This window comes from Leucopleurus acutus (genome assembly GCF_964270905.1).
Source record: "Leucopleurus acutus genome assembly, chromosome: 3".
Lineage (NCBI taxonomy): Eukaryota > Metazoa > Chordata > Mammalia > Artiodactyla > Delphinidae > Leucopleurus > Leucopleurus acutus.
This window is the reverse complement of record NC_139145.1, coordinates 83,771,817-84,298,089: the sequence shown is the minus strand read 5'-3', so window position 1 is coordinate 84,298,089 and position 526,273 is coordinate 83,771,817. Positions and strand designations below refer to the sequence as shown.

The following is a 526,273-nucleotide window of genomic DNA, read 5'->3' as shown; positions in this document are numbered from 1 at the left end:
ATTGCAACAACGTAATAGTCTCTTATTATCATCTCTGCTCTACTCAAGTATGAACTCGCCATTCTAGTCAAGCTGGTCTGCTCACATCCTAGAGATTCACAGCCTCATGTCCTCCTAGAAGTGCCTTCTTTTTTTCCCCCTCTCATTTCTCCTCTTCTTTCTTACTCTCCTCATTTACTATTTTTGAAAGCTAGTTTCAAACCTGTTTCTACCATCTCAATCCTCATTAGCCCAACCTGCTTCTCTGTGGACAACATCTTATTTATGTTGAAAATGTTAGTTTCACTTCCTGGGAGAAGGAGTAGATGTGTATTTCCAACACATCAGAAGACTCTGGAAATTACAGAGAAAAAGGCAAAACAGCTAAAGACTTGGGGACACAAAGAATAATACAGTGGTGAGTTCCCTGCGTTTTCTTTTTGTCTCATATGCCCGAACTTGGAGCTGAAGCAGCGAGTAGCTTAGAAATGCTAAATAGGCAGACTGAAACAAAACAAAACAAAACAAAACCCCGACAAAAGACTATATCCAAAGGACCAAGAAAAGGGAAATCTGGCAAGACAGAAAACTTCTAGATAATAACAGCTCTACTCCAGCCAAACATCACAGAAAACACTACAGCTTCACTCCCACCCATGCCAGCAAAGGCCAAATGGGGAGCCTAGCCTTCCATACTTGTGAGGCTGTAATGAGACACCCAACACTCTGAGTGGGGTGGTGTCAGAGAGGGTCAACTAGGGAGCTTGGGATTCCATCCATCTCCCTTTCCCTGGAGAGGTCTCAGAGGAGGCCTCAAAGAGAGTCAGGACTTTCACGATTATCCGATGGTAATGAGGTCATTCCTGTTGCAGTGAACATGTGAAAATCAAAATTTTAAATGCAATACCATTTGTAAATGCTCAAAAAAAACAACAACACTTACTTAGGTGTAAATCTAGCAAAATGTGTATAGGGACATACCATGTTCATGGATTAGAAGATTCAACATAATAAAGGTATCATTTCTCTCCTATTGATATACATGTTTAACACAATTCCTATCAAAATCCCAGCAAGATTTTTTGTAGATCAAGACAAAATTGTTCCAAAATTTATATGGACAGGTGAAGAAACTACAATAGCTAAAAATTTTTTTGAAGAATAAAGTGGGAGGAACCAACTACTTAATTTCTAGGCATTATATAATGAAAGTAACCAAGACTACATGATATTGGCAGAGGGACAAACACATAGATCAATGGAACAAAATAGAGAATCCAGAAATAGACCTACACAAATATGCCCAACTGTTTCTTGACAAAGGTGCAGAAACAATTCTATGGAGGAAAGATAGCAAAACAAATCATGCTGGAGCAAGTGGACATCCATAGGCCATAAATAAATAAATAAATAAATGAGAAGAAAAGAAATTTGACAAAAGTCTTATGCCTTATATAAAAAATAACTCAAAATGGATAATGACTTAAATGTAAAATGATAAAACTCTTAGGAAAAAAGCATAGGAGAAAATCTTTGGTATCTAGGACTTGGCAATATGTTCTTAGATTTGACACCAAAAGTATGATCTATATAAAACAAAAAAATTGATAAATTGGGCTTCATCAGAATTAAAAATTTTACCCTGTAAAGGACCCTGGTAGGAGGAGGAGAGAAAAGCTATTTGCAAGCCACATATCCAAACAAAGCACTAGTATGTACAATATGAAAAGAACTCTCGAACTCAAAAGTAAAAAAGCAGACAGTTCATTTAGAACATCAGCAAATACATGAAGAGAATTTTCACCAAATAATATAGAAATGGCAAATAAATACATGAAAAGATGTTGACATCATTAGCCATTAGGGAAATACAAATTAAAACTACAATGAGATATCACTACACACCTATTAGAATGACTAAAATAAAAATAATGACAACACCAAATGCTGACAAGGATGTGGAGAAATGGATCACTCATACAGCTTTGGTGAGAATGTAAAGTGGTACATTTACTCTGGAAAATGATTTGGCAGTTTCTTATAAAGCTAAATGTGTAGCTACCATACAACCAAGTAATCCAACTCCTGGGTATCCCAGAGAAATGTAAAGTATGTTCACAAAAAAATAATTTTACATGAACATATATTAGCAACTTCATACATAATAGCTTCAAACTGCAAACAACCCAAATGTCCTTCAACAGGTGAAGAGTTAAACAGTGATAATCCATACCATGGAATATTACTCAGCAATAAAAAGAACAAGCTATTTGTACTCACAACAACCTGGATGAATCTTCAAAGAATTATGCTGAGTGAAAAAAGCCAATCCCAAGTTGCTACACATTATATGATTCCATTGAAATGACATATTTATAGAAGTGGATTACAGATTAGTGGTTGCCAGGAGTTAAGGAGGGGGTGGTATCAGGAGGAAAATGGATGTGTCTATTAAAGAAAACTTGAGGGATCCTTGTGCTCACAGAAATGATGGAAATTTCCATCATTTACATGGACCATCCTTTCCATCAAATACATTCCATGTATCTTGACTGTATCAATGTCAATATCCTGGTTGTGATTTTGTACTATGGTTTTGTAAGATATTGGCATTGGGAAGAAACCGAGTAAAGCGTTTTTCTAACAAATGCATGTGAGTCTACAATTATTTCAAAATAAAAGGTTTAATTAAAAGAAGTTATCATATATTATAATCTCTTCCATATTGTTTACTGTCTGTTCCAGGTAAGGTTATCTTGGCTCCGTAGTAGATTTTAAACTAGTGAGAGTAAGGACTATCTCACCAATCTGATCTCTGTCATGGTGTTTGGCACAAAATAGGTGTTCAGACAGCTGGGTGAATGAATATTGTTGAATGAATGCTCCACTGTGCCTAAGATAGGTAGATATAGCATATGGCTTGAGCTCATTTGTCAAGCCAGATGGAGGGAATTGGGGGAATAGATGTACTTTTACATCCATGTTACTACCAACATCCATGTTACTACCAAGGATAAGATATAGGAAACAAAGCAACACAGAGCCATCACAATATCCAGGCCCAGACAAACCCTCTTCAACACCACCCCATGCCCCACTGAAATGCTGAAGGAAGAGAAAATGAGCTAAATATCTCAGTAATCTTTCTCCTGCTCAGAGAAGCTAAGAAGAAAGTTGTAACAAAAATAATCCAGCAGAAAGTTGATAAAAACCCAATGTTCCAAGGTTCAGCAGAGAGTAACCAAGTAGAAGTTTCTCTGTTATTTCTTGCTGTGCTGTCTGTGTGTTTTCCTGGTCTGGGTGCAGCCCCTTAAAGGGGCTAACTGAGCTGGATATAAACCAGAATGTTTTTAGGACGTAATTAAAAATACACCTTCTTTTGATTCATGTTTCTAAGGCTCAATTTAGGGACACCAGGTTTCGTTTCTTTTGTTGTTGTTTGTTGTTATTTTTTATCTCTTGTTGCTTAGCTTTTAGTTTTTTATGCATGTCCATATTAAATGTTAAAATCTGTCTCAATACTGATAAGAGTAAAAATACTAATTGGGTCCCAAAAGATGTAATAACTAGTGACAATCAAATCGATAGAAATTCACCTACGTTGTGGCTAGCTGCATGGATGGCCAAACTAAGATATGATTAGATAGATATTTATAGGTTAGATATTAATTGGTCCTTCATTGAATGTTCCATATTATAGAGCATTAATGAAGATGAATAAGACATAATTTTTTTTCCTTTAAAGAGCTCACAGACCAGAAGATAGACACAAAAAAACAATTACAGCTCTGTAATAAAAGCTATAACAGTGGTGTGTTCATGGTGTCAATGGAAACATTGAGAAACTAACTCAAACTGTATACTGTGGCTAGTTTCTAAGAGTCATAGAATCCTATGGTTTTCAAAAAAATCTGAGTTTGTTTCCCAGCTCCAAAATGGTCTCTTTACTTAACTGTGAGAAATTACAGGACACCATGTGGTTTAAAATTTAGGATCTGGCATTTCTAACATGTGTGCTATGCCTGAACCTGCCCGAGGTCCAACTGTTTCCAGGTACCGCCCAGAGAATCAGTGGGTGAAGGTAAGAGCCCAGAATTTGGAGCCAGACTCCTTGAATTGAAATCTCAGCACTGCTACTTATTAATGGCCAAGTCACTTAACCCATCTGGACTTTACTCTTCCCTGCTGTAAAGTGGAAGTAATCATGCTACACTTATCCTTCGCTAATTTCTGAAACCACCCATGAATTTAAATGGTATAGCATTTACCTCATTGCATTCTTATCCCATTACTCTCAACCATTTACAGGACCTTTAGCTGTATAATAATAATAATACACTCAGCTGTATGATAATGGTGACCCACAATTTGATTTGATTCTCTATCCACTGTATAAGATAAATTTCAAGTCTCTCAAAATTTTCATGACACTATGCAATTTTCTAAAACATATATACCTACATACACATTTGACCAGAAGCAAATAAACTGGAAGTTGCAGTAATTAGAATTCTGGCAGGAAATGGAGAGCATAATGCATGTGGGTAATTTGAGGAGAGTTTTTGAAAGGGACAGAGATATGAGAAGGGTGTAGGGAAACTACAGGGGACACTGTGGCCCCCAGGTGGAGTAATGGCAGGGAGCCATTGCCACTCTTAAACCTGAAGGGCAAGGGGAGGGAGCAGTTATTGGAATTCAGAGAAAGGTCATTCAACAGGAGCTATGACCTTTGATAGGCCCATGGCAACCCAGCAGAAAGCTATCTAGGGGAAAGATACCCTGATTTCCCTCTCCTCTCTCTGTGACCTTCTACCAGATTCTCCATACCATTGGCCAAACCCAACAGAAAGCCAGACAGCAACGGAATCATTGAGGTCATGCATACAGGTCAGCTTCCCAGAGCACAGAGCAGGGGTGAGATGAGTAGAGCATAGTTCTGGAAGGCAAATGATAGAAGCTAATGTAGAAGACTATTTTATTGTGAAATTCTATTGCAACAACAAAAACAACAGCAAAATGAAACAAAAAGCAAACTCAAGACTGGTTGACAACTGGTCCCTAATTGGCCTCTTAGCCAGAATTCAAACCTAGAGAAAGATTTTCAAAAGCTAAGAAACCTCTAGGAAGAGCATCCTCCTAAATGCTCACATCAGATGTGGCCACAAGAGACAGTAACTAGGGAATGTCTTCTCCAAATGTATAGCCATGGGGCAAAGGAAAATAAAGAGGATTTCCCCAGAGGGCAGAGCTGGGGTCAGAGGAGAAAAACTCCATTGCCTAAGCACAAGGGCCTCATCCTTACTCTTACTGTCCAGCAGGATGTAATATGGGCTGTGTGCTTCCCATCTGTACCTTCCCAAACGGGAGTTTTTAAAATTGTAGTTATCCTGTTTCTTCCTCCATCATCATATACTCGGTGTATTTGGATCAGATATCATTAATTTTATTTAGTTATTTATTTTATTTTATTTTTAACATCTTTATTGGGGTATAATTGCTTTACAATGGTGTGTTAGTTTCTGCTTTATAACAAAGTGAATCTGTTGTACATATACATATGTTCCCATATCTCTTCCCTCTTGCATCTTCCTCCCTCCCACCCTCCCTATCCCACCCCTCCAGGAGGTCACAAAGCACCGAGCTGACATCCCTGTGCCATGCGGCTGCTTCGCACTAGCTATCTACCTTACGTTTTGTACAGATATCATTAATTTCAAACTTAAGTTTACCAAGTCACAGGGAACTACAGCCAGAACTATTGAAAAGGACTGGATCTTACATAGAGATACTAGACTTTGACCTGAATGTAGTAACTAGAGATTATTCCTTGGGAGAAGAAGTAAATGTATTCCACATGAAATGAATATATGAAAATAAGGAAATGTGTGAATTATGTGTAGCCAAGAGGGTAGACTGTGGTGGACACCCTGGACGGACTATCCAAGAGGCTTTCACAAACCCCCTTTTTCTTGCCTTTCTCTACTAAAGAGACTGAAAGCTAAAATACACATCTTTCAGACTCCCTTGCAGCTAGAGATAACATAATTGTGGGTACTGAAATGTAGAGACTTCTTTCTAGAAGTCTCTAAGGCTGGGTTACTCTTCTTTCTCCCTAGACTATAAACATGATGCCTAAAGTTGGAACAGTCATCTTCCAACCATTAGCATGAATTCTGTGTGCTAAAGATGATAGAGCAAAACAATAGATGAAGCCTGGTTTCCTGATTACTATTTAGCAAGAATTTTGGTCAATGTAATGAATACAGACTTACCTCATAAAATGACTAGTCAGTTGGTGCTTTTTTACTATATAGCTCTTTAAAAGTCATCCATTTTTGGACAAAGACTCCTTTTGTTGTTTTTGTTGTCTTCATGACTTTTTCACTCCAAATGCACTAAGTAGGTATACTATAAGAAGTGATATTTTGACATTACAGCTTCAGGCAAAGACATACTCCAGTAAATCCTGACCACGAAGCTGTTAGTCAGAGAATATCATATAGACCAAATATGAAGTGTGCACCATATTGAGAGGGTTAAATTCATTAAAATAGGAAAAGCATTGAGAACAATGACTACTACATAACACCATCAGGGCCAGCTTCATAAGCCAGCTTCATGGGCAAGCAGCCTGTGGAGTCACACAGGGCTCAGTGCTTAGAAAGATACCATGCTTGGTTTAATGCTCTGCTGCTGCTGTCTTGATAGTCTTAATAATTTTATCCTCGAATTTTTGTATTGTAAATAAACTCTGATGGAACCATAGAGCACACACAGGAGCAAACTTGGGTGTCCTCCACTCCTTACTGCCTCATTTGCATATTGTCCCTGTGGTACACCATGAGCACAGAATGCCGGTGGTTGCGAGTTGAGCAAGACTCAAAGCAAGAACAAAGTAAGCATTTACGCTACATCCACAACAGAGTAAACGATGGCAGTGACAGCCCCAGGAGACCACGTTCTCTGTGTCAACCAAAATTTGCTCCAAACGCAGAAAGAAGGCAAAGGCATTCTAAGAAATAAGAACAACCAAGGAACTCTATCATATCCTTCTTATTTACCAATATTAACCAACCTGCACTGAAAATTATGACATAGAAGAAAAGAGAAATGTAGGGCAACCCATAGTTCCTTTTCCTTTCAGTCCTCCTTCCCTCAACAGAAGGCTTAGGTAGAGAATGCTAATGGAATATGTAAGTATCAAGAAGCAAAATAAAAACAGTTGAGTTAGTTTTGTGCAGTGTTTCACTGTTCAGTAAGAACAAAATGCATATATATGTATAAGCTGCAAAATACAAATGGTATAATTTCAGTAACCCCATATACAAGTTAAATGTTCTTGTATTTGCATTTAAAAACAGCATCACCCAATATAAAAATGAATGGCAAAAATTCATGCTAATAATTTAAAATCTTAATTTTTCTTTACTTAGAATAAGTAGAAATTTATAAACATAGGGTAAGTTGAGAGAGAGCACACAGAAGAAAAGAAAAAGCTTTATATTGTAGTACCTTTAATAGCATTTTGTTTGTTTGTTTTGAACAAGAGGCGCTACATTTTCCTTTTGTTCTGGACTCTGCAAATTTTGTAGCTGGCCCTAAATGATACACATTTACACATAGAACATAAACTGTAACTATAAGCTAGCTATAGTAAACACTAATTAGACATCCAATTAATAATGCCCCAATAAATGGCCTTTAATAGAGGGGGAGGAAAACACAACTTTGCTAAGAGAGCTTATTCTATCTGTAAGTGTTTAGTCTAGCTTAAGATCCAGATCCTGTAATATTTGTGAAAAAACACGTTCTCTCGCAAATCTAATGTCAGAGAAAAGCGGAGAGGCAAGAGCCATAGGTAGGGATTAATATGAGACCCAGGACTTGACTCGCTGAGCTCTTCCATGCAGCTCCTGCCCTCTGCAACAGGGACGATCACTCTCACCATGAGTGTCACCTTGGATGTGGCTGCAGAGAAGGGGCAGATTAATGGCTTTTGCCTTACCTCTATTGTTTTAAATTGTCCTGGGGCAGAGGCCAAAGGGGTACCATAAAACTAGCACAGGCACCCAGGCCTATTTGTAGGCTAAAAAAATATTTTTTTAACATCTTTATTGGGGTATAATTGCTTTACAATGGTGTGTTAGTTTCTGCTTTATAACAAAGTGAATCAGTTATACATATATATATGTTCCCATATGTCTTCCCTCTTGCGTCTCCCTCCCTCCCACCCTCCCTAAGGCTAAAAAATTTTGAAGTTCAGGTTCTATATCCAAAGTCTATGACTTGCATAGATCTAAGGCATTGGTTAATAGTCCATGGGATTGAAGCCTACTATGTTTTTTTAAGGAGTATCATGGTCAGAAAACCCCTAAGCATGGTTCAACCTGCTCGAGCCTCTAGGACTTGCATCAATAGAAAGTGGTCTCAGAAAGATGTACAGCCACCAGAACAGCCCCAATTTCCATTGTTGTTCTGGGTTATTAGACGAGGGAGGTCTTCAGAAAGGAGAACGAGTGGTCATGGAAATTTATGAGCCAAGGAGATGCCTCCCAAGGTCAGAAGCTGGGGCAGCTGGTGGATAGACCAAGGACCACAAGGACATGGAGTCCCTGCTATTCCTGTCCAGCAGGAGATAATATATGCTATAGTCCAGGGACTACTGTGTTCTCTCTTTTCCCAAATGAGAGATGTTATTGAAGTTATTCTCTTCTCTATCCACTATTTTATATAGGGTTGCTTGACTTGGTTAAACATGAAGAGCTACATTTGAAGGGGGACTGGATAGCACCCAGAGAACCTGGACTTGGAGCTGCTTGAAGCACATAGAAGATACATGATTTAACTTCCGCTCGGGAGTTTGCAGGATCTGACCTGTTAATATCCACTGCCACTGTCACAGAGGCTCACTGAGACTCTACTGATGTCCTGGCCAAAGGGGCTGCCTCCTGCCTCCAAAGCTGCCAATGAATGGCTATGCTGCCCTCTTTGGAATGTTTCGTGTTCTGAAGGCACACTGTGGCCTGTGCCTGACTGGGGAGAAGGTGCTTCCCCTTTATCTGGGCATAGAAGCAGCACTGCCCACATCCTCATGTTTCAGTGTCATACAGAGTCCCTTATATAAACAGCTCCTTCAGCCTCTGCCTGCAGCCACTCTCTCCATTGACTCAACCCCTGCCCATGGGGCTGGCCAAGGGGCATCACTGAAACTCTACCTCATTCCCCCACATCTCCTTCCCTCTGGGACTTGGGCTCCTGCTTCTCTTCTTTTTCAACCAACAAAACAAAGCAGACCCTCTGGCAGGCCTGCCTTACCAAATCAGCAGACAAGTCTGGTCCCGTCTGAATCCCCGGTACAAATCACTGCAGAAAACAGACTGACCTGAATATTCATATAGTCTATTTAAGAAAGCCTTAGTATCTTGGAGTGATTGAGCAGAAAACCAAAACTACTTGAAACTGACTTGCCATTTGATTTTTAGGGTAATCCACTGGAATTGAGCAGAGGCAGTAGAGGAATACTATTTATTAACGAGCGAGGAGTATTGTACATAACAGCAAAGAGGATTTTTCTTAATTTCAGTTGAGAACAATTCATGGCAAGTGGACCCATGTTTTAGAGAGGTGCTAGACCATCTCTATAGGACTTGTTAAGAGGTGACTCCAAACTGGCTCTGCTGCCTTTTCCAGGTTTAGCGAAGGATTGAGAATGAGGCTTTCTTGGAAGTCTGGTGGGCGCTGAGCTCTGTGGCATGGCCCTCCCCTCCCACTGGGAGAGAGATGGTGCTACCCTCTCCCACCTCCAGCCAAGTGAGGGGGCTCCTTCCTAAACCCTTACAAAGCTATGGTCCTGGAATGGCCACTGGTGAGAGCATTCACAGAAGACTGTGACACATGACTCCCAGCGTTTAGAGCATCTGGGGTCTGACTCCTGCCAGGAAACTTCTAAGGTTCGAGGTTCTCTGGACCTGCCCCTGAAGCAGGGCAAGGGAAGCAGCTGCAGTGAGGCAATGCTGGCTGTGCTTCCCTTGAGGGACAGTAGATTCCCTGGGCCAGAGTGGCCATCGTGGGACATTGCAATGGAAACAGGATTAGGGGAGGTGGGAACAAGTAGTCGTCTGGGGAGTGCACCACCCACATCAATGCACACATAGTGCTGGAGGTATTTGAGGGCAAAGAACCCTCCAAAAGAGAGCCAGCTTTGGTGCATCTGCCACGCAGGAGTCACAAACACCGCATTAGAACAGCACCCATTCAGTCATAACTGTTTACCTCCTTACCTGTCTATCTCCTCTCCCTGACATTTCCTCCAACCCTGGAGGAGCCAAAGGGTGCACACTGAGTAGGAGAGGAAAAGTGGAGGAGCCACGTCAGGGAATTGTGAAAATATGGAGTAGATCAAGCCCCCTTCCCCACTGCTAGTCTGTGGATGGTGGCAGGGAGAAGCTGGAGAGATCAAAGTTTTCATTTTATCCTATGGGATTTGTTAACACTGTGCCTGAAAGTTAAACCTTTTAATCTCTTGAAAGGGACTGCAAATCTATAGGATCTGCTTAAGCTCTCATCCAGGGGCCAAGAAGGGAAACACAATGGGAGATATCTGAAGATCAAAGTGGGAGAAAAATGAAGGTGCTTCCTGCCTGCACCCCCTGGAGTCCAACGCGTTCTACAAACATTTTACATCTGGGATACCGGGGAGAAACTGGAAGAAGTAGTTAACATGTATGGATTTCAAGTAAATGCCCTGCTGGAGATAAGTGGAATTGATGTTTGCAATGTTGTATTTCACTATTAAATTTATAGCATTATATCGGGAGGCATTAAATATGGCTCTTTCTCATCGTTTCAACCAAAATTATTTCCCACCTCAGTAATTCATTCCTTTGGGAGAAAAAAATCTAAGAACTTGCTTTTTATACTTAACATTATATCATAACTATTTTCCATGTTATTTCATATTCTTTTGAGTGCAGTTTTTAAATGACTTTATAACTACATCCTAGAAAAAGACATTTTGATTACTAACAGTTTTTTTTTTTTTTAATGAATAGCAAAGCATGTAGATAGGACTTTTCACATATTTTAAAGCTTAATTCCTTTGGTTATATTCCAAGAACGAATGGGACTCTTAAGTCTCATTATTATTTCATTTTCAATTTTTGACAATTCAAGGTATAATTGATTCCTATTGATTACGATTGAAAGTAATTTGTGTTCTATTTCATGGCCTTACTGGTTAGAAAAAGCAGTTTAGTCTAAAACTGATCACTTCTTAATTTTCCAAATCAAGCGCTCATAAATTAACAATTTATTCTTTGAGCCTTCAACTTCTTATTGTCCAAAAAATACTAGTTTATTTTAATCCTCATTTACATATTATATGTACTACATTAAGAGTAAATTATCTTTAAAAATATTTTGTGATTAAGAATTCTCACTTCGTAAAAAAAAAAAAAAAGAATTCTCACTTCGTAGAATAGCCATTTCCTTATTGTCAGTTTGTGAGATTTTATCATAACATGCTTATAGCAAAAGACTCAGTTGTTTTAAGAATTCAAAGTAATTTGAATTCATTGGCTAGACAGTTCTGTGGAAATAAAGTAACTCATACTACATATGAGAAAGTTTGAGTGAAGTTATTACTTATTAAAATTCCCTCATATTTAATAATAAAATAATATTAAATACATTGTATGAGCAGAATAAAGCATATTCCACATTATTTTGCTTATAAATATAGTTTCATAAAACAAATAAAGTTTCAATTGTCCAAAAAGAGGAAAGAGAAGAGCAATAATAATAAACCATACCTGATCTAAACCAATGATGTGGAAATTTTAAACAATGCCCATACATATGACTAATATTTAAGGACCTGCATTTGGCATTGTTATTTTTAATGTGTGCAGGATAATATGCATAAAGGTAACGTAATTTTAAAGTTTAATTAGAATTTTTGGTCCTATGTCTTTCAGCAAACTAAACTGGACTCTTTCCTCAGTTGCCTTTGGCAATAAACACTACAGTGACTGATCTTCATGACCTCATCCTGGAATTTGGCTTGAGTGACCAGTTTTAATCAACCTGAAAATAATGCCTCTTTGTCTATTGGAAAACGAATGGCGACAGATTGGCTCTTTCTGCTATAACCATAGTTCATCTGACTAGCTTTGTCCATGAAAGCCTTAGAAAAGTATGAAATACAATTTGAGGAGTTAGTTGTGTGTGAAAATCTTAATGAACTCAGTCACCTTGTAATTTACCGGCCAAGAAGCAGCTGTCTGAACAGATTAGCCATTAAATCTCAGATGTGGGGCTGTTTGACCTGAATTTACATATTTTTAAAATTCAATTTTGCAGGATGTGGTCAGCTCTCTGAGTCAAGTGAGGAGTCTGAGCAGTGCCTCACTCCTATCATGTAACAAGGCTACGGAGCAGAAGCTGAGCCAGTCACTAGTAGAAAAACAAAAGGTGACACTATTTTCGTTTGTTTTACATAGTTTTAGTAAATTAAAATGGTTTTATACAATTAGCATTCCCTCACTGGCCACTTGTGTTCTCTGAAAGGCTAAATTAACATTCAACTACAGCAATGGTGGGTAATAAGAACATCACTTATGTTGGTCTTTACAGTGTATTTATTTCTGAATACAGATATGACTGTTGTTGGGATAACAAAAACTGAAAATAAAATAACGAAGACATTCAAATAGTATTGCTAAAGGAAATGCCCAGAAGAACTGGGGAGGTAAAAAGTTGGGTTGTACAAGAGACTACTAATGGACCTCCAGGATTAGCAATAGAATCCTGCTCAGAACATACACTACACTTCTCAGGCTCCCTTGCAACTAGGTGAGGTCATGTGTTATGGACTGAATTGTGTCCTCCCAAATTCATATGTTGAAGCCTACTGCCCTCTACCCTCCCCATCACACCAGCACCATGTGACTGTATGTGGAGATAGGGCCTTTAGGAGGTAATTAAAGGTAAATGTGGTCATAAGTGCGGGCCCCTAATCCAATCGGACTGTAGCATTCTAAGAAGAGGACGAGATCTCTCTCTCTTTCTCTACCATGTGAGGACACAGTGAAAAGGCTGCTGTCTGCAAGCCAAGAAGAGAGCTATCACTAGAAACTAAATCAGCCAGCACCTTGATCTGGGACTTCCCAGCCTCCAGAACTGTGAGAAAAAAAATTCTGTTATTTGCAATGCCTTGGTTATGGCAGCTTGAGAAGACTAAGATACCCTGTGATTAAGTTCTAGCCAATGCGGTATGAGCAGAAATGATAAGGGTAACTTCTTGGTTGTGCAATTATGGAGAATGCGCACACCCTCCCATTCTCCTTCTTTCTTTCTCATCAGCAGGAACCTGTTCCTTGTGGTAGTCAGCCATCTAGGACCACTCAGATGAGGACAATACCTTGGCTGAGCAACAACACAGAAAGGACCTGGGTCTCACACACCACAAGTCTGTCATCTTAGCTCTGTAATGCTTATGCTAGAATTATATTACATGAGAGAAAAAACAAAAGCATTTCATTTAAGTCACTGTTACTTTGGGTCTTTGTTTTGAGAACAGAATCTATTTCTTAATTCATGTAGTATATAAGTCAGTTGAAAGGAGGGGTTAAAGTCCTAAAAGCATAAAAATACAAGTTTTAGGACACAATGTGCTTGCAAAAACAAAAGGAAACCAAATTCTGTCTTAGGATAGATTGAACTAGTTTGCAGTTCTGGCTGTCATTTTTCAGTCTCTTTTCTGAAGCCCAGATTCAAGAATCCTTAGAAAGCTGCCACATTCCACCCTTTTCCAGGCTGTTCAAAGCATCCCTCTCACATAGCCTGACAAAGGTTATTCTGCCTGTCAATCCTTTATAAGATTTAGACCTAGGGGTGGGAGCATATAGTTTAGGTCCTTCATTATTAACTGGCTGATTAATTGTGAAGACAGAAAGTTGAAAACCAAGGGCCATGGGTCTATGAGGTGCCAAAAGAAAAGGAGTTTGAGGATGGATTGGAGAGAAAGTACCCCTGGAGGGGATGGGCACAGGACCACCCCTTACTGGTGTGTAGATTGTGTATTTCACAACTGTAAGGGAGCCCATTCATGAAGAAGTCAGAGATTTGCATGTTCTGACAATCTCCCAACAAGTCTTAATGAAGTGCCGTGGAGTCAAGGCTCCCTTTGTCTAATTTGCATACTGCTGCAGTAAGGGCTGCATTAGCTATAGGGTGGGTGTGATATGCTGGCTGGTGCTGAAGAACAAGAGTGGGAAACTTTCTGGGAATATATAGAGAGAAGGTGGCAATTGCCCCCGAAAGGAAAAAGTGACTTCCCCTTTGTAAAAATCAGTGAGGTTTTGCAGTGCCAGGAGGGCCTGAGTTTCAGCATACATATCTACTATGTAGATCTTGAGACAGCCATGGGGGGAAAAAAAAACACAAGAAGACCAATGAAGTGTGGGTGGTAAAGACGCTTGATTAGAAAGGTTCCTATCTTTACAGCCATTGCATAGGAAATCCCAGGCACCTCAAATGGTGCTAGGGGATTGGGGTAGGGAGAGATTTCCAGTAACATACTCCAAACATTTAAAAAACTTATTTTATGTCAACATATTGTAAGAGTAGCTGCTCCATGTTGTAGATATTTCCAAAAGTCGAGGGGAGAGGGAGAGGGAAATGGCAACTCTTTGTGAAATCCACTGCTTGTGTTTTAAATATTGTACAATACTATGTTCTATTGCAGAGGTTGTTTTCTGGCTGCTCAGGTTGAATTTGGCCTTGCAGTCACGGTAGTTTTGCTGACACGGTAGTTTTTACAAATTGAAAATTGTAAAAATTGTAATTTGTACAAATTACAAATTGAAAATAGTTGTCAGTTTTTAAGCAGAAGAAATTTCTCAATAAAATTGGGATGTGAGGCTTTTTTAAAAACTGGAAAATGTGGCAATATTGAGCTCATGCTCCCTTATGGTAATAATCAATGGAGCTGAATAAAGGCACCTTCTTTTTTTTTTTTTAATTGAAGTATAATTGACTTTCAATGTTGTGTTAGTTTCGGGTATATGGCAAAGTGATTCAGTTATATATATATATATTCTTTCATATATATATATATATATTCTTTTCCATTATAGGTAATTACAAGATATTGAATATAGTTCTCCGTGCTATACAATAGGTCCTTGTTGTTTATCTATTTTATATATAGTAGTGTGTATGTTAATCCCAAACTTCTAATTTATCCTCCTTACACCCTCTTCCCCTGTGGTAACCATAAATTTTTTTGTTTTTGTTCTGAGTCTGTTTTAATTTTGTAAATAAGCTCATTTGTATCACTTTTTAGATTCCACATATAAGTGATACCATATGATCCTTGTCTTTCTCTGTCAAGGCAGACTCTTTGCGACGGAGCCTCTACTCTTCAGGCCACCGCAATTCCCAGTTCCCCCTAGCCTGCCTCATTTACGTTACCTGGCTGCTTCTATTGGCATTTCACTTGACTACCTCTGCTAGATTTCCAACAGGGACTGTTTTTCCCCACAAGGACCTAGTGTATTGCTGATAGAGTATGTGCTCGATAAAGATTCGTTGAATAATGAATGAGTGAATGAATTGATCCTACTCAGGGTTCACTACAGTCTGACGTCAGTGATCATTCTCAGGCTAGAATAAGTTATGGACCAGAGTTTTGATCTTCCCGTCTGGACCTCTGCTTCCAGCCAGGAGACAGGTGAACCACTGAAGCCGGATGTCATGAATCCATCACCAGGGAGGCGGCTTTTGCAGTTATTCAGGATGAGTTTCTGGGACTTGGTGCTGCTCTTCATTTTTATTGAAAACTTTATTTTCTGACAGCCTACAGTCCTGTATTTAGGGTCTGACCTAAGTGATTTCTCGGACCGAGGTCTTTCTGTTTGTGTGTCTTTGTAAAGCTGCTTTAGATTCTTTGGTCAAAAAAGATAACTTTTGCCTGGTGACCTGATTTTGCTTATCAGCTTATTCAACAATTCTGTGATTTCAGTTATTTCCTCAGGAAACTGTGTTTGATTCCAAATGAAACACTTAAGTGCTTTATCTGCAAGTAACACACAATGTGTCGCAAATGCACGGACTTTAATTTATGAGTCATTTAAGAGAAAGGTCTACTAGAGGAAAACTGGGGTGGAGGGTAGAGGGAGGGAAAGAGTAGACAAGAAAGGAGAGGTTGAGGTTGCTTTGTAGATTCAGCAGAAGGAACCGGGTGGGGATCTTGAAGGAAAAAATTAATCTTGAATTCCACTGGGGTATACAGGCAAAAATTCAAGTGCAAAGCTCTTCTAAGATTGAAAGAAAATCATCCAATCCATGCTTTGGGGTGAAACCTCTGATTCTGGTTTAATATTTTTCGGCCATTCTACTTCGCCCAGTTGTTGAGGATTCTGCTCCTTTTGGTGGAAACAAGGAAGAAATTCCTCTAGAGTTCTGTAGGCTGGTTGGTACTTCATAAGCTAGGAAGGATTTTATAAACTCCTCCCAGAAGGATATAATATATTAAAGAAATAACATTAAAATTTTAGTTGCCTCATTGCTAAGATCTTTTATATCCCTATGTGCTAGGCATATTATTTCCTGGTAACTAAAAATGGCTCCCTCCATACAATTCATGAAATAATAAGCATTTCCTCTTCTCACCTTGAGTGTGTATTTCCCAAGTCCTTTCCCAAAGCTTAAAATTTAAGGCAGAGAAAGGCGTTCTTCTCATTTTGAAAGCATTTATTAAGAGTCTCTGGTGTACTGTACTTACTACCTGGCCAAACAAGAGGCAGAGAGTGGTGATTGGAAAGTGATAAAGGGGCACAAGACAATACAGAGAAATCCTACGATGAAATAGCCCCTGATCAAAAAGCCAGTCTTTGGGGGCAAATAAAACTCACATATTTTATTCTTTCAATTCATTCACTCATTCATTTATCGATTAATTTATACTTAGAAAACTGTAACATGTAACATGTAACTGTAACATGTAACATGTAACTGTAACATGTAACTGTAACATTCACTCATTCATTTATCGAGTAATTTATACTTAGAAAACTGTAACATGAACAAAATCAAAGACCTAGAACTGACTGGGGAAACAGTGCCTGGTACATAAAAGCATTCAGTAATGGTTAGCTATTATGTTTACTAGAAAATTAAAAAGTTAGTATCACAGAGAGCTTCTACAAGTTAATGAGAAAAAGATAAACACTCACAGAAAATTGAGCAAGGGTTATGAAAAGGCAATTTATAGAGGAGGAAATCCTAATCTTTAATAAACATATAAAAATATGTCCAGCCTCATTAGAGGTCAAGGGAAAACATTGATTTAAACAACAATGAGATATTAGTTTCAGACATCAGGCTGGCAAAATTTTAAAAGGCTAGCAAGGATGGGGAGAAATAGTTGCTACAACTGTGGGAAAAGAAATCTGGTGGAATCTATTAGAAATAAAAGTACACATATCCTCCGTGGGCTATGGTTCATTTTGGCTAGAACTCGGTGAGTGGGTGTTTGTGGGGAAAAGTACACAGGGTGAGGCCTGGGTATGTGGTGGGGAGCTTGTATCTGCAGGGGGAACCCCTGGCAGAATTTTACCTGGGGAGTGGAACGATGAGATCTAGGAGGTGATGAAGATCAGATGTAGTGCTTCAGAAGGATGCTCTGGCTGCAGTGCAGGAGGAGTGATGGATAGTCACAGGGCTGGAGACAGGGAGATGAGTAAATGGCTGTGAAGAGAAGTCTGATGCAAGAAAATGAGGGTCTGGCACTAGGGCAGTGGCTGGAGAGGAGTGGGTACTATCAAAGCAAGCCCTCAGGATGCGAAATCGACAGGCCACCTGCATGAATACTCAAGGTCGGGGTGGTACAATGCAGGTGCCTCAGGAGGCAGAGGTGAGAACAGACTGAAGAGACCAGGACACAAGACTGCCCTAGACCAAACGGTGAAATAGCTCAAATGTACATTAAGCTCTTCCTCTTACCTTTTGGTCTGAGCCCTCATGCCATCCTGGATTACCCAGAACTCTTGACCACAGGGCCTCCCACTGGCAGTGCTGCAGGCTTCAAAAGGCTCTAGGCATTAAGCTGTGAGCCACTGGAGGGCAGGGATTGCAACCCATTACTGTGTCCCACCCTCTAGCCTGTCTGTCACATTGTAGGTACTTAATAAGTATTTTCTTATTTTGTGCTTTCAATTAGTTATTAAGAGGTTAATTAAGTAAGTCATACCAAAATATGCAAGATAGCAACTTAACATGTGACCTTCCTAGAGTCAGTTGTTAACCCAAAGGAATGTATTAGTGATGGTGAAATTTCTGGGAGATGGAGAGTTTTTGGAATCTGTATCTTCCTGTCAAATCACACAACACAGGCTATCACCTAGATAAACTGTATTAACCTGGAATGGCAGGAGAAAGTCCTGATGCCATGGCTGGTTATGAGAATCCAATGAAATAATATACGAAAAAAAGTTTAGAAGACGGTAAAGTAGATCAGAGATTGAAGTTCTGTCACAGTCCAATTCCTGCTCTACACAAAGTCACATATGGAACGGCAGAATCTGGGTATATTTGAGGGCTTTGATTTAGTTACATCAATCCACGGTACCCAAACACGAAAGTTTACGTTAAGAGCTCTCTAGCTTGGTCTACAATTTCGTATTTCATATTGTCGCTGCTTTGGGCTCTCCACAATCCAAACTTGCCCTGGGATGATGAATTGCTCATCTGATTCCACTGACTGTCTCTGTATTTACCCCTTAGTGTGTTCCCAGCTCCACTGGGACCAGCGATGGGTCTCCTCTGGGTCCATACTGGTGTGTGTCTTTTCCCTGTGAGCAATAGAACCAACTCCTGGAGGGCAGAGGCCTGTTCTCATTAGTGTGTATTCTACAAGGCACACTGTGGGAACTCAGTAAACGTTTGCAGATTTCAATTAGAATAAACCATGGCAAAGGGGAGACTTTCAGCATCCTCTGATTAGGTTGAAAGGGAGCTGTATCTAGAGATAGAGCAGATCTGTTGCTGGTCCCCAGAGAGGCCAGGCTCTTGCCTGCAAGGTACTCCACTTTTATATACCTCATTTACGTCACCCTACTCACAAACAGCTTCCTTGGTGGTCAATAACCACAATGATATCATAATGTAGCCATTTATTGTTTATGGGTCAAGCAGTATGCCTAGCGTGCTTTGTATATATTAATTTTATTCTCACAACAACCCAGCAAGAGGAATTATTATTCTTGTTTGATCACTGAGTTAATACCAGAAAGGTTAGAAGACTTGCCCAAGGTCACTGGACTAGTAAGTGATGGAGTCTTTTGGTCTCTAAATAAAACCTGTGCTTGAGTCACAGCAAGGAGCTGTTCGTTTGCTTCTTCCCATCCCCATCCTCACTCACATTTATTTATCAGCGTGCCAGGCAGTTTCCTTGATGCTGGGAAGGTAAAGAAGTGTAAGCAAATCATTTATAGTAAAGTGTGCTTAGTGCTCAGATAAAGCAATGTAGAAAGTGCTATGGAAACCAAGGCAGAGATACCGAAATCAGACTGGGGTTGGGGAGTAGGGCAGTCTTCTCAGAGGAAGAGATCCATGAATATAGTTCTGAAAACAGTAGGAGTGTTATAGCTGGAGAAGGGAGACAAGGCTTGTTTGGGGAACTGCTGAGCATTGGGTTTAAATCCTGATTTATTTATGCACTAGCTCTGGGATCTTGAAAAAGTTACTTAAACTTTTTGAGTCTCAATATGTTCATCTTAAAATGAGGCAATGATTTGTCTTATGCAGGGCTCTGGTGAAAGCCAATGGGAAAACATAGGTAGAACACCTGGCTTATTGCCTGGTGTGCAGAAGGTGTTTGTAAATGGCAGTGATGGGGGATACTTTTTATTAACGTGATCGAAGGAGGAGGCTTGTGTAGAGCCCCTGGACAGGCGAGACTGGTGAGGGGGCTACTGAGCAACCAGAGGCAGAAATGATGAAGCCTGGACTCAAGCAACAGGTGTGGGGAAGGAGAATAGGGGCAGATTTGAGAGAGATTTCAGAGGTTGTAGGTGAAATAGGAATAATCTGGTGACTGTTTGGCTAGATTATGAATTGAGCGAGAGGGAGGAGACTTCTCCCAAGTTACTGGCTCAAGTGCAAGGGTGGGGACAGCAGAATAGGGAGAAAAGATTTTAGCGCATCCACTGTTTAGAGCCTACCACCCTTTAGGGTCAGGAGAGTCTTAAACCCAGTCACTTGGCATTTACACAGTGACTATGAGAAGGGGCTCAGCATGACCATAGGGGTTGGGAGGAAGATGGTGCTGCACATTTCTAACCCTTAACCTCACATCCCAGTTAAAATCTGTGATCTTGAAGAAATGTTAGCATGTTGAGACGGTAATCCCAAAATTACTTGGGATGACATTGTTTCCTTAGTTATAAAGCATCTTTTACTCTCAGGAAGATTCAGAATTCAATACAGAGACAAACTTAGGACATCAATAATTTTTTTCTTAAGGGACCTGTGCATATTTCGTACTTTAAGTATTTGTTATATTTAAGGGAACTGAGCCTGTTAGAGTCAACAAGTAACCTTGTTTCCTATATAAATTTATAATTGAATAATTAATTTAAACCTGTGACTTTAAGTTGGAAAATATAAGGATATGTTAGTAAGTCTAAAAACAGGATTAGAAATCTTAAAACATTTAAAAAATATGCTTAATAGCCATGTATGAGTAATTTAGGTTCTTAAAAAGGGTTGGCTTGTTCTTTAGAGAGTTGAAATACTTAAGATAGAAATAAAATGTAAAAACTCTGTTTAAAATGTTTGAGGGTTTCTTTTTATTAACTCAGTTTGTATATTAATTTAATACATTAATCAAACCTTCCTTAAAAGTGACTTAAAATTTGTTAGTTGTGTGAACAGAATAATAATATTTGTAAGTGAACTAAAAGCTCAGAAAAGACCTAGACTTTCCATATTTAATTTTAATACATAACTTATCAAAGAAATGAAGTTCCTCAATAATCGTTTCTATTTACAAAAGCCTCTCAAGGTACCAAAAAACACCAGTAACACATTGACATGATGTATGCCTAAATTAAAAAGAATATTATATAGGGTTTCTCAGATAATATATTTATATTGTATACAAAAATATTTCTATATATAAATATATATTAAATATATAATAAATACTATATAGAGATATATAAATAAATATATAAATATAAACATATTTATATTTACTATATTACTAATAATGTATTCTTCTGTACATAATAATATAGTCCCAATATATATGTGTGCATATGTTTGTGTGTTCCTTTTTCCTCTCATAGGAGAAGCAATGGTATGCAAACATTGCGCACTAAGGGTTGGATGGTCTTGTCTGAAAGCTGTTTGCCACAGCTCACAGCTCTGATATCCAGTAACCTAAGTAGAGAACAAAGGGGTTTTGCTCCATGAAGCTTAATTGCCTGCTGAATAAATAAATAAATAGATGAAGTGCTGCAGGCGTCAAATGAAGGTAAATATTGACCTGACACCATATGTTTCCTGGCGTGCCAGCTGAAGTGTGCTGGCAGGTTTGATCAGTCAGGGGGCTCGCCAGCCCAGCAAGCAGGGGCCTCGGTCATTCAGAAGCACAGTCTGGGAAGAGACTGAAATATCAACAAGGCTCTCCTGTTGGTACCTTAATCCACCCCCACGCCCAATTCTTTCACCAAAGTCCACTTGCGAAAGCTGAAATCCAGAAAAGGAAAAATAGGATGGATATCGATTGCCTAACCTCAAGATGGTCCCATGGGAGGCTTTGTTAAATCAGACTGAGGAGAAGCATACCTTTGTTTTATTTCACCTTTACTTTAAAAAGGAGGAATTATTCGATTGGGTCGGACCCATGAGTGCGCAGGCAACTACGGCACGCCAGCGTGGAACAGACCCCCTCTCCCCACAACACCACTGGCTGGGGGAGTACTATCACCTCTCTGAGCCCCAGTTTACTCAGTCTCACGACGAGGATAATACTGGCCCTGTCTTTGTCACAGGGTTTAGAACCGCAAGTGAGGTTAATTATACAACAGGCCTGGGGAAAAGGGCTGTGGATTTTAAAAAGCTAGTTACAATGATTTCTGAGTAACAAGAAGTAACTCTGGAGTATCTCCTCACCCACCTTTGCTTTCTGCCCCCCTTCCCGTTTCTCAAGCCCAGAGTGGCCAAAGGAGGGGCAAGGCTAGTCAGGCTGCTGCTGCAGGTGGCCATGGTGACTTCTACAGAGGAAGAAATTCCTTCTTTTCTCCTAATTTTTTCTGAATTAATTAAGAAGTCTGAGTAATAGATTTTCAAAGAAATGGAATTTACAAATTTTAAGGATATACAGAATCAGAGAAGTTAAATATTTTCCTTCAATAATAGACAAAACTTATTTTCAAGGAGTGGCATAGAGCTCATAAGTAAGTGGTCCTTAAAAAAAAAGGTGTGTAGATTGTTTATTTAGTTCTTTGCTATTCTATACAGTTAGAAACACGGCTGTGGGTTTCACACAGGATTACATTTGGCCACCTGTAACAAAACGGCAAAACAACCCCCCAAAAACAAACAACAGGGGTTTGAACAGGTGGACATTTCTTTCTTCCTTTCTCATAAAAAAGCCAAGACAGGCTGCCCCAGGCTAGTGTGGTGCTTCCATGTGTGCTGGGTATAGGCTCCTTTCTTGTTCCCTGCCATTGTCTTGACCAGGTTTTTTGAGTTCCAGCCATCCCATTCAAATACCAGCCACCAGCAGGGATGACAGATGTTGTACGTCTCCTTTCTTCTTGTTAAAGACTTTTAGGAAGACTTTTAAAAGGCTCTCAGGAAGTACCATTGAATACTTAACACTTATAACTCACCAGCCAGGTCTGAGCCACATGGATATATCTACTAGCAAGGGAATTTGGGGAAAATGCCCAGTTAAAAACTGGGGTTTAATTTCAGAGGCAGATTATATGCCATATTTTGCTTTGATATGTAGGTAAGGGGAAGGTAAACTTTAACCTCAAGATATCATAAACTGCAAAATCAGAAGTATCTTTTGGATAAATACTCAGGAAATACTTCTTCCTACCTAACTCTAATCCACTGCAGCCACACATACTACTTTTTTGGAGTAGAGACTAAATGGATTCACTAAAAGCTGGGGATACATATGATGTGCCAGGCAGTACTTTAGGTGTTACAGGTAAGAAGCGGAATAAGGTGCAGCCTCTGCCTTCAAGCAGCTCATAGTCTAATAGGGAAGACAGATCCATAAAAACATTTATAGGGCTTCCCTGGTGGCGCAGTGGTTGAGAGTCCACCTGCCAATGCAGGGGACACGGGTTCGTGTCCCGGTCCGGGAAGATCCCACATGCCGCGGAGCGGCTGGGCCCGTGAGCCATGGCTGCTGAGCCTGCGCGCCCGGAGCCTGTGCTCCGCAACGGGAGAGGCCACAACAGTGAGAGGCCCGCATACCGCAGAAACAAACAAAAAAAACCACATTTATAATTATAATACTAGAGTCAAAAATAATCTACTCAACCCCCAAAATTCACATAATGATCTTCTAGAGTCTTATTTTCACATCTATCTTATACAATAGTGATCTAACTAAAGGAAGATGAATGCTTGCTAAGAACTATCATTCTGTGAGACTGCAAACTCCATGAGGGCAGAAACCATGTGCAGTTTGCTCATTGCTAATTCTGGTACACAGTGGGTTGTCAATGTCATGACTGAGTAGTAAAATGAATGGAAATATGTGAGGAAAAGGGGAGTCTGAGTACCACTTTTTAAATGTATAATTCATACAACATAGAAACTTGGTACATGAAAATAGATATTTGTCAAAGATATAAGGCAAAGGATGATTATTTACCTTGAACACATGGCCCTCATTTCCAAACATGATTTGTCAAACAAACCTGTGTATTTAAACCATGATTTGGATAGTGGACATTTGTCGGTTACTCCTACCTGCTTTCTATGCTTCAAATGCCTAATCATTCCTTTTCAGTGCCCCTATTTGGGGATCCATGTGATTCCAGAGAAGCAAATGCTGCCTATCACTCGGGAGGTGACTTCTGACCTAGGCTAAGCGTTTCAGTACATTGTCCCTCTAGCCACAGTGATTGTTTCAGGGATGAACAACACCATCATCATCACCACCACCACCACAACCATCACCATCACCGTCATCATCATCATCATCACCATCGTCATCAAAAATACTTTCATAGGATGTACTAAGTGCCAGGCACTGTTCTAATGACTGCATTAGTCCATTTAACCCTCACAACAACCGCATGAGGTAGGTGCTATTATAACCACCTCTTTGTGCTGCTCTGAGGCTCAGAGCTTGTAAAGAGTGAGCTGGGTTGGATTCTGAACTCAGGTAGTTTGGCTCTGGAATCTATGCTCCTAATAACTCCATTGAACTGCGTGTGACTCAAGCTGGTCCATGAGAGTGAACCCTGGGCCTCCAACTAAGAAAGTTAGGATGGTTTACACCCTTTTCTCTGTGTGGTGTGGACAACAGATGTGAGTATTGGAATTACTCCAGCATCTGATTGCTTCAAGAGACAACAGGCTGAGTTAAAAAGACCAATACATGGAGGTGGTATAGGTAAAAGGTCACAGGGAATCAGAGTGAGTTCTTGGATGATGCTTGAAATTTGTAGTCAGCAAGGCAATAAACTCTATTTTAAAGATTGGTTTAAGTTGGGTTTTCAAAAGCATCCTCCTATCATTTGATTTACAAAAAAATTACATACATGCATTTTTTCTTGTATACATGTTACATGAAAATACTTATATCTGTGTCCTTCACTTATATTTACCAATGAGCATCGTATAAATACAGAGACATTGGTAACATTAATCAATTATTTTAGCAGAAAAGAGTAGTATAAACATAATCCTAATTATCATCATACTTTGTTAGTTTTCAAGATGACATTTTTTCCCACATGTTAGTATTTCTGAAATTGGGATATCTCTCATAATTGATAGTGTCATCAATTAATTCTTTCTTTCTTGGTGGTAAAAAAATAAGTTACTAATGGAATCAGTGGCATCTTAGAGTCAATGAAATATAGTAATTTGATTATGGTTGGATATATACCCCTTCTTAAATATTGCTTTATCTTACCTACAACCTGGACTTACCTACAACCTGGACTAAGCATATTCACTATTCATATACACTATTGATATATATAGTATATATATACACAGCAAAGCTTAACTTCATACTTTCCTAGAGTTTTGGGTGATGTTATATTGCAAGTAAAGAGAAATTATAAATGAAAAAATTAACAAATTAAGACTTAAGGAGAGGGGTATCAAGATGGTGGAGTAGGAGGACATGGAACTCACCTCCTCCCACAAACATATAAAAAAAATTTACATATGGAACACTGTCATGGAAAACTAACTGGAAACTGGTAGAAGAACTCCTATATAACAAAGGCTACAAGAAAGATCTCAATGCAACTGGGTAAGATGGAAAAAAAAGACATCAGGTCAGGACCTGTGACTCTAGGAGGGATCTATAAAAAGCAGAAGGTCCACATGGGTGGACCTTTACCCTGGGGACTGAGCAGGATAAGCTATAAACTGGAGGTCCCAGTCCGGGGGTCATGCACAGAGACAGCCCCCTTGTCTGCTGGGAAATCTGCTGAGAAAGATAGTAGGGCTGGAGAAGCTGAGGCTCTACTGAAGAGGAGCGCATGTGTGCTGGCCTGCTAAAAATCAGGGCAGAGAGAGCCTTGCACTGGCAGCTTCAACCTTGTGATACCTACCTGACACTACACCCCTCAAAACCAGAATACACATTCTTTTCAAGCATGCATAGAACGTTCTCTAGGACAGACCACATACTAGGTCACAAAACAAGCCTCAACAAACTTAAGAGGACAGAAATCATTTTAAGCATCTTTTCTGACCACAAATATATGAAACTAGAAATCAACCACAGAAAGAAAAATGGGAAAAGATGAACACATGGAGACTAAACAACATGCTACTAAAAAATGTAATGGGTCAATGATGAAATCAAAAAAGAAATTAGAAAATACCTCAAGACAAATGAAAATGAAAAAAAAACCCCACAAAATTGATGAGATACAGGAAAAGCAGTTACAAGAGGGAAGTTCATAGTGATACAGGCCTTCCTCAAGAAATAAGAAAAATCTCAAATAAACAACCTAAACCACCACCTAAAATAATTAGAAAAAGAAGAACAAACAAAACCCAAAGTCAGAAGAAGGAAGGATATAATAAAGATCAAAGAAGAAATAAATGAAATAGAGATTAAAAAAATAGAAAAGATCAATAAAACCAACAGCTATTTTTTTAAAAGATAAACAAAATTGACAAACTTCTAGCCAGGCTCACTAAGAAGATAAGAGAGAGGACCCAAATAAACAAAATGAGAAATGAAAGAGGAGACATAACAACAGATACTACAGAAACACAAAAAAATCATAAGAGAATACTAAGGACAGTTATATGCCAACAAATTGGACAACCTAGAAGAAATAGACAAATTTCTAGAAACATACAGCTTGCCAAAACTGAATCGAGAAAAAACAGATAATTTGAACAGACTGATCACTAGTAAAATAGAATTTGTAAAAACAAAACAAAAACAAAAACAAAAACAACTCTGTGCAAGCAAAAGTCCAGGACTAGATGGCTTCACTGGGGAATTCTGCCAAACATACAAGGAAGAACTTATATCTATCCTTCTCAAACTATTTCAAAAAACTGAAGAGGAGGGAATACTCCCAAATTCATTTGATGAAGCCACCATCACCCTGATACCAAAACCATACAAAAACATTACAAAAAAAGAAAATTACAGGCCAATACCTTTCTGACTATAGATGCAAAAATCCTCAACAAAATATTAGCAAACCAAGTCCAACAATGCATGGAAAGCATCATACATCATGATCAAGTTGGATTCATTCCTGGGATGCAAGGATGGTTCAACATATGCAAATCAATCAATGTGATACACCACATTAACAAAAGTAAAGGTAAAACCACATGATCATCTAAAGAGATGAAGAAAAAGCATTTGAAAAAATTCAGTATCCCTTCCTGAAAAAAACTCTCCCCCAAGTGGATATAAAGGGAACATATATCAACATAATAAAAGCCGTTTATGACAAACTCACAGCCAACATAATACTCAAGGGTGAACAGCTGAAAGCCTTCCCACTAAACTGAGGAACAAAACAAGGATGTCCACTCACACCATTTCTATTCAACATAGTATTGGAAGTCCTAGCCACAGCAATCAGACAAGAAAAGGAAATAAAAGGTTTACAAATTGGAAGGGAAGAGGTAAGACTGTCACTATTTGCAGATGACATGATACACTATATAGATAACCCTGAGGTCTCCACATGAAAACTATTAGAACTAATAAATAAATTCAGAAAGGTATCAGGATACAAGATTAATGTACAGAGGGCTGTTGCATTTCTTTACACTAATAATGAACTATCATAAAGAGAAATTAAAAACATAAACCATTTAAAATCATGTTGGGAATTCCCTGGCAATACAGTGGTTAGGACTCCATGCTCTCACTGCTGACAGCCTGGGTACAATCCCTGGTCGGGGAACTAAGATCCCACAAGATGTATGGTGAGGCCAAAAGTAAATAAATAAATAAAAGTCATGTCAAAAAAAATTTGTAGGAATAAACTTAACCAAAGGTGTGAAAGACCTACATGCCGAAAACTACAAAACACTGATAAAAGAAACTGAAGATGATTCAAAGAAATGAAAAGATAACCCATGCTCTTGGATTGGAAGAATTAATATTGTTAAAATGGCCATACTACCCAAAACAATCTACAGATTTAATGCAATCAAAATAACCATGACATTTTTCATAGAACTAGAACAAACAATCCTCAAATTTATATGCAATCAAAAAGGGCCCAGAATTGCCAAAGCAATCCTGAAGAAAAAGAACAAAGCTGGAGGCATAAAACTTCCACACCTCCAAACAGCATGATATTGGCACAAAAACAGACATATAGATCAAGTGAACAGAATGGAGAGCCCAGAAATAAACCCACACACCTACAGTCAATTAATCTATAACAAAGGAGGCAGGAATATACAATGGAGAAAAGACAGTCTCTTCAACAAGTGGTTTTGGGAAAGCTGTACAGCTACATTTAAATCAATGAAATTAGAATACTCCCTCACACCATATACAAAAATAAACTCAAAATGGTTTAAAGACCTAAATATAATACATGAAACCATAAAAATCCTAGAAAAGAACGTTGGCAAAACATTCCTGGACATAAATCGTAGAAATATTTTTTTAGATCAGTCTCCCAAGGCAAAAGAAGTAAATGCAAAAATAAACAAATGGGACCTAATTAAACTTAAAGCTTTTGCACAACAAAAGAAACCATCAACAAGAGAAAAGACAACCTACAGACTGGGAGAAAATATATGCAAATGATGTGACCGACATGGGGTTATTTTCCAAAATATTAAAAAAGCTCATATAATTCAGTATCAAAAAACAAACAACCCAATCAAAAAATGGGCAGAAAACCTAAATAGACTTTTTTTTTCAAAGACAACATGCATATGGCCAACAGGTATAGGAAAAGATGCTCAGCATCACTAATTAATAGAGAAATGCAAATCGAAACCTCAATGAGGCAACACCTCACACTGGTCAGAATGGTTATCATCAAGAAATCTATAAATAATAAATGCTGGAGTGAGTGTGCAGAAAAGGGAACCTTTCTACACTGTTGGTGGGAATGTAAATTGGTGCAGCCACAATGGAAAACAGTATGGAGGTTCCTTAAAAAACTAAAAATAGAGCTACCATTTGATCCAGCAGTCCCATTCCTGGGTATATATTCAGAAAGGATGAGAACCAATTCAAAAAATACATGCACCCCAATGTTCATAGCAGCACTATTTACAGTAGTCAAGACATAGAAACAACCCAAGTGCCCATCACTAGACAATTGGTTTAAGAAGATGTGAAATACACACACACACACACACACACACAAAATGCACTACTACTCAGCCACAAAAAAATGAAATATTGCCATTTGCAGCAACATGGATGGACCTAGAGAATATTATACTTAGTGAAGTAAATCAGACAAAGACAAATTCTATATGATATCGCTTATATGTGGAATCTAAAAACTAATACAAATGAATCTATATATAAAACAGAAACAGACTCACAGACATAGAAAACAAACTTATGGTTATCAAAGGGGAGAGGGAGGAAGGAAGGGACAAATTAGGAGCATGGGATTAACAAATACAAACTACCATACATAAATAGATAAACAACAAGGATTTACTGTATAGCACAGGGAATTATATTCAATATCTTGTAATAACCTATAATGGAAAATAATGTCAAAAAACATATAATCGAATCACTTTGCTGTTCACCTGAAACTAACATAATATTGTAAATCAACTATACTTCAATTAAAAAAAAAAAGAATTAAGGGGCAGGAGTCCTGTGGTTAAATCCAACTCTGTCAAGAGTTAAACATTTCATCTCTTTGTGTCTCAATACATTCATCCGTAAAATAATTAAAAGTTAGGATTAGGTTATCATTAAAATTCTTTCCAGATTTCACATGCCATAGGTCCTACGTAATTATATTGCTTGCTGCTGTTTTATAATATTACCAACAACAACAACTCCAATCATAATATCAATAAAGCATCCCCTAAACCCAGATTAAATGACTTATTAGGGACTTACCTGGTGGCGCAGTGGTTAAGAATCTGCTTGCCAATGCAGGGGACACAGGTTTGATCCCTGGTCCGGGAAGATCCTACATGCTGCGGAGCAACTAAGCCCATGAGCCACAACTACTGAGCCCGCACATCGCAACTACTGAAGCTCACGTGCCTAGAGCCCGTGCTCTGCAACAAGAGAAGCCACCACAATGAGAAGCCCACGCACCGCAAAGAAGAGTAGCCAACGCTCGCTGCAGCTAGAGAAAGCCCATGCTCAGCAACAAAGACCCAACCCAGCCAAAAACAAAACAAAACAAAAAAACACTTAGTAGAGATTAATCCTCATCTTGGGGAACTCAACCAAGCTTTCTAAAGGAACAGATTATTGTAACTCTTTTATCAGTATCATCTTAGATATCAGCTCAAATGCTACTTCTAATAGTATTTGGTATTTATTTAATATACCTTGACCGTAAACTCTGGTCTGTAAGTTTGCACAAAGAAAGCCTGAAGTTTTCACCACTGCCCTAATTGCTCATTCAGGTTACTTTCTACAGAAAATAAGGGGATACCTCACAACACTTCTGAGATCCCGGCGACAGCCACAAAATCCAGTAATACACAAGGCAATGAGAAGCCTCAAGGGTAAAGTGCACATTTCAATATATGACAAAGGTTTTATGCTTACTCCAACTCTTTATTACCACATCAGTAAAAGCTGCTTTTGGTTGAGAATATAGATAGCTGGCAAAGTAAGAGTTTTTTGGGAAGGGAATCAAGTCCAGTTGAGGGTGCTCAAAAGAAATGTGCAGGTAGCATGCCACAACTGGAGCCTGTACAAGTGATCTCATTCATTCATTCAACACATATTTATTGAGGGTTTACTGTCAGTTAAGTACTGTGACCGGTGCTTGGGACATAACAGTGAACAAGCCAAACATGGCCCAGAGTTGAGGAACGACAGTCTAGTAAGAGGGTGGTAATAATGCAGATTAGATTGGGACCCAACCCAGACCCAGGAGTCAAGGGAGTTTCCTGGAGGAGGGAGGGCAAAGTGGATACCTGAGCAGAGAGTGGACTTACTGAGCTGAAAATTGGGCAGTGGGTGAAGATTTTGAAAGAGGAGGATTTTAGGAAGATGAAGGTTTTAAGCTAAGAAAACGGCTCATATGGTGAAAGGGGATGAGGACTGAGGGGCTGAAAGTCAATGATTCCCAGGCCATGCCCTGAGAGCATGTCTGTGTTAGGTGACGTGGTTGCTAATAGAGACTGTGTGATAACTTCTCCCCTTGTTTTGATGTGCTCATTTGGCCTCCTTTCGCTCTTTACTTCACATTTTTATTTTGTAAGATTAATGTTTAAAATTAAAAAGATTTACCTGGCCACAGGGGTGATATTCATGGAAGAAAATTCACAAAAATAAATAAAATCATAGAAAATAAAATTCGCTCACAGTTCTACCACAAAGAGATAATCACTGTTATTTTCACATATATAAATCCAATCCTTAATCTATCCGATCCATTTAAAAAGATGAGATCATAAACTATACTTTGTCTTTTTAAAAGTGACTTTAAAATACTTACTTCTGAGGTGACTAAGTAACACATGCACAGAATGAGGCTACAAAACTCCAAATGTGTAAAAAGGAACATGGCAAACGTTGTCTCCATTCTAGTCCTGTCCACCAATCTCCCTCCCTGTAGAAAATGACTGTATTCAGTTTTTCTTGACAATTTCCTAATATCAGAATCAGAAGGTTAGACATGAGTACAGAGGTCATCTACTCCAGATGTTTCTTTGCCAGATGTTACACTGGGTTGTTCCTTTGGGGTAGCACCCTTACAGAAAGAGCAATGTGTCGTTTCTGGAAGAGAGGGATGGGAAAGCAGCATGCTGGGCATGAAGATCAAGAGGCACCATAAGTCCCAGGTCCCTTATTTTATAAATGATGGGACTTCTCTAAGGTCACATGGCTCGTCTGACAAAATCAAAATAATTGCATATAACTAAAAGCTAAATTCCTTATCCTTTTCCTCAAATTTGTTTAGGTGGATTAATACCTGTATCACTAAATTGATGTTAATAAAGTTAAATTGATATGCTTTATTCAGGGCACAAACCAGAATATATGAACCAGGCAAAATAGTCAACACATTAGCGTCCAGGTTAGGACTTAGAAAAGGCATTCATTCTTAAATGAAGGCCAGTTTCACTAACTGGTAATTTGACAATTATTTCACATAAAGATTGATTTTTATTTTAAACTAATTCATGCTCATTGTAAAAAATCCAAACATTCTTTTAAAAACAAACAAACATGGATGTTTCTGTTTGCACTATTATATAAGCTGCTCTCTTTTTACTTCACTGCTTACCTAAGAGAACTTCCATGTCAGTGCATATACATTACTCTCATCTTTTCTAACAACTGCTGGGTATTCTATTATACACATACATGAAAATTAGTTTAATAACTCCCTATTTTGGGGCCCTTGGATTGTTTAAAAAGTTTTAATATTATAAACATGCTGTAGTAAATATCTTTTTACATACATCTGTGTCTATTATTTGATAAGGATAAATTCCTAGAAATTGAATTTCTGTGTCAGAGTGTATACATATTTAAATTATTGTATTTATGACATATTGCACTTCAGAAAGCCTGAATCAATCTATAATTCCACCAACAATGTATCAAAATACCCATTTAACCCACACTTGCCAATCTTTGGAATCTCAATCCAACAGGCATAGATGTTAATCTGCTGTTTAAAAAATTCAAAAAATATCCCCGGGCTTCCCTGGTGGCGCAGTGGTTGAGAGTCCGCCTGCCGATGCAGGGGACATGGGTTCGTGCCCCGGTCCAGGAAGATCCCACATGCCGCGGAGCGGCTGGGCCCGTGAGCCATGGCCACTAAGGCTGCACGTCCGGAGCCTGTGCTCCGCAACGGGAGAGGCCACAACAGTGAGAGGCCCACGTGAAAAGAAAAAAAAAAAAAAAATCCCCAAACGAACTAGACTTATTGACTAGCTCCCCTGTTTCCATTTTTTGCTAGTATATATTTGAACAGATAAGGGGAGACTAGGGTATTTCAAAGTCAAGTTTCCAAACCTTTTATACCAAATACGAACCATACTGATGCATTCACCAACGAGGATTAAAAACTGTGCAAAAGGGACTTCCCTGGTGGTGCAGTGGTTAAGAATCCGCCCACCAATGCAGGGGACATGGGTTAGAGCCCTGGTCCGGGAAGATCCCACATGCCGCAGAGCAACTAAGACCGTGCACCACAAGTACTGAGCCTGCGCCCTAGAGCCATAACTACTGAGCCCGTGTGCCACAACTACTGAAGCCCGTGTACCTAGACCCTGTGCTCCGAAACAAGAGAAGCCACCACAATGAGAAACCCCTGCACTGCAACGAAGAGTGGCCCCAGCTCGTTGCAACTAGAGAAAGCCTGCGCAGAGCAATGAAGACCCAACACAAACAAACAAACAAACAAAAAAACCCAAATTGTACAAAATTAGAATTTCCCTTAAACCCCAAAGAACATTTATATGGAGATCACAAGGATGAAGAAACAGCTTAGATAACTATCTTGGGAGATGATTTCCCTTGAAATGTGAGTAACACCTTTGAGGCATTTCAACAAATGGGATCTAAAGGTTCACTACTTAGAAGAGAGGATAGCTGGTTAATGACATTTATATGAAGTGAGTCAGAAGGCAGGATGGGCTTAAAAACTGGATGCGCCTGGGTACATACTATATGAGAAAGAAAAATGAGGAGGGTATCCGAATAGACTAGGCCATAATATGATGAAACTCAAATAGGGATATCTCCCTTCCTTAAAAACTACTCTATGTGATGTAACCTACTGGGCAAGGTCTTCAATACTCTTTTCTTTGACAGGCATTATTTTGATGGATGCGGTAGAGTAAGAGGGAGGCTGCTGGTAAAGAATGAATTTTCCCCTTTTAAAATACTATTTGTAGGTAATTAGGAACAATTTTTATTATTTTTTTTGAGAGATAAGCTCTAAAGCAGTGGTTCTAAGTGTAGTTCCCAAGCAGCAGCAGCATTCACCTGGGAACTTGTTAGAAATGTAAATTCTCAGGCCCCATTCCAGACCCACTGAATTCAAAGATCTGGGGATGGGGCCAGAACCTGTGTTTTAACAAGTCTTCCTGGTGATTCTACTGCATAGCCTTCAGGTATTTAAGTAATTAACTTATTTATGTCAATGTTTTAAAAGTGTTTTTTCTTTTTTCAAATTAGTTAACTTTCTGAAATTTGGAAAATATAAAATTATAAAAAGATGACATAAGACATAGACTGTTTAAACACATCTTAAAGAGAATATGGTGCTTTAAACAGAATGCTGTGTCTGGCATTTTGAAGTGCATATTTCAGCAAAGGGTAGGGGCCTGTTTTATGTAAAGTGAAACTGCTTCTTCCAGGATGAGATTCCTGCAGTCCTTCACAGATGGTCTACATATTTCCATAAAATTGTATCTACTCTGAATTTGTTTGTCATTTGATTCATCTACATGGGCTTATTACGACAAAATGTCATCTTGACCAAAGAAAATACTTTCTTAAAAATCTCTGAAGAGAGATCAAAGGTTTTGACACGAGGCTTTAAATAGACTGTATTATGTTATGCACATGTTGAAAAACTATATGATTTTCCTGGGGACAAAATGTTTGAGTAGTATCTTGTTAATTTGTTTCTCTGTATAGGCAGAGAAAGTTTTCCTCCAAAATCCTGTGGATGGTTATATGTTCAACTTTTTGAGAAACTCTCAAAGTGTTATCCAAAGTGGTTGTTCCATCTTACATTCATACCAGTAGCGTATGAGAACACAAATTGCTCCTCACCCTCACCAACACTTGGTGTGGTGGTGTAGTAGCCATTCTATTAGGACTGTAGTGGTATCTTATGGTGATTTGAATTTGCACTTCCCTGATGACAAATAATGTTGAGCATCTTTTCATGTGCTTATTTGCCATTTGTCTATCTTCTAGTCCAATGATTCTATTCTTTTTTATTTCAAAAGAAATAAAAGCACATGTCCACACAAAGACATGGATCCTTGCTATGGACTGAACTGTGTCCCCTCCAAATTTATATGTTGAAGCTCTAACCCCTAAGGTGACTGTATTTGGAGATAGGGCCTATAAGGCGGTAATTAAGGTTAAAAGGATCATAAAGGTGGGGCCCTGACAGAATAGGTTTAGTGTTCTTATGAGAGAAGACACACAGAGCTCATGCTCTCCCCAACAGCTCCCAGCAAAGAGGAGATCATGGGAGCATGCAGTGGGATGGCAGCCACCTGTAAGTCAGGAGAGGAGGTTTCAACAGAAAGGAACCATCCTGATTAGACTTCCAGCATTCAGAACTGTGAGAAAATAAGTGCCTGTTGTTTAAGCCACCCAGTCTATGGCTTTTTGTTTTGGCGGCCGGAGCTCACTAGTATAGTCCTCATAGCAGGATCTGTAATATTTATATTATTTGTAATAGTCAAAAACTAGAAACCACACAAATGAATGGATAAACAAATGGTGGCATACACATGTTCAAAGGAATATTACTGAATAATACAAATGAACAAATGATTGATATACACAGCAACATGGATAAATATCACAATAATTATGCTAAATGAAATAAACCAGACCAAAAGAAAAGAGTTGGCACTATTATGCCGTTTATATAAAACTCCAGAAAATGGCGATAACTGATAGTGACGGAAAGAAAGTCTGTGGTTGCTGGGGAAGTGAGGTGTGGTGAGGAGTGACAGGGAGAGATTACAAAGGTACCGGAGCAAACTCTAGGGGGTGATGGACAGGTTTACTAGCTTGACTGTGGTGATGGTTTCATGTATGCATAAGTCAAAACTTACAAACTGTATCCTTCAAATATACACAGTTTACTGTGTGCCAGTTATAGTGTTCCTGAACCAAAATTGGGTCTGCTAGCCCACCCAAAGTAAAGCCAATCTCCCGACCGGGTTGTGGTGAATGAAAGTTCAGTGTTTATTGCAAGGCACCCAACATAGGGTCAAGCAAGGAGAATGGGCAGCTCACGGTCACAAAGACCTGAACTCCCCGATGGCTGTCCTGGAAGGGTTTTTAAAGACACGGTGAGAGAGAGGGTGGATATCCTTCTGAATGGTTGGTGGTGAGGTAACAGGGTGGTGTTTCAGAAGTTAACATCACCAACCTTCTGGTTTGAACTGGTCTGTGGTCTACATGCAGTTAACTCCTTCCACCTGGTGGGATTTTAGCATCTTCAAAACAACTCAAGGATACGGCTCAGAACATTATCTATAAGCCCTTGAGGAGGAACTAAAGGTCCTTTGTTTTATGGCTAAACTATTATTATTTTGTCTTGCTTCACTGTTTTCTTCTGTTTCTGCATTTTCTCACTTCTCTGATTAAATTTTCCCTTTGGAACTTGGGGAAGGCCTAGGAGACTAAAGCTTTTCTATAATATAAACAAGAGGCAAGGGGACATGAGGGTGGGGTCTGTTCCCAGGAAGGCCCCACAGTGTCTTGCTTGGTTTCCATAGCTCAATAGGCTGTTTAACAACAACAACAAAACACCTGTGGAATTCCTATTTTCTCCAGGAAACTCTAATTTTGTGTTAAGTGGATTTTGTTTTCTCCATCCCAATAAAGACATGGAAAAGAAAATGTGTCATCCAGAAAAGGCTGTCATATGTACAGGACTCCATGGCTTTGTACTTTCCCTTGTGAGGAGCCTAGAACAGAATCCCTGCCCCACTCCAAACCCCCAGCCTTTCCATTACCATTGGAGGTAAAGCGAAACAAAATCACAAAATCAAAGAACATAAAACAGGGGGCAGCAAAACTCAAAACTGGCAAGCAAATGATTACACTTGGGCCTTATCTTTTGTTTTTGTAAGCTTAGGTGGCTCTATTGGATATTGTGGTAAAGAATGAAAATCTGTTATGCAATCTTTCAGTCACATTTGGTAATTTGTGTGAGGAATTATATTACAGAAAAGAAAAGCTTCCCCAAGTAAAGACACTAAAATCGAGAATAATAAGATGTCAGCTCACGGGAGGCAAAACTTTGCCAGTGCAACCCAAAGTTGGACACAGAATTTGGTTAGAATTTCGAAACCTGCTTCAATTTCACGGTAAGTTGGAAAGATAAAGCAGGGTTTGATTCTTAGCTTTAGGTAAAGTTCATACCAAACATAGTGGGTTTATCACGCTTTGGGGGTTGTGCTAATTTATGTTTAGATGGGTGTGAGACAACAGGGAAGGAGGCTTTCTACAGAAGGTCCTTTGTGGCAAACCACTATGGGAGGAAATTCCTTCTAAAGTTGCATTGTGCATTTCCATTCTATAATTCTACTGTGCTGTGGATGCCAGGTGTTTGTTTTTCTTTTTTAAGTAGTAGCGTCCTAGGCTTTAAGCAAATTTTTCGCACTTGGGCTCCATAGTTTAAAAGTGGTAAAGGAGAGAGCTCAAAACCGTCTGATACCCAAACTCTCGCTCTTTCTAATACTCAATGTAAAGTAGAGAAGATTTCTGGGAGGCCTACCGTCCACCCTGGCCCGCGTCCTCCCCGGCCCGCGTCCTCCCGTTGTGTCTCCTATTTCACTTGCATTAACTTGCTTCTGGTTCCCAGCTGAAGTGCACAAACTGCACCTGCTCCGAAGGCCAGCGGGGGCCTTGCCTCACCCGCTGCTCAGCCTCGGTTGCTTGTGCACGGACACGAGTTCCCACCAGGGGGCACTGCAGCCTCAGAGCTATTGTGCCCGCCAATCCTGGACACAGCCGGTCCCGCGGAGGGCGTGGGACTGGGAGCGCGGAAAGCCGGGGTCCGACCCTCGCTGCGCCTGCCTTCCTAGAGCAAGCCTCCAGGTCTCCCTGGGAAACCCATACAGCGAGCCGGGCCAGGGCCTGCGACGGCTAGGCGGACCCGCTCCTGCGTCGCGCAGGTTCCTGTGCGGACCTCTCCGCATCTCGCCATTTGACCACCTCCGCTCCACCCTCCATCCCCGGCCGAGACCCCGCCCAGAAGGGGCGCCCCCTTCCCGGCCACTGGGTCCCCACTTCGCTCCAGGGCCCTTTGCAGACGCCCGGGCCCGGCCCAGCTGCACCTGGGCTACTCCCGCCCGGGGCGCCATCCCTTGCGCCGCCAAGAGAACTTTCCCGGGAGCCGCTGCGGCCTGGAGCGCCCAGGGCAAACCCCACCAGCCCGCCGGCCGCGTTCCCAGCCGGGGCGGCCGCTCCTCCGCCCGCAAGTCCCCTGACTGCCCGCTTCTCTGAATCTCCCGGGGAAGCAGCACTCCGCCGCCCGGGCAGGGGGTTCTCGGAGGGAAAGCTTCAACTTGGCCACACGTAGCACCGTGATGAACTCGGGGATCCTCAGACGGGAGCTGCGCCCCGCGACGAGCTGACCTCCACTCGCCGGTCGCGGTAAGGAGCCCGAAGCCCTTTCCGACCCTTTTCGGGCTTCTCGGTGCCCGCGGGTTGGGAGGGTGGAGGTGGAGGTAGCCGACTGAGTGACGACCCTCGCCACTGCCCCTACAGTGGGGCCGGGACGTCGTGGGTACCCCTGACACAAAGGAACAGCCGAGTGCTCCCCAGTCGGCGGACCGGACCGGGGACTGCGGGGTGGGTCGGAGCTGGAAGTGCGCGTCCGCTGGGGACCCCGGAGGCGGAGAGGAGGCCGGTGCGTGGCTGCAGCGCTCCAGGCGGGCGTGGGTGGAGGCGGCTGCAGAGCTTCTAGGGGCTTCCAAGTACGGGGACGGCCTAGAGCTCTCGTCCCTCCCTTTTCTTGCCTCTTGTATCCTTTGACAGGAGATTTTTGTCGTCCCCAGGGCTGCGGTTGGGGCCGCGGTACCCCCGCCTTCGGAGGAGCCGGAGCCGCAGGATGCGCGGGGACGCGCCGCCGCCCTCTGCGCCCAGTTCCTCCGGCGCTTCCCTGGCCGCCCGCGGGCGCTGACTCTCTCCCGGGCTTCCCCGCCCTCCTTACCTTACGTCCGCGCCGCGCTGCTGGTCCACGCCGCGCTGGACCCCGCCGGGAACTGGTCCTCTCGACCTCGCCGCGGTGCGGACAATAACTTAATGCCTCGCGCTTGAGGGGAGGGGGCGGCTCAGCGCCTGGGTCGCAGCTTTCTCCTCTGGCTGAGGCCGGCCACAGCCGACATGGGCTGTTTCTGCGCTGTTCCGGAAGAATTTTACTGCGAAGTTTTGCTTCTGAATGAATCCAAGTTAACCCTCACCACCCAGCAGCAGGGCATCAAGGTAGGCGCGGGCCGGGGGCATGTTCGGGGTCGGGGGTGCGTAGCCGGGCAGGCTCGGGGGTTCCGCGGCATTGTCCCAGGGCTGTCACTCGGGCGGGGCAGACGGCGGTGGCGTCTCTGCACGGTGGGAACGAACGGCAGCTGCCCCCCGCGCTCAGGTGGAGGGTGGACGTGTCAGGGTGAGTTAACTTTGAGTCCTTCATAAAGGAAAGTAAGTTTGACGCCTTGTAGGAGGGTCCATGCACCAAGCTCTCAGCTGCAATCCACCGTCCTGCAGCTGAGACCCAAACTTCCCTACGTCGTTTTCCTCCAAAAACGTTTAAGGCCCCCGCAGCTCCCAAAGAGGCGCAGAATTGATTGTACGGGCAGCATACAGTGTTGAAGGCACGCTCTCCCTCGGCTTTGTTGAAGACCTTTTTTCTTGATAGGATTATTGGGGAAGTAAAATAATTCACTCGTTGAAACACATTTATTGGGTGGTTGTGATTGTGTCGCCTGTGTTTGTGGTTGGGTAATGCTACGTTTGGCCGGAAAATAATTTCCTTTTCCAAAAGCCACCTGGTTTATCCCAACATTTAAGTAAACATCTCTCCAAACGAGGTAATAACTTTGCGTCTCTTCGTAGGTCATTATAATGCAATTACTGGTATTAACCTAGAGAACCCAAACAAAAAGGCTGTGGGAGCTTGCAGACATTCACTTCCTTAATTTTGGCGAGCTCTTATGTTTACGGTTGACAACCTGACTGACGCGCCTGCGCGCTAGTTTTTCTCTCGCAACAACGTAGCTACCTAGAGATGATCGGAATCCCGAGTGTTTTGTTTCCCTTTCTCCTTCAGTTTTAAATCATTTAGGCATTTTAGATACCTCAGCAGCTGAGTCTGATGAAGGGAAACCGTCCCCCTCCCCCCGCCAAGGAGGCTGTCTGAGAAATCAAGTTCAGGCTGCCAATTGTCTTGTCCTAGTCTTGTCATCTCAGAAGTTAATCCTAATGGCGTAGGCTCTGGGCATTTCCTTGTGTGAATCAGATTTTACATAGCTTTATGCACACTAGAGTAAATGTTCTTGGCCAAAAGCTTCAGCTTTGTTATTACCGTTCTTGGTGTACAGAATTTTAATTTCACAGCTGTCATTTTTTTTTTTTTTTTGTCAGAGAAAGAGGGCAAAAATGATCAATTAAAGCCACAAGATACAGTTAACCCTTTAGGAAATTGTTTTGAATATTGTTTCTTCTGTAATTTTAATAAGCAAAAGTCAGTCAGATTCTCATTTAGTGTTTCCTTTCAAGGACAATAAAAGACTCTGGGCGGGGGAGAGTGTTCATTGTATATTTTTAGCTTTTTATGTTCCAACTCTCAATCCCCCCCACCCCTATGAAATCAGGAAAAGAACTTACTTTACAAGATGACGTAACATTCTTTGGAGTACTGTGAGCACAAAATAGACAAAAGTAAAAAAAAATCATACATTTTTGATAATACGTAGATTCTCTTTGGCTTCGAAACAATTAGAGAAAGATAACTGATGATCTGTTACTAAAAAAACATAGAAATCTTTCTGAAGTCTAAAGTCATCTGGTGTGTGAGCTTCCTATTTAATCATGAAAGCCCTACTCCTGTCAGTTGTGGAACATGTACATTATTCTGTCACGAGAGCAGCCAAGACTCGGAATCAAATGGAATAATTTTGTCAAAGAAACATAAATTAAAAATCCTGATCCATAATTACTTTTTATATCCTGATGGTGCTTATCTTGTTTTACAAATAGGTCAAAAATTGGTGAGGGATTCAAATGCAATAGCAACTTTATAATGCTGTTATTTTGGATATGTGCCATTTAACTGAACAATAATTTAAGCATGCTTTTGTTGGAAGTAATCATTTTGCAACAGGCTTGCCCTCTTTCAGTGTCACAAAAGCATGCCACAATTATTTTGATGGCCATATGTGTAACACAGATGTCTGCTGAAGTTAACCACATTATCTGTAACTACCATGCTGCCATAAAATGCATGTGTTAAGCACCTATCTGCTTGTGGTATGTACTAAATTAAACACATATATATATATTTACAAATGGTATAAGGTATGAACAGCATCTTGCACGTAGATGGTATTCAAACATTGAATGAATATATGTATATTATTGTTCTGTACATACTTGGCACTTTCTTTAACTCCTGCTTTATTATTATTATTATTTTCTTTAACTCCTACTTTAGTTTGTAAATGAAATAGTAAGCAATTACTCCAAACTTAATAGCCAATAACTACTATTACAGTGTTTTCCCCCCAGGATAGTACTCTTGATAATTTTGATTATCACTAATTAAAGTCGAAGTTAAGCATGTGACATTTTCCCCTGAAATTAAAATAGAAAAATCTTTTTTCAAAAATATTATCTAATATTTATTTTGAGATGACCCCTTTTCACATTCTTTCTCAAATGAAGATATCTAATTCTGTGGTAAAATTATTCACATATTTCATCCCTTAATGGAAGGAATTTTACTGATTTCTAAATGGTTACTTAAGAATTTGCTGGCATTACTGTTATAATAATGCATTGTAGGTTAAAGAAGATTAATTGTAGTAAATTTAAGTAGAAAACATGAGAGAAGCTTGGTAAAACATTTTTTTCTGTGTGCTATTTTGAAAAACACTCTCTGGATTTCTTTAAGCACCAAATTGCTCATTGAAAAGTTAGTTATGAAGTGATTTTTCTGCAACTCAGATCAAAGTTTTTCATCAACTTAAAAAAAAAAATCAACGTGTGTCCTATGGAAAGCATTTCAGCCTGAAGACAATAGTTACACATCTTATGTGTTAAGATGCGTAGCACTTAAATGGAAAATAATTTTCTGTTTTAAAAATAATTAGAAAAATAAAACCCAGTGTCTGTATTCATACTAATGTGATGTAGCAATTTGCCTTCTTAACTTGTTTTAGAGCTAACCTCACCTTGTCAAGCAGAAAGTCTTTTGCGTACAGTTCGTAGTTTGAGCCCTCTGCAAGATTTAAAAACCCAAGTTTATATAAACTGAATGTTATTGGTTGTGTGTCGAGCCACACAATAGCTTTTAGCTGTTTGTTCTCTGCTGCTATCTCTGTTGTTTATTTTAGTAAGAATTTCTGCTGTGGTTGGTCTCTTGGTTTTTTGAGCAGTGTTTGTTCAGGGAAACTTTTGTTATGTCCTGGGGGAGGTAGAGTTCCTTCTTTTAGTTCTCTTAGAAAGCAAAACTTGAATGTGGCTCAGACTACTTTTATAAGTTGTCATTTGATTAGCAAAAGATTTTTAGGGAAAAAAATCACAAGGTTTGATGATTTAGTCCTCATAATTGCTGCTGCAAATGTGAACTAGATTAGTATTTTCATTTCAGCAAGATTTTAGTCCTCTGAGTAGTAATGTAATAAACACTGAGGTGCTTATTTTTGCCTCAGTGTATTTGACTAAATTAATGAAACCAATATGACAGCAAGATGGAAATTCCATTAACTTTTTTAAAAAACTGCTTTATTGAGATATAGCATACAATTCACAAAGTTAGATTCATCCGTTAACTTTTAAATGAAGTTACTTCCTAATCATCCTGAGGTTCCTGAGGGAATATTATGAGTCAATTTTGATGTTTTGATCAGAAACTTCCTAATAAACTAGAAAAACAGAAGTTGGGGACTTAAATTATATGCGTCTCCCTTACCAAGGATTGTAATTTTCACTCCATTTGGACTGGTAAAGAAAACATCTGAGAAAATTTGGAAAAAGTGAAAAACAACAGTTTTTCACAAATCACATTAAGTGTATATCTATACCTTTTAATATCAACTACATAAGGTACACAGTCAGGGACCTTATAAACATAGGTTGAAGCAAGTAATCATACACCAACATTTCTGTTAATGTAAGATTGGCTGTAGTTAGTAAATTAGGCTGTGGTTAGTAAATTAGTAAATTAGATGTAACTGGGATAGAAGTACCCCTCTTCCACACTGCATCTAGGTTTCTAAAATTCAGATATGATATCCATGTTGTGACTGTTTAAGATCAGCTACTGTATAAATGCCCCTTCATATTTTTTTTGTTTTTAAAAAATGATTGAAAGTATTTTTTTCAGCTTTATTGAGGTATAATTGAAAATGAAACTGTAATATATTTAAAGTGTGCAACGTGATGATATAATATATATATATAGTGAAAGGATTCCCACCATCCCACCATTGAGTTATTAACATTCCATCACCTCACATATTTACTTTTTTTTGTTGTTGAGAACAGTTCAGTTCTATTCTCTTAGCAAATTTCAATTATACAATATAGCCTTATCACCTATAAATACCATGTTATACATTACATCCTCAGACTTAAGTGCCCCCTCAATTTTACAAGAAGTTTTTCTTGAAAATAATTATTAAAAATGTCATTTATCATTTATGGTTTAAAAGTGATTTAAAAGCAATATAATGGGGAAAGAATTGTTTGTTACCTCTAGCAGGTAATGGCTAGCTATCCTTTTATAGGGACTTACACTTTTCTTGGTTGATGGTGAATCGTACTTTTTGCAGCCCCACTAGTGTAATTGTCCTTGAATTCTGTAATGTTAAGCTTAAACGGACTTTGAACTAAACTTAAACTAATGCAGAGCTTTTGTTTCTTTTGAGCATGGGTGGTGTCTTAGTCTGTTCAGGCTGCTATAAGAAAATACCACAGGCTTGGTGGCTCATAAACAAGAGAAATTTATTTCTCATAGTACTAGAGGCTGGAAGTCTGAGATCGGGGTGCCAGCATGGTCAGGTGAGGGCCCTCTTCCAGGTTGAAAACTTGTTGTATCCTCATGTGGCAAAAGGGCCTAGGGAGCTCTTTTGGCCTTTTTTTAAAAATAAGGGCGCTAATCTCAAAGGCCCCACCTCCTAAAACACATTACCTTGGCAGTTAAGTTTCCGACATATGAATTTCAGAAGGGCACAAATGTTCAGACCGTAGCAGATGGCGTTAGAGTTAAATCTAAGTTGCAGGGTCAGAAGTCCAGACTCGACTGTCCATTAGCTGTATGGACAATGGTTGGTTATTTTTATTACAAAACAAGATGGGAAACTCATCTTTTCTTCAGTGGTTTGTGTCAGGTTGTATCTTAGTCCGGCCAGACAATTCTTTGTTGTGGGATGCTGTCTGCTCCATGGCAGGATAATTAGCAGTATTTGTAGCCTCTGCCCATGAGATGCCAGTAGCACCTCTTGCCTAGTTCTAACAACCAAAAATCTGCTTAGATGTTGCCAAATGTCCCCTGATGGGCAAAATCACCCTCATTTGAGAACCACTGCTGTGGAGGGTAGCAGTTTCCTTTATTCTCCTTTATTTGGTACACATTGGATGCAAACTGACTTTTGGATGCCTTCTTTTTTCTCTTTTGGAGGAGTGAGTCATGTGCCTTATAGGTCAGTGAAAACAATATGAAATCTATCTTTAACTTGCTTAATATTCTTAGACTAGGAGCAATATACTGAAGTGATGAAAAGCATGGGCTGTAGCATCAGACCACCTGGATTTACATTTTGGCTCCACTGATTACTTATTAGCTGTGGGGCCTCCAGAAAGATACTTTTCTTCTCTGAATCTCAATTTCCCCATCTGTAAAATGGGAACAAAGTCATACCCACTTCATAAGTTCAAGGTGCTTTGCATGTGGTAAGCCCTCAGAAAATGTTGGTCTAGATTCTTTCTCCTCCGTTCCTTATCCTCTCTTTCTTTTAGTGCTTCATTCCTGCCTGCATATAAAGTCCACCCTTCACTGTCTGATTTGCCACCCTCCCTGCTCTAGACCTTCAGCAGTTCTGTGTGCCTACCCAAACGACTTGCTCTGTATGGGCACGCACAAATGCTCAGTCTCCCAAACATACCAGACTTGCTTGTGCCTTATGCTTGGGATTCCCACTGAGTGGCACTGTTTTGTGTTTCCCTAAGCACACGCTCATCTGAGCTCATCCTTTAAGACTTGAACCGAGCATCCCATCTGCTAGAAAGACTTAGACCCGGCATGCCCTGGCAAAGTTAAGTGCTTGTCAGTGTCTTGCACGCTTCTTGTTATAGCCCTTACCACACTGCAGGCATTATTTCTGGACACGTCTGTCTCCCCCAGAAGCCTGAAAGCCCTCGCCCGTGATCCCCAGCAGCTAGAGCTGTACACCACATGTAATAGATGCTTATTCACTGTAATTTGAATAGAAGAATGAATGGAGTGTTACCGTTGGAATAGGCCATATTGAAAATCTTCTGGATAATGAGGTTCCTTTGCCATTTTATTTTTACTCGAAAAGACCTAGAATAAAGAGAATCTCACTGTGAAAAATCTGTTGCCAGGATACTCTAATTTTTATATTGATAATGGGTAGAAAATGAGATGGTGCAGTGGACTGGGTGCGTGTAGCGCATTGAAGAGCTCACTAGCGGCCATTTTAGAAAACACGAGTTACCAACATCTTTGTAGTGTAGAAGTAACTACTGAATCCTTCCCTCTCTCCCTCTCTTTAAAAAGTAGAACTTTCCCCTTATAGGTCGAGAGTCTTTTGGAAGAAGGGCATATTTCACGAATGGATAATAGATCCTCACACTTTGCTTTTCTTCCTTGTCTCCTATTCTGTAAACCATTGGAGAACAGTATCAGTTGGTTTCACAGTGTGGGTTTACACAATCGGGGACCATTGGTATAATTTTTAATCTTGCTGTACCACCCATTTTACTCCTGAACCTCATCTGACCCTGCTTTAAGGCATAATGGAAAACACAGGGTCGAGAAGTTAAGTACTGGGTTTTTATGACAAATGTTAAGTTTTTCATTCCGACGCACAATGGATTTTTCTGCAGGCCTGTTATAAACAGGACACATCAGACATCAGATTTGTCATAACCCTGCAGCTTCTCTGGGGTTGACTGCTTTGACCGAGCTTTTGTCTCTGATATTTTAGCCACGCGTACAGCTTATACATAATGCTCCTGGTTAGCCTGCTTTGGGGGGTAAGAGTAACTGACGTTTGCTCCTGCGTAGCAAGATTTGTTTCTACGTCTCACGTGTTAAGTGTAACCAGGCCTCTGTTATCACTTGTTTGGGTCTCGACTAGGTGTGTTAAGGTCAGGAACCAGCCAGTTTAGTTTGTGACTCAAAAAGCCTGTTACCACACTTGGGAGAGTCTGTAGCATTCTCAGAAATGTGGATTGCATTCCTGTGCCCTCTGAACCATGATTTCCTGTTTTGTTTTTTTTTTTCTATTTTTTTTTTTTTAAAGTGAAACAGTCACTTTTCCTTAGTGCCGCCTGTTGGTAATCCATTTCTCTGTAACTAAACACTCTTGCTGAATCCCCAAAGGCTGAGATGGCTCTCTGCAGAGGCTCTCCCAGTAATCGCTGAAGTCATGAGAGGGCCTGGCAGTGGCTTCCAAAGGGGTAAGAAGTTTGTTTTCAAGGATACTGACATGCCAAGTGGAAGTTAAAACAAGGGAGATTGTGGCAGGCAGGGAAACCCAGAGGTGCTGAGTGCTAGCCCCCATGGTCAGTGACCAAAAGGTCAGATGGCAGAGGAGGAATCAGCCGACTGAGACCAAGGAGGGAATCAAATATGGCAGCAGATTGTCGAGAAATGCCGTGTTCTGAGCACGTGAGGAAGCGCAGTTAGTGATGCTCAGCGCTACCAACTCTGTGGGCACAGCGTCCTGGAAGTTGGGTAAAAAGTACCTTGCGTAGAATACAGCTTTCCACAGGAACAGTGACTTGAATGGGGGTCAAGTTTCTGAGCTAGCCCACCGAGACCGTTTGAGTTTTTAAACCACTCACGTCCCACTTTGCCGTTCATTCAGAGCCGTGTTTGAGAAGCGGTCTTGGAGCCTCTGCTGCCTTAATTATCACTTGTCAAAATTGGTTTTTATCCACCATCCTCACTGCTCCCACTTTGCACCAACCAGCCTCCTAACTGGGGTGCTGTGTGGTCATCTTCAATCTCTCCCCTTCCCCTATCCTGCCCTGTGTTTAAGTCCTGGTTTACCATGAAATTGTTTGTCTTGCGATGGACCACAGGACTCTTCTTTGAACTAGCCTCCCTTTCCTCATTTGTAAGCTGAGGAGTGTGATAACTGCCTCATGGGATGACTGTGCAAATTTGAGAAAAGAATTTTAGGCACGTAGGATAAAAGGTGCTCAGTAAATGATAGCTATCATTATGTGTGATCTATTATTTGCTAATACTTTTTTTTCTGAATTCCAGTTTGGGATATCTAATCCCCCACCCCTGCCCAAAGTGACACTGGCTCTCTGAGAGGCATGGGTGGTTGTTAGAAGTGGGGGAACAGTGGTGGTTCGATATCCATAGGTACCAGTGACTTTTCAGGTCTCTGTATTTTCATTCACATTGCCTCAGCTACCACTGGGATGCTGAAACTTCGCATCTGTACCCCTAGTCCAGACTTCCTCACTCTTACCTGACTTGTATTTCTGATTGCCTACTGGAGGTCACACTCGATATCTAAGCCCTTCTGTTCGCTCCAGACTCTCTCTTCTTGTGCTGCCTAGTTTGGCGAATGAGGCCACTCTCCGTCTTCATCAGTTAAGATGCTTTGATTCTCGGTTGCAGAGATTCCATTGCAGATTCTCTTAATGTGAGGAAGCTTATTTGTTCACGTCAGGTTCCCAGCTTCTCTCCATCTCTTCTGGGCTCTGTCATCTTGGGAGACAGGGTCATATGCAGATGGGTAATGGTTCTAGAGACAATATTTGCACATGGCAATATGTGAGTTGGGAATAGAGACAGGCTCTTCTTCAGAAAGGAGAGAAGACTCCTTCTCCCCAAGTTCCCCATCAGACTTTCCCTTGTGTCTTTTAGCAGAACAAGTCTTGTGGCCATTCTTGAGCTATAATGGCAATGGGATCACCTTTAGGGCAACAGATTCTCCCTGGGACTGGGTCGGGGTGGAATCCATTTTCCCAAGGCAGCTGGCAACTGGGGGAGGGGTTCAGTCAGGAGGAAAGGTAGGAGTTGTGGGTGCTATTGGCCCTCTGCCCCTCTGGTCAGGATTCTGGCGCCTGGGCTCTCTGTAAATTTCCACAGCCTTCCAGGTGTTGTAATTCCACCTCTTAAATATATTCCAGATTCATCTCTTCTCCCCTCCTCTGATTGCTCCTGCCCTGATCTGGACCACTCTCAGGTCTCAGCTGGACACCTATAGTAGCCACCAGCATGATCCCCCGTGACTGCCTCTAGCGTGGCCTTTCTCACCCTGGCTTGGATACTCCCACGGGTTCTCAACCTCCGTGGCTTAGTTTATATTCCTGAGCACCATGGCCCTTCATGATCGGACCCCACCTCTATCTGACCTTCCTCCCACTGCTACCATATGCCTCTCACGGATTCTAGCCAGAGGGAGCTGCATTCTAGTCTGAATTCTCCACACTCCCTCTCACCCTGGTCTTTTTCTGTCCGGAAAGCCCCACCCCACCTCATCTTGTTTGAGTGAAGTCCCAGCTCTCGTCAAGCAGGGTTCTGCACAAATGCCACCTTCTCTGAAGACTTCTCCTTGGTGAAGCACTGGAGAGGCCCTCTCCTGACCTGAATCAGGCCTGCATTTCATTGCAGGAGTTTCCGTACTTTCCTGCCCACCTTGCCCTGGGAGCAGTATAGTAAGATGAAGAGAGAATGGGTCTAGGTCATAGATAAATCTGGCTTCAGGTCTCCTTTCCATGTGTTAGTGCTGTAAATGTGGTCAGGTCACATACCCTTAGAGTCAGCTTCCTCATCTGTAAAATTAGGGTCAAGCTTTCCAGCTTATAATCCTGAGATACTGCACTGTGCCTAATGAGAGGGAGCTGTTGTTACTGGAGATGGAAAGCCTTGAGGGAGGGGACTATATCTTTTTTATGGGATCCCCAAGTCAAGCCGAGTTCCTAAGGAATCAATGAACGATTGTTGACTGGGTGAATTAATCTGAATAGAAAAGTACTTCCAGATCGACATAAGCAGTGAATCTGAGAAAGAAAAGACATCTTTCACTTCTTTACTTTCTAGGTTCCCTGGTACAAGGAGTGTACCTCCTTGGCTCCTTAATTTCTCATTTAATTTTTAAAAACAGGTTTATTGAGATATAAATCACAGACCATATGAGTCACCCATTTAAGGTGTGCAATTCAATGGCTTTTCATATATTTACAGAGTTGTGCAACCACCATCACAATGAATTTTAGAACATTTCCTTACTCCACAAAGACACCTTATACTTATTAGCAGTCACTCCTCATTTCCTCCCAAACCTCTTACCTGTTCCTGCTAGGCAACCACTAATCTTTCTGCCTCTACAGATTTGCATATTCTGGACATTTCATATAAGTGGATTTGTATAATATATGGTCTTTTGTGACTGGCTTCACTTTGCATAATGTTTTCAAGTTTCATTCATAATGTATGTGTCAGTATTTCAGCCATTTTTTTTGCTGAATAATAGTCCATAGCATGGATATACCATATTTGTCCATTCATCAGTTGATGGACTTTGGCTATTATAAATAATTTTGCTATGAAGATTCATGTGTAAGTCTTTATGTGGACATGTGTTTTAATTTCTCTTGCATATGTACCTAGGAGTGGAATTGCTGGGTCATAGGTTTAACAGTTTGAGGAACTTGCAAACTGTTTTCCACAGTGGCTGCACCATTTTACATCCCCACTAGCAATGTCTAAGGGCTTCAGTTTCCCCACATTCTCACCAACACTTGTTTTACTCTTTTTGATTATAACTACCCTTTTGGATGTGAAGTGGTATCTCATTGTCATTTTGATTTGCACTTTCCTGAAAAATAGTGACGTTGAGCATCTTTTCATGTCCTTATTGGCCATTTGTATATCTTCTTTGGAGAAATATCTATTCTTTGCCAGTTAAAAAAAATTGGGTTATTTTTCTTTTTATCATTGAGTATAAGTGTTTAAAGTGTATATATATACATATATATATATTCTGTATACAAGTTTTTTGTCAGATACTTGATTTGAAAATATTTTCTCCTATGGGGTTTTTTTTACTTTCTTGACAGTGTCCTTTCATGTACAAAAGTTTTAAATTTTGATGGAGTCCAGTTTATCCTTTTGTTTCCTGCGCTTTTGGAGTCATATCTGAGCAGCCATTGCCTACGCCAAAGTTATGGAGATTTACTTGTATATTTTTAAAGAGTTTTATGGCTTTAGCTCTTACATTTAGGTCTATGATCCATTCTTCATTCTTTTGCGTGTGGATATCCAGTGGCCCCAGCTCATTTGTTGAAAAAACAATTTTTTCCCATTGAATTGTCTTGGCACTGTTATCAAAAAATCAGTTGACAATAAATATGAAGGTTAATTTCTGGACTCCCATTTCTGTTCCATTGATTGACATGCCTATCTATGCATCTTGTTTAGTTTTACTAATTCCTTGGCAGGGTAGGTGTGTGTAATTCAGCAGAGAAAACACTCCCAGTTAAAACAAATTTGACATTTAATATTTTGAGCAAAATTTCCTGTAAACTTCCTGGTGGCAGTTAAGTATTATATATTTTATTCACTTTTAAATCCCTGAGCGCCTAGAAGAGTGGCAGGCCCATGGTGGTGCTCAGTAAATATTTGTCATATTTGAAGAAAGACTGATAGAAGGATTGTTTTAGTCATGCTGCTATTGCTTTTGTAACTTGAAACCTTGGTTGTTGAATATTTAGATTTCCAAAATCTTTTCTGTATAAGCTTTTGAGTGTTGCTGTTTACGTTGTGTAAAGGATTTGCCTTTGGTCCTTCCAGGCTCTTCTGTAAATCACTTGATGGAGGGCTGGAAAAGAGTATTAGCATATGTTTTATGAATAACTTTCTTCGTTAGTTTTGGTAGGTGAAGATGTAGCATGTTCAAAAAGTTAATGTCATTTAAATAGGTATGCGGATTTCATCTATTACTTGGCAACACACTGAGAATTTGCTAGAGATTTGTCCTGAGAGTGCAATGTGCAGTGTTCTCCTCCTGGGAAAATAATGTAGGTGGCTAGAAGACCACTTCTGAATGCACACACCCTCCCCAATCCCCATGACTTCCTTTCAACTTTGAACTTCCAGGATTCCTAGTGTGATTGCAGGTTGAAGCCTAGGGAGCAACCGTGGCTTCATGGAATTGGATTCCCTATGACTGGGGCAAATGGTAGCAAATCTTAGTGGTATTGAAAGTGGCATAATAGAAGCTCTACAGCTTTTGTCTGGATTGTGCATTTTAAAATTGGTAGTATTCAAACACTTGACAAATCCCAGTAGATACGCAGGCTACAGGCAGTTTCCTCTGTGAAGAAAATTTCAAATGTCTAGAATCTAGATAATGCCACAGCTGTGTGTGTCAAAATCTTTCACACAAATTGGTTTCTACTTGTCATTGCCTTTTTTTTTTTTTTTGCCAGCCACTCATTCTTTGCCCAGTAGTTCAACTGTCTGGTTCTCTGCACCAAATCTGAGTGTGGTCACACGTCCTTAGTTAATTCAGCCCTGTGATGCTGCTCCAAAATGCAGCAGACACCCGGGGAGAATGTGGAAGAGATGACATGAGTTACAACAGCCTGGCTTTCACTTACCATAGAAAGCTAGACTCGGCATGGGCATTTAGAATCATCTAATCCAGTCCTCTCATTCCACAGCTGTGGGAACAGGGACCCAGGGAGGGGCAGTGATTTGCCAGAGCCCAGCACATGGTCCTAGAACCCTGTCTCTTGGTTTCCTGTCTGGTAATTTCTCAGTGCTCACCCACCCTCAGTTTCTTTGAAGCCTGCAAGGGAGGAAGGGCTGAGAGCTGATTATAGGGGAAGAGGACAGAATTTATTGAAAATCATCTAGGTTTATTGCCAATCCCATCTCTTCCATGCTCCCAACCCTTCCCCGTCCCCCCCCCCCCCCCCTTAAATTAAGTCCTTCTAGGCCTACATCTGGCTTGATTACCTTCTGCAGCCTTGGCATTTGGATTTGTGGAACTCTTTCTGGGTAGGTTTTATGAGGGAGAGACTCTTTTGTCCTAAAGAATCTTTTTTTTCCCCCCTCCCAGTTTGGAAAAGAGTCTGCTTATATGGAATTTCTTTTCAGAATGATACCAACTGCATTGCATTTTAATTTTTTGACTTTTTTGAAAATGCTTATTTATTTAAAAGGCCTAGAATAATTTATGGTTATGGCCATGGTTTTAGAGCTCATATCACTCAGAGTTTTTCCTTGGTCTTTATTTGTAAAGTCTTTATCCTGAATTCTTATAGCTCCATTCTGGTATCTCTCCAGGAAAGAAAATTAAAAACTGATTAGTAACCCTTCTTATTGCCTGAGGGAGGGTGCAAGAGAGGAAAGTAGAAAGGTAAAATTGCTCTTTTGCTGAAAGGTTTAAGATGGGCCAATCATCAGGAGGCTAATAGATCTTTCCCCCGATAATGATTATTTCATGCATCTGCTGCTGTTTACAAGGGCACTTGGAGGATGTGCAGATTTTCCAGAATTCCTCAGAGAGCCAGCTTCTTTTTCTTTCAGATGCTGTTTTTACATAGTGTTCTGGGTTAGTTACATGAAGATAAACAGGTTTTGAGTGTGAGGGTGTATGGGGGTCTGGACCAGTGCTGTGTGTCTGTAATTGTGGGTATTGCTTTGTGAACTCACTTTTAGGAGATTTTATTCAGAGCTTGTGTACCCAGTAGCACCCAGAATTTCTGGTAGGGATGATGAAATAGAGGGAACACTCTTGCCTTTTTTTTTTTTTCCTTCAAACATAAGTATATTTAATTCTTTCAAATGCATACAAGACAGTAATTACACAGCAACAAATCTTTTGTTCAACAGTGATTTGATTCATAAGTATTTGAGTGAAATTTACATAATTTCACATCCAGACTCTTGCATTTTTAAATACTGTAAGTAAAAAAGCTCCCCAAATAACCAATTCTTATATTTCCTACTTATCCCTGTCTGTATCCACACTTTAAAAAGTTACAAACTGAACATTATACAGAACATATAAGTCATGTTTAAAAGCTTGAGGTTTTAAAATCATCGTACCCCAGTATGACTCAAAAAAGTCCCAATGCTAACAAATGCAGTCCTAGGTGGTAAAATAAATTGGAGGAGGGGAAGAAAGAAGAGACAGACACAAGTTTGCTGTCTTAATATTTTACTAATCCTGTCAGTTAAAAATGGTGATGTCATGAGAAATGACCGTTTAGGTTTAATATGAGGACTGGAGTTTGCCTCATAATTAAAAGAAGTTTAAAAAGTTGAAAGAAATTTAACTTTTAGGTGGAAAGACAGATATTTACTTATAAAACAACAGAATTCAGTACAGTTCATAATCAAGTACTGGGTTATATGGTGGAGATTCTAAGAGGTATAGACATTCTTATAAGAAATGATGTTTCTTATATGCCGAGGTGGGGTTAATCAGGAAAGGAATTTTAGAAAAAGTGAATATAGGTTTGCAGTGCCTTATTTGAAACCCTTGGGGTAGGTGTGTTTGAAGATTCAAAATTTTTCAGATTCCAGCAAGGTAATATGGTATATAAACCATCCATTATGCAATATCCCTGGCCAGGTTTGGGGTGATATCTCATAAAACAAGCACATTAATATTTGCACAGCTCATGATTTGGATATTCACAATAAGTGGGGTAAATAGAGACTATAAGTTGCCTTCTGCCAGTTTATAATAGATTTTGTCTCTGTATTAGTTATCTGTTGCTGTGTGCCATGTTACATCCAAAACTTAGCAGCTTAAAAGAACAAACATTTATCCCAAACAGATTCTGTGGGTCCGGAATCCAGGAGCAGCTTCACTGAATGATTCTGGTTCAGGGTCTCTCTGAGGCTGCACTCAAACTGTGCCTGAGGCATTGGTAATCTGGGGATGGTGGGTCTGCTTCCAAGCCTGCTCACAGGCGTGTTGGCAGGTCATGGTTCCTCATCACGTGAGCCTCTTCATAGGCTCCTGGGTGTCCTCACAACATGGCAGCTGGCTTCCCTACATAGCAAGCGATTTTAGAGAGAAAGAAAGCCCAAGATGGAAGCCACAGTCGCATATAATATCCTGTTACTTCTATGGTATTTTGTTGGTCACACCAGCTAACCTTGGAGTGAGAGGGCACTGTATAAGGGTGTGAATACCGGGGGGCGGGCATCACTGAGAGCCGTCTTGAAGATGGACTGCCGTAGTCATCAAGTGGGTTTTGGCATCAAACGTAAAGCTTTCAGTTTTCCTATCTTTTTGGGTTCTGGATTGAGGATTTATATAGACTCTGGCCTCCTCAGAGTGATGATTTGAGAGGATGAACCGTGGCTCTGAAGGTGGTCAAGGACTGCAGGGTAGCGTGAACACAGAGAAGTGAGTTTGGTGGAGGAAGATGGGCGTCTGGGGAGTATGCAGACTCATAGTGTGCTCTGTGCCAGGTACTGTACCTGACGTGGGGGGTAAAAAGGTGAATTAGATACATTTTTAACCATCTGGAGCTAGACTTATGCTTTGAGAAGTCTAGAGTTTTGTTTTGAAAATACTTGTATTGAGGATCTCCAGTGAGAAAGAAAGCCTGCATGGTGAGAGAAGCAGAGAATATAGACTCAGAAAATCTGGATTCCTTTGCCAGTTCCTTCATTTCCTACCTTGCAAAAGTCAAAGTTTTGGAGCCTTAGTTTTTCCATTTGTAAAATTAAACTGATGCTTATGTTATTCCGTCAATATCAAAGTACTGTGAGACCCCAAGGAAGATAACGGCTGAAAAAACTCTTGCAAAAGTTTAAAGTGCTTTGGAGTGTTAATAATTATTATCCTATGGCTCTGTCATTTACTAACTAGTGACCTTTTGCCTCAGTCTCATCATCAGTGAAATGAGGATAACACTACTATCTACTTCATAGATTGCTATGAGGTTTGAATGAAATAATACATGTAAGGGCTGAGAATAGTGGCTGGCACATGATAACATGAGAAATAACAAATATTAGCAGTTATTATTATGTCATCATATAGTGCTAAGCCTTATGAGGAATTAAAAGAAAAGTGAAATGATGACTTAGAATGTCCTTAGAAAGTTTTAAACAATGAGAAAAAAAAAACCAGTTTTCCTTAAAAGGCTTTTTATTATTTGTATTTTGCATTTGCTGACTAGAAAACTGATTTATTTCGTTGGACAGAGATTACTTTGAAAACAGCTACCAGCTTCCTCCCTCCTTCTTTTCTTCTCTCTCTCTCTTTCTTTTTTGATGTTGACCTTCACGTACAGCTTTTCAAATTTTTAAAGGTCATAACTGAAAATAAATCCCTTTGCACTTCCGGTAGCATAGTAGTCAGCTTGCCTGTCCAAGCAGAAAGAGTTAAGTTCAATTTAGATAATCCTCATCACTTGATAAAGATGTGTTTCAAAAATGAAGCTTAGATTTGGAAGCCTGGCAGGATTTACTCATTAAAATTCCTTGTTGGAATAAATTATGAGTCAAAAATGAAGACTTGCAATTCTTTTGTTGAGTTCTGTGATGAAGACATTTAGTGTATTACGATTTAACCTTTGTAAGAATCTGAATAGCCATTTTTTGAGGATCATGGGAACTTCAACAAATCATTATTTTCTAAAATCTTTGTCTGGCAAACCCTGAAGAACTTTTCACTTAGAATGCCTTTATGCCATTACATGCACCCAGGGATAGCAGGCTGTGACAATGTCATGGAAACATCAGTATTGACACAGCCATTATGGTGACTACCAAAGAACAGCTATAAAGGAAACCAGACCCCAGGCTGACAGCAGATCAATCCCCTTAAGTCACAAATTTCCTTTGTGAGCGGTGGTGAAAAACTTGAGCTTCTTGTGTGTTTGCAGGATAAAAATTCTTGAGACTTCCTTCTGTTTGAAAATGCTGAACTTGTGTGTGTGTGTGTGTGTGTGTGTGCGCGCGCGCGCGCGCGCACGTGCCAGAGGGAGAAAGATAAGTGACCTTGTGTTTAACTACCATTTTAATATTTGGGTAGTTGTGTTTGAGAGTAAATGTATGTAGAGAACAGACTTGTAGTTGCCAAGGGGGAGGGGGTGTGGGAGTTTGGGATTAGCAGATGCAGACTATTGCATATAGAATGGATAAACAACAAGGTCCTATGTATAGTATAGGGAACTATATTCAATATCCTTTAATAAACCATTAATAAAAGACTGTGCAGAAGAATATATATGTGCATGTATAACTGAATCACTTTGCTGTACAGCAGAGACTAATACAACATTGTAAGTCAACTATACTTCAATAAAATAAATTTTTAAAAAAGAGTAAATGTATGACTAACTTCTCTCTAGGAAACCATTTTTCTTGCTTTTAAATGTTGTTTTCAAAAGATGAGCAGTATTTATGTTCTGAAACAACATTTTCTTCAAGTGTGAGCATCGGGGCTACTGAAAACAGGTGTGCATATTTAACAAGATGTACCTTGCTTTACTTAAAAAAACTGTTATTTTGAAAAGTTTCATTGTGAATTGATTCTTGTTTTAAAATGCTTCCCATCTGGTATAATTGAAAAGTTGGAAAGGACACAGAGATTTTTTTTTCCTAAGGGAAGGGTGGTGATTTTGTGTCAACTCGCTTACAGATCACTGGGTCCTCCTTGTGCTTTTCCATTTGCTTCAGTTAGTGCTGAGTTGAGCAAAGCCAAGTTCCTGACAGAGACTGTTGTGGTTTTCAGCACAGGCCTACCTCTGTGTTGGCTTTACCAGTGTACGTTTACACTTTTGTCCTCAAATGGTTAATTTTGTGCTTTCTGCCTGAGATTGGGATAGCAAAGTGACAACAAAATGTACCATTTCTCCCTACATTTAATAAATTCTGCTGCTCTTGAGTGGAACCCATGGCTTATTAGATATGTCAAGTTGCTAGTTTTCTAAGCATTCTCAGCTAAAAGTGATGAACAAATGGCTTAAACTGGAATATTTTGGGTCTCTCTGCATGTATAATATTTGTCAAAGAGTTTGGCTCTAGTTTATTGGCCAATCTCTTCACGGTAGATTCATTGACACCACTTGGGTCAATTTGGCTGCCATTTCTTGTGTTAGGTTGTGTTAGAGTCCTCTTGAAGGGAAATAAAGGAGTAAGAGCCAGTAAGAACCCAAATATTTATTTATATATTAAAAAAATTTATTTATTTTATTTTTATTTTTGGCTGTGTTGGGTCTTCGTTGCTGCACGCGGGCTTTCTCTAGTTGTGGCGAGCAGGGTCTACTCTTCATTGCGGTGTGTGGGCTTCTTACTGCGGTGGCTGCTCTTGTTGCGGAGCACGGGCTGTAGGCGCACGGGCTTCAGTAGTTGTGGCACGAGGGCTCAGTAGTTGTGGCTCACGGGCTTAGCTGCTCTGAGGCATGTGGGATCTTCCTGGACCAGGGACTGAACCCATGTCCGCTACATTGGCAGGTGGGTTCTTAACCGCCTGAATTCTTAATTCTTAAGAATTCTTAATTCTTCCCTGTGCCACCAGGGAAGTCCCAGAACCCAAATATTTAGAAACATCTGTAATTTTTATACCGATTACTAATAGATTTTCCACTTCCCCATAAATTAAAACTTTTGGGCTGAGAATAAAGCACATACAATCCACGTGTATATTTGTTATTACATGAATCTGGTATTTCTGGTTGTGTCAGTGCATGCAGGGATAATGTTTAAAAAAAGATCTTCAAAATTAATGAGACAACCTTGACTGAGAAATAGTTTCCTTACACAGGAACTTTTAGTTCTTAACTGAGTGAAGTCTGAGGAAAGGATTCTGCAGACCCTGGGTAGCGAATACGTTAATTGTATGTTTGACACAAGCATTTGACCATTAGAATAAATAGCTGAGCTTCCTTCTAGCTCTGAAAGTCTGATGGGCTGTGTCTAAGGTGGCTGTGATGACAGGTGCAAGTTTTCATATCTGGAGATCGTGTCTGTGGTTTATCTAGTCTGGAGCCACAATCAGCTTTTCATTACTCAGGTTTCACAGATTACTGTGGCTTGTTCAGCTCCCCACATAGAGTGGACAGGGCCCAGGAAAATCAATTAGATTTCCTGTTTTCAGCAACCTGAATGATTGATTTGGTCGTAGGGAAAGGAGAGTGAAGCTGCCTGTTCTTTCTCAGACTCATGAGCATTTTGGATTTTTGGTTACTCCATTTTTTTTGGGGGGGGTGGGGGCATTATTATTTTCGTCTTTAAGGCTACTTCATAGAGTAAGCGCATAGGCCATTAAAGACTGCCCATAAGAAAATGTGAGCCAGTCAATTCAATGGATGTTTTAACAGTACTCACCATGCACGCAGATATTTTATACCCATGAAATGTCTAATACCCAGTGATGTTCAGTAAATGTGACCTTTTCCTTCTTTTTGACACTAGTCAGCCTGTTATGGGTGATACAACATGAACATAAGTGAAATTTTAAGAGAACAGTTAAATCTGTACTAGGGCTGGAAGTATGATATTGATGTGTGGGACATGAAGGGTCTCATGGAGAAGTGTGTCTTGAAGTTGACTTTTAAGGATAAGTGGGCTTTAGATACACAGAAAATGAAGGATTGCCCAGTAGAACTGCTGGGACACTGAGGAGGCTGGCCGAACCTGGAAGCAAAGGGGAAAAACAGATGGCATCCAGTTGGTGTTACTCAGTAAGGGAAGGACTTGAAAACCATGAAAAGGAGCTAAGGGCTTCCCTGGTGGCGCAGTGGTTGAGAGTCCGCCTGCTGATGCAGGGGGCATGGGTTCGTGTCCCGGTCTGGGAAGATCCCACATGCTGCGGAGCGGCTGGGCCCGTGAGCCGTGGCTGCTGAGCCTGCACGTCCGGAGCCTGTGCTGTGCAAGGGGAGAGGCCACAACAGGGAGAGGCCCGCGTACCGCAATAAAAAAAAAAAAAAAAAAAGAAAAGGAGGTAAGACCCTGCTGAGTGGTAAGTCAAAGCAGAGGAGAGTCCTGGTGGTATTTTAGGAAGATAAGTTGGCAGGTAACAACTACAGACTGGATTGGAGCGAGAGGAGCCTGGAATCTGGGAAAGCAGTCAGTGGTGAGTGAGGTGATGAGAGCTGGGATTCCACTGTGACGTGGAGTAAAAAAAAAAAAAAAGATAGTAAGGACGTTTTGGATAGTCATTCACAGGACAAATTTATTTGGAGAACCTTCCAGGTGTCAGGCACTGGGCTGGGCCCTGGATGCAGTGATGAGGCCAACTCACACAGTCTCGACCTGCATGGAGCTTACAGCTCAGCAGGGGAGCAGGTGTGTGAGCGGCCAGGTGTGTGAGCGGCCAGGTGTGTGAGCGGCCAGGTGTATGAATGCCCAGGTGTGTGAGCGCCCAGGTGTATGAATGCCCAGGTGTGTGAGCGCCCAGGTGTGGGGAGGAAACATTGGCAGTGACACGAGAGTGTACAACAGGGACTCTGATGGAATGGGAGGGAAGTTTCCTGAGGGAGTCATACTTGGGTTGAGTAGGAGTGATGGGGAAGCAGAAGTTCTAGGCAGAGCGAACAGCTGGTGCAAAGGCCCTGAAGCAGAAACAGGAAGAACCCAGTGTGTCTGGAGTACAGTCAGGAGGATAAATGAAAGAGCTGGTGATTTGTTACCATCCTAAGTGAGGGAGGGTGTTTAGAGAAGAATATTGATGGAAAATGAGTGGCTGGAAGGTTTAATGTGGGTAGGGGTGAGAGTACCTGGTAGGGGAGGTGGGGAGAGGATGGATTCAGAATTCCATTTCTGCTGATTGACAGCTTCTTGCTTCCCTCCTCTCACCTGTATACTGGTCTGCCTCTAGAAACCCACCTACATGCTAAAGTGCATTTCCTGGGATGACTGATTTGTCTAATTATAATTTTACCTTCAGCAGGTGTCTTACTGAATGTGACCTACCTGAGATCAAGGTCACAGCAGTTTTGTTTAGGTGTGCTCGTTAGTGGGTGTCCATTTTCTCGAGAAACGTGCCCTCAACACACAGTGTTTTTTGCTTTTGGATGGCTGCTTTAAACATGAAAGGCTTTAGGTTTACTTTTAAAGAGAATTCTTAAAAGACAGGGACTTCCCTGGAGGTCCAGTGGTAAAGAATCCGCCTTCCAATGCAGGGGATGGGGGTTCAATCCGTGGTCGGGGAACTAAGATCTCACATGCTGCAGGGCAACTAAGCCTGTGCACCACAACTACTGAGCTCGCGTGCCTCAACTAGAGTCTGCGTGCCGCAAACTACAGAGGCTACACACCCTGGAGCCCGAGCACCACAACTAGAGAAGAAAAAACCTGCACGCCACTACTAGAGAGAAACCCGTGCACCACAGTGAAAGATCCCGCATGCCTCAACGAAGATCCCGCCTGCCGCAACTAAGACCTGACGCAGCCAAAAATAAAATAAACAAATAAATAATTTAAAAAAGAGAGTTCTTAAAAGACAGTAAAATAGTTAATGTTAAGTACTCTGAGTTCTAAGGTTTTAGAGTCATGAAGATGTTAGGAGTAAAGTCTATTTGTTTCTCATACGCGCAGCTGGTCTCTGCCTTGGGGCCTTAGCTCCTGCTGTTCCTTCTGCTGGGAATGCTATTCCCTAGAATTCTGCCTGGCTTACCCTCGTCCCTTCAGGTCTCTGCTCAAGTGTCTCCTTTCTGAGCCCTCCTTGAGCCCTCTGCATATACTTTCCCTAAGCCCCTTCTGCTTTATTTCTCTTCATCATACCTACCACCTTCTAACATAGTGTATAATTTACTTACTGATTTTGTTTGTTGCCTTCCTTCTCCACTAGAATGTACTAGAATATATGCTTCATGAGGGCAGGAGTTTTTTTAGGATTTGTCCACTGAGATTTGCTCAACATCAACTACAGTGTCTGGCACATAGTAAATACTTATTGAATGAACACCTCTTTTTTTTTATGCTTTCATTTTTTACATTTACTTTTAAATTTTTTTATTGAAGTATAGTTGATTTACAATGCTGTGCCAATCTCTGCTGTACAGCAAAGTGACTCACTTTTACACACGTAGACATTCTTTTTTAAATATTCTTTTCCATTATGGTTTATCCCAAGAAATTGGATATATTTCCCTGTGCTCTACAGTAGGACCTGGTTGTTTATCCATTCTAAGTGTAATAGTTTGCATCTACCAACCCCAGCCTCCCAGTCCATCCCTCTCCCTCCCCTCCCCGCTGCCATGGCAGCCACAAGTCTGATCTCTATGTCTGTGAGTTTGTTTCTGTTTTGTAGATAGGTTCATTTGTGTTGTATTTTAGATTCCACAGATAGGTGATATCATGTGGTATCTGTCTTTCTCTTTCTGACTTAATTCACTTAGTATGATAATCTCTAGTTGCATCCATGTTGCTGCATATGGCATTATTTCATTCTTTTTTATGGCTGAGTAATATTCCATTGTATATATGTACCAAATCTTCTCTATCCATTCATCTGTTGTTGGACATTTAGGTTGTTTCCATGTCTTGACTATTGTGAATAGTGCTGCTGTGAACATAAGGGTGCATGTATCTTTCTGAATTATAGTTTTGTATGGGTATATGCCCAGGAGTGGGATTGTTGTATCATATGGTAATGCTATGTTTAGTTTTCTGAGGAAACTCCATACTGTTTTCCACAGTGGCTGCACCAACTTACATTCCCACCAGAAGGGTAGTAGGGTTTCCTTTTCTCCACACCCTCTCTAGCATTTGTTATTTGTAGACTTTTTAATGATGGCCATTCTGACTGGTGGAACACCTCTTTTTAATGTGGGCTAAACACATTTCTCTGCTGGCTCTAGTCAAGATGTACTGGATACCGCACCCACCCCCGCACCCCTTTTTTAAGGCTAGGCTCCCAATAGCTTCTTCCTTTCCGAAAACACCCTAACAGTAAGGAAAAAAAGTCTCAGAGGTACTGGATGAGCCACTTAGAAGCCTATGTTTTAAAACCCATGTATGTTTTACTCAGAGCCTATGAACTCAAATCAGCAACTGTCACACAAGTTAGTTGTAATTTCCGACTCTATAGCAAAGACAGGCCTCCGGGGAGGACCATATGTGAAAGAAAGAAAACCCAAGTTCTAAAAAAGCATTTATTTTGGTGCTGTTTATTATAGAGGCTGATAGACCTTCCCTCCCATTAAACTGCTGAGTTTGGAAATTGGGCAGTCCTAGGAAAAAGTAAGGAAAGGCCATTTTTTTTTTAAAGAGTCCCCCGTGTCTCCCCACATTGGGGGAAAAAAAGTTAGATTGTTTTCATATTGAATAATCATCCCTGTACAGTGAATGGGTTGGACTAAGTAATCTCTAAAGCTGCCTTCTGTCTTGAAAGCTATATGATCCTGTTCTAACTATTCCACTCTGGCCAGTTTATTTTATACACCACTGTATGAACATGCTGCATGCATTCCTTAGCTTAGTGGCTTAGTTTATGATTGTCTCCAGCCTGAGTACTCTAGAAGGGGGATTTCTGGATCCAAGGGCTTGGAGAGTTTTGAGGCTCTTGTTTCATAGGGCCAGATATTTCCTACATAGGCTACACTTTAGGGTAAGGTTTAATGTTTAGGATATTGAGTCAGCACAGCTGTGGTCAGCCCTGGGTCAGCTGCTTGCCAGTCATGTGCTGAGTCTACCGGATCCCTTTCTCTTCATTTCTTACATACCTTCCTTATAGGATAGTGATGACGATTAACTGAGAATGCACCCTGGCTGCTGTTATCATTATTATTATCATTATTATTTTATTTTGTACTCAAGAGTTTTCACAAGCATCGAATATTAGCATATAAAATATCCTTGTCAGTTTGTTAAGGAAAATGTGAAGGTTTTATATTTTTGATTACTTTTGAGTGTTTTTTCATGTTCATTGGTTATTGACATTTTTTTGGTATTTAAAAAAAAATGTCTTCTTCATTTTGGTCACAATTCCTTTCTCTAAGTTTAAATCCATATTACACCCATCACTCAGTTTACATGCATTTGGTGTTCTTAAGATCACCAAACATAGCAGGGAGAATGCACAGGTGGTGTTCAAGAGATACTGTATACATTTTTAAACATACAAGATATGTGTATAATATGTGAAGATTGTTTTGGTAAAAATTGTTTTTTGATCAAGTCTATCAATTGCTTATTAAATAAGTGAATATATAGTTGGTTTTAAAAGCAAATCCCTTGCCAGTGGCCTGGTGAGCGAGCCATTTTGAAATTTAGTCTGTTGGCCCATTCAAGCCTTCAGCTGACTGCAGCCGTGGGCTGATAATCTGACTACAGCCTCATCAAGAGACCATGAGGCAGAACCACCCAGTTTATTAAAAATGCCAGTACAAATCTATCCCCATACAGGGAAATAATTTTGGATGAAATATATTTCTCATATTAGAAAATGTTAGTTTTGCATTTTAAATTATTGTACTTTCTTTTGTTTTTTCCCCCCATTCTTGTGCTCTGAACCTCCTGCTAAGCCCCAGACATTTGGTTTTTTTTCATATACAACAGTTCTCTTCTGGGGTGGGAAGTTACTTTAGCATAAGTTCACAGCTCATTAATTTAAGAAGCAACTGCTTCAGAGACCCGCAAACCAATAATTTACTCTTGAGTGTGTGTTTATGTCTGAGAACTCGTAGCAGGGGGCTAAAAGGGGAGAGTAATGAGCCTGGAAACTCACTGCTCAGCTGGCTCACCAGACCCCTCACAGGCAGTGTTTCCACAGTCCCTCTCTGTTTTCTGGGGTCCCACCAAGATGCCCTTTGGAACATAACAGACAGTTGTTCTGCATGGCACTTAACGATAGAGCAACAGAGCAAAGGGAGAGAAGAGCTTGGAGCTGACCCTGCACACAGAAATGGACCAGGTGGATGTATGTCTGGGCCAGGCCTTTGAGAGAGCCTTCTGCTCCCCAAGTGGGCACGGAACAGACTTATGTCAGGGCAGCCTGTGGACCTGAGGTGTTTTGAACGCAGTTTATCTGTTCCTGCCTTCCATTTTCCTTTTTCCCTCCTTCTCAGGCCAGTGGGGCTGACCCCTGATGGCACAGTAGTCACTTGGGGGAGCCTTGAAAACAACCAGAGAGGTTCTGATTCAAGTGGTCTGGGTGGGATCTGGGCTTGGATAAAGTTAAAAAACCTCCCCCTCGTGATTCAGATACACTCCAGGATGCGAGAGCGAGGAACCCAAGCCAGGTTGGTCCACTGATCTGTTTCCAGACTTAGCCTTTCCAGGCTCCTCCCCTACCATTTGCCTTCCTTAAGTCTGCTCTAGCAACAGCTCTGCCCTGCACTTTCAAACTTCGACCTTCGGCTGCTTGCCCTTTTAAATAATGGGAAGGAAGGAGATTGGTGAAAATTTGCAGGCTGTAATCATGTAAGGGTAAGTTGTTAGTTTGCTACCCTGTTGGGTTTTGAATTAATTTAATGATCTGTGAATTTCTGCGGAAACAACTAGAATATTCTAAGTCTCCTCTGTGGCATAGCCCCTAGTGAGAAACTCTTGGGTTTGGTATCTTAAAACTTCTCTCTGCTGGTCCTCATGTGCTGGTAGAAGATTCGGGTGGTTTAGTTCCTTTTCCCTTTATTATTGTTGTTATCAATTGGGCACACAGCTTTTACATTTCTTTTTAAGGCAGTGAAGGTGGAACATTAAGAATGTATTTCGTGAGTTTTGAATCAATCTCTTAGGGTTAATCTGAATGTCTGATTTTTCTCTGTAATGTGATTGTATAGGAATGCCCCAGCATTCTAATGAAGCCTACAATCTACAGAACTGTTTCATATAAAATCTCACTTACAGATAATGTATGTTGGACAGTGTAGAAACTTCCCAAATCTACAGTTTGGAGGACTTTGTCATAAATGTTATATTATTTGGCAACTCAAAGGAAATTTTGCAAATTATTTAACACAGTTTCCTTAAAATATAGCCACTTAGTAAGAAACTGTTATTAGCCCATTCTAGGCAAAGTTTGACACTTTTGTTCTAGTGGTGGTTCATTACCTTTGAGATACTTAAAGTGATGGGAAGGCTTTGGAGCGCTGATGGAAGCTGGGGTGTCCTGTGGGGATGGTGGTTGAGGTGGGCTCAGGGAGGGCCCCTGTGTTGGACATGGTCAGCCTCAGGTACCCAGACTTCATGCAGCTAGCTTAATCCCTGGTTGCATCTGGATCTGGCCAAAGTCAGCAGCCATGTGAGTCAGCCTAGGGACTTTTTTGAACAGAGTTTGAGGGGAGAGACCATCAAGGGCCTCCAGTTCAGTGAGCTTCATCCTCAGTAGTGCAGGACCCTGAATCAGTCCCTTGGGGCACTTGCTGACAAAGCTGAAGGGCAAGCAGCCTTCAGGCCTTCCTCCTCCGTGTATGAATGGCTAAGTCTCTGCAGGTCAGTGCTATGCTGTAGTTAGTCCCAGTGGGAAGGTAATTCTCTTCTCTGGGCTTTAATTTTCTGTATCAGTTGTGAGGCCCATGTCTCTTGGGGTAGATGTGGGTCTTCCAGGTGGACACACACACTTAAGGGATCCAGGTGGCAATTTGCTCTTTTTTCTTTCTTTTTTTTTTGTTTTTTCCTCTTCCCTTAATCTTTTTAGTTAAAACGGGGACCCACTAGTAGGCTCTCTTAATGATAAGGTCAGTGTCAGGTAGGGTGGTGGAGCGGAAAAGAGTCTACCACCAGTGTTTGTTGTGTCAACTCAGTTGCTTCTGCTTTCTCCGTTTCCACTGAGCCTCGCCATCTATTCAGTCTTCCAGTGTCATGTCTATAGTATCTTCCTTTACTGTCCAAAGTAACTGGAATCTATAACCTCAATTTTGAGATGTGTCCTATATTTATGATCCTAAATATGGGATTAAAAAGAAAGGTGATATCAGAGATTTGTTTTAATCAATTTATTTATTTATTTTTGGCTGTGTTGGGTCTTCGTTGCTGCACAGGGGCTTTCTCTAGTTGCAGTGAGCGGGGGCTGTTCTTCGTTGCGGTGCGCATGCTTCTCATTGCGGTGGCTTCTTGTTGTGGAGCACGGGCTCTAGTCGCGCTGGCTCAGTAGTTGTGGCTTGTGGGCTCTAGAGCGCAGGCTCAGGAGTTGTGACGCATGGGCTTAGTTGCTCCCCGGAATGTGGGATCTTCCCGGACCAGGGCTCAAACCTGTGTCTCCTGCATTGGCAGGTAAATTCTTTTGTTTTTTTTTTTTTGCGGTATGCGGGCCTCTCACTATTGTGTCCTCTCCCGCCGCGGAGCACAGGCTCCAGACGTGCAGGCTCAGCGGCCACGGCTCATGGGCCTAGCCACTCTGCGGCATGTGGGATCCTCCCGGACTGGGACACGAACCTACGTCCCCTGCATCGGCAGGCGGACTCCCAACCACTGCGCCACCAGGGAAGCCCCGGCAGGTAGATTCTTAATCACTGTTACACCAGGGAAGCCCCAGAGAGTTCTTTTAAAACTTTATTTCTACAATCTGTCCTGAAGTTAGTGCTCAGTCCAATTTCTTATATCTTTCACAGATCAGAGCCTGACAGTTAAATTCAACAATCATTTATTAGATTAAAACAACCTGGAAAATTCAATTACCCAGAACACCCATTCCCTGAGCATCCTTTTAAATCAGTATTGGGCCGTATAGATGAACTGGGAAGTCTCTGTATTCCTTAAAATAATTACTGTGGATGTGTAAGCCTTTTAGAATCTATCAAAATCAAGTGTTAATTTTTAAGCTAATAAAATGTATTACTGAAGGTTTGATGTCCCATTGGAAATAGTTTAGGATCAGACAGGAGTAATTTGCTGTGGGATATTTTACGTAAGGCTTGAGCAATTTTATGCACTGGGTTTATGAGGCTGGTGTTCAGGGGCTGTTTCTTCCTTTACTGTATGTTTGCAGGGTTTAACATATGATGCCCATTCGTGGGTGATACTGCCTTCGTTAGGTCTTAGTGCAAACAGCTGTGCTTCATAAAGACCCGCCTCACAGCTGAGAGGATGCACGGCATTGCTTCATCCCATTATGCCTTTTAAAAATATAAAGAGCTGGGGCTGAATTCTTTATTAAAGTAGCTAGAAGTAAGTGTAACTGAAAGGACTAATTAAGCCATATTAAAAAAGTTAATTTGGCTAACAGTGAGTTCACAACTTTATTTCTGAGACAGTAAAGCTTAGGGGGAGAAAGGAGTAATGTTCTAGTGACAAAGAAATCAATACATGGTGCTCACATTATTTTCAGAAATTCTACCAATTTGAACACCTACCACAAGCTTGTGAGACTGAAATCTCCTCTGAGTGATATATAGTATTTGAAGATTTGAGAAATACAAATTTGCATCTTAAAAATTCATTGGTGAGGTTAGGTATTACCCATTTGTTTCCCTCCTTTGAGGTTTGTGTCCTTCGGTCCAATGAAGTCTCTCAACATCTTCTGGGTTTGGGGCTGCCTCATCTCTGTCACTTAGACTATAATTTTAATTCGTTTAATCTCAGTGAGGAGATAATTTCAGTGACTGATAAAACAGAGACTGGTCAATGGATTTTATTTTTTAATTGATGGTATTTTGGCTTTAGGTAACAAGTTTATTCTTCTCTGGAGTCAGGCAGTTCGGGATTGGTTCAAGGTTAACAGCTCTGGATTGGCTTTTCTGTTTCTTGGCTTTTTTCATGGTTGTCTGGGGTGGTTACAGGTTTGTTACCAACTGTGGGATAATGCAGTCTCTAATGGTTTTCTGTACTGTACCAATACTCTACAATACCCTTTGTTAGCCTTTCCCAGATTATACAACCTGAGTCCATGCTGTGTTTCTTCCAGGGACCCTGACTGAGACAGGTACATCTCTTTTCATAAGAGAGGAGCATTTTCCCCGGAAGCAGCACAGCCCCATCAGACTTCCTTTTCTGCAGGTTCCATTGGCTGGGACAGCTCACACTGTCAAGCTGCAGGCTGTCGGGGGGAGTACCTGGCAGAGTTTAGAGGAAGGTAGCTTCTGCTGACAAGGGCTTCTCCAGGTCTTTATAAAAGGTAGAGATGAATCCATATCCCAGGATCATATGTGCTATTTACAGCTATTTCCTGAAGGTGGGAAGCTTCAGTGGATTGAAGGGTCATGAGGTCATGGAATGATCAAGACTGACCACAGAGGCAGTTTCAGAGATACTACCCTAGGAAATGGATGGGTTTGTTCTTTGTATTATTTTTCCCAGCATATATTGAGTCCTAGGGAAAAATTTATTTACCGCTCATGCTGAAATGTCTTCAAACCCAGGCAAAATCCCATCAGGACTTTTCTTTTGCCTTTTTAACATAAATTTAAATAAAACCACTTCAGTCAGCGTTTTGACAAATTACTCATTCTTCTTTAGTTTGATACCTAGGAAGTATATACCTTCCACTCCCATCTGCTTGCATAAGAAGGAAAAATTCATGTATGTGTGTGGCAGAAATTTGGCTGTGGTCAAAGGTTCTCAGCCTCTAAATGGGCATTTTACTGACAGTCCATTTCACAACAGGATCATATTTTTATTATTATTTTTTTAACAGTAAAGTTAGCCTTGATTTGCTATGTTAATTGCAACACGTTTACCATTATTTTGCCTTTAAACTCAGGTTAAAGAAGTTGTAATTTTTTTTATTGAGGTGTAATTGATGCATAACATTATATTAGTTTCAGGTGTACAACATAAGGATTTGATATATGTATATATTGTGAAATTATCTCTACAATATTAGCATCTATCATGCATAGTTACACTTTATTTTTTCTCATGATGAGAATTTTAAGACCTATTCTCTTAGCAACTTCCAAATATACAATAAATATTAGCTATACTCACCACACTGTGCATTATAATAAACCCGTGGCTTACTTATTTTATTTTATTTTTTATTTTTATTTTTTGCAGTACACAGGCCTCTCACTGTCGTGGCCTCTCCCATTGCGGAGCACAGGCTCCAGATGCGCAGGCTCAGCGGCCCAGCCGCTCTGCGGCATGTGGGATCTTCCCGGACCGGGGCACGAACCCGTGTCCCGTGCATCGGCAGGTGGACTCTCAACCACTGCGCCACCAGGGAAGCCCCTAATTATTTTAAGAAGAACTTTCCAAATGTTTGAGGGGAGATATATATGTTCTTTTGCCTCCATTCATGTCCATTGAAAGCTGGGGGGCTGCCTTGGCTTCCCCAGTGTACTGGCGCCTCAGAGAATGAGTATCTGCAGCGATAGTGAGGAAGCGCTGGTTTGGTGCTGGCCCGGTGTGCTCTCCACTTGTGTAAAGGTGTTCATGGATGCTCACACCTGCACACACCCAAGCCACAGGAGAACAGATAAGGATTTACAGGGAGCACATCACAGTGGAATGGTTTCCATATTTAGCCCCTGACGCAAAATAAGACTTAATTTTAAGTCAAAATTAGACTTAAAAAATACCTTTAGAAAGGTTCCCCCATGGAAACTGCCCTACCGGCTGTTAAACAGGGCCCGTGTTTTGTCTTGCTTTGGAGCTATTACTATATGTTCAATTGCACATCAGACAAATGAAGAAGGAGGCTTGTGTTTAGAGGCTTTGTGTTGTTAAAAAAAAAAAAAAAGAATGCACCTGAACCACTAAGATCAGACTCTGTTTCAAAGCACACCTGAGAGAGGCGTCGGGGAACTGAAGCTGCAGGAACAGGAACGGCCCCTGGAATTTCCTTGTCTTTCAGATTGATCTAGTTCAATGTGTGTAAGCCAAATGCTGAATACTCTCTGACCCAGCCAATCTGGCATTCTTAGGAGTGGCTAACATTGTGTGAAAACGAATTCCTCCAGTCATGAGAGGAAACAGACACAATTTTTACGAAGATGTGATGCAGAAGATAGCATGGCTTGACCAATGAAAGTTGTGAAGTATCAGAATAAGCAGTGGAATGGATTGTAGATATTCCCTCTGGAGTGTTTTAAATTCAGGATAGGTTTTCACTTTCCCACGTTGAAATAAGTTACTCCCTGTAGATGAGGTACATGGATTCTTATGTCCTGGAAAGTTTTAATGACTATCCTTGTACGTAAAAAGCGAAGGTGGAAGTTTTTTGTTTCTGTTGTTTTTGGACCCAATAATTGTGGATTCAGACTCCTCCAAATGTAAAAATAGATGAATTCTTGTTGTCCTAAATACACTGTAGAGTAATACCCTTTTTGGTTTCCCCTGAGAGTTGGGTTTGTGACAGGAAAGATGAAGCATTAGGGGTAGTGGCTTTTTTCCAGTTCATATGAAAATGTTAGTCTGAAAGACAGAACTGGAAAGGTCGTAGTACTGGACAGATGGGCATTTTAGCATCTTTCACTAAAGAGATGGAAGAGATCAAAGCAAGTAGCAGCATAGAAAATGGTCACTAGAGGCTGTGTGTGTCATAGGCTTGAGAGCTAATATTATATTGAATGTCACCAAGGAAATATTAGTCTTGGCAAGGCTATGGGGTCCCCTCCTTTATTGAATAAAATTAGGTCGCTGGGACTCATGAATCACGGATGAAATGTTAGAGCTAAAAATGGCCCATAGGGGCTTCCTTGGTGGCACAGTGGTTGAGAGTCCGCCTGCCGATGCAGGGGACACAGGTTCGTGTCCCGGTCCGGGAAGATCCCACATGCTGCGGAGCGGCTGGGCCCGTGAGCCATGGCCGCTGAGCCTGCACATCCGGAGCCTGTGCTCTACAACGGGAGAGGCCACAACAGTGAGTGGCCTGCATACCAAAAAAAAAAAAAAAAAAAAAAAAAGGCCCATAAATAATAATCTTGAATATACATAAAAGTCACTTCCAGGTACTGCTGTTCTCTGTATGTTGCAGTTAATGTTCAGTGGGCCGGTAGCCTTTTTTTTTTTTTAATTAAACTTTTTATTATGAGAGAATTCACATGCAGTTGTAAGAAATACTACACAGAGAGAACCTGTGTCCCTTTATTCAGTTTCCCCTGATGGTAACTTCTTGCAAAACTGTAGTCCAGTATCACAGCCAGGGTATTGACATAGATGCAGTCAAGATCCAGAGCATTCCCATCACCGCAGAGCTTCCTCCCAGTGCTCTTTTATAGCCACATCCACGTCTCCGCCACTTCTGCCTCTCCTTAAACTCGTTACCACTAATCTTTTCTCTCTTTCTATGGTCTTATCATTTCAAGAACGTTCTATCAGTGGAGCCATTTGGAAAGGCTTTTTTCGTGCAGCGTACGTCTCTGGAGGTTCATCCAGGTTTTGCGTGTATTCCATGGTTTGGATGCAACCGCAGTTTGGTTAACTAATCCACCTGCTGAAGGACACTGGGTTGTTCACAGTTTTTGGTTTGATGAACAAAGCTGCTACAAATATTCATACATACATTTTATGTATGAAAATAAAAATTTCATTCCTCTGGGATAAGTGCTGAAGAGTACAATGACTGGGTCACGTGGCAGGTGCATGTTTAGTTTTTTAAGAAGCTGCCAAACTGTTTTCCACAGCGGCTATACTGTTTTATAGTCCCACCAGCAATATGTGAGCGACCCAGTTTCTCTGCATCCTCGCCAGCATTTGGTGTTGTCACTACTTTTATTCAGCTGTCCTGTTTGGTATGTAGTGATATCTCATAGTAGTTTTTTGTTTGTTTGTTTGTTCTGTTGTTGTTCAACAGAGAATTGGTCATTGTAGTTTTAATTTGCACTTTCCTAGTAGCTAAATATGTGGAATATCTTTTCATGTGTTACCTGTATATCCTGTGGTGAAGTGTCTCTTTCTATCTTTGCTGACTTTCTAAATGGATTGTTTGTTTTCCTGCTGTTGAATTTTTTGAGTGCTTTGTGTATTCTAGGTATTAGTCCTTTCTTTGGATATGTAGTTTGCAAATATTTTCTCTCAGTCTGTAGCTTGTCTTTTTATCCTCTTCACTGGATATTTTGCTAAATAGAAATTATTAATTTTGATGAAATCCATAGCAGTTTTTACTTGCATTCTTACTTTCTGTGTCAAGTCAAAGCCAGCCCCTGGGATCAGTCCTCTTGTCCCTTCTTCACATCTGAAGCCTTTGGAGACACAGACACTGTCAGTCAGTCAGTCCCCAGAGGGGTAGCTCCCCTCAGTGGTCCTCATCTTTGACTCATTCAACACTCTCATTCATAAAGTCAGATTAGATCCATTAAGACAAAGGCAACTTGGTCCCTGGTGGTGCAGTGGCTAAGAATCTGCCTGCCAGTGCAGGGGACACAGGTTCGAGCCCTGGTCCGGGATGATCCCACATGCCGCAGAGCAACTAAGACTTTGCGCCACAACTACTGAGCCTGTGCTCTAAAGCCCGTGAGCCACAACTACTGAGCCCACGTGCCACAACTACTGAAGCCTGTGCGCCTAGAGTCCGTGCTCCGCAAAAAGAGAAGCCACTGCAATGAGAGGCCCGCGCACCACAATGAAGATTAGCCCCCGCTCGCCACAACTAGAGAAAGCCCACGCGCAGCAATGAAGACCCAACACAGCCCAAAATAAATAAATAAAATAAGTAAATTTATTAAAAAAAAAAAAAAAGACAAAGGCAACTTATAGTGAACAGGCCCTAGGAGACCACAGGCCAGTGTACAGCTGGGATGGAGTCCCATGGGATCCTTCCCCCAAAGAAGCTTCCCAGCCTGCACCAGCCCACACCTGCACAGTTCTGTCCGGGCTAGTGATGAACCTACTTCAAGGACCTGAAGAACATGGTAGCATTTCCCTCAGTTTATCTAGCATCTTCATAATGGCTCCTTGAAGAATGTTTATCATGGCTACATAGAAATCTTTGTCAGATAATTCTAACATCTTTGTCATCTTGATGTGGAAATCTGTTGTTTTGTCTTTTTTCATTCTGTTGGAGATCTTCCTCGTTCTTGGTGTAATGAGTGATTTTTGAACAAAACCTGGACATTTTTGTATTATGTTATGAGATTTTGTTATGTATTATGAGATTTTGAGATCTCATTTCAACCTTCTGGTTTTGATCCCACTCGAAAGGGGAGCGGGGGAAGTTGTCACCTAATTACTATCTGTGTCTCCAAGGGGTTCTTAGGAAGAAGGGGCAAGAGGATTGCTTGGCTTTAGTGTTCCACCATCACTCTGGGGCCTTGATATTTCTTTAGTATCCTCTACGCAGTGGTTCTCAACCCTGTCTACCCGTTGAAGTCCCCCAGTGGAGCTGAAAGCAGCAACTATACATAATGGTCTCTTCTTCTACCCTGAGATTTTGATTCAGTTGATCTGGAGTGGAGCTTAGGCAGTGGTATTTTTAAAAAGCTCCCCAGGTAATGTGCAGCTGGAGTTGGGAGCTGCCATCCTGCAGACAAAAAGAACCTGAATATTGACCATCACGTTATGGATTCTTACATTTTTTAAAAGCCTTGGCCTTAAACTCAAAGTTTTGTTTATATCCATTCTCAGTGGCAGGGATGGGGGGGTGGGGGAAGATGTGAAAAGTCACAGGATAAACTTGACCCATCTTCCTGGAGTGCCAGTTCTGCCCTGTAGAAAAATCATGTTTTAACTTACCTTGCAAAAACGGGCAAAAAAAGCAAAACAGATCTTTTTTAGAGTAGAATGTAAAGTTTGCATGCATTTTTAAAGAAAAAAACCAAACTAGGTAGGACTCCAGAGAAAGCTCACATTAGTGGTAAGCCCCAGCACCCAGGGATGGGCGTTGGCAGGGCTCTCTTACTGGTGGAATTGTTTTGAGATGCACCATGAAGTCCTGGAAGGCAAAATACTGCTGTCTGTGAGTGATGTTTATAACTCCTATTGTTAGGTAACCTAGGTGACTGGACTAATGCGATGTTTTATAGTATGAATCATGTTTATTTAGAAGACTTTACCCCTTTTCATCATCTTTAACTGTCAAAAGTATTCATCCCCCTGAATACTGATATTTCATACACACACACACACACACACACACACACACACACACACACACATATTTTTTGGTCTGGAGCTCTGGGTGATAAGAATCCCGTGGTTCTGAATTCTAAATTTAGGAAACACTTCTACTCATTCTTAGAGGGTTAACGCAGGGGGCTGTTGGATAATGAGAATATTCTCGGCCTTTTGTTTCCAGCCTCCATCACTGTCAGCATGGATGAGCTCCTTCTGTATGGCCATAGCTTGTAACACCTGCTTAGCAGTCTTCTTGGGGGCCTGTGCTATTCTGTGGGGATGCTTCTGACATTTGAAGAATGCCATTTATTTCTGAACTGAGCACTCATTCCACACTCATAATTCTCTTTGTGGGAAGTTCTTACAGAAGATGGGTGCTTCCTCCCTGCAGACTTGCGCTCTGGCAGAACTGACAAGTGTGTGCATGCGTTGCTCTCTTTACCACATACTCAGTGAAAAATGAATGTTTTCTCTTCTTCCCATATTAACCTGATTTTCTGGAAGTGATCCAGAACTTGATGGAAACAAACTCACGTAATTTCAGCACTATAGAAACCATATAAACATTCACCTCAACGTTTCCCCATTAAAATATAAAAGTTGGATACTCCCTCTTTCCATTGAATCATGGACCTTTCGGTGGTTGACTGCAGTTGTTTCAGTTTATTCCTGAAGAATGAATAACCAAAATGAGGCTTTGAAGAGGCAGCTCAAGTGGTTAAGAGCATGGGGACCACGGGCAGACTGGCTAGTTCTAATCCTGCCTCTGTTGCTTGCTAGTTACTTAGCTTTTTAGTTTTTCAGTGTCCCCTTTTATAAAATGGGAATCGAATTTTTCTGAGGATGACATTAGTTAATACATTGAAAGCTCTAAAACAGTTCAAGGTGTGGATGAAAAATGTCACCTGACATATCAGTAAACGAAGGATGTTGTGACCACCAAGCCAGCAGGTACTGCAGCCATCCCCAACTGTGTGCACCCTGAGGGGATTCAGAATGGAGAAGAGTAGGATACTGGCCCTAGATAGTTAAGGTGTATATCAAAGGAATGATTTCAATCAGCCCAGCCTCTTGCATCTGCCCAAACATAGAAAAGCACTAAATTCATTGAGGAGATGTCTGGTTTTCTTTAATTAACAGTGATATTTTGATGTTCGACTACCTGGTTTTTGTTGCAAAACTCCTATACCTGGTTCTTCCTTCACCTCTTTGAAGCAGTCCCTCAGAGCTGTCTGAGAGACTGTCTTCTGGGCTTAAGTCCTCAGTTTTCTCGGCCAAATAAAACATAATTCTCAACTTTCAGGTTGTGTAATGATTTTTTTAGTCGACAGTGGCATATGACAACAAATGCTCAATAAATTAGCTCTTCGTATTGTTTAAATGGACATAAAATATAGGTGGCTACCAGTTTCTGCACATTTGACATATATGTGAAAAAAAAATCCAATTCCGGATTGGGCGGCAGGTGAATTTGTACTTGTAGCTTCCTACACTTGGGATGTGCTCCTCCTCTCATGACTAGTGCACACTCAGCTCAGATATCCCGTCCTGGAAGGGCCTTCCTTATCATTCTGCTCATTTCCTTCCTAATAATACCACTGTTGATAGGTACTTATTTACTTGCTGTTATCCATCTCTTCTACTAGAATATAAACTCCACGAGGTCTGTGTTGCAGGCTGACTTAAGTCAGTCTGGCCTTCCAGCATTGTTGGGTTCTTTTGTTTAATATTGGAGACCTCCAAAATCTAGAAATAAGTGGGTGCTCTACAACCCTCTCTCCAGGCTTTGGCTTCCAGCTGGGAAATAACAACGAAAGCAATTTCTCGTCTTAATTCTGCCAGGCTTACAGTCGTTTATGAGAAAGCAGTGCCAGCAGGTCCAGAGCCACATACCGTCTGGTCACTCTGGATGAGTCCCCACACTGTCTTTGGGCGCTGAGGTTCCTCCGGTACAAGTGCAGTGATGATGTTCTGATGACGAGGCTGGCGAGCTGTGACTCAAGTCAAGCAAGAGAGTCTCCTGAGGGGTGGAGAGAAGCAGCACAAAGGTTCCAGATCTTGAGTCGCACATTACAGGTGTCAGATTTTTGGCCTTGCCAGGTATTTGATGTCTTGGTCTTGCAGAGATGGTGGAGTCTGTATAATCTTAACCAACCACATATCTTGGACACCACTCTTTTCACAAATCAAAATTACTTCTCATTCCTTCAAACAGTTTGCTAATTAACAAACCTTTTGTTGTATTTTAAAATAATGATACTTAAAGTGCTAAGCAGGAGTGTGAACTTCTGATAACAGAACTTGAAATGCTAACTGACGACTGCTAGGGTGTCCATAAGTCATTATGTAAATATACAGTACACACAGTGCTCATTGTTTATACCGAAGTTTCCCTAAATTACAGGAATTGTAATAGATGGGGACCTTCTCTGTTTTATTTCCTATAGTATCTCCATCACTTAAAACAGTACTTTGTACATGATAGGTGTTGCGCGAATGAATAAAATTATTGCTGATAGGAAAAAAAAAATCTATGTTCTAAACAACCAGTTTACAGACTTTTGGAGCATAACTGACTTTTGAGGATTTGTAACTTGAAAAATTAATCTTTTTAAAGAAATCCATGAATATTTTTATTTAATCTAGACCAAGTCGATGATATGGTTATCAATCAAATATCTAAATTGATTAGGATGCCATTTTATGAATATGGGAAACACATCCATTACCATCCATATGCTTAAAAATGCGGTGAAAATGACAGAAAAAATACTGTTGGAAGAGAAAAAATCTGGGATCTAGTGGTCTAGTGGTTAGGACTTGGCACTTTCACTGTGGGGACCTGGGTTCGATCCCTGGTCGGGGTACTAAGATCCTGCAAGCCTCACGGCGCAGCCAAAAAGTATATAAATGAATAAAAATTTTAAAAAGGAGAGTGAAAAAATCTGTAAAATTCAAGAAAGGTATAGAATGCCACTGACAGATGAAAACTGTGGAGTAATTCCTGAATGATGGAAAAGTTACCAGTTCTGTAGAGGAGCAAAAGTGGTTAAAAGGCGCCAAGGATTGCTACAGAGTAGAAACGGTTCTGCAGACCTACATCCCAGAGTAGGGAAGCAGCAGAAGCAGGTAAGCAACCTGGGGTGTTCATTGGAGATTAATGCAGAGCTTAGAAGCCAGGGAGCCTTCCCCAAGTTTCAGTACCTTTTGCTCCAGGCTAAGTGGGCCAAGGGGTCTGTGCCCTGGTGTCCTCTTGTCCCATCAGAAAGCTCAGGACTCCCAGAGGATAAGCTGCCCCACCGCCCTGACAGCATTTCTGCTGCCTCCCAGCAATTTCCAGTGGCACGCTGGTTATTTCTGAACATTTCTTCAGTTACACAATGGAGATAAAACAACTATCTTAAGAATTTGGAAAATATTAAATAAATGAATGAAAAACCCCAACATAGCACATGGTGCTCATTATATTATATAAAGAGCCCCAAGTTTGTAAGTGGTCTGTATTCAGTGCTGTATAGAAACACTTAAAGTAGTATGAGGACATTGGCCTTTCTCAAGTAGTGGAACACATGTGGGTGAATTAATTTAGCTTTTTTGGAAATCATTTCATGAGCCATGTTTCTTAACATTAAACTAGGATCATGTTGTCATAAATCATCATTTAATATAAGCAAAGCATTGAAAATAAAGTCACAAGATTTATGGCTGTTTCAAATAAACTCAAATACATTCCTAAGTTTTTCTAATTCATTCATTAAAGAAATATCATATCTAGATCTGATTATGCAGCTGTTTCTTCAAGTCCCTGAACAGAAGAATGACTACAAGAGAAATAAGTCTCCTTTGAAAATCTATTGCAATAGAAACAATGAAATGTGCTAGTCTGATTTTTGGTATTGTTTTGTTTGCAGTTATAATGAAGGAAAAGATAGTGTTCTCAGGGCTCACCAAAGCTTTTACCTCCAAGAATTTTTCTTTAGGTCCTCTTAATTTACCAGTAATTTGATCCAAATCTAAATGATATTCAAAATACCCCTCAGATGTTTTTAATCATACTAACTTTTGCTTCAAGTCCAATTACCTTCATTAAGGCTCTTTGATTCAGTAAACATTTCTTGTGCCTCTGTGCTGTGCTATGCCCTGAGAATACACCACTAAATAGGACAGGGTCCCTACCCTCTGGAGGCAACACAGAAACAGGTGATTTTAATTAATGAGGCCAAGGAGGCTACCTAGAGGAGATGTCACCTGAGACCAGAAGAATGAATATGACTTTTTCAGGGAAGGGAGGGTATGAGGAGAATTCCACAGAAGATCAAATAGCATGAGCAAAGACACAGAGCCATGGCATAGCCCTGGGGAGCACAGGCAGGTGACAGCAGTCAGTTCTGTATTGCTAGAACATGAAACCAAGAAGAGACTAGGTGGGACATAAAGCTAGGGAAGTAGGTGGGCCTGGAATGGGAGGACCTTTATGCTCTATGAGCAGAGTTAATGGAAGGTCCTCTTAAGGGTTTTGACTGGACTGCTGATAGACATTTGTGTTTTCAGTAGATCTGGCAGGGCGGTGTCAGGGAAGTGAAATGAAGGAGTTTCAGAATTAAGGAGAACCAGGCTCAAAATAAGGAGAACCAGGAAGCTCTGTTAGAGACTTTGCAGTGGTCCAGGTGAGACAGTAAGAACCTAAATTAGTATTGGGAAGTCTGTGTGGAAAGGAAGGTGGGGGGGGGGCGATGGGTTTTAAAAATACTTAGGAGGTAAGACTTGGAAGATTTGGAAAATGAGGAAGAGGTTAGGTTGATTCCAGATCCCTGGCTTGCCAGACTAATGGTGGCTAGGCTACCCTTGGGCATTCATGTTGAGTCTGAAACACTGTAGGCATCAAAGCTGCCATCTAAGTATATTTCTGTAGCTGGAGAAAAGACTTAGGGAGCGTTTAGTGAAAGGTGAGAGTTAGAACCGTGGAAGTGGATACAACTGTCTACTCCAAGGAGAGCTTGGAAAGAGCGAGAAGGGGGCAAGGCAGTGGGAGGGATGAAAGAGAATTGTTGACAGAGGGGTGAGAAGGCAGAGAGAAAGACAGAGGCAGTATCAAAAGAGATCCATTAGGGACAGTAATATTTAAGAAGTGGGCAGGGAAACACCGAGAAAGCAAAGCAAGCAGGAATGGTTAGAGAACTCCATAACAACCAGAAATGAAAAAATTGCATTATAGTAGTCACGGGAAGGAGAGGTCAGTGGTATAAAACATGGCAGAGAAGGCCAGCAAGACACAGACTGAAATGTAATCAGTGGGTTTGGCATCTACAAGAAATTGGTGGCCTTTGGGAGAGCAGATGCAGTAGCATGATGGTGTCTGGCCTTGGCTCAAGAAAAGGAGGGGCACGAAGTAAAGATGCAGGAGGCCAGAGCACCAACAGTCTTTCAAGTGAGAAGGAGGAAAGCAATGGGCAGCAACTGGAGGGACTTACGTACGGGCCAGGGAGATTATTATTGGTTATTTTTAAATTTAAATTTTATTTATTTATTTTAATTTTTTGGCTGCACCACACGGCATGTGAGATTGAACCCACGCCCCCTGCATTGGAAGCACAGAGCCTTAACCTGGACTGCCAGGGAAGTCCCTATTGGTTATTTTTTTTTTTTTTAAAGGATTTGAGTGACTAAGGGGTATATATGAGCTGTAAAGGAAGTGTGAGTCAATGGGGACAAGATGGTGATAGAAGGGAGGGGACAACAAATGGCCAGAGGAGACGAGAGAATAGTGTCAACCGTAGTATGGAAGGAATGGTGTCCAAGAAGAGAATCCATGCTCTTAGATCAATGATGAGGAGGGAATAGAAGTACTTTACAAGTGAAGGCAGAGAGATGAGATAGGTATGAAGATGTTCCGTTAGAAGGCCAATCTGTTCTGAAAGTTTACTCCTCATATCTTTAAAAATGATAATTGAGTAATAAGATTAATAAAAGACTTAAAAGCTACAAAAATTATTTATGTTGGCTGCTTTTTTTTTTTTTTTGCGGTACGCGGGCCTCTCACTGTTGTGGCCTCTCCCGTTGCGGAGCACAGGCTCCGGACGCGCAGGCCCAGCGGCCATGGCTCATGGGCCCAGCCGCTCCGCGGCATGTGGGATCTTCCCGGACCGGGGCACGAACCCATGTCCCCTGCATCGGCAGGCGGGCTCTCAACCACTGCGCCACCAGGGAAGCCCTGTTGGCTGCTTTTAAATTATTTTATATCGTAAGCCTTATGAGCTATTTTTTCCTACCAAGTAGTCCCTGTACAAACCCATTTTGATAAATTAAATGCAATTATTGATCATCTCCTTTTATAAAGAACAATATTAAATCATCTGCTTTGTATTCCTGGTAAGGTGAACATGATGACTCATTGCCACACCGCTGCAGAGATTTCATTGTGGGTGATGGTATTTTGTGTTCTTTGTTTGATGGCGCAGGCTGTTCATGGTTTGTTAAAATAGCGACTTGGAACTTTATTGACAGCACGATCATAATGAAATGTAAATGTCATTCCTGTGGTCCTTCAACCTTTCATATTTTCATTGCATTTCCGAAAAGAGGAATGGGTGTTTTTATTAAATGCAAAGGCATTTGTGCACAGCACATTCAGTGCATGAATTCCGTAGGCACTTACTGTGTTGCCTAGTACAGTGCTGGTCTGGGAGGAAGTCAGAAGAAATAAGGAGGCATCTACTTGTCCTGGAAGGAGCTGCCAGGTAGGGAATGTGGAGTGGAAAGTACCACCGTGGAAGATGGCAAGGGCCCCAAGGCAGGAGGGCAGGGGAAGGATGGGGAGGGCATTGCAGGGCCTTTATTCAGGGAGCTTTATGCAAGTAGTGGGTGATAAGGGAAGTCTGCTGTTTATATAAACATAGAAGGTCTAGTACCTCATTAAAAGTCTCCAGACAACTGGTTTTATAGGCTCTTAAGCAAGACAAATTATTTGGAGAAGTGGAGTGAAATGTAAATGAAGTTTCCTTTTGTTCTCAGTCTATCAAGTGTAGATTCAAGGTCCAGCCCTGGAGCTTATGAAGTATTGGGCAGGATGACCCAGTGGTTAGGTTCTTCCTTGTTAGAACATAGGCACTGGCCTGGGACCATAGGTGCAGACTCTGTTCTGTATTGACATGGGGTGTGGGGCAGAGCTGAGCGGTTAGTCTGGGTGCTTGTGTGCCTTCCCTGCAGCAGAGTCATGCTGTGGTGGACCCAAGTTCCATCCTGACTACTAGATGAGATGGGTATGTTGCCTTTCTTCTTTCAGATAGACCTCCGTGGCCTACTAGGAGGTTTGTGTTGGACCTAAGATTATTTCTGTAAATCCCCCTCTTCCAGGAGTTCACAGTACAGTAGTGGTGATATGACAGACGAACAAATATCAAAATGCGAATAGCTGTCTGAAGGGTGCCTTCCTTTCTGAACTGCCTGTCTTTTGGCCCCTCCAGATCCTTTCCCCATCCTAATCCACTCTGTTCTGTGCTCTGGGACGCTGACCTATGTAGTCAACTTGTTTGCCTTCTGGTCTCCTTGGTTCTGGCCGATGAAAGGCTCTAGCAGGGTGGGAGGACAGGAGAGTGAGGTGGGAAAGTCTGTTCCCCTAAGCTCCTGTCAAGTAGCCCTTTTCCCAGTCACTATTCTTCCAGGATTTTAGTATTTCCTTTCGTTCCTTGTTATTTCAAACTTGGTGTGGAGCAGCTTCCCATGGTTGCGTACCCCAGGGTACTGTACCATCTCAGGTTGGTTTCTCTGCCCACATCTCTGTAGATGCTCCTTGATTAATCTCAGTTACTCTGTTGGTAATGCTCTTTCCTGCTGGGACCTGACCACTTTCTTTTCTTTTTCTGAAAATGATTAGAGACAGCTTACAAAGAAAGACAGGCTGCAATGAATAGCTGCGGGAGAGTTGGGCAAAGGTAGGTAGTGGCCGGGGGGCAACAGTCAGTACAGTTCCTGTAGTTGAACTCTAGCTTCAGAGTGATGCCTGGGGCACAGTAGATGCCAGGTGAGTTTTCTCCCAGCTCTCCCGAAATGTTTCCTTGGCACTTAGTCTTTCTCAGGCTCACTTTCTCTAGCTTTCTTGTAATTTGTCTCCCAGCAACACTCTTCAGCTTAATTTCCTATTGCTTAAGTTCTGTACCTGCAGTCTGGAATTTAAAGCTGTAGTTGGCTCCTTCCCAGAATATAGTGCATTTTTCATTGAATAAATGGGGAGATAAAGGACAAAATTGTTGCTTTGTACCTTGTCCTGTCAGAAATCTTTGAGTTGAATATTTTGAAATTTGATGTTTGCAAAACCAAAGCCTTCTAGGAAAAACATAAGACAAATCCAGATTGAGGGACATTCCTCAACTCAGTACTTCTTAAAATTGTCAAGGTTATCAAACTTAAGGCAAGTCTGAGAAACTGTCACAGACCAAAAGCTAAGGAAATGTGATCACTAAATGTAATATGGTGTTCTGGATAGAATCTTAGACATTAGGGAAGAACTAGTGAAATTCAGATATTGTCTGGAAGTTTGTTCATAGAAATGTACCAGTGTTGGTTCTTTAGTTGTAACAAATGTACCATGATAATGTCAGATGTTAACAGTAGAGGAAACGGGGTGCCAGGTTTATGGGAACTCTACGTCATCTTTGCAACTTTTCTATAAGTCTAAAACTATTTTAAAATAAAAGTTCACTTAAAAAATCAGTCTTTCAGAAAAAACAAATATCGTATAATAATGCATATATTTGGAATCTCGAAAAATGGTATAGATGATCTTATTTGCAAAGCAGAAGTAGAGACGCAGGCGTAGAGAACAAATGTATGGATACCAAGGGGGAAAGGGATGGGGTGGGAGGAATTGGGAGACTAGGATTGACACATATACATTATTGATACTATGTATAAAATAGACAACTGATGGGAACATAGTGTATAGCACAGGGAATTCTACCTAATGTACTGTGGTAACCTAAATGGGAGGGAAGTCCAAAAGGGAGGGGATATCTGTATATGTATGGCTGATTCATTTTGTTGTGCAGTGGAGGCTAACACAACATTGTAACAATAAAAATTAGTAAAAGAAATCAGTCTTTAATATCTAAATAACCTCAGTGGAATTGATATTAATGGTAAAATGAGGTCAGTGTTTTGCTTGACTTTTAAAATTAATGGTCTGCTTGTTTTCTAAACTTAATGGTCTAATGGTAGACAAGCCTATTTGGTTTAGTATAGTAAATAACCTAAGAATTTAAAAGTTTGCCTTAATGGCCTGGCTTATCAAGAAAGAAGGAAAAAAATGTCAACATAATAAAACATATTTAGAATTGGATTTGCTTATTTTCCTTAATTCCTTTTGTTACCCTAAAACTGAGTTTGCCTGTTGGTGGGTGTTGAGCCAAAAGACACAAAGAAGCCAAAGATGGGGAGAAGGAAGGATTTATTATTTGCAGCAAGTAAGGAGAACACCAGGCATCTCTCCCAAAGCAGTGTCTCCCCATCAGCAAAACTGGGGAAGTTTTAAGCTAAGGGTACATGCATATTCATGAAGGGGCTTGGGTGGTAGGCAGAGTCCAAGCTTTAGTTGATTGAAGTCATGAGGGTCAGAAAAGGTTGACATCATCATCCCTTAGATTTCTGGTGGGTGAGCCCCCAAGGGGGGCTATGATTTAAATTCTGTAGAACAGCTCAGACTGTGCTTTAGTCTCATCTTTACCACTGATACAGAATTGGGAGTGTTTACAACTGATTTGCTATCTTTGCTATTGTTACTTCTCTTGCCTGATAAGGTTGTTTCTGCATTCTTTTGTTCCCATGATATGACTGAGACCTGTTCAAGGACAAGGTTTGTGGCCAGGCTTAAATCACACAATGGCTTAGGCCAAAAATGACTTCTCTTATGTCATGAAAGCCATGCCTGGTTCTCTTTCTCCGGGGACCCCCCCCCACCCCACCCTATCTGATTACACTTTTACAAATGTATTGGATTTCTATTGGATCTAGTCTGGACAAGAGTTTTTTTTAAGAAAATGTAATTTTAAGTAATTACAGAGTTCAAATATATACTTTGAAATTTGAAACATAGTATGTTGAGATAGAAAGGGAAGATGGTGTATCATAATAAGGTTAACATTTTAAAACGTAGTGATACATGACATATTTAACATAAACTCATCAAGGCTTTCAAGGACTTTTTCCCTACTTATCCTTGAAACTGAAGCAGCAAGTAAATTTTTTCAAATTTGAAACTCAATCATTGTTATTCCAACCACATTAAGATTAGAGAGCATAAGGAAGTGAAAGCTTTTGAAATCAGCTATGGTAGATAATTGGCTGCCTCTGGCTATGTAGAGAGACGGAAGTTTCTCTAAGCAAGCACTCGGCTGAAAATTTGAATATCTCTGGCTTTCGTTATCTTTGTTGGACCCATTAGAGAACCTGGGGAAAAAAAAAACCCTCTGGATTCTCTTCTAAGAATATGTACATATACATAAATCTTTTAAGAACAATTTTATGGAGGTATAACATACAGTAAAGTACACAAATCTTAAGTATATAGCTGGATGCATTTTTACATATAAATACAATTGTATAAACACTGTCCAGATCAAGATGCAGAATATTTTCAGTTCCCAAGGAGGCTCCCTTGTGTACCTTTTGAAACAGTACCTCTCTCCCCCTTTCACTCACCCACCCAGAGGTAAACTGCTATTCTGACTTTCAGCACTGTACCTTAATTTAGCCTGTTTTTGACATTGCATAAGTGGAATAATAAAATATGTACTCTTCTATGTTCTGCTTCTTTCACTTAGCATTATGCTTTGGGATTCTTGCATGTGGTTGCCTGTAGCAGAAGTTCTTTGCTTTTTTCTGTTCAATTTCTGTGTGGTATTCCATTATATGAGTATAATACAATTTGTCCATTCTGTTGACAGTATTTAGCTGTTATATATAAAGCTATTCTGAACATTCTTATACATGTCTTTTGGTGGATATGTGCACTTACTCATCTTACGTGTATAGCTAAGAAGTAGAATTACTGGGTCACAGAGTATGTGTATGTGTAGCTGATAGTTTTCCAAAGTGGATATACCAATTTATGCTCCAAATTGCAATATATGAGAATTCCAGTTGCTCCACGTGCTTGTCAAACCTCTTTTTTTTTTTTGTGGTACACGGGCCTCTCACTGCTGTGGCCTCTCCCGTTGCGGAGCACAGGCTCCGAATGCGCAGGCTCAGCGGCCATGGCTCACGGGCCCAGCCGCTCCGCGGCATGTGGGATCCTCCTGGACCGGGGCACGTACCCGTGTCCTCTGCATCGGCAGGCGGACTCTCAACCACTGCGCCACCAGGGAAGCCCTCAAACCTCTTTACTGTCAGTCTTATAAATGTTTGCTATTCTTATGTGTGTGTTTTTGCCCCCATATGATTGCAGGGGGATTTTAGGTTTCCTAATGATTAATCATGTGCTCACATCAGGATTTCAGATTAAGAACTTCATAGTTGGGTGATAGTTAACAGTACCTGTCTACGGATGTAGTTCTTGTCTCTTCTAATTTATTCCAATTTCATGGAATATTCTGTAATCTAGAAACTAAATTGTAAAGTTCACCACCATGGCGAATCCTTCTTAAAAAGGGTAGAGAAAGAAGTGAGGAAAAGCAAATAACATGGTGTATATGTATATATATGTGTGTGTGTGTGTATAAGTTGGACGGAAACAGTGAGGACAAATCATTACCTGCTCCTTGATGGAAAGGGTCCAGTGTAATCTATCTTCCACCCAGTGGCTGCCTGATCCTTCAGGGGAAGGGGGACTTCCCTTGGGGAAGTCTTGGGGACTGAGGATTGGTTTCTTCTATTGGCAAGTTAGGTACTTAACTGTTGGCAGGGGCCAGGTTAGCCTTTGTGAGAAGTCCTTGTGTGGAATCCATGCATAGCCTCTGCTGTGGTCACCATGGCCACTTCTAGTCAGTCTGTTGAGGATGTCCTGGGGTGGCTGGTGACAGAGGCTAATTGACAGCCAGAGATTTGTAATTTTGTTTACTTGATTATCGAGAGGCCCCTCTGCAGTGGATGCCCTTCAGTGTATATCCACATGGGAGAAGAACATTTTTCACATACTGTGATCATCCTGAGTGGTCCCTCCATATACCTCTTTCTAGATCTTCTTGTACCCTCTCTCCCAATACTGTTTTTCCCCAAGTTCTTGACCATCCAGGGTAACCATTAGCTCTTGCCCATGACTCAGTGTAGATCCATAATTCTGGCCATTTCTCAGTGTTGATCAAGTGGACAAGCGAAAGTAGTGGTCACACTTGTGTCTGCTAGGATGATTTCTCTTCACGAAGTATTTCAGGGATGTTGTTCATTGGAGATGCGAGGCTGCAACAGTCCTCTTTTGCTTGGTGCCAGATACCGTACAAACTGTCTCTTAACCAGGCCCAAGTTTCCTTCTCAGTCAGCTGATCATAAAAAATTCTCCATGAAGCTCTAGGTGTGGTAATATAATAGGAGTAGGCGTTAGAGTTGTCTGAGCCATCTGCTTATATGATTTCTTGTGCCCTGTAGACCTGCTTTAGCCCAGTCTCTTTTACACCATTCACTTTTGATGGTTGATTGCTTCTGCACAGGCCCAACCTTATGGTCTGGTGGGTCAGATAGAATTCAGATCATTATAGGCAGCTCAGGTCACAAGTCACTTGATATCTTTTCATCAGGCTCTGCCAAAGGCTAGTTGCAAGCCAGGAGTCTTTTCTTAAAAAGACAGTTATCTGCAGAAGAGGGCATGGCTTTATTCAAGAACCTTAGAGGGTGGGTGCTGTGATTCTCTGGATTTTATTAGATGCAACTAATTGGACCTGCTGCATCTTAAGACCCAAGTGGCATAGCAGTTGGTACTGCAGACCAGACATGCTGCCTAACCACCTCTTGCTCTGGGCCCTACTCACCACTGGTGATCTTTAAGGTTACCTAGTAAAGGTAACCTATACGTGTGTATAAGTGTATTGTCTTTAAAATGTAAAGAGGCCCGTGAAGAGTTGTGCCTCTTTTTCAATAGTAAGCAGTTCCAGGTTTAGCAATTTGCATTTCACTTTGGAGGGGATGTTCCATCATGTTCTAGACCACTGTATCCCCAGAAACTTTACTGACGTTGCAGCCCTTGAATTTTCATGGTGTTTTTTTCACCATCAAGCTTGGATGCATTATACTAAGACACCAAGGAATTTGTTATGTCCTGTTCATCAAGTCTAGTCGGCATGGTGTAGTCAATGCAGCAGATCAGTGTGATGGTCTGTAGGATGTGAAGACAAGCAAGGTCTCTGTAGACTAAGTATGGCAGAGAGGAGAGTTGTTAAAACCCCGATTCCAGAATGTTGAAACTGTATTCTTGAACTTGACCTGAAATAAAAGTAAATGGTTTCTTGTGTTCCTTGCATATTGGTAAAGCATTTTCCAGATGAGTAGCTTCCTATCAGGTGTCAGGAGCTGGATTTGCTCCAGAGAAGGTACCTCATTTGGTAAAGCCAGCTACATTTGAGCCACTGCTTGAGCCGTTCTCTAAGATCTGTTGGTTCTCTGTATGGACCAAAGAGGTGAATGTGATCCTTGAAAATTTCAAGTTTTTGGTGGTGGTATTAATCTCTGCAGTTTTCCCGTGGATGTAATATTTCCTTTGGTTTACTATCCTAGTAGGGAGGTCACTTTGTCATTCTTATCATAATAGCCCATACCCAGTGGTCATGGAGCCATTGTGGGAAGTCTCTCAGTGGTGGAGCATATTTACTCAATAACACATTCAGAAACTGAAAAATAACCATAGGGTGGGTCCATGGATTTATTGGACCCACTGTGCGATGCAGGAGGCCAAAATATGATTCACCTGACTACAGTAAACATGACTTTGACTGTTAGTATGGTGTTTTAGGTCCCTAGGATTTAGTGGAGCTCTAACTTTTCAAAAGTGGAAAGGGAAGGATTGCTGTCTGAGGGAATCAAAGCAAGTGGAACGTGGTTTGTTATGCTTTTGTTTCCAGCTCGAAGATCACTCAGTATACCTATAAGAAGGGCAACCCTAGGAGTCAGTAAGGGCCAGCAGGTGAAGGAGTGGAATTCTTCGTGGGTGGTGGTCTGTTGCAAAAGGTAGTTCCTGCAGAGCTTGTAGTTGTGTTAGGAGAAGGTTTGATTGAAAGAGCGTGTTTGTTTTCACACATTCTTAATGCTCTCAGACCGGCTCCTAATGAGATACCAGAAGTGACCTTCATCATATTGGAAATTGAGTTTCCGTTGTGAAACTCAATTTGTGCTGTACATAAACACATGTAGCACTCCACAGCCAGTGAAATATCAGTTTGAAGTGTGAAACATGCTTGTAGAAAAGAGGTGCTTAGGTGTTTCTTTTTCTGACAAGGAAGCCCCTGTTACCTGTTCTTAAGTCAAATTAAAAAAGAAAACACAAAACTTCTTTCTTTAGTCACGTGTAGTAGTTTTTCTTACCTGATGGTAATATGCTATGCTTATTAATGGCATTAGTGTTCTCTGAGACTTATAAAAGACATAGTTAAAAATGCAGAGAGGGCTTCCCTGGTGGCGCAGTGGTTGGGGAGTCCGCCTGCCGATGCAAGGGACACGGGTTCGTGCGTCGGTCCGCGAAGATCCTACATGCCGCGGAGCGGCTGGGCCCGTGAGCCATGGCCGCTGAGCCTGCGCGTCCGGAGCCTGTGCTCCGCAACGGGAGAGGCCACAACAGTGAGAGGCCTGCATACCGCAAAAAAAAAAAAAAAAAAAAAGCAGATAAAACAGGTTTGCTAGTAGCATCTTGGCATATAGTTTGCAAAGACTTCAGCATCCATAAGCCATGTTTGAACTAGACCAACCATGAATCATGAAGTATTTATTGTTCACTTGTGCAGAGGCTGCTGTTTGTTTGGGAGTCCTAATCGGAAAATGGGCTTTTCACCTATCAGAAGCCTTTCCTGGATGTTTTTTGTACAGGGTAACTATATGGCAGGGAAAAACGTACAAAAAGCAGTACTTGACTGATAGTTAGCTTATGTTCACTTTTCTAGGGGAATGGGTGGGGTTTTGTCAAAGTGAATTAAATGTTTCTTCCATGTCCTTCCTTACCCTGCCTCAAATTTGGCTTTCTCCTGACATGCCTCTTCCCATCCTCCCTTGCCCGATGGTAGTATATCATTTAGCCAGGGAGTGCGGTCTGCTTTTACTTGCCTTATCACTGCCCCTTCCAGGTTGTTTCTCTTCCCTTCGTTTATTGTCCTCTCTTGCCTTCTCCTTATCTTCAACTCAATCTATTCCTGACCTGTGGGTTCCTCCTCAACACAGATTTAGGTGCTCGGCAGCTCACACCCACTGTTTTCCCTGTAGTTGTCAGCCTAGGTGACTCCAACAGCCATCTGGAATCATAATAACTAACATTTAATGGGTTCTTGTTATGTGCCAGGCACTATTTTTATTTTTTTAAATTTTATTTATTTAATTTAATTATTTTGGCCTCACTGCACCGCATGTGGGATCTAGTTCCCTGACCAGGGATTGAACCCATGCCCCCTGCGTTGGAAGCACGGAGTCTTAGCCACTGGACCACCAGGGAAGTCCCCAGGCACTATTTTTAAAGCAAGTTTATATAAAAGTCAATCCTCAGAATAGCCCTCCGAGGTAGGTACTGTCATTATTCCCATTTCACAGATGAGGTTATTTGCTTGAAGTCGCAGAACTCAACCAGCAGGTGTGGGTTTTGAACTCAGGTAATCTGATTCCAGAGTCCATGTTCTTAACCAGTATATCCTGGGAGCTTTAAAAAGTGCTGATGCTTAAGGCACATGCCTGAAACTAATAAGAATCTCTGAGGAGCAGGACCCAGGTAGCTGTACTTAAGTCTCCCCAGGTGATTCCATTGTGTAGTTAAAGTTGAGAACCATTGCTCTACATCTGCACTACTTAGTATGGTAGCTTCTAGCTGATTGTGTTCATTTAAATTTAAATAAATGAAGGTTGAAATAAGTAAAAACTCAGTCCTTCAGTCTGCTTGGCACATCTCAAGTGCTCCATTGCCCCCTGTGGCTAGTGACGGCTGTATTGGACCAGGTAGATACAGAATATTTCTGTCCTGGCAGCAGTTCTGTTCGACAGCGCTAGCTATACTATGATGCCTTCCATCCCTCACACTGTCTGCTTCCTTGACCCCATGACCTTCACTGTTCCTTATAGCACTGACATGGCTTAACCCTGGCCTTGTCATCACTTGGAACTTGTCTGCTTTGCAAAATCTTTAACTCACAAATCCCTCTTTAACTGGAGCCTCCTATTCTGTCTTCTCTCTAGCTCATTTACTTAGTCAGCCTCTCCACCTACCCATTTTCCCCGTCAGCTTCCTCCAGGCTTTCATTCTATTTCTCCATTCAGTTTTGGACTCCAGGATCAATAACGTCCTAGACATTTCCTCTGTGTCTTCTGTTTTCTTTCCTTACCTGCTGTGCCACAGTGGCCAGCTCTGATGCTGGATGTGGAGGTGTTGACGTTCCTTGCTGCCCCTGGCTCCAGTGCTGCTAGAGAAAATCATCTGTCTTCAAACAGATGTTGCCTTAATTTTTCAGTCTCATTTGGAAACTCATATCTGCACAGCAGCCCTTTAAGTCAGCGGTCCCCAACCTTTTTGGCACCAGGGACCGGTTTCATGGAGGACAGTTTTTCCACGGACCAGGGGTGAGGCGGTGGGGGGATAGTTTCGGAATGATTCAAGCACATTACATTTATTGTGCACTTTATTTCTATTATTATTACATTGTAATATATAATGAAATAATTATGCAGCTCGCCATAATGCAGAATCAGTGGGAGCCCTGAGCTTGTTTTCACTTGCCACTTGCTGATAGGGTTTTGATATGAGTCTGCAAGCAGTTGATTTATTATGGTCTCTGTGCAGTCAAACCTCTCTGCTAATGATAATCTGTATTTGCAGCTGCTCCCCAGCGCTAGCATCACCGCCTCAGCTCCACCTGAGATTATCAGGCATTGGATTCTCATGAGGAGCGCACAACCTAGATCCCTTGCTGCGCAGTTCACAGTAGGGTTTGTGCTCCTATGAGAATCTAATGCTGTGGCTGATCTGACAGGAGGCAGGGCTCAGGCGATAATGTGAGCAATGGGGAGCGGCTGTAAGTACACATGAAGCTTCGCTTGCTTGCCCACTGCTCACCTCCCACCTCCTGCTGTGCAGCCTGGTTCCTAACAGGCCACAGACCATTACTGGTTCTTGGCCCAGGGGTTGGGGACCCCTGCTTTAAGTCACACTTACACAACTCTCTCTTTTCCCCCATAGTGGCTGCTGCAGACCTTTTCACCCCTGGCATCCCGATCTCCCGCCTCTGCCAGCCTCAGCAAATGCCCCTACCTCTCACCTGGAGGCAGTGCAGTGCAAACTCCTGTGCTTCCCTCCCTTCCACCTTCACACTCCTCAGGAGCAGCGCCCACTCTTCGTTCCTTCCCTCATCTCAGAAGAGAAGCCCCACTCCTTTCTAAGGCTCACCTCTCCAGCAGGTCACCCAAGCCCCATCGTCCTATACTGGGGCTTTGCCAAGTCTCTCCTATCCTCTCCAAAAAAGTGAAAAAAATGATACAAGTGGTCTTATTTACAAAACAGAAACAGACTCACAGACTTAGTAACATTATTGAACGGCATGAGGCTCTAGGATGATTCTGTACTGGGAATACATAGCTTGTTTGGAGATAACTTGAAACACATTCTTGATTTGCACGTGTGTGCTTCTGAACGGACAGATGGAGTCCCTAACAGATGTTTGGGGGCTCATTGTCGAGGTTCACTTTCTCTGTCCACAAAACACCTGACCGCTTCATTAATACCACTGTCACGTCACTCGTCACGTGCTGTCTCACTTTGCAGGTCTGCCTTGATCTCAGCCCCCTGCACCCCCCACACCTTCCTCATACACCTGCCTCCCCCTGTCCCTGCAGAGGGACTCATGGGACTTCCCAGATGTTTTAGGTTTTGTCTGCAGCCAAGAAACATTTAGGACTCTTGTGTTTTTACGTCACATTTTCTAATAAAATGGCTTTTCATGAAATAGGATTTGGGCCCGTTATTATTGATATCTGAAAATGATTATTTAGCAGTCTAGGAGGACTATCTTTGTTCTTAGAGATATAAAGAGAAATAAATAAAACATGAAAGCCATGGCTTTTGGGGTGATTATAAGCTACTAGGAAAAGAATATATGTGTACTATTTGATTCTAATACAGGCACAAGGTGATAAGTGGACAGAGGTGGGGCATTTTATAGAACGTTTCATGAAGGAGTTGGCTTGAGGAGAACCTTGAAGGACAGGTAAGAATTTCAGTGGGCAGAGAGTAGAGTGAGGCTGAAGCAATCCAGGTAGAGGGACGCCGTGAGTCGTGGTAAGAAGTGTGGCCCATGCTGGCTTATGTTGGATGTTTCAGTTTGATTGATGCAAGGGTGTATTGGGATATTCACACAGGAGGATAATTTGAGTCACAGAATAGAGTGCCAGCCTAAATAGTGCAGATGCGGCAAGTGGTAGGGAGCCTTTCAGGGCTTTTGTCAGAGGAAAAGTGTGAAGGTGGGGTGCTGGAAAGATGCTCTGGCAGCAAGAAGGAAGTTAGAGGGTTTATGGGAGGGTTTGAGGCTGGGCATCTGTGGCTGGGTGAGGAGCCCAGGGAGGTGATGGTACTGGGGCTCCTTTTTTTCTCTGCTGGAGTGTGGGAGGCACAGGCTAACCCTTGTCTGTGCCCCACTCCGATCTTACATTGAAACTATGGCCTTTGGCTGCTCAGCTTCTCAGACTTAAGCTTTTCTCCAAATTTCTGCTAGTTCAGTCTTTCTGTCACCACTCTGCTCCACAAGTATTCAGTTATATTTTAAATGGATGCTCAAGGGTCAAGCAGTGAAAGCGGGGAAGAAGAGAAGCCACTTATAAAATGGATAATTAAAAGATGCGTGAATGGCTTTCCTGGTGGAACAGTGGTTAAGAATCCACCTGCCAATGCAGGGGACACAGGTTCAAGCCCTGGTCCGGGAAGATCCCACATGCCACAGAGCAACTAAGCCCATGCGCCACAACTACTGAGCCTGTGCTCTAGAGCCCGTGAGCCACAACTACTGAGCCCACGTGCCGCAACTACTGAAGCCCGCGTGCCTAGAGCCCATGCTCTGCAACAAGAGAAGCCACTGCAATGAGAAGCCTGCACACTGCAATGCAGAGTAGCCCCCGCTCGCCTCAACTAGAGAAAACCTGTGTGCAGCAATGAAAACCCAATACAGCCAAAAATAAATAAATAAATAAATAAATAGTGTGTGAAGGTCCAAACGCATGTTTTTTAAAAAAATTATTTATTTATTGAAATATAGTTGATTTACAGTGATTCAGGTATACAGCACAGTGATTCAGTTTTATATATATATAAATGTATATATATAAAAGAATATATAGGGTTTCCCTGGTGGCTCAGTGGTTGAGGGTCTGCCTGCCGATGCAGGGGACATGGGTTCGTGCCCCGGTCCGGGAAGATCCCACATGCTGCGGAGCGGCTGGGCCTGTGAGCCATGGCCACTGAGCCTGCACGTCCGGAGCCTGTGCTCCGCAACGGGAGAGGTCACAACAGTAAGAGGCCTGCATACCACAAAAAAAAAAAAAAAAAAAAAAAGGATATATATATATATATATATATATATATATATATATATATATATTCTTTTTCAGATTCTTTTCCATTATAGCAAACAGAAACATTTTTGAGAACAGAGGTTAGAAATAAAATTATATACTTTTTGAGATATTTATTGTCTAGCAAATTGGTTTATTATTATGGTGAACCTAAAAAATAACATATCTGATATAGTGAAGTTCTTTTTTAATGTTTATTTATTTATTTATTTAATTATTAGTCATCCATTTAATACACATCAGTGTACACATGTCAATCCCAATCTCCCAATTCATCCCCCTCCCCCCCGCACTTCCCCCCTTGGTGTCCATACGTTTGTTCTCTACATCTGTGTCTCAATTTTCATATGAACAGAGCAAACACATGTCCTTAGCTGAAGCAAGTTAATGGCTCCAAGATGCTTGCAAAGTCTTGCCTGTAGGAGATGAAATTGGGGGAGTGGATAATCTGTAATTAAAGTATTAGTACTTACCTAAATTCTGCACTTTAAGAAGCAGATATGAATTATCTACACCACTTGGTGAATTGCCAGTGTTGCTCAGTTTTTAAAAATTCAACTGATTCCTTCTGTATTTTTGTCATCTTTTTACTGACTATTGCTTTTCCACCATCAGTGCAGATGTCAACACAGTGAAAGAGGCAAATAATGTGGGCCCTCTTAATGGATCGCACTTTGAAAATGCTGGTGTGTGTATGTATGTGTATCTAACCATCTTTTGTTTATTCCAGCTCACTTTTGTGGCTAGATGATGCTACTTGTAGCTTTCACTTGCTTTGCTATTTGCTTATTGTTTCCTTACAGAACTATGTGTAGACCTCAGTGGTTCTCTCCATACTGTGGCTCAGGGCACTGTTGGTTTACTGGTTTTGTGCCCAACTTTGGTTTGGGGTTAGAGTCAGACATACAGCTGGCTGTTCAGGCTGTAACTGTCAAAATGCCAAATGTTGGGCATTGACTCTCAGGTCTTCCGCCTTGGTGTTAAAAAGCTGTAAAGAGCACTGGGGATTTAAGAATTCATCTGGATATAGCTGTCCTTTTAAAGCTGTGACCTGAGAAGTCTCACAGAGGATTTCTGTGCCTAAAACTTCTGTTGTCTCATGGAACAGGGACATGATGATTTGCAAGTTTTGTTTCACTAACATTTATTTTTGGTTATGACTATAAAATAACACTATAAAGTATGATATGCTTGTACATGGTATGCAGGCCTATAGTATGGTGGGCTGCCATACTGTAGTAAGGTATACGGCTGCCATATTTCTGTTTATAGTATGGTGCAGGTCTATAGTATGGTGTATGGCTGCTGTGTTTCTGTTTATGAACCTCTATGGCTAACATATTTTTATGAAAACCATAAGGCAGTATCTATTCTCACAGTTTAACTTCTTTCAGTTTCTATTTATTAATCTTTAGGCATCATACAAGTTCTTTCTCTTTTTTGTTAGGTGAAAAGTATCTAATTTATCTAACTTTGAAGATCTTTTCTATCAGATATTTGATGAAAATATAACATATAGTTATATCTGTGTGAATGAATGATTTGGCATTCCACATTACTGGAAATCTTGGAAAGAGAATGCAAAAGTAATTGTGGATTCTTGTGACTAACAGTCTTGTCCCAGTGTTTCTAGTAACCTAAGATTTCTGTGCAAATGAATTGATCTCCCTTTTCCTTGTCAGTGAAATCAAAGAACTGTCTATCAACTCAACTCTACAAAATAGCTTCATAGCAACACCTAGATAAGTGATTGAAAAACTGGGGACTATAGCCCGACCATGTTGACTCATAAAGGTGTGACCGTCACAGAGAATATGTTAATGAACTGCGTTCATGTACCCTCATTTCCCCTGCAACGACCATAAACCACTTTTACCTCATCCACACCTTCATCCACTTCTCCTCTTCCTATTTTATTTTGAGGCAAATCCCAGTCATCATTTCATCCACAAATGATTCAGTAGGTATGTATTTCTAGCCCAGTTCAGTCCAACAGAATTTTCTGCTATGACAGAGGTATTTATTCTATATCTGTAGCCACTAGCTACATGTAGCTATTGAGCAGTTGGAATGTGGCTAGTGAGACTGAGAAAATAAAATTTTACTTGTGTTTAATTTTAATTAATTGAGAGTTAAACAGCCACATGTGGTTAGTGGCTGTGGTACTGGAGACCATGGCTTAAGAAGGTAAGAGCTCTTTTCATATAACATAATCCTATTATCTTGCCAAGAATTTAATAGTTATTCCTTAATATGATCAAATATCCAGTCAGGGGCTTCCCTGGTGGCCCAGTGGTCAAGAGTCCGCCTGCCGATGCAGGGGACATGGGTTCGTGCCCCGGTCCGGGAAGATCCCACATGCCGCGGAGCGGCTGGGCCCGTGAGCCATGGCCGCTGAGCCTGCGCGTCCGGAGCCTGTGCTCCGCAACGGGAGAGGCCACAACAGTGAGAGGCCTGCGTACTGCCAACAAAAAAAAAAAAAAAAAAAAAGAAATAATCCAGGTAGTATTAACATTTCCACTTGTTTCATAAGTGTGATAAAGTATGTATTTTTTAATAGTTTGGGTCAGAATACAAAGAGAAACTGTACCTTGCAATTGGTAGATGTGTGTGTCTTCAAAACTGTAGGTTCTCTTTCTCTGATTTACTAATTATTTGTTGAAAATATTGGGTGATTTGTCCTTTTTAGATACTGTGTCCTACTCATTTTATAGATGACACAGTCAAGGGTCGGTTGTGTAAGCTGGGCTCAAAGCCAGGTTTGTCTCCAAATTAAGGTTCAAAGTGAGGCTGTCTGGATCCAGACTTTGAATTCTTAATCACTATACTGCATACTATATTTCCTCTTAAACACAGGGATGAGAAATTCATCTTGGTTGCCTCTTAGGAACCTCAACATGTTTGAAATTATGAAGCCAAATTTTACTGAGTGACTTTCCAAGGCTATTGGGAGAATGAAACCAGTTAATGCTTGAAAGCACTTGAGGACCCTTAATGTAAAAGACTGTTACAGAAAGTATTTACTTGTCTGTGAAGTCAACTGCCTACTATTCCCAGATTCCTATTTGTGTTTTGTATTTCAGTTGCTTTAAAATGGAATCTGTTCCTACAGGCCTCATTCTGAATATGACATTTTTATTTCAAATCACTTAAACATTATAGAAATCCTCTAAGAAACCTGTTTAGAAACTCTTCTGTTCGAAGTGCCTTGTGCATTTTCTAGATTGTTTTTCTCTCCTGGGTTAGGAGAGATTTGTTTGTGTCAACAAGATGGAATGCTAAAATGCACTCTTGGGACTGAATGCCTCTGAAGTTTAGCAACTTGATACAAAACCTGAGTGTCTATGTGCACTGGAATCTTCCTATTTTGTATGCCCATCTGCTAGCTGGAAGCCTACAAACTAATCCCCGTGAGTCTTAGTGGCTGCCTTTCCCTCAAGACCACCCCTTACTTCCGCAACCTAAGTGGCCGTGGAGCCTGCTGCAGCTCAACATGCCAAAGAGGAGTAGACGCCTCCAGCTCTAATTCCTTTCACGTGTATTGGATTAAACTGGTACCTAATGCAGCACGCGGGGACATTGCCTGGCTGATAAACGGGTCTGGAAAATGTGCCCAGTGCAGTTGCTACTCTCTGTAAAACCCCCTGCCAACCCACCCACTCAGGACTGCGGGGCATCTCAAACCCACCCCACTGGATTGGGCTGATTACAGTTTCTAGAAATACATGGCAGTCAATGCTTTAAAAAAGTTATCTGGAAGTACCAGTGATAAGGTATATTTCATATGTCTACAATTCAATGGAAAGAGAGATAGAAGGAGAAAGAATAGTGGAAAGGAATAAAGAAATGGAAGGAAAAGAAATTGGCAAGCCAGCTGGGACAACGTTTATTGTGTCCAGGAAGCATGGTTGTCTTCCTGCACACTGTATGCGGTATTTCTTTTTGTTGCCCACTATCTTTAAGGAAATGGTCTTTAATGGAAAGGGTTACTTTACTGATTAACCTCTCTTTTTAAAAAGTGAAGTTTTTAACAGTGTCTCCCAAGAATATATTTCTCTGACAATGTATAGTTTCCAATTGCAGATAACTTTGCATGGTGTTTTATGAATTATTTTGGTCCGTTCTATAGGATGGAATTGATATTTGGCTTTAAATAAAGATATTTGAAGGAATTTTGACATAATTAATTGCATATTCAATCCTGTTATACTGTCTTCACCTAAGCTAAGATGATATACAGAATTTTAGATTACTGTCCAAAAATATTCTTCAGTATTTTTTTAGATACAGGATTCTGTCTTTAGAGTGCCCTATTTTTCAAGGCATGTAGTTAAGGATGAGCAATATAGCTTTTAATATTTAAAATGACTTCCTTTCAGATAATTGGATGTGAGCCATCAACAAAGATGTTTGTAATCGTTTACATGCTTTGTTCATTTGTGAGGTTATGAAAGAGGTATTAGAGAATCCTACTACCATATTTCAGTTGACAGCTAAAGCGTTAGAGCTACGTTTGGTGACCTCTGGTATTAAAATCATTTTCTGTATGCACACACACAGAAAATATGTATTTTTGTAAACTTATTTCTTGAAGAATTGGTTGTGAGGGAGGTAAGCAACATTTGTATTAGTTTCAAGTAGGAAGGTTAATGCATTATAATGGAACACAATGAATTATATGTGGGATTTTTGGAATCTGATAAGGATTTATTCAATAAATTCAACTAAAATTTATGAAGTGCTGTATCTGCCAGGCTCAGGGAAAGAGTAATGAACTAAAACAAAGTCCCTATTCCATCTGGCAAGAGGAGACCTATTACAGAATGAAAAAATAAATATACGGTAAGTGTTAAGAAGAAGAATAAAGTTGGGTGAAGGGGCTAAGAGTGATGGGATGTGGGGAGGATTGCTGTTTTAGAGCAGTAGTTGTGGACTTCTGATGAGGTAACATTTGACCAGAAACTTGAATGAAGGGAGCAAACCATCTGGCTATTTGTTAGAAAGAAATATTCTTGCGGAGTGAACAGTAGGTGTGAAGGTCCTTGTGTATGTGTAAATGGATACTTACTTATGAACAGTACTTAAGGTTATATTAGGGCTGAATGAATGCTATGGGCTTGCTGTCTAATTTGGATCTTTACCCAGGGAGTACATACAGGAGTAAGATAAACTGTACATCATTTTAAGTGGATTATTTGTAAGCAAAATGCACATCACAAAATAAAATTGGCAGACATGCATATATAGTTGTATGAGAACTAGTAAAGGTGAAAGGTAAAAATAAAACCTTAATATGTTGTTATATAGCATTGAAAAAAATTTATTATATTCAGAACAGGGATCTGTTTTTGTTACTATTTAATCTTTATATGAGAACTGGAAAGTCATATTGAAGGAAGCAATCTAAGACAGATTCCCTGTTAGGCATTGGAATGGGTTGAATTGTGTCTCCCCGAAAGATACTGAAGTCCTAACCCCCAGTACCGGTGAATGTGACCTTCACTGGAAATAGGGTCTTTGCAGATGATCTAGTTAAGATGAGGTCATTAGGGTGGGTCCTTATCCAGTATGGCTGTGCCCTTATAAAAAGAAGGAAGATGATGTGAACACACAGGGAGAATGCCATCTACAAGTCAAGGAAAGCCTGAGGCTATGAGAAGCTAAGAGAGAGACATGGAATAGATTTTCCCTGTAACCCTCAGGAGGAACCAAGCCTGACCTAGGACTTCTGGCTTCCAGAACTGTGAGACAATCAGTCTCTGTCCTTTAAGTCACCCAGTTTGTGGTACTTTGTTATGTCAACTCTAGGAAACGAAAACAAACATTAAGAAATATTTCGTTTTCTTCTCAAGCTGTCAAAAATGAGAAGATAAACCTTAAAATGCTTTCTGTATCTTGGCACCTTGACAGTTAGGCGTGTAGTAGGGCAAATATAAATGCCTGCAAACCCCAACGGGATCAGAGCCTTTGCCCGTTCACTGTCTCCCTACATGTGACGGATACTTCATACTTGGTTATTGATTTCTTTATCTAAAGTGGGTAATGTGATTTTTGGTAACGTGGCAGTCACATAAAATGTGTACCAGTTGAAGAATCCTCAACAGAAGTGTAATGCTTTTCCAGGAATGCTGTCTCTCTATTATGTATTTACCATTTTCTGCTTGTTAGTAGTGTTTTGCAAGACGGCTGCTCTGTTATAACACTTGAGAAAAATGAACTGAATAAACTTTCTTCTCACTGAGAAACTGAAACACATGGTCGTGCCTTCAGAAGAGGCCAAATTTTGCCTTTCGGAGGGAGGGGAGGGAAGTAGTAAGTTGAAGTTTTCTTAAAAAACAAAACTTGAAGATGTATGGTCCTTTTTTCATACTGGGAAATAAAGGCCTGAGGATGGAAGCTGGGATCATTGCTGGATGTGGTCAGGCAGCTTTAGAATGCTTGTGACTTGGGATCATTGAAATCTGGTTGTACGTTTGTATGAGGAGGTGTATAGTTTGGAGCACGGGCTCTGAATGACATGGCTTGTGTTTGAATCCTGGCTTCATGGCTTGTTGGCTGTGTGACCTTGAGCAAGTTGCTTGACTTCTCTGTGTCTCATTTTTTCCTCTCTGAAAACTGGGATAACAGTAGTTCCAGCCTCAAAGGGTTGTTGTGGAAATAAAATGAGATGATCCCTGTAAAGTGCTCTAGAATAGTGTCTGGTCACATTAAGTGCCCAGTAATTTATGGCCTTTATTAGTAGGAGGAGGAATAGAAAATCAAGTTAGAAGGCAAAATGTAATAAGATGGAAAGATAGGGCAGATGAGGCAGATCTGTGAGGAAGAGGCATAGATGCATTGGCCAGAGGAGCTCTAGGGAGAAGATGGCTCTAGCCAGCCCCTGGTGACTCCCCAGGGAGTGGGGACCTCAATGATGCTGAAGAATGGAGGCCTTAGTTGGTTCTAAATCCTGTTTGGAAGAAGTAGGATTTGTAACAGTCCTCACTGACTCTCCCAGGTTTCTGGAGCTGGCTTTAGTGTTCGTGATAGGATAGAGGGGGATGGAGCATGGGGCACGTCCAGGCTCCACAGGGGCATCCTGACCTTAGCAGATCCGTGAGAGCTGTGACAGTGACAGCTAGCATGGAGGACATCTTACAATGAAGCAGCATGTGCCAGCCATGCACAGTACAGGATCTTGTCATTTAATTCTCAAAGCCATCCTGTGAGGCAGTTCTTAACTACCAGTTGTATTTTTAAAATGGGAAATCTTGTGCTTTGGAAGGTTGCTTTTCTAAAGTTACACGTTAAGGAAGTGGTGGAGCCGGGATTCGAACGAGGTCTGTCTGATTATAGAGCCGGAGCTTCCAGCCAATTTCTCCCCCTCCCCAGCATCTGGTTCACCAATGAAGATCTTTTCTTCCTGAGGCAGGGACCTGATGACCTAGATTTAGTGCCCCAACACTGTTGGTTTCATGGGAGGATTATAACAAGAGAAAGGTGATGGCAAGTCAGTCTCTATCATCTGTTCTTTTCCATATGTATACATACATACATACATACACAGAATATATATATTCTGTGTGTATATATATATATGTGTATATATATATATACACACAATTTTTGTTTGATGACTTAAACCTCAATCTTGCAGTTATAAAATCGAGAAGACCAATTTTAAGAATATCATAACTTATGTATCTATGAGTATTTTTCAGCAGATAATGGTACTCCCGTTATTGCTTAAAGAAATCAGTCTTACTTTCAATGTATTTCTTGGTTTTTAACTAAGAAATATCGTGTTATTCGGTGTACTCAACTCCTTTACTAAGACTGTTCTTCAGATAATGTTTTGGACTTTTCCCAACTTACAGCCACCCTCAAATGGCCATCTGCAAAAGTTGAGGATATTTAAAGAATGTGCTACATTCTCAGCAGGCAATTCTAGAGGAAGCACTAAACTGTTTTGACAGTTTGTCTGCCCTATTGGCAAAGCAGCGTAATAATCACAGGAATTGTTTTGAGGTAGATAGCGTTCACTTTGAGACATTCATCCTGACACACTTGCAAAATTATTCATTGCTTGACCTCTAGGGCACTGGGCTTGTCACTAATGTCTGGATAGATTCTGTGCCCTTCTGTCTGCTCAGACGTCTGCCATTCTTTCCTGTCCCCACCTTCTGTGCTCCCTCACTAAGAGCGGCTCTTTCCTCTGATGTGTTGTGAACAAGCTCAGGTTCTTTCATCTTCCTTGAACTTGCAGCTGCCACCGCCCTGGTTCCCCTCTTCTTTTCATAGACAGACTTCTCAAACTGGTGGCCAGAGAGAGAGGTGAAGATCCAGGTGAGAGAGGAGTCAGGAAAGCCACAGGACGGGTCAAGGTCAGTTGCTGCCACAGTGGTTCCCAGAGTGTGATCTCTGGACCTGCCGCATTAGCATCACCTGGGAACTTGTTAAAAGTGCATGTTCTTGGGCCCACCCCAGACCAACTGAAGAGGAAACTCTGGGGTGGGCCAGCCACCTGTTTTAACCACAGCACCAGTTGATTGTGATGCAGCCTGAATTTTGAGAACCACTGTGCTACAGAAAGGTCAAGTGAAAGGTGGGCCGGAAGTCCCCATTGGTGTTCCTAATTGGACAGTTCTTTGTTTCCCTCATTTGCTCCCTCAGTCCTGTGCAGTCTTGCTTCTGTCCCCAGTGCTTCAGTGAAAGTGCTGGAAGTCGGCAGGACCTCCCTCCTGACTCCTGGTGCTGCTGTGAGCACTGATGATGGGAAGAGCCCCGGGCCCCTCGGCAAGAGTTCTGGGTTCTATTCCAGCCTCCTCCTCTTAACCAGCTGGGTGACTTAACCAGTCTGGGTCCTAGTTTCTCATTTGTTAACCCAGAGAGTAAGATTTGCTGATCATTAAAGGATCTCCTCCATCAGGTCTAAGGTTTTCTATTTGCTTATAAACATTTAAAATTGATAAATTGGCTTATATGTATTTACTTGTTACTCTGTTGTTAGCCGTTCAAATTTAAGCATGTTATCTCTGGTTACCAAAACTTTGAATCTCCAGTATATATTTCAATCCCATAATAATGGAGCCAGTTTATTAATAGGGGCTGTGCTGTGGGTCATTGACCGACCTTGCCAAGGAGCCTGACACCTTCATTTCAAACCCATCAATGGGGAGACAGCCAGCCCTGATGCAGAACTTGTGTTTGTGGTTTGATTAGAACCTCCTCCTTTGCCTGAGGAACACAGCCAAGTTTGAAATCCTTCTGTTGCGTGATTCCTTCTCTTTTTCCTGGCACCTGCACGCAGTCACCAGGCCTGTTGATTTCCTCTCCGGCCTCTCTTGCATCCATTTACTCCTTTCCTTTCACACTTCCCCGTCCATCTCCCTGTCTTCCATTCAACAAATGGTTTCTGAGTGCCTGCTGCTTGCTAGGTAATGCAACAGTAGGTCTGGAGGTAAACTGTGAGCACAGAGGGAGAGAGAGGCAGATTGCCTGACACTCGAGAGCACGGCTGGCAAACCTTTTCTGTAAAGGATCAGGTAGGAAATATTTTAGACTTTGTGGGTCATGAGGTCCCAACTATTCAACCCTGCCATAGCAATATGGAAAATAATGGGGTGCCTTTTTTCTAATCAAAGCCTAGGCAGTGGGCTGGATTTGGCCCATGCATTATAGTCTGCCAGCCCTATTGTGGAAATTGAGGTAGGCCCTAAAAAATACACAATAAAAAATGTGTGTGGGTCTTTCTGTGTGTATATCAAGTTGTGATAAAGGCTACGAAGAAAATAAAGCAGTGTGAAGGGAATGAGGCAGGCTGGGGTATGTGTGTAGGGAGTGTTCTTTTTCACATAGGCTGCAAGAGGAAGCCCCTTCATCTGGAGAAAGTGTGGGAACGATTGCAGAACATGTGGTGGGAGAGGTTTTCTGGTGCTGGGAAGCCAGTGCAGTGCCCCTGGCATGACCATGTGGTAGGCTCGTTCAGGGAACAGCAGGGAGGCTGGACTGGCTGAGGTGAGCCAGGGCGAGGGTGGGCAGTGGCTCTGGGACAGCTGCCAAGGGAAGAGCTGGTAGGAGTTCACCAACAGACAAGAGAGGAAGGCCTTCGAGAGAGAGGAGGTACCCTGTGGGAGGGTCTGGGGCGTGAGAAAGGACAGTCTGCTTAGGGGAAGGAAGAGATTTGGTTTGGCTGGGGAACAGGTTAGATGGGATATTTGGGAGTGAGAGGCGTGGAGACATTGGTAACTTGGATTTGAATATCATACCAAGAAGATTTGACTTTGTGGGCAGGTTTTTCGGGAGAGGAATGCTGTCAGCATCTGTATTAGAAAAGGGGACAGGAGGGCAAGAGGCAGGGACGTGGGCTGGAGGAAGGATGAGGGCGTGACCTGAGACCGAGGGGATGGAGAAGAGGTGATGTGTTCAGGAGGGACCTTGCACTTGGCCCAGTGGAGTCCTTTTCTGTCTCTTTATGTGCCCCGTGTCTTCCTACCATGGTGTCTTTGTTCCTGCTGTTTCCTCCTGCAGGAATGCCTGCTTCTGACCTTCACTTGCAAGGAGTGGCCCAAAGGCTTCCTTCTCTGAAAAGCCTGCCCTGATTATGCTAATGAAACAGTCCACTTCCTCCTCCCAATTCTCATAACATCTTCTTCCTGGCAGTTCTTTTTTTTTTTTAAATAAATATATAAATAAATTTATTTTTGGCTGCGTTGGGTCTTCGTTGCTGTGTGTGGGCTTTCTCTAGTTGCGGTGAGCAGGGGCTACTCTTCGTTGTGGTGCACGGGCTTCTCATTGCGGTGGTTTCTCTTGTTGCGGAGCATGGGCTCTAGGTGCACAGGCTCAGTAGTTGTGGCTCGTGGGCTCTAGAGCGCAGGCTCAGTATTTGTGGTGCATGGGCTTAGTTGCTCCGCTGCATGTGGCATCTTCCTGGACCAGGGATCAAACCCGTGTCCCCTGTATTGGCAGGCGGATTCTTAACTACTGCACCACCAGGGAAGTCCCCTGGTAGTTTCCTTACAGTACAGGTCAGAGAAGGCTATTTGTTTACATGCTTTCACCACTTCTTAGGTATTTTCACATTCTTGAGGGCAAGGGATACTTTACTGATATTGGGGTCTTAGGATATAGTATAGGGGGAATATGAACTCAGGAGGTTTGCTGTCCCACCACTTACTGTGGCACTGTACGTGAATGGCTTTGCTTCTCTAAGCCTGCAGTTTCTCATCGGTGAAAGGAGGTAGGAGTATTATCAGTCTCACAAGCCTCCTGTGATAACTGAGGTACTGCATGGAAGCACTTAAAACAGAGTCTGCTCATTTTAAGCGTTCAGTAAATGTGTCAGTTATTAGTAGCATTACTGTTACGTTACATTAGTACTTAGCACAGTGCCTTGAATATAGTAAATGCTCAGAAAACATTGGTCAATGGAGGGAATGTGGTCCAGATAGAGTCTGTGCTAGATGGATACAGACCAACCCAAATTGTGGCAAAACTTACTAAAACGGATCAGTTAGGTCTGTATTAAGATCAAATTAGAGGCTTTAAGAGAAACTTAAATATAGTTAGATATCTTAGAAAGTTATAACAGAGGAAAAGCAATAAATTCTAATTCCTATGTGAGTGAAAAATCTCAGTATACATGCATCATCAGTATTAATGATCAAATGTTCTTGCATCTTACAAAATCTGCACGTGACAGGTCTGAAAGACAAATACTGAGGGATAATAATGTCAGCAATGCATACTGCTTCCGGATTGAGAGAGCTAGCTTCTGTGCTTAGGCGGGAGACCAGTTAGGAGGCAGCTGCGGTAGTCTAGATGGCTCGGAACAGGTGGTGGTGGTGGAGATGGAGAGCCATGAACAGATTTGCGTCAGGAGATCTTGTCCTGATCATCACAGTGTCTGGCTGGTATAATGGGGTAAAATGAACTACCTGAGAAATGCCGATTTGTGGGCCTGGGTTAGTAGACTTGAATATCTAGAAGCATCCAAACCTATTCCAGTGATTTTATCATATTCCTCATTTCCTTTGGTTGTATAGATCTGGTTTTTTTAAAAAAAGAAGAGTTTCAAACAAAAAGTAGTGGTGATATTTTTCTGCCTATAAATCTATATTATGTTTACCTTTTCCTGGTTAAAGACAATAGATTAATTCTTTATAAGACCGAGAAGATTTCTAACTGCTGAGGAAGGAGTGTCCTTCTGTGAGTTTGGTGCTTGGGTGGATTCAGACTCTAGTGGAGTTGCCTTTGGTTTTCTGCCTTTCAGTGATGGAGATCTTCCCCCTGCCCTCAGGTCCACCGTGCAGGGCCTTGGTTGGATCCAAACAAGGCATCCCGTGTCCAGGCCCCTTGTGCCCAATCAGTGCAAAGCCACCCTGGCTTTTTTTTCTGATGACAGAGTAGTTCTTCTTGTGCTACTTAAACTTAATGGAAATGAAAAATCCCATTCTAGGCCAGAATTTAGTAGTATGTTTCCTAAGGTTGTCACGAATGTTTTTTGCAGTTCTTTTCTCTGTCAGAATTTAATGTTTGGCTTTGCCCATTGAGGAGTCTGTGAAACACTCACACCCCTCATCTCTTACTTTTCATTTTCTTAGACTCACTGTTAATCATGCTTTGTGGTCCTTGAGATGACCTGAAGTGGGTGCTGAGTAAGCTGTTTATGTAAACCTACAGGGGAAACCGATGGCAACATCATGGAGTGTGCACATAGAATAATTCAATGTGATACCCCTCCTGGCTGATCAGGGGCCCCGGCAGGCAGCTAGGTTGCCAGAGAAGCATTTATGCAAAAGCCGAGCTGGTGACGTGTCCTGGAAAGAGTGGGATCAGAATTGCTGTCAGTATGTAGCAGTCAGAGAGAGATCTCTTAACAGCGTGTAAGTGGAGGAGAGAGTGGGGGAAGAAAAGAGGACCAGAGGAAGTCAAGCAGTTTGGGGAAGACACATCTTCCCTTTGTGGCCAAGCTATCCATTTCTGAGAACAGGGAGTGCAAACATAGTATCTTGGATCATCTCTGCTTTGTCTGTCTGTGTGTTTGTTTAATATTCATCAACACCCCATCTCCTGGGGTTTGGTGTCACAACCATTATCCTTCCGTCTGAGGCTGGCTGCAGCTTCCCGTGGAGACCAGCAGTGAGGCTCCTTAATCAGCTGGTGGGGTCAGCAGAGCTGACATGCACATTCCTATCATTTTCCCATCCCCCCTGCTCGATGTCTCCCCCACCCCCATATATTTCCTAGAGGGGAGGGCCCAACAGAACCAGGAGGAATTAGGAGTCTTGCCTGGGAAATGAAACCTGCTCAGGAATGTAGCTCCTTAGTGAGAGGCTCATTCCCAAAGTGATATACTTTAAGCTTTTCAGGGATGCCTCCATTTTATTATTATTTATTATTATTATTATTTGTGGTACTTGGGCCTCTCACTGTCGTGGCCTCTCCTGTTGCGGAGCACAGGCTCCGGACGCGCAGGCCCAGCGGCCATGGCTCACGGGCCCAGCCGCTCCGTGGCATGTGGGATCTTCCCGGACCGGGGCACGAACCCGTGTTCACCTGCATCGGCAGGTGGACTCTCAACCACTGCGCCACCAGGGAAGCCCCTATTATTATTATTTTGAAGTGTGGTTGATTTGCAGTATTGTTAGTTTCAGGCATTAAGCTGATGGAGGGAAAAACAGTCCTGCAGTTAGGGCTCCTGCTCAGCAAAGTGGCTACTAGTGATTTCAGTATTCTTAGCATTTGCAGGAGCTGGGAACTCGATAGTATTAAGAACAAACGTGACTTATGCTTAAATATCAGTACCCACCATATCCCTGTTCTTCCTCTACCGCATGCTGTGAATGATCTGAGCCTATGAAGAACCTTTCCCCAAACCTTGAACACTAGTCTCTTAATTGGTATGTTGTGTTGCTTTTAAAACAGTAAAGGAAGAAAGCCTTTTACTATATGTAAAGAGCCACAAAGTACATAAGCAAAAGTACAAAAATATTCATGTGCTTTTAAAAAATAGGTCAATTTTTAAAAAGCTATAATTCTACCGTATCTGTGTATGTTTTCAATTCCTAACTTTAACTGTACTATTTGGTAATCCATGTTATTCTGAGAGCTATCAGTGGGGCTTAAAATATAGCTTGGGGGGTCAGTCAAATATAAGACTTATTAGGAAAGAAAGAATGCACAAAGAAAGAGAGAAATGAAAGACAACCAGAAGTGGAAAAAGAGTGCCTGGACTGGGGAGTGGAAGGGTGATTTCAGAGAGGGCCTGGTGTCATTCAGGAGCAGTAGTGCCCACATCTCTTGTAGTGCAGAGTTTTATTACAGATGTTATTTTTATTTATTTATTTATTTATTGAAGTATAGTTGATTTACAGTGTTGTGTTAATTTCTGTTATACAGCAAAGTGATTCAGTTATACATACATTCTTTTTTATATTCTTTTCCATTATGGTTTATCACAGGATATTGAATATAGTTCCCTGTGCTATACAGTAGGACCTTGTTGTTTATCCATTCCATATAAAATAGTTTGCATCTACTAATCCCAAACTCCCAGTCCATCCCTTCCCCCCCTTCCCCCTTGGTAACCACAAGTCTGTTCTCTATGTCTGTGAGTCTGGTACTGACTTAAAAAAATAAAAACCCATAAGCAGTTATTTCATGGCAGACCTTGTCGCACTTAAATGGTCCTGGGTGGTCCCTAAGCCAGATGATTACTCCAAATAACAGAAGTGGTACCACCCCACCTAAGGCTGTGTGTCAGCAAGAATGGTTCAAGAGTAAAATAAGTTGATGAGATGGTTTGGAATCGAGAGCTAAAACCAAGAAGACTGTTTTACTTTTCACCTTCTTAAGATTTTGGAGTTAGAGCTTCAGAGGCAGAACTCTTGTAATGTTGTACCTGCCTCCTAGAGGATAGAAGTGGAGGTCACGAATGTCTTTGCTTTCATTCCTGCTCCCACAGACCAGATCCCTTAGGTTTCTTCAGTTTCTGTTCCCAGTTCACCTGTTTTGAGAGGGAGCTGCTTGGTAGCATCCTGTTCCTTAATAAGAAATACTTGCTGTGATTCTAATGCCTGTCTGCCCATTGGCAGTCGCCTGGACGGCTCAGGGTTGGAGGTGAAGGATCAGTATTTTGAAAAAGCAATCCAGGCCGTTCTCACATGTACCCAGAAGCAGATACCCCTTGGGTACCATGGACAGCAGATCCTCTGTTGAGTTAGCTGCCCCCCAGCTGCTGCTGCCCACGTTGGTTGGGGGACTGGTGGGTGCTTATTCCTGGGGGCTGAGACCTGATGCTCTGCTCTGATGAGACTTGTCAGGATGCAGCAGCAGTACCCAGAGGGTCCTGCCCAGGTGGCCCTAGCCTGGTGCCCTCTGCTGCTCTGGCCCTGGATTCCCAGTATTTCTTTGGTTCAACACCCCAGTGGGAAGCAGAACATACCAGCCCTCTGAAACCCCAGGGAACCCTCACTTCTCCAGTGCTGGGGGATCCCGAGCACGTGTGCCCACTGCCTATTATAAATAAGGAAACCAGGAAGCAGAGTTCACCTCCAGTTTGGGGCCATCTGTCTGGTGCAGCAGGTCAACACATCTCCTTGTTTCATGTGTAAAACCAGCAGATCTGAGTAGTTTTAAAGGGGGATGGAGCGGAAGTAATATTCTTCAGCGATGGCTGGGCACCAGTTTGGGACCGGATTCTTGGCATGCATTGATCTTCACAGCAAGCCTGTGAGGAGGGTGGAGTTTTTTTCTTGTAGAAGAAGCAGCTGACCCCAGAGGGCTAAGGAAGTTCTCCAAGTGTCCATGAGTGTTAAGTAGTGGGAATTGGAATTTGGGCCGCAGAGTCAGTGGCTTTCCTGCTCTGCTGGTTTAAGGATTTGTAAGAATAGAAAGGTAGCTCCTTAGTGTGTTGAAAGATGACTTCCCTTACTTAAAATAGTCTGTGGACATAAACAAGGTGCACAAGGTCAGAAGCTTGAACCAGCACAGGAGTTTACAGAATGAAGAGTAAAAGCCTGTCACCCTGTGCACACCCCATCCTGCGAACTGCTCTCTCTGAAGGTAATCACTATTAATAATTTCTTCCAAATCTATATAAAATATGCATATGTGGACACTTACTGATACATAGACGCACAAGTATTAGGCCTTTTTATTTCTACCAAGAGAGTATACTCTGCACGTTGGCAGCAGGTGTGAGCATGGACTGCATAGCCAGGTGGCCTGGGGTCAAGTCTTATTTCTTCCGTATAAGGCATAGTTACTCTCTGCACTTTAGTTTCCTCATCTCTAACATAAGTTGTTCTGATCAAATCTGATAATATTAAGAATGTGGAACAATTCCTGGCACATAGTAAATGCGGGATGAAGGTAAGCTGTTCATTACTTGGCATCATACTGGTTTTTTAAAAAAACTTAAAAAATAAGAGATCTACATCTATTCTTTTTTCACCTAAAAAAATAAATGAATTTAGCCAGGTATCAAACTGTGCCCTTATTATCTTATAGTGCTGCAGAGCCTGGTTAGCGCAGAGCACACTGTGATTGTGCACAGGCTAGCATTTTATGAAAGGAGTGAGACCGTGGCTGTGTATGTGGTGCTTTGTGCTTTTCAACAGCTTCCAAATAGGTTTTATTTGATCTTCCAAACCAGCCCATGATGTGGGTTGGGCAGGTGTTATTAATGCATTTTGCTGGTGAGGAAACTGAGTGTGACCATGATTCAGCAGACTTGCCTTAGGTCACACAGCCTTGCCTGGAGCTCTGAAGATGCCCAGTACTGTGCCTCCCTTTGATGTTGCAAATAGTCCCGTGGGCCACCCACTGTGGGAAAGTCCTCTCACTTTCAGCTGAGGAGGGGGTCGGGGTGCTGAAAATATCCCCCGTGGTGGGATAGGTCTGCTCAGATTCGTCTACACTCTCCTTTTCCTGTAGAGTGACACCCATTTTCAGGCCAGTCCCTGGGATTGGAGATGCACTGTGGAGTCACTGAACAGATAAAATCAGGAAAGCGGTGTGATGCAGTTGTGCAGTGAAAGGAACAATGAACCGGAAGGCAGGAAATGTGGTCTCAGTGTCTTCATTGTTTACAATGATGCCTTGGTATTAGTTCTCCAGATTTACAGATGAGGATTTAGGGCTGGAGAGGTTAAGGGGCAGCTTTCGGTCACCCACCTAGTTAAGATCAGAGCCAGGACTAGATAGGGAGGGTCTGTCATAACAGAATTAATTATCAGGACTGTCAGAACCCTTTTGCCAACCCAGGGAACCCGCTGTCAACAGTTGTGTTCCTTTATCAAGAAAAGCTTCAGTATAGTGCTGTCCAAAAAAAATATAATGTGAAATACGTCGATAATTTAAAATTTTCTAATAGGTACATTTAAAAAGTTAATTTTAATAACGTTTTCTTTAACCCAATATATATAAAATATTATTTTGACGTATAGTTAATATAAAAATTGTTCTGTTTTTATATTGTCTTCAAAATCCAGTGTGTATTTTTTTTTTTTACTCTTTTATTTATTTAATTTTTTGCAGTACGCGGGCCTCTCACTGTTGTGGCGTCTCCCGTTGCGGAGCACAGGCTCCGGACGCACAGGCTCAGCGGCCATGGCTCACGGGCCCAACCGTTCCATGGAATGTGGGATCTTCCCAGACTGGGGCACGAACCCGTGTCCCCTGCATCGGCAGACAGACTCTCAACCACTGCACCACCAGGGAAGCCCCCAGTGTGTATTTTATACTTACGGCACCTCTCAATTTGGACCAGACACATTTATTCAATAGCCACATGTGGCTGGCGGCTACCCTATTGGATGCATAGCTCTCAGGGGATAGGGGCTGCTTAAATGCACATTGTTCAAGTTGCTTTGAAACAGAGACCATGCCTCTTGGCCCTTGTCAACATTTCCCTGTGCAGTTTAGTTAAACTTCCTTAGAATGGAGAAATTGGATGAACTGTGCTTTAATAAGTGCCACAGGAAAATTTATCTGTAAGACCTGTGATTTAGGATTTGGTGATTCACATTCTTTTAATACAGTTTTATTTCCTTCTAATGTATTAACTGTTTTACCACCCACCCCCGACCCCCCCCCCAAATCCAAGGAATTGAGAAGTTTTATTAGGTGCTTTGCTACTTGAGGATTAATGAGTTAAATATTAAAATTTCAGAAAAATGTCAATGGTACAATATAGTTTGAATGAGGAAAATTTGATTTTCTTGAAACTTTTTAGGGGAATATTGGTTGCTTACAAAGTGTTTACAAAGTGACCAACATTTTAGATGAGCGGGATATACATTGAGCAGTTAGGAGAGTTGGATTCCAGTCTCAGCTCTGTTTATTACTCAATTCTGGGGCAAATTCTTAAGTTAGCTCTATTTCATTACTTTATAACAAAATCCAAAATCACTTCGTTTAAAAAAAAACAGTTTAGATACAACCATTAAAATAGTTATCAGGTACACAACCCTTTTCTGCACAAGGACTATCAGATACATAACCTTTTCTGCAGTAAACAACTCTTTATTCACAATATTATTTCTTTGGGAAACTTGAATTCAACTAAGATTATTTTGACTTTCTCTCCTAATATTTTACAGCATCTTTTTAAAGGACTATAACTTGCCCAAATACTAGAAATAAAATGAAGATATGAAGAAGAAATAAAATAACCTGATAGTGGAGACTGCACGTAATTAAAAGTTGCAGAACTGCAATGACCATGAAGGGTGGATTGACTGGACAACCAGACCCCACTTCGAATCCAGTGCTTGCCTGTTCTCCTTTCCTTTCCTGTCTGTATCCAAGAGTAGTTATTGATTGTTCACTATATTCAGAGTGCTTCTATTTACAGCTGAAGTTTGTAGCTTACAATTTCTGTTAAATAGAAAAATGTCTTATTGAGTAGGTACAGATAGTTTTGACATTCTCTATCCTTAAAAGGAGGTTTAGAAGATATTTATTTCTTAGAATCATTAAATTTAAACATGGAGGGTCCTTCTTTAAAAAAGCCATGTTTACTCCATACTATGTTGAATTTCTTTTCTTTAAGGAAGCCTTTTCTAATTATTCTAGCCAGAAATACTGTCTGCTCTTCTGAGCCTTAACATCATGTTCAGGAAGGACCATGACCATGAGCCCTTCCTCAGGTGAATATCTCAGCTTCAGCACTTAACTGGTTCCATGGCTTTGGCAAGTCACTCAGCTGACCTTCCTGAGCATTAGTTTCCCCATATGTAAAATTGAGGCTGCTACTGACTTATGCACTTGTTGTGAGGGTTAAATGAGATATTGAAAGTCTCTAGCACAGTGTATGGTAGATGCTCAGTGAATGTTTGTTGAGTGAATAGATAATTGATTCTGTGATCTTGTTAGTGCTCTGTTGCCTCTGAAGATTTTTGATTGACTGTAGAACTTACATGATGTAGGTGTGTAAGTGGCTTTAGTCATTTGGTTGATTCTTAAAAGTGGAGACCAGGGACAAGAAAAAGGAAGTAGGGATGCAAACAAAGGAGACAGGGTGAGTTGAGAGCACCAGCCTTTGCACTGTGAACTGCTGTACATCACATACTGTTCAGGAGTGCTGAGGTAGGAACCCTAAATGAAATAACAGGGCACTGGAACAATACCCTGTCTTTAGAGGCATGGTGAGTAGAAAGCTTTCAATGACTAAAGCCAATTTGTAAAACTTTTTTTTTTTCTTTTTTTTTTTACTTCTGTTCTGATAGTACTCCTCCGCCCCCTTTTTAAAAATATATATCTTTTTCAGAAATTTGAGATGAAAAGAAACATAATTATTTTGAATTACCCCTTGGCCAGTAATACCAAGGGGTATCGACCCTTCTATGTTTTATTGCCTCTTCTATGAAACTGGGAGGGCCCTGTTTGACGAAGGGACTCCAGTGAACAGGTTTTGTGCTGTCTCTGTGTAGATCTGGCTGTTCTCTTGATAACGCCCTGGTGGAATTTCCTTCTGGTTGGGGGTTAGGCACGGCTTTCAGGTGGACTGGCGGCACTCACCCTTGCCTAGATTTTGGATAAGTGTAAGTTCACAGAGAAAGAGGCAGACAGTGTGGGTTTCCAGAGTATTCAGTCTGCAGTTTTTGTTACATATTCATTGACTGCCAGAGCCGGAAAGGATCTTTATTTAGTTCAGTGATCCCATTTCGCAAATGAAGAAACTGGGACCCTGCGTGGTTAAGCAGCCTGCCTGAGGTTCAGTGAGTCAGGAGCAGAGCTGGATAAAACCCAGGTCCCTGACTCACCTTCAGCTGCCTCTGAACACTGATCTGTGCTGTTCTCTTGCCAAGGAATGACCTCCTTACCACCTTTTCTTTTCTTTTTCTTAGATGTTTTTTTTTTTTTCCCCGGTACGCGGGCTCTCACTGTTGTGGTCTCTCCCGTTGCGGAGCACAGGCTCCGGACGCGCAGGCTCAGCGGCCATGGCTCACGGGCCCAGCTGCTCCGTGGCATGTGGGATCTTCCCGGACCGGGGCACGAACCCATGTCCTCCGCATCGGCAGGCGGACTCTCAACCACTGCGCCACCAGGGAAGCCCTCTTAGATGGTTTTGAAGTTACAAAATTTGAAATTCTGAAATTGCAAAAGTAAAACATACTGTTGTAATAAATTAAAAAAATGTAGAGATGCATAGAGAAAAACTTAATTCCTCATCACCCACTTAAAACACGACTCTGCTTTTGTAAGTAAAATATCTTATGAATATCACTTCAACTTAGCACATATTTATTCAACCCTTTTTAATTGTTGCATAATTTCTTATTTTGAATGACTGTGGTTTATTCAATAATTCTTCTGTCGGTGGCCGTGCAGGTTGGGGGATTTTATTTTGCCACTCTCAGTGCTGCAGTAAACATCCTTGACTATATAGCTGGTGCTTTCCATTTCCATAAAATGGATCCCCCAGAGTCAGATAGCTTGTTCTAAGGGTACCTGTGATAGCTACTGTCTGGTTACTTTTTAAAAGATTGTCACTCCTTCACCACTGACATTTATCATCCTAAATGTTACATGTGTTTTTATTCTTGCCATCTATTTTTAATTTATCATTTATTATACTTTGTTGTTGTTTGCTCTTCTTTTCCTTTCTTTTGCTCCATGGTCACATTTCTGCTCAGTTCTCTACCAACCTCATCATTAACATGGACATTCTTTGCTTGTTCATCCTTTTAGTGGTTCCTTTCCCACTGGATACTTCCAGAGCAGCTACAATTAAAAATTCTATATTAACATAAAAAATTAAATAATAAATATCCCCCCACCTTGGGTTTTACCTAGACAGGTTAGAATTTTTTATTCTCATCTGTTAAGTTTCTTCTTATTGTATGTCTCTTAATAAACATTTAAATTATAAACTATAAATTTCAAGTCATAGTAGCTTCGTCCCGTTACATTGTGCCACTTCCCCCCTCTTTGTCTTGCCCATCTTGAGGGCTCTGTCTAGTTAGAGCACATCTTCCAAGATCTCCTCAGGTTGAGTTCATTGGTTAAGTAGCTTCTTACTTTCCCATATTCAAGAAAGGGTTTTTGTCTTCTCTGACAGGTGAAGAACAGCTTGGTTGGGCTTTTTCTCTCAGTAGTCACTCTTTAAGTGTGCTCTAGCTTTCAGTATTGCAGTTGAGAAATCTGATGCTAATCTGATCCTTCTTCCCCTGTAAGTCCTCTGTTCAACTTGTTTGAGTAGCTATATGATTTCCTCTTAATCTTGAGTCTCTGGCTGCTGACTCTGAAAAGACTGCAGAATAACCTATAGATAAAAAAAAGCCAAGTTTATTGCTTACGGCAGTGAGGGGGACCATGACACTGACTGAGTGTTTCAGAGGAGGGAGGACAGAGATGGGGGATTTATGAGGTTCATTAAGGTCTGGTTTGAGGCAGGCTGTTCAGTGCAAGGACATAGAATTAGACCAAGTTTTTGATAAAACAGTTTAAGAACGGTGGGCTAAGGAAGGGATATTGACTCTCATAAGGATTAGTTGAGCTGTCTATTGTTTAAATAAATGGGTTTTGGAAAGTTCCTGAAACAATAAAATTGTTTATAACTTCATCTTCCTGGGTAAGGGTTTCCTGAAATAGTAAAGTCATGTTAATGAACATAGTGAGATATGTGGTTGCAGATGATTTTCCTTCTCAGCTTAAGTATTTCACAAGCCTAGGCATGTGTCTTTTTTATTCCTCATTAATGCTGCCTGAGCTTTCTGTGAGCCCTCTCAGTCTAGAGAATTACCCCTTTTCAGTTCAGGGAGGTTCTCTTTTGTTTTGTCCTCTCCCACTTTCCCTTCCAATTTATTTTTTTGTTACTGTTTCTCCTCCTCCAGGAAAACCTGTTTTCTGCATGTTCTGTCTTCTGGCTATGTCTTCCATTTCTGTAGTATTTTCACTTATGCTTGTCTGATCTTTCAGAACACTGAATGTTCTCAGTACTAATCGTGCCCTTTTCCATTGTGTCTTTTGAAATTTTAATTTGATTTTAAAAGGCCTTTTTTGGTGTGTTCTAACCGTATCTCCTTGAAAATCCCCGTTGCCTTTTCTCCCTTATTTTCTTTGGTCTTTTTATAGACACTGTTCTAGTTGTTCATCTTGGTCTCCCTCACTCAAGTGGCTTGAGACTTCTTACTTGGGCTGTAATTTTTCTTTGTCTTTTAGTGGATGCCTTGTCCTCAGACAGGCTAAGAGGGCTCTTGGGCCATGGTAAATCAAGTACTGGAAGATAAAAGTGTGTGTGAGATAATGGATGAGTATAAGCCGTCAAACTGGGACCCATCAACTGAGGTATTTGGAGGAGATGATTTGGTCCTTGAGTGGTTTAAGTCACCAGTACAGTGACCCTTGATGTCTGCTGGCGTCGGTGGGGTGAGACAACCCCTCTGAGGACCAGTCACAGTGTCTTTCCAAGTAGAACCAACTTAGGTTTCTGGCCAGGTCATTTTAGGGAGCTTTAAAATCTGTGGTTAACCCAGGTGGATCCTTTGGCTCTGATACAGATTTTAAGAAACTCTCCCTAGGAGTTTTGAGAGAATTCTGGCCTCACACCTCTTCTTTAGCTTTCCCAGTACAGTGTGAGGGCGTTTTGGAGCACAGGTTCTAGAGCCAGACAGCCTAGGTTTTAATCCTGGCTCTGTTATTTACTGTCTGTGTGCTCTTACTTAACCCATGGGTTCTAATTATCTTATCTGTAGAGTGAGGAAAATAATAACATCTATTTCCTTGAGTTGCTGTGAGGATTAAATGAATTTCCCCTTTACGGAAAAATGTGGTGTTCTTAGAACAGTGCCCAGTGCATGGCCGATAGTAAGTGTTGGCTACAGTATCATCTCCAACTCACAGGGCGGCTCTGAGCATTGAGTTAGTATTTGTAAAGTACTAGTATGTGCCATTAAGAATTAGTGTTAGCAGTTTTGTTGTTTTATGTGATTTTGGCTTATATGACTTTGAATTGTTATGACATAATAAAATATTACCAAAGCTTCACTTTATCTTTTAAATTTGGGATTTCCCCCAAATTTCATAAAAAATCATATAATCTTCAAGTTGGGAGGCTGAGTGAATTCTAAACAGTGTAAATTCAATTACCCCTCACCCATAGATGCAGTTAACATTTTACTACATAGGTTTTATCATTATTTTTTCTCTCTCTTACTGAACCATTTGTGAGTAAGTTGAGAACATGACTTTTTACCACTGAATGCCTTATTCCAAATTACCTACAAACAAGGACCCTCTACCGCATAATCATGGCACAACTGTCAGCATCAGGAAATGAGATACAGTCTGGCTATTTAATCCAAGGCCTCGTTCAAATTTTGTCAGTTATCCCAATATTGTCCCCTTTAGAACAAAATAATCCAATCCAGATTATTCATGGTATCTTGCTAACATGTTGTTTAACTCTCCTTCAGTCTGGAATGGTTACTCAGTACTTCCATGACCTTATTATTTTTGAAGAGACTAGGCCAGGTGTTTTGTACAGTATCCCTCAATTTGGGCTTGTCTGATGTTTCCTCAGTATTAAATTTAGCTTAAGTATCTTTGGCAGGAAAAACACAGAAGTGGTGCTATATTGGTTGCATCCTTTCAGGTGGTACATGGTGTCAATTTGTCCCACTATTGGTAAAATTAACTTCATTGCTTTGACTGCCAGGTTTTTTCCACTGTAAAGTTTCTGTTTTATCCTTTGTAATAAATATTTTGTGGGGAGATATTCTGAGACCTTGTAAAATATTCCATTCCTCCTCTGACTTTTCACCCACTCCTTTTAGCATTGCTGATGATTCTTCACTGAATCAGTTATAACTATGATGGTCATTTTCTAATTCTGTCATTCCTTCTGCATTTATAAGTTGGCATTTTATTATAAAAAACATTTTCTCTTCTGTTTATTCATTAATATGTTTGTATTTCACATGGACTCAGGGATTCCTCTCAGAGTATTATAATCTGATGTTTTCCCTTATATTGATGTTCAAATTGCCCCAGATTTGACCAGTAAGAGTCCCTTCAAGCTAACACCTCTATTCTTTTGAAAGGGACCTCATCATTCTTTGAGCACTCCATTCCTTTCTGGTAATAAAAAAGCATTTTAGCCCTTTTACTTCCCTGTCCCAGCCTTGAATCAGTCTGTTTTCAAAGGAGTAGAGGATGATATTTAGAAACCAAAGATCTAGGCACCAGGTTGGTCCTTGCTATCCGGGTGTCACTGCTCCCATGCCATCTCAGGGGGCAGATCTAGAGGAGTGGGGTGTGTATACATACACACCTATGTTTATCTGAACATACTAAGTCATGTACTCATATTGGTACCTCCATGTCCACAGTTTCGTTTTCTCGTTTTTGTAACTCCCCTTCTCTAACAGAAGAAACCTGGCTCCTGTTTTTCACCGTATACTTACTTATTGCTTAATTCCTCTGTATGTAACCCGCCTGCCAACTCTGGCCGCTGCCTTCCTTAGCGGCCATCCCTACTCAGACAACTGTCTGGCTCAATGTCCAGCTGCGCCAGATAACCACTACGTATCCCTAACAAGTATTGAGGAAGAGACCCTAGTGGCTTTTCAATGGAATGTTTCAGTTATTCAGGAAGGAAGGGAGAGGAGGAGGAACTAATTTTTTCCACCCCTCTAAGTGTTTGAGACATGAAAGTAAAAGTCATCATTCACTTTCGGGTTATGCATTTTAAATCTGATACCACTTTGTGATTGTACTGTGGAGTCACAGCTGCGTGTATGGCTCAGTTATAATGGAAATGTAGGTTATATGACAATTGTGCAATGTGAACAGAATAAAATAAATGCATGTAAAATAGAAAAAAAAACCTACAAAAAGTACAAAAGCCTAATCTACTTTCTAGTACCAGATAAGAGCTAAGTTACAAAACAAGAACAGTATAGTAAGTTACAAGAAGAGTTTGGGTGTCCTGTACAAGTCATACTGCCTGTCACATGACGTATTTAAAGCTGATGGAAGAAAGGTGATCTGCTCTATCCAAACATATATAGGTGTACCTTGGAGATATTGTGTGTTGGGTTCCAGACTACCACAATAAAGAGAATATTACAATAAAGTGAGTCATGTGAATTTTTTGGTTTCCCATTGCATATAAAAGTTATGTTTACACTATACCATAGTCTATTAAATGTCCAATAGCATAAAGTCTAAAAAAAAGGACATACCTTAATTAAAAAATTCTTTATTGCTGAAAAATGCTAACCATCATCTGAACCTTCATCAAGTTGTAATCTTTTTGCAGTACAACATCGAAGATCACTATGACAAATATAATAATAATGAAAAAGTTTGAAATATTCTGAGAATTACCAAAATGTGACCAGAGGCATGAAGTGAGCAAATGCTGTCAGAAAAATGGTGCCGATAGACTTGCTTGATGCAAGGTTGCCGCATACCTCCACATTGTGGAAGACTCAGAATCTGCAAAGCACAATAAACGGAAGTACATTAAAATGAAGTATGCCTGTAATTTGAAACATTACAGTGAAGATGAGTTCAGCAGAGGAAAAAAAAGAATATAACAGGTATAGAGAGATCAGGAAGTGAAATATGGTAGATCGTCTACAAAGACGACCACCAGCAATTCTTCCAGTCGCTCCCTGTACCTTCATGTCATTTCTCCTTTCAAGAGATGGAGTCTCTTTCCCTTACCTTTCCATCTGGACTGCCCCTGTGACTGACTTTGACAGATAGGGTGTAGCAAGACTGACGGTCTGCTGGGCCTGGGCCTTGAGAAACTGGGCAGTATCTCTTCTTGCTCTCTCAGAGCTCCCAGTCACCATGTAATGAAGTCAGACTGCCTTACTGGGAGAAAGGCCTCGGAGCAGGAGAGACTGTGAGGTCGGGGAGAGAGGCCCCGCCAGCCCCCAGCCATTCCAGTCACCTGAGGTGAGATGTCACTATTGAATGAAACCATCTCAGGTACTTGAGCCTACGGGAACCTCTTGAGCCAACAGCAGACAGAGCAGACACTAGCTGTCCCTTCTTAGCCCTGCCCAGATGGCATAATCATGAGCTAATTGTGATGGTGGCTTGAAGCCACTAAGTTTGGAGGTGTTGGTTACACAGCAATAGAAACATTAAAGTCTGAGAAAAGTTCATCAGTGCAAACAAGCTTTTATGTATGAAAACCATAGGCAGTACCTTGAAAAATAAACACATTTTAATTCCTTCACCTAAAGTGAAGGTAACTCATAGTCAGAAACCTTCAGATGGGGACTTCCCTGGTGGTGCAATGGTTAAGAATCCACCAACCAGTGCAGGGGACACAGGCTCGAGCCCTGGTCTGGGAAGATCCCACATGCCATGGAGCAACTAAGCCCGTGCACCACAACTACTGAGCCCACGAGCCACAACTACTGAGCCCGTGTGCCACAACTACTGAGACTGCGTGCCACAACTACTGAAGCCTGTGCACCTAGAGCCTGTGCTCCGCAAGAAGAGAAGCCACTGCAGTGAGAAACCTGTGCACCACAACGAAGAGTAGCCCCTGCTCGCCGCAACTAGAGAAAGCCCGTGCTCAGCAAGGAAGACCCAACACAGCCAAAAATAAATAAATAAATTAAAAAAAACCAAAAAACCTTCAGATGGTGGTTAACAGTACTTGGTCTGAGAAGCAGTTACCATTGGTGCCTGAGGAGTGTCTCCTCCATTGCCCCTGCTTTACGTTATCCTAACGGCCCTGAGCTAAAAAAAAAAATTAACGTCTTTTCTGCTTTCCCAGAGAAACTGAGATCTATTATGTCAAGAATATTAAATAAAAGTATAGTGAATTTTTATAGGCTTAACATTAAAGAATTTTTCGAAGGGTTCATTTCCCCTTTGTGAAAGAGTAAGCTGTTTGTGTGGAACGTAATAGTTATCATTCTGTGCAGCTGGTAAAAACCTGCCTTTCTGGTTTGTAATGTCATGTTAATCTGCAAAGGTGTTGTTACTCATTTGAAGAATCCTTTGTTCTGGTTGAAAGCCTCACTGATGGTATTTTCAAATAAATTTATCCTGCCTGGGAGTCTTTCTCTGTGATTATAAGCCTCTTGTAGCTCCATTCTTTCCAGAATGTTGCTAGGATGTCAGTAATGAAAGTAATCTATTTCTCTATTTGCTGAGATTTAAGTGGCATATAATTTACCATCCAGAAATATGTCACAGGCATTTATTTACTTTCATTTGAAAAGTAAATTAATAAATTGTAACATTTAAATGAAGTTTTTCTGAATGGAGTTATAAAAAGTCAGAAGCTTCCTTTATTTCTTTATTTTCTTCTTAACTGCCTCATATCCAATCTTTTTTGTTTTCCTGATGATGGAAATCCAAATTCTTGTCATTTATTTTATTGCATAAAGAAAACTGTGTATCTTTATATTTGATGTATAAAAATTTGAATATCAGGCCTCTAATTTTTTTGTATCTTACAAATTTCAAATGTAAGATACTTAAAAAAAAAGTAAGATACCAACGTCATAGTCTATTAAGTCTTTTGAAATTATATTAACACTGAAACAAATGTATGTTTTTCAAATTAAACATAGACCAAGTAGCTTTGAGTCAGTGGTTATACTGAGGTCAGCAGGATAACTGAATCCATCCATCTTTCTTCACTCTCATAGGTTTGATTGGTCAAGAAAAATGGAAATCTTCATTGAGAGACAGGAAGAGAAGTTTAATTCATAGGCCACCATGTTTCCAATACTGCATCTTTCTCTTCCGTGTTTCTTGGCCCTTAGTACTTATTCAGTGAACTTTCGGGGGGTCTTACTGTGTATGGATTATTGGACTGACATGGAAAGGAAGTGGTGTGTAATGTTCAGCACCTGCTTTCAAAATGTCTAAATATTGGTGGCAAAGTTAAGAGAAGTATCAAATGGCTTTAATAAAGGCAGAATAGTGTAAGTCTCGAAGAAGGACAAAAGTAAGACACTTAGTAAGTCCAGTGGAGGCCGAGGTCATAATGAGGTTAAGGGGATACGGACAGGCTTTATGGAGAAGGTGGTATTTGCACTTGGTCCTGAAGGGTAAGTGGGGTTTTGTTGAGGACAGAGAGGAGGGAAGATGTTCCACAAAAAGGGAACAGTACAGACAAGCCAGGATGCGGGGAGACCTCATGAAATTCTTTTTCTGTTATTTGTGTTGGCACTCAACTCATTCTCTCAAAAGTCTCAGTAGTGGATGTGCCTTATCTGTCTATGACAATATTTTATTCATTTTCCAGAAAATCCTTGGGCATGTTGCCAAGTGCTTTGGTTGTAGTTATGTCTTGTTTTATAGCATCTTGTTGATTTTCTCATTTTGGCAGAGATTTCTTCTAGAAATGGTCAGAAAGACTTGGAATGGTGCTAAATACAGTCACATTCATGAGTTTCCTTTGCCAAACACTGAAAGAAGTAAAGTTAAGAAATAAGTTTGTATTAAACTTCAGGTGAAACGAACCATCTCCCTTGGAAGTGAAGCCTGTGTCTTAGCGTTTCAAGGACTGGGGGCACTTGGCCTCCACGCTGGTATATGATGGCCTAGAATAGTTAGGTCTGCCTGCTCAAAGGGCTTGGGAAGAATTCAGATTAAAAAGTCTTAAAGTCACTGTTTTGAGGGCTGCGAGTGTGAATTGTTGGTGTAAATGTGGTCAGAATGTTGACAGCTCACCATCATAGTGCTATCTTCTCTCTCCGCATTTTCCTTACTTAATACCTCATAGCACATGAGCCAAATCTACAAAATAGCTATAGCTGTGAGGAAGAAAAAGATAATGACTAGTTCCTACTTGGCATATTTTTTCTTTAAAAATTTTTTTTAGGGCTTCCCTGGTGGCGCAGTGGTTGAGAGTCCGCCTGCCGACGCAGGGGACACGGGTTCGTGCCCCGGTCCGGGATGATCCCACATGCCGCGGAGCGGCTGGGCCCGTGAGCCATGGCCGCTGAGCCTGCGCATCCGGAGCCTGTGCTCCGCAACGGGAGAGGCCACAGCAGTGAGAGGCCCGCGTACCGCACAAAAAAAAAAAAAAAAAAAAAAAAATTTTTTTTTACTTAGATAAGACGTGCATAGTTACTAGACAAATGTACAAAAAAGCTTCTGAAAACCAAGTCCTTCCTTTTCTCACTTTCTAGAATTTCTTATCGCTCCATAGCCCTCCCGGCTTCTCCAGGGTTCTGATAGGCCAGTCACCTGCTTCCTCCATCAAGGTTCTTGGTATTATATTCCAGGTGCGCCTGACTCTCCTATGGCAGTCTTTTTTTTTTTTTTTAATTTTTTATTATTATTAAAAAACTTAAAAAAAATTTTGGCTGCATTGGGTCTTCATTGCTGTGTGTGGGCTTTCTCTACTTGTGGCGGGCAGGCGCTACTCTTCGTTGTGGTGCGCCGGCTTCTCATTGCGGTGGCTTCTTTTGTTGCGGAGTGTGGGCGCGGACTTCAGTAGCTGCAGCATGCAGGCTCTGTAGTTGCGGCACACGGGCCGCAGCGTGCGTGCGCTTCAGTATTTGTGGCATGCGGGTTCAGTAGTTGTGGCTCGCGGGCTCTAGAGCACAGGCTCAGTAGTTGTGGTGCATGGGCTTAGTTGCTCCACAGCATGTGGGATCTTCCCGGACCAGGGATCGAACCCGTGTCCCCTGCATTGGCAGGCAGATTCTTAACCACTGAGCCACCAAGGAAGTCCCTCCTCTGGCATTCTTATTAGTGTACTTCTTCCATCTTATAGATATTAATCACTTGCTGGCATGTAAGAGGTACTCAATAAATGTTTGAATGAAGTCATGTTTCTTTCATAATATCCTTGATGATATTTTCTTGTCCTTTACTAGTAATGAATCCTGGACTGGCCTGTTCCTTGCCCAGTGTGTTTCTAGTTTGTTCTTTGGCTCTCATGTCAGTTCTCTATCAGTTCTTAATTTCTTTATTCAAGGATGATTTCTTCAGAACCTGAAGACTTTCAACTCATATAGCCCATAGGCAGTGTCTGTGAAGAACCCATGTGAAGAATGAAATTATCCATAAGTGTAAAAGCAGAAGACATCCCCATGTAATACAACTGAGGGGGAGTGAGACTGAAAGGGGTCAGTTCGTGTAGGACGGGCAGAAATGTGAGCTGGTGGTGTCACCCTGCCCCAGTAGCTAGTGTATTGCTGGCATCCAAGCTTCCTGAGTCTTGTCATATTGCAGTATAACAGGTGAGAAGTTAAGCGGTTTTCATGTACATGTTTGCTTGAAGAAGTGACAGAAATATAGTATTTCTGAGGTCCACCTGGCTCTGTTCCAGGCATGTGTGCAGACACACCTGTAATGTACAGAAAGCTGTAGAAGGAATCATGAAACATCATGTTTTTTTCTTAGGTCAGCTCTGGATTCATTGCATAACACTGCATGCTTTCCTTGTGGTTTCTCTGTAGAGGATAACATATGCTAAAGGCTAATATTTGTAAAGTATTTTCAGCACCAGATTCTATATACATGCACAACTGTCACAGGATCAACAGACTTACGTTCTGGTATTTTTCCAATGATAGTTTTGGAGACGGTGATTCTTGCATGAAAGTTTTGCAATCTCCATAGACTTTCCAAACTTCTAAGCTGGTTTTCCAAGCTTGCCTTTGTGTATTTTCTTCATAAGCAGGGCATCTTATCTTTTTTTATGCTTTTTGAGTAGATGATATGTGTGAAAAGGCTAACATTTCTTGTGGAAATAGAGGTATAAAATGTTTTTGTATAAAGACAACCTTGATTTAGATGTATATTTTTAAAAATCTGCCCTGTGTCAGTGCTGTAATTTCAAGCATAATTCATTCCTCTTTTTTTCATGAAGCACTTTTTTTACCTGCTTGGGATAGAAGGATTAGGTGGAGTTCTGTGGCTCTACCTGTTCCTGTCTGTGCCTGGATAGAACGGACCCAAAGGGGAAATGAGATCAAGGTGGAACATGAGATCAAGGTGGAACACTTCCAGAACTATGTTGTTTTTTTTTTTTGCGGTACGTGGGCCTCTCACTGTTGTGGCCTGCACGTTGTGGACGCGCAGGCTCAGCGGCCATGGCTCACGGGCCCAGCCGCTCCGCGGAATGTGGGATCTTCCCGGACAGGGGCACAAACCTGTGACGCCTGCATCGGCAGGCGGACTCTCAACCACTGCGCCACCAGGGAAGCCCCAGAACTATTTTGAATAGGAAAGATACAGGTGCATTTTCCAGAACCACCTGAAAAATAGGCTGGTCTCAGTTGGCCAAAAATTGTTTGAGAAAAATTCCTGAGACGAAAAGGCAAACATAAAACAATTGAAGGTGAAAACTGTAGCCCAGAACATGGGCCGGAGAACCATGGGAGGGCGTAGTGATGGATTGAGGATTGCTTCAAGTTTAGTGGCTGTGGATATTAGGATGAGGAGAAGACCCAAGCAACTGTCATGTGGTATCTGTAAAGCCTGCAGTGGAGAAAATCAGTTGCTTTCCAATAGATTAACGATAGCCAGTCAGAAAGTATAGTATAACAGTAAAACGATAAAAAAAGCTAAGAATAAGCCTGTATTAGTTTTCTATTGCTGCATCACGAATTACCACTAATTAGTGGTTTAAACATACTCCTATCTGTTATCTCACCATTCTGAAGGTCTGAAGTCCAGGACGGCATGAGTGGGTTCTTTTCTCAGGCTCAGAAGGCTGAAATCAAGGTGCTGGTCAGCTGGTCTCTTATCTGAAGGGCCTGGGGAAGAATATACTCTCAAAGTCTTCCAGGTTGTTAGCAAAATCCAGTTCTAGTGGTTGCAAGCCTGAGATTCCCATTTCCTTACTGGCTGTCAACTGGGGATTACTCTCAGCTCCTCGAGGCTGCTTAACATGGCCCCCTCCATCTTTCAAGTGGCAAGAACCTATGGAGTTGTTCTCATGCTTTAAATATCTCTGACTTCCCTTCTGCCTTCCTCTTTTGCTGTAGAAAGTGCTTTGCTTACTAGGGCCCAAGTGATTAGGTCTGACGCACTCCAATAATCTTCCTATTTTAATGTCAAAATTGTGACATATGACACAATAAGAGGGCTGATATTTTAACATACTCACTGGTTTCAGGGATTAGAGCAGGACATTTCTTTTGGGGGGAGGGGGCATTTTGTAACTGTTGCCTACCACAAAGCCTAAGTAGAATTTTGTAAGACCTACATGAAAAAAGTATAAAATTTCCTTGATGACTATAAAAGAAAACCATATAGGTTTCACTTTGTAAATATCATATCATTACCTCCCAAGTTATCCAGTCTGTCAATTCAATTTAATTCCAGTCAGATTCTTAACAGAATTGTTTATTGGCAAGCTGGTTCTAAACTTCCTGTAGTAGAGAAAAATGCCTAAGAATTGGCAGAGACAAATTTGAAAGAGAATGATCGATATCAACAAACTATATTAAACTAAAGTTAATAAAATCTTGGAGGATTAGTCCAGGAGTAATCCATGGCATAGAATGAGGATTCATTTAGTAGATGATAAAGTTGCTTCAATCAAAAGGGAAATGATGGACTTTTAGGTAAATGGTGGTGTAGTTGTCTGTCCATTTGGAAACAAAATTAGGCCCTTATCCCAAGCACAGAAATAGTTTCCAGATGGAGTGAAGAACTAAGTATACTAAGTGAAATTGTACAAGTATTAGAAGTATTAAAGAGAATTTGCTTATAAACTTTGAGTTAGAGAATACCTAACCAAAGTGCTGGGAAATGTGATTGGTTAGTCAGCACATGCTAGAGCACTTCTATCAGTGTTAGGAAAATGCAAATCACAATAATTACCCCCTCCCCTCTTTTTTTGCTCAGTCAGATTGGAAAAATTTTGCTCATTCCAAATGCTGGCAAGGGTATTGAGACATGTACTCTCATTGAATGAATTGTAATGGTCTTTTTTGCAGTGCCCATTGTAATTTTAAGTAGGCCTATCCTTTGAATGAGTAATTTCACCAACAGATTTTTACCTTAGTTAAAGACATAGGGACATGAGCACAAAGAGACATTTTCTGGATGTGGCACTGTTATTATAGCAGAAAATGTCTAAGAACCTGAAGATTTATCATGGAAGGGCTTTTTGTTTATAAATTATCAAATGGATTTTGAATAAAGGACCAGTTAAGTTTAACCAAGGTAATTTAGAGTAAAACGAAATATCTGTGGGATTTTTAACAAGAACTGTCTTCTCACAGTGTGTGCTTTTATCACCTCTTATCACCCATTTCATTATATATTTAATCAAAACGTTTCCCTTATATTACAATACATTTTCTAAAAACAGTGCAGTGTTCTTATCATACGTGAGTGAGTGTGTAATGGTAATTCTTTGAGGAAAGTGCAACTGAACAAAGCCCTGCTTCATTAACATAATGTGTGACATCTTGGGGATTTCTTTTACTACCCTGTTGTACCTGTCATTGATGGGAAAAAAGAAAGGAAAATCTGTATCTGTACATATACCATCAAAATGGATTCTTCAAGATTAATGTGTATATGGAGTAATGTTTGCTGATTAAATGTTTATCTTATGTGTGAATAATATTTAATATATTAGATGATAATCTTCATTTAAAGACGATGTAGTGGGAGGGGGAGAAGAGAGATTAGATTTTTTAGACAGGTATTAGCATTTACCAAACAGATAAGGGAAATATTTTCCTTATGTCTGTGCTTATGTGAAAGAGATAAAGTCAAATATCTTCACAAGGGCTTTTCAGAAGTTTAACTTTGGTGGTTTTTATCTTTAGGTTTATTAGTTAAGGATTGAAAATAAAAGCTTTGGTCATAGTGGCCAAGATGGTAGAGTAGGAAGACCCTGAGCTCACCTCTTCCCATGGGCACATCAAATTACAACCATTTACAGAGCAACTACCTCTGGGAACAACCTGAAGAGTGGCAAAAAAGATTTTCCACAAGCAAAGATGAAAAGAAGGAACCACAATGAGATGGGTACGAGAGATTCATTACAGTCAAATCCTACACCCCTGGGAAGGTGACCCACAAATGGGAGGATAACCACCATTGCAGAAGTTTTCCCTAAAGAGCAAAGGGTCCAGGTCCCACATTGGGTTCCCCAGCCCAAGGGGTTTGCATTGGGAAGACAAGCCCCCAGAATGTCTGGCTTTGAAGGCCAGTGAGGCTTACGTATGGGAGAGCTGGAGGGCTGTAGGAGACAAAGACTGTACTCTTAAAGGGTGAATGCAAAACCTCATATGCTTTGAGTCCCAGCACAGAGCCAGTAATTCGAAGAAAGCCTGGGTCAGACCCACTTGCTGATCTCAGAGAGTCTCCTGGAGAGGCAGGAAGCAAGTGGGATTCCCTTTGGTGACATAGATGCTGCAGCAGCCATTTTTGTTTTACCATGAAGACACAGGTGCTGGCAAGGGACATATTGGAGTTTTCCCTCTAGCCTGTTAGTGCCAGGGGTTTACTTGTCCACCAGCAGGCCAGCACCAGTTCCAGAACCCTCAGGGCCACAAAGCCACCTATGCTGGGACCCAGCTCTGCCCAACGCTGGGCTGGCAACCACAGAACAAGGCAGGACCTGGCAGCCAACTGAGCTGGAGGCCAGTCTTGCCTATTATTGCACCCACAGTAGTTGGACCCACCACCAGAGAAGGTCAATGTACGGGAGAACCCTAGAGCAAATTGCTCTGGTGACTAGAGGGGACTATGCTGCTGGGACCCACAGGATGTCTCCTATATAAAGCTACTTCTTCAAGACTGGGAAACATAATCGAGCTACCTAATAAATAGGAATAAACACAGAGAATTAGGCAAAATGAGGAGACAGGTGAATATATTCCAAATGAAGGAACAAGGCAGAACCTCAGAAAAAGAACTAACTGAAGTGGAGTTAAACAATCTACCTGATAGAGTTCAAGGTACTGATCACAAAGATGCTCAATGAACCTGGGGGAAAAAATGGATGAACACAGTGAGAAGTTTAACCAAGAGTAAGAAAATATAAAGACCCAAGCAGAGCCGAAGAATACAGTAACAAATCAGAAATACATTAGAAGGAATCAACAGTAGATTAGATGATACAGAACACCGGATCAGCAACCTAGAAGACAAAGTAGTGGAAATCACCCAAACAGAATAGGAAAAAAAAAAAAAAAAAAAAAGGAAAGAAATAAAGAAAAATGAGAATAGTTTAAGACACCTCTGAGACAACATCAGTTGTACTAGCATTTTGCATTATAGGGGCCCCAGAAAGAGAAGAGAGAAAGGGGCAGAAAATTTACTTGAAGAAATAATAGCTGAAAACTACCCTAACCTGAGAAAAGAAATAGACATCCAGGTCCATGAAGCAGAGAGTCCAAACAGGAAGAATCCAAAGAGGTCCACATGAAAAAATATTTTAATTAAAATGGCAGAAATTAAACATGAAGAGAGAATGTTAAGCAGCAAGAGAAAAGTAACTAGTCATATTCAAGGGACCTCCTGTAAGACTGTGAGCTGACTTTTCAACAGAAACTCTGCAGACCAGAAGGGAGTGGCATGATACATTCAAAGCGATGAAAGGAAGAAACCTACAACTGAGATTATTCTACCCGGCAAAGCTATCATTCAGATCTTTTTTTTTTTTTTAATGGAAAGCATTATCATATGCTTATTCTTTACTGACACATACAATTTCATTATTTTCACTATTTTTAGAAACTATTAACTAATTAATCCCTGTACAGTGTTCTAATCAACACATCCCTCTTTTTTCCAAGCTCAGATTCATTTCAGTTAAGAAACTTTACAGTATTTCTTGTTTTAATGAAGCTAATACCTTTTTTTAATGTTTATTTTCTTATTAGTCATCCATTTGATACACATCAGTGTACACATGTCAATCCCAATCTCCCAATTCATCACAACACCCCTCCACCCCCTGCCGCTTTCCCCCTTTGGTGTCCATACATTTGTTCTCTACATCTGTGTCCAGTTTTCTGCTCTGCAAACCAGTTCATCTGTACCATTTTCTAGGTTCCACATATATGTGTTAATGTACGATATTTGTTTTTCTCTTTCTGACTTACTTCACTCTGTATGATAGTCTCTAGATGCATCCACATCTCTACAAATGACCCAATTTCGTTCCTTTTCATGGCTGAGTAATATTCCACTGTATATATGTACCACATCTTCTTTATCCATTCGTCTGTCAATGGGCATTTCGGTTGATTCCATGACCTGGCTATTGTAAATAGTGCTGCAATGAACATTGGGGTGCATGTGTCTTTTTGAATTATGTTTTTCTCTGATTATATGCCCAGTAGTGGGATTGCTGGGTCATATGGCAATTCTATTTTTAATTCTTTAAGGAACCTCCATACTGTTCTCCATAGTGACTGTATCAATTTACATTCCCATCAACAGTGCAAGAGGGTTCCCTTTTCTCCACACCCTCTCCAGCATTTGTTGTTTGTAGATTTTCTGATGATGCCCGTTCTAACTGGTGTGAGGTGATGCCTCACTGTAGTTTTGATTGGCATTTCTCTAATGATTAGTGATGGTGAGCAGCTTTTCATGTGCTTCTTGGCCATCTGTATGTCTTCTTTGGAGAAATGTCTATTTAGGTCTTTTGCCCATTTTTGGATTGGGTTGTTTGCTTTTTTAATATTGAGCTGCATGAGCTGTTTATATATTTTGGAGATTAATCCTTTGTCTGATGATTCATTTGCAAATATTTTCTCCCATTCTGAGGGTTGTCTTTTCATCTTGTTTATGGTTTCCTTTGCTGTGCAAAAGCTTTGAAGTTTCATTAGGTCCCATTTGTTTATTTTTGTTTTTATTTCCATTACTCTAGGAGGTGGATCAAAAAAGATCTTGCTGTGATTTATGTCAAAGAGTGTTCTTCCTATGTTTTACTCTAAGAGTTTCATAGTGCCCGGTCTTACATTTAGGTCTCTAATCCATTTTGAGTTTATATTTGTGTATGGTGTTAGGGACTGTTCTGATTTCATTCTTTTACATGTAGCCATCCAGTTTTCCCAGCACCACTTATTGAAAAGACTTTCTTTTCTCCATTGTATATCCTTGCCTCCTTTGTCATAGATTAGTTGACCGTAGGTACGTGGGTATATCTCTGGGCTTTCTATCCTGTTGCATTCATCTATCTTTCTGTTTTTGTGCCAGTACCATACTGTCTTGATTACTGTAGCTTTGTAGTATAGTTTAAAGCCAGGGAGTCTGATTCCTCCAGCTCCGTTTTTTCCCCTCAAGACTGCTTTGGCTATTCGGGGTCTTTTGTGTCTCCATAAAAATTTTAAGATTTTTTGTTCTAGTTCTGTAAAAAATGCCATTGGTAATTTGATAGGGATTGCATTGAATCTATAGATTGCTTTGGGTAGTATAGTCATTTTCACAATATTGATTCTTCCAATCTAAGAACATGGTATATCTCTCCATCTGTTGGTATCATCTTTAATTTCTTTCATCAGTGTCTTATAGTTTTCTTCATACAGGTTTTTTGTCTCCCTAGGTAGGTTTATTCCTAGGTATTTTATTCTTTTTGTTGCAGTGGTAAATTGGAGTGTTTCCTTAATTTCTCTTTCAGATTTTTCATCATTAGTGTATAGGAATGCAAGAGATTTCTGTGTATTAATTTTGTATCCTGCAACTTTACCGAATTCACTGATTAGCTCTAGAAGTTTTCTGGTGGCATCTTTAGGATTCTCTATGTATAGTATCATGTCATCTGCAAACAGTGACAGTTTTACTTCTTCTTTTCCAATTTGGATTCCTTCTATTTCTTTTTCTTCCCTGATTGCTGTGGCTAGGACTTCCAAAACTATGTTGAATAATAGTGGTGAGAGTGGACATCCTTGTCTTGTTCCTGATCTTAGAGGAAATGCTTTCAGTTTTTCACCATTGAGAATGATGTTTGCTGTGGGTTTGTCATATATGGCCTTTATTATGTTGAGGTAGGTACCCTCTATGCCTACTTTCTGGAGAGTTTTTATCATAAATCGGTTTTGAATTTTGTCCAAAGCTTTTTCTGCATCTGTTGAGATGATCATATGGTTTTTATTCTTCAATTTGTTAATATGGTTTATCACATTGATTGTTTTGCATATATTGAAGAATCCTTGCATCCCTGGGATAAATCCCACTTGATCCTGGTGTATGATCCTTTTAATGTGTTGCTGGATTATGTTTGCTAGTATTTTGTTGAGGATTTTTGCATCTATATTCATCAGTGATATTAGTCTGTAATTTTCGTTTTTTGTAGTATCTTTGTCTGGTTTTGGTATCAGGGTGATGGTGGCCTCACAGAATGCGTTTGGGAGTGTTCCTTCCTCTGCAATATTTTGGAAGAGTTTGAGAAGGATGGGTGTTAGCTCTTCTCTAAATGTTTGATAGAATTCACCTGTGAAGCCATCTAGTCCTGGACTTTTGTGTGTTGGAAGATTTTTAATCACAGTTTCAATTTCATTACTTGTGATTGATCTGTTCATATTTTCTATTTTTCCTGGTTCAGTCTTTGAAGGTTATACCTTTCTAAGAATTTGTCCGTTTCTTCCAGGTTGTCCATTTATTGGCATAGAGTTGCTTGTAGTTGTCTCTTAGGATGCTTTGTATTTTTGCGGTGTCAGTCATAACTTCTCCTTTTTTCATTTCCAGTTTTATTGATTTGAGTCCTCTCTCTCTTTTTCTTGATGAGTCTGGCTAATGGTTTATCCATTTTGCTTTTCTCCTCAAAGAACCAGGTTTTAGTATTATTAATCTTTGATGTTGTTTTCTTTGTTTCTATTTCATTTGCTTCTGCTCTGATCTTTATGATTTCTTTCCTTCTGCTAACTTTGGGTTTTGTTTGTTCTTCTTTCTCTAGTTCCTTTAGGAGTAAGGCTAGATTGTTTATTTGAGATTTTTCTTGTTTCTTGAGGTAGGCTTGTATAGCTATAAACTTCCCTGTTAGAACTGCTTTTGCTGCATCCCGTAGGTTTTGGATCATCGTGTTTTCATTGTCATTTGTCTCTAGGTATTTTTTGATTTCTTCTTTGATTTCTTCAGTGATCTCTTGGCTATTTAGTAACGTATTGTTTAGCCTCCATGTGTTTGTGTTTTTTACGTTTTTTTCCCTGTAATTCAGTTCTAATCTCATAGTGCTGTGGTCAGAAAAGATGCTTTGTATGATTTCAGTTTTCTTATATTTACTGAGACTTGATGAATGTTCTGTGCACAGTTGAGAAGAAAGTGTAATCTGCTCTTTTTGGATGGAATGTCCTATAAGTATCAATGAAATCTATCTGGTCTATTTTCTCCTGTAAAGCTTGTGTTTCCTTATTAATTTTCTGTTTGGGTGATCTGTCCATTGGTGTAGGTGAGGTGTTATAGTCCCCCACTATTATTGTGTTACTGACTATTTCCTCTTTTAGAGCTGTTAGCAGTTGCCTTATGTATTGAGGTGCTCCTATGTTGGGTGCATATATATTTATAATTGTTATATCTTCTTCTTGGATCGATCCCTTGATCATTATGTAGTGTCCTTCCTTGTCTCTTGTCACATTCTTTATTTTAAATTCTATTTTATCTGATATTAGTGTAGCTACTCCAGCTTTCTTTTGATTTCCATTTGCATGGAATATCTTTTTCCATCCTCTCACTTTCAGTCTGTATGTGTCCCTGCATCTGAAGTGGGTCTCTTGTAGATAGCATATATATGGGTATTGTTTTTGTATCCATTTAGCAAACCTGTGTGTTTTGGTTGGAGCATTTAATCCATTCATGTTTAAGGTAATTATTGATATGTATTTTCCTCTTACCATTTTCTTAATTTTTATGGGTTTGTTTTTGTAGGTCCTTTTCTTCTCTTGTGTTTCCCACTTAGAGAAGTTCCTTTAGCATTTGTTGTAGAGCTGGTTTGGTGGTGCTGAATTCTCTTAGCTTTTGCTTGAATGTAATGCTTTTGATTTATCCATCGGATCTGAATGAGGTCCTTGCTGGGTAGTGTAATCTTGGTTGTAGGTTCTTCCCTTTCATCACTTTAAGTATGTCATGCCACTTCCTTCTGGCTTGTAGAGTTTCTGCTGAGAAATCAGCTGTTAACCTTATGGGAGTTCCCTTGTGTGTTATTTGTTGTTTTTCCCTTGCTGCTTTCAATAATTTTTCTTTCTCTTTATTTTTTCCCAATTTGATTACTTTGTGTCTCAGCGTGTTTCTCCTTCGGTTTATCCTGTATGGGACTCTCTGTGCTTCCTGGACTTGGTTGGCTATTTCCTTTCCCATGTTAGGGACGTTTTCGACCATAATCTCTTAAAATATTTTCTCGGGTCGTTTCTCTCTCTCTTCTCCCTCTGGGACGTGTATAATGTGCATGTTGTTGCGTTTCTTATCCCAGAGGCCTCTTAGGCTGTCTTCATTTCTTTTTGTTCTTTTTTCTTTATTCTGTTCCACAGCTGCATGAATTCCACCATTCTGTCTTCCAGGTCACTTATCCATTCTTCTGCCTCAGTTATTCTGCTATTGATTCCTTCTAGTGTAGTTTTTATTTCAGTTATTGTATTGTTCATGTGTGTTTGTTTGTTCTTTAATTCTTCTAGATCTTTTTAAAACATTTCTTGCATCTTCTCAATCTTTGCCTCCATTCTTTTTCCAAGGTCCTGGATCATCTTCACTATCATTATTCTGAATTCTTTGTCTGGAAGATAGCCTGTCTCCACTTCATTTAGTTGTTTTTCTGGGGTTTTATCTTGTTCCTTCATCTGGTACATAGCCCTCTGCCTTTTCATCTTGTTTATCTTTCTGTGAATGTGGTTTTTGTTCCAGAAGCTGCAGGATTGTAGTTCTTCTTGCTTCTGCTGCTTTCCTCTGGTGGATGAGGCTATCTAAGAGGCTTGTGGAAGTTTCCTGATGGGAGGGAGTGGTGGTGGGTTGATCTGGCTGTTGCTCTGGTGGGCAGAGCTCAGTAAAACTTTAATCCTCTTGTCTGCTGATGGGTGGGGCTGGGATCCCTCCCTGTTGGTTGTTTGGCCTGAGGTGACCCAACACTGGAGACTATCCGGGCTCTTTGGTGGGGCTAATGGCTGACTCTGGGAGGGCTCACACCAAGGAGTACTTCCCAGAACTTCTGCTGCCAGTGTCCTTGTCCTAACAGTGAGATACAGCCACCCCCTGCCTCTATAGGAAACCCTCCAACACTAGCAGGTAGGCCTGGTTCAGTCTCCTATGGGGTCACTGCTCCTTCCCCTGGGTCCCGATGCGCACACTACTTTGTGTGTGCCCTCCAAGAGTGGACTCTCTTTTTCCCCCAGTCCTGCCGAAGTCCTGCAATCAAATCCCACTAGCCTTCCAAGTCTGATTCTCTAGGAATTCCTCCTCCTGTTGCCAGACCCCCAGGTTGGGAAGCCTGACTTGTGGCTCAGAACCTTCACTCCAATGGGTGGACTTCTGTGGTAAGTGTTCTCCAGTTTGTGAGTCACCCACACAGCAGTTATAGGAGTTGATTTCATTGTAATAGCACCCCTCCTACCATCTCATTGCGGCTTCTCCTTTGTCTTTGCATGTGGGGTATCTTTTTTGGTGAGTTCCAGTGTCTTCTTGTCGATGATTGTTCAGCCGTTAGTTGTGATTCTGATGTTTTCAAAAGAGGGAGTGAGAGCATGTCCTTCTACTCCGCCTTCTTGAACCAATCCCCTAATCCAGATTTTTTTTTTAAATAAATTTATTTATTTTTTATTTTTGGCTGCATTAGGTCTTCCTTGCTGCGTGCGGGCTTTCTCTAGTTGCGGCGAGTGGGGGCTACTTTCGTTGTGGTGCGCGGGCTTCTCATTGCTGTGGGTTCTGTCGTTGCAGAGCATGGGCTCTAGGTGCGTTGGCTTCAGTAATTGTGGCACGTCGGCTCTAGAGTGTAGGCTGAGTAGTTGTGGCACATTGGCTTAGTTGCTCTGTGGCATGTGGGATCTTCCCATACCAGTGCTTGAACCCGTGTCCCCTTCATTGGCAGGCAGATTCTTAACCACTGCACCACCAGGGAAGTCCCTATCATTCAGATTTGAAGGAGAGGGAAAGAGTTTTACAGACAAGGAAAAGCTAAAAGAGTTCAGCACCTCAAAATCTGCTTTGTAAGAAGTTTTAAAGGGTCTACTCTAAGCAGGAAAGGAAAAAGACCATAAATAGAAATAGGAAAATTATGAAAGGAAAAATCTAATTGGTAAAGGCAAACATAAAGTAAAGGTAGTTGACCAACCACTTATAAAGCTAGTAGGAAGGCTAGAAGATATAGAAAATTATCTATATCCACAAGAACTATATAAGAGATATACAGAACAAAAAGATATAAAATATGATGTCTAACACTGTAAACAGTGCGGTGGGGGGAGATTAATGTTAGAATGTCTTCAAACTTGAAATCGTCATCTTAAAATAATCACATGTATATAGGTTGTTAATTATGAGCCTTATGGTAACTGTAAACCAAAAATCTATCATAGGAGAAAGGAAGAAAATAGAACTACAAAAACAACCAGAAAACTTAACAAAATGGCAATAATTACATACCTGTCAATTACTTTAAATGCTCCAGTCAAAAGAGAGAGTGGCTGAATGGATAAAGAACAAGACCCATGTATATGCTGCCTACAAAAGACTTACTTGAGATGTAAGACACACAGACTGAAAGTAAGAGGATGGAAAAAAGTATTCCATGCAGAGAGAAATGAAAAGACAGCTCGTGGGTAGCAATACTTGTATCAGGCAAAACATACTTTAAGAGAAAGACTGTAACAAGCCAAAGAAGGACAGTATATAATCATCTAAGGGATCAATTCAAAAAGAAAGAAAATACAACAATTGTAAATATATATGCACCCAACATAGGTACACCTAAATACATACAGCAAATATTAACAAACATAAAGGGGGAAATTGACAGTAACACATTAATAGTAGGGGACTTTCACAGCCCACTTTCAGGGAATTCCCTGTTGCTCTAGTGGTTAGGACTCCACTCTTTCACTTCAGGGGGCATGAGTTCGATCCCTGGTTAGGGAGCTAAGACCTCACATGCCACTGGGCCCAGGCAAAACAAAAACAAAAACAACACCCCACTTACATCAATGGACTGATCATCCAGCTGAAAACAGTAAGGAAACGGTGGCTTTAAACGACACATTAGATCAGAGAGACTCAATAGATACAGTTAGAACATTCCATCCAAAAGCAGCAGAATATGTTCTTTTCAAATGAACATGGAACATTCTCCATGATAGATCACATGCTAGGATACAAAACAAGTCTCCATAAAGTTAAGAAGATTGAAATTATATCAGACATCTTTTTCAGCCTCACTGGTGTTAGACTAGAAACTAACTACAAGAAGAAGACTGCAAAACACACAAAGACCTGTAGGCTAACCAGTATGCTGCTAAACAACCAATGAGTCACTCGAAAAAATCGAAGAGAAAATTAAAAAATCTGGGGACAAATGAAAATGGAAGCATAACAATCCAAAATCTATGGGCTGCAGCATAAGCAGTTCTAAAGGAAGTTTATAGCAGTACAAGCCTACCTCAGAAAACAAGAAAAATGTCAAGCAATCTATCCTTACACCTAAAAGAACTAGAAAAAGTACAAAGCCCAAAGTTAACAGAAGGAAAGAAATCATAGACCAGAGTAGAAATAAATGAAATAGAGACTGAAAAAACAGTAGAAAATATCAATGAAACTAAGTGCTGGTTCTTTGAAAAGATAAACAAAATTGACAAACCTTTAGCCAGACTTATCAAGAAAAAAAGAGAGGGCCCAAATAAATAAAATCAGAGATGAAAGAGAATTTACACCTGACACCACAGAGCTACAAAGGATCCTAAGAGATTACTGTGAACAATTATACACCAATAAAATGGACAACTTAGAAGAAATGGATAAGTTCCTAGAAACATGCAATGTTTCAAGGCTGAATCAGGGAGAAATTGAAATACGAACAGACCAATCACCAGTAATGAAATTGAATCAGTAATTAAAAAAAAACTCCCAGTAAATAAAAGTCCAGTACCAGACGGCTTCACAGGTGAATACTACCAAACATTTAAATAAGAGTTAAGGGCTTGCCTGGTGGTATAGTGGTTAAGAATCTGCCTGCCAATGCAGGGGACACGGGTTCAAGCCCTGGTCTGGGAAGATCCCACATGCTGTGGAGCCACTAAGCCCCTGAGCCACAACTATGGAGCCTGTGCTCTAGAGACCACAAGCCACAACTGCTAAGTCCTCATGCTACAACTACTGAAGCCCACACACCTAGAGCCTGTGATCTACAACAAGAGAATCCACTGCAAAGAGAAGTCCATGCACAGCAACGAAGAATAGCCCCCGCTCGTCGCAGCTAGAGAAAGCACACTCACAGCAATGAAAATCCAAAGCAGCCAACAAACAAACAAACAAAAAGTTAACGTGGGTCCTCAAAGTATTCCAAAAAATTTCAAAGGAAGGAATGCTTCCAAACTCATTGTACAAGGGTAGCATCATCCTGATACAAAACCAGACAAGGACCCCACAAAAAGAATTAGAGGCCAATATCACTGATGAACATAGATGCAAAAATCATCAATAAAATATTAGCAAACCAAATTCAACAATACATTAAAAAGATCATATACCATGATCAAGAGGGATTTATCTCAGGGATGCAAGAATGGTTCAATATCAGCACATCAATTGATGTAACATACCACATTAACAGATTGAAGAATAAAAGTTATATAATTATCTCAATAGATGCAGGAAAAGCTTTTGACAAAATTCAACCTCAATTTATGATTAAAAAAAAACCTCTTCACAAAGTGGTTATGTAGGAAACATATCTCAACAAAATAAAGGCCATATATGACAAAACTACAGCCAACATCATACTCAGCTGTGAAAAGCTAAAAACATTTCCTCTGAGATCAGGAACAAGACAAGGAGGCCCACTCTTGCCGCTTTATTCAACATAGTATTGGCAGTCCTTGCCACAGCAATTAGATAAGACAAAGAAATAAAAGGAATCCAGTTTGGAAAGGAAGAAATAAAACTGTCACTATCTGCAGATGACATTATACTGTATATAGAAAATCCTAAAGATGTCATCAGAAATCTATTAGAACTAATAAATGAATTCAGTAAAGTTGCAAGATACAGAATTAACATACAGAAATCTGTTGCAGTTCTATATACTAACAATGAACTATTGGAAAGGAAATTAAGAAAACAGAAAACAGTCTCACAATTATATCAAAAGAGTAAAATAGGAGTAGATCTAACCACGGAAGTAAGACTTGTACTTGGAAAACTATAAGACTTTGATGAAAGAAATTGAAGATGACACAAATAGATGAAAATATATACTGTGGGACCTCCCTGGTGGCACAGTGGTTAAGAATCCACCTGCCAATGCAGGGGACATGGGTTCGATCCCTGGTCTGGGAAGATCCCACATGCTGTGGAGCAGCTAAGCTTGTGTGCCACCACTACTGAGCCTGTGCTCTAGAGCCCATGAGCCACAACTACTGTGCCCTCGTGCCACAACTACTGAAGCCTGCACACATAGAGCCCTTGCTCCGCAACAAAAGAAGCCACTGCAATGAGAAGCCTGTGCACCACAGTGAAGAATAGCCCCCACTTGCTGCAACTAGAGAAAGCCTGCATATGGCAGTGGAGACCCAATGTAGCCAAAAATAAATAAATAAAATAAATTTATTTAAAAAAAAGAAGATATATACTGTACTTACATACTGAAAGAATTAATATGGTTAGAATGACCATACTCCCTGAGGCAATCTATAGATTCATCACAATCACTATCAAAATACTAGTGGAATTTTTCATAGAACTAGAACAAATAATTCTAAAATGTGTATCAAAACACAAAAGACCCCAAATAGCCAAAGCAGTCTTGAGAAGGAAGAGCAAAGCTGGAGGTATCACATTCCATGGTTTCGAGCTACACTACAGAGCTACAGTAATCAAAACAATATGGTACTGGCACAAAAACAGACATATAGATCAATGGAACAGAACAGAAAGCCTAGAATTGAACCCACACTTATATGGTCAATTAATCTATGACAAAGGAGGCAGGAAAATATACAATGGGGAAAAGACAGCTTCTTCAATAAATAGTGTTTGTAAAACTGGACTGCTACATGCAAAAGAATCAAACTGGACTACTTTCTCACATCATATACAAAAATAAACTCAAAATGGATTAAAGACGTAAATGTAAGACCTGAAACCATAAAACTCTTAGAAGAAAACAAACAGTGGGCCCTTTGACATCAGTCTTAGCTATATATTTTTTGGATCTGTCTCCTCAGGCAAGGGAAACAAAAGTAAAATAAACAAATGGGACGACATCAAACTAAAGAGCTTTTGCGCAGAAAGAAAACTGTCAAAAAAGTGAAAAGACAGCTTACTGAATTGGAGAAGATATTTGCAAACAATATACCCAATAAGGGGTTAATATCCAAGGCACACAAAAAAGTCATACAACCTAATGGTAAAAAAACAAACATCCCAATTTAAAAATGGGAAGAGGACCTGAATAGACATTTTTCCAAAGAAAGCAAACTGATGGCCAACAGATACATGGAAAGATGCGCTATATCACTAATCATCAGGAAAATGCAAATCAAAACCACAGTGAGAAACCACCTCATACTTGTCAGAATTGCTATCATCAAAAGGCAACAAATAACAAATGTTTGTGAGAACATGGAGTAAAGGGAACCCTTGTACACTTTTGGTGGGAATGTAAATTGATTCAGCCACTATGGACAACAGTATGGGGGTTTCTTGAAAATTTAAATGTAGAACTGCCATATAATCCAGGAATTTCACTTCTGGGTTTACCTGAAGAAATCAAAAACACTAATTTGAAAAGATATATGCACTCCAGTGTTCATTGCATCATTATTTACAATAGCCAAGATGTAGAAGCAACCTAAGTGTTCATTGATAGATGAATGGATAAAGATGCAGTGTGTATATATACAGTAGAATACTGCTCAGCCATAAAAAAAAAAAAGAAGCCTTGCTATTTGTGACAAGATGGATGGATCTAGAGGGTATTTTACTAAGAGCAATGAGTCAGACAGGGAAAGACAAATACCTGTGGAATCTAGAAACAGAACAAACTGATAAAACAAAATGAAGGCAGACTTGTAGATACAAAGGACAAATGGATGGTTGCCAGAAGGGAGGGGGCCAAATTGATGAAGGGATTAAGAGGTACAGACCTCCAGTTATGTAATAAATAATCATTGGGATGTAATGTACAGCACAAGGAATATGGTCAATAATATCATAGTAACCATATGGGAAAAGATGGTTGTTAAACTTACCGTGGTGATCATTTCATAATGTATGCAAATGTCAAATCCTTATGTAGTACACTTGAAACTAACATAATATTGTATGCATACTATATTTCACTTAAAAAAACCATAAAACCTTACTAAAGAAAATAAGAAAAAATTTTAAAAAGCTTTGGCTATTGTTATTTTAATTTTATATATTTTCTGCATTAGTTGTGAGAGTAATGATGTAGGTGAAAATTGCTTTTTAAAGCGAAAGAACTGTGGGATTTTTAACCAAAGTAAGTTTTTTTGATGAATTTATTAGATGCACTTCATATAAACTGTTATCTTTATTAAAATAATAATTTCATCTTAAAGATATTTTACAGTCCTGTAAGAAAAGAACCTTATATTAATTTAAAATGTACAACAATTTAAAAATTGTTTTCCAAAGCAATTCATTTAATACTGAAATCCCTTTCTTTGTAATTGAGGCAAAACTTAAAGAGGGAACTATGGGCTAATAAAATTGTTCCCATGTGAGCAAAGCTAATAAAAGATGAGAACTGTGACTGTGTCCCACTGAGAAAGACAAGGCACCTTATTAAAAAAAACACACACTGTGTTTGTTATAAAACAAAACTGTGAATTATTTTTGCAGAAGTCAACGAAAGGTTCCGTTGTCCTTGAGCACGTATTCCGTCACATAAACCTTGTGGAGATAGATTACTTTGGGCTGCGTTACTGTGACAGAAACCATCAGACGGTGAGTACAATGACTTCATATTAAATTTTTCTTGTATAAATTTCACTGTATCTCTGGCTTTTCCTGATCTTTAGGTTTTTGTAACTGAAAATGACTGAAAAACTTAAACATGTTTTCCATTGCTAATTTCTTTGTATTTTTTCCACTTCTGCCAAAAGTTGTAGAGTTGTAGGATTCATAGCTTATGTGTGTGCAGATTTCTTTGTAGGTGGCTTACATAGTTTCTGTTTTTTCGCAGCCATATTATAGAGAGTACTTTCCCTTTGTGCTGTTAGGAGGACTGAATTAGCCATTTAATGTGTGTTAGGAGCCAAGTGGCTAGTCTCTTGAAGTGATAGGCATTATTGCATTTTAAGAAAGTAAATGGTTAAAGAGTATTTAAAGAAATACAGTGTAAAAAGGTGCCTATCTAAGTTTTATAAGTTGGACGAGCAATTATAAAATAAGTAGGGGTTTTCATTCATGAGCTTCATGGAATAAGAGTGATAAAGGCAACCAAATTTTTGGTGTAGGATGTCATTTGTTCATGAGGATTTAACTCAAGAATTCCTGACTGGTTGGATGGTAGAGAGGTACTAAGAAACTTACCGCATTGGTTAGTATAGATTCTATTCGGTAAGACTGAAATGCTGTCTCTCGGTGATGAACAGAGGAAAGACTTTGGAGGTGATGATTTTGAGGTACAAAAGTATATTCATTAATGTGACTTTTGGTTTAAAAGTCTAAGACAGATCTTAACCTCAGATAGACAGTCTTATTTATGCTTATAATGCTTATATGCTTACCTTAAAAATACCGTATTTGACATATCTTTTATTTTTTATACGTTCTTCCTCAGTTGTCCCAGTGTCCACTGGGTCATCTGGGTCTGGGGTCTGTTCATTGAGATGCATGATTGTCTAAGTGGGCCTTTTCTTTCCTGTTTCCAAGAACGTGCTAGGATGAGAAGAGGCAGACAAGCGGAATGCTATTGATGGCGGTAACTTGTGATTTTTCTTGAGCTTGTTCCATAACCTGTTTCGTTTCACATGAGCATTTCACATAGTAGGAATAAAAGATTGGGTGTATTGGTTAGCTTTCCATAGGAAGGAATTGCTTTCTAAAGGCGAGTGGTCATTAACGCGTAATGCAAAGAAAGGGAACGGACATACTCAGAAGTTCACTGAATTCTGTTTTGTACAGGCCATAAGTCAATATAGCAGAACTGTATATCTGTACTGAGAGATTAAATTGAAGGCTATAGAAGATATCTTGCATTACATTCATATTTTTGAAATCGTATTTTTCCTAGCAGAGGGAAATTCAGTTTCCTGATCTTATCTAGTATGTCAGACCTTGCCTGGAAAGATCGACTGTCTTGCTAAAATTATATAGACCTTATCTGTCCTTTTTTTTTTTACATTCCAAAGAAAAAGATGTGAAAAGCTAGAGAATTTTAAACAATGGCTCATATCATTGCAAAAGAATTAGCAGTTGGTATTGGTAGTTTATTTAAAGTTTTCTAGGTCTTATTCAGAACAGAGTTTCTTTTCTGTTACATTTATTCCTAAGGGTTCACATTTGTGATACAGGTCTTAGGAGAAAATAAATTATACAATTAGAAGGAGAAAACTGTTAAGTCATGCTTTTTATTTGGTAAAATAAATCAGATGTGTAAATCACATGAAAAACTATTTTTTTGCCTCCTGAATTTATTTCTTTCTAGTAAACTCAGATAAAATAAAGGTGATTTGTAAATGTGACTTAATCTTTGTATGTTCAAATGTATTCTCTTATTTTCCTTTTAATTGTAGGAAGCTATGAGAATAAGTTCATGAAAGTTTACTCTGACCTTAGGTAACCATTTCTTCAAGGCCTATCATTTCTGCAGGGCTGGGAGCGTGTGTCTGGGTAGGAACACATGATTCCATTCCTGATTTTCTCCTCTTGGGTTCTGAGGCAGAAGTTGGGGTCTCCCTCAGGAAGAAGTGCAGGCAGCCTTTTTAACTCTGGAAGGGCAACCCTCCCCAACTGTAAGTTTCTGAGGAGATTGTTGGTAAACCTAACTTCATATTTCCCTGTTCACTCTCTATATCCCATAGTTACTTATGGTAAATAAGAATAACTCTATGTTAGAATAGCACAGGAACATGGGGAAAAGTCCTTGTCCTAAAAATAGAGGAATGATTTCTGTGAATATACCTGAATTACTGTCCATTAGATGGGATTTTGTTTATTGCTTTACTCTTTCTGCACCCGAAAGTTTATTTTAATGGGGAATGCCTGTGTAACAATCTTTAGTGTAATTAAGATCTATATAGAGAAGACTTTGAGGCCCTAATGGGCACCACTTAGATCAACTCTTGAAGCAAATAAAAAGAGATAGTGGGATGAGGAGCTGGGGATAAAATGGAAGAAAGATGACAAGGAAAAAGAGATGACTACATCAGTGAAAAGCTCTCCCTCCTTCTCCCTCCATCAGCAGTGGATCATGCCTTGGGGCCATGCCTGAACTTTGGCTGGGGGTGGGGAAATAGACTGGGCAGCCTGCAGCACTGCTAGTCAGCCTGGTGTGGTCGAAGTATAAGCATGCAGATGTAACTGAGTTAGACTGGCAGTGGCTGTGGAGCTGGCAAGGAAGGATTAGGGAGGGCTTTATGCCCACCTCAGAGAATTAGTGTGTGTTGCATGAGAAGATGGGCAGCTACCCTAGAGAATTAGGATGCAACATGCCTAGTGAATATGTCCCTAGGACATGTGGACCCCCATATGGCAGGGAGCTTGTTGTCTGTCCTGGAGAATGGGGGTAACCAAGAGGCCTCAATCCAGGTGTATCAGCCATCACCATTGTTGTCATCAATGTATCAGGAACTGTTGAACATTTTCTTGTGTTCATTACATGCTCAGGACAACTGTACAAGTTAAATATTATTATCCTACCATCAGAGATGAAGAAACGGAATCTAAAAAGATTAAACAGTTTCTCCAAAGTCACATAACTAGCAAGTATTAAGATCAGAATTCAAACCCAGTCTTCATGTCTCCAAGACTTTTCAACCACTATAATATCCCAACTTGAATGTGTGTAAGATAAAGAGGTTTTGCATACTTTGGGCACTAAAGAACTCTCTTTTGGGCTTCCCTCGTGGCACAGTGGTTAAGAATCCACCTGCCAATGCAGGGGACATGGGTTCGAGCCCTGGTCTGGGAAGATCCCAAATGCCACGGAGTAACTAAGCCCTTGTGCCACAACTACTGAGCCTGTGAGCCACAACTACTGAAGCCTGTGCGCCTAGAGCCCATGTTGTGCAACAAGAGAAGACACTGAAGTGAGAAGCCCGTGCACCGCAACAAAGAGTGGCCCCTGCTCGCCGCAACTAGAGAACGCCCACGCACAGCAACGAAGACCCAACAGAGACAAAAATAAATAAATAAAAAGAACTCTCTATGCAATTTACATATTAATGTTTGTTGAGAAGAGTTAAATGGTAATTACCAATAAGCAAACTTCTCAGATTAACCTGTGACAAGAGAGCTCATTTAGGCCTTTGTGTGTTGCCGCATTCATGTGGTCGTTCAGCTGTTATTTAATGAATACCTAATATATGCAGGCCATGTTCTGCAGCTTTCTATGTTTTTCATGTAGTCTGAGGAATTCTGAGGAAAGGGAATTTACTGCCTGGAATATTAAATGAAAAAAATACAGATTTTATGTACATTCCATGGAACCAAGTCCTGGGAAATTCATGTAGCAAACACATTGATTTAGGTGTTATGTATGTGTAAAGAGTAACAGGTGGACAGAAATAAATCTTGTTAAAGCTAATGTCTCTCTAAGGTACAGCTGACTTGATCTGGAACACTCTGGGCATCATAATTTCTTAACTTCACTTCTCAGGATGGGTCTGTAAAAGAACCTCTGGAAGATAAAAACAGTTTTTTTGTGAAGACACGGTTACTGAGACTGAATTAACACAGTGCCGCCTGCATTACCTCACGCTTTCTTTTAGAAAGTACCCTCTTAAGGATGAACCATGGGGGAGACTTCCCTGGCGTTCCAGTGGTTAAGACTTTGCCTTCCAATGCAGGGGGTGTGGGTTCGATCCCTGGTTGGGGATCCCACATACCTCGCGGCCGAAAAACCAAAACATAAAACAGAAGTAATATTGTAACAAATTCAATAAAGACTTTAAAAAAATGGTCCACATCAAAAAAATCTTAAAAAAAAAAAGATGCACCGTGGGCTTCATGTACTTGCAGTTTCTTTCCTTAAAGACAGCAATAGTGAAAGCACTTAGCCTGGGCCTAGAACCTCCGTTTTGTTCTCCTCTGGCCTGTGTCATCAGGTTCGTTCTTAATCCAGAGTTGTCTGTGCGGGGTATGTCTCTTTTATATCTGGGCCGTGGTTCAACTTACAGAAAATTTCCAGCCGTGATGGAAGGTGTCTGTGAGGCCGTCTGTCATAAGGGTTACAAGAACACACCAGCTTTGTCGAATGACCCTGCCACTTACTAGCTGTAAATATTTAAAATTCTCTTAAAGTACTGACTCTTAATCTAGAACAGCAGAACTGCTGGGAGAGTGGGCTGCGTCCAGCGTGTTCTAGGCCTGCCTATCACCAGTTGAGTGGCCGTTCATTGGGAACACCTTCCTGTTCTCCTTATGGCGTGTGGCCAGCAGCTTAGCTTGGTGTGTCTTTACTTTGAATGGGTACCAGCTCTCTCTGCTCAGTGTCCTAATCCCCAGCCTCTGTGAATATGTCACCTTATATGGCAACAGGGACTTTGCAGATGTGACTAAATTAAGGATCTTGTGATGGGGAGATTATCCAGGTGTGACCAATATAATTACATGAGTTATTATACATGAAAGAGGAGGCAGGAGAGTCAGAGGAGATGTGACAGTTGGATGCAGAGGTCAAAGTCATGTATTTGCTGGAAGGAGGCCTTGATGCCAGGATGGCAGGTAGCCTCTAGAAGCTGGAAAGGGCAAGGCAAGGGTTCTCCCCTGGTTCCCCCAGAAGGAGGACAGCTCTGCCTACACTTAGGTTTTTTTTTTTTAACATCTTTATTGGGGTACAACTGCTCCACAATGGTGTGTTAGTTTCTGCTCTACAGCAAAGTGAATCAGTTATACATATACACATGCTCCCACATCTCCTCCCTCTTTCGTCTCCCTCCCTCCCACCCTCCCTATCCCACCCCTCCAGGCAGTCACAAAGCACCGAGCTGATCTCCCTGCGCGCTACGCGGCTGCTTCCCACCAGCTATCTACCCCACGTTTGGTATACACTTAGGTTTTTAAGCCCAGTGTCTTAGTCGGTTTGGGCTGCTTTAACAAATTACCACAGACTGGGTGGTTTAAACAAGCAACATTGATTTCTCACAGTTCTAGAGGCTGAAAGTCTGAAAGCAGGGTGCCAGCGTGGTTGGGTTCTGGTGAGGGTCCTTTTCCAGGTTGTGGACAGCTGACTTCTTGTAACTTCACATGGTAAAAGAGTTCTTACAAGAGCACTAATCCCATTCCTGCTTGACCTAAGCACCTCCCAAAGGCCCTACCTCCAAATACCATCACATTGGGATTAGGCCTTTAACATGTAAACTCCCGGCTGTGGACACAAACATTCAGTCTGTTATACCTACTGAGACCATTTTGGACTTTTGGCCTTCGGAATTGTACGATAATAAATTTCTGTTGTTTTAAGCCACCAAGTTTATGGTCATTTGTTGCAGCAGCAGAAAGAAACCAATACAGATGGTTACTGTGGGAAGCATCTTATCTTGCTTGCTCAGTGGAAACTTGAGGGCCTTCTTGTTTGGTGTCACCACATTGGGCAGAAACCTGAGATACTGTTACTTTCCTGGGTAATAATAGCATATAACCTTCTGCAGATGCTCAGGATTTCTGTGATTAGGGCTACATGTGTATCTGCAGATGTCTGTGAGTAATATTAGTTGCTGCTTCAAGATTATCTAGATTCCTTATTATGAGGGAGGGATGGTAAGATCTGTTAATGATAGGCAGAGAATTGAAATTATGATACAGGCCTATTCCCTTTAATACTTGGGTGAATTTGAAATTACTCTGAAGCTGAAAGGAACATGAGCTGCCTTTGGGTGTTCAGAAGTTATTATAAGTGGAGTGTGTGTGGTAGAACAGACAGCTGCCTTTGGAGTCTCAAGATAGGTCTGAGTCCTATGTCCGTGTCTAAGAATGGTCAAGTCACTTCATTTTTCTGAATATTGAGAATAATGCCTTCCCTGACCCAACATTCAGGATTGCTGTAGGACCAAATTAGAGACCACACATATACTATAAGGTGTTAAACATTTTGAAGGCCTTTCCTGTTGAAACTAGGATGGAGGAAAATATTGCTGGTGATACATATTTTTACAAGGTGGACTAGAGGAAAGAAGGAAACAGTCTGGGGGAAAGAAGAGAGAAAATCAAATAAGCTTTGGACTCTGAAACAGCTTTGGAGATTTTTGAAGATTAGTTTTGTTGATATTGAAAGCAGTAATAAGAATAAATGTGATATCTCAATACTACTTCCGGTTTTAAAATCAGTGGTTATAATCACATCCCGTTTTAATGTTAGCACTTGAGGTGTCTTTACAAATTACTCCTTCAAATGCAGATTCTATCCAGGTAGAGCTTTTCTCAGAATATGGCATTCAACCTGCTGAATCTGCTGTCCTATGACTTCAGAAGTCAAAGAAGGAGGGAGACAGGTAGCGTACAGATTCAGTCAGCATGTGAATGTCCTCTTCCCCAGTGAACTCTTCTTTTCTTCACCAAGACAATAAAAGAAATCCGATGGAAGCCCCCTAACTCCTTAACCCTTCTCACACACTTAGTTGCTTCTTACCCAGCCTTTCCTCTCCTCTCAGTGGAAGAGCCCCAGTGCCTCTCCCCTGGATTTTATCACCTCTCATTTCTTCTGCATCTTCAGCCCTCTACCTCTCTGTTCCCTTTCTTCTGTCAAGGTTTGGGCATGTTTAAATCTCTCACATTTAAAACCACCCTTCCCCCACTCCCATGCGATCCTTTGTCTACTACCATATTGACTCCCTCTGTGTCACACCTAAACTCCAGAAAGCTTTGCCTAAATTCATCACCTCCACTTCTCAAATCTAATTCATCCTTTTTAAAAAAAATATTTATTTATTTAGGGTGCTCCGGGTCTTAGTTGCAGCACGCAAACTCTTAGTTGCGGCATGCATGTGGGATCTAGCTCCCCGACCAGGGATTGAACCTGGGCCCCCTGCATTGGGAGTGCAGAGTCTTACCCTCTGGACCACCAGGGAAGTCTCCATCAAATCTCATTCATTCTTAAACTTCTCACAGTTCAGCTTTGATGCCCATCATACACTGAAACGGTCCTCAGGGTCGTCACTAGTTGCTACATCCAAGTGACACTTTCAGCCCTTATCTTCCTTTCTGTTGTTGCATTGACCCTTGTTCTTAAAATCTTCTCATTTTGCTCCTCTGACAACACGTTCTCCTTTTTTTTCTCTTTTCAAGTTTTCTTCTGGTTATTCCTATTCAATCTTCTTTATGATCACTTTTCCTCGGCCTTTTCCTAAAAATGTTGATATGATTTTGTCCATGGTTTTCTTATGTTCTCACTGAATATAGGCTCCCACGCTTAGTGCTGCTTCTTCTGGCACTATTTTTTCTGAAGTAACTTCCTTAAAAAAAATAAAAGCTGAACTGTGTATATATTTGTATCCTCCCCACCGCCCCCAGTGCTCTGAGGATTATTGAGCAAAAATGATCCCATCCATTAAGCACTAACAGGCAGGCGCTGCCATGAGTAATGGTATTCTTCTTTGCATTACGATTTGTTGTATTTTGCAGTGTGAGTGTGAGATTTCACTTTCTGTAACTTTAGCTTCTGGCAAATGCCTGTAATGACTGATAAAATGTGTGTAAGTGATCATACAAGTCCTATTGCAAAGAGAGAAATGAAATTTGTCATGTTGAATTATTACAAATTGAAACTTTTATAGCCAAGACATGGAAACAACCTAAGTGTCATCAGTGGTTGAATGGGTAAAGATGTGAGATATATGTATGTATAAATAAAGTAATGGAATGTTATTTAACCATAAAACGAAGGAAATCCTGCCAGTTTCAACAACGTAGATGGATCTTGAGAACATTAGGATAAGTGAAATAAGTGAGACAGAGAAAGGCAAAGACTGTATGATCTCACTTATATGTGGAATCTATAAAATCCACACTCATGGATGCAGATAACAGATTAGTGGTTCCAGAAGTGGGAGGTGGGGGATATGGGTGAAGGTGGTCAAAAGGTAAAATCTTCCAGTTATGAGATGAGTTCTGGGAATGTAATGTACAGCATGGTGACTATAGTTAACAATACTCTTCGTATATTTGAAAGTTTCTGAGAGACTAGATATTGAAAGTTCACGTCACAAGGAAAAAAGACTGTGTGAGGTGATGGATGTTAACTAAACTTAACTGTGGTGATCATTTCACAATATATACATATATCGAATCATTATGTTGTATGTCTTGGACTAATACAATGTTGTTTTAAACAAATTTCAATGAAGTATAGTTGATTTGCAGTGTTGTATTAATTTCTGCTGTGCAGCAAATTGACTCAGTCATAAGTATATATATTCTTTTCCATTCTGGTTTAGCACAGGGTACTGAATATAGTTCCTTGTGCTGCACAGTAGGACCTTGTTCTTTATTCATCCTATATATACTGGTTTGTATCTGCTCATCCCAAACTCCCAATTCTTCCCTCCCCCACCCTGCTCCCCCTTGGCAACCACAAGTCTGATGTCTATGTCTGTGAGTCTGTTTCTGTTTTGTAGATATGTTCATTTGTGTTGTATTTTAGATTCCACATATAAGTGATATCATATGGTACTTGTCTTTCTGACTTATTTCATTTAGTATGATAATCTCTAGGTCCATCCATGTTGCTGCAAATGGCATTTTCATTCTTTTTTATGGCAGAGTAATATTCCATTATATATATATACACACATATGTGTGTATATATGTGTATGTATGTATGTGTGTGTGTGTGTGTGTGTGTGTGTGTGTGTGTATATATATATATATATATATATACGCCATATCTTCTTTATCCATTCATCTGTTAATGGGCATTTAGGTTGTTTCTATGTTGTGACTATTGTGAGTAGTGCTGCTATGAACATAGGGGTGCATGTATCTTTTTGAATTATAGTTTTATCTGGATATATGCCCAGGAATGGGACTACTGGATCATATGGCAACTCTATTTTTAGTTTTTTGAGGAACCTCCATACTATCTTCCATAGTGGCTACGCCAATTTACAATCCCACCAACAGTGTAGGAGGGTTCCCTTTTCTCCATATCCTCTCCAGCATTTGTTATTTGTAGACTTTTTAATGATGGCCATTCTGACTGGTATGAGGTGGTACCTCATTGTAGTTTTGATTTGCATTTCTCTAATAGTTAGCAATGATGAGCATCTTTTCATATGCCTATTGGCCATCTGTATATCTTCTTTGGAGAAATGTCTATTTAGACCTTTTGCCCATTTTTCAGTTGGGTTGTTTTTTTGTTGTTATTGTGTTGTATGAGCTGTTTGTATATTTTGGACATTAAGCTCTTGTCTGTCTCATCATTTGCAAATATTTTCTCCCAGTCTGTAGGTTGTTTTTTCATTTTGTTTATGGTTTCCTTTGCTGTAGAGAAGCTTGTAAGTTTGATTAGGTTCCCCTTTGTTTATTTTTGCTTTTATTTCTGTGGCCTTGGGAGACTGACCTAAGAAAACATTGGTATGATTTATGTCAGAGAATGTTTTGCCTATGTTCTCTTCTAGGAGTTTTATGGTGTCATGTCTTATGTTTAAGTCTTTAAGCCATTTTGAGTTTATTTTTGTGTATGGTGTGAGGGTGTGTTCTAACTTCATTGATGTACATGCAGCTCTCCAACTTTCCCAACACCACTTGCTGAAGAGATTGTCTTTTCCCCATTGTATATTCTTGCCTCCTTTGTCGAAGATTAACTATCCATAAGTGTCTGGGTTTATTTTTGGGCTCTCTATTCTGTTCCATTGATCCATGTGTCTGTTTTTGTGCCAGTACCATACTGTTTAGATTACTGTAGCTTTGTAGTATTGTCCATAATCTGGGAGGGTTATGCCTACTGCTTTGTTATTTGTCCTAAGAATTGCTTTGGCAATTCTGGGTCTTTTATGATTCCATATAAATTTTAGGATTATTTTTTCTAGTTCTGTGAAAAATGTCTCAGGTAATTTGATAGGGATCGTATTATATCTGTAGATTGCTTTGGGTAGGATGGCCATTTTAACAATATTAATTCTTCCAATTCAGGAGCATGGGATATCTTTCCGTTTCTTTGAATCACCTTCACTTTCCTTTATTAATGTTTTGTAGTTCTCAGCATGTAAGTCTTTCACCTCCTTGGTGAGGTTTATTCCTAAGTATTTTATTTCATTGTTGCAGTTTTAAAAGGGATTGTTTGTTTGCATTCCCTTTCTCATATTTCATTGCTAGTGTAAAGAAATGCAACCAATTTCTGTAGGTTAATCTTGTATCTTGCTACTTTGCTTCTAGTAGTTTTTGTGTGGAGTCTTTAGGGTTTTCTATATTTAGTATCCTGTCATCGGCATATAATGACAGTTTTACCTATTCCTTACCAATTTGAATACCTTTTATTTCTTTTTCTTGTCTGATTGCTGTAGCTAGAACTTCCAATACTATGTTGAAGAGAAGTGGTGAGAGTGGGCATCCTTGTCTTGTTCCAGATTTTAGCAGGAAGGCTTTCAGCTTTTCACTGTTGAGTATTATATTGGCTGTAGGTTTTTCATAAGTAGCTTTTATTATGTTGAGATATGTTTCCTCTATACCCACTTTGGTAGGAGTTTTTATCATGAATATATGTTGAATTTTATCGAATGCTTTTTCTTTTCCTTTCTTTCTTTTTTTGGCTGCGTCGTGTGGCATGTGGGATCTTAGTTCCCCAACCAGGGATTGAACCTGTGTCCCATGCATTGGAAGTGCAGAGTCTTAACCATTGGACCACCAGAGAAGTCCCTACTTTTTCTGCATCTGTTGATATGATCATATGGTTTCTGTCTTTTATTGATGTGGTATGTAACATTGATTTGCATATGTTGAACCATCCTCGTGACCCTGGGATGAATCCAACTTGGTTGTGGTGTTATATGTCAATTATATCTCAGTAAAACTGGAGGGAAGAGCCTTTACTATCTAAGCATCTTCAGGTATCTGGTGAAGGAATAGGGCAAAGATCAAGAAGCAGAAAGATCTTCTTCAGTAGCCCTTTGACCATCATAAACAGTGCAGCAGCCTGGGAGGACTGATGACAAAACATCAAGGGTACCTGGAAAAAAAACACAAACAAACATGGCTGGAGGCTCTTCATGAGTCCAGGGGCCTGGAAGGGAATGCCAGAGGCTCTTCATAGGGACCCCCAGCAGTGAAGCTTCTCATTTTCCTGCTGGTGAGTATGTCGCTCTTCCTACATAATCTCATCTGCTCCATGGTTTAGATTACTATCTAAAAGCTCAGTTGACCCTCAAATTTGTATCACCAACCCAGACATCTCAAGGCATTATACTGTGTACAGACTCTCTGGATTCATACAACTCTATACTTGGGAGAGGTGTGTGACATTGGGTGAGTCTTCTCATTTGTCCAGGCCTCAGTGTCCCCATTTATGAAGTGGGGATAATAATAGTACCAGCTTCAAAGGGTGGTGGTGAGGGGTAAAGGAGTCTATAAACACCCAGACTAGTGCTTTAAATGGTGTGGGTCAGTGCAGTATAAGTGTTTGCTCTTATTCTGTACTTGGATATTCCTAAGGTTCCTCCAACACAACATATTCAAAACTGAAGTCATCATCTCTCCCTCCAGATGTGCTCTTTTTTTTTTTTAATGTTCTTGACAGTAGTGATTTTCCAGAATTAAAGAAAAAAAACTATGTACCTGTGTATAATTTTAGGTTGAGAATAAAAATTTTATCCTGAGTTTAAATAGATGCAAATTTTTGGTTTCTCATGAGTACCAACGTTGTAAAATCTGTCACATTACTCTTAAATGTATACTCTTAAATGCTTCTCTATATCATAGCAATTTTGGTACTCATCATCAATGTTTCAAAAGTAGACGTGAACAAGTTCTACATTAAAAGTCATTTATCTTCTTCGTATTCTACTTCATAGAATTTTCTCTTATTATATTTTTATTAATAAAATATATTTATCCATAACAATGTTTTATATAGAAATTGAAAGTTTAAAAGTTTATTTCATGAGACCTTAAGGCTTTATTATTGAGCCATAAGAATAGTTATTATTACCAAGGTTTTCAACTAAAACAGCAAAATATTATGCATTTCAATAACTCTTAAACATAAAAAGTGAACATTTATTGGAAGTGCATCTCAATGAAGTAATGGGCTGCTGCTTCTCAGTTAGTTCGTGTACCCCTGAATGATTATAATATATTCCTGGAGTGAGATAGGGCTCAGCATCAATTTTATTCCCATTTCTTTTCTTTATAAGGATGAGCACTGAGTAACCTTATCTACTAAAGGAGTTAGATTGAAAAGGAAGGAGTTTTGATAAAGGAAGATCACTTAATTCCTTGAACTCTCCTGAGTTATACGCCAAAAGAATCACATAGTGATCTGTCATCTAAAATTATTTTCAGTAATCTGTCAGGTATCTCCAAGGCTCTGTAGTCATCACCAACCCCTCTCAATCTGCTCTGAGAGCAGAGATTTCTCAGACCCCTCATTGGGTTCTCCTTCAGTTTAGTTTGAAAGCAATGAAATCAAAACCGCCTGAGTGGCGAACAATTTGTTAATCATTATAGTAATTCAGTTTCAGAATTTCTGGGAGATGTATGCAAAATGCTTTACCAAGATTTATCAAAACAATATTAATTTTGCTTTTTCTCTTTTACTTAGAAGCATCTGATGTAATCTACTTTGGTTTTAAAGGATTAGGAAAATTAAAAATTGTTAATTTTAATGAACATTTGCCAGTACATGATTTTTGGTAAAATGCTTTTATCTATAGTTATGTACTTTATATTTTTATCAGAATTGTGGAGCTGTAGATTTAGTTAATCCAGTTTATGGAAAATGTCCAACATATTACTTTGGCAAAGCCAGTTACTCTCAAGCCACTGAGCTAAACCAGTGTACATTCTGTCATTTGTCAATTTAAATAAAAATGTTAACATGTATTCTGTGACGAGTACTTCACTTTGGAATTTGATTTCTGAGATGGGTAGACAGATAAGGCACAGTGTTTTGTCACTTAGATGAGATAGACTTAATAGGGCTTTGATTTGTTTTATTCTGTGGGACTCTTCCTCATGAGCCAGGCATATTTTTATATATTTTGATAGTAGCTGGACAATGGAAGTTGCAAGATCATTAAACAAACTCCCTTTGCTGCCTTGTTCTATAATATACCTGAATTCCAAACAACCCAGCCAAGGACCAAAATACCATGTTTCTTTCATTTTGCTTAGTCCTCACCAGAAAGACGTGTAAGGTAGGGAAAGAGAGAAAGCCCTGTTCTTCTGGTTTAGGGTGTTTTATTTAAGGCAACTTTGCTGACACTGGTATTTAAAAATGTTTCTATCTTTCTGCTCGGGAATTTTCTACATCCTGGGGCAGAGCGCCCTAGAGTTTAAAAGGGTGAGAGGTGCCTTCCTGCTGTAAATGAGAAAAGAGGGTTGTGAAAGGAGAGGGAAGAGGGGAGAGCTGGCAGGACCTCTCATCAGGTCTGTGCTCACGTAGATCAGGTCTAGAAAGAGTATGTGTGTTAAGAGGGTAAATCCTGAGAGTTCTCATCACAAAGGAGAACCATTTGTTTCTTTTCCTCTCATTGTGTGTATATGAGAAGATGGATGTTAGCTGAACCTATTGTGGTCATCATTTCACAATATAGATAAATTATACCATTGTGCTGAATGCCTTAAACTTACACAGTGATGCCAATTATTTCTCAATAAAAGTGCGAAGAAAAATGTATATGGAAGTTGAGAATCTGGGAATTAAGTCCCTTAAAACTATCTGTTGTCTTTGTACCCTTTAGGAAGTCCTCATGGTTGCATCCCTGAGGTGCCTGCCCCTCTGTCTGAATACCTTAGTGAAAGCCTCCACTCACGCTAGGGTGTCATCCTTAACTCTACTGTCTCTCCTTCTCAGAACTAACGCGTCACCAGGTCCTGTCAGTTCTACTCCTTAATAACTAGCATGACTTGTGTGATTCATCATCCAACCCAGGGTACTTTTGAGAGTGAAAAGGGTCACTGTAACTAAGCTAGGACAGCAGTTGTCAGCAGGACTTATGGTTACCTCTTAACCTCCCAGCCCTGAATCCTGGTTGAGGTGCTTCCTGGTGGCTCAGTGGTTAAGAATCTGCCTGCCAATGCAGGGGACTCGGGTTCAAGCCCTGGTCTCGGAAGATCCCACATGCCATGGAGCAACTAAGCCCGAGCACCACAACTACTGAGCCTGTGCTCTAGAGCCCGTGAGCCACAACTACTGAGCCCACGAGCTGCGACTACTGAAGCCTGCGTGCCTAGAGCCTGTGCTCCACGACAAGAGAAGCCACCACAATGAGAAGCCCGCGCACCGCAACGAAGAGTAGCCCCCGCTCGACGCAACTAAAGAAAGCCCGTGTACAACGAAGACCTAATGCAGCCACAAATAAATAAATAAATTTATTAAAAAAAAAAAAATCCAGCACGGGAGCCTGGATTTCTGCAAAAGCTTTCCGACTGGTCTTCCTGTCTTTGCTCTTGCTCCCTCCCATGTTTTGCCCCCTGCAGTTGCGGTTTTCTTTCAGAAAGACTACTTTAAGGATGTCTCCTCTGTGGCTTCAGATTCTTTAATGGGTCCCAAAGGGAAAATTCAGGAATTCCTTAACAAGGATTACAAGGTCCTTCAAGAAATGTGGCCCTTGGTTGCTCTAGGGCTTTTCTTGCATGGTAATTCTTCAGTCCCCCACCAATCATCCTCCCCCCAAACCCACACTGCAGGTACATGAAAGCTACACTCAACTACCCGCAGCTCCTTACCTGAACTGTAGTGTCTCCGTGATGTACCTGCTGCTTCCCCGGCCTGAATACCCTCCTCGTCTTCCGCGCCTCATTTTTACCTGTTGATCCTGCTCTTCCTTACCACCTGATTGAACAGTCTCTGATATTAGTCTCCTCCTGAAGCTTTCTCTCACCCCACAAGTGCCCTAGGCTAACCCCTGTCCACACACTGCAAGTCCCACATTGTGTTTTTCTCTTAAATAATATGCCCCACTTGATTGGAAACTCCTTGAGGGGAGGGGGGAGGGCTTATGTCCTGTTTCTCACTCTGTTACCACCTCTGCCACTGCCAACTAAGTGATCTCTCACCTAGACAAATGGCAGGCCAGAGAGAGGTCAGGCCTTGACAAGAATGCTTCTGCCTTGCCTCTCTGTGTCTGTTTGCTGCCTCCTTTCCCTGCTGTTCTTTGAATTTATTGCTTTGGTTCTCTTAAGAAAGACCTCTGCTGCTGTTTATTTTAACCAGCCTTCGGAGATATCTATATGTATATAGGTATGTGTGTATTTATTTTTTTTAAAGCTTTACTGAGATGTTAGGAAGTTACGTTGGAAGTATCTGGAATTGCAAGAAATTGCAGATACATGCTATCCTTAGCGTGCTGGCAGCTACGGGGTGCTGTTGAGAGTACTCCTCTCTAGTGAGAGGTAGCGTAGTATGTGGTAGAAGGAAGTGTATGAGGATTTGAGTTCAGGTAATGACACCGGCGGCTGTATGGTTGTGGGTCCCGTGGTTTTTAAAAATTTGTTCATAATAAACTATTCTCAATAAAACAGGTTTCGTCTTTCTCTATCGCTGTTGAACAGTTTCTATTAAGAAAGGAAGTGATGGTGCTTTTCTGGAGCCGGTTTCCATTCAGAGTGGGTCTGATCTCTTCTGAGCCCAGTCATGTGCTGCATAGTGAGAATTCAGGAGCTGGCCTGCTGGAAAGAACCCCAGGAAGTGCTGAGAGAGGAGCCTGTCCACCTGCCAGCTGCTCCTGCTTTCCTCCCTGCTCTACCCTTAGGGAGAAGCAGAGCTTGCTCTGATTGTTTGTTGTGTGTGTTGATTTTGCCATGGTTTCAAAAATGCTTTTGAAGGACCTAGATTTGTCTAGAGTTGGCTCCATGGTGTATCTTGAACCTAACCCTCTTGTAGTTCTTTTTTTCCTCTTCCTTTTACTTCAGATAGTTGATAATAATGGGCACAAATGTGTCTTCCATGGGTCATGTATAATAAAATATTTTACCCTGCAGCTTTCATAAACTTGTCTTCCAGCTTTAGCGAGTTGAGGCACTGAATTCTATATTTCTTCATTAATAGCACCAGTGTCTTTTTCTTTTTTTGTAAACCAAAAAATAGATTAAAAGGAGAAACACTTGGACATGGTAATGGTACAAAATACTTTAAAACAAAACTATCTGGAATGGTACAAACTTCCCTGTATATACATATCCACATATATTTGCATATATAACAAAGTATGCAGGTATGCTAAGTGTTCTTGTCAATAAAACAGGTTTTCTGTGACCAGTTTCTGTGACCCATACCTGCTTAGCTGTATAAGTGCATGAGAAGAATATTGCTGATGTCCTTACCATGAAGATTTTATTAGATTTTCCTTCTACCTGGTTAACTCAGAATGAGCTATACAGGATGGAATTTCAGACAGTTGATTGGCTAATGGAAAAGCAGCGGTTCTAGAGTTAATGATTCTAGACATTTTCCTGATTATCATAGGAAACTAGGTTTTTTTTTTTAATCTAGTGTTTTGATACAAACCTCTGATATGTTGACCTTGATTTAACCTTATTCTGAATCTTAAGCGGAGTTTCTTCATGAATATAAAAAGAGATTTGATTGGGATGTTCCAGAAGCATACTGATAAAGTGCATTATTTTCTATATTATTTTCTCTAGAATTTCATAAAATATCAAATACATATATATTTGATATATATATCAAATATATTGCATGTGCTAAAAGCTAAGATGACTAGTTTGTCCATTTTTGTGTGACCTGTTCTAGTGGGAGAGATGCTTCAGGAATTGCTCAGAGTTGGGCAGGTACTTTTTAGGGTGACAGAGGCAAGACTTACTTTCTCTTTTGGACTGTGAATTTTCAAAGTAGCTTTTTGAGTTAACGAAAGTAGGCCCTTTAAAAGCTGACGATATATAGGAGCTTAATTTTTTCTTGCCCTGATGCTCACCATTTTTTTGGGGTTGCAGGATATTTTATAGAGAATATTCACTTAGGAAACTTCTTGTTTACAGTGTGATATCCTTCCTCTCATCAGTGCCCCTGACCTGGAACTGTGAAGAGATAAGAGCATTTGCTATTTCTCATCTCCGCTGAGTCATGGAGCGAATACTTACTGGGTAACCACTGTGTCTCAGCAACTAGGGTGCAGTGGTCGGCAAGAGACAAGGTCCCTGGCCTTAAGCAGTTTATATTCTAGGGAGAGACAGATCGTAAATATGTTTTCAAATATCATGTAGTGATGAGTGCTTTGAAAATAATATAAGATGTGCCAGAGTGACTGGGAGGCTCCTTCTGTTGAGTGGTCAGAAACAGCCTCTCTGAGATGACATTTAAACTGAGACTTGAATGGCAAGAAGGGAGGGGCATGGCAGGCAGAAGGAACAGCTTGTTCAGTGGCCTAAGGCAGAGACAAATATGAAGTGTTCTAGAACTGAAAAAAAGACCAGTGGTGCTAATAGTAGTGAGAAGGAGGGTGACAAAGTGACTGGCAGGCAGGGTCTGTATTACAGAGTGCCCAGCAGCCTGTGGTAGGCTGGGTATGTGGGAATCTATTGAAAGTTGAAGCTAAGAAGTGATGGGACCTGATTGAGGAGCTGGATTTTGGGAGTGGGGAGTCAGGTGAAGCTTGAGCAGGTGAAGCTTCATACGCCCAGTGGACATCCAGGTGGAGATGTTAGGCTAGTAGTTGGGCTCCTGAGAGGTTAGAGTCACATTTGGGAGTCCCTAGGTTTTTAGAGTCATGACACTTTTAAGGTTTTTAAGGTCATTTAGGGAGAAATAGACTATAAATGCAGAGAAGAGGGGCAGGGCTGCCGTGTACATCTTTACCCACCGTGTAATTCGGGCCTCTGGAGTTAGGCACAACTGTGTGTAGTGGTGCTGAATAGGAGCTCCAGGTCCTGTTTACTGCATAACCCCTTGGGCTGGCTTGGCTTCTCTGTGACAAATTACATGGTTACTTAAAGCCATGTTTACATTCAGTTAGTAGAACAGAGTTTAAAAACAAACTCTAGTTTAACCACCTGTGTATTATTTCAGTTACTACAGTTTCAGAGCATGGCAGATTTAAGATTATATTTCAAGATGAAAATGATTCCATAGTCTAAACCATGATGGCTCACTTATCTAGATGTTAGAAATGTGTAGGTAGCAACTTCAGTTATCAAAAATATAGACAAAACTTCTTGAAGAAGAGCTAAAGTCTCTTGAGCAGCACAAAATTGATATCTTAAAGTTCACTCACAGCATTCAGGACTTTTCTCATAGAATCTGTCATCCTTAAGACATGTTTGTTTTTATTGTTAAGAAGAAATCCAGGGACTTCCCTGGTGGCGCAGTGGTTAAGACTCCACGCTCCCAATGCAGGGGACCCGGGTTCGATCCCTGCTCAGGGAACTAGATCCCACATGCATGCCGCAACTGAGACCCAGTGCAACCAAATAAATAAAAAAGAAGAAATCCAAACTCATTTGTGATTAAATACACTGGCCCCTGAGAGATTACGACAGCCTGTTAGATGCAATTGTAGAGGAGCCTCACTGGAGATAGTCGTGGCTTGGCAGGAAGGCATGTCCGAGGGATGATCTGTGGGCTTCTAGGAGATAGAATAGTTGGTCCCTATAATCCAACATGGTTCTATTAACAACCAAAAAACCAACTCATGTCTGACCTCTTTATTTGTGATAAAACTAGTATATTTAGAATTCAGAAAGATATACAGAAAAGTTGATGTATTTGTGGATTAAATGAAAAAAATGATGGTTAAATTGAAAGATAGTTTAGTTGGTTAAGCCTTAAGCAGAGAGAACTGATTTTTGAATTGTATCAACTTAGAAGGAAGTCTCTAGGTATGTTCCAGGGCTTACAATATTGTTATCAGGACCTGGGATGAAGCTATGGAGGGCTAGGGCATGCTCACCAGGTTCACAGATGATTTAAGCACAGGAGGAAAAGCAAGCATGTTGTATGCAAGAGTGAGAAATCAAAGAGATCTTGATGAATTGGCACATGTTCCTGTTAATCATGGCTGTATAACAAGCCACCTCAAAATTTAGTGACTTAAGACAACTCCGGGAATTCCCTGGCAGTCCAGTGGTTAGGACTGCGTGCTTTCACTGCCAAGGGTGTGGGTTCAGTCCCTGGTTGGGGAACTAAGAATCCCACAAGTCATGTAGTGCAGCCAAAAAAAAAAAAAAAAGGCAACTCTACTCATAAACCTGTGGTGAGGACAGCTCAGCTCTGCATCACTTAGTCTCAGCTGGAGAGGCTCAAAGGCTGGAGGCTGAAGTTATCTGAAATCTCAGCCATGTGTCTGGTGGTTGGTGTTGGCACTGGCTTGGGCTTGGCTGGTGGTAGAACACCTACATCTAGACTTTACATGTTGTTGCTTGCCTTCCTCACAGGGTAGAGTTTGGGTTCCCAGGGCAGGCATCCAGACGAAGGTCGGGAGGGAGGGAGGGAGGGGAAAAAGCAGTATCACCTTTTATGACTAAGCTCAGAAGTCAGAGAGTATTACTTTTGCTGTATTCTACTGATTTGAGGTGAAGAGAAGGCCAGCCTGCATTTAAAGGGAAGAGAGATTAGATTATCCCGTTTGATGGGAGGAGTGTCAGCTAAATTTGCACACGTTTCAAAACATGAGAGTCTATTTTCCAGACAAAAATTATTTCTCTTCCTCCTACATATAAAATGCACCTATCCCTCCCAAGGCCTTCGCAAATCTCATTTATTATGTCATTGGACTCAGACTTAAGGTCCAAGAGCCCGTCAAGGCAGACTCTGGGTATTGTTCTTCAAGTTCAATCCCTTGAATATAGTTCCTCTTGATCTGAAGACCTGTGAATTAAGAGGGTAAGAAATATATATCCACATACCCCACCACCATTCAGCATATAGTGATGGGACACACATGGGATAGGGTAAGTGGTATAAAAGTTGCATTTAGAATGAGGGAAAACAGGAGGCACATAGCAATCACTAGTCCATAACAGTTCTGAAATCTAGCTAGGCACATGTAGCCATTTCTTTGATTAGAGCTTGGTCTTACTTCTTGTGACAGTTGGCTCTGCCCTCTGGACTTTTGGTTCTGTTCTCTGAGTTTTCCTTCCCTTTCTATAAAAGTAATGTATGTTTGCAGCTGAGTAGTATTTTCAGTCTGCTTTTTGCCTGATGAAGATTGGGGTCCAAAGACCTCTTTTCAGTGTGTAGGATCTCTGTCCTTTCAACTCTAGCTGATATAATTCCTTTTTTAAAAAAAAAATTATTGGGGCTTCCCTGGTGGCACAGTGGTTGAGAGTCCGCCTGCCGATGCAGGGGACACGGGCTCATGCCCCGGTCCGGGAAGATCCCACATGCCGTGGAGCGGCTGGGCCCGTGAGCCATGGCCGTTGAGCCTGCGCGTCTGGAGCCTGTGCTCTGCAACGGCAGAGGCCACGACAGTGAGAGGCCCGCGTACCGCAAAAAAATAAAAAATAAAATTATTTATTATTTTTGGCTGCATCAGTTCTTAGTTGCGGCACTCGTGATCTTTTGTTGAGGCACACAGGGTTCTCTCTAGTTGTGGCATGTGGGCTCAGTAGTTGTGGCGTGTGGGCTCTGTAATTGTGGTGTGTGGGCTCAGTAGTTGCAGTGTGGGCTTAGTTGCCCTACAGCATGTGGGATCTTAGTTCCCGGATCAGAGATCGAACCCGCATCTCTGCCTTGGAAGGCGGATTCTTAACCACTGGACCACCAGGGAAGTCCCCTGATAGAATTTCTTCAAAGAACTTTGTGGATTTCTTGTGAATCAATTTATAATCAGCTTTATTAGACAAAGGCAACACTGACAAATCGCTTTGAAATAAGCTCTTCTATACCTTAGATTCCTTGTAAAACTCTTGGGAAACAATGTCCTTAAGATTCTTAGAGGACCTTTTCTTAGTTTATGAGGCATCATATTAGATCTTTTGAAGACTTAATAAAGTTTTACAGTTACATTCATAATTTCCTGGCAGCACTCTGGATTCAGTCTTTGCCCAGGAGCCATTTCTTAATTGTAGCATCATTTGCCTTCTGATAAGTCTAGGGGTGAGAGAATTTTATTTCAAGCCTAGTAAGTCCTGGATCCTTTATATTTCACAGTTTGTTTTCAGCTTATCTCTTTCCTTTTAGATTTCATTGTCGGGGGCAAGTCAATCAGCAGTTTCCCCAGTCCGCCTGGAAATCTTATCTGGATCATCTAGTTCTTTAGGTGCATCTTTTATTTTCCATGTTGCCCCAGGCAACAGCACTGCTAAACTTTCCGCCTGAAGAGTCAGGTCTTCTTTCTTCCTGCTTCCAACAGCTTTCTCTTCGCTTTCCTTTAGGCCCCCTTGAAGGCCCTGCGCCTTCCACTAACAGTCTCCTTAAGGTCCTTCCTGCTGCCTCATTCTCAAAACACACAATGGAGACTGAAGGGGAGTAGGGCCAGATCATATACGGCCTTATAGACCATCGTAAGGACTTTGGATTTTAGTTGAGTAAGAAGGGAAACCACTGGAGGATGTTGAGAAGGAGAATAAACTGATCTGATCTACATTTTAAAGCATTCCTTTAAATGCAGAGAAGAAGGGATACCATTAATGGAGTTGTTTAAGAAATCCAGGTGAATGGTGATGACTGCTTGGACCTGGGAGTGGTAAGAATTTGACAGATCCTATTTATATTTTTAACATAAGCCAACAGGATTTGCAGATTGATAGAAGAGATAGACGATAAAGAGGCATTGACTGGAGCCAGTGGAAGAGTTTTGTACCATTTACTGAGATGGCAAAGACTGCAGGAGAACAGGTTTTTCTGGGAGGGAGTAGAATCATCATTTCCTCTTTGAACATGGAAACTTTAAGATTCTAATAGGCATCTTAGTGGAGATGTCAAGCAGGCAGTTGGCTTCAGGGGGCAATTCTGGTCTGGCCACTCTGTCTGGCCATACATTTGGGTGTTGTCATGTATAGATGTCATTTAAAGCCAGGAGCCTGGTTGTAAGATGTGAGCCCAGGGCAATCCAGCCTTTCCTGGTTAGGAGACAGTGAACAATCAGCAAAGGAGATTGTGAAGATGTGGCCAAAAAGGTAGGAGGAAAGGACAGAGGGAGTGGTGTACTACAGACCACATGACAAAGGTATTTCAAGACAGTGGGTGAAGACTCTTCACCTGTCGTTAGATTTAACAACTATTGGAGGTCATTGTAGTAGGAACTAGAGTGGGTTCTAAAGTGGACTGAAGAGGCGGTGAGAGGCCTTAGCCCTTGGATAAGAAATTATGATCACATTTGGGAAAAATAAATAATGAAGACTAGAGAACAGTTCACATAGCAGATTTATTCCACTTGAGTGAAGGCATAGTGAGAGAGTGGAGATGGTATGTATTTTGGATACAGGCATATTTGAGTTTGAATCTCTGCTTCCCAGTTGGCCCATTGTGGAACTTTGGGCCATCATTCTATCTCCATCTATAAAACGGGGATAAAAGTACTTTTCTTAAAAGGTTGTCAAAAGGATGATGTGAAAAAATAATATGCAAAACATCTAGTACAATGCCTGGCACAAAATAGGTGTGCTAGACATATAAAATACCATTGTTTTCATTTTTGTTTTTTTCAAACTACAAATTAGAGTTTTCCATGACCCTTAGTTTCTTCTCTGGGTATTATTGGTGTGCTAGAGCGAATAATGATGTTAACCCATAACTGAGACTGTCTAGTCTACCCCAGTACACTTTTAGTCTTCCTTTTGGCTTGGTTGTATACTTGGCCAGTGGTATTAGGATTAGAGGAAAGGGTACTGACCCATTGTCAGGAGACTTGAATGATTCCCTGACTCATTGGCAATATGACCTTGAACACATCACTAGGCCTTTCAGAGACTTAAATACCCCATCTGTAAATAGGGACTCATAATCTAAGCTCTATACTCTATCTGTTTTTTTTAAAGTCTTCGCTAACCTGAAACTACTCCCCAAATTACCACCATACATGAAATTCCCAACACTCCCCATATGGCATTTTATAATTTAGAAAATGATTTCATATTCATCGACTCATAACAAGCCCTATCAACTAGTTTGTCTGCCCAGTACTGTGATGTGAGGAAAAATCAAACTTCTGTTCTACTTGAACCTTTTCAATTGAACCAATTAAACGAGATAACAAATCCAGAAATGGGCTTAGAATAGTTCCAGACATATAGTGAGGCCAATAAAGGCAAGCTACAGTTGTTAAATCTCAAAGTAAATTCTAGGTTTTTTGATTCATGGGCCATGTCTTATATCTCGCCATGTCTTTGCATCTGTGCACATCCCAAAGTAGATAGGACATTGCTGCGTATAGAAGGGATGCATCCAATAAATCAATACTGACCAAATGAAAAAAAAAAAAAAAGTGAGAGGAAGTAGACTATAGAATTTTTTTCCCAGAGATATGACTTAAAGTACAGAAGTAAAATGGGCAGATATAGGGATCAAAAAGGGGTGTGTGTGTGTGTGTGTGTGTGTGTGTATGTGTGTGTGTGTGTGTGTGTTTTAATATGGGAGAAATAAAAGCATGTATTCAGCCAGGAATGATTCTATGGAAAGGGAAACTTTGATGGTGCAGGGAAGAGAGCGGAAAATTGCTGGAACCAAGTTCCTGAATAGATGGGAAGGGATGGGCTTAAGTGGAGCGTGGGCATTCATCCACAGTAAAAAGACAGAGAGAAGACAGGACGCCAGCACAGATGCAGGCAGGTTGGTAGATGCTGTGAGAATGCATACATGTTCTCTCCTCATGGCTTCAGTTTTCTAAGTGAAATAGCAAGATCATCATCTGAGAGCGAGAAAGGGGGAGGAGAAAGTGTGAAGGAGTTATCCAGGCAGGTGAAAGAATAAAATATTGTAGGATTCTGGGTGGTACCAAGGGTTCCCTTGGGTTACTGATAATGACTTTAAAGTGAGCCCATCTGTGATTGTACAATTTGAGTCTCCAGTCATGGTCAGCCTCTCAGGTTTTGGCATGGAGAAGGCAGAGAGTTGGCGGGTGTTTTTTTCAGTGGATATCACGGAGGGAACTGACGACAACTGCGAGTGAACGAAGATAATGGATTGTGAGCAAAGTGAGGACATGGGTTGGGGCAGGGAGGAGAGATGGTGAAAAGGTAGTAGGATCTCTGACTTGTGTATCCTGGTGGAATCAGAATATTAACAGGGGTGAGCTGGGAAAAGAGGAGTTGGTAGTGAGTTGAATGTACAAATCTTGAAATTGAGATTGTGCATTCCTATTAGGACAATATTCTTGAGAATGGCTTGGTTTGAATATAAGATGGAAGGGGCTTCAGTTCCTTGGACCTGCTGTTCTGTATTTTGGGGCAAGTTGTTTAATCAGTGGTTCAGTTTCCTCATTTGTCAAGTGGTAATTATGGTAGTTCCTAATTCATCGAGTTATTAAGAGAACTAAATGAGTGAATGAGTGTAAAGTCTTCAACAGCGCCTGGCACATGGTAAGCATTTAATAAGCATTAGCTGTTACTGTTGTTACTTCTCTAGGTCTTAGGTGGTGCCAGGGTCCATGTGAAAGAACTGAGGAATGGTCCCTGGGGCCAGTGACACTTCTTGAGGAGCCAGATGGCCCAACAGTAATTAATTGGAATCCACTTTTGTTGAAAAAATGGGGCCCAGTTACCACCCCCACGCCCACACACTTCCCTCAGTGATGGCCTAATGGCAAGCCCTGGTTTCTGTCCCTGCTGTGAGTTAGCTCTGTGACGGTGGTTTTACCTGAGGTCCTAAGGCTTCTGTGATTGATACCGAGGAGCAAATTAAAACCACGTCCTGTGAATGTTGCTTAGAGGGCCTGAGATGTGTCTATACAGGGGCACTGGAAAATGGGTGTGGACAAAGCACAAACAGCTATCACCACAGTCCTGGATTTCTGGGAACCTATGTGCAAATTATGTCAAGTCCTAGAACTCTGCAGGAATGAGCTGTAGTATCCTTTTTTGAGATCTTTTTGGCTCCATTGTCACTTACAGATTGTCAACTTTTCATACTCCCTTAGATCAAGAAGTTATTTTGTTATATTGATGAAGACTGTGTGCTTTTAAAGTCTTTTTTTTTTTTGATCTAGAGGAAACATTGTTAAATATCATTGTGGTATTCTTAAATTCTCCAAAGGTGAGTCAGAATTATACTCAGTGTTAAATAAGATGCAGCAAAGCTCTTTTTATTTGATGCTGTCCATGCTTTATGTAAGATGTTTTAGGGCTTATTCTACTATTAGAGCTCTAGGAGACTCCAAAAGAACAGTTGACAAATGGAAGGTTGGACCCTGAATTTAATACATATCTTTTGAATATTAGGATATTGGTTTACTGGACAGCGTTAGAGTTTTAAAATCTAATTTTGAGACTGTTACCTAGGAATTTGATGAAATCGAGACATGATCAGCCAAGGTGGATAAAAGACGCCCAGGGCATTTAGCCAAGACTGTCAGAGAGTAAGAAGGAACTTGTGCCCATCTGTCATTTCTCTTCGGGTTGCATAAATGCCATTATTAAGATTGACAGGACTGAAGAGGTAAGGCCCCCTAACTACTGGACTCCTGCACCCTGGCAAAGAGTCATTGCCAAGGAGGGCTTGTCATCTTGACTCCTTAGTGATTGGGTATTGGGGTTACAGTTTGTTAACATTCTCCTGTGTTAGGAAACCCACTGTAGAAATCAGGACGAGAGAGCAGGGTCTGTTTTGGTTAATTGTTACCTTATCTTCCTGCAAAATAGGATCTAATTCAGCTTGTGAGGATATACAGAACTATAGGATGTAAGTTTGAAATAGGAGAGAGAGAGGAGATGGGGGACAGGAAGGGGGCAAGATGGAAAGATTTTCCTAGAGACTGAACAGCTTGAATGTTGAGAGATGATGAGAGAGATGGGGCTGTCTCTCCTCCTGACTGTCTAGGTAGCAAGCGCAGTTCAGGAAAGCTGTTCTGTAGCCCAGCACCACAGTGACCACTGCTCAGCTCTCTGCTTCTCTCTTTCCCCCAACCCAGGACGGATGGGAAGACTGAATGGGACATTGCTTCTGGAAGTCCTTCAGGTCTTCTTTTTCTGGAAGTCCTTCAGGAACATTGATTTCTTAGCTGCACAGTTACTAGTTATCGGGTAGCACTGATTTCAGGAAGTCCTCAGCTATAAAGGACTTGGAGTATTATGTTCTATGTTGTGACTTAAAAATGGATCCATTAGCTTTAAGAGCAGTGGAGCTGTTAGATATCATTCTTATAAAAACTTAGAGCTGTGTTCTTCATTTCTATTTTGGGAAAGTTTTTTTATTTGCGAGCATGCTGTTCAAAGGTTTTCTCTTCAATGATGCCTTCCTGTACTTACCCTGAAGAGCTCATTTTCTTTCTACATCATCTTTTTATCTCATATGTATTCATCTTATACACATGATCATCTCACCACATTATATTTCAACTCTCTATGTGTCTGGTAAACTGTGGGTGCCCCACGGTTAGGGAAAAGTTTCAGTCATTTGTGTTTTCCTACACTCCCCAAGACAAGATCTGACATGACATATAAAGAATATATGTAGTGGGTATTCCACAAATGTTAAGTGAATGAATGGTATCACAGTTTTAGAGCCTACATCCATTCTGGATATAGGTGAATATTCTGAACATAGACCCTAAAACTGAAGCTGGGATGCTGTGTTCATTGGCAAATTCTGTGCCCTTTTTTCTCACGGGTGATGGAGCAGCTGCCTGATGTGTTTCATGGTGATCACACGTGTGCTGTGTTTGATCGCTTGTTGATAATGTGTGGTGACAAGTGTCATCATGGGATGGCTGCTTTGGTTCCAAGGTCATTTCTTTCCTTTGGTTGAGCATAAGTGGGTTTTACATTTTAAATGCTAGCTTATGGAACCTGGTGGCTCGTGTTTTATTATGTACGTTCTGGGGCATTTATCATTGTCTGACCTCTGTAACCCCTGGTTTCCATTTAGATCAAATGCAGTGCGTGCGCGGCAAGCGCTGGATTGATATTTAGCGTATCTAATGTGCAGTGAGCAGCCTCTGGCTGAGTCTTGACGCTTCCTTTTTTGCTGCAAAATTGTAATTTCTAACTCGTCTCAGAAACTTCATTATACTTTTTCACCTCACAAATCTGATTGCTCTCAAGGAAAGATTTATTTTAAAAGTGTACAGACTATCATTAGGTGAAAAAATTTTAAGAGATTAACCAGTCTTTTCCGTTACATTTAGTTTAAAGTTTCCTTCTTGTTTTCTTTACCTGGCTTTTTAATGACTGGAAATCATTCTGGAGGGGAAAACAGACAGACAATGATTTGGTTTGAGGAAAGTGTTTGTAAAGTTTGTTTTGGGGGGAGATGATGATGTTAAAAGGGGACTCTCTTGCAATTTCTGTCTTTTACTAGTTTCAAGATGAGATTAGACAGAGGAGGAAGACCAGAGGCCTCTTCCCTCCCCTCCTTTCTTGCCCCAAGCACTTAGTGCAGTGTAAGGCCTAGTATTATGTGTGCCTTGACATCTGGAGAAAACTGGGAAGGCCTCTCACGGCCCAACTCCAAGTCTCCTCCCAAAAGTGCTCTTGTGGGTAGGGTCTCCTCCCCAAATTACCCTCCAGGACCCCAGCCAGCTGACATCTTGATTTTGGCCTTGGGAAACCTAGAGCAAAGAAACCAACTCATCTGCAGACCTTGGAGTTAATAAATGGGTGGTGGTGTAAGCCTCTACATTTGTGATAACTTGTTATGGCAGCAATAGAAACCTGATGCAAGTGTTTATGGTTGAGTGTGTTTTCCTTGGTTTTATCTTACTTGAAAAATCCAGGGATAGTCAAACCCTTTTGTTTAACATGAATTGCAAGAAACAGTCCACCCACCTAATGTTTCCATTTTGTGGGAAGCAGCCGTAGCTTTATATACCTAGAGGAAAGGGTCTGCTCTGTGTCCAACACACAGCTGAGCATTTGAATTGATTTTACTTGATTTGAATGAATCAGTGTTTCCCTGGGAGCCATTTATTTTAACACCAAAGCCACATCTTTAGCCATTGTGGGCTTCAAAAGCAGTTCACTGATTATGGCCTCTTCTTCAAATGTATCTTTTTTACTTTAAAAGTGAGTGTTTCTAGACCTTCAAAAATTGAGACGTGATAAGGAGCGGAATAATGAACATTGTGTCATAAGTTGCTACCCGTTTATATTGGTTACCTTTTGAAAAAGTTGGAAAATCTGAAACTGCTCTAGAAGTGGCAAATAGTGAAGATTATGTGTACATGAATAGAGTTAAGTACTGTAATAAAATCTTACAATAAAATGATTATGACATTCATTTAGGATGAATGATTTTTATTTGTAATTAGGAATAAAAGGTAAGGGGATTATGTAAAATATTATAATTACTGCTACTGTTATATAGCAGAGCAAGCATTTCTGCCCTTAGTGGAGGGGCAGGGAAAGGGAAGCTGGGCAGGAAGGTTCTCTTAGACTCCTTTTGTGGCTTGTGATTCTTGACCCAGTGTGGTCAGGAGAGTGTGAATGATTCCACCAGGACGAACACAAGAGTGCTGGGAATGAAGTGGCTCAAGGTGGACCAGCTCCTACCGCCCTGCTATGAGAATTGCTCCTTCTTCATCCGGGAACATGAGAAAATGGAAACTGGTTAGCTCAGCCCTTGGAATCTCCAGCATTTGGCCAGAACAGCAGGGTCAAGTTTCCACCTTGCCCACCACCCCCGACTTTCCAGGCAGTGGAATCCCTTCGACTGTGTGCTTCTGTGGGAGCCCCGGGTGTCCCCTTTGTACTTGGTTTGCTTCTCCCCTGCGCTTCCTCCACATGAAGATGAGACAGAAGGCTTGTTTCTTTTTCTTTCAGTGATTTTATTTCACAAAGGTGAGATTTAGAGGAAGGCCTCTCCACAGAGCCCCAATTCTCCCATCACTGTCTAAACTTCTATTCATCAAAAATTAATTTGAATTAATAAGCAAGTACCTTAGACTGGCTAATGGCACTTATTAAGAGTGACCATCACACCTTAATAATAATCATCACTAGCATGTGTTGCATGCTTAGTGTGAGCCAGGGGCTATTCTGAAGACTTTGCATGACTTAGTTGATTTAACCCTCCTAGCAAGCCTACGAAGAAGGTTCAGAGAGAGAGGTCCAGTAACTGGTTCCAAGTTACATGGTGATAATGAGGGGAGAGCCAGGACAGAATCCAGACCGGTCTGCTCTGGGACTCGAACCCTCAGTCACTGTGCTGAGCCACCTCTCCTGGATTACTTAATGAGGATGTGATTTGATTTGGTTGCTTTCTTCCTTACATCTAGCAGCAATACCTGTAAGGGATGGGACTGGACATGAAAAGAGTAAAGACATTTTAGGGGTAGACATGTCTGTAGGGGAATTGTTATAGGGACTCTGGAAAGAGATTGGGGGGCATTCTCTGCAGCTGTTGTTTTCCCACCAGAGGCGGTAAGAAGCTCACTCACTAGCATCTTGATGTTACTGATCTTATAACCAGTACGAGAATTCAACTAAGAACCCAGCATGGGCTCTCTCCTGTTTCTCTTCTCTGCTTCTCTCCGAACGCTGACATTTTTCTTTTCTTTTAATGTCCTAGCAGCAGAAAACTCTTATGTAAGTTTGTGTATATATCATAAGTGAAATGTTTTACTTATTATTTAAATGTTATTTAAAAAAATAACACTTTCCAAATACTCTTGAAGCGAAGGCCAATGAAAAGCAACTAATTTCTGTAATTACCCTTTTCTTCCTCACACAGTATTGGCTGGATCCTGCGAAAACCCTAGCTGAACACAAAGAACTGATCAACAGTAGGTATTTGATTTTAACTTTGTTCAAATTTGAAAATAATATAATGTCCATGATTAGATGGGTGCAGAAATAGGCTTTCATACTACGTAGGTGAATATTAGCACTTGAGTGCCAGAATATGGAGATGGGTGTTTGTACGTCGCCAGGTCTCTGCAAACTCTGATTAGATTTGTGTAGATAAAGACTCTGAGTGGATCTGAGTATTGAATTTGGATTTTGTGTGCACCTGGCCTGGACTTTTGTCTGTGACTTTTCCACTGTCTTTAAAATTTCACCTTCAGACAGAAAAGGCAGAGAGGCACTGGTTTGAAAAAGAGGTGGACGTTCGACCTTTTAAAGTGCTTGGGTTTCTTGGGTTAAGGAGTGGTCTTGCCCTTCACATTATTCAGTTGGCTGAGTCGGTAATTAAGGAGTGCCCTCGTAACCTGAAAGATTGCTGTGGCTTCAGAAAGGACCCATCTGTTTTGGTTTTAATTTTATCAATGTGCATCTTACTAGGTGACTCAGAGTCTAATTAAGGTTATATTCATTAACGTTAATTTCCATAACCCAAGTTTTTATTTATAAACGTGCATGTGCGCACACACTTGCAGCCCTTAAGTATGCAGAAGAGTAGTTATTTTTAAATCGTCTTTATTAAAATTATGGTAAAATATCGGTATATAACATAAGGTGTACCACTTTGACCACTTGGGGGTGTACAATTCAGCAACGTTAAGTACATTCACATTGTTATGCAACCATTACCACTGTCCATCTCCAAAATGTTTGCCATCTTCCCAAACTGAAACTGTATCATTAGACCATTTTGTTTTAATGTACAAATTATTGCTAATAAGATCTAGTGGATTCTTCTGGCCTCTCTTACCCCCATTCTGAGTCTGTACTTCCCATGTGTATTGGCTCACTCCCTGTGGTAAAATGGGTCCCATGATGCTTTACGGACCCCAAGGGCAGGAACCGAGCTGTGCCTCAGAAAGGAACTGGGAGCTAAGAACTGCAGAACGAACAGTCAGGGACTCAGTGAGTACTGTTTCTCTGAACATCAGCATCATTTTTGTTTCTGTCTGTGGCCTGGCTCTCTTTAAGCCTCCTCAGTTTCCAAGTTAGAGCTCTAGCCACAGGCAGAAGTGCACTGACTGTCTCTGAATTGCAATTCCGAATTCTAGGGCGGGTGTCGGACCAGCCCAGTTTGAGTCAGTAGCTCACTTCAGTCCCGTCAGCTATGTCTAGGCTTTTTGCAAGGTCAGTGCAAACATAGCCGCTAGGGGCCAGCATTCTGGATGGGAGTGGGCAACAGGTTTCAAAGATGGGGCTGGAGGCCTCAAAATATATACCTTAGACATCATCAAGTTCTGCGTACTCAGCCTACACAGGAGTAAATCCTAATCAGAAACAGCTTATGACCTGCCATGGATGAGATGCTGCTTGACAGCAGAGGGATGACTGAAGTCCTGACCTTCTGACTTCTAATACCACATGCTTCCTGAGTGAGCAAACTGCCCAGTAAAGGCTGAGGAGAAGCAGGAGGTTCATGTGATTAGATGTGAATGCAGAAAACTTCCAAGAGGTATCCTCGTGTGAATGGTAGGCACTCCAGTTTAACAAGTCTCATCCCTTGGGATCTAGAAATCTGCACTTTTCCAAAATATTCAGGTATAATAATAAATACAGTAAATATCTGTCTTGTCCATTTGAACCACTTATTTTATTACCAGTTCAACTAGAAAAATGGTACAGATGAACCAGTTTGCAGGGCAGAAAGAGAGACACAGATGTAGAGAACAAACATATGGACACCAAGCGGGGAAAGCGGCGGGGGCGCATGGTGGTGAGGGTGGTGGTGTGATGAATTGGGCGATTGGGATTGACATGTATACACTGATGTGTATAAAATGGATGACTAATAAGAACCTGCTGTATAAAAAAATAAAAAAAATACCAGTCCAAAATTTCAGGAATTGTTATTTTAAAACAAATGCAAAGGTTTTTTATAAGAAAAAAGTTGAGATTTCTACCCAAATGATGAAGAAAAATAGAAATTATTTTATTTAAGGTGTATTATTCAAGTGTTCCTAAGAGCATTTGAAGTATCTATTTCATTACATGGCATGAAATATTATGTTTAATATCTATAATCTGTAATGCAATTACTTTCTCATCCTAAATAAATGTCATCCTATTAAAAATTTGACGTACAGGAAGAATAAAACACTGATATTAACAACTGAAGAAAAGTTATGTAAGTGAATAATGCATAATTTTTTATCTCATAAGATAGTTTGATAATTAATGAGGGAGAATGGCTCTCACATCTCCAGCAGATAAGTCAGAAGGAATATCTGTAAAAATGACAGAATATTTGCTAGTCATCAGGATTCTCATAGGTGCATTATGATTTAGTTATCCTGAGCTAATGGGAGACTATTATCATTAAAGGCCTTGAAATTAGTCTTCACAAAAGGTAGATTAGAGGATTCCCAGTTTCTGGCTTCTATTTTGCTAGAGTAAAACAACATTAACTTACTTTACATAAGGATTTCTTAAAGGTAGACTCTGTGGAAAGACATAGATCAAGATGATAATCTAGGAATTTACTTCATCAGCACCTGATATTTATAGTCAGTCTTAGGCTAGGAAGCCAAAAAATACCTGGGTAGACATATCCTTGCTCCAAAATCTCCATTTCTCTAGCCTTTGATTGATCTATAAAACAGTGATGTGTAGATGAAGTATTTGCTTGCTCTAAAGGTATTATAATATTTTCCCTGAGAGCCTGTATGCAATAGTGGCCAGCAGGCACTGAACTCTAAGTACTAGCAAACGTGGTTCTCATCATTGGGATCTTGGGCGAGTTGCTTTACCTCCTTGGAGCTTTTCCTGCCTTGCATATGTTACCAGATGCTTGTTGGGAATCAGATGTTTAGGAAACATTTTTGCACATTATCAAATACAGTCGAATAGTAATTTATATATTTGGACACCAGACACTTTGTATGTAAGTGGGAAAGGGAGGGCTGATTTGGGCCAAAAGTCCTTAAAGAAAATTAGTCCAAACAATGTTTTTCATTATATATTTTTCAAACTTCTGCTTAACTGCTCATCACTAAATACATTTCAACTATCTAGGCTTGGTCACTAGGGTTCAATCTGTCATGTTGCAGAGGATAAAAGCAGCTCTGGAGTCTGGAGTCCTCCCTTTGTGCACCATCTCAGCAGCATCTGTGCTCCTTCTGCCCCCAGATGCCAGCCCTGGTGTCCTGCAGGTGCAGGTGGACCCATCTGCTCAGTAACACAGAGTTTGATTGGCACAGATCAGCAGCGGGTGGACTTCCTGGCTTTTCTAAATACTTAACAGTCAGTGCCTCCTTGACATCTGTGTTCAGGGGTAGAGGTCTGTTTGTCAGAAATAAAATAAGGAAACATAGAACTCGGACGTATGGAATCAACTCTAACCGTAAATTGTAACAAAGTTTCTTTTAAAATTTAGTTTCTAAAAAAGCTCCAGCCTAAGGCGTGCCTTACACAGGAAGGCGTAGCTTGGGGGAGCAGGACGAGGCCCTAGTGTTGCTTGTCTTCTGTGTGCCAGGAACAGGGGTTTTATACACATAGCTTGTGTGTCATAATAATAATAAATAATAACATAGTTCATATATTGTAAGTTCATTATGGCTTTGTTATCTGTTGTTCTATGTAACTTCCTCTCCCCAGCTTCTAAATTTGTGACTTTATTTACTTAGTTAAAAATGAAAATAAACTGTATGTCTGTTATACAGTATCAGAGACTTGGGATAACAGTGTGTGGGTGGAAGTATTTTTACACAGCTGCCTGTTTCATATCTTTTTTATTTGTGTGGGAGAGCTTTTGTTGGAGAAAATAATTAGAAACTATGACCACCGATTGGTGCACCAGGTAACAAATCCATTTTAAAACAGATTTAATATAAGATCTAGTTACCACATTGCTCAGAAGTATGCAGTTTTGGAAACAGTGCAGGTTATATTTGTACCTTCTGAAATAGAAATATTTCTAGTGAAAATGTAGTGTGGCTGGCAAACGAAGGGGCTTGTGTCCTCTTGCACAGTATGAGTGTTTAATTATATTTTATATTTTCCCAGGTACAATTCCAGATTTTGTTTCATATATATTTGGTATTTGTGCATGTAGTTCTTCTGTGTGTGGTAAATGACTGAGATGAGAAATGTGTTCTTAAATATGTAAGAACATATTTTTAGATTCAGAAAAGTTTAAGAATGAAACAAATATTGCTCCTAATCCTACCACATAGCCTCACTGATAATTTTGTTTTTAAATGGTAAGAGATATACATGATAAGAAATTTCTGACTTATCAGTTTTGCTAAAAGTAGAATTTAAATGTTCTCACTGAAAGGAAAAGTTAGTATGTGAGGGGATGGATGTGTTAATTAGCTTGCTGGAGAGAAATGCTTTCACAATGTATACTTTTCAATATCTTATAATTTAATTTGTCAATTATACCTCAATAAAGCTGGGCAAAAAAAGTTTACAGCCCCTCTTCCCAAAGTTTACCACTCTTGGTAATTTCTTATGCATTCTTCTGTTGGGGTGTGGGCCCATATTTTAACAGATAACTTTCTTTTACACACAGAAGGAGTCATATTTCTACAGTCAGAAATAGAGCTTGGTGATCTTTTCCCATCAATACATAAAGTTCCCCTCTGCCCATTTAAACGGTTGAATGGTACCCTGTGTATGTCCTGTGGTTGACTTAAGTGGTCCACCTGCTGCTGAGCATTTAAATTGTTTCCACCATTTTGCAGATTTGGGGGGTACTTTTTGCAATACTTAGGTGGTTTTTAAAACTATTCATTTTGTTTATCAGTGATCTTTATTCATTATGAAAAATACATATGTTGTAGAAAATGTGAAAAATGGAAAAATTAAAGTAAATAAAACTTGTGCTTATCTCACTAACCAGAGATGAGAAGAACTGGCAATATTCTAATGTATTTGGTCCTGTCTTTTTTCTTGTGTTTATGAGCACATAGACCCATACTACATAGATAACTACATAGTTGAAGCCTTACTATTGCCCAATTCTGAACCCTTGTTTTTTCATTTTGCATTTTCTGTCTTTAGAAATTCTTGGTGAGTGTAATTTTTTAAACAACTTTGTTGAGGTATCTTTGACATAAAAAATTTGTATATATTTAAGGTGTACAACTTGATGTTTTGACAGACGTATACATTGTGAAAAGAGTACCACGTCAACCTAAATAATTTATCTATAACCTCGGCATAGTTACCGGGGTGGGCGTGGGGTGAGAAGATTTAAATTAAGATCTATCCTCTTAGCCAATTTCAAATATGTAATACAGTAGTAGTATACAATAGTTAATTATCGTCCCCAAACTCTACATTAAATCACCAGAACTCATTCATCTTGCATAACTGACACTTTTTACTGTTTGACTGACAGCTTCCCATGTCTCCCTCCTCCTGGCCCTGGGCAGCCACCATTCTACTCTCTGCACTTAGGCATGTGACTGTTTTAGGTTCCACATATAAGTGAGATCAGGCAGTATTTGTTTTTTTTGTGTCTGGCTTGTTGCACGTAGCTTAATGTTCTCCAGGTTCATCCATGTTGTCACAAATGGGAGGATTTCCTTCTTTTCATGGCTGAATAATATTACATTGTGTATGTATATCCCATTTCTTTGTGCACATTCATCTACTGATAGGTTGTTTCCATGTCTTGGCTTTTGTAAATAATGTTGCAGTGAAAATGGGGGTGCATACATCTCTTGGAGATCCTGATTTCATTTCCTTTGGATAAATACCCAGTAGTGGGATTGTTGGCTCATATGGTAGCTCCGTTTTTAACTTTCTGAGGAACTTCCATACTGTTTTCCCTAATGGTTTGATCAATTTCCATTCCACCAACAGTGCACAAGGCTTCCCCTTTCTCCACATCCTCATCAACACTTTTGTCTTTTTTTTTTTTTTTTTTTTTTTTGTGGTACACGGGCCTCTCACTGTTGTGGCCTCTCCCATTGCGGAACACAGGCTCCGGACGTGCAGGCTCAGCGGCCATGGCTCACGGGCCCAGCCGCTCCGTGGCATGTGGGATCCTCCTGGACCGGGGCACGAACCCGTGTCCCCTGCATCGACAGGCGGACTCTCAAGCACTGCGCCACCAGGGAAGCCCCACTTTTGTCTTTTTGACAATAGCCCTTCTTGTAGCTGTGAGGTTGGCATCTCACTGTGGTTTTGATTTGCATTTTCCTGATGATTAGCCATGTTGAATATCTTTTCATGTATCTTTTGGCCATTTGAATGTCTTCTTTGGAAAAATGTTTATTTAGGTTCCATTATTTTAATTGGGTTATTTGGTTTTTTGCTATTGAGTTGTATAAGTTCCTCATATATTTTGGATATTAACCTCTTATCCAGTATATGGTTTGCAAATATTTTTGCTGAGTGTAATTTTTAGTAGTTGTGTAATATTACACTACTACTTTGACTAATTTATAATGTGAAATTTAATTTCTATTTCTTATTTTTAGCTGGACCTCCGTATACTTTGTATTTTGGTATTAAATTCTATGCCGAAGATCCATGTAAGCTTAAAGAAGAAATAACCAGGTATAGTACTGACTTTGCTTTTGATCAGTACAGGTATGACATATACAAAAGGCTTTATTTAAAACAAATTGGGGTCAAATATTTGGATGGGTGTCTGCAGGCATTTTGTAATGGGACTACTGTGAGAGTTAAATTTAAACTAGCATTGCGTGAGGCAGTTCAGTGTCTGACGATAGATGTGTTTGAACAATGGAATGGACCTGGATGACATGATAATAGATTCTGCATCTGCTGTGATGGGATATTTCTGTATTGTTATTGTGAAGGATGCATTCAGTCTTTGTAGTCCTGTAAACGTAGCCATCTGAACTGCATAAATGGAGGATATATATTTTTTTAAATTTATTTTATAGTACAGTTGATTTACAATGTTTTGTTAGTTTCTGCTGTACAGCAAAGTGATTCAGTTATACATATACATATATATTCTTCTTCATATTCTTTTCCCATGGTTTCTTACAGGATATTGAATATAGTTCCCTGTGCTATACAGTAGGACCTTGTTTATCCATTCTATCTATAATAGTTTGCATCTGCTAATTCCAAACTCCCAATCCCTCCCTCCCCCACCCCACCTCCCCCTTGGCAACCACAAGTCTGTTCTCTATGTCTGTGAGTCTGTTTCTGTTTCATGGATAAATTCATTCATGTAGAGACAGTATTTTGATGCTGAGTTTGCATACGTAATTATAAACTTGAAGAGCCACTCACTTCTCTTTAATTGTTGTAGCTTAAATATCAGCTGTTCAGGGATTTCATTCATCTCTATGGAAAATGAAAAGATAATTGCTTTTAGTATTAAGGGAGAGAAAAAACCCAGTGTTTTTTAATGCATTACTTTACCTTTGTCATCAAATATCTTATTTCAGTTAAGACAGGATTTCTGATTCGTATTGATTATATTGTTAAAGCAGCCCACACCAACATTTGAAAATGGCTTATAAAGAGCAGACAATAGCATTATGTTTTCACTTATTCCACTAGTGACCTGCCTGCATGTGATAGCAAAAACAGAAGCGTTTTCCCTAACTTAACTCTAAATGGTCAGTTTTCCTAGTGAGCCCGTCATTGGCTTGAGTAAAGCCTAATGCATTGCTCAGAAAATTGGAAATCATCTCCTTGATAACTAAGACAGTCTATGGTCTTGTTTCTGTTCTATCCTTTCATCTTTTTCCTTAGACTTTCTTTTGTCTTGATTCTGCACTGCACACAGAAGAGTGAGAAGAGGGTCAGCTAATCAGACCTTTTCTCTTCCGCTCTGAAGTGCTGTAATTAGGCCTCATTTGTAGAATTGTGCTGACATCTGCTTTGCGTCTCCTATCACCACATTGTTAACGAGCACTTGCAAAGGCAGGGCTAGAATTTCATGAAGAGTCTTTGCATTCAAGAGGGATTTCTGAGTTGAGGGCTTATGGGGAAACTGAGTCCAAGTGGTATAAATGCACATTTATATCTGTAACTCATTAGGGAATTACAGGGCACAACATTTTATGAAAATACAAGGAAAGTTCTTCATTTTGATGTTATCAGTAACCTCTCTGTGCTCAATTTCCTCACCTGTAATATTGGAGATGTACCTGTATCGTAAGGTTTTTGTAAGCATTAAATGGAATAATGTTTGTAAAGCTCTTATAAGTTGGTTGTTTTGGCTCATAGTTAAGTGCTTTCGGCTCGTAGTTAAGTGCTTGATAAATGCTAGCACTTATTATTTCATTCTTTCTTGCTCTGGTGGTTCAGTGAGTTACGTCTTTGTGTGTGTGTGTGTGGTACGTGGGCCTCTCACTGCTGCGGCCTCTCCCGTTGTGGAGCACAGGCTCCGGACGCGCAGGCTCAGCGGCCATGGCCCACGGGCCCAGCTGCTCCGGGGCACGCGGAATCCTCCCGGACCGGGGCACAAACCTGCGTCCCCTGCATCGGCAGGGCGGACTCTCAACCACTGCACCACCAGGGAAGCCTTTTTTTTTTTTTTTGGCTGCGTTGGTTCTTCGTTGCTGCGCACGGGCTTTCTCTAGTTGTGGCGAGCGGGGGCTATTCTTCATTGCAGTGCACGGGCTTCTCATTGTGGTGGCTTCTCTTGTTGCGGAACATGGGCTCTAGGTACGTGGGCTTCGGTAGTTGCAGCACTCGGGCTCAGTAGTTGCGACACACGGTCCCTAGAGTGCAGGTTCAGTAGTTGTGGCGCATGGGCTTTGCTGCTCTGCGGCATGTGGGATCTTCCCGGACCAGAGATCGAACCCGTGTCCCCTGCACTGGCAGGCCGATTCTTAACCACTGCGCCACCAGGGAAGTCCCCCAGTGAGTTACATCTTAAATGAGAGTTAGATTCCAAAAGATACTTGATTTAGTATTAAGAAAGGGGGGAAAGAGCAGTGTTTTATAATGCATTACTTCACATCTGTTTACCAAATACTGATGACGAAGAGAAATTTCCCTTTAGAATCTACTAACAGCTCATTAGCAGAACATATGGATTTGTGTGTAATCTACAACCGCACAATATATTGAATACAGCCTTTTTTCCTCAAGTTTTAGACCATTTCATGTAAAGAACCAGATGATATTGTTGGCTTAGTTAGTGGCCATGATCTATGATAATTTGTTTTTATTGTACAAAACATAGAGTCGAATTTAAGTAAGTTAAATGAGCATTTAATGTGATATTATTGTATACTGACTCTTAGTATATCCTAGAGATAAAATCATTGATTTGCATGAATATGCTAACTTAAATGGTTAGGCATAATGATCTTAAAAAGGGAAGGGAGTCAATTACATGAGATAATTTTGGCAAAAGCAAAAACTGAAACCAAAAGACAGAATCCCCCAAAATAAGCTACTAAAGGAAAAGCATACTTAGGCCAGCATTTTCAAGTCGAACATTTATCTTGCTTCCGTTCATTGGAAAATTGTTCCAACCTACTCTGTACTGGCTCTTAGGTTGTTTGTAATTTTTTTCCTTCACTTTCTCTCTTCTATTTCTTTTTTCTTTTTTATGAAATTTAATTTAAAAAATTGAAGTATAGTTGATTTACAGTGTTTCAGGTGTACAGCAAAGTGATTCATTATACATACACATATATATTCTTTTTCGGATTCTTTTCTGTCATAGGTTATTACAAGATATTGAATATAGTTCCCTGTGTTATACAGTAGGTTCTTATTCCATCTATTTTATACATAGTTTGTAATTTTTGATATGAAAAATAAAGCTACAGTAAACATGCTTTTTTTCCCTGAATTTTATTTTATTATTTTATTTATTTTTTCTTTATTGGAGTATAATTGCTTTACAATGTTATGTTGGTTTCTGCTGTACAACAAAGTGAATCAGCTATAAGTATACATATATCCCCATATCCCCTCCCTCTTGAGCCTCCCTATCCCACCCCTCTAGGTCATCACAAATAAACATGCTTTTTTAAAAAAAAAATAATCATTATTTTTATTGTGGTGATTCCATCTAAGAACAGTTAAAGGACAAAATATAGTACAGAGTCAAACACAGCTCCCTTTTTTTTTTGGCCGCGCGCATGTGGGATTTTAGTTCCCCAGCCAGGGATCAAACCTGCACCCCCTGCATTGGAAGCACAGAGTCTTAACCACCGGGTCACCACCAGGGAAGCCCCTAAACATGCTTTTACTTATTCTTCCATGTATAGTTTTTTTTGAAAGTCACACAATTTCATACATACGGTTACAGACCTCTTTCACCATCTAACCCATTTGTTTTACTCCCACCCTTGTGGATGACTACCCAGCTTGTTTCCTTTTTAAAATTATATATATGCTGCATTGAATCTTCTCATGTAGATAAATTATCATGCTAGATGATGTATTCCAGAAGGACACTGTATCTAGGGGGAAAATTTTTTAGATGAATGGGATACATTAAAAAATAAGGCTTCAGACTATGAAAAATATAAGTTAATAGAATTGCTTCAACTGGGAGTACCTGCTATGTGCTCTAAAATGTTTTCTGAATAGATGAAGTTGGGGGACTCTGAGGTCATATATCCTACCCTCCATTTTTATAAAAAGTTCCTGAGATGTTAGCCAGCTTCTTTCTTCTTAAACATTTTAAAGAGAGGAAACCTTACTGCTTCACAAAGCAGTTGGAAGTTCAATAAGAAATAAAAGATCTCTGGAACTTCTGTCATCAGCACTAGGTTTTCTTTCTAGGTTTATGCGAAATAAATCTAATCTCTTTTCTCTTTATCAGTTTTTAAAATAATTTGTGTCCTCATGACATCTGTTAAACTTATTTTCAATTCTGATTCAAAATATTATGACAGCCTTCCATGTATTATGTGTCATTCATAGCTATCTTCTGCAGATTCGATAAGCATAATGCACATATTCGTTAAGAAGGCAGCCTTTGGAGGCAGACAGGCTGGGGTTTGCAGCCTTGCTCTGCCACTCACTGGTTGTGTTATCTTGAGAAGATTACATAACCTTTTAAAGTCTCAGTTTTCACATCTGTAAAATGGCATTATAGTATTTCTTCAGAAAGATGACGGGGGACTTCCCAAGTGGTGCATTGGTTAAGAATCCACCAGCCAATGCAGGGGACATGGGTTTGAGCCCTGGTCCGGGAAGATCCCACATGCCTCGGAGCAGCTAAGCCCATGCGCCACAACTACTGAGCCTGTGCTCTAGAGCCCGTGAGGCACAACTACTGAAGTCCGCGCGCCTAGAGCCCATGCTCCGCAACAAGAGAAGGCACCTCAATGAGAAGCCCGCGCACCACAACGAAGAGTAGCCCCTGCTCGCCGCAACTAGGGAAAGCCTGCACGCAGCAACGAAGACCCAACGCAGCCAAAAATAAATAAATAAAAGATGATGGAGGAATATATAAGATAATACATGCCAAGTACTTACCATAATGCAAAAATGAAGTGTTCAGTAGATGGTAGGGGTAGTTAAAATAGAAATAATGATTATCTTATATTTTAAAATTACTGACTAAAAAATTAGGGAGGAAAAGACCAACTTGGAGCCCTGAGGATAGGTCTTCCAGGTTAAAGTCAATCCATTAATCAGAGTATCCTACTACTGCCCTCTAGCCTGCATTTCTTGAATTTGTACATAAAGACAGAATTCACTCACTCACTCACCCTCCTTTCAATACTGTGTGGAGCATTGTTGTCCAGTGCACTGAGGACAAGGAGATTCTATAGTGACCAAAAGAGAGCTATGGTTTCAGTCCTCCAGAGAGAGAAGACGGAGAGTGAGTGGGTCTGAGTGAGGGAGTCTGCCTGTTGCTTTGCTGACAACCCTATGTGTGATGACACTGAAATTTTAACTCTTTCTAAAAAGAGAATAATGTTAGTTCCAAATGACTTGTTCATGATGAATACATTTTAGCTTCTGAAAACAGGTGTTTGTTTTTTAATATTTTATTGTACTTTGTTGGGGATTGACATTAGCTCGTCAATTATTTATTATTATTATACTGGGTAATCCATATCCTTCTCTTTGTTAAGGTTAGTGTGTTTTAGCTTCTTTATGAGCTGAGTGACCTTCAGTCACACATTCTCTTCGGGTGTCCCTGTCTCCTTCTCTAAGTGAAGTTAATGGGTCTCAACACATCTGAGTTGAGCTGTGGGTCACATTTCAGTATGGATTCAAAAGACATTGTGACCTTTAAAGGACTATATAAATACAAGGTGATACTGCTACTCTTTGCTCCTGTATGTTTATCATCAGTTTTAAACTGCAAAAATGTTATTCCCAATCTTTGTCATTTTCTCTTGAGAGTCAGTGGGTGCTTTCTCTCCTGCTTTTCTTTTTCTTAAGTCATACATGCTATTTCCCCCACAGTGTTCAGTACTATGTTATTATTTAAACATTTCCTTCTGTCCTGCACATTAAGTTTCATCCAAAATGATTAGGTTCCTGTCACAGGCTGCATCCCTCTCTGTTGGATGCAGAAAACCGTCCTGCCTTTCCTGTAGGCAGGTGCTCTCCTCCCAGATGTCTCAGTGTCACATTTTTCTGGCACCAGAAATCAAACTTCTACTTGTCCTCATATCTTTCAGTTTCCTCACCAGGGTCTCAAGTCATTGGAAGATACACTTCAGCCATCGTTGCTGTGAACCTTCCTGGCTGTCTTGGGCCCCAGAAGTCTCAGGAGAACCTCCTGTTTGGGCTCTGGAAAGAACAGCATCTCTTCTTTAAGCAAATCTCCTTTGCCTGTTCTTCTCATCTCTGACACTTGCTAAATTGCCTATGGTCCTTAGCAGCTTGTACATCCTGGGTGTCAATTCAGCTCTGTTCTATGAACATCACACAAACACAAAATGGCGAGGCCAGTATTTCAGGCCCTTCTCTTGTGTTGTACTGGTTGTACTGTTGTGATGAGTGAGGATGGGGTGCAAGATGGAGGGCTTCTCCCCCAGGGCTGATAATCTAGCTTGGGCCACAGTGCATGTACACCAGTATGGTAATTTACATACAGAGATAGCCAGTAATGCGGCCTCTGCTTTGTACCAGAGTGTGTTCTGGAAAGCTTCCTTATTAAGAGGATCATGTTAAATCAACATTTTTTTTTCCCCAATGTGGGTACAATGTAACTAGGGTTACAATGTAATTTATTGTTCAAATCCTAACACTTGGGAGAATGATGAAGAGAGTTATTATAATGGGGAATGTGTAACAGACTTAAGCTAGAACTGTTCTAGGCAAACTGGGATTTCTCGGGTTAAAACCAGAGACAAACAAGGACTCACACATGCAGTCATAGCCTTAATCAGAATGATGTAGAAGGAAAGACTCAGGAACTCTAAATCTGTAATTTAAATAAAAAATTGTAGTCTAGGTCCCATAAATGGACAAAATAAGTTATATATAGTTAAAAACAAGCCCTGAGGTAAGATAAAATGTTCAGCATGTAAAAGTATGATTTTACTGTATCATAGATTTGTCTTATACAAAACTAATATGATGCTTGCTGTGATAAAAATTAATAAAATTATTAGTTAAAAATAGTTTTCTTGTCTCCTTTGATTTTAGTGGATTATTTTTTTTAATGGAATGACTTAAAGCTCTCTAGTATCTTTAAAAGGCAGGCTACCCAGGGAGGTTTGAACAGATGTCCTTTTTTTTCTTCATGAATTTCTCAGAGACAACAAAGAATGTTCATTTTTTTCCATTTTCATCTATCTGTCTATCTGTTCATATATCTATCATCAAGTCAACAGCTATTTACTGAGCAGTTACTGTGTGCTAAACCCTAGGTACTGGGAATACAGTCACCAGTGGGGTCTGGTTCCTTTTTCTTTGTACCGGCTTGTCTTTCTCTGTTTCAGCTCTGTCTTTGTAAAAGCAAGGAGAAATCATCTCCTTGGTTCTCTTTCCCTTTCTGAAGCAAAGTCTTATGGGATTAGGTCCCTCAGTTTCTTTATTTGGCAAAAGATCTTACTATTCAGTCAAATGTTATAAAAGTCTTAATGGAGCAAGACAAATGTGCCTCTGTGACCCATTTACTCAAAAAAAATACACTTTAGGAAAAGAGATTCCAAGTTAACAATAGAGGAAGGGAGTGAAGCTAAACACAAGTTTCCAGCAAGCAGTGGTAATTCTGGGGAAATGTCTCTATATTTTTGCATTTCAGTTCTGCTAATGTCACTTTACTCTGTTTTTCTCCTCTTCAGGAGGAACCCAGATGATTATAACAAACTGGATTTGATATCTAAGATGAGCATTCAGGGAATGGAAAGTAGTTAGTAGGGCTGGGAAAGTGAACGCAACTTAAGGAGTGGGGTTAGCCATTGGTAATGGCAAGAGATTTGGCTCAAGAAATAAGCAAGTGTTGTAAGCTATCTTAGGGATCTTGAACTTTGTCCTGAAGGCAAAGGGAAGTGTCTTAAGTTTTGTTTGTTTGTTTTTAAATCAAGGGAGTGACATTATCCTAGTTACCTCTTGGAAGGGTCTTTTGCAAGGGAGATAAGTATGACTAGTGGCAAGGGTAGTGAAGGTTTTAGAAACCCAGTGGTTAGTGACCTGGACTAGGAGATGGAAGACAGTGTATAGACTCCAAAAAACAGGTTTAGTGATTGAACGTGGGTGCCAGGGGTTACACATTGTCCTGGGTTTCCCTTGCTTATGTGTCTGGAGAACCGTGGTGACATTTACTAACTGAGTAGTGGGAAAACACAAGGTGTTAGGCAGATTTTCATTTAAGCCTGTGGGCATGAAGTTGATTATCAGTCTTCTAGAAATAATCAGAGTAGCATCTAAAATTCACTAAGAACTTTGGTTGTGAGCCTTGGGTGAAGAAAAACTTACCACAGCTGATTTTTACAATTAATTTCCTATGCTTTTTTTCCTGCCATTCCCAATTGACAGCAAGCGTCACCTTGCAAAGAAAGAGAAATCACAAAAGACAGCCTGGTGTGTGTGTGTGTGTGTGTGTGTGTGTGTGTGTGTGTGTGTGTGTGTGTGTGTGTGTGTGTGTGTGTGTGTGTGTATGAGAGAGAGAGAGAGAGGGAGAATAAGTGATGGCGGCTGAGGACGGCATGGATGGTTCATTGTATTGGTTCATAAACCTCTTTCACCCACTGGCAGAAAGGCTGAATGGGAGGGGTAGGGGGAAAGCTAGCTAAGGTTGCATAACATCCTGATTAAGAGAGTGCTAGGGTCACATTGCCTGGGTTCCAGTTCTAGCTATGCTACTTAACTAGTTGCGAGATCGTGGACAAATTTTTTCATCTCTTTGTGTCTGTTAGCTTCTTCATCTGCAAAAGAGATAATAATAGTGCTAACCTCATTTTAAAGTCTTAAATAAGTTATTGTCTGTTAAATACTTGGAATGAGTTACTATATTTACAATGTTTAGAACAGTGGGTAGCAGTATTATTTATTTATTTATTTATTCATTCATTCATTCATTTATTTATGGTGGCTGTGTTGGGTCTCCGTTGCTGTGCATGGGCTTTCTCTAGTAGTGGTGAGTGGAGGCTACTCTTCGTTGCGGTGTGCGGGCTTCTCATCGCGGTGGCTTCTCCTGTTGCGGAGCACGGGCTCTAGGTGCACGGGCTTCAGTAGTTGTAGCACGCAGGTTTCAGTAGTTGTTGCACGCATGCTCAGTATTTGTGGCTCATGGGCTCAGTAGTTGTGGCACACAGACTTATTTGCTCCACGGCATGTGGGATCCTCCTGGACCAGGGGTTGAACCCATGTCCCCTGCATTGGCAGGCAGATTCTTAACCACTGTGCCACCAGGGAAGCCCAGTAGCACTATTATTATACAAGGTTTTCTTTTAGCAGGTGGAATGAGCAAAGCCGCAGATAATGGGCAGCATCTTAATAAGTGGGAGGATTGATGGAATTACATTATAATGACCTTTCTGTCCTGTATCCATGATTTTAGACCCTGATAACACATAGCATATTGGCTGGGTCCTTGTAATTTTTTCATCCCAGTGAGAACATGTTGTAGTGTTAGTGGCAGTGGCAGTGATGAGAATGGTGAGACTAGCTTGTATGAAACCTCCACGTCAACCTGATGAGGTGTAAATACTTCATGGTCTCACTTTTACCTTTGAAGAGCCTGGCTGTTATGTGAAGCAGCTGCCCAAGGCCAAGAGCTCGTGAGTCCTTGAGCTGGGATGCAATCCAGTTGGTTTAACTTGAGAGCCTGCACTCTTTAGCCACTACCCTGATTGCCTCTGCAGTGTGTGTAAACAGTCCCTGTTCACGCAACGGCCCCCTCACAAAAGAGAAGAAAGTGGCTTTATTTTCGTGAAAGGTGATGGGTTTCAGGGTCTGAAGCTACAGGTCAGGGTAGTGGAAGATATCATTAATCTCTCTTTTCCATTTCTCTTTTAGATATCAGTTTTTCTTGCAGGTGAAGCAAGATGTCCTTCAGGGCCGGCTGCCCTGCCCTGTCAACACCGCTGCTCAGCTGGGAGCGTATGCCATCCAGTGTAGGTTCCACTTAAGCAAATTTGCTTCAGAGCTCTTGAGAAGAATGTTTGAATTTTTCTTTTTAAGCAAGTTTATAAAGTTCTTCTTATCAAATGACATTTTGCTAAAAAGAAATTGAATTTAGTCAGGATTCAGGTTTTAATCACTGTGCCTTCAGAAGGGGTAAAAGTGAAGCCAGTTACATATCCCTTGTAGTAGGTTGCATGGAGTTTTAGTCACAGGAATAGCACTGATTCTTGATTCCGTGGAAGGTCTGAAAATTTGTTCTATTCTACATTCCTCCTGAGTTGATTGATCCCTCTGAGCCGCTCTGCCTCAGAGATCCCACTGCTTCCAAGCGGCTGTTGTGATGACTCCACGTGGGCAGGTCCATCGCCAGTTTAGAGCGTGGCCCACAGTCCGCACCCGTTGTCCGTCAGCTCTTGCCATCCATGTGGCGGCCATGGGGGCAGCTCCAGGTTGTACTGTCGTTTTGGAGGCTGAAGCTGAGGCTGTTTCCACTTATATTTACTGAGCCCCTTCTAAGAATCAAGCAGGGTATGGGGGTGATGAGACAGCATGTTCCTTGCCTGTGTGATTCTTGCAGACCAGAAATAGCTTAGAAAAAATATTCTAGGAAAAATGTTGTGTAAATGAACTGGGGAACTGGTTGGGTTTGGAAGGTGGATTAATGTAGGGAGAATTTTTATAAGCATAACATAGTGAACTCTCTGGTTTCATTTAGTTTCTTTGTGTAAACTATAATGGGGTTATGTGCAGCATTGTATTATATTTCCATGACCATTATGTGGGGCAAATACGTTTTGAACCATATGATCTATCTCTTAGTGTCATTGTCTGAGAGAGGTTATGGTTGTTTTTCACCTCAAGCATTTCCATTATATGTACTTTAAAATCTGTTTACAACATTTTACTTCATATAAACTGGTAAGAATAACTTAAATGAAAATGATAATCATAGTCTTGCAGAAAGCAAAAATTTTATCTTTTTAATATAAGATTTTGTTTATACTATCCATATATTCTCATCAGAGTTGTTTTAAACTAAAATTAGTTATTATCTTATATACATTTATTAATAAAGTATTTGAAGAAAATGTTTAAGCATGAGAAGAATACTTTTATTCCTGTATTTTTAGGAATATTTTCCTAAAATGGAAAAAAATTACAGTTTCTTTCTTTTTTAGCGGAACTTGGAGATTATGATCCGTATAAGCATACTACGGGGTATGTGTCAGAGTACCGGTTTGTTCCTGATCAGAAGGAAGAACTTGAAGAAGCTATAGAAAGGATTCATAAAACTCTAATGTAAGAATCATATTTTATTAACAATAATCAACATGTTGTACATTAGGGCCCCAGAACTGCATCTTGAAACTATAAGTTTATATTCTTTGACCAACATCTCTCCATTTCCCGCACCGCACCGCCCCATTCCCTACCCACCCCAGGCCCTGGTAACCGCCGTTCTAGTCTCTGTTTTTATGAGGTTGGCTTTTTTAGATTCCACATACAGGTGGTATTATACAAGAATTTGTCTTTATCTGTCTTACTTCACTAAGCATTATGCCCTCAAGGTCTATCCATAACACTTGAAAGTTGCTAAGAGAGTAGATCTCAAATGTTATCACAACAAAAAACAAATGGTCATTATGTAACGAGATGGAGGTGTTGGCTATGCTATAGTGGTGATCATTTTGCAGTATATAAATGTATCAAATCAACATGTTGTACACCTTTAACTTATATAATGTTATATGTCAATTATATCTCAATAAAGCTGGAAGAAAAAGAATCCCACTTTATGTCACATCGCCCATCAACCATCATTTTATGCTATTGACAGGCTTAAGAAAAGTTTCTTAACAAATTCTTCATCTGTGCCTTGAACATTTTTTCTTTTCAAAGTTTTTTTTTTTTTTTTACTGCTTATAACACTAAAATGCACATAGGAAACCCAGACAATTTAAAAAGTATAAAGGGAAAAAAAATGTAAAAGAGTAAATCCCAGTACCTAAAGTCAACATATTTTTAGTTAATGGCCTTTCAGACCTCTCTCTAGCATGATTTCCCATAGAGAAAATTTATTTTATATAGATTTATGTATGTATGATTTTACAATGAAATCATTCTGTACATACTGTATTTTGCAATCGTCTATTTATTTTAGTCACCAGTACCTTGTGAAATTTATTTTTTTTAAACTATAAATATATGTTATTACCACAAAAGCCTTACTGTATTCTGGATTTGCTCTGTCTTAAGTATATAAGTTCTTCACAGTTACAAGCAAAGCCCTATTCAGTCTCTAGCAATGAATCTGGAGATCATGATGCCAGTGTGGAGCCTCAAGGGGTATTATGTTAACACCACATGCGCTTCTGAGAAATAAACACACTCCACTAGTAGGATTTTCAATTAATGGCCTGCAGCATTGAAGTTATAATTTAATTATAGTTATTTTGGTTAATCCTCTATACTGATTAACTTTGCTTTATTGCCTCTTATGTAACATCCCCCTTTGAATTTGCTTGGTTTCTTTCAGATGTATTACAGTTAAGGTGAAAAAAAGTGTAGAATTAATCTGGTCAACAAAAAATGTTTGCCTAAAGGATCTGTTTCAGTGAGTAGCACCAGAAGTCAGTTGCTGAATTGCAATCAGAGAAACTAGGCTTTCCACCTTGTGTTAACATGCCCCAGAATGCTCTCCAGCCTGGTTCTAGAGTCCTTCGTTTTAGGGTTTCACTGAAGTGGGTGCTAAGAGAGTACCTGTTATAACATTATGAAGGGCACCGTGTTTGGCACATCCTGAGAATACTGATTCTGCTAGGAGTTTCCAAGTACACTTATGTTTTGAAATTATCAGGGAGCTTTGATAAAGGACCTTATCTGTTTTATGGCATGGCGTTGACTGTTATTTCTAAAAGACCAAAGCTTGATCAAGGTTTGGTAGCTTTCTTGTGTCTAATTTGTGGTAAACATTCTTCTTTATAGATTTCAAAAGTATTATATTGCTGGGCTTTCCAGAGTACCATGGCTGAAACATGGGATTGCATCGAAGCAGGATTTCTTAATTTTTAAAAATTTGTGACTCCTTTTGTTAACCATTAAAAATCTCTCTCTCTCTCCTCTCATACACACACACACACACACACACACACACACACACACACACACACACACACACACACACACACACACACACACACACACACACACACAGAGAGAGTTCCAGTCATCCATGGAGATTCCTGGCAGATGCTTACCCTCTTTAGGAATGAATGCTATTTTCTGTATATTGTCACCAATGAAGATTTTGGGAAGATTTTTATACTTTGTATTAAGAAAGTGACAAGTACTTTTACAGTTTCTAAAGGACTACACATGTGCTCAGGAGATGCTGATGAGCCCCGGTTGGGTGGTGAGGGCCCATTCTCTTCTTCCCTCCAACACTGCTCTCCTTCGTTTCCCTCCCGGTGGAGAGCTGCCGGTACACAGAGACATTTTACTGTCTGTAAAGGGTATGCTTTTTAATTTGAGTGCTTATATGCTCAGTAATCTCTTTGGGGGTTTCTGAAACTGAGACTTTTTAATATATGTGGGGCTACTGAGATCAGCTATAATGAGCAAAACTAGATTTGGTAAATGAACTTAACTTACAAGTATCACCTCAGAGTATTAAAATTTTGTCACCACGAAGGCAAGAGTCTTCTTGAAATACAAAGGCTTATGTTTGCATTAGCACAAAGCATTATTTATTTTTCCAGTGAATATAGCGAAAATGGCTTCTGTTCTCTGTGAGCGTAGTAACTATCAGTAAAGTAAGGCTCTTTGTTTTTATGCTGGGCGTAGGGGTCAGGCTCCTTCTGAAGCGGAGCTGAATTATTTGAGGACTGCTAAATCCCTGGAGATGTACGGTGTTGACCTCCATCCTGTCTATGTGAGTAACATTTAATTAACACAGAGTATTTTAAGCTGATGACATTTTCTTAAAAAGTCACTGGAACTCCCAAAGGAAAGGAGCAGTCCTGTTGTTTAGCGAGCAGATGATACTTCTTCATCTGATGTTTTTGAACACAAAGAATCTCGTGCGTGGATTAAAGCCTAATGAGTTTTGCATAAAGGTCTGTGATTATATTTCCGTGTGTAGAAAAACAATTAACGGGGCTTGAAAACACAACCTGGATAACAGCTCCAGAGGGCTTAGCTAAACATCAAAACAGTTTTAAATTGGTCTATAATTGATTATATTAGACAGAAAACAGGAGGATTTTCCAAAAAATAGATTTAATGGCTGAAAAACATTCATAAAATCACCTGCCTGCTAAAGTAGACTTTAGGCAACAGTATATGTGTAACTGTTGGTGGTTCTATGTTGGATATGCAGGTTCTGTCAATATTAGGGTTACTGCCTACTGTAGTTATTGCCACTGCATAAATAGGAGAATTTTTGCAGTTTTTCTTCAGTGGCTGATGAAAACTTATGGAATATGATCAGTGGGCACTTACACTGAATCTGTACTGAGTGTTCAGGATCCAGATCTTCAACTTTGAGCCACTTCTCTAAGGTTTCCAACTGGTTATTGTACACCAGTGAGATTGGAATGTCATTGTCTTTGATTTTATGAGAGTTTAGTTACCAATTGACAAATCTGATTATTTGAGAAAATGGACCAGTTGTCTTATTCTTTACACGAAGTGAATTGCTAAAGATTATACGTAGATTGAATGTTTGTCATTTGGATTATGGAACTCAGTTGGGTTTTTTTTGGAACTCAATTTTTAAGAAACCCTGATAAGACTTACTGTAATGCAAACAGCTCATTGATGTATTCATTTTGTAATATGTCTTTTGCTCATCAGAGTTTGCTAAAACAAATCATCTCATATTATTTGTAAAGAATTAGAAGCATCCCTGGTTATACTGTTAATATGGCAATAAAAGTTACATATTTGGGAGAAGTAGTAGCTCCCTGATAAATTACAGTCTAATCTCATTAAACCATTAAATGCTCCATACTGCTGTCCTTTAAAAACACTTCTAAAACTTTGTGGAGTAATTATTATTTTTTTTCTTCTAGCCACATTAATCTTGTTAGGTTTTCAGTTTTTTAAAAAATATATTTTATAGGAAATGTATAAAGAGAGAGTCTTCTGCAAAATGCCTCTGCATTTGTATAATGTTTATTCTAATTCAAAAATATTTTTTTTGTGGGAGGTGGAAATTTATGGCAAATGAACCGAATTCGTTAGAATCTTCCATACATTCCTTTAAAATCGAATTTTTAGAACTGAAAGTGGGCAACAGCTGATGTTTTTTGAAAATATATTAGTTATCTTATGTTCCTTGGGAATTTGACTTTGCAGGCTGTTATTTGACCTTAGGGTAGAAAAAAGATGGATACAAACACAATTCTCTGTGTGTTCTTGGTATCCACTCTGTGACCTTTTCATTTCAGAATCCCATTTTCTTTCTTTTTTTTTTTTTTTTTGCCGTACGGGGGCCTCTCACTGTTGTGGCCTCTCCCGTTGCGGAGCACAGGCTCCGGACGCGCAGGCTCAGCGGCCATGGCTCACGGGCCCAGCCGCTCCGCGGCACGTGGGATCCTCCCGGACCGGGGCATGAACCCGCGTCCCCTGAATCGGCAGGCAGACTCTCAACCACTGCGCCACCAGTGAAGCCCAGGATCCCACTTTCTTAATTGGGATTTGTTATTGCCCGGAAATGAAGGGTTTCCAGTCTTCACCTAGCAGAAGAGATCGTATTTTAAAATTTTTGAGCAGTCTTAAAGTCACAAATGGAAATAGGAAGCAGCATGCTGGAGACCTCAGAAAATCCATGTGTATGTCTGCAGGTGGCTGCCTGAGGTTTCTGGGGAGGGCGGTGGTGAACCAGGACTCATGACTGTCCCGATCAGAGAGTAAGATCAAGACGAGTCCTTGGAAGGGGCCCTTGAGAGCAGCCAGTGGTGGTCAGTTCTTGGCTGCACAGGAGAATCACCTGGAGCATTTATGTGTTTTTGATACCTGGGCCCCTTCATTACAGATTCTCATTTAACCAGTTTTGATGGTACCCAGGCATCAGCATTTTAAGCTGCATGAGGGATTCCTGGTTAATGTGCAACCAGGGTTGAACACCACTGTAGAAGCAACACGGGGTGAATCAGTCAGTGGCTGGATTGGTAGGTAGTCCAGGTTCTCTTAATGAACTGAGGTGACCAGTTAGAAAGCACTAAGAAAAATTTTCTTAAAAACTTTGAAAAAAATGAGCAGCACATTAGCTACCATGATAGCTTAGCTAGCTTTCTAAGCTGATGTCTTTCAAAAACCAGATCTAGTATTTATGCAACAGATTATGTGTGTACGGCTAGTTACAGTTTGAGAAAGTTTTTACATGAACAAATTTATGGTTATAAACATATGTTTGTTTTTGTAGGGAGAAAACAAATCTGAGTATTTCTTAGGATTAACTCCGGTTGGTGTTGTTGTCTACAAGAATAAAAAACAAGTGGGGAAGTATTTCTGGTAAGTTTAACTTGAGGGCAGAGTTGGTATTAAAGTTGTACACTGTATGTATTTGGCTTATGGGACTTGTATGTCATTGAAAGAGTTGGGGAAAGGCAAACAGGTACCTTTCCAGTGGTTGACAAGTAAATGAGTGAACTTGGGTATAAGTTTTCTTCCAATGCATATCAGTGTATCTTTTCTCTGTAAATTTCAGGTATTTTGGTTCTGGACTCTCTTGTCCATTGAAGCTGTGTGTAGTAGGATTTCCTACCCATTCCAGGGTAGTCTGTGGGCCCAGGACTCCTCTGAGTTCTAACTCTAAATGGGGAAGGATCTGAGAGAGATACGGGAGCCCGTAGCACTCCACTGTGTCTGGGAAGGCAGCACCACCAGGGCCTGGGGACTCCAAGCCTGTCTGCATTTATTGGAGAAGCCCAGGAGAGTGAGAATGGAGTTTTGTTCAAGAAGGTGTCCAGAATGAAGGATGTACAGGGAACTCTCTACAATTCCAGTAGCAGTCTATAAACCAGTCTTTTTCTACTGAATACTTCCCACTATCTGTTTTGCTTTTCAGGCCTCGGATTACAAAGGTTCACTTCAAGGAGACACAGTTTGAACTCAGAGTACTGGGAAAAGATGTAAGTTTGTGTTTAGTGCTTAGCTTCCCTGAGATGGGAAGTCTTGTCTACTCATTGATAACTTAGAAGACACGGTGAAGTAAAACCGCCATGTTTTCTTCAGCTGCAGCCACATGGAAGGAGGTTAATTGACTCATGTGAACAATCTGTCAAGGAAGGGAAGGGGAAATGAGTAGGAATGAATGAGTTGGTAATGGAGAAATGTCACTTCAGTTTTAGCAAAGGAAAAAAAATAACCTTTCTAGGGCACAGGAGAGAATAGGATGTGATTATCATTATTAGTGTAATTCCATCTTTAATATGGTCTATGAAGGTAAGAGTCATGTAATTAGAAGGGGGCAGCCTGCATGCGGGATAAAACGTGTCCTAATTTTGTCCCGAAGTCAATTGAACAACAACCTGTAGGGAGTCACACTTCTGTTCTTTCCCTAGTTGAGCTTGGTAGATAAACCATATGGGAAATTCTGGATGCCTTAAAGGGAGACTGTAAGCCAAGGGTGCAGAAGTGCTGACGGTTACTCTGCAGGTTGGCAGTGACCTCCAGGACTGTTTGGGTAGCGGGTACAGTGTTTGTCAGAGCCTCAGGGTGCTCTCGTGCATTGACAGGTAGCTTTTAGGAAACTGGGCAAAAGAAGACAGGATGTGAAAGCTTCCTTTTAATCTCCCTGTGAAAATAATGCTCCCTTGAAGTGCTATTCCTATAATTCATGTTGGGATACGTGGATGAAAATATGACGTAGGAGAATTCATCCTTCTGTCTCCTTGATGCTAACTTTATGCTGAAAAAAAACTTAAGTGAACAGTGTTGAATTGACTTTCTAATAAGATACTTGTAGAAAGAAGTAAACAAAATCTGCTGATGCAGCCACAAGCTGGGATACAGGAAGCAAAGTGGCTGCAACCACAGTTGGAACCTGGTATCTGGTTTAGTGCCCCACGTGTAGCAGGTGCTCAGTAAATACTTGCGGCCTGATCAGTGAACTGATGTACTGGGATGGTGGGCTGCCAAATCAGAAAACCTGATACTACTATTGGTTCTTCTTCTAGAAAAAATACAGTGATCCCTCCCAGAACTGTGTGATATGCTGCCAATTATTGATGAAACTAAAATTGAATTTTTGACATGAGTTTTAACTTGTAAGGAGGGGAAATTCCTAGTTTTTAAAGGAACGAATAGTCTAAAAAGCTTGTAGTAGTTCTCAACAGTCTAGTCTGAAGAAAGTCCAGTTTTCTTCAACCTTAAAAGATGTGCTGATAAAAGACTGAATTAAAATTATCCAAAAGTATTGTAGAATAGCTCATTAGATAGTAGTGTTATACAGTTTTCTTCCTATCCTGCTGCTGGTTTCATGTGACTTGATAATGCAAGGAGTAAGGTCTGTTTAATACTTGGAAATAACATTTCAAGTTTTTAATAAGAATGTGATAATGGAAATTCCCTGGCAGTCTAGTGGTTAGGACTCCGCTCTCTCACTGCTGAGGGCCTGGGTTCAATCCCTGGTCAGGGAACTAAGATTAAGATCCCACAAGCTGCACAGCCAAAAAAAAAAAAGAAAGTGATAATAAAATGATAAGGCTTTTCATGAAAACAAAATAAACAAAGGGATTACATCAATCTAAAAAGTTTTGGCACAGCAAGGGAAACTATTCACAAAACAAAAAGGTTTTCAGGAATTCTGAATAAGTCTAAAATTATTTGTAGACTAAAAGTAGTTTAAGTCTAAAATTATTTAAGTCTAAAATTATTTTTAACTTAAAATTAATTTAAGTAGCCAAATTCCAACTCCTGTACTCCAAAAGAAAATAATAATGTCATCATTGCCACTGTAAAACTTGTACATATTACATAAGATTCTCCTCCCAAAGAATTCATTATTTGTTGGGGGGTTGGTAAAAATGGATAAAGGGGGTCAAAATGTACAAACGTTCAGTGATAAAATAAGTTGTATATTTGAAAATTTCTAAGAGAGTAGATCTTTAAAAGTTCTCATCACAAGAAAGAAAACTTTTCTGTAACTATGTAAGGTGACAGAGCTTGACTTATTGTGGTGACCATTTTGCATTGTATACAAATATCAAATCATTATGTTGTATACCTGAAACTAATATAAGATTATATGTCAGGGGGCTTCCCTGGTGGCGCAGTGGTTGAGAATCTGCCTGCTGATGCAGGGGACGCGGGTTCGAGCCCTGGTCTGGAAGGATCCCACATGCCGCGGAGCGGCTGGGCCCGTGAGCCACAGCTGCTGAGCCTGCGCGTCTGGAGCCTGTGCTCCGCAAAAAGGCCGCGATAGTGAGAGGCCTGCGCACCGCGATGAAGAGTGGCCCCCGCTTGCCACAACTAGAGAAAGCCCTCGCACAGAAACGAAGACCCAACACAACAAAAATAAATAAATTTAAAGAAAAAAGAAAAAGGTCACCTGTTCCCTCAATTAAAAATAAAAAAGATTATATGTGTTATATCTCAATAAAAATATAAAAAAGAAAAAGAATTTTCATGGAAGCATTACTATTATTCAAAGTCATTTTTTCCATTTAGACCTAAGTTATTTTTGTGAATGAGGGCCTTTGGTGAACTCCTTGTACATTATTATTACAGTGCCTTAAAATGTCTTCTACAACCTTGGGATAAATATTTGTTAAAGTTTCAGCTAACTCGAACTTTCAGCTTCTTACATTTCTTCATTATTAAGCGAAAACGATAACAAAATTGATGTCAGCATGTGATTTTTTAAAAAAATGGCAGTCTCCACAGGGTGGCCTGGTTTCCTACACACACAGCTCAGTCCCTTTGCTGTAGCATCTCTGAGAAGGCACGGATGTTTGTTTGTGTGCAGCCTGAGGCACTGTGTGCTCCTGGCAGTGGTCTCTAGTAAGGTGCCAAAGCAGGTCACAGATAACTCAGGCTTGAATCAAAGGAATTTTAAAATTTATTTTATTTTATTTTTAAAATTTTTTTAAAAATCTATTTATTTAATTAATTTATTTTTGGCTGCATTGGGTCTTCGTTGCTGTGCGCAGGCTTTCTCTAGTTGTGGCGAGCGGGGGCTACTCTTCGTTGCAGTGCGCGGGCTTCTCATTGCCGTGGCTTCTCTTGTTGTGGAGCACGGGCTCTTGGCACGCGGGCTCAGTTGTTGTGGCGCACAGCCTCAGTAGTTGTGGCGCACGGGCTTAGTTGCTCCATGGCATGTGGGATCTTGCCGGGTCAGGGATCGAACCCGTGTCCCCAGCATTGGCAGGCGGATTCTTAACCACTGCACCACCAGGGAGGCCCTAAAATTTATTTTATTAAATCGCACACTAATTTAACCAAGGCACTCCATTTTCTGAGAATTCTGGCTTTGCAGACTCTTTCTTCTTTCTCCACCAGGGTATCTTTGTGAGGTGGTGATTTACATAATGGTAGAATTAAGTTGATTATTATGGAGGCCTAACTGTAATCATAGATTAAATAAAAAAGGCCCCTGAAACCCATTACCTGGAACAATAATCACAGTCAGCTTGGAAAAGGATTGAAATCCTCATTCTACTGGTTTTCCAGTCGGCTGGTCCAGTCAGAGAGACTTAACTCTTTGTGTTAGGAGCTGTTAGGGCCAAGTGCAGAGATTCAGTTCCCAAAAGAACAGCAATGTCCTACAGATAAAAGATTTTCCTGGTGTCACACTATGCCACTAACACTGTCCAATTCCACTTTTTAATATTTACCATGTCCAACAAAACACATTGACATATCTTATTAGATAGTAATAATGTCTAACATCTATTTATATATTGCTTTGTATCCACAGATAACAATCTCATCTTTTTTCTTTTCAATATCCCCACCAATATTTTCTTTCTTTTATAAATTTATTATTTTTTTTATATTTTTGGCTGTGTTGGGTCTTCGTTGCTGCATGCGGGCTTTCTCTAGTGGTGGTGAGCGGGGGCTACTCTTTGTTGTGGTGTGCGGACTTCTCATTGTGGTGGCTTCTCTTGTTGTGGAGCACGGGCTCTAGGCACGCGGGCCTCAGTAGTTGTGGCATGTGAGCTCAGCAGTTGTGGCACACGGGCTTAGTTGCTCCGCGGCATGTGGGATCTTCCCAGACTAGGCTCGAACCCGTGTCCCCTGCATTGGCAGGCGGATTCTTAACCACTGCACCACCAGGGAAGTCCCAGGAGCCCCATTTTTAACATGATGAGTCTGAGGTGTCTGTTAGACTTCTGAGTGGGGACATTTAGTAAGTGGGCTCTGTGAGTCTGGAGTTCAGGACCAATGTCTTTGCAGAATATTCAAATTTGAGAATCATTGACATATCCCTGGATTCAAAGCTATGACATTGTATGAGGTCACTAGGAGAATGAGTGTAGATGAGAAGAGAAGAGGAAGAACCAGAAAAGGAGGCTGAGAAGGAACAATCAGGGAGGTGGAAGGAATCCTAAATTGTCCTCAGCTTTGCCAAGTGAAATTCATGTATTAAGTAAGGTTCAAATGATGCTGACATGTCAAATTAGATAAGGACTGAGAATCAACCTTAGGAATGTAGGAGGTCACTGATAAGACCAGTTTCAGTGGATTGAAGAGTGAGTTTTAGCAACTCCACTCTTAGCTCTTTGTACCCTAGAGAATCACAAGGGACATGGATATTCCTTGCAACACTTACGTGAAAGTAAAAAAGAAATAAAATAACAGAGACGTTCATTCATAGGAGAATGGACACCTAAATTCATGCATGTTAAGAAAAACAAAAGAGGTAATAGGAGGAATGGAATTGGAGATGGTGAGTGTGGACAGCTCTTCTGAGGAGTTTTGACACAAAGAGGAACAAATAGGGAGATACGTGGCGGGGGAAGTGGGGCAAGAGGAGGTGTGTGTTGTTTTGTTTTGTAAGTTGGGAGAAATAATAGCACATTTATATCCTGATGAGAATGATCCAATACATGGTGAAAACTTGATGTAGGAGAGAGAAATGCTGGAATGGTACTTGCTGAGCAGAGGATAGGAGATGCCAGCTGTTATATAAATGGAGGCATATACATGGTTTTAGAGAGCAGCCAGGGCAGTTCATCTCTGGTTTGCAGGCAGGAAGAAGGAGTGTGGGAATGTAGATTGGGGAAGGTGGTTGTTCTCTTATGACCATTCTGCTTTTATTTTCTTTTATTTTTTATTTATTTATTTATTTTTTTGCGTTACGCGGGCCTCTCACTGTTGTGGCCTCTCCCGTTGCGGAGCACAGGCTCCGGACGCGCAGGCTCAGCAGCTCCATGGCATGTGGGATCTTCCTGGACCGGGGCACAAACCCGGTTCCCTGCATCGGCAGACAGACTCTCAACCACTGCGCCACCAGGGAAGCCCTCTGCTTTTATTTTGAGGGAACGAGGTAGCACGCTCTGCAGTTGAGATTGAGGTTGGGGAGGATGTGTTGGGGTCTGAAGGAAGAGGAAGCTATTAAATAGTAATTTGGGAGAGAAAATGGACATGGGACGTGTGGTTTGATGATGTACTATGATAGTTTCATGGTGTGAAGTGTCATAATTTCAAGTGAGCCCACTCATGGTATGCTTTTCTCCAGCCACATTCAGTGGCACTGGGGCAGGCCTGGAGCAAGTGGGGAGTTGGTTTTGTTAAGAAAGCAATAAGAAAGAGAAGGGCAAGGGAACCCAGTGGGGCAGGGGAGTGATTATAGTGATTTGCCATGGAGTTGAAACTGGATAAGGAGGTGACTGAGGACAGTGAAAGAGCGGTCGAGTCTGTGGGTGGAGGTCCTGGTTTAGTTGAAAGATTGTTGGGGGTAGAGTATTGGAGGGAGTTAGCTGGAGAGGGAGGTGGTGATCAGAAAGTTGGGTGCTAGGCATTGAGATTAGGGAAGAGCTTCAGTTATTGTAAAGGGAAAGTCCTAGGGCAGTGGTTCTCCCGGGGGCAATGGCCGCTCATCCCCTGCTCCCCAGCCCTGGGGATGTTTGGCAACATCTAGAGACATCGTTGGTTGTCGCAGCGCTGGATTGGGCAGGGATGGTGCTGGCTTCTAGAGGGTAGAGTTTGGCTGTGCCGCTAAACTTTCCCAGAGTGCTGGGTGTTGGTACAGGAAGGCCCTCCTCCCCCAATAAGTGTCAGTAGTGCTGAAGCTGAGAAACCCTGCTCTGGAGTTAGGAGCATGGGGGTGAAGGGTGGAGAGAGGGGGCAAGACAACCTTGTTGGAGAAGAGAAGTTCAGGGAACTGAGATGTCTGGGAGTGGGAGGGATCTTTTTTTATATATTAAAATTTCCAGTAGTTAATGCAAGAGTAGTGTTGGAGAGAGTGACAGAGACTGTAGTAGCATCAGCCTGTGAGGGAGATGACTTAAGGGCGACAGCCACCATAGAGATCACAGGTGATATATATTATCTGATGAGATTCAAACCTGGGAGTTCTATGGGGAGGGAGAGAGAATGGTCTGCAAGTGGCAATGGGGAGCAAGGAGGATCCTCCCCCACTTGCAGGCCCAGTGATACGAGAAGCGTGAGGGCAGAAGGTACAGCACCGCATCAGCGCTGCGGTGCACACTGTCCTCAGGGGAGAGCCTGGGTTGACCGGCTCAAGAGGGTGAAGGCAGCACCCTCTCTGTTTAAGAGAACAGATTGGAGCTGGGGGATTTTGCTGTTGTTGGTAGGCTATGAATTCCAGAGGGCACCAAGGAAGTGTTTCAGGATGTGGGTAGCAGTGAAGGAGGGGGGATAGACAAGGGGATATGCTGAGCATTATTTGGGGGTGACTGACATAAACAGATATAGGGGACATAGTGAGACGGGGTCCAGTGGGTTCAAGGCAGATGAAAGCGAAGAGGCTGTGAAATTCGAAAGGGAGTGAGGGTTGGTTTTCCACGTCTGCTGTCCACCCTAGTGATGAGGGTAGAAGGCCGGAGGGAAGTGAGATGGTCCCAGTGCACTAGTGCAGTCCTACCTTTCTTGGGAAAGGATTTCTCTGATCTGTGTGCGTGTGCTGGGTCTTGATGCTGACTGATGGACTGGAGGACTGCTGGAGGGGACTGGGTGGTACATCAAGCCTAGGGCCTCACCCACTGTGATCAGATTTACCTTTCAGAAAGAGTACTCTGGCTGCAGGGTGAACGTGGTGGTGAGAACAGAGACAGACAAGTTAGGAGACTGAAGACTGATCAAGGGGAGATGACGAGGGGGTAGTCACCACAAGGAAGGAGGCAAGTGGACAGATTTGAGGGGCATTTAGGAGGCAAAATTGCTTCTGATTGGTAGCAGATTGAATTTTTTTGTGCAAAACAGGGAGGAATTCAGAATCATACCTGAATTTCTTGGTTTCATTAACAGGGAAAGAATGCAGTCCCCAGAGTAGGCCTGGAAGTTGGCAGGTACTAAGCACATTTGTTGAATAAGTGGGAAAAAACAAAATGCTGTGATTACATTTACGTGTGATGCATCATGGAACTAACGTCAGCCAAACCTACCCGTGACAGGATGTAGAACCAAAAGGTTTCTGGCAGCTCTGGCCACGAGTAATTAGATGCACTTGGCCGAACTCTCAGCCTGCATTGAGAAGAGGAAGTCACGGTGGCCAGGAGTTATCACTGTTTGTCAACAAGCCCAAGAGGTCTTGCTTACGTAAGCTAGGGGTTCCTTTCATGTTTTTAATAGAACTACAGTTTTTTTTTTTTTTTTTTTTTTTTTTTTTGCGATACACGGGCCTCTCACTGTTGTGGCCTCTCCCGTTGCGGAGCACAGGCTCCGGACTCGCAGGCTCAGTGGCCATGGCTCACGGGCCTAGCCGCTCCGCGGTATGTGGGATCCTCCCGGACCGGGGCACGAACCTGTGTCCCCTGCATCGGCAGGCGAACTCTCAACCACTGCGCCACCAGGGAAGCCCAATAAAAACAGATTTGTAAAATTTGTTTTTATTTGAAAATAATTCCAAATTTACCAAAAGTTGCAAAGATTAAAATATTACAAACAACAAGTTCCCCTCATGTTACTCACGTTCACTTGTTAACATTTTACTCCATTTCCTTTTTTAGTTATCTCTCTCCACACACACACACTTCCTTCTGAACAATTTAACAGTAAGTTTCACGTGTCATGTGTCTCTAAATACTTCAGTATGTGTTTCCTAAGAATAGAGATGTTCTCTAATGTGACCATAGACCACAGTACAGTTATCAACTTAATTTATGTTGGTAGAATACTTCTTTTACTTTTTCAATTTTTGAATTTTATTGTATTTATTTTTTATACAGCAGGTTCTTATTAGTTATCCATTTAATACATATTAGTGTATATATGTCAATCCCAGTCTCCCAATTCATCACACCACCACCCCTCCCCCACCACTTTCCCCCCTTAGTGTCTGTATGTTTGTTCTCTACATCTGTGTCTCTATTTCTGCCCTGCAGACCGGTTCATCTGTACCATTTTTCTGGGTTTCACGTGTATGCACTAATATACAATATTTGTTTTTCTCTTTCTGACTTCACTCTGTATGACAGTCTCTAGATCCACCCATGTCTCTACAAATGACCCAATTTCATTCCTTTTTATGGCTGAGTAATATTCCATTGTATATATGTACCAAAACTTCTTTATCCATTCATCGGTCTATGGACATTTAGGTTGCTTCCGTGACCTGGCTATTGTAAATACTGCTGCAATGAACATTGGGTACATGTGTCTTTTTATTTTTTATATTTTTTGCGGTACGCGGGCCTCTCACACTTGTGGCCTCTCCCATTGCGGAGCATAGGCTCTGGACGCGCAGGCTCAGCGGCCATGGCTCATGGGCCTAGCCGTTCCATGGCATGTGGGATCTTCCCGGACCAGGGCACAAACCCATGTCCCCTGCATCAGCAGGCGGACTCTCAACCACTGCGCCACCAGGGAAGCCCGCATGTGTCTTTTTGAATTATGGTTTTCTCTGGGTATATGCCCAGTAGTGGGATTGCTGGATGATATGGTAATTCTATTTTTAGTTTTCTAAGGAACCTCCATACTGTTCTCCGTAGTGGATGTATCAATTTACATTCCCACCAACAGTGCAAGAGGGTTCCCTTTTCTCCACGCCCTCTCCTGCATTTGTTGTTTGTAGATTTTCTGACGATGCCCATTCTAACTGGTGTGAGGTGATACCTCATTGTAGTTTTGATTTGCATTTCTCTAATAATTAGTGATGTTGAGCAGCTTTTCATGTACTTCTGGGCCATCTGTATGTCTTCTTTGGAGAAATGTCTATTTAGGTCTTCTGCCCATTTTTGGATTGGGTTGTTGGTTTCTTGAATATTGAGCTGCATGAGCTGCTTATATATTTTGGAGATTAATCCTTTGTCCGTTGATTTGTTTGCAAATATTTTCTCCCATTCTGAGGGTTATCTTTTTGTCTTGTTTATGGTTTCCTTTGCTGTGCAAAAGCTTTGAAGTTTCATTAGGTTCCCATTTATTTATTTTTGTTTTTATTTCCATTACTCTTGGAGGTGTATCAAAAAAGATCTTGCTGTGATTTATGTCAAAGAGTGTTCTTCCTATGTTTTCCTCTAAGAGTTTTACAGTGTCCGGTCTTACATTTAGGTCTCTAATCCGTTTTGAGTTTATTTTTGGGTATGGTGTTAAGGAGTGTTCTAATTTCATTCTTTTACATGTAGCTGTCCAGTTTTCCCAGCACCACTTATTGAAGGGGCTGTCTTTTCTACATTGTATATCCTTGCCTCCTTTGTCATAGATTAGTTGACCATAGGTGCATGGGTTTATCTCTGGGCTTTCTATCCTGTTCCATTCATCTATGTTTCTGTTTGTGTACTGTAGCTTTGTAGTGTAGTCTGAAGTCAGGGAGTCTGATTCCTCCAGCTCTGTTTTTTTCCCTCAAGACTGCTTTGGCTATTCAGGGTCTTTTGTGTCTCCATAAAAATTTTAAGATTTTTTGTTCTAGTTCTGTAAAAAATGCCATTGGTAATTTGATAGGGATTGCATTGAATCTGTAGATTGCTTTGGGTAGTATAGTCATTTTCACAATATTGATTCTTCCAATCCAAGAACATGGTATATCTCTCCATCTGTTGGTTATCATCTTTAATTAATTCTTTCATCAGTGTCTTATAGTTTTCTGCATACAGGTTTTTTGTCTCCCTAGGTAGGTTTATTCCTAGGTATTTTATTCTTTTTGTTGCAGTGGTAAATGGGAGTGTTTCCTTAATTTCTCTTTCAGATTTTTCATCATTAGTGTATAGGAATGCAAGAGATTTCTGTGGATTAATTTTGTAACCTGCAACTTTACCAAATTCATTTATTAGCTGTAGTAGTTTTCTGGTGGCATCTTTAGGATACTTTATGTATAGTATCATGTCATCTGCAGACAGTGATAGTTTTACTTCTTCTTTTCCAATTTGGATTCCTTTTATTTCTTTTTCTTCTCTGATTGCCGTGGCTAGGACTTCCAAAACTATGTTGAATAATAGTGGCAAGAGTGTATATCCTTGTCTTGTTCCTAATCTTAGAGGAAATGCTTTCAGTTTTTCACCATTGAGAATGATGTTTGCTGTGTGTTTGTCGTATATGGCCTTTATTATGTTGAGGTAGGTTCCCTCTATGCCCACTTTCTGGAGCGTTTTATCATAAATAGGTGTTGAGTTTTGTCCAAAGCTTTTTCTGCATCTATTGAGATGATCATATGGTTTTTATCCTTCAGTTTGTTTATATGGTGTATCACATTGATTTGCGTATATTGAAGAATCCTTGCATCCCTGAGATAAATCCCACTTGATCATGGTGTATGATCCTTTTAATGTGTTGTTGGATTCTGTTTGCTAGTATTTTGTTGAGGATTCTTGCATCTATATTCATCAGTGATGTTGATCTCTAATTTTCTTTTTTTGTAGTATCTTTGTCTGGTTTTGATATAAGGGTGATGGTGGCCTCATAGAATGAGTTTGGGAGTGTTCCTTCCTCTGCAATTATTTGGAAGAATTTGAGAAGGATGGGTGTTAGCTCGTCTCTAAATGTTTGATAGAATTCACCTGTGAAGCCATGTGGTCCTGGACTTTTGTTTGTTGGAAGATTTTTAATTATAGTTTCAATTTCATTACTTGTGATTTGTCTGTTCATATTTTCTACTTCTTTTCTGGTTCAGTCTTGGAAGGTTATACCTTTCTAAAAATTTGTCCATTTCTTCCAGGCTGTCCATTTTATTGGCATAGAGTTGCTTATACTAGTCTCTTAGGATGCTACGTATTTCTGCGGTGTCTGTTGTAATTTCTCCTTTTTCATTTCTAATTTTACTGATTTTAGTCCTCTCCCTCTTTTTCTTGATGAGTCTGGCTAATGGTTTATCAATTTTGTTCATCTGCTCAAAGAACCAGCTTTTAGTTTTATTGATCTTTGCTATTGTTTTCTTTGTTTCTATTTCATTTATTTCTGCTCTTTATGATTTCTTTCCTTCTGCTAACTTTTGGTTTTGTTTGTTCTTCTTTCTCTAATTCCTTTAGGTGTAAGGTTAGATTGTTTATTTGAGATTTTTCTTGTTTCTTGAGGTAGGCTTGTATAGCTATAAACTTCCCTCTTAGAACTGCTTTTGCTGCATCCCGTAGGTTTTGGATCATCGTGTTTTCATTGTCATTTGTCTCTAGGTATTTTTTGATTTCTTCTTTGATTTCTTCAGTGATCTCTTGGCTATTTAGTAACGTATTGTTTAGCCTCCATGTGTTTGTGTTTTTTACGGTTTTTTCCCTGTAATTCAGTTTTAATCTCATAGTGCTGTGGTCAGAAAAGATGCTTTGTATGATTTCAGTTTTCTTAAATTTACTGAGACTTGATGAATGTTCTGTGCGCAGTTGAGAAGAAAGTGTAATCTGCTCTTTTTGGATGGAATGTCCTATAAGTATCAATTAAGCCTATCTGGTCTTTTGTGTCATTTAAAGCTTCTGTTTCCTTATTTATTTTATTTTGGATGATCTGTCCATTGCTGTAAGTGAGGTGTTAAATTCCCCCAGTATTATTGTATTACTGTCGATTTCCTCTTTTATAGCTGTTAGCAGTTGCCTTATGTATTGCGGTGATCCTATGTTGGGTGCATATATATTTATAATTGTTATGTCTTCTTCTTGGATTGATCCCTTGATCATTATGTAGTGTCCTTGTCTCTTGTCATATTCTTTATTTTAAAGTCTATTTTATCTGATATGAGTATTGCTACTCCAGCTTTCTTTTGATTTCCATTGGCATGGAATATCTTTTTCCATTCCCTCACTTTCAGTCTGTGTGTGTCCCTAGGTCTGAAGTGGGTCTCTTGTAGACAGCATATATATGGGTCTTGTTTTTGTATCCATTCAGCAAATTTGTGTCTTTTGGTTGGAGCATTTAATCTGTTTACGTTTAAGTTAATTATCGATATGTATGTTCCTATGACCATTTTCTTAATTGTTTTGGGTTTGTTTTTGTAGGTCCTTTTCTTCAATTGTGTTTCCCACTTAGAGAAGTTCCTTTAGCATTTGTTGTAGAGCTGGTTTGGTGGTGCTGAATTCTCTTAGCTTTTGCTTGTCAGTAAAACTTTTGATTTCTCCATTGAATCTGAGTGAGATCCTTGCCAGGTAGAGTAATCTTGGTTGTAGGTTCTTCCCTTTCATCCCTTTAAGTATATCATGCCACTCCCTTTGGCTTGTAGAGTTTCTGCTGAGAAATCAGCTGTTAACCTTATGGGAATTCTCTTGTATGTTATTTGTCATTTTTCCCTTGCTGCTTTCAGTACTTTCTCTTTGTCTTTAATTTTTGCCAATTTGATTACTATGTGTCTTGGCGTGTTTCTCCTTGGGTTTATCCTGTATGAAACTCTCTGTGCTTCCTGGTATTGGTTGGCTATTTCTTTTCCCATGTTAGGGAAGTTTTCGACTATAATGTCTTCAAATATTTTTTTCGGGTCCTTTCTGTCTCTCTTCTCCTTCTGGGACCCCTATAATGCAAATGTTGTTGCGTCTAATGTTATTCCAGAGGCCTCTTAGGCTGTCTTCATTTCTTTTCATTTTTTTTCTTTATTTTGTTCCGCAGCAGTGAATTCCACCATTCTGTCTTCCAGGTCACTTATCTGTTTTTCTGCCTCAGTTATTCTGCTATTGATTCCTTGTAGTGTAGTTTTCATTTCATTTATTGTATTGTTCATCTGTTTGTTTGTTCTTTAATTCTTCTAAGTCTTTGTTAAACATTTCTTGCATCTTCTCAATCTTTGCCTCCATTCTTTTTCCGAGGTCCTGGATCATCTTCACTCTCATTATTCTGAATTCTTTTTCTGGAAGGTTGCCTATCTCCACTTCATTTGGTTGTTTTTCTGGAGTTTTATGTTGTTCCTTCATCTGGTACATAGCCCTCTGCATTTTCATCTTGTCTGTTTTTCTGTGAATGTGTTTTTTGTTCCATAGGCTGTGGGATTGTAGTTCTTCTTGCTTCTGTTGTCTGCCCTCTCGGTAGAATACTTGTATCATCTACTTCCTATATTACAATTTTTTTTGGCTGACCTAATAAAGTTTTTTATAGTATTTTCCTGCTCCAATGTAGAATCAACTTAGCTTCCTTTTATCTGGAACATTTTGGTAGCATTTTTGTTTTTTATGACTTTGAGATTTTTGAAGACTACAATTCTACTCCACTTTTTGAAAATATAGTTGACCCTAGAACAAGGAGTTTTAGCTGCGTGGGTCCACCTGTAGGTAGATTTTTTCCACTGGATAGGTAGTACAGTTAACTTCCTGATCTCTGGTTAGTTGAACATGCTGAGGCAGAGCCTTGGATCCAGAGGGTCGCCTGTAAAGTTATACCAGATTCTTGACCGTGTGGGGATTGGTGCTCCTAACCCCCTGTTGCTCAAGGGTCAACTGTGGAAAGCTGCTCAGTTCATATTTGTCTGTTTCACTGTGATTGAATGAGGTTCTGCATTCTCCGCTGGAAAGCACCACAGGTGAAGTTGTATGTCTCCCAGGGTGTCACATCTGGAGGTGCATGGTAACCACTGCCAGCCTCCTATCGGTTATGTTAAGTGTGATCACGCAGTCGTGGTTGTCCCAATTTTCCACTTGATAATTACTGGGTTTTTATTTTTCTCCTTTGCAACTAATAAGCAATCTGTGGAGAGATAATGTAATTCAGTGCAAATGCCCTGCTCTTCAATATTTACCTTAGGTCTAGCATCCATTGAGGACTCTTGCCTGATTTGATCTTTTACTATGATGCTTGCAAAATGCTGATATTCTAGCTGTCCTGCTGCCTCCACATGTATCAGTCAGCCCTTGGCACTCCGCTGTAGGTGAGAGCCTCACCTTCTCTCCTTTTTATTTGTTATTGGCGTGGACTGACTCCTATTTTTTCACTGGTTTGTAATACACTACTGTAGCTAACTATTATGTTATTGAAGTTGTCCTAGATTTGGCCAGTGGGAGCCCTTTGGGACTCCTGTGCCCTTTTGACCTGCCCTTACCATTGTTTTGGTCCCTTTCTTCCTTTGTTGGTATAGCTTGGTATTTCAGGTGCATCTTGTACCTACCCTGCATCCACTCTGTTATCAGCCATTTCTCCAAAGAGCCCTGGTCCCTTTCAGTGGGGAAGGGTCAAGATCTGGGTGTTAGGTGTGGTCATTGCTACTGGGGTGACTTTGCTTCTCAGCCTTTCTAGTGGACAAAGCTAGGGAATACAAGCATGAATATACACATGTGTACAAATATGAATACATATGTTCACACACACGTGTGCATAGGAGCATGCTTCTGCACATTTTAGAAATCATAAGTTCATGCCATACCTCCAGTTTCCATCCACCCCCACAGGACTTGCTCTTCCTTCCCTCATTTCATTTTTTAAAAAAATTATTATTGTATTTAATTGAACATTTCCACTTTGTTTTAATGATTGCTTTTATTTATTTATTTATTATTTATTTATTTATTTTTGGCTGTGCTGGGTCTTTGCTGATGTGCTCAGGCTTTCTCTAGTTGCGGCGAGTGGGGGCTACTCTTCGTTGCGGTGCACGGGCTTCTCATTGCGGTGGCTTCTCTTGTTGCGGAGCACGGGCTCTAGGAGCGTGGGCTTCAGTAGTTGCAGCACATGGGCGCAGTAGTTGTGGCTCGCGGGCTCTAGAGCGCAGGCTCAGTAGTTGTGGCGCACGGGCTTAGCTGCTCCGCAATATGTGGCATCTTCCCGGACCAGGGCTCAAACCTGTGTTCCCTGCACTGGCAGGCAGATTCTTAACCACTGTGCCACCAGGGAAGCCCCCCTCTCATTTCATTTTTGTACAGGCTCTCTTTGGCCTGGGAGAACCATGGCTCCCAATAACAGTAACACATTTACTTGTGTGCTCAGTCCTAAACTGCATCTCAAATAGTTTCAGAATTGCTTTGGCCAAACCACTGAAATTGACAATTTTTTTGTGTGATTCTTTCACTCATGTATATCACCTTGCCAAGACAGTATAGAGTCTAATACCGGGTTCAAAATGTACTTGGGTTGGCCTTTCCTTCCCTCCTTCCCTATTCCTGTGTCTCTGGGGTTCATTTGAGATCTAGTTAGGTTTAACTGTTTCAGTTTGCTTTCAGTTATAGGCCCCCCCCTTCATATCCTCTTTTCTTTGATTTTAATTTTTGAAGATGTAGAAGATTAGCATGCTTCCAAAAGGCAAAAACTCTGCCAGAAGGCCCACTCAGAAGTATTGCTGACTCCCATATTCCTTTAGTTCCGTTCCCTTACCCTTCTTTGTAGGTAACCAACTTCAGGGTTTTATGGTTTATCCTCCTCCTTGTATTTCTAGTTATAAAGATAAGCATATTAAAGTGTTTTTCTTTCTTACATAAAATATAGCATACTCTATGTGATCTTTGCACTTTTTCTTTCATTTAGTGGTGCCTCCTAGAAATCTCTGTATCAGTTCATTTGGAGATTTCTTGTTCTCTTGTACATCTGCATAGTACTTCATTGAGTGTCTGTAAAGTAGTTTATTCAACCAATCTCTTATGCTGGGATGTTTAGGTAGTTCTTGATAGTTTGCAATTAAAAATTTTCCTTCAGTCAGTAACTTGGGGCATATGTATTTTTATATCGTTGGAGGGCTGCCTTCAGGGTAAATTCCCAGGAGTAGGAATGCTAGAAGGGTGAGTGTATGTGTAGGTATGTTAGATATTGCCTTATTCCCCCATCCCAACCTTCACCCGCAGTTTCTGTGCCATTGTACATTTCACCTACAGGGTTGAGTGTACCCCTAAGTGTTCACAGGTGTGACTCCGTTAGTAACATTTGGATCCTGATTCCATATGACATATGTGGTTTGGAGTCTTTCAGATTAAGTGATGGATTACTAGACTAGTGGTCAGATAGCATGGTGTAAGTCCAGATCTCCCACTTCTCTAACTTGGGACAATTTCCTGAATGACATTTAGCCTACATTTCCTTATCTAATAAGTGAGGATGATAAAATCTGTCTTACAAGGTTGTTGTGAGGTTGAATGAACCCAGTCCAAAGTTGGACCTGTAACAGGCACCTGGTACACGTCTCTGAGTCAGAAGTGTCCTTGCCCTCATGCACTTAGAGCTCTTGAAGTTTTGCACAGGAAAGGGCTCAGGCAGCAGCTTGTTCTTGACTAGCCTTGGCTGGTGAATAGCTCTTGCCAAGGCAACAAGGGGAGCTCAGGCCTTCCAGGCCCATGGAGTTTCCTTTGCTTCATTTGCTAGTATGTTTCTCCATAATTAAGTGAGCCATTTGTTTGGAAGGAATGTCTAAATTCTGGTATAAAATTTTTCTACATTAAGAGTATCAATAGATCTTATCAATAGATCTCAGATATGCCTTCATTTTAACAAGCTTAAGTAACACTTGTTATTAAAATTTTTTAAACATTTGTAAGACTGGCAATAAAGATTAGTTACCATTAAAAAATGAAATCTGCAAATATAAGAGAGAAATGCTGACATTTTAGGAAATCCTACAGTTTCTTTAAAGAAAAGATGAGGAAAAGATAGAGTAAAAACAACAATAACAAAAGTAAGCCATCTGGAATCCTGGGTTTGCATCTGTGCATTTTTTCAAATAGGAAGCAGAATAAGCTCAATGAAATAGTTTTCAGAGTTTACTGAAACATGATATAAATATTCTCTAATGTTTTGGCTCCTATTTTCTCCTTTTGAATTCTTGGGAGGAAAGGGAAAAAGGGGGGATGCACAGCACAATCTAACACATCCTTTCCAATTCTATAATTTATGTTTCTATGAAATAGAAAGAGTTATAAACAATTATTCATCAAGCAATTAATTTATTCATCGGTAAAAGAGGTAAAAAGGTTTTTCATCTTTAGTGTATAGTTTGAAATATAACCCACATAGCTGACAAAAGAGTTCTGGAATATTTTTGTTGGTTTTGTTCTTTTATTGTAGAATACAACATATATGTAGGAATAGAAATTAATGTTATTCTTCCAGTGCTCTGTTGAAATGCACAGTGATTTTTAATTCAAACTATATTATGTGCATTTCAGAAAGAATTTTAAAAATAACTGGTGTGTGTGTAGGGATGTTTATATTTTCTAAACCAGAGTAGTTGAAATAAAGTTTTTGCTCATATAGATCAGGGAAACACCAGCTACCTTATCAGCTCTTGGAGAGTCACAGTACATATTAGCTCAATAAAAGGTCTGAGCGTTTAACCCAGTGTTTCGCAAACTTTTTTGACAATAGAACTCTTTTTATGCCAATAGCATAAGACATTAATGATGTAAGAAACACTTTTTAGGGAGCACTCTGTAAAGAAAAAACTTGAAAGAACAAGATAATATTTTACTCAAGTGTTTTAAAATTCCCTCTAACTTCCCTTTCCAAATAATAACAAGATTGATACTTTTTTGGTTGCAGGGGTTGCTCTGAACTCTTTGTCTGGCTTTGCACTTGGGATGAGAAAGCAGTGGAAAATATGGGGAAAGTGATTAAAACAAACATCGTGCCCACTGTCTCACATACACAAACGTAGTTAGATTTTGACAACTGTAATCATTCAGGCTTACCATTTATAAAGACAGAATTTCTCTAATACTTAAAATTTTGTGATATTTCTTTGGTATTTCTTTTTAGTTCAAGAATAATTTTTTTTTTCTGTTCCACCATTTGCCTTCCTTTGCTTTATCAGTAATTAAGTTCTTTCAATCATTTGCTATTAGCCCCCTGATTTTTATTTCATCTAGTGTCTAAAGTAAGCTAACAATTGCCAAGTACATATAAATCTTCTAGAGATTGAATATTTGAAAAAAGATGCCATAAAACTGTAGGCTTGTAATCTTTGCACTTCTTTTTAGCCTCTCCTCTGCCTTTATGGATCATTGATAAGAAAACTGTCTGTTGTAGGCCTTTGCAACATTTATGTATTGATTGCATCTTACTGTTGTTAGAAGTACTAATCTCTTTACTCTTAAGTATTTGACCTATGCAGTGTACCTTAGGTTACTTCTATTGACTGTGGAGGTGGGATGAATATATAATGACAGGATTGAGAAAATGTTCATCCTCGTAATTCTAGGGAAGCTGGGGAAGGCAGATTGTCCAGTAGTGGCTGCTTCCCAAGACGGAAGCAGAGGGACCAGCTAGAGTAGGGACTGTGTGTGGCAAGCCCATTGGGCGTGGGAGAGGCAGTGAAGCTGGAGCCCAGGGAGAGTTAGCTGCTGTGCATCTTGTAGTGTGAGCCCCTCCATGGCCCTGTCAGTAAACTCAAGACGATTCAGAGAAGCCAGGCTAAAGTAGATTGATTTCTTCAAGGCTGCAAAGAGGAACATAGCCAGCAAAGATGGGAAAAGAGTGAGAAGAACAGAGGGAGTTAGGTTGGGAATTCGTCCATATAATCTACGTCCTGAATTCTTACAAATGATGGAATTGGGACTTTGAGCCCAGTTTACCTAGAGATCCACAGTGTGATGAAGCCCCATGTGATATCTGAGTTAGAGGTGACTTAAGCTTGATCTCTTTATAAAAGGAAAAGAAATAGATTCACACCATAGTTTTGCTTCCGGCATAAAATGACGAAAACTATGAAGGTGTTTGAGGAATTTTGCCAAAAGCAAGCGTTGGTTGCTTGGATAAAGTATTTTAGCGATAGGTTGAAATGAACTTCTGAAGCTAAGCAGCTACTTGTCTTTGTGTGAACAAATGGGAAGGTGCTAATTGTCCATGTCCATTTAGAAGAGGTTTAGTAGGTAGCAGAGTTTCAAAAAGAAAGACATTTGAATGCCGCATCAGTTACATTTATGCCAGCAGTTATTGTATGTGGCAAAAATACACAGAATTTATCCTGAATACCTGGCTCTTTTTAAATTTATGTTAACTTGCCTTTTAGTATTTGGATCATTCTGCTAACAATGGGACAAAAACCAGGCAGCTGGTGTTAAAGCCCTGTATGAATGGGGGAATGAGTTTATATTTGTCATTTGCACAGGGCAGACGTAATTAGGGAGCCTGTGGGAGGCTCTTTTGTTCCTTTAATATATTTGTATCCACAGAAACTTGAGAAAACCCAATTCTGGTTGGATCTTAAATACCTTTTATCCTTTCATTAGGTGATGGTAGTTTTAAAAAATATATTAAAAGTTAGATTTCCTGTGACCAGGTCTCTATTTGAAAAGCAAAAGAATACAGATGTTTCTGTGACGAATAAAGTGAAAACCAGTCCTAGAAAAGTTTAAGGAGATTTACTTTGTTTTCAAGTTTGAACATTTTTTTGTTTCTCCTCCACTTTTGGAAATCTGGATGATATATGTAATTAAATCACTTTGTGAAAATTCGATGTAGTATGTCAATTCCACCTTATTTGTGGATGCTTTTGCTAAAATGTGAAGGTGTCTGTGTCACAGAATAGTCACTAGTAGCCACCATTTCTTGTCAGTGAGAATGCCCAGTACGTTAGTCCTAACACACTTTGTGTTTCAGTTGTTGACAGGGAGGTGGGTGCATATACTGAGGAAGGTGTTAGATTGGGGAGCGGAAGAGCAGCCTGTCCTGTACTGGCTTCTTCTTTTGCTTTTTTTTTTGGTGAGGCTTGCTGGATCTTAGTTCCCCTACCAGGGATCGAACCCATTCCCCTGCAGTGGAAGCCTGGAGTCTTAACCACTGGATCGCCAGGGAAGTCCCATGTACTGGCTTTATCTTATTTACCCTGATACACAACCAGAAGCAAAGTTATCTTAAAATTAATGACCTGTGTATTATATATTCAGATAATCCAGTGGCTTTAAAACACCGGCATGGGCTTCCCCGGTGGCGCAGTGGTTGAGTGCCGATGCAGGGGACACGGGTTCGTGCCCCGGTCCGGGAAGATCCCACATGCCGCAGAGCGGCTGGGCCCGTGAGCCATGGCCGCTGAGCCTGCGCGTCCGGAGCCTGTGCTATGCAACGGGAAAGGCCACAACAGTGAGAGGCCCGTGTACCGCAAACAAACAAACAAACAAACAAACAATACACCAGCATGTTATATGACAAACTCTTAATAGTGGTTGCCTCTGAGGAGGGGAATTGGAGACAGTGGTAGGAGGGAGATTGAGTTAGAATTGTGTTATCCACTTGGGTAACTTTTGGTGTTTGTTACCATGAGTATATATTTAAAAAGGAAAAGTAAAAGAAGACAAATTCCCCTCTAAGCATTCCCATCTCCTGACAGGAGGCTTGGTTTCTCACCCTGCCTCCAAGGATGTTCTGTGATTTCCTCTGTGCCCCTTCCTCCTCACCTCCCCGCTAGTTTCTTTTGCTTTTGAGGAAAACACTTTCTGAATTGATCACCTTTTCTTCATCACCTCTAATTTTGTAATCCTTAACCCCTTTCACGAAAGCCACTGAAGATTTCTCCCCATTAAATGCAGTGACCTCTTTTCAAGTCCTGCGACCTTTCTGGGTCACTTGAGACTTGCCCTCTCCTCCAGCCTCTCTGACACCATTGCCTTGAGGTCCCTTTTGACCTCTCTCACTTCACCTTCACAAGCATCTTCACTGTGATTCCGTTATCCACTCTGTGCTCTCTCCCTGAGCAATCTGTTTTAGATTCTCAGGTGAAATTATCTGTGCCAGCAGATACGACCTCTCTCCTCAGCTCTACCCTTGCATGTTTACTGGCCCATTAGGCGTGTTGAGTTCCTAGTTCCATGGGCATCTCAGAATCAAAATAGCCTGAACTTAATGTCCATTACCCCCCCCATCCAATTCCCCAATTTTTTTCCACTTGCTGTATTTTACTACTTAGCAGCACCCAACTTAGAAACCTGGGACTTGCCCTGAGTTCCTTCTTCCACCTCACAAGGTTTTGGAATTACAAAGCCTTGCTGTAACATGCATATAGTGGCTCAGTTTCCATCACACCCTTTCATTTTGCAAATAAACTCCTAAATTGGGCAGCCTCATTCTAGGTGGACTTGGGAGAAATTTCATGCATATGAATGTTCTGTCCTTGTTAAAAGTGTGTGTATAGGGGGAGGAATCGTTTCAGTTGTTCTTCTGCATTGACAACTTTGTGTTTATGAATCCACGGAAACGTTATTCCAGGGGCACTTCTGCATTTGTGACTTGAGTTTGCTTTTTATTTGAGACTAAGTTAGCAATTATATAACTTCACAGAGCTTGTGGTTTATTATTATTTTAGTGTGGATACTATATTTTGCTTGGTTTCCTACTCAGTCACTTAAAAAAAAATAGTATCTTTTGCTGCACAGTTAAAATTACCTCTAATAATGCCTTTGTTTCTTATGTATTAAAATAGATAAGTAGCTGCGAGATTAAAATGGTAGTTAAAATTAATTGTATACCTAATATATGGAACTTCACATCTGTCATGTCATTTAATTTGTTTCCCCCAATAACTTGATGCAGAATGGAGAGACTCAGTCCTGAGACATTATTTAACTTTCTCAGATTACACTGCTGTGGTGGTCACACCTCCCAGCGACCCCTCTTGAGATTCTTTAGTTTAAGTGTGGCCTGTACATCCCTGAAAAAAATACAGTTAAAATTACATAAAAACTGGGTTTATGGGTGTCTTCTTTTTTTGGGGAGTTGATTTTCACACGGTCGGTATTTTTCCTGTTTTGGTCGCCCATTGATGACAGAAGAGTTTGCAGTGCTTCAGTGCCATCACTCTGATTATCTGTGGTCATGTTGTGATGTAGAAGAACATAATAAAGGTGATGGCACTAAGATTTACATGGAACTTATATTTTGTATTTTTATCAAGAGATAATTATTTTTTTAATGTGTTAACAGTAATTTCTCTGCTTACTTGAATTTTTGGTACCTAGAAGGGTGGCTGTCATCTGAAGAATGTTGTGGTCTGTAATTTATATTCTCTCTCTGTTTCTCTCTCAGTGCAATGAAACCTCATTCTTTTTTGAAGCTCGAAGTAAAACTGCTTGCAAGCATCTTTGGAAGTGTAGTGTAGAACATCATACATTTTTTAGGTATGTTAATGTGAAACCTTTGTTCATTGTCCTAATAAATGAAAATTGCATTTGTTTTTGTTTTTTAAATTGTTTTTGATGTGCATATGTTTTTATAACAAGAATTCTATCCTGTCTACAAGAAGAAATATACAGTGTTTCTCTTTTATTAACATTTTTACATGCACACACACATATATAGATATTTTCTTTGCTCATGCTACAAGAAAGGATCAAGGACAATTGCTTTTGACATTTATGTAATAAAAGTGCAGCTTTGGTGTTGGTGGAAATTAAGTGTTCTACTGTGGACTTACTAAATTTGAAATGACTGTTAGCTTGGAGGTATGGAATGGGTGGCTGGGTATACAAGGCATACAGGATAGACCAAGGTTGGTCATATAAATTTCGTAGGTATTAAGGCAAAGGGGATTGGATGAGGTCACCTGTGGAAAAAGTGAAGAGAGAGGAGCAGAAAGCCAGGGACTGAGCTGTGGGACCCTCCCAGCATCTAGAGGACAGGAAGAGCCAGCTGGGGAGTATGAGAAGAAGTAAGCAGTAGGGTATGGGAAAATGGAATATGAGAAAGAAAAATGTCTTAGTGAATAAGGAGCTAGCAGCTGCATTGCATGCTCCTGGGAGGTCACGTAAGATGAGGGTAGAGAATTGACCATTGGGTTGTGGGGATCCTGTTTGTGTCACATCCTTATGGTGTAAAGATAAAACTCAATTTTATCAGATAATACTTGAAACTCTATTTTTGGTTTTTAAATTTAAAACTAGATTAACTCTTCCCCTTATTCGTGTTTGATTTGCATGGAACGGTTTCCCCAAATAGCATGATGCTAGAGAAGTAGCCTTATAAAATGACCCATGTCCGTTGTGGAGTTTGTATTAAGAGAGGGATATAGCCCAAAAGGTCTGAGGCATTGCTTCTCGTGTAGTGGGGCTGGGCCTAGGAACTGCACGTGGAGGTGTGTGTTGAAAGTACCCTGGAATGGAAAGTACAAAGAAGAGTGAGCCACCCCTTTAGATACGATCAACTGCCCTGAGAACCTTGGCTTGGGTAAATCAGTGTAGTGACAAAAGTTCCCAAGATCATTTAGTAGAGAAATTAAATTGATTCACAATAAAAGCTTCCTTGTGCGGGCAGTGATGTAGCTGATAGTCTTCAGGAAGTATGAGTGTTTTGACATGATACAGATATAAAATACTAGAATGTCAAGTATTAGCTTAAAAATAATCGATTATTATTCCTGCCGATATGTAGAATGAATAAAATATTTTGACTGTGTTAAGCAGTGTTGCACTGTTACATATTTCTACACAGCTTTTGCTCAAGTGTTGCATACGTATAGTTGTGATTCTCTATCTAATTTTCTTTTAAAAATTCATTAGAATGCCAGAAAATGAATCAAATTCATTGTCAAGAAAACTCAGCAAGTTTGGATCCCTGAGTTATAAGCACCGGTATAGGTAAATGGCCTTTTTTTTCCTCTGGGCTGTGTGTGGGGTGTGTATGAATAAATATTTAATGCAGCTGTCCACATACATGCATGCACATTAAAGTTTGCGATCAGATTTTTTCCTTATTTTTCCACAGTGCCAATGAATTTGATAAGCAATAGCAGTCTATTAAACTGTCTTGACAAAAATGATTTTCTAGGTTTAATTATTTAAATTCTACATAAGCTAGGTTAAGCTTAGGGTGTTTAGGATGTAGTAGAGCTTATTATCTTCAGAAATTCATTTTGATCCAGTTAATACTTATCTCTAATTATGTTGTGATTATGAAACAAAGTAGATATTCTGAATAGTAGTTTTTTGGTATTCTTGGGACATTCAGTTGATCCTCTATTGTAACACAATGTATACTTTATATCAGCGGTCCCCAACCTTTTTGGCACCAAGGACCGGTTTCGTGGCAGACGTTTTTTTCCATGGATGGGGAGGGGGTGGGTGGTGATGGTTTTGGGATGATTCAAGCACATTACAGTTACTGTGCACTTTATTTATATTATTATTACATTGTAATATATAATGAAATAATTATACAACTCACCATAATGCTGACAGGAGGTGGAGCTCAGGCGGTAATGCAAGCAATGGGGAGTGGCTGTAAATACAGATGAAGCTTTGCTCTCTCACCCACCACTCACCTCCTGCTGTGTGGCCCGGTTCCTAACAGGCCACGGGGGTTGGGGACCCCTGCTTTATATTATGGGTCAAATCAAATGTTTTCTGTAGCATAACGCCTACATATAGTAATGCTAGCAAGTATATCTTTTTTTTTTTTTTTTTTTTTTACTGTACGCGGGTCTCTTACTGTTGTGGCCTCTCCCGTTGCGGAGCACAGGCTCCGGACGCGCAGGCTCAGTGGCCATGGCTCATGGGCCCAGCCGCTCCGTGGCATGTGGGATCTTCCCAGACCGGGGCACGAACCCGTGTTCCCTGCATCGGCAGGCGGACTCTCAGCCACTGCGCCACCAGGGAAGCCCTAGCAAGTATATCTTAACTTTACAGAGCAGTTACTAAGTGCCATATATTGTGCTAAATGTATTCCATTTATTGCTTCATTTAATCATGGCAGTCTTATTAATGTTATCCTCATTAATATGTGAGGAGACTAAGGCTCAGAGACGACAAGTCACTTCTCAGGGAAACCCAGCTAGGAAGCAGTAAAGTGGGGTCCAATCCCTGGCAGTGGAACTCCAGAGCCCTTTCCTTTAACATTAGTCAGACTGTTAGCATGTTGCAGGAAAAGCCTGATTGTCCAGCAGTCAGGCAGGTGCCTGTGTCTTTTTGAAAATGGGAGCCTTCTGTGTTTTGAAAAAGAATTTGTTTTGTTTCAATTCGTTCTGTTAAGTGGAGAGCCTGTGATGTGGAAAACAGGGTATTAGGTACCCAGAGGTACGAAGAATTAGATCTCCCCATCTCTGCCTTCAGAGAGCTACAGTATTATTCAGGCAGTAAGGCGGTCCCAGGCCCTATAAAACCCAAGCAGGGTGCAGAAATGGCACTTGGGAGGTGGGACAGTGTTCTGTCAGTTCTACTGGAGACATCACCAAATGAAATGCTTACTTAGGAGACTTAAAAAAAAATCCAGGTGAAGTGTTTGCAAGATAATGATATGCCAGATTTTAATTCCTCTCTTTGATGAACCACTTTTTTGTCTTGCTTGAAGCCAGAGATAATCAGTAAAGGAGTGATTAATATTAAATGTTTAGTGCATTAATCTTTACATATTATTCTCTTGGATATTTGCTCATTAGCTGACTTAAAATAACACTTAAGGATTATTGTGTTATAGATGTTCTTGATATTTGTAGGAAAGTATTCATTGAAATCTAAAAATTTAAACTTCAGGTCATCAAGGTTCTTCCCTAGATAGTGATATAATTACAGGAATTTAAGGAAAGAGTATTTACTTTTATATTGAGAAAAATAGCTTATAGTCAGTATTTGGGCTGTTCTTCCAGTTGGGGCATAACACATTTCAAGGGTTATAGAGTGAATGTGTAAATCTGTCTCTTCGTCACTGAAATGAAGCTAGTGAAAAAGCATCTGTCTTAATATTCTTACTGTTAAAAAATGTAATTATACTGTTTAATGTATGCTGTAGTTGGTTTCTACAAATTTACCCATACCTGATTTCTCAAATTTATTGAAATGCAAATGCTGTGGTTATTGGGAATTATTATTAGAAAGTTATTGGATTTTGCATATTGAGTATCATTTCTTCCACAAAAGTAATTAAAGATAACCTTTGCAAATTGGAAACTCTGCTAAATCTGTTCAGTTTTGTGGCTGGTGTTAACTGCTTGGTAAGTCTTAATGAAATCCAAATCTCAGTGTCTGTATGTAGGAAGCACTAACATTACACCATCTCTGAAAGAAAGGTGTTTCATCCCACTGCCCACAGCCAGGCTTACGCAGGGATGGGTCTCTGACTGCTGGGTGGTCGCCAGCACATGGACTGTTAATTGGCAAAAGAGTAATAACAACCAAACTTTAATAAACATCATATGCCTGTTCCTTTATTTTGAGACGTTCTGGAGATATCTTGGAATGAAGGAAGAGCTCTGGAAACATAGGTAGCTCCTTCCTTTACCCTGTAGGCTTTTAGAGCATGGAGGATAACGAATAGCATAACCAGTGGCTGCGGTGTGTGAGTGTGGGTGTCTGTGTGTATAATTGTATATGTGTTTATAGTGGGATGTATGTGATAGAGAAAGACAGAATTCTAGTCTTTACTTTCTCTCTTGCATCTTAGGGCTTGCAGAATACCAAGGAGAATCCAACAGAAAAACTAGTCATTACTTAAGAGGGGAAAATTAGATAATTTTAGTGAAATGTGACAGGCAATCCTTTCAAAATTTAAAATTACATTTTGGGGAAAAGCCTGAGCTTAAATCTGACAGTTGACTTCTTTTGTTGCTTTATTATCAGTAACCAATAATCTGAAATAGAGATTGATTAAATCTTTGGTTAAATATTTCGTTACACACTTTTCTCTGAGCCCCTTAAAAACTAATCTTGCCTCTGCCTTTTGTTAAGTTTGTAGGGGACTGCTGGTTTTGATGAATGAATGAGTTGTGTAGAATTTATACTCTAGAAATGACACTTAGACCTAAGAACCGCCCCTCAGGAACCCTGATGACCTTCTTGTAGAACTTAAGTCACACGAGCTTTCCACATTTCATGAACTATGGAAGAGAGGCCAAGTTCTCCTGAGAACCTCCTTTGTGTCAGGTACTTTCACCTGTGTTACTTTATTAAATCCATTCAGTGACCCATCAAAGGAGGTATCATATGCTCATTTCTGTAGACAAGAAATATGAGCCCCCCAAAAGTAAGGTAACTGAACTAAAGACCTTTAACCAGTAAGTGGCAAAGTTGGGATTTGAACCCAGGTGTCTTTCCTCTTGTTCTCTTCCCTCTACCCCACTGATGGCCGATTGTATCCTCACTTTGAAGCTGAAGGGCTGCTGGCAGTGCCTCTCATCATAGGATGGGAGTATGTGTGCCACAGTGTGAGGGGCAGGGAAGTGGGTGATCCTGGGGACAGTGCTCTGTCCTGTCACTATGGAGAGCTGCCGGGTGTGTAAGAGCTCTTTCACCGACACTGAAAATCTCTACTGTTGTCAAGTGCTTTTTGCTACAAGAAAATACTAAGAATACCGTACAGAAGTATTTCTGCTAGGAAGTAGTCTGAACAAGTATAAATAAGGAAAATGAGGCTCTAGGAGATTTAAAAAATCAGCTGCTGAAGGCCACACACTTATAGCAGAGCTGCGTTTTAACCTGGGCTTGTAGCTTTAAACCAAATGGCTCTGCACTCTGTCCCTTTTCCCAGGCTGCCAAGCTGTGCCACACTGACCAGCTGGAGGACAGAAAGCTTGTTCCAGTCCCAGGTCCTGTACAGCCTGTGCAAGATCAGTTTATGTTTCTGGACTTTAGTTTTATGAATCTTGTGATATGATTTTCCCATTTCTCATTTATTCCTGAGAGAGAAACCATGAGGAAAAATTGAGTAATAAAGTAAAATCTCATTATAAAATGCCTCAGTGGTCCACATATTATTGGGTTATGTTTTTAGGGCAAATATTTTTTCCTCTATGCAATGAAGTACATACTACCCAAGTCTTAGAGTAAGTTTGTTTTAAGTAGATGTTATCTTCATATTCCAAACCATTTCTAATAGTGGAATTTTGTTCTCTGTATAGATTTTTTTAAAGATTTTCAGGGGAGAGATGTTGCTATTTGTGTTACCTTATGTACTACCTTTAAAACAAATAGTTAAAACTGTAGAAATATTCTCAAATTGATTATTTTAAAAAAATTATTTACTTGTATTTAGTAAATAATTATATAATAGTTTTATGTGCCTGGCATTGTTCTAGAAAATGTATAATATTAATACTTAACATTCATAATAAGCCTATGAAGTGGTCATTGGTATTATTCTTACTTTAGTAATGAGGAAATGGAGATACAGAGAGTTTGAGTAATGTTTCCCAAGGTCAGAGAGCTAGGATATGACATCGCTGGGATTTGAACCCAGTCTCCAGAACTTGTCTATTAACAATACATTAATATGTAAAAGAAAACAGCAAAATGAAAGCTGGTAAATGATAATTTTCTTATCAAATAACATTATTAGATTTTTATATATTTTCATTATATATAAGGAAAAAAAAAGTAGTTAAATTTCAAGTGAAAGAAAATCTCTCACAGTTTTCCCCCCTACTCCCTCCCCTCCCCCTGGTTTCCATGAAGTCTTGAATATGAAGTACATGGATGGAACCTGTCATTTTAATTCCTCATATCAAGTCATATCCTCACTTAGCCTGATGAGAAACTGCTTTTTATGAGTGTTTTGGGCCTCTCTTTATTTCTAATAAAAGTGGATGAGGTAGTAAGGAGGGGAAGCTTTCACAGAAGAATGTAGGAGGTGAATTTGGCTTTCTAAGTCTTATTTAGTCTCTTTTAGGGAGAGAGCCACCAATATATATTCTGTAAATGTAGGATAAATGAGATTTGTGGCCAATAAAAGACTATTTTTTCTTCCCATTAGGTGGCTCTTAACTGTGGTGAATCAAAGTATTGATAGATAATTAGAAATGCATTTTCTCTGTACCTAAATGACGCTTTCTGTCATGAAAGTCAGAGTTGTTCATTGGCTCAAATTCAGCTGTGGAATAAACTTTTCGTAGGATGAACGTTGACTGAAATACAGCAAATTAAATTACATAGTTCCTTGAGTAGCTTAGTTTGTCCCCAGGGAAAGCTCTCCCTGTTGCATCCTCACATACTCTTAAGGAAGCGGTACTGTGCATGGGGTTTTAGGCTGCTTTAAATCTTCCTGGGCACTTCCTGACTCAGGTGAAGTGGGCATAATCAATGGTTGATTGTGTCACAGGGTTCAGAGTGAAATCACACTAAGTGGTCCAATTGGGGAGGCTCTATGACTTGCCTTATAAGTACAGCACGGGGACATGTTGATTCACGTAGAATCATTGCCTTCTGTAGTTTAGCCCAACACAATTTCTTTACTATTTAGTTGTAGAGCTGGAAGACCACCAGCATCCTCTATTTCTAGCTTATCATTCTACTTAAATCAAAACCTAACTCCTCCTTTAATAAATCCTTTCTTTCCTGGGTCTCCCTCTGAAAGATCTTCCTTGTGTCGGCTGAAAAAAAGCTCAACATGAGAGCTATGAGTTCAGTTTTATCTGGGGCTTACTGAGGACTAGAGGCTGAGAGAGAGCCTCTCAGATAGCTCTGAGGAACCGCTCCTAAGGGAATGCGTGCAGTCAAGCACACACCTCTGTAGAAGGTTGCTACTAGGAACGAGGAGCAGATGTCTCCGTTAATGCTTTTAGCGCTTTTCTAAGTATGAGAAGGTGCAAGAAACTGGGTTCATAAAATTTTCTCCTGAAAACACCTAACTATCTGAAGGCCTGTTCGGCCACTTTTTCCCAGCCTCATTCCTGATCTCTGTCCTGAACTCCTTTCAGAGTGTATTGAAGGTCAGCAACTTTAGTGGCTAGTGACTTCATTCTTGTAGAACCAGGTGGCGAGCGACATTCTTCAGTTGGCACTTCTGTCTCACCTAAATCTTTCCTATTAGAGTTTATTAGTTCCTTGGTTAACATTGCAGTGAGAATCAATTGAAAGCCCTATATACTTATAACCTGTGTGAATCTGTGTTTTTTCTTCTCTCCGTACACTGCAGATATTCTCCATGAGCTGTGGTGTAATTTTGTGGCTGTGTGGTTTTACCTGTGTTACTCAAAATGTTGTTTTTTCAAGTGGCAGGACAGCGTTACAAATGAGTCGAGATCTTTCTATTCAACTTCCCCGGCCAGATCAGAATGTGGCAAGAAGTCGAAGCAAGACTTACCCTAAGAGAATAGCACCAACACAGCCAGCCGGTAAGTCACAGAGCCCCCAACTCCTCATTGTAACCTTGTGTTTCCTTTTAGGCTCCTGGTGTAACATACACTTAAGTGGTGACTGTAGCCCTGGAGGTTTTTAATTGTTAACAGTAGAATTTTTAATTTGACCCAGAAAATGTCCACGCAATCAGAAATTATTAATAAGCAGGCAGGTAAGCAAGTTGAATCCCCATAGCCTGCTTAATGACTATACTTAATAACTCTTTTTTGAAGGCATTAAATAAAACCTCAACTGCGTAATTTCTTAGTTTGGTGTAGCTGAGATTGGAATTGAAACAAATTCTTTGGCAAAAGTCTTAAAAAAAATACCGTTGACATAAGAGTCTGTTAAGAATTTAGCTTTTTGTTATCGTTGGTCTTTTATTGTGATCTATAATAAAGTGCATAAAATATACATACTATATACCTATGCACATACACATAAGTGTATGTGTGTTTATATACATATATAAATATATACACAGGCATGCACATGCACACACACACACAATTTAACATAGCCTACAGCCCCAGAAGTCCCTGCTGTTTGCTTGGTCACATCCTCACCTTCTCCTCCCTCCCCAGCCAGTGAAAACCTCTGTCTGACTGTGTGGTAATTATTTCTTTACTTTTCGCTATAATTTTAGTACTTATGTAGCCTTCTCTGAACAAAGTAGTTTTTTTGCCTATTTTTAAAACATTATATAATTGAATCAAGGGGTGTGTTCCTTTGTGTCTTGCTTCTATCAGTGTTATATGTAATATATACTAAAATGCATTCGTTTTTCTTGCAGTGAGTTTTCTATTGTATGACAGCTCCTTATTCATTCTACTGTTGATGGACATTTGGGTTATTCAGATTTTTTGTTTTTAATGCACACCACTTCTTTAATAAACCACCTCATCAGTCAGTTTCAATCCATGTTCAATGTTCAGAGCTCACGGAATTTTACTCTAAAGTGATCTTACTGACTTTGGTTTGTGGCTTGCTTACAGATCAGCCTTGTCTAACACTCTCCACCGGCTTTTCACATATATTATTTCACTTGAACCTCCCAGTAATCCTGTGAGTTAAAGCAAGGCAGACACTACGTTCCCAATTTACAGATGAGGAAGACATGATCCCAGTAGCTAGAAAGGGGTGGGGCTGGGACGAGAGGCCAGATCTCCTGGCTCTTTCTGCCATATTGTATGAAGAGAATGGAATTTTTAATAACAATAATTAACATCTGGGGGGTGGTGGTGGGATGAATTGGGAGATTGTGATTGACATGTATATACTAATATGTATAAAATAGATAACTAATCAAAAAATAACATCTGAACATTGAATGACAGTTGGCAAAGCATTATGACAGCTGTTGTTTCATTTAACCCTCATGACAAGCCTATGAGGAATGTGTTTTGAGTTTGCTCCACTGCTGCTGGCTGTGAGAATGTCACCTGACTTACAGTTTCTAAAGTGAAATTAAATCTGATTGTAGGTCCCCTCCTCTCACTGGGCTGAGAGGAAATTAAATTCTTTCTGATGGTTCTACAGTGGTAAAAATAAGACATGATTTAATTTTGCAGTGGGTTACCTGCCACATAAGTAATATTATCCCCATTTAGCTGATGAGGAAAACTAAGATTATAAAGGTAATTTGGCCCAGATTACATAATAAGCAGGTGACTTAGGACAGAAATTCTAGCTTTAACGTTTAATATTTTTATCTTAATATTTTGTGATTAGCTTTGAATATGATCAGTCTTAAATCCCATTTGGATCAAGTGCAATGTGGTATAATTGATAAGCAAACTTTCAGATCCTTTGCTATTTCTTAAACACCAGGCCTCATGAAATTATTTTGAGACCAACCAAGAATATCAAAAGCATTCCTCGTGTCAAATCAACATTTCATTCCACTTGAGATGCTGGAATCACACGTGCTTTTTACACAGACCTGCTCAGGTTGTTCCTTTTCCTCTCCTCGTGCTCTTAGAAAAATATCTTCCTCTGTAACACTGTGTCTGTCTGTCTCTCCTTGGAAGCCGAAATTCCAGAAGCTGATTTATTTAGGGACAAGGGGTTTTGTTTTTGTTTCTCTCCTGGCTTATGTAGATCCAGCCAAATGCAGTTTTCACAGAGTAGCCTGGAACTGTACTGAGCCCTCGCGTCCGTCTCCCCTCCCCACTAGTGTTGTATTAAAACACACTCCCTCTAGGGTGGAGGCTGAGGAGATGCAAAATGCACAGCCCAGCGTGCTCGAGGGCAGCCTCTCGGCATCAGGCTGAGAATCTTTTAAAAAATGCAGCACATGTTATGCTTTAACTATTATAAAAATACATCCTCGCTTTAGGAAATTGAGGAACCTCAGAACTCCCCCTCCCCTGCAAAAAGAATATGTTTCATGTTCAGTTCCATTCTCTTAGCGCTAACACTATTTTATATAGCCTGCTTGTCACTTGCATATCTTTTCTGCAAAAATGATATAGCGGTGTTTTTATTTACTTTTTTATTTAATAACATATCATGAATATGTTCTAACAAGTTTTAAGTGTTCTTATAGAGCACCATTTGAATGTCCAAATAATTTTCTGCTGCATAGATGCATTGATGTGACATAATTTATTCAACCAGTCGTTAGTTTTTGGATATTTAAGCTGTTTCAAAATTTGAAAAATATAACTCTAACTAAAGTGAATATTTTTGTAGTGATATCTCTAAGTATTCATGCTGATTTATTGTATGTATTTTAAACAATGGTATATTTTTATAATTTTTACTAAAAAAAGAGGATCATACAGTGCTGTGTTTAAAAACTGAGACTGCTGTATGTACATTTCACTTCGGTTTTGAATTACTTTTGAAGCCTGTGTTCCACAAAACTGTGATGTGTTCTGGGGACCCAGAGATGACCCTGCCCTTGACAGCATGATTGTCCTGGGTGGGGAAGGACCATTTAGCAATGCCTGTGATGCAGCGTTATTTCAGTTGCTGTCATGCACATATGAAGAATGCTCTGGGGGCAGGGATAATGTTGTTCTATGTTTATTTGAACGTTACATATTCTTTTTTTTTTTTTTGGTTGTGCTGAGTCTCAGTTGCGGCAGGTGGGCTCCTTAGTTGAGGCTCATGAGCTCCTTAGTTGTAGCATGCAAACTCTTAGTTGCAGCATGCATGTGGGATCTAGTTCCCCGACCAGGGGTCAAACCCATGCCCCCTGCATTGGGAGGTGGATCCTTAACCATTGTGCCACCAGGGAAGCCCCTGAATGTTACATATTCTTTTTCCTCTAATTCGAATGTACTCTGCTTTGAGCCTCAGTTGAACCCAGCTGGTAGAGAGACCCAGTCTCTAAGGTCATGGTGGGGTTCAGACCTGGAGTGGAACAATTGAAGAGGGTGCTCTTGTCTTCACCTGCATCAGTCACTCTGTGCTCCTTATCCCACCTAGCAGGTCCCATTAAGCAGGGCAATTCTGTGTGAATCTGGGCCACTGTGAGTATGAGAGGGGAGGGGTTATTGGTAAGCCTGGAGCCTCCTGTGCTTAGGGTCAAGCCTGCCCCTTTAAGGCTCTGCTGTGGCGGGTGGTGGAGGGGAGTGGCCTGTAGGTCCCTAGGTCACTGTAGCCCTCAAGCCTCCATCTCCTTCCCCACCAAGCCTTTTCTGCCACTCCAGGCAGCTCCTCCAGCCCTGTCACTTCTGATTCCCACACTCTCAGCTCCAGAGCAGCCTCCTTGCTCCAAAGCTCCCTGTTCCTGAGATTTGTTCATGGGTGGCTGGGCAGGAAAGGAACAATAGCTCAAAACGGTAGTTTTTTTTTTTTTCTAATTATTTTTTATTGACCAAAGAGAAGCAAAAGTATTACCTTACTAAATATTCCTGCCACAATTACTTAAATTTTTATTTGAAAATTTTGACAATTAAAATGGTAGAAAGCTTATTTTAAAACGTAGAAAAAGTTTATTTTATTAGATTGTACTGTGTTTGGCAAAAATGGAGTTGTGGTTTAAAAAGAAGATAGATTTAAAAAAAAAAAAACAACTCTAATGAGGCCAGCTATGAATTTTCATAAATTGAATTCTGGTAGGCTCTCTAAAATAAAACTTTAGAGCTATACAGTTCCAAGAGTCATTGGCATAAATTCTCACCTCTCATTTAACATTTATAGATACTAAAAAACAAGTTGTGATAGAAAGGAGACTTTAGCTTTTTGTTAGTTTATATCATTAATTTATACTACATGACTTGTAACTTTAGAAGACGCTATTTTGTTTCTTCTGAAGTTAAAGTAATTCAGTCAAACTTGATGACTACTGCCCTTAACCTGCATCTCAGTTCTCTGCAACTTTAAAAAGCCTGTGTTTTTATTTCTCAGTCAGGAATAATAAATGCCCTGGTAGCTCAAAAGCCATTGTGTTTAGAACCCACCAAGATTAGACCTTGGCACCTCGATGAGGAAGCGCATTCCAGAGTCAGGAGCCCTGCACCCAGCCTGCCTTCTGCCCCACCCCCACCCCACCCCAGAGGAGTTCAGCGCCAGGGCAGGCAGCCAGAGCATTCCTCCAGATCTGCTCGGCAGAGGAGCTTGGGGGTAAAGCAGGAGGCGAGATGGCAGGAAGGAAAAGTGCATATTTTGTACAGCCCTTTCTCTGACAAGCTCTTGGCAGCTCACAAAGGTGGGTTCCTGTCAGAAAAGAGTTTCTGCTGTAAGAAGACAGCAGTAAAGGCAGAATGTAAAGGCAGTAAAGACAAAATGTTCAGCTATAATCCATAATTAGCTGCAAGAAAAGTAATGGGTGAAACCATTTACAGTGGATAAACAATGCTGCGATTGTCTGATGCAGCATTTTGAGTTCTTAAGCATATCGTACTGATGAACAGAGAAATAAATAGTTGCAGTGTAGTCTTCAGACAACTGAAAAGCCGGTTCGGGTGACATTTTGGCATTCCCACTCTGAATCTGTGGAAGACGCTGCAGACACAATGCCCGAGGGATCCTGAAAGTGACTTGTGAGTGAGGATGGTTCGTGCCTGGTCTGGAAGCAGAGAGCTACTGCTCAGGCCAAGCCAGTGTTTCTGTGCAGGAGAGAGGACCCAGTGTTGCCAATCTTCCACTGTCTCAAGGGAAGCACGAAATTTAGATATTTATAGAAACTTTTCCAGAATTTTAAGTTTTGGCAATCGATTTCATTTTGAAGAACGTCTCTGTGTGCTAAATCAGACATTCCTAAGGGCCCAGTATGGCTTGAGGGCTGCCTCTTGAGAACCTCTGTTTGACAGAGCTGGTATGAATGGCCGATCCACCTGTCCTGGGGTCTCTATGGGTTTCTGCAGCATCCCCTGTGGAGGTCAGGTTCTACACTCCATGACTCCCAGCAGGAACACTTTGTAGTTGGTAGGTCGGTTGGCCAACTCTAGGGGATGATGGTGCCACACAGGTCTGAACCCCCTAGCAAATGATTCACACGTGGGTAGCTGACCGACATTTACTGGTGACCTGAGCTGGGTGTAGCCCAAAGCAGGAGAGACGGAGAAATGCTTTGACATAGCGAAGTACAGTTTCATCAGTTTGATGTAGTATAAAGCTCTGGGCTGCTGAGACATAGTAATGTCAAGAGAGTAATAATCACTTACTGAGCGCTTGCTCTGGTTGGCACATTGTGTCAGACATGAGGTCAGCAGAAACCCAGCTTGGCTTGTGGCGATCAAAAATAGATTTTAAAAAATCATTATTTTTTTTAATGCAGACAAAAGGCAAGCTATGTGAGTAGAGACTGGCATATCAGACTGAGCTACATCTCAGAAATCTGGGTTCAGCCTCAGTCATCCCTGTACTAACTGTGTAGTGTGATGAAGTCACTTAACCAGGCTGAGCCTCAGTTTCTTTATGGGTCCAGTGGGGGTATTACTTCCTGCCTCACGGGTTGTTGTCATGCGGGATGGTGTCTGCATTGGGCACAGCATCGTGTCAAGAACGTGGAGGGGCTTGGTACACTTCAGTTTCTTTCTCCTAAATCAAAAGGAGTCTTTCTCTACATAGTGTGGACCAGCCTGTGAGTCCACCTGAGAGTCTTTGAATTATATTTACCATATAGCATCAACTTCACATACAAAGGATAATATAATTATATGAGGGAGGTGTGGCCTTTTATGATTGATGGGTGGAGAGAGTCATTCAAGTGCAGAGAATGGGCTTTGGAAAGACGTCAGTTACCCCTGATTTATTCTAGAAGATTGGGTATAAACAAGTATGAGGGAAGTAGGTGAGTCAAAGGGCCCCCTGTGTGTAGGTTTCTCCTTTCCTGCCTGCCTGAAGATCTCTGGGTACACAAGGGCAGCTGTTGTCAGGCAGTATTGGGAGCCCAGAGTTGGGTATCGTCCTACTTAACCTGTTCCTACTTCCCAGAGTAATCATTTTTCTCACCTTATTTTTACCCCTACTCTGTGCTCACCACTCTCTAGGCGCTCCAGCACCACTGGGATAGTCTATGGCTATGAATTGGGAATAACAAACGCGTTACAGTGAATCCATAATAATGATGAGATTGTATGCTTGTTTTAAAGTTCACATAGTTAATCATTTCATCTTCTGTATAAGGTGGTTTTCCCTATTTGAGGTAATCAGGTACTAGGCCTATCCAAGTCCACTTTTCATGTCAGGCAGGCAGTGGAAACAGAAGACAAAGGGCTAAGCTGAAAGGGCTCGGGGAGGGAAGCAGAGTTGTTGAATGAGGAGTAAACAGAAGCTGGGGCTGTGGATCTGTGATTTCATAAGTCAAGTCCCAACCTCAATAAGCTGTTAGATCAGCAACCTCACTTCTGCAATATGAGCAGGCCTGTTGCTGTGTTTGTCATCACAGAGACTGAAAACTACCTAAATGTCCATTAGTAGGGAACTGGCCTCATGAAATAATAGATGTGTACCCCTAGGAAATACCATGTGTCTCTTAGAAGAAATCTGAGGGCAGGATTTGACGTTGTGTTGGTCCGATTCTATAGTCCCACCACGTCTGCCTTGAAAGGTCAGATCCCCTGAGGAGCTCCACAAGGCAGAGGAATGTTAATGACCAACTGTCATTGAGCATCACTGCATGCCAAGTGCTGTACTAGGCACATGCAGATAGTATCTCCCTCATTTCTTTTAGAAGGGTGCTGTGACTCTCAGTGTAACAGGTGAGAAGACAGAGGCAAGGAGTTGCCCAGGGCCCCAGAGCTGGAATATGATCCCAGGTCAATTAGAGTCTGCGACATGGAGAGGAGGAACAAAAAAGAATGTGATAAATTTGTGTCAATATGGAAGGATATCCAAGAGATAGTATAAGCAAGAAAAAAAAAAAAAAAGCCAGGGGTGGGGGCCAGCAGCATGTAATATGCTCCCATTACATAAAAATACAATCAAAAAGAGAAATCAGAAATCCGGAGTGGGAGAGAGATTTATTTTTACTCTGTATTCTTTCATAGCATTTGTGTTTTTACCATTTTGTACTTTAACAAAGCCCTTCAGATACTTGTCATGAATGCCTTAAGTTCACAAGATGATTTCAAATGTCTGTTCAAGTTTCCAGATGAGGACACTGATATTATGCTAGGAAGCGTGCATCATAATTTATGGAAAAAGTAATAGAACGATACGAGACAGATCATACAAATTCAAACGTTAGGATTTCTACTGTGCTGTTACAGATACAGCTCAAGTCTTCAAGGCAAAGGGCATAAGACATTTTCATATCTGTACATTTATTATTTTTATTTTTATTTTTTTTCATATCTGTACATTTAAACGTAGGCCTTAAAGTGTAGGAGATTGCACTGTAGATCCTCGAGTCAGAGCATGCTTTGTTTCAAAGGAGGAAGACTCATGTAGGACCCACAGTCCTTGGATTAGATGAAATAGAGGACAATCACTTTGTGTTGTAGGCAAGGAAACTGAAGCCCAGAGAGGTGAAATGATTTGCAAGTGTAGCAAGTTCTGGAACCTGGGGGGTATCTGGATGAGAATCATTAGGCACTGTGAGGAATGTCTGGAAAAAGACAGTGACGTAATAACTCTCGCACCTATTGGGCACTTGATGGGTATTGTGAAGTTTTTCCATGTTTGTCCTCTCTAGGTCAGCTGAAGACAGGAAGGGAGGAAGTTAGTAAAAACTGTCCTACAAGGGAATTGGAGCAAGACATTCTGACCAAGAGTTGTTAGGTGGGTAGTTTGGGACAGGGTTTCTAGAAAATTTAGGAGAGTGTTAACTTTGTTTTCGAAAGAGTGTGATTATGACTGTCCTCCTTCAAACCTGATAAGTCAGAATTAGGTGATCAACTGAGGTGTGGTCCAAATCTGTGACCTCACTTTCTCTTCACCCTAAGAACTCCTGCAACTGATTATATAAGCCTTTGCATTGAGAAGGCATGTGGTACAGTGGCAGGAAACAAACAAACAAACAAACAAACACGTACCTGACTTGAGTAGACTTGAATTCCTGGTCTAACTCGGCTGTGACTTGTAACACATCATTCAACATGCTGAGCTTTCACCTCATTGTCCATAAAGTGAAGCAATTCTTTTGGTAAACCTGTGGGAAGGTGGGTGGTATCCTCATCTTACACATGAGGAAACAGTAGCCCAGAAACATTGAATACTTATTCAACGTTACACAGATAGTAAGAGCAGCAGCAGGGTTTGAACCCAGGTCTTTGGAATATTAAGGCACATCCTTGGAAAGTGAATGGAAAACAAAAAAAGTGAAAGTTGATTTGAAAGTAAGTATACATCCTCTGGTTTTCCCACAATTGTGTGATTCCTTTACTTCACTAGATCTGCTTGTTTCAGCAGATATTCTTGAAGATAATGCATTTACAGAGGAGCAGCAAGTCAGTCTGATTTTATATCAAGTCATTTTTTTAAGAAAATATTTAAGTTCTTTGGGACATTTTACCCATGAAAGAGGGGAAATGGCAGTAACCGTGTTAATTGCAAGGAGCATTAGGTTAGGTCACAGAGTCGGGTGTATGGTTTGTTCAAGGCTGTCTTCCTTTGTTGACACCCTTTTCTATTCTGCCTTGAAGCTGATGTTTATTTTCATTCTGTAAAAAATGTCTTAATATATGGCAAGCTGGTTAGATTTTCTCTAAAAAGTTAATGATTCCACTCTTTCTGGGAGTGTTTAGCATTCCATGCATAGCTATCAAAATTAAAAAAGCACGCAAGGCTAAAGGCGTATTGTATATTCCAGTTAAATACCATACCTTTAGTGAGTTATCATAAATGACACTTTTTATCCCCTTTACCTTCTCATTCAACAAGAATTTATTGAGCGCTTCTTTGGCATAAGACCTGTGATGTTGTAATTAATAATAAATAATCATTTGATGAAATTAGAACACTTACACCATACATAAAAATAAACTCAAAATGGATTAAAGACCTAAATGTAAGGCCACACACTATAAAACTCTTAGAGGAAAATGTAGGCAGAACACTCTATGACATAAATCACAGCAAGATCCTTTTTGACCCACCTCCTAGAGAAATGGAAATAAAACCAAAAATAAACAAATGGGACCTAATGAAACTTCAAAGCTTTTGCACAGCAAAGAAACCATAAACAAGATGAAAAGACAACCCTTAGAATGGGAGAAAATATTTGCAAATGAAGCAACTGACAAAGGATTAATCTCCAAAATATATAAGCAGCTCAATATCAAAAAAACAAACAACCCAATCCAAAAATGGGCAGAAGACCTAAATAGACATTTCTCCAAAGAAGATATACAGATTGCCAACCAACACATGAAAGGATGCTCAACATCACTCATCATTAGAGAAATGCAAATCAAAACTACAATGAGGTATCACCTCAAACCAGTCAGAATGGCCATCATCAAAAAATCTACAAACAGTAAATGCTGGAGAGGGTGTGGAGAAAAGGGAACCCTCTTGGCACTGTTGGTGGGAATGTAGATTGATACAGCCACTATGGAGAACAGTATGGAGGTTCCTTAAAAAACTAAAAATAGAAAACTACCATATGACCCAGCAATCCCACTACTGGGCATATACCCTGAGAAAACCATAATTCAGAAAGAGTCATGTACCACAATGTTCATTGCAGCACTATTTACAATAGCCAGGACGTGGAAACAACCTAAGTGTCCCTCAGCAGATGAATGGAAAAAGAAGATGTGGCACACATATACAATGGAATATTACTCAGCCATAAAAAGAAACGAAATTGAGTTATTTGTAGTGAGGTGGATGGACCTAGAGTCTGTCATACAGAGTGAAGTAAGTCAGAAAGAGAAAAACAAATACTGTATGCTAACCCATATATATGGAATCTAAAAAAAAAAGTGGTTCTGCAGAACCTAGGGGCAGGACAGGAATAAAGACACAGACATAGAGAGTGGACTTGAGGACACGGGCAGGGGGAAGGGTAAGCTGGGACGAAGTGAGCGAGTGGCATTGACATCTATACACTACCAAATGTAAAGTAGATAGCTAATGGGAAGCAGCCACATAGCACAGGGAGATCAGCTCGGTGCTTTGTGACCACCTAGAGGGGTGGGATAGGGAGGGTGGGAGGGAGACGCAAGAGGGAGGGGACATGGAGATATGTGTATATGTATAGCTGATTCACTTTGTTATACAGCAGCAACTAACACAACAATGTAAAGCAATTATACTCCAATAAGGACATTAAAAAAGTAATAATAAGTAATCATTTGGCCTTCATCCCCATTTCTGGCACAGAGCTCCTAAAACACTTGGAATTTCCTAAGTGATAAGAGCCCTAAAGGTGAAAGGAGCATCTTTTGTTATTCATAACAAGCCCCTTTTAACCACACCTGAATTTATGGCAATGAGATGACTTCTGGAAAGCCCCAAACAAGGAGGGGGCGCTTGTTGCCAGGGAAACTAATCTTGAATAGAGGGTTGGAAACTTCAGTCCCATTCCTTGATTTCTGGGGAGGGGAGAAGCACTGGAGGTTGAATCACTCACCAATGGCCAGTAATTTCATCAGTCATGCCTATGTAATTGATTTCATCAATCATGCCTAGGATTTTTTTTTGTAATAAAAACTTAGAAAGGATGGGGTTCTGAGGGGTTGATGAACACGTAGATCTAGATGTGGAAAGAGTGGCGTGCTTACAGCATGGAAGTTCTATGCCCCTTTCCATGTATCTTGCTCTGTGCATCTCTTCGTCTGGCTGTTTCTGAGTTACATCCTTTTATATATAATAAACCAGCAATCTAGTAAGTAACTGATTGTCTGAGTTCTGTTAGCTGATTTAACAAATGAATTGAATCTTAGGAGGGGGTCTTGGGAACCTCTGATCTATAGCCTGTTGGTCAGAAGCACAGGTGGCAACCTGGACTTGTAACAGGTATCTAAAGTGAGGGCAGTCTTGTGGGGCTGAGCCTTTAACCTGTGGGATCTGACACTACCAGGTAGATAGTGTCAGGATAGAGCTGAATTGCAGGATACCCAGTCAGTGTCTGCTGAGAGTTGAAGAATTACTTGATGGTGCTGGAGAAAACACCCAGTGCAGACCCTATTCCATGGAGCATGGGAAATGAATAAAACTTGGCCCCTGATCTAGAGGAACTTCATCATATAGAAAGACTACAGCAGTTATTTAGCACTTGCTAAATGCCAAGCACTGTCTAAACGCTTTCTAGAAATTACCTAATGTAATCCTCATATCCACTATGTAAGGAGTTGGTGATATCTCCATTCTACAGATGAGAAAACTGAGACCCAAAGAGGTTTAATAACTTGTCCAAGATCACACAGTGGGTAAATTGGCAGAGCTGAGAAACATATTTGGGTTTGTATGACTTGTATGCTTAACCACTGTCAGACTGAAGAGGTAGAAACTGAAATACGGGCACACGTGTCAGGTGTCGTGGATTGGAGCAAGGAAAGTTGTAAGTGTCCAGGAGGATAGTTTGCTTATGGCTAAATGTGTAATCCATGATGCTGTTGTGAAGGAAGTGGATTTTGAAGGACGGGTGGATTAGGAAAGAAGATTTCGAACTGAGTGTGCAGCTCCTGGTGGGGAGGAGATACAAGAGGGCTTCCAAAGGGTTATGTGGGCCCAGGCAGTTTTGATAGAATCAATTTCCAGATTCTCTTTCCTCAGAGCAGTCTGCCTGTGATAGTAGGCTTGCCCCTTCCCAATGGACGTTTTCCCATTTTCTAAAAGAAAGGCAGACGTTTTTCCCATTCCGAATCTGTTACACTGCTTTGCCTTTAAATGTTAAACCTCCTGGGTTGGTGTTGGGAGAGTAAAATGATCTTAATTGTCAAGTGACACATCCTTGCATGTCATTTTCTCATTTTGACTTTCACCAAAATTGGTGGAGGACCCAACTGATTTGCCACCTGATAGAAAATTCAAAATAATTTTAGGTAATATATCACTACTTGTAGAGTTATAGGTCTACATGTAACTCTTAGAAGTTCTTTGGGACACTGGTGATATCTTTATAACAGAATACTTAACAGAATAATATAAATCTCTACTTAATGCGAACAGGGTTTCTCAGCATTGAAAATCTATCCGAATAAAAATAAGGCAGAATTGTTGCTAAACTGTTTCATTTTAGCACAGAATATTCTTGAATGGGTAGATCCATGTAATCATTGGGAAAACAAAACTACCCTGTTTATCTCATTAAGAATTACTTTTCAATAAAAACTTACTTTTTATATTTAATAATTATTTATCAGCATTCATATGGTATGCTATTAATAATTGTAATGATAACTTGGTTCAGAAAAAATTTTTACCACGTAGAGCTTTATGGTCATGGGAAATAAAACTTTTACCTTATTTCTATTTTATTTTTGTCACAGAAGTAAGAGTGATGAATAAAAACTTTCAAGTATAAAACATATTACTTTGGGATACATTTTTGCAGAGGAGATGGAATTGAATTGCAACTACAAGAGAAACATTCTATGAAATTTCCAAATGCTAAACTCATTTCATCTATTTTTAAAATGAATGACTGGGTATCAAATTTCTATGGTATTTTATTACACTGGTTATATTCAAGAAAGTCATGAAACAGTTACATTTAATTAATTAATTGATTTTTTTCAGTTTTTTTTTTGTGTGTGTGGTACACGGGCCTCTCACTGTTGTGGCCTCTCCCATTGCGGAGCACAGGCTCTGGAAGTGCAGGCTCAGCGGCCATGGCTTATGGGCCCAGCCGCTCCACGGCATGTGGGATCCTCCCGGACCGGGGCACGAACCCGTGTCCCCTGCATCGGCAGGTGGACTCTCAACCACTGCGCCACCAGGGAAGCCCATTTTTTTTCAGTTTTAATATTTTTATTGAACTATAGTTGATTTACAGTGTGTTAATTTCTGCTATACAGCAAGGTGATTCAGTTATACATATATATATATAAATATATATTATTTTTTATATTCTTTTCCATTATGGTTTTTTATAGGATATTATATGTAGTTCTCTGTGCTGTACAGTAGGACCTTGCTGTTTATCTCTCTTATATATAAAGCTTATACCTGCTAACCAACCTCCCACTCTATCCCTCCCCCAGCTCCTTCCCCCTTGGCAACCACCAGACTGTTCTCTATGAACATAGAGATTGGAAACAGTTACATTTTAAAATGTCAATATTTACTGTATGCTGCAAATGGCATCCTTTGGTACTATTTAAACTTTTGATGCAAAATGTTAGATAGCATCTTACAGACATGCACTGAGGTACATCATTTTTCAAATTCTTTTAGTGAGTACTTGTGTAAAAAGCTTAAAGAACCCTGAGTTAAGGCCTCCTAGATATGAATTCAAATATGGAAGCAGAAAAAACCAAAAATTTTCTCAATTTTGCCTGAGTCAAATAAGCCTTTTTAAAGTGATCTTTACACACAATTATATGTATTTTGTATTTGTATATACTTTATATACTACTGTAATTACATCAAATAAAACCTCTAGAGCAGTGGCCTAGCGCACTCCTCTGGAACAGAACCGACTTTAGGTCAGGTGTGGAACTGTCCACCTGTCCTAGACCAAGTGAGCATAAATGGGGGGCTTGAGAAAAGATGGCTGGAGAAGGTTTGTGGTATGTTGCTCTAAATTGTGTCGCTGATGGGGGTTGGGGGTGGTAGGCTGGGGGGAGTACAAGAGAGTACTGGGATAGGATGTGAGCGTTTATTCCGTTTTATTCCCTCAAACTGTGTCCTCCTATCACAGGAAGAAAAAACTTGATATCTAAGAGATTTGCCACACTTCCTGCTTCCAGCCAACCATTCACAGAGAGGTGTTGGCATTGGGCCTAGGAGGGCTGAAAGGAAGGATGGGCTCCCCTCTGCTGTTAGTGCATCTGGCAGCCCCTCAAGCATACGCAGGTGTAGATCACAAGTTCTTCAGTTGGTACAGCCCTTTTGTTCTACTCTGAGGGCCTGAAGTTCTTCAGTTGGTACAGCCCTTTTGTTCTACTCTGAGGGCCTGAAGTTCTTCAGTTGGTACAGCCCTTTTGTTCTACTCTGAGGGCCTGAGGGAGTAAACAGATGCTGAGAAGGGCTTTTCTTGGTTTTGAACCTGGCCTTCTGACCCGCAAGGAAGTGTGTTTGCGACCATCTCTTAGTGTGTGTGCCTCTGTAGCTCGGGCAGAGGATGAAGTGCTTTCATCTCATGCTCCCAAGTTGACCATTTTGGTCATGAGGAAAGCAGAGGGATCCAGGAGAGTGCTGCGTCAGGGAAGAAGAAATTGGAAGCAGACCAGCCAGGGAAGGGATCTTTCGTGCATAGACATATTTTCCTAGCATCTTTCTCATCTGCGCCCACTCTTTATAATCTACCCTACAGCTTTCTAGTAGAATGCCTTGTTTGATCTTGCAGTTGACATGTAGCAAAATCAGTGTCTTAAAAGTCTGTATGTTTATGGTAAAGAAGTAACTGTTTAAATATCACCCTTGGGATTTTTGAATACAGAAACAGAGAAGCAGGCTGCCTCTTTGGGATGAATGGGCTGATGTCAGGCATTTGAACTTGAAAAAATTAGCCACTGGACACTGAAACACTTTTATTTTCCAAATCGTGTGTTTTGAAATTTAATTGTGTTTTACGTAATTTCATGAGTGTCAGTTCTGCCAAATATAAAGCCTTTCATGATGATAGGGAAAAAAAATGAATATATGTGAGGTTTCCTTGGTCGTTTTACTGTTTGACTGTAATTCATCGTGTTAGAAAAATATGTTTTATTTTTGCTAAGTTGCTCTACCATCTGCCATTTTTTTCATAGTAACCCAGTCTAAAGTTGGTGAAACCAAGGCAAAGTGATTTTGTACTATCAGTGTGAAAATGAGAGCTAAAATGTATTTCCAGTTATTAGCTCATTCTTAATTCATGAATGTCACATTTTTTCTGATAAGTCATTCTGGGTCAGATAATATGAAATCAGATTGTCTTTACTGAAACCTAATAATCTGTTGTGCTGGGAATAGTTAAAATCTGTCCTGATTATTTGTCTCAAGCATCAGATACAGTGTTTTAAAAACATAGATCAGAAAAGAAAATGAAAATAAGTGAGATGAAATTTAACCTAAAAGTTTACAAATGTATCATATTTGAGAGTTTTAAAAATGAAATCATGTATATATTACAATGCAGCTTAACTTATTGGCTATTTGTTCTTCTCCCCATTTAACAGAAGAAGGCATTCTCTCTTTTTTCTTTTAATGTCACACGTTCATCCTCCATGCCTACTCTGTAAATTCAAAGCAATGGCAATTTAAATAACATCAATCATTTAAGGTTGACAGGTGTAAAAATGAGCTATGAACTTTATGAAACTCATAATACTATTTAAATGCAAAGTGTTTTTGTAATTGAACATCCCTATGGATTCAGCACCACATCTTGAAATCTTGACATCACCGGTTGACTTTTAAGAATTGCCCCCAGACCAAGTAGCTAAGCAGATCCTGGGAAAGTTGATTCTGTTTCAGACAGCCACTCTTCTTGATCCAAAGGCGAGGGTCACTTAGGATGAGGGCGCTCAATCGTGAACAGAGCCAAACCACACAATAGCCTGGTCGTGGTCCGGTGCACACAGGCTGGAATCATTTGCATATAGGGTGTTAAAAAATTAACAGACAAGACCATGGAGCTATGGACACTGGCACTGCACTGCTGCCTAACTGGTAGGGAATTGTGTGCACCCGTATTAAGCTGTAGTGTCTAACAGTCCAGAGACAAAAATGATCACAGGTCATGAGCTAGATTTGGCTTCTTAATAAACTATAGCAGTCTCCTGATAAACTTATTCTTCCACATGTGACCAGTCTCATGAATAAAGCCCTTTGTCTCTTCCCCTGCCCGGGCCGTGACGTGCAGCATGCAAGATCTTAGTTCCCCGACCAGGGATGTTCCCTTGCCCCCTGCAGTGAAAGCGCAGAGTCTTAACCACTGGACTGCCAGGGAAGTCCCAAGTCCTTTGTCTTTTTAGTGTGAACAATATGGAAAGTGAACTGGTTGCTTCTAATTCTAACTGGTCTTGCTAGTGTTGATATTTTATGTAAAATAAAATACAGGTTAACCTAAGAGCCTTAGTAACCACATGTCAATAACTGACCTTTGTTGTAGGTAATCTGTGACTTTCATTTAAAAGAGTAGAAAAGAATTGCATGCTATGGTGGAAAGCTGCTTTTAAAGCTCTAAGAAGTAGCCCAGGCTTGTAGGATGTGGTGCATGTCATCTCTCATCCTGAATTTCCCATACGGCCACATCCAGATATATATATTTTTTTGTCTTGGTTTTGACACATTTTAAACATAATATCATTATCCTGAATTTTCCCTTCAAGTGGAAAAAATAGTAGAAACAGAAATACATCCTCTATAATAACAGACCTTCACTGAGTATCACCATGTATAAGACACTATGCTGGCAATCACGGGAGCACAATGATATGTCCTTCATTTTATTAAGATTTTGAGGGCCTATTCACTTTTACTAATAATTTTAAATTTTAATAATTTCATTATGTGTATTATTAATATTTTATGAGATATATACATGATAATTTGTGTTTCTAGATATTTTAAATGGAAAACAACTGTTTGGCCTTATCTGAAAGGAAGAGTTACAGCAAATGGAGTGATTGTGTAGTGTAGGAAAATTTCCCTTAATGTTTTATATCTTGACGTGGGTAGTAGTTAAATAGCTGTTCACTTTATAATAAATTTGTTAAACTGTTCATATATGTATGTTATATTCTTTTCTGGTGGTCCATTATAATTTACAATGAAAAAGGAGTGGTGAAAAACGATTTCTTCAGCCTCAAAATTTCTCCTGGAGCAACGCCTGAAATTCCGTTGTTATCAGTTAATTATTTTAGTTAATATTTGACTCTTCCTTTTTCTCTTTAAAATGGAACTATGGGACTTCCCTGGTGGCGCAGTGGTTAAGAATCCGCCTGCTAATGCGGGAGACGTGGGTTCGATCCCTGGTCCGGGAAGAACCCACATGCTGTGGAGCAACTAAGCCTGTGCACCACAACTACTGAAGCACATGCACTCTAGGGCCCGCGTGCAACAACTACTGAGCCCGTGTGCTGCAATCACTGAAGCCCACGCTCCTTGAGCCTGTGCTCCGCAACAACAGAAGCCACCACAATGAGAAGCCCGCGCACTGCAGCGAAGTGTAGCCCCTGCTCACCGCAACTAGAGAAAGCCTGTGCAACAACGACGACCCAATGGAGCCAAAAACGAAAGGAACTATTCTGTGACTAATTAATACATGAAGACATGAGCCCTTTAGTGTGGTTGGTTTGTCAGATCACCTCTTCTCTCTAGTCCAAGAATCTGAGCTAACGTAGGAGGGATGGTTCTGGAAGGTGGGATGACGAGGGGAGGAAACATTTGGAAAAGGAAGGCAGTTAGTGCATGTCAGCAAAGTGGAGTCAATAAACCTAGATGATGCATAACCATCGCTCTCACCTTTGTGGATTTCAGTAAGCAATATATAACCTAACTTTACTTAATTGCTTAGCTTTCTTCTTAAATGGTAGCAGTATAAAAAAAAATCTCGCTCATTTAACATAATTAGGACAATGGTTAAAATACAGTGTTTTAAAAATGTAGTTATTGGGACTTCCCTGGTGGAGCAGTGGTTAAGAATCCATTTGCCAATGCAGGCGACACGGGTTCGATCTGGTCTGGGAAGATCCCACATGCTGCAGAGCAGCTAAGCCCATGTGCCACAACTACAGAGCCTGCGCTCTAGAGCCCACGAGCCACAGCTACTGAGCCCACGCACCACAACTACTGAAGCCTGTGTGCCTAGAGCCCGTGCTCTGCAACAATAGAGAAGCCACCACAATGAGAAGCCCGCGCACCACAAAGAAGGGTGGCCTCCACTCGCCGCAACTAGAGACAAGCCCGTGCGCAGCAACGAAGACCCAACACAGCCGAAAATAAAATAAAATAAAATTTAAAAAGTAGTTATTACTTTTAAGTGCATATTTAGTAATATAAAGCTAATAGGTATTGCCTAATTAGGGCTTTTTAAGAACCCTACGTTCATGAATAGAATAGAGTAATTTATAGTTAAATATGAATATTATATGAATGGATACTTCAGAAGTGCTCCCACTGAGTTAAGGCTTGTAAGTAGCTTTTCTCCTTATAGTCTGTTTTCCTAGTAAGGCTTTTACACCATAGGCTTGTCCAGTTCACATAGCTATAGAGGAGGAAAATACATATAAACAGATTTTTTGGTTAGTAGTACACTGTTTTGAATATAAAAGAGCCATAAATTAAATTGTATTACCCTATCTAGTTATGATGTGTATATGAGAGTTATATGACTAACATATATACCATTTTATGTTAGTAAAATAGTCTTGTCAGTCAAACAGTTTATTTTGAAGAAGCCTGGCTATGGTGTTTGTGAGTGTCTGAGAGAGAGCTTGTGTGTGATTTTTTTTCCTGAAATTCTTTGGGAAAACCATAGATTTAGTGTTTGATGTCAAGAATTATGATTTAGATATTGTGAATAACCCAATGTTGGTTTCTTTAAGAAAAAACGCATGCATACATAGTTTGAAATTTTTCTATTTTAAGATAATGCTCAGTTTTTGATCTACCTGTTTGTTAAGTTTTTGGAAGCTTCGGAAGGAAACCAGGTGAAAGTGATCAGGCAGCCTCACTTTCCCCAAGGTTGTTAGACTAAGACTGCTCAACAATATTATGGTTACCAGGCGGGAGAGGGAGGGACGGGTAAACTGGGAGATTGGGATTGACATATACACATTACTATATATAAAATAGATAACTAATAAGGACCTACTGTATAGCACAGGGAACTCTACTCCGTACTCTGTAATGAAAGAGTAGATATGTGTATATGTATAACTGATTCACTTTGCTGTACAGCAGAAAGTAACACAATATTGTAAATCAACTACACTCCAACAAAAAATAAACAAGCCAAAAAGCAAAAAGAAAAGACTGCTCAGCCTGGGAAATAGCCTTGGGTACATGAAGGTCCCTTGCAGTATAAATTAGTAATACCTGCTGAAAACAATACCACATATTAAAAACATGTATTCAAAACAATTAAAAATATGATGTTGGGGTAATTCTGTCTAGGGCACAAATGAATTAATCCCTCCTGCCACTGTCCCAGGGCCATACCACATGGAATTCCAGTTTTGAGAAGCAGCTCCATCTGAAATCTGCAGCAGAAATTTTGGGAATCTGCCTAGGTGATTTTTATTAAGGGTTATGGCAAAATAGACAGTGACTGGCCACTCTGATGTCTGATAGCACATGGGGTTGTTCACTGGAGCAGAAATTTTGGGAATCTGCCTAGGTGATTTTTATTAAGGGTTATTGCAAAATAGACAGTGACTGGCCACTCTGATGTCTGATAGCACATGGGGTTGTTCACTGGAGTTGGTTGTGTTCCACTTATTATACCTGGTGAAATTTCCCGTAGATCTCAATGTTATTGTTTTCTAATGCCTGGATTCTGAATGTTGCTCCCACATGAGCGTACCTTTAATGCCACATATCTTCAGGTTCACCTTTTCATTTCAGGGTTCCAGAATAGGAACAAAATGCAGATGTTGAATCCATGTCAAATTCGTTGTAATAATAGTTTTGGGAGCTCTTATTTGAAACCACTGTTTTCTTTCTGTGTTCAAGGTGTATGCCTTAATGTTTATCATTCCTGATGAGTAGCCAAACCTGCCTCCAAGTGTTCTGGAGGGAATGGCCAACTTTGGGGTGCTCACTTGTTTCTCTTGTTGTCTTTCAGCGTTGGTTGCCCTTGAGAGAGAATTCTTCTCTTAGTTGGCTATTAAATATTCTTCTCATTGGACATTCTTTTTTTTTTTTTTATAATCTTTATTTATTTATTTATTTTGGCTGCGCCAGGTCTTAGTTGCAGCATGTGAACTCTTAGTTGTGGCATGCATGCAGGATCTAGTTCCTCGACCAGGGATCGAACCCGGGCCCCCTGCATTGGGAGCACGGAGTCCTACCCACAGGACCACCAGGGAAGTCCCCTCATTGGACATTCTTTTCACTTCTAAAGAGTCTGTTTCTCCCAGTGGACCCTTAATTTAGACTGATTTTTGAGGATGAGGTGCAGGTGGTCATGGAAGGCTGTGTATTGTGGTGGCTTAGAGCTAAGATTCAGGAGCCGGACTGCTGGGTTTTAAAGCTGCTCCCCCCCCACCCCCCACTCATGAGCTGTGGGACCTTGGCAAGGTCCTGTTTTTCTTATCTTTAAAAATGGGGATAATATTAGTATCTACCTTAGAGGATTATTTTGAGGATTATATGATTAAAAAGACCCGGAAGTACTTGGGGCAGCACCAACACATGGTTAAGTGCTCAGTAAATATTAGCTCTTACTAGTATTACAGACTCACCTCACAACTCGAAAACCGTTAGGGGTGATTACTCTTTGGATTGAAGGACCTGATCCGTGGACATACAAGATGCCTTTCTGAGGAAGACACACCTGCCTGCCACATGGTTAATTGAACAAGGGCTTTGGACATCCCCTCCCTGGTTTCCCCTGTGCCTCCCAGAGTGAGGGCCACGCCGCTAGAGAAAAGAAGACTACTCATCAGTGCTGCACATCTCACCCCTGCAGGCTTATCTGCCTCCCTCCCAAGAATGGGATCCAGACTTCCTGGATGGGCCCATCCGCTGCACTTTATTTGGATCATGATTTCCAACGTTGTGTCTGCTGGGGGCTCCCTCTGCTGGTTCATCTAGCGTGTATGCAAATCTGCGGAATAAAAGCTTTTAAAAAGTCAGTTTCACACCTTAAGGGATATTTACATTAAAAAACACATTTGAAAACTTTTTTTTAATGTGAGCGATACAACTCACGTCTGTATTCCTCTGGTTTTGCCATTTGCCTTATGAGCTGGAATATTTTCAGGTTCAAAATATTTGGGGTCGGTTTGATTGAGAATGAGGGTTGTCATGGCCTGCCAAGAAACAGTAACTTTTTTCACAACGTAGTTATCAAGGACCGATTGGAATGGCTTACATTCCAATATAATAGTACTAAATATCTTAGATTCTTATTTTAACAGTTGATGTGGGGACTTTTTTAACTCTTCAAGTCTCTAAAGGTACCATTTTACAGTGGTACCATAACCTAGACCCCTTTGGACATTGTTACGTTGAGGGCTTAGTACATTTCAGAAAATAGTAACTCAGATTTATTGGGCAATTCATTACGCATTTGGAATTAAAATTTATCAATACAATGTGCCATGATGTCCCTAAAGTTACATTTAAAAATATGTTTTTGCTTCTTTGTGTTTCTCTGACCACTATCTCCTTTCTTTTCTTCTCCACTATCTCTTTCTTTCCCCTCTTTGCTACTAGGATCAGACAGCATAAATCGGGTAACTGCAAACATGGAAAATGGAGAAAATGAAGGAACAACTAAAATTATCGCACCTTCACCAATAAAAAGGTCAGTCGGTTAACTGAAAGGACACACCACTATATGCTGTCACAGAAATGCTTTTTTTTCTGTTGGCAAGGTTAAGAATCTTTTCACTCTGATAATTAACTAGTACTTTTGATGAAAAAAACTCTGTGGGCCAAAGAACACTTTAAAATGCCAGTGAAATATAAAACATCAGGATATGTCCCTCTCATTTGAAGGAAATGCTCCTGCTGTCATAGCGTGATAAAGTCACAGATAGTGTGTGGTCTGCCTTCTCTGAGCAGAGTGAAAATTCCATGGGATTTTTTAAATGGCATGATATAATGGACTAACTCAGAGGGACCTGGGAAGTAAAGTAGATCATATTCACGTTCAATGTACTGCGTTCATTACAGCGATGCATTGAACTGTGGCCCTAGAAAGAGGATTTATAGCATTTAGAGGCACAGGGTTTAAGAAGGCAGTGATTGCATATGTATAAAGAGTCGTCATGGTCCTCTGCACCAATTTTCCCAGCAGCCTCCCCCAGCAGAAAGACCTTCTCTTAATATATTATGTGGATTGTTTCCCTGAAAGATCAGCCTTGTTCTCTGTTAAGACGCTCTTTCAGCATCACTTTTTCCTATCTCGAATTATGTTCATGGAACAGGATGTTACACATACAATAAGTAGCTTTCATCAGCTCCCTTCCTCTATAGAGACTGCTCCACATGCATCATGGAGAAGTCCAAGCAGTCAGAAATACATGACCTTGAGAGACTTCTTAGATCATCTATTCCATCTTTCATTAGTAAATAACTGGTGTCTTCATTCAACTGGGTTGTTGTTACTTGGAGGGATATAGTTTATGATTTCTCAGCAAAATAATTCTAAGTTATGAAATTTCTCAGAGTTGCAGGGTGTCCCCAGGGTTTTGCCATCATTTTGTTTTGTTTAGTTATAGGACGCTCCCTGTACAGGTTTTCTTTTTGGAGTGACAAGTTCTTTGCTTTTGCCTACACTTTCGTTTACTGTGCTTCCCTTAGTCAGCCTCACGGCAGTGGCTAGTGAGTCATCTTAATCTGTATGTACAGGATATGCTTATGGTAAGTCCAACATAAGAACAGTAATCTTGCATGAAATTCAGATCCCAAGGCTTTTTAGAATGTACAGGAGTTCAATCCCCTCTGTAACTGCATTCTTGCCGATAGGACTGATGATACCTGAAGGGCCGCCAAATTTTCCTACTCAAGTTCCAGATGAGAAATAGCTCAGTCAGTGAATGCAATTAATTTGCCCCCCAGGATTTCATTATTCTTTCGCTGCTCTCTCAATTTCCCTTTCATCTCCCTACTGCATTTCTCAATCTCCCTTTTCTCTTTTCTTTCTGATTTATTAAACACACTCAAACTCTCTACTGTTGTATTAAATCTACCATATTTCTTTTCCTCATTTCAAAAGTAAGGTTTTACTTTAGAAATTTGATCTTCCAAATATTTTTTAACCTTTATAAGAGTAATATATTGCTCATATATAAGTAAAACATACCTACTATCTACTAATGCTCTGTTATGTGCCTTTGTCAAATATTTAATTTTTTAAGCTTATGTTGTATTAATTGCTATATGAATATAGTATGCTAGGGTACAAGTTTATTTCCATTTTTTGAAATGACCTTGTTATTTTCTCTCTCCTCTTTCTTGACTGTTACAAAGAACTCTGCTATGACTATATTCCAGGACTATTAAATAGAGGATTCCTCAAAAAGCCAGGGTTAAAAGTGGATTAAGAGTTAAGTAGATCTATCTTTTTCTGAAGTGGAGTCTCCCGGGGAAGTGAGAGGTGACACACCTCCCCTACTCCCCTGGTGACAGAAGAGTTCTGATGAATCCTTTCCTTGTGTCTCCCATGTGTTTCTAAAACAATTTGTTGGGATTGAATAACAACTCAGTTATATTTACATTCTTAGGGCAGAAAGATAATACTAGGTCAGGAAATAGCATTTGAAAGTCATTCTGATTTGGAAGGATGAAGCCAAGATATGGCAGAAGCTGGGGGCAGAGAAAGTCAGTTCCGGTAGCCTGAACCTGCCCAGAGCTGACCAGCCTGCATAGATTCAGACCCAAGGCCAAAGCCAGCGGTCTCTGACCACTGCTGAAAAGAGGGAGCCAGCTTCATGAGCCCAGATACCCAACTTTCCTTTCTCATCAGCCTCTTTTCTTCGCTTGCTGGTGCCCTTTTTTCCTGTCCTGCAGGTGGACTCTTTAGAAAGGTTCTTACAATTGATGACTTGGCATTTGGTTGCCATAAAGAAGTAAAACTAGAAAGAAAGAAGGGGAAAAGAGACCCCCAAAGTACTGCTGGAAACAAGTATTTTTTTAAATTAAGGTAGCCACTTTATATTCTTTCTGGAATGAGTCACAGGTATAAATAAAAACACATTTTAAAACATTTGTTAAATAATTTTACTGAAGAAATAAGTATGTGAGTTAATTTCCTTTTATTTTCTAGCTAATTCATTCCTTTTATTTTCTAGCTAATTTCTGCACTCTTTTTGTTTTTTAATTAAAGCTTTAAGAAAGCAAAGAATGAAAACAGCCCTGTTACCCAAAGAAGCAAATCTCATGCGCCGTGGGAAGAAAATGGTCCCCAGAGGTAAAGAGAATCATTGTCTTTATAAAGGAGAACAGTAGAAAAGGGGTTAGCAATTGCAGCTTGTTAAATAATGGAATCCAACTGCTTTGTGGCTGGTGATGGCTAACTGTGGACAAGTCAGTCAGATTCCTAAATCTGTGTGACCGAGAACTTCTGAAGTAGAGGTCAACGGGATGTGTCCTAACGTGAAACTTTCTCCTGGAAAGACAGAAAGGAAAATTTGTATATACTAAGAAACTGCCTGAAAGAGCATTAGGATGGCTTGGTGGTCATTAGAATATGCGAAATGACATATAAATGGTAATTTTCCCAATTTCATAGTTCTTGTAAAAACTTGAGTTGAAAACTATAGCTAATGAATAGTGCTTCTAGTAGACCTTTATTTCTAGAAATATAGAAATATTGAGTTTCTTTTGTTCACAACTACCATACCAGGAGCAGACCTGCATCATAACTTACTGGCCATATAGTTACGGTGGTTCCAGGTCTGACCACACAGTGGTTCAGATTCTAGCTCTGCCTCTTTCCTAGCTACTCTACTTGGCTGCTTAATTAAACATTCTGTATTTCTGTTTTCTTTTCTGTTACATGGGTCTAATAATTGTACTTTGGTGATTAGGGTTGATCTGGAGAAAAGCTGAGATAATGAATATAAAGCCCGCAGCTCAGGCAGCACCTGGCATGTGGTGGTTTCATCATAAGTGCAGATTGTTGTTGTTATTGCCATCATTTGTGTGTGTTGATTTCTTACTGTTGAAGGCCAGTGAGACAAACCCGTTCTTGCAAAATGAAGATTTTTATGATTTGTTTACTTCTCTTTCCTTTCAAGAAATCTTGTCAGCAAAGAGAACCATGTGCCCATGATCCAGTATTCTCCAGGCAGTAAAAAATGTGCAGTCATGAACACTTCCCTAGATCCAGCTTAGGGTGTTGCTCCTCCAGGCCCTCTGTGGACATCATTGACCTTTCCTCTTCCACTCCAGCGGACTCTACAACTCCCCGAACGACCGCACGAAATCTCCCAAGTTCCCCTATGCGCGCCGCCGAAACCCCTCGTGTGGGAGCGACCATGACTCTGTACAGCCCACCAGGAGGAGGTAAGCTGAACGACCCTTGGTTTTAAATCCCCAACAGAAGCTCTGGATCCCAGCCGCATTTTAATCACAGGTTACTCTCATAGTATAATGATTGTTTGTCTCCCCATGGTAACAGAGAGCTTATGCTTTCGGGTTTTTTTTTTAAACATCTTTATTAGAGTATAATTGCTTCACAATAAGGATATATGTTTATGTTTTGTTTTTAATTGAGATAAAATAAGCTAGGGGTCCTGAAGCATTTCTCTTAAACAGCCAGAGTTTCAGAGAATAATTTCATAAAATATTGATGGGAACTCGCTTTCTGTATTGTAGTTAAGACTACATTTTGAAAAATGTATATAATGTATTTTGAGAATAGATATTATATAGTATATATGATATGTAGTGTATATAATATATATTGTATAATGATACATGTTAATATATAAAAGATTTAAATGTTTTGATCTGAGAAGATAGGATTATGTTTAGAGAGAAATCTCTTAGCGGAGACTGAGTGCTTTGCTCTCAGGACTGATATTGTTGCTTAAACTTGAGTAAAACCCCTTTCAAAGAACAGAGAAAATGAATCCTGTTACATTTTACCCAGCAGGTCACATTGTTTGTGTGATTATATTTGCGTGTGTGTACTTAACTAAAAAAAATTCATATCTAGCAGTTTTGGACTGTCTCTGCAAAGCAGCCTGGGCAATATGACAGGTCCAAGAGAGGAAGACCTAGAAATCACTTACCAGAGAAACTCATTTCATTCCTACCTGATGGGGACTGTGTTGTACTTCGTGTACCTACATAAATGATATTTTATAAGTGACTTATAGTTATAAGAAGTTCAGGTCATGTATTCAGATAACTGTCAAGGTTCTTTTTGTATACACTGTAGATTTAGAAAGCAGAAGCCCTTCTCTTTTCTCTGCCCTTGTTCGTACTCACTTGCTGGTCCATCCCTGTTTGATGTCTTCTACTTCTGCCAGTTTCCCAGGGTCTTCATCCCCAGCTTTCTCAAACCAGGTCCAACTTCACTGAAATCCTTTGGTGGTTAAGAAGGGAAAGGTCATCACCTTCACCTAGTAGGACTGAGAAGGGGGAGCTGGATCGTGAGCAACACGATTAGATAGAATAATGGAAAAATAGCTTCCATTTACCATGTTCCAAGTACTGAGCAGATTACTTGTTATGTGTTATCTCATTTAATCCTTATGATACCCCTATAGAAATTGGTGTATATATCATTCAGTCACTAGGCCTTTCCAGCAGAGAGGGATTAATGCAGGGATTGGTACACAAACGTGAGCAGGACTGAAGGAGCAAAAGGCAGAGAGTGGTGCACGTCTGCAACCTGAACACTGTGCGGCCAGGAGTAAGAGGAGAGACGGGGTGTCACCCAGAGAGTCAAGGCTACTTCCGCCTTTCAGCTGACCCTCGGGTGCCTGTACTTGCTGCTGGCACTGCCGGGGGCTCCGCCACTGTAGGAGTGACTCTTGCTGCCACTGCTAGAGGTACCACCGCCATACTAACACTGTGGAACCCCCAGTTGTAAGGAGTGCAACAGTGGGTGCCACAGGTGCTGCTAGAAGCAAAATCACTTGCCCTTTCCTCCTGCCTTCAAATCTCTCCTGAGTGCCTAAGTGGCAAAGGAATCCAGGAAGATGTGATATTAAGGCCTCCAGTCTTGGCAATACAGGGAAGATTAGCGGTGGGTCCAGATGGGACTGAGAACCGACGGAATATCCCTGGCCCAGCATTATTATCTCACTTTTACAGATGAGAAAACAGGCTTGGGGAGAAAATGGTAGCTGTTCCTTGTGGGTAACTGTTCCAGTCTAGAAGTGGATCCAGGTCTGTACATCTGAAAAAGGCAGGGATAATGAGTCATCACTTAAGGCAGGGGAATAGATTTTCTGCCCTCCTTCCCTACCAACAATTGGTTCATCTTGGACAACACTTAAAACCAAGGCAACATCACTGGGAAACACTTTAAAGTGTATTTGTGTGTATATATGTGTTCAGGGGATGTGGGTAGTGGGAACTGCTAAATATATTAAGAATTTGGCACTGTTCGGTTGTTAAATAGATAGGTTTTTATAGTTTTTCATCCTAAATTATTAGTGTACCTTTTCAGCATTCCCTAAATAAAATAATTACACACATTGAGCAGATGGTCATTTTTATTTTAATATGCTTGAAAATGAATTTATCAAGTTTTTACATTATTTATAAAAATTTACATTTTTTTCCCCCGAACAAATTGCTTGAAATAGTCGGGAGCACACATATTCCCAAATCCAGACTTAATGACTTTTTTACTGAGATACGTTTTCTGCTGGCTTCCTGTGAAATACAGAGAAGTAATTGTGGTGCGTGGACAGAGGATCCTTTCATTGGCACCATCCAGAGGAAAGGCTTTTGATTTTATAGAGAGTCTTTTTGTCTGGGCATCAGGGCCTCTGTCTGGTTCTGTGTGGTACTTGAAAGGTCTCTTATTGGGCATGTGTGTTTTGAGGAGACTAGACGTTGCGGCATGTTGGTATAAAGAGCTAGAGCTCATTCTTTGTTTCTTTCCCCTCTAAATGCCCTATAATTGCCCTGTCCTTCTCAGTCTTGTTTTATTTTCACACATATTTACCTTGCCCTTGAGCACAAATCCCTGCATAGCTGGATAAACTCTGACATTTAAAACCGAGATTTGTCATCAGCATGGAGAAATCTCAAGGACTTAAATTTAAGAATAGAAAATTCTATTTTGCCGTGCATGGCCAGGATAACATATTTTGCAAAACATATGAAAATTTTCTATTTTGCCAGTTGTTTGTCATTAAATGGATAAATCTATCAAATTCTGGCTGAGTCTAGAACACTGATCCTTAACCTTTTTGGGTGATAAAACTCTCTGAGAATCTGATGAAATGTTGGATTCATTCCGGAGGAGGGAAAAGTACTTAATTAAATACACGTACAAATTTTCATAGACTATTTCAAGGTTCATGGAGACCCTGAAGCCTGCTTGTTTAAGCAGTCCTGTTCTAGAAGAAGAAGGCTAGCATACTTCCTAGCCAGTACAAGTTATTTTCACCCCTGTCCATTTTCACACTCAGAAATGTTAATTAGTGCCTACTTTATGCCAGGCACTGTGTTAAACAGCACTAGAGAAAGTCCCTGCCCTTTGGGAGCTTACAATTTGGGGAAGAAATACACAAATCACACAAATGCCTACGCAGTTATAACTTTTCTGTGTCCTTGAGTGGGGAGTTAATAGGGTGCTTAGAGGGATTTATAAGAACTTGTTATTGTAACCTAACATGTCTCCAGAAAAGTACACATATCACAGGTATAACAGCTTGATAAATTTTAACAAACCAAACACTTGTGTAACCAGCACCAATAGGGGAAGTTTTGCTGAGTCCTTGAGTCAAGGAGGTCGGGGAAGTGTTCCCTGAGGTTGGATTCTTGAGCTGGGTGCCGAGGCCAGAGCAGGCAAGAAGAGGAAAGATCATTCCAGGAACGGGGGCAACATATTCAGGGGCCTTGGGATAGAACAGAGTGGGGAGCAAGGCTGAAAAGCCAGTGTTGCTCAAGCACTGAGTGAACAGAAATGTGTTGGAAATGAGCCCAGAGAGAAAGATGAGGCCAGATCTCAAAGGACACCTGGAGGGCTTCTCTGGTGGCGCAGTGGTTGAGAGTCCGCCTGCCGATGCAGGGGACACGGGTTCATGCCCCGGTCCGGGAAGATCCCACATGCTGCGGAGCAGCTGGGCCTGTGAGCCATGGCTGCTGAGCCTGCACGTCCGGAGCCTGTGCTCCGCAATGGGAGAGGCCACAACAGTGAGAGGCCTGCGAACCGCAAAAAAAAAAAAAAAAAAGACACCTGGACTTTGTTAAGGATTTTGGTCACTAGACCAGTGGTTTTTCTAAGGGGGTGATACCACAGTTGCATTTGTATTGGGTAAAGGTGATCCTTACTGTCCTGTGGAGAGAAGGTAGTAGGGGAAATAGATGAGGCAGCATATGAGTCCTGGCGAGAGAGAATGGGAGCATGCGCTAAGGTGGTGATGTGGAGATATAAGGAAGTGAATTGTTTTGAGACCCTGTAGGAGGTAAAAGCAGTGGGACTAGAAGGACCAAAATGAGGGGTGAAGGAGTGACAGATGTCGAGAATGAGTCCGGGCGTGTGCAATTTCATGGATTGAGGTGTGATGCACTGAAATAAGAACCACCTGGACATTACAGGCTCAAAAAGGATAGCTCTGAGTTTGGTTGTTGATAAGTTGAATTTGTGGTACCTTTGAGACGTCCACGTGCGGGATTTACATGGATTGTTGGATATAAGTCAGGAGCTAGATTAGCCATCTGGACTGAAATATAGATTTCTTGTAGGTGTTAGTTGAAATATGAAATAGAACTGAGGCTGTCTAGATAGATAGTATGGATAGAATGCAAAGACAAAGCCAGTGATAGAGCTGTGAGAAACTTTAGCATTTATTTGCTATAGTTGAAGAGGATTAATTTGTAAAAGAGTTAGAGAAATTGTGTCCCTGTGAAAAATGAAGAGAGTGAAAAATCTGGTTACTAAATAGCTTCCGTCTCTCTTCATTCTCAGACTGCTAGAAGCCAGGCTTATATCTCCTAGGCATGAGATTAGAAAATCTCACTGTAGGATATGGACAGATACTAGGGGAAAGGCCTACAGATAGCAGCTTTCAAAGGATCCTCCAATGAAATGGTTGAGACTACCCACTTTACTTAGCTCCACATTGCAGTGAGGCCATCAGTTAACATGCACTGCACCATCCAGAGGGTTCCAGTCTTTTTAGTGCCTAATGCTTAAATACGAAGAGAGCCATAATCACCTGGCACTTGAGGATAGCATCTCTTTGGAAAGACAGAGACTGAACCAACAATTAGGAGTGCATGTGTGGGAGCTCACAGGAAATAGAGACAATATAAGAAACAAAGAAAAATTTCTAAAAAAGTTTATTATCTTTAGAAAAGTGAAAACTGTGGTATTGAAAGGAAGGAGTGCATAAGAGTTTTCAGATTTTAAATTCTCGGGGTAGAATTTTACATAATTAATAGAAGGTTTGGAAGATAAAGTTAAGAAAATCTTTCCCAAAGTAGAACCAAAACAAATCCATGGAAATAAGGATTAAAAATGATCGAACCTGGATATCGATCATTTGACTAATAAAATTTCTAAGGGAAAAAAGACAAAAATTGCAGGAGAGGAAACTATTAAAGAAATAGTAAATACAAAAAAAAAAAAAAAAGAAATAGTACAAGAAAATATCCTAGAACGGAATGATTTAACTCTATAAAGAGAACCCACTGAGTATTTGTCATACTAGATTGAAAAATTAGATCCATACCAAGACCATTAAATTTCAAAACATTATAGATTAAGAAAGAATTTTTAAAACTTGGTGTCGGGGAGGAAAATGGGAGAGAAAAGAAAGGCCATGCACGAATAGTGACAAATCAGAATCATGGCATTGGGCTGCTTAACAGCAAACGCAGGGAAAGAAGATAACGAGGCATTGCCTTCAAAATGCTGAAGGAAGATTATTTTCAATTTAGGATTCTGTGCCCAGATAAACCATAATTGTATGTGTAGAATAAAGACATTGTCAGAAATTTCAGCTCTCAAAACAAAAAAAAATAATGTACCTGCCATGCAGTTTTCTCTGTCAACAAGTTCCACCAAAACCAAGACAAGAGGCCATGAGACCTGGAAATATGGGAACCATCCAACAGAAGCAAAAGGAATTCCCTGGTTCATGGTGAAGAGAGTTAATCAAAGTGACATTTGTGCAGCAGTACTAGACAGCAGGCTATTCAGTTATGAGCAGGAGGGCAGAGGGCTCCAGGAGGGATATAAATGTAACTTGCAGATTATCTGAGTATTCGTGCATCTCAGGAGGAGCTTTGCAGTTTTCTCAGAGTTGGGATGAAGAGTCAGTGAGAAGCACAAGGAAAACTAAGCAGCTGATAGGTATGTAGAAAACTTGGCAGTTATCATCGCTAAGAAAAACTTAAACCCATACAAGAATGGAATTGTGTTCCGAAACACTGTTTAGATCGTCTGTGAACGATACTTATATAATTGTGTTTACATATCAGTGTTATGTTATTTGATATAATTATGTTAGGAAAATGAGGGAATGAAAGTCGTGAATGTGGCCTTAAAGAGCCATGTCTGCCCTGACTGGAGTGCAAAGGCACGTACAACAAAGGGTAAGGAAATGGAGACCAAAGGGCATAGATACCTCTCTCAAGAAGTGTGGCTTTGAAGGAGAGAGGAGAGACTGGGCAGGAAATCATGGGTGATGTGGAGTCAAAGTAGGTATGTGTATGTCTAAATAGGAGAGACTTGAGAATGTTGAAAAGCTGGTAAAAGACTTTGCTAGGAGGACAAGTTGAATATATGTGAGCGATAGGAGGGTAGTTAATGACAGTCACTGAGTAGGTAAGAGGTGATGGGACCCACACGGCACAGGTGAAGGGACTGACCTTAATTATAAGGACAGTTCCGTAAATAAGAGAGGGAGATGTTGGTCAGTTTTATTTTGGGTAACAGGAAGAGGAAAGAGTTCCCATCTGATGGCTGGCTACTTTTCACTTTGGAAGGAGAACACAAAGTCATCTGCTGAAGCAGTAGAGGGTTGCGAGGTGAAAAGAGTTTGAAGAGTACTTAGATCAGAGAAAGGTGGTAGGATTGCTGGGTCATGTTGTAGATCTACTTGAGGTTATGCAAATGGATTTGTAGTGTAGCTAATATGCCCTTTTACGTAACTTCATCCGGCACTGCTCGGCCAGCTTTTGCTGGCTGGCTCAGAGAACCTGGAGAGTTGGATTCACCCGTACTTGGGGTTTTGACAAAAAGACTGAACAAAAAACAGAGTTGGAGGAAGTTTCGAGTACTGGAATACATGTTATTGAGATGATGGAAATCTGAGCTGAGTCAGGGAGGGAACGAAAAAAGGTGAGGAGCTGATGGAAAGTTGCAAGGTCTATAGACAGATGGTACTACTGAGGTCAAAGAACGATAGAACAGAAGTCATTGAATGAGCAATAATAGTAATACTAATAATAGCCAGCATTTATTGAGTGCTGACAGTGGGCCGGGTCCTACTCTGTGCATTTTAAATATATTAATTCATTTCATCCTCATAACAACCCTGTGTGGGAAGTATTATTAAAACTGAGGCTCAGTAGAGAAGTAATTTGTTTAAATCACACAACTTAACAGTGGATGGGATGGGCTTCACATTCAGGACTACAGAGCCCGCATATTTAACCAGAGTGCCCCATCGAAGCTGTTTGAAGGTAAATAGGAAGTGGTATTCAGGAAGGAGAGGAGATTTCAGTCAGAAAGCAGAGTGTTTGTGGGTGGTGACAGATGATAAAGTCCAAAGTGTGACCATGATGGGGTTGCTGAGTTGTAGTGAAGAGGTCATTAGAGACGATGACAAGGGACGTGGAGGCCAGGGTGTTGGAAAGGGCATTTGGGTGGGCGCTGATGTCAGATTATGGCAGAACTTGGCTTGGTTGATTGTGTTACTGAATTGGGTTTGTTTGCCCAACTTTGCAGCAAGTCAAATGCTGAGATGCCAAGGTTTGCTTCAGAGAAACAGTTCATTCACGAGACAGCCAAGCAAGGTGAAGGGAGAACAAATCTCAAATCTGCCTCCCTGAAGATAGGGCTCAGGGCTATTCATGGGATAAAGAGGCAGGGTGGTCTGAGGCGTGGGGAGAGGTGACTGGAGGTAAGAAGAGGGAGGTAATTGGTGGTCTGTGCAAATGTAGTCGAGCTTCATGGCTCTTCATAGGACACATGTTCAAAAAATATTGGACATGTTCTGAGGGTGGAGGTTTTGGCCCTCTGACATCAAAAGGTCATCCCATCCATTGGACACTCACGCAGGCCCAGTTGAATGGTGAGTGGTTTCAGCTGGTCTGAACTGGGCAAGAACTAATTCCAAGTTCCTGAAAAACAACTTAAGCAACCATTACTATTGTGACCCATATGTCAGAGGTGTTATGTATAAGGAAGCTGTGGGCATCTAGTTTAAAATCAATTGAAAGCACGCGAGGCAGGACTTCCCTGGTGGCGCAGTGGCTAAGAATCCGCCTGCCAATGCAGGGGACACGGGTTCGATCCCTGGTCCGGGAAGATCCCACATGCCGCGGAGCAGCTAAGCCCATGCGCAACAACTACTGAGCCTGCGCTCTAGAGCCCGCGAGCCACAACTCCTGAGCCCGTGTGCCACAACTACAGAAACCCGTGCGCCTAGAGCCCACTGCACTGCAATGAAGAGTAGCCCCCGCTTGCTGCAACTAGAGAAAGTCCGTGCGCAGCAATGAAGATCCAACACAGCCCACTTCCCCCCCCCCCAAAAAAAAAGCATGCGAGGCAGGTAAGGTTTGGTGGGCCTAATTAGGTTAGCACTTGGTTTCACTTGCAGACCTAGGAACTACAGATGAGCCCCTTCATTGGATGAATGGAACTTACCAGACATGTTGTGCATAGTTATTTATGGTCTGTTTGTAGCCCCTGCTAGATTGCTGGCTTCTTGAGGCCAGTTGGTATTATGTTTCTGGGGCCAGTCGTAGGGCTGAGCATATATGTGTGACTGCCGTGTTTGGTGAACGGATGACTCTGGAAGGGACGTACGTTAACTGAAGTGAAACTCATTTTGGTATGCTTTCCTTAGCCAACTGATAATTTTCTCTTCTCCTTAATGTCTTCGTTTGTTTGTTTTCCATAGGAAAGCCCATAACAGTGGTGAGGACTCAGATCTAAAGCAGAGGAGGAGGTAAAGAAAACAAATTGGAAGGCGGGTCAAGGGAGAGGGAGGGGGCTTAGCAGATTAGCACAGCGCAGACCTGAGGCAGGAGTGGGGAAAATGTTTTGTTTTATTAGTGGCTGCTTTAAGAGTATTGTAATTTTTTTTAAGAGTATTGTAATTTTTTTAACTTTGAAATAATCAATTTTGGCTTCAACTGGTTCTCAGTCTTCCTTTCTTAACATCCTTAGGAGTTTCTCTTTTTTTCTTTTTTCTGCTCCTTTTGTCTTAGAGGAGCTGTCTCAATTATCTCTTTTTCTTTCTTTCTTTTTTTTTTTTTTTTGGCCGCACCGTGCGGTGGCATGCAGGATCTTAGTTCCCTGACCAGGGATCAAACCCGTGCCCCCTGCAGTGGAAGCGTGGAGTCTCGACCACCGGACCGCCAGGGAATTCCCTCGGTTATCTCTTGCTACATTAAAACCACCCAAAACTTGGTGGTTGAACATAACAACAGCCATATATATCTTGTGTGATTCTGTTTGTTAGCTAGTCTAGCTAGTCCCTGGCAGAATGGCTGGCAATCTGGGACCTCTCTCTGTCTGTGGTCTCTGCACCTGGCTAATTAAGGTGGCTGGAAGGAAGCAGAAGCTACCAGCCCTGTTAAGAGACTGTCCTAGAACTGGCAGAGTATCCCTTACACCTTCTTCTGTTGGTAAAAATCAGTCACAGGACCAGCACAAATTCAAGGGGAGGGGAAATAAACTCTCCCTTTCTCCATGAAGGTAGGGGTTTGACAGGACTTTTTGTCCATATTTAGTCCACCCCAGGGGCTTTTAGCTTTTCCACGTCAGAGTTCTGTTGGAAGTATTTGTTTCTGTGGTCCCTTCAGGGAACATGGTGACATTTGCTTTAATCTGGTCTCATTTCTGTAGACATTCAGATGCCTGGCTGAACTGAGAAACTCTGACTGGGAGAGGGTACGACAGCTACTTATGTTTGGACTAGTAATTTTACTGCAAAATTAATTCTAAAGAACCAACATGAACCTTTCTGAAATTTTTCATTTGTCATAAATGTGGGTTGTGTTTTTTTTTCCTTTTGCTCTTATTTTGTTTTCAGGTCGCGCTCACGCTGTAACACAAGCAGTGGTAGTGAATCAGAAAATTCTAATAGAGAACACCGGAAAAAGAGAAACAGGTAATATTGGAAGGTCGTGGTTAATGGGAACTCTGAAATCAGAGGTTACCACTGGTCATAGAAGCTGTGTGTCCTATGAATTTCTATGCCTGATTTTTCTCATCTGTGTTTAAGAGGGAATCTGCCATGATTTTAAAGCACGGTTTTAGGAAACCTCAGCTCTTTGGACTGAGTTTCTTATCTTTATAATAAGATGATTAAACAATTTGACAGTGAGGTTCCTTCTTGTTAATAAAAAAGATGATGACCTATATTTAGGTACAACACGTGGTGAATTTGTTTAAGGGTGGTAAGAAATTTTACCATTTGTAGAGCGATTTCTCCCTGAAGTGTCTTTTAACATGACATCACTATCCTTTGCCCAGCCAAAAAACGAGACACTCATAGTTGCATAGTTTCAGCCTTATGTATGTGTACAGGCAAATACGTGTTTATACTTGTGCCAGGCGCACACAGTTAGATGGGCAAATGCAATTAGTTCATATCTTTAAGACTTATTCTTAAGAGCTTGTTAATAACATGATTTGACATGTAATCAATGTCAGTGATGGCTTAATGCACTAATCAGTTCTTCCTAGTTCCGGAATACTTATTTGAAAACAAGTAATCATATAATGAAAGAGCACCAGGTTGGCGAGGTGAGGGATTTGGTTCCTGGTTATGCCAGTTTCCAACCCAGTGGTTCTCAAATGGGGACAGTTTTGTCTTTCCCTGTGTTCCTGAGGACATTTGGCAATGTTTTGGGATACTTTTGGATATCACAATTGTTGGGGGGGGATTGCTGCTGGCTAGAGAGGCTGCTAAACATCCTCCACTGCACAGGACAGCCCTCTACAACAAAGAAATACCTGGCCCCAAGAATGTCTGTAGAGCCACTGTTGGGAAACCGGTTCTCACCTGACATGGAGTCTTTCTTGGTTGCTTTATTTTTCTGGGCCGTCTTTTTCTCCTCTGTAAAATGAAGAAGTTGGATAAGATAATCTCCAAGGTCCTTCTTTAGTGCTCAGAGCTCTTGTGCTGGTCATGCATTGAATTGGCCTCCCTCTCTAACTACAAAGCCTGTGTAATAACAGCCCAGATAGCATTGTAAGAGTGGGCCATTTTCTTAGGAAGCTTTCCATGTGGAGCCTTCTTAGGGGCTGGCATCACACTAGATAGAGGTGAGATCTCAGTGTGTAAGGACACCTTTCTCAAGGAAATGATTTCAGTTTCTTTATCTATAAAAAGCCAAGTGTGGAGCGTAGATCTCCCTCAGGTACCCTCTTCCTGCTCTAAAATTCAGTATTTCTGCATAAACAACACAAAACAAAGCAAAACTAACAAACAAAACAGCCTCCCTCCCCCATTTGTACTTACTGATCAAGCCAGTATCTTAATAAATATATTTCTGTTTTGCTTGGTGTATTCTAAGTTGAGCTCATAGGTGCTCTATTCTCAACTTCTCAGAAGGTAACCTATTTAAAAACAGTGTCTTTTCAGGCCAAAATGCTCACGGTGACATTTGCTATTAAAATGAAACACTATTTAAAGGTTGCCAACAAGTTCCTAAATAGCTCATTACTGATCTAGGGGCACTGGTTTCAATATTCCTTCTACGTGTTTTCTCCCTCTACCCCAATTTCTCCTCCCACCCCAATTTCATGAACAATTTTTTAGACTGGCTTTCTTTGTACTGTATTTTAGAATGATGGTGGTTCTGAATGTTTAAATGCAAATGTACTTTGTAAGGCTATTAATGAGAAATTGCTTTCAAAACACACTGACACAAAGGTTTTCAAAATCATTTCTTTTACCTGCAGAGATATTGCCCTAGGTTTATACAAGTTGCCTGTGTCTGTAGAAGATGAGATCTGGACTCTAGCTCTCAGGGGCATAGCAAAAAGTGGGCAGAGGAAGAGACATGTCTTGCAGTTCCCATATCCACTCCTGAAAATCCTGGTGTGGGTACAGTGTGCAGAGAAAGATGGTGCAACACATTACACTGCCCCTGGGTGCCACGTACCCATTACGCAATGCTGCCGCTAACCCCTCCGTCCCATTATTAGCCTTTAAAATTTTGCCAGAACCCAGTCATTCCACCTCGGGGTACAAGGGTCTGAGTATTTATACTGCGGCCCTGCTGATGGTCCCATTACAGACACAGTATGTCTTGTGTCTGTAATGAAGGGTTGTCAAATGATGTCTGACTTTCTACTTTGGGGGAGAGAATGAATCTCTTCAACCTCAGTTGTCCTTCCTTATTTTGGTCGGGAACGTGACCCAGCCAAGCTCTCACCAGCGTCTTTTGTACTTTTATTAAAGGACTCTGGTAACCCTAGAATGGGGCAAAGTGAATCTTGAACATGTTGATGTTCTACTTCCTGCCAGCAAGGTCTCTAAATGCAGACCTGGATGCTTCCTCACTTTGGAAACCAGAGCCTGCACCCGACACACCCCACTTTCCTGTCTCCCCAGGGGAACTGTAGCCTGAGGCAGAGGAACAAAGACTGTGCACATTTGCTTTTCAGGCACTGTTTTGAAGCCCATGAAGTGTCCAGTGGAACTCTGGATAGAGTTCCAGAGAGACTTTCTGGAGACTGTGTGTGGTCTTTGGGATGCTCTTTCCTGTGCTACTCTTTCTTGCCGTTTTTTTGTTTTTGTTTTTGTTTGTTTGTTTGTTTAACATAAGGAAGGTCTCTCCTATTAGGTTGGAGATAATTCTGTGTAAATACTGTTTTTTCACTGTGTCTACCCATTGGATTTTAAGCTGCCTTGCTGTTCCCATGGATGACAATTTCAATATCTCAGATTTTGTGTTCGGAGAAACACAAGTTAACAAGACAATGTTCACAGATCAACTTTATCCAAAGCAGTAGTTGTGGCTTTTAACAACCATGAAAAAAAAATCATAATCCACATCGACTCTGGAAGGCTAGTATCAGAAACAAGGATTGTTGTTTAGATTCAGTTTTAGAAAAATATAACTGTAGATAAGCACCCCCTCTGTCAGTTTTGGGTCTAGAGCTAATGAGGCCAGATGGTGAGGGCTGTGCAGTAACTGCAGGGTTTCATTCCACAGAAGTTTCCGACAATACCAGAGGCTTCGAGCCTCCTTTGGGGAATTGTTTATGTCTTTCTTAATCCCCTTTCACTTCAGTTGTTGCTTCCTTACTGTTTTCATAATGTGCATGGGTACCTACAGTTCTCTAGATTTTAAGATTTGAGAAAATAGATTTTTCCTCCCTTTGTATAATACCTGGAGGTTGGAGCACAGTTTCTTGTGATAACATCTCAGATGACAGAAAGTCCTTATTTTCCCCTCAGTGTCTACGTACACCCTCATCTTCATTTCTCTTCTCTTGCCTCCCTTTTTACTATATCACATTATTTTTCCTCACCCAGTTCCCTTTTTTTTCTTTTCTTAGCTTCTTTCTCACTCTTTCTTTCCTGTCTTCTCTGACTTCTGTCTCTGTTTAGGAGCCAGTGATGTGTCAAAAAACCCCCAAGGGTGCGGGTCAGGGTTTTGGTTCTGCCATGTCCTGCTGTTTGACCTTGGGTAGCTCATTTAACAAATTTAAACTTAGCTTTCTCATCCCTAAAATGGAGTGCATACTACCTGATCTGCTTTCTTGAATGAGTTACTGCAAAGACCAAATGAAATCTGAGAGGTGATAGCACTTTGGCGGAGGGAGCCGGACAGTTTAATATCTAATTTTGGAGGCACTGCCTCTTTCTTTGGCTGTCCCCACCGCTCCTACACCCTCTTTCCAACCTTTTCCACTTTTCTTTTAACCTTGTCTTCCATTTCCCCATCTACCCTAACTTTACACATTTGTATTTTCAGACCAGGTATTCTTACCCTCTGATTGATGGGTAGGTTTTAGGGGTCTCATAACGCCAAGAAATTGTATGTAACATTCTTTGTGTTTCTAAGTATACAATTTTCTGGCGATAGTCTGTAGATTTAATCAGATTCTTAAGGGGGTGTCTGACCTCCAAAAAGTTACGAAGTGGTGATTATGATCTAAATAGTGAGAGATAGATTGATATTGGGAAGTGAAATTGGTAGGATTCAATTCACTGGTAGGATTGAAAACTAAAAGGCTGCAAATTTCTTTTCAGATTACTTTTTGTTATACCGATTTGGGAAAAAATCGCTTGAATTAAATTCATCAAATTGGAAACCTACCAAGTACAAAGCAGCATGAAGTTAACGTGAATATTAGATTGCATTATGTTTTACTAGTTAGAATTTTGAATCTTGTACCTAAGATCAGAAGGGTCAGTCAGCTGGTCTTTATGGGTTTGAGCCCCTGGGCCATGCTCAGGACTTGCCCACAGTGTATGTTGAAGGAGGACCTAAGAGGTAGACCTATCAGAGTGAAGCCTTTCATAAACCAGCTTTCCCTGAAAATACCTTGAGCTTAATAAAATATCCTTCACGTTCAAAGAAACCGGTCTGCAAAGTATCCTTTGTGCTGTTGATGAAAATCAGCACTCCTTTGGGCATTCACCGGGGAGGATCTGTGGATTACTCAGTCATTAGCTTTGATGTGTTGCTAGGCTTTTAGGATTTGAAGTGGGAGATTTGGAGGAGGTGGGCAGTGAGGCAGAGAACTAGTCTGGTGTTTTTTGCATAAGCATAAAAGTGGAAGTAACTCTGGAGCCTGGTGAGGATTAAAAGGGTAAGAGAAATGATAGAAGCTGGGGGTAAATGCTGGACTAGAATAAATTGGCAACAGGGGACCATTTGGGCCTTTCCCAAATTTCATTCTGGGATGTTTGCATCATAATCACATGAGTTACGTACCTGAGGTGATGTGTGTGCACACGTGTGTGCGCGTGTGGGTGAAATAAAGCTCAGAACAAAGAACGAGGGAGGTGCGTTACGAATTTTGAAGATGCTTTGAAGATCTTTGTGCCTAGGAGCTGGTTCCTTTACCCTCTGAGTTTTAATTTTCACACATGCAAAGTGGGATAATACCTGCCCCGCCTACTTCACGGGGTTTATAAAGATCTGAGATAGTGGATGCACTTTGAAAAGCACAAAGGGCCCTGCATGGGCAGGTACTATTCGATTGATGAGAATGTTCAGCGCTGCTCAGTGTTATCTGAAGTCCTGTTGGATCTGCAAAGTGGGGCCCAGCTCCCTTTCACAATAAAGAAGTCAGTATTTCTAACATGAATTTGTTCTTCCACAAACGTTGTTAGAGTTTCCTCCTGCTTTTTAGACGTCTTTTAGAATCTGTATCTGAATAACGGATTAAGATGGTTTGAAGTATTTTAAATGTGTTCCACAGGTCTTTGATATTATTTTTCTGAAAAAAGAAAGAAACCATCCTCTGTGGCACTGCAGCTAACAGGGACAATGCACTTGAGCCGGGGAGATCTAGATCTCGGCTTTGGCAGGGTTTTGTTGTTGTTAGAGGGATAACACAAAGCGAAGCATTCCTGTCCCTCTGCCCTAGGGAGAAAATGTGGTTTTGATGATGGCAAACTTAAACCAAGGGACGTTTCTTCCACATGGCCTGAAGATAGGTAACTGTTTCCTTGCAAGCATTCCCTCCTGCCCGGTCCCTGTCCCTGATTGAAGTGTGGGGGCTGGCTGCAAACCAGGTAAAAATTGCGGGTAGGGAGAGAGCAGTTCGTGCAGAGCCAATGGAAATGATGTTCACCATGGTACAGATGGCACAGGGTTCTGATTTCCACTTTAATAAGTTGTATTAAGATTTAGACATTTGATGTGGATTATTTAGGGATTCCAGAGTATAATCCAAGTTGACAGAGATGACTGTGGAAGTGCGGAGCTGCAGCAAATGAGGAATGCTGTCAGATGACTAAAAGCAGAGCAGGTTGAAGGATCACGAAAGCAGGAGAGTTTGGGGAGGGAGATGGCACCAAACGCAGCCCATTTTAGCCGGGAGAGCATAAGGAGTAAGTGGAAGAGATAGAATCACCTTTAAGAGCAAATAAGAATAATTTATTGATGGTGGGGGAAGGTGGGAAAAGCAAATGAATTTTTTGCTTGCTGGTCTTCAGGGAGTATGTCGACAGATGCCTGGAACCAACATAAATTTCCCAAGGGAAGAAAAACTACTGAAAAAAAAAAGAAGACTGGTTTATAGCATGTGATCCAAAAATGAGAGCAGTGGATGAGAAACACAAGTCCACAGTCAGCTGGGAACTGCAGGTTTAATATTAGCGATGGAGTGGTTGTATGAAGCAATTGTCTGGGAAGTTGTGCTATTGCTGAAGAGTGGAGAGTTTTGTTTTTTTTTTTTTACCATGTCTGAATGGCTTATAAATAAAGCACGAATAGAGAACCATAATTTTAAAGCTGGAAAGGATCTTTACAATAATTCAGTAGATGAAGAAACAGACCTACCAAAGAAGGTTAAGCGTTTTGCCCAGGGTCTCTGAGTCAGATAATGACAGAGCTGGAACGAGGCTGAACTCAGGAGCGATGGGTATTGCTCTTATCGCCTGGAAGCGTCATTATACACTTGCTCTGTAAGATTTCTCAAGTTCAGTATTACACATGGTCTTTATCTCAGTGAATGAGAAATGAATTAAGAACTGGTATAAAGGAAGGTCCTATTAAGAACAAAACTGCCTGGATAAAGGTAGAGGATGAAGTAAAACCCGCGGGGATTTGTATAGGAATTCATTTGGTACTGTGAAGAATTTTGCAGAAGAGGCAGAACTATAATTGGGAAGATAGGAAAGAAGAGACTAGGAACAGTCATTATCTTCATTATTGTTATCAAACGATTATATGACGTTTTGTCTTCCAAACCTTTTGCAAACTTTAAGTGACAAATGCAGTTAAAATCTAAATTGCATGGATAGCCTGAAAAATTAGGGTGTTGAAGTTTGGTGAGACATGGAGGAAATGTATCAGAATTCTCTTATTCTGAAATGTTATTGGAGAATGCTCTATTCTAGAGCGACGCTCTCCCTCATACCTTGATTAAAAAGCAAAAACCTTACGGTAAGGCTTCTTAGCCCAGTTGCTAACTCTCCTTGGTTGTACATGAGGAAATAGACAAAGTGTGATGCATGTAGAGTTATTGCCTTAATGGATACAGGAAAGAAACAGCATTTTTTGAGGTTCAGCTTTAAGTATAACATTTGAAAATGAATACATCCCCAGTGAAAATTTCAACGGACTCCTTTCCCCACTTAAGACTTTCATGACTGACTGTCATATAAGACGTTTTGACTTTTTAAAAGGTACTATATTGATATAATGCTTACAGTGTTTTTATTCTTCATAATGTAAATCCCCACATTAAAATTAAAATGTAGCAGGAAAGGAGCAAAAACCAACACTTTGTGTGTGCTACACCTAAGGAGAAATGAGACTTATAAGGTAGAATCATGATAGGATATGTCTTTTACATTTAAAGATTTCTTTAGTTACTCATGCATAAACAAAATAGTTAACTCCTGCCTCATAAGGACTCAGTGTTACAATATCCTTGCCTTTAGGGCTAGGATTTTTCCTTTCCATGTGGCATCTGTATTTTCTGGAGCAGTTCAGTGATGGAAGAAATGACACTTTCATTCTTGTAATGAGGTACCATTAACCAGAGGCCTTTTGTAAGGGTGTAATTTCAAACTTCATTACAGACTAAGGCAGCCACACCACCCGTTACTCAGGAGAATGTGCTTCTGTTGTGACTCTCCAATGAGCCTTACATTTTTAATGTACCTTGTTAGAATATTTATGAAAGAGTATCCCCAGTAGAGGGCAACTGTCTTTGGAACATGTGGGTCCCAAGGATATTAACTGACATGGTTTCACTGCCCTCACTTTCGACTTTTTGATTCGGAAAATAAAAGTTAAAGGTGCATGCCGTCGTCTGAAATTCTTTCTGATTTAGTTCTTGTTACTAGTAAGGTACAAGAAATATGTGTGCTCTTGTCTCAGGAGTTTTAATTTTTGTTATCAGAATAAAGCCTCAGTATGAAAGTAGCCAGCTAAATTCCACAATAGAAGAATGAGCATATACTGCTTGTGCTTCCTTTGAACTGTCTAAGGAATGTTTCTCTAGGAAACGTATGTTTGCCTCAGTCAGGTTTCACCCTTGCTGGCAGGCTTGACCTCTCAAAAATATTTAAGGATGCTGATTTACCGATTTAAAAAAAAAAATTAGTGGAATTTTGTCCTGTCCACGAGCTGTGCAGCGATTTAGCTCAGAACGGAAGCTGTAGTCTAAAAGACTCCAGGCTTAGGAGTTGCCAGGACCTGGTGTTATGTCTACCCCGGGCAATGCAAGGTGTGGGTTCCTGTGGGAGGGAAGACAGCTCCTTGCCAGCCTGACGCCTTCCCACTGTCTCTTCCTAGCTTTTGGATCCCTCAGTCCTGGGAGAGTCCAGGACAGTTCCCCCCCACCCCGTAGGTCTGGTGGGTCACTCCCTGGCTGTCACGTGATACATGGAATGGCTCAGAGGTGTAGGTTCTGGCTATGAAAATACATATACATACACGTGTGTGTGTATGCGCACATGGAATTTTCAAGTGTTTGCTTCAAAGAGTGATTAATTATGACCTCGTCGTATACCTTCTCATACTTTTCTTCAGATGTTTCTAATATTCAGATTCATATGTTCAGTTTTCATTTCCTCTGCACATGTCATTAGAAGAGGGAACTATGTTCTTGAATCTGTGAAAAATACCATGACTGTATCCTGTTAATATTCAAATAATAGCCTATTAGGAATGAAAGCTTTAGTGAGGAAATATATACAGTTCAAAGACTTGAAATGTGTTACAGATAATTTTTTACTTAACACAATTCCTCTTTAATCTAGAGAGATTTAAATAGCTTCTTCCTCATAAGCTACTTTTTTTTTTTTTTTTTTTTTTTTTTTAATGCGGTGCGCGGCCCTCTCACTGTTGTGGCCTCTCCCGTTGCGGAGCGCAGGTTCAACGACCATGGCTCACGGGCCCAGCCCCTCCGCGGCTTGCGGGATCCTCCCGAAACGGGGCACGAACCCGCGTCCCCCGCATCGGCAGGCGGACCCCCAATGACTGTGCCACCAGGGAAGCCCATAAGCTACTTTTTTTTTTTTAACTGGAATTTGCTTTCCATTGTCTCTGTTTAAGTATAAGTGAGATGAATATATGTCACTCTTCTACTGGTTTGCATTATAAGCAGATCAGATATCCACCCCACAGTCTGTACTAAGTGCTGTAACAGGGCAGCGGAATCCACCCCACAGTCTGTACTAAGTGCTGTAACAGGGCAGCGGAAAGACATCTGTTCAGTGAGAGAAATGACTCCAGACTTGTCTATTCTTTTCATTTCTGTTTCGAAGCAGTTATGCTCATGCAGTCACAGTACTGGGATGATTACAGTGCAATTCCATGCTGCTCTCCCACGCCCCGGGAGCAGCAGTGTGAAAGAAACACCCTGGAGCAGCTTCCTCAAGAACGTACCTAAATTCAAAGTCAAAGATTCAAATAACAGGTGTTTGATTTTTGCAAGAAATACTCATGGCTTCACAGCATCACTGCAGTGCATTCCAGACATTATTTACACATTAATTAAGCACTTGCTTTAATTAAGTACTTGGTTCCGTCTCTCCCCTGTAACACCTCACCCTTCTTTTTAGAAAGACTTGATGCATCAAAAGTCCGAAACTTCTGCAGGCTGTGTGGTCCATGGATGGGTTTTGCCAGGTCAATACAGTATTTCGCATTCATAATTGGTTACCATTACTTAAAAAACAGAAGAGTTTGTTTTTAAAAAATCCAGATTTGTGGATTATCTTTTAAAAACTGAGAGGATTAAGTAACATTGTCCCATGCTCTTACATGGCAAGTGCCTGTGCCCCCCAGTACCCCCTCCCCCCAGTTTCCCTTTCCCTCATTTTACATTCCCTGCAGGGCCCCTGGCCACGCTGAGTGCTGAGCTCAGCCCTCATTCCCTCTTAAACATGCGAGCAGCATAACCAGAATGTTCTGTGCCTACTCGGTTGCTGAGGCATTATGCACCACATTTAACTTTTTTTATTTGTAGCTTCTTGTCTTAAAAAAATGGAAATTGTATCTGGCACTTATTGTGCATGAAAACTTGGACAATTTGTGAATTTTTAAGAGCATTTCAAAGGAAAACTATTCATGGTTGTTTTACTTAGTATATTTGTATAAAATGATTCATGATTTAAGATTGTGTAGCAGACATCACTGTTTCTTTAGTCGAAACCTAAATATGTTTGATTTTTAAATTTATTTATTTATTTTTGGCTGCGTTGGGTCTTCATTGCTGCGCGTGGGCTTTCTCTAGTTGTGGCGAGCGGGGGCTACTCTTCATTGCTGTGTGCGGGCTTCTCATTATGATGGCTTCTCTTGTTGCGGAGCACAGGCTCTAGGCGCGCGGGCTTCAGTAGTTGCGGCACGTGCGCTCAGTAGTTGTGGCTCGCGGGCTCTAGAGTGCAGGCTCAGTAGCTGTGGCACACGGGTTTAGTTGCTCCGTGGCATGTGGGATCTTCCCGGACCAGGGCTCGAACCCGTGTCCCCTGCATTGGCAGGCAGATTCTTAACCACTGTGCCACCAGGGGAGCCCCTAAATATGTTTTAAATTAGTTTTGTTTTTGACACATGTCTTTTTACTAGGAAATTTTAAGCCGGGGATGAAGTCTGAAAATAACCAATATATGTTTACGTCTTTATATATAAATATTATATACTTACCTACTTAAGGATATATTGATATGGTTAATACATTCCTAGCTTTGAGTGATTATGGTAATATTGCGAAATAACTTTTAAAAACATGTTTAGGATGAACTGATAAAGCACCACATATGTGGATGTTAATTTTAGATGAATGGTCTTTCTTTCAGAATACGGCAGGAGAATGATATGGTTGATTCGGCGCCTCAGTGGGAAGCTGTACTAAGGAGACAAAAGGAAAAAAACCAGGCGGACCCCAACAACAGACGATCCAGACACAGATCTCGCTCGTATGTGCGCTCTCTTTATGCCTTGATTCAAAAACTCCGAGCTTTTGCTAGCATGCAGAGTCTAGGGCACATTGGGCTGTCTCTCTGAGGTCTTCTGAAGTGATTTAGTTCAACCATGATTATCCCACTGTTTATTTGTCATAGATACCTTCTTACATTTGTTATGCTCATCAACTGTATCTGAAGCAGTAGAAGTTGGAGCACAGCCAAAGCAAAATGTCATAAAAAACAAGGATCTCAAAATCATGTCTTGTTTTGTTTTTAAACAAAGGTATATATTCAACTGAATAAGTAGGAATAGTCTCCTTTGTTCTGGAGCCTGGCAGTTGGTGAAATACCTGCTGCTTATCTCAATTTGAGTCTGCAGAATCCTCTTAAGTCTTGTGCCAGATTAAACCAGATGTGAATAACTTCCCATCAAATCACCACTTGTGAGCAGTAGTCAGTGAGTGATTCATTACACCCGTGTTGAGATTGGCCTGCTCCTTCTGTTGCTAGGCAGTGCCATGTGTGAGCATAATAACCCCATGATGATGAGGTTGCCAGTTCCCCAAATTAATTTTCTTTTGCACTGATTAAGTTTATACTTAAACAAAAATGCTTGCACCATCCAGGTTTAGACTGTCCACACCCACCTCTTGTCCCAAAGCATACCTTTTTTTTTTTTTTTTGATGTGCAAGAAGTAGATTTACTAATACAGTATGCACAAGCGGTCAGGCAAGGGGGCTCTGCCCTGAGAACTAAGTGGGAAAGCAGCTTTGGTTAGGGAGATTCACACTCCATAGTCAGAGTATGGGCCACCTTAGAAGGTGAGAGGCCCTGGGAGATACACCTTCCATAGACAGAATGTGGTCCAACCCAAAAGGCGAGAGCGGCCCCAAAGCATACCTTTTTAAAGTGAGCTGGACCTAACTACCTATTCCTTTATGATCCTGGGTGGTTAGATGTCTGGTGTTGCCTACTTGTGGAAGGAGGGATGGTGTCTCAGCAGGGCGGTGGGAGGATGCCTGGGAGTGGATGGGAGGCAGTCTCTAGAGGTAGGTGGGGAGCTCTGAGGGAGCTGGGCAGAAGGGTGCCAGCTCAGTTTAACAGAGGACAGGAGCAGGCTCCAGAGGGAACACCCCATAACCCTAGGGGACTCTGCTCAGTCTTAGGGACTTGCTTTCGAATGAGAAGTTAACCCATAATGTGTGTGTGTTTTTATCAGTGGTACATCATAACGAATGATGTCTGTTTCTTCTCTAATAGAAAATTTGCAGGTAGTCACTAAGCACTGTACACCCTATAGATTTATTCTTTACTCCATTTGTTTTTGTCTGGACTAACTAAACTGTTCAATTTAAAGCAGAAGTTATTAAATTCCATATATATGTGTTAGCATACGGTATTTGTCTTTCTCTTTCTGACTTACTTCACTCTGTATGACAGACTCTAGGTCTATCCACCTCATTACAAATAGCTCAATTTCGTCTCTTTTTATGGCTGAGTAATATTCCATTGTATATATGTGCCACATCTTCTTTATCCATTCATCCGATGATGGACACTTAGGTTGTTTCCATCTCTGGGCTATTGTAAATAGAGCTGCAATGAACATTTTGGTACATGACTCTTTTTGAATTATGGTTTTCTCAGGGTATATGCCCAGTAGTGGGATTGCTGGGTCATATGGTAGTTCTATTTGTAGCTTTTTAAGGAATCTCCATACTGTTCTCCACAGTGGCTGTATCAATTTACATTCCCACCAACAGTGTAAGAGGGTTCCCTTTTCTCCACACCCTCTCCAGCATTTATTGTTTCTAGATTTTTTGATGATGGCCATTCTGACTGGTGTGAGAAACCTAGGGGTGAAACAGGAATAAAGACACAGACTTACTAGAGAATGGACTTGAGGCTATGGGGAGGGGGAAGGGTAAACGGTGACAAAGCGATAAAGAGGCATGGACATATATACACTACCAAATGTAAGGTAGATAGCTAGTGGGAGGCAGCCGCATAGCACAGGGAGATCAGCTCGGTGCTTTGTGACGGCCTGGAGGGGTGGGATAGGGAGGGTGGGAGGGAGGGAGACGCAAGCGGGAAGAGATATGGGAACATATGTATATATATAACTGATTCATTTTGTTGTGAAGCTGAAACTAGCATACCATTGTAAAGCAATTATACTCCAATAAAGATGTTTAAAAAAAAAATAAAGCAGAAGTTAATAAAAGTTTCCTTTGTCTTGCATACCACCTCTCCCTAATTCCATTAAAAAAAGAGAGGTTTAGAACAGGAAGAATCAAGCCGTAATTGTGGACAGTTTAACCAAAAGGCACAGAACCCCAAGATACGATCCCAGCATGGTCCTGGGCATATCTTTTGCAACTATGCTTTTACCCTTCCATGTGGAATCTTTTTCTATGAGAGACTTATTATACACAAGTTTTGGTAACTTGTTATTAAATCTTAAAAACAGCATTCAGTTTTTCTGATTATTTCTAAAGCACTCTAAATTCAACTAAATGCCAATAATAAATTTCATTTATTAAATAAAGGGAAAAGTAAAATGAAATTAGGGAAAAGTAAAATGAAATTAGGAAAAATCCTATATATAAACTTTGAAGAAGCCAAAATACATTTCTGGGGACAATAGTAAATAGTGAATAATCATTTATAGATAAAATTGATAAAGAGAATAATCCAAAGTGGTTGAGTATTACAGTTACTATAATTCAGTTACATTATGGGGCAAATATTGTAGATGGGACTATTGATTTAATCATTTTTAATTGAGTGATCTGAGATTCATTTAACACCTTAAGGAATAAACTTTTTCACAATTGAAGTAATTTGAGGTGAAATTTACATCTAGTGAAATTGCTCTCACCTTATGGGTAGAAGTCTATAAATTTTGACAAGTATATACATAGTGTATCCATCATGCCAATCAAGACACAGAATTTAAAAAGTTCCCTCCTACTCCTTCTGTTCAGTCCCCATCCCCCATAGGCAGCCACTGTTCTGATTTCTATCACCATAGATTAGATTTTTTCTCTTAGTGAATGTCCCATAAATGTAATTATACAATATATGCTCTCTTAAAATGTGGCTTAGTCCATTGTACGATTATACCACAGTTTGTTTATCCATTCTCCTCTTGATGGATGTTGGGATTGTTTGCAGTTTTTGCTGTTTTGTGAAAAAGCTCAAGATACTCCACACAAGTGTACCTGTGGAGTATGTTATCTTTTGCCTTGGGGTAAATACCTGAGTGGAATTGCTCGGTTAGAGGATATGTCTAACCACATTTAATTTTATAAGAAGCTACTCAAATGATTTCCAGAGAGGCTGTATCATTTTATACTCCCACTAGCAGTGTATGAGATTCAGTTCTGCTCTATGCTTGCCAATATTTGGTTTTGTCTGTCTTGTTAATTTTAGCTCGTCTAGTTGGCTTGAAGTAGTACCCTGCTGATGACTGACAGAGTTAACCACATTTTCCTGTGCTTATTGGTTATCCATATATGTTCATTTGAAAAGTGTTCAAGTTTTGCCCATTTTTAATTGTTGTTTTCTATTATTTATTTGTAGGGCTTTTTATATGTTCTGGATATAAGTTCTTTTTCAGATATGTGTATTGTGAATATACATATCTGAAAAAGAATTCTCGGCTGTGGTTTGCTTTTTCATGTTCTTAACATTGTCTTTTGGTGAGCAGACATTAAATTTTGATGAAGAACAGTCTATCTTTTTTTTTCATTCATAGTTAAGGCTTTTTGGGGAATATTTGCCTACCCCAAAGAATATCACAAAGATATTCTCATATCTTCCTGTAGCAACTATGTAGACTTTGCTTTTATATTTAGATCTGTGATCCATTTAGAGTTAATTGTTCATTGTATGAGGTAGAGGTAGATATTGAGAAGTTTTTTTTTTCCAGGTGTTTTTCCAGTACCATTTGTTGAAAAGACTGTCTTCATTGAAATGCCTTAGAGCCTTTGTTGAAAATCAGTAGACTGCTTAGATATGGGCCAATTTTGTTTCATTGATCTGTTGTCTAGTCTTAAGCCACCATGCTGTCTCAGTTACTGTAGCTTTACAGTAAGATTTGAATCATGCAGTGTAAATTGTCCAACTTTGTCCTTTTTGTCAAGGTTGTTTTAGCTATTTTAGATCCTTTGCAGTTCTATGTAAATATTTGAATCAGCTTGTTAGTTTTTGCACACAAAAAAGAAAAAATCCTGTAGACTTTAGATTAGCATTATGTTGAGTATCTATCGATCAATTTTGAGAAAATTAGTGTCCTACTCATCCATGTATTTAAGTCTTTAACTTCTTTCAGCAATGCTTCTAGGTTTCCAGTATAGTTATTGCATTTCTTTTGTTAAATTTAATCCTAAATATTTAATATTTTCAATGGTATTGAACTACATTTTGTAAAATATTATTTTCAAATTGTTTGTTAGTATATAGAAACAAATTATTTTTTTAATATTGATATTTTATCTTGCCATCCTGTAACCTTGTTAAATTGACTTTTTAGCTTTGGAAGCCTTTAAAAAATTTTTTTCTTAGGATTTTCTACCTTTGCAATCATTTTGTCTGTGAACGGAGACAGCTTTCCTTTATTACTAATCTTTTGCCTTTTACTTCTATTTCTTTCCTAAATGTACCAGCTAGATTTTCCAGAATAGTGTTGAATTACAATGTTGAGTCGAAGTGTTAAGAAAGCGGACATCCTTGGCTTGTTCTCTTTCTTGGGGAGAAAGCATTCAATATGTCACATTAAATATGATGCTAGCTATAAGACTGAAGAAGACCCCTTCTATTCCTAGTTTAAGAGTTTTTTTTAAATCATGAATGAGTTTTGAATTTTGTTATTAGCTTTTTCTGCATCTGAGATGATTGTATATGGGTTTTCTTTATTCTGTCAGTGGAGGAATTACATTGATTCAGTTTTGAATGATACATCCTTGCATTCCTGGGATAAGACCTTAGTGATTCTGATCTATTATCCTTTCCGTATATTGCTGGATTCTTGATATTATTTTGTTAATATTTTCTTTTCCTATGTTCATGAGAAATTCTGGTTTATAATTTTCTTGTAGTATCTTTGTCAGGTTTTTTTTTTAAAACATGGTTATGCCGGTCATGTAAAATAGTTTAGGAAGTTTTCCTTTTTTTCTCTATTTTCTGAGAGTTAATGTAAAATTAGCAGTACTCCTTCCATAAATATTTGATATAATTTTCCTGGGAAACCAACCCTGCCACAGATTTGCTTTGTGAAAAGTTTTAAATACAAACTGAGGAATTCCCTGGTGGTCCAGTGGTTAGGACTCTGGGCTTCCACTGCAGGAGGCACGGGTTCAATCCCTGGTTGGGGAACTGAGATCCCGAATGCCACTGTGTGTGGTGTGGCCAAAAAAAAAATAAAATAAAAAATAAACTAGTATCTCTTAAAAATAAATGCATAAATAAATTACAAACTGAAATTCTTTAGCAGATACTGGGCTGTTCAGATTGTGTCTACTTGTTATGTGTAGGTTTAGGTAGTAGGTGTTTTTAAAAGAATTTGTTCATTTTATCTAAGCTGTCAAATCTTTTAATAAAAAATTTGTAATAATTCTTTAGTATCCTTTGAACATCTGTTGTGATATTACCTTCTTCATTCCTGATGTTGATAAGTTGTGTCTTGTATTTTTCTCCTTAATTGTGTTTTCTAGTTTTTCAGAGAACTAACTTTGGGTTTAGTTGATTTTCTTTATCTGTTATCTATTTCATTGATTTCTACTCTTTATTACTTCCTTCTATTTATTTTGTCTTTTATTTGCTCTGTTTTTTCGTCTTCTTAAGGTGACACTGATGTTAAACCTTTCTTCTTTTTTAATATAAGTATAAAGTTCTAAATTTCCCCTAAGTCTTGCTTTAACTATATTTCATATATTTTGATGTGTTGTTGTTTTCATTATCATGCAGTTCAAAATTTTAAATTTCACCCGTGATTTCTTTGACCTTGTTTTTTTTTAATAGTGTGTTATTTAATTTCCAAATATTTGGAGATTTTTCCACATATCTCATTACTATTGATTTCTAATTTACTTATGTTTTGGTTAAAAACTAAGATTTCAGTCATTTCAAATTTGTTGAGATCTGTCTTAAGAGCTAGCATATAGTCTTTAACGATGAATGAGCTGGTGGACTTGAAAAGAATCATTCTCAGCTGTTGGGTGTAGTTTACAAATGTCAAGTAGATCTAGTTTGCTGATAGTGTTGTTCAGATGGTCTGTATCTTAACTGACTTCTTTGTTTACCTTTCAATCTGTCATTGAGAGAGAGATGTTAAAATTTCCAATAATGATTATGGATTTGTCTGTTTTACCCTTTAGTTCTGTCAATTTTTGCTTCAAGTTATTTTGAAGCTCTGGTATTAGGCACACACATATTTGTGAATTTTTTGGGGGGGGGGTCTTCCTGATAAATTGACCTTTTTATCATTATGGAATGTCCTCTTTATAATAATACTCTTTTCTCTATGTCCATTATACCCACATACTCGTGTGTGTGTGTGTGTATGTATTTATATAACAGTTACACCTTTTTCATGCTCACTTTTTGCATGGTATATATGTTTTAATACTTTACTTTAAGCTCATCTCTTGATCTCTTGTAGACAGCAGTTATTTGATCTTTTTTTTTTTTTTTTAACGGTATGCGGGCCTCTCACTGTTGTGGCCTCTCCCGTTGTGGAGCACAGGCTCCGGACACGCAGGCTCAGCGGTCATGGCTTACGGGCCCAGCTGCTCCGCGGCATATGGGATCTTCCCGGACTGGGGCACGAACCCGTGTGCCCTGAATCGGCAGGTGGACTCTCAACTACTGCGCCACCAGGGAAGCCCTGATCTTTTTTTTTTTTTTTAATCTAGTCTGACCATCTCTAACTTTTAAATTGAATGTTTAGGATACTTATGGGTCATGTAATTATTAATATTTTGGGGTTTAAGTCTGCCATCTTACTCTTTCTTCCTGTTTACTGAATCTATTTTTTGTTAGTTTGTTCCTCCTTTTCTATTGTATTTTGTGTTAACTGAATATTTTTTGGTATTCTATTTTACTTTTTATATTGATATCTTACCTATACTACTTTTTATTATTATTTTATTTAGTGGTTTCTTTATGACTTACAGTATGGTTCCTAATTTAATCACAGTCTGTTTAGGATTAATATAAAATTTTATTAAAACTTAGAAATCTTAGAAAAATATAGTTCCAATCATCCCCTCTTTGTTCTTGTGCTATTGTCCTATATTTGATTTTTGCATGTTAGTAGCCCCACATTTCAATGTTACCATCTTTGCTTCAATAGTACATTGTTTTTAAAAGAAATCAGGAAAAGAGGAACAAAATTTTATAGTTAATGTGGTAGGCAGAAAATGTCCCCTAGATATGTCGATGTCTTGATCTCCATAACTTGTGAATATTTTATGTTAGATGGCGAAGGGGAATTAAGGTTGCAGATGGAATTAAGTTTGTTAATCAGTTGACCTTCTGCCAAGGAGATTATCCTGAATTATCCAAGTGGACCCAAGTAACAACAAGGGTTCTTAAAAGTGGAAAAAGGGACAGAAGAGGAAGTCAGAGTAATTCAATTTGAGAACAGCTTAACCTGCTGTTGCTGGATTTGAAGATGGAGGAAGGAAGGGGTCATCAACCAAGAATGTGGGCAGCCTCTGAAAGCTGGAAGAGGCAAGGAAATGGATGTTCTCCTAAAGCCCCCTGGAAGGAGTGCAGCCCTGTCAACATCTTGATTTTAGTCCAGGGAGACCAGTGTCAGATCTGACCTACAGAATTGTAAGATAATACATTTGTATTGTTTTAAGCCACTAAATTTATGGCAGTTTGTTACAGTGGCAATAGAAAATGAATAGTTACCCAGTTTACTGTTACCTGTCTGTTCTGTTCCTTTCTCTAGATCCAACGTTCCATTTTCCTTCCTTTAGCATTTTTTGTAATACAGGTCTGTAGTTGATAAATTGTCTGTTTTATTTTATATGAAAATGTTTTTATTCTACTCTTATTTGTGACAGATACTTTCACTATCTATCAAATTTGGGGTTGATGGTTTTTCCTTTCACACCTTAAAGAGATTGTCTGTTGTCTTCTGATCTCTGTCATTTGTGGTAAGTTAGCCTTCATTCTGTAAACACTGTATGGAATTTTTCTTTTTTTCACTAGCTACTTTTATGACCTTTTTTCTTTATCTTTAGCTTTGTAGCTCTTTGATTATGGTGTGGCTAAGTGTGGTTTTCTTTATACAGTTGAACCTTGAACAACACAGGGGTTAGGGGCACCAGCCCTCCCATGCCCTCGAAAATTCATGTATAACTTATAGTCGGCCCTTGGTATACGTAGTTCCCCTTTATCCACAATTCCACATCCATGGATTCAACCACCTTTGGACTGTATAGGTACTGTAGTATTTACTATTGAAAAAAATCCGTGTATAAGTGGAGCCGAGCAGTTCGAACCCGTGTTATTCAAGGGTCAACTGTATCTATCATCTTCTTCTGTAATTTGGTATTTTTCACCAAATTGGGGGAATTTTTGGCCATTATTTTTCAAATTCTTTTTTCTGACTCATTCTCTTTTTCCTTTTGGGTATCCAGTTGTATGTATGTTAGACCATTTGATATTGTCCCATAAGCAACTGAGGTTCTGTTCATGTTTCAAATTTTTCTCCCTTTTTTCAATCATGGTAATTTCTATTAAACTGTTTTCAACTTCATCAACCCTTCCTCCTACCCTCATAGTCCAGTCTGCTATTAAACTCATTCAGTGAACTTTGTACTTCCCTGTTTTAGAATTTCAGTTTTGTTATTTTTATACTTTCCATTTCTCTGCTGAGATTTCCCATCTATTCATTGATTATGTTCCTATTTTCCTTTAAGTTGTTGTATATATTTATACAAGATGTTTTAGGGGGGATTCCCTGGCAGTCCAGTGGTTAGGACTCTGAGCTCTCACCGCCGAGGGCCTGGGTTTGATCCCTGGTCAGGGAACTAAAATCCCGCAAGCCTCACAGTGCCCCCACTCCCCCACCCCAAAAAAAGATGTTTTAAAGCCCTTGGTAAATTCCCATATCTGGGTCTTTCAAAATCTATTTCTATTGACTACTTACATTTTTTTTTCTTTCCTAGATTATGACTATATTTTTCTGCCTCTCTGCATGTATAATAATTTTTTATTGCATGCTGGAAATTTTAGAGGATATGTTGTAGGAGGTCTGGATTATGTTGTCTTCCTTTAAAGAGTATCAAATTTTGTTCTGGAAGGCAACTGAATTACTGTTGGATCCTCTTGATCTTATTTTTCATGCTTTGATAGGATGGGACTTTCTAGATTTTGTCCTTAGCCTAGGGTATGTTCTTTACTTGAGTCTTGGTCCTTATTCTTAAGGCCTGGCCTTTCTAGAGTCTTAGTTGAATGCACAGAGTGTTCAGCATGTGGCTTCTCCACTGTGACTGCAACAGAGCCTTGTCTGCTACCACTTCACACAGCTCTCAGCCTTGCAGTGGCTGTTTTTTGTTAGGCCTCAGAGTGCCACCCAGCTTATGTATAGATTAAATGTAGTTAATGTTCTCAGCCAACCTCTTAAGGAAAACCCCATGCAGACTTCTCGAGTCCCACTTTTTTCTTTTATCCTGCACTGTAAATTTTAGCCTCAAATTTTGATTTCTACCTCCTCAGCCCTGTGAATCTGTTGCTTCTTGAGTTTCACCTCCTTGTACCACATTGGGAAAGTGCCTCCAGGCAGAAAACTTGAGCAAGTTGGTGGCGGGGGTGGGGGGAGTGGGGGGGGTGGGGCGGTGGGGTGGGTGGGGGGTGGGGGGGTGGGGGGTGGTTAACCTTGTGTTTCCCTTCTCTCAAAGATCACAGGCTTATGGTATCTGTTGCCCAATGTCTGACAAACAGCTGCTTTGTATATTTTGTTTTATAGTTTTTGAGGATGGGAAGGGAGGGTTTGTCTGATACCAGTTACTCCATTGGACCAGAAGTGGAAGTTCAAGAATATTCTTTTGGGGCTCCCCTGGTGGCGCAGTGGTTGAGAGTCCGCCTGCCGATACAGGGGACACAGGTTCGTGCCCCGGTCTGGGAAGATCCCACATGCCGCGGAGCGGCTGGGCCCGTGAGCCATGGCCGCTGGGCCTGCACGTCTGGAGCCTGTGCTCCACAACGGGAGTGGCCACAGCAGTGAGAGGCCCGCGTACGGCACAACAAACAAACAAGCAAAAAAGAATATTCTTTTGAGGTAGAGTAATATCTTTGAATTGGATATTGCTTCTGTCAGATCAACTGAAATCAGAAAAGAGCCTAATGATACTTTGAATTTAAAATCTTATTTAAACTTTCTTTTAAATCTTACCTTCATGATAAAAGTATCAGATCAGACAGAGGGTTATTTCAGAACAATGCAGTTGTATGAGAGAACCCCATTAAGAGTTTGATGTGTACCTTTCTGGAATTTAGTGTTAAAGCAAACCGTGAAGAGACTTAGTAAATGTTTGTGGGTTGACGTTGTAACTGAACTTGATTGCTTAACTATATAGCTGATATGGCCAAAGTACAGTTAACAAAAAAATCTGTTTTAAGAGTAGTTCATTCAGAAGTTGCTCTGGCTGCTGAGTAAAAAGCAGATTGAGAAAGACAAGGAAGCAGGAAGAGCAATTTAAAAATACTTTGGTGGTCCAGGTGCAAGGTGGTGGTGGAATTGAAGAGAAGTGGATGAACACACATTTTGGAAGGAGAGCCAACAGGTTCATAGTGTGAGAGATACTGTGGATGAATTTTGAGTTGATGGATTAAGTGGATAGACATGCCTTTTTACCCACTCCATCCATGAGATGGAGTGAGGTGGTCTGGGGATGTGTGAGAAGTGACAAGATTTCTGTTCCATTAGGTTTGAAAAACCAAGTGGGTGATCAAATGGAAATGTCAGGTAGGCAACTGGATAAAAGTGTTCAAATTCTACAAGATGATGGATTACTTTATTTAGGACAAACTGGGCTCTGCCTTTTATTTGAGCTATGACATTAAAAACCCGAGGTTTGTTGACAATTAAGAAAATATCTGCTGGGTGCTATCGTCAGACCAGACCTCTGTCTGCCTTCTGCGTCTCCGAGTGTTAGCTTATTACCTAATCTCCACAAACTTTTAGTGTCGTGTCTACAACACAGATGATACCATCCTCATGAGATTTTGCTGAACATTATTAAGTCAGATCACGCACGTCAAGTGACAGCGTAAATACTTAATTGCAGTTACTGTAATTAGTAAGTTCTCCAGGTCTCAGTTTATCTGTATAAACAAGGTACTTGATTTTTTTTCCCTTGAAATGAGGAAGAGCTGAGAAGTGAAGAGAGTCGGGTGGGGCCCAACTCACATGAAAATTAGAATTTGGGAATTTAGGAATCACTACAGCTTTTTTTTTTTTTTTAAGTTAAAACATGGTTAGAGCACCATCTGAAGAAAGTAATTAAAATTGTTCTTCAGATATATTTATGAGTATATGTAGCATTTCAGATATATAGTAAACCACATATCTCTCAGTTACTTCCATATTCTTGAATTCCTACTACAGTGTCTGTAAATTGCCCATGTAGAGGTATCCACTGAGGATGAATGTTATGATACATCATTCATACATGATTCACTCATTGTTTTTTAAATCTCCAGTGATAAACTAGAAACTTGTGTTTATTATTAAATGCCAGAGACATACAGTAGTATAAAATACAAAATCTTCTCTCCTAAAACACATTAAACTGAAATATGATTGGATATCATCTAGAAAAATGTGAGAAGTATGGTTTTATCCAGTTTATTTTTCAGTTGCATTGCCATTAACGTTTTCTTATCATTAGGAAACTTAGATGAAACTTCTTTTCTACATGGATGAATTTTTACTCACTGGGATATTTGGAGGAGGCATCAAAGCTGAAACAGTTAAGTTCTCATAGGTTCAAGCTGTGTGTGCATGAAGGCTTAGGCTCCCCCTGGTGGTAATAATGTCTTACTACTTCTATTGAAAAATGCTACTGTGGAAGATGAAGTGGTCAGGGTAGAAGGATGTTCCCAGTTAAACACAGAACAGAAGTCTGGGCCTTAGATAAAGATTTAGCGTGAAGTCCCTGGAAGTGACTCCTGAGCGATATTCAGCAGCTAGGTTTCTGGGCTCTGTGACTTTCTAATCTAATTGGCTTTCTAATCTTTCTTTAATTCTGAGAGGGGGAGAGGGAAGGAGGGGAAGATTAAGACATCTAATCATATCTATTCTGAGATATATGTTAAGTGCTTTGAATTCTTTAAATAAAGATGTTTTGTAAACTTAGTTTTCTTAGTAACACATTTTCAGCTCTAAATTTCCTTCTATGGCAGTGGTCAGTATAAGATCACAAAAATAATAAGTCAAATGCTGTCATACTTATTATTTTATTTTCAGTATAATACACAAAATGTAGTATATTATCTACTATACTATAATATATAGCATATGTTATATGCTGTACTATATAATATATGGCATATATTATATATGCACTATATATAATATATGCCATATATTATATATACACTATATATATATAATATATGCCATATATTATAGTGTAATATTTTCTAGGTAATATAATTAGAGTATTTGGAAGATGCAGAAGAAGACTATAAGGAAGAAGAAAAATTATTTCTAAATGATGTCTCATCAAAGAAATTTCTCTGAAAGGTGAATATTAATTTGAGTTATTGGTATAAGGTGTGTATGAGGGATACTTTTGAAAGATATTGGACTAATACTGGACTGCATGTATATTTTATATATACATTGTACCTATGGACAACTCACGGTTTTATTTCCTTAGGAATTTATTTGGAGAGTTCAAGTAAAACACCTACATAATTAAGCCTTTTTGATTAAGAAGAATGGCTGTTAAAATTCTACAGCTTCCTGAATCCACAAAATGTTGAGCTGCACCTAATGAAATCATCCTAAATTACTGATGAAATTTGTGCAGTTGTCAGCATAAAAATGATATAGTTCTCATTAGCATGTAGCCTGTGTTTACATTTATTAAATCACAGGTAGTCTAGCAGTTGGAGATTAGCGTGTTTTTTTTTTTTATAGCCTTGGGACTTTTCCTTGTCTTAAAGCTGTTTGAAACTGCTGGCATTTCAGAACTCAGTTTGGTTAAATATATGACTATTATGTTGCTGTAGAATTTAAACATATAGACTAAATTCCTGAATTTTTTAAGACCAATATTTATGGCTAGAAGGACTGATCTTCTTTTAAGGTAACATTTCTGCTAATTTTTCTGAGATGGGAATGAAAGGCATTTCTTGTGGAATTGCAGCATTAATAACTTTTAAAAAAAAATTGACGTATAGTTGATTTACAATGTTGTGTTAGTTTCAGGTATACAGCAAAGTGATTCAGTTGTACATATGCTTTTTCAGATTCTTTTCCCTTATAGGTTATTACAAGATGTTGAATATAGTTTCCTGTGCTGTACAGTAGGTCCTTGTTGTTTATCTTTTTTACATATAGTAGTATGTATATGTTAATCTCAAACTCTTAATTTATCCCTCCCCCCCCCATAGTAGCTTTTTAAAACATGAAAATACCTTTTTTTTTTTCTTTTCTGATAATTAACGTAAGAAATTCTCTTGGCTAAAAGAAAAACATCAGGGCTTCCCTGGTGGTGCAGTGGTTCAGAGTCCGCCTGCCGATGCAGGGGACACGGGTCCGGGAGGATCCCACATGCCGCGGAGTGGCTGGGCCCGTGAGCCATGGCCGCTGGGCCTGCACGTCCGGAGCCTGTGCTCCGCAACGGGAGAGGCCACAGCAGTGAGAGGCCCACATACCGCAAAAAAAAAAAAAAAAAAAAAAAAAAATCAGACACGATAGGAAAGTATAAATAAGAAAATAAAAAATTACTTGCAATTCCAACACTCAGAAATATCTATTGTTATCAGTTTTTTGTATGTTGCTCATGTTCATCATCTTTCACCACCACTAGGCCTGGTGTGGTGGCCTTGGGGGGTGTGTCCTCCTTGCCCCTCATTGCTTTTTCTTATTCTCTTCCCCTCCTCCCTCAAAGCACTTAGCTTTGAGTCTTATGCCATCAGATTATTCCTTCATTCTTTTAAGATTTAGTTCCTGCCTCAGTGTCATTCTCTCCAACACTATTCAGTAGCCACATACTGGATCTTTACAATAACTTGGCCTCTTTGTTCCTTCACGAAACCTTAGCTGTTTTACTGCCTCATCATACCTTTGACCAGTGGTTTCAAATCTGGGGCAGTTTTCCCCCGCAGGGGACATTTGGCAATGTCCAGCATCATTTTTGGTCGTCCCACTGGGAAGATGTTACTGCATCTAGGGGTCAAGGCTGTGGGTGCTACTAATCATCCTACAGTGCACAGGACAGCCCCCGGCAGCTAAGAATTATCTGACCCAAAATGTCAGTAGTGCTGAGGTTGAGACACCCTGCTCTAACTTGAAGATAGCCTCACTACTGCACCTTCCTGAAATAAGAATGATTCCCAGCAGAGTAGCTTCCTAACCTAGATATTATATAATACTATGGATTATTGGGTGACTTCCTGTAAGAATCAGATGCTGATGTATAATTACAATGCAACCATCTCTCTCTGGGAACAGAATAATAGCTTAGTGCTTTTAATATTAGCACCTTCTCTGGAAGTATCATTGAATGTATTGTCTATTGTCTAGTGAATCAGACCAGCCAAATGTAGGAAAGGCAGATCCCATATAGGAAATCCTTCCAAAGAAGCATTTAAGTTTTTTAAGCATACAATTTTATTCTTTATAACGAACTCTACCTTTAACAATACCATATTTTATATGTCTGAGACCAAGGCTTCATCTCCTCCCCCTTATCTTCTTTAAAAAAAAAATTTTTTTTAATTAATTAATTTATATTTGGCTGTGTTGGGTCTTCATTGCTGCGCGTGGCTTTCTCTGGTTGCAGCGAGCGGGGGTTACTCTTTGTTGTGGTGCGCGGGCTTCTCATTGCGGTGGCTTCTCGTTGCGGAGCACGGGCTCTTGGTGCACAGGCTTCAGTAGTTGTGGCTCGCGGGCTCTAGAGCACAGGCTTAGTAGTTGTGGCGCACGGGCTTAGTTGCTCCGCAGCATGTGGGATCTTCCCGGACTGGGGCTCGAACCCGTGTCCCCTGCATTGGCAGGTGGATTCTTAACCACTGCGCCACCAGGGAAGTCCTCCTTCCCCTTATCTTCTGTGTTTGACTCCTTTTGAGTTGATTAAAAGGTCTTTACAGATTTTTTTTTTCTCCACAAAGGAAAAGCCACTTAGTCAATTCAATTGCCAGAAAGTAATTTATTGTATTCTGTGAGCTCAGAAAGCCCTACCAGAATGCTTCAGTAATGCCCTTATTAACTGAGAAAAACAAAATCAATGATAATATCATATGCTGAAAGTAATATTGAGCCCAGAAATGCTGATACAGATTATGAATGTAAAATTCCACAGGACAGAACATCAGTGGCTTTGTTTAGCTCCAGGCATTTTAATTGTTAGGGTTTGGGTTTTTTCTTGGGGCCTTTATTAGACCTTGGTTCTCTTGAAAGGACTGACGAAAGCTTATTTTCTCACTAGGAAAAAAAAAAATCATTCTGTGGCAACAAGTGCTGTGATCATAGATTTCCAGTTCTCATTGCTATTATGGGGAGTGTGAACACCTGAATGCTGGCTTTGAATTTCTCATTCTAGGAAATTAAAAGTAGTGGTACGGTTTCTATTCAAGTAGTTCTTGGAGCAGAAGAGATCTGTGGGCTCTGTATATAGGATGGAGAAGGGCATGTGGGGGGTGGCAGCACAGGCCACAGATAGGTTCCAGCTTTGTGGGCCCACGCCGTGGCCCGGAAATGCAACATCAGATGCAACAAGAAAGGACAGTGGGTCAGTGGCGCACAGTCTGCCAGTCTGGCTGTCCCACCATTTTCTTTGCCCTTGCGGGGCTGCTTCCACTAGGTAATCACAGATCACGTTGGGACTCGTTCATATTAATAGAATCAGGATGAATTCTTTTGCCTTTTCTTAGAAGTAATTAGCAGGACCAGAAACAGAAGCCTCAAATCATTCTTCATTGTAAAACCACCACTGGAGGGTGTGTAGATTTGCCCCTGTAGTTCTAAGCTCTTTCATTAAATGAAGCCCTGGTTATGGCTGGTTTTTATGTGATTTTTTTTTTTAGTGGGCTAGCAGATAAATTGTCTGGTATCTTTGTACTAACCATCCCACATTAGCCCTCCCTGTCCAGTCTTTCCTTGTCTGGTGTCAGCGGGCAAATAAGAACTTCACAGTCTGGAAACTGTTAATGTTGTAGCTCTTCTAAAGTTAGAGATCAGATTGTTAGATGAAGCATGTTTGCAGAGATGAGTGTTGTTTTTACTATTTATAGGAGAAGTCCCGATATTCAAGCAAAAGAAGAGTTATGGAAGCATATTCAGTGAGTACTGTTTCTAAAACCCATGTGGTTTGAAGGCATTTACAAGGAAGACCACTGACACCAAGAGGCAGCCTCGGGCTGAAGCCTGTCAGGTGGCCTTCACTGCCGTCATTCTGTGGAGCCTGGCACTCAGTGGTGGTGCCTTACCACACCAGCAGACCTCTGCAGGCAGCCCTGACATCTCCTCTCCTGAGGCCCGTTAGCCTCGCCTGTAAATGAACCTCAGACAGGCCAATATTGTATAAATAAATATCAAGGAAAAGAAATTTGTAAGAAAAAAAGACACCTGCTACAGGGGAGAGAAGCAGATCTTTTGTAGGGAAATGGAGGTGGCTGGAGAGTCATCTACATTCTGGATATAGAAAAACTGGAAGAAGGTAGAAGAGCTCTAGAAAAGGTTTTCCTCCCATTTTTTTCCTGAAATACATCCTAGTTTTAAAATCTTCGTTCCTGGCTTATACTCTGTTAGTTTTATTAACACCGTGTTTTGCAACAAGATTAGAAAGGGGGAAACTCACCTGCCAATTGTGAAAGGTGTTAGTATTTATACCAGTATCAAAACTTTAATTCTCATGCTCATTCCCTTCTAGAAAGGAACTTGTGGATCCATCTGGACTGTCAGAAGAACAATTAAAAGAGATTCCATACACTAAAATAGAGTATGTCTTTGAAAATCTTCTTTAAAAAGTTTTATTAATATTTGTAAATGAGTAATCCATTCTTACTCTTCAGTGGTGTTCCATTCAGTGCTTTGTCTTTACATTTTAACTAAAATTAAAAATAACTATAGAGGAAGAAGTAGAAAAGAGGGTATTAAAGCTAATTATTCATTCTGTACTGCAATCACTCTCTCTCTTATTAACTGCCTGTTTGTAGGTGGTCCACTTATACTGGGATTTTTTACACTAAATAAGGATCCTGGCTGGCTGAATCCAGGGAGGGATTCAGTCATGGAGGGCAGACTGTAAAGTTATATGGGGATTTTCGACTTCACTCAGGGTTGGTATCCCTAACCCAGTATTGATCAAGGGTCAACTGTACTATAAAGTTTTATTTTCATGTATGATGGAGGCAGTTTTCTTTTGTTAACTTGTGAGATTGAAGCCACTTAGGCTTTCCAAGCTTAGAGGAATCAAGTTCTTTTTAAAACTCTCAAAGTTATTATTGCTTTGCAGTTTCAATATTAAGGAAAATCTCCAAATTATCCTGTTCTGACTTCTGCTGTGTTTGTCTCCACGGTTTTTGGTGTCTTGTTTAGGACTCAAGGTGACCCAGTCCGCATCCGGCATTCACATTCACCTCGAAGTTACCGCCAGTATCGCAGGTCCCAGTGTTCAGATGGAGAGCGATCCGTTCTCTCAGAAGTGAAGTAAGTAGGCAAGTGTGAGTACATCATCACCCTCACGGCTCCAGAACAGCACAGTACAATAGAACTTTCTGCAGTGATGGAAGTATTCTATGTCTGTGGCTATGGGGTGTTTGAAATGTGGCTAGTGTGACCTAGAAACTAAAAATCTAATATTATTAATTTTCATTAATTTAAACTTAAGCAGCCATGTGTGGCTAGTGGCTGCCGTACTGGATAGCACAGACCTAGACTATACTTAGGCTGAATTATGGCCCTTCCAGGCTATGCACTGAAGCTTTCAGAAGAAAGAGAAAATGCATGAGCTGTTCTATTTTGAATAATAAATGCATCCGTATTTGAGAGAAGTTGGCATAAGAGTTTCTTTTGGAACTGATGGCATTTTGTCTTCTTTTACCACAGCAAATGTTATATATTACAGTAGTTTGTTTCTTTGTGTTATTTAGTTTCTCTTTCGAGGAAAGTGGCCATATCTCAGCTTGACATGATAGGTACTATATGTTAAATGAATGTGTTAATGAAATAACTATGCATCCATTTGTAAAAGTACTGTAGTCATGGAAATTCATGTACTTGGTATTGCTGGATAGGAGTGTCAGCCATTAAACTCTGAATTAAGGCTTAAAACTTTGATAAACATTAACAAATTGGGAGATAGGCTAGCCCGTTGGAGAGAGATATAGGCTGGGTTTTTTTTTGTTTTGTTTTGCTTGTAAAATGTAGGCCATTGCTGTCTATAGCTCCATAGATTTATAAAAAAAGAATAAATGACCAATAAGTGTTTCTCTAGAAACAAATCAAAAATCCATTTATACAACATATCACAGTAAGAAAAGCACATGGGAACCATACCTATGTTATATTCTTGGTTCTTCTAGTTATTTGCCGTGATTTTGGGCAAGTTACTTAACCCGTTGAATTCAAAAACATTTATTAAATGCCTATCTGTGTAAAGCACTGTGGTAGGCAGTGTAAGGAAGACAAAGATATGTAAAACATGCTTACTTTGCTATAGCCCTTTTCCACCTCAGATTGTGATTCTAGGTACTGCCTCAGTCATTAATTCTAAAACTGACTCTCTGCAGTTCAAAAACGGATCTTGTACCTCCACTTCCTGTGACCCGATCTTCAGATGCTCAGGGTTCTGGTGGCTCCACAGTTCATCAAGTAGGTAATAATCAAGTTTTAAGAAGGTGTTGTACTGATGACAAGATTCTGTGTTTAAAAAAAAACATGTACAAAACATGGAAGGAGAAGGAAGGAAGGGTGTGTGTTCAAGACAAGGCACAACCTGGGAAGAGTTACATTAGCGGTGAGAGCTAGAGGTAGTGTAAGGTCTAAAATGATCTGAGGCTTGGGGCAAAGCCAATGATAACAAAGATCGTAAGATTGTTTGGAGCCAGAATAAAGAAACAATGGGCTTCACTAATTTTAAAAAGTATGTCTAGATTATTTTTTGAGTCAGAGAAACAGGGATAAAGTGGTAGACTCAGAGGGGGCCCATGTTCGATCGTTAACTGATGGCAGACAGAGAATTACTTAAGTCCTATTTTATTTCTGTCTTCTTCATCAAAGAGAATTACTTTTCTTCTGGAAATGTTTAGAAAATGTGGTCAAAACGGAATTCAAGGACATGGCAAAGCATCTAGCTGCCTTAACAAAATCAATGTAACACTCAGCTGAATTAGATAGCTGTTATCAGGGGAGCACTGTAGCAGACATTTCAGCAAGGTGTTTGACATCATCTCTCATTGTATTTTTTTTTAATGCGATAGAAAAACATGGAGGCTGTGTAAGGTTGTTGGATGGATTTATATCTGTTTAAATCATTACTCCAGAAACAAACTTGATGTTTATAATGGATCAGTATCAGCCTGTTGTTTGCAGTGGATTGTTTGGATTGTGGATCCCTTTGAAAGGCAATTATAGCTACTGTCTCTTCCCCATAAAAATGCATGTAAGCACATATTTAATGCACATAAGCATATAATTCAGGAAGTTCATGGACAACCTAAGAACCCTGACTCCAGCATATCCGTCATATACTGCCCTGTGCTTATCTTGACTCATTTTTGTCAGTGACTTGAGCAAGGACAGAAAAAGCCTGTGCTAATTTAGGTTAGGTTCCCTAGGAAGAGATTCTGCAATGGAGGTTTGCATGGAGGAGGTACACTGGAAAGTGCTCTTAGGAGATAGGCAAGAGTTGAACTGAGTGGTATAGTCCCAATAAAGGCATCAGATGATCCCATGGGGAGCTCTGGAGCTGAGATGGCTCTTCTGATTCATCCCACTTGGAGACAAGGGGGCTGGGCCTTAAACACTCACCATGTAGCAAGTGACTGGGTAAAGGGTGCCCCTGGGAGGGGGCATGACCTTGCACAAGGTGGCTCTCTTTAGCGCAGGGCTGTTCGTGGGGAGGGGCTCAGTTTTGGTTTTTTTAAATATTTATTTATTTATTTTTGGCTGCATTGGGTCTTTGTTGCTGTGCGCGAGCTTTCTCTAGTTGCGGTAAGCAGGGGCTACTCTTCATTGTGGTGTGCGGGCTTCTCACTGCCGTGGTTTCTCTTGTTGTGGAGCATGGGCTCTAGGCACGTGGGCTTCAGTAGTTGTGGCTCGTGGGCTCTAGAGTGCAGGCTCAGAGGTTGTGGCACATGGGCTTAGTTGCTCCGTGGCATGTGGCATCTTCCCGGACCAGGGCTTGAACCCGTGTCCCCTGCATTGGCAGGTGGATTTTTAACCACTGTGCCACCAGGGAAGTCCCAGGGGCTCAGCTTTGAGCTGTATGGCAGCCAACACTCCAAGCTGCTGGGGAATGAATGCCTCAGTCTGGAATGGAGATCTGAGTGGTTAACCACAACTTCCACTAAAATCTGTGTAATTTTTGATTAGATAAATCTGGGAGAGCTAATAGTTTATCCAAACAATTTGTTTCAAGTCAATAGCACTTTAAAAAAATTACATTCATGATTAGTTGAGGCTTCACATTCAGACAGGACCTGCATTGGTGTCTCCTTGTCTCCACACACCACTTGTGTGACTCTGAACATTGTTTAACTTCTAAGACTAAATTTCTTTGCAATGTAGATAATAACCTACCTCTTAAAGTTGCTGGGAAGATTAATAAGCACTGTTAACTTTTCAAAGCTCTTTTTTTTTGGGTCTTAAATTTAAGTTGGCTTCAATACAAATGGGAATTTCATGTATTTTTGCTTTTCCAACTACTCTAGACACTCTAATCACCATCATTTAGGAATCTCAAAAAACTTAAATTATACACATGAAATGTTGAAAGAATAGCCGTCACTGTGCTGCATACAAGAACAACTCACATGCACCTTTTAATCAGTGGCACTGATTCTAAGCTTGTCTCTGGGATCCTTTGATTTTGAATTCAACAGCTATCTAATGAGCACATCTAAGGAGTGACAAGGCACTCACTGGGACAGTCAGCAAACTACAGCCCAAGGGCTAAAGTTAGTCTGCAGCCTGTTTCTGTACAGTCCAGGAGCTAATAATTGTTTTTATGTTTTTAAAGGGTTGCTTGTGGGGAGGGAAAAAAATATGCAATAGAGACAGAAGGTAGTCTATAATCTGGCCCTTTGCAGAAAATGTTTGCTGACTCCTGGCCTTGACACATAATACATAAAAGTAAACAGGTAAAACAATTTAAAAAACAACAACTAGGTAAGTATTATGAAGAAACAAAGGTCTGAGTTAGAAAACGAACATATGACCTCACTTTAGAAAGATAGGGCAAAGACGGTCTCAGAAAGTGACCTGTAAAGCTGAAACTCACAGGTAGAGAAGGAGCCAGCCATGTGAGTATTTGTGAAAGGCTGATGGAAGCAGAAGAAAGAGCTGAGGCTGGAAAGGGCCGGGGTGTCTGAGGTCTGAGCAGAGTAAAGGGGAAGGAGGGTGGATAATGCAGGGCCTTAGATGCCATGGTAAAGAGTTTGTTTGCATTTTATTCTGAGTGCCAAAAGGAAACAACTTACCTGGCTGCCATGTGGAGAAAGGATGCAAATGATATGGGGAAGTGGGAAAGCTGCATTTCCTAAGTTCCAGAATGATGCCAGATTTCTGCTAGTGGCCTGGCCTGCCTATACCTCACCTTACTTTTTCATGCAGAAGCCTGGTAAAAGTGGGGTGGATTAGAGACTTTGATTCATTTTCTTTATTCCTTTAAGGTGTGCAGGCAGAAGAGATAGGTTCAACCCTCAACAAACTTAAAAGGTAGTGATTCTTCTGATATATTAGCTCTCTATTCCCCTGCCCTGACTTACTCATGCTCTGGTGTCCTCCTCCCTCTCCCGTTACCTAGAAACCTGTCCCAAACAGATAACGTCGGACGATCCAAAATTAGCTTGATTTGTACTCCTCATGCTTAGCAGAATTGTTGCTCCATCGGTGCCTCTCTGAATATGAGTAAATCAAATCAAGCCAGCTGTAGGAACAGATGAAAGACAGCCGCTTAGAGGGTAGTTTATTTTTAGCCCAAATGAATCTCAAAATAATGAATTCTGGAGTGTAGCTCATTATGTATGGGCAGGTACTTGTGCGGAAGGAAATACGCTTGTTAGCCAGATCTACTGACAGCTTGGGCCATCTCTAAAAGGAGCTAAGAGCAGGTCTGTTAAGCAGAAGAGGGAGCTGTGGAGGCACTTTGGTGTCATCCTCAGGGCCTCCACCTGTGGCTGTGGGAGGACATGACCCACTTCCAGAAGCCCTGGGTGTGGTGCTCAGGCTCTGGCAGCTCCACTCCCATTTCTCCAGGATGGGGCCACCGCAGCTAACAGGGAGCTCTAGCCCCAAGTGATGCGGGTCCCCAGGGCATTGTGTTGTACAGGTTTCTTTCAGTGACTACTGAAAATACAATCAGGGAAAAGTAAAAATTACCCCCAGCTCCCCATGCTCTTCATCTCTCTGCCCCTCCTTGGAAAAGCAGGAGGCCTGAGAGCCTGGGTTAGCAGCAACTACCATGGAAATAACACTTCATTGGGGGAATGGGTTGAGATTTATGCCTGATTTTCATGAGTAAGATTTGTTATGCATGTAACTGTCAGAGTAACTTTTTTAAGATTTAAACATAATCTTCATGTTGTTTATCATAACTATTTAAATAAAGGGAATATTTGAACAGCTTTTGACATTACATACCTTTCCTAAATACGTGATGTCTTAAATCTTAGTATTTGTGTTAATAAAATTGATTTGGCTGTAGTTTCTTCTCTGAATCTTACTTTCTGTATTTTTCAAATGCGTTCTTTTCTAGAGAAGAAACGGGTCTAAAGATAGCCTGATTGAAGAAAAATCTCAGATGTCTACAAGCAATCTGGCTGGAAAACACACAGCAAAAACAATAAAAACTACCCAAGCTTCACGCCTCAAGATAGAGACTTAATCCCAGTGAAGGGCTAGGGATGGGGGGGTGGGAAGGGTGTGTGTGCCACCTTTACTTTGAAACTGTGAATTATAATTATTCAAGTATCTTGGACCTGCAGAAGTGTTTCTTCAGAAGAAAATAATGGAGTCTGTTGCATCTTTTAAAGGTTTAACTACAGTATATTTGTGCCTAAGGGCCTTTTTATTTGGTAACTGGAAAGACAGTATTTTAAAACTTATTCACTTGATGCCATGTTTTCCTTCCTGGAAACTCCCAAGTTATCTTGTGTCTGCCACAACCAACACCAGATGCTTCGGTTCAAAGTTCTGGAATCCTGGACTGCAGCCGGCTAGCTGTGCAGTAGTACACCAAGTGGGATGAAAAGGTCCTTCCCAGCTCTGGGTGGATCTGCCTGCGCACAAATGCATGACTGAAGCATCGCTTTCACACTGCAGATATTTTTATTCACATGTTCTTTGTAATACCGTATTTTGTGGCATTAAGTTCCACCGATTATTTGCAAATGTTAAAAAAAAGTTTGTTAAGTGCTGCTTTTAATTTCTAGTGTCCTTGTGTTGTGCTTTCAGGAAAAAAAAGGCTATGTGTGGATTTCAGTTGACCTCAGCTTATAAATTCATGACCCTCTACCTGAAATGGTCCCTTCCAGTCTGCCTGGCTAATTCTCCCCAAATACTATTTCAGACGTTTCCTCTCTGCAGATGATTGCAGTCTACAGGAAAAACAGAAATACTCATGCAGGACATCTTTCATCTTCTCCTTACCCAACAGATAAGCCTCGCCATGGCTGCCATCAACCCTAGTCCTTCCCTTTCTCCTGTTCCCTCTACCTGTCCTCTCAAGCCCATCTCCTTCAGCCTTCTCCTCCCTGCTCTCTCCAGTACTAATATATTCAGCCGCTTCCTCTCAGCTAGACTACCATCTAAAAAAAGTAAGCCAACCAAATTTCACACCAACAAATTCTTCTCCAGCTACCACTTTTTTCTCCCATTCCAAGTTTCTTAAAAGGATAGGGGCTTCCCTGGTGGCGCAGTGGTTGAGAGTCCACCTGCCGATGCAGGGGACACGGGTTCGTGCCCCAGTCCGGGAAGATCCCACATGCCGCGGAGCGGCTGGGCCCGTGAGCCGTTGCCGCTGAGCTTGCGCGTCCGGAGCCTGTGCTCTGCAACGGGAGAGGCCACAACAGTGAGAGGCCCGCGTACCACCAAAAAAAAAAAAAAAAAAAAGGATTATCTGTCCACTAAAGTGGACCTCAAAAATCACCTTCATGTCACCAAATCCAAGTTAACTTTTAGGCTACCTTACAATATTTTGTTTCTTTCATGCATTTCCCATTGTTTCTACCATTCTGACTATCCTTTGCAGCTCACGCTGTTCTACCTCTCCAGCTGAGTATCTCAAATCTAGGCCCTCTTCCACTACCCCAGTGGATCTCATTTATTCCCAGTTTATTTCTATAGCTTAGACTAAAATCCAGTGTAGTACCAAGGGGTCACTTAGATTTCTAAGGCAATTCAAATAGAGCTAGTTGAAAATGCTGCTCCCCAGCTGGATTTGCAAATGTACAAGACTACACACCTAGCAGTCATTATGGACACATCCTTTATTACTAACTCCTATCTGCTATAAACTATCTCTCTTCCTTAACTTTACCACCACCCTGGTCCAAGGTGGTCATCTCTCGCATAGACAGTGGTAGTAGCCTCCAGTTGGCCCATCAGCACCCCTTTTCTTGCAAATGTGCATTTCCATCATGGATTTCCCCTTGCTTTATACAGAGCCTTAAGTGGTCTGGCCTCTTACCTGTTCAGCCTCATTTTGTAACACCCAGAGCCCCCATAATGGCCACCTTCAAGCCTCATTAAGCACTCAACTCTTACCTAAATGATGACACTTGGAGGGAAAGAAGCTACAATAGTCAGAAATCTGGACTTATGGTCATACCCATTTTTTTTTGCTCAAGGCCTCTGTACATGGCACGAGGTCAGCTTTGCCTTGCATAAATACTTACCTACCCTTAGTCCTAACTGCCTTCTCAGGTTTCCCTGACTGGGTCAAATCCTATCATACATGGAATTTGTCTCACGAAGTTTTCAATTGTGATGACATTTCCTCCATTTAAACAAAGGTAAGCTTCCAAAGGGAGGAACTGTGTTTGTGCACCATTGTGTTCCCAGCTCCTAGTTCAGTGCTTTCAATAAATATTTTGAATGCCCGAATATACTATTTGTTCTTTCCTGCAAAGTGAAGGCAGGAAAGAACTTTTAGCTTAAAAAAAAAAAATGCAGTAACATACAGCACACCTGTGACCTAGAAACCAAATAGTCTAATTCACTTCATCACGCAAGAGGCACTACAAGAAAGCACGTGTTTCTCCTTGGAGCCTAGCATAAGCCTATATTTCATGAGGCTATCAGTGATCGCTATCACTGAATGTTAATCTTAACAGCTGAGATTTAACATAATTTTGAAGTTGCTGGGAGAGGGAGGTACCCTCCCTATGATCCTTCAGTAAAAAAATTGCTATTTTCTGGCAGTTAATCACTTAGCACACAAACCTCCAAGAAGCACATTAAATTATTTTATTTATAGCCCCACTGTTTTAGATGTACATTTATGGACTATCCAAAAGCAGTATTTTTTTTAGCAATCCTGGAAATTTTAAATACTCTAAGCAATTCCCGAAGATCAAGTTGTCAAGTTCCTCACCGACGACATCCTAAAAAGAAAAATAAGGCACTCAATTTGACATTTACACGCACCACATCTTAAAAACTTTCAGTACATGCTTCTTCGTGGGATTAAGTTATGCACTTCTGGACTTTAAATGTCAACATAAAACATGCCTGAGATCTGGCAAGTGGTTTTTTACAATTCACATAAAATCATGTAAAGATTTCATGACAAACTGGGAAGAAGCTATCCCATTTGCAGTTAACTATTTGTTTACAGATGCGGCAGTACTAACACTAGTGAACCCTTAATAACTAATTAAACTAATACCCACTAGAGAAGACCCCCCAATCTAGAAAGATAAAATTCACATCACAAATAACTGCTGTATGACAACTTCTAATTCAAAACTATCACCCTACCTTAGGTCATCTTTGTGCTCCCAGATACTAAGTAGTCAGCTAGCAGCAGTCTATGCTTCAAGCGTCCATCTTTCACCTGAACAAAAATTAAAACCTATTAAGAGAAACATACACTTAACGTTGGCAGAATCAAAACCACATGTGTACATAATATAGGAGTATAACTGTTACTTGTGCAGCTCCTACACCAAAGATGTCAAATACTAGGGCAGGAAAAGGCTGCACAAGTGTTTGATTTACGCCTTTTTTGACACCTCATCCACTAGTTGCCAAAAGTGAACGGGCAACACAAAGGCGGCAAGAAAACCGCGTAAGGAATGCTGTGCGGCACAAAGCTGCGGTCCCCAAAACAGCTGGCTGAGATGAACTGTTGTGTTGATGACCTGGGAGAAGAACTAAGCCCAGCTCTACAGTTTCCTTTACGACTCAACATCCGACTAGGTAACGAACACCAAATTAACGTCTTTCAAATGGCTGAAACCTTAAAATTTCCAGGCAACTGATCTGTTATGCAGGAACATGAAAACTCGCCTGCAGAGCTGGTGATGGTCATTCGATTTCCGCCAAGTTCTGCGCCAGGACACAGTTATCAAGAACTAAATCTGAAATGGCACTTCTGCGATGACCTGATTTCCCACCGTGACAAGGTAGGCATACGTGCCGTTATACGGTGAGGCCTTTCCCTGTCACACGCAAGAAACCCCCGCGTCTATAAAAAATTCCCTGACATACAGTCGATGACCAATCGACCCCAAAGCCCTCATCCCCCGGCATGGGAACACAGACCCGGGGCCGCTTCTGGGCTTTCTGAGGTCTCACCGACAACGTGGCGGAGGCCAGACCAGGCCGCTGTCCTACACGCGTTCAGGAACCGGGAGCCTCGGACCCGGCCCGGCCGCGGCGCCAGCCTCACTAGGCTCAGGGCGGCCGCGCGCTCCTGCCCTGCGCCCCAGCCGTCGGAGGCCAAGCGGCCACAGGCCCGGGACCGTCCGAAACTCCGCCGCCGTACAGGCTGAAAGAGAGGTGAGGTTAGAAAGAACGTGCTGCTTTCCCACAATGCTTTTCTATGACTGGAAGGACCCACTGCTCGAGGCGCGCGGGGAGGACGGACTGTACCATCGGCCGCCGCGTCCCGGCGAGACGCCGCCGTGCGGCCGGAGGGCGAAGTGCCCATTGATGGGCCGAGGGGCGGGGCTGCCCGGGGAAAAGAGTTCTGAGGAGCGCGAGTTCGCTGAGCGCGGGGGCGTCGGGCGGGAAGCTTTTTCCGCGCCTCGCGCGTTTTTCCAGTGTGGATACCCAACCACCCCTCCACCCGGTGTTAAGAGCACACGGTCAGCGCTGAGCTGCGGGTGTAGCCCAAAAGACTTGAGACCTCGTGTTCTGGGAGAGGACAGACAGAGCTCACCGTCTCCAGCTGAGGAAGAGTAAGGTCATTAATTCCAGAAATATTTATTGAGTACTTACTGTGCTTCACGCTGTTCTAAATGCCTGAGAATCCGATGTGAATGAGGCAGAGTTCCTGTCTTACGTTCTAGTTGGGTGAGAAAGACACTAAACAGGTAACGTGGACACTGTTAAGTCCAGATAGTGTAAGGGCCAAGGAAACAAAGGAGGGGAAAATGTGATAGAGCCGTGCTGTCCGGTAGGAATCTCGTGTGAGCCACGAATGTCATTTTAAAATTTTAGAAATGCCACATTAAAAAGGAACAAGTTAAATTAAGAGGAACTCAACATGTTCTAAGTATAACCATTTCAACATGTGGTCACTATAAAATTATTAGTGATATACCTTACATTCTTATATGCCTACTAGGTTTTGAAAATCCAGTGTGTATTTTATTTTATTTTTTTAAGATTTATTTATTTATTTATGGCTGTGTTGGGTCTTCATTACTGTGCGAGGGCTTTTCTCTAGTTGCGGTGAACGGGGGGCCACTCTTCATCGCGGTGCGCGGGCCTCTCACTGTCGCGGCCTCTCTTGTTGCGCAGCACAGGCTCCAGACGCGCAGGCTCAGTAGTTGTGGCTCACGGGCCTAGTTGCTTCGCGGCATGTGGGATCTTCCCAGACCAGGGCTCGAACCCGTGTCCCCTGCATTGGCAGGCAGATTCTCAACCGCTGCGCCACCAGGGAAGCCCTCAGTGTGTATTTTATGCATCCAGTACATTTCATTTCAGACTAGTCACCTTTCAGGTGCTCAGAAGCTAGACCTTGGCCAGCGTGACTGGATCCGCGTGTGGAGCGCAAGGCGGCGTCCGAGGCAGCGGAAGAGACAGGCAGGAGCGAATGATGTAGGGCTTTGTACCTGTGGTAAGGAGTTGGAATTTTATGCTGGAAGTTTAGAATTGATTATTACCACCGAAAGAAAGCAGAGGTAGTTAATTACTTTCTTGCTGATAACCATAACTCCTTGAAGGGATAAAGACTGCGGTGATTAGGACTGTGTGTTAGTTAGCACCTGGGTCTCCTTGCACCTGTGAGTCCTATAGAGACTCACCCAGAGAGACCACATCCCAGCACCTTGTTTTGTTTCTTTGAAGCTTATTGCAGAAAGAAAGAGAGGGAGGGAGGGAGGGGAAGAAAGAGAGGGAGGGAGGGAGGGGAAGAAAGGGAGGGAGGGAGGGAGGGGAAGAAAGGGAGGGAGGGAAGGAGGGGAAGAAAGGGAGGGAGGGAGGAAGGAAGGAAGGAAGGGAAAGAAAAAGAAAGAGGGAGGGAGGAGAGAGACAGAGAGGGAGGGAGGAAAGAAAGGAAAAAAAGAGAGAGAGAAAGAGGAAAGAAAGAAAGGAAAGGAAGGAAGGAAGAAGAAAAGAAAAAGAAAATTCAAGCCCATAGCCCAGTGATCATCACACAAGGACTGGCCTCAATGATAACATCACTGTTGGGACAATAGGGACAGTGACCATACAGAAGTAAATGTGTATGATAATAAGGAGGTAAATAACTCTAAGTCCTTCATCAGGAATTATCTGTAACATCTGGGGAGAGGACAGGGGAATGACACCTCAAAGAGTGTCATTTGAATACACTGAAGGGTACCGTTTGAGGATTATATCAAACTTCAGTCTTGCCTTCTTGCTAGGGAAAGTCAGGGAGAGGAAATTTCCTTGGGCTTGAGCAGCCAGCAGACCTAGGTTTCGATCCAGCTCTTTGACGCTTGTGCTTTTGGGTATATGACCACCTCTGTAAGCCCAGGGTTCCTATTTTACATGATAATACCTTTACCTATGTACCACATAGGTTAGTTTAAAGAATTAAGGAAGGTTTGTTGAATTATCTCACACTGTATTGTACATAGTGACACCCAATTAATGACTCTCACGAGCTAGACTCTCCTTGTTGACTGCCACCCCAGGTATGGAAACTTCTTGGGTTGAGTTCTTAAGGAAGGGGGAACTATGCTGCCGTTTTTCTTTTAATGGCTTGCCATTTTGTTCCCACCCCATTCTTTCCTATCTGCCCCTTGTAACTCGTCCCTAAACTCTGGATGGTTCAAGAACAGATAGAGGGGAGGCATTTGTTTCAATTATTGGATAATGTTGGTGTTAGGAAATTAATTCTAAATTCTTCATCTTCCTGTCTGCTTTGACCTCACGTAGCCTGGGAAGGAAAATTCAGTAATTCAGCCAACACAAGCAGAAAGGACGTGAGAAAAGGGGGATATTTTCTACCCTGTTGGAGCAGAGGCGTTACGGAAAGATGTACAAAAGACATACAGTGTTAGTGCAAGCGTGGAACAGACCCAGTTTCCTTGTTCTGTATGGTAGGCAGACTAATGGTCCCTCAAAGGTGTCCACACCCTAATCCCCAGAACCTGTGAATGTGTTCCATTACATAGTAAAAAAGGGGCTTTGCAGATATGATTAACGTGAGGGACCATGAGATGAGGAGATAAAAAACGAAGAGGAAAAGTGGGGAGTCAGAGATGTGTCGGAAGAGAAGGCAGGAACGGGACTCAACCTCCCATTGTTAGCTGTGAAGATGGAGGGGGAAGATCCTTGAAGCCAAAGAATACAGACAGCCTCTAGAAGCTGGGAATGGCCCTCAGTTGACAGCAAGGAAACAGAAACTTCATTTCTGCAGCTGCATGGAACTGCATTCTGCCAACCACCTGAATGTACGTGGAAGCAGATTCTCCCCTGGAGTCTCCAGAAAAAAACACAGCCCTACTGATGCCTTGATTTTAGCCCAGTGAGACTCGTGACAGAATTCCAACCTACAGAGCTGTGATAATAAATTTGTGTTGTTTTAAGCTGCTAAATTTGTGTTAATTTGTTACGGCAGCAAGAGAATAATGCACCCTGTAAGGGATGGAGAGTGAGAGAAGTGGGCTGTTTTTCTTACCCCACTCCTTGTGCCATTCCAGTTTTCTCATCAGGAGCATAAGTAAGATTTTGCATATAAGCGGTGCACATTTCATTTTAAAGTGCTTAATCCATATGGGGTTGACATTTTGTTTATGTTGGGTGTTAGGGATCTGATTTAATATGCAATAGATATTAAATAATTTGAATACTTTTTATAATTTAGAAGCATTTGTAGATTTTCTTTGGATTTTCCCTTTAAACAATCATATCATCTGTGGAAGCTTTCTTTCTACTTATACTGTGTGATCATGCACACGTGTGTGTGTGTGTGTGTGTGTGTGAATGCTGAGACTAAGACATCTAGGGCAATGTTGACTAGAGTGATAATAGACATCCTTGTCTTGTTCACGGCTTTAAAGGAATGCTCTTAAAGTTTCAGCATGTATGTATGACGTGTATAACATTTTAATGCATTTCTTGTTGTTTATTGGGTTAGGGAAGTGCCCTATTTTTAGTTTGCTAGTAGTTTTTTTTTTTTAATCATGAGTGAATGTTGAATTTTATTAAATGTTTTTTTCCTGCCTCTATTGAGATGAACATAGGGTTTTTTCCTGCAATGTGTTTATGAGGTGAATTGCATTAATACATTTTCTAATGTTGAACCAATCTTACATTTCTGGAAGAAACCAAACTTGTCATTTCAAAAAATATTCTGTTTAGAATTTATGTTTACGGACAAGAGGGGACTGTGATTATCTTTCTCATACTGTCTTTGATAGTTTTGATATTAGAATTATACAGATATCTACTTAATATTAGTAATTTGTTTCTGAAAATCAGATGTTCCATGCAAAAATATTAATTGAGAGCCTATTGCCCTCTGTTTTAAATGGTAAAATTATAATGAGTTACTTGTTAACCCAAACCAATTTCCTAAAATGTAACTAAAATATAGTAAACAAACCTCAATTAAATAACAAACTATAACATTAGGCTGTAAATGTCTATAACTTTGCTTCCTGATCACCAAACAATATAGTTGTTAACAAATAGTTGCTTTGTCAGCAGTAACATATTCTCTTTCATTGTTACTGCTGTTCTCCTTGGTTTGCTTCTTTTTCATTAATCTTTAACATTTCCTCAGCTTTTTTGGTTCTTATAATACAAAACTAGGGGAAAAAAGGGTAATATGAAATATGAAAGGCACTATGGAAATGTGACAGAGAATGATTCACACTGAGGATGATACTTTAGTGCTTCTTTTATCACTACTGGCATCTATGTGAATATCCCCTTCATTGATATTCAGTGTGTTTTTTGATTTCCTGACACATGATGCTGAGAACATATTGCCAGTTGTGTTTGTAATGTAACTCAGGGCATTTCCCACACCTTTGTTGTTGTTGTTGTTTTTGTTGTTGTTACTGGTAAAAATGTGTTGAGTTTTGGGTCCTAAATATATTATTTCCTATATACGCTGTTGAAATGTTGTTTTGAATGATATATATGTTATATTATGTTGGAGTATTAAATACATGAGTTAATTTATTGGGAAAACATTAATCAGGGAAATGTTCTGAGGAGTATGCCTATACTAGCTTTATAAAATTAGTTGGAGAACTTTTCCTCTTCTCTGAAAAATTTAATGTCAGAATTAAAAAACAAACCTCGCTTTTAGAACTTTCTCGATCTAGTATTTTCTTTGCAGGAAGATTTTAAACTACTGAATTAATTTCTTTAATGGTTGTAGAAGCATTCAGGTTTTTTCTTTGGGCAGTTTTGGTAAGTTATCCTTCTGAGGAATGTATCCATTGTGCCGTGTTTTGAAATTTGTTGGTCCAGGAAGCACAGAGAGTCCCAAACAAGATCAGCCTAAAGAGGATCACACCAAGACACATTTTAATTAAAATGGAAAAAAGTGGGCTTCCCTGGTGGCGCAGTGGTTGAGAGTCCGCCTGTCGATACAGGGGATGTGGGTTCGTGCCCCGGTCTGGGAAGATCCCACGTGCCGCGGAGCGGCTGGGCCCGTGAGCCATGGCCGCTGAGCCTGTGCGTCCGGAGCCTGTGCTCCGCAACGGGAGAGGCCACAGCAGTGAGAGGACTGCGTACCGCAAAAAAAAAAAGGAACGTTAAAGAGAGGATATTAAAAGTAGCAATGGAAAAGCAACAAGTTTCCTACAAGGGAACTCACCTAGGGCTACCAGCTGACTTCAGCAGAAACTCTGCAGGCTAGAAGGGAGCGGCACGATATATTTAAAGTGATGAAAGGGAAAAGCCTACAACTAAGAGTACTCTACCCAGCAGAGCTTACATTCAGATCTGATGGGGACATGAAAAGTTTTATGGACAAGCAAAAGCTAAAAGTGTTCAGCACCACCAAACCAGCTTTATAAGAAATGATGAAGGGACTTCTCTAAGGGAAAAACAAAAGGCCACTACTAGAAATGTGAAAATTACAATAGGAAAAAGCTCACTGGTAAAGGCAAATATACAGTAAACATAGTTAATCAACTCTGTTGATTACAAAGCAGTAGGAAAGTTAAAGTACAAGTAGTAAAATCATCTATATCTACAGTGAGTAGTTAAGGGATATACAAAACAAAAAGTTGTAAGATATCATGTCAAAAACATTAATTGTAGGGGGAAGGGAGCAAAAAATGCAGTCAGCCCCTTGATATGTGTTAGATTAGAAGCCTACCCTCAGGTCATAGCTATCAAAGTATGCAAGTAGGCCTCTTTTCTGGAAAGACTGGGCAGGTTTCAGTCTGCTGGTTCTGTGCTGGGCCTGGGGGGTTAGCCATTGTGAGTCTGTGGGAGCCCTTTATGAACTATCTTTTAGATCTCTATGGCCTTGTAGGTCTTACGGATGCAAGCCCCACTGGTCTTGCGGGCACCTGTCTCTCAGGTGGAGGTCTTAAAAGTTGGGGCACCAGATTGGGGGTGTCTAAATCCCTCACTCCTTAGGAAGAAGCTGGGAGTAGTGAGTTCCCTCCCAGTTGGGTGTTGCTGCACCAGGGGTGGGGTTTATGGCGAGATTGTTTCTCAGCTTCTCCTACTTATCTTGATGTGGGTTTTTTCTCATTTGCCCATTGAGTAGGAGTCAGGTAGTTTCTGGATTTCCTTCAGAGGGAGTTGTTTCGTATGTAGCTGTTGATTCCATGTGTCTGTGGCAGGATGAGCTTAGGAGCCTCTTGCATTGCTATCTTGAGCCAGATCCTATACTGAGTTTCTAATGTCAATTATTAGAAATTATTTTTCTAGCATTTCTCTTTGGTTCTTTTTCAAAGATGTAGGTTACTTGTGATATCTTTTGTTCCTTTGTTAGGTACCCCCTTTTATTTCTCAAAAAGTATATTCGAGATTTATATTTAAATATAAACACACTCATTTAGATATTCTCAAGGTCAAAAATTGGCTTTGTCTTAACTGTTTCCACTCACTGTCACATGCTGTTTTCTTATAGGTTTACGTTTTGTTTTTTTTTTTTTTTTTTTTTTTTTTTTGCGATACGCGGGCCTCTCACTGCCGCGGCCTCTCCCGTTGCGGAGCACAGGCTCCGGACGCGCAGGCTCAGCGGCCATGGCTCAAGGGCCTAGCCGCTCCGCGGCATGTGGGATCCCCCCGGACCGGACACGAACCTGTGTTCCCTGCATCGGCAGGCGGACTCTCAACCACTGCGCCACCAGGGAAGCCCCGTTTTGTTTTTAAACTGTAAGCATATGTTCTTTGGAAACTAAGTTGTGATAATTATTTGGGTGTGTTCCTCTAGAAAAGATTTATGTATGGTGTTGCTAGGCATTTGGGGCACTTGATACCCTGGGAGCACTGTCAGACTGTCTCATCCATTCCACGTAGAATAGGCTGTGCTCTCTCCTGCATGAGGGAGGGCTGGTGTTAGTCACTTTCAAGGGAAACGTTTCCCCCATTTTGTCCTTCTTAATAATAAGTGGGTTAATTATCTCCACTATTTCTCTCTGTAGGGTGATTCACTCCCACCCCCGCACCGTACCTAATTCACTTACTGGGGGTGTTACCTTTCAGGGGTCACAACTTTATGCACAGGTCATTAGTTCTACTTTCCACTTGTTCAGGCCTGATGTCCTAACTCCCAACTGGCCCTATGAAGCCTAGCCGCAAGCCACCAGGGATAGGTAGGTAGATGTCCCAGGCAAATGCCAGCTCCAGGACTTACTTTGGGTTCATGCTATCTCTTATGTGTGGCCCCTGAGGACTTCCCTTATTTTTCAACCAACTCAGCCATGCATTTAGACAGATATTTTAAAATATTTTATCCAGCATTTTAAATTAATCTGAATTAGGGGATTTCTCTGCATGCCTCCTGCCACATTGCAGGCACAAAACCCAGTTTGAGTTTCTTCATCAATTTGTTCCTTGAAAAGTGGTCCAGCTTAAGAGCGTTGGAAGGCTTATCACTAAGCCTGTTTTTCTACTAACAAGCTATCTGTAAAGGTAATAATTCTTCCCTAAATAATTTATAATTTAGAGCAATTCTCACAAGAGTCTCTTTATTAAAGTAACTTGGTTAAATTGTTTGGGAACTTCACAAAATTATTCTGAAGTTCATTTGGAATAAGAAACTGATGAGAATAGACAGAAAAAATTTAGAAAAAGTAGAGTAATGGTGGAGGACTAACTCCTTACTTAACACTAAATGTTAAACAAATATTCTAAACTTAAATATTAAAACATTCTCAACTTTATAAGGTAATTAACTCAGCGTGGTATTGACACAGGCACTCACTGTCAATGGAATGGAAGATATAACTGATAACAGTTCGTGCTGTATGTTACATCTTAATGTGTCTTAAAGCAAGCATCACAAATCAGCAGAGAAGGAAGGGGCTTTGACTCACACCTGTCACTGGCAAGAGGGATTTGTCATTTTGGAAAAAAATAAGAATATTACTTGATATAAATCAAAATAAGGCCTGTGTAGTTTAAGGAATTAAATGGAACAAAAAATCAACTAATAAATAGGCTAAGTGAAAACATTCGTTTGATTGTACAAAGGATTTCCTAAACTTAACAATCAGCGGCAGTTTCTGGAAGAAACTGGTTACAAGGAATGGTGATGTAGTAGAGAGACTTTCCTAGTTTTGGCCATGAGAAAGTATTACCTTTCAAATTAATAAATTATCTTTATTTTAAAAAAATAAATGGAAGGAGTAAAACACTAATTGATAATCTTGATTTGGCAAAATTTAAAACTTCTTTATCTTCAGTAATTAAAGGGAAATTCCATGTATCTACAGGCCAAATTCTTATAATAGGTATAATCTAACAAATATAATGCTTAATAATAAAATATTCATGTTAATCTTTTGAATGCTGAGAACACCGTGGGACCTAAACCAAAAAGAGAAATTTCACAAAAGAGAAACATGAGTTCTGAAATATATCAAGAAGTATTAATACCTTAAGGGATTCTATGAAAAATATTTTTGTAACACTACTCATTTGCATAAATACAAACCCCTAAATTTCCAGTTTGGTTTTCTGATATTCATATCTATATTTAAAAAAAATAAATTTATTTATTTATTTATTTTTGACTACGTTGGGTCTTTGTTGCTGCCCGCGGGTTTTCTCTGGTTGCATCGAGCGGGAGCTGCTCTTTGTTGCGGTGCACGGGCTTCTCACTGCGGTGGCTTCTTTTGTTGCGGAGCACAGGCTCTAGGTGCATGGGCTTAAGTAGTTGCAGCACGCGGGCTCAGTAGTTGTGGCTCCCGGGCTCTAGAGCACAGGCTCGGTAGCTGTGGAGCACGGGCTTAGTTACTCCGCGGCATGTGGGATCTTCCAGGACCAGGGCTTGAACCCCTGTCCCCTGCATTGGCAGGTGGATTCTTAACCACTGTGCCAGCAGGGAAGTCCTATTTATTTATTTATTTATTTATTTATTTATTTATTTATTTATTACTAAAAGCTCGGCAGGCCTATGTTTAAAGAGGCTTTGTCTCTTTCTTTCATTTTGTTCTTCTTATGTGGTGTGATTGGGCTTAAATTTTTTTCTTCCAGATTTATTATTATTAATTTACTAATCATTATGCTTATTGTGTTCGTATATAAATGATGTGTTTGAATAAGATGGGGTTCGTCTTAACTTAGTTACCAGAGACTTTATGTGCAATCTCTTCTGCATCACCATTTTAGAGATCTTACAGAAGTACTGACTTGTCAATGACAGTGATACTGCAAAGAAACTGCTAAGTGAATGCTAATTCAGGAAATTCCTTACAAGTCTGATATTAGTACAAGCAGGAAACCACCAGGTGGCAGTACAAGCCAAGCACAAAACCTGCACTATAATTTATAGAGGCATATTCTCAGTTACACATTAATTGGAATGAAATTAGCAATCGAATATCCACGTTTGAGTAGAATCACCCACTTCCCTAGGTGCTTTTTAAACCTGGTTTTATACTAGTTTTTCAGAGGTGATGCTTTGATTTTTTTTTTTTTTTTAAATATCTGGTCAAGTTGCATGGGAAAGACCTGTTTTAATATGCTACTTTGAGTAATCCAAGAGAACATCTTATGTATTCCAGTCCAGACAAAAATGAAACATCTTTCAGTGGTAAGATTCCTGTGCTGCAGAACTATATGTCCTAAGCTAATCAGGAAAATAAAGCTGGTGCTTTTAGTCAGGAGCCAGGCTGCCAGGAAATATACATAGCAATTGGAGTTGAATTATTAATAGATACTTCTTTTGTGGGTTAGACAGCTCAATGTCTCAGTTTTTTTTTTTTTTAAGTCAGGTATGACTTGATTGCAGCGCTTAGTCACTTTCTGGAAATAAATAGTTGCTAGATAAAAATAAGATTTTTTATTTTTATAACTAAATATATGTGGCATGTGTTTCATATCCATAGATTTCCAGGAGTATTCTTAGGAACATCTGTTTCCATATTAGTAACTTTTCTATTTGGTGGTGCTAGAGTCTTTCTTTGGGGGAGCAGACAGCATTGGAAAATCTTCTGTGAGACTGGTGCTCCTGTGAGGCACAGCATAGCTCCAACAGCACAAACCCCCAAACGTGGGTTTCTAATGAGTGGCTTTAGTTGTATTTTTTTAAATTTAATTTTATTTATTTATTATTATTATTTTTAACACCTTTATTGGAGTATAATTGCTTTACAGTGGAGTGTTATATTTATTAATTTTTATACAGCAGGTTCTTATTAGTTATCTATGTTATACATATTACTGTATACATGTCAGTCCCAATCTCCCAATGCATCCCCCCACCCCACCCCACTTTCCCCCCTTGGGGTCCATATGTTTGTTCTCTACATCTGTGTCTCTCTTTGTGCCTTGCAGACTGGTTCATCTGTACCATTTTTATAGATTCCACATATATGTGTTAATATACGATATTTGTTTTTCTCTTTCTGACTTACTTCACTCTGTATGACAGTCTCTAGGTACATCCACATCTCTACAAATGACCCAATTTCGTTCCTTTTTATGGCTGAGTAATATTCCATTGTATATATGTACCACATCCTTTATCCATTGATTTGTCAATGGGCATTTCGGTTGATTCCATGACCTGGCTATTGTAAAGAGTGCTGCAATGAACAATGGGGTGCATGTGTATTTCCTTTTTTTTTAAATAAATTTATTTATTTTTGGCTGCGTTGGGTCTTCGTTGCTGGGTGCGGCCTTTTCTTTAGTTGTGGTCAGCAGGTGGTACTCATTGTTGTGGTGCATGGGCTTCTCATTGCAGTGGCTTCTCTTGTTGCAGAGTATGGGCTCTAGGCACGCAGCCTCCAGTAGTTGTGGCATGTGGGCTCAGTAGTTGTGGCACACAGGCTTAGTTGCTCTGTGGCATATGGATCTTCCAGAACCAGGGCTCGAACCCATGTCCCCTGCATTGGCAGGCGGATTCTTAACCATTGCGCCACCAGGGAACTCCGCATGTACCTTTTTGAATTATGGTTTTCTCTGGGTATATGCCCAGTAGTGGGATTGCAGGGTCATATGGTAATTTTATTTTTAGTTTTTTAAGGAGCCTCCATACTGTTCTCCATAGTGGCTGTATCAATTTACATTCCCAACAACAGTACAAGAGGGTTTCCTTTTCTTCACACCCTCTCCAGCATTTGTTGTTTGTAGATTTTCTGATGATGCCCATTCTAACTGGTGTGAGGTGATACCTCATGGTAGTTTTGATTTGCATTTCTCTGATAATTAGTGATGTTGAGGAGCTTTTCATGTGCTTCTTGGCCATCTGTATGTTTTCTTTTGAGAAATGTCTATTTAGGTCTTCTGCCCATTTTTGGATTGGGTTGTTTGTTTTTTTTAATATTGAGCTGCATGAGCTGTTTATATATTTTGGAGATTAGTCCTTTGTCCATTGATTCGTTTGCAAATATTTTCTCCCATTCTGAGGGTTGTCTTTTTGTCTTGTCTATGGTTTCCTATACTGTGCAAAAGCTTTTAAGTTTCATTAGGTGCCATTTGTTTATTTTTGTTTCCATTACTCTAGGAGGTGGATCATAAAAGATCTTGCTGTGATTTATGTCATAGAGTGTTCTGCCTATGTTTTCCTCTAAGAGTTTGATAGTGTCCGGTCTTAACATTTAGGTCTCTAATCCATTTTGAGTTTATTTTTGTGTATGGTGTTCTAATTTCATTCTTTTACATGTACCTGTCCAGTTTTCCCAGCACCACTTATTGAAGAGGCTGTCTTTCCTCCATTGTATATTCTTGCCTCCTTTATCAAAAATAGGGTGACCATATGTGTGTGGGTTTATCTCTGGGCTTTCTATCCTGTTCCATTGATCTGTATTTCTGTGTTTGGCCAAGACCATATTGTCTTGATTACTGTAACTTTGTAGTATAATCTGAAGTCAGGGAGTCTGATTCTTCCAGCTCCGGTTTTTTCCCTGAAGATTGCTTTGGCTATTTGGGGTCTTTTGTGTCTCCATACAAATTTTAAGACTTTTTGTTCTAGTTCTGTAAAAAATGCCATTGATATTTTGATAGGGATTGCATTGAATCTGTAGATTGCTTTGGGTAGTATAGTCATTTTCACAATATTGAGTCTTCCAATCCAAGAACATGGTATATCTCTCCATCTGTTTGTGTCATCTTTGATTTCTCTCATCAGTGTCTTATAGTTTTCTGAGTACAGGTCTTTTACCTCCTTAGGTAGGTGTATTCCTAGGTATTTTTTTCTTTTTGTTGCAATGGTGAATGGGATTGCTTCCTTAATTCCTCTTTCTGATATTTCATTGTTAGTGTATAGGAATGCAAGAGATTTCTGTGCATTAATCTTTTATCCTGCAACTTTACCAGATTCATTGATTAGCTCTAGTAGTTTTCTGGTGGCATATTTAGGATTATCTATATATAGTATCATGTCATCTACAGACAGTGACAATTTTACTTCTTCTTTTCCAATTTGTATTCCTTTTATTTCTTTTTCTTCTCTTATTGCTGTGGCTAGGACTTCCAAAACTACGTTGACTAATAGTGGCAAGAGTGGACATCCTTTTCTTGTTCCTGATCTTAGAGGAAATGCTTTCAGTTTTTCACCATTGAGAATCATGTTTGCTGTGGATTTGTCATATATGGCCTTTATTATGTTGAGGTAGGTTCCCTCTATGTCCACTTTCTGTAGAGTTTTTGTCATAAATGGGTGTTGAATTTTGTCGTAAGCTTTTTATGTATCTATTTAGATGATCATATGGTTTTTATTCTTCAGTTCATTAGTATGGTGTATCACATTGATTGATTGGCATATATTGAAGAATCCTTGCTTCCCTGGGATAATCCCAGTTGACCATGGTGTATGATCCTTTTAATGTGCTGTTGGATTCTGTTTGCTAGTATATTGTTGAGGATTTTTGCATCTATGTTCATCAGTGATATTTGTCTGTAATTTTCTTTTTTTGTCGTATCTTTGTCTGGTTTTGGTATCAGGGTGTTTGTGGCCTCATATAATGAGTCTGGGAGCGTTCCTTCTTCTGCAGTTATTTGGAAGAGTTTGAGAAGGATGGGTGTTAGCTCTTCTATAAACGTTTGATAGAATTCACTTGTGAAGCCATCTGCTCCTGGACTTTTGTTTGCTGGAAGATTTTTAATCACAGTTTCAATTTCAGTGCTTGTGATTGGTCTGTCCATATTTTCTGTTTCTTCAGTCTTGGAAGGTTATAACTTTCTAAGAATTTGTCCATTTCTTCCAGGTTGTCCATTTTATGGGCATAGAGTTGCTTGTAGTAGTCTCTTATGATGCTTTGTATTTCTGTGGTGTCTGTTGTAACTTCTCCTTTTTCATTTCTAATAATATTGATTTGAGTCCTCTCCCTCTTTTTCTTGATGAGTCTGGCTAATGATTAATCAATTGTGTTTATCTTCTCAAAGAACCAGCTTTTAGTTTTATTGATCTTTGCCATAATTTTCTTTGTTTCTATTTCATTTATTTCTGCTCTGATCTTTATGGTTTCTTTCCTTCTACTAACTTTGGGTTTTGTTTGTTCTTCTTTCTCTAGTTCCTTTAGGTGTAAGGTTAGATTGTTTATTTGAGATTTTTCTTGTTTCTTGAGGTAGGATTGTATTGCTATAAACTTCCCTCTTAGCACTGCTTTTGCTGTATCCCATAGTTTTTGGATCGTTGTGTTTTTGTTGTCATTTGTCTGTAGGTGTTTTTTGATTTCCTCTTTGATTTCTTCAGTGATCTCTTGGCTGTTTAGTAACGTATTGTTTAGCCTCCATGCGTTTGTGTTTTTACAATTTTTTCCCTGTAATTGATATCTAATCTCATAGTGTTGTGGTCAGAAAAAATGCCTGATATGATTTCAATTTTCTTAAATTTAGCGAGGCTTTATTTGTCATCCAAGATGTGATCTATCCTGGAGAATGTTCCATGTGCATTTGAGAAGAAAGTGTAATCTGCTGTTTTGGGATGGTATGTCCTATAAATATCAATTAAATCTATCTGGTCTATTGTGTTATTTAAAGCTTGTGTTTCCTTAGTAATTTTCTCTCTGGATGATCTGTCCATATGTGTAAATCCATTGGTGTAAGCTTGTGTTCCCTTATAATTTTCTCTGGATGATCTGTCCATTGGTGTAAGTCCCTCACTATTATTGTGTTACTGTTGATTTCCTCTTTTAGAGCTGTTAGTGTTTGCCTTTTGTATTGAGGTGCTCCTATGTTAGGTGCATATATATTTATAACTGTTATAGCTTCCTTTTGGATTGATCCCTTGATCATTATGTAGTGTCCTTCCTTGTCTCTTGTAACATTCTTTATTGTAAAGCCTATTTTATCTGATATGAGTATTGCTACTCCAGCTTTCTTTTGATTTCCATTTGCCTGTAATACCTTTTTCCATACCCTCACCTTCAGTCTGTATGTGTCCCTAGGTCTGAAGTGGGTCTCTTGTAGACAGCATATATATGGGTCTTGTTTTTGTATCCATTCAATGAGCCTGTGTCTTTTGGTTGGAGCATTTTAATCCATTCATGTTTAAGGTAATTATCAATATGTATGTTCCTATTACCATTTTCTTAATTGTTATCGGTTTGTTTTTGTAGGTTCTTTTCTTCTCTTGTGTTTCCCACGTAGAAGTTCCTTTAGCATTTGCTGTAGCGCTGGTTTGGTGGTGCTGAATTCTCTTAGTTTTTGCTTGTCTGTAAAACTTTTCATTTCTCCATCAAATCTTAATGAGATCCTTACCAGGTAGAGTAATCTTGGTTATAGGTTCTTGGCTTTCATCACTTTAAATATTTTGTGCCACTCCCTTCTGGCTTGTAGAGTTTCTGCTGAGAAATCAGCTGTTAACCTTATGGGAGTTCCCTTGTATGTTATTTGTCGTTTTTCCCTTGTTGCTTTTAATAATTTTTTTTGTCTTTAATTTTTGTCAGATTACTACATGTCTCGATGTGTTTCTCCTTGGGTTTCTCCTGCCTGGGACTCTCTGCGCTTCCTGGACTTGGGTGGCTATTTCCTTTCCCATGTTAGGGAAGTTTTCAACTATAATCTCTTCAAATGTTTTCTCGGGTCCTTTCCCTCTCTTCTCCTTCTGGGACCCCTATAATGCAAATGTTAGTGCATTTAATGTTGTCCCAGAGGTCTCTTCATTTCTTTTCATTCTTTTTTCTTTATTCTTTTCATTCTTTTTTCTTTATTCTCTGCCACGGCAGTGAATTCCACTATTCTGTCTTCCAGGTCACTTATCCGTTCTTCTGCCTCAGTTATTCTGCTATTGATTCCTTCTAGTGTATTTTTCATTTCAGTTATTGTATTGTTCATCTGTTTGTTTGTTCTTTAGTTTTTCTATGTGTTTGTTCTTTAATTCTTCTATGTCTTTTTTAAACATTTCTTGCATCTTCTCGATCTTTGCCTCCATTCTTTTTCCGAGGTCCTGGATCATCTTCCCTATCATTATTCTGAATTCTTTTTCTGGAAAGTTGCCTATCTCCACTTCATTTAGTTGTTTTTCTGTGTTTTTATTTTGTTCCTTTATCTGGTACATAGTTCTCTGCCTTTTCCTTTTGTTTATCTTTCTGTGAATGTGGTTTTTGTTCCACAGGCTGCAGGATTGTAGTTCTTGATTCTGCTGTCTGCCCTCTGGTGGATGAGGCTATCTAAGAGGCTTGTGCAGGCTTCCTGATGGGAGGGAGTGGTGGTGGGGAGAGCTGGGTGTTGTTCTTTTGCGCAGAGCTCAGTAATACTTTAATCTGCTTGTCTGCTGATGGGTGGGGCTGAGTTCCCTCCTTGTTGGTTGTTTGGCCTGTGACCCAGCACTGGAGCCTACAGGCTCTTTGGTGGGGTTAATGGCAGACTCCGGGAGGGGTCACACCAAGAAGTGCTTCCCAGAACTTCTGCTGCCAGTGTCTTTGTCCCCGAGGTGAGCCACAGCTGCCCCCTGTCTCTGCAGGAGACCCTCCAACACTAGCAGGTAGGTCTGGTTCAGTCTCTTTGTGGGGTCACTGCACCTTTCCCCTGGGTCCCGATGCACACAGTACTTTGTATGTGTCCTCCAAGAGTGGAGTCTTTGTTACCCTTAGTCCTGTCGAAGTCCTGCTATCAAACCCCCCCACCCTTCAAAATCTGATTCTCTGGGAATTCCTTCTCCTGTTGCCGGAAGCCCTAGGTTGGGAAGCCTGATGTGGGGCTCAGAACCTTCACTCTTGTGGGTGGACTTCTGTGGTATATTTGTTCTCCAGTTTGTGAGTCACCCACCCAGTGGTTATGGGATTTGATTTTACTGTGATGGCGCCCCTCCTATTGTGTCATTGCGGCTTCTCCTTTGTCTTTGGATGTAGGGTATCTTTTTGGTGAGTTCCAGTGTCTTCCTGTCGATGATTGTTCAGCATTTAGTTGTGATTCCGGCGCTCTCGCAAGAGGGAGTGAGTGCACGTCCTTGTACTCCACCATCTTGTTAGAAAATTTTTAGAAGACGTCCACTTTACAACCTAGAATAGTAGCTATGTTTCTCGCCTCCTCCCCACCGCCACGCCATGGGGAGAGGGCAGGTGGGTGGACTGGCGACACTGTGCGCTGGCGGCTTGTGGCTCCCTTGCCCCAAGCTCGGCTGGCTGCCCCGTCCTGCTCTGCTCTGCCCTGCTGCCGTCGCCACCACTGCTGCAGTTGCTTTAGCTGTATTAATGTTAATACTTGTTTTAGTCACTGAAAGAGAATTCCAAGTTGCTCCATTAGAGATCTGAAGTCTCTCAGCTGAATAAATTAAATCCCTGAGTACTGAGGCAACTTGAAATTGACCACACAGAACCTCTGTCAGGAATCTGTGAGACAACATGGCAAGCCCAAAAAGGGCTGAAAGATGGGAGAAGTTTGAGGATTCTGATCCTTCAAACTTTTAAAAAGGGGAAGAAGTAATTTCAATAAACTCTGGTCTATAACGATGAACGTGGTCTCAATTCTGTAATGTACTAACAAATAAGTGATTGGTGAGTCCTTAAAAGCAGCATCACATATTCATGAGGAGCCAGAATGGGTTTAACACCCATCACAGCAAGATTTCTTTTTTTTTAATGCTTTTTTAAAAAAATACTTATTTATTTATTTATTTAGGTTGCACCCGGTCTTAGGTGCGGCACATGGGATCTTCATTGCAGCATGTTTAGTTGTGGCATGAGGGATCTTTAATTGTGGCATGCAGGCTCTTAGTTGTGGCATGTGGGCTCTTAGTTGCATCATGTGGACTTTTTAGTTGAGCCATGTGGACTTTTTAGTTGCACCATGGGAACTCTTAGTTGAGGCATGCATGTGTGATCTAGTTTCCCGACCAGGGATCAAACCCGGGCCTCCTGCACTGGAAGCATGGAATCTTACCCATTGGACAATAAGGGAAGGTCCCCCAAATTTCTTTTTTAACAAGGCATCCAGACCTCCAGAGCTCGGAAGGGTGGAGAACCTAGAAATCTGAATTTGAACAAGACACGACAAAGTCTCTTATCATACACCTCTGGATGAAATGAAACGTGTCATTGTGTATATTGATAATTAATTGAATAGGTACCGGGGGTGTTGTTTGATAGGTTGATGTCAAATGGAGGGATGGTTCTAGGGATGTCTTTGGCCTTTTCCTTTAATCCTTTTTATTGGTGATCTGGATAAAGGTGTTGAAGACACTCTTAACAGTTTGAGATGATATGAAGTTAAAGAAGATAAATGGTCAAACAGGATCCTAAAATCTTAGTCTTTTTGAACTTGATGAGTGTTAAAAGAATGATTTTTAAGAGCATATATGTAAAGACCACTACTTGTGTCCTGAAATCAACAGCATGTGTACAGGATAAGTCATATCTTAGCTGTAGCACACCTGGGAAAGACTTAAGGGAATGTTGTTGGCAGTGAATATAGTATAAATCAGCACGTACCATGGCAGTCGGCAGCATAAATGTTAACTTAGGTTTTATTAATCAAAAAGTGTGCCATGCTGAAGGAGAGAGATGTTTCCTCTTCTCCTGCCTGGACCATCTTGTCTTCATTTCTAGGTGCTATACCTCAGGCGGGCCATAGGCAGGCTAGGGACTATTCAGGAAAAAGACAAGCAAGATAACAACAATAGAATCTGTGTTATAAAGGAAGTGGCTGAAGGAACTGGGTATTAGAAAGTACATTATAGAAGATGGAGTGACACTGGCTTCACATGTTTGGAAGTCTGTCCTGTGAGAGGGGGATTAGACTTTTTCTGTGTGATCCCAAGGGATCAAATTAAGATCAAGGGGTGGAAACCTTAAGGAGGCAGTTTTGAGTTTCATATAACTGATGGTTGGAAGCAGTCCCAGATGGGCACAAACTGTTGAAGAGATGGTGAGTTTCTCATCATTAGGGTGTTCAAGCATAGACAGGTAAGAGCTTAGAAATATCTTACCAACTGATACATAATTGAATGAGTTTAAAAATCCCTTCCAATTCTGAGAGTTTATGGTTATTTTCTTAATGCATTATTAAGCTAACAGGACTCCTTAAGAATAGGCATCTTTAAAGATTTCTCAGTATTAATTTATCCGAATAATCCTAATATGTGTTGTTTTTTTCTTTTCAATGTCTTTAGTCAGCACAGGCAGTATCAGGATTTTAAATGTGACCTTTATTCTTGTTGCCTCAGAGATATGGTCAAAGCCCCAATACCAAGATAAACACCCTAGTTACCAAGTACTTCCAAATCCTGAAGAGATATCTAAGCAGGTTGTGTTATATGACTGGGCAACCAGTTCTGCCTATATTAGCCCATTGCTCACCACTGGGTTGGAGCCTAGGAATTGGTGATGAAGATTGTTAGATAGAGGCACTGGCATGCTGCAAGATCTCTGTCCCCCTGTGGGGAACTGCTGGGAGAACTTGATAGATATGGAAGTTTGGGAGACTCAAGGACAGTGACACTCACTAAGAGAGACTGTGGCTGGAGCTACCTGTGCCTGCAGTGGTTCAGAAGAGAGAGAGAGCTTTGGTGGGAAGTCTCCACCACCAGGAAGGGGGTGGCAAAGGTGCATGTTCCCCCTAGACCACAAGTGAGGTTATTTTAAAAGGTTGCCTGGAGAGGTGGACTGCCAGCAAGAGGGCCTGATGGAGGAGACTAAAAGGAGGTCAGTGAGAAGAGATTAACTGACAAGAGCCAGACCATCTAGGTTCAAATCCTGGCTCTGCTGCTTATTTGCTGTGTGATCGTGGGCAGAGGTGGAGCAAGAAAGGTAGAAGAACCTAACCCCATGCTCCTGCCCAAATCTTAGGGAGATGGAGCCAATTTAAATTAGAGGAGATTTTTGAATTTGGACAGTAAATAAAAGGGGTTTTAAAATACCCAAGTAAGACTTTTCTTGCAACTTAAAGGGATAAAGAGAACTATGGGACCTTCCCAAGTTTCCAATCAAAGGTAGAAAATGAGCCCAGAAAGCAGGTTTGAAGAGGCAGTGGAAAAAAGGATAAAGCTGCTTTCTGTGTACGGCCTGTGCAGACCAGCTCAATAAATAGATGAACTGGTTACAGGCAGTGAGTGGAAACGCCAGAGCCATGGATAGATTCTAGGTGTGGTTTTGTCCCCAAATAGCCGTGTCAACAGCAAGTCACCCTACCTCTTTGGGTCCTAAATTTCTTCACCTGTAGAAGATCTCCTGGTTCCTTTTAGCTTTGTAATTCTGTTTCCATTTTACTTCACAACCAAGTTTTGGTATCTATCTATTATCTATCTATCTATCTAATTTAGTATTTATAAATATTTACTTATACAGAATTTTTTCCAGAAAAGATTTAATTAACTGAACTTTTGTGTTTTCTTCCTTTTAGCATGCTGATGGTGTTTTGTGCCTAAATGTAGCGTTAAGATTATCTTCTGTGTTTCTCATTTCTCCAGTAGTTTTCCTCTCTGCTAAACTTAATATAGATAAGCTTTACTAAGATACGGCATTGTGAACACATGCATTTTAAACATCTTACCCGTATTAACTTTGCTGATTCAGTCTACATGTGTTTTTTACATTTTATAGATGAAAAGGCACAGGCAAACTAAATTCAAGGAGGTAAAAGGAATGGTCAATTAAATACAATTAAATATTAAAGAATTTCTCAGACCTCTTGGAATTCATGAGATAGTTCTGCATTTTCTTACTCATGTGTGCAGCAAAAAATAGGCTTAGTTTGTCCTTGAATTTTAAGTCTCTTCATAACACAACTGCTGTCTAAGGTAATATAATTATCTGTAAATTCCTGTCAGAGTCTCTGACATGGCCCAGGAAAGGTTGGCACAAGCAAATCATTTATTTAACTAGTTTAGCTATTTAAAATTATACAGTAAGGTGTACATTTCAGTTCAAACGAAAATAAGACACTGATTAGAGCATCATAAAGTAGGCAGAATGAGTAGGCAACATACATCTTAATCTGCTCACTTCTTTGCTGGAATTCGTAATTTCTGGATTGATCTCTTGAACAGTAGCAAGTTTGTTATAAGTTATACTAGTTTGTGTAACTAGTTTGTAAACTAATATATATATTAGTTTTAAATTTTATAAGACATTCAGTCTTTGTAATGATACTGAATAAAGTATTTCCAAAGTTTAGCACTATACCTGGATTACATATTTATACATACAGCATCTGTGTTACACATTGAACAAGAACAGCAGTAGCAACAATTGCCCCATGCATGGCCCCAAAGCCTGTAACTTGAGATGTCTTTTCTGTTTTCAGCCTATTTATTTATTTTTTAACATCTTTATTGGAGTATAATTGCTTTACAATGGTGTGTTAGTTTCTGCTTTATAACAAAGCGAATCAGCTATACATATACATATATCTCCTCCCTCTTGCATCTCCCTCCCACCCTCCTTATCCCACCCCTCTAGCTAGTCACAAAGCACTGAGCTGATCTCCCTGTGCTATGTCGCTGCTTCCCACTAGGTATCTGTTTTACATTTGGTAGTGTATATAAGTCCATGCCACTCTCTTACTTCGTCCCAGCTTACCCTTCCCCCTCCCCGTGTCCTCAAGTCCATTCTCAATGTCTGCATCTTTATTCCTGTCCTGCCCATAGGTTCTTCAGAACCTTTTTTTTTTTTAAGATTCCATATATATGTGTTAGCATACGGTATTTATTTTTCTCTTTCTGACTTACTTCACTCTGTATGACAGTGTCTAGGTCCAACCACCTCATTACAGATAACTCAGTTTCGTTTCTGTTTATGGCTGAGTAATATTCCATTGTGTATATGTGCTACATCTTCTTTATCCATTCATCTGTCGATGGACACTTAGGTTGCTTCCATGTCCTGGCTATTGTAAATAGTGCTGCAATGAACATTGTGGTACATGACTCTTTTTTTTTTTTTTTTGTGATACACAGGCCTCTCACTGTTGTGGCCTCTCCCATTGTGGAGCACAGGCTCCGGATGCACAGCTTCAGCGGCCATGGCTCACGGGCCCAGCCGCTCCGCCGGCATGTGGGATCTTCCCAGACTGGGGCATGAACCCATATGCCCTACATCGGCAGGCAGACTCTCAACCACTGCGCCACCAGGGAACCCCTCATGACTCTTTTTGAATTATGGTTTTCTCAGGGTATATGCCCAGTAGTGGGATTGCTGGGTGGTATGGTAGTTCTATTTTTAGTTTTTTAAGGAACCTCCATACGGTTCTCCATAGTGGCTGTATCAATAGACATTCCCGCCAACAGTGCAAGAGGGTTCCTTTTTGTCCACACCCTCTGCAGCATTTATTGTTTGTAGATTTTTTTGATGATGGCCATTCTGACCAGTGTGAGGTGATACCTCATTGTAGTTTTGAGTTGCATTTCTCTAATGATTAGTGATGTTGAGCATCCTTTCATGTGTTTGTTGGCAATCTGTATATCTTCTTTGGAGAAATGTCTATTTAGGTCTTCTGCCCATTTTTGGATTGGGTTGTTTTTTTGATATTGAGCTGCATGAGCTGCTTGTATATTTTGGAGATTAATCCTTTGTCAGTTGCTTCATTTGCAAATACTTTCTCCCATTCTGAGGGTTGTCTTTTCATCTTGTCTATGGTTTCCTTTGCTGTGCAAAAGATTTTAAGTTTCATTAGGTCCCATTTGCTTGTTTTTGTTTTTATTTCCCTTTCTCTAGGAGGTGGGTCAAAAAGGATCTTGCTGTGATTTATGTCATAGAGTGTCCTGCCTATGTTTTCTTCTAAGAGTTTTATAGTGTCTGGCCTTACATTTAGGTCTTTAATCCATTTTGAGTTTATCTTTGTGTATGGTCTTAGGGAGTGTTCTAATTTCATTCTTTTACATATAGCTGTCCAGTTTTCCTAGCACCACTTATTGAAGAGATCATGTCATCTGCAAGAACATGGTATATCTCTCCATCTGTTGGTATCATCTTTAATTTCTTTCATCAGTGTCTTATGGTTTTCTGCATACAGTTCTTTTGTTTCCCTAGGTAGGTTTATTCCTAGGTATTTTCTTCTTTTTGTTGCAATGGTCAACAACATGGTCTGTCATCTTTTTGTTGCAATGGTAAATGGGAGTGTTTCCTTAATTTCTCTTCCAGATTTTTCATCATTAGTGTATAAGAATGCAAGAGATTTCTGTGCATTAATTTTGTATTCTGCAACTTTACCAAAGTCATTGATTAGCTCTAGTAGTTTTCTGGTGGCATCTTTAGGATTCTCAATGTATAGTATCATGTCATCTGGAAACAGTGACAGTTTTACTTCTTCTTTTCCAATTTGGATTCCTTTTATTTCTTTTTCTTCTCTGGTTGCCGTGGGTAGGACTTCCAAAACTATGTTGCATTATAGTGGTGAGAGTGGACATCCTTGTCTTGTTCCTGATCTTAGAGGAAATGCTTTCAGTTTTCACCATTGAGAATGATGTTTGCTGTGGATTTGTCTTATATGGCCTTTTTATGTTGAGGTAGGTCCCCTCTATGCCCACTTTCTGGAGATTTTTTTATCATAAATGGGTATTGAATTTTGTCATAAGCTTTTTCTGCATCTATTGAGATGATCATATGGTTTTTATTCTTCAATTCATTAATATGGTGTATCACATTGATTGATTTGCATATATTGAAGAATCCTTGCATCTCTGGGATAAATCCCACTTGATCATGTTGTATGATCCCTTTAATATGTTGTTGAATTCTGTTTGCTAGTATTTTGTTGAGGATTTTTTCATCTAGATTCATTAGTGATATTGGTCTGTAATTTTCTTTTTTTGTTGTGTCTTTGTCTGGTTTTGGTATCAGGGTGATGGTGGCCTCATAGAATGAGTGTGGGAGTTTTCCTTCCTCTGCAATTTTTTGGAAGAGTTTGAGAAGGATGGGTGTTAGCTCTTCTCTAAATGTTTGATAGAATTCACCTGTGAAGCCATCTGGTCCTGGGTTTTTGTTTGTTGGAAGAGTTTTAATCACAGTTTCAATTTCATTACTTGTGATTGATCTGTTCATATATTCTCTTTCTTCCTGGTTCAGTCTTGGAAGGTTACACCTTTCTAAGAATTTGTCCATTTCTTCCAGGTTGTCCATTTTATGGGCATAGAGTTGCTTGTACTAGTCTCTTAGGATGCCTTGTATTTCTGCAGTGTCTGTTGTAACTTCTCCTTTTTCATTTCTAAATTTATTGATTTGAGTCTTCTCCCTCTTTTTCTTGATGAGTCTGGCTAATGGTTTATCAATTTTTTTTTATCTTGTCAAAGAACCAGCTTTTAGTTTTATTGATCTTTGCTGTTGTTTTCTTTGTTTCTATTTCATTTATTTCTGCTCTGATCTTTATGATTTCTTTCCTTCTGCTAACTTTCGGTTTTGTGTGTTCTTTCTCTAGTTGCTGTAGGTGTAAGGTTTGATTGTTTATTTGAGAGTTTTCTTGTTTCTTGAGGTAGACTTGTATAGCTATAAACTTCCCTCTTAGCACTGCTTTTGCTGCATCCCATAGGTGTTGATTCATCGTGTTTTCATTGTCATTTGTCTCTAGGTATTTTTTGATTTTCTCTTTGATTTCTTCAGTGATCTCTTGGTTATTTAGTAACATATTGTTTAGCCTCCATGTGTTTGTGTATTTTACGTTTTTTCCCTGTACTTGATTTCTAATGTCATAGTGTTGGGGTCAGAAAAGATGTTTGATATGATTTCAATTTTCTTAAGTTTACAGAGGCTTGATTTGTCAACCAAGATGTGATCTATCCTGGAGAATGTTCCATGTGCACTTGAGAAGATAGTGTAATCTTCTGTTTTCGTATGGAATGTCTTATAAATATCAATTAAATCTATCTGGTCTATTGTGTCAGTTAAAGCTCGTGTTTCCTTATTAATTTTCTGTTTGAATGATCTTTCCATTGGTGTGAGTGAGGTGTTAAAGTCCCCCACTATTTCTGTGTTACTGTCAATTTCCTCCTTTGGAGCTGTAAGCAGTTGCCTTTTATATGGAGGTGCTCCTATATTGGGTGTATATGTATTTATAATTGTTATGTCTAATTCTTGGAATGATCACTTGATTATTACGTAGTGTACTTCCTTGTCTCTTGTAACATTCTTTATTTTAAAGCATATTTTTTCTGATGTGAGTATTGCAACTCCAGCTTTCTTTTGATTTCCATTTGCATGGAATATCTTTTTCCATCCCCTCACTTTCAGTCTGTATGTGTCCCCAGGTTTGAAGTAGGTCTCTTGTAGACAGCATATATATGGGTCTTTTTTTTGTATCCATTCAGCAAGCCTGTGTCTTTTGGTTGGATCATTTAATCCATTCACGTTTAAGGTAATTTTCGCTATCTATGTTTCTATTACCATTTTCTTAATTGTTTTGGGTTTGTTTTTGGTCCTTTTCCTCTCTTGTGTTTCCCACTTAGGGACATTCCTTTACCATTTGTTGTAGAACTGATTTGGTGGTGCTGAATTGTCTTAGCTTTTTCTTGTCTGTAAAGCTTTTGATTTCTCCGTCAAATCTGAATGAGATCCTTGCCGGGTAGAGTAATATTGGTTGTAGGTTCTTCCCTTTCATCACTTTAAGTATGTCACGCCACTTCCTTCTGGTTTGTAGAGTTTCTGCTGAGAAATCGGCTGTTAACCTTATGGGAGTTCCCTTGTATGTTATTTGTCGTTTTTCCCTTGTTGCTTTCAATAATTTTTCTTGTCTTTAATTTTTGCCAATTTGATTACTATGTTTCTCGGCATGTTTTTCCTTGGATTTATCCTGTCTGGGACTCTCTGCGCTATCTGAACTTTGGTGACTCTTTCCTTTCCCATGTTAGGGAAGTTTTCATCCATAATCTCTTCAAATATTTCTCTGGTCCTTTCTCTCTCTCTTCTCCTTCTGGGACCCCTATAATGTGAATGTTGTTGTGTTTAATGTTGTCTCAGAGATCTCTTAGGCTGTCTTCATTTTTTTGGATTCTTTTTTCTTTATTCTATTCCACAGCAGTGAATTCCACCATTCTGTCTTCCAGGTCACTTATCCATTCTTCTGCCTCAGTTATTCTGCTATTGATTCCTTCCAGTGTATTTTTCATTTCAGGTATTGTATTGTTCATCCCTGTTTGTTTGTTCTTTAATTCTTCTAGATCTTTGTTAAACATTTCTTGCATCTTCTTGATCTTTGCCACCATTCTTTTCCTGGGGTCCTGGATCATCTTCATATCATTATTCTGAATTCTTTTTCTGGAAGATTTCATATCTCCATTCCATTTAGTTGTTTTTCTGGGGTTTTATCTTGTTCCTTCATCTGGTACAAAGCTCTCTGCCTTTTTATCTTGTCTATCTTTCTGTGAATGTGGTTTTTGTTCCACAGGCTGCAGGATCATAGTTCATCTTGCTTCTGCTGTCTGCCCTCTGGTGGATGAGGCTATCTAAGAATTTTGTGCAGGCTTCCTGATGGGCGGGACTGGTGGTGGGTAGAGCTGGCTGTTGCTCTGGTGGGCAGAGCTCAGTAATACTTTAATCCACTTGTCTCCTGATGGGTGGGGCTGGGTTCCCTCCCTGTATGTTGTTTGGCCTGTGGTGACCCTACACTGGAGGCTATCTGGGCTCTTTGCTCGGTCTAATGGCAGACTTTGGGAGGGCTCATGCCAAGGAATACTTCCGAGAACTTCTCCTGCTGTGTCCTTGTTCCTTGGTGAGCCACAGCTGCCCCTCGCCTCTGCAGGAGACCCTCCAACACTAGCAGGTAGGTCTGGTTCAGTCTCCTATGTGGTCACTGCTCCTTCCGCTGGGTCATGATGTGCACACTACTTTGTGTGGGCCTTCCGAGAGTGGAGTCTCTGTTTCCCCCAGTCCTGCCGAAGTCCTGCAATAAAATCCGCTAGCCTTGAAAGTCTGAGCCTCTAGGAATTCCTCCTCCCATTGCCAAACCCCCAGGTTGGGAAGCCTGACATGTGGCTCAGAACCTTCACTCCAGTGGGTGGACTTCTGTGGTATAAGTGTTCTCCAGTTTGTGAGTCACCCACCCAGGAGTTATGGGATTTGATTTTATTGTGATAGTGCCCCTCCTACCGTCTCATTGTGGCTTCTCCTTTGTCTTTGCATGTGAGGTGTCTTTTTTGGTGAGTTCCAGTATCTGTTGATGATTGTTCAGCACTTACTTGTGATTCCGGTGTTCTCTAAAGAGGGAGTTAGAACATGTCCTTCTACTCCGCCATGTTGAACCAATCTCTGCAAGAGAATTCTGTGCATTAATTTTGTACCCTGCTACTTAACCAAATTCATTGATTAGTTTTCTGGTAGCATCTTTAGTATTCTCTAGGTATAGTATCATGTAATCTGCAAACAGGGACAGTTTTACTTCTTCTTTTCTGACTTGGATTCCTTTTATTTCTTTTTCTTCTCTGATTGCTGTGGGTAAAACTTCCAAAATTATGTTGAATTATAGTGGTGAGAGTGGACAACCTTGTCTTCTTCCTGATCTTACAGGAAATGGTTTCAGTTTTTCACCATTGAGAACGATGTTGGCTGTGGGTTTGTCATATATGGCCTTTATTATGTTGAGGTAAGTTCCCTCTATGCCAACTTTATGGAGGGTTTTTATCATAAATCGGTGTTGCATTTTGTCGAAAGCTTTTTCTGCATCTATTGCGATGATGATATGTTTTTTCTCCTTCAACTTTTTTTTCTTTTTTTTGTGATACGCGGGCCTCTCACTGTTGTGGCCTCTCCCGTCGTGGAGCACAGGCTCCGTCGCACAGGCTCAGCGGCCATGGCTCATGGCCCAGCCGCTCCATGGCATGTGGGATCTTCCCAGACCGGGGCACAAACCCGTGTCCCCTGAATCGGCAAGCGGACTCTCAACCACTGAGCCACCAGAGAAGCCCTCTCCTTCAATTTTTAATATGGTTTATCACATTGATTGATTTGAGTATATTGAAGAGTCCTTGCCTTCCTGGGATAAACCCCACTTGATCATGGTGTATGATCCTTTTAATGTGCTGTTGGATCCTGTTTGCTAGTGTTTTGTTGAGGAGTTTTGCATCTGTGTTCACTAGTGATATCGGCCTGTAGTTTTCTTTCTTTGTGACATCTTCGTCTGGTTTTGGTATCAGGGTGATGGTGGCCTCGTAGAATGAATTTGGGAGTGTTCCTCCCTCTGCTATATTTTGGAAGAGTTTGAGAAAGATAGGTGTTAGGTCTTCTCTAAATGTTTGATAGAATTCACCTTTGGAGCCATCTGGTCCTGGGCTCTTGTTTGTTGGAAGATTTTTAATCACAGTCTCAATTTCAGTGCTTGTGATTGGTCTGTTTATATTTTCTATTTCTTCTTGGTTCAATCTTGGATGGTTGTGCTTTACTAAGAATTTTTCCATTTCTTCCATGTTGTCTATTTTATTGGCATATAGTTGCTTTTAGTAATCTCACATGACCCTTTGTATTTCTGCATTGTCAGTGTTACTTCTTTTTCATCTCTAATTCTATTGATTTGAGTCTTCTCCTTTTTTTTCTTGATGAGTCTTGCTAATGGTTTGTCAATTTTGTCTATCTTCTCCAAAAAACAGCTTTTAGTTTTATTAATCTTTGCTATTGTTTCCTTCCTTTCTTTTTCATTTATTTCTGATTTGATCTTTATGGTTTCTTTCCTTCTGCTAACTTTGGTGTATTTTTGCTGCATCCCATAGGATTTGGATCATGGTGTTTTCATTGTCATTTGTCTCGAGGTATTTTTTGATTTCCTTTTTGATTTCTTCAGTGATCTCTTGGTTATTTAGTAACGTATTGTTTAGCCTCCATGTTTTTGTGTTTTTTACCTTTTTTTCCCTGTAATTGATTTCTAACCTCATAGCACTGTGGTCAGAAAAGATGGTTGATATGATTTCAGTTTTCTTAAATTTACTGAGGCTTGATTTGTGACCCAAGATCTGATCTATCCTGGAGACTGTTCCGTGCGCACTTGAGAAGAAAGTGTAATCTGCCCTTTTCGGATGGAATGTCCTATAAATATCAATTAACTCTATCTGGTCTGTTGTGTCATTTAAAGCTGTGTTTCTTTATTAATTTTCTGTTTTGATGATCTGTCCATTGGTGTAAGTGAGGTGTTAAGGTCCCCCACTATTATTGTGTTACTGTGGCTTTCCTCTTTTATAGCTGTTAGTAGTTGCCATATATATTGAGGTGCTCCTATGTTGCGTGCATATATATTTACAATTGTTATATCTTCTTTTTGGATTGATCCCTTGATCATTATGTACTGTCCTTCTTTGTCTCTTGTAATAATTTTTATTTTAAAGTCTATTTTGTCTGATATGAGAATGGCTATTCCAGCTTTCTTTTGATTTCCATTTGCATGGAATATCTTTTTTCATCCCATCACTTTCAGTCTGTATGTGTCCCTAGGTCTCCTAGGTCCCTAGGTCCCTAGTGGGTCTCTTGTAGGCAGCATATATATGGGTCTTGTTTTTGTATCCATTCAGCCAGTTTGTGTCTTTTGGTGGGAGCATTTAATCCATTTACATTTAAGATAATTATTGATATGTATGTTCCTATTACCATTTTCTTAATTGTTTTTGGGTTTGTTATTGTAGGTCTTTTCCTTCTCTTTTGTTTCCTGCCTAGAGAAGTTCCTTCAGCATTTGTCGTAAGGTGGTTTGGTCATGCTGAATTCTTTTACCTTTTGCTTGTCTGTAAAGGTTTTAATTTCTCTATCGAATCTGAATGAGATCCTTGCCAGGTAGAGTAATCTTGGTTGTAGGTTTTTCCCTTTCATCTCTTTAAATATGTCTTGCTACTACCTTCTGGCTTGCAGAGTTTCTGCTGAAAGATCAGCTGTTAACCTTATGGGGGTTCCCTTGTATGTTACTTGTATTTTCCTTGCTGCTTTTAATATTTTTTCTTTGTGTTTAATTTTTGGTAGTTTGATTAATATGTATCTTGGTGTGTTTCTCCTTGGATTTATCCTGTATGGGACTCTCTGTGCTTCCTGGACTTGATTGACTATTTCCTTTCCCATATTAGGGAAGTTTTCAACTATAGTCTCTTCAAATATTTTCTCAATCCCTTTCTTTTTCTCTTCTTCTTCTGGGATCCCTATAATTCGAATGTTGGTGCATTTAATGTTGTCCCAGAAGTCTCTGAGAGTGTCCTCAATTCTTTTCATTCTTTTTTCTTTATTCTGCTCTGTGGTTGTTATTTCCACTGTTGTATCTTCTAGGTCACTTATCAATTCTTCTGCCTCAGTTATTCTGCTATTGATTCCTTCTAGAGAATTTTAAATTTTATTTATTGCATTGTTCATCATTGTTTGTTTGTTCTTTAGTTCTTCTAGGTCCTTGTTAAATGTTTCTTGTATTTTCTCCATTGTATTTCCAATATTTTGGGTCATCTTTACTATCATTACTCTGAATTCCTTTTCAGGTAGACTGCCTATTTCATCTTCATTTGTTAGGTCTGGTGTGTTTTTATCTTGCTCCTTCATCTTCTGTGTGTTTCTCTGTCTTCTCATTTTGCTTAACTTACTGTGTTTGTGGTCTCCTTTTCGCAGGCTGCAGGTTCTTAGTTCCTGTTATTTTTGGTGTTTGCCCCCAGTGGCTAAGGCTGGTTCAGTGGGTTGTGTGGAGGGGACTAGTGCCTGTGTTCTGGTGGATGAGGGTGGATCTTGTCTTTCTGGTGGGCAGGACCACCTCTGGTGGTGTGTTTTGGGATGTCTGTGACCTTATTATCATTTTAGGCAGCCTTTCTGCTAATGGGTGCGTTTGTGTCCTATCTTGCTAGTTGTTTGGCATAGGGTGTCCAGCACTGTAGCTTGCTGGTTGTTGAGTGGAGCTGGGTCTTAGCATTGAGATGGAGATCTCTGGGAGAGCTTTCGCCATTTGATATTACATGGAGCCAGGAGGTCTCTGGTGGACCAGTGTCCTGAAGTTGGCTCTCCCACCTCAGAGGCACAGATCTGACATCTGGTCGGAACACCAAGACTCTGTCAGCCACGTGCCTCAGAGGAGAAGGGAGAAAAAGGAAAGAAAGGAAGGAAGGGAGGGAGGGCGGGAGGGAGTGAGAAAATAAAAAGAAAGTTATTAAAATAAAAAAAATTTTAAATATCCAAAATTTAAAGAAAGGAATAAAAAAAAGAAAGAAGGAAGAGACCAACCAAAGCAGAAAACAAATCCACCAGTGATAACAAGCACTAAACACTATACTAAAAAACACCCCAAAAAACAGACAAACAGAACCCTAGGACAAATGGTAAAAGCAAAGCTATACAGACAAAATCACACAAAGAAGCATACACATACACACGCACAAAAAAGGGAAAAAGGGGAAAAATAAATCTAAATATATATTAAAAAAAAGAAGAGAGCAACCAAATCAATAAACAAGTCTACCAGTGATAATAAACTGTAAATACTAAACTAAGGTAAACATAAAACCAGAAACCAGTCAGTTGCATATAGCAAACCCCAAGTGTACAGTTGCTTCCAAAGTCCACCACCTCAATTTTGGGATGATTCGTTGTCTATTCAGGTATTCCACAGATGCAGGGTACATCAGATTGATTGTGGAGATTTAATCTGCTGCTCCTGAGGCTGCTGGGAGAGATTTCCCTTTCTCTTCTTTGTTTGCACAGCTCCGGGGGTTCAGCTTTGGATTGGATGCACCTCTCCATGTAGGTCGCCTGAGGGTATCTTTTCTTCGCTCAGACAGGACGGGGTTAAAGGAGCAGCTGATTAGGGGGCTCTGGCTCACTCAGGCTGGGGGGAGGGAGGGGTACAGAATGCAGGGTGAGCCTGTGGCCGGCAGAGGCCAGCGTGACATTGCACCAGCCTGAGGTGCCCCATGTGTTCTCCCGGGCAAGTTGTCCCTGGATCATGGGACCCTGGCAGTGGCGGGCTGCACAGTCTCCCAGGAGGGTAGGTGTGGATAGTGACCTGTGCTTGCACACAGGCTTCTTGGTGGCTGCAGCAGCACCCTTAGCGTCTCATGCCCGTCTCTGGGGTCCGCGCTGATAGCCACGGCTCGCAGCCGTCTCCGGAGCTCGTCTAGGTGGTGCTCTTAATTCCCTCTCCTCGCACACCCCGAAACAGTGGTCTCTTGCCTCTTAGGCAGGTCCAGAGTTTTTTCCGGACTCCCTCCTGGCTAGCCGTGGTGCACTAACCCACTTCAGGCTGTGTTCATACAGCCAACCCCAGTCCTCTCCCTGAGATCTGACCTCTGAAACCCGAGCCTCAGCTCCCAGCCCCGCCTGTCCTGGTGTGTTAGAGACAAGTCTCTCGGGCTGGTGAGTGCTGGTCGGCACCGATCCTCTGTGCGGGAATCTCTCTGCTTTGCCCTCTGCACCCCTGTTGCTGCGCTCTCCTCCGTGCCTCCGAAGCTTCCCCCTCCGCCACCCACAGTCTCTGCCCGCGAAGGGGCTACCTAGTGTGTGGAAAGTTTTCCTCCTTCACAGCTCCCTCCCTGAGGTGCAGGTCCCGTCCCTATTCTTTTGTCTCTGTTTTTTCTTTTTTCTTTTGCCCTACCCAGGTACGTGGGGAGTTTCTTGCCTTTTGGGAGGTCTGATGTCTTCTGCCAGCATTCGGTAGGTGTTCTGTAGGAGTTGTTCCACATGTAGATGTATTTCTGATGTATTTGTGGGGAGGAAGGTGATCTCTGCGTCTTACTCCTCTGCCATCTTGAAGGTCTCCCTTCACCCAATTTAGATTTAAGTGATCGCTAAGTTTTCTTCTGTCTCTGCAATCCTATGATTCAGTTCACGAGAGATATCATCTTTAAAGCCTGGGTATAAATTCAGCCATGGTATCTTAAGCCTCTAAAATCTCAGTATCCAGAACACCAAAAACCCTGTTAGAATGCAATGAGAATATTTGTATGTTAGTGACAGAATGGAAAGTTAAGTATAATAAAGTGCTTTTCCTTAGAAGTACATATATGTTTGTTTAATTTCCTTTATGTTCCCAGAATTGCTCCATATCGTGGTGGTTAAGAGGATTATAAAGAGTGGTTATAGAGAAAGATGTCGGCAAAAAGCCCAAAATTCTGTTTCTGAGGGCAGATTATCTTCTTTCTGCCTTACTGGACTATGGACTACAAATACAAAGATGTAGTCCAGTAATGAAGGACAATTGCATATGTAATAAATTGGAGGGTAGCAATAACATATTATTTCAGGCTTCTGGCACTATTATTTTCGCAACTCAGCACATTTCCTATCCTTTTCTACTCCTTTAGTGCAGACTGCTTCCTCTCTTCACACAGGGATCAGCACAAGAACTAATAGGGGCTTCCCTGGTGGTGCAGTGGTTAAGAATCCACCTGCCAATGCAGGAGACACAGGTTGGATCCCTGGTCCGGGAAAATCCCACATGCCATGGAGCAACTATGCCTGTGTGCCACAACTACTGAGCCTGCACTCTAGAGCCTGTGAGCCACAACTACTGAACCAGGCAACTACTGAAGCCTGCGCACCCTAGGGCCCACGTGCTGCAACTACTGAACCCGTGTGCTGCAACTACTGAAGCCTGCACGCCTAGAGCCCATGCTCCGCAACAAGAGAAGCCGCCACAGTGAGAAGCCTGTGCACTGCAACGAAGAGTAGCCTCTGCTCACCGCAACTAGAGAAAGCCCGCACACAGCAATGAAGACCCAGCGGAGTCAAAAAAGAAACTCATAGGGTCCGAGAGCTCCATTCACCTGGCTATTGTGGTTGGTTCAGATATGACACATGACCCAAGCAAGGCCAGTGAGAGCCCTTGTCTAGGACTTTACTATAGTGGAGTCAGTAGGGAAAACTGCTTTTGCTTCTGTGTTCCTGGAACTGGAAGGATATCTGTGTCTCCAGCAGGATAGCGCAGGCTCGCTCACATGGTTGTTGTAGGTTTCCAAGAGAGTGAGTGGCTCATGAGGTCCTCTCAAGGTCCAGACTAGGCACTGGTACTTCACTACTTCTGCTGCATCCTATTGGCCAAAGTACAAGGCCAGCCCTGACTCAGAGAACGAGGAAATAGTCTCTATTTTTAATGGGAGGAGTTGGAAGCCAAAGGGAATGAGTATAGGCAGGCGTGGAAAAATGGGACCATAACTCATTTACTAAAAAAATTATTATGTACATATACTTCAAAAGTTAAGAAATTTCCTCAAGGTCACATGGCTAATAAGCGTTAGAGACAGGATTTGAGCCTTAATCTCCTGACTGAAAATCTCACTCTTTCAGTATTTCTCTCTAGTCTTGTTGATTGATCTATGTAGTCCAGATGTCACAACTTAATTAGTTTCTAAAGCCCTGTTCTTAGATCACTTTTGAATGACTTGTAAGTTATTATGATGAGTTCTTTATTATAGTAAAGGTATTAACTGTCCATGAATTGGTTTTTCTTGAGCCATACTTATAAGCATTTTTATTCATATTCATATCCACAACAAAAGGAAGTTCATATTTTTATCTTGCATCACAGCTATGATTTGAAATACCAGGTGTTATTTGTAGGAGAATAGATAAAATAACTTGTAGTATGTAGCAAATTCTTAAATGATACTTAGAGGTAGTGAGGAAACAATGAGTTCAGGCAAGTGGGAAGGTGGAAGATGCTGAGAGCTATAAAAAGAGAAGAAGCCTGTCAACAAACAGAAGAAAGAGACAGTGGACCTCAATCCTGTAGGATTCTGAGGAGAGTAGTGGTGGTAGTGGCTTTCATTTAAGCTGAGGAATCTTATAGCCTAGGGTGAAAGTCTCCATGCATATTCCAGGGATAGCTCTCTCCAAGGATCCTCAAAAGGATAGGTTATGGGGAGCAGAGGCAGGCACACAGAGCATGGTATTGCACTCTAAGACTCAGATGCCCCATATTGTGCCTCTACCAAAATAATTTAGCTCAAACCCTCTGTGAATGCCTAGCTTAAAAGTCTGGGTATTATAATTCTTCCTCTAGAACAGTCCTAAGGGTGTTGGGGGAAAGGGATGGCCACATAGGCAACTTTATCTCATGAAATTCAGGATTAAAATGCACAATTGGGGCTTCCCTGGTGGCGCAGTGGTTGAGAGTCTGCCTGCCGATGCAGGGGACACGGGTTCGTGCCCCGGTTGGGGAGGATCCCACATGCCGCGGAGCGGCTGGGCCCGTGAGCCATGGCCGCTGAGCCTGCACGTCCGGAGCCTGTGCTCCGCAGCGGGAGGGGCCGCGAAAGGAATATTAGGAAGGTATAGGAACAAACAGATTGTGGAAAATGAAAGGAGACAACTGTCAGAAACTTTCTTTCTGCAATTGAAGTAAGGGCTTCTCCCAGAAGGTAGCACTAGTGATTAGAACTGAACACTTGTGAACATTTCAGAGATCATTTGGTTTGAGGTAGGTTGACTGGAACTCACACCTGGGATATAAACATGAGAAAGGGAGTGTTCAAATGGTTCAAATGAGACAGGGGTAGGTGAAGGAGGACAAGTAAGAAGACATCTCTGGATTGGTGAGAAAAGCAGATGGTTTTATGCCTTAGAAGCTGGCTAATAGGGGAAAAGTTCATATATATAGTTTTTAAATATCATAGTAGCCTATGTGTTCACCTTCTTTTCATTACATTGGTAAACATGCCAATTTAACACAAGAATAGGTTCTGATTTTAGAATCTGGTGGTCAGGAAATGATGGGGTATCAAAAGAACTGTAGCATGTTCTCCTCGGAGCGAACAAGACAGGGATTACACTCTCCCTGATGAGCTTTCTAAGTGACTTTTTTAAGGAGGTTTGTGCATTCTGTGTTTAGAAGCACAGAGAACCTTGGGATGGAGAATCAGTTTTCCCTCTTGTTTCTTAGTCTGCATCCTGGCACTAGATGACTCTACCTAAGTCAGAGAAATTTGGCCTGCAGTCAAGGCTGGATCCCAGGGCTGTGGGACCTGATGTTCCTGTACCCCAGGTCTGAGATTTTGTCTGTATCAGATTGCCATCTGATTGCAGACTCTTTCCCTTACACTAAAAGGTGCAGGTTTCTAACTACAAGAATGAGAATTCTGTATAAGCCTGAAATCACTTTTCAACATGAACCATTTGAGATAATAGATCACATTTTACGATATTAAGGAAAATAACCCAAGGAAATTAAAAGAAAACAGATCCATGGCCATTAGATAGGACTGTCTCAGAAAGAAGACCAAAAAACCAAAAAACACGTTCAAGTAGGGCAACTTCATGTAATCATTTTAAGCTTTTAAATCACAAGTCTGAGCTGTAGGAATGTCTTTGTTGATAAATGCAGAGGAAGGATCAGCCATTGGAACCATTTATCTTGCATTTGTTCAAAGCACTGAATAAATTACAGCAAAATTTTTAGAGTTTGGAATTTTACTGTGATGTGACAAGTACTCAAAATCAAAGATTTGTTGAATTTGCAAATAATATATATATATTTTACAGTGATTGACCCTTCTTCTAAATCTGTAATTTAAAAGGGGAGGGGGGATACCGCTGGCGGGATCCGCGTTTCCAAGAGTGAGGGCTGCTTGGCTGGTCAAGGCGGCCACCGGCTGGAGCCATGACCCCGAACCTGCGCACCACGCTCATTTTCGGCTGCTTCATCTCCCTGATTGGCGCCGCCTTCTACCCCATCTACTTCCGGCCCCTAATGCGGCTGGAGGAATACCACTGGTATTGTCCAAGAAGATGTGCAGCCACCAGGGTTAAAAGTGTGGTCGGATCCATTTGGCAGGAAATGAAAAGGCTATCACCACCTCTGATTATGAAAATAGACAGAGTCTTCATGCTTTCAGTTCTGCATCAAGTACAGTAAATCACCTGGCTAAAGAACAATGGCTGGAGAAGAAAACTCTAGAAGGCTGTAAAGAAGAGTAGTGTGCACCAGGATTAATTCCCTTCTTAAGTATCAAAAGAACCCTGAAACAAATCACACCATTACGAAGGTTTTCATGATTTGGTTTCCTTTCTAAAAATGAAGCTTTCTCACCCAGCTGCATTTGGAGGTGATCTACTTATTATTCAGTCTCTACCTCTTACCCACCTGAGCTTCAATATGAATACAAGCAACGAGTAGACTTGGGAAGATCCTAGTCTGTTTTGCCATCTTCCAAATAAGAAGTTTCAGTGAAAAACCACCATATTGAGCAGCCTCATAGGGCTCTTTGAAAATGTTGAAGTTGATAAAACTCTTTGAGGACAAGGTACATTGTACTCTTTAAGAATAAAGAGTTCAACTCAACTATCTCATTGGGAGGGTTGCTGCATTTTGAAAAATAAATAACTATGAAGCAAATCAAACTAAATGGGTATGCATGCCTAGTAGAAATCATGTTGAATTAACTGAGTGAAAATATGTATATTAAAATGATTTCTTTTTACTTCAAAAAAAATAAAATAAAAGGGGAGGGGTCTTCCCTAGTGGTACAGTGGTTAAGAATCCACCTGCCAATGCAGGGGACACGGGTTCAAGCCCTGGTCCAGGAAGATCCCACATGCTGCGGAGCAACTAATCCCGTGCGCCCCAACTACTGAGCCTGCGCTCTAGAGCCCACGAGCTACAACTACTGAGCCCACACACCACAACTACTGAAGCCCATGCGCCTAGAGCCTGTACTCTGCAGCAAGAGAAGCCACCACAATGAGAAACCCATGCACTGCAACGAAGAGTAGCCCCCGCTCACCGCAACTAGAGGAAGCCCACACGCAGCAACGAAGACCTGACGCAGCCAAAAATAATAAATAAAATTTAAAAAATAAAAATAAAAGGGGAGGAAAAGTAACCAAACAAAGCAATTTCACATTCTTCACTTCCAAGTTCTGGTTGAAGGTATTTGAAAGATCAGGATGGTGTTCCATCTCTGGTGATTTAGACATGTTTTCAAAAACCAAAAGTAATCCAAGAGTATTGTTATTAATATACGTGTTATTCTTCACAAATTTATAGATAACAGCTGCCACCAATTTTGCTGGCTCCATAGGGATATCTGTCTGTGGATGCTTCTTTTTATGGTTTCATTCTCTGAATATTTATGTCATAAGCCAAGTTTGCTTAACTATTTTATTAAGTACGCTTCTTATTTTGGAATAATTTTATGTGTATAGAAAATTTACAAAGAGTGTGTAGCAAATTCTCATATACACTTCACCCATCTTCCCCTAATGTTTAACATCTGTAAGTGGGTGGAATCTTGGGCTGCAAAATATATGTCCACATCCCAACCCCCGGAATCTGTGAATGTGACCTTATTTGGAGAAAGAGTCTTTGCTGATGTAATTAAATTAAAGATTTTAAGATGAGATTGTTCTAGATTATCTGAATGGGCCTTAAATCCAATGACAGAGATCCTTATAAAAGACACAAAGAGGAGAAACAGAGAGAGATAAGAGGACAGGGCTCGTTTTTTCACCCATATTCCTTTTTGAACCTAGGATCTAATCCAGAGTACCACATTGCATTAGTTGTCATGTCTCTCTGGTCTCCTCTGGTCTGTGACAGTTTCATAGTCCTTCTTTGTTTTTCATGATCTTGATAGTCTTGAACATTACTGGTCAGATATTTTGTAGAATATCCCCCACTATGGGTTTGTCTGCTATGTTTTTCATGATTAGACTGGGTTATGAGTTCTGGGCAAGAATACCACAGGGTTGTAGTGCCCCTTTCATTACATCATAAGGGATATATATATCCACATGACTTACCCCTGCTGATGTTCATCTTGACCACTTAGGTGTGGTAGAGTTTTCCAGGTTTGTCCATTGTGAAGGCACTATTTTCCCTTTCGTACTCTATTCTTTGGAAATAAGTCTTTAAGTCCAGCCCACACTCAAGTAGGTGAGAGATTAAGCTCTACCTCCTTGGAGTATGGGGAGGATAGTATGTATTAGAATTTTTCTGTAAGAAATATGCCTTCTTTCCTCCCTTTCTTCAATCATTTATTTATATCAGTATCAATATATGTATATTTATTTTATAATCCAATTCTACATTATGATCTAATACAACATTATTTTTTTGCCCAAATTATTCTAGCTTTTCTGGGTCTTATTTTTATTATTATTTTTATTACATTGTATGGTATTAATTTAAGCTTTCTTTTTGTTCCTTGGTCCATTAGCTATCTGTTGCCACATAACAAATTACCCCTAAGCTTAGTTGCTTAAAACAACAAACATTATTATCTTAGGGTTTCTATGGGTCAGCAATCTGGGTGTGACTTAACTGTGTGCCTCTGGACCCTCACAAGTCTGCAATCAAGGTGTAAGTTGGATCTGTAATCTTCTGAAGCCTCAACTGGGGAGGATCTGCTTTCCCATGCTGACACACATGTTGTTAGTAGCCCTCAGGTCCTTGCTAACTGTTGCATGTAGCCATAAGCTCCTTGCCATATAAGCAAGAACCAGTCATAGACAGCTCACAACATGGCAGCTGGCTTCCCTCAAAGCAAGAGACTGAGAGAGGGTGCCCAAGAGGGAAACTGTAGTCTTTTTGTAACCTCATCTTGCAAGTGACAGTCTGTCACTTTTGCCCACATTCAAGGGGAGGGGATAATAGAATGGCATGAATATGAGGAGGTGGAATCCCTGAGGGCCATTTTAGAGGCTGACCACCGCACCCAGTGTTGCACTCTTGTAGTCACTCACTTTACTTCACTAGAATGGACAGAAGGAGAAGAGAAGGGGGAAGCTTTGAAAAACAAAACCCCAGTGGATTAAATGTTTTGCTTGCAATAATTTTCAACATCGTGTCACATACTACTACGTGGTATCTACCTCCTATTATTGGTCATTTGCGCATTTATTTATTCATTCATTTAGGAGTATATGACATGTAACTTCAAATCCATTGTGACATTTCTGATCCCAGGATGTGGTCTGTCTGAAGTCTTTGGAAAACCTTTTCTTCTTAATTAGATAGCACCTGTGTGCTTATAGGTCATTTAAGCCCAAACACCACAGTCCCATTTCCACCAGGTGTCATGTGAGCAGAAGTGGAACAATTATTAATTGTAATTGAAGCTAAATGTAATTACTTTTATAACCTTGAGTTGTTCACATTGAATTCATAAACATTTCATAATGAAACTAGGGAATTATGAAGAATTACTGACAATAACACCAGTAATTCTTCCATTTGAACTCAATTCATCTTTAGATCCATAACCTTTAAATAAAATCATTTATTTGTGTCTCCTAGTTAAAAAAATAATTCATGCTCCCTGCAGAACACTCGAAAATGAAGAAAAGCCCAAAGGAGAACAACAAAACCACTCCAAACTTTATAGCATAGTGTTAACATTTTGATGCATAGAATTTCCACATTATTTTATACATATTTATGTGTACATATATTTAGCACCATTGGTATCAAATCTGTAGAATATTTAGAAATGTATTCTGAATATTTTCCTAACTAAATCATTATTTTAGCAAGGATCCACTTGGCTTACCATTATAGTCACTGAAATACCTATGCATGTGAGTTTCTGCTCTGTGGACACCTCTGCACTCATCCAGTAAACATCTATTAACTGCTAACTATTGGCCAGGCAGTGTGTTGATGGCACATGATAGAGAGCCTAGCGCAGTGGAGAGCACCTGCCAGGAATTTGGAAAACTCAATATTTCTTCCGGTTCTGCTACTAATTGTCTCATGTCGTTGGACAGATAAAAACCAACAGCTAACATATATTGAACATTCACTATAAGCTAGCTACTGTTCAAAACCATTCATTTACACTCTTCACTTATTAAGTTTAATCACAACAGCTCAACAATGTAGATACTATTATAACCATACTCATTTTGTAGAGGAAAAGATTGAGGCCAGAGAAGTTAAGGAATGTACCCAAACTCACATAGCTAGTAGGTAGTGAAGGCAGGATTTAACCCTTGTAGCTGATTCCAGAGGTTATGTTCTTAATCACTACTGTATACATTTTTTTTTTCTTTTTGTGGTACGCGGGCCTCTCACTGTTGTGGCCTCTCCCATTGCGGAACACAGGCTGCAGACGCGCAGGTTCAGCGGCCATGGCTCACGGGCCCAGCCGCTCCGCGGCATGTGGTATCCTCCCGGACCGGGGCACAAACCCATGTCCCCTGCATCGGCAGGCAGACTCTCAACCACTGTGCTACCAGGGAAGCCCTACTGTATAGTTTTGAAGTGACTATGAGCCCTCTGGGCCCTAGTTTCCTCATTGGAAAAATATATGAGTTGTCCTAAAAGTAGATGGTCCCCTATGTCCTCTGCTTGTTTGCATGTATAATAGCATTTTATCATATGCATAATTAACTTACTCAACTTCAAAATTTCCTCAAATGAAGAGAGCAGGAGATTGGTTCAAAATGGCGGAGTAGAAGGACCTGCTCTCGCTCCCTCTTGCGAGAGCACTGAAATCACAACTAACTGCTGAACAATCATTGACAAGAAGACACTGGAACTCACCAAAAAAGATACCCCACATCCAAAGACAAAGGAGAAGCCACAATGAGATGGTAGGAGGAGCGCGATCACAATAAAATCAAATCCCATAACTGCTGGGTGGGTGACTCACAAACTGGAGAACACTTATACCACAGAAGTCCGCCCACTGCAGTGAAGGTTCTGAGCCCCACGTCAGGCTTCCCAACCTGGGGGTCCGGCAACAGGAGGAGGAATTCCTAGAGAATCAGACTTTGAAGGATAGCAGGATTTGATTGCAGGACTTTGACAGAACTGGAGGAAATGGAGACTCCACTCTTGGAGGGCACACACAAAGTAGTGTGCGCATTGGGACCCAGGGGAAGGTGCAGTGACCCCAGGGGAGACTGAACCAGACCTACCTGCTACTGTTGGAGGGTCTCCTGCAGAGGCGGGGGTGGCTGTGGCTCACCATGAGGACAAGGGCACTGGCAGCAGAAGTTCTGGGAAGCACTTCCTTGGTGTGAGCCCTCCCAGAGTCTGCCATTAGCCCCACCGAAGAGACTGTAGGTACCAGTGCTGGGTAACCTCAAGCCAAACAACCAACAGGGAGGGAACCCAGCCCCACCCATCAGCAGACAAGCGGATTAAAGTTTTACTGAGCTCTGCCACCAAAGCAACAGCAAGCTCTACCCACCACCAGTCCCTCCCATCAGGACACTTGCACAAGCCTCTTAGATAGCCTCATCCACTGGAGGGCAGACAGCAGAAGCAAGAAGAACTACGATCCTGCAACCTGTGGAACAAAAACCACATTCACAGAAAGATAGATAAGATGAAAAGGCAGAGGGCTATGTATCAGATGAAGGAACAAGATAAAACCCCAGAAAAACAACTAAATGAAGTGGAGTTAGGCAACCTTCCAGAAAATGAATTCAGAATAATGATAGTGAAGATGATCCAGGACCTTGGAAAAAAATGGAGGCAAAGGTCGAGAAGATGCAAGAAATGTTTAACAAAGACCTAGTAGAATTAAAGAACAAACACCTAGAAAAATTAAAGAACAAAAACCAGTTGAACAATACAATAACTGAGATGAAAAATACACTAGAAGGAATCAATAGCAGAATAAGTGAGACAGAAGAATGGATAAGTGACCTGGAAGAATGGTGGAATTCACTGCCACTGAACAGAATAAAGAAAAAAGAATGAAAAGAAATGAAAACAGCCTAAGAGACCTCTGGGACAACATTAAATGCAACAACATTTGCATTATAGGGGTCCCACAAGGAGAAGAGAGAGAGAAAGAACCCAAGAAAATATTTGAAGAGATTATAGTCGAAAACTTCCCTAACATGGGAAAGGAAATAGCCCCCCAAATCCAGGAAGCACAGAGAGTCACAGGCAGGATAAACCCAAGGAGGAACACTCCGAGACACATAGTAATCAAATTGACAAAAATTAAAGACAAAGAAAAATTATTAAAAGCAACAAGGGAAAAACAACAAGTAATGTACAAGGGAACTACCACAAGGTTAACAGCTGATTTCACAGCAGAAACTCTACAAGCCAGAAGGGAGTGGCATGACATATTTAAAGTGAGGAAAGGGAAGAACCTACAACCAAGATTACTCTACGCAGCAAGGATCTCATTCAGATTCGATGGAGAAATCAAAAGCTTTACAGACAAGCAAAAGCTAAGAGAATTCAGCACCACCAAACCAGCTCTACAACAAATGCTAAAGGAACTTCTCTAATTGGGAAATACAAGAGAAGCAAAGGACCTACAAAAATAAACCCATTCCAATAAAGAAAATGGTAATAGGAAATACATATTGATAATTACCTTAAATGTGAATGGATTAAATGCTCCAACCAAAAGACACAGGCTCGTTGAATGGTTACAAAAACAAGACCCATATATATGCTGTCTACAAGAGACCCACTTCAGACCTGGGGACACATACAGACTGAAAGTGAGGGGATGAAAAAACATATTCCATGCAAATGGAAATCAAAAGAAAGCTGGAGTAGCAAAACTCATATCAGATAAAGTAAACTTTAAAATAAAGAATGTTACAAGAGATAAGGAAGGACACTACATAATGAGCAAGGGATCAATCCATGAAGAAGATATAACAATTATAAATATATATGCATGCAACATAAGAGCACCTCCATACATAAGGCAACTGCTAACAGCTCTAAAAGAGGAAATCAACAGTAACAGTAATAGTGGGGGACTTTAACACCTCACTTACACCAACAGACAGATCATCCAGACAGAAAATTATTAAGGAAACACAAGCTTTAAATGACACAATAGACGAGATAAATTTAATTGACATTTATAGGACATTCCATCCAAAAACAGCAGATTACACTGTCTTCTCACATGCTCATGGAACATTTTCCAGGATAGATCACAAATCAAGCCTTAGTAAATTTAAGAAAATTGAAATCATATCAAGCATCTTTTCTGACCACAACACTATTATATTAGAAATCAATTACAGGGGAAAAAATGTAAAAAACACAAACACATGGAGGCTAAACAATACGTTACTAAATAGCCAAGAGATCACTGAAGAAATCGAAAAATACCTAGAGACAAATGACAAAAAAAACATGACGGTCCAAAACCTATGAGATACAGCAAAAGCAGTTCTAAGAGGGAAGTTTATAGCAATACAATCTGACCTCAAGAAACAAGAAAAATATCAAATAAAGAATCTAACCTTACACCTAAAGGAACTAGAGAAAGAAGAAGAAACAAAATCCAAAGTTAGTAGAGGGAAAGAAACCATAAAGATCAGAGCAGAAATAAATGAAATAGAAACAAAGAAGACGATAGCAAAGATCAATAAAACTAAAAGCTGGTTCTTTGAGAAGATAAACAAAATTGATTAATCATTAGCCAGACTCATCAAGAAAAAGAGGGAGAGGACTCAAATCAATATTATTAGAAATGAAAAAGGAGAAGTTACAACAGACACCACAGAAATACAAAGCATTCTAAGAGACTACTACAAGCAACTCTATGACAATAAAATGGACAGCCTGGAAGAAATGGAGAAAGTCTTAGAAAGGTATAAACTTCCAAGACTGAACCAGGAAGAAATAGAAAATATTAACAGAACAATCACAAGTAATGAAATTGAAACTGTGATTAAAAATCTTCCAACAAACAAAAGTCCAGGACCAGATGGCTTCACAAGTGAATTCTATCAAACATTTATAGAAGAGCTAACACCCATCCTTCTCAAACTCTTCCAAAAAATGCAGAGGAAGGAACACTCCCAAACTTATTCTTTGAGGCCACCATCACCCTGATACCAAAACCAGACAAAGATACTACAAAAAAAGAAAATTACAGACCAATATCACTGATGAACATAGATGCAAAAATCCTCAACAAAATACTTGTACACAGAATCCAGCAACACATTAAAAGGATCATACACCATGATCAAGTGGGATTTATCCCAGAGATGCAAGGATTCTTCAGTATATGCAAATCAGTGTGATACACCATATTAACAAATTGAAGAATAAAAACCATATGATCATCTCAATAGATGCAGAAAAAGCTTTCGACAAAATTCAACCCCCATTTATGATAAAAATTCTACAGAATGTGGTCTTAGAGGGAACATACCCGAACATAACAAAGGCCATATATGACAAACCCACAGCAAACATCATTCTCAATGGTGAAAAACTGAAAGCATTTCCTCTAAGATCAGGAACAAGACAGATGTCCACTATCACCACTAAAATGCAACATAGTTTTGGAAGTCCTACCCACAGCAATCAGAGAAGAAAAAGAAATAAAATGAATACATATTGGAAAAGAAGTAAAACTGTCATTTTGCAGATGACATGATACTATACATAGAGAATCCTAAAGATGCCACCAGAAAACTACTAGAGGTAATCAATGAATTTGGTAAAGTTGCAGGATACAAAATTAATGTACAGAAATCTCTTGCATTCCTATACACTAATGATGAAAAATCTGAAAGAGAAATTAAGGAAACACTCCCATTTGCCATTGCAACAAAAAGAATAAAATACCTAGGAATAAACCTACCTAGAGAGACAAAAGACCTGTATGCAGAAAACTATAAGACACTGATGAAAGAAAGTAAGGATGATACAAACAGATGGAGAGATATACCATGTTCTTGGATTGGAAGAATCAATATTGTGAAAATGACTATACTACCCAAAGCAATCTACAGATTCAGTGCAATCCCTATCAAATAACCAATGGCATTTTTTTACAGAACTAGAACAAAAAATCTTAAAATTTTTATGGAGACACAAAAGACCCCGAATAGCCAAAGCAATCTTGAGGGAAAAAAATGGAGCTGGAGGAATCAGACTCCCTGACTTCAGACTATACTACAAAGATACAGTAATCAAGACAGTATGGTCCTGGCAAATACAGAAATATAGATCAATGGAACAGGATAGAAAGCCCAGAGGTAAACCTATGTTCAACTAATCTATGACAAAGGAGGCAAGGATATATAATGGAGAAAACACAGTCTCTTCAATAAGTGGTGCTGGGAAAACTGGACAGGTACATGTAAAAGAATGAAATTAGAACACTCCCTAACACCATACCCAAAAATAAACTCAAAATGGATTAGAGGGCTTCCCTGGTGGCGCAGCGGTTGAGAATCTGCCTGTTAATGCAGGGGACATGGGTTCAAGCCCTCATCTGGGAGGATCCCACATGTCGTGGGGCAACTAGGCCCGTGAGCCACAACTACTGAGCCTGCGCATCTGGAGCCTGTGCTCCGCAACAAGAGAGGCCACGATAGTGAGAGGCCCGCGCACTGTGATGAAGAGTGGCCCCCGCTTGCCACAACTAGAGAAAGCCCTCACACGGAAATGAAGACCCAACACAGCAAAAATAGATAAATAAATTAATAAACTCCTATGCCCCAACATCTTTAAAAAGAAATAAAGGATTAGAGACCTAAATGTAAGACTAGACAGTATAAAACTCTTAGAGGAAAACATAGGAAGACCACTCTTTGACATAAATCACAGCAAGATTTTTTTGATCCACCTCCTAGAGTAATGGAAATAAAAACAAAAATAAACAAATGGCACCTAATGAAACTTAAAAGCTTTTGCAAAGCAAAGTACAAACAAGATGAAACGACAACCCTCAGAATGGGAGAAAATATTTGCAAACTAATCAACAGACAAGGGATTAATCTCCAAAATATATAAACAGCTCATGCAGCTCAATATTAAAAAAACAAATAACCCAATCAAAAAATGGTCAGAAAACCTAAATATCCATTTCTCCAGAGAAGACGTACAGATGGCCAAGAAGTACATGAAAAGCTGCTCAGCATCCCTAAGTATTAGAGAAATGCAAATCAAAACTACAATGAGGTATCACCTCACACCAGTTAGAATGGGCATCATCAGGAAATCTACAAACAACAAATGCTGGAGAGGGTGTAGAGAAAAGGGAACCCTCTTGCACTGTTGGTGGGAATGTAAATTGTTCTCCATAATGGAGAACAGTATGGAGGTTCCTTAAAGAACTAAAAATAGAATTACCATATGACCCTGCAATCCCACTACTGGGTATATACCCTGAGAAAACCATAATTCTAAAGGAGTCATGTACCACAGTGTTCATTGCAGCTCTATTTACAATAGCCAGGACATGGAAGCAACCTAAATGCCCATTGACAGACAAATGGATAAAGAAGGTGTGTTGCATATATACAATGGAATATTACTCAGCCATAAAAAGGAACGAATCTGGGTCATTTGTAGAGACATGGATGGGTCTAGAGACTGTCATACAGAGTGAAGTAAGTCAGAAAGAGAAAAACAAATATCGTATATTAATGCATATATGTGGAACCAGAAAAATGGTACAGATGAACCGGTTTGCAGGGCAGAAATTGAGACACAGATGTAGAGAACAAATGTGTGGACACCAAGGGGGGAAATTGGTGGTGGAGGGTGGTGTGATGAATTGGGAGATTGGGATTGACATGTATACACTGATGTGTATAAAATGGATGACTAATAAGAACCTGATGTTTAAAAAAATAAATTAAATAAAATTCAAAACAAAGAAAAAGAGCAAGAGAAAAAGAGAGAGTAGGAGATTGAGACAGAGAGTTTAAATAATGCAGGGGATTTAAATAGTACTCAGTGCAGATTGGTCAAAACCTATGGAGATAATGTATAAATGATTTCATTTAAAAATTATTCTTGGGCTTCCCTGGTGACGCAGTGGTTGAGAATCCGCCTGCCGATGCAGGGACACGGGTTCATGTCCCGGTCTGGGAGGATCCCACATGCCGCGGAGCGGCTAGGCCCGTGAGCCATGGCTGCTGAGCTTACACGTCCGGAGCCTGTGCTCCGCAACGGGAGAGGCCACAACAGTGAGAGGCCCGCGTACCACAAAAAAAAAAAAAAAAAAAAAAATTATTCTTCTCATTGACAATGGAAAGAAATGTATTATTTATGTGACCAGGTAGGTTAGTGGTGGTAGATTCACCTACACTCTTGAAGAAAGAGTTGAAGAATTAATTGGTGAAACATTTACAAGGGATTAATTAGGGAGCCAATAAAATCATCTTACAGAGCTGTAAAAAAATGCATTCTATATTTTTTAAGCAATGTAAGATATTTTAAGGATGCATAACACTGTATGTGATTTTTTTCCACTTAACTGACTTTAAAATCAAACCTATGGGCTTCCCTGGTGGCGCAGTGGTTGAGAGTCCGCCTGCGCGTCCGGAGCCTGTGCTCCGCCACGGGAGAGGCCGCAACAGTGATAGGCCTGCATACCGCAAAAAAAAAAAAAATCAAACCTACAAGTAAGATGTGAATCCATTTTAATAGTTACCTACTCAAATTAAAATTTATTGGAAAGATACAAGTTTATATCACAGAATTTGAAAGTAGAGGTTCATTCTGGCCTTACAAGGGACTGTACTATGACCAAAAAACCATTAGGATCCAAGTAGCAGTTTTCTGGATCTTTTTCTTTATTTCTCTGCTTCTGTATGGGGACTTGACTAATTCTTTTCTCTTTTCACACAAGCTTTCTTTGCTTCTTCATGCATGGGTGGAAAATGGGCATGCTGCATAATTTTGAGACCAAGCACTCAGTGGAGAATGACTAGTGTTTCTGAGACTTAATTCCAAATATTCTGGAGGATGTGCTGTCTTAGATAGGTTTGTGGGGCCCAAGTGAGTATGGCTCTATGTCCCACTTTCCAGGAGAAACCGCGGGGTAGGAATCAGATCCAGAATGGGAACTGCTACGTGGTGTGTTTCAGCAGTCAGCCACCGATGGCCTCACAGAGGTTCCTGGATCCCTCAAGCAGGGCTCAGAAGCAGAGGGGAGAGTCACTGAACTCGCCAGAGCCCTGTGGACAGAAGTGAGGGAGGTCTTAATGGTGGTGAGAGAGTACCAGACGGGACATCAGGTGACTTAGTAGGTGACCAACAGCATGGCACTGTGGAATCCTTGGAGACTTAGATGCAACCCAGGAAAGTGAAAGTGTGAAAGGAAGAATGCTAAACCAACAGATTAAATTTTAACCCCTCCAGTGAAATGGAGCTTGAAATAAAAGCTAGACTGAATCACAGAGAAGTAATATTATGTTAGTAGCACACCTGCTTTGAGGGTTGAGACTTGTATCTGATACCCATGGAGACCTGTCTGGAATTTCTGTGATTCCTCATGCAGCATATTTCTGGACTAGAGATTGCAGACACACTCCAGAATTAGGGTCAAGTCACTTTGGGGGCAATACTCATGATCTCATGCAGAGATAAGGTTAGTACTCAAAAGACACCAGGAATCAGAAAACTGTGGACTGCAGTGAGATCAGGGTGGCAAGAGTTCTGCAAAAATGCTTTAAAGTTTTTGGGCAACCTGAGGGTGGTGGGCAGAAGGAAGAGAGGACAAATGTAACTTTAATAAAGTTAATGGATGGATTTGAGTTCTATAAGTGTCAGGAAAGTAATTATAAAGTTAGATGCATAGAATGTTCTTCTCAAGGCATCTTTCTCAGACTTTGGATGTAAAGAGTGGACGCTGAGGAGAAAGGAGTGATTGCAGGCAACACCAGCTCAGACCCTGCCAGATGGCATAGATGGGTACTTAGCCCAGCAGCGCTTTTGGGATGCCCTTACCTAGGCTGTTTGTAAGGTAGCTTCCAAGGCAGAAGGATTCTGTTGCTCTGCTGAATGGGTGTCCCCTTACTGTGTTATGGATTAATGTAATGGCCAGGGCCACAGTCAGACACTGTCTTGGGGAAGAAGACAGGACTCTTAAGCCTCTAGAGGGCACTGCTCTGCATTGGAGGACCTTTCTAAGACTGGTGAAGCACAGGCACGCCACTATTTTGTTTCGTTTGCAGGAAAAAAGGACCATTTTAATGGCAACTTTGCCTTAATGGAAACCCTCAGGCACTAACACTGGAGCTAAGTCCTGCTTGGTGAGGGTAGGATGAAAGGGTCTCAGAAAAGTTAGAGGACCAAAGAATAGAGCCACTTTGTACCTAAGAAAGCGCCTGGGCTCAGGAAACCCTTATATCTCTTTTTCTCCAGACCTGTGAAGCCTAGAGATATTGTAACAGAGATGTCGGGGATGAAGTAATGGTGGAAATTCAGGCTGGGGAACCTGCTCACACACCTGCTGCCTTATTTAAGTCAATAACAGTTTTTCACTTGTTGGGTAAAGTGGACTCCTTAATTCAGTGGAAATGATGGGTTGGTTTGGGAAGCAGGTGGCGAAGGGATTATTGATGGGAGATGGGAGAATTTCCTGGGTGACCTCAGATAAGGAGAATTATAAGGGCAAAAATCACCCAGGGTCTATTCTTATGTAAATCACCTTTGAGAGCCCAGAGAAAGTATCACTCCTGTGGTCAGGGGCTGCCTTATACACAGCAGTTCTCATCCTTCTGAGATTTGGACCCAGGTCTGAACTGTGGTGTGTGTGTACCTGAAGGGGGCATTTGGTGAGGGTTAGGAGTGACGCCTGCAAGTAGAGTAAATTTTCTTTGTAGGGATGTAAATGTTTAATTCAGGAGGAGAATATGGTGGAATAATATCTTTGAAATTTATTATTTTATTTCTTTTGGCACATCTTTCCTCTCTCCATTGGAGCAGATGGTCAGCTGTGAGCTCATCACCTCAGGAAGGGAAGTGACAGTGTAGAAAGAGCCTCTCTAGACTTGTGTTCCAAAACCCTAAATCCTTAGGAAACTAAGAGTATTTTGGGTATAGACAAAATATTTAGAAGTTGTAGGGGGAAGAAAACAGGCTTCCTCCAAGATTAGAGAAAGATCCCCTGGGCTGGAGGGGAGCAAGCTGAGTCTCAGAGAGGGGCTCCATGCCCTGGTCCCTGAGTGCAGTTCTGGAGGAATGGCTGCATGGAATGCCTGGCAAGTGGGACCAAAACAGCCTCTCATATGTTCCTATGTACCAGGGGCCTTGAAGCAGCAGACAGTTTCCCATATGGGGATTTCCAGACGGTACCTTGTTCCACTTGTCCTATGGTCATCCATGCATGTGGGTCTCCACATTCTCTCCATTCTTTACACTGAGTAGTTTTCACAGCCCCTTGGAGTGAGGTAGCTCTCTCTGATTTTTCCTCTCTGCCAGGCTAGAGGAGGTAGCTTGTGTACCATGCTAAGACACGGCCGTCTGTGTGAGGCAGTCGGTGGCCCACCTTCCTCGATGTACCTCAGTCTCTTTTTGAGGCCCTGATACCTCTCTGAGGTCCCACTCTGATAACCAGGTGCTGGGACCTTCAGGTTCTTGGGTTCTTACTCATCACGTTTCCTCTGCAGAAACCACAGTGAGGCTCAGAGGAGCATAAGAGCTTGCTAAAAGGGAAAAAAATGTTTTATAGGAACACAGAGGTATACATGTTCTCACACTTATATTGGGAATTCTCTGAGTCATCTCCCCCACTCCCACTGCACTCATGAGAGCAAATTATGGTCAGAGATCTCCAGGTCACTCCCTCTGAGGCAAACTTGAATTGTTTTCACAGTAACACCTCTTTGGGCAGTCCAAGAGAGTTTTTAGAGGCAAAGAATTCAGGTTCGGAGATACAGACAAGTTTCTCCTACAGTGTATCAAGAAATGCCGTATCAAGCTCCTGCTACAGACTTTCAAACCACATCAATCTCTCCATCTTGTGAACTTAGTATGACCATGGTCTGCACTAGCCTGTCACACAAAGGAAGGTCACATATTATTTTGGTTTGGTCATGAAATCAACACTTAAACCAAAAATTTACAGTGACCACTACCCTAAAACTTTCTTAAATCTTCAGTTGAGCTTCATGTGAAGTAGGTGCCTCGTATTTAGGGGCAGTGTTGTATTTTTAAAGTTTGTTTAAATTCTGGAATCACATTCAGTGTGGTGAGATGCTCACCCTATGAGAAGTAAATTAAGGGAAGAGCACTTTACATTTCTCAGATTAATCTCAGTTTGGGGTGTGAATGAAATGTTCGGCAAAGATATACACATTATTTATTACATTTATTATAATTCTCTTTCTTGGTAGAGAAAGTACAGAACAGTGTTAGACATGGTTGAAGGTACAAAGAAACATCCAGGAGCTTGATCTCAAGGGATACACTGTTCCACTCCTGAGATAATTAAATAGTAATGTAAGAAGTAAATGACAGTGTAAAGGTCTCCCAATGGTCTTGCACATCTCTTGGTTTTGGATCATTCACTGTGGCTTCATTCTTGGGCTTCATGTATTGGAAATATGTCTACCAATACTCCAGGTCATGTCCTCCCAGGCTGTGCCCAGTAGAACAGAGTTTGTCTTTGTCAGCAGTTCCAGCACATCTCCTTGCATCTCATTGGACCTTATTGGTTCATATGCTCGTTCTAAATTCATCTTCACCACAAAGTGGAATGGATGGTAAGAGGAAGGGTGTAGAATATAATTCTTTGATTGATTATGCTTTAATTTTTGGCTTTAATTCTGGAGACAGGGGTGAAGTTAACTCCATTATAAGAAGACAGAATGAGGAAGAAGTTGGTTTCCCAGAGGAAAATTGGGGTAATGCAATCTGGAAAAAGGTGAATGTATACGGGGGTAGAGAAATGACACTCTTAAAAAGGTTTAAAATGTTGGAAATTTCTGGGCAGAAGAATGATACTCCATTGTAAAGGCTTAGACAATAGGTAAAAGGGAAGTCAGATGGGAAGGAGAAGTCAGTCAAAGAAGCAAAGGGCTACACTGAACAGGATTAAGTTCAAGAGATAAGGGGGGATGGCACCTTGGGTCATGCCTGGGAATGACATGGATAAAGCATAGAATTCAGAGGTAGGCAATGAGGAATGAACTAATTTCTGGGTCCGCATTTGAATTTTGGTGCAAAGTTGTTTTGTATGGGTGTCTCACCAGAAGAGCTGGAATCTAGATGGAGGGTTTTACTTAAGAACGATAAAAAAAAATTCCAACGATTATTAGTAGGTTATAGTGCTTTTACCTTGCTCTTTTACTCTCTCTCTCTTCTTTTTCCTGATTAGGGAAACTATTTAAAAACCATGTAGAACAAGTGCAAGATTAGGTTCTCAAAAGATCATTGGAGCTTTCGCCTACATTTTTTGCAACACAAAAATGGGGTTAATTGAAGAATGACAGAATTGAAGGCATGTTTCACTTGCTTTGAGCAAGGTCAGCTTTAATATAGAGTATTTGTATCATTCATTCTGAAAACAATTATGAGCTAATTTATATATTAGAGAATTGCTGTTTAAAGCCATTAAACTACCCAATTGAGTTCCTACAGAACTCCTCAAAAAATTTATAAGATGAAAATAAGAACATTTAACATTCTATATGTTATCAGGTGAAACTGTTAATTTTGTGGCAAGGTCTGTATTATTATTGCATTTAGAAATGCATGTTATTATTATGTTGGAATTGTCCGCAACTTGGACTGAGGACTTTTATAAACAAAAATAAGAATGGAAGCTTCTTTTCTATGAGAGTCTTGGTTAGTCTTACGTTTGTTTTGGAGATCTAATAGCTGCCATATGTTAGACTTATTAAATGAATGATGTAATTTAGGCTGCCTGTTGTCCTGCCAACTGCTCCATGCTGCCTTCTCATTTTTAGCGTGTGTTACTCCAATATGTCCATATATCACCCAGCAGTAGCTTCTTATACAGTCGTGTTAGTCCTTGGGCCCTTAACCCCATCCATCACCTACATAGGCTCTAGCTCCTTCCTTCCAGAATTGAAACTAATGAAAAATAATGGTAAACCTTGGCAAAGGGTGTGCTTTAAGGATGATAATCAACCCAATATTCCGCCTCTTGAATAGAAAACCAAGGAGAGGGTTGATGCTTGAGACAAAAAATGCAATGTATGATGAAGAGAATTCAACCTTCTTCACAATATGAAAGACAGAAAAATGCTTTATCTTTTGTGAAACATTAGATGGTATATTTCTCCACCCTAGTGAGTGAGATGATATAATGAAGATGATGAGAACAAAAATAAAGTCACTTATATTGTATACCCTTTTCTTGTACCACTTCTGATGGCTCCTATCCAGGAAGATAAAAAGTTCAATCTGAGTATCTCAAATATTTATGTAGCTATAAACCACATATTTTCCATTTTTATAAATGGGGAAACAGAGGGCCAAAATTGATTAATGAGTTACCTGAAGTTGCCATACATGTATCAGTGTTTTTTAGAAGAAAATTTATATGTATTAAAAAATTATATTGGGAAAAATCCATTATCAAGTATTCTATCAATTTAACTGAAATCTATTTCTTACCAGCCTGGGTTGCATTGTGCTACAAATATCTTAGGACTCTTTCTATTGCCATTTTCCAGTGAGTAAATCGGTTAGTGAGACTTTTTTAAGCATTAGAAAGGAATCCTAGAATTTGCCACGGAGCAGCTTCAAAGACTTATGTCTTTGTATTATGTCTTATGTATTCAAATTTTAGGACTACTTATTTTAACTCAGTATCTTAATATATTTTCAATATGGCAGATTTCTTTTAGCTACTTTGCATCTTCATGAATTTCAATGTTCTTCTATTTTTTTCTTTAAACCTAGGAACAGATAGATCATTTTCTTTAATTTACACCTTTTGAATGGTCCAGCAGAACCTAAAATTAATCCTTTCTTTTACTGGGAATGCTTAACAGTTGTACTCTTATGTAACCTGTTGGCTCCCACTTGTCATCTTAATGAACTTCCCCATTTCCTACTGTTTTACAATCTGTCCTTTTGGCATCTTAAAACTTCCTGCACCCTTCTTCCTATGGTAAGTGTATTAGTTTGCTAGGGCTGCCATAACAAAGTACCACAGACTAAGTGGCTCAAGTAACAGAAATTAATTGTCTTACAGTTCTGGAGACTACAAGTCCAAGATCAAGGTGTCAGCAAAATTGGTTCCTTCTGATGATCATGAGGAAAGGATCTGTTCTAGGCCTTTCTCCGTGGCTTGTGTATGGTTATGTTCTCCCTGTGTCTTTACGTCATCTTCCCTCTGTACGTGTCAGTATCCACGCTTCCTCCTCTTACGAGGACACTAATCATATTGAATGAGGGCCCACCCTAATGATCTCATTTTAACTTAATTACCTCTGTAAAGACCCTATCTCCAAATATGGTAACATTCTGAGGTTAGGGCTTCAACGTATGAATTTTGAGGGGACACAATTCAGCCTCTAACAGTGGGAAAGAAGAGCACAGAAATATTTAATGTCACATGGCATTTCTGGGGAATTGAGATTCTTTGGATCTCAAAAATACAGATGTTAATTATCAGGCAAGAAATATATGAATATGCTGCATAGTGGTATTAGTCTTCTAGCTGTCAAAATGCTAACCTGGTAGGATTTACCGCCCCCCCCCCATATATGTCAAGAAAACAATGCAAGTTGAGTTAGCAAATGTGTGGAGAGTAGAGATCCTAAAACAGAAATGGGGAAGGAGATCCTCCAGAGCCTTGCATACCAAATGATAATGAAATTTAGATATTCTTTTTAATAATGTAGGGGTATTTTCATTCAGATTACAACACATTCATGTAAACCAACTCTGACCTGTCCCAACATTTCACATTCATATATTATATTGAATATATGCTATTTCATGGGAGTCAACAATGTAATTTCTCTATTGTTTTCAAGTCTTTAAGTGTAGAAAGAGATCCTGAAATAATTATAAATGGCCAAACAGATCAGAACCTATTTCTTGCAATTGCTATAAAATATCGAACTATGCAAAGAATCACATACTACTAGAAGGCAGATGAGCTGAGAAACTCTGTCAATAGCTTTGACTTTTAATGCCATGATTTCCTCCTCTGAATCAGAAGTTGTGATTGTACTAGAGATCTGAACTTTCTTTCATCATGATCTAGTGAAATGACTTAGGGGAAGGCTGGTGGGTGCTTAAATTCTAGAGATGGAAGTTAGCTTGGGGGTTGATCCTGGAGATTTTTACCAAATCAAATCTATATCTGTCTGCTCTGATTGCTGGGCTTCCAGGTTAATTCTGGGGACAGCCCAGGGAGTGAAGCCCTGAATAGGGGAAGTGAAGGGTGGAAGGAGGATGTCCCAGCCTCATCCTTCATGAAAATTGGCCTGGTCTCTTAAAGGGCCACTCTGGATTAAGAATGCCAGATCAGTGGATGAGCTGAACCTACTTCTATAGTGGTCATATTCAGAGAAGGAGACAGGGAAGGAAATGGGGACTCCAAATAGCTCCACTTAGATGCTTCTGTGAAAGGTTCTCAAAAAGGCTGGCATGTCATATATTCAAATGTAAAATGTTCCCTAAAAAGCATACATTTCTGCATATTGCCCATTTTGCTTCAGTCAGTTCTGTATAAGGATTATATTACACTGGCATGTTTTTAGCAGGGTCTTAGAATTTCCTATATTAATCTGCTTGGTGTTCTTTAGAAGTCATATTTTTGGAGTTACGTTTAAAATAGGGTGAGTTTACCTTAGAAACAGTGGGGATTACTGTCATGTGTTTTCTAAGCAGAATTTTCTTGAGCTATTATAAAGGATAGTACTCACTAATATGCTTAAGTTGAGAAATTGCTGTTTCACTAATGGGTAAAAATTGGATGGCTTATCTCTTTTCTCAGAAAGTATTAGTGATTTCCTGTGGGAGGAAAAAGTGGGAGAAAACCCTACACTCTTCCCCAGTTTCCTGTTTTATTTTCTGTGTCCTAAAGAGAGATGCATCCTGTTCTCCTTTCCCAGTTTATCACTTCCTCTCTTATACTCAATCCCCACACACCCACAGGGACTGATTCTCACTTCTACTGTTTTTGTTGTGCATTTCATTTATTTCTATAATCCTTCCAAATGACTCAAAAAAGTGGATGTATATGTATTCTTAGAGGTGTCATCTCACTTGTGTTTTTAAAGTATAACACCAAATGGAATTTTAATCAACCTTCCTAGGTCAGTTAAATAAAAAGTTTTGGTATAAACCAAGAGTTACAGTTACTGGTATTTATGGAGTTTTCAATAATGGGGAAAAGATTATGGTTGTAAATGATAATTCTTCACTTTGCAGGTTAGGGAGCAGAATGATCTAAAGGCTCTCTCCTGTCAGTTTTATCCATGACATGAAGAGATCAATTCAATGTGTATATTCTTCAGATTCTCAAGAGTCTTCACTGAAGGGAGGGCCTGAGCTCATTGTGCGTGTGTACTATCAGTCCTTGGTAACGTGGTGGATATCCTGGACTCTTGTATTGACATTTTGGAGATTTTGGGACCTTTTTTTCTTTTCTTTTTAAAAGCAAGTTAAGCATATGCTAGAGTCAGTGGTTATGTTAGACTATATAGTTTTAGAGGAGAATCAGTAGGATTTGGAAAGGTCTTTTAATGAAAGCCTTAAGGAAGTATCTGCTTATTTTCTGGAGCAGAGATTAAATGAATTAGCCAGAAGGAATTTATTCCTCTCTATGCTTATATGAGGGCAGAGGGCTGAAAGGAAAATATTTACAGGCATGTTGATTGATCTGGGATGAATTGGAAAGCATTGCTAAGGATAGACGGTTTTTGATAAATGGTAACCATCCTCAAGATGATAAAAACACGAGGAAGATAGAAGACAGCACATCTTTCCTTTTTATAGGACCAATCAGTATTGCTGTATAGTTCAACCAATGAAGCCTTTCAAAGAGAAGGTTCCAAAGAGATATGCAAATACATTTCCAAAAAGAAAGGGACAATCTGTTTAAAAGCAAGAGCTTTTAATGTCTTTGCTGGCTAGAGGTCAGGGATGTATCCCAAAGTCAACTAAATTATTAGTTAGTGTTGCTGTCTGTGTAAAATGGCTTTACCTGGTTAAGAACCTTTCCTCAGAGACATGAGGAAAAGGGCATAAATAATGACTCAGAGAGGCTTTTGAAAAGTAAGCAAAGCTAGTGTAATCCATCAGAAATATATTAACAATTTATTGGACTCAAGGTATATCTACTATTTCTTCTCTTCAAATGAGCTAAGGACCCACGATGTTGCTTGGTCTGTGAGAAGAATTTATTGGAACTCTTAACATGTCAAACTATTCTCAACATTCAAATAAAAAGATGTTTTAGACAAATGAAAGGTGCAGAGAAAAATGAGACTGGAGATCACATAGCCAGAGACCAGGAGACCACCACCACTAACTGAGTGAGTGCAGGGCAGCCTGAGATTCACGGAAGGAGCTTTGGAGTCAAAAGGGAGATGTTATTCCTGACCCAAGGGCCCAGAGAAGGATTAAGATCCCAGGCTTGGAAACTTAAGACTCTAACTATGATGCAAGTTCTGTAAATGATGGACTGAAACCTAGGCAATCTGAATATTTGAAGAATAGGCGTGGGGAGCCCCACAGAATAAGAACAAACTGCAGAGAAATTACACTGACTTTTGGCATAAATGGGTGACCATGAAGCTGAAACCTAACAATGAAATAAAGAAGCCAACGTATTGGATTTAATGTCCATGCAGTCCATATCTGTGTCCAGTGGGACTGTGAATCAGGAGGTGGGTCCAGCATCCAGTCTCATCATAACTGGGATGCAGCTATATCCCGTGCTTAGCTAAGAAGGAAGCCCAGGAAGGGGGCATGGAAACTGCAGCCCTCATTTCCATCATGCTTCTCTGGAATATGAGGGCATGGCCACTTTGTTAGCATTCTTGAAACTGGACTTTTGTCAGGATTATATTTGTTAAGCCTTGTCAGTTTTTACCTGCAGAGAAAAATGGTTGCTATATATATATATATATATATATATATATATATATCATTTGCTTGTTTAAGAGACAGGCAGTATGGGAGATCTTGGGTGGGAGAAGGGGTCTGTACCAGCTTTCAGGGAGAATCAGTGGACAGAGGTGTCCATGGCAGTGATTCTCGATGTGGGGATGAGGTATTTTGTCCCAGAAGAACATCTGGCATTATATGGAGACATTTTTGATTGTTAGGACTGTAGGAGAGCATGCTACTGACATCTAGCAGGGAAAGGCCAGGGATGCCACTGAACATCCTACAGTGCTCAGGAATCCCCACCCCCACCAAAAATTACAGGATTCAACATGACAGTAGCGCAGAAGTCAAGAAACCCTGATCTAGAGGCAAGTAGATGATTTAGTTGAAAATAGGGAGAGGAGTGATTCTTACCACCAGGCCTGGTGCAGAAAAGGAGTGGACTAAGACCCTGTGAATGGGAAACTGCTAGAAGGCAAATAGTGTTGCCAGGTGGGTTGGCTGGTAGGATGGAATGGAGTGGGGAGTATTTGGAGGAACATCCTTCATTCCTTAACAAAAGTTTCTGGAGGAGAAGCCAATATCTGTTACTTTAGAGAGGGAGTTAACTTTCTCCCGGTTCCTTTTCTGGAGGGATCTGTGGTGAGAACACTTCTTGCCTATTTATGCTCACTTTTTACTGTCTTCAGTAAAAGCCTATGCTTCTTCCTATTCCACTGAGTCTATGCATTGAAAGTTCACCAATGCCCTCCACTTTGCTCTTCTAGCATCACTTAATAGTCTTTATTCTGCTTAACTCTCTCTTTCTGGTGACACTGTTGTCCACACATTTTTTTTTCTTGAAATTCTTTCCTTTCTTTAGTTATCTGCACCCTTCTGGCTCCTCTTTTCCTTCCCTAAATCCTTCTCTTGCCCCTTTTCTGGTTCAGTGCCTACTCCTGGTCTTCATAGTTATGTCCTCTGTCCTACTTTCTTTAATATATTTTGCTAGTGATGTTGCCTCTTCACACTCCTCCATCAACTCACTGTGGGTAATTCTTTTATCTTAAATGACCAGTCCAGTATTCTCTCTTAAGTTACAGACCCTTAGTGCCAACCTACTGGACAATCTACTTCATTTCCAGGCCACGTTTGAGTACAAAGCTGATCATACTCTTTTTTATCAGATAGGAGGTTGCATGATTCTTTTAATAAGCCCACAGAGCAAAACTCCTCTGATGTGTACCTGATTTGCTTCTTTGGTGCCTGGCTTTCTCTGTAGCTCCTGAATCAACTTTGCTTCAAGACTTTGGATTTTTGCTCCAGTGGGAAGATTCATTTTTCCCCAGTAAGTGAGCACCCATACTCACTATGTTACTTATCTACCAAGGTTCTAGTCTAGTGACCCTGTACTATTTTACCCATACAAATATATTGTAGATGACATTTCAACTTTAATAAGCTTAAATTTTGCAGTCTCCCACTAATGTGTCAATTCACAATTCTTTTCCCTTCCACTTAAATCTTTCTATCCTATCTCTCCTCCGCAATACTGGTATTTAGGCAAGAGTCTGTACTTCCTTGGGTCAAAGAGTGGAACCTATAGACATTTCTGGCTCTGAGATAGAAGCCAGTGGGCAAAAGTTGGGACGGGGTGGGGGGACGGGTAGCGAAGACTTTGGGAACTTTTAAAATCACATGATGCTGGCAGCTGCCACACACCAAGGGTGCTTGGCCCTGGCACCCTTAATGCCTCTTCTGTTTAAGTCTTCCTGCTTCATATGGCAATTAGTACCCTACAGAGCTGGAACAGTCAGGTCTTGAGAGCTTTTCAGTAAGAGTGAAGGAAAAGGATGTGGGATGGGGAGAAATAGAAGGGAATTAAACCAACTTCCAGGGTTTCCTTGTTCTAGCTATCAGGCAAATAATTTAATAAGCCTGACGTGCTTTACTTTAAATACAGTTTTGAAAATTTGCGTAAATGAATCTCTGCAAATAAAGTGCTATTTCAAACATACTATTTAAAATTTGCTCTGGTAAATTCCACTGGGTTACAAAGAGTGCATAAAAAATAATTATGCTTTCATTTCATAGAAGCTGTACTTATTTATTATCAAGTTTGTTTGCATTTATTCCACATTTGATTACATAATCACATGTCCATGAAAATAATTTCTGTTCTGCCACTGGTCAATAGCTATATTAAAACTGCTTGCCTGAAGTTGGCTCAAAGAGAAGTAAAAAATCTGATCTTACTTCTGCTTGCTTTTCTCAGTGTTGAAAGACAGGATGAGAAATTTACGCTAAAAGTGTATTCTGTAGACCAATTCAGGAATACTACACCAAATCCTTAACAGATTTTCACTTCTCTTTGTGCTGTTACATTTTATTCTTTGATGCCATCAGCTTTGCCTTTGCTTCTCAGGAAAAAAAAAATTATTAGAGGTTTTTCCTCTGTTTCCTTTCCTTTTCTTGTCTTGTAAAGTAAGGGAAATTACTGAAGGTAATGAGAAATATGTGATATTGTATTTAGGCTACACTAGGTAGGCATTTACCTCAATGCTTGATTAATTCACAAAGGAGGATATGAGCAAGGTCAGAAGTTCACTTAGTTCAGAAAGATGTATAATTTCTGTTTTTCCTAGCATTTTAACTGTATTTCCTGACACATTACTTGTGGGAGAGAAATCAAGCTAGACTTATTAGTCATCAACAGCATTGGGTATTCCTTAGTGTTGGCAGAAAAGTTCAGGAAAGATATCTGAAACACCCATAGTAATTCGGTTTAATTGAAATTTTTACTTTTTAGAACTTCAAGTTAGATCCTATTGTTTCTGTGAGTTGATACCTGGCAGGAAAAAAAACCCACCACATGTCATCCAACAATGCAAAAATTAGAGGGTTTTTGGTTTGATTTGTTTGTTTTCTGTTTCTGTGGCACACCACTGTTAGAGGTAACATTTAATCCATCTCGAAAAGTGCTATTTATAAGGCAGATGAAATTCTATTACTGCCAGTTTATAGAAGCATGAATTTCATAACGGCAAAAGCAAAGCTGAATGCAGCCAGCAGGTAGCCCTGTTTTCTGATTGTTTCGTCTTGTAGAAAATGTCACCAAAGTATAATTTTGCTATTTTGCTTAGAAATTATATGGTGTGCCTAGGTAAAGTCCACAGAGCACAACATGAAGGCTTGGAACAAATCACTAGGGTCTGAGGAACAAGTGAAAAGGAAATTCCATGTTGCAGTCTAAATCATCAGGATTCATTTATTCCTTTATTTTTATTAATATGGTACTAGCAAATCTTTTATTAATATGACACCAGCAAATCTTTAGTTGCAAAATAGAGATATAAATTATTTTCGTGTGGGATTTTCTTTTTCTATTGTAAAAAATTCAACCCTCACTTTATGAACTGTCCTCCTTAGGTCCACATGAAAATATCCGTGGGTAGTTATTTGCCGAGTTCTGACAGATTTCCACATTTCTCTCCCACATAGTTCGTTCTCCTTATGGAACACCAAATAATCTTTAAAAAATTTAAATCAGGTCATATCATTCTGCTTAAAAAACCTTCAATGGAGTTTAGTCCCATTCAGCTTCAAGTAAGATCCATACCCCATACCATAACATGACCTACACCAGCTTTCTTACTTATTGGTCTTGGGACCCCTTCACACTCTTAAATATTATTGAGGATCCTCAAAAGACCTTGTTTACGTGCGCTATAACTATTTAGATTTATTATATTAGAAATTAAAACAAAATTTTAAAATTGAAAAATATTAATTCATTTAAAGACAGCAATAATACATAGTACATATCACATTTTACTGAAAATAACTATTTTTCAAAACAAAAAATTACTGAAAAGAATGGCATCGCTTTACATTTTTGCAAATTTCTTTAATGTTTGGCTTAACAGCAGATAGCTGGATTCTCATATCCACTTTTTCATTTAATTTATTACAGTAGCACATATCCTTTTGCTCAGGTCCTCTTCACTTTGGTCTCCACAGAGAGATCTTCTTTTTCCACCCACCTATACAGTCACCCTGTATCCCATTACTTTGTTTTACTTTCCCCATAGCATTTAAAATTATACAAAATTGTATCATCTATGTCTGTGTTTATTATCCATGTCTACCCGCTCATTTGTAAGCTGCACTTAGGCAAGGACCTTGTTTGTGTTGTAAATCATAGTGTAATAGTTTTCTGTTGTTGCTTAACAAATTACCCCCACATTTAGCAGCTTAAAACAGCAAACATTTATTATCTTACAGTTTTTGTGGGTCTGGATTTATGTGCGTGTGATATAGCTGGGTACCTCTGGCTCAAGCTCTCTTTTGAAGTTGGGTCGAAGGATTTCCTCTCAAGCTCACTCCTGTGGTTGTTGGCAGGCCTAGATGATCTACTTCTAAGCTAATTTATGTGGGCCAGGGCTGCCTCTGTCCCTGGCAAGCTGGCTTTCCCTAGGGTGACTGGTGAGAGAGAGAGAGAGAGAGAGAATTTGAATGAACCTAAGGCAGAAGCTACAGTATTTTCATATTCTAGTTTTGGAAGTGACATCCAATCACTTCTGCCATTTTTAGTCATTAAAAGGAAGTCACTGGATCTAGTGACTCGGGGAGGGGATTACACAAGATGAATAACAGGGAGTAGGGATTACTGGGGGTGAGAGGCTGCCTGCCATCAACTGTATCCTCAGGGTCTAGCATTATATCTGGCACATAGTAGGTGCTCAGTAAATACTTGTTGAATGAGCATAGTGCCTATAGAGTACTTAGTTATATGCTTGTTGTCAGAGACTTTAGCCTTGTTTTCTGAGCAGAAGGGAGATTACTTGCCTTAGAAGGCTTTTAAAATCCATGCTATTATTCATGGCTCCTCTAGTATGTTGTATTATGTAGGTAGTTGATACAGGCCTACAAAGAAGGGAAAATATTAATTTCTTCTATGGAATAAGAAGACTTGCTGGTGTCTTCTGGGGCTTAAAGTGAGAAATTGGGTGAATACATTAGTCCGGGGGCTGTGATGTATTCCTGCAGGGGAAATAGAACTTCCTGCCCAATAATGTATGTTTGACCATTCTTCTTCTTACTTAAAATTTTATCATCTAGTGAGATTGTGCTATTGTGGGGCCATTGCTCTCTCTTGGTGTCTTCATTTGCCTTCTCTAGGTTAAGGAAAACATTGAGTTGTCTGGTTGGCCATATTTGTTCTAAGATGCAGGAATTCCAAATTCATTAATGTTATCCATGAACAATTGTAATCATTTTCTAAATAAATGTAATATGCTTAATTAATTTATTTACTAAATAGAACTGCCTTAGAGCATCTCCATGTATCTCTACACTATAGTACTATTTTATTTCAGTCTTTTGAAGGAAATTATAGCTAGTCTTCACTTTCAGTCACAGTATAATAACTTTGTTTTTACACCTGTTTCCAGGGCTGTGTACATAGGTTACATATTGGTATGAATTCCAGGGGTGTGTACATAGGTTACATATTGGTATGAATCAGCCTTTAAAATTGTTTTCGTGACACTTAGCTGAGACTACGACAACAGTGATAATTTCAACTGAAAGTCAGAATGGAGGAAGGGATACTCTCCCCGCAAAGATTCTGTGGGAAAATACATGTAAAACAAATGCTAACATATATACTCAGTGTTCATGTTGGTAGCTCTCTTTCCTTAGGTAAAGTTTGGCCGAACACCCCATTTTCAGGTTGGAGCATTCTCTTTTTGTGGACACATCCAGATTTTAATTCCGTCTCTATTTGCAACCCAATAAGAGCTGTCCTTAAAACAAAGAAGGTGATAAGATTTGGCTGTCATTCTATTAGCTACTTACAATCTCCATGTATTAAAAATACCCCTGGGGAGTTATAAGCATGACAAAAAGCCAGAAAATATCAGATTGTTCAGTACGTGTGGTCAACTGCACAGTTAAAGTTGTCATCAAACATCAAGATTTCTCATAAATTATGGGAATGTTTTGAACAAAGCCCCTGATGGCAATGAAAGGAGAGGAAGTCCTAGATAGTGAGAGTTATTAATATATGGCTAAGTTACTGAGGAGACTTGTAGAGTCTTCAGACCCTCTCAAATACTGTTTCAGCTCAATTAATCTATGATTCCCATGAAACAGTATTTTCCAGAAGTATTATGGGCAATTGGTTAGTCTTTATGCTGTTTTTCAAAAACTTAAAATCATTCATAATTTCTAATTATGAATTATTTTGAATATACAAAAATTATAATAGACATGTATTTACTCACCACACACTGAGATTTAAGAGATGTTCATATTTTGCCATATTTTTTTTTGTGGACTCTCTTTTTAATTAGGTTTTACTTTTATAGCTAAAACTCCAGGTTTATCTCGTCTCCCTCCATTTCACTATATTGAAGTCATTCCATTTCCATTCATTTTTTTTTTTTAACATCTTTATTGGAGTATAATTGCTTTACAATGGTATGTTAGTTTCAGCTTCACAACAAAATGAATCAGTTACATATATACATATATTCCCATATCTCTTCCCGCTTGCTTCTCCCTCCCTCCCACCCTCCCTATCCCACCCCTCCAGGCGGTCACAAAGCACCGAGCTGATCTCCCTGTGCTATGCGGCTGCTTCCCACTAGCTATCTACCTTACGTTTGGTAGTGTATATATGTCCATGCCTCTTTATCGCTTTGTCACCGTTTACCCTTCCCCCTCCCCATAGCCTCAAGTCCATTCTCTAGTAAGTCTGTGTCTTTATTCCTGTTTCACCCCTAGGTTTTTCATGACATTTTTTTTTTTTAAATTCCATATATATGTGTTAGCATACGGTATTTGTCTCTCTCTTTCTGACTTACTTCACTCTGTATGACAGACTCTAGGTCTATCCACCTCATTACAAATAGCTCAATTTCGTCTTTTTATGGCTGAGTAATATTCCATTGTATATATGTGCCACATCTTCTTTATCCATTCATCCGATGATGGACACTTAGGTTGTTTCCATCTCTGGGCTATTGTAAATAGAGCTGCAATGAACATTTTGGTACATGACTCTTTTTGAATTATGGTTTTCTCAGGGTATATGCCCAGTAGTGGGATTGCTGGGTCATATGGTAGTTCTATTTGTAGCTTTTTAAGGAACCTCCATACTGTTCTCCACAGTGGCTGTATCAATTTACATTCCCACCAACAGTGTAAGAGGGTTCCCTTTTCTCCACACCCTCTCCAGCATTTATTGTTTCTAGATTTTTTGATGATGGCCATTCTGACTGGTGTGAGATGATATCTCATTGTAGTTTTGATTTGCATTTCTCTCATGATTAGTGATGTTGAGCATTCTTTCATGTGTTTGTTGGCATGCTGTATATCTTCTTTGGAGAAATGTCTATTTAGGTCTTCTGCCCATTTTTGGATTGGGTTGTTTGTTTTTTTGTTATTAAGCTGCATGAGCTGCTTATAAATTTTGGAGATCAATCCTTTGTCAGTTGCTTCATTTGCAAATATTTTCTCCCATTCTGAGGGTTGTCTTTTGGTCTTCTTTATGGTTTCCTTTGCTGCGCAAAAGCTTTTAAGTTTCATTAGGTCCCATTTGTTTACTCTTCTTTTTATTTCCATTTCTCTAGGAGGTGGGTCAAAAAGGACCTTGCTGTGATTTATGTCATAGAGTGTTCTGCCTATGTTTTCCTCTAAGAGTTTGATAGTTTCTGGCCTTACATTTAGGTCTTTAATCCATTTTGAGCTTATTTTTGTGTACGGTGTTAGGGAGTGATCTAATTTCATACTTTTACATGTAGCTGTCCAGTTTTCCCAGCACCACTTATTGAATAGGCTGTCCTTTCTCCACTGTACGTTTCTGCCTCCTTTGTCAAAGATAAGGTGACCATATGTGCGTGGGTTTATCTCTGGGCTTTCTATCCTGTTCCATTGATCTATCTTTCTGTTTTTGTGCCAGTACCATACCGTCTTGATAACTGTAGCTTTGTAGTATAGTCTGAAGTCTGGGAGCCTGATTCCTCCAGTTCCTTCTTTCGTTCTCAAGATTGCTTTGGCTATTCGGGGTCTTTTGTGTTTCCATACAAATTGCAAAATTTTTTGTTCTAGTTCTGTGAAAAATGCCAGTGGTAGTTTGATAGGGATTGCATTGAATCTATAGATTGCTTTCGGTAGTAGAGTCATTTTCACAATGTTGATTCTTCCAATCCAAGAACATGGTATATCTCTCCATCTATTTGTATCATCTTTAATTTCTTTCATCAGTGTCTTATAATTTTCTGCATACAGGTCTTTTGTCTCCTTAGGTAGGTTTATTCCTAGATATTTTATTCTTTTTGTTGCAATGGTAAATGGGAGTGTTTTCTTGATTTCACTTTCAGATTTTTCATCATTAGTATATAGGAATGCCAGAGATTTCTGTGCATTAATTTTGTATCCTGCCACTTTACCAAATTCATTGATTAGCTCTAGTAGTTTTCTGGTAGCATCTTTAGGGTTCTCTATGTATAGGATCATGTCATCTGCAAACAGTGACAGCTTTACTTCTTCTTTTCCGATTTGGATTCCTTTTATTTCCTTTTCTTCTCTGATTGCTGTGGCTAAAACTTCCAAAACTATGTTGAATAAGAGTGGTGAGAGTGGGCAACCTTGTCTTGTTCCTGATCTTAGTGGAAATGCTTTCAGTTTTTCACCATTGAGGATGATGTTTGCTGTGGGCTTGTCATATATGGCCTTTATTATGTTGAGGAAAGTTCCCTCTATGCCTACTTTCTGCAGGGTTTTTATCATAAATGGGTGTTGAATTTTGTCAAAAGCTTTCTCTGCATCTATTGAGATGATCATATGGTTTTTCTCCTTCAGTTTGTTAATATGGTTTATCACATTGATAGATTTGCGTATATTGAAGAATCCTTGCATTCCTGGAATAAACCCCACTTGATCATGGTGTATGATCTTTTTAATGTGCTGTTGGATTCTGTTTGCTAGTATTTTGTTGAGGATTTTTGCATCTATGTTCATCAGTGATATTGGCCTGTAGTTTTCTTTCTTTGTGACATCCTTGTCTGGTTTTGGTATCAAGGTGATGGTGGCCTCGTAGAAGGAGTTTGGGAGTGTTCCTCCCTCTGCTATAATTTGGAAGAGTTTGAGAAGGATAGGTGTTAGCTCTTCTCTAAATCTTTGATAGAATTCACCTGTGAAGCCATCTGGTCCTGGGCTTTTCTTTGTTGGAAGATTTTTAATCACAGTTTCAATTTCAGTGCTTGTGATTGGTCTGTTCATATTTTCTATTTCTTCCTGATTCAGTCTTGGCAGGTTGTGCCTCTCTAAGAATTTGTCCATTTCTTCCAGATTGTCCATTTTATTGGCATAGAGTTGCTTGTAGTAATCTCTCATGATCTCTTTTATTTCTGCAGTGTCAGTTGTTACCTCTCCTTTTTCATTTCTAATTCTATTGATTTGGGTCTTCTCCCTTTTTTTCTTGATGAGTCTGGCTAGTGGTTTATCTATTTTGTTTATCTTCTCAAAGAACCAGCTTTTAGTTTTATTGATCTTTGCTATTGTTTCCTTCATTTCTTTTTCATTTATCTCTGATCTGATTTTTATGATTTCTTTCCTTCTGCTAGCTTTGGGGTTTTTTTGTTCTTCTTTCTCTAATTGCTTGAGGTGCAAGGTTAGGTTGTTTATTCGAGATGCTTCCTGCTTCTTAAGGTGGGCTTGTATTGCTATAAACTTCCCCCTTAGAACTGCTTTTGCTGCATCCCACAGGTTTTGGGTCGTTGTGTCTCCATTGTCATTTGTTTCTAGGTATTTTTTGATTTCCTCTTTGATTTCTTCAGTGATATCTTCATTATTAAGTAGTGTATTGTTTAGCCTCCATGTGTTTGTATTTTTTACAGATCTTTTCCTGTAATTGATATCTAGTCTCATGGCGTTGTGGTCAGAAAAGATACTTGATACAATTTCAATTTTCTTAAATTTACCAAGGCTTGATTTGTGACCCAAGATATGATCTATCCTGGAGAATGTTCCATGAGCACTTGAGAAAAATGTGTATTCTGTTGTTTTTGGATGGAATGTCCTATAAATATCAATTAACTCCATCTCGTTTAATGTATCATTTAAAGCTTGTGTTTCCTTATTTATTTTCATTTTGGATGATCTGTCCATTGGTGAAAGTGGGGTGTTAAAGTCCCCTACTATGAATGTGTTACTGTCGATTTCCCCTTTTATGGTTGTCAGTATTTGCCTTATGTATTGAGGTGCACCTATGTTGGGTGCATAAATATTTACAATTGTTATATCTTCCTCTTGGATTGATCCCTTGATCATTATGTAGTGTCCTTCTTTGTCTCTTCTAATAGTCTTTGTTTTAAAGTCTATTTTGTCTGATATGAGAATTGCTACTCCAGCTTTCTTTTGGTTTCCACTTGCATGAAATACCTTTTTCCATCCCCTTACTTTCAGTCTGTATGTGTCTCTAGGTCTGAAGTGGGTCTCTTGTAGACAGCAAATATATGGGTCTTGTTTTTGTATCCATTCAGCCAATCTGTGTCTTTTGGTGGGAGCATTTAGTCCATTTACATTTAAGGTAATTATCGATATGTGTGTTCCTATTCCCATTTTCTTCATTGTTTTGGGTTTGTTATTGTAGGTCCTTTCCTTCTTTTGTGTTTCTTGCCTAGAGAAGTTCCTTTAGCAGTTGTTGTAGAGCTGGTTTGGTGGTGCTGAACTCTCTCAGCTTTTGCTTGTCTGTAAAGGTTTTAATTTCTCCATCAAATCTGAATGAGATCCTGGATGGGTAGAGTAATCTTGGTTGCAGGTTTTTCTCCTTCAACACTTTCAATATGTCCTGCCACTCCCTTCTGGCTTGCAGAGTTTCTGCTGAAAGATCAGCTGTTAACCTTATGGGGATTCCCTTGTGTGTTATTTGTTGTTTTTCCCTTGCTGCTTTTAATATGTTTTCTTTGTATTTAATTTTTGACAGTTTGATTAATATGTGTCTTGGCGTATTTCTCCTTGGATTTATCCTGTATGGGACTCTCTGTGCTTCCTGGACTTGATTAACTATTTCCTTTCCCATATTAGGGAAGTTTTCAACTATAATCTCTTCAAATATTTTCTCAGTCCCTTTCTTTTTCTCTTCTTCTTCTGGAACCCCTATAATTCGAATGTTGGTGCGTTTAATGTTGTCCCAGAGATCTCTGAGACTGTCCTCAGTTCTTTTCATTCTTTTTTCTTTATTCTGCTCTGCAGTAGTTATTTCCACTATTTTATCTTCCAGGTCACTTATCCGTTCTTCTGCCTCAGTTATTCTGCTATTGATCCCATCTAGAGTACTTTTAATTTCATTTATTGTGTTGTTCATCGTTGCTTGTTTCATCTTTAGTTCTTCTAGGTCCTTGTTAACTGATTCTTGCAATTTGTCCATTCTATTGTCCATTCTATCTCCAAGATTTCGGATCAACCTTACTATCATTATTCTGAATTCTTTTTCAGGTAGACTGCCTATTTCCTCTTCATTTGTTAGGTCTGGTGGGTTTTTATCTTGCTCCTTCATCTGCTGTGTGTTTTTCTGTCTTCTCATTTTGCTTATCTTACTGTGTTTGGGGTCTCCTTTTTTTTTTTTTGCAGGCTGAAGGTTCGTAGTTCCTGTTGTTTTTTGAGTCTGTCCCCAGTGGCTAAGGTTGGTTCAGTGGGTTGTGTAGGCTTCCTGGTGGAGGGTACTAGTGCCTGTGTTCTGGTGTATGAGGCTGGATCTTGTCTTTCTGGTGGGCAGGTCCACGTCTGGTGGTGTGTTTTGGGGTGTCTGTAGACTTATTATGATTTTGGGCAGCCTCTCTGCTAATGGGTGGGGTTGTGTTCCTGTCTTGCTAGTTGTTTGGCATAGGATGTCCAGCACTGTAGCTTGCTGGTCGTTGAGTGAAGCTGGGTGCTGGCGTTGAGATGGAGATCTCTCGGAGATTTTTGCTGTTTGATATTATGTGCAGCTGGGAGGCCTCTTGTGGACCAGTGTCCTGAAGTTGGCTCTCCCACCTCAGAGGCACAGCACTGAGTCCTGGCTGCAGCACCAAGAGCCTTTCATCCACAGGGCTCCTTAATTTGGGATGATTCGTTGTCTATTCAGGTATTCCACAGATGCAGGGTATATCAAGTTGATTGTGGAGCTTTAATCCGCTGCTTCTGAGGCTGCTGGAAGGGATTTCCCTTTCTCTTCTTTGTTCTCACAGCTCCCAGGGGCTCAGCTTTGGATTTGGCCCCGCCTGTGCGTGTAGGTCGCCGGAGGGCATCTGTTCTTTGCTCAGACAGGACGGGGTTAAAGGAGCCGCTGATTCGGAGGCTCTGGCTCACCCAGGCCGGGGGGTAGGGAGGGTCACGGAGTGCAGGGCGGGCCTGCAGCGACAGAGGCCAGCGTGACGCTGCAGCCTGAGGCGCGCCGTGCGCTCTCCCGAGGGAGCCGTCCCCGGATCCCGGGACCCCGGCAGCGGCGGGCTGCACAGGCTCCCCGGAAGGGCGTGTGGCTAGTGACCTGCGCTCGCACACAGGCCTCCTGGCGGCGGCAGCAGCGGCCTTAGCGTCCCATGTCCGTCTCTGGGCTCCGCACTCTTAGCCGCGGCTCGCGCCCGTCTCTCCCAAGCAGCGTTCCCAATCCCCCCTCCTCGTGCACCAGGAAACAAAGAGGGACGTAAAAGTCTCTTGCCTCTTCGGCAGGTCCAGACCCCTCCCCAGACTCTCTCCCGGCCAGCCGCTGCGCACCAACGCCCTGCAGGCTGTGTTCACGCCGCCAACCTCAGTCCTCTCCCAGCGCTCCGACAAAAGCCGGAGCCTCAGCTCCCAGTCCCGCCCGCCCCGGCGGGCGAGCAGACAAGCCTCTCGGCTGGTGAGTGCCGGTCGGCCCGATCCTCTGCGCTGGAATCTGTCCGCTTTGCCCTCCGCACCCCTGTTGCTGTGCTCTCCTCCGCAGCTCCCAAGCTCCCCCACTCCGCCTCCCGAAGTCTCCACCCGCGAAGGGGCTCCTAGTGTGTGGACACTTTTCCTCCTTCACAGCTCTCTCCCGCTGGTGCAGGACCCGTCCCTATTCTTTTGTCTCTGTTTAGTTTTTTCTTTTGCCCTAACCAGGTACGTGGGGGGTTCCTTGCCTTTTGGGAGGTCTGAGGTCTTCCGCCAGCGTTCAGTAGGTGCTCCGTAGGAGTTGTTCCACGCGTAGATGTATTTCTGGTGTATCTGTGGAGAGGAAGGTGATCTCCGCGTCTTACTCTTCCGCCATCTTCCCGGAACTCCTCCATTCATGTTTTTATTCTTTATTATACACGTGTATATCCATAAAGAATGCATGGTTTTGCTTTTGTGTTTATTAAAAAATTTTACATGAATGGTTTCATATTATATATGTTGGACTTGCCTTTATGCTCTTCTGCCATCTCCATGATAGCATATGCCCTGGGTAACCTGTTGGGCCCAAGGCAAGGAAAGGCACAGACCTGGAATCTAGAATGGACTTGGAATCATCTAACAGCTTTGTGTCAAGCCTGGCCATGCCAGGCCTTTAGCTGAAGCCCGACTGACCTACAGACAAGTGAGCAAGCAATAAGTGCCTTTGTTGTATATCACTGAGATTTTGTGGTTGTTTGCTATGCAGCAAAAACTGACTGACATATATTTTTATTATATATTGTATTAGGTATAACAGCATGCAATGTAGTTATCTGTATTGTTCCATATGGTTAAGTAATTCATCCATTTTTATTCATTTTTTATGAGAGAGACTTAAATTTCTTACTGGATGTATTTTTCATAATGTCTCTGGAAACTATTGTCTTTATTTCATGGTATTTTATTTCTGTAAACCAAAAATATCTGTTCCGAAAAGAAGGTGTTTAATGCTAGGTACGTTGTGATGCCTTCCACCAGTGGACCCAGACAAAATGAAATACAGGACAGTTATGGTTAGGAACTGAGGATTGACTTATATAATTTCTTTTTTTTTTTTGCGGTACGCGGGCCTCTTACTGTTGTGGCCTCTCCCGTTGTGGAGCACAGGCTCCAGACGCTCAGGCTCAGCGGCCATGGCTCACGGGCCCAGCCGCTCCCCCGCATGTGGGATCCTCCTGGACCGGGGCACAAACCTGTGTCCCCTGCATCGGCAGGCGGACTCTCAACCACTGCGCCACCAGGGAAGCCCATAATTTCTTAATTATATACTTAAAGATCTCAAGTATTGTTAATTCATGACATAGTTTATTTGGTATAATAACTGGAATAGCAAAGAGAAATTTAAAACTATATTGTAAAATTACTAGTATGGTTAGAAAAGCCATTCACTTTAACGTGTGGTTGGTGTACCTTTGCAGAGAAAAAAGCATCTAGAAGAATTTCGCTAATAAAAATATGTTTTGTACCATAGATGACAGTGTTTTTGAAATGTAGGAAAGCATTCCAAATATTGTTTCCTTCTCAGCATGGGTAACTGATGCTGTCTAGGAGGCTTACAGGATGGAAATTATGTTTGTTATAATCATACAATTATTTTACATTTGAAACAAGAGATACTCACACAAAACCTACCACTCAGACCAAGACATGTGAAAGCCATTAGTGGTAATGAAAAATAGACTAAAATGAGATTAGCCCCTCTTGCATTTCCATACTACAGTTCATGGGAATAATAGAAACTAAGTCCAGTGAGTCACAAGTCTTCTAGGAGGCCTGCTTTAGGAAGTCTCTCTGAAGGGATCATTCAGGCCTGTAAATACTTTCCAGTAAATCATAACTTCTCAGAAACCTTTAGGTTGGAAAGGGATGAAGCCGATCCTGGTCACTTTTACTTTTTTGCTCTAGTTGAGGGAGAGAATGGGAATTGGCTAGATGACTGTCATCGTTTCAGCTTTTAGAGTCTTGAACTAAAAATAATAGCTAACACTTATTGACTACTTACTCCGGCCCAGAAACTGCTTTTTTTTTTTTTTAAATGTAAACCTTCATCCTCAAAAGAGCAAGGTAGGGATTGATAGGGCCCTTTTGCAGATAGTGAAACTGAGGCACACAGAGGTAAAATGACTGACCCAAGGTCCGTGGCTGGTAAGTGAAGGATGCTAGATTGAACTCACCTCTCTCTGGCTTTCTGTGCTCTTAACTTTACACCCATGCCCCCTCTTAGTGGACAACATGAACCTAGTAGCTGTTATATGTGGACATTTATGTAATATTGTAAAATGTGCAGAGGAAAGCAATTCTATTTTTAGGCCTTTTTCCTTATTTGAGAAAAGTTATACGATGCCACTGTCTACAACTTTGAATTGCAATGAATGTATCTCTCCCTTACAACTAGCAGTGTATCTTGTCTGAGATGAAAAAGCTTTGAGTTTGGTCAAATGACTGTTTATAACTTTGAGAAGGAGACTTGGAAATAGGTTTGCTAAAGGGGATTCCTTGACTTATGTTGACTATAGCAGAACTGTTTGTTGCCTGGCCCCAAACGTTTTCCCACCATCTCCTCCCATTTTGTTCACATTTCACGTAGAGAAAATGATCTGAGCCACGGGACATGTGCTGGGGGCTCCTGGGAAAGATTTCTTCCCCGGTGAGAGAAAGCTACCCTTCCCCATGCTTTTTTGTCTTTGAAAGTGATGTGGAAATGTGATATTTGGAGCTTCTGTATTCACTTTGAGACTATGAAGGACAAGAGAATTATAGAGTTGCAGCTTGAAGTCATCTGATTTATCAACACTGAGCAAGAGTTGGAAGTGTAAGCCTCTGACTGAGTTGGCTCTTGAAGGTAGTCATTTGTTTTACCATCCTTGTTGGTAAAAACTATACCTCAACTCTTCTGTTTACTAGATGTTCATGAAAAAGTTTTATCTTGTAGTAATTCAAATATCAAATTTTGTGATCTACATAATATTCACATATAAGTTTACTATAAACTTTTGCACAGTAAGCCAACTAAATACTTTATTTGTTGGTGTTGAGGTCACCAGATTCTTATCTTAGTGGTCTTCCCAGTTACTGTACAATTTTAAGTCATAATTAGTAATGACAAATAATTTTAATGTGAATTTTTCCCACAGAGCCAGGAGCCTGATTTTCTCTTAAAATCTAGACCTTTAGTTGAATTTTACATTTGGTTATGTTCAGCATTGCAACTACACTTTCAAATAGTCTTGATACTGCAGGAGCAAACTCCAAGATTCTCTCTTGAAAAACCTCTCAGGCCTGTGTGGAACCCTCTGCCTTTTTAGGAACCACCCCTTTGTCTTTGCTTGGTGAAGTCCAGGCAACAGTCAATACTTACTAAGCAGAGTTAAGCAGAAATAAACCTGAAGTCAATTTATGGAAGGTGTGGTTGTATTAATGGAATGGTGCACACATGAGAGAGGGAGAGGGAAACAAGAACGAGAGTCACTGTATCTTAGATCACATTCATTAAAGGAAGAGTCCAAGACACAGATTTAGGTATATGTGAGTTGATGAGGAAGTGATTTTCAGGACAAATCTGTAAGGGAGTAAAGGAAGCTGGATAAGGAAGGCAGAGAAGTTGAGCAATGATAAAGTCTTGGGTAAAGTCTAGCCTTAACCTGATTCAGAGGGCTCTGAGGCATAAATGGTCCAACCTGGAGCTGTCCTGCTTTGAGGCAAGAGGACCAGACTCTGTATCCCATATCGACCAATCATTGGCCATCCCCTGGGGTGGACATAATGGGGGTGATTACGGTGATATAATTTCCAAGGCATCTCCCGCTGAGGCAATGCTCTGGAGAAGGTCACAGGTACAAGCTGTTAGCAATAGCAATTTGAAGAGCTGGGAAATGGGCATATTAACCTGTAAAAGGGATTTAAGAGAGGCACCCACGGGCTTCCCTGGTGGTGCAGTGGTTGAGAGTCCGCCTGCTGATGCAAGGGACACGGGTTCGTGCCCCGGTTTGGGAGGATCCCGCGTGCGGGGGAGCGGCTGGGCCCGTGAGCCATGGCCACTGAGCCTGCGCGCCCGGAGCCTGTGCTCCCCAACGGGAGAGGCCTGCGTACCGCAAAAAACAAAAGAGGCACCCACATCATCTACCTGTAGGTTTACTTTTGGGTAGGAACCTGAAGTTTAAGGAAAGAGTTAAATTTAATTCAAAACAAGTTTATTGAATGCCTACTATGTGCAAAGCAATATACTAGGGCAAAGGGGGTTACAATGTGAATGATCTGTTGCCTTCAAGAAGTGCAGTGTATAAGAAATAATTAAACATACAAGCATTATATTTATTCCTTAGATTTGTCTCCAGTATCAGGCTTTGTAAGTTATAAATTCCTAGAAAGATAGTTACCTTCTATACTGTAGTATTCCTATAAAGATAGTCAAGTGAATTTGTTACCTGGCCCCAAACTAAAATTAGATATAAATTCTCTCCGAGATTATTTTTAAAAATTATAGTCTACTGTTAATACAAAGAATTGAGTTGACTCTTCAAAAGTTTAGACTTTTTCCATGCATGTGAGAACAAAATTACATACTTTTAGAAGTGGAGGTCTGGCATTTTTATAGTTCATTTCTTTTTGGTTTTGTTCCACTGAGTGAAAAGAAATGATTGGCTTTCATGTGTTACTCAGAGAAGTCTGTTATACTTTATACTCTTTACTGTGCACGCGAGACATGTTTCTGCTGTGGCCACTGCATCAAATATCATTTTTTTAAATTTATTTATTTTAATTTTGGTTGTGTTGGGTCTTTGCTGCGCGCAGGCTTTTCTCTGGTTGTGGCGAGTGGGGGCTTCTCGTGTTGCGGAGTACAAGCTCTAGGTGTGCAGGTTTCAGTAGTTGTGCCTCATGGGCTCTAGAGCGCAGGCTCAGTACTTGTGGCGCATGGGCTTAGTTGCTCCACGGAATGTGGGATCCTCCTGGGCCAGGGATCGAACCCGTGTCCCCTACATTGGCAGGCAGATTACCAACCACTGTGCCACCAGGGAAGCCCTGCATCAAATATCTTGATGGTTCTATAGATGACCTTACTTAAATTGAAAAAATTGATTAGTGGTTTTCTGGAAGAATTCTGTCTGGTCGTCTAAACTTGAGCTGAAAAGGTATGGTGTATATACATGGAATTTTTCTACTAATGTTGTTATGGTAGAAAATTTAGTATTTATTCTATAACATGAGGCAATAAGAAACTATTGTATCCCCTTCATTTTTCCAGGTCAGATTTTCTCCAAGATCCCATCCTGATGGACTGCCAAGAAATTAAATCTTAATCATTATTAAGGCTCTTTCCCTGCCACCTTTATCACCCAAAGGTTTTAAGAGTTCTTTACAGTTCAGAACATTATATCCTCGGTCTTTAGTCTTTTTTTATTTAATTTTTTTTATATTGATAGAGTTGGTTTACAATGTTGTGTTACTTTCAGGTGTATAGCAAAGCGATTCAGTTATACATATACATATATCCATTCTTTTTCAGATTCTTTTCCCATATAGGTTATTACAGAATATTAAGTAGAGTTCCCTGTGCCATACAGTAGGTCCTTGTTGATTATTTTATGTATAGTAGTGTGTATATTTAATCCCAAACTCCTAATTTATCCCTCCCTCCAACCTTTCCCCTTTGGTAACTGTAAGCTTGCTTTTGAAGTCTGTGAGACTGTTTCTGTTTTGTAAATAAGTTCATTTGTATCTTTTTTTTTTTTTTTTTAGATTCCATATATAAGTGACATCATATTTGTCGGGTTTACTTCACTTAGTATGATAATCTCTAGGTCCATCCATGTTGCTGCAAATGGTATTATTTCATTCTTTTTTGTGGCCCTCAGTCTTTAGTCTTGACTGTTCATATGCTAAGTTACATTATAGCATTGTCATTTCTGTGCCAAGACTGGGCATAAGATCTTTCCCTAAGGTTCCCATGGACATGATTCTTAGTATTCTATGCCCATCACTCTTCCACAGGTTACCTTTAAGAGCCATAAGAAAGCTACTCACCTTTTGGAAAGAGGGTATGTGGATACATCTGTGTGGAGATGAGCTGTGGTCCCCTACCTCTTTAAGAGAAGCTCTCCTACTTCCTCCTCCCCCTACCTCAATTCCCTCAACTTTCTCTTCTTTTTCTTTGGAACCCCAGTAATTCCTTCTATGAGTTTAAGTTTTTGAATATAAAATCCAGGAGAAGGTATTATATTCTGGGTACTCAAAAGCTTCTGTTTTATATTTGGACACGAAAACATTTGAGGCAAGGCAAGGGGACACATAGCTTAGAAAATCTTGGGATGGAGAGGGGAAAATACCTATGGATGGGAGAATAAAAAGCACATAGTGATATTTTGATAAATTATTCAGCCTTTTATTAATATTTGTTTTTATTTAAGACCTTATTATTTTTTAGAGCAATTTTAGGTTTAAAATAAAATTGAGAGAAAGGTAAAAAGATTTCCCACATACCCCCTTACCCCACACATGGATGGCTCCCACCACTATCAATATCATTCACTAGAATGGTACATTTTTTACCAAGTGTAAACCTACATTGACCCACCATAATCACCCTAAGTCTATAGTTTACCTTAGGGTTTACTCTTGGTGTTGTACATTCTATGGGTCTGGACAAGTATATGACATATATTCGTAATTATCATATAGAGTATTTTCATTGCCCTAAAAAATCCTCTGTGCTCTGCCTGTTCACCCCTCAACACCAACAACCACTGATCTTTTTACTGTCTCCATAGTTTTCTTTTTCAAGATTGTCATAGAATTGGAATCATACTGTATATTGCCTTCTCATATTAGCTTTATTCACTTAGTAATATGTATTTAACTTTACTCTGTCTTTTCATGGCTGGATAGCATTTTTCCTTTTAATGCCGAATAATATTCCATTGTCTGAATGTACCACAGTTTATTTATCCTTTCACCTACTAAAGGACATTTTGGTTGCTTCCAAGTTTTAGTAATTATGAATAAAGCTGCTATAAACATCCATATGCAGGTTTTTGTGTGGATGTAAGTTTTCAGTTCCTTTGATTAGATATTAAGGAGCACAATTGCTGGATCAAGTGGTAAAAGAATGTTTAGTTTTGTAAGAAACAGCCAAACTGTCTTCTAAAGTGGCTGTACTATTTTGCATTCCTATCAGCAATGAACAAGAGTTCCCGTTGCTCTGTTTTCTCACCAGCATCACGTGTTGTCAGTGTTCCGGAGTTTGGCCATTCTAATTGGTATGTAGTTGAATCTCACTGTCGTTTTAATTTGCATTTTTCTGATGACATATGATGTAGAGCATATTTTCATATGCTTATTTGCCATCTGTATGTCTTCTTTGGTGAGGTGTCTGTTAAGGTCTTTGGCCGTTTTTTAATAGAGTTGTTTGTTTTCTTATTCTCATATTTTTCTTCTTCTTGAAAGAATAAAAAACAAAAGACATATTGATGTTCAGGGTTTAATTGTTGGTATTTGTTCTTTCAAAATATATTAGGAATCAAAGATAACCTTGTTCTAGTCAACATGTCCTAACCAGAAGAAAGTTTCTATTTATGTAACTTCTTTTCCAAAGAACGTTAGAGAAGTTGAGCCAGTAAATCAATTGCAGGTAGAAATAACGACATAAGAGGAAACTTTTGCTTGTTGATGTGTAGCTTTGTGGAAATAGGACCATTCAGAAGCAGACCTATAATGCATGCTGGGAGGGGATCGTGGTGGAAATGGGGATGGGAATTGGTAGAACCAAAAGAGGTTCAACTCTGACACAGGCCTGGACTACTATGTTTGGCCCTCTCTCCATCCTATTTAGGTAATTCCTCTGGCTTTCCATTGACATGTGTCTGCAGAAAGGGACATAACATGGGAAACCCAAGGGAGAATTTACCTTTGAAAGGAATTTAAGGATATTATGAGACAACCACTTAAAAAAAAATCAGATGCCTTCTAAAATTTCTGTGAAGTCTGTAAGAGATAACTATTATGTAAATAACCACAAATGGATAAGGTATGCAGAGTTAAATTTGTTCTTTAGTTCTAGGTGTTTTTGACATACCATGTTAGTGCTTCATTGCCAAGTTGGAGAAACAGAGAAATCTGAATCTTAATAATTTTCTCTTGATTCCTAATGTCCATTTTTGCAGAAAGGCATAAAAACCTTTGGGTAAAAATTGAGATCTAATCACAGCATAGAGATTGTTTACATATAGCTACAAGAAAAATATTACCATACAGCTAGATAATGAGAACTCCTTATCACGTAATTTCTAATTTTCCCTGTGAGTAAGTGCCTTGAAGAATGTACCTTATTAAAAGAATGAATTCTGGTTACTCATTTTGTGTTCAGTGCCTATCAGGCCTTCCTAGTGGATGTGATTTCAATTTTTCTTACCAGATAGAACAGCTACTCTGCTCATCACAAAGCAGTGTGTTTATATTCCAAGATTTATGATTTGATAACTTTACTAACCTAGTACCATCCTGTTGTTACTAACTAGTTGCTTTACATGGTTATTGTATTTTATAGTGTAAAACTGGAATAGGGACTTTAAAAAGTCTCTACTTCAGAGGTTTCCTTAAAATTCCCTGTGGTGCCTTTAAAAATATTCAAATGTTTATATTCAAATATTCAAATGTTGAATCAGAGTCTCCAGGAACTCACTAATCTTGTCCTTCACTGTTCTTTCAAAAATGATACAACCTAAATCATCTTATAAACCACATAGTAAATTGATAAGTGTGGGGATACTGTAGCTTTCTCATTCAATCAGACTTTAAATATATAAGCAGAGAATTGTAAAATGAGAAAATGGTCTCAAAATAAAGGCAGTTTAGTTTTAAAGGCTTTCTACTTCATAATCTCTTTGTGTTTGAAACAAATCTTAAAGTATTATGAGACTCTATGAAATCTTTCATCACTAATTGGAACAAAAAAATGCTGTTGTCCTCAATTGCAGTCTCTTAATCTGCCATCAATCACTATGGGATAAAATATGGACCTACCCTTATGTTTACAGTGTTTAGTGGATGTTTTTGTAATGTTTAGTATTTTTTCATCATTTATATTGACATTTCTATCAAGAGTTTTTTTTTTAAATTTTCTTTGAATAAGAATTTGGTAAAATAAAGTGCAGAATGAAGATAAAGATATTGATGGTGTCTATTTTTAGAGAAGAAGGGCTTCTTTCCCACAAAATAATCTTAAACTTTAAAAATTAAAGATTTTATAATAGGGACAAATTGTTAACCATGACATTGATTTTGTTTTCCCTTTAAGCGAGTAATCAAGTCAGAGAAGAGTTACTTTGTTTAGTTTTGCCTATCTGAAATCTATAAATGTAATCATTCTATGTACTTCTGTACCTTCCTTTTACTGTTCAGTGATGGGTTTTTGAGATTCTTCTTTATTTATACTCTTAGTATATAGCTCACTCATTTCCACCACCATGGACATGGCAGAGTGTAAATATTCAAGTTTATTTATCTATTCTACTGTTAATGGATATTAGGATTATTGTCAGAATAATGTGTTGTCACACTATTGCCGTGAATATTTTAAAAAATATTTATTGATACATAAATACCATAAATTTCACTCATTTAGAGTGCACATACAGTTCAATAGTTTTTATAATATTTATAAAATTTTGAAAGTTTCAGCAAAATCTAATTTTAGAACATTTCATCATGCCAAAAAGAAACCCTGTACCTATTAATAGTCACTCTCTACCCTCACCTCACCTCTTCCTTCAGTCCCTGGAAACCACTAGTCTACTTTCTATTCTGTAGATTTGCCTATTCTGGACATTTCATGTAAACAGACTCATATAACATGTGGCCTTTTGTGTCTGGCTTCCTTCATTTAACACATTGTTTTCAACATTCATCCTTATTGTATCAGTACTTCATCCTGTTTTATTGCCAAATAGTAGTTCATTGTATGGATAGATCACATTTTGTTTGTCTTTACATCAGTTGATGGACATTTGGGTTTCCACTATTCATGAACAAGTGTTTGTGGGGACATAATTCTTTATAAGTTTCATATGTAGATACTTAGCAGTGAAATTGCTGGGTTATATAGTAACTCGATGTATCATATTTTGAGGTACTGCCAAACTGTTTCAAGAGAGTCAGTATCATTTTACATTCCCATTAGCAATGTATGAGAGTTCCAGTTTCTCCACCTCCTTGCCAACACTTATTACAGTATGTCTTTTTGATAACGGTCATCTTAATGGTGTGAACTGGTATCTCATTGTGTTATTGATTTGCATTTCCCTGATGACTAATGATGTTGAGCATCTTTCCATGTGCTTATTTCATTCATATATCTTCTTTGGAGAAAGAAGGTATATTCAAACCCTTTTCCTATTTTAAAATTTGACATTCGATTTTTATTGTTGAGTTGCAAGAATTCTTTACATATATTATAAATATGTGCTGGAAACAAACCCCTTATCAGGTATATAATTTGAAAATGTTTTCTCCCATTCTGTGGGTTGTCATTTCACTTTCTTTTTTTAAAATATTTATTTATTTATTTGGCTGTGTCGGGTCTTAGTTGCAGCACATGGGATCTTTGTTGCAGTATGCGGGATCTTTCGTTGTGGCACACGGGCTCTAGAGCACGCGGGCTCAGTAGTTGTGGCACGCAGGCTCCAGAGTGCACGGGCTCAGTAGTAGCGGCTTGTGGGCTCTCTAGTTGTGGCGTGCGGGCTCTAGAGCACATGGGGTCAGTAGTTGTGGCACATGGGCTTTGTTACCCCGCAGCATGTGGGATCTTAATTCCCCAACCAGGGATCAAACCTGCGTCCCCTGCATCAGAAGGCAGATTCTTAACCACTGGACCACCAGGCAAGCCCCTTATTTCACTTTCTTGATGGTGTCCTTTGAAGCATAAACATTTTAAATTTTAATACAGTCCAACTTCTCTTTTTCTTTCATTGCTTGCGCTTTTAGTGTCACATATAAGAAACCAAAGATTTCTTAATTCACAGTCCCCAAAACTACTTCAGAGTCCCAAAGACTTATGCCTAGGTTTTCTTCTAAAAACTTTATAGCTTTAACTTTCATGTTTAGTCTTTGATCAATTTTTGAGTTAATTTTTGTATATGGTGTGAGATAGGGTCCAGTTTCATCTTTTGCATGTAGATATTTGGTGGTCCCAGCATCATTTATTGAAAAACCCCATTGAATTGTCTTGGTACCTTTCTTGAAACCAATTGAATGTAAACATAAGGGTTTATTTCTAGACTCTAAATTCTGTTCCATTGACCTATTTGTCTATTCTTGTGCCAGTACCACACGTTTTAATTTCTGTAGCTTTGAAATCAGGATGTATGCCCTTTATCTTTTACATTTAATACGATAACCCTTATTTGATCTCAAAAGTTTTACATTTTAGTAGTATAAAATTATAAAATATAATAAACAAAGAAAAAATGAATAATACTCATAATACCACCAACCAGAATTAGGACATTCTTTTGGTCTCTTTTTAAGCAGCATTGTAAACTTAATTTTCAGTTGATCCACATGCAGTGTGATAAGCAGTGAGCATATTTTTCTTCTGAGACAATCTTCATGAAGTTCTTGTGTAATATTTAAACTTTTATATTTTAATAACTTAGATATAATTGAAACACGTAAATGTCAATTAATGACAAAGTGAGTTTTCTATTTGCACCTTATTTTTATGGTCTTCAATGCTGTTTGTAAGGGGAGGCAGTTTACTTTCTTATATAATGCAGAGTTTTTACTGAGCTCAAGTAAGATTACTTTGAATTATATGGTTATTTTTACTTTTATATAACTTCTATACCATTACACAATTTCTGTTATAATCATAATCAAAGCTGTCAGTTTGCCACTTAAAAGCGCTTTATGAAGATTGTCAAAACCAGTGGTTACTCAGTTAAACAACAAAGATAATCAGAAAAATTATGAAACATAAGCATATTCAAATAGAATCCACTGGATTCTAAATATTTACAAATATCAGCATTCTACTATATTTCCCCAAAGAGAAGTCTTTTCCAGGAAAAGTGAAGATTCAACCTTTTGTTTATTTGTGTTTGATTCCTAACTCTAGGCTATGAAGTTTTAATGCTTATGTGAGACCTCTGCCTCCCCAGGCCTTTGAGAAAGTCCCTTTGAAATAATTCCTTTGTGGGGGATGGGTGATCCTCCACCAGGAGTTGGGGCAACAAGGGCACAATAGCCCTGATGATGTGAAATCAACTGTACTGACAGATTGGCGAAGTGTGGGAAAAGTATACTCATAAAATATACTCTGAATTAATACAATAGAGATCCAAATTCCTCATACATAGAGAAAAAATGACTCAAAATAAAATTATCTCTAATTGATAGAATGCTAAAACCAAGAGTCATTCTTTCTTTTTCAACACATATCAGATTTATCACTGAGTCTTATGGACTGTACCTTCAAATGTATGATAAATCTGTCTACTTTTCTCCCTCTTAGAGCTCTACCTTAAGCCTAGCTATGTAATCTCAACAGTACATGTCTTCTGGCATCTTCTCTTGCATACTTAATCCATTCTCCATACAGTGTACAGATGTTTTAGAAATGTAAATTGGGTCATGTTACCTCCCCATTAAAAACCCTCCGATGTTTTCTTGAGTGAAGTAAGTCAGAAAGAGAAAGACAAATACCGTATGCTAACACATATATATGGAATTTAAGAAAAAAAAAATGTCATGAAGAACCTAGGGGTAAGACAGGAATAAAGACACAGACCTACTAGAGAATGGACTGAGGATATGGGGAGGGGGAAGGGTAAGCTGTGACAAAGTGAGAGAGTGGCATGGACATATATACACTACCAAACATAAAATAGATAGCTAGTGGGAAGCAGCCGCATAGCACAGGGAGATCAGCTCGGTGCTTTGTGACCAGCTAGAAGGATGGGATAGGGGAGGGTGGGAGGGAGGGAGACACAAGAGGGAAGAAATATGGGAACATATGTATATGTATAACTGATTCACTTTGTTATAAAGCAGAAACTAACACACCATTGTAAAGCAATTATACTCCAATAAAGATGTAAAAAAAAAAAATCCTCAAATCATTAAGGAAGTGGCAGACATGTTCAATGAAGAAATATGTGTGCTAAGAAAAACACTCAGATATATTTATCTTCATTCCTAAGAGTATGTGAATAATATAACTTGAAATATAGTAATGGTTTAATGATGATCCAGAAAAGTCTTCTAATCCAGTTAACAAATAAAATTTCTTATTATTACTTTTTTGTAGTGTGGCATGTCTGGCAGTCTGCATAAAGGAAAGTGGAAGTATAGAGGGAATAAAATTGAGAAAGCTTAGTAATAAATTGCCATCATGCACATGTAATATTCTGCTATATTTCTAATAACCTCTAAGCCATAATTTTCTAATGGAGTGAAATAACTGTCAGAGGCAAAATCAGTACTTTCAAAGTACACACTAATATTCTGTGAAATTAGAAATTGACCTTTTTTGCTTTCTTTTTTCCTTTCAAAGAATAAATACATGTGGGTTTAGATATTTGGAGTATATACAGCACTTGAAATACAAATCTCTTGATGATCTCTGCTGAAAAATAATGTGTATTGTTATATGTCTTCTTCCTTATTGTTAATAGATTATAAATAAAACTTGTTTCTATAAAATATGGTTAATAATCAATTAAGACAAGTTTTGTTTTAATATTTGGCAGGATATGTTGCTCAGATTACAACTTGAATAGAAATGAAATATTTTAAAATTAAACACTAAGCAATTAAAAAGTGAACACTATTTTCTCCCACAATGCTTATGCTTAAAATTCATACTAACTTGGAGTGAATATTCATGTGAGATCTACTGTATGATAAAAATTTTTTTTCCACAGGGAACAAATTGTTGACTATAAATCAAGCTGCTAAACTAGCTCTGTGAAGTAACTATGAAAACATTTTAGGTTTTAAGGTTTTTTTTTCCTTTTTTCTCCAGTTTTATTGAGAAATAATTGACATGTTATTATGTAAGTTGAGGGCATATAGTGTGATGATTTGTTTTACATATATTGTGAAATGATTTTGTATAAGTTCTTGAGATGTTTAGTTGCTCTTACTGCATTCAAGCCATTTGGCAAGTTGTTGTTCTAGCTGGGGTTGTTTGAAAGGAAAGGTGGATGTTCCACATAAAATAGTACAGAAGTTTCTAATTCCATGGAATCTATCTGCAGATTGTTGGATTGGCACATATTCAAGATGTTTGTTACTTTTCAGTTTCTATCACTATAGTCTCTTTCATGTTTGCTGCTACGGAGGTGGTATAGTATAGTATATAATTAAGGCATTGGCTCTGAAGCCTACAGGGGCTCAAATCCTAGCTCCACCAGTTACTAGTAATGTGACCTTGGACAGACTATTACATTTTCTGGGACACAACTTTTTTCATCAGTAAGATGGAGATTTAAAAAAAAGTTCTCATGGGTCTCATGGGAAGATGAAGTGGGATGTTGCATGCAAAGCACTTAGAGCTATTTCCAGTAGGTAATAAGGCACAGCTCTCAGAAGGTTTTTGCCTACACTTTCTCATCTTTCTCTACTCCTAGGTGATCTTAGCTTTGGGAGAATGGAAGGAAATACATTCTCCCCCAGATTAAGGAGATGGGGCCTGAGATCTGCTTGACTCTTAGGACAATAGGCATGTACAATCTCATGAAGTGAGGAGAGGTTAAGGGAAAAATGGAAGAGATGTATTGCAGTGCCAGGAATATTCAACCCAGAGAAGGAATACACGGACCAGTGAGGAGCAGCCTTTAGGGAAGCATCATCAATGTGAGCCTGAAAATTCCCCTACTCTCGTTCTTATCTGGTTCACCTTCTGCCTTGATTTACGATGCTCTACACTTTCATTCTACAGTTGAGCCTTGAAGAATGTGGGGGTTAGGGGCATGGAGCCCCCAACCCCAGTCAGAGATCCGTGTATAACTTTACAGTCATTCTTCTGTATCTGCAGTTCCACGTCTGCAGATTCAACTACTGGACTATGTAGTACTGTAGTATTTACTATTGAAAAAATTCTGTGTATGAGTGGACCTGTGTAGTTCAGACCCATTTTGCTCAGGGTCAATGGTACTTTGCTGTTGTTGTTGCTTGTTTTTGTTTTGTTTTGTTTTTACTAGTGAAAGTTTACATGTTAGCTGATAATTTGGGGTTTTACAGTTGTGGAATTGTAGGTTCCCTTAATCAGAATTCTTATGTGAATGGTCATAATTGGAATCAGATCTTCTTTGGGAAATAGCATCTTCTACACTGGTGCTTCTGTGTTATTGTCATTTCCTTTACACTGTAGGCGATGACTGTCAATCCAGAGAAAGAAGCTCTCGGTAGATAGCATGAGATGATTACTTAGCATGGAACTTAAGGAGAAGAGTGTCACTGTAGATTATTTGGATATCTAACCACCTTATAAAAATGCCATATAGTTTAAAAATTCACAGATATTTCCAAGCGCCTCAGCTAGGCCAGAGCAGGAGGGAGATAGTGAGATTCAGACCAGTGAACAAGATCAACTTAACAGCGCTCACAAAGTACTTTATTAAAAGCATAAAGTACACGTCCCATTGTATTATCAGTATTTTCACATCTTTTTCCTTAAGATTTAGGGCTCCTTGTAGGAAGTTATATAATCTTATTTGAGTTTGGATTTCTAATGCTCAGTACATGTGTATTGAAGGAAGGAATGAATGAATGAGCAGACTTAGGTCAGTTTGCCTGTGATGTAGTAAGTCACGAGTGAGTAGAGTCTTACCTAGTGGTTTACACTCTTCACTTGGAAAGCTCTGGTGCTACTTCTAACTTCCCTGAAACAACATTAGATCTATATTGAGGAATGATGCGATTATTTAATGCACATCTATCCAACTGATTGCTCTCTAGATAAGAATCAGGACTTTTCATGAATTGCTACTTTAAAGTCAATTTTTATTTTGATTAAAGTGAAATACACACAGTTTTAAAACTAAATAGTTCTAAATACCTGTGGTAATGTAAATTACTTTTGAAACATAATTTACTCCCGTCAACCCCAATTGATTGTCTCCTTACTGGGAATCACACTAGAGAAGGTTTTTAATTCTCAACTCAGTGGTGTCAGACTTAGCCATGTAACTTGCTTTGGCCCATAACGTGAATGGAAGTGATAAGTGCTGCTTCTCAGCAGAGAATTTAAGAGCCATAATGTGGTTCTGCTGTCATTCTTTTCCTTCTGCTTTGCAATTCGCGTGCCCCAGCTAGAGTCCACTCTTGAGCCTTGATGTTGTAATGAAGATGTGGAGAAGAGACACCCATGGTAAACACTAAAGGGAAGTAATTCCATTCCCGTTGTTGTCAACCACTGAGATTTTAGGGTCGTTTGTTATCACAGAATAACTTAGCTAGGCTGTTTGATACAGTGGCTTTTAATTAAAGTGACCATTTGATTTATTGTCAAACCTGGACATTTTTGAGAGTTAAAGGAGGTTTTATGACCAACTTGTATAAGCTGGTACTGTCCCAACAAACAGAGGCTGAACAATCATCCTACTTGTATAGGAAACAGAGTGATGCATGGGATAATTCTGGACCTTCCTTGACACTCTTACTGCCCTTTGCTGCAGTCACTTTGTTGGAGCTTACAGTGCACAAATTTCTCTTTTTTGACTGACTCCCTTTTTTGCTGAAGCATATCCTTCAAAAGGGTGCCTGGGACATTCAGTTAAAAAAAAAAACTTTTAGGGTCTAAACTGACTCTATTTTATTTTCATACTTTATTTATATTTTGGCTTGGATAGAACTTTAAGTAGAAAAAATATTTTCCCTTAGATTTTGAAGCATTGCTCTACTCCACTTTCTTCTGGCATTCAGTATTGCTGTTATGAAATTTGATACCATTCTCATTCTTTTATATTGACAGGCTTTCTCTCTCTGGCAGGTTTTAGCATCTTCTCATTATCTCTGGCATTCTGAAATTTGGAAATGATGCATATTCTTTCATTGCTGTAGTCACTCAGTAGACTTTTTCAAACTGTAGACGTTTGTCTTATAGTTCTGGAAAAATGTCTTGTGTTACTTCTTTGAGCTATTTCTCTCCATTGTCCCTGGTCTCTCATTTTCATACTCCTTTCATTCATTGGCCATCCTGGATCAATTCGAGAGGGATTTTTGTGGGTTTTTTTTTTTTTTAACCATTGTTTTCATATTTTCTGACTCTACTTTTTTGTTCTAGTTTCTTGGTGATATGTTCTGTTTTAACTTTCAACCATTTGATTTCTTTTTTTTGTTTGTTAAGATTCAAATCTAGTCTAGGAGACATTGATCTTTTTTTTAATAAATTTAATTAATTTATTTATTTATGGCTGCATTGGGTCTTTGTTGCTGTGTGTGGGCTTTCTCTAGTCGCAGTGAGTGGGGGCTACTCTTTGTAGCAGTGCATGGGCTTCTCATTCTTGTGGCTTCTTTTGTTGAGGAGCACGAGCTCTAGGGTGCGTGGGCTTCAGTAGTTGTGGCACACAGGCTCAGTAGTTGTGGCTTATGGGCTCTAGAGCACAGGCTCAGTAGTTGTTGCACACGGGCTTAGCTGCTCCGCGGCATGTGGGATCTTCCCGGACGGGGGATCGAACCAGTGTCCCCTGCATTGGCAGGCGGATTCTTAAACACTGCACCACCAGAGAAGCCCTGATTTCTTTATTTTGGATGTTTTGTGATGGCTGATTCCCAAGAGCTTTTCTTATCCTCTGATCATTTTGTAGCTTACCCATATTATTTTATGAATGCAGTATCTTTTATTTCACTAAGGATGTTATTTATAACTTATTTGAATTTTTCTCTGCTTTTGCTTTGTTTCTGTCTCTTCTATTTTCCTTTGAGCTCTTTTTCTTTCACGTTGGAGGAAGGTTGAGCAGGAAAGGGTTAACTGAGCAGGCCTGGATTAAAGCCAGCACATTTCACAGAAAGGCCTGTCTTCAGAACTGGCCCTTGGCTGGCTCCTATAAGATAAATTCTGAGCCCCTGGAATATTCTACTTGATAAGATTGATTTTGTAAGCTTGAGGCCTTGGGCCACACTGTACCAGTGTGATCCAATAGTTTGTGCTAACACTGTGATTTATGGTGAATGCCTGGTTTTGTACTGGGGGAGGGAGGCTGAAGTCTCAGCAGCTGAGATCAGTCATACAAGTACTGCTTGACTACATGACTGACTCCCAATAAAAACCCTGGATACTCAGGCTCCAGCAAGCTTCCCTGATTGGCACAACTTTACATGTGTCACATATCATTGCTGGGAGAATTATGTGTATCCCTATATGACTCTTCTGGGAGGGGAACCCTGGAAACTTGTGCCTGGCTTTTCTTGGACTTCAACCCACATACCTTTTCCCTTTACTGATTTTAATCTGTATCCTTTTATAGTAATGAAATATAACCATGAGTATAACAGCTTTTCTAGTCCTGTAAGTCCTTCTAATGATCATTGAGCCTGAGGGTGGTCTTGGAAAACCCTAACACAAAAGTTATTCTTAATTAACTCTTCATATTTTTAAGTAAGTGACTAAAATGCACAAAGTGTTCTCAGAACATAAAGATAGGGTTTGTTCATTTGATTATAGGGCAGTGGTTCTCAAAGTGTTGTTTGAGGACCCCTGAGATCTCAGAGAAACTTGCAGGGAGTTCGTGAGGTCAAAATTATTTTCGTGTTAATACCAGATATTATTTGCTTTTTCACTGTGTTAACATTTGCACTGATGGTGCAAAGCACTGGTGGATGAAAGTGCTGAAGGCTTTTGCCATGAACAAAGGACATGGCACCAAACCATACCAGTATTATTCACCACTACAAGCTATTGGAAAACATGCTGGATTCACTTAAGGTAGACCTTGGTGAAATAGTAAAATTTGAATTGAGTACACGTTTTTTTAACATTTTGTGTTAGAAAATGGCAAGTCTGCCTAGGGCACTTCTGCTACATACTGTATACAGTGGCTGTCTCAAGGAAAAGCACTAGTGCAGTTGAGTTGAGAGTTGAAGTTATTTTTTTCATGGAAACCTTTTTATTTGCAAAAATGAGTGATAGACAAACTATGATCATTCACAGTTGGATATCTTGCAGACATTTTCTTAAAAATGAATACAGTGAGTATGTCACTTTAAGGAGAACAATTCACAATATTTTTTGCCAATGATAAAATTCAAGCTTTCAAGAAATATCAGAAGTTTGGAACATTTGAATTAGTCACTGGGAACTTGACAACTTACCAATACTTACAGAATTTTCTGATGAAATCAGTGGTAATATTAACAAATGTGATTTTTTTGGATATTGTGTAGTGAAATGTGTCAACATTTGGAAGATCTCTATAACTCAGTGAGCAATGATTTTTCCAAATGATAAATGCACGATGTTACAAAATCAAAAGATACATTCAAAGTACAAGATCGACCAATGGACTTTAATGTAACAGAGTAGAAAAAGTTCACTGATATTACTTCAGATTCTACCTGAAGGTAACCTTTAAGAAACTACTGATTTTCAAGTTGTGATGGAGTTTCAATCTGCACTTATCCAAAAAGGGTGTTCAAATACTCTTCCATTTTCCAACTATATATTAGTGTGAGGCTGCATTTTCTTCATGTACTTCAACAAAACAACATGTTGCAACAGGTTAAATGCAGGAACAGATATGAAGACCCAGATGTATTTTATTATGACAGACATTAAAGAGGTTGCCAAAACACCACTCTTCCACTGAATATTTTTTGTTTTGAATAATTATTTTCCATAAAAATGTTATTTATGTTGTATAGTAGGTTTGTTATTGTTATTTTGAAATGAATTAATAAGTATTTTTTAAATTCCCAATTTAATTTCTAAAATGGTAAAATTTGATAGCTATAATTTGCATAAACACGAGCTCTTTTGAGGCATCCGTAATTTTTATGAATATAAGGAGGTGCAGGGACCAAAAATTTGAGACATGCTACTGTAAGTCTTAAAAGGAGGACCTGGTCTTTTCATTGGAATGCCCCCAAATGCTATTACTTGTAGATGCATATTTCTGAAATTGTTTATTTTCTTCCGGAGAGGAATCCCTCATTTCTTTGACCTTTGGCTATACGATGGCATTTTAGGAGTGGGTCAGAGGAAGGGGGCTGCATATCCCTTAGTTCGCTAGTGCACTTTGAATTTATCCCCTAGTTTTCATCCTATGCCACACTCCTCTCCTCCATGCTATTTGATGGCCATAACTGCAAGGCCTTTCTGCCTTTATTTCTCCACAGCATAATCTCTGCTCTCCTGTCAGGTTGGGAGAAAGGCACTGGATGGATGCAGTGGCTCACTTTTTGTTAGTATTCTTTTTTCCATACTGTTTTTCACAGTGACTGCACCAATTTACATTCCCACCAACAGTGTGCAAGTGTTCCCTTTTCCCTGCATCCTCACCAACACTTGTTATTTGTGGTTATTTGTGTTCGTTTTGATGATCGCCATTCTGACAGGTGTGAGGTGATGTCTCATTGTGGTTTTGATTTGCATTTCTCTGATGATTAGCGATGTTGAGCTGCTTCATCTACTTTAATCATCTAAAAAGTTGTCCTTCCTTAGATGCTGTTGATTCTTCTCCTGATATCTTTTTAGGCATGTGGTAGGGTAAATAACGGCCCCCTTGAAAGAGATCCATGTCCTAGTCTCTGGAAACTATGAGTGTTCCCTTATGTGGCAGAGACTTTGCAGGTGTGGTTAAGTTAAAGATCTTGAGATGGGAGACTATCCTGGATATCCAGGTGAGCCCTAAATGCAAACACAAATATTCGTGTAAGAGGGAGGCAGAGGGAGATTTGTTACAGACAGAAGGGGATGTGGTCATGGAGGCAGAGGTTAGGATGATGCAGCCGTAAGCCAAGGAATGTTGGCAGCCACCAGAAGCTGGAGGAGGCGGGAACAGCCTTTCCTCTAGAGCCTCCAGAGGCCCTGCAAACACTTTGATTTCTATCCAGTGATATTGATGTCAGATCTCTAGCCTCTAGAATTGTAAGGGAATCAATTTCTTTTAAGTCACCGAGTTTGTGATAATTTGTTATAGCAGCTTCAGGAAACTAATATAAAGCATAGTTGTTGTTTTTTTCTCCTTCCCTGTCATTTTAATGGGGTTATGCAGGTTAGGCTAGGTAAATGCATGTGGTCATCAGATGTAACCAGAAGCTTTGCAATGGGTTTCTAACTGCCATAAAGATGAGGCAAGCAGGGGAGAATGGAAATTTTGCCAGAATAGATAATTTTCTGATGCTTTGGAATGACTCAGCTGTCTCCAGGGATAGGGTGGGGGTGGGCCTTAGATTTCAGTCACTTTTTTTTGAATTCTGAGGAAAGGAAGCATGTCCAAATGGCTGTAACTTATCTGGGATATTTAGAAATAACCAACAACATGCATGAATTCTTGATCCAGCCCTAGAACTTGGAAGAGTTTGGAATATCATCGGGTTGGAGTAAGGGGATGAGTTACATTTCACATTTTCTACTGCCCTGGTGTGGGAACTTTTACAACTATCCATTTGAGACATATGATTTCTTTCTATATGACTGCCTTGTGAACTTTTATGCAGTTTAAATAAAGGAAGAGGGATTGCAGCTTCCCCAACTTTCCCCATATTTGATGTTAATGATGCTTCCCGCTTATGTTGTCTGCGTAAGAGCCAAAGATCATGGAAAGCTGAAAGGGAATAGGGGTTAAGGACAGTGAGAGCTGTAACAGCACAGTGCAAGTATCCCAAGACCAGTGGATGGACTGAATAACGGAACTGGGCCCTGGAAGGGGTGTCTTCTTTTCACAGTCAACAAATATTTAGGTAGCACTCACGAACTATGAAGATCTTAGTACCACAGCCTCTTTGGTAGGAAATGGTAACCTTCACCCTATCCTTGCTCTTATCTTACACGAGTAATCATGATACATAAGAAACTGTAATGCCTTAGTTAGTATACTATGTACCTGAAGGAATATTTTCCAAATTACTTGAGTTCCTGGAAATAATGAGAATTAAAGCAAAAAGTTTAACATCTAGAATTTACAACATTAAAACCTATAAAAAGACTGTTATTCAAATTGTCTTGATACATTATTAAAGAAATAAATCTCAGAATTTATAACAAAGTTGGGACTCAGATATTTTCTACAAATTAGATTTTTCTTTTCTTTACATAATTAGAGTTGCTTGGGAATTTTTAGTGATAGATATAGGTCTTTAAGAATAATGTTGAATAAGTGATGACAAATAAAACCTAAATTGGCAGGGTAAGCCAAATATACAGAATTATATTAGACAGAAGCCAGAAAATGACCATTTTAGGCAGCATGCCCAGTGGGCTGTAATTAGGTCTAATGCTGTTGTTTCTGTTACTTCATATGCTGCTGGTAGTCAATGAAAGTTTAAAACAATCAGAAACATATTCTGCAGTAATAAATTTTATTTTTGCTACACAGAGACATAAATACACATATTACTGCCTACTAATTCAAAAAACTGCTTCCCCCAAACAAATGACTCCCCTTAACTGATACATCCCAGTTTCCTGACAACATTGAAAGAACTACCTAATATCAAGAACTGCATTTTTTGAAAACTTACTGAATATTGGATAAGCTGATTAGTGTTCCTGATAAAAGTAGGGAAGAAAGATTGGAAACTGTAGGGTGGGGGGGATGACAGATGAATAATGTGTGGAGTCATGAGGGCATATGTTAACAGACAACTAGAGTACTAAGTCCTTGACTTAGAGAATCCACAGTTTCTTTCTTCTACTGCCTGCCTGTTCCAGAAAGATCTTACATTTCCAGATGTGTGTGTGAGTGTGTGTGTGTGTGTGTGCATGTGTGTGTGTGTGTATGACTGTATGACGGTTGGGGTGGTTGGAGAGAGAGAAAGAGATGGAAATGAGAACAAGAGAAAGCAAAATGATACAGTTTTAAAGGAAAAGAGAAGTAAGCAACACAAAGGCATGGATATTAAAATGGAGCAAGAAATAACATTAATAATAATAATAATTTAAAAAGTCAACCACAAAGATCTACAAAGGCCCTTATGCTTATGTCTGATATTTTAGAAGCCATTCAGAAAAGAAGCATATGGAGTCAGTTGTACATAAGATACGAACATATCTGTGGCTCCGGAGGTACAGAAATATCCCTGAGGCTGGGGACAGGCAGCTGTTTCCTGAATGAAGACTTAATGGAAATGGCATCTTGTAATGTAAAGAATGGTATTCTCAACAGAGTTCTGTGGTGCACTGATAATTTCTCAGGGTTGTTGATTATCAGTGGCTTCACATCCAGCAACAGTTCAGCAAAATCACTCCTACCAAGGGCTGTTACACTACAAACCATGTATACAGCTGGATGGATGAACCAGAATTTGCTTCTGAGGCAAATGTGCTCTGGAAAGAAACAGGTAGAGACAGCTGAGCCTGGCCGTCTGTACTCCTTCAGTGCTTGAGAGTCACGAAGTGACTAAATGTATTTACTTATATGGAGAAAGAATGACTGTCTGCATAAGAACAAGAAAAATGGAAAGTGCTCATTATATACATTTAAGCAGCCTAGAGCTTCCTCCTTCTTCATTAGTTTTATAACTCCAAATGTGGACATAGAGTAGATTCTTCTTCCTCTGGCTGAGTGTGTAGTTCTACAACCACAGGCTCATAAAATATAAATAATGTTTTAATGATCCATCTTTACCTCCCAAGACAAGACTCAGTGGGGTTGATCAAGAGCTACCCATATTGCACAACTCCAGAGGTCATCATTTAAATGGGGGTTATATAAATGTCCGTGGATGCCTGGAATTGTGCTACTTAAAAGCTCTAGGAGAACCTTTTGTCAAAGGAAGAGCAGATATAAGGGCTAACATTTTTCCCCATTTCAATCAGGGTAGAGTGAACATGATGTTAGGTGAGGAATGATTGTGCCTGCCCAAGTAAACTGAGTCCTTTTTTGTCAAGAGAAGAGTCAATACTTCCATGAGTAGGTAGTAGAGATGCAGTAGCAGCACAGACCAGGGGCAAGCCCAGTTGCTACAGGCTTTGTTGGAGTGATGACTACTGGACCCTCCTGTAAATAAAATTTTCAAAGTTAAAAGTATAACTCATACAAATATAAACAACCTGTCAACAATATCACTTAGCTTATCGAATAATGAAGGAACCAGTAAGATGAAAGGCTGATTACAGTAGCACTGGACATGTACAGAAACTGGACATTTATAGGAAATTCAATAAGAGAATCTTAGAATGAGATTTTTAAGTTAGATTGGAAACTGGTTAATGGCCTGAAAGGCAATACACTGTAACATATGGGGTTATTTTTTCTACCAGAAAGAAATCATTTGGATAAAATTTGTTAATATTCCTTTTACTGAATCAATTGGGAGCAGTCTTGATCTTTATCAGGAGTTTCTAGGTATCCTAATCACAGTAGAGCTGATTTAGGGTTGGGATGCTGTTGGATTTTAATATTTGTTTTTTATTAATTTTATCCTAAATGCATACATAAAGTATTGTGGGTAAGAGAGGTTTCTTAAACACATCAACCCCTTTTGCCCCAGAACTCACCTCTAGGGTGATGTGATAAAAGTCAGGACAAGGGGGTTCCCTGGTGGCTCAGTGGTTAAGAATCCTCCTGCCAATGCAGAGGACACGGGTTTGATCCCTGGTCCGGGAAGATCCCACAGGCCGCAGAGCAGCTAAGCCCCGTGCACCACAACTACTGAGCCTGCGCTCTAGAGCCTGTGAGCCACAACTACTGAGTCCGCGTGCTGTGATTACTGAAGCCTGCGCACCTAGAGCCTGTGCTCGAAGCCACCGCAATTAGAAGCCCACACACCGCAACGAAGAGTAGCCCCTGCTCGCTGCAGCTAGAGAAAGCCTGCACGCAGCAACGAAGACCCAACATGGCCCAAAAATAAATAAAATAAAATAAAAAGTGATGTTAAAAAGAAAAAAAGACAGGACAAATGTCCTACTTGAGCTGCTGAACACTCCATAGGTGAGAGACAAGGAAAATGATTTTTCTCTGCTTATAATGGGAAGAAGACAGCTGTACCCCTCCCCTCCTGAAAATGTCTCCCTGGAAACGTAATGGGCCTGAATCTTTACTTCAGCCCTTCGGTTTATAAATAAAATCTCTCCAGGAACCAGAATGCCATGTGACCTTTGCCACCAAGAGATGTCTTCAAGTTTTGGAGCTCATGCCTCTTTGAAATGTAAATACCTAGGGAGGTAACACTCCAGGCTGAGCAGTAACCATTTAGGGTCTTTTTGGATCAGAGCAGTTAACTCCATCATTAGGGAGACAAACAGTTGCTGATCTAATCCTTATGGTATGTGGAAAATGTTTCTAGGAGAAATGAAAGCAAACTTTTTCTTCCTAAGATTGTTCTGTCTTTATATTGTATACATTGCTGTATCTCAGGAAGCTAGGGCTTTTGCAGGTGCAAATACTTTAGGCCAGTGGCTCTCAAAATGTGGTCCCTGGAACAGCAGTATCAGCCTCACTGGGAAATTTTTAGAAATGCAAATTTTCATGCATTACATTACAACTGACTTATTGAATTAGAAGCTCTGGGTCCAACAATCTGTTTAATGAGCCCTCCAGGTGATTCTGATGCAGGCCACAGTTTGAGAATTGCCACCAGGCACCATGTGCTCATGAGCTAATCCCAGGCTTCCTCTTTATTTCCTACAGCTGTCTCTTTGCTCCCTACCATGCATTACTAATTCTTTACCAACTTACAAAATCTATCTGCTGCCCTGATAAGGTGTACTCATTATAGTGAGTTTGGTAGTAACCCAAAGGGCAAATTTACATGTAGGAAGCATTTTGGTGTAATGAGGTTTTGAGATCCCTGTTTTTGAAAGGGTTTAAAAACTAGATAAGCAACCACCTGTTTTGGATGATTTAAATATGGATGCCTGAGCAGCAGGGGGCTGGCCAAAATGACTAAACTTTTTCAGTTTCCTCAAGGCAAACGATATTTGGGACACCAAATAATAAAACAGTTTCCTGATTGAAGAGTAATTGAGCAGGATTATCCCTTGTAGATTCAACATGTGGAAAGCAGACATTCAACATACATCACTAGTACATTGGATATTGCATCACTAGTACATTTAGGAAATGTACTAGTGCACTAGTACATTGCATCACTAGTACATTTAGGAAATAATAATGACTAATTATACATGCCTCATAGATGTTTTTATGCTTTTAATTGGTTGGAATTCTGGTGTCATCTGTCTCTGTTGATACCAGAATTGTTTAAGGTGTTCTGTGGTGTCTGTCACTTGCCTTCTGCTGTCTTCACAAGGGTGACATCAGAATTCCCTTTATCTATAAACAGTGTATTCTCTTACACAGAAGTGGGTTCAGTCTTAGAAGTGAGAACTCCAGAGGCCTAAGAGAAACTACCCATTTGTTTAGAAATCTGTCTTTCTGGAAAATTAGTAAATGATATCTGATCATATAAAATTAAGTTTCTAAAATCCCCACATGATCTCTTGAAATTCCCTTCCAGCTTTATGAGTCTAAGCAAACAGAACATGTGGGATCCATTACAAACATTTCCAAAATTCTTGTTATAGTTCCATGAACATAAATCTGATTTGCTTGGTCATGAGAAAGATCATAAGAATTAATCCACAACAGAGAAGAAATGTATCTTAAGGAAAATATAATTACCAGCATGTGTGTTTCTGTGCTGCACCATTAATGTTGACCCAAAAGCACGTGTGACATAAGAAAAATGTAACAAAGAAAAAAAGAGACCTAACTTTAGATAGCACTATATTACCTACAATTAAAGAGCGAATAATCCAGGTTAATATAAATACTAACACATGACCATAAATGCTTCAGAAACAGAGAATGTTTCCTGTTTCTTGTAATACATGAGTATCACCCACTTTCATAAAGCAGAATTGTTTTTATGGACTGCTCAATTACTCCTTGCAGTACTATACTCTTTGTTGCTTCTGAAATTGGTTTGGAAGGGAGCAGTCGTTACTTTAAAAATTGCCAGTGTTTATCCAGGTTTCTGTGGCCATTTTGTTGAGGTTTTCAAAAGACGTTCCAAGTATGAATATCCAAATATGTGCAAAGTACACAAATATTTTTTTTCCTTTTCTCCTTGGAGGCATGTTCTTGGGAGGGCTATTAAAGAAAGCTTCCTTTAGGGGGAACTTCTCTATATGAGGACTCAGTCAGTTTTCATTTCTCCTATCCACTTTCCAATTCTGCTATCCATTGTCTTTTGATATTGAGACTGTGCAACACACCACGTTGTGGAGAATTACTTTATGTCTTTAGTTTAAGGGGGCTTTTTAGTTTGGCTTGGTAGGCCCACAATACCAGAGAAGAATAAATGCCACGATATTCTCTACCAACTGTCTTAGTAGGGAGAGGTGGTCTGGCCATATCTCCTTTAAAATGGAGAAAGAAAGATTTTTGTGTGACATGACCTTGCTGGGTTCGGTATGCTCGCTGTGGCATGGCGCTTTACCTAAATGCACACCTGTTGGCGTCCTTTGGATCATGCACCTGTAACTGCTGTGGCGCAACGTTCTCCCCACTCACTTCAGCCTGGCCCAAATATGCTCCCAGGGCTCTGGTGTTCTTTCTTGAAGGTCTTCCTTTTTACCTGAACCTGGAATCCTTCCTTGTTTAATGATGCTACTGCATACTTCTTTTGTGTGTGTGTGTGTGTGTGTGTGTGTGTGTGTGTGTGTGTGTCCTCTTTCCATGATTCTGCCTGAGGATTCAGATGCAGCCCTTTGAGAACTCCTTTGCTTTCTGTACCTAAAGACAACACAGAACTTTTTATTTTAATGGTTTAACAACTACTCATCGCAAGGGGGAAAGAAAGGAGATAATAACATGAAACTCCAAGAAGTTAGAAGTGTTTAAGAAATCTGACAAAGTTTCTTGGCTCCTATAGGTCCTTTTGTAATTCTCCGTTTTTCATTGTCCACCTTGAAAACCAATTCTAGGACAGCAAGTGTCATAGAATTTATCTATGTCTTATATACTAAGAACGCAGAAAACAAATCCTGACACAACAAATGAACAAAAGATGTTGGTTACAGAATACATTTTTACTAAAAACAAGCTTGGCCAAAGGGTGGAGGGCTTAGAGATTTTGGTTATAAAATTGATTTCTAGAAATTAACTTGTCTCTTTGTCATAGAATTTCTTAATTAAAACAGAGCCTAGAGAATACAAAACAAAATCCATTTCTTACTGAAACAGAACAGAATGTAACCTCACTTTGTAGCTAAAAATAAAAAAGGGCCCAGGCGTGACTGAGGGTGTCTTTGTAGATTTCAGTACCATCCTAACTAAGATTTACAAATACCACATTCTATACTGCCCCAAGGAAACCAGGATTATCATCTTCCTGTCTGTTCCATTGTCCTTCTGACTTGTGTAATTTGTATACTTGTGTACTATGATTATCTATCCTTCCTCTCCAGCTAGTACAGTTTCAATGACTCCTGGAAGTATATTTCTCTGTGACTGCCTGGCACTGAGCGGTATGTCCCAAACCTAATATTGTGCTCTTCCTTAGGAAGAAAACTAATAATGCTAACTATAACGTTAACTCTAGCACAGTAAGCCATCTACATTTTATGGTTCTGAGTTTTTATTCTTGGCAGTAGAAGTATGCTTGGTAGTTAATTTTACATCAGGCTGCAACCCAAGAGTTTGTGTCTGACAGCTTTAAATAGAGAAAATGAGTATTTTTAAAACAGCCCAGCAACTATTGGTATGAATCAAGTAATTTCGGGATACAAATGGATAGTGAGTAAAATCTACTCTATTCTGTAATTTTGTTGCGACTACCTGCTTCTGACATGAAAAGAAAAGTGGGCATTAAATCTAGAACACATTTTCTTTGGCTCTGAGGGTGCCAATGGGACCTTTTCCTCACTAAAAGATACACTGGACTAAGCTTTTCTTTGGCTTCCTAAAGCACCTGACTGCCCAAGGTAGTGAAGCAGGACGAGGCACCAAAGACCTGAATTTGACTTCCTGACCTGGGCATAAAAATAAAACCTACCCCGTAAAGTGTTTGGGGGATTAAATGAGAAACGAGTGTAAAACTCAGCACAGAGCTGGTGCAGCCTACTCAGCAAATGTCCTAGCCATCCTTATTATCAGCTTCATCCTTGGGGAATTTACATAAAATTTCTGAGTCTCAGTTTCCTTACCTGTAAGATTTAGAATGTATGAATCCGTACTGAGTCATTAGGTTGTAAGGACTAAGGGCCCACACTGAGTGTGGGCACAGTCAGTCCTCACCATCTGTTAATTTTATTTCTTCAGGAGTCGCAGAGAGTGTAGCTCTCCTGTGCTAGATCCAGAAATGTTACCGTGCAACCACTTCATTGGTAGGATACCAGCAGGAGCAACCTTATTTCATTATTTAATTTCACCTTGCCCTCGATCAGCCCTTTCTGTCTGATCTCCCTTCTCCACCCCAGGAAGTTATCTAGGACAGATCTCATCGTCTTCTGGTCATATTCAGGCATTGGAGACAGTCTCATTTTCAGACATTAGAAAGTTCAGTCTTGTCTAAATGCAACGTCCATCTCTCACTCAATTAAAAACTTTCCCCTTTCACAGCTTGCTCCTGTGAAACCTATAGTAGGCAAGGGGTGCACAGTTTGACCAATGATTACACCTCCTGGGCTTTCCACATCTTTATCCCTGTCCTTGAGTTTGTTTCTGCTTCTTCCAGCGTGAGGGTGGGGAGGAGGACAGAGAGGGAATGGGACATGCGAGTCTAAACCGACCGGGTTGGTGCTGGTGTTCCTCACAGCAACTGCTCAGTGCTCTTCCTCTCACAGGCCACCCTGGTGAGTTCTTAGGAAGCTTCACCATAGGGAATCTTTCATCTGCACTTCCTTGGTGCAGGTGACGTTCTTCACACTGACGCTTTTAGGTTCACCCTCAGGTCCGGCTCCTGGTGGTCCACTGCCCCCTCCTTCAGGTAGAACTGGTCCCCTGCAGGCAGTGCTCTTGCCTGCCGTTGGTGGATGTGTGCCTGCACCCATCAGGGGCTCTTCTCACTCTCAGTCAGGGCCAGCTGACGTCTTCAGGTGAGAGGGGTAAACCAAGCTCTGTGACCCCCTGGTTCCGGGGAAGATGATCAGGTTCTCCCAAGATCTTCCTGCATGCTCTGCTGTAGGCTTATGCTGGAGCACTTGGAGCCTCCTGACCTGACAGCAATGCCATGTCCCTGTTGTTCTCACCTTCCCTCATAAATCAGTGGAAGGAAGGTGGTGGTGGGTGGGTGACAGGTGGGTACAGAGCCAGGGAGATGGTGAGTTCAGTGTAAACGGCCTGACAGCTCAGTTTAGGTGTAACAACTCTTAACACTCTGAGTTATAATTCTGATTTATGTTGTTCTTTTAAGTTATATAGTTTTCTTAACAGCTTCATTTGATCTGGGAGGTCATGATTAGATCTGTTTTGTGCTTATGTCTTTCTAGTATGTTTTCAGTGTCCAGAGGGGTAGTATATGGTTTTTCTCTTTTTTCCTCCTATAACTTTGTATTGGATTTGACCTAGATCCTTTTCTGTTGCTCATATTTATGTGAAACTAGTTTTCCTACATTTTTAGAAGTTATGGCTCTATTACTCAAGGTAGTTTTCTTAATTTTTAGTGCTCCCACTTCAGTTTTTATATTTTTTGTAGCATTAGAGCCTATGTTCACTTACTTTTTGAGATTTCCTGGGTCTCTTTCCCTTTCCCTATTTACCTGGGCCCTGTCTTTCATTTTTCTATGTTGTCCAAATTTTTCCTGAATTTTTATTTCATTCTAAGAAGTTGCTCCCCATTGTGGGGTGCTCTCTCGAAAGGAAATTCTGGCTGTTTGGTCTTGCCAGTTCATGTGACCCACACTGCTTCAGTCTTTTTCAGACTTTACTGTGGGTCCCTTGCAGTCATCTACTATTGAGTTGGGCAAGATGCTTTCCAATTTTGGCTGCTGTTTTCAAATTGGCTGGTCTTGCTTCTCAGTGAATACCTGTGCATATTTTTCAGATCCACCAGACACCGCATTTCTTCTCTCTTGTCTTCTTCCACATAGACACTGACACCATGTACAACTTGTGGATGCTGTTAATTTTTTGTTACCTGCTGTGTTTAGGGATATGTGGGTCTTTTTTGTCGACTAGTTTTGTTGCAAAAGTTGTTTTGTTCTCCTATCTAGTTGATTGCTCTTTTTACGTGCAGATTCTTTACAAAAGTATTTTATTATACTATATAAACATGAAGTGATAGCCCTAGTAAAATAACAAATTGGATTCTGTTATGAACAATTTATTACGTTATACTTCTATTTTTAAAATCAAGTGTCGTGATTCAATGGAAGGAATAATGATAAATTCTCTCTCCCCCATTTCAATAGCCAGTAAGAGCCAATGCCTAAACGTTTCTTTTATTTAAGTCTGATCTATTGTAGAATTCTGTAAGATGTCAAGGGTAGTGCAGCAACCTGGAGCTAGGAATAGTGGAGCTGTTACCACCCCTAGGCTGGAAGCTACAAGGGGAGATGTTAATGGAAGCCAGAAGGATGAGAGTAGGGCATACTTCCTTGAGAGAACCAATCAATGACTTTCTTTTGAGGGACACAGCCAGGTTGAGGTGATTTTCCAAGGAGAGAATTAAGGGCGTAATACCCTGACCATATTTTCTTCTCTCTTTATTTGCTGCTTGAGCATCCCTGTTGGCTGAACACAAAATTCATGAGAGCCTGTGGGGTAAGAGCAGGGTGAAAGGAGAGATAAGGTACCTGTATTAAGCAAATATAAAATATCCAGTAAGCTAGCTAATTGTCGCATTAGAACAGAACTGTCTCAGGCTAAACATGTATCCCCATGTTATATAGTACGTCTGTGGCTTATAAACATGTCATTGTTGATTTAACAATATCTCCTTCCCATTACTAAAACAGAGAGAAAGCACTCTTCTTACCTATAATACATGCTGTTAACCACATGAGGATGAATTTATATTTTTAGCTCCATCTTCTTTCTCCTTTGAATATTATTCACTAAAAAAAGTAAACCAAAGTATTTGGAAATAAAAGGCAAATTGAAAAAACTCAATTATTAGTTTATGTAAATTATCTATAAAGATCTTTTTATCCACCAATTTATATATGTGCTCATTTATGTGTGTAGCCAACTATGTCATGAACTTTATTCTAGATTTGAAATGATAATACTTCGCCCCCAACTCACCTTTGTGGGTCATAATGATGACATCAAAAAGATCTTTCATTTTTTACCATGATAATTGATTGAGTATATGCATTTTTCAAGACAGGTTGGGTTATGCAGCTGTAACAGATCCCTCAAATCTCAATGGTTTAAAACCAAGAATATACCCAGTGAGGTCCGGCAGTAGACCTCTGCTCTTCACAGTCATCTGTGGTCCCAAGATGAAGAATGCACTACCATTTCACGACAGTTTCATTTCATAAAGTGTTTATCTGGTCCGCACAGCAGGTAGGGTCTCATGCCAGTAATTGAATATTGCTGCCCTGAAGAGGCATGCAGCACTTCCAGTCATAACATTGACCAGAATTAGTTATTAGACCCTACCAAATCACATGTGTGCCTGGAGGTGCAGTATTATGTGTCCAGGAGGAAGACCTGGATATTAGTGAGCAGTGATAATGTCTATCAAAGTATGAGGTTCCTTTTTGTTCTAAATTGAATGAGATCAAGACGTCTTATGAATTACCATCTTTTTTGTACATTCTCTATGGATACTCAGCCATGATCTGCCTCTAATCTTAACCCTTGAACACCTGGTACCAAAATTTCTTTCTTTCCCATGTCAGCCGTGGTGGAGTTTTACTCACAGAGGGTCGTAATTTTGGATCTGTCTTAAGATGGTCACATACTTCAACTTGAAGACTAAACTAGAAACAGACTACAAAAGACAAGGACTACTTTACTCTAAACGCATAGTGAGGTTTGAATTAAAATGACTGTGAAGTACAGCTATCTAGCAACTATGAGAGATGTCACCCAGAAGATGAGAACGATATAGAGAAGCAAGCTGTTGCTTTTCTTCACGGAGGACACAGAGGACCATCCAAGGTCTGTATTCAATACACACACCCCTAAACTATCTCCAAATTACAGAAGATGGGTTGATGTTGACTTCAGTTTCTTTGAGTCATGTCTATGCTTTTCAGTGGGAAGAAAATTAAAGCCTCAGAGAACTTTGACTCTCTGTCTTTGAAATAATTTGTGTATTGATTGGGAGAATTGGTTACTAAACTATTTTTTCCAAGTTCCTTTCATCATTTTTATCATTGCCTAGGCTATGAAAATATAAATATGTAGAGGCATAAAAATTAATATGTATAAATCCATTTACTATCTTGTTTATCATATAAAAGTCAATACTAAATTGGATTTTTTGGGTACTGAATCAATGCTAGGAAAGATTCAAAAATTTTAAGTCAAAAGGTCAAAATCCTCCTCTTCACTGAGCGGGGATACCAATTCCTAGGAGACCTTTTGCTGATAAGACATTTCCAAAGTGTTAATTATGGAGCAGTCCTGTCCAAGTAACTTCTTTGATTTTTAGTTTTATTGGAAACATCTCAGAGTATCTTGATGTAAACAACTTTCTGTTCCTTCTCCAACAGAATTCTTAGATTGCTGACTTGGCAAAGTACAATCATTTTCATTCCTTTCAGATCATTATTTATATAACTCAGTGCTAGCTTTACAGCATTTCTTGCCTAATGGTTCGTAAAATCAACAATCTGAGCACTTTGGGGAAATAGATTGTGTCAGTGTTGGGTGTTAAGGGGTAAAGCTTTGATGGAGACCATACCATTCTCCTCTGTTTTTATAGTGCATGAACAGAGGGGATGGGATGGTCACAACTGGGATGGAAATCAGAAATTTTATCTATGGGAGCTCTAAATATACACTTGGCAGGAAAAACCTAACAATGAAATCAATGTAGAAGAAATGCTGTCTTTCTAAGCTTGCTTGCAATTTCTTTTTACTTTTGAAATATTTGATTTCAAAAATAATATTTTTTTGTTATTTAAAAATTAAGTGCTACACAGGTATTTAATAGTAAGGTGCAATTTCCTCATCCTCCAGAAGTAACTGTCACTAACAGTTTGTGTATATTCTTTATATTCTTCCAGAGTTTATTTTTTATTTTTTATAGGACTCTCTCCCTTCTCCTCCTCCTCTTCCCCCTCCTCTGGCTTCCTCCCCTTTTCCTTCTCTTCTTCCTCTTCCCTTCATTCTACTCTCCTTATTCCTCTTCCCCATATCCCCCCATTCTCATTCCCCCACTCTTCTTTCTGTACTCTAAATTAGTACATGTGGCATTGCTAGATCAAAGATTCTGAACTTTTAGAGTTTTAGTAGATTGTCAGTAAATACTTTGCCAATTGATATGTTATTAATTGCTCTGCTAAGTAAAGTTGTATTAAGCTACACCTGTCTAGACACTCATTAATACTGACTAGTATCTGTCGTTGGTCTTTATTAATCTTTGTTAATTCCATTTTAATTTAAATTTCTTTGTTAAGTTTAGCTTCTTTTTATAAGTTTATTGACCCACAGAATTTCTTCTGTGAGTTTCCTGTTCATATGTATTTTTTTCCTGTTGGGTTATTTGCCTTTTTAAATACAGACTTTTATATAATGTTAATATATCATATATTAATATGTTAACATATGATACATAAATATATTATATATATTAATATATATTAGGGATGTTAGACTTTTGTCTTTTCTCTGTATTGTCTATACTTTGATCGACCCTGTCTTCTTCATTTTGTTATGGTATATTTTGCCTTGCAGAAGTTTCAGATTTTCATGTGAACGTATGTGTCCATTTATTTTATTGCTTCTAGATTTCATGTCATGCTTGGAAATAACCTGCTGCATTCTAAGTTTATGACACACATTTGCCATTGTTTCCTTTAGTTTATTTGTGAATTTACTTTTTTGCCTTATATGTAAGTTTTTATTCTTCTGGAATTTATTTTGTAACAAGATATAAGTCATGGATTCAATTTAATTATTTTCCAAATTGCTATCCTTTTCCAAATGACAGGTTCATTGTACAACCTGCTTCTTTCAATAGTTCATTTTTCTCTCTACTGATTTGAAATACCATCCTTATCAAATACTATGTTTCTATATACTTGAGTCTTTTATTAATTCTGTCTATTTCTGTGCTGATCCTGGGATGTTTTCATTATGGTGGCTTTAATATATTTGAATATTTAAGAGACCTTCCACTTTCCTTTGCTCAAATTTTGGACCCAACTTTAAAAGTACAGTGGGGATATTGATTTTTATAACACTGATTTATAGATTAATTTGATAAAAAATGATGGCTTTAAACTCTTGAGTCTTTCTACCCCAAAATAAAATAAAATTCATTTTTCAAGTCTTTTATGGCCCTCATTGGAATTTTATACTCTTTTCTTATAGGGAATATGTATTTCTGGTCAGTTTTCCCAGGATGTTTTGTAGTTTTTGTTTCTATTATAAATATTTTTTTCAGTACGTTTTATAAGAATATATAAAGTTTTTGACTTTTGTATATTAATTTTGAATCCAGCTCTGTGCTGAATACTTTGTTTCCTGCTAGTACTTTTAAAGTTGCTTCCCTCTGGTTTTCCAGAGAGACAGTCATACAGTCTGTAAATAGTAATGATGTTGCCTTTCTTTTCTGTATTTCTAAATCTTAGTCCAGTGCTCTGTTCTCCGACTTTTTCTAGTGCAAAGTGAAGCTGTCATAGTGATGTTAGGCATCTTTTCATCCTACTGCTTACTTTAACATTTATGCTTCTGGTGTCTTAAATTAAGCATAATGCTGGCTTTGGGGTTGTATATGCTACCATGTTAATTAAATAACTATAAATGTTTATTGAAATTTTAAAAAATCAAGAATCAATGATTGATTTCAAACCAATTTTTATAAATAATTAAATTTTATCAAATGCATTTTTGCTATCTATTTAGATGAGTATATGGTGAACATTATTAATAGAATTCTTAGTTTTGATCCATCCCTTCCTTTCTGGAATGGCTATCACTAGATAAGTGAAATTAACCTATATTTTCTTTTTTAAAGGTACCTTTGTATGATTATGGTAGCAGTGGTATCTATTTTATAAATGATCTAGGAAGCATTTCTCTTTTTTCTTTTTGCTGCACTCCAGATCATCTTTCACTTGGCTCCATTAAGAATTCATGTATATTTCTTTTTCAAGAAGAGCTTTTAATGTTTTTATTCCTGACGTATTATAACATCAGACACTACAGCCTGAATGGATATACAGTATTTGGATCCCATTCCTTTCCCTTCAACCGTCTGTAGATGTAGTTCCTCTGTCTTTTTTGGCCTTCAGTGTTGCTGAAGTGAAGCCTGAGATTATTTTATTTTATTTAACACTTGTAGGGGATCTGATTCTTTTCCTCAGGTACTTATAAGAGTCTTCCTTTGTTTTGGACATCTAATAATATCATTAGTAAATACAATTCTTTGTATTTTCATGGAGCACAGTTAGCCCTTTTAACATTAACATATAGGTGTTATTTTAGAAAAGAAATATTGGTGAATAATTTTTACATTCTATTCTCTGCTTTATGTATTGACTACCTTAGAAGTTTATTATCTTCACTTCTCTGTTATTTTCCTGAGCTTCCCTCCATATTACAATTGCATTTTCACCAGTATTAGTTCATTGTCTTTCTGCTTTCAATCTATTTTTTACTTCTGTAATGGTGTTTTCTCCTTAGCTTTTCTGGCTCCCTTTTATAGCTTCTTCACTTGAAATAGCATCTCTCCTTTGTTCTTTTGCATCTCTTCTTTTTGATCCAATTACCTATTTAAGATGTTTTGCCTAAAATTTTCTTCTGTTTTCTCTAGTATCTCCCATTTCAAAAATCTTTTCTTCATCTGTTATTTGTTGGGTATGTTCCTTTATTTCCTTAAAAAAAAAAACCTATCAACCATATTAGATTTTTTTCCACTGCATTTTGTTGACTTTTGACTGATGTAGCAGTGAGAGTTAAGCTGCAGATAAACAAAGCTACTTTAGTTATTTTAAGCACAAGGAATTTATGGCTGGAAAGTTTGTATTATGGCATCCGGAAAGACATGAGGAGCAGATTTTAGACTGGGTCACCAAGAGTGATTCCCAGACTAGCCCTCAAGAACTGGTGTACTATGGGAGCTGCTTCGTCTGTGAAAGTCAGGAAGCTGCTGTGGTAACAGGTGACATATGTAAGACTGGCAATTGGGTAGATGTGGTAGTAGGAGTTTGTGAATGTTGTCCTCCAACTGCTTCAGTTTTCATAGTGAAGTTGGAAGCAAAATCATAATCAAGAGTTTGGATGCAGGATGAGATGATGGAAGTTTGAGGAGAAATGAGAAAAAGTAAAATGAATTTCTAGAAGAGTAGAAAATGAACAGGCTACAGAAGTGTAGTATGATAGCAAGAGAGCATTAGGGGATTGTTTGAGGTTTGTGATCATGAATTCAAAGTGATACCAATCAAGGTAGTTGTGTGTGTGTTTTTTTTTTTTTTTTTTTGCAGTACACAGGCCTCTCACTGTTGTGGCCTCTCCCGTTGCGGAGCACAGGCTCCGGAGGCGCAGGCTTAGCGGCCATGGCTCACAGGCCCAGCCGCTCCGTGGCATGTGGGATCTTCCCGGACCGGGGCACGAACCTGTGTCCCCTCCATCAGCAGGCGGACTCTCAACCACTGTGCCACCAGGGAAGCCCAGTTGTGTGGTTTTTTAAAGCCACATCCAGCTGCAGAGGTGCATACGTGTAGTGGTTGAAAGGTTAGATTTAACCAGGGTTAGAAAATTTCCAAGTATTTATAATGATGGAAGAGAAGGACAAGAGAGTTAAGGATTATGAGAGTAAAGCTGGTTAAAGAAGGGAGAGAAATAGCAAGAAGGTGAGGTACAGTGGAAGTTGGTAAGACCAATGGTCTGGAGTCCTAGTGGGGCCAAAGGATTGTTGCAGTTTGCATGCTAGATACAGTGAGAAGAATAAAAGGAGGTGGTTATCCAATAGTAGAATATGTGAAATAATGCTTATGGAGAGGCTGAAGTTATAATGACAAAATCTGTGGGAGCAGGTGGCTAAAATAATGTGGAAAACAGTATCACTAGAGGAGATGGGTTCAGGGAACTGAGAAGCTAGGGACTTGAAAAGATTATCTACATGTATGTTGAAATCTCCAAAAATTAAGAAAGGAGTAGTCTGGAGAGGAAGACAATGAGCCAGAAGTGAAAGTCTTTGAGACACAAGACTGAATAACCTGGTGGAAGATCTGTAGATAAAGCAATATTGAGGCATGGGAGATAATATAATCTGATGCCATGAAATACACAACTGGAGGTTTTTAGGTAGTGGAACTGAGAAAGGAATGAGCAACAGAGAGGATATCCGCCTCATTCCTGTGCTCAGGGACATAAGGGCTATGGGAGAAAATCAGCCTTCATTTGAGAGGGCTGTGCAGGAAGCAGTGTGTTCAGGGCAATGCCAGGTTTCCTTTAGAGTAAGAAGATAAAGAGAATCGGAGAAGGGGCTGGGGATGTTTGGGACCATGCCAGTAATGGAATTCAAAAGTCTAGTAATAGGAGTACAGGAGGGTTGGGAGAAGAGAGTAGATGAGCTAGCAGAACCTTGTGGGGATTACAAGGTAGGAGATAAGGGTGGACCTAGACACCTGGGTCTAAAGATTAACATATACAAGGCTAAAGGCTATAGTGAGATCCATTCTCATTGATTCAAGGCAGAAAGTGGTAGCAAAGCTGAGTCTTTTGGGCAGGAACAATTGGGTGTTTGAAGCTCCCTCTTGATCCCTATTGGCAGAGGCAACAGGAAATGAGGAAGTGGGTCTTTGACCCAGTGTATGGACTCCAGCTTGACACTGTATCATAGGGTTAGAAAGCCTAAGGGATGCATCTCCCTGAACTAGACACAGTCTGGGATTTGCTATTGATGGGAGAGGCTCTGCCTTGAACTTTAGTGGAATTGGGATTCTGGGGGAACTTGTTACTTAATGAGCAAAGACACTCCCCCCCCCCCCACCTTTATCACTGGTAATCTAGGTAGAAGGCCTAGAGGAGGATAGGTCTCAGTTTCTGTGAACAGGCCTCCTTGATGCCTGATGATTGGGGTTAGGGTCATAAATGAAGACTCTTGATCTGCCGTTTGTCAGAGAGTGGGTGGGATCTCCATTATGCTTATGTAGGCATTGTTTAAATCGTCCCATTAAAACTTAAATGGAAAGTAAGATTTTATGTGTGTGTGTCAGGGGTGGGGGGCAGTGATGTGTGAGCTAGGATAGCAGGCAGCCTGTATGTAGCCTTAGTTCAAGTATGTTGTTTCTAAACATTTTCCAGAAATGGTACATCATCTGCCTTTAGACATGTCTCACTCTGGGTGTATGTGTGGGTGTAAAGTTGGGGTAATATATGGGAAAGAGGTACTGCCTTCTAATTTTGTTTGTTTTAAAGATCATAATGATGGATTACCCCAGTTAGGTTCACACAAAATAAAGATGACACAGGGCCCAGTACCATCTTCAGCCTTGTCTCATTGTTTGTCCTTGGATGTGCAGATATGACTCTAGTGGATGCTATTTTTCTTCCTCAAGGTTCAACCTGCCATTGGTATTTTCCCTTTTTACTTAAGGGATGTTATCTTTTTAAGAAAAACAAAAATTGATCAAGATTATGGAGATGGATTTCATTTTGAAGTATTTAAAGTATTTGAGTCCTTCTCAAATACTTTCTTTTCTTGCTTTCTGTAAGTTTTCTTTCTGATCACAAGGCCTATTGCTTTACAGTGCAGTAATATTCAAAAAAAAAAAAAAAAGGTTTCCATGGTTCTAATTTAGTCAAAGGACACATGCAATGAATTTACTTTGGAGACCTGCCTCTGGAATTTTTCATGACTACTCTTTCCCTCAGGGCAGAACTCATGATTCCTTGATGTGTTTTTCTACTCTAGTCATTATTTAAGTTTCTCAGACTTACTACAACATGTAATCTACACTCCCTTGATTTATTTAAGCTTCTAATCAAGTACGTACTGTATGGTTGATGTTTATTGAATGAATAGCAGTTTCTGTTCCACTTCATCTTGTGGCTATTTAGGCGGGTGTTTTGGTCTTTTCACAGTCATTTTTAACTCTCAGCTATCCCAGGCAAGTAGAATACTGTGTCTCTTTGCCTGCCTTTATTACTTATCTATCCTAAAGTATTTTTTTCTAATTATCATAAAGATTAAATTCCTTTTTTGGTTTGTGTTTCTTAATAAGCATTGTTTCATCTTTTTCTTCTTTATTATTTTGTACTTTTTCATAATCTAGTGAACTTTTGTGAATAGCAGGGAGTGTCCAATGAGAGGAAAATTAACTTCATTAGATGTTCCATCATAGTTTGTAAACAATGTTTACCTCATAAGCTAACATTTTATTAGGAAAAATAAAAAACTTACACCCTATGAAAAGTTAAAACTGAATTACATTTCTTTAAGAGACTCAATGTTTTTATAAATATCTTCTTAATAGTCACTGTACAGTATTGTCAGTTTTCCACCTGGACCAATGGAGGGACACAGATTAAAAGAAAAACATCATAAGGTTTTCTGAACGTGCCAGATGCTTTACCTATAAACTTCTTCAATATTTCATAAGGAAAATTTCACAGAAATATGTGATATTGCTTTATAAGCTCTGCCTGAGGCCTGAAAACATGAAAATTAAGAATAGAAATGTCTGAAATGGGAGAATATAGTGAAGAGATTTACTTGAATTATATCCCTTTAGCCATGCCACCAGTGATCTTGCTTTGATGAAGTACTTAAGCACAAACACATTTCATTTAATGTGAAACCTAATCGTGCTAATTTGCCAAAAGAAAATGTCAAATTAGTGATTAATTTGCTTTCATCAAAATGTTTATTGGAACCTGATTATATCAGGATATATGAAGCAAATATAGTTTCTATATTTCTTAACATCTCGGTAGTATATCCTTGCATATCTTACCAGTTATACTAATAGATAAAAGATAGGTTACTTAGTGTAAATTTCCATTTTACACAGTTGACAATTTTTAATGCTAAATCTATAACTGAATAAGGAAATATATAAAGAAAAAGTTAATTTATTATTGCTGGTTAACTTTCTAAGTATTTTTTAAAAAATCATATATTGTGGGAGAATTCTGGGTCAGCTGATTCCAATGTATGTATTGTATTAATCAGCTATTACCACAATAATGCTGCATAAATACTCCAAAACTTCATGACTTAAACAACAACATGAAATTATTCTCATGCTCAAAGGCGTATATTTGACTGCAGAGTGATCTAGCCCAGAACAGTTGGGCAATTCTTCTTAAGGCTGCTAATTGGAGTTATATCAGTTTTGTGTCCCTTTCACTGTCCTTGGACCAGTTTCTGCTCAGAGCACTTTTTTGTGGTAAAGAGCAGAAACTCTCTACACCCATCATCCTCTAAGGTTCCTCTGGCCAAAGTCAGTCACATGGCCAAGCCTTTAATCCATGGGGCAGGGGAATATACCAAACCCATGGAGGAGTGAGGAAGGGTAGGAGTTAGTGTTTATTGAAGAGTAATCCAAACTCTCTTGTAATTTTTATTCTTTATGATAAATTATATGTAATTTATATTACAAATAGGGATCATACTATTTGTGAAATCATGTGCAGATACACTATATAGTATCCCTTCTTTTTCATGGCATCCAATAAGGTTAAGAGTAAATTTACCTGTAAGTTTGCCAATCCTTATTTTAGGACCCGAGATGAACTTTTAGCAGCTGTTTGTTTTAGCAGGTATTTGCTTCATTTTTGGTTGTTTATTTACAGATAGAGGTATATTTGGTGGCTCAGTAGAGTCTGTTTCTTTTTGGGTTTTTTTTTCCTCTTATTTTTTCTCTAAGAATGTGAACATATCTCTTGTGGGAGAGAAGAAACGGAAAAATGGCTGCTCCACTAAACTGCTCTTCTAGGGCAGAGGCCACATCTGTCTCTGTTCGCTGCTATGTTTCTGCACTCAGCCCAATACTTTGCTCTTAGTAGGCTCTCAATAAATATTAAACTGATTACCAACTTGCAAAAGGGTCCTCTTGTGTCCCACCTCTATTTATGCTTCATTTTGTGCTAATACATACACTCCCTGAGAATACAAATTGATGTTTTCTTTATTGTGGTAAAATACACGTAGCATACAATTTACCATTTTAACCATTTTAAAGTGTACAATTCAGGGGTATTAAGTACATTTCATAAGGCGAACTTCACAAAAATGATATCGCTTTGTGAGCCCTGCAATACCATCGCGACTATCGAGTTCCAGTACTTTTTCATCACGTCAAATGGAAATGCTGTCCACATCAAGCAGTTACTCCCCAACCCTCTTCCTCAGAGCCTGTGGTAAGAACTAATCTGTCTTCCCTTTCTATGGATGTGCCTATTTTGGACATTTCATACAAATGGACTCATACAATATGTGGCTTTTTGTGTCTAGCTTCTTTCACGTAACATAATGTTTTCAAGGTTTAGTTATGGTATGTAGCATGTGTCAGTACTTCATTCCTTTTTGTGGCTGAATAATATTCCGTTGTATGGATATGCCATATTTTATTTATCCATTCATCAGTTAAGGAATTCAGGCAAGTAATATTTCATATACATGCTAATTGATTCTAGATATCAGATGAAGTCTAGTAGGTTAACAATCTCAGAGGTTGTACTTACTTCTCCCTGTAGAATATATCAGTGGAGAGGAATTCTTCTGCAGAAATTGGTTGGAAAGGGAAGAGGAGAAAACTGGAAGACTTTCTAGAATAATGATATGACCACAGTGTAGAGTGAATTCCTACTGCCCAATTAAACTGTGATACTGTGTTGTTTTTTTTTAACTTAAATTCAAATTACTATGATCAGATATCATAGTCATTTGACAGTAATTTGGTAGGAAACCAGGAATCAACAGCTGGTTATTTTAAATGTGACTTTAATCTTGCATCTTTTCCTTATTTGCTGTGACACATGCTTTAATTTTCTCTTTTATAAAATAATAACAATACCCAAACAGTACTTTCCTACTTCTTCCCATGCTTTCTGTGACAATATTATATGTGCTTTCCAGCCTCCTCCTGCTTTCCAAAAATGTTTTAAACCCCAGGTCATATGAGATTCTGATTTAAGATTTAAAAATACTTCCCTCCTTGAATGTTTATTACCCAATTGGAATCTGAAAGGGACTGCATGACTATTTCATTATCCATAGAGTCCAAGAGGAGTGCAATGGAATTAATTTAAAAGCTTGGGAAAATAAGATATATGAATAAAATGAAAGGAATTGGCATTATGTAACCTGGAGAAATGAAGGCTGAAATCTTTAATACATGAAGAACTATTATATAGAGGATATAGAAGAGGATGAATGATTTTTCTCTGTCTTGCATGAGAACAGAATAAGAGGAAGTAGATTTAAGCTATAGCACACAGGATTTAGATTAGAAATAAAAAGCTTTCTAACTCTAGGGAATGTAAGGCATTTTATCAGTTTCCTTGTTAAATCCCAAAAGGAATTTAAGGAAAAGAAATAGGAAGAATTACTTTTATTAACATTGTTTATTAAGAGATGTTCCTAAATACCCTTCCTTGTGAATGTTTAGAGGAGGATAGAGACCTACCTATTTTGGGTGGTCTCAGCTCCTGAAGAAAACAGAGGGCACCGTACTGTCATGTTTCTCCTCTATAGAAGTGTGGAGCACAATGCTTTGCAGGCAGGACCTGCTTAATAAAATGTAGTGAAATGAATAGGCCCCTCTTCTTTTTTTTTTTTTTTTTTGCGGTACACGGGCCTCTCACTGTTGCGGTCTCTCCCGTTGAGCCCCTCTTCTTAAAGACAAGAAAACCTAGGTAGTATAATAACTATATGCTCTAAGATCTAGCAGCTGGCTGCTATTAGGATCAAATTCACACAATTGGGCTTCCCTGGTGGCGCAGTTGTTGAGAGTCCGCCTGCCGATGCAGGGGACATGGGTTCGTGCCTCGGTCCGGGAAGATCCCACATGCCGCGGCGCGGCTGGGCCCGTGAGCCATGGCCGCTGAGCCTGCGCGTCTGGAGCCTGTGCTCTGCAACGGGAGAGGCCACAACAGTGAGAGGCCCGTGTACCGCAAAAAAAAAAAAAAAAAAAAAAAAAATTCACACAATTATTTAAGACAAAATGTAGATTTGAGCCAGAAAATAAATTTCTACCTGTTTTATACCTAGAACACTGGATGAACAATCCAGAACTAGACTCAGGCGCACTCTCTCCTTGCTATACCCTGGATGCCTGGACTGTTTCTGGATCAACAATTTAGTAGTAAGCTATGAACTGGTTAGGTGAGTCAATGACCTGGTTCTAGTGAGCAATATACATACAATACTGAGCAGTTTCTTTCAAAAATGGTTAAAAATAATGTATTCAATAATTATTCATTGAGTTCCTATAGTATATGAGGCATTACGCTAAGTCCTAGGCAGTGCATAAAATGGAAAAGATGTCTGTGAAATAATGTGGAGATAAGCTGTCCCTTATTTTTAAAGGCATCTGGCAATATTAAGGCTAAACGTCAGGAGAAGGTAGATAGGAAAAAAACAATGGAAACAGCTTTGTGTTTTCTCAGAAGGTATTGGGGTGTAGACTTATAAACTCCACATCTGTTCGCTCCCTGGCATCAGCCTCTTCCCTTTGTCATCCACCCCTTTGTCAGTCTGTGCAGGCGGACTGACCTGCTCTTCCACCCCTGCACCGTACACCTCTTCCCGCATGTGCTTGCCATATCACCAGCTCGTGCACAGGCTTACAACCAACATTTTCATTCTCTTCACTCTTCAGCCAGCAGGAATTCAAGGGTCCTGAATGGAGAGTAATTCCATGGCATTTGAAGGCCTGCTGTGGTGGTGGGAGTGAGCAAGTCCCTGTAGGGCAGAGGTCCACAGACTAGAGCCTTGGGCCTAAATTTGAGGTGCCAAGTCTAGAAATTTAACTTCTATGATGGGAATAAAGTGATGAGAATTAAAATCTACCATGGAGTGAAGAAAACTGTCAAGCAACACTTACAGCAGGCACTGAGAGATAAAAAAAAAAAAGAAAAAAATTGTTTAAAATGCTGGTTATGATAAATATATAAACCAATTCAATTATGCATAATCACCAGTAACATAAAATCACAATAACAATGATCCATCGTTAAATATGCCAGATTGATTTTGCATATATTTCATTTAAACTATTCATGTGACTTAGTCTTCAAAATTTCTTGGTTTTGGGCTTCCCTGGTGGCGCAGTGGTTGAGAGTCCGCCTGCTGATGCAGGGGACACGGGTTCGTGCCCCGGTCCGGGAAGGTCCCACATGCCGCGGATCGGCTGGGCCCGTGAGCCATGGCCGCGGAGCCTGCACGTCCGGAGCCTGTGCTCCGCAATGGGAGAGGCCACAACAGTGAGGCCCACGTACCGCAAAAAAAAAAAAAAAAAAAAGTCTTGGTTTTGTAGCATGGTTGTCTGTTCAGAGCATATAAAACAACAGAGAAGACAATACCCACCCATCGAGTACCCACCCATATAATTATTCACACTGTTTGGTTGATGTTTCATAAATAATACTGGTTAAAAAAATTTTTTTCCTGTTGAAATGGAAGGAGTATTTCAACGATATTCGAGAAGGCAACAATTGGCATATTGTTCTGATTGCCTTAGCTGCCTTCCCTGAAGGAAACATGCTTGGTTTCAGGGCTGGCTAATCTTGGAATAATAATACATTGTTCTCAATGTTAAGTTGAGAGAAATTTAATCAGACTGCTTTCATTTTGGCAATTTCAGGATTTCTAGCTTCCATTTCCTGCCTCCCCAGGAAAAACTGAACAGAGAATATTGGATTTTCTGCTTGTCAGATACTTTGCTCAAGCAAAGTTTTTTTTTTTTTTTTTAAATAAGATTTAATCAAAAGTAGTCTCTCCCTTGGCCATCCTCATCCTTGTCAGGCACTGTTTTTAACCTTGATAAAAGCAGTATTAAGTCTGTATTTTGATTTTAAGGTTGAAAAATTAATGTAGGCAACTAAAGGAATCAAATAAAACAAAACTTGGGGATTAACTTTTACAGTTAAGAAAAGAAGAAAAGCAATTAGTGACTTGGCTATCAGATAGGCCTTCACCGACCCATTTAATGCAATTTCTTTAACCCACTAGTCTCTTTTATCTGGATTGAGCAGTGATTCTTTGTCGGTCATCAATTAAATTTTTTTCCCTTCCCCTTGAAGGAGTTATTCCAGATTCCTGGCAGCCTTGCTGAACTGCAGTGGAGCCAAGGACTTTTATGTATGCAAATTCTTAATTGTAAACATTGTGACAAGCATCGGCAAACTGGGATTTGGCAGAGTTGGTGTGATGTCATAGAAAAGAATTTCCTTTGTTTTATTTAAAAGTGGTTTCCAAGTTTTTCCCCAGTTAGTCTGGCTTTTATCTCAAGCTCCAAGAGAGCCGTTTACCAGATGTCAGAACCAAGACATAGTCTTTGACTTCTAAGGACTTTATCCAGGCTGACCTGGATTACTCCCCTTCATGGATTGAATGCAAACTTCTTAAATAACACTCCATTTCTCCAGGCTAATGTTCTCTCTTTTCTTTCCATTTATCTTACCCTGTCTATCCTCATCCTTTGTCTTAGGCAGAACTTTACTGTCTCAATTCCCTTAGCATGAAAGTGACTCTCAAACACTGTCATCTCCCTAAAATATTTTCAAAATGAGGTTTTGATTCCCACCCTGATTTCATCCTGTATAAGCAGTCAAGTTACAGGTTGATGAATCTGATACAAGTTAGTGGCAAAATCCTAAAACAGAATATTAAACAAGTGGTTTGCTAGCACTTAGGAAAAAAGTCAGTGATAAATTGTGAGGGTCTGAATGAATTTTCTAAGAACAAATGGCAAACCAATCTCTCCCTTAGATAGGTTCCCTGCATTGGGAGGTCAGAGAAACTGTATAGAGCATTTTGATTCCAGCAAGATATTTGAAGTAGTTACTCAAGGTGGCTTCATGGACAAGATGTAGAAAACAGAGCTGGGTGAAATGGTCAGGTCTGGCAGAACAGCTAAGGCTACTTAGTGAACCTGTATAATTTAGGAGGTGATTTTTAGAGGTGTGCCACAAGACTCTAGTTGGCCCAGCTTCAATAAGTGTTTTGATTTATGGTTTGGATGAGCCACGGAAGGCCCTTTTCTATTTCCTGTTTGATTGTCTATTTGATCTTCAAAACACCACCTCAGAAGTCTTCTGTCATCCTTAAGTTTGATTTAGAGATCTCCACTCTGTACTGCTATAGTAGTTTTTCATAGAATTTACCACATTGTTCTGTAATTCCTCATTTTTCCTGCCTGTTTCCTTTTGTAGGCTGTGAAATTCTTGAGGTCAAAGACCAATCTTATTTAACTTTATATCCCACAGCATCTGGTACTCAGTAAAAAATTTTTTGAATAGGTGAATGAATGAGTGATTTAGTGCCAAGTTTAGCATTACTTTCATGTAATACAAAAATGCAGTATAGTTAATAACAGAATTAAGATTCAAAAAGAGTTGAGTGGCTAAAAAATATGGCTCCAGTTAAAATGATGAAGTTCAATACCTCAACTCCATTGATTTTACCGACCGCCTTTGATTGTCTCTTACCCCCTTGCTGTTCTCTATTTCCCCCTCACCAAGCCTAATTTCATGGTTGATCATTATAATCACTCACTTGCCCATCTCTTGCCTTGTCCTTTACAAAACCACAACCCTGGGTAAATCCAACTCTCTACATGGATCCCTGGATAAACAGGACTGAAGAAAAGCCCACCTCCCTGCAGACTTGCCTCACTCTTTTTTTTTTTTTTTAATAAATTTATTTATTTTATTTATTTATTTTTGGCTGCGTTGGGTCTTCGTTGCTGCGCGCGGGCTTTCTCTAGTTGCGAAGAGCGGGGGCTACTCTTTGTTGCTGTGGGCATGCTTCTCATTGCGGTGGTTTCTCTTGTTGCAGAGCACGGACTCTAGGCGTGTGGGCTTTAGTAGTTGTGGCACGAGGGCTCAGTAGTCGTGGCTCACAGGCCCTAGAGCGCAGGCTCGGTAGTTGTGGCGCACGGGCTTAGTTGTTTTGCGGCACGTGGGATCTTCCCGGACCAGGAATTGAACCCATGTCCCCCGCATTGGCAGGCAGATCCTTAACCACTGTGCCACCAGGGAAGTCCCACTTGCCTCACTCTTAATTCATGACCACTAACCTGAAGTGAGCCCTTAATGCTGCCACTGATCATTTTGTATGTCCCTAATCTCTTCCCTCTCCAAGTCTGTCACACGACTGTTTAGACTTTTTCTCTCTCTCCTCGAACACTATCACATTCCCCATTCTCACTCTCAGTTGATGACCTTCCTTCTTTTTCACTGAAAAAAATGTAAGCAATCTCATGAAAACTTCCACGTCACCCATCATCTCCTCTGCACCCACATACTTTGCCTTCCTTTATGTTACTAGAGAGATAAACTGTTAAACCAGACATAAAGCCATCATCATATACACTGGATTCCACCCCTTTCATTTACTCAAGAAAATAATTCCAGGAGTTCTGGGATTTCTTACAATGTCTTTTCTTTTTTCACTTTCTACTATATCACATTCACAGGAATATAAACCTACTATTATTTCTTCTACCTTAAAAAGTCTTCTTTAGATCTTCTGCCTTAGTTCTTTGCAGCAAAACTCCTCAGAGGAGTCTATTTGGCAATGTCTCTAATTCTCTTTTCCCATTCTCTATTAAAGCCACTCTAATCAGGATTTTGCCCCCATAATTCTTTTAAAACTGCTCTTCATCCTCATCTTAGTTGATTTGTTAGCACCCTTCGGTGCTTTGATTACCTCCTTCTTTCTGGGTGATATATTCTTTCTTTGACTTCCAAGATACCATTCTAGTTTGTTTTTACCACTACTTTATTGTCTACTCATTTTCAGTGTGTTTGCTTTTACTTCTCTTCTCTGCAGCCTCTTCTTCTTTATGAGCCCTTGATTTTCTTCTCTTTCTGCATTTATTGCCTGATGATCATCTGGTTTCATGGTTTCTGTATACTGGTGACTTCCAAATTTGCATGTCCAGTTTAGATCTCCTTCCCAAATGCCTGATTCTTACAGTTGTCTAGGAACGATTTCCCCCTGCCAAATCTGCTCCATCTGTAGCATTCCCCATCTCATTTAATGGCATTCTATCCTTAAAGTTTTTTGGGCTAAAAACCTTGATTTTGTCTCCTTTTCTCTCACACTCCATATCCAGTATATTGAGAAAGCATGTTGACACTACTTTCAAAATAAATCCAAAATCTCATCACATCTGATCACCTCTACTGTTACCACCCTAGACCCAGACACTATTATCTCTAGCCTGGATTATTGCAGGAAACTCCTCTTGGTCTCTCTGCTTCTGCTTTTGGTGCCTTCAGTCTGTGCTCAATATAGCAGCCTCTGCTGAAAATCCTGCTACATCTCACTTAGAGTAAAAGTCAGAACCTTGCAGTGGCTGCTGGAGCCTGCATGCTTTGCCCTTCCTCCCATAACTTTTACTTCATCTTCTGCTAGACTCCTCCTTGCTCACTCTGCTCCAGTCACAATGGCCCACTTGCTGTTGCTCAGACACACCAGTCGCAGTCCCACCTTAGGGTCTGAGTTGGCTGTTCCCTTAGCCTGCAGCACACTTCCCCCAGATACCTGCGTGCCTTTCTGTAACCTCCTGCTTAAATGTCACCTTCTTCATAAGTCTGCTCTGGCACACTATTAAATACTAATGATTGCACCCCCCTGCACCCCAACTCCCAGCACTTCTGATCCTGCTCTATTTTTTTTCTTTTTACATAGCACTTGTTTATTTTTCAGTATACTATGTTATTTATTTATTTATCAGATTTATTGTCTTTCTCCCCCTGTAGAATTTAAAAACACTTCACATTTACGTGATGGAAGAGTTGCGACTTACCATTTGCTTATGAGAAAAAACAAGAGTTTTAGATGTAAATACAAGACACTGTTATCTTCTCATTGCTAAAAAAGTTAAGCATCAGGTTGTGTTAATAGTAAGTATAGGGAAGTAATCATTTTTCTGTTTGTTTTACAAATATTTATTAAGTACCTCTTATATATTAGTAACTGTCATAGGTTCTGGAGCTACGACAGTGAACAAAACAAATAAAAATCCTTGACCTCATGGAGTTATATTCTGGTATATTTTATTGTGCACTGCTGTATCTAGTGTAATACACTGTATTCTGTATGGGCTATGCCAGACCAATCATAATGCATTTCCTTTGGTCATTACTCTTTGAATCACACTGGTTAAGAGCATGGTCTTTGGAATCAGGGAGACAAGGATTTGAATCTTGGCTCACTTTGACCTTGGAAAAATTACTTAACTTCTCTGAGCCCCACTTTCCCCATCAATAAAGTGTGGGTACTGTTACCTACAGTAAAAGATCATTTACTTAGACTGTCAGGACCTGACCCATTCCAGATTAATATTTCTTACTTTAGGTATCTTAACTCCAAAATAGCGCAGTGATTTACAAAAGACATTTTAGTCTGACAGTTTTGGTATATAATATGAGATGTCAAGTATGATAAGAAATGAACAAATTTAATATGCATAGATGTCTTACAGAATCTTTTTTATGAGTTGAATGCCGTGCAAATTACTTAAAGAATTCATTGTGTATCTGTGGAGTTTTTTTTTTTTTTTTTTTTCAGTACGCGGGCCTCTCACTGTTGTGGCCTCTCCCGTTGCGGAGCACAGGCTCCGGACGCGCAGGCTCAGCGGCCATGGCTCACGGGCCCAGCCGCTCCGCGGCATGTGAGATCTTCCCAGACCAGGGCACGAACCCGTGTCCCCTGAATCGACAGGCGGACTCTCAAGCACTGTACTACCAGGGAAGCCCGAATGTTTTGAATGAAAATATTTGTTTACCCATGAAAGGAAAATATGTATCACATAAAATATAAATATTTAATGATGTAAATGTTGTTATATATATTTATATATTTTGCCCACCAAATTTTTACTGCAAAATCAGACTTTATAAGCCATACTGATTTCCTTAAAAAAAATGGCTAAAAAAAGTCTGGTAATTTTTTTAAGCACAAAATTTATTTTAAAAACATGAAATTTGTTCCTAATCTGCAGAAAGAGGTTTTGTAAGATCACAAACCATCAGGATTTGCTTTTTCTATAGCAGCCACAGTAGAGGATGATACAGTAGGTCTTTGGAAAAGATCAGGCAGGGGCTCTGCTTGCTTGTGCCTTCCTTCATTTTCAAGGTTCTCTCCCATCCTATGCATTTGGAGTAACTTCTGTTTACCAATGAACACATTTTGTTCCATGGGATTTATGAAATTTTCACAACATCAAAGACCCTCATCAGAATCATTTTCTAACCATCCTTTGTAATCCTCACTGCCTTGTCCATTTTGTCATCACCTTCCTATCATTTGCAGCCTTGGAGGTCACACCATCTCTTAGCAGAGAATATTGTAGCAAAATGCTCCTCTTTTATTACAGTGTAACTAAAAATGGACAATCATGAAAAACCTTTTTTTAAGAATAAATTAGTTATTTGAATGCTTACAGTATTTAAACTTTCAGATAAATTATCTTAAGTACAATTGGTATGAGGAGTTCAAGAAATAGTAATGTATATAAAGAATTTCTCACAATGTATGGCACAAGGTAATTGCTTAATAAATGACTTTAATTATTATTATTGTACAAACAGATTAGTGTATATTTAGAGGAAAATTCCCAGGTCTATAAAGGGATCAGTATAATGTGAGGATTTTTTTAAAAAGTAATTATCTTAACTGTATACATACAGTTGTAGATTCATATTTCCTTTAGAGTTCTCTCCATACATTATCCATAATAGCTGATGAGTTTCTAGTTGACAAGAACCATGCCAGTTTAACTTGTTTTTTTTTTAATTTCTAAGCAAGCACTAAGAATTTTTTAGGCACATTCTGTTTGCATTAGATAAAGCTAATTTCATATTTTTCTTTCCACTGAAGGAGATTGGGAGCTTCTAACGATTCTTGGAAATCATTAAATTAGGATTAATGATTATCTATATAGAGAATCTATACTGCATGCATTAATGTTAGACAAGGTCAGTGATGTACATTATTCATTCATTTATTCAGCCTGTCATTTTCAAATCATTCAATAAACATTTATTGAGCATTTTGCACTCCTTATTAAGTATACTAGATGTTGGAAAATTAAAAATAACTTTTAGCCTCTATTATTAATATGATAGATATTTGTGCTGGAAGACTATATGGGAGACATCTGTGGGGGAGTTTAGCGTATACAATCTAAGGAAGGAGACTAGATTATACCATAAAGTTTTATCTTGAATATACTTACGTACAAATTCAGGATTATATTAGGGTTTTTTAGTTCAAGTGATAGGAAACCCAGTCCAAATTGGCTTAAGCTAGAGAGGGAACTTATTGGCCCATATACATGAAAAGTCCAGGGTATTTCTTGTTTGAGTACTGCTAGATCCAGTGTATTGACGTAATCAGAACCAAATCACCCTTTTAATCTTGGTTTCACATCCCTCTGGAAGTTGGCTTCCCTCTCAGGTAGGCTTTCTCTTTGAGCTGTCCCGTAGCAGCTCAGACTTACATCTTTCATGTTGCAGAAAGGAAAGAATTCTCACCCTGTGCCCATGGCCAAAGGCCTGGAACTTTCTGATGTGGACATACTCTCTTTGCTTAACTGATTACTGTGTTTGGGAGTAGGTGGATGATGTTCTGACTGTCCCGCAAGGATCAAGTGTCCGCCTCTAGACTTGAGGATGGGAGGATGGAGTTGGTTCCATGTGAACCACTTAGTCTGAGAGTTGGTAAGAAGTACCATCCAGGCCCATTACTCAAGGAAGAGGGATGCATGATGAGGAGTCACACAAGGATCCACAGCAAAGATCCTGTGACAGGTGTGGGACTGTTCCAACTGATGGGGTTGGTAAGAGAGAGGAGAAAGAGCTTCAGATTAACATTAATCTTATGTATTTTGCCATTTACATTGGTGATCAGACACCCTATCTAGAAAAACTATCACTGTGCTTTCGATTTCTTTAATTGCAGTGTGAAAGATCCCTTTCCAGAACCTCCAGGTAGACATGGAGGTTTTGATTTGCACACCTGTATGAAAAGTGTGCATCTAAAGATGCTTGTTCTTTGTGTAGCTAGATGTGTGACTCTCCATGAATGTGCATTTCAGACAAGGAATTTTCCAATTTTTATAGTATCCATGCTCCAAATATCCTTCTTGAAACTGCTGAGGACATAGTCCTTCCACTTTATTTAAAAACAAAAATCACAACAAGAGCAATAGCAACAAAATGCTCCATTTACCTTTAAAGGTATACTGTAAATATGCATATTTGGTGATTTGGGGAGGGGAAGAAATGTACACTTGAATTCAGTATTATTTGAGAATCTTATGGATGCTTTGCAGGCACCTTCACACTGCCAGACACTGTGAATTTACAAACTCATATGATTATCATAAAGCCCAGCAAGGCAGATCTGATCTCTATCTTTCACATATCTCAAACATCTAATCAGTCTTGACTATGTTTATATTTATGAGAGAAGCAGTAAAATACTGATTGGAATTGGTGTATTTGGCTGGGTCTTACCGATTGGTGGATCCCATCAAGATGGTCAGCAAGATTTTTCCCTCTGGATGTGAGATTCTGTTGATTTTTATTCTGGAACAATTCTTCTCAGAAAGAGGATCTTCCAGCTTCCTGCCTGGAGGGTACACCCTGCTCTGTGCTTGGTGTCCCAGTCTAGGGCCCTCTGGTTCAGTTTTTGTTGGAGGTGGAAGAGGTATGTTGCCTGGTTATGGAGGTGGGGACCTGAACTTCTCACTGCTCCTCGTAGAGATTTTCCAACTGGCTTCCTTAACAACTGCTGCCTCCATTTCCTAAGACTTTCCAGGATTCTAGGATAGAAATGGCTTGCTTCTCATTTGTATCATGCTGTTGTAGACTTAATCTTCCTGCTGCCTGCTAAGCCACTTACCATTTCTCCATCCGCTCTCGGCTTTCATATACTATTTGGTTCAGGGTTATAGAGAGCCTCAGTCGTACTGAAGTGAAAGTTTTGTTTCTGTTTCTTGTTACCTATGATTTTTGAGAGTGATTTTTAAAAGAAGAGGACAAAAATATTTTTACTATTTTGAAGCCAGATGTCATCTAATTTATAATTCTCTTGACCTCAGTGCCCTTATCTATAAATTGAGCTAGATGGCTTCTATAGGTGTAAATGCCATCATCATTATTGTTTTATATTAATATAAGTGTACACGTGTTATTTTAAATTTCTAGTTCATTGATTTAGGATAAATTTTTCCCATTGAGGAGGCCTAAAAAACGAAAACATCCTATATGTTAATTAATTTTACTTAAGGCATATAAGTACAAACACAGTTGTGTCCACTATATTATAGGGCATCCCACGTAAAAGCAATTAGTTAATTGAAGCATATTTTTTAAATGGGGCATCAACCAAGCAGATCAAACCACAAAAAAAAAGGAATGTGATTGTTTACTAACTGCTCTAACATAAGATCCTTAGAGCTTTGAGGAAAGTGACTTTATCAAATGCTAAACTTAATTTTAGGTGATGCAACTACTTACTTTTAAAATAGTTCAAAAATACTAACTTTATATGAAACTCTAACACATTTTTTTTAGGTGAGCCATTTATTCTGTAATGATTCAGTTGCTAACTCATGAGTTAGAGAATCAATTATTTTTAAAACAATTTTTTAAAGTTCTGTGCTCTTCCATTGTTAAATTGTGACATGTAATAGGTCCATTTTGGGAATTTACTCTTAATAAGCCAATTACAAAAATAATACAATATAAAATTTCAACGTATATTTGGGATTTGAGTATAACACACTATGACGCATAAGCCCAAAGGAACACATTTCTTATTTACATGTTTCTATTATCCTTTCCTTCTCCTCTCTTCCCTCCTTTTCTCCCTTTCTCTCCTGAATATCCTTAGGTCTATTTTGTCACTAAGAAAAAGTTTCTACATATCTGGCCAAAGGCCAAAGGTGAATACCAAGCAAACTCAGTCACCTCTTTAAGGATTAATGATGGGATTTTTACCCAGCATGCCCTAGGTTTGCAGTGTTCCTTTTGCCAAGATAAATATCTGGGCAATCCAGTACTTGTTTGGAAGAAGACTTGAGAAAAGTTTAATCATTTGTGGAGTTGATTTTTTGACAGGTCAGCAGAAAACTGCTTTTTTTTTAATCCAGGTTAATGTGTTTAAGTAAGACTCAGGAAATAAAGAGTACTGGCTTTGGCAACAGGTTTGGGCAACAGGCAAATGCAGAGTTCTTGGAGAAGCATCAACAAGCACATGCATCTCTGGGGAAAAAAAATCCCACGGACCTATAAAGAAGCCAGTTTTTCAGTTATACGAACATCAAGTATTAATTGTTTCTAGACACAGTTGGATAGAGAAGGAAAAATTGGGGCCTGGCCTAGTTTTATCATGTGACCATAATCTCCAACAGCGACAACAATATCAATAAAACCGTGGGTTCCCAGAAAACCCTTCTAAAACCTTCAGTGAAGACCTTGGAGTAGAAGAGTAACTGGAAATTGAATTACTATGCAATAAGGATGGAGGAATAAAAATGGAAGTGCAGGTACTTACCAACAGCTAAAAGACAGGAAGGAAATTCAAAATGCTTTGAATGGACATGTGCTCCTGCATGCAGTGTCATCTAAAAGAGAGGCCAGCTAAATTTGGTCATCTTTTAAAGTTCCAATGACTTGTATTTCCCAGGAGTGACCAGGCCCTGACAATATGACTCATGCTTACCAAACTACTTGCATGACTGAGGTAGACACAGAATGATGATTTATTTATTAACAAAGGAAAATATAACTATTGTGTGGACTGGGCGTATATGTGAGAGCATGATCAACGCAGTCCTTCTCTATATACAAACCTTCTTGAGAAGCTTTATCATGGTTAGAAACCATGGGAAAAATACAATGATTTCAGGAATAAAAGTTATATTATCAGTCTGTTCTTTTCCTAAAGTTAAACAACTTGGGAATCACAGTGTCTTGGTAATCCCAGACCCAGAAGAAAGGGGCTTTAAATAAAATCAGTGCACAGTGGCACCAGTCCAGGGATATGTGATGTCTCCATCTCTTGAGAGGAATGGTTTTGCCAGATGGACCAGGGCAGTCACAGTCTGATGGCAAATGCTTCCAAGATCCTCTCAGCAATAGAGTGGCTTTGCAGTTGCTCTGAAATAAGTATAAGCAATCTCCTTTTCAGTTTACTTGGATTTTCAGAACTGCTCAAACCTCATCCTTAAATCTACTTCTGTTTGATAATGGAGTGCTTCTGGGAACAGCCTTACTTGATGGATTATGTTCACCCACTGTTACTCTCCAGTATCCTTCCATCTTTCTTCAACCAACCAAACTGGAGAATTAAATGGCAGTAGAATAGAAGCCACCACCCATTCATTTCAAATCTTCACTGGTGTTACCACATTGGCTAGTCCTCAGAATTGCAGTATGGCTTTTGGTTGAATATTGTGGTAGGGATACGTGTTCCAGAGTATTTCATTTGTTACTTTGTCCTTTATTCTTTACTCTGTGAATCAGGAAGCTATCATGAAGGGCTCTATGATTAAGGATATCTGTTCTTCAGCTCCTGAGTTTGTATTTGTTTGTAATTCAGGGTCCTCCTAAACCCACTTCGAGGCTGTCAACATTCCATTTTAATCTGAATCCATATACCCTCTCTCTGACCAGTAGTCTAGAGTGATATTCTGGGTCCTCAGGAATTAGTGTTAGCTCAGAGCCAGAGTGCAGTAGCATTGATACAAAAGTTTGTTTCACATTCCCAGTTAATGCTGTAGATTTCCGTGTAGATGGATAATAGGAATAGATAACACTTACTGAGCACTTATTATGCATCAGGCACTGTTCTGATTCTTGTTTCTAAATGTTCTAGATGCTGGTATCTCTTTCACCAAATATCCAAAATCTTTGGCATAAAGAATATTTTTGTGGGCCCACCCAGGGGCACATAGAGGAGATGGGCAAGTCACATGTTAAATCTACCAAGTGTTTCTATCTTGTGAAAGGAGAATTCCCTTCAAATAAGAAATGGGGGGCTTCCCTGGCAGTCCAGTGGTTAGGACTCTGCACTTCCAATGCAGGGGGCGCAGGTTCGATCCCTGGTTGGGGAGGTAGGATCCCGCATGCTGTGCAGCACAGCCATTAAAAGTAAATAAATAAATAAATGCCTCTCAACTCAAACAAAAGTACAATTAGAAAATTTAAAAAAAGAAAGAAAGAAATGGGTCTGCAGGCTGAATGGCCAAAAGCAAAACAAAATATAGAGACCTGGTAAATGTCTGCTACATACATACAGGTCCACCTCATTCCTTTAACTGCCGCATAGTAGTCTATTGATTTGATATTTCATAGTTTATTCACTACTCCTCCATTAACACACATAGTTTCCTTATTTATTCCTACTTCAAACAATAAATATTTTTATATGTCTCTGAGCACATGTGTGAAGATTTTTCTATGATTTGTATTAAAAGAAAGCTTTCATTATCAAGTGTGTTTATATTTTGCCTCTGTGTTGGAGAGACTGAGTCCCCACATCCTATCCTTTTTATTTTTCAGACATACAGTGTTTACTGGTACTTTTGTTTTGAGCTCTGTAACAAAATGGTGTTTGGAAACAATATTTAGGATAAACAGTTCATTTGGATAAAAGATTTTGCTTTGTTTTTGAGAAGATTCAAAGTAACCATAGTTATGAACTATGGCAAGCAGAGACAGAGGGCTGTCCAGGAAAAACCAATGAATGGAAAATGAAACTCCTCCAAATAAATGAATAAAAAAACCACACAAGCAAAAAACAGCAACAAAATACAAATGCTTTAACCAACAATCTTGTCCTAATAATGACAATCATTCTCATATAGATATCAGAAAACTGAAAAAAGCTAAGATAGACAAATCATGTCCCCTAGAATCTGAGTGGAGAAAATTAAATAGGTTCCCAACTTTTAAAATACAGATTTTAAAAACTTTAGCTTTCTAAGCCAAATATATATAGCATATGGTTTTATATGTACAATGCCCTCATCTCTTTTTTTCCCTCTGAGCTTACAGGAAAACACTGTTCTGACATTTGGGAAAGCTGTTTCAGCCCCAGTGTTGATTGATAGCAGTAGATACAAGGATTAATAAAAGAGATGTGTTCAGTGAGTCACCAGCACAAGAGCTAAAACAGGTCACATCCCAAGGTAAACCAAGCAGGTCCCAGCATCACCCCATAGAGTTTTAGAGCTGTGATTGAGATTCAGAAAGGAGGAATATGTGTTTGCCAAGAAACATCAATGCTTTTGACTTCTTTAAACCTAGACTGCTTGGTGGCATTTCCAGAGAGCTGATGAGGTCTGGAGGGGAGAGTATAAAGTCAAAAACCCTACTGAAGTGAATTTGCTGTAGTTTTTTGTTGGTCTGCCTGATTTTTCAGTAAGAGTCAAAATGCCAGGAAATTTCACGTTACTCATATTCCTACTCATATGCTATTAATGATATTCTAAAAAAAAAAGAAAAAAATTGAAAAAAGAAGCCAGACACCTCAATCAACAATCTGATCCTAATAATGAAAACCAACTGCTATATAGAAACCAGAAAACTGGAAAAAAGATAGTATAGACAATATTATTGATTTGATATCCCAATCATAATAATACCACAAATACTTTATCATATTTTCCAGTAAAGGAGCTTCATACGTAATTAACTTTGATCTCATCCTAAATAATCCTAGATTATCTGTTCACTTTGCAATTAATAATGTTTCTCTAATTTGTTGATGAAGCTATACCTTTGTATACTATTATTGTTAATATGAATTAATAAGGCCCACATGAAAGAACCAGTGTGTCTCCTTCAAGTTGCCACTGCTTCTTTTCTTGTCAAGAATATGTAGAAGTTTTTCTTTCATCGAGTGTGGGCTCTTGCTTGACATTTAATTCAGTTGTGTGGGCTCTGGTGAACTTATTTATTTAGAATTCAGTGGTAAGTCTCCCCACCACCACCCCCTTGCCCTCACCCATTCACTGCTGCTCTCTTTACAGAAAAACATAGCAAAAATAGATAGCATGTGTTATGGGCTGAATTGTGTCCTCTCAAAAATACATATGTTGGAGTCCTAACTGTCAGTACCTCAGAATGGGACTGTATTTAAAGATAGAGTCTTGGGACTTCCCTGGTGGTGCAGTGGTTAACAATCCGCCTGCCAATGCAGGGGACACGGGTTCGATCCCTGGTCCGGGAAGATCCCACATGCCGCAGAGCAACTAAGCCTGTGTGCCACAACTACTGAGCCCGCATGCCACAACTACTGAAGCCCGTGCGCCTAGAGCCTGTGCTTTGCAACAAAAGAAGCCACGGCAATGAGAAGCCTGCTCACCGCAATGAAGAGTAGCCCCCGCTTGCCGCAACTAGAGAAAGCCCGTACGCAGCAACAAAGACCCAATGCAGCCAAAAATAAATAAATTAATTAATTTAAAAAAAAATTTTAAAAAATAGAGTCTTACAGAGGTAATTAAGTTAAACTAAGGCCATTAGGGTAGGCCCTGATCCAATATGACTGGTGCCCTTATAAGAGGAGGAAATTTGGACACAGGTATAGAGGAAAGGCAGCTCTAGAAAGCTAATACAGCACAGGTGCTTTATTCCCCAGACTTTCCTGCCTGAAACGCCTCACACATTTTTAGATTTATCTGTTCAATACATTTCTATACACAAATAAAAGATCGTAATATAATTATTTCTTTTTCCAAACTCAACATAACATGACACACAGTCTTGACTGGAAATATTTTCAACTTAGGCCATCAAAATGAAGTTGTCTTTGCATATGATTTACGTATCATTTTAACTTTATTTATTTACTTATGGCTGCCTTGGGTCTTTGTTGCTGCATGCGGGCTTTCTCTAGTTGTGGTGATCAGGGGCTACTCTTCGTTGCGGTGCATGGACTTCTCATTACAGTGGCTTCTCCTGTTGTGTAGCATGGGCTCTAGGTGCCTGGGCTTCAATAGTTGTGGCACTTGGGCTCAGGAGTTGTGGTTCGTGGGCTCTAGAGCGCAGCCTCAGTAGTTGCGGCGCATGGGCTTAGCTGCTCCGTGGCATGTGGGATCTTCCCGGACCAGGGCTCGAACCTGTGTCCCCTGCACTGGCAGATGGATTCTTAACCACTGTGCTACCACGGAAGTCCCTTATGTATCATTTTAATACTGTCAGATCCCTGGCTTTCTGGGACGCAAGGCAGGTTTTTCTTCCATTGCATATATACTGTAGGATCTTCTGCTAGCATGAGCATTTGCTTTCTTCAGATTCTTTCTTTTCTACCTTAGTGGTGGCTTGCTATTAATTTATAATTTGGGGGGTAGCCTAGTGTGACATGGCTGATTTGAGGATGTCTCTAAGTTCACAGAGAAAAGATAATCACAACTTTTGGCACTACCATTACAGCTCTATTTCCATCTCCTGGTGTTTAGAAATGCTTCAAACTTACCTTCATGGCCGTTTGGCCCATTGGTTAATTTTATAGTTTACTGCTCTGGGCAGTCTGGACAACTTACCATTTAATATCAAAACTCTTTGCTTTTCTCCCTTTATATTTTTGTCCATGTAGAATGTCATCTCCCATCAACTCAAGACCAAATTGAATGCATGAATATGTGACAGGCAAGTTCTTGTTACAGGTCACTTTTTGTGTCCTATTTACCATCTAGATGTGAACTGGAAATAGGATAAGGAGATTCTAAAGCACTTAGTTTTGAGTTTACATCACAACTGGATGGTGTGTGTGTGTGTGTGTGTGTATATATATATATATACACACACACATTTGTGATTAATGTTGTGGTGAACACATAGAATTGGTGTGTGACTTATGAGTGATTCCTGATTCTTCAGGGCAGATGGGAGATAGCACGTACCTGAGTGAATTTACAAATATCGAATTATGTGATTTCAAAATTCAGTCTCTAAGGGAAGCATGTATGCAGATTAATAGGAGGTTGTAACCCTCTGCCAGTGGCTCTGTGTTTTGGCAAGAAACAGTTTCCTTGTGTAACTAGTAAATTCAGATGGTTGATAACCATCCAAGAGATTTAGAATTATTAATGTAGGTTTTCACAGTACCTTGCAGGCATCATTCTTATTATAAACTTATATGACACAATAGGCCATGATGGTGGGTTCACTTTACGTTTCTCTGGGACTAAATACTTTGAAAATGATAGAAACTATTACATGTAGTCGAACGGTATGCTTTATCAACTCTAGCAATGCTCCTCTTTACCAAAGAAGATACCTTGTCAGATAGAACTTCTTTCATCGAAAAAGAAAATAAAAAAAAGAATGGTCAATATAAAATATAATTCCTCCATTTATGCTTTCATGAAGAAACAGATGTCATTAGCCTTTGAGTTTTGTGGCTTTTTTACTCACTGGTTTCTTATGTATTTTAGGAAAGGTGTGGTTTAATGTTTGTGTTTGTGCCTGGGGTCAAATGTATCAGTGGTTTAATATGGGAGAAATCTAAGAGAAGTTATTGTAGGAGATTAGACTGACAGCATATCTAAATTTCCTCTTGTCCTAAATCTCTTATGTGGCTGAATGTGTATGTGTATATAAAATATATGTATATATTTCAGAGCAATGTTGGAAAAGGAGGAAGAATGTCATCAGCAGGCAGAAAATTTTGAGAATTTCTGTGAATTAGAGAGAATGCAATCCTGAGATCCTCCAAGTTGAGAGTGACCTAATATAGAGGAGAGGGAGGTGAAGGAATAGCCCTTGGAGTAATTAAACAGGAGCTAAATCTGAGCAGCAGAACAGTCAGTCCTTTCACTTCCCCCACTAAACTATATGACAGGCACAAGCGAAATTCAGTGTCAGGGTAAGCCTGAAAAGTATTATCAAAATAAAGCCTTTAGGGGTCTGAGTGAGAAGGAGAGCAGATCATGTGGTGACATGAAACGCACACAGGCACAGAGGGAAAAAAGGGAACAGACTGCTCTGCCAGGAGTTTCAAGCTCTGAAGTGCTTCTCTGCCAATGTACACATCTTCCTAAGTTGGCAAGGTGTAGAGCAGGTGGGTACCCAGCCTGCCTGCCCATGCCCAGGGAGCCTGAAGGGGTGTTGTCTGCTTGACCCACCCTAACAATTTATGTAAAAACTTAAAGCAGTCTTTTCAGTCAAAGTTGAGGCCTGCTGCAACATTGGAACTGTATCACTGCAGAAGTAACCCATGCCAGCTATTAATGGACAGCCACCTATCACCAGGTAGTTGATGAAAAACAATAGAAGGAACAAGATGAAGTAACAGAACCACAGATCTAAGGTTATAAAAGAAATAATTCAAGAAATGGATGAAAACTTAATAAGAAACACATAAAAAGTATCTTTAGAGAAAGTCAAGTGGCTATTATCCATTAAAAGAAAAGCAAAGAAGGAGGAAGATGAGAGGAGAGAGAGGGAGAGGAAAAGACTCTTACGAAGATGAGTAATTAGAAAACACAAATTGGTTCTAGAAGTTGAAAAACAGAATGAACATTGTTGAAGGCTGAATTAGTGTTCTGGACAATAAAATATTTTAAAATTTGGAGGAAAAAAGAGAAAGGGATAGGAAAAAATTACTTAAAAATTAAAGCACAAGCTTTTTTTTTTTTTTTTGCGGTACGTGGGACTCTCACTGCTGTGGCCTCTCCCGTTGCGGAGCACAGGCTCCGGACGCGCAGGCTCAACGGCCATGGCTCAGGGGCCATGGCTCAGGGGCCCAGCCGTTCTGCGGCATGTGGGATCTTCCCGGACCGGGGCACGAACCCGTATCCCCTGCATCAGCAGGCGGACTCCCAACCACTGCGCCACCAGGAAAGCCCTGAAGCACAAGCATTTTAATCCTTGATGTTAAACACCCATAAAACAGGAGTTTCAGGAAAAGAGAACATAGGAAATGGAAGTGATGAAAAGGAGCTAGAGGAATTTCCCTTGAGCTGAAGGTTTTGGGTCTTCAGATTGATAGAATGCCCTTAAAGAGCTACATCCTAATGAGCTTTCTGGTTTCCAAAGTTTAAAGCTTCCAGAGAGAAAACTAATCAATCAATCACACAAACAGATGGCCAAGAAAGGAGTAAGAGTCAAATTGTAATCAAACTTCTAGTTAGCAGCGCTGGATGCTGAAGTAGTTTAAGGAGGCTTTTTCTGTCTGTGAGCAGATGGAGAACTCCTCTCCCCTTTTTTATGCCCACTTAGAATAATTTTAGTTTAGCCCTCTGTTTCCCAAAACTTACTGATCATCCAGTCACCTGGGAAACTTTGAAAAATTCAGGTACATACGTATACCAAGAAATATGGGTGAAAGAGATCCAGGGAATGGCCTGTGAATCTGTATTCTAAAAAGCTCCTCAGTTGGGAAATAATTGGCTGAGCCCTTAGACACTGATAACTCAACTCCATTAGCTGTTTGGTCCATGTGACTCTACTCCATGGACATGAGCTCCAATCTAAGGCTAATTCCTCCTTATTCTAGACCACAGTGCAGACTCAGTGTGCTCTGTCTGAGGCCATATATGTCTCATGTGGCCAGAACCCAGGCCACAATAATAATATTCATGGCTTCTGCTTTATTTTAGACTAAATGTGTACTGGATGACAAACTAACAAAACATGTGAAATATTTTTGTAAATGCAACTCTATTAGAAACTGTTATCTTTCATTTCTGACCCACCAATCATTGTTTGAAGGCTTAAGTTTCACGAATAGGATGAAGAACTTGGCAAGAATTTTCCAGTTAAATTGCAGCTGTTCAGTTCACATGGATTTAACCAGGTCTAATTAAATTAAAGATTTGTCAGATAACACTACAAAATTGCCATATTCATAGAGAAGCCCCTCGAGTTGCCTTTTAATTCTATCAAATTTGTCATTAAGAGAGGATGTCTTACGCTGGCCATATCATTGGAAGTCACATTAAGTAAAGAAGTAGCTTCTAGAGTGTGGTACATGACATGAGCACTGAGAAGTAGGGTCAGGTACACACAGGAATCAACATTCCATAATCTTGTCAGATCAATACAGTTTTGGCAGATCTTATTCACACTGTGGATGATTGAATCCACCACTCTACTTGCATGTTTAAAGATAGAGAATGTAGATTCTATGCAGAGGGCGACTAAGAAGAGGTATGCCATTCCTACAATTGAATGCTGCAGTATTAGGTGGTATAAAACTAAGTAATTTTTTTTTTTTTAACTCAAAGAGTTATTGTGAGGATTAGGAAAGAAAATGGGTGTGGGTGAAAGTGCACTGTAAGTTCCAAACACAAATCAGATGGGAGCTATTTATATTAGCATTATTTTTATTGTTATTGAAGCATTGGCGGACTTTTGAAGGCTCTCTCCTTTCTTTCCTTTTTATTTTCTTATTACACTCTAATACATAACATAGATCCATCAAAAATTTTCATTGCACTTCCCTGCCATGGCTCCTTTTCCACCCTCTGACTCCCCTCCAGTGAGCTGCTTTTTCCCTTCCTCCAGTCTCCTTTTAAAGCTCCTTCTTTTGACTTTCTTCAGTATTAAAGGAGGAGAAAAGTACAGAAGTTGAAACATTTATATAAATCAATTTTATTAGTAACTGTTATCCGTTATGGCTGAACTGAGCCTATCATTAGTTTATGAGGGTCCTGCCTAGCTGGCAGTACTTCCCCTTGAAGGCACAGCTAGCCATTCATTTCTTTGATACACCTACTGGTTAAATAGTTTTTATTTTCATTTCTAATCAGAAAAGAGGGCTAAAATCAAATTTGGCTCCAAAGAAATCTCTGTGTTCACCTAAGCCTATGTTGGAATTTCCAAAAGATTATACTCCTCTCAGGTCCAATAAGTTAGAGGGAAATTTTGATTACCATGCCTGGAACTTGTGGTCAGTGAGATTAAAAACTGATTAAAGGTCTATCGAAAGATGCAATTGAGATAATGGCTATAATTTTAGGACTTAATATAAATTATGACCTCAATGTTTCTGAATTTCTTTCAAAAAGTAAAAAATATTTGCTTTACCTCAGGAAATAAAAACAAATAAAAGTTTAGTTTATATGAGAATCTCAGAAACAGTCCCAGTGATCAGCTTCTAATGATTGTGTGTTCAGAGGAGAGGAGACCAAGCAATCCTACTTTAATCTTTTAACCTTTAACCTTTTATGGTATTTATTTTATATACATTAAAGGGTTAGTATGGCATTGTTCCTTTTTCCTTTTCCTTCTTCCTTTCTTTATTTTTTTAAATACATATTTATTTATTTATTTTTGGCTGCATTGGGTCTCTGTTGCTGCATGCGGGCTTTCTTTAGTTGTGTCCAGTGGGGGCTGCTCTTTGTTGCAGTGCGCAGGCTTCTCATTGCAGTGGCTTCTCTTGTTGTGGAGCACGGGCTCTAGGCGCACAAGCTTCAGTAGCTGTGGCACGCAGGATCAGTAGTTGTGGCTCATGGGCCCTAGAGTGCAGGCTCAGTAGTTGTGGCGCACAGGCTTAGTTGCTCTGTGGCATGTGGGATATTCCCAGACCAGGGCTCGAACCCGTGTCCCCTGCATTGGCAGGCGGGTTCTTAACCATTGCACTACCAGGGAAGCCCTCCTTTTCTTTAAATTGAAGATACACTGAGTGCTATCAGTACACTATAGGAATAGAATACTAATTGTATTAGAGAAAAATAAAGTGACATTTACTTGGTCTTGATTTAGAGAATAATTTATGTAAATTTTTTTCTTTTTTTTTTGCGGTACGCGGGCCTCTCGCTGTTGTGGCCTCTCCCGTTGCGGAGCACAGGCTCTGGACGCGCAGGCTCAGTGGTCATGGCTCACGAGCCCAGCCGCTCCGAGGCATGTGGGATCTCACCGGACCGGGGCACAAACCCATGTCCCCTGCATCAGTAGGCAGACTCTCAACCACTGCGCCACCAGGGAAGCCCTATGTAAATTTTTTTTAAAGGGCAGGAGATGTCAAGCTTTCCTGATAAATTTCAAACTAGATCAACACATTCATTGGCTCATCACCAAGGGATAAATTTTGCATTGCATCCTGTATTTATTTGTTCTAAGGTTTCTGATTATATTGGTATTATTGTTAAGAGAAAACTATTAAAAAATAGTCTGGTCACATCTTCCACGTAATGAGTGGTCATCTTGACCTCACTCTTGGCAGTTTTGTCATTTGAGCCCTTGTATTTGAAAAATGTCTGGAACTGGCAACGTCATTGATGTGCAACTCATTTTCTGCATTTCCATAAACTTATCAGAAGTGGATTTGATGTCCACAGACATATGTTAGAAGGAGTTTTTAAACTATAGTACACTGGTAGCTTCATGATAGAAGCAAAATGATGGTGAAAGCTAAAGTAAGAATAATAGCATAAATCAGGGGGTGGAGGAGGGAAGGGGATTGGGAGACATTCACAAAAGGAAGCCAGACTGATCCCTGAGTCTTTAAGGATACCCAAATGGGGACTAGAAATCACTCGAATAGGGGTGGGTGTGATTGTAAAAGGGCAACACAACGCTTGTAGTGATGGAATTGTTCAGTATCTTGACTGTGGTGGTGGATATAGGAACCTCCAGAAGTGATGATACTGTGTAGAACTAAACACACACACACACACACACACACACACACACACACACACACACAAGTACAAGTAAAACTGGGGAAAGCTGAATAAGGTGAAAGGATTGGATCAATTTAAATATCCTGGTTTGATACACTGTAGTTTTGTAAGGTGTTACCACTGGGGGAAATGAAGCAAAGTGTACAGGAGCTTTCTCTGTATTATGTCTTATAACACTGCATGTGAATCACAGTGATCTCAGTGACATTAAAACAAAAACAATCTAATTATGTGGTACTGAAAATTGGTTTACATGGCCATATACTTGAGGGCAAATACAGTGACATATATTTTTGCACTCCTAACCTCTAATGTGGTGACAGACATATGATAAGTGCCCAGTAAATTATTGCTAAATTAATTAATTTGGGGGACAAAGGAGAGTGAGGAGTCAAAGATGGTTGACATTTCTATTCTGAAGTACTGAGAAGATGGTGATACCTGTAATTAAAAGACATAAAGAGTACAAGGTACAGGTTTGAGTTGAAGTCTCTCTCTCTCTCTCTCGCTTTCTCACGCTTTTCTTGATGCATTGAATTTGAAATTTTAGTGGGATATCCAAGTACAAATATCTAGAAGGCAGCTTCAAATACTTTTATTCTTTTTAGTGTTCTTGTTAAACAACAAGTGTTCTAGGTGTGACTCTATGCTTCAGGGTTATATGTACTCATTACATTTCTTGAGAAGGACTTAATTAAGCTTTCATAGTTCGTTTTCTAGTCTGTAATACTGCATATTCAACCTGACAGTCCAAATTAAAATATAGATGATGATCATATTCTGAATAGTCTCATTTTATAGCTATAATCTGTTTATTGGCAATAATTTTGATACAGTTTAAATTCCTAATCATTTGTCAGAGTTTAAATTCTTAATCATTTGTCTTAATCATTTATCAGATATTTTCACTTAAATCTAAGGAGTTAGGTATTGCTTTTAATTAAATCAGTTAAAAAATGGACATAAGAATATTTGCCATGAAATCATAATATTAGTCAATGGGCAAATATGTCACTTCTAACATCACTTGTAGGAGACTGTTGATTGTAAAACTAAGGTACAGATTTTATATCACAGTCTAGAAAGGAACATCAGTAATCATCTAGTTCTATGATCATAACGATCATAACAATCTTGAATAGCAGTCAATATTATTCTTGACAATCTCTAGGCATTTATATATTATATATGTTCCTTCAGCCAGTTCTTGAATTTTATCACCTAGTTGGTCAAAGGAGTTCTTTCTTATGTCGAAATGAAATGCCTTCTACTGGCAGAGACTATGTTGTAATTCATCTTTGTGCTTCTGCAATCTCCTATTGTGTTAGGCAACAAGGCAGTTCCTGTATTGTGTGTTTTTTTTGATTGAAACAATGCCTAAATAAATGCTTTAATTTTATCCCATTTTTCTTATGTCTAGGCCTTTAAGGGAAAGAAAAGCATAAAACCACTCCTGATCATAAAGATAATAATCAAGTAAGCCCTTAGTTTTCTCCAAGTTAAAGCTGGAATTAATTTAACTTTTTCTCATAGAACCTAATTTCCTTTCCTGATTAATCATCCTTACCATTGTCCTCTGGATCTTGTTTAGCCTTCACATGTCCTTTAAAAATTTGTCACCCATTGGACACTCCATTCCAATAAGGACCTCATTAATTTAAAATATATCAGCTTGATTACTTCATGGATTATGTACATTATTCATTTGTTACATGGTTTTTGTCAGGTCACACAGCCCTGTAACTGTTTCTGCCACATTGTAGGCTCTCAATAAATATTTGTTAAATGACTGAATTTGCTTAAGATTTGGTCGTGTTAATAGACCTGTCGCTTAGAAAAAAGAGTACCAAGCTGTGGTCCTGTCTGTTCCAATAACCTATAGATGTTAGTGAAAACAGCTGTTTCTTCTTTTACACAAAGGGCAGAGGAAACTTCCAATTGATTGACAAGGCTGTCAGAACTACCTTCCTCTGACAGCAAGTGCATTTCTACCAGGCCAGGCTTACCTACCTAATCCTGTCTTCATGACAACATCTTAGCAAGAGGCTCCTTTGGTTGGATTCCTGGTCAGCCTATTAAATCAAGCCTGTGGAATATCAGGCACATCTGAATTCTAACAGTGAATGTGGGGCTTACTCTGACACCTTTGTGCCAAATTAAAATATCATATTAACTTTTTTTTTAACAAAGGTATTATTTAGATTTTTAGATTTTTAAATTTCCTGAAGAGCAGGAATTGTGTTCCACTAACCTTGGGCCTTGCACATGACATGCATATAGTAGGCACTCAAGTATTTGTTGAACTAAAGGCTGATGAATGGCATTTTCAGTTTATGATAGTTTAATGACTGTGGCATATTTAATTTTACTAGTAATAGCAAACAAATATTTGCTTATTGATTTAAGCTGATATTTTAATGCTATTGATATAGCAACTTTGGCAAATTATTATTTTAGCATTCCTGGGTTCTACTTAACTTACAGTCTGTCATTACACCAAGTAGATGTTCAGTATTTTCCCAGTGTTTTCTACACTGGGAGTTGGTTGATTCATAGGGAGATCATGGGCTGTTCTCAGGAAGTCACAGAGACTGTAGCCCAGTGCTCCAAGTAGCTATTTGGAGAAGAGGCAGTGAACTATGGGTGACCCGGCATTCTTTACCTACTGCCTCCCCTTGGGTGCTTCCTCCTTTCAGATTTGATGTGATACTGAGGGTGAGACCAGAGCTACTGCAGAATCTGTACAGTGAAAATGGAATTTATTTTTCTGTGGACAGTTGATATGAGTCATGGAAAACCCAGGGGAGTTTACAGGATGCAAAAGTTTAAGAAGTCCTGAGGTGACCTCAGGCTGATGCTAATTGAATTCCCTTGACAAAAGATCTTAAATGATGTAGAGCAGTTACTGTTTTTAAATGAGTGCAGTGAAAACAATTTTCCCAGGGTGTTTCATTGGAGACCAAAAGGTCACTCAGGTTCTGTGGTTACCAGTTATGTGCAAATCATTCTTTGGATTAAGTGAGGACTCAATCCAAGGGATCTGGAATTAGAAGACCTGGATTTGTCCTGGTAATTGTCTTTGTCTTATTAGTTGAAAACAGTGTGATTTCATTTTAGTATCAAGGCTTAAAATGTCAAGTCAAACATACAAATTTCTATTATCTTTAACAGAAGTAGTTCAGGATAGTTCTAAACATCTAGTCTATTAAAACAATTGGCAGCAGACTTGATTTATGATTGTTATATGCGTTTCTCTGTATTTTACACATCTCACAGAACAACCTCACGCAGGCTTATGATTTCCACCATCCTCATAGATAGGGTTTTCTCCAGACTTACTCATTTTACGCCTATTTCCTGGGGAAATTATTAGTAGGCTCCTGCCTATCATTCTCAAAACGCTTATAAAGAATGGTTTTTTTGGGCTTCCCTGGTGGCACAGTGGTTGAGAGTCCGCCTGCCGATGCAGGGGACACAGGTTCGTGCCCCGGTTTGGGAAGATCCCACATGCCGCGGAGCGGCTGGGCCTGTGAGCCATGGCTGCTGAGCCTGCGCATCCCAAGCCTGTGCTCCACAACGGGAGAGGCCACAACAGTGAGAGGCCTGCGTACCGCAAAAAAAAAAAAAAAAAAAGAATGGTTTTTTGAATTCTAGACTGATGGGTGTTTTTTTAGACATGTGAATGTTGAAATAACGTAGACATTTTACCCTCAATGTGCCTAATACTGAACCAATTATATCCTCAGCACTCCTTTCTTTCCTGTATTCCTTGCTTCTTGTGACATTCCCTATTCCCTGTGATCTCCATCTGCGTGTTCCTCCTTCACTGATGTTCATGGCCCTCTACTCTTCTCGGAGTTGTTGCCCAGAAACTTTCTGAGTACTTCTCCCCATTTATTGAGGATTTTGGGTGGATCCTTGCTCATCTTCTCTTCTCCATTAGTCCACCATCTATCTGAATTACTTCAGTGTCCATGTATATGACTGTGGCAAACACCATCGGTTGCCTACCCCAAACCATCTGTCATTCCATCTTCTTCCCAGACAAATGAGCTCTCCTTTTGTTCATGTGGAAGTATGCTTAGCTCCAGGAAATGAATCATGATTTGTCTAACTAGTGGTTCTCATTCCTGGTTACCTATTGGGATCTTCTTGGGAGTTATAGAAAAATGCCACTGCTAGGAACAGTCTCAGAGTTTTTGACATAATTGGTCTGAGATGGGGCACAGATGTTGGTGTTTTCTAATTTGCTGTTTACTCTGCAGGTAATTCTAATATGCAACCAGGCATGACAGCCATGGCTCCAAGCCCATCATGGCAATCTCAGTTTCCTTTGTGATTGGTCCAAGGCTATGCACACAACCAAATATGGGAATTTCTACTGACGTTTTCTGGGAAAGCTTTGCTTTCATGATAAAAAAAGAATTTAATATAGTCAAAGTCTCCTTTGCCCTTTACTTTCCTTCTTTTATGGATGCTGTCCTGTGAGGATGCTTGTAGCTGTTTAGCCATCTGAAAACTCTGAACTGGTAAGTCAACCTGCTGAGGATAACAGAGTGGAAAAGTATAAAGAACCTGGGTCTCTGATGTCATTGTTGAATCTATGAACCAACTAGAACCTGGCTGACTCTAGACTTTAGGTTAGGAAAGCAATAAATATCATGTTAAGGCTGCTGTCTTTCACATCTTACGTATTTTGCAGAAAGCATACTGGTGATAGAGTGCCGCATCTAACCTCCCAGACCAAGGGTCAAAAAACTTTTTCTGTAAAGTCCCAGATGGTAAATATTTTAAGCTTTGTGGGCCATATAGTGTCTTTTGCAACTACTCAATGCTGCTCTTCTAGCACAAAAGCAGCCACAGACAATACCTGAATAAATGAATGTGGCTGTGTTCCAATGAAGTGTACTTATACAAACAAGCAGAAAACCAGATTTGACCTGTGAGCTATAGTTTGGGGATCCCTGTCCTAAATCATCATTAAGAAATGGCAGGGCTTCCCTGGTGGCGCAGTGGTTGAGAGTCCGCCTGCCGATGCAGGGGACACGGGTTCGTGCCCCGGTCCGGGAAGATCCCACATACCGTGGAGTGGCTGGGCCCGTGAGCCATGGCCGCTGAGCCTGCGTGTGTGGAGCCTGTGCTCCACAACGGGAGAGGCCACAGCAGTGAGAGGCCCGCGTACCACCAAAAAAAAAAAAAAAAAAAAAGAAATGGCAGGGTATCAGATTCTAAAGGGCTAACTACATCTTTGATATTTCTTGGACAAGATAAGATTAGTTCCGTTTTCTGGGGCAGTACAGGAAATAACTGCAGAATTTGGAACTGAGAACAAGGGAGGCAAACAGAATTGAATTACCTGGACTCAAAAGGTAAGAGAGAGCACCATTTGGAGGCAAGAACCTTAGACAGGGTTACCATGGAGGTTTTAGATGGGCATTAGTAATTCCAGAGATTTTGTGTCATGGGTGTAAAGAAGAGGAGATATTACCTCCATCAGCAAAAGGCTTATGGGATTTCTCAAAGCCTCAAAGTCTATATTGGCTCAGAATCTCAACGTTTGTTATTTGGAGAAAGAAAAATTTGCTGGGGTATATAAATGATGGTGGGAATGAACCACTGTGAACCAGTACCAAATTAAATCTCAGAGACAGAGTTTTGGGTGAAGTAGAAAAGAATAGCTTTATTGTTTTGCCAGGCAAAGGGGACACAGCAGGCTCTTGCCCCTCAAAACCTTGTGTCCCAACCTGGGAGGATTTGGTGAGGAGTTTTATAGCAGTGGTTCAAGGGCAGGGTTGCTGATAAGGATCAGTGTGTGTGTACAGGGCCTACACTCCTTTAATCTGGCCTCAGGTGGTCTCTTGTTGAGCTTCTCTGGAATGAAGAATGCTAACATCTTCCATTTGTTGGCGTTTTAGTTCGATAAAGAGCTCAAGGATATTGTTATGTGTATCACTTGAGGCAGAACCAGGACCCTGCCCCAAGGCTGCACTGTTGTTTCTTGACTGCTCCTCCCCTGTCTCTGCATCCCCTCTGTTCCCTGATTAGCAACTGTTTGAAAGGCTTCCATGCCCAGGAGCCCCACTGGGTCCTGCTCAGTTTCAGGAGGACAAACTGTCTAGGTAGGATTCTGATTTATCAGGCTGGGCTTCTGTGGGTTCCCTAATGAATGAACAGATTTTTCTTCCTGTAGCAGATTAAAATAATGAGACAGTGTTTGCCATGAGATCTGTTCTTTCTTTGAAAGAGGCATCAGCTAGCTTTAACTCACCAATTCACAATTGTTAGTTGTGAACAAATTATTTCATCCCTCTATGCCTATATATCCTTATCTGTAAAATGGGGATTAATGTAGAGCATACATAGAGGACTGTTGCAAGGCTTAAGTGAGGTCACATGGTGAAGGTCATAGCACAGTGCCTAGCAAGTTTCAATACATGTTAGCTATGATTAGCATTACTAATCAGTTAGCATTACTGATCTTAAGACTTTTATATCTGCTACTGCATATCTCCCCCTGGATTGCCCCATAGGTACCTCTAACTCCTGGTTCCTGCTGTCTCCTTCCCACCATATGCCCTTCATTTGTGCTAATTAGGAAAATGCCTTGGGTGTAGCAGAAAGAAATGTGGTGCAGTGTGTGAAACTGTGTGTTTGGGCTTGGATAGACTTAATTCACAGAATATACTATGTGTTGTTTGGTTATCCAAGGAACCCAATAAAAACTGATCTCATCCTATTGATTAAATTTTCTGACACTCTTATCATTTCCTTTTGCAATTTTATGGTCCAGAATGATTCTGTTGCCAGTATCTTCTGATAAAAGGAATTACTTTTCCAGTCAGTTGCAATCATGCTGTTTATCAAAAGAAACTTTGGACAATCAGAATGCACTTCAGAGCTGTGTCCTGAGCCATCTGGCCAACACTGAGCAAGAAACTTTGTCCTTTAGAGACTGAAGTACTAACAGAATTGGAATGAATGGAGTTGGAATTATTCAGCTCTGTATGTGAAGAATAATTTACTGTTTATGCATATGAAGGGACATTTTTAAAGAAAGGAAGCAATTATAGGCTGTTTGGTGCCTGCCTCACTGACCTCTTCATTTTAACCTTGCGTGTTTTACTTGGGGGATGTTTTTACTCTGTGTTTATTAATCTATGTCTATGAATGCCAACACTTTATGTAATGCATTCATTTATTCAATATTTACTGAATGCCAGTGGCCCTGGCACCGTTTCAGGTGCTGGAATAGAATGGGGCTCCTGCTCCAGTGGAGGCTGAGCCCTGGCCTTGAGGTATGTTGAGGAGGAATAAATTTTCTTTCTAAGGATTAAACTGTCATGAGACAGATTAGCAGGAGAAAATCAAACAGAAGATTAATAACATGTATACATGGGAGAGACCCAGGAACAGGGAGTAACTCACCAAAATGGCTGAAACCCTCACCTTAAATACAGCTAAAGACAAAAGAGGATGTTGGGGGTAAGGGTCTGGGACTTCAAAGGGGAGGAAGGTAATTCACATGGAGATGAAAAGCAAATGTTTGGTAAAGCAAATGTTTGCTGGGCCATGTAGATACATGCGATACAGAGATGAATTGTAACAGACAGACTTTGCTAGTTTCCTCACTGTCACACCTAGTTCAAACTATAGTTATCTATGGTGATAGCTCCCTTCCTGGAACAGTCCTCTGTCTACATTCTTTTGGGCAGTTAGGGGGGAAGATAAAAAGAAAGACTTCCTGAGTCTTCAGTTTCTTAAAAATGATCAACCTAAATAAATCCTCATGACAAAGAGATACATTTTGGGGTGGCAAATTTTGCTCCCCTACAGGTATATGGTAGAACAGACTTGGGTTGAAGGCACTGGGGTGCAGCAAAGAGTAATGTGCTAGGAAACAGATGTCAGAGTTATTCCAAAAGGAACACTGGGTGTAGAATCTACATTTCTTTTCTTCTTTTCTTTTTTGCTTTTCTAAGTAAGTCAATGTATTTTTATTGAGCACTTCCTAGCACAAAGAGCTAACTACGGTGAAATGTATTATGTGATTTATTATGAGAGACTATGACTAGTACTCTTATAAGCACATAAATGCATTTACATGGAAATGCAGGGAAAGGGAAGAGTTAAATCCTATTGAGGATCCATGAGAATGTATTCTGGGACGTATTCTACTTTCCAGCCCTGGAAATATAAACGTGCCAGTCATAGATGTGGAAATTGTTTGAATAAGACTAGAATCTGCATTTCTTAACGTGTCAAGGATGCCATAAAACAAATACCAGTTTTTCTATCATGCTTCTAACTACACTTTTCACTGTAATATTGAAATATTCAGAGCTCCTATTTAAGTCAGAAGCTGTTATACAATTTTTTCTGAATGAAGGCAGTAATGATTCCTTATAATACAATTTATTATATGAAATTAGTAAAATCTTAGGCCTCAAAACATAATATGTACCGTAAAATCATGATATAACATAGTTAATCTATACTTCGGGGTTAGCTTAGTTCCACTCAATTATCATTAAAAAAAGGTTTCAACTAGAAGAAAAAGCAGCTTAATTTGTAAAACAGTTCTATATGCTGCCTAACTTAAAGACAGAAAAGCAAGAGGATGGAATGTGCATTTGATGAAACACTGGCATAGAATACAAAGCAGCGGTGAGTCCTTAAGATAAATGCATTTCATTCTAATAGTTGCAGGTGAAATTAATTATTTTAGGGAAGAATAACAGGAATGAATCAAATCTATTTCAGGTTAGCATTTTGAGGTGAGTTTTTTTAGCATTTTTAATTCCAAGTTAAGGAACACAAAATGTGGCGTTTTTAGTTTTCAGTGTGAACGTCTATGTTTATGGATATTGTTTCTATATATAACGTGTATATATTTTTAGTATATAACCATTTTATTTTTCAAACACTTTTCTTAGAACTTCATCACTTCTTAAACGACCCTGCTTCCCTTACATTAATCCTTAGGCTTCCAGATCTACTGGTCATATACCCTAGCCAGTCAGTGTCTTTCTCAGGGATCTTAGAACTGGGAACAAAGCCTATTCTCCCTCTCTCTGAATTGCTGAGGCTGTAAGACGTGTACTGGGGCAGTGTTGGCATCCATGTTTCTTACCATATAGTTTGGTCTGCAGAGTAGAAGAGAAGATGAAACATGAGCCCAGAGGAATAGGAAGACAGACAAGAGTCCTTGGTTCCAGTTGTTCCCAGGTTCTGTGCCTGATATCTGTTCTTGAATTGTGTAAGACACTCTGCTATCCTGATTTCCTCTTTTTGATTCAACTAGTTCAAGTTGAGTTTCTATCATAAGCAACCAACCAGTTCCCAAGTATTGCAATCATCCTCACTACTGCCTATATAAGCTCTTCAGTTAATTCAGGTGCTTCACTCAACTTCCTAAACTTTATTTGTGTTCCTTCCTCCACACCTCTGGATTGGGACTGTCACCAGTCTCTCCCCTTATGGAGGTCCAACCCTTACTAGCATCCAGCTCAAGTTCCACTTGCCTTCTGTATCTTTTCCTAATTACCAGGGTATCCTTTCTATCCTCAGCACTCACGTAGCCTTTGTTCTCAGTAAATGCTCATTGATACTTTCCTTTTCCTCAAACTGGATTGTAAACTCCTTGAGAGCTGAGACAATACATCCTACCTTTGTGTCTCTCCAGTGCCTTAAACATTATAGGTTCTTGGTTTTGATAAAGACGATGTTGCCAACTATTATTTTATAGGTATACGATAATCTTGAAAATGCAATTTAAGTGGAAAATGAATTTAAATATAGTGAACTCATGTTAGCTGAGTAATTATTTTAATATTAGATTAAATTAAATAGCAGTAGTTCTTGTAATGATGAGCTTTATATAAAGATGCTGTTGTGTGATGTATGCGCACACTGTTTGGCAAGGAGGATGTGTTTTGGGAAATAGGACTGCTAGCAATGTTGTTGCAGAACAGCTGTCAACACTATGAATTCCTGGCACTTTATGTTGACAGTACATCTTCCATTCTCTTCAAATGACGTGAAGTCAAGACTACTGCAGGGCCGGTTTTATTCGAGGTGTTTTTCCAACAATGGCAGGTCAATTATCCCAAACTACAGAGATGTTTATGATGCCATTCTAATGTCACTGAATTTCCACCAATCCCTGAATTGTCTGCCTAGCTTCACCCTATGTTTCCACATCTCTTTCTTTGAGGGTAACATCAGTTGCCCTACAACTTGCATAAATACAGCATAAAACATGATATTTTCCTTGCTTTCTTTGGGAAAATCCAACTCTATCACTTTCAAACATTTTGTGAGCCAATAAGAGTAAAAATCTTGGCCAGAGCCAAAATAATTGGTAGAAATAAAGACTGGGGAAAGAGGAAGCCATACAGAACATACTAGCTCTAGGAAAGCAAGGCAACAGACTCAGGTAAGGGTTTTTTCAGTATGTGTCTCAATTCTTGTTGGCCTACAGCCTATAAATGTAGGTAGTACTCAGAGCATTGGGAAAATGTTCAGTGATAGAGAACTGAAATAGAGCGCATACATATATATGTGTATGTGGTTTGGGGAAGTATTTCAGAAACAATTTGCTTTATAGCAAATTAGGGGCAGATAAATAGCATTAAGCCTGGTAACTTGGATAGAAAAAGGAGAAATTAAATGTAAATATACACTAAATAATTTACAAATATGCCTTTTTTACTAAACACAAATGAAGGATTCAAGACTTAGGACTTTGATTTAGGCTTGTGAAAAGAAATGAAAGATGCTCAATATTGCAAATCATCAGAGAAATGCAAATCAAAACCACAATGAGACATCACCTCACACCTGTCAGAATGGCGATCATCAAAAAGACCACTGATAAAAATGTTGGCAAGAATGTGGAGAAAAGGCAACCTTGGTACACTGTTGGTGGGAATGTAAATTGGTGCAGCCACTTTGGAAAACAGTATGGAGGTTCCTCAAGTACCTAAAAATAGAACTACCATAAGCTCCAGCAGTTCTACTCCTGGGTATATATCCAAAGAAAACAAAAACACTAATTTGAAAAGATACATGCACCCCAGTGTTCATAGCAGCATTATTTACAATTGCCAAGGTATGGAAGCAACCTAAGTGTCCATCAACAGATGAAGTGATAAATAAGATGTGGTGTATATATATCTATACACACACAGGAATATTACTCAGCCAAAAAAAAAAACAATGAAATTCTGCAATTTACCACAACATAGATGGACCTGGTGGGTATCATGGTTAGTGAAATAAGTCAGACAGAGAAAGACAAAAACTGTATGTTATCACTTCTATGTGGAATCTAAAAAATAAAACGAATGAATATAACAAAACAGAAACAGACTCGCAGATAAAGAGAACAAACTAGTGGTTACCAGTGGGGAGAGGGACAGTGGAGAGGGACAAGACAGGGGTAGGGAATTAAGAGGTACAAACTTCCACATATAAAATGAATAAGCTATAAGAATATATTGTGCAGCACAGGGAATATAGCCACTATTTTATAATAACTTTAAACGGAGTGTAATGTTTAAAAATTTAAAATCACTGTGTTATACGCACGGGCAGTGGGCAGCAGTATGTGCACCAAGCATTGCCCTGTATGCACTCTTGGTCCTGGGACAGTCTAGGGTGATGTGAGACCTGGAGGGAGCCACTGGGGCCAGGACCCAGTCTAGGTTGGCGGTGGTGACAGCCAGTAGCGCAGCCTTGGGAAGGCTGTAGTACTGAGACGGGGCTATGACCCTGGCTTGGCTGTTGTCTTGGGAGCTTGTCCCTAGGGCTTTAGCACAACTATTAATTCTCTGGACTGAGCGCTGGTATAGGGACTGCCAGCAGTTAAGTAAATTTTGCTAATAAATATCTGCAAAATAAAAGTGTACATATGGACCTTGCAATAAAGCATATTAGGGAATTATTATTATGTTTTCAAAGAGTTTAGAATCCCTGGGTTTGAAAGCTGCTGCAACATTGTAAAGCAAATAGTGATGCCAAAAGCTCAGCTTCTCTGTACACTGGTGCAGAATCGAATTTCGAAAACAAGAGTTTGGGGTGAAGTAGAAAAGGATAGCTTTATTACTTTGCCAGGCAAAGGGCAATACAGTGGGCTCCTGCCCTGAAAAACTATGTGTCCCCCCCTTGGAGAGGATAGTGAGAAGTTTTATAGTAATGGTTCAAAGAGGACATGATCAGCTTGTGGACATTCTTCTGATGGGTTGGTAGTGAGGTAAGTAGGAGTCAGCATCGTCAACCTTCAGGTTCCAACTGGTCCGGGGTCTACACGTTTGTGGGCAGCATACCATCATTAACAGTTAACTTCTCCCACCTGGAGGGGGTTTCAGTATCTGCAAAACAGGCAAAGATATTGTTGTATGTATCCTTTGATAGGGAACCAGCACCTTGCCCCAAGGTTGCACTATTGTTTCTCTTGACTGTTTCTCCCTGGTCTCGAATCCCCTCCGTTCCCTAATTAACAACTGCCTGAATCTGCCCGTTGGAACTCAGGGAAGGTCATGGAGGCTGAATGAAGGCTATTTTCTGTAATCAAAGAAATGGGGAACACAGAAAGGCTTTGTGCCCAGGAGCCCCACAGGGCCCTGCTCAGTATCAATAGCCACAGGCTTAGAAATACAAATTAAATGTAAAGATTGTCCCATTGGATGGAAAAGAACTCTGTTTTCATATGAAGCATCAGATGAACCAATTACTAATGAAACTGACAACTGTAAAATTTATTTTTCCGTTTAATTGAAAATATGATAGGATGTATAAGCAAGTGTTCTGGATTATTTGCAAATTCATGACGCCACTTTTGGTTTCTTGTACAACCTCCATTTCAGGAACTCTTAGAGGAAATACTTAAATGCCATTGTACTAATTTACATTTATAATTAAATTCAGATGCATGAAACGGATTTGTATGAGGAATTAAATTTTTAAAAAAAGTTTTGCAAGAATCATTGATTCTAGATATACTAAACTTTATATTTCAAAATAGTTTATCAGAAATTTATCCCAATTTTGACATAGTCTATGAAATACTCTTAATAGCTCTAGTAACAGTTATGTAAGCTGAAAGAGCCTTCTCACAATTAAATACTGTAAAAAATTACTTGCTATCTTTTATTTGCCAGGAACAATTTATGTGACTTTAGTTTATATCAATTGAAAATGAAGTATTGTGATGACCTGGTAAATGAATTTGCAGAAAAATGATCCAACAAATCTTATGATCAATCAAGAGATTACATTAATAAAATATTACTTATTATAAAATTATGTACCAAAGTATTATTTTTTGTATAATTTGTAAGTTATTGTTTACTCATATATTACTACCACCCCATTACATTTTATAAATAATAAAATATTTTTAAAGGAAACAGCTTTATATTTTAACTGCATCTTCTCCCTTCTTTTTGAACAAATAACCCTGCATTTTTATTTTGCACGAATTCTGGAGCTGGACCTGCTTCCCAGAGTGGTGACCCCTCCATTAGCACACTCAATCTCTCCTGCCTTTAGGACAATCCTTGCCTTGAGCACAAGCGTTGAAGAAGCTGTAGCTTAACTCCCTAAGAGTCAGTATTAGGTCACCTTGTTTGCTAGTTTTTCTTTGATGGCAGCTTCTACTTTCTTTTTATTATTTCATATATACCTCAGAACTGGCACCTGCATTTCTGCTACTCTGTCTAGCCTCACTCCTAACCACTTTCCTACCCCTGCTCCTCCAGGACAAAGGAAAGAAAACTGAGACATGGTCAAACATTGCTGAAGTTGCTATATCAAATGTGGCAGTTTGGAGAGACTCAACTTTGAACTAGACTCGTCTAGTTGAGTGGAGAAGGTTCCGAAAGAGCAGACTATTTTGCTATAGAAATCTCAGAATTACATGGCTTTGTCCCCAAATATATGATTCCTAGTTGTTTTTCATACCGATTTTCTCATTCTTCTTCATAATAGACTTTTAAGCTGGGCATATGGCTACCCAGAATAAAGATTACATTTTCCAGCCTCCTTTGCAGCTAAAGCGTATCCCTGGTACCCTGCCTGATCAATGGGATGTATGCTAAGACTGTAGCAGCACCAGATAAATTTAGTAGCACTAGATAGCTGGTGCATACTTTTTGCCCCATCCTCCAGGATTCTGCTTGAAAAGTGAATGTGACATCTGGAAATCTAACTTAGCAGGAGGACAGAAGGATGGTAAGCAGAAAGCTAGACGCTGTTCTGCCATCAGCCCAGAAGAGCAAGTTTTTGTGATTAAGAAAAAAAATCCATTCTATAAGCCCTTTATTGCCAGATGCAGGAAAACTGTCATAATTAATTCACAAATCTGTTTTGATTATTATATGAAAGGCATCCTAGAGTTGTGCAGTGCACATTTTGCATGGCAAAACATGACAGTCTGATCTAGAAGGAGCCTGGATCCTTGAGGACCACATGGAACAAATTTACAGTATATGCCCTAATTAACCTATAGGTGGACTTTTATGTGTGAGAGAAACTTTCTTGTTTAAGCTACTGTTATTTTGGGTCTGTGTTGTTTGAAGCTGAATCTAATCCTGGTATGATGACTTACGTTGCTTGTCACTTTTTCATGTGCTCTAGCACAGTTGCTTCTCAAATCTTAGTGTTGATATAAATTGCCCAGATATCCTGTTAGAGTTCAGGTTCTGATTCTGCAGTAGGTGTGGAGTGGGGTATTTCTAAAAAGCTCTGCACAGATCACCATTTGAATAGCAGATATTCATGAAACTACATTTATTGCTGTCTCTTTTTGGATGAGGGAGATATCTTTTAACCAATCGTTGTAAAAATGTAGGTCATCAACAAATTTCCTCAGATCTGATGAGAAAAAGACCACATAGTACATCTATTCATTCCAATTTAGAATCCTTTAGAGATTGTTTCTCAGTGTGTAATCTGTTGACCTCCTGTGTAAAAAATTAAAAAAAAAAAAAAACCTTCTAGGGGAATTGGGGTTTGTTAAAAATGGTGTACCCCTCTCAAGGCAGCTGTTAAATGAGAACAGCTGAGGATGGGATCTTGAAATCCATATTTTTTAACCAGCTGTCCAGGTAATTAGGAAGCACTCTAAATGTGAGAACCACCACCTCAAGAGAAAGGAAAAGCAGGCAAATGAAGCTATAAGAGATCTGGCCAGCAAGATTTCTAGACTTAGCTACTGCCTCAAAAAATGCATAGTGAAGTGGTAGGAATGGAAAATAAATGCAGACTAGAGGCCAGGAAGTCCCTAGGAGCCAGAGAGAATGAGCATGTCCGTGGATTGTTGATACAAAACCGGCACAGGTAAATCCCGAAGGAATGTTGGCCAAATGCCTGTCACTGATGTTGAGAACTAAAACACTCAGACCGAAACCATCATTTTGACATTGATGTAAGAAGAGGAGACCCATGTATGTGGGCAGATAGGTTTATGATGTCTTGGGAACACAAAATAAATTCAAACAAAAAAATAAATTTAGAACCACACATTTTAGTTCCAAGGAACAGATTTATTCTACAACTTGTTGTTAGGCTTTTACTTATTACAGTTGAAAAATTACTCCTGGAAAATCTACATTGTACACAGTTTAGAAAAGAGAGTTTGCAGATCAGGTTTAGGAAGGGAAAACATTTTAAAGTTTTTATAAAGTATACAATGGAAAGAGAATTTTCTCTATAATTCTGTTAAATTTTATTCCAAATGAGTGTGGAAGTGCAATTCATCTCTAGTAAAATTTGTTGAGAGACAGCCAGAGTTCTGCTTCATACTTTTTGAGGATGGAGCAACTTTCCTTCACTAATCCCCACCTTGCCCAATCCACCACCATCACAGCTTTACCCAGTGACCCCCAGCTTTGTGAGTTACTCCAAGTTGTAGAATCTCAGAGTTCAAAATAACTACCTCATTCATTCCAGTCACTTCTCCAGGACTTGAATCCAACCTACAGCATGTATAAAATGTCCAGTCTGGTAATAGAGGCTTTATTCCCTCCCATGGATGTTTGCACTGTTAGGAAGAAGAATCCAAATTTATCTCCTCATATATTTTACCCATTGTATGTCAGACTTCTGAGGGCTGCTTCTACATGACACCTCTTTAAATATTTAAAGAGAGCAATCAATCCACCGTCTTTCTTCAGGCTAAATATCACCAGTTCCTTTGTATTTAGGTTGTAGAGGACAGAGGAACATTTATCTCCTTTATTATAGCTACTGTATGTCTATTAATACAACTCAAGGTCATATTAGTTTCGTTTTGGAGAGAGAGTCACATGTTGACTTATATTAAGTTTGCAATTGAGTAAAATATTTATGCCTTTTCCACAAATGGTTCTGCAATATCACTGTCTTCCTGTCTTGTACTTTTGTAGTTTGGTTTTTGAACTGGTTGAATTTCATCTTCTTTTGTTCCATCCAGCATCCCGGCTTCCTGGCTTTTTGTGTCCTGTTTCTGCCATTTACTTTATTTGCTTTCCCTCTCAGCATCATGATCTGTAAATGTGATGAACGTGAGTTCCATATTTTTAAACATGTTGTTGGACAAACAGCATTCTGTGATCCACCACTGGAAATCTCTTTTTAGGCTGGTAATTATCCAGCCTAATTAGTTAGTCCTTGATGGTCACTTTTCTAGTTATAGATTCTCCTAAATATCCTAGTATCTGGTTCACATTTCTCTAACTTGACTACAAAGGTCTTACGGAGACTTTGTTAAATTCCTTTACACTATATGGATGCATTTTCTATCTATGACATTTCACCAACTCAGTCCTTTAACTCCGTTAAAATCTTTTTTCTAAATAACAATAAATTTGAAAAAAATTGACCTATTTTACATCAAAATATTTACTTATCCACTGGGGTGGGGGAGTAGGTTGATGGTGGCATGCCGATTGTGAAGGGCCTTGAAAATCATGCTAAGTGGTTATGACTTTGTTTTGGACACAGCAGGGGACTCCTGCAGATGAGCAAAGAAGCAACATAATTACATCTAAATATGGTGTGTGAGACTGGTGGCTGCCCAGATGCTGAGAGAAGCTGACACCCAGGGGTCTGAGTAACCAAGGATATGAAGTAATGGGGCTGCATGTGTAGTGTGCATAAAACATCAAGGAGAGAATGCTGAAGACAAGCCATCAGTTTTTGATTAGGGCACATTTTCCTAACTGAAGTGATGGTCTTGAAACATTGCTGAAGGTCCTTCAAAATCAAGTGGCGGCAGGTCTTTGTCCTTATACTGAGCCAAAATCTCACTCCTGGCAACTGCCTCCTATTTGTTCTGCTTCTGTCCTTGTGAGCAACTTTGAAAGTTTATCTATTCCCCTTTCTGTGTAACAACTCCTTAAATATTTTTAAATAGTGCCCATGTTTCTTTTATTCAGACTGAACGTTTTCAATTTCTGTACTATAAATATTGACTTAGCATTATCAGAAATAAGGGAGTAATTCTCTTCTGCAGTAGAGTTTAGTGGAAAAATGTAAACTCAATTTTCGTATTTTATTTTAATCTTATTTTTTGAGTCAGTAGGTTTCAGTATATTAAAAAATTTCTCCCTGCAGTACCTTTTTTAAAAGTTAAAAAACCCCAAATTTTAAAAAAAGATGTGAATGATATCTCCCTAATTTTCCTTGCTTCCAAACCAAGATTTTCATGAAAGAAAATCTCCATTAATTAGACGAGTGGAAAATGGAAAAATTATGATTATGTTACTAAACCATACTTGTGTCTACCTGGCCCACGTTGCAGCAAAACCAATCTACTGACACCAGTTTGTGGTGAAGGAAATTACAGTGTTTATTGCAGGCACCAAGCAAGGAGTACAGGTAGCTCACACTCAAAAGACCCAAACTCCTCTGTGGTTTCCAGGGAGGATTTTTAAAGGCAACATTTGAGGTGGGGGTTGCAGGAGGCATGACTTTCTTCTGATTGGTTGGTGGTAAAGTAACAGGGTGGTGTTTCAGGAATCTTAATCATCAACCTTCTAGTTCCAACCAGTCTAGGCTCTATGTGTTTGTGCTCATCATGTAGTCACCATCCTCTACCTAGTTGTGGGTCTTGGTTCTTGCAGAATGACTCAAAGATATGCATCAAATTGTTATGTATATCCTTGAGGAGGAACTAGGACTCTGTTTTATCACTGAACTATTGTCATTACTTTTCTTGCTTAACTGCTTTTCCTTTGTTTCTGCATTCCCTCACTTACCTAATTAGTAATTACTTAAGTCTGCTCTTTGGAACTCAGGGGAGGCCTAGGAGACTAAAGCCCTTTTCTACAAACAACAAACAGGGGACACAGTGAGGCTTTTGTACTCTGGAGGGCCCCACAGGGTCCTGCTTGGTTTCAGTTCCCCCTTTCCTTTGATACTCCCCAGTCCTGAGAGGAGCAGGGGGCAGGACAAGAAGGAGAATAAAGTTTTGGATAGAGAAGTTAATCATAAACTTGTCAGGGGAACTTGGATTTAGGGGGACTCAGTTTCAATTAGTTGACATTGTTTTTGCCTGAAAATGTTTTTTTGTTTCAACCTTTAATGTTGAAAACAATTTCCTGACATAGAATATTAGAAGGAACATACTTAAATTCTTTTAAGTACATGAATTTTGTAGTAGATTCTGCTATTGTCCCACTTATCACAGTGGAAACAACTAAAAGGCAGTTGGGTTTTTCAGAATTATTTATTTATTTATTTTTTTGCGGTATGTGGGCCTCTCACTGTTGTGACCTCTCTCCCATTGCAGAGCACAGGCTCTGGATGCGCAGGCTCAGTGGCCATGGCTTACGGGCCCAGCCACTCCGCGGCCTGTGGGATCTTCCCAGACCAGGGCAAGAACCCATGTCCCCTGCATCGGCAGGCGGACTCTCAACTACTGCGCCACCAGGGAAGCCCCAGAATTATTCTTTACCAAAGCAGCAAGAGACAACCAGGAGGCAGGTTGAATAAGGTGAAGGAAGGAAAAGGATAAAGATGTCTTGGCTGGAGGAGCTATGGGGATTTAAGGTGAGATTACAGAAGTGAAGAATTAGCCATTAATGGGTGATGAGTCTGGTGTCAGGATGAGGACTTTAGCTTTGACATCATAGGAAAACAGAAGCCATTGCCATTCTTTAGGTGAAAGGGGTGAATTACAATGTCAGAAAAAATATTAGTCGGACAACTGTGAGCTTATGAACTAAAGTGGGCCAGGAGACCATTTGGGAGCTTTCAGTAAACTAGAAGTGAGATGTTAAAGCATGCATTTTGATTGTGGTGAAGGTAGTAACGAGGAAAGAAAATTGTAGAGAAAGAATTTATTGGACAAAGGAGAGAGAAGTCCTTCTGTATATGTTAATGATGCATGGTGGGCTGGTGCCTTGGAATTATTCTGCATCTCCATCCACTAGACCTGGGATTCTTAACCTGGTCCTATTGACATTTTGTGCTGAATAATTCTTTACTGGGGGAAAGGGGAGCATTGTGTGTATTGTAGAATGTTTAGCAGCAGCATTGGCCTCTACCCACTAGTTGACAATAGTACCTCTCCCTTATTGCTACAAACGTAGCCAAAATGTCTCCATACATTGCCAAATGTCCCCTGGGGGGCTAGATTTCCCTCGTAGAGAAGCACTGTCCTAGTCCATTCAGCACATCCTGCCATGCCCGACTCCTGGAGAAGCTGTGCTGATAGTAAACATTTTTTTCTGCTCATTGAACTACTATCTCTGACTTGTGACTGTCAGACAGAAAAAAAATATGTTGGAAAAGTGGAGACATAGGACAGCAAACTTTATTTATTTATTTTTTAAATATTTATTTATTGATTTGGCTGAGCCAGGTCTTAGTTGTAGCATGCAGGATCTTTCAGTTGCAGCATGCAGGCCTTTAGTTGTGGCATGTGGGATCTAGTACCCTTACCAGGGATCAAACCCCGGCCCCCTGCATTGGGAGCGCAGAGTCTTAACTGCTGGACCATCAGGGAAGTCCCAGGAGGACAGCAAACTTTAAAAAGTTTTATTATTAAAAAAAAATTGTCAATCCCTTCTTTTAGCCCATGTTTTCTGCTTAATTAATCTCCTTTCCTTCTCTCATTTCTTGAATTTTGCCTTTATTCTGCTTTGATGTTTTTCCAATCTTATCAAGTCTATATATTTTACTTTGTTACTACAAATCATTTTTAGAATCCAGAGAGTTATTAATAAACAATACCATAAAATCTTATTAGCACTATATCATTTCTTCTGTTAGCAGTTTATCTCAACTCCACATTTTTTTAAAAATAACAATTTCAAATTCAATACTAATCATTTCAAATATTTACAACCTAATTTTTAAAACTAAGTGTAGATTAAAAGCAAAATTGACTACAAAGAAGTGGTGAGTTGAAGTCATTATCTTTTATACTTTTTATTTTAATCAATAGGGTCATTTGCCAGGGAATTATAAATTTCTAGTCTTTTGCCATCTTTATTAATCTTTTGCTAATGGTTGGTTTCTTAAAAACAAATTCTTGCTGCAGTGACATTAGCATTAATTTCATGCTCTTCCCCACCCAACTTTTAATGATGCTCATTTCTTTGTGATATGCTTTTCCTAAGAAATCTGGATCCTTAATATTTCTTGCCCTTTGAGTGACAGAGGTCTTCTAGATTGTAACCTGCACATTTCTAGGTGTGGCCACTGACCATGGTCCATGAGTCTTTTAGGAAGACCTTTCAGAGCCTGGTTGAGGCCTGTTAGTTTGGGGGCTCCAGCCTGTGCTCACATTTCCTTAAATGCCCATCGTCCTCATTTACAAAACCCTGACTTTTTTTCAAGAATACCTGGTCCTGCTTAGGAGATGTATCAATCAGTTGGAATGTTTTGGCCTTATTTGGATCTCAAACAAACTGTAAATACACACACAGACACACACACACACACACACACACACACACACTACACACAGATACATATTTATGAGATAATTGGAAATGTTTGAATACTAACAGGATATTTGTTGACTTAGGAAACTTTTTTTAAAGATGTGATAATTGTATTGGGGCTTTGTTTTTTAAAAGAGTCTTTATCTTTTAAAGACATATACTGATGTAGTTACAGATGAAGTAACATGACAGCTGGATTTATTTCAGAATAATCTGGGGAGAGAATGGGGAGATGGATGGGATATAGATGCAAGGAGATGGGGCATGAGTTAATTGTGAAGCTGAGAGCTGGTTTCATGGGATGGGGTTTATTATTCTATTCTGTTATTCTATAATATTATTCTATTCTATTATGCTTTTCTATAGATTTAAAGTTTCATTTTCTACCATAAACAAATATATCATTATGTTTAATGATAGCAAAATTTAAGGGAAAAAAGATCAAGCATACAACCTCATTCCTATGGCTAGGTGCTCAGGGACAGGGCCTGTCACCAGCCTCTGAGTTTGTATTGAACACCTTGATTGGCTTAGATGAATTTTATTTCCCTATCCAGTGGTTGATTTAGGTGGGGCAAGTGATGTAATTCTTACCGATGAGGTGAGAGAAAGTTTGCTGGGGGCTTCAGGGAAAGGTTATGTTACACTTAAGAGAGAAACATTGGAGAAGATGGCTTCTTTTTCCTCTGGATGTGATCATGATTGGATATGGTGTCTGAAGCTATTGTAGCTATCTTGTGATTATGAAAGACCTAGCCTGAGAACAAAGTGAGAGAGATATTAAGGATCAGAGCAGGAGATGGAATTGCCTGGGTCCTTGATGACGTTGTTGAGCCACTGAAACAGGTAACACTGGACTTTACCTATGCCTTGATTTCTTATTATGCAAAATAGTAAATGTTCTTATTGCTTAAGCCATTTTAAATTAGAGTTACATATTTTTTCCTGCTGAAAGTGTTCTAAGTAGACTATGTGCACACTCTACAGCATAGAAATTGTACTCTGTACAGATATATACCCGTAAGATTAATAAAATATGACATGCTCACATAATGGAATATTAAACAGCAACAAAATGAACAAATTATAGCTTTACACATCAACTTAGTTGAATCTTACAAATATACATTGAATGAAAAACGTCAGAAATAAAAATTTACGTATAATGATGTGATCCCACTAAATAAACAAAACTAAAAATATATTGTTTAGGGATACAGTACCTAAGTAGTAAGAGTATAAAGTAAAGCAAGTGAACAGTTGTCACTGAAGTGAGGGACTAGTTTCCTTTTCAGGGAAGGAAGAGGGTGCAATTAGGAGGGGCATGTGAGGGTTTCCAAGGGACTGGCAGTGTTTTAGTTCTTTACATGGGTAGTGCTTACACAAGTTCTTGCTTTATTATTATTGTTTTTTAAAATGTACATTTGTTTAATTTGCTTTCCTATATGCATTGATAATACTTTGAAAGAATTTTTTAAAAAGCCTTTACCAATAGAGATAGAGTAGTAGAAAATGAACAAGATTGCCACTCACCTTATTTGAGCATGTCACTACCAAGGGCTCAGTTTCTGTTTCTATAAAACGAGGGAGTTGAACCAGTAGAGTCACTTCTTACTGTAATTTTCTATTTTTCCATCATGTATCACTTCATTCTACGTTTTCTTCTTTGTCAAGCTTACTAGCTTTTGGTCTTGAGTACAGACTATATGAAACTTGTGAATTTGAGTAAGGTGCCATAGAAACATCTGTAATAAATTCAGCTATGAAAACAGCATGGCCTGTTTTAGGGTTAGAAAGCCCTAAAATACGTTTATGGACAGAGCCACAGGGAAGAAGTTCAGTCTTGTTTAATTGACTGCCTTCAATTCTCAAATTGCTTTCTTTGTTTCCTCTTATTCTGAACTGGGTTTTGATGATCCATTTTAAACATCTCTTGTTCTGTGTTTTCTTGGTGGAATGATATTTTGGTATAAGGGTTATAGATTCTGCTTCAGAGAGTTCCTCTGAGATGCTGTCACTCTCTGACACATTCACTGAGTATTTAGGGAAACATCTATTAAAGAAGAAAAGAAAAAGTACTTGACAATGTCTTCTGTGATACTGATTTTTCAGCAGCGTAGATTATCAGGGTTGAGGATTGGAAAACGTGAGGAATGTTCTGAGTACATCAGTTTTATTATGTGGATTACTTTTCATTGGCTCATCTACCATATCAGTGATTTCTTTTTATTTATTTATTTTTTGTTGTTGTTGTTTTTTGGTTTTTGTTGGGTTTTTTTGTGGTATGCAGGCCTCTCACTGTTGTGGCCTCTCCCGTTGCTCAGCACAGGCTCCGGACGTGCAGGCTCAGCGGCCATGGCTCACGGGCCCAGCCGCTCCGCGGCATGTGGAATCTTCCCAGACCAGGGCACGAACCCGTGTCCCCTGCATCAGCAGGCGGACTCTCAACCACTGCACCACCAGGAAAACCCTATTTATTTATTTTTAATTGGAGTATAGTTGCTTTACAATATTGTGTTAGTTTATACTGTACAGCAAAGTGAATCAGCTATACGTATACATATATCCCCTCTTTTTTGAATTTCCTTCTCATTTAGGTCACCACAGAGCACTGAGTAGAGTTCCCTGTGCTATACAGTAGGTTCTTATTATCTATTTTATACATAGTATCAATAGTGTATATATGTCAGACCCAGTCTCCCAATTCATCCCACTCCCCTTCCCCCTTGATATCCATACATTTGTTCATCTGTGTCTCTATTTCTGCTTTGTAAATAAGATTATCTATACCAATTTGTTCAGATTCCACATATCTGTGTTAATACACAATATTTGTTTTTCTCTTTCTGACTTACCTCACTCTGTATGACAGTCTCTAGGTCAAATCCATGTCTCTACAAATGACTCAATTTCATTCCTTTTTATGGCTGAGTAATATTCCATTGTATATATGTACCACATCTTCTTTATCCATTCCTCTGTTGATGGACATTTAGATTGCTTCCATGTTCTGGCTATTGTAAATAGTGCTGCAATGAACATTGGGGTGCATATGCCTTTTTGAATTATGGTTTTCTCTGGGTATATGCCCAGTAGTTGGATGGCAGGGTCATATGGTAGTTCTATTTTAAGTTTTTAAAGGAACCTCCATACTGTTCTCCATAGTGGCTGTTATCAATTTACATTCCCACCAAGAATGCATGAGGGTTCCCTTCTCTCCACACGCTCTCCATCATTTATTGTTTGTAGATTTTTTGATGATGGCCATTCTGATTGGTGTGAGGTGATACCTCATTGAAGTTTTGATTTGCATTTCTCTAATAATTAGTGATGGTGAGCATCTTTTCATGTGTTTGTTCGCCATCTATATGTCTTCTTTGGAGAAATGTCTGTTTAGGTCTTCCGCCCATTTTTTGATTGGGTTGTTTGTTTTTTTTGATATTGAGCTGCATGAGCTGTTTGTATGTTTTGGAGATTAATCCTTTGTCAGTTGCTTCATTTGCAAATATTTTCTCCCATTCTGAGGGTTGTATTTTCATCTTGTTTATGGTTTCCTTTGCTGTGCAAAAGCTTTTAAGTTTAATTAGGTCTCATTTGTTTATTTCTGTTTTTATCCTCATTACTCTAGGAGGTGGGTTAAAAAAGATCTTGCTATGATTTATGTCAAAGAGTGTTCTGCCTATGTTTCCTCTAAGAGCTTTATAGTGCCTGACCTTACATTTAGGTCTTTAATCCATTTTGAATTTATTTTTGTGTTTGGTGTTCGGCAGATTCAATGCAATACCTATCAAATTACCAATAGCATTTTTCACAGAACTAGAAAAAAATTTTACAATTTGTATGGAAACACAAAAGACCTCGAATAGCAAATGCAATCTTGAGAAACAAAAATGGAGCTGGAGGAATCAAGCTCCTTGACTTCAGACTCTACTACAAAGATACAGTAATCAAGACAGTATGGTACTGCCACAAAAACAGAAATATAGATCAATGGAGCAGGATAGAAAGCCCAGAGATAAACCCACACACCTCTGATCACCTAATCTATGACAAAGGAGGCCAGAATATACAATGGAGCAAAGATAGCCTCTTCAGTAAGTGGTGCTGGGAAAACTGGACAGCTACATGTAAAAGAATGAAATTAATGATTTCTTTTTTAATGATTCAAGTTTAGGGTAGTCTCCTCTTAGCTAATGCTAAAGAATGAACAGGTTTTCTCAGGCAAAAATAAGGTGTAAGAAAAGAAGTGCAGTTGGTTAAAAACAAAGTTTGGTCATTATTGGTCATGGTATTAGCATGAAAGTATGGTATTAGCATGGTATTAGCACTGGACTACTGAGGCAACCTGAGCTTTGTGTTTATGGAGGCTGCTATACCTTCCCTGAGATTTGACTGTACCCATGACTGGAGCCCTAAGTTATAGAAAGCAGGACCTTCATTTCTAAAGGACCATCTCAGTTTCTCTCCCCTTCTTCCTTAGAGTTTTTGCTAATTGCTCACTGATACTCTCTCTAACACTCCTGTTAAGTTTCTACATGTTTTCAAAATCCATGTAGAACAAAAAGACATGAATCTGTGCACTAAGTCCTCATTACTCCAAATTGTCACTTCACACGTTTATGTTATTGCTTAGTCCCTAAAAGCATTCAAATTTGGAATCTCTAGTTTATAGATTCAGGAGACTTTAGGGAATTAGCAGTATTTGACACTTCCTAAAGTGTAGGATTTACAAACAGCAGAAATTATACACAGGAACTATAGGACTCCTTGAAAATCATAAATGTAGAGTAAATAAAAGGATGTATTTTTCATGCTAGAAATATGATAGACTCAACTCTAAAATACCATATAAAATTCTTTAAAGTTAGTTTAAATGAACAGAAAATATTATAGATGAAATTAGAATATTTTTAGCATGTTTTTACCATTTGTGTCCCATCAAATGTTATTTCATTCTACTGTCAGATTAAGAAAGCTCTGGTAAATTCCATCTCAGAATCCAACCTCTTTCCATTTCTGTTTGTCACAAGCACTCCAGTGAGCTACTTCGAGTGGGCTCTAGACCTTCACTGTTTTTTGATCCTCAACATTCTTGCCTATTTAGATCACTAGCACTGCACTCATATGCCATCATATTCAAATAAAGATGAAGCTTTTGACCCATCCACTGGATTGTTTTTCACATCATGATGGATTTGTAATAATCCATCCACCTCCATTGCCATGCCCTTGTGAACAATGGCACACATTTTTAAAGACCTTACTGTGGAATTAAATCAAGCTAACTGACCTTTATGCCTCAGTCCCCTCAACATCCATTCACTGAATGTGTTAAAGAATGAGTGAGTGATTAGTTCAGCAGTTACAGTGTGAAAGGTTCAGTCTGTGACTTTGATCTGCTCGGAACTGCTGTGGTATGGAGTAGAATAGTGACACTCAGACTTTGGGATGTCGGAGATCAGTGAAATTTCAGAAAAAACAAAAAGTTGGGGATACACACGGGTTTGCCAACTTTTACTTTTGCCAGATGCAAACATTAAAAAACAGCCACCATTAATATTTGGTAACCATAATTTACAATAGAAAGAGCTTTTCTGTAGTAAAAAAAAGTTGTAAAGACAATCTCAGAATTTAAAATATTAAATTACCAGATTGGTTTTATGGAAAACTTGACTCTTTTGTTTCTTCATTTGGTTCAGTGAAGAGCATGTCTTGGGCTGGCAGCTTTCCATGTATAGCATTTTGGTATTTATTCCAAATGTTTTATTGTTTTTACACTTCATGAAAAAAAAAACCTGGTTATAAAACATGAAGTTGATTGAAGAAACCCCTCGTAAGTCACAACATGCAGTTTGAAAAATACTGCTCTATGATGTATATGCAAAAGTGGAGTTATTGAGTTGTAAGGTATATGAACTTTCGATTTGTATAGAAACGATGCTAAATTGTTCTTCAGTATGTTTAAACTAGTTTATTTTTTCACTGATTTCATATGAGAATGCAGTTTTCTCCACTTCTTTGTTAACTCTTGATATTCGAGTTCTTAAAAGTTCTTATCAGTGCTATAGGTTAAAAAAATTGGTACATTATTTTAATTTGATTTTGTGAGTTTTTACAAAAATATATATTCTGGATACTCAGTTTCTTTGATATCTAATCCAATACCCTCCAACACTGCATTTTAATCATGTTTAGATATCTGTGTTTACTTAAAATTTTAAATTTAGTTAATATACATACAGAAAAGTGCACACATATGTACAGCCTGATGTCTTTGCAAAAAGTGGAATCATCAACCAGATTGGAAGAAAAAACTTCACCAGCACTCAGAGGCCCCCTGCTATAAACCTCTCCAATTATTACCCACCCATCCCTTCCTCAAAGGTAACCACTAGTCTGATTTCAATCACCATAGACTAGTTTTGCCTGCTCTTAAAATTTACATGAATGAACGTATGGAGTAAGTTAGAGTATATTTTGATGTTTAGCCATTGTATATTTTATTTAGTCGAATATGTTTATCTTTCATTTATGACTTTTTTTGTAACTTGCTTAAGAAAACCTTCCCATCTGAAACTCATGTTGTCTTTTAAATAGGTTTGCAGTTTTAATTTCCACATTTAGTTCCCTAACCCATCTGATATTTTCCTTGTATGAAGTAGGAAACAAACAATTCTGCACACAAATTTTATTACATAATGAAAAATATCTCCTTATTCTTGCTTTCAGGAGGATGCTTCTAAAGTTTGTCATTACATAAGATACTTGCTGTTAGTTTTTGAAAGTTCCCTTATAGAAGTTCTCTTCTATCACTACTTTGCTGCGGTTTTTTCATTGTTTGAATCATGAATGAGTATTGTTGATTTTTTATCAAGTATTTAAAAAAATCTATTGAGATGATCTTTTAAAATTTTGGTGTCACCAAAGTATATGTTTTCTTCTTTATGCTTTTCTTGTGACTTTTAAAATCTCTATTTTCCCTAATGTATTTAACTTGATAAGTTTTCTAATGATGAACTATACGGCCAAGCCTACTTGATCATAGTGTATTTTGTTACATAAAGCTATATATATATTTAGACATGAAGTTAGACTGCCTTAGCTAATATTTTATTTAAAGTTTTTCATTCATGTCATACGTGGAGATTTCTTTATAATTTTATTTTCTGGTACTCTGTCTTGGTTCAGCATCAATTTACTAATGTCATAAAATGGATTAGATAATTTTTTTTGCATTATCTGGAAGAATTTATATAAGATAGGGATTATCTATGCTTTAAGCTTGATAAAGGTGTATTGTTCTGGCTTTGTGAGAAGGAGTAAACTGGTTGTTCAATTTCTTTAATGTGTATTGATCCACTGAGATTTTAAAAATCCCTTATGGTTCAATATTGGTAGTTCAACATTTCCTAGAAATTTTCCCATTTTAACAAATTTTGAAATTTGTTGACATTAAATTGGTAAAGTACCTGTATTATTTTGTCAAATCACAATTATATATGATGTTACCCCTTTCGTTTCTCATATATACAATTTTTCTGTAAACCTGCCTCCCCACACACCCCTTGCCCCCAGTGTTATTCTTTGGAAGTAATCTCTTTTTGTCCCGTCTGGGAAATTGAAGATTTCTCTTTAACTTTGATATTCTGCAATATCACTACACTGTATGTCAGTGTACTTAATTGGCATTTTAAAAATGAAGACTCACATCTTTTTTGTTTGGTGTTTTTATTGAAGTGTAGTTAATTTGCAATGCTGTGTTAGTTTGAAGTATACAGCAAAGTGATTCAGTTATATATACATACATATATACATTGGGTTGGCCAAAAAGTTCATTCAGGTTTTTTCCGTAAGGTGTTATGGAAAAACCTGAATGAACTTTTTGGTGAACCCAATATATATTCTTTTTCAGATTCTTTTACATTATTGATTATTACAAGATATTGAATATAGTTCCCTGTGCTATACAGTAGGTCCTTGTTGGTTATCTATTTTATATATAGTAGTATGTATATGTTAATCCCAAACTCCTAATTTATCTCCCCCTCCCCACTATCCCCTTTGGTAACCATAAGTTTGTTTTCTATGTCTGCGATTCTATTTCCGTTTTTTAAATAAATTCATTTGTATCATTTTTTTAAGATTCCACATGTAAGTTATATCATACGATATTTGTCTTTCTCTGTTTGACTTACTTCACTTAATATGATAATCTCTATGTCCATCCATGTTGCTGCAAATGGCATTATTACATTATTTTTATGGCTGAGTAATAGTCCATTATGTACATGTACCACATCTTCTTTACCCATTCATCTGTTGATGGACATTTATGTTGTTTCCATGTTTTGGCTATTGTAAATAGTGCTGCTGTGTACATTTGGGTGCATGTATCTTTTGAAATTAAAATTTTCTCTGTATATATGCCCAAGAGTGGGATTGCAGGATCATATGGTAACTCTATTTTTAGTTTTTTAAGGAAACTCCGTACTGTTCTCCATAGTGACTGCACCAATTTACATTGCCACCAATAATGTAGGAGGGTTTCTTTTTCTCCACACCATCTCCAGTGTTTATTATTTGTACACTTTTTAATGATGGCCATTCTGACTGGTGTGAGGTGATACCTCATTGTAGTTTTGACTTGCATTTCTCTAATAATCAGTGATGTTGCACACCTTTTCATGTGCGTGTTGTCCATCTGTATGTCTTCTTTGGAGAAATGTCTATATAGGTGTTTTGCCCACTTTTTGATTGGGTTGTTTGTTTTTTTGATATTAAGCTGTATGAGCTGTTTGCATATTTTGGAACTTAATCACTTTCAGTAGCATTGTTTGCAAATATTTTCTCCCAGTCCGAAGGTTGCCTTTTTGTTTTGTTTATGGTTTCCTTTGCTGTGCAAAATCTTTAAATTTAATTAAGTCCCATTTGTTTATTTTTTATTTTATTTCTATTACTCTAGGAGACAGATCCAAAAATATATTGCTGCAATTTATGTGAAAAAGTGTTATGCCAATGTTTTCCTCTATAAGTTTTATAGTATCCAGTTTCATATTTAGGTCTTTAATCCATTTTGAGTTTATTTTTGTATATGGTGTTAGAGAATGTTCTAATTTCCTTCTTTTATATGTAGCTGTCCAGTTTTCCCAGCACCACTTATTGAAGAGACTACCTTTTCTCCATTGTATATTCTTGCCTCCTTTGTCATAGATTAATTGACCATAAGTATGTGGGTTTATTTCTGGGCTTTCTATACTGTTCCATTGATCTATATTTCTGTTTTTGTGCCAGTACCATACTGTTTTGATGACTGTAGCTTTGTAGTAGAGTCTGAAGTCAGGGAGTGTGATTCCTGCAGCTTCATTCTTCTTTCTCAGGATTGTTTTGGCTATTCAAGGTCTTTGGTATTTCCATACAAATTTAAAAAATTTTTGTCCTAGTTCTGTGAAAAATGCCATTGGTAATTTGATAGGGATTGCATTGAATCTGTAGATTGCCTTGGGTAATATGGTCATTTTAACAATGTTGATCCTTCCAATCCAAGAACACTGTATATCTTTCCATCTGTGTCATCTTCAATTTCTTTCATCAGTGTCTTACAGTTTTCATAGTACAGGTCTTTTATCTCCTTAGGTAAGTTTATTCCTAGGTATTTTATTCTTTTTGATGCGATGGTAGATGGGATTGTTTCCTTAATTTCTCTTTCTGATAGTTCATTGTCAGTATAGAAATGCAGCAGATTTCTGTATATTAATTTTGTATCCAGCAACTTTACTGAATTCATTGATGAGTTCTAGTAATTTTCTAATAGCATCTTTAGGATTTTCTATGTATAACATCATGTCATCTACCAACAGTGGCAGTTTTACTTCTTCTTTTCCAATTTGGATGCCTTTTATTTCTTTTTCTCCTCTGATTGCTGTGGCTAGAACTTCCAAAACTATGTTGAATAAAAATGGCAAGAGTGGGCATCCTTGTATTGTTCCTGATCTTAGAGGAAATGCTTTAGCTTTTTATAGTTGAGTGTGATGTTAACTGTGGGTTTGTCATGTATGGCCTTTATTATGTTGAAGTAGGTTTCCTCTATGCCCACTTTCTAAAGAGTTTTTATCATAAATGGATGTTGAATTTTATCAAAAGCTTTTTCTGCCTCTACTGAGATGATCATATAGTTTTAAAAAAATTTTTAAGCTTTATTTATTATTTATTTATTTTTGGCTGCATTGGGTCTTAGTTGCAGCACGTGGGATCTTCCTTGAGGCGTGTGGGGTCTTTTGTTGAGGCGTGTGGGCTTCTCTCTAGTAGTGGTGTGCAGGTTTTTCTCTTCTCTAGTTGCAGCTCACAGGCTCTAGGACGCATGGGCTCTGTAGTTGTGGTGCACGGTTTCCATAGCACATGGGCTCTGTAGTTTGTGGCACACAGCCTCTCTAGTTGAGGTACGTGAACTCAGTAGTTGTGGCGCATGGGCTTATTTGCACTGAGACATGTGGAATCTTAGTTCCCTGACCAGGGATCAAACCTGTGTCCCCTACATTGTAAGGCAGATTCTTTTCCACTGGACTACCAGGGAAGTCCTGGTATTTTATTCTTCAATTTGTTGATGTGGTGTATCACACTGATTGATTTGCACATATTGAAAAATCCTTGCATCCTTGGGATAAATCCCACTTGGTCACAGTGTATGATCCTTTTAGTGTATTGTTGGAGTCAGTTTGCTAGTATTTCGTTGAAGATTTTTGCATCTGTGTTCATCAGTAATATTGATCACTCCCTAACACCGTACACAAAAATAAGCTCAAAATGGATTAAAGACCTAAATGTAAGGCCAGAAACTATCAAACTCTTAGAGGAAAACATAGGCAGAACACTCTATGACATAAATCACAGCAAGGTCCTTTTTGACCCACCTCCTAGAGAAATGGAAATAAAAACAAGAGTAAACAAATGGGACCTAATGAAACTTAAAAGCTTTTGCGCAGCAAAGGAAACCATAAAGAAGACCAAAAGACAACCCTCAGAATGGGAGAAAATATTTGCAAATGAAGCAACTGACAAAGGATTGATCTCCAAAATTTATAAGCAGCTCATGCAGCTTAATAACAAAAAAACAAACAACCCAATCCAAAAATGGGCAGAAGACCTAAATAGACATTTCTCCAAAGAAGATATACAGAGTGCCAACAAACACATGAAAGAATGCTCAACATCACTAATCATGAGAGAAATGCAAATCAAAACTACAATGAGATATCATCTCACACCAGTCAGAATGGCCATCATCAAAAAATCTAGAAACAATAAATGCTGGAGAGGGTGTGGAGAAAAGGGAACCCTCTTACACTGTTGGTGGGAATGTAAATTGATACAGCCACTGTGGAGAACAGTATGGAGGTTCCTTAAAAAGCTACAAATAGAACTACCATATGACCCAGCAATCCCACTACTGGGCATATACCCTGAGAAAACCATAATTCAAAAAGAGTCATGTACCAAAATGTTCATTGCAGCTCTATTTACAATAGCCCAGAGATGGAAACAACCTAAGTGTCCATCATCGGATGAATGGATAAAGAAGATGTGGCACATATATACAATGGAATATTACTCAGCCATAAAAAGAGACGAAATTGAGCTATTTGTAATGAGGTGGATAGACCTAGAGTCTGTCATACAGAGTGAAGTAAGTCAGAAAGAGAGAGACAAATACCGTATGCTAACACATATATATGGAATTTAAAAAAAAAAAAATGTCATGAAAAACCTAGGGGTGAAACAGGAATAAAGACACAGACTTACTAGAGAATGGACTTGAGGCTATGGGGAGGGGGAAGGGTAAACGGTGACAAAGCGATAAAGAGGCATGGACATATATACACTACCAAACGTAGGGTAGATAGCTAGTGGGAAGCAGCCGCATAGCACAGGGAGATCAGCTCGGTGCTTTGTGACCGCCTAGAGGGGTGGGATAGGGAGGGTGGGAGGGAGGGAGATGCAAGCGGGAAGAGATATGGGAATATATGTATATATATAACTGATTCATTTTGTTGTGAAGCTGAAACTAACATACCATTGTAAAGCAATTATACTCCAATAAAGATGTTAAAAAAAAAATATTGGCCTGTAATTTTCTTTTTTTGTGGTATCTTTGTCTGTTTTTGTTATCAGGGTGATGGTGGCCTCAGAGAATAAGTTTCAGAGTATTCCTTCCTCTGCAATTTTTTGGAATAGTTTCAGAAGGATAGGATCCTATCAGATTACTGCTTTTGCCCTTGGTCACAGTGCACATGAGATTTTGTGTGTGCCCTTTAAGAGTGAAGTCTCTATTTCCCCCAGTCATGTGGAGCTCCTGCGGTCAAGCCCTGCTGGCCTTCAAAGCCAAATGTTCTGTGGTCTTCTCTTTCCAGTGCTGGACCCCCAGGATGGGGGCCTGATGTGGGGCTCAGAATTCTCACGCCTGTGGGAGAAACTCTGTAATATAATTATTCTCCAGTTTGTGGGTTGCCCACCTGGGGGGGTATGGGATTTAATTATACCGTGAGTCCGCCCCTCCTACAGTCTCATTTTGGTTCTGTCTTTATGTCTTTAGTTGTAGAGGATCTTCTCTGGTAGATTTCAGTCTTTTTCAATGATGGTTCTTGTGCAGATTGTTGTGATTTTGGTGTGCTTGTGAGAGGAGGTGATCTTAGAGTCCTTCTACTCTGCCATCTTGGCCACTCTCCCGAGCTCAGAGGTGGTTTTGTAGGACAGGAAGAAAGAGGACTAGAACTTCCAGTCCTGACAGCCCCTTATTCTAGGTACCTTTGCAGAGCTTTTTGAGTTGGGCCCAAACAAGGGTCCTCCTGCCTGGTGTCCTTCATACCAGTAGAATGAGAACAAGTTCAGTTCAGAAGCAAAGGAAAGTTTTATTCTTTGATCAAAGAATGGAGAAGAATGAGCTTGAGCTCTAGACCACAAGCTCTCCACATCTTTCTTCACTTCTGAAAATTTTCAACTATTATCTTTTTGAATGTTGCTGCTTCCCAAATTTACCCTCTTTTTCTGGAATGCTTCTTAGATGTGTTTTAGATCTTCTCATACTCTCTTTCATGTCTCTTAATTAAAAAGAAAAATTTTTTGTCAGCTCAATTAATTTTTCTCTTTCATTCTGGAAAATGTCCTTAGGTTTCTCTTCAAATATATTAATTCTCTTTTTAATTGCTTTAATATACTATTTAATTCTTCTATTGAGCTTTTAATATCAATTTACTATTTTATAATTTTCTGGGTTTGTTTCACAAAAACAATTTCTTCATATCTTTGAAGACTTTAAAAGTACTCATTTTAAAATCTATTTCTCATTGTCATATTACTTCTTTGCTGTGAGTTATATGTGTTGTCTGGTTTTGGGATCCAGACATTCTCATGTGTTGTGTCATCCCTGTCTGTGAGTTCATTTTCCTGGAGCATCGTCCTTTCTCTGAGCTGCCTCATGTATACCCTGGATTGTGGACATTTCCCCTTGCAGCTTTACCTAGGGGCTTTCACTGTCCCTGGGCAAGTTCTTACATTTGTGTTTTGGCTCTAGGTTTTTTGGATTAAGATAGTGTAACTAGGCAATCATATGACACAGATCCAAGATTCTGGAATTCCATAGGAAATTATTTCCAACCATGGCTTGAGTGGATGGTTTGCTTACCAGGTCCTGTTCTCTCACAGGAGGCCCAACTGTGGTTTTTCACCACAGGGGTGAGGTGTGTAACTCTTAACTCTCGTCCTCATGTTGGTGTTGAAATACAGACCCCATGGTTCTGTTTACTCCCAGGATCTGCCTCCTATACCATGAGCTGCCAGAACTCAGCCTAAAATCACTCATTTCTGACACCTGGGTATTTCTCATTATTCCTTTCATCCAGATTATGTACATAAAAATAAGTATAGTTTATATATCTTATTTAGTAGTTTGGTTATTGGAGTGGAAGTGAGGACTTAAGTCCTTAAGCGTACTTAATATGTCATCTTGACTTGAAATCTCTGCAGTGTTTCCCTCATACAGACACAGAAAGAAATTACTTATGGGTCTCTACATAAGGACAAGTTGTGTTTCTTACCACAAGTCTTGTAACTGAATGTTTTTTTCTCTGTATTAGTCATAGGTAGTTTATAGCCCAATTAGTAACACACTTCTAGCACCTGGAGATACAGAGTCCTGGATGGCCTGCGTGTATGTGAAATTTTTCCTTTTTTTTGGACTTTCTCAACTATTAATTTTATATTTCTGCATTATATAAATTTTTGTAAAATTTCTAAATTGTTTTTATAGAATGAGGTGGCATATAAATAAAATACTCAATATTATTATTCTTTTATTAACATATCTGTTAATCATAACAGATTATGACCTTAAGAAGTATAAGAATGGTATTCCTCTTTGGATATGTACAGACTGTGATCGTTCTTTGATTGTAGCTGGTGCTTAAAAAGTGCTGGTTGAGAGAAGGAATGAAGCACTGGGAGTGTGACTCTTACCACAACCCTTTACATATGCTTTCCTATTCCATCTACATGTCAGACAGGCAGAGGGTGAGTGTGATTGTAGAGGAGAATATCAATGCGTGCGGAGATACATTTTCCTTACTAGAGCAAACAAAAAATCCAGACTCACTATCAATTTAATTTAGCCTTCTTCCTCATGTATCTTCGCTGGGAAACTGATTTGTTCTTTGTCACTTAACACAAAACATTTTCCAGAAAATTATTATGTTCTCAAGCACTATTGTGGGCCTTGAGTACACAAGTATGAACAAGACATAGTCCTTGTCTCAAGGACCTTCCGGTTTAGTGGTGGAAGAACACTTGCTGGCAGATAGTTTAAGCTCCATTGGGAAGCTGTGCTGGCAGATGTGGCCCACTCAGAAGCCTGAAAGCACACAGATGGATGGGGCTGGGGGAGAAGGATTATCATACTCCAGTCAGTGTATACGAAAGGGTCAAACTGGGGCAAACAAGAGAGTTCAAGAGAATCAAGTCTTTGTGTTAGAAACTGACAAGTAGCAGGTGCATGAATAGAGTTCAGAGTTCCAAAGGCAAGAGTTGAAAAGCTGACTATAAAGTCAATAAATAAATAGTTATTTTGACAAATTGTAAAAGGCAAAAAAGTAGGGTGTTAGAGGTCAGTTAGATGCCACAGGACATGCAAGGTAGAGGTGAGAGTGAATTCTTTGGAACAGTAATGCAGACACTGCTGGTTTTTGTCTGGACGTGTCTCCCTGTCTGTTACATACTGTTATGGACTGAATTGTGTCCCTGAAAAATTCATATGTTGAAGCTGTAACCCCCCAATGTGACTGTATTTGGAGATGGGGCCTTTAAGGCGGTGATTAAGGTTGAAGCCATCAAGGTGGGGCTCTAATTCAATAGGACTGATATCCTTTACAAGAAGAGGAAGAGACACAGGGATGTGTGCACACAGAGGATAGGCCATGTGAGGACACAGTGAGAAGGCAGTCATCTGAAAGCCAAAGAGAAAGACAAGACACCAATCCTGTTGACACCTTGATCTTGGACTTCCAGACTCCATAACTGTGAGAAAATAAATTTCTGTTGTTTAAGTCACTCAGTATGTGATGTTTTGTTATGGCAGTCTTAGCAGACTAATACATATACTCTCTCTTTTTCTTCTTAAAATAATCGATCTGTTTCTGACAATAGGTTAGTCCTTATATAATCTGCAACATTTTGCACTTAGTCAGTCTTTTGTATTGGTTACCAATATTCATCAAAATGTATTTTTCAAAAAGTTATTTAACATCCTGTTCTTGCCCTCTCTTTGCTCCTAGCAGAAGGTAGGTACAGCATGGTCCGAGGGTAAGGCCCCAGACAATCTGGGGACCCAGCTTCTAGCTCTGTGCAAACACTGGAGGCATTTAACTGCTTAGACCTCCCTGTCCTCATTGTAACATGAAGGGAACCTTCCATTTCACGTATTTATTCTTACTTTGCATTTCTGACCCAAACCAGTAATATGTTTCCCTGTAACTTTCATTCATTAGTTCCAGCTCTTCTCTGGATCTGGGCATAAAATATGAAATCCATCTTCTACCCGACAGTTCTTCCAATATCTGGAGATGATCACATGATGTACCAAATGTGCCATCATAGAGCCCATGTTTTTCCATCTTGGCCAGAATGTCGTGAGAGAGCTAATCATGTTCCTGGCTGAAAATTAGATATCCATTCACTTTAATTAAATTCACATTAGTGAGATGTGTGGGGCCCTAGAGGGTAATGTGGCAATTCCTTTGCTGTCATACACCTCACTCTCTGGCCCTAACCCATCTTACACTTGCTGGTACTTCCACAGGTACCTGTGCTCGTATTTCAAGGATATGAAGCTAAGAATTCCCATCCCCTAGGAGTGGTTATTTAAAAAGTATTTCTCCTAAACATGCCATGTGTTTCCACATCAGTGTGTCTTTACGTATGTTGGTCCTTCTACCTGGACTGTCCTTCTCCCCTTTCACCATTATTTTTCATAACCCAGCTCAAATCTTCTGAAAATATACCTCGATTCCCCCAGGAAGAGTATATTTCTCCATGCTCCCCGTCTAGACACTTGGTTCATGTTCTCCTCCTTTCCACTCTGTAATGTGACTTAAGTGTCTGTGAAGTGTCTTTTTAAATTTTTGTTTTCCTAGTAATTAAGCTCATTTATTGAGCTGGCCTTCCATAAATGTTGGTTGGACACACGATGCCCAGAGAATGAAAGCAAGCTCAGATAAAGCTTAAAAGCCAGACATTTTAGAAGACAACTAGTCTGATAGAAGAAAAGACAGCAGTGCAGGAGGTTGCCAGTAATGCAGGAGAAAATCTTTGGGAACAAAACTAATGGCCTCAGATGGTCCTGTACCCATGCACAGAGTGTTCAAGTGGAAATTCATTGAATCATTCCCAAGGTGTATCATGGCCATGGCCATGTCTGCTGCAGAGTGGCCTCCCTGCACACCGCACCAGCTTCCTCATTGCCCCTCTGGGAAGTATGTGCTTGACAGGGCTTTGAGCTATGCTGCCCTGAATCACTCACCCCCATGGTGGGAAGTTCCTGCCTCTTGTCCTTAAGTATCAGCACATGTTCCTGTATTATGATTGCCCAACTTGTACCTCACCGTGGCTGGAGTTATGCTAATCATTACTTATCGTATCTATTTTTTTTTTCTTTTTTTTTAAATGTTGAGCCTTCTTTTAATTTATTTATTTTTTATTTTTGACTGTGTTGGGTCTTCGTTTCTGTGCGAGGGCTTTCTCTAGTTGTGGCAAGCAGGGGCCACTCTTCATTGTGGTGCGCGGGCCTCTCACTGTCGTGCCTTCTCTTGTTGCGGAGCACAGGCTCCAGACACGCAGACTCAGTAGTTGTGGCTCATGGGCCTAGCCGCTCCGCGGCATGTGGGATCTTCCCAGACTAGGGCTCGAACCCGTGTCCCCTGCATTTGCAGGCAGATTCTCAACCACTGCACCACCAGGGAAGCCCTCGTATCTATTATTAATTGCTCTCTTCAACTTCTCTTCATGCTAGTTTTTTTTTTTTTTACATCTTTATTGGAGTATAATTGCTTTACAATGGTGTGTTGGTTTCTGCTTTATAACAATGTGAATCAGTTATACATATACATATGTTCCCATATCTCTTCCCTCTTGCATCTCCCTCCCTCCCATCCTCCCTATCCCACCCCTCCAGGCGGTCACAAAGCACCGAGCTGATCTCCCTGTGCTATGCTGCTGCTTCCCACTAGCTATCTACCTCACGTTCTTGTTTCATCATGACTTCCTCTCTTCCTTTCCTCACCCAGTTTTCCCTCTTCTCTTTTATCTGCCTTTTCCCTCTTTAAATTCACCTAGATCAACAGCCTTTACTGCAAAATTGAAGCATAACTTGACATTTCATTGCTCTGAGTATGTGCCAGTAACTGTCACATATAAACTTCTTCCTTTACTTCTTGCCCTTCCCCTGCTACCCTCTTGCCTCATTTACCTACCCAGGTTATAGAAATATCCATGAGGAGGAGAATTTCCCTTATCACAGCCAACTAAATAAATGAAATAATAATAACCTAGACTCTTGTAAATCAACACCTGTGTTCCAGAACAAAATTACAGGCCCTGGGAAGATAAAAAGGTGATTTCCTTCCTTCAAAGAGCTTAATCAAAACTGGATAATCCAGGGGCTTCCCTGGTGGCGCAGTGGTTGGGAGTCTGCCTGCCGATGCAGGGGACGCGGGTTCATGCCCCGATCCGGGAGGATCCCACATGCCGCGGAGTGGCTGGGCCCGTGAGCCATGGCCGCTGAGCCTGTGCGTCCGGAGCCTGTGCTCCGCAATGGGAGAGGCCACAGCAGTGAGAGGCCCGCGTACCGCAAAAAAAAACCAAAAAACTGGATAATCCAGAGTTACCTAGACAGGGAACCTCACCTTCGGAGTAGCCAGAGGCACAGCTGAATCCTTCCTTCTCTCAACATATTCTCACTGCTGCCTAGCTGGTTGGCCTCATGTGTAGGTGGTAGAAATTGCCCTTCAGAGATACAGTGTGGAGACCATGTGTCCCACACTGAAGCAGTAGGACTTCTCTCCTCTCTTCTCCCTATTCAAAAAAAACCTCTGGGGGACTTCCCTGGCAGTCCAGTGGTGGAGACTTTGCCTTCCAGTGCAGGGGGTGTGGGTTCGATCCCTGGTCAGGGAGCTAAGATCCCACATGCCTGGCAGCCAAAAAACCAGAACATAAAACATAAGTAATATTGTAACAAATTCAATAAAGACTTTAAAAAGGGTCCACATCAAAAAAAAACAAAACAAAAAGTACTCTGAGACTATGTCTCATCTTGCAATTTATCTGTGAACAGAAGGAGTGGAAGGAGTATTCAGCAGGTATCAAATTATGAGCTATAAAAGAACTTGGTACACATGATCCAGACACACAGATCCTTAGAGATAGTGTGCCTGGGGTCAAGGTGTCGGGAAAGAGAATGGGATGTAGTGTTTGTGACGAGGAGCTCTATGTAGAAACAAATAGGGAGATGTCCTTTGGCACTTTTGTGCCTCAGCCTGACCTTGGGATGGAGTTATACCATTGCTCTACCATTTCAGTTATTACCTTGAAACATACCTCACAAATATAGACATGAACCATTATAATAAATCCAGGATATTTGAAATGAAACTGCAAAATAAATGGACGCAATTTGAAAGTTTTTGAGATTTCAAGTGTTGGTGAGGTTGAGGAACAATGAGAATAGGGATGTTTTTATATTATTGAAGAGAGTCTCAATTGGTACATTACTTTGCGAGGCCTTTGGCAACATTTGGTAAAATTGAATACTTACGTAGTCTTCGAACAGATGACTGCTAAGTTTATACCCTAAAGTAGGGTTGGCAAACTTTTTCTGTAAAAAAGACAGATAATAAATATTTTCAGCTTTACAGGCCATACATTCTCTGTCACAGCTACTCAGTTCTGCCACTGTATCGTGAAAACAACCATAGACAATATATAAACAGATGAATATGGCTGTGTTCCAATAAAACTTTATTTACAAAAACAGATGACAGGCCAGATTTGGCCCAAAGGCATAGTTTGCTGACTTCTGCCCTAAAGAAACATTTAATCATATACACAAAGATAAGTAAACAAGAATGTTCATAATAGCATTGTTGGCAATAGAACAAATTAGAAATAAACTAAATGTTCATCACTAGAAGGATGGATAAACAAATTGTATGTATGTGCAATGAAACACTATATCAGAGTAAATAAATAAACAGGAGCACTCTATATCATGGATAAATTTCACAATGTTTAAGCAAGAAGGATGCAGACAGTATGATACAATTTATTTAAAGTTTTACAAAATAATTACACATATTATTTTAAGATATGTATGTATGTAGTAAGAGTACGAAGACATTTATGGGAAAGACAAACTCCAAATTTAGAATGATGATAATCTAAGGCAAGAGTAAGGATAGTGCTGTCAGAGAAGGGCATATAGGGGCCTTAAATTGCACTTTTAATGTTTTAGTTCTTAAGCTCATGGGGGAGACACAAATGGGTAAATGAGTGCTCATTATACTATATCCTAGACCTTTTTGTTTGTCTCAAATATTTTATAATTTTAAAAAATTTCTAGGGTTTTAAATTTTGAATGCCTTTGTGTTGGATTGCAGGTTTTGACCCACTGTTGGCAGACAGCTGCAATTACCTTAAATCTTAATGTCTCATTCAGTGGTGTGACCTACATGCTCCATCCATGGAGCCTGTTTGACAGCACTTTTAACGTGAGAACATTTGTGTTGGGCAGTGAAAATGCTTTCATTAGCCTTGGTCTTCCAGGAACACTCTTATTTGTGATTAGAATAGGTTGCTATGGAAAATTGCTGGTTGAGGGCAGAAAGGGTTTTCATGATTTTGTTTTGTTTTGTTTTTTCATTTATTTGTCTTTATGTACTTTACTATTACTTCAGTTTTGTTGCTGAGATTCTATGGTTTATTTGTTGTTATATGCATTTTCTCTTTGAACATTCTAGTAAGAGATTCACCAACAATCTTTGTACTTTAGTTCACATTTCAGACGGGCGAGTTTTGGTCAACAAAACTCAAGTTAGGTGACTTTCTAGAGAGAATGAGAGAATGAAAAAAATTGGAAATGTCTTCTACATAGGGAATTGATTAAGTTCAGATTTTTCCCACACTGGAAAGATGCTGATTTGGATTCGCAGTCATGATATGAGTCAGCTGCAGCTGGGAACATGTTGTCCACTTACAGTGAGCTGTTCCATGCTTGGGAAAGGTGACAGACTGACAGGGCAGGAGAGAGAAGTGCTGGATTAGTGTTTAGGAATTTTTTCCATGAAGACATGCCTTGGACTTGGACTACCACTTTTGCATGGCCCTTAGGCACAGCTGTCTGGGAAGGACTCTTGTTTTTGTCTCTGGGCATATATGACAAATGGTCTTTGAACTTGATAGAACTGAGTTGGCCAGAACAGATTCTAGCCTAGTGATTGTTGACATAGAAGCAAGTACCACCAGGGCATCTCTCTCTCATGTGCATCCTGTAAGGGCAGGGCTGAATTACAACGAAGACTGGAAGTATATAGTTTGTATGGTTGTTGTTCTTAAATAGTGAAAATTCATTTTATTGTGTTTTGGCCAGCATTTATCCAGCACACTGCCTTCTACTTTCTCCACAGCTGTTCACTGCCATACATTTCTGATCCAAAATACAAAGTTGTCCAAAAAAATGTGGAACACACTGACCTGATCTTTCCACCAGGGAAATAACACTACAGGAAAGATGAAATTATTAGAATAAGGCTTTTGTGGGAAACTAAATATTTCTGGATTTATAGGGATGATTAGTCCCCTACCTCTCTCAACAGCAGTTTGTTATTTAAAATTTGGGACCAACAAATGTGTTTTTCAACAAATGTAACTTTGATATCTAAAACATTTAATATGGCTCATGAAAATTGAGGTGGCAGCAAATGTTGAATTAGAAATTATAAGAAATGTGAGTGAGGATTGCAGGTATGTAATATAGCATGTAAACTTAAACTGATAATAAATGAAGTAGAAAAGTCTAGGAACCTCTCAGCAACTCATAAAAAGACATTTATAAGACATCAAAAAGAAATACGTTTACTTCAAACATTACACGAATACTAAGATTTTCACGATAACTAAAATATCTTATTAAAATATTCCTTGCCAAGATGCCTTACTTTAAGGTATGTATAAAAATAATTTAAAATTACCACATCAATGCACTCTTCCAACGAGTGGTCACCTCTTAAAAGGAGGAAAAGTACAGTGTATTGGTTAAGAGCCTAATGTTTGGAGCTAAGGTCCAACCTGTATATATAACCTCTAAGTGGTTTCTCTCTGAGATTTAATTTTTGCATCTGTAAAGAACAGATTAAAGTAATTGCCTTGTAGATTTGTTGTGAGGATTTAACAAGATAATATAAAGCAGTTAGCATAATCCCCAATCAGTACTCAATAAGTCATATCTATCATATTACATTATTATAATTGATATGTAAATGATAAAACTAAAAACTATTTTTCAAAGTTGATAGATATCCCTCTATAATGTAGTTCAGTATTACCCATGATTTATCATGTCACATTTCTTACTAATATTATAAAGGTAGACAATTTATTTCAGTTCTTAATTGAAAGAGCACAGAATCTGAATTAATGAGATCTGAATTAAAGTGTTTTTTCTCTAGCAAGTTTGGTATTTAGGATCTCCAAAGATAATGTTTTAATTAATTTTAAGCAAGAATTTTAAAGTAGCTACTGTGTACAGACAACTGTAAAATATTGTGGAGGAGGGAATACAAAAACAGGGACTTCCATAGTTACTACTTCCACATTGTTTCTTTGAATTTATACCTTTTGAAATGTCAAAGTTATTCTTGTTGAGAACATTTAAACCATAAATTGTGCTTCTGAATCTTACAAAGAATCACTGCCCTAGGAGAGTTAAAGTTCACTGTATTGTAGGAAAAAAAAGTTTGGATTAATAGTAAGGAGATTGGAATTTTCTTATTTTTCTTAGTTAGAAGAAATTTTATATGTTTCTTGGTTGGTTGGTTTTGGTTTTGATCTCTCAATCGGTTGACTGTAAAACTCTAGAAGATGTATGTCTGGAAGAGAAGAAGAGATAATTTTGGAGGAAGTTGTGGCTGCTCTTGGCACGGGGTCAATGGGGATTTATTTTTTAGCTGGGGAAGAGAGTAAAGAGGAAATGTGGTGTCCTCTAAACAGATGTCAGCCCCTTAATAAAATGGATCTTGATAGAGGCAGTATTGAGGCACCTCCATATGCCTTCTTTACAAGTGACTTTGTTGGAAAGAATGAGAGTAGGAAGGGAGGAAATGACTGATTCTGCGTGACAGCTGAGAAGTTTTCAGGGGACGATGGCCTGAGAAACAAAGCATTATGTGTAAAACGAAAAACTATGTATTTCATGGTGATCTTATTCACATCAAATAAGACAACATGAAAGTGCTTTAAAATCAAAAGCTCCATATACGTATATGAAGAACTTCAGTGTAAGGCCCATACTAACCTCTGTAAACTTTGCCATTTGTGATGTTGGCAGTACTCTGTCAAGGTTCATCTGAGGATCTTGTTTTTTGGCAGTAGCTGGTGGCATAAATTCTATGCCCATTTTGTTGTGAAAGAAAGTGAAGTACAAAGGAAATTGAATTAGCTTGACAAAATCTCACCAGTGGATGATTAGCAGAATTGGCAATTTCAGATTAGTAGATTACTCTGCTCACTAGCTCTTGCAAGTTTAGTTCTTCTTACGTAAATGTGTGTTATGCCATATCAGAATCTCTTTGGAGAGTCTCCTCTCCCCCAGTCTCATCCATTTGGTTTAGTGGGGTTCACACTACCTAGCTTCAGGGATGAGGATGTGTCCCAGATCTGCTTGATGAGTGTACCACTTGTCTTTGGTCTCAGTGATTGGTTCAGAATTGGGCATAAGATCCAAAGTGAGGCAGTCAGAGTTAATGATAGAAATTTGGTGATGCTATCTAAATGAGCTGGCTATAAACTGGTTTAGATCTTTTCCATCTTTTTACAGAGACCCTGCATAGAATAAAGCAGATACTAAGGAAAACAGGGCTGTGAAATAGACAAAGACACAGTGTCCCAATGATAGCGTGTAAAAGCCTGGATCCAACTATCCTGAAGCCAGATTCAACTCTTGCATTCCTAGTTATATGTGCCAACAATTTTATTTCTGTGGTTAATTTATTTTGAGATTGGGAATCTGTCATTTCCAACAAAAATACCCTTCTTTTAATTTTTTTTTCATTTTCCTCTCTTCCATTTCTTCTTTCTTCTTTCCTTTTTCATTTTCCTTCCCTTTCCTTTTTATCCTTTCTTTCGTCTCTTCCTTTCCCCCTTAGTTTAAAGGTCTTTAGTAAGAAACTAAAGCAAATACAATCAGATCATACAGGGACTTGAAAATTAGGATAATGGCGTTGGACTTTATCATTTATACCCTGAAGCTTTTTAATTTTGGAAATAGCGTGATAGGAGTTGTACATTAGGATGATTACTCTGGTAGAAGTGCGTAGTAGACATTGAAGAATGAAGAGAGTACATTCATGAAGAGAAATTAGAGTGTTGTTCAAACTTACAAGGAAGAGTTCTGGCCTTTGATGATCAGTCTATTAGAATAGAGACGTAGTGATAGATACAGCATTAGTAGAAATTGTTAACTAATGAAATAAGAGGGATAAAGGAGAGTTGAAGATGATTCTGAGGTTTTGAGTATATATGACTGGGATTTTGATGGAACAAAGGATTATTATAAATCAAGAAATGGGAGAGTGAGCCAGTTGAAGGCTGCAGGAGATTGTATGTTGAGTTTTATTCTTGCTGAATTTGAGTAGAAAGTTGTCCTAATCAAAGTATCTTTTTTTAAAGAAAGATTTATTTATTATTTATTTATTTTATTTTTGGCTGTGTCGGGTCTTAGTTGCAGCATGGGGGATCTTCGTTGAGGCAGGCGGGATCTTTCATTGTGGTGTGTGGGCTTTTCTCTAGTTGTGGCATGCAGGCTCCGGGGTGCTGTGAGCTCTGTAGTTGTGGTGTATGGGTTCCAGAGTACATGGGCTCTATAGTTTGCAGCACATGGGCTCTAGTTGAGGCGTGCAAGCTCAGTAGTTGTGGCGCGTGGGCCTACTTGCCCCGCGGCATGTGGGATCCTAGTTCCCCAACCAGGGATCAAACCCGCATCCCCTGCATTGTAAGGCGGATTCTTTACCACTGGACCACCAGGGAAGTCCCTCAATGTATCTTTGATGTCTTGGGCCAGAGTTGAGTCAAGGAAAGCAATCAAGATAAGGACAGATGTCCAAGACTTTGGCTGTGGGAACAAATACAACTAGAAGGAAAAAGGAGGAGGAATGAGAAAATAGGAGAGAGGCATCAAAGTTGAAAAAATAGGAAAAAACCTAAAAGTTCTATTGATAAGCCAAGGAAGATGCAAATTTTAAGGCAGAAAAATTGGTGGTCTAAAATATTTCAGAAATGAAAAAGACTGCTATCTAGCCATTTCTCATCCAACCTATTAAGATTTAGAAATCTTCATAAATTAAATTTTACTAATACCTCATCAAAATAAATTCCAAGTAGCATAGAATGAAACATAAACAAATAGAGAAACTGGAAGACAAAATTGAATATTCATCAGATCTCCTGATAGAGAAAACATTTGTAAATTTAGAAGTGGTAGAAAAAAATTCATGGACGGAAAGGTCATTAGATTTGATCATTTAAAAATAATAAGTTTCTGAATGCAAAAAAAAACACAATGTTACTAGATAAGAAAATATCTGTAGTAAAATACGACAGAATTAATCAGTTTTATAAAATGCTAATGAAAAAAATCCCAAGAAAAGAATATACTTAATTATATAACTAATGATAATAAGACAGAAAATAAAGTATGATAATGATAATAAGACAGAAAATAACTAATGATAAGACAGAAAATTAAGTATGGCCTATTTACTTGTTTCTTCTACTGTATCCTCCAGTTAGATTCTAAGTTCTATGAGGGCAGAGCCCATTTCCATGCTGTTTACTTTTTCAACTCGGCATTTAACACATTCCATCCTGGGATGGGATGGGGATGATGATGCTTTTTCTTCAGACAGGAATGCAAGATAGGAGAGGGTTTGGTGTGAAGATGAACTCAGATTGCCTGTGCTGGCTTTGTGGTACTGTGGGACATCCAAGTTGAAATGTTCAGTGCACATATATAAGGGTCTGGAGCTCTGGGGAGCAGTTCAAGCTGGAGATACAGCTTTGAGAATGTTCAGCATATAGTTGGTGACTGAAGATATGTGATCTTCACCACACGAAGGAAAGTGTACAGAGAAGGGACTGGGAAAGAATGCCAAGGGAACCCAGTGTTTGGAAGAAGAAGCAAGGAAAATTAGGACAGTATGTTCCCACATGGGTTCAGGGAGGACACTGATTCAGGACAGTGGAGTATACTTCACAAAAGGATGCATAACAGGAACATAGTGAAAGCTCAAAAAATGTTAGCTATTATTATTATTATTATTGAAGAGTAATAGCAGGGTGTTTATTAATGTGTTATTGAATTCACCAGGGGACAGAGTGGAGATGCAAAAGGAGAGCCAATTGTCAAAGCTGTGTAGAAAGCTGAAGGTGGGGAAAAAGGAAAAAGGAGGACATGAGAGAGCAGTGATGAGATGGGATGAGATCAAAGGAGAGAAGGAGGAGGAGAAGATAATATTTTAGCCCCAGTACTGAGTGCTGCCTAGTGCCAGGTGTTGTTTTTAGTGCTTTAACTGACTCAGTCTCACCACAGCCCTACAAAGCACTACATTTGTCCACATTTTACAGTTGAGGAAACTGAGAAACAAAGCGTTCCAGTAACTTGCCTAGCATTTCCTTTTACTAAAGGGTGAATGCAAGATTTGACCCCAGGCATTCTGATTTCTGAGTTCATGTGCTTGACCTCTTCTCTGTACAGCCTCCTGTTTATATGAGTAGTCATAGTAAAATATTTCTCTCTCTCTTTTTTTTGAACCAAATCTTGAGTGCAAAAATCTATTTCCAAGGCTTCTTTAGTACCATAATCTAAAGCTATTTTTTTTTCAAATTAGTGTTTTAGAAGTCTTTAAATAGGAATATCAACTTATATATCGTTTCATATTTCTTTGCAATTACTTTGTAACCTATCTCTGATTTTTGATCTTGGTGCACACTTGCTGTTGTTATTTGATAGCACAAACTGCTTTGCAATGAATAAAAGACACCTGCAGTGTTGCAGATGTAGTGTAATAGAGCCGAGACACCAGGAAAAGCAACAGAGCCTATTTTAGAGACTGTTTTTAACATGCACCAGGGATCTGAACAATGACTCTATCACATGTGACCATGATTCTCATTAATCGGATGGGAATACAAAGCTCATGAGACTTTTTACAGTGAGAAAATTCAGAATGCCCACAATTGAAGCAGATATGAATCATTTTGATTTTAGTGTTATTTGGTGTCATTCTCAATAAAAACTTCAAATGATATTAAACATTTTATGGTAAGCATCAGGATAAAATTTTATTAACAAATAGCTATTAAATACTGGTAGTTTTTCCTAAAATAATTACCATAGAGAAAAATGTCTTTTGTAAGACTAAATTAACATAGTTATTTTTGTAAGGATAAGACAAGATAGTGCCTTATGGAATTGATCCCTGAGGCAGGTACTCTTATCACAGAAGCAAAGAAAAAAAAAAAAAAGAAAATTAGTTTTGCTCTTCTACAAAATGTTGGATTAACTGTACCAAGAATCAAATCCAGAGTCCCCACATGGTGTTAAAATGCAAATTAAACAGTAGTGAGTATATTATTGTACTGATATAAAAGTTAAATATGTTAAAAAAAGAAGACATAACTAATTAGGGTAGAAACCTTGTAGAGAATAACACAATTTAGAGATTTACACTCCATTTTTTTGATTCTGTCAGGTCAACCTCTTAAATCAACTTTAAGACATGTATGCCATGCTCTGGGCCAGAAGCACTAAGGCTTTTAGCTATCAGTTAAGCCCATTCTAACATCCTGTCTTAAAATGCTAATACCAGCCTTCCATTTTTTAATTGTAGAAGTGTTTGGCTGAATTGTGTTCACTGTGGGCTTGCCCCACCCCCACCCCACCCCCCCACCCCCCCCCCCCCCCCCCGCCATTCATATGTTGACATTCTAAACCCTAGTATCTCAGAATGTGACTGTACTTGGAGATAGGGTCTTTAAAGTGGTAATTAAGGTAAAATGAGTTTATTAGGGTAGGTCATAATCCAATAGATTTGTGTCTTAAAAGAAGAGGTTAGGGGGCTTCCCTGGTGGCGCAGTGGTTGGGAGTCCGCCTGCTGATGCAGGGGACACAGGTTCATTCCCTGGTCCGGGAAGATCCCACATGCCGCGGAGCAACTGGGCCCGTGAGCCATGGCCGCTGAGCCTGTGCATCCGGAGCCTGTGCTCCGCAACGGGGAGAGGCCACAACAGTGAGAGGCACGCATACCGCAAAAAAAAAAAAAAAAAAAAAAAAAGAAGAGGTTAGGACACAGACACACACAGAGGGAAGACCATGTGAAGACTCAGGGAGAAAGACAGTCATCGCCAAGCCAAGGAGAGAGGAGAGAGGCCTCAGAAGAAACCAGTCCTGCCAACACCTTGATCTTGGACTTCTAGCTTCCAGAACTGTGAGACAACACATTTTTAGTTGTTTAAGCCACACAGTCTGTGGTACTTTGTTATAGCCACACTTAGAAGACTGATGCAAAAGGGTATGATGTTGAGCTTTCACTCCAGCTATTAACTCCAGATTATAACAAGATAATTAAACTACCAGAAAATATGACTGTAATTCCCAGATGATTTTCATTGATTTCCTCCTTCACAGTTTGCAATGGTTTTAGGAAAGAAAAGTTTGATGTCCATTTATTCATTGTAACCCAGAGGTTGCTGGGATCCCATAGTCATTCTCTGGTTTTCCCCAGCAGCATCCTTGAATCAGGAATCAGAGTGTGTTTCATACCCAAAAAAGAAACCTATTTCTTAAAATATCAGTGCACATTATGGATTTACTGAAGATTTCATGGAAAACGGGGGAGAAGTTTTACAGCACACACCACTCAGAAAATTCTCATTAATCTTTTTTTTGACTTTTTTTTTGCGGTACGCAGATGTCTCGCTGCTGTGGCCTCTCCCGTTGTGGAGCACAGGCTCCGGACGCGCAGGCTCAGCAGCCATGGCTCACGGGCCCAGCCGCTCCACGGCACGTGGGATCTTCCCAGACCGGGGCACGAACCCGTGTCCCCTGCATCGGCAGGCAGACTCTCAACCACTGCGCCACCAGGGAAGCCCTCATTAATCATTTTGTCTTCTCCACTCATGATCCCTCCCCTTCCCCATCCCAAGTAGCTTCTAATTCCTCTCCATGAGCTCTTTTTTATGCAGAGCTACTTAATTTTATGTTATCCTAGCACTTTCACTCTTTGAAGCCAACTGATAATTCCAGGTTATCAAAACATTTATGCTACATAATGCTTGTCTCTTTAGAGAGGGATTTTTTTCTATTAAGGAAATTAAAAAAATTTTCTCCATATCATACATGTTTCTGAGAAACAAATATTTGCTGTTCATAGCAAATCTCTTACTATGGGTGAGATAAAATGAAGATAAAATACAAGATAAAAGGTGTTTATGGCACCTATGACTCTTTAGGCATACAGCCCATCTGAGTTAGACTGAATAACAGACCCCCAACTGTGTTCATGTCGAATCCTTGCATGCTGTGAATGTTACTTTATATGGCAAAAGGGGCTTGGCAGATGTGATCAAGTTCAGGATCTTGAGACGGAAGGTTACCCTGGTTAAGGGTCTTTATAACAGGGACTCAGGAAGAGTCAGAGTCACAGGAGAAGGCGATGTGATGATAGAAACAGAGAAGGGAGTGATGTGCTCTGAAGCTGGAGGAAGGGAATGCAAGCGAAAGATTCCAGGTGACACTAGAAGCTGAAGAAAGCACGGAAATGGAGCCTCCTTTCAGTGCATTCAGAAAGAACAGCCCTACAGCCTCCTTGACTTTAGCCCAGTGAAACTGTTTTTGACTTCTGACCTCCAGAACTCCAAGAGAATACTTTTTTTTTTTTTTTGCTGTACGCGGGCCTCTCACTGTTGGGGCCCCTCCCATTGCGGAGCACAGGCTCCGGACGCACAGGCTCAGCGGCCATGGCTCACGGGCCCAGCCGCTCCGCGGCATGTGGGATCTTCCCGGACCGGGGCACGAACCCGTGTCCCCTGCATCGGCAGGCAGACTCTCAACCACTGCGCCACCAGGGAAGCCCCAAGAGAATACTTTTGTGTAGTTTTTAGCCGCTAAATTTGTGTTAATCTGTCACAGCAGTAACAGTAAATTAGTACACCGTTCCATCTCCTTCCACTGGTCTATGAGATTCATGCCTTCACTCCTCTGCATCTCACCTGCCCTAGGTTCACCGGGCAGAGATCCTTCTGCATCAGTCAAAACATAGTGGCTCTTGGGCTTGTGGAAAGGAGGAGTAGCTGTTTTTGCCACATGCACAGAAGAATGGGCAGAAATCTCTAACCAGATGTGTAGCAAAGGATTTACCTTGCCAAAGAGAGGTTTGGTTTTTGCCCCTGACTCCTGGGAAGTAAATCTTAGCCCTTGGAATGTCCTTCCTGATCAGTGTCTCTGTTCACCTGGGGGCCTTAAGTGATGGCAGATAATCTGTGGTGACCGTGTGATTTATGTTGGGATCCCTGTGTCACACAATATGGTTGTCTACCATAGCTACATGACTGAGCCCTAATAAAAACTCTGGTCACCAAGGCTAGGGTGAGCTTCTCTGGTTAGCAATACTCTGTACTCTGTGTATTGTCATACATCTTTGCTGGGAGAAATAAGCACTGTTTGCATGACTCCACTGGGAGAAGACCACTGGAAGCTCATACCTGGAATGCTTTTGAGGCCCTATGGGCCTCTTCCCTTTGCTGCTTTTTAATCTAGTGAATTACTCAACCTGAGGATGTTCTTGGGGAAATTGAAACTTGTAGTTGATGCCAGAGTTGGGCTTGAGGGCCCCCAACCTTGCATTAGGTGTCAGAAGTGAGGGTGGTCTTGGGTGATCCCAATCTTTGCACTGGGTCACCTGTGTCTCTCTATCTCAGGGTCAGGACCCATCCCTGTAACTCTGACCCCCCTCCTTCCCCACTGGGATGGAGTAGGTGGTGGTGAGTGATAGAGAAAACCGTGCCTGCTTTTGCCCTCTCCTCTAAGGCTTCTATAAGTTGTAAGAGAAGGGAGATATGTGAATACTGAGTTATTTTCCTCTGGGCCTGGAACATAGGGAGATAGACAAATAGATACTCTGATCCCCTTGTCAGTATAGCCTCATGCCAGCTACAGCTTGTGGTATTAGAGAGACAAGGGCAACTATCTGGTGGGTGATAGGGTAGAGGGGTGACATTTAAATCAGTAGGTGGAAAAGGGAGGGAATAGTACTTCAATAATGATTTTTATCTTTTATCCCTGTCCTTAAACTAAATTTTGTTTTTGCTGTCTCAGAGTCCTTTTTCACGTAAGGTTGATTAGACATCTTTATAACAACAGGCTGGATACCTTAATTCAGTTTTTCAATTTATGTAACAAGTAAATTTACCTTGGAAGAGAAGTTTTGTTTTGACAACCTAGTGCACTATGCTTGGAGAGTGGCTAACAATGAGAATTCTTCTTGGAAAGAATTAATTCAGATTTGGATATACAGTTGATTCCCATTATTTGTTGCAGTTATGTTCTATAAAGTTGCCACAAACACTGAATTAATGACTACTGGACCATTTCCCCTGGGGGAAGTACAGGGTTAGGCTCCTGCAAACCTCTGGTCACAGCATTTTTGTCAACTGATCAATACATAACCTTGTTTTATGTGTGTTTCTGTTTGAAGACACCTTATTTAATGTATTGTTGATTCAGTAACTTTGAACTCATGGCCAATAACACTATAACTCATGCGTGAAGGAAACTTGTCTAACATGTATTTTCTCCCTAAGGTAGCCTTCTTGCACTCAGGAACACTAGACGGCAGTTCAGCACTACAGTTGCGAGACATTTTAAAGAGCGACATCACCAACAAAAAGCAAAAAAATGCAAAAAACATGTACTAACTAGATTGTGAAAAGGAAGCTTGTTTATAGTATGAGAGCTGAAATAAGAAGGCAGAATATTGCCTTGTTTGACCTCAGCTGGGAGCTTGCACGTGGGGCAACTCAAAATTTTTGTACTCCATGCATGCCCACTAATGACTGAAAAAGTGCTGTGAATAAGGTTTGGGGGTTACAAATAAATTTGAGCAAGTAGGCAAATTCACAAGTATGGAATCCACAAATAATGAGGATCCACTCTGTCATCTGGGGAAAATGCTGATTGCTCTAAAATGTCTTTAAAAGGAAACTGGTACTCTGCTTATGATGTTCATGTCTCTGGAAGACGTGAAAGCTCTTTATATTTTTCTGACACACCATTCCCAAGGGGACATTGCCAGAATCTCTGCCCCTCTAGCCTACCTAATGCATCACATGTTTACCATGAGAAGTCATCAGTCTTGATAAGGAATTTGGTTGGTTTGCTAGGCTGGAGGATGTTGCACGCTGGAGGATGTGAGGATCCTTGGACTCTTTGCCAAGAATGAAAGTATTTGTGAGGAGAGTGGGAGAAAAGGAAGGAAGACCAAGAACAATAGATGTAGTTTCTAGGTACTATAGACCAAAAAAAAAAAAAAAAAATCCATCTGAGAGTCTATCCCAAATACATTTTGAATAAGACAGTAAGATTAGGGTCTCTGTGGAGATGGACTGATCCAGCCTGCTCTTTCAGTGTAACCCTGGCAGCAGGGTTATATTCTTTTTTTTCCCAATAAAGAAACTACTCCTTCATATTTTGTATAGAGACCTCATCGTCTGTCTTCATTGCTTTGCCAGAAGATTCTGAGAGTATTGTTAGAGTTCATGGATGACCTCTGAACTGATGACTGTGGTAGACTGAGCCTCCAATCAGGAACAATGATAAGGGTAGCTAGTATTCCCAGAAGGCTTTTTAAGACCTAAATTCTGTTTCAAGTGCTTTATACATTTGAAGGCATATTAAACCTTACAATAGGCGTTTGAGGTCAGAAATCATATCATCCCCAGTTTGTAGATGAGAAAAATGAGGCAGGCATAGGTTAGGTAACTTGCTCTAGAAATCATACAAATTATAAGTATCAGATTTAAGACTCAAAGAAGGCCATGTGCTTACAGAGCCCATACACTTAGCCATTGCATAATTCTGTCCTTTCTCAAGGAGGAAGTGAACTTTAAAACATTTTAAGTTCAAATTTCACTTGTCTGGATGTTAAAATTAATTTTAAAAATTGAACTAAAATGAATTGAACTAAAATGTACCTAATCTATTATAAAATAAAATAAAAATAGGACACAGTTACTGACGATAACTTCACACAGTGTAGATTCGGGTGTTTTGGGTTTGTAAAATGTCTTTCCAGTAGTATTCAGTAGTCTGGTGACCCATCTGATAACCCTCTTATAGAGCAATAGCACTGGGAGAGGAGTCTAAGGATCAGTCTGTGAAGGGCTTTGTATCACAGACAAGGAATATGGGTGAGGAAGTAGAGAACTACCAGAAAAAATCCTACAAAAAGTACTCTTTCTTTTCTAGGCAGCCCTGTCATGCCCCTCCCACCCACCCACCTCACCGTGGTTTGGGGCCTCATCCTGAATGTATGCGTTCCTCAAGGACAGTAACTCCCACAGGCCAAGAAGCATCTGGCCGTGTGGGTGATGTATTCTCCAGCCTCTCCAAAGTTGTGTAGGTAAGTCTGGCTGAAGTTATTGTCTCCCTCATCTGGGGGTTGCTGTTTGTTCCCCAGGAAGTTCTCCGTCCTTGCTCGGCCACCTGTGTTGGCCACACTTCTCACCTAGGATAATCCTCTGTTGGGCCTCACATAACAGATACTGAGCCTACTGCTTAAAGCATTAGGCAATGTGGGCTGGGTCCCAACATGGAACTACAGGCACGGCTTCCTCCTCCTGAGAGCCAGTGAGGAGTCTCTGAGGTGTTTATGTCTGTCTAGCTCCAGGGGGAAAACAGGCTAAGGAAGCCTAGGTCTTTTTAGGTTCTGTGTGGCTCCACTCCATGGACCCTCTCTGGTTTCTGAGACCATCTAAATTCTCCCTAGCTTCTAGATTAGTAGCTGTGGTTTCTGTTTAGGAATGCTGTTTACCATGTGGTGTGATGTCCATCTTTCCCTCAAGCAAGGCAGAAACAAATGGTGCCCTTAAGCTCTTAGAAATTCTGGGACTGAGCAGTGCCCTTCATGGATTGGCTGACCAATTGGATATGGGAAGTTAGAAAAACTATAGATGAGGAATCTCTCATATCAGAGAAAAAATAGAACTTAGAGTATTGGGGGTTATGGGGGTGGGTGAGGAAGAATGTAGTCATTTCATCCTTGACCCAGATGGTAATACCCTCTCTCAGTAAAGGATTATAGGCAATGGGTTAACCAGTTAATGGGTTGGCTAATAGAAGAGACCAGGAAAATGTCCAAACAGATTTACCAGCCATTAGGACCACAGTATAGTTGGAGCATCAGAATCACGTCCTTTTGAAAATGGACCACTCAAAGATTGCTCTGTAATTACTCTGTTTCTTTTCTTTGAGGTTCTTTTTCCTAAATGACAGTATATCTCATTTGTACTGAGGAAACTAAGGAAAAGCATTCATGTCCTCCCTTGAACCAGAGTTAAAAAAAAAATGATCTCTCTTCCTGGGTGGTAGGCATGGTGGCAGCTACAGGAATCAAAGATGGAGAGCCATGGGGATGGAGGGGGAAAGTGGGGTTTCTCATATACCTGCTTGCATATATTCATTTCCATAGATCCCATCTCTGCTGAGTCTTAAAGGGTTGATGATTTGATTTTAAATGGCAAAGAAATTCCAAGTTATAATTAGGAGAAGTTAGAGGTATTCTGGGCATGTCAGAGTTGGCCTAGCCCCAGGACAGAACCATTTACCTTATGGGACCTTGTCTGGTTAGAGCAAGTCCTAATTGACTGCTGTGAGTGATACTCTTACTCACTCAGGGTGTGGGGCTTTGTTCACTTGGCTTTGGGGCTTAACAGGATAGAATTCAGGGACTGACACTGCCAGTCAACAGGGCTTGGCTTCCTTGGCAATACTGGCTGCCTTGTTAGTGAATGATTTGACCTTTTTGCAGGCATCGGCATGCGAATTTGGGGTTTTATACACCAGAAATGGATATTTTAGCAATCTCTGTAAGAAGTTCTTTTCCTTTTCCAAATATTTGAGAGGAAAAATTCTGAAATATTAAAATAAGAAATTTTAAAGGAGGGAGCACAAATTTTATTGTTTAATGGAAAAGAAGAAAATCTGAAAGTTCGGATTTGGGGAGAAAAATGCTAATCTTTTTGAGTAAATGTGCATGAGTCCTATTTTGCACATAGCACATTGCTAGTTCTTGTGCCATTTCTGACTTGAAATCCAAATCTAAACTTAGACACTTTGAATTACTCAGATAATGGATGTGACTGTATCTCCGTAGGATGGCTATGGTATTTTGAGTATAGAGTTGAATTATTTTGATCAATTCATGTTAATACATTCATTCAGTGTATCGTCATGAGCACTTTCTCATCCACACTCATGTTTCTCTGTGTCCTAAAGAACATTTATGTCCCAAGAAATTATCATAGGTATTTTTGTTGGGAGAACGGAGCATCAGAGGACTAACCATAGTCACCCTAAATCTGAGAAATTCTGAGTTAAACAAAAGTTAAGCAGACTTCTTTACAGAAAGAATTCTCCAAAGTCTTCAATATGCTCTGTGTATGTTTTAAATCTCTACCTCTCCCCCGCCTTTTTGATAGAATATCTGTTAATATTATTCAGGATACTTTTCCTGTAAGAAATTTTGGAAAACACTACTCAATTCCAAGGATTCAAGATGCAATTGGTTTAATCATAACCAGAGGATTTTGGCCTCTCACCAGATGGTTGTTGAAAGTAAAGCCCTAGAACAACTTTCATCTCCTTTTTTGGAAGGCTTTATGAGAGTGACTTCTTTTTGTCTCAGAGACCATTATATGCTCTTTTAAAGGAAGAGGAAAATGAACCAGAGGACCCCTGGAAGGCCCTCTAATTCTCTGGCTTTAGGGTACAGTCTTTTAGAACATTTTATCAATTAATGTACCTCTGTCTGAAAGTGACCTCAGTTCCTCACCACGTGGGCCTCTCCTTAGGCTGCTTGGGTGTCCTCATGACCCGACAGCTAGCTTCACCTACTATGAGTGATCTTAGAGAGAGTGAAGAGGAAGCCTTGGCACCCTCCAAGACCTAGTCTCTGAAGTTAGTCACTTCTGCCTCATTCTGTTTGTTAGAAGTGAGTCACTAAGTCTAACTCATACTCGGGGGAGATTTAGATTTCATCTCTTTTAAGGAAGAGGATCAGAGAATTGTGGCATATTTTAAAGCCACTACAGAAGGTTGAAATAATAAGGACATGAGAAGGGGCAAGACAGGGCAGTGCCTGAATTCATTTAGTTCAGCATCTTTGTGACGTTGTCAGGGATCTGAATTCTTTCCACCTTCTGTTCTGCCATGCTTGGTGCCTTGGCTTTGTGCTCCAGTTAGCTCCCCACATAGTTGCCAAATGACTGTACAAGTAGTGACTACCATGCCCCATCACAATATCCAGCAGCAAAAATGGTTTGTGTCTTCCTTGTGACATGTAAGAAAACCTTTCTTAGAAGCTCTCAGTGGTTTCCTGTCTTGACTCCCTGACCAGAACTGTCTCACATCCTCTAAACTAATGACAAACAAGAGGAGTGGGATTGCCATGAGTGACTTACGTAAATCAGGATGTGTTCCCGAGCTAGGGATCAGGACGCTTGTCCTGAGGTGGACACTGAAGCAAATTAGAGTTCCCTTTGCAAGGAAGGGAGGGAAATGGCTACTGGGTTGGCAAAAACAGGTAGCTAGCTTTGGATCCTTCACCTCCTTCCATGATGGTCTTCCAATCACCATGCCATGTGAACAGGGCAACATCACCTCCTTTGTAGAATATGAAGGCTTACACTTTCGACAGAAGATCAAGTCCAGGCAGTCCCTCAGTAGCTCTTGGTATAATACTCATTCTAGTTAAAAGGTGTAAAAAATTCAGAAAATACAATTTCAAACTACATGTTTAATAATATTCAGTGTTGGTGGGAGAGAGGGGTTAGAGATTAAATTAAAGTCACCACTTACGAGGGAATCATTATATCATCGGGGGTGGGGTATAGGGGACTGTTTCTTCTCATTTGATGTTAGTAACAGATAGAGTAAATTTGTCTTTTGTCCTTATGAGACAGGCTGGGACCTGGGACCCTTTGCTTCAGTGCTGCAATGCTTGCACCTGGACACACCTCTCCTCAAGCAACAAAATACAAAGAAACTGTATGGGACTAAAAATAACTAGGTGCATGTGCAGTTGGGGCAAATTCTGGACAAAAGATACAAAGAGACCAAAAAAAACCCCAACTGCCACTTTTGAAGAGCCCAGAGCAAAAGCAGGGTGTCAGGAGCAAAAGCAGGGTACTGAGCATGCCCCCTGCACACGACACCACCAGAGGGGTGGGCAAAACACCTAAGCCACCCCTCCAGTCCCACCCCCGGACACACCCCTACCCTCACCCCATATAAGGAAGAAGCTCGTCCCCCCTAGGGAGCAAGCAAGCAGGGGAACCTGTTGTTTGTTCTGGCTCCCCCCTGCTGCAGCAGGGGCCCCCAAAAAGCCTTGCCTGAATTTCTTGTCTGGCCTCTGATCAACTTCTATTGATTAAGGAGGCTAAAAACCCTGGCTGGTAATACTTATGGGAGTCTAACATCTAAAGGGAAGTTTTCTAACATGCAACTACAATATGATCCAACAATTGCACTCTTGGGCATTTATCCGAGGGGAATAAAGACTTAGGTTCACACCAAAATCTGTAAACAATGTTTACAGCTGCTTTATTCACAGCAGTCAAACAATCCCAAAGTCCTTCAGTGGGTGAGTGGTTAAACAAACTGTGGTACATCTGTACCTTGGAATACTACTCAGCAATAAAAGGAAACAAACAACTGACACACAAAAACCTGGATGAATCTCCAGAGAATTATGTTGAATAAAAAAAGCTAATTCCAAAAGGTTACCTACTGTATGATTCCATTTATACAATATTCTTAAACTTATAAAATTATTGAACTGGAGAACTAAGTAGTGATTGCCAGAGGTTAAGGAAAGTGTACTCTGAACTGAGTAGACTGGGTAAAGGTACTTGAAAGTGGTATCCTTCTGTGTTATTTCTTACAATTACACTGGAATCTACAATTATCTCAAATTAAAAAGTTAACTTAATCTTCAAAAAAATAAAAGTAAAGGGAAGTTTTGAGCTGTGTGTTAAATGGTCTAGCATTGCACTGGTTGTCTTATATTTTGTTTCCCCTCTGTTTCACACCCTCCCTCCCCTCCAGTGGTCTTGCTCAATCAGAGCATAAGACAGGCCACTGAGGGCCATAGGCCTTGATGCTCTTGCCTCTCTATGCTCCTGAGACCTGCAGAGCTATTCAGGGTGACTTCAGCATTGCTCACTCAAAGTGCATCTCCACAGCGGTTTGTCATGTCTCGTCTGTGCTCTGTTTTAGTCATTTCATGGAGCTTTTACAATTGCTGGACAATTGCCTGAAGACAAATTTAGGGGAACAGAAGAAACGTTTAAAAAGTAATTTGAATAATTAAATCCCTGCTCTTGGAGGTCAGGACTCAGAAGGAATGAAGTCCAGAATGGGATGGAGAGCAGGGACTGTGAAAAGGTCTGGAACTATATATGTATACTATATGCTAGAAATCACAACATTTTCAACTATTTTAATTTATGATAAAAATTCTAGATGTTAACTTAAATATCTGTGGGATGTAGAGAGTTTGTAGAATTCTTTCAGGGGCTATTTGGGCAAAAGTATTTGAAGAGTACTGCCCTAGAATGTCATATTATCTTAGGGTGGGGAAAAACAGGAGTAGTCCATCACAAAATTGTCAAGTGAGGAAGTGTCTGGCATTCATGCCTTCTCCTCTCTCCACTCTACCTTCCCCCTGAAGTTTTCCTCACAGAGATTTCTGGCAGCCAGGCTTCCCCTGTCCGAGGCCCAGTTGATACAGTTGAGGAAACTGGAGCACACAGAGAGAAAGTAACTTGCTCATGGTCACACAGCAAGTAATTGGACAGCCAAGGTTTGACCCCAAGGAATCTGACTCAAGAATCTCAGCTGTAAGTCACCATGCAAAGGCACATGGCCCAAGTTCAAACAGTCAGACACAATCACTGCAGACTGTTATTCAAGAGCTGGTGCCTCAGGGAACCAGTGATAGGAGATTCTATCTGGGACTGGGGAGGACCACTGTGGCCACCACATAGACTGTCCCAGGGCAACATGGCAGTGATGGCCAACAGTTGGGGTTGATGGCTGGCTAGGGGTGCTGGTGTATACAGTGCATCTTGGAGTGCCAGTTGGGACAGCTGTGGACCACTGCTGGGGTGTGACTATGATTGTAGCTCGTGCCATGCAACTTTCTACATGGTTCTTTCTCTTTCCTGGTGGTCCTGGGAAAACTACCATCTATCTATCTATCTATCTATCTATCTATCTATCTATCTATCTATCTATCTATCTACCTACCTACCTACCTACCTACCTATCGGACCCTGCTGGTGAGCTTTTAAAGGTGAAGATGGGTGCTTTTTTATGCTTGTGTCTTTCTTGACTCAGCAAAAAGACCTGCATGGATCAGGTGCTCAAAACACATTTCTTACAGGAATAATGAGCTGATGCACAGCAAGGTGTTAGTGGGTGATAATGACTTATAGGGGCAATGCTTCTAGTAATATTAGCATTTAGATGCAGACCCTTAATGTCCCAAGGCACTAGTTGCAACCCATTAATGGGCCCTGAAATCGATTTAGTTGCTTGCTGCTAGCATTTTTAAAAATGAAATGGACTCCATTATAACAAAACAATGGAAAACAGAGTGCATCAGTGGTAGGAAGATTAAGTATTATTTCACAAAATGTTTGTTTTGATTGTGTTTACATCTTTTGTTTATATGTGCATATGTGGGCATATATTGGGTTGTGGTATTACTATGGGCCAAAAATAGATGTGACTTTGGTCAGTGTGTCACATCTTCTGGAAGAAGAGAAGAGGGAAGGATTTGGAGACAGGGTTCTGAATTTTCTCAGTAATTACCTACATCATAAAACATAAGACAGGCCCAAGGAACATGTGAGTATTCACTCATACTCTTTAAGGTGGAAAGAGAAGGCCACAATTCACATTGACCCTCTCACTCACTTCCCCTTCACACAAATACTTTTTTAAACAGGACATATTTTTTCTCATTCATCTATTCTAGAATACAAGGTAGCTATACCTATGTGAAAGGCTAATAAAACTAGTAAATTGTTCTACTGTTCTCATGAACATTTTCCATATTATATAATCGCTAGTGTATTTTCACATATAAAATATTTACAGTAATATGCCAATGTATCTGTATTTTATAAACCTTTTTTCTACTCCCCTTCAGCTTAATTCACTTGTGCACTTTACAACTTACAGGTTTTGTGCGTGTGTGTGTGTGTGTGCACCTCTGATGAAAGGGTACCCCGGGGTGACCAGTCTTCTACCTCTGACCTGTGTCCTTGGGCATGGCTGCCATAAGTTTGGGAAGGCTGTCTACAGTGAGGGAACTGGGGAAGGTGCTGAGAGAAACGCACACACACACACACACACACACACACACACACACGATACAAATGTGTGAGTGGCATGGAGGTGCAATGGGGAGAGAAGCACTAGGACCCAAATGCTCTTGAGCTCCAGTTCCCAAGACGGTGCTGTGCCTTGTATGTGTGTCTGTGATCGCCTCTTGCAGTGTTACCCAAGCCACTCCGGCCAGTTTTTATTTGGGCTGGTATCTTAGGTCAGGTTCCCTGGAGGCTGACTCTGAGGTGAGGATTTATGTGCAAGTAATTGACTAAGGAAGTACTCCCAAGAGAAGCTGGAAAAAAGTGGAGAAAGCACTATAAGAGAAGAGGAGAGTAAGTTGTGATTTCAGGCAGTCTATGGAAGGTAGCTTCAGCCTCAGTGTTCTCTTGACCTGAGGCCAGAAAGCTGGTCTTTCATTGCCCCACACCATCAGTCAGAGGCTCAGGGCTCAAAGGGATGCAAACTCCCAGGCATGTCCAGTTCCCTGAGAGTACAGCTCAGTAGCTGGAGGGAGTCCTTGAAAGAACAATGACCACAGAAAGCAATAGACAACAAAGCCAGCACAAAAGGGGCAGCATAGAAATGGCCAAAAGGATCTGAGGGCATCAGGCTGGAGTAATAGCATTTGCTGGCCCTGGTCTGAGTGGTTATCTGTGTCTACAATTAAAAGGACTTTTATTCATGCATGGACATAGTTCAAGAGGATAATCAAAAAGAAGAGCAAGATTTTTACAAAAATGGAAAGACCACTCCCTGAGAGCAACTTTGGGGCACATTCCTAATTTCATATCAGAGGAAGTTGCATGTTTAAACTTCTTAAGCTTCTCTAACCACCTAAGATGGAAATGTTCTGCCTTAAGGATGTTTTCTGTAAGCAGAGAGAAAGAGAAGCCAAGTACTCCCTTTTGCAATAAATGCTTCAGCTAAAGACATACCAGCCCTTACGCTTAGATGGCTCTTTATGCTGATCCTTGGACCTGAAGTGGGAATATGGCCCTTAGCCTAGAGCCTGCTTTTGCATCAGACTGTCATTTCCATTTAATTTTTTTTCTATCAATGGACTCAAATCTAAAAGTACTATTGACCACAAAATAACCTTACTTTTTGATGCCTATAGATGGTTACATTTCCTTTATCTCCTAATTCAAACTGGACATGCTTTTAGTTTTTAAAGTAAATCTGTGGCTTGATTTGAATTTATGATGCCCTCATCCATCATTAGGCACCTTTAAGTGGTGATGTTATTTCAATGTGAAACTCTTCTACTTCTCTTATCCTGCCCTACCCTTTTGTCTTTTGTAGTAATAGCACCATCCCTATGATTAGAGCCAGAGGCGAGAAAAAGAATAGAACTGGGAAATTACCCCTTCTCTCGTGTGAAGTAGAAAATCTTGTTTTCAGCACCCATCCCTTCTCTCCCACCCTGTTCTCTATTAGTTCCTTCTTTTGGCTTCTGGTTCTATGTCTCTTCTGATCATTAAGTGTCCTTATCTTACTCCTCGGTCATGTAGGGCATTGAATTACAGACTCATCCCCCTGTTAATCTGGGAAGATGCCTATTTGAATCTTCTTAAACTTCCTTTTCTTCCATCAAAATTAACCCATCCTGAGTTCTATTTATACAAGGTAGTTCTTTCTGCGAGGAGATAGTTTGATGGTCTTGTCAGCTAGTTTGTGGTAATGGATTAAAGACAACATGCTAATTCTTCATCCCCTGAAAACACCTGCAAGTTTTAAAAGGAACATTTTTATAAGACTCCCTCAATAATGAGGCAGTGTGGTATAGGAGAAAGTGAAGTCCTGCTTCTGGAATGAAACGGACATTGGATCAAATCCATCTCTCCTTCTTATTTCCTAAGAGATCATCCACAGTTACTTAACCGACCTGCCTAACCTACCTTTTCACACCCATAAAAAGGGGATACTAACACTTACCTTCCATGTTTTGGGGGCTATTTAATTAAAAATTATAAAGAGTACCCAGGTTAGTGTCTGATATATAGTAGGTGTCTTACAAATTGTAGCTAATATATTAACAATATTGTAAACCAAATAAGTAACTCCAAGTAATGCTGGTAATCTTAATAAACAAGTATTTCTTAGATACTCTGTATAGTAGGAAAGAAATACAAATGGTACCTCTTAAATTAGATTCTCCTTCACCTATGCACTATACTAGCTCTTCTCTAGTCTATTCATCTACCAGCCAACTATCCATTCATTTATTTATTAACTTATTTATGTACTTACTAGGTGCAAAATGCTAGAATGGGTACTCTGAAGGATACAAGGTATGTGGTACATAGTCCCATCTTGACTTATAATTGAGTGTGGTTTAAAAAAAAATAGTCTTTAGGTATTTTGGATATTGGAAAGACAAGAAAGAGAATATCTCAGTCCCCTCTGAAGTTTGTCCATGAATATTCAGAGTCAAAGTCGAGAGACATAACTATAACCTTCTGGAAAGTTGAGAGAGATCATTTTCAGAGATATAGAAAGAATATATTTTGAGTCAAGCTCTAATCATAAGCAGGGTCGATATATGGACACAATAATATGTATCAGACCAGTAGTCAAGGTCATCAGGAGAACAGGGGGAAGAGCAAGGCTCTGAGTGGGTAAAGTGAGGAATTCACCAAGCAAATCCATGTCCACTTGAAATGTGACCAGGGAGACCCGAGCCATTTTGCCAGGTGGGTTCAGTCACTTATGGGAGCCACACCAGATTGGATGAAGGAGTCAGAGAGAAGAGCACGATGAGCAAAGAGCAGGAGGAAAAGCCTGGAGAGTGTTGCCGTAGCAACTTGTACCAATTCATAAGCTTGGAAGAAAATTAAAGTGGCCAACAAAGTGTAAAGACTTCTCTAGTTTAAATATTGGATATTCTAGCATAGAACTTATAATATCAGAGAAGCCTGGTGTACTAGATTTACATCTTTACAAAGTAGATGGTGCAGTGCTTATCACCCGAACTCCACAGGCAGAAAGAAAGGAGATTACATTTTGTCCTTGCCACTTATCAGCTGCGTACCTTTGGACAAATTATTTAGGTTCCCACAACTTAGTTATGCCGTGTATAAAATGGGGTAAAGACTAGAATTTGCTCATGGGATGGTTTTGGACACAACGAAAGGCTGTGTATATGTCTTAACACGGTGTTTGGCACATAGTAGGTAGGCAATGAGTATAAGTTCTTTGGGATTTGGATTCTACATGTATGTCTAGAGGTCTCCTCAAGCTTATGTAACCTCACCTGTCATATAGTTGTGCCTATTTTAATGTCTATAGCTGGTCATAAAAATAACTTTTAGACTCTATGACTAAAGCCAAAAAGAAATCAAGTGGAGCCTGAAGAATAGTAGCGCACTTATGAGCCATTTTAATCTCTTGGGCATCTCATTTTCTCTCTTATTTGATAATTATTTATGGGATCTGTGCTTTTGGAAAGAAGTCCAAACCTATCTCCATCTCCCTCAGGCTCCTGGAGGGTCAGTCCAGGATCCAGAAGGCTTTCTGCCACATAGTACGTGCTCAGTCAGGGTTTGCCTGGATGGTTGGCATTGGAAATGTGGATAATAGCCACGCAGATATTTGGTATTCGTTGGGTTGAACTAGCAAATAGGTAATGTTTCTGGGGAAATGCATAACTAAAAAACACAAAATAAGGAAAGTAAATGGGTCCTTATTCATCAGTTTACTCAGAAGAGCTTGCTGAGCAGTTCGTGTGTGGCAGACACTGTCTGTACACTGGAGACCCTCAGAACAGTGGGTGCAGGGTGGTCTAGAGCAAGCGGCCAGCAGAATCGACACTAATGGTGATAAATCAGCATCCTGGGGTGCTCTTCTCTGCCAGGCAATGCCTCTCTGAAGCATCCAGGACCAAAAAGGGGCTGGGGTGGTAGGAGACCATTTGGGTCATGCACAATGGTAGCTGTGTATGGGCTAGTGAGAAATAATAATTTAATATTTTGAAATCTGTGTTTTAGAAAGCTGGTCACACTAATGTATTCTGGCAGTGAACAAGATAGACACGGTCCCTTCCTCATAGGGCTTTCTTTTTTGGGAGTGACTCCATTGGCATCAGAGGGCTTATCTCCTGGGAGAACTTTGCGTTTCTTACAGTCACAGAGGCCAAGTTCCTCAGCTCCCCAGCCTGGGGCCTTGATGGTGCCAAACAGCATCGTGCCTACACCCACACTTGGCAAGCATTCTTATCCTTAGCACCTTTCATATTTTTTAAATTTTATCTTTGATACAATTTAAAATTTACTGTAAGTTTCTTTTCATGGAGAAAGCCAATTACGATAAGTATATGGGTCCTTCTGAGTTGTTCAGTTCTTCAGGTCTTTTTGTTTGTAAGGACACTCTGCTAACCAATCCCCCATAATACAGCAGCCAATTAATTCCCACACCTTGACCCTTTGTGATGTTCCCCATGAGAACTCTCATTATGGAAAAAAAGATGATTTAACTTACCCTTTTAGACAAGTGGCAAGTTTTTTATTTAATCTATATTTATAAAAATTTAAAATGCTTCCATGTCAGAGACTAAAATGAATGTTATCTTTTGTTGATATCCAGAGTGAAAATTCAGGGAGGTATATGGGCAATCAGAAGTGCAAATGGTTTATCCAGGGTATAATCAGGATAAATTTGGCTAGCTGAAGATAATTGAATTTAAGGAAATGAAAAATGTAACATCACTCTAGTCTACAACAAATTCAGTGATTTATATTCTCTTGTAAATGTGCATTATATGATACAGTAAATTATATTGTGCCTTCCTGAGACTTACTAATCAAGTCAGTCTTATACATGGAAAGAAAGAAAGAAGTCACAAATAAAGCTGTGGCCCAGACATTTCATCACAAATGCCTACTTAATCCACAAAACATGGATTTTATGGTTAGAATTGCAAGAATGATAACGCAATGATGGCAGAGCTATCTGTACCCAATTGTTCCTCACATGTTCATCACAAAACTGTCAGATGCATTGTTACTGCTAGATCTGTTATCTGGCATTGACAGGAAAGGCTGAGAGAACACAGCTTGGTATTGAGGCTCTGGGTGGATTTTGTATTAGAAAATGAAAACTTTGACATATAGATGGGATACATTTGATGTGCAAGCCATTACAAAAAGATAATTGGGGATTCACACAAAAGTACTTTCCTGCTGTAACCTCAATTCAAGTTTCTGTTCTCATTTTGTGGTTTTAGATCATGAAGACTTAGAAGCCACTTGTGCTAGAAGTAGGTTTGCTTCACATGGGGAGAGCAAATTTACACGCCAGTCCATTCCCATGATATCTTGAGCTGCTAAACATAGTTATAGAGAAGCAGATCTTATTTCATTTTGTAAATGCATCAAATAACTCTCTTCAATACACACTAAATCCTGTAAACAATCATCAATATAAAAAATGAAATTGTTTCAAACACTAATAACAAAACCAAGCCCAGATGTGCAAATTAGCATTTTATTTGTTGTTCTGCATTGACTTAGGGAAGAAAGCCAGATCTGTGTGCATCTTTTTGCCCCATCTTAGTTTCTCACAGGAATTTGTCCTTCTCCGTGTGTGTATGTGAGGGGGTAGGGGCTCATGTAACTATGTAAGTATTTTGTTTAATCTACACTAGTGAGAAAGGCAGGGCAAACAAACGTTATACAGATAAGAACTGGCATTTACAAGCTCAGTTTTTAAGAGCAGTTTTAAGAAATAAAACATTTCTCTGTTCTTTGTTTTTAAATTATAGGCTCATCATCATATTTTATATTCTCTCAAATTTGAGATTAGTTAATAGATATATTAGCCTAAGTATTTGTCCTAAGCAGTATAAGTATTTCCTTATTTGTAGAAGCAGGTGTACTAAATGATTTTCCTGTCCCCTCTCTCCTTCTTTCTTCCTCTCTATCCATCCCTCTCCTTCCCGTCCTTTCTTCTTTCTTTTTAAACCAACAGGTATTTATTTATTAGGTACTCATTATGTAAGATTCAGTAGTCTATACTTTATGAATATAAAACACTAGGACCAGATGAAAGTGTAATAACTAATATTTACTTAAATGTTTATTTGGTTATTGCAGTTATGGAGAATAAAACATGTCTCTGTTAAATCACAGGGCTCACTACCTACAGACAGGGAAGGCTAAATTGCATATTAATTTTCTTAGGCTTCTTTGTACTTCTGTGGCATTGTTCACATTCCTAAATAGGCACTTTTCACTTTGCAATGCAGTTGAGCCTTTTAGTTAAATTATGCTACTGCTTTGCCTAAAACTCTCTAGTGACTATTTCATTTCAGTAAAAGCTAAAGTTTTCAGAATGGCCTACAAGGCCCTACACATTCTGCCATGTTGCCTCTCTGAGTTCATTTTTACCACTTTCCTCCAAGGTTATGGAATGTGGCCACTTTCCTCCAAGGTTATAGAATGTGGCCAAAGTTGTACTTTGAGTAAAATTCATAGACTTGAATCCCTGTACTATTAACAAGAATAAATTTAAAATGTTAACAGCATTCAAAAGACAGCAAAAGTAATCAAGTAATCATATTTTACTGATATTTGATTAGTGGGAATGTTGGTAATTTATGTTTTCTTTCTTTGTTCTTTTATGTCATTTTCCACAATATCAAACATTAGTTGTAAGATCAGTAAAGAAAACATTTTGTCAGTTCAGAATGAGACATTTAGGTTAGGAAAATGGGAGACTTTATTAATAATGGAGAGCAAAGGTAGAGTAAACTCACTAAGCATGGAAAAGGAGAAAATATAATTCAATTTTTATAGTCTGTACCACTGTTTCGGTCATAATAAGATTGAAGTAATCAGGGAAAAGTTAAGATGCCAGCAAGGCAGTCTCAGGAGGATGTTAACAGCTAGGGTAAAGACAAGCCAAGAAAGCAGACAGAAAGATAGCATGTTGAACACGGAAGGCAGACACACAAATTTTATCAAGCATAGAAAATTAGATTACAGAGAAGGAACATAGGAAAATATGCCTGGGTTGAGGACCAGCTCATATCATCTTCAGGAAAAAGTCAAGAGTTCACTTTTGGTGTCATATATTGTGAGTTACACTGTCATAAATGCACTGGCAGAACACTTTCTACTCTCTCAGTACTGTATTAGAGTTGTCTTATATTCGTGTTCCTATACTTTTCCTAACATTTACCAACTGTAGGACAAAGGGCAAATTATTTAATCTAACTGAACAACAGTTTCCTTATTTTAAAATTGGTGTACAAATATCTACCTTTTCTATGTCATAAAATTGTGGTAAAAATAAAATCTTAGCATAAGAAGGGCTTTGAAAACACAGTGTGTTATTTAAATATAAGATTTCATTTATTATTAACAGTAGTTTATACTGACACCTGTTAAAACCAGGTTTGAATCTAATGGAGTAACACATGTCCTCCAAGACCAATGAGAATTTAATAATAGTAAATGAAATGATGACAAAATGCATTGAATATTTTAAAAACAGACAGTATTTAATTGTGGGGTCCTGGGCTATCTGGGACTAAGAGTAAGGAATCATATTGTTACCCACACAACTATGACTTTCTTTCTATGCCCCTGTCCCCATCCCAGTCCCTAACAGATTTGCATTCAATTTTGCATTATCAGGAAATCCTTGAAAAGTGCACAGGAGTATTTGCTCAAGATTTTTCAGTAAAAAACAAAGTACAAAGGTTGGTCTGTTAATTGAAATTAAATGAGGCTAATCTTTGTAAAATGTAGGGAAGAAATTGAAGGTTATGGGAGACAGGCCATGAAATATGCAAGTCAATCTTTAGAAAATGAGCAGATACACTGATTTAAATGGCTGGTGGCCTCTCCTCTGTTGATTACCTATGTAAGCATACACTTCTGGATATCAGTTGTTTCTATATTGTATATTGCTGGTGATTATCAAATTTATTCAGACCTCTCGACTCAAGTTCCCAGCTGGTACTGGTACCTGTTGGACAATTTCATTTAGATGTTTCATTGGCATCTGAAACTTTAGCATACCTAAAAAATTTTTTTTGATTTTCCTTCTGAAATCTGATCTTTCCCTAGTCTTCCCCATGTTTATAAATGAACACCATTCACTCAGTTGTTAAGCCCAAACTTAGTTATAATCCGTGATTCCTCAGTTGCCCTCCACCTGTAGAATGTATTATAGTCACTTTGACTTGTCTCCAATGCTGTGACTGTGGTTCAGGTCACCAGCATCTTGCACATAGATTTCTTCAGCCTCCTACCAGTATCCCTGCCTCCTCTTACGCTGCCCTGCCATGAAATCTATTCTCCGCTTAGCAGCTAAAATGGTCTTTTTGAAAACATAAAATAAATCATGTCACTTTTTGTCTTAATAGACTGATAGGAGTCACTAGTGTAGCTTTCTATCACAATTATTATAAAATTCGAACTCCTTTCCATGCGCTATAGCAGGGCTGATCCAGGATGCACCGGTACAGTTTTATGGGTTATTTACAGACAGTGCCTGGTCTGAGTGGCTAGTGCTCTTGCCACGTGAGTTGTTCAATATTTTGCCTCTTGCTCCTGGTTCTAAGGCCCTACATGAGCTAGTAGTTCTCAACCGGAGAGTCTCAAATGTTCCGAGGGACAGTTGGCAATACCTGGAGACATTTTTGGTTGTCACAATTGGGGAGTGCTACTGGCATCTACTGGGGAGAGGCCAGAAACACTGCTAATATCCTGTAGAATGCAGAACAGCTCCCCGTAACACAGAATTATCTGGTACCAGATGGCAATAATGCCCAAGTCGTGACACTGTGAGATAACCATCTTCTTCCTGCCTGCCTCATCCGTAGCACTCTCTTCCTCGCTTGTTATCTGCACTGCCTTCTTGCTCTACCTGGCAAATTACTACTACCCCAGGGGTTCTCTATCACGTCATCTGTTTAATTATTTTCATAGCACTAAAACCGTCTGATATTACCTTTTTTAGTTATTTTTGTTTCATCTCTGGCACTCCCACCTAGAATGTAAACTGCATATGAAAAGAAATATTTCTCTCTCCCAGCACGGAGAACAGTGCCTTAATATTTTCTAAATGTTTGTCTGTCCTCTCTCCATCCTCCCTATTCCCTAAACCCAGCCTCACTTATTTTTCACTACCACCAATTCCTGAGCTCTACTCTGGCCCGATCTGTAAAGGGTTTGGTGAGGTTTAAGGATAAGATAAGCATATCTGTTTCGCACATCACTGGGTAATAAAAACAGCTGAAAGTGTATTGATTTGTTTTTAGTCCCCATCAGATTGTCTCTGAATTAAAATGACGGTTTCTTTAACATCCCCAGGATCAGCAGCATAAAGCAGCCTCAAAAGGCATGATAGCCAAAGCCATGCCCCAGAACCTTCTATTCAGATGGTGTTCTAAGAGCTATTAACACAGATTGTTTTGCCTAGGCATCCTCTGCTTAACTTGAGTTATGACTTCCCTGGTGATTAAACGTCTTAACAACGTTGTTGCAGAGGATCTGATTTCAATTTACTGTGATAGATAGCTATATAAATATTATGACTCTTCACTTCATGTGAATGGCCTCCCCATCCTGGTTTTGAGATTACCCCACTCTGGTCATAATCTGAAGGCCCACACCCATAGGGGTGTCTGCTGTTGTGCATCAACAATCATGTTCTCATTGCCTGAAGATAAAAATCATTCAGTAAAGAGCTGGGCCAAGGCCTGAGTTGCTTTGAATCAGTAGGTTAATTTGTCTTGGGAATTAGAAAGTCATTTTTCAACACACAGTGCCTGTGCTTTTGGAAAGTTGCTGGTTTTCCATTTGATTTGACTTTAAAAGATCAAATTTCAAGGAAAAGCACAACTGAATTCCCAAATCTCACCAAATTTACTTTTGTTCTAGCATGACCTCATACTGGAAAAAAAAAAGTAGAAAAAGAAAATCCCTCAAGGTTATGCTGGCAGAAAACCTAATTAGAATAAATTCATTCTAAGTCTTAATCACAGAACTGTCCATTAAAAAAAGCAAATTTTCCCTTGAAACAATAAAATTGCTTATCATAAACATAGCTATTTAAATGGATTCTCTTCAATACACTATACCTGACTTAAGATTAACCAAGAGTTTTTTTTTTTTTTTTAAAGAAGATGTTGGGGGTAGGAGTTTATTAATTAATTTATTTATTTTTACTGTGTTGGGTTTTTGTTTCTGTGCAAGGGCTTTCTCTAGTTGTGGCAAGCGGGGGCCACTCTTCATTGCAGTGAGCGGGCCTCTCACTATCGCGGCGGCCTCTTTTGTCGCGGAGCACAGGCTTCAGATGCGCAGGCTCAGTAGTTGTGGCTCACGGGACTAGCTGCTCCGTGGCATGTGGCATCCTCCCAGACCAGGGCTTGAACCCGTGTCCCCTGCATTAGCAGGCAGATTCTCAACCACTGCGCCACCAAGGAAGCCCCTAACCAAGAGTTTTTATTTGGAAAATTTATCATTATTATATTATTATTTGCTAAAGCTAAAGTAATTCCTAGGTTAAAGTCATTGCATTTTTTAGACCTCTCTGTAAAAATTCTGCTCCTGTCCATTTATGCCTCATGACAGGTATAAGATTGTAAAATGAATTTTGAATGCTCAGGTCCCCCCAAAATTAAATGGGAAATCCTAGCAACTTAGATTCCTTACATCCCTTAAGATGGATGTATTTGCATACATCATTTTATTCGGCTTTAATTTTCTGTTTTTACGTTCTAAACTTAGTGTACAGTTCTCTTGTTGTAAATTGTCTTTGCTTTGCTTTGGAAATATGGAATAAAGAGTTTCTAGAAACCTTTCAAAACGATACTTGAATGTCAAGTATAGTTTAGAGATAGAGAAGAAAGAAAAGGAGTTTTAAGAATTTACCCATTTAGTCTTTGCTCAGTGAAACAACTGTTTCTTTTCTTAAAAGCCCTTAATTATTTTCTTTACTCAATTTACAGTGTATATAGAATCTGAGTATTGCTTAAGTTAATGTTTTTGTGTTATTTCCCTGTTTAGTTCTGAACATTTGCATGATAATTGCAATTAAAGCAAAAAGCTATCCTGATGACTGGACAGAAATTATTTGCAGCTGCTAGGGTTTTTACCCTTTGTTTTGTTTTCTTGGGATTTGGATGGTATCTTCATCTAGACAGGAAGATCTGGCTGCAACTATCATACAACAAAGCAAATCCTCTGACTGACCTGGACTTCCTGTGTAGTATCATGAGACCTGCTGCTGGTACTTCAGTGGCAAACATGGAGAATCAATAAAGCTGTTTTTCCACTGGAGTTCTAAGTTTTCTCCAGTTTAATGATTGCTTCAGTTAATCAGTATTTCCTTTCACGTAGTAGAAGGTTCATGTTGCTGGTCGGCTTGACTTTTGTTAATAAAAGATCCACTAACCTTCAGATCCTAAGAAACCCAAGTTTTCATAGGGTTTATGGAAACCCAAACCAATGTCTTGAAAGGCTGCCCTGTGGCAACTGCTCTCCAGAGCCTCTTCTTGTGTTTTCGGAGTAGTTTTCTTAAAACATACAAAGAAAGTCAAGTTTTTAAATAAATAAGATTGTAGGCACTCTGCATGTTAAAATCTGAACCTACATTTCCTTCAGGCATTCTCTCCCTACTGGTGTGGGGGTTTTTTGTTTTGTTTTTTTTGCAAAAAAGGGATCAAATTGAATTTTTTTCAATGTATCGCAACCCTTCTTTTTCTTAATTTTTATTTTTTAATCTAAATGATGTATGCACCATGGTGAAAAAATGAAATTATTTAGACTTGCTTATATTGAAAAGTTAGAGTGCATTTTCAGGTAATTTCTTATATATATAAATAAATGTGTGAGATCATCTTGATGTTATAGTACATAGATTGATTCCCTCCCATTTTGAGATGTGGCTTCTTCCCTGTTTCATACAATCCATTCCACTCAATGTATTTTTCCTATAGGGTCCCAGGCATGATATGCAGAGCACATTGTTACTAGTAATTTAAGCGAGTACCTTCTATTATTATATATTTTTTCCTTCTCCTCTAATCTTTACTCTCATTTCTTTCCATCTGCCTCTCCCCCATAGGTACCTGCAGTAATGTATTTACATGTCCTTAAAATATGTATGTAATTTTTAATAGAGTCTTTAATTTACACAAATGACATTGTGCTTTCTCATTGTTTTTACTTTTCTGATAAATTCTCACTTATTCTGTTTCTAATTTCTCTACGTATTACTGCCCAGTGTTCCATAGAATGCATTCACTCCTCTCTAATCATCCTTTCCCTAAGTCTCTTCTGCTCCCCACTACCTTAATGGCCATTGTGTTCCTGTGCAAAGACCATCTATGTACACATTCTCTGCAGACCTAAGTGAGAATTTCTCTGATATATATCCCAGGAGTGTGATTACAGTGTCATAGGCCATACACGTCGTTCCATTTTCTGGATTTTGCATATTTGTTGAAATCCACCAATTCACTAAAAATCACCACCCCACTCTTTTTTTTTTTTGTGGTACGTGGGCCTCTCACTGTTGTGGCCTCTCCCGTTGCGGAGCACAGGCTCCGGACGCGCAGGTTCAGCGGCCATGGCTCATGGGCACAGCCGCTCCACAGCATGTGGGATCTTCCCAGACCGGGGCACGAACCCGTGTCCCCTGCATTGGCAGGCGGACTCTCAACCACTGCACCACCAGGGAAGCCCCACCACCCCACTCTTGATCTCTTTGCTGCTGTATGTTGATTCATTGTGCACTCCTAAAATTTTATTTCAATGGAGTATTGAGAAAGACTGGAGGCAAATGTGTGTGCTCAGTCCAACATTTGAACTGCAGCTCAACCATCTCCTGTTCAATGCATTACAGTTAGCTTGGGGCGTGGTACAAAGATGAGGAGGAGGAGAGAGTGAGGAAAAGACATTTCTCTTGATGGTGAGCTGTGTGCAATTGGCCGTTAAGCTTTTCGTTGAGACCCATTACCTAGGAAGTGGGATATAGACTAAAATGAAAGCTTGCATCTAACTAAAGGTAGGTGCTGGCAGTGATCATTGTTTCATAATTTAGAGGCAACAGTTTGACTTTCAATCCAAAAGCATGACAGCATTTCTGAAACCAAAGGCCTGTTGCCTGACCTGACCCCTGGCCCCATCCTACAGTCCTTAATCCCATTCTGAGGTTACTGTTTTTCTTCAGTGCTACAACAAACTGTGCTATGTAACGCTTGTAAAGTACAACCATTTTAGTCGTTCGTTTGCCAGGACTTTCCCTTCTATTTCAAATGGTTTTATGGTTGCTCTAACAAGGTACCTCAGCGAATACTGCTATGAAGTAATCAGAATTGTGTGTTCTGGGCCCATCAGCTGGGTGGCTATGAGAGGGCCAAATCCAATTTGTACTTGGACAGGATTGGAGCAGGACTTAATAAAAAAGGTGAATGTGGGGCTTCCCTGGTGGCGCAGTGGTTGAGAGTCCGCCTGCCGATGCAGGGGACACGGGTTCGTGCCCCGGTCCGGGAGGATCCCACATGCCGCGGAGCGGCTGGGCCCGTGAGCCATGGCCGCTGAGCCTATGCGTCCGGAGCCTGTGCTCCGCAACAGGAGAGGCCACAACAGTGCGAGGTCCGCGTACCACAAAAAAAAAAAAAAAAGGTAAATGTGTATCAGGTCTGCCTGCATCTCAAGAGCAACACCCATGGCAATGTCAGCACTTTTTAAAATTAGAGTTTTCTGGGTAAAATCTGCCAGGGATGCCTTTGGTTGGATTTGAACAGCCTCAGTGAAAAATAGTCAAGCAAACCCCAGATGACAAGGCATTCAGCTATATTTTAAGGCACTTAACCTCCTTTTTTCTGTTCTCCATACCAATTAAATTGTCCAAAGTACAGATTCCTATTCTACAGTGTTCAGAGCAGTTGTTCCACCACAGTCCTACTCTGTCTTGCCCAAATTGGACCTCAGCAGCTCGTAATTGCATCTGACTGAGATTAGTGGAAATGACAGCTTGTAGAGGCATTGTGATCTTGGGGATTGAGCACTTGATTTGGAGTCACGATTCTGCCTACTGTTACCTGCAGTTTTCTTATCTGTAGGCTTTAGATAAGGGTAATACAAGTCTCCCTGCTATGTTAAAAGTTACTATGAAGACTAAAAAATAGTATACCTGAGAGTTTAAAAGGTTTGCATTTCTGGTATTATGGTCTGACTTGTGTCTCTGATGTTTCCTTCCCTCAACTTCATATATTGAAGTTCTAAATCCCAGGACTTCAAATGTGACTGTAATTGGAAATAAGGTTTTTAAAGAGTTGATTAAGTTAAAATGAGATCTTTAGAGTGGGCCCTAATCCAATATGACTGGTGTCCTTATAAGGAGAGGAAATTTGGACACATAAAGACAGATACCAGAAATGGCAGCCTGAGCAGACTAACACAAGTACCTTCTAGTGCATTGGAGTGTCAGTCAGGCATATCGGATTCTAAACTTCTTACTGTTTTCTACTTGTTTGCTCTTCTTAAAAAGGTTTGTTTACTTGGGGCTTTAAAAAGATGATGCAAAGATTAGTTAAAAACTGAAACTACTCTATGAAACAACTTCTTATTTAGCATATTAATGTTTAACTTTAGCAGGCATAGCAGCAAATGATAAATGTTATACAGATAATCTTGGGCCTAATAGTCAGTTCCTCACTGTGGTATTGGCAAAGGCTTTTACCAGGGGAGGTTTTAGCCCAGCCTCTGGCATAGTTCTAGCCTGAGTCTTCTTGTTCAGTTGTCCCATTCCAAAATTCCCACCTGAATTACCCACAATTTAAACTATCCTCTTTGCTTCCAGTATCAGTGAGATTATTCTCACTGGTGATCACCTAAGGGATTTCCCACTGCACTTATCTCTCCCTAGCTGGAGCCCCATATTCCAGTATGACTCTGTTAGTGTCCCTGGCCACACTGAATTAGCCAGGGGAAACTCGGTCATTGACTCAACTTGGTTATTGAGCTGCTCCCCTGAGAGCTCAGTCAGATCTCTTTGAGTCTACAACTATGCGATCTAAAACTCAGGAGTTACAGCAACCATGCCTTCTATGTGTAGCCAGAGTGATGAATGGAGCAAAGCTGAGCAGAGGGGGGATTCCCAACAGTGTTCATGTCCTTAGTTCAAATTGTCCCGCATCTCCAGCTGCATTCTTAAGCCTGAGTTTTGTAAAATACTCTGGTATTATTATAAGATTTTCCTTTTCGCTTAACTAGTTCAAGTTAGTTTCTGTCATGTGTTTACAAAAGCAACCTAATTAATACAACGTCAAGCATACCTGCCTTCAGTGGCTCAAAGTTTATTTTTCGAGGTGCAGTCTTTCTATGCTAATTACACAGACTTATATTTCAAACATCATTTCAATTTCTCTTTAAAAGTTTTTACTGTGCAGAAAAAGAAACTGTGATACACACAGCTTTGCCAAAAAGTTTCACCTTGACTGACCCTGAGTGCGGCAGTGGGGAAGGTTTTATAGGCCTTTTTGGCTTTAGACAGGAAAAGGATGACCTGGATGTGGTCTGTGCTGAGGCTCCATTTCTTGACATGAATGTCACCTCTAAAGATACCCACTCCTGCTGCTCTGTCCTGATGTGGAGTTATCTGTTTCATGGACCTTTGTAAACTCAAGATCATTCATACAGCAAAAATTGGTCCAAAATTCTCTCTGTTCCAGGCTCTATGGTAGAAGTAGAGGTAAAATCTGAAAAAGACAGGTTTTGCCCCCAAGGAGTTCTCAGTGCGACAGGGGAGCAGACAGGTAAACAAACAACTACTGTACTCTCTGAAAGGAATCGTCATGGGACAAATGGTTAAAGGAGGAAAGGATTCATTTGCTTTGCATGGTGTATTTGAGGAAGGCCTCATGGAGTAGGCAATATGGGAGATTTGCCTCAAAATATGGCCATTCGCCTCAATGCAAACAGCTTAGCACAGCCATGGCATGGCTGAGTATTGTGGGAGAGCAAGTGAGAGAGGGACAGCAGGAGAAGAGACTGGAGAGTAGGTAAGACAGAATCCTGTGGACCTTTGTACCCTGCAGTGGGGGTTGGAGTTTCCTCAGCAGATCTATACTGCTCTAAATTTAAGTGTATATAAAAATCTCCTGAAGCATTTATCGAAATTCAGACTCCTGGGCCTCATCCCCAGAAATTCTGACTCAGTAGGGTCAGGGTGGAAGCCACAAAATTTTACTTTTAAAAAGATCCTTAGATGGACTTCCCTGATGGCACAGTGGTTAAGAATCCACCTGCCAATGCAGGGGACATGCGTTCGAGCCCTGGTCCGGAAAGATCCCACATGCCACGGAACAACTAAGCCCATGCGCCACAACTACTAAGCCTGCGCTCTAGAGCCCACGTGCCACAACTACTGAAGCCCTCGTGCCTAGAGCCCATGCTCCGCAACAAGGGAAGCCACCGCAATGAGAAGCCCGTGCACGGCAACGAAGAGTAGCCCCCATTAACCGCAACTGGAGAAAGCCCGCCTGCAGTAACAAAGACCCAACACACCCCAAAATAAATAAATAAATATTTTTTTAAAAAATTTTAAAAAATAAAATGAAAAGATCCTTAGAATGACTAATATGTTGGTGGTTCATGAGAAATAATTTGAGAGACCCTGGTATAGAGGATGGGAAATCATGAGAGGGTTTTTATCAGTGGGAGTAGTATGATTAGCTTGTGTTTTAGGATCATTGGAGAAAGAGTGGGTAAAGGATGTGAAAGAAGAAACAGGGCATCTGTGGAGGAGGCTGTTGCAGGGGCCCAGAGAGAGCTGTCGAGGCTGTAGCAGAAGCAAGAGATAAGAGAAGAAAGACTGAGAGACATGTAGGAAATAGAGTTAACAGATAAAAGTGATAGATTAGCCTTCGGGAATTAACAAGCGGGTATCTGGCTTAAGGTAGATGGGTTAGATGGTTATGTCAGTAACCAGAATGAGTAGCGTAGGAATAAAAGCAGATTTTGAGAAAAAATTGTGATTTCAGTAATGGAACATTGAGCTATGCAAAATATGCCACTATTTTATTATTAGGGAATGAGAGCCAACTAAGTAGAATAGTTAAGAGCAAAGACTGCCTGGGTTGACATCCTGATTCTACTGACGTATATTTTAAATAAAAGAATGTTGTTGGATAGTGTCTCCTCATGTTGGTGGATTGTGTTTTCTTTTGCTTTGCTTTAGAAAGTGGAGGGATTTGGTACTCACAGCCCAAGAACACCAATTCCCCTCCTGGGACTGTGTGTGGGAATTTTACATCATTGGAGACCAAGGGACTGCCCTTCTGAAGTGCTTTGGGATTCATGGTCAAGGGAAAGAGAGTTGATAAACTGGTACGCAGGCTTCACTCTTAGTTCTGAGCCCCATCATCACTGATGGCCAATGAAATTCGGGTGTGGTTTCCATACCTGCAAGAGAAAAACAGAAATTTCCTCAACCAATTAGAAATTAACCTCTATAGATTGGGGAGAAAGAGGATTAGGGAAGAGGCCTTTCTGGTTTCACTTTATATATTTCTGTATTGTTCAAATTATTTTTACATTAAGTTCGTTTCATGCATTTCTTTAGTACTTGTAATATTTTAAGATGTTGTGTGTGCGTTTTAGGCTGCTGCCAACCTCAAGTAACTCTTATAAGTCAAATTGAACATATTTGACTGAATGTATAGGAGTAATATAATATTGGCCTACCAAAAATGAAAAAAAAAAAGAAATTAATCTCTACCAGTCAGAAGTATAATAAGAGTTAAACTGAATGTTCCAGAAGTGATGGGTTAACTTGATTTTTTTCTGAATGTGGTTTCTGCATTATAATGTTTTATCTATAATATAAGGAGAAGTACTGAGAAAAAAAAAAACCCTTGGAATAAACTTCTAAGAAATTAGAGCCGGCAGAGCTTGGTGTCCAAGAGCCATTATGTAAACTGTTGGTATATTCTGAGTGGTGGAGACTACAATAAGCCTCCCATGTTATCTAAATTTTACTTTTTTCTGTTACATTTCTGAAAAGTGATCCTCTCAGCAAAAATGCAACGAGGGCAGTTTTTTATTTTGTTTTGTTTTTTAATGACAGCTCCAGATCTAGTGGAAAGCATTTTCTATCTATCTCTTTTTCTATTCATCTCATAAGGCCTATTATTAAAAGATGTTTTTAGGAGTAGTACTATTTTAAAATTGAATAGTTAGGGGAAGTTTAGGAAGAGAAAATTCTAAGAACTTTTAGCAAAGAAAGTCACAAAATGAGGAAAATATTATCCCTTGGCAAAATTTTGAGGTAGGTGCACCTTGTCTTTGGTTCTTCCGATTTTACTGTTCTGAAAAGCTTACTCCCATTTTTGCTCATTCTCCATAAATCTCCTTGTAAAGATCTATTCTTTGGAAAGGTTCTAATAAAATATTCTCTTGTTCAAGAGGTGAGTGGCTGGTAAAGGTTAATTGTTTCCCTTTACCCGTATTTGCATTTTAACAGTTTGGAGTCCAAAGAACAACTCTTTAATAATGTGATTTCAGACATTCTAGTCAACCCAAGGATAGAAGGACATTATGGTTTTAGAGCTCATGTTCCAGAGCCATCTGAATCATCCTATTTAAATCATTTTATTAGTGGAGAGTGTAGAAGACAGTAGGGTCTTTCAGGCACTCTGATCTGTGACAAATGACCAGAAGCAAGGCTACACTGAGGTAGGCCTAAAATGGGTCATAAGGTACTAGGGAGCCTACTTCACAAGTAACTCAGAGTGGAGGGAGAAGTGTCTCTCCCACTCAGCCCACAGTCCCATGCAATCCTCAGAAGACGTCCTGCAAAAGTTTATGCTACCTGCCTCTCTGATCTGTAGTAAAAAATACTAGGCCCCCTACATTAGCAGCTCCAAACAAACTAATCTAAATGAAGCCTGTTAAACCACAAAACTTTCTCCCTAGACAGGGCCAGCCTTGCTTGGGCCTATTATGAACTCCACAAATCATGAAAGAACTATAATGGAAAAACCCTGCTTCTTAGGATGAAAGCATTGGATAAAAGAACATTCACCTAAGAATCAAAACCCGTAGATCTCAATCAGTGAAGGATTTTACATATTCATATCTTGGACTTGTGAAATGATTCTTTTTCACTTTCTTCCACATTTGGCTCTCAGTCTTACCATAGAGCACACATGTAGTGTTAATACAGGTGACTTGCTTTAGCATTTTGACTAATAAGGAGAACAGTATAAGGAGAGCTTTAAAACATGGCTTATATTTTCACCTGTATCTGCAAATGAACATGTCCTATCTTAGGACTTTATGACACCTCAAATGCCCCATAGGGACTGGGCTCTGGTACATGTGCATTATTTTCTTTTTACATCTAACTCTCCTCATCAATATCTAGGCCCCCAATTCCTGAAGAGATGAGATTATACCACCACTCAGAACAAAAATCACCAGCCTAAACAGTGTGGTCCTGTCTTAACACTGTTTTTGTCTCCACCTGAGACACTTTGACTGTCTGGGTTTGTGGAGAGAAAGTTGGGCATGGATGGGGTGGGAGTGGGGAGAAGATGTCTAGATCAGGAGAAAATGTGAGGAGATTTCATGGAGTTACTAGGACTCCACCTGCCCTCTCTCTCTCATTCCTTGTGGTAGGCAATATAATGGTCCCTCGAAGATGTTCACATCCTAATCCCTGCAATCTGTGAATATGTTACCTTATATCACGAAAAGGACTTTGCAGACGTGGTTAAGGTTAAGGACCTTGAGATGGGGAGGTTATCTTGGATTATCTGGATGGGTCCAATCTAATCACACAAATCTTTAAAAATGGAAGAAGGAGTCAGAAGCATGGGTTAGGAGGTGAGATGTGAGAAGGACTTGATCAGCCATTGCTGGCTTTGAAGATGGAGGAAGGAGGCCACAAACCAAGAAATGCAGGTGGCCTCCAGAAGCTGTGACCAGCCCTCAGTAAACAGCCAGCAAGGAATTGGGGACTTTGATTCTATAATTGAAAAGAACTGAATTCTTCCAAGTTGAATGAGCAGAAAACAGATTATCCCCTAGTGAGAGCCTACTACACTTCAGACCTACATGACTGTAGGATAATAAATTTGTGTCTGTTTTAGCCTCTAAATTTGTGGTAATTTGTTACAGTACTGATAGAAAATTAATACATTCCTTGTTCCCTCTGTTCCTTTTATGATCACTCCCATTTGCTCTCCTTGTTTATTTTTCTGGCCTGTCAAACATCATTTAAGATCAAAAATAATGACAACTTTTAATGAGTGCTTAAAATGTGTCAGGCCTTATGATAAATATGTTACCTGAATTATTATATCTAATTTTGAGGCAGGTACTTTGTTTTCCCCAGTTTACAGGTGACTAAACCAAGATTTGGAAAGGCTAATAGCCCAATGTCAGATTGCAATTACATAAGTGACATGACCTAGGTATCAACTGGGAATGCCTTATGCCTCTGATCCAAGTAAAAATGGCTGGAATGCTGACAGTTTCTCAGTCTGTGAAAATCTAAAGCCCTTCCCAGAGATTTGGTCAAGTATGACTCTTATATTCTTTTCGATAGCTAAAGTAAAACATAAGAAATTTGAGAATTGTGAGGTTTAACTACCTACTCTCGAAACTTGCCATCAGGATATAAATTAAAGCAAGTCTCACCTCAAATTCTGCCACAAATGTAAACATTTATTGAACAAATATTCATTAGGATGCAGAGCCAACACAGTTCATAAATTAGCAAGTTCCAATATTTTATCCTTTAGATACTCCAACCCCACCTCGTACAAAAGGCTCACTCAGGCAGATGTAACTACATTCCAGGGACAAGATTCTGTTACCCTTAGAGGTGGCACAAGCAGCTATCAATACGCCTAAACTAATGATAGAACACATGATTTCCACGAGATCAAGCGTGGATGCTGTGATGTTAATTTTATCTGTCAACTTGACTGGGCCACGAGGGGCCCAGCTATTTGGTCAGACCTTATTCTGGGTGTTTCTGTGAGGCTGTTTTTGGATGAGATTAACATTTAAATTAACATTTAAGTTGGTAGATTAAGAAGATTCCCCTCCACAATGTGGAGTCATTGTCAGTCATCCAATCATCTGAAAGCCTGAATAAGTTGCCTCTTCCCTGAGTAAGAGAAAATTTTTCCAGCCTGACCACCTTTAAAGCTGAAATCAATTTTTTTTTCTGCCTCTGGATTAGAATGTAAGCATTGGTTTTTCCTATGTCTCAAGCCAGCTGGCCTTTGGACTGGAACTATACATTGGTTCTCTTGGGCCTCCAACTTGCTGACTCACCTTGCGGATTCTGGGACTTGCCACCTCCACGATCATATGAGCTTATTCCTCTTAATAAATTCCTTTATACACACACACACACATATACACGACTCATTAGTTTTGTTTTTTTTGGAGAACTCTGACGATTATGAATGCCATCCCTAAGGGTGCAGGGTATGATCCTCTCCAAAATCTTATATCTTGTTATGTTAGTTTCAAACTGGTAAATGACCACAAACTAGATGTCTTAAATCAACAAAACTTTATTCTGTCATAGTTCTGCAGACTAGAAGTCGAGAATCAAGATGTCACCAGGATCATGCTCTCTGTGAGGCTCTGGGTAGAATCCTTCCTTGCCTCTTCCTAGCTTCTGGTTTTCAGTCCTTGGCATTCCTTGGCCTGCAGCTGTGTAATTCCAACCTCTGCCCCCATCTCCACATGGCAGTCTTCCTGTGTATATCTCTCTCCTTATTTGACATAAGGACACCAGTCATTCTGAAAATGACCCACCTTACCAGCATGACTTTATCTTAGCTAATTACATTTGCAGCAGCCCTATTTCCAAATAAGGCCACATTCTGAGGTACTGGGCGTTAGGAAATCAACATGTCTTTTGGGGGGACACAAGTGAACCGACAGTACTTGTTTATGAAATATTTCAACCAACCCACATATAATGAAGACCTTTAATTTCACCAATGAAATCCATTTTCAAAAATGCATCACACTAATTAAGCCTTTAATTTCACCGAACAAAATCGATTTTTGCTGTGCTAATTATCCGTGTCAGGCTAAAAACCCTCAGATGTTGGGGGAGATACGGAGAGCTGTAGGAACAAGCTGGCTGACCACTCCTTCATGGTGCATTAAGGTCAATAGTTTGCCTCTAGAGTTTTAAACTCTTGGACTGGCCAAAAAGTTCATTCGGATTTTTCTGTAAGATGAAAGAAAAATCAGAACGAACTTTTTGGCCAAGCCAATAATTGGCTTATACACAACATTGCAGAGTCTATGCTGAAGAAGTTTAAATCATAGACATTCTAATGTCTTTTTTGCCCTGTATCAACTTGGCTGCACATACATATTTCTCTATTAAGAAATTCACTCCCAGAAAATACGTCTTGCATTTGGTCAACTTTAGGCTGGTTCTTCCTATTTTTACTTATTCTATAAGGAAAGAAACAAGTTCTTCTCCTTGTCTCCTGCTTCTGTTGTTCTTGAGCGTACTCTTAGGGTCTCACTCTTTCTTCCTTAGCATTTCTCAAAGCGTATCCCTTCCAAACAAATCCATTGTTCCTCTTAAGAAGAATCCTCATGACTCCATTTGTTCATCCTTTCCATATGAGCACTTTAACCCAGGTCTCTCTGACTTTAAAACCTGAGCTTTTAGCCATGACATTGTACTGGATCACATGTATTACACTATTTAACACCAAGAATAGTATGACTATAAAACAAGTACAGGACAGCATGCAACTGCTCATAAGGCTTGGGACATTTAGTTAAAACTTGATTAACAGTGATTAATTTAAGAGCAATTATACTACTGGGTTTTAGAGGAGAAATGAAATGTAAACAAAATATTTTGGAAAAGTCCTTGATTTCATATTTAAATGGTAGAAATATATATGTTTGGAATAACTTCAGTATAGTTTCAAGCTGCATGTTAACAAATGGAATTTAAGGAAATTCTAATTACTGTTCTTTGAGCAAATGGGTAATTTTGGGTAAACCTCTGTGCTTCACAGTTGCTTCCTCTGATGTTGGTAAATTGTCTCTCCTCTTTAACTAGTATGCGTATGGAAATTCTATAACTATACCTCCTTATCTGTAATTGTATCTATGTGCGAGAGATACATATGCAAATAGACTTAATTTTGTAAACTAAACTCAAATTATTCCCACCTCATAGCTCCTACATATTTCTTATTAGATTGTAAGTGAATTGTATATACCTATGATGAGACCCAATGTGCAGTGACTGTTTGCCACATAAGCAGAAGTTTTTGTGTACCTTTCAAAATAGGCTGGTTTAGTCATTGGTCTGCCACTCAAAAACTTTGTACTTTTCACTCAAGTTGCTAGATATATAGGGATAGCAACTATCATTCATTTTGAGTATGGAAAATCCAAGATTGTGATAAAAAGTTGGATGATGCTTCAAGTTTGCCTGCCATTTAGATGGCTTTGTGCTTGAAGTATGATTAAAAGAATACGCCTGTTTAATATCTCTGCAGAGGCTGTTGTACAATAGGAGGAGCAAATTCAAGTGCCATCAGGGGCCAAGCAGCTAACACACGATGGAAATGGACTAGATGCGAGCTCTAGTAAACTCGGTTGTGCATGATTCTTTCAAAACCAGCAATTGTCTCTCACCTCAGCTATAAGGGCCCAGAGGTGCCACTTAACTGAGTATTTTTTTGAGTGAAGCTAGAAATGTATACATTTTGTGTAAAATTTACAGATATTACATTATTTGTTCAATTTCTTTGAAAAATTAAATCTAAAAATAAAATCTGTCTGTGATTTTGGTCCATTTGTTGTGAAAAACCACCAGGTTGCAACTGGTATTCTACACTGATAATTAAGATAAAAAACAAAACTTCCCTGTTGGTGCTCTATCCATCCTCTTTGCTTGGCAAAGAAATCTGTTAACAATTTAATTTAGAATTCCTTAAATGTATTTCAACAAAAATCTGTTTCTTTGTTGTGGAGGGTGTATGAGGACATGATATCCATAATTTTTTTTAACTGTTTGGTATTGTGCATTTAGAGATACCCTGGAAACAGAGATCTGCTGCATGATCTCTGACTCCATGTTTTATGAAGTTGTCCTTTCCACAACAAAATAAGACAAAGACTCAGTTCTCTATGTTAAACTCTCTGAGTTAGTGGTACCAGTACCTTTTAAAATAGTGCCATTTTTTTTTCCTCAGTGGAAAGAATAAGTACACCTTTGTAACTTTTTTTTCCTGAACTTTAAAAGACCAATGCCAGGGTCCTGGGTTAGGGGCAATAGAGAGTTACTGCTTAACAGGTATGGGGTTTCTTTTCTGAGTGATAAAAATGTTCTGGAATTAGATAGAAGTGATCATTGCACAACACTGTAAACATACTGGAAGTCCCTGAATTTTACACTTTAAAGTGGTTTAAGTAGAGAATTTTGTTATGTGAATTTTGCCTCAATTTAAAGAAAAAAGCCGTTGCCATAGGTCCAAGATGCATCTTTATCGTTTGAGGGGCATAAGGTATCAGATATCAGGTACCATATTTTCTTCTGTTTTGTTTTCTGAGTAGATGGCTCCATTTCTCAAGCTCTCCTTATGTAATTCTTAACCTCTCTAATAGTAACCTAAATTTTTCTTGCGAATATTTAAATATTTCTTATCCCTGTTTATAGATGCTGTGGACTGAATTGTGACCCCCTCCCTTCCTCCCAAATTCATATGTTGAAGCCTTAACCCCTAATGTGACTGTATTTGATGATAGGACTTTTAGGAGGTATTTAAGGTTAAATGAGGTCATAAGGGTGGGATCCTAATCCAATAGAATTGGTGGACTTATAAGAAGAGAAAGGTTCTCTTTCTCTCTCTTTCTCTCTGTCTCTCCATGCATGCACTGAGAAAAGACCATGTGAGCATATAGCAAGAAGATAGCCATTTGCCAACCAGGAAGAGAGTTCTCACCAGAACTTGACCATGTTGGTATACTGATCTCAGACTTCCAGTCTCCAGACTGGGAGGAGATAAATTTTTGTTCTTTAAGCCACCCAGTGTATGGTATTTTGTTATGGCAACCAGAACTAAGACAGTAGTTTAATGAGAATTAACCGCCATTCTCTTTCTAACAACTCCTGTCTGAGTGTCCATAGAGAAACACACAAGGGAGCTACATTTCAAGGCAGTGGAGTTCATCCAAAGTTGGCAGGGAGTGGCTACATATCCCCTGGTGATTTTTGGCATTAGCTTTTATGCATTGTTGAGCAGAATTTATGGTTTAGACTACACCACATATGTTCACATTCTTTTTTAAATGGCAGTTGTGACCAGAGTTGAACTTGATATGACCTGGGAGTAAATTTGGGAAATGATGGATGATCTAAGTGGACTTTCAAAATTATTTTCAGGGCTTTGTATCCACAAACTGTCTGTGGAATTTCTATGCAATTAAGTAAGCTTCATCAATATCAGTTGAGATCATTGGAGGGAGATAGGAACTCTGAAGATGAAATAGCCACTGTCTTGCAAGGCCAGGATTAGGCTAAGCCATAACTATTTACTGCTTCCAAGTCTCCTCCTTATCCTTTCAGGCTGTCCTGTATTGGTTGTAGTGGCAACGTGGCACCATGAGGCCTGTGCCACTGGCTGCTGCTTGCAACACTGGGCGAGACTGATCCCCTCCTTAGGATGTGGTCCAGCTCCCAGTGCTACATGCTGTCATTCACATACCAGCGTCAAGTCTAATGTTGCTCTTCTCCTGGTGACTTCAGCAGTCGAGGAGCTACAACCCTACTGTGGATTTTCAATGTTAGAGGAACAGAGATTACAGCAAGGACATATCTACTTGGCCAGTTTTCCATATGGGTGTGCCCAACTAGAAGAAGATTGCCAAGTGTTTAGCATGGCTACATTCTTCTGCAGTGTAAGTTGGGGCATACTGGTACATGTAAAAAAAATTTTTTTACGAATTTGGATGTTGCTAAGGACTTTTATTGTTCACATTGCATCTACTTCTCTGAATCTTCTCTATCTTCAGGATAGCTGCTTCTCCTATCCTGGAGTGTGAAGGAGGGAACACTTTAGCATGAGATAACTCCAGTGATCCTTCACACCCCCTGGGAGAGTAATATGCTCTCTATCCCTTCAGAATGAAGCAGGTACCCACACAACCTGTATTT

At 39.9% G+C, this 526,273-nt stretch overlaps 1 protein-coding gene, 1 long non-coding RNA gene and 1 pseudogene across 3 annotated transcripts; 2 read left to right on the top strand and 1 right to left on the bottom strand.

The window, feature by feature from the left end:
• Nucleotides 1-38,974: 38,974 nt before the first annotated feature.
• On the top strand, nucleotides 38,975-296,283 carry EPB41L4A (erythrocyte membrane protein band 4.1 like 4A; the record flags this gene model as incomplete). Its single annotated transcript, XM_082837350.1, has 23 exons — nucleotides 38,975-39,073; nucleotides 142,053-142,157; nucleotides 172,309-172,360; nucleotides 178,910-178,988; nucleotides 188,817-188,914; nucleotides 190,103-190,223; nucleotides 192,768-192,855; nucleotides 195,352-195,440; nucleotides 195,997-196,060; nucleotides 218,379-218,470; nucleotides 219,848-219,925; nucleotides 226,265-226,386; nucleotides 248,267-248,357; nucleotides 250,884-250,967; nucleotides 251,951-252,064; nucleotides 260,824-260,871; nucleotides 261,961-262,038; nucleotides 272,872-272,991; nucleotides 289,469-289,516; nucleotides 290,107-290,175; nucleotides 290,775-290,885; nucleotides 291,968-292,049; nucleotides 296,155-296,283. The coding sequence occupies 23 exons, from the start codon at nucleotides 38,975-38,977 to the stop codon at nucleotides 296,281-296,283; spliced, it is 2,061 nt and encodes a 686-aa protein (XP_082693476.1).
• A 2,573-nt stretch (nucleotides 296,284-298,856) lies between these two features.
• Nucleotides 298,857-300,398, bottom strand: LOC309958762. Its single transcript, XR_014326051.1, has 3 exons — nucleotides 300,198-300,398; nucleotides 299,379-299,454; nucleotides 298,857-299,002 (listed from the first exon to the last, which is right to left on the bottom strand). It is a non-coding gene; the product is annotated as an uncharacterized lncRNA (long non-coding RNA).
• A 36,184-nt stretch (nucleotides 300,399-336,582) lies between these two features.
• Nucleotides 336,583-336,763, top strand: LOC309959360 (small integral membrane protein 20-like; annotated as a pseudogene). The gene has a single exon. The product of its transcript is annotated as a small integral membrane protein 20-like (transcript).
• Nucleotides 336,764-526,273: the final 189,510 nt, after the last annotated feature.